Genomic DNA, 479,201 nt, shown 5'->3' on the forward strand with positions numbered 1-479,201 from the left:
TCCTCCTCCTAGTCCTCCTCCTCCTCTTCCTCCTCCTCCTCCTCATGCTTCTTCCTTTTTTAAAAGTTGAGGTATAAATTCTCTACCAAAAAGAACCAGGAATGTTTGGAGAAATGGCTGATTCCAGATTTGGACGAGGGAAATACAGATGTACATCTAGCTTGCCAAAAGTAAGTGAGTACACAAAAAATGATGGGAACATGTCAAAAGGACACAGGACCCAGCTTGAAGGGGCTCCCTTTGGCCCAATTTGGCACAATTTGAGCATCAAATGGAATAGTGGTAGTAAGAGATTACAGCTTATAGCATAAAATTTTTTATCGATACTGATAAAAATAAGTGTAGAATCCTGACTACGAAATGTAAAAGAATGATGGAATTAGAAAAATCATCATTTGACAGCTGTCATAGGGTATTTAGGCAAGCATCACCAATGAATGCTGAAACAGGTGGGTGAAAGTACAATGAGAAACAGGATATTTACATAGACTCAAAGTGTCTTCCCACAAGATATTTATAAATTACAAGGAAAAACACTAATTTTACAGTAGAGAAATCTGGCAGGCACCATCTAACTAAGTGATCAAAGTGAAAATCACCACATAGATATCAAATGCCTCCTGATGCACTGCACTGAGAATGATGCTTCACTTTGGTGGTATTCCTGCCCACAATGCACAACCTGACTCAGGTCACGAGGAAGCATCAGACAAGCCCAAATTGAGAAGCACTGTTCAAAAATAACTGGACTTTACTCTTCAAAAATGTCAAGGTCACAAGACAAAGACAAATGAACTGCTCCAGATCAAAGAATGCTAAAAAGACATGACCGCGAAACAAAATCCTGGAACAGAAAAATCCATTCATTTATTGTACTCTAAAGGATATTAGTAGGACAATTGACAATTTTTTTTTTTTTTGAGATGGAGTTTTGTCCTCTCGTTGCACAGGCTGGAATGCAATGGCACGATCTCAGCTCACTGCAACCTCCGCTTCCCAGGTGCAAGCGATTCTCCTGTCTCAGCCTCCCCAGTAGATGAGTAGGTGGGATTACAGGCATGTGCCACCACATCCGGCTATTTTTTTTTTTTTTTAGTAGAGACATGGTTTCACCATGTTGGCTAGGCTGGTCTCAAACTCCTGACCTCAGGTGATCCACCTGCTTCGGCCTCCCAAAGTGTTGAGATTACAGGCGTGAGCCACCGCGCCCAGCTGACAAAATTTAAGTAAGTTATCTCATTAGATAATGCTATTATATCAATGTTAATATTTTGGGTTTTTATAATCTTTTAAGAAAATATCCTCATTTCTAGGAAATAAACACCAAAGTATTTAGGAATAAAGAGTCATTGGATTTGTAAGTTACTCTTCAATGTTTCAGAAAAAAACAGAGAGAGAAGCAGAGAAAGAATGATAAAATGAAGGTAGTGAAATGTTAACATTTGGGGAATTTGGAGAATCTGGGTAAAGGGTGTATGGCAATTCTTTATTCTATTTTGCACCTGAAACTATTTCAACATAAAAAGTTAAAAATAATGCAGTGTTAAAAATATATTTCATACACTGGGATTATTAATATGATCCCCAAAGGGGCAATTTATGACTAGAGGCAAAGGTCTAGATTATCATAGGCAAATTCATCATATACATTATTTTATCAGATAAATTGAGCTAATTGTTAATTTGTTAAAGCTGAAGGTTATGACTTGTTTTTGGGTTATTACTAATTATAAACAAATAAGTATACAACTGAAAAAAATTGAAGTGTAATGTACATGTGGTAAAGGACAATTTTGTGTTATGTGTGTGCATGTATATATGTATGTACACACACACGCACACACATACTACTTGACTGATGCTCATTCATTATTTAATCCTCCCAGGAACCTGGTCAGGTGGGCATCATTATTTTTATTTTACAAGAATGAAGGAAACTAAAGAAGTTTCCACACTAGCAAGGGACAGAACTCAGATTTGAACCATTATCCTTGGAATTCCAAAGCCAGTGTTTTAAAGCACTCTGCTACACTAATTATTGATGCTATTGTCATCAACCAATATTGACTGGGTACCAGTTACTTTAAGTCCCTGTGCCCCAGTTTTTTGATTTGTAAAATGGGATCACAACAATACATGCTTAATAAGTTAAGACCTGCTAAGTGCTCAGAACAGTGCCTACATATAGTAAATGCTCACATGTGAGTTATTATTATCACCTACTGTGCATAAGGCACTGGGAATACCATGAGGTCCAAGATGCCATTCTCCACTCCTGGGGCTACTGTCTATCCAGGAAGCCATCCCAGGCAATTCACACTGAGGACTGGCCCGTGGATCTCCAGTCCACAGAACCAAACAGAGGGATGCCTTGGAGGGAGCAGCCTTGGCCAGCAGGACAGAAGTCGGCCTCCCCGTATTGCTCCTTGGTCTGAGAGGAGCTACTGCACTTATTTGGCAGCCATCCTTTTGGTGACTCCCCAGGCAATCTAGAGCTTATCTAGGCCCTCCATCATCCCCCTGGGTCTGCCACCACCAGTGGAATGGTCTTAGTGAATGAGACTTGGCCTTTTGCCTGGAGATCTCCCCACTGGCCCTGGTGGTCCCTGCCAGGATCAGTGAGCATCTAACCAGAAAGAGAGAAACTATTCTAAAAGCATCTAAAACTGGCGGTGATTGTAGGTGATAGAAGAGTGGGGAAACCAAAGAGGCATGACAGTAGGAAGCCACTACTGTCTTCCCCTCCCCCACTCTCCTGCGCCTGGCTGCAGGAACAAGGAGACAGGTGATGCTACTGCACCCCATGGAAGAGACGCAGCTACAGCCTGTAAGCTTCTTCCATTCTCCTACCTGCTGGGCTCTAGGCAGCACCGTCCAGCTGACCCAGGGGCCTGGGAAACCTAGCCTGAAGGGCTCGGCGCCAACCTCGACCCCTGATCCACCCACCCACCCACTACCACAACACTCACGGGCACAGGGGAGGAGAAGGGTGAGGAATAGATCTCAGGGCACATGAGGCCAGCACCAGCCCCTGGCCTTTCCACCTGAGCATTCCAATTACCCACCCTGGCCTGGGCCTGGCCCAGATTTGAGTTCCATAAATGGGTTGAACAAATGATTGACTGTTGGGGAAAAAGGGCACAGTACCTCCCGTCACTGATTTTTTTTTTTTTTTTAGGTGAGTGCCTGGTATAATCACCCTGGACAACTATTTGGCAGCAGCTACTAAAGTGGAACATTTTATGACCTAGCAATTCTACTCCTAAGTGTATACCTAGCAGAGACGTGTCTGTGTGCTCACTGAAAGACATACACACACACACACTGGAGTGATCATAGCAGTGCTTACTGCAATAGCCCCAAACTGGGAACTCCCCAGATACTCATCAACAGTGGAACAGATAAACAAAATGGAATACTGTACAGCAACAAGCGTGAACGATCTATAATTAACCTTCATCAAAGTGGATAACTCTCATTAACATGATGTTGAATGAACGAAGCCAGTCACAAAGGAGAATGCACTGCATGATTCTAGGTATCATAAATAGAAAGGCAGGCAACACTAATGTCTGCTTCAGAAGTCAGGGTAGCGTTCACCCTTGGGGGTGGTGGTGACAGTGAAGGAGTATTTGAGGGGCTTCTGAGGCACCGGCAATGTTCTGTTTCTTCAACCACGTGCAGGTTACACGGTGCGCTCAGTTTTTGAAATTATGTCAAGTTGTACTTATAATTTGCATGCAGCTTCTTGTATGTAATTCTTTTTTTCTTTTTCTTTTTCTTTTCTTTTTTTTTTTTTTGAGATTGAGTCTCACTCTATCACCCAGGCTAGAGTGCCGTGGTGTGATCTCGGCTCACTGCAACCTCTGCCTCCTAGGTTGAAGCGATTCTCCTGCCTCAGCCTCCTGAGTAGCTTGGACTACAGGTGCGTACCACCATGCCCAGCTAATTTTTGTATTTTTAGTAGAGACAGGGTTTTACCATGTTGGCCAGGCTGGTCTTGAACTCCTGACCTCAACTGATCTGCCCCCTTAGGCCTCCCAAAGTGTTGGGATTACAGGCATGAGCGACCATGCCCGGCCTGTAATTCTTTAATAAAAAACGAATACCCTAATGGAAGGACTGTTCTCTTTTCCTACTTCCTGCTTTCTCTAGTGAGCCTCCCTGGAAACCTGATGAAGGAGGAGGCTGGGTTCAGAGATGAGAAAGAAATGAACCCAAAGGACTGGGCTCTTTTTGGGTGCCAAGCCCTGTGCTGAACCCTTAGGAGAATGGTCCAATGACCCATCTGTAACACACAGGCATAACCCCGAGGGGACAGCATCATGGTTATGAGGAATGAGGTTGGAGAGGTGAGGTGACTTGCTTCACATCACACAACTAGTAAGTGTGTGGGGCAGGATTTGAATGCAGGTCACCTCCAAACTCCCCAGGCCAGGTTCCTCATCCCTTTGTTCCTCTAAGATCCAGAGGAAACGGGAGACACAGCTAATGACTATGGCTCCTGGTCTCTGATTCTGATTTTTAAAATAGGAACTACCTTGTCAGTGAACAGGCCCCAGCTCTGACGCTTTCTGGGGACTTTGCACCTCTGCCTCAACCTCGCTGGGACTAAGTAATTTCTAGACACCGAAGATGCCTGATGTCCCTCTCTAAATGAGGTCCAAAGGCTTTGTCCTGGCCTAGGTCAGGCCTAGACATGAGTCCCTGTAACTTCAGGAAAAAGAGAACCAAGTTCAACATGAGCACCAAGAGAAAGCATCCAGCTGGGCTCGGTGGCTTATGCCTGTAATCCCAGCACTTTGGGAGGCCGAGGCAGGTGGATAACTTGAGGTCAGGAGTTCAAGACCAGCCTGGCCAACATAGTGAAACCCTGTCTCTACAAAAATGCAAAATTTAGCTGGGTGTGGTGGTGCACGCCTGCAATTCCAGCTACTCGGGAGGCTGAGGCACAAGAATTGCTTGAACTTGGGAGGTGGAGGTTGCAGTGAGCCAAGATCGCACGCACCACTGCACTCCAGCATGAGCAACAGAGCAAGACTCTGTCTCAAAGAAAAGAAAAGAAAAGAAAATATCCAAACAGCTCACAGTAGAAAGGAAGGTCAAAGGCAGCCCCCAGATAACGGAGAGAAAAACCAAAAGGTGGATATTAGTAATCACCATCTCAGCTTTTTTTTTTTTTTTTTTTTGTCTAAAAGGGTGAATCAGCTGGACGTGGTGGCTCACGCCTGTAATCCCAGCACTTTGGGAGGCCAAGACTGGAGGATCACCTGAGGCTAGGATTTTGAGATAAGCCTGGGCAACATAGCACGACCCTGTCTCTACGAAACAAAACAAAACAAAAAACAAAACAAAAATTAGCCAGGCATGGTGGTGTGCATCTGTAATCTCAGCTACTTGGGAGGCTGAGATGGGCAGATCACTTGAACCCAGGAGTTCGAGGATATAGTGAGCTGTGATTGCGCCACTACACTCCAGCCTGGGCAACACAGTGAGACACTGTCTCAAAAATAAAATAAAATAAAATAATAAAATAAAATAGTGAAGCATAGACTGACTTTCCTTCAATTCTTCAAATGCGCTCTCTTTTCTCTCTGGGCTTTTGCACAAGCTCATCCCTTTCTAAATACCACTCTTCCCTTGGCCTTTGCTTGGGGACTAAGGTTGTGGTGGAGTTTGGCTCACCTGGATTTGAATTCGACTCGGTCTTCACATCTCAGCTAAGACCTTACTTACTCCAGGAAACCTTCCTTGGTGCCTTGAAATCTGGTACACCTTGAACTTCTTCCATTACAGCATTTATCACCCTAAATTGTAATGGTCTATATCAGAGTGGAAGCTCCATGTGAGCAGGGACACCATCAGCTTTGCTGCCCACTGCTGCATGTCCAGGACCAAGCACATAGCAGTTGCTCAATAAATATTTGTTGGAAGACTGAAAGAGTCTTTTTTTTATTTTTATTTTTGGTAGAGACAGGGTCTCTGGCAGCCATCAGATGATAATTTTCACAACTTGCCCATGAGCCTGAGTTCCTTTATCTGATATTGTGTTGTTTTTGTTTGTTTTTAGAGACATGGTCTTGCTCTGTTGCCCAGGCTAGAGTGCAGTAGCATGATCATAGCTCACTGCAGCTTCAAATTCCTGGGCTTGAGTGATCCTCCTGCCTCAGTCTCTCAAGTAGCCGGGACTAGAGGTGCGTGCCATCGTGGCCAGTGGATTAAAAAAATTTTTTTTTTTTTTTGTAGAGACAAGGTCTCACTTTATTGCCCAGGCTGGTCTCCAACTTCTGACCTCAAGTGATTCTCCCACCTTGGCTTCCCAAAGTGCTGGAATTACAGGCATGAGCCACTGCACCCGGTCCCTTTATCTGATTTTTGAGCAGCTTCCCATTTGGGAAAGAAGAGGCCAGGTACTTCTTACTTATGGTTGAAGCTTAATACTTAGAATGGATCAGACCCTATTGTTCAAAACATAAAATCCCACAAAAATGCAGGCAGGAACAACATCCCCATAAAGATACTGGAGGCTAAATCAGAGGAAATGGGCCCAAAAAGGTGGAGGGACTGAGTGGGCAGGAGAGGGTGGCTTCTGGACTCACTCAGAGAGGGCGGTCTCACACACTCTGAGCCCCTTTCTGTTTGTAGCTGTCAAGATAAGCAGAGGCAATTCTCATTGCTTGCCAGAGAAGAAATGCCTCTCTGAAGCAGGGTTTCTCAACCTCAGCACTACTGATATTTGGGGCCAGATAATTCTTTGCTGTGGGAGCTGTTTTGTGTGTTGAAGGGTGTTCAGTGTAGCGGGTTGAATAGTTTTCTTCCAAAATTCATGCCCATCTGGTCTGATTTCAGCCCCACCCTGGGAATAGCTATGTGACCTTCAGCAAGTTGCTTAATTTCTTGGAACCTCAGCCTCCCTGTGAGTAAAACGGGGGTTAATGAAGGTACCTGAATTTCACAGAATCCTCAGGCTAATGAAATGATATAATGCATAGACTGCTTAGCACAGTGTTGAGCATACAGCTAGCACTCAGTAAATAATAACTGTGACTCTGGAATAAGGGTCTTAGCAGATGTAATTAGCTAAGGATCTCAAGATGAAAGAATTCTGGGTTTAGGGTTGGCTGTAAATCTAATGATGTACAATTATTATTTGTCAATTAAAGAAAAATAAATCTTACAACTGGTGTCCTTATAAGAAGAGGAGGGGACACACAAAGCCACAGGGAAGAAGTCCATGCAAAGATGGAGGCAGAGATTGGAGTGATGTAGCTACAATCTAAGGAATGACAAGATTGCCAGGAGCCACCAGAAGCTGGGAAGAGGCAAGAAAAGATTCCTCCTAGAGCCTTCAGAGGGAGAGTGGCTGTGCAGACACCTTGCCTCCAGACTTCTGGCCTCCGGAACTGTGAGATGATACATTTCTGTTGTTCTTATGGTAATTTGTTACAGCAACCCTAGTAAACTAATACCCACAGCATCTCTGGCTCCACCCACGAAATGCCAATCTCACCCCCTCAGTTAGGACAAACAAAAATGCCTCAGACATTGCCAAATGTCGCCTGGGGAGAGGGGGCCAAATCTTTCTTGCCAACTCGCTGAGAACCCCTGCTCTAACAGAGTGGATTTGTGGAAAAGACAGAGCAATGTGGGATAAGCCTGGATTTGAATTTCGGCCCCACCCCGAATGGCTACGTGACCTTGGACAAGTTGCTTAACTTCTCTGAACCTCAGTCTGTGTATGAGTAAAACGAGGCTAATGCAGGTACCTGTATCTCGCAGAATCATTATGCTGATGAAATGAGATAATGTGCAGAAGGTGCTTAGCACACAGCTAGCACTCGAGAAATATAGTACCTGAAACAATACTTGTTATAAGTGTTTTTTATTAAGCAATAATAATATTACCTAATTGGTAATAAATATATTAAGAAATAACAATGACAATTAAATTATCATTATTATCATTTAAAGCCTGCAAGCTGACTCAGTTTCTCAGGTAGTAATCTACTATAGACTGCTGCCAAACTGGGGCAGTGGCTCCTCTCAGAGGAGGAGGTGCTGGGGTGCCCATCTTGGTGTCATACTTTCCAAACTGCTGCTTCTTCTTACTTTATCCCATTTGATGGTATATTAGCCTGATGATATCCTTGTAACATGCATAGGGTAAACGCTTAAAATGTCATCCCCACTTTACAGAGGTGGACACTAAGGCACAAAAACATTAAGTTATTACCAAAGTAATTACCAGTAGCCAAGCCAGGGCTGGAACCCTGGGCCGTTTAAACACGATCTGCTCCTGACTCCCCTACCTCCAAGGCATCCCCTTTCCCACTTCTTTGAGACACCTGTTACTACCCACCTCCCCTTACAAAGCCTGGCTCCAAGAAAAGAAGCAGATACCCTACAGCTTAGAGTGACTTTATATTCAATAGTCATCTTTTCGAGGGATATTTGCACAGTGAACCTCTGTCTAGTGGGCAGACAGGTAGTTTTTGGAGCTGACGTGAAATCCTCAGGTAGGTGGAGTCCAGGTGTATTTATTAGTCGGGGTCCTGTAGGAAACAGAACCCTACTCCGTTCAGCTGAAGAGACCTTACTGATGGGACTGTTTACATTCACATGGGACTGTGAATAAGGGAACCTGCGAAGATGGTTGTGGCACCCAGGGACCAGCAGCATTCCAGGTAATTCTAGGTGAGACGGGGAAGGGGAGGGATGATAAAAGCAGAGTCGAGCAGGGCTGGCATTGTGCGTGAGGGTCAGCCAGACACGAGGTATGATCAAGGAGAGGCTGTGCGCCGCCAAAACTGGGGTGGGAAAGCGGAGAAGAAATACACAGGGCGCTCTCCCTTCCCGCCCTCCTGTCTCCTTGGATGCCTCTTATTGGCTGAAACCAACCCGAAGTCAGCCGCAAAGGAGCCTGGGAAATGGAGTCCACAGGAACCAGCCTCCCAGGGCTTAGGGCAGAGAGGGACAGGATTATGGGGAAGGGGGTTGAGGGAGGGAGCATCACTAGCACACGGATGGGTGGGGTGGTGATTTGAAGGGGTAAAGGGAAAATCAGCAGCACAGGCGAAGTGCTGATGTGGTGATAACCATATTTGTATGAACTCTTCTGCTAGGAACAGAACGCCTGGAAACATACTGACTTTGTATTCTTGGTGCTTGCTTTAAAAATCAAACAACTTTGCTTGCTAAGTTGCCAGGACCGAGAAGGGGGCAGAAAGGAGGAGGAGACCTCCTTGGAAGATAGTTGAATCTGAAGGAGGTGAAGGGATGAGCCATGTGTTTGTCTGGGGGAAGAGTGTCCAGGCAGAGGAACTACCGGGATGAAGGCTGGGAGGCAGGAGGATGCCTGTCACGATTGAGAAACAGCCAGGAGACCAGTGTGGCTAGAAAGGACTAAGTGAAAGGGTCGGGGTAGGAGGGGAGACGAGGTCAGAGAGGAAATAGCTGGGTAATAGACAAGGTCAGCCATAGTAAAGCACTTTGGGTTTTACTCTGAATGAGTTGAGAAGTCATTGGAAGGCTCTGTTAGGAAGAGGCATAATCTAACTTATGTTTAACAGGATCCCTCTGGCTGTTGTGTGGTGAATGCACTACAGGAGGTGGAGGTGAGAACAAAAGGGGATAAGAATTTGGGATTTAGCAGCATTTCCCTCCCTCCCTCCCTCCTTTCCTTCCTTCCTTCTTTCCTACCTTCCTTCCTTCTTCCTTTCTTTCTCTTCCTTCCCTTCCCCTCTTCTTTCTCTTCCTTTTCTTCTCCTCCCCCTTCCCCTCCTCTTTTTCTTCTTTCAGGTGTTTTTTTTGCCTTTTTTTTTTTTTTTTTTTTTTGAGACAGGATCACTCTGTTGCCCAGGCTGGAGTGCAGTGGCGTGATCTTGGGTCACTGCAACCTCTGCCTCCCCGGTTCAAGCAATTCTCCTGCTTCAGCCTCCCAAGTACCTGGGATTACAGAAACGCGACACCATACCTGGCTAATTTTTGTATTTTTAGTAGAGATGGGGTTTCACCATGTTGGTCAGGCTGGTCTCGAACTCCTGACCTCAGGTGATCTGCCCACCTCGGCCTCCCAAAGTGCTTGGATTACAGGCATGAGCCATTGCGCCCGGCCTCATCTTGCAGTTTTATTGACTCACAACAAACTGCAGAGTGAGGAGATAACTGCAATAATGTAGACAAAAGATGATGGTGGCTTGGACTGGGGTGGTTGTAGTAATGAGAAGAGGTCAAGTTCTAGCTTTGCTCTGAAGGTTGGGCCAGTGGGATCTGCTTACAGATCAGATGTGGAGGTGAGAGAAGGAGGAGAGTTAAGAGTTAGTCAAGGATTACTCCCAGGTTTGTTGGAAGGAGTAATGAAGTTGTCCTGGAGGGATGAAGTTGTCAGATACTGAGATGGGGAAGAATGGGTTTGGAGGGAGGGGGAAAGTCATGAGTTTAGTGGAGGTATGTTAAGTTTTACGTGTCCATTACACATGCAAGTGCAGATGTTGAGTAGGTGATTAGATGTAGACAAGGCTGGAGTAGAGAAGACAGCATGTTTATTTGTTTGCTTTACAGCTTTATTGAGGTGTAATTGAAATAAAACAAACTGCAAGTATATAAATATTGTACAGTGTACAACTTGAGAAAGTTTTTTTTTTTTTTCTTTTTTTTTTTTTTCAGCTGGAGTCTCACTCTGTCACCAGGCTGGAGTGCAGCGTTATGATCTTGGCTTACTGCAACCTTTGCCTCCCTGGTTCAAGTGATTCTCCTGCCTTAGCCTCCCAAGTAGCTGGGACTACAGGCGCACGCCACCACGCCCAGCTAAGTTTTGTATTTTTAGTAGAGACAGGGCTTCACCATGTTGGCGAGGACGGTCTAGATCTCTTGACCTCGTGATCTGCCTGCCTTGGTCTCCCGAAGTGCTGGGGTTACAGGTGTGAGCTACCGCGTCTGGATGATAAGTTTTGATATATGTTTATACCCATGAAATCGCTCCCAAAAGCTTCCTTGTGCCCCTGTGTGATCCCCTCCACCATATTCCCACTTCCCTGCCCCCTCCATATCCCAAGCAGCCATTAATCTGCTCTTCATCATTGTAAATTAGTTTACACTTTCTAGCATTTTATACAAATAGAATCATACAGCATGTACTCTTTCTAAAATCTGACTTCTTTCACTCAAACTATTTTGAGATTTATGCATGTTGTTGCCTGCGTCCATGGTTCATTCCTTTCCTTTTTTTTTGGATGATGTATAGCGTTCTATGGCTCATATATATGTGTGGATTTGTTTCTGGACTCTATTTTATTCCATTGATCCATTGTTGATTTGTCACCAATGGCATGCTGTCTCAATTACTGTAGCATTATAACAAGTCTTACAGTCAGGTAATGTAAGTCATTCAACTTTGTTCTTCCTCTTCCTTTGTTCTTTCTTCTAAAGTTGTTTTTTCTTTGTTCTTTGAATTTCCGTGTGGCTGTTAGAATCAGCTTATCAATTCACAAAAATAAAGTCTGATGGGATTTTAATTACAGTTGCATTGACTCTACAGATTAATTACAGGATAACTGATAGCTTAATATTTAGCGCTGTGATCCATGAAGGTGGTCTCTCTCTCTCTCTCTCTCTCTCTCTCTCTCTGCAGTACAGGCATTTTAGTATTTTAAATTTGTGTCTAAATACTGCTTTGGATGCATACTATTGATTTTAATATATGGTGTTTAATTTTTATTCAATTTAAAGTACTTTCTAATTTCCTTATTGATTTTTTTAACCTATTTGTGATTTAAGAGTGTGTTATCTTGTTTCTAAATATTAGAGGTTTTTCCAAATGTCTTTCTGTTTCATTTCTAATTTAATTCTATTGTGGTGAGAGAACATAACTTTGTATGGCAAATACTTTTAAATGTATTGAAATTTATTGTTTAACGAATATGGTCTTCTTAGTAATGTTCTGTGTGCACTTGGAAAGAATGTGAGTTCTGCTGTTGTTGGGTGGAGTGTTTCAGAAATGTCCGTTAGGACACTTCAGTTAATAAAGCTGCTCAAATCTTCTATTTCCTTACTTATTTTTATGTCCATTTAGCCTATCAATTTTTGAGAGATTGGTGTTGATATCTTTGAAGTCTTTAATTGTGAATTCGTCTGTCTGTTTCTTCTTGCAGTTCTATTGGTTTTTGCTTCATGGATTTTGAAGCTGTCTTATTGGATGCATAAATATCATGTCTTTATGAATTCATCCCTTTATTATTATAAACTGACCCTGTTTATTACAGGTAATATCCTTTGCTCTGAAATCTACTATGTCTGATATTAACATAATTACTTCACCTTTCTTTGGTGTTTGTATTATTGTTTGACTAGTGTTTGCATCTTTTTCCCTTTTACTTTTAACCCACTTGTGTCTTTATATTTAAAGTGTATTTTTTATAGGCAGCATGTATTTAGGTTTTGCTTTTTTATTCAATCAGATAACCTTTGCCTTTTAATCAGAATGTTTAGACCAATTCCCTTTGGTGTAATTATTGATATGGTTGGATTTTAATCTACCATCTTGATATTTTCTACTTATTCTTTTTTAAAAACAGCTTTATTGATATATAATTCACATACTTAACAATTCACCCACTTAAAGAGTAAATTCAGTGACTGTTACTATATTCAAAAGTTGTGCATCTATCACCCCAGTCAATTGTAGAACGTTTTTCTTACCCCAGAAGAAACTCCACATGCCTTATTCATCACTTATCCCTCATTTTCCCTATCCCGGCCATAAACAACCACTAATCTATTTCTTGTCTCCATGTATCTGCTTATTTTTGACATTTCATATACATAAAATCATACAATATGTGGTCCTTTGTGATTTTCTTTCTTTTTACTTATCGTAATGTTTTCATGCTTTGTCCTTGTTGTATGTATCCATACTTCATTCGTTTTTTATTGCCAAATAATATTACATTTTATAGATACAACATTTGTTCATCTGCTCATCAGTTGATAGGCATTTGTGTCTTTTTGGTTAGTTTAAATAATACCACTGTGCACATTCATGTACAAGTTCATGCATGGATATGTGTTTTAATTTCTTTTGAGTATATACTAGGAGTAGAATTGGTGGATCACATGGTAACTCTATGTTTAGCCTTTTAGTAACAACCAAACTTTGTTTTCTGAAGGAGCTGCACCATTTTCCATTCCCACCAGCAGTTTATGGGGGTTCCAATTTCTCCACATTCTTACTGATACTTGTTTTTATCTGTCTTTTTAATTATATATTATATGTTCTATTATATATTATGCTTCCATGATGACTAATGATGTTGGGCATCTTTTCATGTGCTTATTGATCACTTGTATATCTTTTTTGGATAAATGTCCATTCAAATCATTTGCTTATTTATTTATTACTTTTTTGAGACGGAGTTTCGCTCTTGTTGCCAGGCTGGAATGCAATGGCGTGATCTCGGCTCACTGCAACTTCCGCCTCCCGGGTTCAAGTGATGTCCGCCACCACACCTGGCTAAATTTTGTGTTTTTAGTAGAGACAGGGTTTCACCATGTTGGCTAGGCTGGTTTTGAACTCCTGACCTCAAGTGATCTGCCCGCCTCAGCCTCCCAAAGTGCTGGGATTACCGGCATGAGCCACTGAGCCTGGCCTATTTGCTTATCTTTTAATTATTGAGTTGTAATAATAGTTCTTTATGTATCCTGGATATAAATCTCTCATCATATATATGATTTGCAATTTTTCTCTCATTCTGTGGATTGTCTTTTCACTTTCTTGATGGTGTTCTATGAAGCACAAAAGTTTTTAATAAGTCCAACTTATCTATTTTTTCTTTATTGCCTTGCTTCTATTTGTTCTTTTTGTTTATATTTCCCTTTTTCTGCCTTCTTTTGGATCCATTCGAATATTTTATAATTCCACTTTATCTCCTTTGTTGACTTAGCTGTATTAGTTTCATAGGCTATTGTGATATATTGCCACAAACTTTGTGGCTTAAAACAACACAAATTTATTCTCTTATAGTTCCAGAGGCCAGAAGTCCAAAATGGGTCTCACTCAGCAGGGCTGTATTTTCTCTAGAGGCTTAAGGGGAGAATTCTCCAGTTTTTAGAGCTTCATTCCTTGCATTCCTTGGCTCCTAGGCCCTCTCCTCCATCTTCAAAGTCCACAGCATAGCATCTTCAAGTCTCTCTCTGCTGAGGTTGTCACATTGCTTTCTCTCTTCTGTAGTAGAATCTCCTTCTGCCTCCCTCTTGTAAGGACACTTGTGATTGCTTTTAGGGCCCACTTACATAATCCAGGATAACCACTCCATTTTAAGACCTTTAACTTAATCGCTAAAATTGTTAAGACCTTTTCCCCCTTTACAAGGTAATATTCATAGGTTCCAATGATTAGAACCTGGATATCTTTGCGGGCCATTGTTCTGTCTACCACATTGTCTAGACATTCAGTCTAGAGTTAAAGCTACTCTTTTAGTTTTATGTCTTTGCTGTGTCATTTTTGTCATTGCTTTGGGGTTTATGGTACATTTCTTTAACTTAGTACAGTCTATCTTCAAGTGTTATTATACCACTTTATGTATAGTATAAGAACTTTATACCATCACACTCCCATTTCTCCTCTACTATCATTGTCATACATTTCACTTATAAACTCTACAATGTAAATGTTTTTTTTTTCTTTCTTTCTTTCTTTTGAGATGGAGTTTTTTGCTCTTGTCACCCTGGCTGGAATGCAATGGCCCGATCTGGGCTCACTGCAACCTCTGCCTCCTGGGTTCAAGCAATTCTCCTGCCTCAGACTCCCAAGTAGCTGAGATTACAGGTATGTGCCACCACGCCCGGCTAATTTCATATTTTTTTTAGTAGAGACAAGGTTTCACCATGTTGGTCAGGCTGATCTCAAACTCCTGACCTCAAGTGATCCACTGGCCTCTGCCTCCCAAAGTGCTGGGATTACAGGCATGAGCCACCGTGCTTAGCTACAATGTAAATGTTGTAAACTCTACAATACATAATTTTTGTTATATAAAGTTATTTATCTTTCAAAGAAAATTAAATAATGAGAGAAATATATTTACTTATCCACTTAGTTACCATTTCTAGTGCTCTTCATTTCTTTGTGTTGATCCAGATTTCCATCTGGTATCATCTTCTTTCTGCCTGAAGGACATCCTTTAACATATCTTGTATAGTGAAGCTCTTCTGGCAACAAATTCTTTCAAGCTTTTGAATATCTGAAAAAAATATTTATTTTGTCTTTATTTTTAAAAGATATTTTTGCTGTGTAAAGTATTCTAGTTTGACAGGTGTTTTTTTTTTTCTTTCAGAACTCTACCAGCTTGAATTGTTACCTACAAGAAATCTATCATTTTAATCCTTGATTCTTTGTATATACTGTGTCTTTTTTTTTTTTCCTGGCTGCTTCTAAGGTTTTCTGTTTATCCCTAGTTGTAAGCAATTTAGTTATGGTATCTTTGGTGTCATTTTCCTCATGTTTATTGTTATATGAGGTTGGTTGAACTTCTTAGATCTATAGGTTTGTAATTTTCATCAAATGTGGAAAAATTCAGCCATTATTTCTTCAAATATTTTTTCTGTCTCCTCCTCACTTCTGAAGACGAGCAGGATCAAGGAAAGACACTACAAAGGAAAATATCAAGAGAAGGCAGTACAAAGGAAAATGTACTAAGCTTCTTACATTTTAGAGATGCACATTTGCATAGTCAGGCCTTTAATCTAGGAAAATAATAACCCAGAGCTTGCTCCATGCCTGGTACCTGGTTAAATGTAATCTCAATGAACTCTTCCAACACCTTAGTGGGAATGGCTTTGGATGGATAGGAGAAGGACTGGGATGGAAAGGAATGAGTAATGATTAAAGGTACAAGCTTTCGGCTCTAGCTCTGCATGTCACCTGCTGTTTGACTGAGTAATTCACATCGCCTCTCTGGCTTTCACTTCCTCACCTATACAAATGAGGTGAGTAATAGTGTAACTGGCCAAGTCCAGCTGCTCACCGCTTGGAGGCCAAAAACACAAGAAGCAAGTTGTGGTGAAAGGAAAGCAACTTTATTCAAATGCTAGCAGTTGGGGAATGGACAGGCCCATGCCTCTGAAAGACCATTCTAACTTTTTGGGCTGAGTGAAGGGGTTTAAGAAGGAAAAAGGTGAGAGAAACGCGGGAGTGGTGCAGCAGGAGGTCTTGTTATCTTGAGTCATCGCCTGTCTGGAGGACCGGTTTGCATCATGCTGACTGCGGTAGTGGTGGGCTAACTGCTCCTAACTCCCCCTAATCAGAGGGTTCCACAGCTGGGTCTCTCTGCCTGGCTTGTTTCAAAATCGATCCCTGGAATTTCTAAGCAAGCACATAATTAGATAAGCGAGTACTGTTCATAGAAGTGGCTGGTGGGAAAAGGCAAAACAAAAAGTTTCAAAGTATGTTTCAAGGCTGGAAGCAAGAAGGGAAAAATGTTTTAAAACGCAGTTTGAGGCTGGGATACTTGGTTACAATAGTACTTATTTTACAGGGTTAGGGGACAAAGCACTCGAATGTTTGCTGTTATTACTATTATTTTTTTGTTTGCCAATATTTGAAATATCCCTCTTCCTTACTAACTCAATTCTTCCTTAACATCGATTAAAGCGATATATGTTGCTCAGCTGTGACAGACTCTACTGATTGAGGATTGAGCCAGGGTCTGTTTATTTCCTTTTTCAGATCCACGTCTCTGGAGCTATCCCTGGGATATGGAGGTTTTCAGGATTAATAACTGGATGAGATACCAGCTCAGATCAGCCTCAGTCTCCTTTTCCCATCTTGCTTTTCTCCCCTCCTCTTCTCCACTCTGTTGCCTCTGGATTTTCCAGGGTAGAGCCCGAGAGCACAAGGGGAGACGTTAAGAGGCAGAGGAGGTCTCACATGACAGCAGTGATTTCGGACTTATGCTCTTGTGACCAGCTTGTGCCCCAAAGCTTCTCACTCCCAAGGCCTACTGTGGGTTCCCTAATGATTCTCCCACTGATGAATCCCACTGATTCCCTGATCCCACAGTGTTTTTTCTTAAGATTCCTCTTGATCTTCTGCATTTTATGATATGCCTCCAGCCTCTTTCTGTGGAGACATCTGACTTGTGAAAATCCTTTATCTTGCCCCATCTTGGTGTCAGAGCAGTCTGCTCCCTGGGAGCCCTTGCCCCTGCCTCCCACTTAGATGTACATATCCCTCCAGCCTCTACTTTTAACTTCTTGGGGCATGAGGCAGATGTCAGCCCCTTGCCCCCAAACTCCAGAGCCTCAATAAGCTCATCTGGTGACAGTCTGGAGACCCCTCATTTGGTATGTGAAACCCCTCCTGTAGTAACCCCTCCTATGCCTTTCCTTACAGAGAAAGTCCACAGTACTAGGACAGCTGTCGCCAAAGGAATTGTCACTTCTCAATGGTGTACCAAGAGCAGGGCAGTGGGAGGTTCTACCTACGGTGTAGGAAATAATTTAGAATTGCAAAGTCCGTAAAGACCTTTAAAACAATAATAAAATCAACCAAAAGTTGGTCTTTTAAAAATTGTTACTGGGTGCTGGCAATTCTAAACAATGACAGCAACAAAATTCTCCTGCCCCTAAAAATCATGTGTGGGTCTAAGTCCTAAATAACTGCTACAGTTAATGTTGAGCTTTTATGATACACATTTTGGCTTCAAATTGGCATATTTCGATTCAGAGAACTCCTTGCTATACAATCATCCCCTGAAACTCACAGACTCAGTTACACTCATTTATTTTGTGAATAAGTTTCTATAGGTTTGGAAAAGTTTGGGCTTGTTTTGGGTAAAGTTCTCATCTCCAGCTCCTGTGGTATAATATATTCTTGCATTTGAACAATGGTTCAAAATAAGTGATGATAGTGCAGTGATTGCAAAGACAAAGAAATGGAACTTGAGTTACTTCAGTTTTGTTATTCCGTGTGACTTTTTTGGAATTTTAATTTGTGTTTAAAAGCTAAGGCAGTGGCCGGGCGCGGTGGCTCACACCTGCAATCCTAGCAGTTTGGTAGGCCAAGGCAGGCAGATCACGAGGTCAGGAGTTCGAGATCAGCCTGATCAACATGGTGAAACCCCGTCTCTACTAAAAATACAAAAATTAGCTGGGTGTGGTGGCATGTGCCTGTAATCTCAGCTACTCAGGAGGCTGAGGCAGGAGAATCGCTTGAACCAGGGAGGCAGAGGTTGCAGTGAGCCTAGATGGCACCATTATATTCCAGCCTGGGCAACAGAGTGAGACTCCATCTCACAAAATAAATAAATAAATAAATAAATAAATAAATAGATAAATAAAAAATTAAGGCAGTGATGTCCATCAATGGATGAATGGATAAACAAAAGTGGTGTATCTATACAACAGAATATTATTAAGCCTTAAAAAGAAGGGAAATTCTGACACATGCTGCCATACAAATGAACCTTAAAGACATGCTAAGTGAAATAAGCCAGTCACAAAAAGACGATAGTATATGACCCTGCTAATGTAAGGTACCTAGAGTAGTCAAATTCATAGAGACAGAAAGTAGAACTGTGGTTGCCAGGGACTGGAGGGAGGGGGAAGCAGGTATAGAGTTTTATAATGAATATAGAGTTTCCATTTTGCAAGATAAAAAAGTTCTGGGGATTGGTTGCACAACCATGTGATCATACTTAACACTACTGTATTGTACACTTAGAAGTGGTTAAGATGGGCTGGGCGCTGTGGCTCACGCCTGTAATCACAGCACTTTGGGAGGCCGAGGCGGGTGGATCACGAGGTCAGGAGATCAGGACCATCCTGGCTAACACGGTGAAACCCCATCTCTACTAAAAATACAAAAAATTAGCTGGGCGTGGTGGCGAGTGCCTGTAGTCCCAGCTACTCGGGAGGCTGAGGAAGGAGAATGGCATGAACCCGGAAAGGGGAGCTTGCAGTGAGCCGAGATCGCGCCACTGCACTCCAGTCGGGGCGACAGAGCGAGACTCCATCTCAAAAAAAAAAAAAAGAAGTGGTTAAGATGGTAAATTTTACAGGCCGGGTGCGGTGGCTCACACCTCTAATCCCAGCACTTTGGGAGGCCAAGGCGGGTGGATCACGAGGTCAAGAGTTTGAGAACAGCCTGACCAACATGGTGAAACCCCGTCTCTACTAAAAATACAAAAAATTACTCAGGCATGGTGGCAGGTGCCTGTAATCCCAACTACTCGGGAGGCTCGGGCAGGAGAATCGCTTGAACCCAGGAGGTGGAGGTTGCAGTGAGCTGAGATCACACCATTGCCCTCCAGCCTGGGCGACAAGAGTGAGAATCCATCTAAAAAAAAAAGATGGTAAATTTTATGTTATTATTTTTTTCTTTTTCTTTTCACCTGCCTCAGCCTCCCAACGTGCTAGGATTTAGAGGTGTGAGCCACTGCGCCCGGCCATGTTATGTATTTTTTAACCACAATTTTTAAAACATGTAAAGCAGCTTGACCAGCAAGGTGATCCAAACAATATTTTTGTTTGGCAAATGCAAACTTTAGTTCATACATGTAATATGTTACCAAATTAGAATAATATCTTTAAGATTGAAATTTATTCTTTGTGTTGGTTTGAGTCCTCCAAACCAAGATAAAATTAGACATGAAGAGATCTCTTTCTTGGGGAAATCGTCTGTGATGGACAAAGGAGAGGAAGCTGGAGTAGACAAGGACAGCCTCCCACTGTGATGACATCTGGGAGAGGACGGAGTGAGGGCCAGGGAGCAGGCATCCCAGATCAAAGCACGGCGCTAACAAAGTTCCAGCCAGCCTGATCGGGAGTCTTTGAGTCCATGATGCCAATTAGGCCAGGTACAGTGGCTAATGCCTGTGATCCCAACACTTTGAGAGGCTAAGGCAGGAGGAGCGCTGAAGGGTAGAGTTCCAGACTAACATGGGCAACATAGCGAGACCCCCATTTCTACAGAAAAACAAAAAACAAAAAACAAAACAAAACAAAAAACAGAGAGAGAAAGAAAAAAAAAAATTAGCCAGGCATGGTGGCATGCATCTGTAGTCCCAGCAACTCTGGAAGGTGAGGTAGGAAGATTGATTGAGCCCAGGAATTCAAGGCTGCATTGATCTATGATCGTGCCACTGCACCGCACTCCAGCCTGGGCAGCAGAGTGTGATCCTGTCTCAAAAAAGTAAAAATAAACTCTCCCTTCCAAAAAAAAAAAAGAACAGAGTTTCCAATTAGATGTGTCCCCTGGGGCCATTTCTCTCTCCACACAAAATAGATGACCAGCCACACCACCACTCACAACTCTGCCAGTTGGGAAGCTTTCCCTCTCTACTGTCTTTCACTACCTTTCGTGAAGTGGTTGTAATGCAGCCACTGTCCATTTTTGGCTTCCAAGCCAGCCCATCTGTAAACTGAGCTCAAGCCTTTGCCTTCTCTTCCAGGTGGTCATGAACTCCCCAAGCCCCTGCAAATATAGTGATAAATTTGAGCTGGGGGAGGGATCCTGGTGCAAATGTGGTGGGTGCCATGTTGGTCTGGGCTACCTGCTCATGCAGCTTACTCATGCTTTCTGGTCCTGCTGGAGCCCAATGCTGGATTAACCATTTCCATTTGCAATGGACTGAGGCTGGGCCTGTCCTGCTTAATAACTCAGCTGGTAGAGGGCAGGACTGGATGCATGGTCACTTGGTACCCCATATATCCAGCGTTCTGTCTCTACCAGGGTATAGTAACAGGCCAGGAGTTATTTCTCAAAAGACACGTAATTCTCTGCTGTGGATTGTATGGTCTTGTTTCAGAATCCTGGGTCCTTTATTGTGATTCTCCTGCTGGGTCTTGCTTTAAGATTCCTGCTGCATCTTTTTTCACCACTGACACCCCCAATGCCATAGAGTCTGTTGTATCACACAGCCCAGTTGGCAGGGCTGTTTGCATCATAGCCTCGAATTGCTACAGAGCCCATTCTTGCTCTGGGTTCACTTGGAGCTGGCATCTATTTATGTCACCTGGGGATAGCATCCATTTGTGTCACCTTGTATATGGACATATTAAGTATTGCTAAATGTGGTCTGCATTGTCCCTAGAACCTAAAGAGGCCTACCACCAGAGAGAAGGTGGTAGGGCTCCAGCTCTCTGCTGTCATCTCCAGTGATTCTATTCTGGCCCCAACCTTGTGCACCCTGAGCAGCAAAACAAAAACCCTCCCTCAGATCCAGGGAGTGCCTGTCAATGCTAATGCATGCCCCTTGCAGGGGAAGGGGGCTGACCCGCTCCCCAAGCACTTCATCACAGCTTGCTTTCTAAGCACATCCAGAGTTCACCCTCCCTAGGAGAAGTCTCCCCGTCCTGCCCTCTGTCCTCTTTCATCCCCATGGGGAGCAGAGAGAGAGCTCCTGTGTTGCCTCCCTGATCCTTACCATGTCCCACATCAGCGTAGAAGTTAACAGCATGGACTTTGGGTTCCACCGGAGCTTGATTCCATTCTTGAGTGGAATGGAACCTAAGCTACTCCATTCCTTGGTTTTCTGATCTGTAAGATGACGGCAATAATACCAACTGTACCAGATTGTTTTGAGGATTTAAGGAGATGACTACGATGCACAGTGTGACGCATGATGTTGCTGTCATCACCCCAGGTTCCAGCGGCTTGTTTAGAGGCTGTTTCACTCATTTAATTGGAAGCTCCTTGAAGATCAGAATGGTCTTTTCCAGACATTCCCCCTAGGATACTAAGGACACAGTAGATATTCAGTAACTATTTAGGGATGTCTCTTGAATGTATACCCATTTTTATCAGCCACGTTTTTTTCCTTCCAGAAATGCAGGATGTTAATATCTGAGAGGAGCTGCTGTTAGCATGTAGGAAGCACCAGGTGGTGAACAGAGCAGGGGCCTCCCAGTGGGACAGGGGAAGAAGGACACTATGATAAATCGTGTTAATTTTCTAGGCCCCAGTTTCCTTATTGGGAGAATGGAGAGATTGATAGATACCATTACAAGGTTGTGGCGAAGGTTTTCATAAACTATGCTTAACACGCTGCCAAGGACACAGTAAGGGCTGAGAAACAGCAGCTGCTATTATTACTATCAATTTAAGAGTTATTGTTAAAGAAGTGAAACTGAACGCGCTTAGGTGTGCGCTCAAAGCCAGCAACCTGGCTGGGTCCGCACGGAGACAGGCGGGGCAGCGCGGGGAGGGGCCACCGGAAGCCCCACCCCTTTCCTCGCGTCCGGTCGCCCGGGCAACGCGCCACCGCGTCGCAGCCGGAGTGACGCGTGGCCGCCGGCACCCGGAGCTCCTGGGCACACGGCATTGGCAGGGGCCGCTTCGGCAGAGTGATGACTGATGATGAGTCCGAGAGCGTCCTCTCCGACTCCCATGAAGGGTCGGAGCTGGAGCTGCCTGTTATCCAGCTGTGCGGGCTGGTGGAGGAGCTCAGGTACCGCCGCCCGCGCCTGGGGGCCGCCCCTCTTCCTCCTAGGCCCTCCTCTCCGGGCGGCCTCGGACTTGGGGACCAGCATGGAGAAGATCCAAGCCCTCACTGAGCACTGGGGAGACTTTTCCTCTTTACTCCTTACTCCACCACCACTGAGCCAACAAGCTGTTGGTGGAGCTAGAACGGGGTGGTAGGGCGAGGGGATGGGGCCGGTGGTGAGAAGCCCAGAGGGTAATTGGGGAAGTGAGGGTTTCAGCCGGAGGAGTCTCTCTCATGCCAGACGGTGTGCTTAGCCGATCCACAATTCTACAGCAGCAATTTGGACCAGGTGACTTCTAAGCCCTTTTCTGATGCTAAGATTCTATGATAAGGCTGGGCGCGGTGGCTCACGCCTGTAATCTCAGCACTTTAGGAGGCCGAGGCGGACGGATCGCTTGAGGTCAGGAGTTCGAGACCAGCCTGGCCAACATGGTGAAACCCCGTATCTACTAAAGATACAAAAATTAGCCAGGCGTGGTGGCGCGTGCCTGTAATCCCATCTACTCTGGAGGCTGAGGCAGGAGAATCACTTGAACTTGGGAGGCGGAGGTTGCAGTGAGCCGAGATTGTGCCACTGCACCCCAGCCTGGGCAACAGAGAGGGACTAAGTCTCAAAAAAAAAAAAAAAAAAAATTATATGATAAAACTAACACGGCAGCAGAATAGAAAGCAAGCTATTGAGATGGTTTTAGTATGAGGCAATGTGTGCCTGAACCTGGATATAAGCATGGAGATGGACAGTAAAGAATGGCCCGATAGTCTGCGTTTATTTTGTTTTATTTTATTTTGCAGTCTGCTTTATATATTCTACTATAGCAAGTAAATTGGATATAAAGATTCCATGATGTAGTTAAGATTAGTTGTACAACTTACTGGTCTTGCACAGAATATCCTAGCTCTAGCAGCTGAATAGATGTTACTTCTATACATCTACAAATACTTTAGGTCAGAACTGAGGTATTATTACTAACAGCTCTCATTTTTGAGTGTTTCTATGTACCATGCATTTACATATATGATCTTATATGATGACACTGCAACCCTAGGAAGTGGGTAAGGAAACAAAGACGCAGAGGTGAAGTCACTTCCCTAAGTTCACACAGTCAGTGGTAGTGCTGGGATTCAAACTCAGGTGTGACTCCACAGACTACATACACCTGGAGCATGCTCTATGCTGAAAAAGCAAGCTACTTTGATAGATTGTGTTTTCCATTCAGCTTTTTCCACTAGTTTGTTTTGTTTTGTTTTGTTTTTGATACGGAATCTCACTCGCTCTGTCGCCCAGGCTGAAGTACAATGGCATGATCTCGGCTCACTGCAACCTCTGCTTCCCAGGTTCAAGTGATTCTCCTGCCTCAGACCCCTGAATAGCTGGGATTACAGGCACCTGCCACCACACCCAGCTAATTCTTGTACTTTTAGTAGAGATGGGGTTTCACAATGTTGATCAGGCTGGTCTCGAACTCCTGACCTCAGGTGATCCACCTGCCTCGGCTTCCCAAAGTGCTGGGATTACAGGTGTGAGCCACCACACCTGGCCCCACTAGTCTTAAAATTCAGCCAAACAGGAATTATTAAAAGTAATAGCAAAAACTGCAATTACTTTTGTACCAACCTAATAGATTAATAACACATGAAAACATCAAAGCTGTTCTCTCTCTCATATACATATACATACATATGTGTGTGTAACACACACACACATACACACGTATGAGAAGTTAAGAAGTTAAAAAGGTTATAACCTTGGCATATACAGGATAAACTAGGTATGTTATCTCTTCCTCTGTTCAAAGTTTTCCAGAGTTTATGATAAACTTCTGGTTGATACTTTTCATCTATTGGGTACTGAAAATAAAAGAACTGAAAAACAAACCAAAGGAAACATCTGAAGATTGTGGGTGTGTTTAACTTCAAGAATATAGTAATTCAGGTTGGGCACAGTGGCTATTATTGCCTATAATCTCAGCACTTTGGGAAACCAAGGTGGGAGGATCACTTTAGGCCAGGAGTTCATGGCCAGCCTTGACAACATAGCAAGATACCACCTCTACAAAAAAAATTATAAATTAGCCAGGCATGGCATTGTGCACCTGCAGTCCTAGCTACTTGGGAGGCTGAGGCAGGAGGATTGCTTGATCCCAGGAGTTCCAGGTTACAGTGAGTGCAACAGAGTAAGACCCTGTCTCTTAAACAAATAAAATATATATATGTATATATATAATATATAGTAATTCAGAAATAATCTCCCACATGGGTTCAATGATACTTGAAGATGAAACCTATGAGAATTTTCAATGTAATACTAGTGTTCTGAATTTTGTGGCTCATTAAACATATTAATAAAAATATCAAATATATAGCACTTACTATGTGTCAGGCACTGTGCCAGAGGCTTTGTCTTCCTTATTGGAACCCTAAAAGTTAAGTGCTATTCTTAATACCCATTTTATAGGTGAGGAAACTAAGGCACCAAGGGGCTAACGGGTTTTGCAGGTCTACTAGTTATTAAACACTAGTTATTTGAGGTTTAAACTCTTATTACTAGAACTTACTCAGGTACCCTGTCTTGCAGCTATGTAAACTCTGCTCTCAAAACTGAGACTGAGATGTTTGAGAAATATTACGCTAAACTGGAGCCCAGGGATCAGCGACCTCCACGATTATCAGAAATTAAAATATCAGCAGCAGATTATGCACAGGTACACAATGGAGATCTAGATCATTCTTTTATTGTTTGTCACCTTAAATGCAAGTGGTATTTGTTTATCTGCCTTTGGTGCGCCCTCTGTGGCCAATTGACCATGGGACCTTCTCCCTGTTTTACTTTTGATTTTTCTTTGCCCTCTAGGGTTTCTCTTTCAAGTGACTGTGAAAGAAACTGGGTTCAGTTAATAGTGGATTGACTCTCCCAGCATATCTTAGTTTACTTGAAAGAATTCCCTTTGGCTAGGTGCAGTGGCTTAGGCCTGTCCCAGTGCTTTGGGAGGCTAAGGTGGGAGGATCACATGAGACCAGGAGTTCGAGACCTTCCTGGGCAATATTGCAAGACCCCATCTTTACAAAAGAAAATTCTTAAATTAGCCAGATGTGGTGATATGCACCTGTAGTTTTAGCTACTTGGGAGGCTGAGGTGGGAGGATTGCTTGAGCCCAGGAGTTTGAGGCTGCAGTGAGCTATGATCACACTGCTACACTCCAGCCTGGGCAACAGAGCAAGACTCTGTCTCAAAAAAATTAAAAAAAAAAAAGAATTCATTTAAATTGAGGGACTCAACTGTTTACAAGGCCCAGCCAGCCACCTAAATGAGGAAAGTGGGCCTAGCACAGGCCCTTGTCTCAAAGGGGTTATCTGTATAGGCTTATCCTTTGAGGGCCAAGCAAACCCATATGTACCCTGGACCACCCGCTTCTGACCTTTGCCTTAAATGCATAGAAAGTCCAAGATGTTTGTTTGTCTGTTTTGCTGAACACAGTCCCCCACGGATGCAGTTTCTTTCCTGTGTTCAGCTCAGGAAGTACCTCTGAGCTTTCCCCTGTCTTTGACTTGAATGCTAGTCTATAGCAGGTTCACAGCCTTTCCACCTTCAAGACGTTTACCCTTATTTATTTTCACTTCATTGTCAAACATAGGCCTTTGAAGTATTTAGTGCAGGGGCTTAGGATGACTTGAGAAATAAATGTCAGCTCAGGCCTAATATCCAGCATCCTTTTACCATGAATTTGTTCTCCCTGGCTGTCACTCTGGGGAACTTCTAGCAGGTCAGAGGATCATTCTGATGCCTATCTTGGGCTGGTTCATTACCAATTCCTCTTTGACAATGGCTTTGTTTCTCTTGGGTTGCAGTTTCGAGGCAGGCGTAGATCCAAATCCCGGACAGGTATGGACCGTGGGGTAGGCCTGACTGCCGACCAAAAACTTGAGCTGGTACAAAAAGAGGTTGCGGACATGAAGGATGACTTACGACACACAAGGGCAAATGCGGAACGCGACCTGCAGCATCACGAGGTACACCTTCCTGCCAGCGCAGCCTGTCCTGCCCAGGCTCCCCACCTCTACCCCACTGAGAGGTATCTAGAGTGGGTTCATGTGATTGTTGGGGCTTTGGAAGAAACACAGGTAGGATGAAGCGAATCCAGGGCCTATCTTCAAGGAACTTACCACCTGCTTGTGGGGACAACACATTTTTGAACATTTTTTTAATGGGAAATTTCAAAAATACACGAATGTAGAGAGGCTAGCACAACAAACCCCTATGTATTCAACACCTGGGTGGAATGATCATCAACATATGGCCTCTTTTGGTTGATCAACTTTCCCTTCATCTGGCTGGGTTACTAGGAAGTGAATCCTAGTGAATCTCTGTACATATTTCAGTATATATCTTTAATATATGAATTCTTTTAGAAGATATAACCATGATAACCCTAAATGCTCTTAAAATTTTACAGTAATTTCTTTTTTTTTTTTTGAGGTGGAGTCTCGCTCTGTTACCCAGGCTGGAGTGCAGTGGCGTGATCTCAGCTCACTGCAAGCTCCGCCTCCCGGGTTCACACCATTCTCCTGCCTCAGCCTCCCTAGTAGCTGGTACTGCAGGCGCCCGCCACCACACCCGGCTAATTTTTTTTGTATTTTTAGTAGACACGAGGTTTTCACCGTATTAGCCAATGGTCTCGATCTCCTGACCTCATGATCCGCCTGCCTCGGCCTCCCAAAGTGCTGGGATTACAGGCATGAGCCACTGCGCCGGGCCTACAATAATTTCTTCATAATACAAGGGGTTTGAGGTTTAAGTCAGTATATTAGGGTTCTTGAGAGGGACAGAACCAAGAGTATACATGTATATATGAAAGGGAGTTAATTAGGGAGAATTGGCTCACGTGATTACAAGGCAAAGTCCCACGCAATCGATCGGCTGTCTGCAGGCTGTGAAAAGAGAGAAGCCGGTAGTGGCTCAGTCCAAGTCTGAAAGCTTCAAAACCAGGGAAGCCAATGGTGCAGCCTTCGGTCCGTGGCCGAAGGCCCTAGAGCCCCCAGGAAGCTGCTGGTACAAGTCCGAGGGTCTAAAGGCAAAGAACCTGGAGTCTGATGTCCGAGGGCAGGAGGAGCAGAAGCAATTGTCGGGCATGGGAAGAAGAGGGAGAGCCAGAAGACTCAGTACACAAGCTTCTTCCACCTGCTTTGCTCTAGCTGCTCTGGCAGCCAATTGGATGGTGCCCACCCACACTGAGGGTGGATCTTCCCCCCGCCCAGTCCACTGACTCAAATATCATTCTCTTCTGGCAACACCCTCACAGTCACACCCAGAAACAATACTTTACCAGCCATCTAGGCATCCCTGAATCCAGTCAAGTTGACACCTAATATTAACCATCACAGTCAGTGAATTGAGTAAAAAGTCCCTAGGTCAGCATTTCTTTCTTTTTTTTTTTTTTTGGGATGGAGTCTTGCTCAGTTGCCCAGGCTGGAGTGCAGTGGTGCGATCCCAGCTCCGCCTCCCAGGTTCACACCATTCTCCTGCCTCAGCCTCCCGAGTAGCTGGGACTACAGGCTCCTGCCGCCACCACACCCAGCTAATTTTTTTTGTATTTTTAGTAGAGACGGGGTTTCACCATGTTAGCCAGGATGGTCTCGATCTCCTGACCTTGTGATCCACTCGCCTCAGCCTCCCAAAGTGCTGGGATTACAGGCGTGAGCCATCGCGCCCGGCCCCTAGGTCAGCATTTCTATACGGCACACGTGCCCATGGTTTGTGCCCTGTTACAGAACAATATAGTAGTGTCTCTTAGTGAGTCCAATACAGTCAGTTTCCTCCAGAGAAGAAACATCACTGTTAATTCGGTTGCCCACAGGATGACGTTGTTGGCTTGCATTTGAGAGCCATGTTGTATGAAAAGTAGATACTTCTGTTCTATTTCTAAAGTTTTCTATTTTTCTGTTTCTAAATGTGGGCATTCGCAGAATCACACTCGTCTCAAGAGGGACCAGTCAGTAGACTCATGTCTCCCATTGATGCAACCGTCTGTATCACATCAACTGATCCTGCTCTCCCACCCCTCCTCTCTCTCTTTCTAAACATGCATTGTTGAATTCTAGCAAGTTAAAGGAGCTTGGGATGTGGTAGCATTATCCTGACCCGCTAGGTTGTGCAATGTGAGCATCAAGTGCAGAGATCAGAGATCAGTATGGGCTAGAGTGGTCAAAAAGAATTTGTTGAGGAGGTAGGGCTTAAAAGAGACTTGGCATGATCTTGAAGAATGATGGCATCTGTTTAAAGCACAGGGAAAGAAGGGCACCCCAGGTAAGGAGAATGACATGGGCAAGGCAGTGGAGGTGGGCACAAGCATGACATTGAGGAGGCCGGTGTGATTAGAGAAGACGCTACTTTGGAGGCTGCTTTAGGAAGTCAGGTTGAGTAAGGCAATGATTTCTTGACAGCCATGCCAAGGAGTTTATCTTTGATGTCTTAGAAAGCTGGACCCCACTGAGGATACTTGAGTAGGAGAGCAATGTGTTGAAAGTAGCATTTCAGGTGGGTTGATGTTCTACCATGTGGAGATGATGGGGCTGGAGCCTGAGGCCGGCCAGTGAAAATGCTTTTGCCTCTTGGTGTTCAGAAAAAAAGTCTGAACTAGGATGATTTGCAGTCTGGCTAGAGATACCATTCCATTTTATTTTTTATAGTAATATGTGTGTGTGTGTGTTCTTATTTCAAGGCAATCTATGTTGTAGAATGTTGAAAAATACAGTTAAGCTAAAAGAACATTTGAAAACATTCACAATTTACCACTCAGAGGTAATTTCTGTTGACTTTCCATTTACCTCCTACAGTTTAGATAATTTTCTATGCATATATGAATTTCTTTTTTTTTTTTTTTTTTTTTGAGACGGAGTCTCGCTCTGTCGCCCAGGCTGGAGTGCAGTGGCGGGATCTCGGCTCACTGCAAGCTCTGCCTCCCGGGTTCACGCCATTCTCCTGCCTCAGCCTCCCAAGTAGCTGGGACTACAGGCGCCCGCCACTACGCCCGGCTAATTTTTTGTATTTTTAGTAGAGACGGGGTTTCACCGTTTTAGCCGGGATGGTCTCGATCTCCTGACCTCGTGATCCGCCCGCCTCGGCCTCCCAAAGTGCTGGGATTACAGGCGTGAGCCACCGCGCCCAGCCTGCATATATGAATTTCTTCCAAAAATAGTATCATGTTATTTTGTAAACTGTATTTTTCACTTAACAACATCTCTTTACGTCAATACATATTTTCATTTTATAACATCTTTTTTTTTATTTTTAAGAGATGGGGCCTCACTGCGTTGCTCAGGCTGGAGTGCAGTGGCTATTCGCGGTCGCAATCATAGCACACTACAGCCTCGAACTTCTGGCCTCCAACAATCCTCTTGCCTCAGCCTCCTGAGCAGCTGGGACTACAGGCACCATACCTGACTTTATAATATCTTCTTTATTTTTTTTTCCATTTTTCCCCCCAATACTCAGGCTTGGAAATATAAAGTCTTTTTTTTTTTTTAATAACAGAAATATAATAAGAGTGCCTATTTATTTCCCCACTAATCCATCTCTCTAGATGTAACTGTCATTCATGTTTTGATGTATATCCTTCCAGATATTTTTAATGGATAAATAATTTCAAATATGGAAATACATATTTAGATAGATAGCTTGGCCAGGCGCGGTGGCTCATGCCTGTAGTCCCAGCACTTTGGGAGGCCGAGGTGGGCGGATCACCTGAGGTCAGGAGTTCAAGACCAGCTGGGCCAACTTGGTGAAACCCCTTCTCTACTAAAAATACACAAATTAGCCAGGCGTGGTGGCAGGTGCCTGTAGTCCCAGCTACTCAGGAGGCTGAGGCAGGAGAATTGCTCGAACCGAGGAGGCGGAGGTTGCAATGAGGTGAGATTGTATCACTGCACTCCAGCCTGGGCAATAGAGCGAGACTCTGTCTCAAAAAAAAAAAAAAAAAAAAGATAGATACCTGACACCTGTTTTTGTTTGCTCTCTTTTTATGGATTCTATTTTTTTGAAGAATGCTTTTAACTAATAACATTGATATAGTCAAGTTTGTATCTTAAGGATATGTTCCTAAGACTAAGAAGAAACATAATATTTTGGGACACAAAGAGGCCTGGGAACTTAGGTTTTCTTAGAAGACACATCCTTGAAGATTGCTGGAAACGTTCTTCTCTCTTTGTGCTGACTCCCCCAGGCGATCATTGAGGAGGCTGAAATTCGATGGAGTGAAGTTTCGAGAGAAGTGCATGAGTTTGAAAAAGATATTCTAAAAGCCATATCCAAGAAGAAAGGGAGTATTTTGGCCACTCAGAAAGTGATGAAATACATTGAGGACATGAACCGCCGGAGGGTAAGTTGGCAGACAGAGCTTAGAAAGGGAAAAAACATTCTTACAGGGATGTTATGGAAATCATCCATGTGAAGCAGCCTAGCTCCCTTTGGTCCACCATAAATGTTGCCCACATATGCGGATTTTCTTTGCATCCCTGAAAGTGTATGTGTATATGCATGTTTTAAAATGTATGTTTATGGCTAGGTGCAGTGGCTCATGCCTGTAATCCCAGCACTTTGGGAGGCTGAGGCGGGTGGATCATCTGAGCTGGAGGACCAGCCTGGCCAACATGGTGAAACCCCATCTCTACTAAAAATACAAAAATTAGCTGGGCGAGGTGTTTGTGCCTGTAATCCCAGCTGCTCGGGAGGCTGAGGCAGGAGAATCGCTTGAGCCTGGGAGGCGGAGATTGCGGTGAGCCAAGATCATGCCACTGCACTCCAGCCTGGGCAGCAGAGCAAGACTCCGTCTCAGAAAAAATAAATAAATAAATAAATAAATAAATAAATAAATAAATAAATAAATGCGTGTTTATCAAGGCTAACACCAGCCAGGCAGGAGGTATACTAACAGTACCTCAGATTGATCTCTGTTTTTTGTTTTGTTATTTGTTTCAAGATCTGATATATTTTCTTGAGAAAGGTATGAGACTGGTCTGGTCCAGCCTATCTAGAGAGGTGACTGTGGAGTAGGACAGGTAAATCTCTTTTTCAAAATTTTAAAAAAACCTTTAAAAAAATTGTTATAGAGATGAGGTCTCACTGTGTTGCCCAGGCTGGTCTTGAACTCTTGGGCTCCAACAGTCCACCCACCTTGGCCTCCCAAAGTGCTGGGATTACTGGGTGAATCTCAAGCTCTTTGAGATCCTTTGTTATCAGGAGATGGACCTTGGGCTGTTATGAGAAAAAAGGAGAATTTGGGGGGTAACCTTCATTTCCAGAGATTTTTACAACACGTCAAGCTTTAGATCCTGGAGACAAGGTAGGGTTATTACTAATCCTAATATGTTAACAGTAATAAAAATTATGTAAACTACCGTGGGAATACAAGACCAAAAAATCGTAAGATCATTTTGTCAGGAAAGGCCCCTACAGTAGCATACACCCAAATAATCTTGAATTTGAAAGCAATATAAAATTTGCATGGTGCAAAACCAGTGTCCTCTGCTTCTTGGTCATGAAATGTCATACCAGCCCCAGCTTGAGTAGAAGTAAAAGGACCTAAAATAAGTGACAGAATGTTAGGGCTCAAGGTTTGGTTTGCAGCCCCAGAACCATCCACTTTTCAAACCAATGGGAAAAAGGAGAGAAATGGATTAAATGCATTAAAATATGCCTTTATGTTTTAGGATAATATGAAGGAGAAATTACGTTTGAAAAATGTTTCTCTCAAAGTTCAGAGGAAAAAAATGCTTTTACAATTGAGGCAGGTATGTGGTCCTTTTTCTCTCTCTCTCTGTTTCTTTTTAAGGTTACTGTGGTAGGCTGAATAAGGTTCCCACCCCCACCCCAAAATATCCATATCCTAAACCCTGGAATCTGTGAATACATTAACTTACATGGCAAAAAGGATTTTGCAGATGTGATTAATTTAGGATCTTGAGATGGGGAGATGGTCTTGAATTACCTGGGTGGGCCCTATATAATCTCCCTCCTTATCAGTGGGAAGCAGGAGGGTGGGAGAAGCTATGATAACAGAAGCAGAGATCAGAGTGATGAGCTTTCATGAGAGGGAGAAGGGGTCAGGAGTCAAGGACTGCAGACAGCCTCTAGAAGCTGGAAATGACAAGGAAACAGAGTCTCCCCTAGAGCCTTGGGAAGAAATGCAGCCCTGCTGAGATCCTGATTTGAGCCTCCCAACCCATTTCAGACTCCTGACCTCCAGAACTGTAAGATAATAAATTTGCATTAAAACCACGAGGTTTGTGGTGATTTGTTACAGGAGCAACAGGAAACTCATATGATGACTGTGCAGGCAAATCAGAGGTTTTCTGTAGACAGAGTTGGCGTGAATTTAAAAGACCCTCAAGACATACTTGTTGGCCCTTTCTGGGAATATGGCCTGGTGGCACAGTTATATGTGCTTTGGTGTGTCTAGCATCGCCATCAGCTGACCCTAATGGCTCCTGATGAAAGGCAGTAAGGCAAACATGGTTCCATCCTTTCCTAGCTCAATATTTTTATTATTAACTTGAATTTGGGCACTGGTAGCATGCTCATCAAAGGGGGCTACTGACAAGGACACAAAACTGGGCAGGAGAATTAACATGTTGGGGGACTATTGCTTGAGTCACTCGGGATCCAGAAAGACCTCACCAAGCTGGGACAGATTTAACAGCATGAAGTGATGAAGGACAAATGTAACACCCTGCACTTTTGATCCCCCAAAATATCTGTTCAGGTACAGGATGGCTTAGCTGTAGAGTACCTGATAAAGTCAGCTCAGGTGGTGGTGATGCTATGGCCTAGGCTGCGTTCATAGAAACACAGTGCCCAGACCAAGGAAGGGGTAGCCTTTCTCTACTCTGTCTGAGCGGCCCCTACCTGGAGTGTCATGTCACAAGGTGAGCCCCACCCTTGAAATAATTGGTAAACTAGAGTTCACATCGGAGAGCAAGCCAGATGTCAGGAATAGAAACCATATCCAAGAGCCTGGGACTGATGTGCCCAAGGAGAGAGGGTCCAGGAGGGCCACAGCCACTGTCTCCAAGTGCTCAGGGCTGCAGCAGGAAGGGAGAGCAGAGCTGGGGCTGTGGATGGAGGTGTCAAGGAAGGAGATTTGAGTTCAGCGCAAGAAAAAATTCTGCCGTGAGTGGTCCCAGTGGAACTGTCTGCAGATCATCAGTTCCTGGTACTTGGAGGTTCATGCAAGCATGGGCATCAGGAAGAGGGGCTTTAAGCTGGAGATGGGGAGTAGATGGATGATCTTTAACCTTAATGCCGCTGCTACACAAAGATAACACAGACACGGGCCCTGCCCTTGCGAGCTCATAGACTAGTGGGCAGCAGTGTCACGAGAAAAGGTGTATATGTGTAATTGTATACAGAAGCTACATACCAAGGACCACAGAGCTAAAGCTTCCAGGGGCTCAGCAGAGAGAGGGATCACCCTCTGGTGTGGAAAACAGGTTGGGAGCATTGGAGCTGGAGGAATGGTTGTACTGGGGCTTAAGGAAGTTGTGTTGTTTTGGGAAGGGGAAGAAGATGAATCCCAGGAGATAGCACAGACAGCATGAGTGAGGCATGGGAGTGAGGAACAGCAGTTCCCAAGTTGGGCTGTTGTCTACCACAGATATAAAATGGCATAGACCTGGCAGGGCTGGTAAAGTGGGCCAGGTCAGGGAGGGAACCTTATACACTCATGCACTGCAGTGCAGAAATATCAGATGATCAAAGGAGGGGGAAATCGGTGGGCTGCTTGTCCTGGGTTTTTCATGTTAAAAACAACTTTTAAATGGCCTGATTCTTACTCTTCCTTCATGGTCCTGTTTAGGCAACACCCACTGTGGGATGCCCTCTGTGCGTGACTCGGTCTTTCTTCCTCCCCTGGCCTGGCTTAGGGACTTCTGTGTGCCCTCTGCCCCCACTCCCCCACATGCCCCCCGAACAACACATCGCACTGCACCACACTGTTGAGTCAATGGCTTGTTGGTAAACCCTCATATGCACTGCCTGGGGCCAGGGAACATTGTATTTACTTAAATCTCTACACCCAGTGCCTAACACCATGCCTGGGACCAAACAGATGCCCAATATGTGTTTGCTGAATGACTGAATGATGACTGACCTCCAAAGTCTTGTCAAGAGTTGCAAGATGTGAGCCATACATTCAGAATCACAACTGACGTATCATCTTTTCTTTCATCTTTCTGAGCTGTAGAAGGAAGAGGTGAGTGAGGCCCTTCACGATGTTGATTTTCAGCAGTTGAAGATAGAGAACGCTCAATTTCTTGAGACAATTGAAGCAAGGAATCAAGAACTGACCCAGCTAAAGCTGTCATCTGGAAACACTCTGCAGGTTCTCAATGCCTACAAAGTAAGGCCATCCCTGATACCCAGGGCTCCCCCAAGGCTTTCCACACTCACCTTTCTGGCCACAGGGAGGTTCTTGTGCATTCCAGTTTCACACAGCGTTTGGGTGCCCCCTCGCTGTCAAGCCATGTGTCCTAAAATTCCCTGAATGCTCCCACAACCCTGGCTGTGCATGAGAACCAGAGTTTTTCTTTAAAAAACAAACAAACATATAGATAGATGATAGGTAGATAGATAGATAGATAGATAGATAGATAGATAGATAGATAGACAGATGCTTAGTCTCACCCTGACTAATTGAATTAGGAGGTGAGGGCCATGCCTCTTATTTATTTTGTTTTTTATTGCTGTTACTAATTCCCCAAGTGATTTTTATGCATGGCAAGTTTTGAGAACTAACCACATTTAGAGCCCTGTTTAATTTGAGCACATTATAAGCACTTTCCTGCTTAAAACCTTGCAAAAGAAAGCAGTCTTAGCTATAAATCAGAAAACTACTAAATAATTTATCATCCAAACAGAACCCTTTTGGGAGGGAAAAGAGGCACTATTAATAATTAAGCAGAGACTATAGGCACACAAAGGGCCTGGCCCCAGCAGACTAGGCTATCTGGTCACCCTGCTAGAGACCATCTAATGCCGTATTCAGCAACTGCAGGCCAGTGTGTCCCCACCCACTGCCCTGTGAGCTAAGAATGATATTACAGAAGAACCTTTATAACCAATTTGATTATAGAAAACACTAACTTGAAACCAAATGAAGCAAAATTGGTTTCTTCCCCCAGAAATTCCATTTCTCTCATTAGTAGACCTATATTCTACAGTATTGTACTCAGTTTTTATATTTTGAATTGAATCAATAAAACATTGGTAGGATTTTTTTCTCTTGTTAATATAAGTACACAATACCCACAATTTTGCTTCTGGGCTTGCAAAACCTAAAATATTTACTATCTGGTCCTTTACAGAAAAGTTTTGCCGACCCCTCGCATAGTGCTCAGGTGGCAATGGTGGCTGTGGGCTTAGGTAGCTCGCAGGTGGGCTTTGTTTGGCCCACACAGTTTAAAAATGTGAATATGAATGTCTTTAGACCAAGTTTATGTTTGTTCAACATTTTCCTTTTACAAATGAAAAAACCGGGGGTCAAAGATGCAAAGTAGACAGGGTGCAGTGGCTCACACCTGCAATCCCAGCACTTTGGGAGGCCTAGGCAGGCACATCACCTGAGGCCAGGAGTTCAAGACCAGCCTGGCCAACATGGCAAAACGCTGTCTCTACTAAAAATACAAAAAATTATCTGGGCGTGGTGGTGCACACCTGTAATCTCGGCTACTTGGGAGGCTGAGGCATAAGGATTGCTTGAACCCCTGGGGGCAGAGGTTGCAGTGAGCTGAGATCATGCCATTGCACTCCAGCCTGGGCAACAGAACAAGATTCTGTCTCAAGAAAAAAAGAGCTGGGACTCCCAGTCCAGTATGCATCCCACCTAACTCAGTGTGTATCCCACTCTACTGCCTTTTCCAGCATAAAGTACGTAGAAAACAATGTGCTGGCATTCTGAAATTTATGTGTCATAAACATCCAACAGATCCTCTACTTTTAGCTTCTCTCATCAGTTTTTAGCTTATCTGATCACTGTTATTTATAGAGGAAGCCAGTTCCTGTGACTTCCAGGCCCTCACTGCCTGGAGAGCAGGTTGTACTTGATCACATTGGACCTCGATCTTATCCTGTGGAATCAGTTAAGCAGCACAGGGCCTGCCTGGTCCTGTGGGGGAAAAGCCAAGGGTTTTGGAAATGGAGCTACTGATTTTTAAAATCAAACTGCCAGGTGGCAGGGCCTGATCTCTTTAGGATGGGTCTAAACACACAGTGCAGATTGCTTGCAGTATCCGAGATCAGCAGCGCAGGCCACAGTGGGCAGAGTGAGAGCCATTCCTGGGGGAAATGGAGGCAGAACAACTGAGTTGTGGAGTCAGACCTTGCCTGTGCTTGAATGGGGGCTCTGCTGCGGGAGGTGCTTCATCTGGGCAAGATTCTTCACCTCTTGGAGGCAAGTTTTGTGTCACCAGGATGGTGCTCTGTCTAGTAAGTGTTGCGTCCCCAGCATCAAGGACAGTGCCTGGCTAAAGCAAGTGCTTAGCCAATATTGTCGAATGAACTGCTTGCAGAACAGGTGTGTATTTGGTAGGGGTGGGAGGGTGACAGGAGGGGCCACTTTGATATAAATATGAAACATTCATTCTCCCAGCAATCAGAAAATGAAAATAAAGAAATAAATATCAAACACTGAAGTGTGAAACCTTGTTAAAGACATGCAGAATAATTGTCCTCTATACCAAAAGTACCAATACCTCCACAAGGGTAGGCACTGGGCTGAGTGCTAAGGGTACAGCATTTAGACAGCACCAGGCAGAAATGGGCTCTTCTCTTCTGTGAGTTTCATGTGTGAGCCTGAGTCAAGGTGGCAGCTTTTTCTCTGACTTTATGCCCTCAAGCCCTGCCTGCTGGAGTCTGGTAAAATGTAAGCATGTGACTACAGCTGCGATGAGTCACTCCAGACTGCCTGTAAACTAGTGATCTGGGGCCTTGTAGGTAGAATTCTAAGATGTCCCCAAGAATCCCTGGCCCTTGGTGTCTACACCCTGTATAATCTCTGGCCAGGACTGTGAATATGATGGATTCAGTTAAGTTCTGTTCTGTTCAATGATTCGGTTATACTGTATGGCACAGTTGATCTAAAGACAGGGAGATCACCCACTTGGGCCTGATCTAATCACACGAGTCCTTTGAAAGAACAGAGTTTCTCTGGAAGAGGAAGTCATAGATGTGAAGCATGAGGAGAAATGGCTGGAGGAGGTCTTCTCCATTGTGGGCTAGAAGACAGAGGGGCCACATGGAAGGGATTCAAGAGGGGCCTCTGGGAGCTGAGAGCGACCTCCTGCTGACAGCCCAAAAGAAAACAAGGGCCTTGGTCCTACAGCTTCAAGGAAGTGCCTTCTGCCAACAATAAGTGAGCTTGGAAGAGGACCCTGAGCCCTTGACAAGAACCACAGCTCTGGGCGGACACCTTGATTTCAGCCAGATGTGACCATGGGGGAGAGTCCAGCCACACTGTGCGCAGACTTCCGGCCTATGGAAGCTGTGAGATAATAAATGGGTGTGGCTCTAAGCCACAAAAGTCTGTGGTAATTTGTTATGTAGCGATAGGAAGTGAATGCAGTCCTTTACAGAAGTGGCCTCCTCAAGGGACCCACATCTTGACTCAGCATCACCAATTTCGCTCTCATCAGCCTTCGTGGATACCTGCCCCGGCAGAGCCAGTGATGGCCTCGCTGCTGCTCTTGTACCTGCATTCCTTCCTGCCCTGCCGCTCTAAGTTGGTGACCGCTTGTCTTCCCTCCACTCTCCTTCCTCCCACCTGAATTGCTGGACTTGCGGCAAAGTCCTGCCCCATCTCCCCGGCCCCACGTCTGACCCCATCAGTGTGGTCTCATTCACTTTTGCTTTCCTTAGCAGAGCAACTTTCATGCAGGACATGGAACAGGAAATGAGCCTTAAAGAAGTGAGGTCTGAAAATAGGAGTGGGGAAGAGAATGGCCCCTGGGTGCCAGAAGTTCCCCCAGGCAGGTGGTTCTAGGCTCCTCTGTTTTGACACCCCGGGGCAATGCCCTTGCCCCCTCCTCCTGCCTTCACTTTGACTGTGGCCCTGCTGCTCTCTACCCACTCTCCCAGCTCCTATTAGATCCTCCTCTCTTCAGTTCTTTCCTTAGCTTGGAATGTTCTCTTCTCTCTTCACCTAGACATACTGATTCAATCTTTCAGCTCTCTTTCCAGCATATATATATATATATATATATATATATATATTTTTTTTTTTTTTTTTTTTTTTTTTTTTCAGGAAAACCTTCTCCAACCACTGTCCTGGCATTCTCACAGCTTGGCACAATTGCAGTCTTACATTTCTTCTTGAAATTATTTTACTGCCTCTCCCCTACTGTCCGGGCTGTGAGCCAGCCTTCTGGTGGCAGAGCCTAGTTTGCTTCACTGGCCAGTGCTTGGTGCAGGGACTGGTGCCTGGTGGGTGGGTTTTCAGGGTTTGTTGAGCAAGCTCCCCAAATCACTGCGTCTTTCCCTTGGCCCACTCCTCTGCCCAGCAAAGCACATCCCAGCTCCTCTGGATGACTCTTCCCCACTGACAGAGAGTGGTCAAAAGGGGGCCAATCTAAGAAGCAGGGGTGGGGCCTGCAGAAGCCAGTGAAGGGCAGATGATGCAGTGGGAATCTGCAAGGCTGTGCTCCTGCAGGACTCCTCTAAAACTAGCAGGTCCGGCCTCGTTAGGCGATGAGATGGTGGTGGAGCCTGTGGGCTGTGGAATCTCTGTATGGGCTCAATTCCCGGCTCCCCCTGGTCTCTGTGACCTTGGGGAAATGGTTTTACCTCCCTAAAGGTCAGTTCTCTCACCTATAAATGGAGATAGCAGTAGCACCCACCTCATGAGGAGTATTCCCCACGCTCCATCCACATGAGATAGTCATGGCAGCTGTTTGTCGTATGTTCTCCATGTGCCAGGCACTGTGTTCAGCACTCTACCAGGCTGTCTCCTGTAAGCCTCTCCACAACCCTACATGGTGACTGGACCCAAGTTTAGAGAGGTTCTGGGACCTCCCCAGAGATCTCCTTAGTGAGTAGTAGGGCAGGATTTAGGTCCCCGTGTGCCTGACTTCTTTGCCTCTCCAGCTGAGGCCAAGACTCCAAGGTCCTCTCCTCCCCCACCAGTTCTCAGACATCAGGATTTGGAAAATCTGGGCAACCATGAGAAAGGCAATTTGGACTTTCTGGATGGTCCTGCTTTTCTGTTCGTTAACAAAGAGATGTCTCCCCTTCCTGCGGTTCTGAGAGGTCATCTTAGCTCAAGACTTGCTGTGTTGTTATATTTCAGAGCAAGCTTCACAAGGCAATGGAAATATACCTCAATCTGGACAAGGAGATCTTGCTGAGAAAAGAGCTACTTGAAAAAATTGAAAAAGAAACACTACAAGTAGAGGAGGTAGGAGAGAGCAAAATGTGGTATTTCTGATGTTTGTCTCCTTGTGTTTATAAGGGCTTGAGTCAAGGTCCACCAAGATCTAAGCCACCTTGCTGGTTTATCTAGAAAAGCCTAGACAATAAAAATCAAAATAGCTCTGGGCCATCAAAGCACAAAGTGGCACCTGGAGACCTACAGTCCAGGTGTGTCGCATTTTACTGCTGGGTTGGGTTCTAGAGTCAGCTCAGAAAACAAAAATTTCGTACAGTCCAAATAACATTTGGGAATTCCTTAAGTGACCCATAAAGTACAATATTCGATGTTTCGTGTCTACAACCCCAGGAAAAATGTTTAATGCCCGTAGTAATGTACCTGATAGGAAAAAAAGTGCATATGCCAAAATAGAATGTTTGATGTAAAGGAGAGACAGAGAGAGGAAAGAGAGAGAGAAAGAGAGAGAGAAGAAAGAGAGAGAGGAAGAGAGAGAGAGAGAGAGAGGTCATAACCATACGACATCTCGCCGATACCCAGGCTGTACACTTACATCCTGAGTGGCCTGCAGCAGAGACCGGCTGAAGGACAGCAGACCTGTGACCTCTGTCCTGGGCTCACTCCAAGGCCTGTGGTCACTGTGTGAAGAGGTGAATGGAGTCATCTGAGCTCCTTGCCTGTGTAAATTGCAATTTACCTCTCTCATTACTTTGCTGAGCATTGATAGCTGAATTTCCCTAACTTAAATGCACATAGGATATGATGCAAAGAGAACTTTTTGGGGAGGGCACAGGAGAAAGAGTGCTGGACTCATGACCAGAAGGCCTGGCATCAGGTTTGGTGCTGCCAATTTCTGGTCTTGAACAAGCTTTTAAATAGACAGGACTGTTTCCACATCTGTGAAATAGATCTACTGCCCTTGTTGTAGTGGCTAGAGAGGACCACATATAATGATGCTTTGTCAAACTCTAAAACTGTTTGTATGATTATTAGTGTCATTGTCTTGTGCTGCCCCAAATTTGCCTACAATAGCCCCAAAGCCACAGGATTATTCACATCTAAGTTTTGTCATAACATGCACATCATTTTCTCGATGGACAACCAATACCTTCTGAAAAAAACCCCCAATTTCAGTACAGAGTGGCAAGTAGCAAAGGTAAAGCAAAAACCTGTGAACTCTCTTAATGCAGAATTGCCATGGTCCTTATTTATTTTTTCCTTGTGTTGATAGTTATTAGATTACAAGTAAAACTTAAAATTGATTTTTTTTAAAGCCTGACATTCATTGCTTAGTATATTTTAGTTTTCTTGTTAACGTTTTGAAAATAGCTTTATTGGGATTTAATTTATATGCCATATAATCACCCATTTAAAGTGTACAGTTCAGTGGATTATAATATATTCACAGAGTTGTGTAACCATCAACACAATAATTTTAGAACATTTTCATCACCCCAGGAAAAAACCCTGCAGCCATTAGAAATCCTTCCCCACAGGACAGGTGCAGTGGCTCACGCTGTAATCCTAGCACTTTGGGAGGCTGAGGTGGGCACATCATTTGAGGTCAGGAGTTCAAGACCAGCCTGGCCAACATGGTGAAACCCCGCCCTACTAAAAATAAAAAATTAGCCAGGCATGGTGGTGGGCACCTGTAGTCCCATCTACTCGGGAGGCTGAGGGAGGAGAATTGCTTGAGCCTAGGAGGTGGAGGTTGCAGTGAGCCAAGATCGTGCCACTGCACTCCAGCCTCAGTGACAGAGGGAGACTCTGTCTCAAAACAAAACAAAACAAAAAAAACTACTTAAATACATTTATTTATAAGAAGAAAGGAAGGAAAGAGGAAAGAAAGGAAAGAAAGGAAGGGAGGAAAGAAAGGAAAGAAAGGAAGGAAGGAAAGAAAAGAAAAGAAAAGATCCTTCTCCATTCCCCACACTCCACTCCCACCCTCCAGCTCTCAGCAGCCACTAATCTACTTTCTGCCTCTGTGGATTTGCCTATTCTGGACATTTCATTTAAAAGAGATTATACAATAGGTGGTCTTTTATGAGTGGCTTTTTTCACTTGGAATAACATTTCAAGGTTCACTTGTATCATGTATCATTTGTTTATTTTTATGGCTGAATAACATTTCGTTGTGTAGATAGACCACATTTTATTTATCCATTCATCAGTTGGTGGACATTTGGGTTTCCACTTAGGGATTATCATGAGTCATCCTGATATGAACATTCTGGTACAAGTTTTTCTGTGGATACATGTTTTCTTTTCCCTTGACGTGTTTTCTTTTCTCTTGGACATACACCTAAAAGTGGAATTGTGGGTTATACATGGTAATTCTGTGTCTAACACCTAGAAAAACTACAAATCTGTTTTTGAAAGTGGCTGCCCCATTTTGTATTCCCACAATGTATGAGAGGGTTCCAGTTTTTGTACATCTTTGTTATTCTCAGTTTTTTAAAAAAATGCCCATCCTACTTGCTATGAAGTGATAGCTCGTTGTGGTTTTTATCTGAATTTCCCTAATGACATGGAGCATCTTTTCATGTGCTTATTGGCCACTTGTCTATCTTTCTTTGAGAAATGTCTAGTCAAGTCCTTTGCTTAGTTTATAATTGGGTTATTTATCTTTTTAACTTACCCATTGTAAGTTGAAAATATCATAAGTTAAAAATGCATTTAACATACCTGACCTACTCAACATTATAGCTTAGCCTAGCCTATCTTAAATATGCTCAGAACACTTACATTAGCCTACAACTGGGAAAAATCATCGAACACAAAGTCTGTTTTATAATAGGATGTTGAATGTCCCATGTAATTTATCGAACACTGTACTGAAAGTGAAAAACAGAAGGGTTATATCGGTACTCGAAGTATGGTTTCTACTGAATGTGTATTGTTTTTGCACTATCTTAAAGTAAAAAAAAAAAACTTAAGGTGACCCATTGTAAGTTAAGGATCATCTGTATAAGATTCACAAATATTTTCTCCCATTCTGTGGATTTTCTTTCACTTTCTTGATAGTTTTGTCTGCAACACAAATGTTTTTAATTTTGATACAAGTCCAGTTTATCCATTTTTTTTCTTTTGAGCTTGTGCTTTTGGTGTCATATATAAGAAACCATTGCCTTACCCAATATCATGAAGATTTACTCCTCTGTCTTCTTTTAAGAGTTTTATAATTTTAGCTCTTATGTTTAGGTTTTATAATCGATTTTGAGTTAATTTTTTAAATAGTGTGAGCGAGGATTTCAAAAGCTGAAAGAAGAAAGGAGATGAAATATGTTTACAGAGTTTGTCGTATTAACCTTTTTATTTACATTTCTTCCTGTGAATTTGAGTTACTATCTGGCGTTTCTTATGCAAATACAGCTTTGTTTCAGCCTCCCTCCTTTGTGCTATTACTGTCAAATGCACTCCATGTTTATATGTTATAGTTCCCCAAATACAATTATATATGTATTTTTATACATTTGATTTTTAAATCAGTTAAGTGAAGAAATATGCAATTATACTGTCTTTTATAATTACCTATTATACAGTTAATTTTATTTGCACTACTTTTTTAATGTTGATTTCATATTCCTGTCTGGTATCACTTGTTTTCAGCTTGAAGAACTTCCTGTAGTATTTCTTGTAAGGCAGGTCTGCCAGCAATGACTTCTGTAGGTTTTTGTTAATCTGGGAATGTCTTTATTTTTCCTTTATTTTTCAAAAATAAACTTTTTATTTTAGAAATTTTAGATTTACAGGAAAATTGTGAAGATAGTACAGCGAACCAACATATACCTCATACCCAGTTTCCCTTATTTTAACCTCTTACATCAGTACAATGTGTTTATTACTATTAATGAACCAGTATTGATACAGTATTATTAACCAAAGTCTGTGCTTTTGTCACATTTCCTTAGTTCTTACCTGACGTCCTTTAACTGTTCCAGGATCCCACCCAGGATATCCACATTACATTTACTGCTATGTCTCCTTAAGCTCCTCTTGGCTGAGACAGTTTCTCAGAATTTCCTTGATGTTGATGACCTTGACAGTTTTGAGGAGTACCTGTCAGGTTTTTGTAGAATGTTCCTCCACTGGATTTGTTTGATATTTTTCTCATAATTATATTGGGGTTTATGTGTTTTGAGGAGGAAGACCACAGACATAAAGTGCCATTCACATCACATCATATCAAGGGAGTCTACTGTCAACATGACTCATCATTGATGTGAACCTTGATCACCTAGATGGATAGTATGTTATAGATTTCTTCACTGTGAAGTTACTCTCCCTCCTTTCCATACCGTACTCTTCGGAAGGAAGTCACTATGTACAGCCCATACTTAAGGAGTGGGGATTTATGCTCCACATAATTTATTTGGAATTCTTCTGTATAGGAGATTTATCTATTCTCCTCCATTTATTTATTTTTAACATCATTTATTTATATCAGTTTCCACTCATAGATTTTTTTTTTTTTTTGAGACAGAGTCTCACTCTGTCGCCCAGGCTGGAGTGCAGTGGCGTGATCTCGGCTCACTGCAACCTCCACCTCCCGGGTTCACGCCATTCTCCTGCCTCAGCCTCTCCGAGTAGCTGGGACTGCAGGCACCCGCCACCACGCCCGGCTAATTTTTTTGTATTTTTAGTAGAGACGGGGTTTCACCACGTTAGCCAGGATGGTCTCGATCTCCTGACCTCGTGATCTGCCCGCCTCAGCCTCCCAAAGTGCTGGGATTACAAGCGTGAGCCACCGCACCCGGCCAGATATTTGTTTTGTATGTTGGCTTATAATATCATAAGCCATGCATTGTTTAATGATGGGGATACATTCTGAGAAATGCATTGTTAGGCAATGTCATCATTGTGTGAACATTATAGAGTGTACCCTATGATGGTATACCTAGATGGTGTAGCCTACTACACACCTAGGCTACATACAAAAGCATGTTATTGTACTGAATGCTGTAGGAAATTATAATACAATGCTAAGTATTTGTGTATCCAAACATATCTAAACATAGAAAAGGTACAGTAAAGATACGGCATTATAATCTTATGGGACCATCTTCATAAGTGGTTCATTGTTGACCGAAATGTTTTCTGTGGCATATGACTGTATTACATTATTTATTTTGTTGCTCAAATTGTTCCAGGTTGGCCATTGGGAGCTCTTTCAGTTGAATTTGGTGTCCCTTTGAATCTCTTCATCTTAATGGCTTTTTTTTTTTTTTTGAGCACTTCCTTTCTGGCACCAGAAGATGCTCTAGGCTCATCTTAGATATTTTCTGCCTCAGTCCTAGAATCCACCATTTCTCCAAGGAGGCTTGGTGTCTTTTATTTGAGAATGACATTGGAAACCAAGATCTGAGTGTGTTGATTGTTTGCTTTCATTTTGAAAGATCATTTTGAGGATATAATATTCTTGAGTGGCAGGTTTTTTTTCTTTTCAGCCCATTGCCTTCTGGCCTTCATTGTTTCTGATAAGAAATCAGCTGTTAATCTTGTTGGGCTTCCCTTGTATGTAATGAATTGTTTTCTCTTGCTGTTTTCAATATTTTCTCTTTGCTTTGCCATTTAACATTTTGAATATGATGAGTCTGGGTGTGGATTTATTTGCATTTCTTCTGTTTGGAGTTTGTTGAGCCCTTTGTATGTGTAGCTTACTGTTTTTCAACAAATTAGTGAAATTTTCAGCCATTATATCTGAATAATTTTTTCTACTCCTTTCTCTTTCTTTTCTCTCTCTGTTACTCCCATTACCTGTATGTTGGTACACTTAGTGGTATTCCACATTTCTCCGAGACTGTTAATTTTTCTTGGTTCTCTTTTCTCTCTGCCCCTCAATCTACATAATCTCTATCAATCTACAAGTTTACTGATGCTTTATTCTACTGGCTTAAATCTGCTGTCAATCTCCTGTGGTGACTTTTTCATTTTAGTCATCATATTGAAAAGATTCCAGATTTTCTATGTTTTAAAAAATGAATTTCTACCTCTTTGTTGATTTTCTTTACTTGATGAGACATTATTATTATTACTTTAATTCTTTAAACATGGTTTCCTTTGGTTCTTTGAATAGCTCCTTTGAAGACTTCGTCTGCTAAGTCCACCATCTGCTGTCCCTCAAAGGCAGTTTATTTTGCCTTCCCTGGGTGGATCATGGTTTCTTATTTCTTTGCCTATCTCATAATTTTTGTTGGAAGCTGTATATTTTAGGTGATATAGGAATTCTTGATATTGGTCCCTCCCATCCCTTTCTTGGGCTTGTCATTGTTTTTGCTTGTTACTTGTTTAGTGACTTGGCTGGACTAGATCAGTAAACTAGATCTGTTCCCCTGCTGTTAGTACTCTCTAATGTTTCTCCTCACATGGTACAGCCTTAGTCATGGATACAATTGCCCTGACGACCAGGGATAATTGTTGCTTCTGCTGAGTTCTCTTTGACTCTGCATCTTCCTACTAAGCTTACAGCTGGTCTACTCTATTGGCATCACACTCAGCCATCAGCCTTCATTAATTGTTAGCTAATTGCTCTATTGCTTTCAACAATACCCTGAGACATTAATTGTTTTACATTCTGATCCAATTAAAGTCAGAACCCTTTGCAGGGGCAAGGTGTTGCCAGTCTTTGAGGCTTGCTCCAACTCTCAGAGGGCTCTTCTTAGTGGTCTCTTTTGCTGTTCTGTTAAACATATAGCTGGTTTATTATTTTACTTGCTGCTACTAACATTATGGAACTACCAGCCTCCTCTAAATTGCTTACCTTAAAAAACTCCATTGTTTCCCACACAGTTCTTAGGCATGAGCTCCCCATCTCTGTTCCAAATAGAGTCCCCTTGGGCAGCATTCCAGAGCCCTCTGATTTACAGCCTGATTTTGTTTGGCTCTGTGTCCCCACGCAAGTCTCATCTCAAATTGTAATTCCCATTTGTCAAAGGAGGGACCTGGTGGAAGGTGATTGGATCATGGGTGCAGTTTACCCAATGCTGTTCTCATGATAGTGAGGGAGTTCTCATGAGATCTGATGGTTTTTAAAGTGGCAGTTTCCCCTGCATGTGCTCTCACTCCTGCTACCTTGCGAAAATGTGCCTTGCTTCTCCTTCACTTTCCACCATGATTGTAAGTTTCCTGAGGCCTCCCTAGCCATGCAGAACTGTGAGTCAATCAAATCTTCTTTTCTTTATAAAATTGTCCAGTCTTGGGTAATTCTTTATAGCAGTGTGAAAACAGACAAAACACAGCCTCTCTCCCTGGGCAAAACTTCTGCACTGCTGCCCTGGAACTGGGGTGGGACAGTGGACAATTTTTCCCGTAGTGACATTGCTGCTCTACAAGTGGGTTGCTGGGTGGGGATCTTAGTCGCTGGTCTTCTCAGCATGTCCCTCACAGCTGTAGTACTTACGTTTTAATGCCTTCATTCTTGCTACTTCATTATACTTATCTTAGGTATTCTCAAATCACCATCTGGACGGGAGTATGCATTGATGGTTCTGCCCACATCTTTGGGTCTCTCCACAGTTGTTTGTTTAGGCTAAACAGACAGGAGGTATTCACTGAACACTTGACAATTTTTTATTGCATTCTGAAAACAAGTTAATAAAAATTAAATTATTGGTTTGTTTTATAGTGTATTGAAACAATGGAAGGTGCAAACCAATTACCTGGGGATCATGTTAAAATGCAGATTCTGAGTGGGTAGGTCTCGGGTAGCCTGGGAGTCTGCAGCTCCCAAGTGTTTCTAGTGCCACAGATTGTGCTTTGTGAAGCAAGGAATTAAAAGACAATACCATATTGGGAAGATTCAACATAATAAAAATGTTAATTCTCTTTAAGTTGATCTGTGAAATATGATATTCCAATTAAAATACCAAGGAAGGTTTTTTTGTTTGTTTGTTGTTAAGGATCTAAATCAACTGACTCAAAAATTCCTTTGGGGGGTAAAAAAAGAGTATCCCCAAATTCTGAATGAGTAAATGAGAGGAGTAGCCCTATCAGATAATGAAATATGTTATAAAGCTACAATATTTAACACACGCTCAGGAATAGGCTGGAAGATCAAAGAAAAATTTATAAGGTCCTATAATGAGCCCTGATACAGATCACATAAGTATACAAATATTTGATAAAGCTTTGATATTGATACCTTTATGATAAAAGTGGCATGGCATTAATCAAGGGACAGCCAGATTATTGAATAAATGACATGGGGTAACTGGGGTAACTGGGCAAACATTAAGGAAAAAATTAAGTTGGAACTATGCCTTACGCTGAAATTAATTCAGGTATATCAGAGATTTAAATGTAAGTAATAAAACCATTAAAATCCTAAAATAAATACTGGGAAAATTTTTAATATAATCTTGGAATGAAGAGGTCTTTCAAAATGTAAAACCTAGAAACCATGACATCAATAAAGTGAGTTATATAAAAATGAAAGTTTTTTGCATAGCAAAAATGATCATAAGCAAAGTCAAAAGGTAAATAACTGGAAAAATGTATCTAAAACCACAAGGAGCTAATAACTCCAAATAAATAACTTCTATAGATCAACAAGAAAAAACTAATAACTAATAGAAAAAATGGACAAAAGTTGTCAAGAGTTTACTGAAAAGCTAAAAAACTGAAATGTGAAAAATATTCTACCTCACTCGTAATACAAGGAATACAAAAGAAAGCTATGATGGGATATTATTTTCCTTCTCTTAGATTGACAAAGATCAAAGAGTCGATAAAACTGTAGTGAGAGAATGAGGGAAAACCGGCAGTCTCAAACATTACTGGAGAAGTGTAATTGTCTTGATTATTATAAAGGGAAATTTAGCACTGTTTACCAAACATTAACATGCACATATGCTTAAGGCTGGGTTTTGCACCCTAAACACATTACTGACATTTGGGGCTGGATAATTCTTTCTTGTAGGGGGATGTCTTGTGTATTGTAGGGTTTTCAGTTGCATCGCTGCCCTCTACCTACTAGATGCCAGCAGCACCCCTCTAATTCCCACAAAAATGTCTTTAGGCATTGCCAAATGTCCCCTTGGGGGCAAAATTGCCTCTGGTTGAGAACCACTGCCTGGAACAAGCAATTTCACTTTTAGCAGTTTATCCTACTGATTCACTTGCATAATGATAATATGATGTATACCCAGATAGTTAGTAATTGCAGCACTGTTTATTGTAATAGCAAGAGATTAAACAGTTAAGTGACTGTGGGAGAATTGTTAAATTATGGTACATCCATGTGGAAAATTATGCAGCTTAAAAAGAATGAGTAAATTCTTCATGTGTTGATACACAAAGATCTTCAAGATTTATTGAGTGAAAACATCTGGATGAATAAAAGTGAATAGAGTATGCTACTATTTAGGTCAAAAAAAGGAAACATGTTTGTATAAGCCTAGATTTCTGGAAGGATGCACAAAACCTAAAAACAGTGTATGCTTCTGGGCAGGAGATCTTCCTGATGGGGTGACAGGAGTGGGATGGGAGCTTGCCACAGTGTACCATTTGAACTGAATGTATTGCCTAAACAAAAGAATTAGTAAAGTAAAAGTTAAAAGGATAATGTTAAAATTTTTTTTTAAATTTTTTTTTTTAGACAGTTTCGCTCTATCACTCAGGCTGGAGTGCAGCGTCGTGATCTCGGCTTACTGCAACCTCCACCTCCAGGGTTCAAGCAATTCTCCTGCCTCAGCCTCCCAAGTAGCTGGGTTTACAGGCCTAAGTCACCATGCCCGACTCAGTTTTGTATTTTTAATAGAGATGGGGTTTCACCATGTTGGCCAGGCTGGTCTCAAACTCCTGACCTCAAGTGATCCGCCCGCCTTAGCCTCCCAAAGTGCTGGGATTACAGGCGTGAGCCACTCTCCCCAGCTGATGTTAATTTTTAAAAAATGCATTCTATTAAAAGGGCTAATTTTTACTGCATGATAATTTTTTAAATAAATATTTAAAAGACAAGGATTACTCACGAAATTGAATTACCATAGCTTCTAGGCATTCTGCGTCTGGGAATATACCCAAAAGAATTGAGAGGAGAATTGAACAGATTTTTGTACACCCATGTTGACAGCACCATTCTTCACAATAGCCAAGAAGTGGAAGCAACCCAAGTGTCTATCGAAGGATGAATGGATAAACAAAATAAATAAAATGTGGTATATTCATACAACGGAAAATCATTCCACCTTAGAAAGGAAGGACATTCTGACACATACTACCATGTGTAGGAAACTCAAGGACATTATGCTAAGTGAAATAAGCCAGTCACAAAAGGACAAGTACTGTTTGATTCCGCTTATATGAGGTACCCAGAGTAGTCAAATTCATAGAGACAGAAAGTGGAATGGTGGGTGCCAGGGGCTGGGAGAGGAGGGAAGGAGGAGTGATTGTATAATGGGTACAGAATTTCTGTTTTACAAGACAAAAAGAGTTCTGGAGATGGATGGTGGTGATAGTTGCACAAGAATGTGAATGTACTTAATGCCACAGAACTGTATAGTTAAAAATGGTTAAGATGATAAATTTTATGTTATATATATATCTTATAATTAAAAAAGACATGGAAGTGAATTGAGTCTGATCAAAGTATACTTAAATACACAATTTTTCACACACAGAAAAACCCTAAGAAGTCAAAATAAGTACAACATATTCCTTAATAAAGGAGAGGAAGAGGAAGGAGGGAAGAAAAGGAATGAAAGAAACAAGACTATTTAGACTGCACTAGGTGTTTCTGAACTGGCTTAAAATATGTTTGGGAAAAAAATCAGAATCTTGTGATTCCCACCCCTCCCCAACCTCTTTGAAAATGTAAACATTATTTTTGGAACTCTATTGGAACTATGGGGAGAGATGGCAGGGCCAGTGAGTTCTCAAAGCAAGAGCTGCTGGGGTTCCCTGGGTGTAACTGGTCCTTCCCAACCCAGGACCGGGCCAAAGCCGAGGCAGTGAATAAGAGGCTCCGGAAGCAGCTGGCCGAGTTCCGGGCACCACAGGTGATGACTTACGTCCGGGAGAAGATCTTAAATGCGGACCTGGAGAAGAGCATCAGGATGTGGGAAAGGAAAGTGGAGATAGCAGAGGTGAGCCACGGGGAGCCCCAAGATGGGCAGTCTTTTATGTCTTCAACGTTTTCACTTAGGATTTTGTTCTTTGGGGTAAGAATACAGATGTTTGGATATGTAATTTCTGGGAGAAACCTCAGCAGTTGCTTTAACTATTAAACCAAGACGAAGGATGATTTGTTTTTTTTGAAAGTTCCCCCTTTTGCATTGTTAGGGGCAGAGTCTTTTCCATTTTCAGGGAGAAACTCTGTAGTAATAGTGTGTTTTTAGTTGCTTGTTATCTTAATGAATTCTAGAAGTTTCTGAATCCCTCTGCACTGGTAATTTAGTGATTGCTACTTTATACATGGAGAAGTCCATTTTTTTTTTAAATGAGATAGTGATGGATTTTTTAATATCACTCAGGACCTCATTCCATGCATGTACACAGTCGCCATGGGTCTTTCTGCTTTTGAACGAATCCCGCAGACTTTGAATATGGTACCATGTGACAGGAAGCACCCTTGCTCCTGTGAGCTGCGGGAGATAAATGGGCAATGGGAAACCATATGCTGGTGTCAGAAGAAAGACAAGCACCTAGGCTGCCGTGGCCAGGTTGCAAACTGAGGTCATGCAGGACATCATCAGAGTAGCTTAGAAAGCCAGTCAGGTCACTTGGAAAACTGGTACCTTGGCGTTTTCACATCTAGACCCTGGCTCCCATTTCCTGTGTTACTTTGTCCTGCCTCTCCTGCGGCCATTTTGCAGCAGAGAGTAAATTAGGATCCAAATTTGGGCCCCTCAGATCCGAAGCTGAGAAGTAGCAGAATCGTGGCAGGAACATGCAACTTCTCACTTTACTGAACAGAAGAAACATGCTCTATAGAAAAATCTTCCGGTGGGTGCTGCCCCTTTGTGGCCCCTACACAGCAGCATGCATGGAGGACACGCTGCCCCACACAGGGTTGCCTGCACCATCACGGGGCTGGATGAGGGCTGCATTCTCAGTAGCCACAATCAGTTTTCCCCAAGTGACTTTCTCCCCCATCTCCTTTATCATTTTTTTTCTTTTTTTCTTTTTTTTTTTTGCAGATGTCCTTAAAAGGCCATCGTAAGGCTTGGAATCGAATGAAAATAACCAATGAGCAGTTGCAGGCAGATTACCTTGCTGGGAAGTAGCCAGAGGCAGGCCACGGCTTACAGACCACTACATGACCTATAAAAGTAATCAGCTCCTTTCTAGTCACGGGCTCCTCTCACTGTTCCCTGTCTGCCTGGTGTTCCCAACCCCCCACCCAGGCTGCGTATCATCTCCTGGGCCACATCTGCCCATGGGGAGTGTTTTCACAGCCTGGCCCCTGGAACTGTTACCACTGAAAGAACCACAGGGCACTCTAATGGTTTGACACTTGTTAGCCAGCATTTAGTTCACAAGCATAGTGAAAGTGACCTTCCCACACCTGGGAGAGGGATAGAGGAGGGAGAGCCAGCCCAGTGTATGCCATGGGCTTATCCGTGGCAGCCCCAGTGTGCAACTATCAAAAACAGACATCAAAACAGCATGGTGAATGCCTGGCACTCAGCATTCTCAGTTTACTCTTCAGTTTGGTGGGGTAGCTCCTGGACTAGATACTGCTGCAAAAGAAAACAAGCACGAAGGAAACCAAGATGATTTCTTCGGGCTGATACAACCTGTTCTGACCTGCAAAAATCCTACCTTCCCCCACCTCCCCACCGTAATAGTCATAGTATAAGGGTTGTACAGACGCCTCAGGAGACCTGCCTGATTCCTTTACATCCTTCTCCCTAACATCTAGACTATCTCTAGAGCTGTTTCCTAGTCGTGAATGCGTGATGGTCCTTCTTTGTCCCTGCAAGTATGATCCAACATGGCCCAGTTCAGAATCAGAATATGTCTTCTGTGTCATGGTGGCATTTGGTCCATGGTGGGAGAAAGAAATCAACTTTTCCCAGTGGTGGAGTGAGGACAGGGGAGGGCCGGCCCTCTCAGCCTTGGATGTGATCCATTTGCTGTAGTCTTCCACCTTGGTGTACAGAAACAGGCCAGGGCACGTCTCACCACCGAAGTTCAGGACTCCTCTCAGAACCCACAGATCGAACTGCTGTAGCTGGCACATCATTGGGCTTCCTGGGTCCCCCTGTGATAAAAGACAGAAGGCTTCAAGTCTTAGAAAAACTAGTTTTTGTTGTAAATCTATCCTTGTGCAATATACTGTTTGTTCTAGAAATGTTTTACGCTGGTTCTCACTGGAAATGGGGCAAATTATAGGATACAATTTCAAATCTAGGCAGCCACCACCACAAATTCCAACAAGATGACTTTTCCTTTTATTATGCAAATTAGCTGTGGACTTCTGCTGATTGCCTATAGCTTCCTGGTTCATATTTCATTTTCTTGCCCCTTTCCAGTCCTTTGGCCAAACCTTCCCTCTCTTCTGGCTTCTCATTCCTGAAATGTTGGTGTTTGTTTCTGTTTTGTCCTGAAATGCTCACATTTTCCCTTCTCTGCCTTGCTTCAACCCTTAGTGTAAGCCACTTCCTGCCACCTGGCAACTGCTTACCAGCCTGGCTGGCCGTGCTCTGGGTCTTCCCTACTCCCAATGGAGCAGTCCTCTGGGACTTGGGAATTCTGCCACATACACTTTATCTAACTTAAAGTGACGGAGTAGAAGCTTGGCATCATTAGCTAGATATGGGACCCTGGCAAGTGACCAAATCCTCTCTGAGCCAAGGTGGGAACACAGTTAATGCCTGTAACACGTGCTGAGCACAGCACAGTGCCTGGCACACAGCAAACACTCAATAGAATATTAGCTACCATCATCCTGATGTCGCTATAAAGGCCAGCATTTTTCTGAAAAGTTGGGGAAAATGGGAAAAGCAACAAGGCAACTAGTAGGTATCACTTACCTTACCTGCCCAGACCCCACACCCCTAGGTCTCCTCTCAAAGGAATTCCTGCCCCTCCCATGGCCCATCTTGGTCCGAGAAGGGGGTGGTCATCCCCAGGCTAGCCAGCCACTTCTGACCTGTGTGGCCTGCCTGGCTGGAAGGCCCAGGCAATGACATGTTGCTCTCGCAGTTTGGACTGAGACATGGAATGGGGCCGCAATTAACAACAGGAAACAATCTGAACAGACTGAACCACGAGCAGCAGAAAGGCAGAAGAGCAGCCGCTTCAGCCCCTTACCATCCGAGACCTGGGTGTGTGGTCTGTCTTGGTCACTCTCTCTGTCTCTCTTTCTCTCTTTCTTTCTCTGTCCCCAAGGCTGGAGTGCAGTGGTGCAATCTTGGCTCACTGCAACCTCCACCTCTGGGATTCAAGCAATTCTCCCACCTCAGCCTCTCGAGTAGCTGGGGCTACAGCTATGCGCCACCATGCCCAGCTAATTTTTTTTTTTTTTTTTGAGATGGAGTCTTGCTCTGTCCCCCATGCTGGAGTGCAGTGGCATGATCTCGGCTCGCTGCAACCTCCTCCTCCTGGGTTCAAGCGATTCTCCTACCTCAGCCTCCCCAGTAGCTGGGATTACAGGCGCCCACCACCACACCTGGCTAATTTTTATTTTTAGTAGAGATGGGGTTTCACCATGTTGGCCAGGCTGGTCTCGAACTCCTGACCTCATGATCCACCCGCCTCGGCCTCCCCAAGTGTTGGGATTACAGGCGTGAGCCACTGCACCCGGCCTAATTTCTGTATTTTTAGTAGAGATGGGGTTTCACGATGTTGGCCAGGCTGGTCTTAATCTAACTTCAAGTGATCTGCCCGCCTCGCCCTCTCAAAGTGCTGGGATTAGGCATGAACTACCATGCCCAGTGGGGTATTCTCTTTCAATAAAGCTCCTCTTTTCCAAGGAAGCCACACCAGAACAGAGATGAAGACCAGTGGGAAAACATGGGAGCAACTCCGTGGGCAGGCCAGCGGGGAGGCCATGCTGCAAAGCTGCCGTGATTCCCTGGTGATCTCTCAGCAGGCCAAGGCCAGACATGTGAGGAAGGCCTTGAGGACTTCATTCTGTGCCTCTCCTTGGATGGAAGGGGGTGCTTTAGTGTGGCACTCCTGACTTTTCAATTGACTGGTGAAGAGGCCCTTGTGTGCACCTCACTATGTCTGCCTAGGTCATGGGGGCTCCCTGGCCAAGAATGACGTGGTTCCCCCTTTCATCAGTCCGATTCGCAGTTTGTCTTAACTGTAGTGGTATAGCCAGAGCAAGAAAAAGAATGTGATTTAGGACAAATGATTGGATGAGTGATTGGTAGATGTCCTCAGCTATGGCGTGGTTTTGCAGGTCACTGTTCCACCCACCTGGGCACAGCATATACGCTTTTTCTCTTCCCCATAATCCTGTAGGGGCTGCGACTTCTGAAGCACAAGAGGCAGAGGCGAACAGCTCCAGGTGCCCCTCTGGAGCTACCCTACCTCATCTCCCAAGGGAGCGGCCACAGCCCAGAGTGGGGTCTTTCATTTTGTGATCTTTTCCCTTGACATTCAGCAAAAGCCCTGACAGTGGTAGAATAAAGGCAGGATGGGTGAGTGCAGAGTGATTCTGCTTTTGTTGGGTTTCAGGGAAACCCATAGGCAGATTCTGAACCTGGTGGTTGATTCTACATGTGGGAATTGTGGCTTTGAAGACCTCTGGACATGAGAACATATTTCCAAGACAGAGGATTCTATGGGGACGGGTCACCATTAAATGGTGTGCAAGCATAATTCTGTTCAAAAATGAAGGCATGTTTAGAGGTGTGTCACAGTTAAAAACCAACCTGAACTTTGCAGTTAGATTTTAAAAGATGGTCAGTTAGAGTAGAAATAGCTTAGAATATTCCATTGAGTCTAAGATACAGTTAGAAATCAACATCTTTGAAATTAGGGTGTGTCTTTTAATCAGTTGATGTCAGAGTTTAACGGGCAGCATTTTTTTCTTTCTTGGGATTACAAAAAATGATGGTGCATTCTATAATTGGCAGCATCTTAGATCTGAGGAAGTATGATACTTGTTTGACGGAATGGTTGACGGCAGAATTTTGTTAAAAAGCTATATCTTCACTGTATTTTAACACATTATCTAATTTAAGAAATTGTTAAGATCCCCCACCTGGCAGAGGACCCAGTACAAAATAGGCACTCAATAGATGTTACACCAACTTTGGAAGGGCAAACATATTTCTTAATGAGAGGCAGTCCTTCATGTTTTGCAATAAAATGACTTTTAAAAAAAATTGTCTGTATATATGTATTTTTTCCCCTTGCTCTAAAAATCCTGCCTTTCTGGATCCTATGGGGAAAAAAAATTCCCCATCAGGTGTCCTGAAGGTTATTTAGAGGAGAGTGTGTGTTAAGCCTCATAGAAAAGCAATTCTAGAGCAGAGGAGATAAACACTGTCTGGATATCTGGTAGACCTAGGTCCTTGTCTTTGCTGTAACTTTTATTGACTGTGTGACCCTAGTAAGCCACACTTTCTCCAGATTTGGATATGAAGGGGCCTGAACCAGGTGTGTGTGACTTCTACACATTTTTTTTTGAGGCAGTAGGACAGCCACATCCGTACAGCCCTCATCTGGGTGGAGGGCAGGGCTTCTCAGAGAAGAAAAACTCAGTAACTGATAGCATCAGAGGGGAGTCTAGGTTCCCTAGAAGCTGAATACAGCAGCCCCACACTGTAGACCTGCTCAAAGCATATCGGCCTCTGTGGTTTGGACTCAGACTTTCAAATTTTTAGCTAGTTAAAAAGCACCTGTGACTTAGACAAGCTTCATCATGTTACACTGAAAATCGTGACTGGTTAGTTCATTCAGCAGATTTTTATTGAGCGCATACTGTCTGCCAAGTGCTATTCACTCCAGAGACAGCCACTCATCCCAAGCCCTGCCCTCACAGAGCTCCCCATCTAGGGAAGGGGAGTCCTGAGGCTCCCCTGGATGTGACCAAGGCTTACTCTCAACACTTAGCTTCTACTCCATGATGTTCTTACCAAGCAGGCAGTCTTGGTTTCCTCTTTCGTGTGGCTGCCGCATTCTGTCTTCTGGAGTTTGTATAGGGGACACATGTCAAGATCTTTCACGAAGATTTTCCTCAGGACACTCATCGTCATGTGATTTCCTGTCTGGACCATGCAACAGAGAGCCCAGGGATTATTAACGAGAAGGCAGTCCCCTATGTCAACACAACTCCCACTCATATAGCCAAACGAGAGTGAGAATTTTTTTTTTTTTTTGAGTTGGAGTCTTGTTCTGTCACGCAGGCTGGAGTACAGTGGTGTGATCTTGGCTCACTGCAACTTCTGCCTTTCGGGTTCAAGCAATTCTCCTGCCTCAGCTTCCGGAGTAGCTGGGATTATAGGCATGCACCACAACGCCCAGCTAATTTTGGTATTTTTAATAGAGATGGAGTTTCACCATGTTGGTCAGGCTGGTCTCGAACTCCTGACCTCAAGTGATCCACCTGCCTTGGCTTCCCTAAGTGCTGGGATTACAGGCATGAGCCGCTGTGCCCTGCCAGGAATGTTCTTATAAATCCCTTTTTTTCATAGAAATAAGAACCTGTGACTGAGTTTTTACTGAAAACTACCTCCACTTTGAACTTGAATGTGCAAACAGGCAGAGAACACCCTTCCTCCTCTTCTAGAGAGTATCCATTTCCTTGTTTCTTTCTTTCCCCAAAGTGAAAGAAAACAACGATGGCTTAGACAAGAGGACAATCAGCCGTAGTTCGGGGACTAACATCCCCTCACCTCTCTGTACACTTGTATTCATTCCAGGGTGTCCACTGCCTCTGTACTTCCAGTTTTGGTGTAGGGCTAGAGGGTAAAGGACCAATGTGATGTAAGAATGGCCACTGGATGGGTGCAGTGGCTCACGCCTGTAATCCCAACACTTTGGAAGGCTGAGGTGGGAGGCTTGCTTGAGCCCAGGAGTTCGATACAAGCCTGGGCAACATAGCAAGACCCCATTTCCACAAAAATAAATTTAAAACAATTAACCAGGCATGGTGACATGTGCCTGTAGTCCCAGGTACTCGGGGCTGAGGCAGGAAGATCACTTGAGCCCAGGAGTTCAAGGCTGCAGTGAGCCGTGATGGCACCACTGCATGGAAAAGACCCTGTCTCAAAAAAAAAAAAAAAAAAAAAAAGAAGAAGAAGAAGAAGAGTGGCTACAGAAAGCCCTGGGAGTCTTGACTGATTAGGTAAGGGTTTCAGCCAAACTCTAGAACCTCAAGCAAACTCCATTATTAAATTAAGATAGGCCCTAGATTGGATTATCCAGGTCACCCCCACTGCCAGCACACACGCAGCCTTCTCTGGGAGGAGGAATGCCTTAACTGCAGATGTGGGATTCCATCCTGACACCCAGCAGTTCTGCAAGACTGGTGGTGTATGCAGCATTCTGCCGAGGAAGCAGATGGACTGGACCAGGTTGCCAAAATGCATCGCTGTGTCTGTCTTCAGGAGGGCTATGTTGTTGCTCATGGAGTTGTTATCAAAGTCCTCATGGATGATGATGGTATTGACTGGATACTCTGTGTGAGCAATCTTGCTAGGATCCATGTTACTTATACCCACTATAACGACAATGTCCTTCCTGGAGAGAGAGCAAGGGAATCTTGAGAAGCCAAGACAGCAAGGAAGCTTCACGCTTCCCTGTTTTCCCATTTAAGTTTTTTCAGCCTGGAACACTCATCCAGCTCATATTTCCTGTGTTAATTCTTCCTCACCCCTTTGGACTCAAGTTTCTAGGAAATCTTTTATGAACCCCTAGGCTTGTGCCCTCTTTTGTGAGCCTGCAGAATCCTGGAGATTCTTTAATCTTAACACCATTTGCCCCACCACTAAAGAAAATCTGTTAACATGTTATTGCTGATTAATGTTTTTTCTATGAATAGTTTTTTTTTTTTTTACATATTGTAGTTTGCAAAAGTAGTAATTGCAGTTCTACCAAACATGTCATCTTGACTCCTGCTTTTAGTATTTACATTTTAAAACAGGCATCTTTCTTTATTATATATTCTGTAAATACATTTTGGAGAAATTGAAGTTCTAATGACAATAGAATTGAGTTGGATGTTTTCCCTTTCTCCTCTTGGGAATCACCCAAGAAACTATGAGAATGAGGAACAAATACAAACACCGTAAAACCAAGAGACGCTAAAGAATCCAAATCTCAGAGTCAAAGGAAGGGCTGATGAAAGGAAGGATGGCAGGAGTGCAAGAGTTATAGATGACACTGACTGCCACAGAGCTCAGAAAAAGCTCGTTGAGCATGTTCTCAGCAAAGAAGCGAAAAGGAAAGAAACAAGACCATGACCAAAATGAAGGCCAAATCAAAAGCAGCATAAAGGAGAATAGGGCCCACAGAAAACACAATTAGGGGCATTGAGAAATATGACCAAAATGAAATGAAAATTAGCAAAGATTTTTAAAGGCTTGAGAGGAAAATGAAAGATAAGGCCGTCACAGGAGAACCAGCTGACCACAAAGAAAGTAACCAAAATGATGAAACAGGAAAAATATTTCAAGATATAATTTAAGAAAACTTTTCAGAACTAAGACTTGAATCTATAGTTTGGAGACAGCTAACCTATCTCCAGTAGTGTTGCGTGTCCACTATCTCTATAGTTTGGAGTAGTTAACACTGAGACATAGTTCTGGTCAGGTCCCAACAGGAAATAAATGTTCTACTCAAATAAGATAAATTGGGGTGCGTTTAATAAAGGGACTCTTTACAAAGGTCTTGGCAGGATGCAGGGAAACCACAAGGACAGCGCTGGGCACTGCATGCTATAGGCAGCTCCTGCTGAGGTAACAACGCTGTGCTGACACCATCTCTGGGCTCTAGGTGAGGGGAGGATGTGATCAGACAGAGCTGTGTAGAGTGGGTCACTTAGCTGGTAAAAGCAGCCAACCAGCAGCCAATACGCAGTAGCCCTCAAAGGAATAAGGACACTGACTTCACTTTCCCCACTCCCTCTGATCTCTTGCCTCTTTTATGCATGTTGGCCAAAACCAACTGGAATCCAGAAGGCAAGAAAGACCACTGGTATAACCCATACAGGTGGTCCTCCTGGGGCCTGGCAGGGTAGAAGAGTAGAGTGGATCTGAAGGGGCAGGTGGGGGAAATCCAGCACAACTAGTAAAGTTGCTGGACTTGAGTGACAAAGAAGGAATCCTTGGACATCCAGACTAACAAAGATGAGGTCATCTTAATTAAGTTTGGCTGTATTGTCTAACCAAAGTACTGGCATTACAGGTGTGAGTTATTGCACCTGGCTGGTAGGTGATTTTAATTCACCTCTGACAGTCTAGGACAGATCAAGTAGACTTCCTTGCCCAATTTTATATATTGAATTATACACCAAGCATGGAGAATGAACTTTTTAATTTACCTGTGAAAATATTCACATAGACCACCCATAGTAGACAGACAGGACAACCTCAACAAATCCTAAATAGATCACCACGTGGTATAATTCAATAATGTTAGAAAACAAAACAAAAAACCCTAGCACCTGGACATTTTAAAACTCTGTCTTGGCCATGCATGATGGCTCATGTCTATAATCCCAGCACTTTGGGATGCCAAGGTGGGTGGATCACCTGAGACCAGGAGTTTGAGACCAGCCTGGCCATCATGGCAAAACCTCGTCTCTACTAAAAATACAAAAATTAGCTGGGCATGGTGGCATGCGCCTGTAGTCCCAGCTACTCGGGAGGCTGAGGCAAGAGGATTGCTTGAATCCAGGAGACGGAGATTGCAGTGAGCTGAGATCGCACTGCTATACTGCAGCCTAGGCAACAGAGCAAGATTGTCTCAAAAAAAAATTAAATTATATAAAATTAAAAAATAAAGCTCTGACTTTAATAAAACCCTTGAGTCAAAGAGAAAATCAAAACCAAAAGAATAGGCCAGATAGAAAATAGCCATAATGAAAACACTACATAGAAAACAGAACTTCCATGGAGGGCTAGTTGGCAGTAGCTCTCAGGATTTTAAATGCATGTCTTTCTTAGCCCAGTCTTTCTACTCCTGGGATATCTACACTATGGTACACTTGCATGTGTGTGAAATAATGCGTGTACAAGTATTTCTGTTGCAGCATTTTTGGCAGTAGTAAAAGATTGGAAACAGCCTAAATTTCCATTAACAGAGGACTGTGTAGTTATGGTACTTCCATAACAGGTTATGGTGCAGCTGAAAAAAGAATGCATTAGCCCTTTATGTACCAATAAGAAAAGGTCTCCAAAATTTATGATAAAGTGAAAAAAGGCTGTGAGTGAATTAATGTGTATGATGTGCTACCAGTTGCATTGTGGGTGTGTCGGGAGTGCGTTATGAACTCAATTGCGTTCTCTTGAAAATTTGTAGGTTGAAGTTCTAACCCCCAATTTGACCATATATTTGGAGATAGGGCCTTTAAGGAGATAATTAAGATTAAATGAGGTATAAGGAGATAATTAAGATTAAATGAGGTATAAGGCTGGGGCTGTAATCTAAGAGGACTGGTGTCCCTATAAGAAGAGAAAGAGACACCAAGAGTGCACAGGCACAGAGGGAAGGGCCATGTGAGGACACAGTGAGAGGGTGGCCATCTGCAAGCCCAGGAGAGAGGCTTCAGGAGAAACCAAATCTACTGACACCTGGATCTTAGACTTTCAGCCTCCAAAACTGTGAGAAATAAATTTCTGTTGTTTAAGCCACCCAGTCTGTGATATTTGTTATAACAGCCTAAGTAGACTAATACAAGGGGAAAGAAAATTCTCTTAATAGATATAAGAATCAATATAGCCAGACCTATAGGTATATAGATATCCATGAGTGCTTTGAGTATTTAAGAAGGAATAGGCAAGAAATTGGTGACAGAATGTGGCTCAAGGGAGAAAAACTAGTGACTGAGGGGCAGGGGAGGGAAGGAGCTGCTTTTAACTGTACGTCCTTTGGTTTCTCGTGAACATTTTACTACATACTTTTTTTTTTTTTGGACATGGAATCTCGCTCTGTCACCCAGGCTGGAGTGCAGTGGCACAATCTTAGTTCACTGCAACCTCCACCTCCCAGGTTCAAGTGATTCTCCTATCTCGGCCTTCCGAGTAGCTGTGATTACAGGTGTATGCCACTATGCCCCGGTAATTTTTGTATTTTTTAGTAGAGACAGGTTTTTGCCATGTTGATCAGGCTGGTCTCACGAGAACTCCTGACCTCAAGTGATCCGCCCGTCTCAGCCTCCCAAAGTGCTGGGATTACAGGTGTGAGCCACTGCACCCGGCTACACATGTATTTTTAATTAAAAATACAAATCCTATGTTAAACTATTCACCAGCTGCATAATATTCCATCAAGGATTTATATTATAATTTATTTAGCCAATTATAGTCATTATTCTCTCTCCCCCAATACTCTGTGTGTGTATATACGTAATTATAGATTATATACTATATGTTACATATGATATTGTATACATAGATATTCCATATACATATATACATATATTACAATATCATGTATATTACATATAATAAAGTATATAATTACATGTATAGTATACACTATATATTATGTATATATATATTTATATGTATAGCATGTATATATATGAAAAATTATAATTTCATCCCGATAGTGGGACATTAGGTTTCTTTTCAGTGTTTTGTGTGTAATTAACCATCCTAGGAACAGCTTTGTACATACAAATTTTCCAGTGGTTGAAATTATTTCCTTAATGTTGATTCCCAAAAATGAAGTCACTGGGTCAAAGAGTGAGAAATATTTACCAAAAACATTATTCTTTTAATAATATTTATGATTTTCCCTGGTTTAAAAGAATGCATATTTGTATTACAGAATTTGCAGAATACAGAGAAGCTAAAAGAAGAAAGTAGAAATCGTGCGTTCTGAGCATTCAGAGATAAGCACTCTTAAAAGCGCTTCTGTATTTTTTCCGAGGCTTTTCTCTCTGTACATGTATTTGTGGCAGTAACGTTTGTAAGGCCCAAATGTTTTAAGGTAAGGGCTCCTATTGACTGGTTGAACAGTTGATAAGTGGTAGGGACCCTAGTGTTAGGAGCCAGTGCCTCCGTGATGGCGGTAAAATCAGAAAGAATATCCCACCTGCATTGAATGGAGGACTCATCATTGCATTTTTCCGTTGCAAGGCCTGCAGTCCTCACAGCAGAGATCAGGCTTGGCAACTGGTGAATTTAGGGCTCACGACAGAGCAAGCGCTGAGCTGGTAAAAAGCCCTGTCCCCCCAGAATGCACCTTTCAGGGCCTCCCCAGGCTGAGCAGGAAACAGGGTCGCCCCCACCCTCACCCCCGGCGATGTTGCGGGCCCCAAAGGCAGGGGCACTGGCCTGTTCTGAATGGCGGATGCGATGCTGAGGACCCAGAACTCGCTCAGGATGCAGCCGAAAGCCAGGTGTGTGTACTGGGAGTCCTGCAGCGACACCACCCACGGGAACTCCATGCTGCTGACCAAGCCCTCCTTGGGGTCAGGACCGTAGAAAACGGAAGCTTTCTGGACGCCACAACCTGCGGAGCAGGTGCGGGGCCTCACTGCCGGGGCAAGGAGACCTCAGGACCCTCTCTCCTGTGGGCTGTCTGTCTCGATCATCACTAACGCTATCCGCAACCCCTTTTCTTTCTTTTGCCTAGTGTGTCTTCTTCACCCTAAAAGATGCTCAGTGGCATTTTTGAATCCCAAAATTATGTTAGACTACAAATAAAAACTCTCATCTATTGAACACATAACGGTACACATTGGCAGTGTCTGCCACCTTTCATATTCATCAGCAGTTCTCAAAGCCTGGTCTGGGACCCCTGGGAGTCCTCAACACACTTTTGGGATCTGCAAGGTTAAAGCTATTTTCATTTTCTTTTCTTTTTTTCTTTTTTGAGACAGGATCTCACTGTGTCACCCAGGCTAGAGTGCAGTGGTGGGATCATAGCTCTCTGTGGCCTCAACCTCCCGGGTTCAAGCAATTCTCCTGCCTCAGCCTCTGGAGTAGTTGTGACTACAGGCGCCTGCCACTACCCCCCGGCTAAATTCTTTTATTTTTAGTAGAGATGAGGTCTTGCTATGTTCCCAGGCTGATCTAGAGCCCCCTAGCTCAAGAGATCCTCCCTCCTCAGCCTCCCAAAGTGTTGGGATTACAGGCATGAGCCACTGCGCCCAACTTTAAAACTATTTTCATAAGAATGTGAAGACATTATTTGCATTTTTGCTCTCTTCATTAATGTATAGTAGAATTTTCCAGAGGCTCTAGGATGTCATCACTGTGATGGCTAGTAGTATGTGTGACCTTGTGTATTCCTTTTTTATTTTTTATTTTTATATTTTTTTAAGATGGAGTCCTACTCTGTCGCCCGGCTGGAGTGCAATGGTGCAATCTCGGCTCACTGCAACCTCTGCCTCCTGGGTTCAAGCGACTCCCCTGCCTCAGCCTCCTGAGTAGCTGGGATTATAGACGCATGGCACAATGCCCAGCTAATTTTTCTATTTTTAGCAGAGATGAGGTTTTGCCATGTTGGCCAGGCTGGTCTTGAACTCCTCACCTCAAGTGATCTGCTTGCCTCGGCCTCCCAAAGTGCTGGGATTACAGGAGTGAGCCACCACACCCTACCGGTGACTCCTTTTTCAGCCATGCATCCAACCACACTTGGCCCTGGCAGGTGCTGAGGTAGGGCCTGGGATTCCAAGGATGGATTTCAGGAGCCCATCAGAGTGACATGCTGAAGAGTGATGGCCATATAGAGGGATATGTGACACAGGAAGTGTGCCCAAAGTATAAGAGGAGGGGTCACGAATTCTGCCCAGGACATAAAGTCTCGGAGGGCTTCCCCCTGAGGGCAACCTTGCATATGAGCCCCAAAAACAGTTTCCAAACCATGACCCTAAGAACTGATTGTAACATATAGAATTATCATTAAAGGAGCACAGAGGACCTCTCCATGATGGAGCACATATGACCAGACATCTCCATTAATTGACACTTGATGACTTTGCTGGAACAATGACAGACTGATTTTAGCAAGATGATGTCTGGAAGGTCACTAAGTGCATCAGAACCACTAGAGACAAGATCCTTATCTTTGGTCTGAGTTCTTTTTGGGACATTGGCAATCTACGGTGCAAGGCATTTGCCAACCTTCCCTAACCCCACAAGAGTTTAGGAGTGTGTGATGACTTTTGCTTTTTCAAAGCTCTAGTTGGCTAGTTTATCTGACCTCACAAAACCCTTGGAAAGCCAAGATGTAATGAGGAAATCTGACCCAGAGATGAAATGCTTGTCTTGGCCCCTTAGCTGTGGCTTTTTAAGGAGGGAGAGGACCTTTCTGTGTTTTCTGGGTATCCCCTGGTCTCTTTGGGGCTGCAAGAAGACAGAGAGCTGCAGGAGGCTGAGGGAGCTGGAGGACTCCCCTCTATGTGTGTGCGTGTATGTGTGTGCAAGTGTGTGAGTGTGTGTGCATGTGTGTGTTTGAGAGTGTGTGTGTGCGTGTGTGTATGTGAGGGTGTGTGTGGACTTTCTCATGTCTCCCTTCTAACCCCAGGGAGGCAGGGCAGGGCGGGCTGGGACGGCAGCAAGGTGGGACAGAGCCTGCTTTAGCTAGCTGTCTCCCCTCCACCTGCCCTCTGTAGGCTGGAATTCTTAGTCCTGGGCAGCCTAGAGGTCAAGGGAGGAGGGGACCGCAGCTGCCACTTCTGCCATCTGAGGCTGTGGCTGCCTCCAAGACACCTGCAGCAGTAGAAGCCCCCTGCTCCCGGGACCAGCCCTGCAGTTGGGGGTTGTAGTTTGCAAAAGAGCAGTATTCTCCTGGAAGGACAGGGCAGGGGCTGGGAGTGAAGAGGCAGGCCTCTTGCTCACCCCTGTACCCAGAGGGCCTTATTTTCCTAACCACACTCCCACCCTAAGGATTGGCCCTGACTTTAGTTTCCTCCATCCACGTCCCATGATTCACTTCTTTGCCTGGTTCCTGCCACCAATGCAGGCCGCCCGGTGCAAAGTGCCGTGAGTCATCTTCCCTGAGCCCCTCCTTGGACATTAAGGACCACTTCATCTTCCCGGATGATCCCCTTCTGTGCCACGTGTGCAGCTAAAGTCAGAGGGAGGAAAGCAGCACACTCACTGGTGGAAGAATAGAGAAGGCCGAGCAGCACCAGGAGCACCCCTCGCATCTTGCCATCCCCAGAGAGACCCGCCGCGGACACCATGGGCAGCTGGGGAAACAAAACCCAATGACTCCATCCTCTTCCCAAACACATGCAGGGTTTTCTATGCCTCTTTTTTCCATCCTCTTCCCAAACACACATGTTCCCTCCCAAACATCAGAGGCTCCCCCTCTTTCTACTAACAAAGGTTCCAAGATGTAGGGCACTGACCTGTCTTATCCCTAGTGCTTGGTTCTGTGTGGTAAAGAGGCAGGACCAGTTGGCCCGCACTGTGGTTTGTGAGATGGCCAGAGAAGAGAGGGCAGCTTACTCTTGTCAGTTTTCTTCTCAATCCAGCCCAAGCCCCTGAGCACCCCAGAGAGTTGGGTCTCTGAAAAGGGCTGCTTTTTGACTCGTGGAATTCAACCCTTGCCTTAACTCTGTAGCCATAAAATGCTGCTGAAAGAAAAGTAGAGTTTTAGTGGAAGCCCACCCTGGGATTAATGCCTCTGCTGTGGTTTTACCCTTCTAAACTCTGCTGGCTAAAAGAACGCTAGGGCTTCTGTTAACTGTTAACAGCCTGTTTTTTTGTTTTTTATTTTATTTTATTTTTTTTGAGACTGAGTCTCGCTCCCTTGGCAGGCTGGAGTGCAGTGGCACGAGCTTGGCTCACTGCAACCTCTGCCTCCCAGGTTCAAGCGATTTTCCTGCCTCAGCTTCCTGAGTAGCTGGGACTACAGATGTGCGCCACCACGCCCAGCTAATTTTTGTATTATTTTGTAATATTTTGTAATATTTGTATTTTTAGTACAGATGGGGTTTCGTCACGTTGGCCAGGCTGGTCTCGAACTCCTGACCTCAGGTGATCCACCCGCCTCAGTCTCCCAAAGTGCTGGGATTACCAGCGTGAGCCACCGTGCCCGGCCAATAGCCTGTATCTTTACATAGGAACAGCCCCAGCATTTAGCTTAGTTCATTTGCAAAACCGCGGTAGGAAGTAGACACTCGAGTTATCGCCATTTTACAGATTCAGAAACTGATACTCAGAGACATCAACTAGCCAGTCCAAGGTCACACAGCTGTCAAGCAATGCACAGAAGCCCAAGGAACCCATGTGCACAGTTCTAAGTCACCATGTTCCACTCATGACACTGGATGCCTCTTGTCCTCAGAATGGTCCTCAGAGTTCGTCCATGAACTGTTCCTGCTCAAGGAGAAATGAACTCAGGCTGGCCTGACACAGTAGAGTTCAACAGAAGGATTTCTTCTACTGCCTTGGGAAGAATGTTCCATTGTGGCATCACGGTTACCATGGCACCACCAAGCAACTGTCTGGACATGGGGACTTACGAGGAGCTAGGATGAAAGGCCTCCTTGTTGCTTAGCCTTGGCAGGGCTCTTCTGGAAGCCAGGCTCTCTCCTAGTCTGAGAAGGCAAGCTTTTTGCTGGATTACAAAGTCTTCTCTGGTCGTGGCCACGGTCTGTCTACCCCACTCAGCGCCCGCCCTGTGTCCACACATGCTTGTCAGACTGGACTGAGGAAGCCCACAACTGGGGTGGGTTTGGAATTTCCAGTCCCCGTCAGCATCTTACACTCCCAGGGTGGTTTCTTTCAGACTTAGCCCAGTTTTCTTTAGCCTCTCAGTTTCCGGGTCCAATCTAAGCTACCAGACCAGCTCTGCCAAACCAGAGGCCCAGATGGGATCTGCCACTCCAGCCACTGTGAGCAGCTTTGGTTTCAGCCCAAATGCCAGGACTCGAGAAGTGTCGACAAGGTTGAGGTAAGATGTTAATTCCACGGAGCCACAGGGGGAGGGTGGGCGCACAGGCCTCTGGTGCAGACGCTCAGAAGATCCTTACTGGATGGGTAGATGAATGGCTGATGGAAGGCAGGAAGGCTGGTGAGAAAGTGGAAACTGGCTGGGCACGGTGGCTCACGCCTATAATCCCAGCACTTTGCGAAGCCGAGGCAGGCAAATTGCTTGAGCTCAGGAGTTTGAGGCCAGACTGGGTAACATGGTGAGACCCTGTCTTTTACCAAAAATACAAAAATTTAGCCAGGCGTGGTGGCACACACCTATAGTCCCAGGTACTCGGGAAGCTGAGGTGGAGGTTGCAGTGAGCTGAGATCGCACCACTGCACTACAGCTTGGGCGACAGAGTGACAGCCTGTCTCAAAATAATAATAATAATAATAAAGTGAGGCCTGAGTCCAAAGGGAGCCGCTACCTCCTTCCCCCATGGTTCCCCTGATGTCCTGCCGGCTTCACCACCCTCCCTCACCTTTAACCCTGGGCAGGGGGGCGGGGGTATTGGCTTCTGCTACAAGAACAGAAAATTTTTGGCAGTGGGAGAAGTGCGAGTTGATTCTTTAATTTGTTCCACATCACAGGTATCAAAAAGCTGTATTTTAAATTTTTATTTTTTATTGTTTTTAGAGACAAGTTCTTGCTCTGTTGTCCAGGCTAGAGTACAGTGGTGCAATCACAGCTCACTGCAGCCTCGAACTCCTGGGCTCAAGTGATCCTCCAGCCTCAGCCTCCCAAGTAGCTGGAACTACAGGCCTGTGCCACCAAGTCTGGCTAATTTTTCATATTATATTTTTTTGAAGAGATGGGGTCTCACTGTGTTGCCCACGCTGGTCTCGAACTCTTGGGCTCAAGTGATCCTCCCACCTAAACCTCCCAAAGCATTAGCCATTATATAGATATGAGCCACTGCACCCGGCCCTCAAAGAGCTTTCATTACCATATGTTTCCTCCCTCACAATCCCCAGTCACCCTGGCAGGACAAAGGCATTTCCTGAGCTTTCCAGGTGAGAACGTGGTGGCCCAGAATGTGTTTCTCATTCAGTTGTTCTTTGCTTAATACCCGTATCCAGCCGGGCACGGTGGCTCTCACCTGTAATCCCAGCACTTTGGGAGGCCGAGACAGGCGGATCACGAGGTCAGGAGATCGAGACCATCCTGGCTAACACGGTGAAACCCTGTCTCCACTTAAGACCAGAAGTCTTAATTTTCATGAACTCACATGTATTCATCTTATTCAGTTAGGACTCTTTGTGTCTTGTTTAAGAAATTCTTCCGTAGCTCAGCATCAGAGATCTAGTCTACTCTATCTTCTTCTCAAACCCTTGAAGTCTTGTTTTTCACATGTAAGTCCTCAACTGTATGGATTCATTTTTTGTGCATGGTGTGGATACTTAGTTATGCCAGCATCATTTGTCACAAGTCTCCAATGTGACTCCAGCACATATCAAAGTATAAATTTCTTTGTTGAACTTCTCTTTGTACTTAGTTTTCTAGTTTATTATTTTCTGCCCTTATCTTTTATTGTCTGTTTTCTTCTACCTTCTTTGAGTTTGTGTTATTTTCCTAATTTTTTTTTTTTTTAGACAGAGTGTCGCTCTGTTGCCCAGGCTAGAGTGCAGTGGCATGATCTCGGCTGACTGCAACCTCCACCTCCCAGATTTAAGCAATTCTCCCGCCTCAGCCTCCTGGCTAATTTTTGTATTTTTAGTAGAGACAGGGTTTCACCATGTTGATCAGACTGGTTTCGAACTCTTGACCTCGTGATCCACCCACCTCGACCTCCCAAAGTGCTGGGATTATAGGCAGGAGCCACCATGCCCGGCCTATTTTCTAAAATTTTTAGCTGGCATTTAGTGTGTTAACTTTAGCCCTCCTTTCTAATATAAGTCTTTAAGGCACTGTATTTCCCCTAAGTACCATTTCTCTGTAGCTCTTAACTTTTGATACCTTGTGATTTCCTTATCATTCAGTTCTATTTTTACATTTCCATTGTGATTATTGTTTGACTCTTGAGCTACTTACAAATGTGTTCTTAAATTTCCCAAACATATGACTAGTTTTATTTACCTTTTTGATACAGACTTCTAACCCAGTTGGTTGGAGAATGTGATCTGTGTAATACAAATCTTCAAAATCTCTGAGACGTGCTTTGTGGCCTAATATGTGATAAGAATTGTTGTACCTGTACCATGTTTGCTTGAGGAAAATGTACTGTCAGTATCTGTCAATTATCCTCCAACTTGTTGACTGTGCTATTCAAATTTTCTGAATTATTCCTGATTTTTTGTCTGCTTGACCTATCGATCATTCAGAAAGGTGCCTCCTATTATACTAGTGTATTTGCCCATTTCTCCCTATAGTTATAGCAATTTTTGCTTTATGTGTTTTGAAGCCATTTTCACCCAGATACACAAGTTTAGAATTGTCAACTATTCTTGGTAAATTGAACTATGGTTGATTCTCATTATTCGCTGTAGCTATGTTTTATAAAGTCCTGACAAACACTGAATTAATGAGTACTGAACTTTTGTTCCTTGGGGAAATAACAAGAGTAGGTTCCTGAAAGCCTCTGGTCACAACAGTTTTATAAAATGGAGTACAATGATGCGATCTCGGCTCACTGCAACCTCAACGTCCTGGGCTCAAGTGATCCTCCTGGATAATTTTTTTTTTTTTTTTTTGTAGAGACAGGGTTTTGCCCAGGCTGGTCTTGAACTCTTGAGCTCAAGCGATCCACCTGCTTCAGGCTCCCACAGTGCTGGGATTATAGGTGTGAGCCACCGTGCTGGGCCTCTGTCTTTTTAATTGATACGCATACTCCTCTTATGTTTATTGGGATTATTGATTTATTTTTTCTGCTCCTCTTCCTCCTCCCACCTCTCACCCTCAAGAAGGCCCCAGTGTCTGTTGCCCCCCTCTTGGTGTCCATGTATTCTCACCATTTAGCTCCCACTTATAAGTGAGAACATGCGGTATTTGATTTTCTGTTCCTGCATTGGTTTGCTAAGGATAATGGCCTCCAGCTCCATCCGTTTGTTTCTGCAAAAGACATGGTATCATTCTTTTTTATGGTTGCATGGTATTCCATTGTGTATATTCCATGGTATATATGTACCACATTTTTAAAATCCAATCTATCATTGATGGGAATTTAGGTTGATTCCATGTCTTTGCTACTGTGAATAGTGCTGCAATGAACATTCGAAATGCACATTTAACTTAATCACCTCTAACATTAATTACTATCTTAACTCTTTCATGATAATACGACAAGCTTAAAATACTTTAAACTTCTGCTCATGCTCTCGTTCCATATTTTAGTTCCATACATTATACTTTATCATTTTATTCAGATAATAATTATTTAGATTTGAGTATCTCTTCCATGAATAGTCTTTAGAAATTTTAGTACAAGCTTCTTGATGACAAATGTTTTTGTTTTTCCTAATGTAAAAATGTATTTTTTTGTATCCCTTTCTGAAAAATGGTTTTGTGGGTATACAACTCTAGGTTAAGAGTTATTTTCTCTCAGTTCTCTGGAGGTGCTTTTTCTCTGTCTTCTGAGTACCATTGTTTAAGGTCTCCCTGAAATCCAATTGTTTTTCCATTATGGGTGCTCTGTCCTTTTCCTCTGGCCCCTGTTAAGAACTTCTTTCATTTTTGGTGTACTATGGTTTTACTATGATACTTTAAGCATTAATTTATTTTTAGTTTATTATTGTAGGATATATTATGCTTTCTAGCTTTGTGTATTTATATTTTTTCATAAGTTCTGAAACAATCTCAGCCATTATCTTTGCAAATATTGCCTCTTCTTCAGGCTCTCTATTCTTTACTTTTGGGATTTCAAATAGATATATGTTAGACTTTCTCATTCCATCCTTCATATATCTCATCAAAGCCTTCATATTTTAATTTTTTATCACTTTGTGTTGCATTTTGGGTGATTACTGTAGACATATCTTCCAGTTTATTAATTCTCTCTTCATCTTTGTCTAATTTTCTGTTCAACCATCCTCTGGAGGTTTTTAAAAATTCAACATTCAATTTTTTTTATTTCTAGAAGACATGTTTTTAAATCTCCCTGTTTGTTTCTGGTTGCATCTTGTCAGGAGCTCATCTGTGTCATTACATCCATTATTTCTGCAACCATTTCATATATATCTGCTCTATATTTGGTATTCGACAGTTCCAAGATCTGCTATTTGGGGGAGAGGGGGATTCCAAATGTTTTTAGTTTCATCTACTCTCACACAATGTGGCTTGCATTTCCTGTGTGCCTTCCTAATAATTGTGAATTCATTTTTTGTTCCTAATATAGGGCTCTAACTTGGATACACTTTCTTCCAGACAGAAGTTGCTTCTGCCTCTACTGGTCACCAGAGGGCGCCACTAACCAGGGACTGTGGCTTGGCTTCCTACCCTCTCTGCTGGTAAAGTGTTTTAACAGCTGTGCTGCTGCCCCTAAGGCAACCCCTCCTCTCCCAGAGGTTAGCAGCTCATTTTTCTTGGAATCTTCTCCTAAAGTTAGTGGGAGCAAGGATAACTCAAAGGGTGTGTCCTCTGCACTGTTTTGCAGTGAGAGGTCATCTCAGATCACCTAGTCTGCAGTGATGCTCAAAGCTGAAGGGGCTGAGCCTCACAACATAGTACACACTCAAAGCTGGACTAATGGATGCCCAGTCGAGCAAAACATAATTTCCAGGTAGTCATCGTGCTTCCTGTTTGTACTTTTGGATTTTTGGTTTCTATTGTTTGGCTTTATTCACTCAAATTTTTGGCTGCTTGCTTGAACTCATCCTACTCTCAGATTCATATGTCCCAGTGAAAGTGATTCACATTAGAGTCTCAGCCACTCTTTTTCTGAGTTACAGTATTTACACTTCTGTTTTTCATCACTGTTTTTACACTTCACTGAACCTCTTTTAACCTTCCCCTCATTTTTGTGAGTTGGGGCTATAATGCCATGCAGAGCTGATAGTCCCACAGGCCCAGGGTAAACCTGCAACCAACCCTACCAGATTCCCTCATCTCTGGAATTTGAGTCTTGAGCCAAGGGACAAAAAGAGTGTAACAGCTGGAGCTGCCACGCTAGGCCAACAGCAGGTTCTTTGGCTCCACTGCCACATCAGGAGCTCTTCCCTGTCCTGTCCTCCCTGAGAGTTGGAGCTTCTATGTTCTATCTCAAATCCCACCAGCACATTTCTTTTCTGCATGCTAGTCAGAGACAGTTTGTGTTGCTTCTGACCAAAAAAACCCTTACTGATCCACGGGTCTTGTGCTTGGAGTATCTTTCATGCCTAAACATTTTAATTCCAAGTCTGATCAATGACTAGTGCCAGTAAGGTCTTTTCAACAATAAAAAGAGCAGCAGTCATTGGAAAACAATTATTTGTTAGAGTAGACTTGTGTTTCATCATGGTTAATGTTCATAGAGTTTTTATAAAAACACATTGTGGAACATTTTGTATATACAAAAGAATACATTTAATGTATATCAATAACAGCATAAACACAAAAGCAACAACATTCTGAGGTACCTGCAACCCAGTTTATGAATTATGTTAGAACATCACCACGGAGTATATATGAAGCCCCTTGTTGGCCCTTCCCCATCATGTTCCTCTTCCTCTCCAAGGAGAACAGCACAGGTTTCTTTCATTCACCATCATCTAGTAGGATTTACCTCTGGAATGCAAGGATGGTTCATCAACCACAAGTCTATAAATCTGATATACCACATTAACAGAATGAAGCATAGAAATTGTTATCATCTCGATACATGGAGAAAAGCATTTAATAAAATTCAACACCCTTTCATGATTAAAAAAACTCACAACAAATTAAGTATAGAAGGAATATAGCTCAATATAATAAAAGTCATATTATGAGATAATATTATTATCAAGCCCACAACTAATATCATACTCAACAGTGAAAAGCTGAAAGCTTTTCCTCTAGGATCAGGAACAAGACAAGGATGCCCACTTTTACCGTTTCAATTAAATATATTAATAGTACTGGAGGTCCTAGCCAGAACAACTAGGCAAGAAAAAGAAATAAAAAGCATCCAGATCAGAAAGAAAGAAGTAAAGTTGTCTTTGTTGGCAGATGACATGACTTTATATATATAGAAAACCCTAAATATTCTACCAAAAAAATGTTAGGTTTGAGCCTCAGGAAAGGAGAAAACAAAAAAAACCTGTTAGGACTAATAAACAAATTCAGTAGAGTGGCAGGATACAAAATCAACATACAAAAACCAGTAGCATTTCTGTCCACTAAGAATAAACTATCTAAAAAAGAAATCAAGAAAACAATCCCATGTATAATAGCATAAAAATTACTTAGGAATAAATTTAACTAAGGAGGTGAATGATCTGTATGCTAAAAACTATAAAATGTTGCTGAAAAAAATGAAGAAGACACAAATGAATGGAAAGATACCCCATATTCATGGATTGAAAGAATTAATATTGTTAAAAGTTCCACGTAATCTATAGATCAAATGCAATCCCTATCAAAATTCCAATGACATTTTTCTTTTCTTTTTTTTTAAATATATAAACAAAAGAGGTTTAATTGACTCACAGTTCTGCATGGCTGGGGATGCCTCAGGAAACTTACAATCATGGTGGAGGGCCAAGGGGAAGCAAGGCATGTCTTACATGGCATCAGGAGAGAGCTCCAGTGACATTTTTCATACAAATGGAAAAAAAATCCTAAAATTGGTATGGAACCACAGAAGACCCTGAATAGCCAAAGCAATCTTAAGCAAAAAGAACAAAGCTGGAGACGTCATACTATCTGACTTCAAAATATATGTATGGTACCATAAAATAGACATATAGACCAATAGAATAGAATAGAGCACCCAGAAATAAATTTGTACATTTATGGTCAATTTATCTTCAGCGAAGATGGCAAGAACATGCAATAGGAAAAGAATAGTCTTTTCAATAAATGGTCTTGGGAAAATTGGATGTCTACATGTAGAAGAATAAAATTAGGCCATTATCTCATGCCACATAAAAATAAATTCAAAATGGATTAGAGACTTAAACTTAAGACCTGAAACTATAAAACTATTAGACAAAAACATAGAGGAAAAGCTTCTTGACATTGGCCTGGGTGATGATTTTTTGGATTTGACTTGAAAACACAGGCAACAAAAGCCAAAATAGACAAATGAGATTGCATCAAACTAAAAAGTGTTTTTGTTTATTTGTTTGTTTGTTTGTTTTTCACAAGAAAGAAAACAAAACAGGGCCAGGCACGGTGGCTCACACCTGTAATCCCAGCACTTTGGTAGGCCGAGGTGGGCGGATCACCTGAGGTTGGGAGTTTGAGACCAGCCTGACCAACATGGAGAAACCCTGTCTCTACTAAAAATACAAAATTAGCCGGGCGTGGTGGCGCATGCCTGTAATCCCAGCTACTCGGGAGGCTGAGGCAGGCGAATAGCTTGAACCTGGGAGGCAGAGGTTGCGGTGAGCCGAGATCGCACCATTGCACTCCAGCCTGAGCAACAAGAGCGAAGACTCCATCTCAAAAAAAAAAAAAAAAAAAAGATAAAATACCAACAGAGTAAAGAGACAACTATGAAATGGGAAAAAATATTTTCAAACCATACATTCTGATAAGAGGTTAATATCCAAAATACATAAGAAACTCAAACAACTCAATAACAAGAAAATAAATCACCCAATTAAAAAATTGACAAAGAACCTGAAATAGGTATTTCTCAAAAGAAGACACACAAATGGCCCACAGGTATATGGAAAAAATGTTCAACATCACTAATCATCAGAGAAATGCAAATCAAAACTATAAATCATCTCACACCTGTTATTATCAAAAAGACAAAAACTAACAAGTGTTGGCAAGGATGTGGAAAAAAAGGAAATCTTGTACACTATTGGTGGGAATATAAAACCCATTATGGGAAGGAATATGGAAGTTCCTCAAAATATTAAAAATAGAACTACCCTATGATCTAGTAATCCCACTTCTGGGTGTGTATACAAATGAAATCACTGTGTCAATGAGATATCTGCACTCCTGTGTTCATTGCAGCATTATTCACAATAGCCAAGATATGAAAGCAACCTAAGTGTTCATCAATGGATAAATGGATTTAAAAAAACCCGTAGTACATATACACACAATAGAATGCTATTCAGCCTTAAGAAAGAAGAAAATTCATTTTCTTTCTTTTTTTTAAACATGGATATGTTCTTTAGTGGTGATTTCTGAGATTTTGGTGCACCCATCACCTGAACAGTATGCACTGTACCCAATGTGTAGTCTTTTATCCCTCACTGCCCCTTTTCCCTGAGTCCCCAAAGTCCACTGTATCATTCTTATGCCTTTGCATCCACATAGATCAGCTCCCAGTTATAAGTGAGAACATACGATGCTTGGTTTTCCATTCCTGAGTTACTTCACTTAGAATAATGGTCTCCAATTCCATCCAGGTTGCTGCGAATGCTCATTATTTCCTTCCTTTTTATCCACTCATATATATATATATATATATATATATATATATATATATATATATGCACACACACACATATATATGTATGTATGTATATATATAACATTTTATATATTATCTATATCTATATATAGATAGATAGATATAACATTTTCTTTATCCACTTTGGGTTGGTTCCATATTTTTGCAATTTTAAATTGTGCTGCTATAAACATGCATATGCAAGTATCTCTTTTGTATAATGACTTCTTTTCCTCTGGGTAGATACTCAGTAGTGGCATTGCTGGATCAAATGGTAGATCTACTTTTAGTTCTTTAAGGAATCTTCGCTCTGCTTTCCATAGTGGAAAGTTTACATTCCAACTAATGGTGTAAAAGTGTTCCCTTTTTACCACATTTGCACCAACATCTATTAATTTTTGATTTTTTTATTACAGCTATTCTTGCAGGAGTAAGGTGGTATTGCATTGTGGGTTTTGATTTGCATTTCCCCGATAATTAGTGATGTTGAGCTTTTTTTCATATGTTTGTTGGTCGTTTGTATATCTTCTTTTGAGAATTGTCTGTTCATGTTCTTAGCCTACTTTTTGATGGGATTGTTTGTTTTTTTCTTGATGATTTCTTTGAGTTCCTTGTAGATTCTGGATATTAGTCCTTTGTCAGATGCATAGCTTGCAAAGATTTTCTCTCACTCTGTGGGTTGTCTGTTTACTCTGCTAATTATTATTATTATCATCATTATTATTATTTTGTTGTGCAGAAGCTTTTTAGTTTAATTAAGTCCCATCTATTTAACTTTGTTTTTGTTGCATTTGCTTTGGATTCTTGATCAATAAGTCTTTGCCTAATACAATGTCTAGAAGGGTTTTTCTGATGTTATCTTCTAGGATTTTTATGGTTTCAGGTCTTATATTTAAGTCTTTGATCCATATTGAGTTGACTTTTGTATAAGGTGAAAGATGAGGATGCAGTTTCATTCTTCTACATGTGGCTTGCCAATTATCCCAGCACCATTTGTTGAATAGGATGTCCTTTCTCTACTTTATGTTTTCATTTGCTTTGTTGAAGATCAGTTGGCTGTAAGTATTTGGCTTTGTTTCTGGGTTCTTTATTCTGTTCCATTGGTCTGTGTGCCTATTTTTATACCAGTACCATGCTGTTTTGGTGACTATAGCCTGATAGTATAGTTTGAAGCTGGGTAATGTGATGCCTCCAGGTTTGTTCTTTTTGCTTAGTCTTGCTTTGGCTATGTGGGCTCTTTTTTGGTTCCATATGAATTTTAGGATTGTTTTTTTCTGTTCTGCGAAGAATGATGGTGGCATTCTCATGGGCATTGCATTAAATTTGTAGATTGCTTTTGGCAGTTTGGTCATTTTCACAGTATTGATTCTACCCATCCATGAGTATGGGATATGTTTCCATTTGTTTGTGTCATCTATTATTTCTTTCAGCAGCGTTTTGTAGTTTTCCTTGTAGAGGTCTTTTGCCTCCTTGGTTAGGTATATTCCTAAGTATTTTAGTTTTTTGTAGCTATTATAGCTATTGTAAAAGGGGTTGAGTCCTTAATTTGATTCTCGGCTTGGTCATTGTTGGTGTAAAGCAGTGCTACTAATTTGTGTACATTAATTTTGTACCTGAAACTTTACTGAATTCATTTATTAGTTCCAGGAGCTTTTTAAATGAGTCTTTAGGGTTTTCTAGGTATATAATCATATGATCAGCAAACAGTGACAGTTTGACTTCCACTTTACTGATTTAAAGTGGAGAGAAATAAAGAAATAAATATCTCCTTTAAAGAAATAAAGAGCATCTCTTGTCTGATTGCTCTGCCTAGAACTTCCAGTACTGTGTTGAATAGAAGTGGTGAAAGTGTGCATCCTTGTCTTGTTCCAGTTCTCAGAGGTAATGCTCTCAATTTTTCCCATTAAGTATAATGTTGGCTATGGGTTTAGAAAATTCATTTTCAACTGCATGAACGAATCTGTAGGATATTATGCTAAATGAAATAAGCCAGACACAGAGTGACAAATGCTGAGTGATCTTGTTGATATGTGGAATCTAAAAAAATCGAACTCAGGAGCAGAGAACACAATGGTGGTTGCCAGGGGCTGGGGGTGGGGACCTGGGGAGATGTTGCTCAAAGAGTACAAAAATTTGAGTTAGGTAGGATGAATACCTGGAGATCTATTGTACAATATGGTTGCTATAGTTAATAATAACGTATTATGTTATTGAAAATTACTGAGAGGAGATATTGAATGTTCTCACCACACACAAAGATAACTATGTGAGGTCATGGATATGTTAATTTACTTAATTGTGGTATAATCATTTCACAACATATACATATATTTAAGATCACATTGTGCACTGTAAATATACACAATTTTTTTTTTTTTTTGAGATTGAGTCTTGCTCTGTCAACAGGCTGGAGTACAGTGGCGCCATCTCCTGGCTCACTGCAACTTCCACCTACCTGGTTCAAGTGATTCTCCTGCCTCAGCCTCCCCAGTAGCTGAGATTACAGGAGTGCACCACCATGCCCAGCTAATTTTTGTATTTTTAGTAGGGACGAGGTTTCTCCATGTTGGCCAGGCTGGTCTCAAACTCCTGACCTCAGGTGAGCCACGTGCCTTGGCCTCCCAAAATGCTGAGATTATAAGCGTGAGCTACCATGCCTGGCCAAATATACACACTTTTCATTTGTCAATTATACCTCAATAAAGCTGAGAAAAAATAAAAGGACAAAAAAGGAGATTCTAATAAATAATATAATATAATAAATTCCTCTAACGTTTCAAAAAAAAAGAAAGAAATTGACATTATTGGTGAAGGTGAAGTCTCTAGCATGGCCGAGACAGGCAGCCTTTTTCCCTTCTCCCTCCCCAAGGTCATCACTACAACAACAACACTGCTGTTTTTACACTTTTACTACAAATTACATGTATCCATAAACAACATGCTGCATTGTGTGTGTTTTTTAAATGGGCTCACACCATACATATCATTCTGCTGCTTGCTCTTTTTTTTTTCTTTTTTCTTTTTTGAGATGAAGTCTCATTCTGTCACCCAGGCTGCAGTGCAGTGGCAAATCGGCTCACTGCAACCTCTGCCTCCCAGGTTCAAGCAATTTTCCTGCCTCAGCCTCCCAAGTAGCTGGGATTACAGGTGCCTGCCACCACGCCTGGCTAATTTTTTGTATTTTTAGTTGAGATGGGGTTTCACCATGTTGGCCAGGCTGGTCTCAAACTCCTGACTTCAAGTGATTCGCCTGCCCCGGCCTCCCAAAGTGCTGGGATTACAGTTGTGAGCCACCATGCCCGGCCTACTGCTTGCTCTTTCATCATTATTTCAAGATTTAGTCCATTCATTTTCATTGCTGTCAAGTATTCTATCCCATAAACACACCTCAATTTATTGATTCATTCCCCTGCCCATGGACATTTGCATTGTTGCCAATTTCTAAAATATTAACAAATAATCCTGTAGTAAACATTGTTGTACCATTATCCATATGCAAGTGTAAAGGATGTAAACCAAAAATAAAATTCTAAGCTTGCTAACCATCTGAATGGACAGGGCATTCCAAAGTTAACCTGAAAAACTAGCTCAGGCCATGATGGGAAGAGGGAGTCAGACAGGCCTCATTATACCTTTCTGTCTTGGAATTCAGACCCAGCTGACCAGTACTGATATCAACACAGACCTTAAGACTGATAGAACAGACTCTTTAAGTCTGATAAGAAACATTTACAATCTATTCTTTCTGAAGCCTGCTATCTGGAGGCTTCATCTGCATAAAACCTTGGTCTCTACAACCCCTATTATAACCCAGACATTCCTTCCTATTGATTCCAGGTCTTTAGATAATAACTCTTTCAACCAATTGCCAATCAGAAAATCTTTGAATCTGCCTATGACCTTGAAGCTTTGAAATTATTGGTAAAGTAATATTAGGAATGTCTTAAGAATTGTCAGCATTTTTTGTTTGCATTTATTAAGCAGTTTCATACTTATCTCTGCTAAACACTACACTGTGTCAAAATTTGACATAAGGGCTAGAAAAGTATGAAACCAGCCCATGACAGAATGATTCTTTGCTTGTGTAATTTTTTTTTTTTTTTTTTTGAGAGAGAGTCTCCCTCTGCTGCCCAGGCTAGAGGGCAGTGGTGCAATCTTGGCTCACTGCAACCTTAGCCTCCCAGGTTCAAGCGTCTCCTGCCTCGGCCTACCGAGTAGCTGGGACTACAGGCACGTGCCACCACACCTGGATAATTGTTGTGTTTTTAGTAGAGACAGGGTTTTGCAATGTTGGCCAGGCTGGTCTCAAACTCCTGACCTCAGGTGACCCACCCACCTCAGGCTCCCAAAGTGCTGGGATTACAGGTGTGAGCCACTGCACCTGCCCTGCTTGTGTAATTTTTGATAAATAAGACATCTAATATCACTGGTTCAATGAAAACAACTAAATCCTATGTTATTGGTAAAATGCCCATATATTTAACCTTAAGTTTTTTACTTAGATAAACAGTGAAATTCACAGGCCATAAAGGTTGTTAAGAGAAAAATAACTTTAAATGATGACTATCACAGTTTTCATAATAATCTAGGTAAACTATTAAAAACAAAATAAGTAATCAGGTAAATGTAATAGAATAAATGCTTGTAAACAAATGTCATATAATATAGAATCTAAGGTTATATTAAAAAATATTCATTAAATTTCTGAGTAATTTCAAATTTAAAAGATTATAGGAAAACCTTTTTCTAAAAAAAGTATACTCTTGTTAAAAGGTAAATAATTTCTGTCTAATTCAAAGGTCATTTAAAGGTTATATATAAAACAAGGTGAAAAGAACCAGAAAAATAACTTTATATCTATATCTTTTTATATCTATAACTTTCTTTATAGTTTACTTTCTTTATAGGTACTTTTGGTAAGAAAGGTTAAAAGAAAAATAACTTTGTATGACAGAGAATTGTATATTGCAAATTTTTGTCTTAAAATAAAATGACTGGTTGTTTAAAAAAGAGGGATGTTGGCCAAGCACAGTGGCTCATGCCTGTAATCCTAGCACTTTGGAGGGCCGAGGCAGGCAGATCAACTGAGGTCAGAAGTTCAAGACCAGCCTGGCCAACATGGCAAAACCCCATGTCTACTAAAAATACAAAAATTAGCCAGGCTTGGTGGTGGGCACCTGTAATCCCAGCTACTCAGGAGGCTGAGGTGTGAGAATCACTTGAATGAGACATGAGAATCACTTGAACCCGGGAGGCGGAGGTTGCAATGAGCCAAGATCGCGTCACTGCATTCCAGCCTGGGTGACAGAGCCAGACTCCATCTCAAAAAAAAAAAAAAAAAAAGAAAAAGAAAGAGGGATGTTTAGGACAAACCAGAAAGCCCAAGCATGTTATGAATGATTGTGTAAGTTGTAATAAGGTTAGTAAAAAAGGAATTTTTTTTTTTTTTTTTTTTTTGAGATGGAGTCTCACTCTGTTGCCTGGGCTGGAGTGCAGTGGTGCGATCTTGGTTTACTGTAAGCTCTGCCTCCTGGGTTCATGCCATTCTCCTGCTTCAGCCTCCCGAGTAGCTGGGACTACAGGCGCCTGCCACCATGCCCAGCTAATTTTTTTGTATTTTTTTTAGTAAAGACGGGGTTTCACCGTGTTAGCCAGGATGGTCTGGATCTCCTGACCTCGTGATCCACCTGCCTTGGCCTCCCAAAGTGTTGGGATTACAGGCATGAGCCAACATGCCTAGCCAAAAAGGAATTTATTTTTAAAATGTTATGATTAAGTTGGCTATAATTAAAAGGGAAATATATGGCCAGGTGTAGTGGCTCATGCCTGTAATCCCAGCACTTTGGGAGGCTGAGGTGGGTGGATCACCTGAGGTCAGGAGTTCGAGACCAACCTGGCAAAACCTGGTGAAACTCCGTCTCTACTAAATATACAAAAATTAGCTGGGCGTGGTGGCAGGCGCCTGTAATCCCAACTACTCAGGAGGCTGAGGCAGGAGAATCACTTGAACCCTGGAGGCGGAGGTTGCAGTGAGCTGAGATCATGCCATTGTGCTCCAGCCTGAGTGACAGAGCAAGACTCCATCACAAAAAAAAAAAAATTGGGAAATATGTCTTTCTAGAAATTGGACTTTGATATCAAAAATACACCAATACAAAACTAAAGGATTGGTTAGAATAAGATTTTATTTAAAATATTGACTTATTCTTAATGCAAGAAGTTTTAAATTTTTAAATTCCATAACCTTTTTCTTTTTGAAAATTCTTCAGATTGATATCTCATAAGTTCAATTTCTGCCGTACTCCACTGCCTCAGCTCTTTCTCTCTTTTGAGAAGGCCTGGGATGGGAACTCTCTCTTTCAACTTTTGTTGGCTCCTATAATTTTTTTTTTTAAATAGTCTAATGTAAGGGAGATAATTTTGGAAACAGGCAAATGAAAAATCTTATGGGATCTGCCTTTGTATGTCTGCTATGTCTATATGCTTGTATGTGTCATGTGGAAGTAAGATTTCACTACCAAACTATAAAAAGAGCTCTAATCAGTTGGCTTAAAATAAGTGTTTATCAGACTAATAACAGCTAGCTCAGATGCCTTTTAGTTCACATGACTTTAGTAATATTTGGTAAGATTAATTTGGTAAATATAATTGCAAACATTTTCTTCAGTAGTTTAAAATCTTAAAGTCACGTTATGTTAAATTAAGTAATCCTCTGTTTTTCTCACCGGTAATTTGGGTTACTAAGAGTTAAAATCATAGAAAAATAAAATGTGTTTTGGGTAAAGTTTATAAAAACACAGGATGTGGTTTTTGTTAAAGAAAATGTAATTTTTTATTTTAGTTTAGAGGATATTTATTTAAGTAAAGGGAAAATTATATACATAAAACTAAATGAATAAAGAGAAATTTTTAAAGGTGAGATATGAGAAACCTTTGACTCTTGGGTGGCCACATGGTCAACCCATCTTTAGGGGCTGCAGCTGGGCTGCATTCATTTACTAAAGGTAAAGGTTACTGTGGAATTTAGAGATGGATCATACTCCTACTCCCAGGAAGTTAGTTCACTGGATGCATAAGGAAATGCAGACTAATAAGGAAAAAACAAAATATTCAACTGGCTATTGTTATCTGTAATAGCCAAAATGAAAGTCAAAGAGAGCTGAATTGGGCCTTAAGGCTGGACCAAGCTCAGATGTGGGTCTCTCTCAGGTCAGGCCACTAGCCCCTTAGCTACCCACAAAAGTTAAGATTAAGCCAGGGCAACAAGAGTTACCTCTGAGACCTGTAGTTATTATACCAAGATGATAGTCAGTGTGGGGGAAGGGCAAAACCAAGTAACTATTAAAATCAGAGGATATAATGTAAAATAATTGTTCCACTTTGTAGATTGGTATTATCAGTTTCCTGAGAAACCTTTACTGTAATGGGTTATAAAAATAACTACTTTAAGGACCATATCTATAATTTCAAATGCTACAGAATGAAAGAGCATGTTTGGGTTGATGCAGGACCCACAGCTCACTATTGAACAACCTCTGATGAGTATATGTGATTCAGACACATAGGAGGTTATTCCTGAGAGAACAACCAGCCCAGTAGACTGGATAAATGCCACTGTAAGGTCTGTTTACCCTGAGAAGTGGACTTCCTAACTTTCCCTATAAAATGCCATGTGGAGCACCCCAGATGAAGCAGCTGGTATGCTTCATATGCAAACCATGTGGGCCTGGCTTTATGGTGATCAGGATATTCTCCCAGTGAATATGCCTTTCCCAGGTCATGGTAAATGCCATGGTTAGGGGGCCCCTTCTACATGGGAACCCCAGGTGACATTACTCCTGCACAACCAAACGACTGATTGAGAAGCCTTACCAAATTTGCTGTCCCTCATGGGTCTTATAGATGCTAATAAAACATTAATTAACAAAAAAAATGGGAAAGGCAAAAGAAACTCAAAAGACTAGTTCTAGAAGGGTGAAAATCTTTAGATGGCCATTAAGAAATGAAATAAATAAAATGAAAATTGATGGAGGTTAAAACAAAGGTCTTTATAACACTTACCAAAGCTTGGGTGGACCAAAGGGAGCCACTACTGGTCTCCCAATGTTACTGGAAAGGGGTCCGGATCCAGACCCCAAGAGGGCATTCTTGGATCCCATGCAAGAAAGAATTCAAGGTGAGTCCATAGTGTAAAGTGAAAGCAAGTTTATTGAGAAAGTAAAGGAATAAAGAATGGCTATGCCATAGTCAGAGCAGACCCGAGGGCTGTTGGTTGCCCATTTTTATGGTTATTTCTTGATGATATGCTATACAAGGGGTGGATTATTCATGCTTCCCCTTTTTAGACCACATAGGGTAACTTCCTGATGTTGCCATGGCATCTGTAAGCTGTCATGGCGCTGGTGGGAGTGTAGCAGTGAAGATGACCAGAGGTCACTCTCGTCACCATCTTGGTTTTGGTGGGTTTTAGCCGGCTTCTTTAAAGCAACCTGTTTTATCAGCAGGGTCTTTATGACCTGTATCTTGTGCTGACCTCCTGTCTCATCCTGTGACTAAGAATGCCTTAATCTCCTACGAATGCAGCCCAGCAGGTCTCAGCCTCATTTTACCCAGCCCCTATTAAAGATGGAGTAGCTCTGGTTCAAACGCCTGTGACACCAACATTCAAGGGCCCCACACTAGTTTTCTGCATGTTCCCCAGATTGGGGAGATTTGAGAAAAATCAAGAGGCAAAGGTTATAATGAGAAAGCTGACATTGCCTGGAGCAATACTGACACAAATTAAGATAAAAAATTGACAAAAGAGTCTGAGTCCGTTGGCTCAACTCCCTGCTGGGAACCCAAGTCCTTTTTCACCAGAAAAGGTAAAATAATTTGGGGGTGGAGAAGAAAAGTCCCTGGTACCAGAACATAAGAATGTGAAGATTTACAGGATTATGAAATTTGAGATGTTTAAACAGGCTTTATGTAATATAGTTGCAACTCCCTTATCTAAATGTCTTATGAAAATGGGTATCGTATCTGACTGGGGGATGTTTCTCCTACCTAGTACTATAAAACTGAAGGCATGTAAATCTACCTGTATTAGTCTGTTTTTACACTACTAATAATGACATACATAAGACTGGGTAATTTATAAAGGAAAGAGGTTTAATGGACTCACAGTTCCACATGGCTCAGGAGGACTCACAATCATGGCGGAAGGTGAAGGAGGAGCAAAATCATGTCTTACATGGCAGCAGGCAAAGAGAGCGTGTGCAAGGGAACTCCACTTTATAAAACCATCAGATCTCATGAGACTTATTCACTATCAGGAGAACAGCACAGGAAAGACCCACCCCTGTGATTCAATTACCTCCCATGATATCCCTCCCACGACACGTAGGAATTATGGGGGCTACAATTCAAGATGAGATTTGGGTGGGGACACAGCCAAACCATATCACTGCCCTTGGAGAAATGTTCATTGGACGTGCTAAATGGGAACTAGTAAGATTGCCTGAGCCCACAGAATATTGGGTAAAAGCTGGAGTACTGGTTGGGACAAATCCTCCACTGGTGGCTCTTTGTGGAGTGTTCACTGGGGCTTATGGCAAAAGCTGTGAGCACCTCCCAATGACAACTACTGAGACTCGAGTAGAGAATTTCCACTTGAGGTACATTTACTGCCTTGATATGGGATGTTAACTGAAACTTCCCGTATGCTAATGGAAATAATGGTGCCCAAAATAATTCCATGATAAAAAAATGGTTTATATAGCATCTTGCTACCTGGGGATGCAAAGTGGAGGTATTCATGAGCAGGGAGCCTCTTTTTCCCCTAGGACTGATCTAACCATGTAAGCAGCTGGTAGATTTTACAGTGCCTGATAAACAGCTCTCATCTGACAAGAGCTGCTTGACTTGTGAATGGCAGTTCCAAGGTGAACAAACAACATCTTGTTTGGAAGCCTGCTGCTCTGGTTAAAGACGAGTCAAGGAAATCTTTTTCTTTTGAGTTATTTATAGTTTAGAGCAATTGGGTAAAGAATATTTTTGTGAGCAAATTTACCTTTCTCTCTACCTGAGTTCTCCAAAATTTGGAAACTGTTCATGAGTATTCTGATTTTATATCAATATCGTTATTTGCATAAGTTTAGTAAGAGTCTTTTTCCTTTTAAAACAAAACAATTGGAGACATTGGTTATTCTACCAGCGCTTTGCCTAGAATAACATATTTTTAGTTAAAGTTCCAGCAAAGCCAACCTTAAAAGAGCCTATATGGCCAATCAATCATTGCTGCATTTTATGTAAATAATCAGGCCAAGTATAATAAGCCTACAACTTATTTTGCACAAAATTGGTCTTACTATAGTTTCTCTTTAGTAGAAAAGGAGGGCTAGAGAAAGATAAATTGTTTCAAAGAAAAATTATAACACCTGATACTAGATTCCAGCCCTGACATTTGTTTTTGAGTGAAGATTGAATCATGAATTACTTCTTGGCTACAGTAATCCTTTGGAGAGTATCAGGATATCATTTTCTAAATGTTTTTAGTTGGCACCCTAATGAAATAGGTTCCTTTTTTTCTGATCTGACACATGGATTCTCTTTTGATTATCAAATTATTAATGTTATTTATCTCTCATAGTTGTACTTCTTCCCAAAAAACCAGAATCATGGGATTCTGAAGACTAGAGATGATTGGACAAAGTCTGCGAATCTCCCTTATTTGGAATCCCCCTGGGGCCCATTTGTGTCTTACTGTAAATGCCCTACTGCTAAAACTCAACCAGCACCCCACCTCTAGCCCCAGGGACTATCGTGGAAGAGGTGTTCCACCAAAACAGGGAATGGGGTCCAATTCAATGCCTGGTCCTCCAAAATCATGAGATTGCAAGGGCTAGTTTTGAGGGATAGAGTTAGTTCAGACCCTCCAAATCAAGGATGGGTACACAGATGCCTAAACAGCAGGTAAAATAAGGGATTCTGCCTCCTGGGTTACTGGATTCATGGCACCTTTTCATTCATCCCAACCATAAACAATTTCCTGCTTCCTGTAGAATTAAAAGAAAATTATTACTAAAAGGATATAAAGATACCTTATGACAACACCTCCTGAGTATAATACACCCAGTTATGAGTTTATGCAGATAGATATATGTTTAAAAAAATTTTTACATCAGCCACCTTAGGACAAATTACTAAAAGATCACAAAAAAGCATTGCAGCACAACAAAAGTCTCTAAATGCCTTAGCTTAGAAGGTTTTTTGTTTTGTTTTTTTTTTTTTTTTTGAGACGGAGTCTTACTCTGTCACCCAAGCTGGAGTGCACTGGTAACGATCTCAGCTCACCGCAAGCTCCACCTCCCAGGTTCACGCCATTCTCCTGTCTCAGCCTCCCGAGTTAGCTCGGACTACAGGTGCCTGCCACCACGCCTGGCTAATTTTTTGTATATTTGGTAGAGACGGGGTTTCACCGTGTTAGCCAGGATGGTCTCGATCTCCTGACCTTGTGATCCACCCGCCTCAGCCTCCCGAAGTGCTGGGATTACAGGCGTGAGCCACTGTGCCTGGCCAGCTTAAAAGATTTTAACAATGCTTATGTTTTGTATAGCTAATTGTTTAACTAAAACCAAGATTACAGAAGCTTTAAGTCTGTAATTAAAACCAAGATTACAGTAGCTCAATGCATAGAAGTTAAAGATAAGTGAATTTTATAACCCTGCCTTTGGCATTTTGTTTGTTGGCTTTTATATTACTTTAAAAAATGTGAGGGTTGGCTGGGCGCGGTGACTCACGCCTATAATCCCAGCACTTTGGGAGGCCGAGGCAGGCGTATCACGAGGTCAGGAGATCCAGACCATCCTGGCTAACAAGGTGAAACCCCGTCTCTACTAAAAATACAAAAAATTAGCCGGGCGTGGTGGTGGATACCTGTAGTCCCAGCTACTCGGGAGGCTGAGGCAGGAGAATGCGTGAACCCAGGGGGCGGAGCTTGCGGTGAGCCGAGATGGCGCCACTGCACTCCAGCTTGGGCGCAGAGAGAGACTCCATCTCAAAAAAAAAAAAAAAAAGTGAGGGTTAATGAATGCCAGTCCATGTCCATTCTTGTCTGGCCTAGAACATTTAAATTGGCTGTTAAGTCTTTTGACTTGAAGTCCCTTGGCCATAGGGATCCCACCAAAGGACAAGATGGACCTGGGGCAGGCAGCCATGTCACCCCGGCTACACTGTGGGACAAAATAAAAGTTTCATGACCATTGATGTTGCCTCTGGCAAATTTTGGCCAGGAGCGGGATAATGTAAACCAAAAATAAAATTCTAAGCCCCCTAACCATCTGAATGGACCCCTCCTTTCAGCTAAGGACACTCCAAAGTTAATCTGAAAAACTAGCTTAGGCCATGATGGGAAGCGGGGGTCAGACAGGCCAACAGGCTTCCTTATACCCTCCTCCCTTCTGGAATTCAGGCCCAGCTGACCAGCATTAATATCAACACAGACCTTAAGACTGACAGAACAGACTCTTTAAGTCTGATAAGAAACACAATCTATTCTCTATGAAGCCTACTACCTGGAGGCTTTATCTGCATGACATTATAAAACCTTGATCTCTACAATCCCTTACTATAACCCAGACATTCCTTTCTATTGATTCCAGGTCTGTAAATAGTAAATTTTTTTTTTTTTTTAGACTTAGTCTCACTCTGTCACCCAGGCTGGAGTGCAGTGGTGAGATCTCAGCTCACTGCAGCCTCTGCCTCCTGGATTCAAACGATTCTCCTGCCTCGGCCTCCTGAGTAGCTGGGATTACAGGCATGCACCACCATGCCCAGCTAATTTTTGTATTTTCAGTAGAGATGGGATTTCACCCTGTTTGGCCAGGTTGACCTTGAACTCCTGGCCTCAAGTGGTCCACCCACCTCAGCCTCCCAAAATGCTGGGATTACAGGCGTGAGCCACCGTGCCTGGTCCTAGATAGTAAGTCTTTCGACTGATTGCCAATTTGAAAATCTTTGAATCCACCTATGACCTGGAAACCCCCAGTTGTCCTGCCTTTCTGGACCAAACCAATATACATCTTATGTGTATTAATTGATGTCTTATATCTCACTAAAATGTGTAAAACCAAGCCTGACCACCTTGGACACATGTTCTCAGGGTCACTCATATTTGGCTCAGAATAAATCTCATCAAATATTCTACAGACTTTGACTCTTTTTGTCAACAAGGATTTTCTTTGTGTTCCACAAGCTAACCTATTACACCAAAGAAACATCTTTGCTAGAGCCTGCTGAGTGAATGCTACAATGAGTTTTCCTGGGAGGAACTTTTCCTTGACATAAATCAATTTGCCATTCTATATCCCAATGTCAATGATGAAAGCCCTGGAGGAAGTGGAAAACGTGTCTAAATATGTTCTATTTGGGCTCTGAGGATTCCCTACAGTAAGAATCTGATCTAGCCACAAACCCCATTTCTGCTCTCTGGGTCTGGCCATTGCCCAGTTCCTCCTGGGACCCCCTTGCTGCCTGGGGACACTTGGAGTTTCCATGAGTTCCAGGCACATATCCAGCCACAGGCCGATGCGCTACAAAGGACAAAAACTGCCATTTTTCCAAGGATCCCCTTGCAAATTAAGTTGGTGTATTTGAAGTCTGCTTTTTCTACTAACAATGGCTGGGCTCAAGGCCACCCTTCCCTGTAGGAAAAAACTCCGCATAGAGAGGACTCTTCTGCCAAAACATAGAATGGGGTGCAATTCAATGCCTGGACCTCCAAAAGGCGATCTATTGTTGAAGAGAAAAGCAAGCTACAAAACAGGAAATAGAGTGTGAGCTCATTTCTGGTTTTTAAAAAACTACATTATAAAAAGATATACACAGAAAATGTCTGTCAGGCTACAGCCTCCCCTCTGAGGGGTGGGTTAAGAATGCAGGGATGGTGGGGAGGAGATAGAGATCTTTTACTTTTGACTCCATTTAATTTTGTGCTTTCTTTCATAGGCATGTGTTACTTTTATACAATAAGGAACATTTGCGGAAGGCAGGCTGTAGTGCTTCTGGCCTTTCTGTGGAGCTCAGAGGAGTGCAGTTAATTTTAAGAACATTGTATTACAAATAATTAGTAACAAACATTATTGTGTTTCAAACAATATATGATATCTTTAACATTTATCAGCCAATAAGCACTTACTGAATAAAAGTTAGAAGGAGGTCTTTTTTTTAGAACCAAGTGTGATGTGTCTAAGCTAACTAAATAACGAAGGGCTCCATGTGTCCCTCGCTGTAAAATAAAGCAACGTTAAGAGACCGGAGACCCATCTGTCAGACTGGCTGTTAAAATATTCTGCCTCATTGCAGAAATAGACATCCTGGATTACCCGTATCATCTTACTGAGATAGACAGGAGGGACAGGAAATTCCAGGCAACAAATACAGTAGCCACCCCCGACCGCACCTTGTCCATGGTTTCAGTTACCCACAGTCAACAATGGTCCAAAACTATTAAATGAAAAATTCCAGAAATAAACAATTTGTAAGTTTGAAATGGTGCATCCTTCTGAGTAGTGACGAAATCTCGCACCACCCTGCTCCACCCCTTCTTCATCACAAGAAAAAGGGCAAGTCCAGGACAATAAGATATTTTCAGAGAGAGACAGTCCACATTCACATAACTTTTATTACAGTATATTGTTATAATTTCTCTATTTTATTTATTTATTTTTCTGAGACAGAATCTCACTCCGTCACCCAGGCTGGAGTGCAGTGGCATGATATCAGCTCACTGCAACCTTCACCTCCCGAGTTCAAGCGATTCTCCTGCCTCAGCCTCCTGAGTAGCTGGGATTACAGGCGTGCGCCACATGCCTGGTTAATTTTTGTGGTTTTAGTAGACATGGGGTTTCACCATGTTGGCCAAGCTGGTCTCGAACTCCTGACCTCAAGTGATCCACCCGCGTTGGCTTCCCAAAGTGCTGGGATTACAGGCGTGAGCCACTGTGCCCAGATAATTGTTCTATTTTATTATTGTTGTTACTCTCTTACTGTGTCTAATTTATAAATTTAACTTTATCAAAGCTATATATATGGAAAAAAAGTCATCTATATGGAGTTTGGTACTATTCATGGTTTCAGGCATCCACTGGGGGACTTGGAGCTTACCTCTGTGTACCTCAACTGACAGTTGCAAGAGATGGGGGAAAGGCAGGAAGAGTGTCCCAGTTCTCTCAGCACGGTGCTTGAGTTTCTTCCCAGTGCAGTTTTCTTCCCCAGCCTCCTTGTCTGCCACCCCGCCTCTGTCCTCACCCTCATGGCATCCTGTGGGTCCTGCCCCTCACTGGTCTCCCTGCCTCCTCCAATCCACCCTCCACCTTGCTGCCAGACATCTGGCTCCAGGCAGCTTTGCCTGGGTCTCCCCTCCCTGCCTGCTGGCAAGAGGCCCCCTAGGCCTGGTCACCAGCTCCTGCCAACCCGTCTAGCGCCATCCCAGTCCCTCTGGACCTCAGCCACTCACCACACCGCATTTTACAATGTCAGCAAGACCCCAGACATGGGCCCACGTGCCTTGCTCCCGGAAGCTCTTCTACCCTGTCTCCACCCTTGTACCCGCCTCTCTGGTGAATTCTCTGGGTGTGTTTTTAAAAAAATCTAGTCCTCAGTCAGGCCTGGTGGCTCACGCTTGTAATCCCAGTACTTTGGGAGGCCAGAGCAGGCAGATCACTTGAGGTCAGGAGTTTGAGACTAGCCTGGCCAACATGGTGAAACCCTGTCTCTACTGAAAATACAAAAATTAGCCAGACGTTGTGGCGCACGTCTGAAGTCCCAGCTACTCAGGAGGCTGAGGCACGAAAAACACTTGAGCCCAGGAGGCAGAGGTTGCAGTGAGCTGACATCGCACCACTGCACTTCAGCCTGGGTGACAGAGCAAGACCCTGTCTAAAAAAAAAAAAAAAATCTAGTCCTCAAGACATGAATTCCACCTTCACCACTTAAAAACAGCTACCATTAATAATCAATATGCAAAACATCTAATTATATTATTATTTAATTTTCACAATGAACAATTATTGCCATTTTACAGATGAGGAAACTGAGGCTCAGAAAAGTTAAGACCCGGGCTTTGAAGCCAGGTCTCTGCCACCCCAAGTCCTGGGCTTTTATCCACTGAATCCCATCAGTGTGATGGGATAGCTTGTGGCTCAGTGGATAAAATTGGTTCTATCCTCTGCACTGGAACAGGAGGTTCCCGAACAGAGGGGCTGTGTGTTTTATTTGCCTTTATATTCCCAAGGTCAAGCACCAGACCTGGCCCAAAAGCACAAGGATGGAGGGAGAGAGGAAAAGCAAGAGGAGGGGCGTCTTTTTCACATTTAGGGGAGGTGTCACTGGGAACTGGCACTCTTGGGCATTCTCTTTTTCATTCACCCAATGTTTATTGAGCAACTACTAGGGGCCGGACATGGCTCTAGACAGGTGCACCAAACAAAGTCCTTCCTGAGGGAGCTCATCTTCTAAAGTGCTGGGAAGAAAAATAAAGCCAGACTAGGGATGGTGTGTGTGTGCTGTTTTGGAGAGGGTGTTCAGGGGAGGAGGTTGCTAGGTGGAGAGTAGCTTGGAATGGACTACAGTGGTGGAGTGGGGACTTCAGTCTGAAAGCTCTGCAGCAATCCGAGGAGATGGTGGAGGCTCAAGCCGGGGGGTAAAAGTGGGTTTTAGTGAGAAGCGGTCAGATTCAAGATCTATTTTGAAAGTAAAACAGACAGGCCAGGAATCCAAAGCTGAACTTGGCCTATTTTTTCACCACAGTACACCTCATGGAGAGAGGAAAAGCTAGTCCCACTTAAAAATGTCTGTGATGAAACCATTAAGATTATTAATTCTATGACATCTTGACTTTGGAGTACACGATTTTTTAATATTCTGTGTGATGATATGGGAAGCCCTTCTGCAAACCAGAGGACAATATTACCTCCAGGCAGCATACTCTGTGCCTGAGCTGCCAGCCTCCCAGCCCCCTTGGTGATGGAACTTCATTTTTACTTAGAAGAATGACTGACAGACAAGCCATGGTTACTCAGACTTGGGTATTTGGTCGACATTTTCTTGAAAATAAAAGGAATGAGGCGTCACTTCAAGGAGAACAACTGAAATATTTGTTGGCAATGATAAAAGTTGCGCTTTCAAATGAAAATTAGCATTTGGGAAACTTGTATCCACCACTGTAAGTGTGGGCACTTTCCAATACTTTACATACTTTTCTGATGAGATTGGTGGTGACATTACCAAACATGAGTTTTAAATTTTGTATAACATTTGGAAAATCTGCATCACTCCACGAACTGATATTTCCCAAATGACCAAAACACAATGTGACAAAACCATGCATGAGTAAAGATCCATCGAAAGAGCAAGTGCAGGCTGGGTACAGCGGCTCATGCCTGCAATCCCAGCACGTTGGGAGGCAGAGGCGGGTGTATAACCTGAGGTCAGGAGTCCGAGACTAACCTGGCCAGCATGCCGAAATCCCGTCTCTACTAAAAATACAAAAATTAGCCAGGCATGGTGGTGCAGGCCTGTAATTCCAGGTACACAGGAGGCTGAGGCAGGAGAGTAGCTTGAGCCCGGGATGTAGAGGTTGCAGTGAGCCAAGATTGTGCCACTGCACTCCAGCCTGGGCAACAAAGTGAGACTCCGTCTCAAAAGACAAAAAAAGAAAGCAAAGCAAAATAATGGATTTTAATATAAGAGAATATGAAAAAGTCATTGATGTGGCTTCAGAGTCCACATGCAGCTAACCTATAAGATAAAGCATCAATTGTCAAGTTTCAGTATGGTCGGGCAGGGCACAGTGGCTCACGCCTATAATCCCAGCACTTTGGGAGGCTGAGATGGGCGGATCACCTGAGGTCAGGAGTTCAAGACCAGCCTGGCCAACATGGTGAAAACCTGCCTCTGCTAAAAATACAAAAATTAGCTGGTCATGGTGGTGTGCATCTGTAATCCCAGCTACTCAGGAGGCTGAGGCAGGAGAATTGGTTGAACCCAGGAGACGGAGGTTGCGGTGAGCTGAGATTGCGCCACTGCACTCCAGCCTGGGAGACAGAGCAAGACTACGTCTCAAAAAAAAAAAAAAAAAAAAAAGTTTGGGTATACTCAAGGCTATCTACAATGATCTAAAAAGGCCATTAAAATATCTGAACTTTTCCAACTACACCTATCTGTATGAGGCCAAACTTTCTTCATATATACATCAGCCTGATAGGGCTGCCCTAACAAAATACCACAGACCAGGTAGCTTAAAGAGCAGAAATTTATTTTCTCACAATTCTAGAGGGTGAAAGTCCAAGATCGGGGTATCCCAAGAGCTGGTTTCTCCTGAGACCTCCCTTGTTGGCTTCTGATGTCTGCACGCTTCTGGTGTCTCTATGTGGTCTTCACTCTATGCCAGGGTCCAAACATCCACCTCTGATAAGGACACCAGTCATAGTAGATTAGGGTCCATCCTAATATTTTCATTTTCAACTTAATTATACCTGTAAAGACCTAATGTCCAAATACAGTCACATTCTGAGGTAGTGGGGACATAATGCAGACTGTAACAATATACTTCAACTAAATAATAACATATTACAAGAGGTTAAATGTAGAGGCCGATATAAGAATTCAGTTGTCTTCTATTAAGCCAGATATTTAGAATATTGATAAAAATGTAAAGTAATGCTACACTTTGCGAAAATTTATTTGCCCAAAATATATTTTCCACAAAAAAAAGTTGTGTTAATATGTAGTTGGTTTATTATTTTTAGAAGAATTAATAAATAATGGTTTTTAAACTTTCTCAGTTTATTTTTTCCTTGAGATAGAGTCTTGCACTGTAGCCCAGGCTGGAGTGCAGTGGCTCACAGCAGCCTCCGCCTCCCAGGCTCAAGCGATCTTTTCACCTCAGCTTCCCAAGTAACTGGGGCTACAGCTCCACAACTCCACACCCAGCTATTTTTTTTTTTTTTTTGGTATATTTTGGAGAGATAGGGTCTCACTATGTTGCCCAGGCTAGCCTCGAACTCCAGTGATCTGTCTGGGATTACAAGTATGAGCCACTGTGCCCAGCCCTTTTTTTTTTTTTCTTAAGACACAGGGTCTCACTCTGTCCCCACCGAGCTACAGCACAGTGGTATAATCATAGGTCATTGCAGCCTCCACCACTGGGCTCAAGCAATCCTCCTGCCTATGCCTCCTCCTCCCAATGAGTTGGGACTACAGTTGTGAGCCTCCATATCTGGCCTCAGTTTTAATTTCTAATAGGTATTTTTTTTGGTAGATATAATCTGTATAAATAAAAGCTCTTTGGAGTTCTCAATAATTTGTATAGAGTAAAGGGGTCCTGAGACCAAGAAGAATCACTGGTTTACAGTGATGATAATTTGTGTTTAGATCTTTTATCCAAATATCCCACTAGGAGACTGACCTCAGAGCATTTGCACTTGCTCTTTGAATATCTTATTTGTCATGCCCTGTATTGTGATAAAGATGTATCTGAGGGGCCCTTATCCATCACCTTCCTTTCTTGACAGTAATTGTTGTTTTCTCAAAGACATACAGCTTCAACCCCTTTCATCTACTCTGAATACTGTCCTGAATCATCTCCTATACAGAAAATCTGGAGTGTCATCGTTCAGGTCTTAATTGAAATGTCACTTCCTGGGAGAGGCCGCCTAAAACCCATAACCCATGCCATAGATCAGAAATAAGTTCTTGGCCAGGCGCAGTGGCTCAAACCTATAATCTCAGCACCTTGGGAGGCTCAGATGGGCAGATCACCTGAGGTCAGGAATTCAAGACCAGCCTGGCCAACATGGTGAAACCCCATCTTTACTAAAAATACAAAAATTAACCAGGCGTGATGGCGGGTGCCTGTAATCCCAGCTACTTGGAAGGCTGAGGCAGGAGAATTGGTTGAACCTGGGAGGCAGAGGTTGCAGTGAGCCAAGATTGCGCCATTGCACTCCAGCCTGGGTGACAGAGCAAGACTCCATCTCAAATAAAAAGAAAGAAAGAGAGAGAGACAGAAAGGAAGGAAGGAAGGAAGGAAGGAAGGAAGGAAGGAAGGAAGGAAGGAAGGAAAGAAGGGAGGGAGGGAGGGAGGGAGGGAGGGAAAGAAAGAAAGAAGAAAGAAAGAGAAAAGAAAGAAAGAAAGAGGTTCTTATGGCACCCTGTGTTCCTCCCTCATAGCACCTACCAGGGGTATTGTAGAGTTGCTTCTGAGAGTATTAGTTCAGCCTCCCCCATTCAAAGTAGATCTATAAAGCTAGTGTCCTTGTCTCTCTTGTTCATTGCAATGTCCTCAGTTTCTAGGACATTTGTTCAAAGAATGAATGAATGAAGACGTGCATTCAACTGCCTGTGGACTAGCAGAAACTACTGGTGGAGTCAGGGGCTCTGCAGCAGTGCACACAGGCATGCAGTGTGGGAGCGTGGCTGGTGCATCGCCTGACTTCTAAGAATGCTTAATGTTTCAAACCACAGCAAACTTCTTTATAGAACCTGTTTTCCAGAGCACGTATATAACAAGATAGTGCTGTGTTGAGGAAGAAATGGGGGGCACCTAGGATCACCAAAATCTTCACTCCACCCCCAACCTCCTACCCCCACTTTTTTGCCCCTGACAGATGAGCCCATTGGAAATAAGCCAGTAAGTCTTCCTGGGACCTCCTTCAGCTCCGTCTTCTCCAGGGAAAAAGCAGGATGCAAATACAGTTTTTGGCCTTGTGTGAATTTGGAAAATGTGCAATTTAGAGAGGCCCCATGTGCATTTCATGGCAGATCCAGAAAATAAGGTTTAATGATGAGAAAAGAAGGAAATGATTGTCAAAATATGACTTCATAAGGTACAGCCCCAGGGGGCCTACTTTGGCAGTAAAGATAATTAAGCTTAGATTTCTAAAGGTCAATTTTAACCAGCTCGTGAGGTAAATGGCAACAGTAACATCATCCTAGCCCTCCGTATCTATGGCAACTGAATTTCTCAGCTGTAATTAAACATAAAGCTACAACTACTGCATTGGTCCCAGCATCAGCTGCAAATAAATATACGAGAACAAAGTAGGCAAACTTGATGCTCCCTTTTGGAATATTCTGGCCATTTACTGGGAAAACAAGCAACAGAAGCTGCTGTTAAACCTGCTGCTAATGAGGCCAGGTTGCTGGCCCACCAACCTGCCTCTGGGACCTTGTGTAAGAGGAAGACTGATCACAAATCAATTGCTTGTCATTCATATATTGGTTGTAAGCTGGAGAGCAAAGGTAGCAAAAAAAGGTGATTATTTGGATATTTGAATTATCTTTTTAAAAGTATTTTTTTCTAATCTCAAAAATGATTAAAAATGACCAGGCACAGTGGCTCACACCTGTAATCCCAATACTTTGGGAGGCCAAGGCAGGCAGATCACTTGAGGTCAGGAATTTGAGACCAGCCTGGCCAACATGATGAAACCCCGTCTCTACTAAAAAATACAAAAATTAGCCAGAAGCAGTGGCATATGCCTGTAATCCCAGCTACCTGGGCGGCTAAGGCAGGAGAACCACTTGAACCCGGACACGGAGGTTGCAGTAAGCTGAGATCACACCACTGCACTCCGGCCTGGGTGACAGAGTGAGACTCCATCTCAAAAAAAAAAAAATTTTAAAAAGAAACCAACACATATTTATTGTAGAAAATTTCTAAAATTCAGACAAATGTCAAGAGGAAAAGAAAAAGTACCTGAAGTCCCAATTAGGTTATTTGTTTCCTGTCTTTTTTCTGTACGTGTATTTCAAACAACTAGGATTAAGCATATAGTTTTGCGTCCTGTGCTTTTTTCCTATTAATAGTATGTTATGATCTTTTTTTCCATATTATTGTTCTTCAAAAGTACAGCTTTTAACAATGGCAGAAAATTTTACCATATAAATCTCCTATAAGTTATCTTTGTACTTTATCTCTTTTACTCTGCATTGTGGGATTAGTCATTTTTACAGCCCGTCAGCATGTCCTACATAGGCAATCTAGCTCCCCAATTTAGGAGGTAGAGTTCTTGGCATCTGTTGCACTGATCTCACTCCACTTCGGAGTCTCAGCTGAAGCCAAAACAAGAGTCCCATTTTAGCATCCTGTTCCATATGTAAAATTGGAGGGAATAACTAAGACAAATTAATAAAAATACAACAGTGGTGGTAGACTTTCACCCACTTGTTTCAGTCTTTGTTGGACTAAATAGAGAAAAGAAAGTAAGGATATTACAGAGGAGGAGAATATAATGACTAAATGTTCTGAACTGTATCCTTTGAAAAGAGTAGACTTCTTTTCAATTAAATGGAAAAAGGTATAACGATGTCCACTGATGAATGGGTAAACAAAATGTGGTATATACATACAATGGAGGCCAGAGTGGTGGTTCACACCTGTAATCCCAGCACTTTGGGAGGCCGAGGCGGGTGGATCACCTGAGCCTGGGAGGCAGAGGTTGCAGTGTGCCGAGCAACCTGGGTGCACTCCAGCCTGGGTGACAGAGCAAGATCCTCTCTCTAAATAAATAAATAATACACACAATGGAATATTATTCTGCCTTTAAAATAAAGAAATCCTGTTATGTGACAACATGGATGAACCTGGAGAACAGGATGCCAAGAGAAATAAGCGAATCACAGAAGGACAAATACATGATTCTACTTATATGGTGTCAAACTCATAGAAAGAAAGAATAAAATGGTGGTTGCCAGAGGCTGGAGGGAGGAGGGAATGGGGAGTTGCTAGTCAGTGGATATAAAATTTCAGTTATTCAAGAGGAAAAAGTTCTAGAGATCCTCTGTATAACAATGTAGCTATAAATAACAGTATTGTGTTGTACACTTTAAAATCTATTAAGAGGGTAGCTCTCATGTTAAGTGTTCTTGACACAATGAGATAAAATAAAAAGGAAAGCCCATTGTATATAAGAAATTGGAAATTGTACCGTCATATTCCTGATCATAATGCAAGAACGCAGGAAATAAGTTAAAAGTAGAAGCATTGGATGTCTTTTGTAGTTGGCAACAAATAAAATAAAATAAAAAGTAGATGCAGAAAGACGTTTGAGAATGTCAAGCCTTTCTATGGAACTGCTCTAGAGCAAAAATACATTTATAAGATATTTGGGAAATAATGCTAATAAAAACACTCCATATAAAAACTCATGGATAACACTAGAGCTGTACTCAGAGGAAAATGCCTACTCTTAAAACACTCTGGAAGTAAGAAAAATAAAATACAGCAGTCAGTTAAGTCTGCCCAAGAAGTAAGGATGAGGAACTTTGTTTTCCCTTTGAGAGCTGCCTGAGGTGAGGTGCTCATTTTGTTAAACTTCCCAGAGTGAAACACTTTAGCAAAACAATAAATATCACAACTCAAAGGCTTATTTGGAGCTCAACAAGTTAGACATAAGGTGTTTTGTTGGTTTTGTTAAAAAGCAGATATACTGAGATATAATTCACATCCCACCATACAATTTACCCACTTAAGGTGCAAAAATGTTTTTTACCATATTCACAGGTTGGTGCATCCATCACTATAACCAGTTTTAGAACATTTTTGTTTTATTTTTATTTTTATTTTTTTGAGACGGAGTTTCACTCTTGTTGCCTGGGCTGGAGTGCAGCGGCACGATCTCAGCTCACCACAACCTCTGCCTCCCCGGGTTCAAGTGATTCTCCTGCCTCAGCCTCCCGAGTAGCTGGGATTACAGGCATGCGCCACCACGCCTGGCTAATTTTGTATTTTTGATAGAGACGGGGTTTCTCGATGTTGGTCAGGCTGGTCTCAAACTCCTGACCTGAGGTGATCCGCCCATCTCAGCTTCCTGAAGTGCTGGGATTACAGGCGTGAGCCACCATGCCTGGCCAGAACATTTTTATTACCACTGAAAAAACTCCATCCCTTGGCCAGGTGGTGGCACACGCCTTTAATCCCAGCACTTTGGGAGGCTGAAGTGGGAGGATCACCTGAGGTAAGGAGTTTGAGACCAGCCTGGCCAATATGATGAAATCCCATCTCTACTAAAAAATACAAAAATTAGCTGGACATGCTGATGCATGCCTGTAGTCCCGGCTACTTGGGAGGCTGAGGTGGGAGGATCGCTTGAGCCCAGGAGGTGGAGGTTGCAGTCAGCCGAGATGGCACCACTGCACTCTAGCCTGGGCGACAGCAAGAGACTCTGTCTCAAAAAAAAAAAAAAGAAAAGAAAAAGAAAAAGAAAAGAAAAGAAAAGAAAAAATCCCATCTTCATTAACAGCCATTCCCCATTTCTCCCCATCCCCACCCCGCCGGCAACCACTAATCTGCTTTCTGCATCTGTGGATTTGCCTATTCTGGAAATTTTATATAAATGGAATCCTGTGGAGAGAGAGAATGGAGAATGACTGCTTAATGGGGTACAGAAATGATGAAAAAGTTCTGGAGCTAGATAGTGGGGATGGTTGCAAAACATTGAGAATGTATTTAACATGCCTAAGTCGTACACTTTAAAATGGTTAACCAGTCTGGGCAACATGGTGAAACCCTGTCTCTACAAAAAATACAAATAAATAAATAAATAATAGCCAGGCATGGTGGTCCCAGCTACTTGGGAGGCTGAGGTGAGAGGATTGCTTGAGTCCACGAGGTTGAAGCTGCAGTGAGCTGAGACTGCTCTACTGCACTCCAGGCTGGGTAATAGAATGAGACTCTGTCTCAAAAAAAAATTATTAAAAAAATCTATAATACAGTGGTCGATTTTATGTTATGGTCGATTTTATGTAATGTGTTTTTTACCATAATAATTTTTAAAATCCAGACTAAGGAAGGCTAGTATTTGTGAAGTCATTAGACAGAACCATATCTAATTTAAGAATTAGTCATGAATATTGAAGTGGATTACTTTTTGTCACATTGTACTAAGAGAAACAACAAACATTGCCAACAAAATATCACCCAAAACAACAAATATTTAAGCTTATTTAACCAAAACATGGAGGTTAGGCATTTTGTTTCTTCAAAAGCAAGGTATAATAGTTTTAACAAATCAAACATATGGAGCTAAAAAAGATGTTTTAGCTATAAATATAAAATTTTAATAGATTGTTACCTAAGTGACTATGTAAAGCTTGGAATGTCACATTATGATGCTGGCTTCACCTTGCTCTGTTTATTTACAGACTAGGAAAGAGAGAAAGATAAGCCTCCAGGTTTATCGAGCTCCTAAAAATTTCTCACTTTGGCAGCCTTAAACTATTGTGCAAGAGCAAGTGGGGTCAGGCTGTGTGACTCATGCCTATAATCCCAAGAAGCTACCAGCTTTCAGGTCCCAAATATAATAAGACTCAAAGAAATGGCATCAAATTCTAGAGCAAAATCAAGCATCTACCATGGTTGTGCTGAATATCCTTCTGTTTCCACATAAGGGAACATTAGAGTCATGGCTTGCGACTTTAAAAATAAAAGTAACCAGGCGTAGTGGCACACACCTGTAGTCCCAGCTACTCTGGAGGCTGAGGTGGGAAGCTTGCTTGAGCCCAGGAGATCAAGGCTGCAGTGAACATGATTGTGCCACTGCACTGTAGCCTGAGTGACAGAGCAAGACCCAGTCTCTATTTTTTAAAAAACCATTTAAGAAAACTGCAACCAAGCATTAATGCAGTGGTTTGTGAACTTGGAGGCACGTTAGAATCATCTAAGGGCTTTTAGAATCTTCCATGTCCTGGTCACACCCAAGACCAATTTTTTAAAAAAATTTTTATTTTATTTTAGGTTCCGGGATACATGTGCAGAACATGCAGGTTTGTTACATAGGTAAACATGTGCCATGGTGGTTTGCTGTACCTATCAACCCATTATGTAAGTATTAAGCCCAGCATGCATTAGCTATTAGTCCTGACGCTTTCCCTCCCCTGCCTCATCGACAGGCCCCAGTGTGTGTTGTTCCCCTCCCTGTGTCCATGTATTCTCATTGTTCATCTCCCACTTATGAGTGAGAATATAGAGGTGTTTGGTTTTCTGTTCCTGTGTTAGTTTGCTGAGGATGATGGCTTCCAGCTTTATCTATGTCACTGCAAAGAACATGATCTCATTGCTTTTTATGGCTACATAGTATTCCATGCTGTATATGTACCACATTTTCTTTATCCAGTCTATCATTGATGGGCATTTGGGTTGGTTCCAAGTCTTTGCTATTGTGAATAGGGCTGCAATAAACATACATGTGCATGTATCTTTATAATATAATGATTTATATTCCTTTGGGTATATACCCAAATATATACCCCGTAATGGGATTGCTGGGTCAAATATTTCTGGTTCTAGATCCTTGAGGAATTGCCACACTGCCATCCACAGTTGTTGAATTAATTTACATTCCCACCAACAGGGTAAAAGCGTTCCTATTTCTCTGCAGTTTCGCCAGCATCTGTTGTTTCTTGACTTTTTAATAATTGCCTTTCTGACTACACCAGACCAATTGACTCAGACATTGGGTGTGAGACCCAGGCATCAGTATGGCTTTAAAGCCCCCCAGGTGAGTCCAATGTGCAGAGGCTGGCTGTCATGGCAAGAGATGCTTGACAATTAAGAAATTGGGAACACCTGGCCGGAGGCAGTGGCTCACGCCTGTAATCCCAGCACTTTGGGAGGCCGAGGCGGGCAGATCACCTGAGGTCGGGAGTTCAAGGCCAGCCTGACCAACATGGAGAAACCCTATCTCTACTAAAAATACAAAATTAGCCAGGCGTCATGGCACATGCCTGTAATCCCAGCTACTCGGGAAGCAGAGGCAGGAGAATCCCTTGAACCTGGGAGGTGGAGGTTGTGGTGAGCTGAGATCATGCCATTGCACTCCAGCCTGGGCAACAAGAGTGAAACTCTGTTTCAAAAAAAAAAAAAAGAAAAGAAATTGGGAACACCTTCTATCTGCCAGCGGTAAAGCTACTCAATTTTGCAGAAATAAACATGTAAGAGAAATCAAAGTCCTGCTCCCAAAAGAACGTTTCAGAAGTTGTTTTGAAAGCTCTGGGCAAGCTACATGGATGAAAGAAATGCTACAAGGGACTTGTGAACCTCGCTTCCATTCAATCACTCATTCATTCATTCATTCATTTATTCATTCACCGATTCACTCGCAAAGTCATTTATCACTGTTATTTATTCCTTCACTCAGTCAGTCATTCACGCAACATTTCTTAGGCTCCCCTCTGTGCCAAGTCCTGGAGAAACTGAAATAGAAGGAAGGATGGTGCCCCCCCTGAGAAAGCTTGTGATCTGGGATGACGGTGAGGGGTAACAGATGGTGGCAATTGAGTTCAGGGTGCTCAGGAAGAAGCCTGTCCTGGGTGTGATGAAGTGTGGGGGGAAGGGGTGTGTCACCCCGCTGAGTGGTGAGGCGGTGGAGGAGGGGGCTCCCTTGAAAACAACTTTCTAGGGAGAGGACACCTGAATAAGACCTGAGAAAGGAGCAGGTGTGAGCCCATCTGCAACAAATCCCCTGTGAGTGTGGCTCTCAGCCTGGCTGCCCCTGGGAGATTCCTTCCTGTCTGGCTCCACCCCCAGAGACTCAGGTTTCACGGGGCTACAGTGGGGCTCGGGCATTCGCATGCTTTTAAAATATCATGATTTTTTTAAATTGAAGTGAAATTCACATAGCATAAAATTTTTAAATTGAAGTGAAATTCACATAGCATAAAATTTTTAAATTGAAGTGAAATTCACATAGCATAAAATTCACCATTTTAAAGTGGACAATGCAGTGGCATTCAGCACATTCACACAACCACCCCCTCTACTTGGTTTCAAAACATTTTTATCATCCCCAAAATAAGACCCTGTGTACCCATTAAACAACCACTGCCCATTCCACCTTCCCCCAATCCCTGGTGACCACAAATCTGCTTTCTCTCGTTATGGATTTATTTATTTATTTTATTTTATTTATTTGTTTATTTATTTATTTATTTTTGAGACAGAGTCTTACTCTGTCTCCCAAGCTGGAGTGCAGTGGTGCGATCTCGGCTCACTGCAGGCTCCGCCTCCTGGGTTCACGCCATTCTCCTGCCTCAGCCTCCCGAGTAGCTGGGATTACAGGCATCCAACACCACGCCCGGCTAATTTTTTGTATTTTTAGTAGAGATGGGGTTTCACCGTGTTAGCCAGGATGGTCTTGATCTCCTGACCTCGTGATCCACCCGCCTTGGCCTCCCAAAGTACTAGGATTACAGGCGTGAGCCACCGCGCCTTGTCCTCTCTTTATGGATTTAACTACTCTGGATATTTCATAGAAAAGGAATCATACAAAATGTGACCTTTTCCATAGCTTCTTTCACTTGGCTTAATGCTCCACGGTTCCACCGTGTTGCAGCATGAGTCAGCCTTCGTTCCTTTTTACAGCTGAATAGTATTGGGTGCACCACAATTTTTTATTCATTCATTTGTTGATGGACATTGGGGTTATTTCCGCCTTTTGTGGCTATTGTGAGTAGTGCTACTATGAACGTGAGTGTACACATGTTTGTTTGGTATCTGTTTTCCATTATCACTTGAAGTATATACTGGGAATCTATAGTTTTCTTGGTTTTGTTTGTTTGTTTGTTTTTGAGACAGAGTCTCGCTCTGTTGCCCAGGCTGGAGTGCAGTGGTGCGATCTCCACTCATTGCAACCTCCACCTCCCCGGTGCCAGTGATTCTCCTGCCTTAGCCTCCTGAGCAGCTGAGCCTGCAGGCACACACCACCATGCCCGGCTATTTTTGTAGTTTTAGTAGAGACAGGTATCTTGCCATGTTGTGCAGACTGGTCTCGAACTCCTGACCTCAAGTGATCTGCCTGACTCGGCCTCCCAGAGTGCTGGGATTACAGGCGTGAACCACAGCACCCGGCTGCATCTGTGTTTTTTAAAGCTCCCCTAATGATTCTAAAATGCAGCCAAGGCTGTGAAGCACTCAGTCCAAGCAATGTCCCCACCCTGTGGCTCTGGTTTGAGAAATTAGGTTCCTGGGTCATGGCTCTGGAGAGTCTGATTTAGTGGACTCAGGGGTCTGTCTCTCCTGGAATCTCTCTCTTCCCTGATTGACAGGTCAGCCTACCTATCAGCCCACAGGAGAGCCTTGGTCAATGTCCCTTTGTGAAGGCCAAGAATAGCCCCTTTCCCTCCAGAGAGAGGTCCCTCCCTCCCAGCTCAGGGCCCCTGGCGCCCCTGCCTGGTTCCACTCCCCCATTCTTCCTACTTGGGTCAGCCTCTGCTCCTGATCCGCGGGCCAGACTTGGGCACCCAAATCCCCCAAGAACAAATGACCCTGTTTAGAGACAGGGCAGCCTGAATGGATCTTTAAGACCTAGTGCCATCTAACCCTATAAGGACACAGTCTGGCTAAAGATGCCTCCACCATTCTTGTGGCGCGACAGGATATCTTGGTCCAAAGCATTGGTATTCTGGTTATAAGCCACGACACAGTTGTCACCAAGAACCTTTTATATTTGTGTGACTAACGGGCCTATCCTGTAGATTTTCCTCCAAGCAAAGGAAGCTGCTTCAAAAGTGATCCCTTGGGCGGGCATGGTGGCTCATGCCTGTAACCCCAACACTTTGGGAGGCCGAGGTGGGCAGATCACTGAGGTCAGGAGTTTGAGACCAGCCTGGCCAACATGACAAAACCCCGTCTCTACTAAAAATACAAAAATTAGCCAGGCGTTATGGCACATGCTACTCAGGAGGCTGAGGAAGGAGAATCGCTTGAACCTGGGAGGCGGAGGTTGCAGTGAGCAGAGATCATGCCGCTGCACTCCAGCCTGGGTGACAGAGCAAGACTCCGTCTCAAAAAAAAAAAAAAAAAAAAAAAAGGAAAAAAAAAAGAGAAACGATCCCTTAACCTCCAGAAACAGAGCTATGCCAACAATTTTCAAATAGCCCTTCTCAGCCTCAGAAAAATTAGAGCCCACAGAGCACTGGTTATTTAGATAAACCAAAATGGTATAGACTCTGGCACCAGTGTCAAATTCAAGGACATCGAGGGGCCTCTATGAGTGTACAAACTTACCTGGTGTGACCTCTCCAGGAGTGAGGTAGCCACTTCCCTCACTTAAGAACTAGAAAACCGGGACGAAGCAGACTTGTTTGCCTGAGTAGGAAAGGTCAAAGTGGCTATAAAAAGCTTGCACAATAAAAGGCAAAACTTCTGGAAATACTCTTGTGACAACCAAGTCCCATTCTACAAGTCAGGGAACAAAGCCAGTTTAATATATTTAATCCGGGCAGGCATGGTGGCTCATGTCTGTAGTCCCAGCACTTTGGGAGGCCAAGGCAGAAGGATCGCATGAGCTCAGGAGTTCAAGACCAGCCTGGGAAAAATAGTGAGAACCCCATCTCTACAAAAGGAATTTTTAAAATAGCCAGGCGTAGGCCAGGCATGGTGGCTCACACCTGTAATCCCAGCAATTTGGAGGCTGAGGCAGACAGATCACTTGAGGCCAGGAGTTCGAGACCAGCCTGGCCAACACAGTGAAACCCCATTTCCACTAAAATTACAAAAAATTAGCCAGGTGCGGTGGTGCATGCCTGTAGTCCTAGCTACTCGGGAGGTCGAGGCAGGAGAATCACTTGAACCTGGGAGGCAGAGGTTGCAGTGAGCCAAAGGTTGTGGTGCACTAAGACCGTGCCACTGCACTCCAGCCTGGGTGACAGAGACTCCGTCTTAAAAAAAAAAAAAAAAGCCAGGCATGATGGTATGTGCCTGTGGTCCCAGTTACTCAGGAGACTGAGGTGGGAGGATCACTTGAGGCCAGGAGGTCGAGGCTGCAGTGAGCTGAGATTGCACCACTGCACTCCAGCCTAGACCACAGAGCAAGACCCTGTCTCAAAAAAAAATACACTTAATCTAAATATTGAAATACTTATACCAATATTTATTTCTCCTATGGGCCAAACTCTGAACTTAATGTGTTAACACATATTCACCCATTTAATTCTCACAACAACCATGTGGGTAGAATGTTAAAGATGAGGCAGCTGAGGCCTAGAGAGGTTAAATGACATGCCCAAGGCCACACAGCTGGTAAGCAGGGGAGCTGGGATGCAAATCCAGATACGTCTGACTTCAAAGTGTGTGCGTTCTCAATTACAAATATCTTGAAAAAACATCTGTTGGTCTTTGGGAGGCTGAGGCGGGCAGATCACTTGAGGTTAGGTGTTTGAGACCAGCCTGGCCAACATGGCAAGACCCCATCTCTACTAAAAATACAAAAATTAGCCCGGCATGGTGGTGCACACTTGAAGTCCCAGCTACTTGGGACGCTAAGTCAGAGAATCGCTTGAACCTGGGAGGCGGCGGTTGCAGTGAGGTGAGATAGCGCCACTGCACTCCAGCTTGGGCAACAGAACGAGACCCTGTCTCAAAAAAAAAAAAAAAAAAAGAAAAGAAAAAGAAAAATCATCCGTTGGAAAATAATGACCTACCGATCTGCATAAATGCTGCAATCGCTCAGAGTGGTAAGGATGTAAGAGATAGTCACTGGGCATGTTTTAAAAATGGAAAGAACATGCTGTAAGCTAACTACTAGATTGGCAGTCTCCGAGGTGAGGGACGTGGTGAACATCCTTGTGTTCACAACACCGAGTCTGGCCCTGGGTAGAAGCAGTGCTGGGTAGAAACTGGCCACTATCGACATCTTATTCCCATATGAGGGGGCTAGTTACTCCAGTGGCCCTCAAAGCAACATGTTTTGTAAAAGAAGTTATGTGTTGGATTGCTCTTTAAAATTGAATAAACCATAGACCGGGTGCGTTGGCTCACGTCTGTAATCCCAGCACTCTAGGAGGCCGAGGCGGGCAGATCACTTGAGGTCAGGAGTTGGAGACCGGCCTTGCCAACATGGCGAAACTCCATCTCTACTAAAAATACGAAAATTAGCCGGGCGTGGTGGCTCGCGCCTGTAGTCCCAGCTACTCAGGAAGCTAAGTCAGCGAATCGCTTGAATCCGGGAGGGGAGGTTGCAGTGAGCCGACCTCGCACTACTGCACTCCAGCCTGGGTGACAGAGTGACACTCCATCTAGAAAAAAAAGAATTTAATAAACCATAAATCAATAAAATGTCTTTTTTTTTTTTGAGACGGAGTCTTACTCTGTTGCCCAGGCTGGAGTGCAGTGGCGCGATCTCGGCTCACTGCAAGCTCCTCCTCCCAGGTTCACGCCATTCTCCTACTTCAGCCTCCCGAGTAGCTGGGACTACAGGCGCCCGCCACCATGCCCGGCTAATGTTTTTGTATTTTTAGTAGAGACAGGGTTTCACCGCGTTAGCCAGGATGGTCTCGATCTCCAATAAAATGTCTTTTTAGAGCTTCTATTTCACAAGACGATGAGCTTAAAAATATATTATTTAAAACGTTGTTTTATATATTATTTAAAATATTATTTATAATATTATGATAGAATATTTATTTTATTAAACATTAATATTTAATTTAATATTTTAATTTTTATTATAAGAAAAATATTATTATTTAAAGTATCATTCACTGAACAACACACCTCACTCCAGAGGTACAGAGAATTCCAGGACAGTTGCAGTAGACGTGGGAACATTTTTTTTCTCAACTGGGTGAATGTGAAGCTCTCATTCGTTTCCTGTGGTGACCACATAAACGTTGTCACCTATGCATCGCCCAAGAAAGTTAAATATTTCCGTCCTCCCCCAAGCAGCCCAGTCAACCAAATGCCACTGGTGCTTCCGTGCGATGATCATTTCTGCCGGCAGGGGGCAATCTTGCTCGCCGCATTCTATATTGACGCTTCCTCCAGCTGTCTGAACGTGGCGCTCAACAAAATTAAGGTAAAAGGTTTCTGTGCTGACGATTCCTTGGCGGAGAAACTATTTGCAAACAGCAAGAGAAACGTGCTCAAAAGCCAAAGCGCTTTCCCTGGTTTCTGATCGCTGTTTATAGGAGTAACTGCTGTAGAAAAGAAAGAAAGAAAAAACTGCCTGTTTTTGTCAACTTGTTGCAAATGTTAAAACTTTAATTAACATGTTAGCTGTTTTGTTTCGGTGCCTTTTCTTCATTGATGTCAGGTGGCTTTTTCATCGGCCGCATTTCCAATGAGGCAAAGTGGCAAACTCATCCTTTCTGTGAAATGAACTGTCACAGCCGATGGGCCGTGCAGGAGGTGCCACCCTTGCTGGGTGACCGTGTTTGGAGCGTTATTTCCTCATCTCTGAAACTTGGGCTTCTAGCCATTCTCTGGCTTCCCTTGCAGCCTCTTACAGACCTGAGTGAACCCAGGAGACTAAACAAGGCCCTTTTCAGCCTTAGCACCGGTTTTGCCTTGGAGCTCAAAGGTAAGATTTCACGCAATGGAAAGTCTCTGTTGCTTTAAAAGCAAACCAACCAGGCCGGGCGCAGTGGCTCACACCTGTAATCCCAGCACTTTGGGAGGCCAAGGCGGGCGGATCACTTGAGGCAAGGAGTTCTAGACCAGCCTGGCCAACATGGTACCCTGTCTCTACTAAAAAAAAAAAAAAAAAAAAAAAAAATTAGCCAGGTGTGGTGGTGCACACCTGTAGTCCTGTAGTCCTAGTTCCTTGGGAGGCTGAGGCAGGAGAATCACTTGAACCTGGGAGGCGGAGGTTGCAGTGAGCCAAGATTATGCTATTGCACTCCAGCCTGGGAGACAGAGTGAGACCAGGTCTCAAAAAAAAAAAAAAAAAAAAGTAAACCAACCAATCCTCTAAAACTGCTATGTTACAGAGGCCCAGAGGTGTCAGGTGGCACCGAGAGGCAGCTGGAATTTAAGCTCCAAGTCTCTTGACTCGAAAAATAAATCAAGTTGACAAAGATAAAGCTCTTGATATAGATGGCATTTAAGCCTTGTTAATCCATTTGAAGATGTTCTCAAAAATTTGTGTTGGTAAGCTTGAATTCTAAATGGAAGTCCAAGAAATCCAAGCTTCAGAGTGGAAAACTGTAATCATAATTATTTACTAATTTTTAAAGAGACAGTGTCTTGCTTTGTTGCCTAGGCTGTAGTGCAGCGGTGCAATCTTGGCTCACTGCAGCCTTGAACTCCTACCTCAAGCAGTCCTCCCACCTCAGCCTCCCGAGGAGTGAGGACTACAGGTGTGTGCCACCACACCCAGCTACTTTTATTTTTATTTTTTGTAGAGATGGGGTCTCAAACTCCTCGGCTCAAGCAATCCTCCCACCTCGTCCTCCCAAAGTGCTGGGATTATAGGCATGAGCCACAGTGCCCAGCCCACAACTATTTTTGAAAGATGACCGACACACGACCCTAAACTCTTTTGTTTGGGAAGATGAAAACAGGCCTCACTACTTATAGCACAGATGAGGTTTCAGGAGCACACCTGGCAATGTAATTGCACAACATCCACGAAGTTACAGAACAGTTTTGAGCCAGAGGAAATGCCTGGATGGAGAAGGATTTCCATGTGACCAGACAATGGACATCTGCTTGTCTCATACAGACTTTTCTCCTGGGGGAGAATTCTGTCCTTCCCTAATGGGCAGGGTGGGGCCACTCCCCACGGTGGAAAGAAAAAAATTATTTTCATATGTTTTTGGGGAACAGGTGGTATTTGGTTACATGAGTAAGTTCTTTAGTAGTGATTTGTGAGATTTTGGCACACCCACCACCCCAGCAGTATACACTGAACCCAGTTTGTAGTCTTTTATCCCTCACCTCCTTCCCACCCTTCCCCAACTACCCAGAGTACCCAAAGTCCATTGTATCATTCTTATGCCTTTGCGTCCTCACAGCTTAGCTCCCAGTTTTGAATGAGAACATACAATGTTTAGTTTTCCATTTCTGAGTTACTTCATTTAGAAGATTACCCTGTGGGCCGGCACGGTGGCTCATACCTGTAATCCCAGCACTTTCGGAGGCCGAGGTGGGCATATCACCTGAGATCAGGAGTTTGAGACCAGCCTGGCCAACATGATGAAATCCTGTCTCTACTAAAAATAAAAAAATAAAAAATTAAAAAATTAAAAAACTTAGCCAGATGTGGTGGCAGGTACCTGTAATCCCAGCTACTTGGGAGGCTGAGGCAGGAGAATCGCTTGAACCTGGGAGGCAGCGGAGGTTGCAGTGAGCCAAGATCGTGCAATTGCACTCCAGCCAGGGCCACAAGAGTGAAACGCCATCTCAAGAAAAAGAAAAAGAAAAAGGAAAGAATAATAGTCTGTGGGCTGGGCATGGTGTCTCATGCCTGTAATCCTAGCACTTTGGGAGGCCGAAGTGGGAGGATCACTTGAGGTCAACAGTTCAAGACCAGCCTGGCCAACATGGCGAAACCCCCTCTCCACTAAAAATACAAAAATTAGCTAGGCCTGGTGGCATACACCTGTAATCCCAGCTACTTGGGAGGCTGAGGCACAAGAATAGCTTGAACCTGGGAGGCGGAGGTTGCAGTGAGCAGAGATTGCATCACTGCACTCCAGCCTGGAGACTGTCTCAAAAAATAAAAAAGAATAATAGCCTGCAGAGGGCTCCTTCTCTCCTTTCCTTCCCTTTCCTCAAATCTGGATTGCACTCCACATTGTTGCCACCGGGAAAACCACAGTCACTGTTTCTGCTCTAGCCCTGACAACAGGTGGTCAAGGCCACAATGGATAATTTTGGTATTGGAAAGGACAGAGCTCGGATGGTCCAGTTCCCTCAGTTTGCAGAAGCGGGGGTTGGTGAGTTGCCTGTGCCACCTTTGGTAGCACAGCTGTGGCTAGAGGCAGCTGATCTGGTATTTAGTTAGGAGTTTTTCCCATTGCATCCCAAGGGATCAAGATTGGAGGGACCATGCACATCGGAAATTGCCTTGGAACTTCTTATGACCAAGTCCCCAGAGAGTTCTTTTTTTGGCTGCTCACAGAACTTACTTCCTGTGATCTGAAAGCCAAAAGAATTTTGAGATTTTAGAATATTCTGTTGTTTTCATGGCCCTACTCTGTTTAATAAAAGAGCTTTTCAACCTCCCAGCTTGATTCAGTTTTTGAAAATGTAGAATTTAGGCCAGGCGCAGTGGCTCACGCCTGTAATCCCAGCACTTTAGGAGGCCGAGGCAGGCGGATCACCTGCGGTCAGGAGTTCAAGACTGGCCTGGCCAACATGGTGAAACCTTGTCTCTACTAAAAATACAAAAATTAGCTGAGTGTGGTGGCATGTGCCTGTAATCTCAGCTACTCAAGAGGTTGAGGCAGGAGAATCGCTTGAACCTAGGGGACAGAGGTTGCAGTAAGCCAAGATCGTACCGCTGCACTCCAGCCTGGGTGACAGAGCAAGACTCTGTCTCAGAAAAAAAAAAAAAAAAAAGAATGAAAAGAAAAAGAAAATGTAGAATTTAAGTTAGACATTGTTTCAAACTCAGAAGGCTCTTCCTCTCTTCTTCTCAAAACCTCCCCATTTTTCCAGCCCCAGTTAAATGTTTCCCCCACAACATCCCTACGAGATCTCCCTCAATTAACCCAAGTAAGGTGACTGTCTTCCTTCCACACAGTGCTGGAACTTCTCTCATTCAAAATCTTTCTTCCTCTCTCTCATATTAAAAATGGTATTAAAGGCTGGGCACGGTGGCTCACGCCTGTAATCCCAGCACTTTGGGAGGCCGAGGCAGGTGGATCACGAGGTCAGGAGATCAAGACCATCCTGGCTAACACGGTGAAACCCCATCTCTACTAAAAATGCAAAAAATTAGCCGGGCGTGGTGGTGGGCGCCTGTAGTCCCAGCTACTCAGGAGGCTGAGGCAGGAGAATGGTGTGAACCCGGGAGGCGGAGCTTGCAGTGAGCCGAGATCGCGCCACTGCATTCCAGCCTGGGCGACAGACAGACTCATCTCAAAAAAAAAAAAAAAATTGTATTAAAACTACCTTTCCCAGCCCACAGCCCAAATCCACTCGTTTCTTCAGTCGATATATGAGTGTCTTTCCCCCTCATGCATGTATCATTGACGTCTCTATCTTTGCCGTTCTGATACGTAAAAAAATTAATGCTATTTTTTTCTTTCAGTAAGAGTTTATCAGCCTTTTTTTTTTCAGTCAGACATCATAAGCCATTTTTGCTTCTTTTTCTGGGGCTGCTTATTCTTGCACTTTGTCCATTTTTCTATTGATTTGTTGACCTTATTAATTAACAGGAACTGGTTATGTATTAAATAAATTCTTTAAAATAGATCATGCCATTTAAAAAAATTTATTTATTTATTTAATTTTTGAGACAGGGTCTCACCCTGTCACCCAGGCTGGGGTGCAGTGGTGCAATCACGGCTCACTGCAACCTCCACCTCCTGGACTCAAGCGATCCTCCCACCTCAGCCTCCTGAATAGCTGGGGCTACAGGCTTGCACCACCATACCCAGCTAACTTTTCTTATTTTTCATAGAGATGGGGTTTTGCCATGTTGCCCAGGCTATTCTGAGACTTCTGGACTCAGGCGATCTGCCTACCCTGGCCCCCGAAAGTTCTGGGATTACAGGCGTGAGCCACTGTGCCCAGCCTAAAAAAAATATTTAATTAACGCCAAGTAAAGGGGCTCATCCCTATAATCTCAGAAGTTTGAGACCCTGTCTCTAAAATAAAAATGAAAAAATTTTAAAAATTAGCCGAGTGCATTAGCATGCACCTGTAGTCAAAGATACTCAGGAGGCTGGGGTGGGAGGATTGCTTGAGCCCAGGGGTTTGAGGCTGCAATGAGCTCAAACTCACTGCAGTGAGTATGGCTACCAGCCTGGGTGACAGAGTGAGACCCTGTCTCTAAATATATATAAATACATAGTTTATACCATAAATCTGTGATATAAGTTTTTCCCGTGCATATGTTTTAACCTTTCTATAGTAAAATTTATCAGTCTTTTTCTTTAAGGCTCCTCGATTTTCAATCTAGCTTGGAAAAATATTCCTGACTTCAAGATTTTAAAAACACTCTTTTTTTCTAACATTTTTTCAAGTACTTTTAATGGTTTTACGGTATTGAAATTTTTGCTCCATTTGGAACATATTTGGGTGTGAAGAGTACACTGGAATTCAACATAAAAATTTTCCAACCCACTTATTAAATAATCTACCTTTTCCCTACTGATTTGAAATGCCATGTTATCAAAAAACAAATCATCTTTTGGGTTTTTGTGAGCCCTCTAGTCTGTCCCATTGATTTTCGTGGCCACTCAGGTGCCAGTGTTTAGCTCTCTTTATTACTTCTTGGCTTTCTTATGGTATTTGTTACTTTCTGCACTACATGATATAAATTCACAGCAATGTCAAAATTTGTCATAATTCTCAATTTTAGGTCCTTTTCACCCCAGACAGCACCCCCCCTTCATTCCCCCTGCCCTGTCCCCATGGAACTTTTTTTCTTTTTCTTTCTTTTCTTTCTTTCTTTTTTTTTTTTTTTTTGAGACACTCTCACTCTGATGCCCAGACTGGAGTGCAGTGTTGTGATCTTGGCTCACTGCAACCTCCACCTCCCGGATTCAAGCGATTCTCATGCCTCAGCCTCCAGAGTAGATGGGATTACAGGCACCCGCCCTCACAACTGGCTAATTTTTGTGTTTTTGGTAGAGACAGGGTTTCCCCATGATGGCCAGGCTGGTCTCGAACTCCTGGCCTCAAGTGATCCACCTGCTTCGGCCTCCTAAAGTGCTGGGATTATAGGCGTAAGCCATCGGCCCCAGCCTTCTCTTCTCTCTTAAACTTATTCTCTCTAACACTCATATGAAGCCTAGTGTCATGCAGTCTTTTCTGGTTACTCACTTTTTTATATACATATCTTATTTTCCCACCAAGATTGTCTCTCCCGGAAGGCTAAGCTAATCTTTCATGTACCTACACCATCCACAGCAGTATCTGGTACACTGCTAGGCAAATAGAGAAATTCTGAGGATGCTGTTAAAAAGCATTGTCTCAAAATTGATAAGAATTAACACGATAAGTATTAACTTCTAAAATAAATTAAGTAACATTTATTTTAGAAGTTGTCTCTCTCAAAAATCAGTCCTTTTTCAACAACCAGACAATTTTTTTTATTTGCAAATTTTGTTCAAGGTTATTTTACATTTTTAAATTTATTTCATTTTTAGTTGTAAAATTTACATGACATGAAATTTACCATTTTAACCATCTTAAGTGTATAGTTCAGTAGCATTAAGCACATTCACAGAATTGGGCAGTCATCACCACCATCCATCTCCAGAACTTTTTAATCTTGCAAAACTGAAATTCTGCATTTATTAAACACTAACTCCTCATTCCCACTCTCCCCAGCCCTCCTGGCAGCCACCATCCTACTTTTTGTCTCTGTGAATTTGACTACTCTAGGTACCTTATATTAGTGGAATCATACACTATTTGCCTTTTTGTGATTGGCTTATTTCACTTACCATAACATCCTGAAGGTTTATCCACGTTGTAGTATGTGTCAGAATTTCCTTCTATTTTAAGGCTGAATAATGTTCCATTGTGCTTATAAACCACATTCGGTTTATCCATTCATTCAACTAGGGTCGTGTCTACCTTTCGGCTATTTGTGATTACTACAGCTATGAACATTGGTTTACAAATGTCTGTTCCAGTCCCAATCTGTTTCAGCTCTTTTGGGTATATACCCGGAAGTGGAATTGCTGGGTCATATGGTAAATCTATGTTTAATTTTTTGAGGAACTGCCATCTTGTTTTCCACAGCAGCTGCATCATTTCACACTCCCACCAGCAGCCCACAAAGCTTCCAATTTCTCCACATCCTCATCAACACTTATATTCTGTGTTGGGTTTTTGCTTGTTTGTCTGTTTACTTTTCTTTCTATAATAGACCTCCTAATGGGTATGAGGTGGTATCTCATTGTGGTTTTGATTTGCATTCCCCTAATGGTTAATGACACCAAGCATCTTTTCATGTGCTAAACGGGTATGTGTCTATGTCTTCTTTAGAGAAATATTGATTCAAGTCCTTTGTCCATTTTTAAATCTGGTTACTTGGTTTTTTTGTGGTTGAGTTACAGTGGTTTTTAAAAAATGTTCTGGATATTAGCATCTTTTAAGATATATGATTTGCAGACATTTTCTCCCATTTCATTAATTTCCTTTTCACTCAGTTGATAGCATCCTTTGATGCACAAAAGTTTTAAATTTTTATTTTAGCCCAATTTACCTGTTTCTTCTTTGTTGCCTGTGCTGTTGGTATCACACCCAAGAAGACCCTGACAGTCTGACAGTGTGATGCGGTCCCTTAAAATGAGCTGTCACCCTAAAATATTAGAAATTCTAATAAGAGAGCCTGGGCCAGCCAGTTATATAGGTTTTTCCAGAAAGTACAAGTTGTTCCAGAAAATGTGAAAGTGTGTGTCCCAACTCTCCTGGTCAATAGATTTGGCTTACAGGATCCGTGTAACATGTTTTCGTTACTGAGTGCAACTCTGTCCTTCTCAGAATATCTTGTCAGAGCAGAAGGGGGCAGATGAGGTCCTACAGACACAATTAATAACACAAAAATGTTGGGCAAGGTCATCTTGGAAAAGGTTGTTACTCTTGGAATTTTAATAGGCCCAACTGTATTATAAATTGTATCTGAAAGACACAACAACTATGTAGAGTACAATTTACTCTTCAAAATACAATGGAGGATTGAGTGAACATGCAACTGTAACCACAGGACAGGAAGGGAGGCCTGAAATATGCTCTGATGGCAACTCTGTGCTTATCTTGGTATCAGAATGATCACATGCTTTAGGCCGGGCAGGCGCGGTGGCTCACGCCTGTAATCCCAGCACTTTGGGAAGCCAAGGTGGGCTGATCACTTGAGGTCAGGATTTCAATACCAGCCTGGCCAACGTGGTGAAACCCCGTCTCTACTCAAAATACAAAAGTTAGCCAGGTGTGGTGGCGTGCACCTGTAGTCCCAGCTACTTAGGAGACTGAGGCACGAGAATCGCTTGAACCCGGGCACGAGAATCCCTTGAACCGGGAGGTGGAGGTTGCAGTGAGCCGGGATCACGCCACTGCACTCCAGCCTGGGTGACAGAGTGAGACTCCATCTAAAAAAAAAAACCAAAAAACAAACAAACAAACAAAGAATGCTTATAAGCTTCAAGTTCGATATCCAGAACATTCTGCTTAACCCCTAGGGTATTTATTTTTGTCACCTGTTTCTGGTATTCATAAGGTATCTTTGTCTACTGTATATGATTTAAAGAAGTTTCTCTTATATTTTCCCCAAATTTGAAAGCAGCAACTTTCCGTTCTGTGGACCTGTGTGAAAATGTCAAGTTCACACGAATATGAGACTTAAAATACAGATACATTCTCAAGTCATCAAAAATATGTAAAGGGTCAAAACTACATTTTTAAATTATATTCTGATTTGGAGTTTTCAAACCTTCAAAAATCACAAGTCATTTTTTTAAAAAGTCCTGAGCCTTTACACTAAAATGTAATTTGACCTTTTTCAAACATGAATTTTACTATATATAGAACAGAGATTCATAAAGAAATTTATGTGCGTTATACCTAGTGATTCATATTAATGGCGAGTTTTGAGAAAAGAGTAGTAACATTAATAATATTTCGGAGTCAGGTTAGAGATCAAGATTACAATAATTTTTTTCCTTTTTTTGATGTTGCAGCCTGTCCAAATCAAAACAAATATATTTTCCACCTATAGATGGCAATATTTGTACAATGAGTTTATCTTAATTAAAGGAAGATTATTAGAAATAATCTTGATGTAAAGATCTTCAAAGCTTTTTATAATGGAAAACTTCCAGCATACCCAAAGGTAGACAGAGTAGTATAATGAACCACCATGCTCCCACGATCCACGTTAACAGTTACCATGGCCAGTCTTGTTTCATTAACCTACATCCCCTTCCCCTCCATCTGGATTAATTTGAAGCAAATCCCAGACTACTGCAAAATTAAAATAGAAAAATAAAGTTATGATACCACCTGCAAAACACCTTCAAGGAATTCTGTTGGTACCCATAGAATCCTAAAAATAAATAAATGGCCAAATAAGAAACAAACAAAAGCAACCCTGCTGCAATGAAGATAAAAAACACTGAATGCCGGCTGGGCGCAATGAAGATAAGAAACACTGAATGCCGGCTGGACATGGTGGCTCAGGCCTGTAATCCTAGCACTTTGGGAGGCCGAGACGGGCGGATCACGAGGTCAGGAGATGGAAACCATCCTGGCTAACCCAGTGAACCCCGTCTCTACTAAAAATACAAAAAAAATTAGCCAGGCGCAGTGGCTGGCACCTGTAGTCCCAGCTGCTCGGGAGGCTGAGGCAGGAGAATGGCGTGAACCCAGGAGGCGGAGCTTGCAGTGAGCCGAGATCGCGCCACTGCACTCCAGCCTGGGCGACAGAGCGAGACTCCGTCTCAAACAAACAAACGAACAAACAAAACACCGAATGCCATAACATTTTATGATAAAACTTTATGTCTATCACACACTGTAAGAAGGTTTGTATAAGTACAATGTATACAGGTAAAATAAAAAGGTAATACTTTAACTTTTTAAAAGCAATTACTAGGCCTGTCGCGGTGGGCAAGCCTGTAAACCCAACACTGGAAAGTTGAGGTGGGAGGATCACTTGAGGTCAGGAGTTCAAGATCAGCCTGGCCAACTTGGCAAAACCCCGTCTCTACTAAAAATACAAAAATAAAAGCAATTACTAACTTACAGAAATAACAAAACACCAAATGACAGAATATGTGACATGCACATCCTTCTTTGGGGTTTTAAAAGAAATGACAAGGTCCAATTATAAATTTAAAAATTAATAATAAAAATTTTTAAGTGAGAAGACCAAGTTAGAAGCCCCTGCAGAGTGAGTGATTAGATATAGAAAGGAAATCCAAGGAAGCAAGGAGAATGGAAAATTACTGACTTGTTAGAACAAAGCAGTGACAGCTGCTGGCTCTAAAATTAGGAACGGAGACAAGGAATTTTCAGAGCACCACCAAACAAATCACAAAGGCACAATTCACCCAGCACCTTTCAGAAAGATTTTTAACTCCTAAAAGAATACAAGGCAAGCGACCGCCAGGTTGATCATTCAGGGGCTGTGTGCTTCCCTAAACCTTGCTGCTTACTGAGTCCAGGGTCGTTTCTCTACAGAGGGCTGCCCTTGAATGACAGCTCGGATGAAAACCAAGGGCAGACAGGATGCACCTCTTTAAAGTCTTTTATGTTTTCTATGCTTTTCTGAGATTTTGCTGATTTCACAGACAGTCTAGAAGTCTAGCACACACTACTTACATTTTCATCATACTCTTTGAGCTTTTCCAATCCTAACTCTGGGAATAAATTGATTACCCATAGACCTTTAGTTGCCCAGGTACCACACCTTCAGGCACCTGGGTGGCAGATTCTTTAACGCATCTGAAGAAGAAACTTAGCCAATTATACTTTTAAAAATCCCTATGTGATAATCTGTAAACACAGCAGTCGTGCCCTCAGGATGAACAAAGGGCAACTTCAACAGCCCAAGATCTGGCTTCTGTTTGGGCCTCTGTCCTGGAGTGACTGAGGACCTCAGACAGGACACTCAGGCCTTTAGTGTCCTCTCCTAAGAGGGGGTAGCCGTACTTGCCCTAAGTCACAGGGAGACCAAGGAAACAAAACATCATAAAAACACTCTGAGGCTGGGCATGGTAGCTCATGCTGTAATCCAAGCACTTTGGGAGAACAAGGAGGCAGGAGGGCTGGAGCCCAGGAGTTCGAGACCAGCCTGGGCAACATAAGGAGACTCTGTCTCTAACAAAAAATTTAAAAATTAGCTGGGCATGATGGCACGTGCCTGTGGTCCCAGCTACTCAGGAGGCTGAGGTGGGAGGATCACTTGAGCCTGGGAGGTGGAGTGAACCATGATCACACCATTGCATTTCAGCCTCGGTGCCAGAAGGAGACCCTGTCTCAAGAAAAAAAGGACTGATTGGTTAACATCAGGTCACTTCTGGTTACTTTTTTGGAAGGATTGAAGCAGAGGAAACCTTCTTATCGTTCTAACTCAGATAGACTGGAATCCCATGTTTTCAGGGGAAACTGGTCTGTTTGGAATCTCCCTGCTTCCTTAATGTTTCAGTTTAATTATTGGCATTTAGCATGAGTGATTCCATTTTGGTTTGGTCTTGTCTGTTGGGGTCATGGTGTAGGAGCTCAGCCCAAAACAGTGGCCTCCCAGGATTTTTGTTTAACAATACAGAGAAGTTAACTACATCACTAGGTATCTAACTTAAACTCAGGGATTCATTTAGTTGCTAACTAGCTTATTAGATTCCGTGACTTCTCTTGATTACTTCTAAATTAGACTGTTAAATAACATCTAACATGCCTAGTTTCACCTCCTCTTCTGGGAAATCAGGGAAATACTAGTACTTGGAATTTTGAAGATTTCTATTGCAAGACGTTGGCTACCAAGTAGAGAGAATTATCTGGGCACTATATATTTTGGATTAATTTTTACATGGTGGTACTAATATGGAGATATTTGCTGCAAAGAGATAAATTTGTGGATTATATTCATCTTCCAGACCACTTGAGAGAGGAGAGTTTCAATCTTGCATGATAACTAAAAGAAGGAATTCTAACCAAAAAGTTCTCTCCAAAAAAACCAGAATACTGGTACAATTTGTGGTTCTATCACAAAATGCCACAAATTTAAAGTAAGATGTAGGAAAAGGTTATAAAACTTTCACCTAAGCTGAAGTCTTGGAATCACTAAACAGGGAAAAGGACCGTTCAGAAATCTTTTTGTTGTTTGTAGACTGAAGCAGTTAGAACCTCCCTAGGTCTCTTTTCGGGACAAGCAGACGCTTTTCAGTTTCATTATGTTCCCTATGATTCCTTGATTGGAAAATCGTGGTCAGTGTGAAGCAGAGAAACATCACTACTGTGTAGATCAGGATTTCTCAACTGTGATACTCTGGACGTTTTCACTGGGTAATTCCTTGCTGAAGAGGACTGCTGAGTGTGCAGCAAGATGTTCAGCAGCACCGTCCCCCAGTTATGATGGCCAAAAATGTCTCCAAACATTACCAGGTGTCCCCTGGGGGCAAACTGTCCTCACTGAAGGACAGCTAGTGTACAGATTCAGCCACTGAAGCAGAACTGTAATCACGTTGAAACTGAGCTGGTTACATCCACATAGGACTCAGGATACCATCTGGTACAGTCATTATGAAGATTAATGAAGAGGCTGTCTACCATGGCTCATTTGGGAAATTCCAAAAAGTACAATAGGACTGATCATCCTACAGCAGTTAAATAATCAGACTATAATATAATCAGAGAATTTATAAACTGTAAGCAAGCAATTTCAGTTCAGTAGAGTTTCTTAAAATCATTCTTTTAGTGTAAATGAGAACTACAAAACTATGGATTTTGTATGATTGCACTCATAGGAGGTACTCAGAATAGTCAAATTCATACAGACAAAAAGTAGAATGGTGGTTACTAGGGACTGAGGGGAAGGGAAATGGGAAGATGTTTAATGGGTACACAGTTTCCATTCTGCAAGCTGAAAAGCGTCCTGGAGATTGTTTACACAGCAACCTGAAACAATCAGAACTTAGCACTACTGAGTTATACATCTAGAATGATTAAGGTATTAATTTTATGTTACAAATTGATTTTTCCACTTTTGTTTTTTTTTTTTTTTTTTGGTGGAAGGAGTGGAGTGAAGGGAGTGGAGGGAGTGAACATTCTCCACACGTTTGAACATCCTCATTAGCTCCAAGTTGACAAACCCAGAGAAGTGCTCTGATTGGCCTGGCCTTGGACTGGTCCATGCCTGGACTAATGAAAGGTGAATAGGATGGGGCTATCATTATTTTCCCAGGATGTAGGAGAGAAGAAAGAGCAGATACCCATTCCCGATCCAATTTAACTCTAGCCAGGAGTCTGGAGTCTGCAATTGCCAGCTCCCATTCAAACCACATTGCTGGTGTGGACAGAGAAGCATGTTTCATGCAAAAATCAGTTCTAAATGGACTACAGTGTTAAATGTAAGACCAGGAACTGCTAGAAGAAACTACTAGAAGAACTTCTTCATGATATTGAACTGGGCGAGGCTTTTTAAAAAAATAAAACCTCAAAAGCACAGGCAACCAAAACAGACAAATGAGATTACCTCAAACTAAAAAGCTTCTGCACAGCAAAGAAAACCATAAAATGAAGAGACAACCTACAGATTGGGAGAAAGTACTTGCAAACTATACATCTGACAAGGGGTTCATATCCAGAATATATAAGGAACTCAAAGCAAAAATCCCCAAATAATGTGATTTTTAAAATGGACAAAAGACCTGAATAGACATTTCTCCAAAAAGACATACAAATGGTCAACAGGTATATGAAAAAATGCTCAACATCACTAATCATCAGAGAAGTGCAAATCAAAACCATGGTGAAATATCAATTCATCCCAGTTAAATGGCTGTTATAAAAAAGACAAAAAATAGCAAATGCTGGCGAGGATGCAGAGAAAAGGGAATGCTTATACACCATTGGTCGGAATGTAGATTAGTATGGCCGTTATGGAAAAAAGTATGGAGGTTCCTCAAAAAAATTAAAAATAGAACTACCGTATGATCCAGCAATCCCATTACTGGGAATTTATCCAAAGGAAAGGAAATCAGTGCAATGAAGAGACATCTGCACCCCCATGTTTATTGCAGAACTATTCACAATGACCGTGATATGGAATCAACCTGGGTGTACATCAAGAGATGAATGGATAAAATAAATGTGCTAGATATACACAATGGAATACTATTCAGCCACAAAACAGAAGGAAATCCTGTCATTTGCAGCAATATAAATTAACCCGGAGGACATTATGTTAACTGAAATAAGCCAGGCACAAAAAGACAGACACTGCATGATCTCACTCATATGTGGAATCTTAAATAGTTGATTTAATAGAAGTAGAGAGTAGAATAGTGCTTACCAGAGGCTGGAGAGAGTAGAGAGAAGGAGGGGTACCCAAAGAAGTTGGTCAGTGGGTACAAAATCACAGTTAGACAGGAAGAATAAGTTCTGGTGTTCTCTTACACAGTAGGGTGACTACAGCAAAAAACAATGTAGTGTATATTTCAAGATAGCTAAAAGATAATATTTTGAATGTTGTCATCACAAAGAAATGATAAATGTTGAAAGTGATGGATATGGCAATTAGCCTGATTTGATCATTGTGCAAATGTACACATGCACAGAAACATCAAATGATACCCCATAAATATATACAATTATGCATCAATTATAAATAAACCATTAATTTTCAAGAAAGAGGAGGGAGAAAGAGGTTCAGGGCAGACAAAACAATGACTTAATCATACAATACCAACCACCATAAACATAATCTAGTCGTTTTCTGTCCTCCTTGCCTCCTGTATCACTGTCACCAAGTTGAAATGAGCTGGCTACATACACACAGGGGTTGGGATACCATCTGGTACCGCCCCGAAGATTACCGAAGAGTTGCAGTCTTCTGCAAAGGGAAACATATGATTTATAAAAACTAAGCCTGTATTGAATAAGAGCCTGCATTGCATAACCTGGGAAGAGGCTGTGGTTGACTCAGTTAGCTTTATTCATTGCCTTATCAATTAAGGCATTAGACATTAGGATGCCATGAACAGAGCCCCACCACCATGAGCTTTGGAAACTGAGTTCACAGCCCAGCTCCACCACCTTGCAGGCCATTTCACGCCTGGGCACCTCCAAGTGCCTGAGAAAATTTTAACCCAGGTGGCAAAGTAGAGCCCCTGTGTTAGGCAGGCTTTGGAGGACCGAAGACGATTTATTGGGGTTTAATGGGAAGGCTTATCATGAAGCCTTATGAAGCTTAACATAAAGGCTTATCATGAAGCCTTATGAAGCTTATCAGGTGATTTATTAGGGGTTTATCATGAAGGCATCTGCAACAGAAAGATCAGATACACCCAGCCAGGTCCTGCCTACCAGACTGCACAGAAACGGCCACAGCTGGGCCTGATGGAGACCCATGTAGTAGTAAGAGTGAAGCCTGGCTCTGAGAACAGAATATTTTGCCTCCCTCTTCCCTCCCCCTGCCCTTGTTTGGGTCAGTCCCCACCACTTTCCCATCCAACCTCCTTCTCCACTCTGCACCTTTCTCTACCTCATTGCTTCTGTTTATTCATGGCAATCTGTGCCTGATGGGCTCCTGCCATGCATCTTTCTATCTTCTGCTTTTGCCACTAACCCTGTCTCCCCTTGTATTTTTGAGTTAAAATTCTCTGCAGAGAATCTAATATGCCCAGCTAATCACCATCAACCCTGATTGGGTGGAACGGTTTCAGTGGGGCCTTTCACAGCCTGCTGATTCTTCAGGGGTGGGATGATCTGGCGTCAGCTCTCATCCCTGGTTGGGGCATCAGTGGTCCAGGAGTGGAGTTTCATGGCGTGGAAAGTGACTGATCCCTCTGCACAGGACTAGGGCAGAGCTGTTTTCGAGGAGAGGAGCACCGAGATTATGACAGGTACCATCTTGACCTAGTTCAATGCCCACCTGTACAGTAGGCATTCAGCATGTGTTTCCTCTTATCTTTTTTATTTTATTTCATTTTATTTTGTTTATTTTTGAGATGCAGTTTTGCACCTGTTGCCCAGGCTGGAGTACGGTGGCAGGGTCTCAGTTCACTGCAACCTCCACCCCCAGGTTCAAGCAATTCTCCTGCCTTAGCCTTCTGAGTAGCTAGGATTACAAATTTCCTTGTCCTAATAGGCCTGGGAGCGCTACCGGAGACCGGGGCTTATTTCATCCCTTATCTTCAACCGTAAAAGACGGACAGTCCCAGAGTGGCCATTTCAGAGACCTACCCCCTGGGAACGCATTGTCTTTCTCAGGGCTGTTCCTTGCTGAGAAAAAGAATTCAGTGATATTTCTCCTATTTGCTTTTGAAAGAAGAGAAATATGGCTCCATTCTGCGTGGCTCTCAGGAAGCCAGACCTAATGGTTATCTTCCTTTTTCCCTGAACACTGCTGTTATCCTGTTCTTTTCTCAAGGTGCCCAGATTTCATATTGTTTAAACAATTTGTGCAGTTAACGCAATCATCACAGGGTCCTGAGGCGACATACATCCTCAGCTTATGAAGATGACAGGATTAAGAGATTAAAGTAAAGACAGGCAGAGGAAATGACAAGAGTATTGATTGGGGAAGTGATAAATGTCCATGAAATCTTCACAATTTATGTTCAGAGACTGCAGTAAAGACAGGCATAAGAAATTATAAAAGTATTAATTTGGGGAACTAATAAATGTTCATGAAATCTTCACAATTTACATTCTTCTGCCATACTTCAGCCAGTCCCTCCGTTCAGGGTCCCTGACTTCCCACAACAGTAACCATCATTCTACTCTCTGCCTCCATGAGATGAATTTTTTAGCACCCACATATGAGTGAGAACACGCAATATCTGTCTTTCTGTGCCTGGCTTATTTCACTTAGCATAACAACCTCCAGTTTCATCCATGCTGCTGCAAATGGCTGAACAGTATTCTTGTGTGTGTGTGTGTGTGTGTGTGTGTGTGTGTGTGTGCATGTATGTATCACATTTTGTCTATCCATTCATCCACTGATGAACTCTGAGGTTGATTCCATATCTTGGCTATTGTCAATAGTGCTGCAATAAACATGAGGGTGCAGGTATCCCTTTGATATACTGATTTCCTTTCCTTTGGGTAAATGCCCAGTAGTGGGATTGCTGGATTTTATGGTAGTTCGATTTTTTGTTTCTTAAGAAGTTTTCATAGTGTCTTCTGTAATGGCTGTACTAATTTACATTCCTATGAACAGTGTATAAGAGTTCCCTTTCCTCTGCATTCTCACCAGCATTTGCTATTTTTCGTCTTCTTGATAATAGCCATTCTAACTGGGGTGAGCTGTTATCTCATCGTGGTTTTGATTTGCATTTCTCTGATTATTAGTGATGTGGAGCATTTTTGCATAGATATGTTGGCCATTCATATGTCTTCTTTTGAGAAATGTCTATTTGAAATGTCTTTGTCCAGTTTTTAATGGGATTATTTTGTTTTGTTTTTGTTTTTATTGTTGATTGTTTGAGTTCCTTCTATATTCTGGATATTAGTTCCTTGTTGGATGAATATTTTGCAAACATTTTCTCCCATTCTACAGGTTGTCTCTTCACTCTGTTGATTGTTTTCTTTGCTGTGCAGAAGCTTTTTAGTTTAATATAGTCCTATTTGTCTATTTTTGATTTTGTTGCCTGTCCTTTTGAAGTCTTTGCCGTAAAACCTTTGTCTAGGCTCTAGACCAATGTTCTAATGCATTTTCTGTATGTTTTCTTCTTGTGGTTTTATAGTTTTGAGTCTTATGTTTAAGTTTTTAATCCCTTCTTAGTTGATTTTTATATCTAGTGAGAGACAGGGATCTAGTTTCATTCTTGTGCATATAGATATCCAGTTTTCCCAGCATTCCCCATGTATTAAAGAGACTGTGCTTTCCCCAGTGTATGTTCTTGACACCTTTGTTGAAAATCAGTTGTCTGTAAATAGGTGGGTTTATTTCTGGGTATTCTATTGTGTTCCTTTGGGCTATGTGTCTGCTTTTATTCCAATATTAGGCTGTTTTGTTTACTATAGCTTTGTGCTATATTTTGAAGTCAGGTAGTGTGATGCCTCCAGCTTTGTTCTTTTTACTCAGGATTGCTTTGAATATTCAAGGTCAAGTTCTTTTGTGGTTCCAGAAAAATTTACAATTTTCTTTCTATATCTGTGAAGAATGTTATTGGTATTTTATAGGGATTGCATTGAATCTATAGATTGCTTTGTGTAGTATAGTTATTTTAATAATATAAATTCTTCTTATTCATGGGCATGTGATGTCTTTCCATTTGTTTGTGTTCTCTTCAATTTCTTTCATCAGTGTTTTGTAGTTGTCATTGTAGGGGTCTTTCACCTCCTTGGTTAAATTTATTCCTAGGTATTTTATTTACTTTTCTGTAGCTATTGTAGATGGGGGATAGCTTCTCAATTTCTTTTTCAGCTAGTTCATTATTGGTGTTAAGAAATGCTGCTGATTTTTTTTTTTTTTTTTGAGACGGAATCTCACTCTGTCGCCCAGTCTGGAGTGCAATGGTACAATCTTGGCTCACTGCAACCTCCACCTCCTGGGTTCAAGCAATTCTTCCGCCTCAGCCTCTTGAGTAGCTGGGATTATAGGCACCCACCATCATGCCTGGCTAATTTTTGTATTTTTGTAGAGACAGAGTTTCATCATGTTGGCCAGGCTGGTCTTGAACTCCTGACCTCAGGTGATCCACCCGCCTTGGCCTCCCAAAGTGCTGGGATTACAGGCATGAGCCACCATGCGCAGCCAGAAATGCTACTGATTGTTATAAGTTGATTTTGTATCCTGCAACTTTACTAAATTTGTTTATCAATTCTGAGTTTTTTGATGGGTTTTTCTATATATAAGAGTACTTTCTGCAAAGAAGGACATTTTGACTTCCTTTTTTCCAAATGGATGCACTTCATTCTTTCTCTTGCCTGATTGCTCTGGCAAGGACTTCCAGTGCCATGTTGAATAATATGGTGGAACTGGGCATCCTTGTCTTGTTCCAGTTCATAGAGAAAGGCTGTCAGCTTTTCTCCTTTCAGTAGGATGTTAGGTACGGGTTTATCATATGTGGCCTTCATTATGTTGAAGTATGTTTCTTTTATGCCTAATTTGTTAAGAGTTTTCATCATGAGGGGATGTTGAATTTTATCAAATGCATTCTCTGCATCTAGTGAGATGATCATATGGTTTTTGTCCTTCGTTCTGTTGACATGGTATATCATATTTATTGATTGGCACATGTTAAACCATTCTTGCATCCCTGAATAAATATGACTTGATCACTATACTATCTTTTTGATGTGCTGTTGGACTCAGTTTGCTAGTATTTCGTTGAGGATTTTTGCATCTGTATTCATCAGAGATAGTGGCTTGTAGTTTTCTTATTTTGTTGTGTCCGTACCTGGTTTTGGTATCAGGGTAATGCTGGCCTTATAGAATGAGTCAGGAATAATTTCCTCCCATTCAATTTTTAAAAATTGTTTGAAAAGTATTAGTATTAGTTCTCTATAAGTTTGGTAGTATTCAGCAGTAGAGCAATCTTGTCCTGTGCTTTGCTTTGTTTAGGAGACTTTTCATTATTGATTCGATCTCATTTCTCATTATTGGTCTGTTCAGGTTTTCTACTTCTTCCTTATTCAATCTTGGTAAGTTGTATGTGTCCAGGAATTTATCCACTTCCTCCCAAAACAATTTGCTTTTCCAATTTGTTAGCATATAGTTGTTCATAATAGTCTCTAATGATCTTTCTTATTTCTGTGGTAATCCGTTGCAATGTCTCCTTTTTCATTCCTGATTTTGTTTCTTTGGGCCTTCTCTCTTATTTTTCTTGGTTAGTCTAGCTAGCAGTTTATCCATTTTGTTTATCCTTTCAAAAAACCAGCTTTACATTTCATTGGTTGATTGTATTGCTTGATATTGTATTGCTTGATATTGTCTTGATATTGTTTAGTTCTGCTCTGTTCTTCATTATTTCTTTCCTTCTTCTAATTTTGGATTTGGTTTGTTTTTGTTTTTCCACTTCCTTGAGGTGCATCCTCAGATTGCTTATTTGAAATATTTCTACTTTTGTTGATGTAGGCATTTACTACTATAAACTTCCCTCTTAGGACTGTTTTTCTGTATCCCATAGGTATGTTGTGTTTCCATTTTCATTTATTTCAATTTCTTTTTCTTCTTAATTTCTTCATTAACCCAGTGGTCATTCAGGAGCATGTTGTTTAATTTCCACGTATTCGTGCAGTTTCCAGAGTTCCTCTTGGTATTGATTTCTAGTTTTATTCCAAGTGTGGTCTGAGTAGATACATGACAAGATTTTGATTTTTAAAAGTTTGTTGAGGCCAGGCACTGTGGCTCACACCTGTAATCCCAGAACTTTGGGAAGCTGAGGCGGGTGGATCACTTGAGGTCAGGAGTTCGAAACCAGCCTGGCCAACATGGTGAAACCCCATCTCTACTAAAAAATACAAAAATTAGCCAGAAATCACTTGAACCCTGGAGGCGGAGGTTGCGGTGAGCCAAGATCATGCCACTGTACTCCAGCCTGGGTGACAGAGCAAGATTCCATTTCAGAAAAACAAAACAAAACAAAAAACACACTATTTTTTGTTGATTTTTTTTCTAGATGATATGTCCAACACGAGAGTGGGGTTGAAGTTCCCAGCTACTATTGTATTAGAGTCTATCTCTCCCTTTATTTTATTTTATTTTATTTCATTTTATTTAGTTTATTTTTTAGTAGAGATGGGGTTTCACCATGTAGGCCAGGCTGGTCTCGAACTCCTCAGCCTCCTCAAGTGATTTGTCCACCTCACTTCAGCCTCCCAAAGTGCTGGGATCACAGGCGAGAGCCACCATGCCCGGCTTCTCTCTCCCTTTAGATCGAATAACATTTGCTTTATATATCTGGCTGCTCCAGTGTTAGGTGCATATATATTTAGAATTATTATATCCTCTTGTTAAATTGATCTCTTTGTCATTATATAATAATGTTGTCTCTTTTTACAGTTTTTTTAATTTTTAAATTCTATTTTTTAAATTTCATTTTTAAAATTTCAATAGTTTTTGGTGGAACAGGTGGAGTTTGGTTACATGAAAAAGTTCTTTAGTGGTGATTTCTGAGATTTTGTTGCACCCGTCACCTGAGCAGTGTACACTGTACCCAATATGTAGTCTTTTATCTCTCACCCTCTTCACACTCTCCCCCCTGGGTCCCCAAAATCCATTATATCATTCTTAGGCCTTTGCATCCTCATAGCTTAGCTCCCACTAATTGTTCCTTTTTATGGCTGAGTAGTATTCCGTGGTATATATAAACCACATTTTCTTTATCCACTTGTTGGTTGATGAGCATTTAGGCTGGTTCCATATTTTTGCAATTGTGCCGCCATAAACATGTGTGTGCAAGTGTCTTTTTCATAAAATGACTTATTTTCCTCTTGGTAGATACCTGGTAGTAGAATTGCTGGATCAAATGGTAGTTCTACTTTTAGTTCTTTAAAGAATCTCCATACTGCTTTCCATAGTGGTTGTACTAGTTTACATTTCTACCAGCAGTGTAAAAGTGTTCCCTTTTCACCACATCCACAAACATCTATTTTTTATATATATTTTAATTATGGCCATTCTTGCAGGAGTCAGGCGGTATCTCATTGTGGTTTTGATTTGCATTTCACTGATAATTAGTGATGTTGAGTATTTTTTCATGTTTGTTGTCCATTTGTATATCTTCTTTTGAGAATTGTCTATTCATGTCCTTTGCTCACTTTTTGATGGGATTATTTGTTCTTTTCTTGCTGATTTGTTTGAGTTCCTTGTAGATCCTGGACAATATCCAGGATCTTGATTTGCCCTTTTGAGGCTATTTCCTGGATATTGTTGGATGCAAATTTGTGGATATTTTCTCCCACTCTGTAAGTTGTCTGTTTACTCTGCTGATTATTTCTTTTGCTGTGTAGGAGCTTTTTAGTTTAATTAGGTTCCATCTATTTATCTTTGTTTTGTTGCATTTGCTTTTCGTTTCTTGGTCATGAACTCTTTGCCTAAGCCAATGTCTGGAAGAATTTCACCAATGTTATCTTCTAGAATTTTTATGGTTTCAGGTCTAAGATTTAAGTCTTTGATCCATCTTGAGTGGATTTTTATATGAGGTAAGAGATGAGGATTCAGCTTCATTCTTCTACATGTGGCTTGCCATTTAGCCCAGCACCATTTGTTGAATAGGGTGTCCTTTCCCCACTTTATGTTTTTGTTTGCTTTGTCAAAGATCAGTTGGCTGTAAGTATTTGGCATTATTTCTGGGTTCTCTGTTATATTCCATTGGTCTACATGCCTATTTTTATACATGCTGTTTTGGTGACTATAGCCTTGTAGTATAGTTTGAAGCTGGGTAATGTGATGCCTCCAGATTTGCTCTTTTTGCTTAGTCATGCTTTATCTATGCAGGCTCTTTTTTGGTTCCATATGAATTTTAGGATTTTTTTTCTAGTTCTGTAAAGAATGATGATGGTATTTTGATGGGAATTGCATTGAATTTGTAGATTGCTTTTGGCAGTAAGGTCATTTTCACAATATTGATTCTACTCATCCATGAGCATGGGATGTGTTTCCATTTGTTTGTGTTGTCTATGATTTCTTTCAGCAGTGTTTTATTGTTTTCCTTGTATAGATTTTTCACCCCCTTGCTTAGGTATATTCATAAGTATTTTAATTTTTTGCAGCTATTGTAAAAGGGGTTGAGTTCTTGATTTGATTCTCAGCTTGGTCATTGTTGGTGGATACCAGTGCTACTGCTTTGTGTACATTGATTTTGTACCCTGAAACTTTACTGAATTCATTTATCAGATCTAGAAGCTTTTTGGATGAGCCTTTAGGATTTTCTAAGTATACGATCATTTTATCAGTGAACAGTAACAGTTTGACTTCCTCTTTACCAATTCGGATGCCCTTTATTTCTTTCTCCTGTCTAATTGGTTTGGATCTTTTTGCAGTTATTGACTTAAAGTCTGTTTTATCTGAGGTAAGTATAGATACTATTACTTGCTTTTGGTTTCTGTCTTTGAGGAATATCTTTTTCCATCCTTTCACTTTCAGTCTATATGTGTCTATATGGGTGAAGTCACTTTCAATCTATATGTGTCTATATGGGTGAAGCTAGTTTCTTGTAAGCAGCATAGACTTAGGTCATTCTTTTTTTAATCCATTCAGCAGTCTGTATTTTTTAAGTGGGGTATTTAACCCATTTATATTCAAGGTTATTACTGATAGATGAGAACTTATGCCTGTCATTTTGTTAATTGTTTTCTGGTTGTTTTGTATATGCTTTGTTTCTTTCTTCCTCTGTTATTGTTTATCATTGTGATTTTGTAATTTTCTGTAGTGGTAACATTTGACTCTTTTCTCTTTCTCATTTGTATATCTGCTCTACCTGTGAGTTTTACATGTTCATGTGTTTTTATGGTGGTAGATATTGTCCTTCACTTCCAGATGTAGGACTCCCTTAAACATTTCTTGTAGGACTGGTCTAGTGATAATAAATTCCCTCAACATTTGCTTATCTGGGAAAAACAGCTTTGCTTGCCACAGTAATCTTGGTTGACAGATTGGTTGTTGTTTTCCTTTAGCACTTTGATAGCTTTCTATAGGTTTGGGAAGTTCTCTGTTATTATTCCTTTGAATAAACTTTCTATGCCATCTCTTTCTCAACCTCCTTTTTAAGGCCAATAACCCTTAGATTTACCCTTTTGAGGCTATATTCTAGATTCTGTAGGTGTGCTTCACTGTTTTTTATTCTTTTTTCTTTGTCTCCTCTGACTGTATTTTCAAATAACCTATCTTCAAGCTCAATAATTCTTCCTTCTGCTTGATCAATTATGCTATTGAAAGAGTCTGATGAATTCTTCAGTATGCCAATTGCATTGTTCAGCTCAATAATTTCTGCTTAATTCTTTTTAATTATTTCAATCTCTTTGGTAAATTTATCTGATAGAATTCTGAGTTTCTTCTCAGTGTTATCTTTAATTTCGTTGAGTTTCCTCAAAATAACTATGTTGATTTCTCTGTCAGAAAGGTCACATTTCTCTCTTTCTCCAGAATTGGTCTCTGGTGGCTTATTTAGTTCATTTGGTGAGGTCATGTTTTCCTGGATCATCTTGATAGTTGTAGATGTGTGTCTGTGTCTGAGCATTGAAGAGTTAGGTATTTATTATAGTCTTCACAGTTTGGGCTTGTTCATACCCATCCTTCTTGAGAGGGATTTCCATATGTTCAAAAGGTCTTGGATGTTGTGATCTAAGCTGGATATGCTTTGGGGGGCACCCAAAGCCCAGTAACACTGTAGTTCCTGCAGATTTGTAGAGGCACTGCCTTGATGGTCTTGGACAAGATCTAGGAGAATTCTCTGGATTACCAAACAGAGATTCTTATTCTCTTCCCTTACTTTCTCCCAAACAGAGTCTCTCTCTCTCTTCTTAGCCACCTGGAGCTGGAGGTGGAGTGACACAAGCACCTCCATGGCCACCAACACTGTGACTGTGCTGGGTCAGCCCTAAAGCCAGCACAGCACTGGGTCTTGCCCAAGGAAATACTCCCTGGCTACTGTTTATGTTTGCTCAAGGCTCTGGGGCTCTAAAATCAGCAGGTGGCAAAGCCAGTCCTATGATCCTCCCTTCAGGGCAATGAGTTCCCCCGGGCCCCAGGTGGATTGAGAGGTGCTGTCCAGGAACCAGGGACTAGAGTCAAAAACCTTAGAAGTCTACCTGGTGTTCTACTGCATTGCAGCTGAGCTGGCACTCAAACTACAAGACATAGCCCTTCCCACTCTTCTCTCCCCTTTCCAAAAGCAGAGAAGCCTCATCCCATGGCCACCACTACCACAGGCCTGTGGGGGAGTACGGCCAGACTACTGCTGATGTTCCCTTAAGGCCCAAGCACTCTTCAGTCAGCTTGTGGTGAATACTGCCTGGGCTGGGACTCACCCTTCAGGGCAGTGGGCTTCTCTCTGGCCCAGTAAAGGTCCAGAAATGTCGTCCAAGAGCCAAGTCCTGGAATCAGGGACTCCAAGAACCTGCTTGGTGCTCCAACCCAGTGTGGCTGAGCTGGTACTTAAAGTGCAAGACAAAGTCCCCTTTATTTTTTCCTCTGCTTTTCTCAAGCAGAAGTATTGCCCCATAGCCACCATGGGAATGTGCTGAGTCTCACTTGAAGCCAGCAAGTCTCAAAGTCTTACCCAAGGCCCTTGACATAGTATGTGGGTATCACAGTGGTTACTCAAGTCCCAAGGGCTCTTCAGTTAGCAGGTGATGAATGCTGCCATGACTGGGTCCTTCCCTTCAAGACAGTGGGTTCCCTTTTGGCCCAGGGTATATCTTGAAATATCATCTGGAAGCTAGGCCCTGGAATTGGGGCCTCCCAACTCTGGTGCCCTATCCTCTCATGGCTGAGCTGGTATCCAAGATAGATGCAAGAGAAAATCCTCCCCGCTCTTCCCTCTCCTCTCCTCAGGCAGAAGGGAGGATCTCTTTTGGAGAGCTGTGTAGCCTGGGGCTAGGGGAAAGGTGGTGCCAGCACCCCCTTAGCTGCCCCAGCTGGTGTGTCAGTAGGTTGTGTGCCCCCCTCCTGTACCCAGTCTACTGGTTGTGGGCCAAGTTTAGCACTAGGACTACCTAAAAGTTGCAGTTCTTGTGGCCTAGACTGCCTTTCAACTTTATTTAGAGCTCTTGAGTACTTTAGCCCACAGTGGTGAGGTTTGTAGGAACTCAAGTTCTGACCACTGGGATCAGCTATTCCCTTCTGGCTAGGGCTGGTTTAAATGCTCCCTCCCTGGGTGGGCATCAGCCGAGTTTGGTCTGGCTTTCCTTTCTGCCATAACAGGACAGCACTGAGTTTAGTGCCTTACAATTGCTGTGCTGTCCCTCCCCCAGCACATAGTAACACTGACCACACCACATTGCTGCTACTACCAGGAGTTAAGGAGAGGTGGTGTCAGAGATTTAAGACTATTTTTTTTCTACCTCTTCAGTGCCTCACTCAGTGACACAAAGTTAAAATCAGGTACCATGAGCACTCATCTGATTTTGGTTCTTATGAAGGTTTTTTTTTTTTTGTTTCTTGTATATAGGTAGTTGTTAAATTGATGTCCTTGTGGGAAGGACGATCAGTGGAGCCTTCTATTTCACCATCTTGCTCCATCTCTGCCTCTCTTAGCACTTTGAATATATCATTCCAGTCTCTCCTGGCCTGTAAGGTTTCTGCTGAGAAATCAACTGTTAGTGTAATAGGAATTTCCTTTATATGTGATGTGATGCTTTTCTCTTGCTGTTTTTTGAAATCTCGTTTTGTCTTTGACGTTTGACAGTTTGACAATAATATGTCTTGGAGAAACCCTTTTTGGGTTGTATCTATTTGGTGATCTTTAAGCTTCCTATATCTAGATGTCTATATGTCTTGCAAGACTTGGGAAATTTTCAGCTTTTATTTAGTTAAATAGGCTTTCTATGACTTTGCCTATCTTTTCTTCCTGTGGAATTCCTAAAAATTAAATATTTGGTCACATTGTGGTGTGCCATGTATCATGTAGGCTTTTTTCATTGTTTTTTATTCTTATTTATTTATTTCTTTTTGCTTGGTTGGGTTATTTCAAAAGGGCTGTCTTTGAAATCAGAAAGTCTTATGTTTGATCTTGTCTATTGTTGAAGTTTTACAATTGTATTTTTTAAATTATTCAATAAATTCTTCAGCCCAGCATTTCTGTTGTCTCTTTTTTTAAATTACATCTATCTCTTTTTTGAATTTCTAATTCAGATCATAAATTGTTTTTCTGATTTCTTTGCATTGTTTATCTGTGTCCTCTCATATCTCACTGAGTTTCTTTAATATCATTATCTTGAATTCTTTTTCAGGCACTTCATAAACTTCCTTTTTTGAGGGATCCATTACTGGAGAGTTATTGCTTTCCTTTGCAGTGGTCATGTTTTCTTGCCTTTTCATGTTTCTTATGTCCTTATGTTGATGTCTATGCATCTGGTGTAATAGCTGTTTCATCCAATTTTATGAATTGGCTGTCATAGGAAGACTTTTTCCTATAGATTTAACTATAGCATTGGTTGGGTAGAGTGCTTTGGCTGTGATTCTGGGTGGACACAGTGGTATAGTTGCCATGTGGTTTTGTAAACTATAATCAGCATCAGTGGTGTCTGTGAGTTCTTCAGTGGCTTAGACCATGGTTGTTAGTAGAGGCTGTGGTGAGACTTTGCTAGGAATAGAAACAGTCAGCAGGCCAGTTCTCAGGTGCCAGTTGTGGTGGTGGTGGGTAAGGGTGGGCCTGTCCTCAGGCCCCTAGATGGCATGCACAGATACCTGTGGAGTGGGCAGGGTGGGTCGATCCACAAGCTGCCAGACAACATGTGTGGATGCCAGTGGCAGGTGGAACATACCTGTCTTCAGGTTCCCTGATGGTGTGTGCATACGCCGGTAGTGGTGGGTGGAGCAGATCTATCCCCAGGCCTCAGACAATGCACACTAGTACCAGCAGCAACAGGTGGGGTGGGCTTCTTCTCAGGACCCTGGATGTTGCACATCAGCAGTGGCAGGTGGCAGGGGTCAATCCCTGCATGGATGCTGGTGGCAGGAGGGGCATGCTGTCTTTAGGTCTCCCCAGTGATGCACAGGGGCACTGGTGGCATCCAGTGGACAATGTGCACAGGCCCCCAGTGGTGAGCAGGTGGGGCGGATTCCACATACACTTTTTTTTTTTTTTTTTGAGATGGAGTCTTCTTGTGTTGCCCAGGCTGGAGTGCAGTGGCACAATCTCGGCTCACTGCAAACTCCGCCTCCCAGGTTCAAGCGATTCTTCTGCCTCAGCCTCCCGAGTAGCTGGTATACAGGCGCACACCACCACACCTGGCTAATTTTTATGTTTTTGGTAGAGACAGGGTTTCACCATGTTGGCCAGGCTGGTCTGGCAACTCCTAACCTCAAGTGATCTGCCTGCCTCAGCCTCCCAAAGTGCTGGGATTACAGGCATGAGCCACCACGCTTGGCCCACATGCACTTTTTGGAAAACAAAAATGGAATTTTGATATACATCTTTGTCTTCAACTTGTGTTTTTGTTGTTGGTTTTTTTTTTTTTTTTTTTTTTTTGAGATGGAGTCTCCCTCTATTGCCCAGGCTGGAGTGCAGTGACACAATCTCAGCTCACTGCAACCTCTGCCTCCTGGGTTCAAGCAATTCTCCTCCCTCAGCCTCCTGAGTAGCTGGGACTACAGGTGCATGCCATCACAGCTGGCTAGTTTTTTTGTATTTTTAGTAGAGATGGGGTTTCACCATATTGGCCAGGCTGGTCTCAAACTCCTGACCTCATGATCCGCCCACCTCAGCCTCCCAAAGTGCTGGGATTACAGGCATGAGCCACCACGCCCGGCCAACTTGTGTTTTTTTACTTAAGAGTATACCAATCACTTTAGCTGTTCAGGCCAGTGTATATAAATTTACCTTGTTCTTTAAATTAATGCATAACTGAGAAAAAGGATTTGGGGAGGCAGTGTCTAGGATGAAGAACAGGACCTCTTTTGATGTTTTTCCAGATATATAAGTGAAAATTGAAAGTATTTTTAATTACCTTTGGTCATTGGGGTATAGTTCTTTGAATGCCACATCAAGCTCAGATGGGCATTGGGCACCCTAAGATTTATTCAGATTACATTAGAAAGATCCCCAAGGCAGAAGGGTGGAGGATAGATTCATGGAAATGAGACAGATGGTGAGTTCAATTAAGAGACTCTTTATGGAGATAGCTCAATATTTCAGGTGAAACATAATCAATACTCAGAAAGGAGATTATGGGGTCCCCAGATGTTTAGGAATTAGAAGCAACAAGACATGGTGACTGGTTGGATGTGGAGGACACAGTAGAAAACATCTAAAGAGACTTTTAGGTTTTATTGTGGGTAATAGGGAGATGGCACCATTCATGGACACAAGAATAAAGGAAGGTAATAAATTCACTTCTGGGACTTGGTAGAGTTTACGTGGCCCCAGCCATCCATATAGGGGTATAGGGGTGATTGGAATGTTGGTGTGAATTCAGGAGGCATCAACCTGGGAGTCACCACCACGAAGGTCATATTGGAAGCCATGGCAGCTGATGAGATCATCTAGGGATGTGTGTAGACTTGAAAGAGAAAGGGGAGTAAGTATACTATATCCTCATCAAAAGAGAAGAAAAAATGTGACCAGCAAGAGAGACCAAAAACTAGCAAAAGGTAAGAGAAGTACCAAGGTAGAATGCCATAGTGGAATGCAAGAGGAGAGAAAATATCAGGAAGAATAGAGAGCCAAATAGCATCAAATTCTGCAGAGAAACCAAGTCAGGTAATATCTGAAAAGGGTGTAGGAGGTCGTGGGTAAGTTCAGTGACATGGAGGGAGCAGAAGCCAGAGTACAGGCTCAGGGGATGGAGAAGTGAGGGTGGCGTAAGAGGTGGACACAGCAAGGGCACACTATATGTTTGAGAAATTTAATTCAAGATGAAAAAGGAGAGGAGTTAAGCAATGGTTAAGGCCACACAGCGTCATAGGGATATTTTTGAACTCATACCATAGTTTTATATAGAGATGAAAAAAACCCAGAGCTCAGAGAGTCCTCTTCAGCTTTATAAAATCAAACTTGTCAAGTTAATGGACTTATTTAAGTGAGTCAGACCCCATTAGAGCATATGTCACTTGACTGTTATAGGTACACAGCCATGACTCAGAAATGCTGACACAAAGCCATGTGGTACGATATATTACTAAGCAGTGCTTATGCATTGTCACACAGTGATTAGAAAGATTGCATTGTGGTATATGGCTGGCAGAACAGCTCAGAACTATATAAGTGACGTTTCTCTTTGTGGAAATTTTGGGAACTTGTATTTGATTACAAAATGCCTTGAGATTATAAATCCAATCGGCAGATATAGAAAACTTACAGCATAGCTTTCTTCATATCACAGCCTCTGTAAGAAAAATGTATTAATTTAATTTCATATAACTTTTTTTATTGGTTCAAGTGATTAATTCTTCTAAGCAGATGCTAGTGTGATGTAGTGATTAAGAGCACAAGCAATGAACTTCAATAGACTTGTGTTTTGAATACAAGGTCAACCACTTATGAGCTATGAGATCTTGGGTAATGTCTTAGTCTATTTCGTGCTGCTGTAACAGAGTAACCACAGACTGGGTAATTTATAAAGAACATAAATTTATTTTCTCACTGTTCTGGAAACTGGGAAGTCCAAGATCAAGGTGCTGGTATCCAGTGAGGGCCTTCTTGCTGTATCATCCCATGGCAGAAGGTGGAAAGGCAAAAGAGAACCCAGGCACACAGGAAGAGGGCTGAACTTGCTTTTATAACAAACCCACTCTTCTGGGTTAATCTATAGATAAGGGCAGAGTCTTCATGACCTAATCTCTTCTTAAAGTTTCTACCTCTTAACACTGTTGCATTGGGGATTAAGCTTCCAAGACATGAACTTTGTAGGACACTTTCAAAGCATAGCAGGTAAATTCCTAATTTGTAAAATGAGGAAAATAATAGTTCCCACCACAGAGAGTTGTTATGCAGGTGAAAGTGAGGTCATGCATATGCAGTGCTTGGCACAGTATATGACACCTAGTAGAGGCTCAGTGAGCATGAGATGAATTTCAATTCACTGGGGCCAACAGGGAGACCCTGCTAGGAAGGGAACCTCAGGCACAAAGGGCTAAAGGCAATAATAACTGTGGCTGAGCTTGGAGAGGAGAGGATGTGGGTGAAAACTGACAGAAAATGAGATAGGCAGAGCAGTAACAAGGTATATGGATCTTCTGTTGGGGAAAAAAAATCCTATAGCAAAGCTTCAAATAGTATTGTTATTTTATATATGCATATATATATATATATTCTATATCTACACATACGTATACACTACGTGTTACCACCAGAGTCTTTTCTGTGCTTTGCTAAACCTATTATTACAGGGATATTTCCTGAGCCACTGTATCTTTTTTTTTTTTTTTTTTTTTTTTTTTTTGGAGATGGGGTCTCACCCTGTCACCCAGGCTGGAGTGCAGTCCTGCAATCTCAGCTCACTGCAACCTCCTCCTCCTGGGCTCAAGTGATTCTCCTGCCTCAGCCTCCTAAGTAGCTGGATTACAGGCACCCACCACCACGCCTGGCTCATTTTTGTATTTTTAGTAGAGACAGGGTTTCGCCATGTTGGCCGGGCTGGTCTAAAACTCCTGACCTCAGATGATCTGTCCCCCTCGGCCTCCCAAAGTGCTGGGATTACAGGTGTGAGCCACCACACTAACCTGTTTCTGTTTCTCCACTCCAGTGTCCATCTCAGCTGCAACTGTACTTTGTGTCAACCAGTATTCAAGGGAGGACTCTGATTGGTTCAGTTAATCCTTTCAAGCCAAGCCCATGAGTTGTGCTCTGCTTGGAACAGGGGTTTGCCCATCCAATCAGCTGTATCCAGGGCTAGAGGGAAAGTGGAATCCCATGCTTCAGAACCTGCCCTTTCGTATAACAGGAGCTGAGACCATAAAATCTGCCATGGATGAGACCACACTGAGTAAGCAGCATCCTGAGTTATATCTATCTGTTGGAGGGATGGAGGAGAAAAGGCAGGCAGGTGTAAGACATGAGTGGCCAACTGTCCCAGTTTGCCTGGGACTAGGTTTAAATTTTTAATAGTAGTGAAACGTATATGTCATAACATTTATCATTCTAATGGCTTTCAAGCATGCTGGTCTGTGGTGTCATTGTGCAAACATCACCACCATCAATCTCTAGAACTTTTCATCTTTCCAAACTAAAACTTCACACATTATACACTAATTCCCCATTTCCCCTCTCCCCAGCCCCTGGCAACCATCTCCTCTCTGCCTCTATAAATCTGACTACTCTAAGTACCTCCTATAGGTGGAATCATATAGCATTTGTCCTTTTGTGACTGGCTTATTTCATGTAGCATAATGTCCTCGGGGTTCCTCTATGTTGTAGCATGTGTCAGAATTTCTTTCCTTTTGCAAGCTGAACAATATTCCACATTTTGTTTGCTCATTTATTCATCAATGGACCCTTGAGTTAGTTCTGCCTTTTAGGCTGTTGTGGGTGGGACCGGCTCAATTTTAACACTAAAAGTCTTGTGTCCCAAGAAACTTCTCAGTCCTGGGCAAACTGGGACAGTTGGTCATCCCAGACATAGACCCAGCTAGCATCCCCAAAACCAGGACACCAGCACAAGCAGCCAAGGGCATCATCACCAGGGAAACTCCACCTGCACAGGGCATGATTTTGGTGTCCCAGGAAAGGTGACTCTTCCCACACAGCCTCTGAGAACTAAGCAGGCTAAAGAGAGGCAGTTATCAGAGATCCTTAATGGAGCAGCCAATTCTCAGTGACAGAATTCATTATCCAAATGGGACACTGAACATAATACCCTCTCACACACACACATCCTCACAGTCCACGGGATTTGGTTTTGCCTAAGCCTGGCCTTATTCTTAAATACCAAAGTGCATCAATGATCTAACTCCTACAAAGCTGGGAGGGTTTTCCATTCACAATAGACCTTATAAAAATCATGCATTTTTCAGTAAATCAGAGATCTGCTTCTTCTCTCCTGTTTTTTTGTTTTTTTTTGAGACAAGGTCTCACTCTATTGCCCAGGCTGGAGTGCAGTGGCGTGATCACAGCTCACTGCAGCCTCAACTTCCCAGGCTCAAGCAATCCTTCCATCTTAGCCTCCCGAGTTTTTTGTACTACAGGTTTGCACCACACACCCAGCTCATTTTTTTTTTAAATCGAGATGGGGTTTCACCATGTTTCCCAGGCTGGTCTCGAATTCCTGGGCTCAAGTTATTCACCCGCCTCCCCCTCCCAAAGTGCTGGGATTATAGGCATGAACCACCGTGCCCAGTCCTCCTGTTTTTTGGGCACTATTTCTTAAATGCGCTAGCTGCCAAATGTACCACTTTTCTGTATATTTTTTTCACACTGCATTGCTTACAAGAAAACAGAATGCTCAGTTCCTGGCATTAAACACTTTTTTTTTTTTTTTTTGGTATTAGCGTCAGTACAATTGACAAGGCGTCTGTTTTTCATGGTCTGTAACGAGGTTTGTTGTGTGGTAAGAATGAGAACAGTAGGTTTTGGGGAGGTGTAATGTTCTATTTGCATTGCTTTCCCAACTGCTAGTGCTGACAGATTTGAGCATCTTTCAGGTCTGAAATATTTTACATCTTTCATGGCATTGGAGATGGGTAGAGGGAAAAAGTGTCTTTTTTCTAAAATACATGCTTAATCTGTTTAGCATGGGATCAAACCATACTTTCTGTACTTTAAGTCTCACATTCTAAATTTCAACTGCATTATATTGTCTTGCGTTTATGGAGATAGTGTGGGATGCAGGATTTTTTAAAGCGTATTTTTATAGACTCTTTAGTTAATTTTTCTATTTTCATTAAGTAAAAACCTTTATCTCCTAAAAAGAGGTTTCACCAACAAATATTAGGTGAACAGGATAAGCTGTAAGGAAGTTGAAAGAACTCAGTGATAGTGATGTGATATTGATCGTCATAAATAAAGTAAACAGGCAACCGGGCCTGTTTCTCAGGATCAGACAGCTGTAAGTAGCTTCACTTCAAGGGATCAGAATTGTCAGGGGGCATTCCTGATTCCTGCTGAAGTGTGAGTCTGCTTTACCTACAGCACACCCTCCAGCTCAACACATTAACGCAATAACAACACCTACGTGGCTGGGACTGTTAATGATTTAAAAATTTAAATTATGTGTAATGATATTTCACAAATTAATGATTTAAAAATTTAAATTATGTGTAATGACATTTCAGAAGATAAAAGCTCCCCTGGGGCTCAACCATGGCGATTTGTAGTGGAGTCACAGAGCCATCTATACATCCAGTAGCAGAATGTTGGGGAACCGTGCTTTGTCACTTCGTGGGGTACAGTGACATCCCTTCCCACCCCAAACTTATTAATCAGGAGATTCAGGTGGACTTCTGAGGTGGGGGCATATTGCTGGCACTAGCCTGGGTTCTTTTCCCTCTCCTACCATTAAAGCCCTGATGTCCTCCACCGAAAGGGGTGTAGGATCATTGTGGTACATAAACTGATGGTTTGTAAGCTCTCATCTTTGCATTCACTACAAAAAATTATTTAAATTTCACATTTGCTTTACAGTTTTTTCGAGTTTCAAATGTAAAAACGATACATGCACAGGTTTTAAATGTTAAACCGTGCAAAAAAAAAATATACGGTGGAAAGTAAGTCTCCCTCCTCCCTTGACCCTCAGGTTCTTAGTTCTCCTCCCTAGAGGAAGCCACTGTTACCATTTTTATTAATAGATTTCTAGAAATATTCTATGCTAATACAAGCACAGTTATAAATATATAGCCCCTGTTTTTACAGAAGTGGTAGTATGCTACACACATTGTTCTGTACCTTGATTTTTTAAATTAAACTTTTAAAGGTATTTGTTGGTTCATATTGCAAATATAAGAAATACAGACACTTGGCTGGGTGCAGTGGCTCACGCCTGTAATCCCAGCACTTTGGGAGAACGAGGCGGGTGGATCACGAGGTCAGGAGATCAAGACCATCCTGGCTAACACGGTGAAACCCCATCTCTACTAAAAATACAAAAAATTAGCCAGGCGTGGCAGTGGGCGCCTGTAGTCCCAGCTACTCGGGAGGCTGAGGCAGGAGAATGGCGTGAACCTGGGAGGCGGAGCTTGCAGTGAGCCGAGATTGTGCCACTGCACTCCAGCATGGGCGACAGAGCGAAACTCCATCTCAAAAAAAAAAAAAAGAAAGAAAGAAATATAGACACTCCTAGACTTATGACGGGGTTACATCGCAGTAGACCCATCATAAGTTGAGAATATAATAAGTCAGAAATGCATTTAATACGCCTAACCTACTAAACATCATGGCTTAGCCTAGCCTACCTTAAACATGCTTAGAGCAGTTACATTGGCCTACATTTGGGCAAAATCATCTGGCAAGACAAGACCCTGTAGAATATTGGTTGGTTACCCTCATGGTGGCACAGCTGACTGGGAGCTGCGGCTCACTCCCCCTTGCCCAGCATCAAAAGAGAGTATCATACTGCATATCACTAGCCCGAGAAAGGATCAAGATGCAAAATTTGAAGTACGGTTTCTACTAAATAGGTATCACTTTCACAGCATGGTAAAGTTGGAAAAATAGTATCAAGCCTTTGTAACTCAGGGACTCACTGTAATATAGGGAGACCTGGGTACTCTTTATCCAGTTTCCCCCAATGGTAACATCTTGCAAAACTGTTGTGCAATATCACAACCAGGATATTGACATTGATATAATCCATTGACCTTATTCAGATTTCCCCACTTTTACTGGTACTCTTCTATACATGTACTTATCTTTATACAATTTTATCACATGTGTAGGTTTGGGATCCACCACCACAGTCAAAGTTCAGAACAGTTCCACCCCAATAGGGATCTCTTGTGTCTTTTGGTATTGGCTTTTTTTTCTCCCAACACAATTTCCTGGAGATTCATCCAAGTTGTTGCATAATAAATGCACAACTATTAGTCATGCAATAGCTTATTACTTTTTATTGATGAATAGTATTCCATGATATGAATGTACTACAGTTTGTTTAGCCATCAACCTGTTGAAGGACATCTAGGTTGTTTGCGGATTTGGATTATTATGAATAAAGTTTCCAGGAGCATTCATGTACAAGTTTTTGCATGAACATAAGTTCTCATTTCTCTGGAATTAATGCCCAAGAGTACAATTACTAGGTCATATGGTAATTGCATATTTAATTTTATAAGAAATTACCAATCTGTTTTCCAGAGTGATTGTACCATTTTGTGTTCCCATCAGCAATCCAGTTTCTTTGCATCCTCACCAGCATTTAGTGTTGTCACTGTTTCTCCTACAAATAAGGACAGTTTTATTTCTTCTCAAACTGTATGCTTTCTATTTCTTTTTCTTACTTATCACAGTGCTTTTTCTCACTTAATATATTACTTGGGGATCATATCAGATCAGCCACTTAGATCAACCTCATGTTTTTAATGGCTTTGTAGTGTTCCATAGTAAAATCACCAAAATTTATTTTGCTAGTGTCCTATTGATAGGCTTTTAGTTGATTTCAATCTTTTGCTATTAGGAACAATGCTTCAATGGATATCCTTATACATCTCTTTTCACACATGTGCAGGGTGTTACAGAAAAAAATTCTAGAAATAGAATTCCTGCATCAAAGAGTATATTCATTTAACATTTTGACAGTGCTGAATTGCCCTCCAAAGAGTTTGACTCAATTTATAATCCTATCCAATATATTGCCTTCTCAAACTTTAAATATCATTGCTAGCCTGAAAGGTGAAAAAAGAATATATTCTGGTTATACTTGCTAAATTTTGAGATAAGTTTAAACTTTGCTTAAAATGAAACCAAATTTATAGAACTAAAAAGTGGCTTTGTAAAAATAGAAAAGTGCTATATTATCTTTTTATGTACCAAAGTTAGATACTATTACTATTTTTTATTCAACCAAATTCTTCAGGCTGTGTTTTTAAAACAAAATTGGGCTCATTTCACATTTCTTTTAAGTATCTAGGGGATGCTTCAGTTGAGACATTTTAGCAAACAGTCCCCAAATGCTAGTACTGCTCCTGTCTTCAAGGAGCTTGCAGTATAGCAACAGGGTTGAAACAACTTCATTGTATTGCGGTAAGTACTAGGATAACTATCTAGAGCAGATGCTGTATCTACAGTATAGAGAGAAGAGGAATTTAGTTGAAGCTGGAGGTTAGAGAATGCTTTGAGGAGGAGAGAACATCTGAGCTGAGGAGTGAAGGCACTCCAGGCAGAGGGAACTGCATGAATGAACTTGAGTGAGAATGCCAGAAATTCAGCATTTCCAGAGGGGCAGGCAGAGGATTAGGCCAAAGCTGCAGGCAGGAGCCCAGTTAGAAGCAAAGATTTAGGCTCTCTCCTGCAGGCTGCAGGGACCATTGATGGTTTTAAGGAGAAAATAGTCAGTTTTGCATTTTAATTGCTTACTGTTTGTGTGTTGTGCAGACCTGGATATATAGGCATTCAGAAAAATATGCCTTTTTGGTGTGCCTGAAGTAGTTCATGATAATAAAAACTGAATGTTCTTATACATAAAAGCTTTTTCTAATCATGTCATTGCCATTTGTATTCATTTCCTATTATTGCAATAACAAATTATCACCCACTTAGTGGTTTACAACTATATAAATTTATTATCTTACAGTTCTAGGGGGCAAAAGTCTGAGATGGGTCTCACTGGGCTAAAATCACGGTGTCAGCAGAGCTGCGTGATTCTGGATAATCCATTTCCTTGCTGTTTCCACCTTCCAGAGGCCACCTACATTCCTTGGGTCATGGCCCTTCCTCTATCTTCAAAGCCAGCAATGCTGCATTTCCAAACCCCTGACTTCTGCTCTTGCCTCCCTCTTTCACTTAGAAGAATCAATGTGAGTCCATTGGGCTAACACAAATGACCCGGCATAATCTCTTCAGCTCAAACTCAACTGATTAGCAACTTTAATTCCATCTGTAACCTTAATTATCCTTTGATGGGTAACATAATAGATTCCCAGGTTCCAGGAACTATGACTTGGACATCTTTGGGGAGAACAATTATTCTGCCTGTCACACCATCATTTATTTATTCAACATTTTTAAAAATGTAATGGTGGTAAAAAGATGCATAACATAAAATTTACCATTTTAACCATTTTAAGAGTAGAGTTCAGTGGCATTAAGTACATTCACATTGTTGTACAACTATCAGCAACATCCATCTCTAGGACTTTTTAATCTTCCCAAGCTGAAACTCTATACTCCTTAAAAAATAATTCCTCATTCTCCCCTCCACCTCCCATCCCCTAGCCACCATCATTCCACATTCTATCTCTGAATTTGACTACTCTAGATGACTCATTCAACACCTATTGAATAACTACTATGGGCTAAGCACCCTGTCACAAACTGGAGAATCAAAGATGAAAAAAGACATGGTCCCTGGTCTCAAAAGATTTCATCAAGACTCGGGGGGAATGGCCGGGTGCAGTGGCTCACACTTGTAATCCCAGAACTTTGGGAGGCAAAGGCAGGCAGATCACTTGAGGCCAGGAGTTCAAGACCAGCCTGGCCAACATGATGAAACCCCGTCTCTACCAAAAATACAAAAATTAGCCAGACATGGTGATACACGCTTGTAATCCCAGCTATTCAGGAGGTTGGAAAATCTCTCAACTTGATCTTTTAGCTCATTTTCAGCTGAGTCTATTCTGCTATGTACCCTACCTATTAAGTTGTGGAGGGTTTATTTTATGGTGGTGATAATATTTTTAATATTTTTAATTTCCAAAAAGAGTGGTTTATTTATTAGCGGTTTCTTCTCTCTGATAATATTAATTATAATTATTTTAAAGTCTTTTGATTGCTTTATGAATTCTGTTTTTTGGGTACTCATTTTTCTATTTGTTGAGTTTGATGCTTTTGTGTGTGTGTTGTGTTTCCCAACTGTTGATAATTCTTAGGTATCTATTAATACTTATCCTTGGAAGTTGTAATTGAATATCTGTCTATATCAGTCCATCTATCATTTATCTATTTTGTAGTTCAAAAGTAAATATTGGGTCTCCTAATGACAGACCACTAAATTAGGAAAGGATAATATGTTTGCCTTCTAAGTAAGAGGAGCTCTCAGGGTCATTGTAACTTACCTGAAATACCTCCCTCCTTCTTTGGCCCCAGTTTCAGAAGTCCCATTTCAGAGAGCTCTACTCAAGGCTTTATCCTGGTGGTGGGGGTGGGGAAGGTAATGACAGCTTCTGAGTCAGCATATGTGGGAGAAGATCTTTTTCTTTTATTTTTCTTAACTTTGTATTAAAATGTAGCATATATTGGAAAGTTCCTCAAGTTAACATATTCTTATAACCAGCACCAAGATCAAGAAACAGAACAACTAGGGGCCTTGCATCCCCTTCCAGTCACTGCACCTCCAAGGGTAATCATTGCCTTAACATCTATTACTGTAGATTTATTAAATATTATTTGATTAAAATATTATCTCTTAAAATATTATCAATGGAATCATATTCTTTCATATCTGACTTCTTTCATGTAGCATGTTTGTGAGATTAATCCACCTTGTTCTGTGTGGTTGTGGTTTCTTCATGCTTGTTGATGTATAGCATTTCACTTTATGAACAAACATTTATCTATTCCTTTTCCTGTTGATGTACATTTGGGTAGTTTTCAGCTTGAGGCTATTGTTAGCAGTACTTACTCATATATTTTGATGAACATATGTATGGACTTCTTTTGGAACGGGAGTTGTTGGGTCATAGGGTAGCTACATGTTGGCTTTAGAAGATAGGGCCAACAGTTTTCTACAGTGATTGGGCCATTTTACACTTCTGTGAGGGGGTTCCACTTGATTCACAGCCTTGCCAACGCTTTTCTGTCCTTTTCATTTTAGCCATTCTTGTGGGTGGTATTGCATTTGGGTTTTAATTTAAATTTTCTTCATGACTAATGAAGTTGGAGGCATTTTTAGGAGTTAAATTTTCTATGCTCTTTTTTTCTCAGCTTTTTATTATGAAAATCTTAAAACACAGAAAAGTTGAAAGGCTGGCATAATGAAAATGCATATACTTAGTACCTAGAGTTAAACAATTGTTAGCCTTTTGCTATATTTGCTTCTTGTGCATGTGTGTGTGTGTATATATATACACATATACATACATATATATAATTGTTTTGCTGATCCATTGTAAAGGAAGTTGCAGTCATAATTACACTTGACTCATAATTACACCATTATCTCCTAGAAATAGATATTTTCTACATAACCATAAAACCATGATCATATATAACATAATTAACAATAATTTCCTAAAAATACTATGTAACAGTCTGTGTGCAAGTCTCCTCAGTTGTCCCCAAAGTACCGGTAATCTACTTTTTTGAACCAGAAGCTAATCAAGGCCAAATCCTTGCATTTGATTGTTATAGCACTTTAAACAGATCCCTGATTTTCCCCACCTCCCACCCACGACATTGATTTTTTGGAGAGCCAAATTCTGTTCCAGTTGTCTATATAAAATTTTTTAAAACCCCAAAACCTTAGTGGCTTAAAACAATTATTTTATTATATTTTACAATTTTGTCGATCATAATCAGGCAGGGCCCAGTCAAGTGATTCTTCTTTTTCACATGACATTGACAGGGTCACTTGGTGGTATCCACTTGTCATATGGACTGGTCTGGAGGCTCCAAGATGGCTTCTGCACACTCATGTCCAAGACCTTGGTTGGGATGGCAGGAAGGCTGTGATCAGCTGGGACTGTCCACCAGAGCATGTCCATGTAGCCTCTCTGGCTAGCATGGCCCCAGAATGGTCAGTTTCCTTACATCCTGTCTCCTGGCTCTGAGGACAAGTGTTTTGGAGACCAGAACAGGAGCCACACTACCTTTTATGACCCAGTATCAGGGGTCACACAGCATCACTTCCATCAGGCTCTGTTGTTTGAAGCAGTCACAAAGCCCACCCAGATGCAGAGAATTTGCAGCTACGTTTTTAAAGCTGCAATGATCTGTTCTTCAGTCACAAATAATTTGCCTTTTTCTCACATGCAAAACACACACCTTTTTCCAAGATTCCTCCAGACTCTCATTCCATTAGGACACCAGGCTCAGGCTGTTTGAGATCAGCCCTTCTTTATTGTGGGCTCCCCATGAGGCTGCTGTAGAAGTCTTAGAAGTATTATTGTCTAGCTGACATGGGCTAAGAGGCACGCCCTTTGGATTCTTCAGGAATTTCGGATATAACTAAGAGGACACACAAAAAGCACCATTTTAAGTCTTTCTGAGGCCATTAACAAGGGTCTTACAGTTACGTACTGGATTTCCTGAGACTATTTTCCTAGTATTATTCTTGTAGAATGTTCCCCATTCTGATTTTGTCTGCTTGTTTCCTCTTGGTGTCATTTAACTTTTTTCAAATCCCCTTCCCTCACCTCCATATTTCCTGCAAAATTGGGTCTAGAGGCTTGATTTGATTAAGGTTGAATATTTTGGCAAGAATACTTTGTAGGTGATTTTGAATACATTATACTGCATGATATCTATAGGTATATCATGGCAGGTTGTCCTACTATTAATACGTTAGGTTCCATCACTTGCATATGGTGGTGACCCCCAGGCCTCTCCATTGTAAAAATGTACATTTTCTTCCTTGTGACTTTCATGGAATTTGTGGGGTGATGCCAGGAAAAATACGAAATGTTTCAAAAATTCATGTCATCCTTGTGCAGGGACCATGCTAATCATCTTGGCATCCTTCCAATTTTAGTCTGTGCTATGGAAGCATGTCCTGCCCTGGCTCTCGAGAATTTGTAACTGTAATCGGTTCTTTGCCTGATGCATGTGGCAAGTCAGTATGCTAAGACATTGAGTTGCAGCAGAGAAAGAGGTTTAATCATAGGGCCACCAAATAATAAAGATAGGAGAAAATCTCAAATCTGTCTCCATGAGGAGTTTGGGGCTAGGGATGTTAAGGGTTTTGGAATGGGCCAAAGTGTGGAGATGGTCGATTGGTCAGCGAGTCCAGGGTGATGTCATGGGGCAGGGAGATAAAGAAACTGTATCTGTACATTGATTTGGTTCTTCTGTGGGATCTTTGAAGTGGTTGGCATCAGCTACTCCACTAGAATTAAGGATCTGTTTAAGTCATTCTTAAACAAAACCCTTATGATTCTAACATCAGAAATTTCATCTGTAGAAACAATGGGGATACAAATGGTCAACATCTAGTGCTCCATGAATTCTGGCTACAAGGAAATGAGTCAAATTGCAGCCTGACTAATGCTTAATTATAACTATATTTCTGTCCAGAACTCTTGTTAACCCTGTGAGGACAGCTTCAAATACAGCTCTTCTATCTCTTGTGCCAGCACCTGCTCCTGCTCCAGATGTCTGTTGACTTAGGCTTAAAATATCCCTGAACTTCCCTCACTCCTTGGTGGTCATTTTGCCTACCTTTGGTTAAGCCATGTTCGTCTTTGCTCCAGATTTGCTGTCAATCAGATCTCACCTGCTCTCTATCCTCCAGAAATTCCTGTATCCTTCTGGTCTTCTGGTGGCCCTCTTTATTTTGTTCATGTGTTTTTGTGGGTTTCATGTGTACATAGGAAATACTCACAGAGAGACAGAATGTGTTGTGTAAGGAGACTTGAGGCAGGAAGTAGGGAGGTAGTGTATGTGCTTGTGTTCAGTCAGACATCTCTGGCCAACCTTTGCTTTTGAGAAACTATATCCCAGGGCAGAAATGAGGAAGTGTCACATGTATCAAATCATTACGTTGTATCCCATAAATATATACCATTATTGTCAATTAAAAATTTTTAAAAGGGCCAGGTATGGTGGCTCATGCCTGTAATCCCAGCACTTTGGGAGGCTGAGACAGGTGGATCATTTGAGGTCAGGAGTTCAAGACCAGCCTGGCCAACATGGTGAAACCTGTCTCTACTAAAAATACAAAAAAAAAATTAGCTGGGTGTGGTGACATGCGCCTGTAGTCCCAGCTACTTGGGAGCCTGAGGCAGGAGAATCGCTTGAACCCAGGTGGTGGAAGTTGCAGTGAGCAGAGTGCACCACTGCACTCCAGCCTTGGTGATGGAGTGAGACTTCATCTCAAAAAAAAAATTTTTAATTTAAATTAAATAAAAGATAAATATCAGAGGATGAAGATAGAAACCAGGTTGTTATGGATTATATTATGCTCTCCCTAAATTCATAGTTTGAAGCCCTAATTCCCAATGACTATATTTGGAGATAGCATCCTTAAAAAGGTAATTAAGGTTAAATGACATCATAAGGGTGGAGCCCTAACCCAACGTGACTGGTGTCTTAAAAGAAGAGAAAGAGACTCCATGGATGAGTATGCACAGAGGAAAGCCTATGTGAGGACAGAGCAAGAAGGTGGCCATCTGCAAGCCAACGTGGGAGGCCTCACCAGAAACAAACCCTGTGGACACCTTGATATTGGACTTCCAGCCTCCAGAACTGTGGGAAAACTAATTTCTGTTATTAAGCCACTCAGTCTGTGATACGTTGTTATGACTCCAGCAGACTAATACACATAACATGAAAGACGTGACCCCCAGGAAGTGACTTATCCAGGAATTCAGAATTTATTCTGTAACCAGTGGGAAGCCATTTGGGTCATAAGCAGGGGAGTAACAGGATCAGAACTTGGAAGTAGGAAGATCATTCTCAGAGTTGTCCAAAGGAACTCCAGAGCGAGGAGACAGTAGAGGCAGGGACACCAATTAGAAGGCATTTTAAGCATATGGGTGAGAAATGATGGCGGTTGAACAAAGGCAGTTGGGGCAGATAATATAATAACAAGGAGGTAGAATCAGCAGAATTTGTTGACTGGTTGGATGTGGGGAGGTAAGAGAGTAAGAAATACCAAATTCTTCCCAGGCTCCTGAATTGCAGCTAGTAATTGAAATGAACATTTATTTGTTCATTGCAGGTAGTAACTGCAATGAACATTTATTTGTTTTCTACCCAGCTTCCTTCTTCCTAAAAGTTTCCAGATTGTCACTCAACACAATCTCCCAACCTCTCTTGTCGTACAGCCCATGTGCTTTGGAGAAACTGAACTCTGCCTTTGCTTTAGAGGTGGGCCTGGACTGACTTACACTAATTAGCACATTCCATGGCTGTCACTGTAGTTTTTGGTTCAGGAGTAAAAATGTGATCTAAATCTGCCAATCAGTGAATGCCAGAACTGTTTATTGGAATACTGGGACTGAAGTGCCCTTTCCCACTTGACAAGAACAGGGAGGTGGATAGACCTGACTTAATTGGCAACCATCTTGTGACCCAAGACCCCAGGAAAATGAGCCATAGACTGGAGCTGACCTTAAGCAGACCAAAGCAAGGATAGACCCCCAGTGGTATCCTCGGGCTATTGGATCAACCAACCATGAAGTCCTTGACTCTCCTGTTATAAAGCCTAGAAACCCCCTTCTTCTTTAAGCCAGTTCAAATTGGATTTTTATGTTACTTGCCATATAAAGATACAGGTTAGTTACTGCTTTAGCACAGTAGGCAGCGCATCAGTCTCATAAAGATACAGGTCATTGGGTAGATGGTGGAGCCATTAACCAGGAAATGCAAAGCAAAAAGAAGGACTGGTTTGAAAGGAGAGATGCTTTGTCCTGAACTTGCACAATCCCACATCTTTGCTTGATGTTGATCCTTGGGCCTGGAAAGTCCTACTCATACTCTAAGGCCCTATTCTGATGATCCTTCCTCTAAAACATTGTAATCCCCTCTTATATCCAGCTGAGAATTCACCATGCCTTCTGAACCTCCATACATTTTGGACATGGCTCTATCGTTGCTTTTTTTTTAAGTCTTGCTCTGTTGCCCAAGCTGAAGTGCAGTGGTGTGGCATGTTCACAGCTCATTGCAGCCTCAACCTTCTGGGTTCAAGTAGTCCTCCCACCTCAACCTCCTGAGCAGCTGCTACTACAGGCATGCATCACCACACTCAGATAATTTTTTTTAAAAGTTATTTTTATAGATGGGATCTTGCTATGTTGCCCAGGTTGGTCCCAAACTCCTGGGCTCAAGTGATCCTTCTGCCTCAGCCTCCCAAAGTTCTGGGATTACAGGCATGAGCCACTACACCCGCCTATTGCTGCTTTTATCACCTCATGTTACCATGTTCTCCCCTGGGTGCTGACTGACCTCCCTAACAGTCCAGGACATATCATACTCATCTATATGTACAGGTTTGCAGCCCCAATGCATCTAATAGGCACCTAAACATCTTGATGAGTAAATAAATGCTGTTTCCCCCATTTTCTCCTCAAACTAATGAATCTGCTCACCACACAATTCATTTGGACTGAGAGAAACCCACTATCAGACCAGCAAATAAATTACTTATCAAGTTATCAGAAAAATCTGAAAATATAGGAATGGTAGGAAAGGGTAATTTTGTAGGATTGAAAACACAGAAAAGCAAAACTTGGATGAACAAGTACCTCTATAATAATGATGCAATATGTTTACATATGTTGGCTTTAGTAGCCACAGCCAACAGTTTTCCACAGTGGTTGGACCATTTTACACTTCTGTGAGGAGGTTCCACTTGATTCACAGCCTTGCCAACGCTTTTCTGTCCTTTTCATTTTAGCCATTCTGGTGGGTGGTATTGAATTTGGGTTTTAATTTACATTGTCTTCATGACTACTGAAGTGGGAAACATTTTTATGAGTTGATTTTCTCTGATCTTTTTTTCTCAGCTTTTTATTATGAAAATCTTCACCCACAGAAAAGTTGAAAGGCTGGCATAGTGAACATGTGTATACTTAGTACCTAGATTCAAACAGTTGTTAGCTTTTTGCTATATTTGCTTCGTGTATGTGTGTGTGTGTATAATTGTTTTGCTGATCCATTGTAAAGTAAGTTGCAATCATAATGACACTTGACCTATACACCAGTATCTCCTACAAATAGACATTTTTCTACGTGACCGTAAAACCATGATCATATCTAACACAATTGATATGGTTTGGCTCTATGTCCCCACCCAAATCTCATCTTGAATTGTAATCCCTATGGGTCAAGGAAGGGAGGTGATTGGATCATGGGGGCAGTTTTCCCCCATGCTGCTCTCATGATAGTGAGTGAGTTCTCACAAGATTTGATGGTGTGAAAAGTGACAGTTTTTTCCTTCTCTCTTCTCCCTCTTGCTGCCTTGTGAAGAAGGTGGCTGCTTCCCCCTCTGTCATGATTGTAAGTTTCCTGAGGCCTCCCCAGCCACGCAGAACTGTGAGTCAATTAAACCTCTTTACTTCATAAATTATCCAGTCTCAGGGAAGTTATTTATAGCAGTGCAAAAACAGGCTAATACATAATTCACAGTAATTTCCTAAAAATACTATGTAATGGTCTGTGTGCAAGTCTCCTCAGTTGTCCCCAAAGTACCTGTAATCTACTTTTTTGAACCAGAAGCCAATCAAGGCCAAATCCTTGCATTTGATTGTTACAGCACTTTAAACAGACACCCCCCCCCCCCCCGCCATTTTCCCCATCCCCCACCCATGACATTGACTGTTTGGAGAGCCAAATTCTGTTCTAGAAGTCTATATAAAGATTTAAGAAAAAAAACACCCCAAAACTTTATTGGCCTAAAACGATTATTTTATTATATTTTACAATTTTGTCGATCGTGAATTCAGGCAGAGCCCAGTTAAGCAATTCTTCTTTTTCACATGACATTGACAGGGTCACTTGGTGGTATCTACTTGTCATTTGGACTGGTCTGGAGGCTCCAAGATGGCTTCTGTACACTCATGTCTGAGACCTTGGTTGGGATGGCAGGAAGGCTGTGATTAGCTGGGACTGCCCACCAGAGCATGTCTATGTAGCCTCCCTGGCTAGCATGGCCTCAGAGTGGTCAGTTTCCTTACATCCTGACTCCTGGCTCTGAGGAGGAGTGTTTTGGGGAACAGGACAGGAGCTGCATTACCTTTATGACCCAGTATCAGGAGTCACACAGCGTCACTTCCATCAGGCTCTGTTGTCGCTCCCATTATGCTCTGTGACAAAGCCCACCCAGATTCAGAGAATTTGCAGCTATGTTTTTGATTTTTGGGTTTTTTTTGTGGTTTTTCTGTCACCCAGGCTGGAACACAGTGGCACAATCACAGCTCACTGCAGCCTCAACATTCTGGGGTCAGGCGATCCTCCCACCTCAGCCTCCCAAGTAGCTGGGACTACAGGCACACACACCACCATACCTGGCTAATTTTTGGATGTTTTGTAGAGACAGGATCTCACCATGTTGCCCAGGCTGGTCTCGAACTCCAGGGCTCAAGCGATCCTCCCACCTCTGCCTCACAAAGTGCTAGGATTATTAGGCATGAGCCACCATATCCGGCCTGTTTTTAAAACTGCCATGGTCTGCCCTCTGGCCACAGATAATTTGCCTTTCTCTCACATGCAAAACGTGCACCCCTTTCCAAGACTCTGCCGAGGTCTTATCCCATTGTGACATCAGACCGGGCTCTTTGAGATCTGCCCTTCTTGGGCTCCCTGTGAAGCTGCTGTACAACTACACCCTCAGGAGTCCTCGAAGCATTGCTGTCTAGCTGAGAGGTGCTAGGAGTCATGCCCTTTAGATTCTTAGCCCTTTGTGTAACTAAGAGAGCACCATCCTAAATCTTTCTGAGGTCATTAACAAGGGTTGTAACAGTTATGGATTCCCTGAGATAATATTTTACTAGCATTGCCCTTGTAAAATACTCTACATTCTGATTTTGTCTGCTTGTTTCCTCTTGATGACATTGAACTTCTTCTCAAATCCCCCTCCCTTACCTTCATATTCCATGTAAAATTAGGTTTTGATGCTTAATTGGATTCAGGTTAAATATTTAGGTACAAATACTTCATAGGTGATTCAGTGTACATACTGCATGATATCTATAGGTACATCATGTCAGGTTGTCCTGTTATTAACAGGTTAGGTTTCTTTGCTTGCATAGAGTGGTGACCCCAGATCTCTCCACTGTAAAAATGTACATTTTCACCTTTGGGATCTTTGTGATTTGCGTGGGATTTGTGGGGTGGTGCTATGAAAAATGCAAAATGCCTCACAGATTCATGTCATTCTAGTACAGGGGCTGTGCTAATCATCGCAGTATCCTTCCCACTTTAGTTTGTACTGTGGAAGCAAGTCCTGACCTGGCTCTTGTGAATACAGCTCTTTCATATCTTGTGCCAGCACCTGCTCCTGCTGCAGGTATCTGTTGACTAAGCTGGGAATATCCCTAACCTGCTCTCACTTCCTTGGTAGTCATTTGCCTGCCTTTGGTTAAGCTGTGATCGTCTTTGCCCCAGGTTTGCTGTCAATCGGATCCGTCTGCTTTCTATCCTCCAGCAATTCCTGTATCCTTCTGGTCTTCTGGTGGCCCTCTTTATTGTGTTCCTGTTTTTGTGGGTTTCATATGTACATACTGAGAGACAGAATGTATTGTGTAAGGAGATTTGAGGCAGGAAGTAGGGAGGTAGTGTGTGTGCTTGTGTTCAGTCAGACCCCTCTAGCCAACCTTTGCTCTTGGGAAACTATGTCTCAAGGCAACGATGAAGAAATATCACATGTATCAAGTTATCACATTGCACTATACATATATATGTATATGTATGTATATATATCATTATTATTTGCCAATTAAAATTTCAAAAATAAACTTTAAAAAAGTTTCAGAACATGAAGATAGAGACCAGATGGTTATGGACTGTGTTTTGTGTCCCCTCAATACTTATAGTTTGAAGCCCTAACCTTTAATGTGACTAAATTTGGATACGGAGTCCTTTAAAATGGTAATTAAGGTTAAATGAGATCCTAAGGGTAGAGCTCCAATCCAATATGACTAGTGTTTTAGAAGAAGAGAAGACTCCAAGGATGCATGCACACAGAGGAACAGCCATGTGAGCATGCAGCGAGACGACAGCCATCTGCATGCAAGGAGAGAGGCCTCAGAGAAACTAGCCCTGCCTGATGAAGTTGAATTAACAGGTACCTCTCTTATAATGATGCAATCGCTACTTCTTTGCAAGTTAAGAGGGACACACACACACACACACACACACACACACGCACATACACACACATGCAATATCTCTCAATATATAAGATGGGTTAACAATTCCTGTTAGTGCTGCTGAAGACTGTGGGAAGAATCTAAAATTGGTGCTACCCACACACAAGGTCGCATCATGCCCATCAATTTATTTTGATCTCATGGAAGGCGTTTTGGAGCAGTGCTCAAGAAATAGCTCAACTAAAAGGACATTTAAATTATGTAAAAATGAACTCCAATGATTTAGATCTATTAATCTTACATAGTAAGATTTCAAACGTGGTACTGTAATTTCAAAACTCACAAAAAACTGTAATAATTTGATCTCATAGGAGATAAATTCTACCTGATTTTTCGCAGGAAAAAGTTGGAGAACAATACTTTATCACCTTCAAGTATATTTGGTAACTGGAACTGAAGGGGAGACAAGTGTAGCCAAGCCTAGACCAAGGATGCCCATCAATAATGACAGCTATTTAACAAATGTTCCTTGAGTGCTTGCTATGTGCCAGGTATTCTCTGAGGTGCTGAGGATGCAGCACTAAACAAACATATGAATAAATGATGATAAGAAGGACATTGATTGAGCTCTTATTGTGGGCTAGGCCCTGAGCTCAGTGCTGTGTATACAGTTGACCCTTGAATAACACTGGTTGATTTGAACTGCATGAGTCCCCACTTATACGTGAAGCTTTTTTCAATAAAAGTTATACCATGGGCCAGGCATGGTGGCTCACGCCTGTAATCCCAGCACTTTGGGAGGCCAAGGCGGGCAGATCATGAGGTCAGGAGTTCGAGACCAGCCTTACCAATATGGTAAAACCCCATCTCTACTAAAAATACAAAGGTTAGGCCGGACACGGTGGCTCATGCCTGTAATCCCAGCACTTTGGGAGGCCGAGGTGGGCAGATCACGAGGTCAGGAGATCGAGACTACGGTGAAACCCTGTCTGTGCTAAAAATACAAAAAATTAGCCAGCTGTGGTGGCAGGCGCCTGTAGTCCCAGCTACTCCGGAGGCTGAGGCAGGAGAATGGTGTGAACCGGGGAGGTGGAGCTTGCAGTGAGCCGAGATTGTGCCACTGCACCCCAGCCTCGGCAACAGAGCGAGACTCCATTTCAAAAAAAAAAAAATTGTACCGTGTGTGTCTGACTCTCCTGCCTCCCCTTGCAGGTCCTCCACTTCTTCCACCTTGGCTACCCCTGAGATAGCAAGACCAATCCTTCCTCTTCTTCCTCCTTCTCAGTCTACACAACAAGAAGACGACAAGGATGAAGGCCTTTATCATGACTCACTTCCATTCAATGAATAGTAAATGTATTTTCTCTTCCTTATGGTTTTCTTAACATTTTCTTTTATTTGGCTTACTTTATTGTAAGAATACGGTATATAATACATATAGCATGCAAAAAATCTGTTAATCAACTGTTTAATAAGGCTTCTGTATATAATACATATAACATGCAAAATATCTGTTAATCAACTGTTATCAATAAGCCTTCTGGTCAACAGCAGGCTAGTAGTAGCTAAGTTTTTGGGAAGTCAAAAGCTATATGTAAGCCAGGTGCAGTGACTCACACCTATAATCCCAGCACTTTGGGAGGCTGAGGTAGGAGGATTGCTTGAGGCCAGGCGTTCAAGACCAGCCTGGGCAACATAGCAAGATCCCACCTCTATAAAAATTTTAAAAATAATTTTTTAAATTTAAAATGTTATATGTAGATTTTTAACTGTGTAGGGGTCAGTGCCCTGACCTTCTCATTGTTCAAGGGCCAACTGTGTATTAGCTTATTTGTCCCACCTGCACCACAACTCTGTGAGCTACTATCATTATCTCCATTTTACAGATACAGAAGCTTCTGAGAGGTAACTGACCCAAAGTTACAAAGCCAATTAAAGTGGTAAAAATTGGACCCTACTCAGGCCTGTTGGCTTCCTGAAGTAACACAGCAATTGAGTAGAAACGGCTGCTGGAAATGCTTCATAGGTAGGGAACTAAGCCATTTAAAATTTTATTTGCTTAAGCATTCCTTTTTTATAGTTGATATAAAGGTAAAATTCAGTACAGTTCTACCAAAACTCAAAATCTGCATTACTGGAGCCCAGTCAATGAACTTTCACCATGATATTAATGACTTAAGCTCGTGCATGGATCTACAGAATTATACTGTGATTAACATGCACCTTGGCAAACAATTTTTTTTTTTTTTGAGACAGAGTCTCCCTCTATGGCCCAGGCTGGAGTGCAGTGACGTGACCTCAGCTCACTGCAACCTCCGCCTGCCGGGTTCAAGCAATTCTCCTGCCTCAGCCTCCCAAGTAGCTGGGACTACAGGTGCGCACCACCATGCTCAGCTAATTTTTTGTATTTTTAGTAGAGAGGGGTTTCACCAGGCTGGCCAGGCTGATCTCAAACTCCTGACCTTGTGATCTACCTGCCTCAGCCTCCCAAAGTGCTGGAATTACAGACGTGAGCCACCGCGCCCGGCAAATTATTTTTTAGCCACTTTAACTTAGTATTTTCAGTGTTTTACTGCTACATTTTGTAACCACTCTAATATTTACATATCATCTGTACTATTATTTACTTAAAACTTTTACTTAATGTTTTAAAGGAAATTTAATATCACTGCTCTAAATAAAGAGACACTAAATCACTCAATAAATATTTACAAAGTGCCTAATACATACTAGGCAGCGGGGATATAGCAGTGAAAAAGAGACTAAAAAATATCCCCACCCTCATGGAGCTAATGTTTTAGTAGGGGTGACAGACAATAAACAAGATAAAAGGACGGGCAAGGTGGCTCACACCTGTAATGCCAGCACTTTGGGAGGCCGAGGTGGGCAGATCACTTGAGGTCAGGAGTTCGAGACCAGCCTGGCCAACATGGTGAAACCCCGTCTCTACTAAAAATACAAGTTAGCGGGGCTTGGTGGCTGATGCCTGTAATCCCAGCTACTCGGGAAGCTGAGGCAGGAGAATCACTTGAACCCTGGAGGTGGAGGTTGCAGTGAGCAGAGATTGTGCCATTGCACTCCAGCCTGGGCAACAAGAGAGAAACTCCTTCTCAAAAGAAAAATAATAAAGTAAAATAAACAAGATAAGTAAAATATATAGTTAGAGACTGATCAGTACTGAAGGGAAAACGGGGTGTCTTAGTCCATTCTGTGCTGCTGTAACAGAATAGCTGAGACTGGGTAATTTCTAAAGAACAGAAATTTATTCTCTTATAATTCTGGAGGCTGGGAAGTCCAAGATCAAGGCACCAGCGTCTGATGAGGGCCTTCTTGCTGTCCTCACATGGTGGAAGTCAGAAGGGCCAATGGGACAAATTCTGTGTCCTCACATGGCATGTGTAGAGAGAGAACCCACTCCTCCAATCCCTTTCTATAATGGCATTAATCCATTCTTGAGGGTAGAGCCCTCATGATCTAAACACCTCCCATTAGGACTCACATCCCAACATTATTGTATTGGGGATTAAGTTTCCAATGCATGAATTTTGGGGGATACAGTCAAACCATAGCAGGGGATATCAAGTGTGTGAGTCATTAAAATTGTTGTTAAATAGTTAAAATTTTAGATAGGGCGGCCAGGGAAGACCTCATCGAGACAGTGACTTTTAAGTAAAGACCTGAAAGGGACAAGCCATGTGGAAATCCAAGAGAAACACAATTCAGGTAGTGGAACAAACAAGGCAAAGCACTGAGGACCGAGTGTGTCTGGGATGCTTAAGGAACAATAGGGAGGTCATGGGCAGAAGCAAGAAGACTAGAGAGCTAATGCAAAAATCCAAGCAAGAGATGATGGTGGCTTAAACCAGAATGATGAGAAATGGTCAGATTCTAGAAATATGAATGTTAAGTCAACATTTGCTGATGGGCCATTTAGCTGATGGGCCATTACAAAGTGTAAGGGTTAGGGGAGGAGATCAAGGAAAACCCCCAAATTTTGACCTGACCAAGCAACTGGAAGGATGGCGCCCAATACATTTCTTTTTTCTTTCTTTTTCTTTCAATGAACCATGTGTACAGTTTTTCATATTTCTTCTTTTTCTCCCCACCCCCAGATTTGCATTTCTGTCACTTGCACCACAACCTCCCCACTCAATGAAAGAAATTTAGAAAGCACTGGTATTCAAAAGAACAGACGTAAAACTGCTTGAGGTTTTGCTCATCTAAAGCCTGTGTGTTCTTTGGAGGCTATGACTTTTGAGGGCAAGTCATAAAAGCTAAAGAGGCCCCTGCCCTGTTCACCAAAACACTTGTTCTAAGTTCTAAAACACTGTAGTTCTATGATTCTGAAATCTTGAAAGGATTACAATGAAAAAAATACTCTGTTTTCAAGAATCCAGCAGACACTTTTCAGAATACTAAATTTTGTATATTGTAAATATACCAAATATACTGTGAATATTATCAGTATAATGCAATTCTGTTCAGCATAATACTGGTACATTGATTGGTTGGCTGGGTGCCAAGGAACACAGCTTTCTCAGGGAACAGAAATACTCCTGGTTCTTAGGATTTAAGCTATTAACACATATCTATGCTTGAAAACCACATGCCACTTTTGTTAAATGAATTGATGCAGTTCAGCATCATAAGCTCAAACATTCACTAATTTCACCTTTTTCTGATTTATTCACTTGTTTATTAGTTCAAGGAGAGGACAGTTTAAATAGAACAATATATACACAATGATAGTTTCATGATGAGCCAAGACATTAAGTAAGACAAACAAGGCAATCTGATTTTATGTTAAACATTGGCCTGTTACTGTATTATTAAAATAATAGTGGTATTTGAGTTTGGAGCCAGTATTGTGGTCTCTGTACAAAAATAATGCCTTTCTTTGGCATCAATAAATCAGTATGCATCTATCTTAATTATATCAGCATAAAAAATAGCTTACTCTCCTTGGCAGTAAATAACATTGCCTTCAATTAGCCAAATTATATTTCTGTCTCAAACTACATCCAGTACCATATATTCCATGTCATCAGAGAAATTCTAAATTATCACTGCAGATTGTGTTTATTTTTACATTGGACTGTATCACAAACTGAACATTTAAAATATGAAAAAGGAAAAAACCTTCATATAACTGCCTCTCAGTGTGCCTCCTCTCTAAAGCTTCTAGGCTGCTTTCTCCACTGGGCTGCAGACCTTCCTGTCTAGTAGCTCTTGGACACCATGTGTCCCAAACTGAACTCATCCCTTCCCTCCAGCTGCCCCTATTCCTGTGTTCTGTGTATCTATTCATGACATGTCCATCCACCTGGTCAGCCACGTTCAAAACTTGAATCTTTTGACTACTCACTATACTTCACTTCCTATATCCAATTGGTTGCCAAATACTGCCCACTGAACAGCTTCCAAGCATCTAATCTCTCTCTTCTTTATCTACTGCTGGAATTCTCTTCCTGAAGCCCAGATTTATGTTATTATTTGCCTTACATTTTCCTCCCATTTTCTATGGAATGGCCTAACTCCTTAGAATGGTACCAAGATTTTCCACAGTTTGGCCATTCCTTTCCACCCCACTGCACCTTGTTTTCATTGTCCTCAGAATTTCATTTATAAAGGTGACTGGGTGATGACAATCAATGAGTTAGTGGCCAATGCCTTTGAAAATTTTATTATAGTTCTCAAGAGAAGGGGCTGTGCCTACGGCCACACGAGAAAGTATTAGGGTCAATGAGGAGGTAGAGAGAGCGAGGAGAAAGCCCAGAGCCTTTATTGCCGTGGGAAGGAATGGGCGAAGCAGGGAAGGGAAGTCTGAACAAGCTTAGGATTGAATAATTTGAATAATGTTGGCAAGCTCTGGGATATAGAGGTGAATTTTAGTTGTCTGGTACTTGGCCATGGGGTGGTTTATTACAGTGACTTGGGGCAGGGAAAATATTGGTGTGTGAGATGGATAAAGATGGTGTGGGGATATAGGCTTGGGTTGGTTGGTTTGTAAATGAAAGGGGTGTTCACAAGCAAGTTGTTTGCTATCTCTAGGAATTAGCTAACTCTGAAAGGGGCAATTCCTCCCCAGGTCCCCAAGGCCCCAAGATGTCAAAGCATCATAAAATACAGAAAACAGAAACTAAAATCCATGGTTAATACACACCTCCCTTCACACACACCCTTTACTCCCGGCTCCAGTAGCCCCAGAAATGCTCTAGACGAAGTAAGTTCTGTAGTGCATCTCTCAACAATATGCCGCCACCCATAGCCCTGGCTGAGGAGAGCCACCAAACCTGGTACTATGCGACCATGGTCCTTCCCCTGGTCACTGGATAGTGATCGCACCCAACACAGGCACCCCCATCTACAGGGTGGCTGGAGATCTATGACCATTGTGGCGTACCTGGACCAATCAATAAACTGGACCAATTGGATTTCCATTTTTAGGGATTTAAATTCAGAGCCACAAAAGGAGATTGTCAGTTGATGATGAGCTAAGACACCCTGAAGTATACTCACAACCTTAGCAAGCCATGTGCAGTCTAGTGCTCCACCCCTCTACCCACCCCGTCCAACCCCCACCAAAATACTAACAAAATACAACACACTAGTTCATCATCTAGACCATAATAACTCGCTGGGGATAGTGCTGGAAGTTTTTGTTTGTTTAACATTTCTTTCAAATACTAAGATTAACGGAGTTGCATAGTGAAAAAAACTGTAGGAAAGGGTCGGACTTAGGCCTGGAGTGAAGGGCACAAGATGCTTTTATTTTAAACCCCTAAAAGTGTTGCAAAGTGTTTTTAATTTCATATAAATAGTTAAGGATCACATGAACACAATCCAGTACAAATGGGTCCAGGAGCTTCAACGAGCGTTCCAGCTTCTTCGTAACGTTCCCACACCGTGCAGCAAGCGGAGGGAAGAGAACTTCCGGCGCCCCCACCTACCGCTCCCCAGCCGTGTCCCGCTGCTCTAAATCTGCAGACTTGATCGATTGCTTCTGCCTGGGCGGTACCGCCCGAATTGACTGCTCCTGTCTGATGCGTCCCCGGGCGCGGGAAACGAGTTTCAATCCACTTTCCTGACCCCAACCATCCTGCCCAGTCTCCGCTTCCCCGTCTTGTACACCCCTAACTCCTGAGGCTCCTCCGAATCACGCGAGTGGAAGCGGAGAAGCTCAAGTGGCCGCCATGTCAGAGGCTTATTTCCGAGTGGAGTCGGGTGCGCTGGGGCCTGAGGAGAACTTTCTTTCTTTGGACGACATCCTGATGTCCCACGAGAAGCTGCCGGTGCGCACGGAGACCGCCATGCCTCGCCTTGGCGCTTTCTTCCTGGAGCGGAGCGCAGGCGCCGAGACTGACAACGCGGTCCCACAGGTGAGCCTTTGGGTGCGGGGTCCTGCCCGGAAAGACTGCAGCTCCCGGCGGGCCCCTCGGCCCTGGGACGCCGCATCGGGGCGCGCTGCCCTTTGGGATTTGTAGTTTTCGAGGAGCCAGGGCCGAAGGCGCTAACGACTTCTCGGAAACTCCGCGGGGGTCCCTTCGCGCTCGGGGTGGTCTCCAGACTTCTTGTTCGCCATCTGTGGTGAAACTACATTTATCCTAGGTCGCCAGGCAGCCTCCAACATTGATTTCTTTTTTGAAACTGTCCAAATTAGTGTCTTCCCCCTACCCCATGCAACGTGTGTTGAATGCTTAAAGATTGGCTCCAGCTGAATACTTAAGAATTAGAGTTCTGATCATGTTTGCCTTAAAACAGCTTTGGGTTCTGTAAGAGCATGTGATAAGTAGGAACCCCAAGTTGCTAAATTCATTCCTCCATAATGATGACAGGATCAGTAAGCCCTACTGAGGCTTACTTAGTGGCAGCATGGTTGGGTGTGGGGAGTAAGCTTTTCCCTTTAATCCTTCAGCAACCAGAAAGGCTGGGTCACTTGGCCAGGGCTTCAGTTAGTGGTGAGCTGGGATTCGGAACCCAAGGCCATATGGCTTCAAATATAAAATTGTCCCAGGAACATGGCTTGTAATGATTAATTTGGATATCCTGTTTCACCTAAGTTTTGTATAGAACGATGTTTATTGTTTGGTCTGTTTGTTTCAAGTTAATTTTTATCAAAGTAATACATAACCAACGTTTTAAAAGTCAAATAGGCCGGATGCGGTGGCTCACGCCTGTAATCCCAGCACTTTGGGAGGCTGAGGCGGGCGGATCACGAGGTCAAGAGATCCAGACCATCCTGGCCAACATGGTGAAACCCCATCTCTACTAGAAAGCTGGGTGTGGTGGCCGGCGCCTGTAATCTCAGCTACTCTGGAGGCTGAGGCAGGAGAATTTCTTGAACCCAGGAGGCAGAGGTTGCAGTGAGCCGAGACTGTGCCACTGCACTCCAGCCTGGCGACAGAGTGAGACTCCATCTCAAAAAAAAAAAAAAAAAAAGTCAAATAGTACCAAAAGATTTATAAGAAAAAAAATAGCAGGTCCTGCCTTCCTTTTCCCACTTCCCCCTCCAAGTCCACAGGGCTCATGTACCTTTTTTAGTGGTGTCTTCAAGATTCATCTTCATATTTCTAAATAATATTCTTAAACTTACCTTGTTGGGTTGTTTTTTTTAATGTAGACATTATCTGTTGACTTCATCCTAGCAGATGAGGATTTCGTTCCCATACACACTGGTAAACATGGCGCTATGCTGCCCATACTTAATTCATATTTCCTTAGTTTTTAGTTAATGCCCTTTTTCTATTCTAGGATTCCACCTAGGATACCACACTGCATTTAGTAGACATGTTTCCTTAGCCTTCTCTTGGTTGTGACAATTAATCAGACCTCCTTGTTCTAATGACCTCGACGGTTTTGTGGAGTGGTGGTCAGGTATTTTGTAAAATGTTCCTCAGTTGGAAATCTTTGGTTTGGGGGTAGTTTTGTTTTTGGTTTTGTTTTTTTGTTTGTTTTTTTGACACGGAGTTACCCTGTCATCTAGGCCAGAGTGCAGTGGCATAATCTCAGCTCACTGCAGCCTCCTCCACCTCCTGGGTTCAAGCAATTCTGCCTCAGCCTCCCAAGTAGCTGAGATTACAGGCGCCCACCACCACACCCAGCCAATTTTTGTATTTTTAGTAGAGATGAGGTTTCACCAGGTTGGCCAGGCTGGTCTGGAACTCCTGACTTCAAGTGATCCACCCAACTCAGCCTCCCAAAGTACTGGGATTACAGGCGTAAGCCACCTCGCCCAGCCTTCTTTGTTTTTGTTTTTTATTCTTTTTTTCTCAGCATTAGACTTGATTATCAGCTTTAGGGAGGAAGACCACAGAGGTAAAGTGCCATTTTCATCACATATTAAGGGTGCCTACTATCAACAGGACTTTGTACTGTTCATTTGAACCTTGGCAGAGGTAATGTTCATTAGGTTTCTCCACCTTTTCATACTGTACTCTTTGGATGGAAGTCATTATCACTGTCACACTGAAGGAGTAGGGAGTTATGTTCCACTTCTTTGAGTGCAGAGTGTCTACATTAAATCTTTAGAATCCTTCTGCATGGGAGATTTGTGTAGGAAGGTTTGTATGACATTTAATTTCATTTATAGGATTATTCAGACTTGATTTCTTCTTGTGTTAGTTTTGGTATATTTGGTTTTTAACTAAAACTTTGACCATTTTATCTAATTTTTTTTTTTTTTTTTTGAGACAGGGTTTTGCTCTGTTGCCCAGGCTGGAGTGCAGTGGTGTGATATGGCTCACTGCAGCCTTGACCTCCCAGGCTCCAGAGATCCTCCCACCTCAGCCACCTATGTGGCTGGTATTGCAGGTACATGCCACCATGTCCAGCTAATTTTTGTATTTTTTTTTTGTCTAAATTTTCTTTTTTTTTTTTTTCTATTTGTACATTTGAAATTCTTCTGTAATATTTGTATATATATATATATATTTTTTTTTTAATTGATCATTCTTGGGTGTTTCTCGCAAAGGGGGATTTGGCAGGGTCACAGGACAATAGTGGAGGGAAGGTCAAGCAGATAAACAAGTGAACAAAGGTCTCTGGTTTTCCTAGGCAGAGGACCCTGCGGCCTTCCGCAGTGTTTGTGTCCCTGGGTACTTGAGATTAGGGAGTGGTGATGACTCTTAACGAGCATGCTGCCTTCAAGCATCTGTTTAACAAAGCACATCTTGCACCACCCTTAATCCATTCAACCCCTGAGTGGACACAGCATATGTTTCAGAGAGCACAGGGTTGGGGGTAAGGTCACAGATCAACAGGATCCCAAGGCAGAAGAATTTTTCTTAGTACAGAACAAAATGAAAAGTCTCCCACGTCTACTTGTTTCTACACAGACACAGCAACCATCCGATTTCTCAATCTTTTCCCCACCTTTCCCCCCTTTCTATTCCACAAAGCCGCCATTGTCATCCTGGCCCGTTCTCAATGAGCTGTTGAGTACACCTCCCAGACGGGGTGGTGGCCGGGCAGAGGGGCTCCTCACTTCCCAGTAGGGGCGGCCGGGCAGAGGTGCCCCTCACCTCCCGGACGGGGCGGCTGGCTGGGCGGGGGGCTGGCCCCCCCACCTCCCTCCCGGACAGGGCGGCTGGCTGGGCAGAGGGGCTCCTCACTTTCCAGTAGGGGCGGCCGGGCAGAGGCGCCCCTCACCTCCCGGACGGGGCGGCTGGCCGGGCGGGGGGCTGACTCCCCCACCTCCCTCCCGGACGGGGCGGCTGGCTGGGTGGGGGGCTGACCCCCCCACCTCCCTCTTGGACGGGGCGGCTGGCCGGGCAGAGGGGCTCCTCACTTACCAGTAGGGGCGGCCGGGCAGAGGCGCCCCTCACCTCCCAGACGGGGCGGCTGGCCGGGTGGGGGGCTGACTCCCCCACCTCCCTCCCGGACGGGGCGGCTGGCCGGGCAGAGGGGCTCCTCACTTACCAGTAGGGGCGGCCGGGCAGAGGCGCCCCTCACCTCCCGGATGGGGCGGCTGGCCGGGCAGGGGGCTGACCCCCCCACCTCCCTCCCGGACGGGGCGGCTGGCTGGGCAGAGGGGCTCCTCACTTCCCAGTAGGGGCGGCCGGGCAGAGGCGCCCCTCACCTCCCGGACGGGGAGGCTGGCCGGGCGGGGGCTGACCCCCCCACCTCCCTCCCGGACGGGGCGGCTGGTCGGGCGGGGGCTGATCCCCCCCACCTCCCTCCCGGACGGGGCGGCTGGCCGGGCGGGGGGCTGATCCCCCCACCTCCCTTCCCGGACGGGGCGGCTGGCCGGGCGGTGGGCTGACCCCCCGACCTCCCTCCCGGACGGGGCGGCTGGCCGGGCGGGGGGCTGACCTCCCCACCTCCCTCCCGGACGGGGCGGCTGGCCGGGCGGGGGGCTGACCCCCCCACCTCCTTCCCGGACAGGGCGGCTGGCCGGGCAGAGGGGCTCCTCACTTCCCAGTAGGGGCGGCCGGGCAGAGGCGCCCCTCACCTCCCGGACGGGGCGGCTGGCCGGGCGGGGGGCTGACCCCCCCACCTCCTTCCCGGACGGGGCGGCTGGCCGGGCAGAGGTGCTCCTCACATCCCAGTAGGGGTGGCCGGGCAGAGGCGCCCCTCACCTCCAGGAGAGGGCGGCTGGCTGGGCGGGGGGCTGACCCCCCCACCTCCCTTCCGGACAGGGCGGCTGGCCGGGCGGGGGGCTGACCCCCACCTCCCTCCTGGATGGGGTGGCTGCCGGGCGGAGACGCTCCTCACTTCCCAGACGGTGTAGCTGCCGGGCGGAGGGGCTCCTCACTTCTCAGACGGGGTGGTTGCCAGGCAGAGGGTCTCCTCACTTCTCAGACGGGGCGGCCGGGCAGAGATGCTCCTCACATCCCAGACGGGGCAGCAGGGCAGAGGCACTCCCCACATCTCAGACGATGGGCGGCCGGGCAGAGACGCTCCTCACTTCCTAGATGGGATGGCGGCCGGGCAGAGACGCTCCTCACTTTCCAGACTGGGCAGCCAGGCAGAGAGGCTCCTCACTTCCCAGACGGGGTGGCAGCCGGGCAGAGGCTGCAATCTCGGCACTTTGGGGGGCCAAGGCAGGCAGCTGGGAGGTGGAGGTTGTATCGAGCCGAGATCACGCCACTGCACTCCAGCCTGGGCACCATTGAGCACTGAGTGAACGTGACTCCGTCTGCCATCCCGGCACCTCGGGAGGCTGAGGCTGGCGGATCACTCGCGGTTAGGAGCTGGAGACCAGCCCGGCCAACACAGCGAAACCCCGTCTCCACCAAAAAAATACGAAAACCAGTCAGGCGTGGCGGCGCGCGCCTGCAATCACAGGCACTCGGCAGGCTGAGGCAGGAGAATCAGGCAGGGAGGTTGCAGTGAGCCGAGATGGCAGCAGTACAGTCCAGCTTCGGCTCGGCATCAGAGGGAGACCGTGGAAAGAGAGGGAGAGGGAGACCGTGGGGAGAGGGAGAGGGAAAGGGAGAGGGAGAGCTTGTCTAAATTTTCAATGGTATCAGTACAATGTTCAGAATTTCCTTTACTATCTTTTTAATGTCAGTAGGATTACAGTGGTGTCCTTATTTTTATTTTTAATATCAATAAATTGTGTTCTCCCTTTCTTGATTACCCTTGCCAGGAGTCTATCAATTTTTTTATTCTTTTAAAAGAACTAACTTAGGACTCTGTTGGTTTTCTCTTTTGTACCTTTGTTTTTTAGGTCATTAATTTTTTAATTAGTTCTTTCCTTCTACTTTATTTGGGCTTAATTCTCCCACCACACACACACACACAGATACACATTTTGAGATGGAAACCTAGGTCATTAATTTTTCAATCTTCTTTTATACATTCATAGCTATTCATTTCTTTTAAGTGAAATTATTCTATTCAATTCACAACTTTAATTGCGTTTCATAAGTTTTGATGTGTTATATTTTCATTATCAATGAACTAAAAATACTTTTTAGGCCAGGCATGGTGGCTCACACCTATAGACCCAACACTGGGAGGTGGAGGCAGGAGGATCACTTGAGCCCAGGAGTTCGAGACCAGCCTAGGCAACATAGTGAGTCCCCATCTCTACAAAAAATTTTTTAAAAAAGCCGAGCATGGTAGCACACACCTGTGGTCACAGCTACTCAGGAGGCTGAGGCAAGAGGATCACTTAAGCCTTGGAGGGTCAGTACTGCAGTGAGCCGTGATCACACCACTGCACTCCAGCCTAGATGACACAGCAAGATACTGTCTCAAAAGAAAATAAATAAAAATTTTAAAATACTGTTTAATTTTGCGTTTTAAAATACTGTTTAAAATACTGTTTAATTGTGATTTCTTTTTTGACCTGTAGGTATTTAGAAGACTAGTGCTTAATTTCAAACATTTTGAGATTTGGTCATTTACCATTTTTTATTTCTAGCTTAATTCCACCGTGGCCAGAAAACATAGTCTACATGATTTCAGTCTTGAAAGTTGCTGAGACTTGCTCTATGGCAAAGCATAAGACCAATTTAACCATTCTGTGTGGACTTGAAAAGATGTCTATGGGAAGTCATAGTGTGCAATAAATAATCCGTATGTGTAAATTAGCTCATTTGTTAATTGTTTTGTTGAGATATTCTCTATCCTTGCAATTTTTTTTTCTACTTTTTTTTTTATCCTGTAAAACATGTGGACCAGGCATGGTGGCTCCTGCCTGTAACCCTAGCACTTTGGGAGGTGGAGGTGAGAGGATCACTTGAGGCCAGGAGTTTGAGATCAGCCTAAGCAACATAGCAAGACCCTGTCTCTAGGAAAAATTGAAAAATTAGCTGAGTGTGGTGGCACATGCCTATAGTCCCACCTACTCAGGAGACTGAGGCAAGAGGATTACTTGAGCCTAGAAGACCACTGCACTCCAGCCTGGGTGACAGAACAGGACCCCCTCTCTGAAAAAAAAAAAAAAATTGAAAAAATGTTAAAGTCTCTCATTATGATTATGGATTAGCCTGTTTATCCTTTTACTTCTGTTAATTTAGACATATATTAATAATTTTCTGGTAGATATAATGACCCTTTTATTATTGTCACGTCTCCCTTTATCTCTAATGCTCCTGTCTTTTGATTCATGTTTACATGACTTTTTTTAATCCTATTTTTAATTTTTCTGTGTCTTCATATTTAAGGTATGTCTCTTTTATGCAGCATATAGTTGGGTTTTGTTTTGTGTGCAGTGTGCTGATTTTTAATTGTTATATTTAATCCATTTACATTTAATTATTGACATATTTGTATTCATTTTTACCTTCTTACTATTTTCTTATGTCCCATCTGTTTTAGCTTTCTTTTTCTATCCTTTCTTGACTTCCTTTTGCATTAATCAAATTTATTTTATTATTCATTTACCTTTTTATTAGTTTATTTAGTTATATATTCTTCTGTTATTTTAGTGGCTACCTTAAATATATTACACAATCATTTCTGACCAAAAAGAATGTTATATAAGTTACTACTTTCACCACTTCACAGAAATGACTAGAATCTTAGAACACTTAAACCCATTTTTTCTCTTGTGTTATTGTGATGTATTCTAGTTTGACTCATTGAAAACCCCTGTAAAACATTATTATTATATACCCACTTATATATTCTTTTCATGACTTGTTTTTCCTTTCTGCATTTCTGTAGTTCTTTCTGGAATCATTTGCATTCTCTCTTCAGAATTCCCTTATTCTGGATCTTCTGGTGATAAGTCTCAGTTTCTGTCTGTGTCACAGATGCCCAAGACCAACCCAGATTTGATGATTCACTAAGAGGACTCAAAGGACTCAGCATATAGTCACACTCATGGTTAAGATTGATTACATCAAAAGGATATAAAGCAAAATTAGCAGAGGGAAAGGTTGCATGGAGTAAAGTCTGGAGGAGACCAGGCACAAGCTTCCAAGAGTCCTCTCCTAGTGGAGTCACACAGGATGCACTTAAATTCTCCAGTAATTTGAATTCTGATAAAATGTTTGAAATACTGTCTCCTAGGGAAGCTTGTTAAAGACTCAGTCCCCAGGGTTTTATTGGAGGCTGTTCATGTGGCACTTTCTGTCTAGCACAGACCAAAATTCAGACTTCCAGAGGGAAAGCAGGTGTTCAACATGAATCACATTGTTTGCACAGACAGTTCAGGCACACTCTCATCAGTTCTAGGACGGGTGAGAATCCTCCTGAAATCCAAGTTCCCAAATGCCAACCAAGGGCCAACCTTGCAGCAGGCCTTGCTAAGATAGCAGCCTCAGGCCTACTGTGTATCTTTCCTGCATACTTTCTCTATGGAAATGCCTTTATTTCACTTTTACTTTTAAAGGATATTTTCACTGGGTATAAGATTTTACACTCACAGTTATGTTCTTTTAGCACATAAAAAAAAAATTCCATTTCCATTGTTTTGTGGCTTCCACAGTTTCTGTTAAGAAGTTGGCTTTTTTTTTTTTTTTTCTTTTTTGAGACAGAGTCTTGCTCTGTCGCCCAGGCTGGAGTACAATGGTGTGATCTCGGCTCACTGTAACCTCTGCCTCCTGTGTTCAAGCGAGTCTTCTGCCTCAGCCTCCTGAGTAGCTAGGATTACAGGCGCCCACCACTATGCCTGGCTAATTTTTGTATTTTTAGTAGAAACGGGGTTTCACCATGTTGGTCAGGCCCGTCTCGAACCCCTGAGCCCATGTGATTTGCCCGCCTTGGCCTCCCAAATTATTGGTGTGTCTGGAATTGGTTCCTTCAGGTGGGTTCTTGGTCTCGCTGGTCTCGCTGACTTCAAGAATGAAGCCGAAGACCCTTGTGGTGAGTGTTACAGTTCCTAAAGGTGGTGTGTCCGGAGTTTGTTCCTTTAGATGTTCAGATGTGTCCGGAGTTTCTTTCTTCTGGTGGGTTTGTGGTCTCGCTGGCTTCAGGAGTGAAGCTGCAGACCTTTGCAGTGAGTGTTACAGCTCATGAAGGTAGTGGGGATCCAAAGAGTGAGCAGCCATCAAGACTTACTGTGAAGAGCTAAAGAACAAAGCTTCCACAGCGTGGAAGGGGACCCAAGCAGGTTGCTGCTGGTGGCTTGGTGGCCTGCTTTTATTCCCTTATTTGGCCCCACCCACATCTTGCTGATTGGTCCATTTTACAGAGAGCTGATGGTTCATTTTACAGAGTGCTGATTGGTCCGTTTTACAGAGTGCTGATTGGTCTGTTTTTACAGAGTGCTGATTGGTGTGTTTACAAACCTTTAGCTAGATACAGAGCACTGATTGGTGCATTTACAATCCTTTAGCTAGACAGAAAAGTTCTCCAAGTCCCCACCCAACCCAGAAGCCCAGCCGGCTTCACCTTTTATTGGGATTACAGGCGTGAGCCACCGGCCCCTGCCAAAAAGTTGGGTTTAACTCTTAATGTTCATTCTTTAAAGGCAGTGTGTTCGTCACTCCCATCTACAGCTGTTTTTAGGATTTTCTCTGTCTTTGGTCTCGTAATTCAGGTAATATATGCCTAGTTGTGATTTTATTAGTATTTATTCTATTAATACTTGTTATTCATAATGTTCCTTGAATCTGTGGTTTGATACCTTTTTTAATTTTGGATAATATATAGCTATTATCTCTTCAGACATTTATTTTGCCTCAATCTATCGCTCCTGCCCATCAAATTACATGCATGTTGAACTTTGTCTTTCTTTTACACCTTATTTCATACATCTCTTAGGCTCTTCTCTGTTTTTTCTCTAGATACTTTAGTCTGGTTATTTTCTATTGACCTTTTCTCATTCACAGTCCTGTCTTCATCCAAATCCAATCCAGTAAACATGTTAAATTTGATTTAATCTATTGACTTCTTAGGTTCAATTATTGTATTTTTCAGTTCTGGAATTTCCATTTGATTTCTAAGTTTATCTTAAAGTTGGCGCCTAATTTCTCTGCTATTCGGTGTCAAATAGGGGGCTTACTTCCCTCCCTTCTTTCTCAGATCTTAGGCCCTCATGTCCTGGTGGTGTTGGCAGCCTTGAACTCAATATTGGTCTGTCTAGTCCTGTGCAGTTTGCCAAAAGCTCTGCTTCCACACCCACAAAGCTGCTCCCATCTTTTTGCAACAGTTCTCCCTTGTGAGAGTTTTGGCTCTTACTGCTTCATTCAATCCAGTTGTTTGCCTTTGATTTTTTTGGAGATTTATGACTCTTAATTTCTGGTCTGTCATGACCACCTCATCTTGTTTTCTAATTCTATTGAGGCTTTAAAAACTAGAGACATGTGTGCTGTCATCTCTGAAGCTGTGAAGTGGGATGGAAAGGGGCTGCCACTCAAGCTCAGGTTGATCTTATTTTTCTTTCTGACCCCTAGCATCCAATAGGGTGCTCAGTACATAGCAGGCACTCGGCAAGTGGATATTTAGAATAAATATTGAATATTCAAAGAAAAAGGAAATGTTTACTATAGCTCTGAAGTGTCTACAATTGGACAATTTTTATGTGTTAGTTAGAAAACTCTCACTTATGCTACATTTTTGTTCACCATGTTTTTGTTGTATAAATCCATTTTCTCTCTCCATTCCATCATCACATAAAACTTCAGCCCACACACTTCATTGCTTCGAGTCACGACCAGGTCTTCTGTGCTTGACAGCCACTCCCCCAAAGAGAAAAGGCAGTATTGCGCAGGCGATGTGTATTTCCTTTTCGTCACACACATTTGCTGTGTTACTTGTCTGTTTTTAAAATCTACATTCATGCATGCTGCAGGGTTCCAAGCTTGAACTACCCTTGTGGCTGGCAAAAGGACTTTTTGACAACAAGCGACGGATCCTTTCTGTGGAACTCCCCAAGATCTACCAAGAGGGTTGGAGGACTGTGTTCAGTGCAGATCCCAATGTGGTGGACCTCCACAAAATGGGGCCCCATTTCTACGGGTTTGGCTCCCAGCTCCTGCATTTTGACAGTCCCGAGAATGCAGACATTTCCCAGTCTCTGCTGCAGGCAAGTAATGGGTGTGAAAACCTGTGGTGCTGCACTTGTCTCAAGAGCCAGCCACAGATACTACTTTTACCCAGGACAGTGTATGACTTGTAAATTTAGTCTGTTTTTATTCCAGGTCAGCCTACAGTTACACTGTCTGTCCATTTTATATATTTACATATATACACACACACACACACACACACACACATTTTTTTAATATGACTTGTCTGCCACTCCTCATATTTGCTTGCTACAAGTTGAGGCCAGCAGGAACTCTAGGAAATGAGAAAAGGGTGATGATGGCCAGGCATGGTGGCTCACACCTGTAATCCCAGCACTTTGGGAGGCCAAGGCAGGAGGATCGCTGAGCCCAGGAGTTCAAGACCAACCTGGGCAACATAGTGAGATCCCATCTCTATTAAAAAGAAAAAAGAGAAAAAAAGGGCTATGGTGCATTACAGGTGACAGGCACTTAGATACACAGTCCCAGGCCTGGCCTAAGGGTTCCTGTTGGAAATACAAGAGTTATTGGGTTGTTTCCTTCCTTTGTTCTGGGGTTAGGGCTTGGCCCTGCCATGAACTAGCAATATGACTTGGTCAAGCTACTTGACCTCTCTAGACATCAATTCACCTGTAAGAATTGATGGAGATGATAATAGTGCCAAAATTATAGAGTTGTGGTAAAACTATGTAATGCCGTGTAATAAACAATAACTCATATTGTTATTACTTTTCCAGGACAAAACAATGTTATACATCTGTTCCCAACCTTTATGGTATAACCTTATTTTAATTTTTCATAATTACTTTTTTATTCTGTTACTGTTAGAAGAAACCATCATTTCTTCCTCTTGGGACAGAAGCATTTGCTACTAATGACAATAATAGGTGATGCTTCTCAAGGAGCTTGCTGTGTGCTAGCCATTTGCTAGGTGCATTACATGTATTCATTGGTTTTCTTAACAACTTACTGGATTTTCATAACAATCCACTTCACAGATGAGGAAATTGAGGCATGGCAATGTGCAATAACTTACTTGGGTGCTAGAGGGAATTCAGACCTCCTTCTGAGTCCTACACATCATTCTTTCTTTTCATGCCATTTAAATGTTCTGAGATAAAAATGGATATGACTTTGTGGGGTGTGAGGTCAACCCTGACTTGTCTTACTCCCTTGTTTCCCAGACTTTTATCGGACGTTTTCGCCGCATCATGGACTCCTCACAGAATGCTTACAACGAAGACACTTCAGCCCTGGTAGCCAGGCTAGACGAGATGGAGAGGGGCTTATTTCAAACAGGGCAGAAAGGACTGAATGACTTTCAGTGTTGGGAGAAGGGGCAGGCTTCTCAGATCACAGCTTCCAACCTCGTTCAGAATTACAAGAAGAGAAAATTCACTGATATGGAAGACTGAAAGCCGGAAGAACACAGAATGGCTCCTCACAGACGTATCCCTCCGTGTGTCCTTGATAGGAGCTGGTTGACCTTGTACAGAACCAGAATCCTGTCCCATTTCATGGCTTATTTCCTGTGGCCATAGAGAATTATAGGGAACTGGACATGCTGGAGGATGTGGGTGTCCCTGGCTCTGTGAGTCTTCCAGGACCGTCCCACCCTGCTGACCCACAGCCCAGGCCCTTTAACCCAAGAACCCATGGCCAAGGAGAAATCAAAGTCCTTCCTAAATAAGAATCACTGCCATATAATATATCACAGTAGAGTTGCAACTGAGATTCCTTGTGTCTGGGAGTTTGGACAGCTTCAGATGTACAGTTTCACTAGCCACAAAGCACAGGTACAAACTGGGTCATCGCCTGTTCACAAAATGCTCTCTTGATCTTATTTGCCTCATCTTCCTCATGGTTGTACAGAGGATAGCACCCCACCATGCCAGCCTGACTTGGAGATATCTCCTGCTGCCTGCCTGCAGGGAGTTACCCCAGTTTCCAAAAACAGTCGCCCAGATAAAGGAGGAAAAGGGAAAGGCAGACGAATGGCATGGCTTTTACTAAAGAAAAGATGTTGGCCTCATACTCTATACTCAGGGCTTAATGAACTGGAATCTGCATAACTCAGCAGTCAACCCAGAAGGGAAATGGTTAAACTGAGCTTGTTATTGCCTCGGAGAGCCTAAGAGCACCCGCACACTTAATTCTACTCCCTGTCTAGAAAAGCTGTCAGGGAGTCGTTTGGAATTGCAATGTAGTTATTAAGGGCTGTTAACCAGCCTGCATTACATCTGGAAGTCAGGACTTGGGTGCTGACTATGAAGGGCCCTGTTTTCAAAATCTAACATTGCAAGTGTAAATGGGCAAGAAGCCTCCGTTGTGCTTTTTTTTTCCTCTTCAGTAACTTTTGCAACATTATTGCATAGAAGATCCCTGACCATTTACTAGGAACCTGGTTAAGCAAGCACTAATCTCTTTTCCTGGAGATCAAGGATGCAACCTCAGGTTGAGAAAGAAACAGGGTTCCCTGGGCCCATTAGACTGTTTGCAGGGCATCACTGCTTCCCCCTGACACCTCACAACTAGCAAAAATTGTCTTTGTCTTTGGAAATTATAGAGGGATTTGGGTATCCAGATTGTGCAGATGCAAACTTAGGCTGTCTTGATGCAAACTTAGAACCACAGAAATGCTTTTAAAATGCCTGTTTTAAGATGGAATTGTTGTTTTTATAATTTGATTTTAGTGCTAAATAAATGATTGGCTTTGTACATGAATATGTTCTGTACAAGTGCTCTTTCACTAGTACTACAGATAATCAAAGCTATCAGAATTGTGTCTTTGATCATATTTGACGGTAATACACAAATCCATGTTTTAGCAGCTGCTCTTTTGCTTGTGTGGTACACATAAATAGGAGGTACATTCTCTGTAGGAGGGTGCTGTGTCCTAGGAAGATGAGATTTCCATTACTACCGCAGCATTTATATATAGCCAGGGCCCGAGAAACCATTCATAGAGCGAGAAAAGCATATTATTTAACTTTTGGCATCATTCTTTTCACACATAGCTTTATATTTAAAGTCAACTCTAAGTCTGCTGCCATTTTTTCCTACTTCCTAAAAAAAAGAAATTCCTCAGGGGCCATGTGTCAGGAATATGTAGGTATTCATGTCCAAAACTTAGCCCCTATTTTACATTTTGAACAGATTATATTACATGTAGCTTTTGAACTCATTTTCAATTACAGATCTGCCTTCAAGCCTGTCGGACTTCCCCTCTCCCCAGCAGCCCTCCAGTTAGTCGTTTAGATTTTGATTTGGTCCCTTCAAGAGGTTAATTTTTCAAAAAACACAACAAATGGGCTCAAATACCAAATTGCTATCAAACTCCAGGGAGTAAAGCTGTGCCCTTTCCCCTGAAGCACTCTGTTCCCACATGACTGTGGCCTTACAGACAGAAGACCTCAGTATATATAGGTTTTTCCCAGGGACAGTGTGGGCTGCCAGGAGCAGTGGGGCAAGGCTCTGTCACTGTTGATTCCTCCTGCTGTTCGTGACCTCTGGATTTGGGTGGCTCTGGGCTGTCCATGCCTCTCCATCTCCACGCAGATGGCTCCCAAATTCCTATCTCCAGCTCAGATCGCTCCCTCCAACTCCAGACTTGTATCCAATCCCCTGCTTGATGTTTCTACGTCTCCACGGCCTGCTCCTCCTCTGATGTTTCCCATCTCCATTTTTTACAACTCCATCCTTCCCTATTGCTTAGAACAAAAACGCTATGTCCCCCCCTGACCTTCCTCCTCTCACGCTCCATATCTTTTGGGTCTGCCGTCAAATCATTTGCAGCATCCGGCCACCTCCCCATCACCTGTGGTGCTGTCACTCGGGCCAGGCCCCTACCGTTTCTTTCCTGGAGTTTTGGGATCACCCCCTAACTGCCTCCCTGCATTCACCCTCCACTCCATCTTCAGACTCTTCTCACCATAGCAGCCAGAGTGCTCTTGTTAAGAAGTATATCCAATCTTGTCGATTCTCTGCTCAAGACCCTCCCATCTCAGAGAAAAAGGATAGTCAGTTATCCCAGCACACTTTGTTAAAAACTAATCTTTGGGCCCGGTGCGGTGGCTCATGCCTGTAATCCCAGCACTTCGGGAGGTCGAGGCAGGTGGATAACTTGAGGTCAGAAGTTTGAGACCAGAAGGGCCAACAGTGAAACCTGTCTCTACTGGAAATACAAAAATTAACCAGGCATGATGGTGGGCGCCTGTAATCCCAGCTACTCGGGAGGCTGAGGCAGGAAATCACTTGAACCCAGGGGACAGAGGTTGCAGTGAGCTGAGATCACACCTCTGCACTCCAGCCTTGGTGACAGAGCAAGACTCTGTCTCAAAAAAAAAAAAAAAAAGTCATCTTTACCCTGCTAATCTGATGTTGAATTTCTTTATTGCTTGCATGGCAGAAATAATTTGTTTCTTATTTTAAATAAAAAGTCCACCTTCTCCCTAAGAATTCTGAGCATCTTACAGAGCTTCTCACTAACCTCTCAGCACCTCTGAACCCGAGGTTTCTGGAATACTGTGCCTGAACTAGTGAAACCGGCATGCAGAAGCACTGAGTGACTCAAGTTCAAACAGCAGTCAGTTCCACTCTGTGTCTGTCTGTTCTGTCCCCCTCCCATCCTTCAAGAAACCCCAAGAGAGCTTTTTTTTTTTTTTTTTGAGATGGAGTCGCTCTGTGGCCCAGGCTGGAGTGCAGTGGCGCGATCTCGGCTCACTGCAAGCTCCGCCTCACAGGTTCACGCCATTCTCCTGCCTCAGCCTCCCGAGTAGCTGGGACTACAGGCGCCCGCCACCCCACCCTGCTAATTTTTTGTATTTTTAGTGGAGACGGGGTTTCACCGTGTTAGCCAGGATGGTCCCGATCTCCTGACCTCGTGATCCACCCGCCTCGGCCTCCCAAAGTGCTGGGATTACAGGCGTGAGCCACCGCGCCCGGCCCCAAGAGAGCTTTTGTTCTTTATGCTCGAAACAATTGTGTCTACGTGAAAATGTAATATTTTAAACTGAGCTTGGCAAAAGAAAATAACTGCAGAGGCCATATATATATTTCTCAAACAGATATTTTTGTGTTCAGGAGAAAAATCTATAAAATGTAAGGTAGATGCTTAACTGTAAGAATTTTTTTTTTTTTTTTTTTTTTTTTTTTTTTTTTGAGACAGAGCTTGCTCTGTCACCAAGGCTGGAGTGCAGGGGCGCGATCCCAGCTCACTGCAACTTCTGCCTCCGGGTTCAAGCAGTTCTCCTGCTTCAGCCTCCTGAGTAGCTGGGATTACAGGTGTGTGCCACCACGTCCAGCTAATTTTTGTATTTTTAATAGAGACAAGGTTTCACCATGTTAGCCAGGATGGTCTCGATCTCCTGACCTCGTAATCCACCCGCCTCGGCCTCCCAAAGTGCTGGGATTACAGGCATGAGCCACCACACCAGGCCAACTGTAAGAACTAGTCTAAGAAATATAATTTAAACATTCCTTATCTAGTGAAGGCAGATTTTTAGGTCATTTTATTTTATTTTTGAGACAAGGTCTCACTTTGCCACCCAAGCTGGAGTGCAGTGGCCCAATCACAGCTCACTGCAGCCTTGACCTCCCAGGCTTAAACAATCCTCCCACCTCAGCCCCCCAAGTAACTGGGATTACAGGCATGTGCCACCATGCCTGGCTAATTTTTGTATTTTTTGTAGAGACGAGGTCTCAGTATGTAGTCCAGTCTGGTCTCAAACTCCTGAGCTCAATCAGTCCACCTGCCTTGTCGTCCCAGAGTGCTCGGATTACAGGCATGAGCCACTGTGCCTGGCCGATAAATTTTTAATATTGAGTACACATAGAAACAGTTGTTTGAAAGATAATTAAGTAAATGTTCTAAACCTAAGGAAAGGTATCTGAAAGCTGGAATTCTGTTGCTAAATCTGTGTGTGTGTGTGTGTGTGTGTGTGTGTGTGTGTGTGTGTGTGTGTTTTGCTAACTCTTGATATTATCCTTTTGAATGAGGAGGAGAAAATTTCTCATCCTTAATAGTAACAAATAAAATGTACAGTGAATCAAGGACAAGTCTGGAAAAATGTAGAGTCACTCTTTTCCTGAGAGCAAATGACTAATATAGGTGACAGGCCCAGCCTGCTTTTGTTTGAGCTCATTTTGTTTTTCTAGGCTTCTGCTTTTCTGCCTAGTTAATCAAAGGAGACACAGTGCAGCCAGACACAACTTGCTTGCCAAGCAACCTTACTTTAGTATAGCAGCATTCTCCTCCTGGGCTACGCTGTCCCGTTGCCAGCCTTGTGGTCTAGGGAAAGCTGCAAATGAGGACACACCCAGAAACAGAGGTCTCCTTTCTGTATCTGCTTTTTCAAGATCAAGTCAAATCAACAAAGTAAGCATGATTTCATTAAACTTTTTTTTTTTCTCGAGGCAGTGTCTCGCTCTGTCACCCAGGCTGGAGTTCAGTGGTGCAATCTCAGCTCACTTTGACCTCTAACTCCCAGGCTCAAGCGATTCTCCCACCTCAGCCTCTGGAGTAGCTGGAATTACAGGCATGCAGCACCACACTGGCTAATTTTTTTTTTTATTTTTTGTAGAGACAGGGTCTCGCTATGTTGCCCAGGTGGGTCTCAAACTCCTGAACTCAAGTGATCCATCCATCTTGGCCTCCCAAAGTGCTGGAATTACAGATATGAGCCACTGCACCCAGCCAAACTTTTTATTTTAGAAATAATTTTAGATTTATAGGGCAGTTGTAAAGGTAAGACAGAGAGTTCCCATATATCCTTCACCCAACTTTCCCTAACGTCCTACATAATCATGGTACATTTATCACCACTAAGAAGTTAACATTGCTACAACACTTTTAACTAAACCATGGGCTTTATGCAGATTTCAACAGATTTTCCATAAATGTCCTTTTCCTGTTTCAGAATCCAATCCAAAGTCCCACATTGCACTTAGAGGGCAATTATTTTTTAAAGCAAAACTGCATCAGACTCTTTGCTACGTTAATTCAGTAGCTCAGCTTATTGGAAAGGTGTCACTGCATTAAGGCAGGCGCACTGGGGCCAGTTGGAGCTTGCATAGGATGAAACTACTGGTAAGCTCATCAAGAAGAGAAAGAATATTTGCTTTTCTTTCTTTTTAATTTAATTTAATTTTTTATTTTTATTTATTTATTTGTTTGAGATGGAGTCTTGCTCTGTTGCCTAGGCTGGAGTGTAATGGCACAATCTCAGCTCACTGTAACCTCTGCCTCCCGGGTTCAAGCGATTCTCCTGCCTCAGACTCCTGAGTAGCTGGGATTACAGCTGTCTGCCACCATGCCTGGCTAATTTTAACATTATTAGTAGAGATGGGGTTTTGCCATCTTGGCCAGGCTGGTCTTGAACTCCTGACATCAGGTGATCCACCCGCTTCGGCCTCCCAAAATGCTGGGATTACAGGTATGAGGCACTGTGCCTGGTCGAATATTTGCCTTTCATTGAAATTTTTACTTTTCCCCTAGTACTTGCGACTGACGGGAAAAGGCCTCTGATTTTACTTAGAACTTTTAGCATTCTTTCTCTTTGACAGCAATAACTTGATTTTCTTCTCCTTTCTCTTCTGGCACTCTCTAGCTAATTTTCTCTGTGTCTAAATGAGTTTAAAACAAGCATGGCTTTCTACACCAACATGATTAAGTGTCAGCATAGCTCTGAAAATAGTGCCTGGGAACTGCCAGTGTTTCAGAATTCATAATGGTGCACATGGAATCAGCTCATCCTGCAAACATCTCCCACCCGTGGCTCAGGACAAAGAAAAAATCAGGCCGAGCGAGGTGGCTCCTGCCTATAATCCCAGCACTTTGGGAGGCTGCAGCAGGAGGCTAGCTTGAGCCTGGGTGTTTGAGACCAGCCTGGCCAACATGGTAAGACCTCGCCCCTGCAAAAAATAAAACATTAGCTGAGCGTGGTGGCTCATGCCTGTGGTCCCAGCTACTCAGGAGGCTAAGATGGGAGGACTGCTTGAGCCCAGGGAAATTGAGGCTACAGTGAGCAGTGAGAGCGCCACTGAACTCCAGCCTGAGTGAAGGGAGTAAGACCCTGTCTCAAAAAAACAAAAAGAAAAAGAAAAGAAAGAAAAGGAAAGAAGAAAGAAAAAAGAAAGAAGAAAGAAAAAGAGAAAGAAAAAGAAAGAAGGAAGGAAGAGAGAAAGAAAGAAAAAAGAAAAAGAGAAGAAAGAAAGAAAGAAAAGGAAGGAGGGAGGGAGGGAAAGAAGAAAAAGGAAGGAAGAGAGGAAGGAAGGAAGGGGGAGGAAGGAAGGGAGGAAGGGAGAGGAAGGGAGGAAGGGAGAGGAAGGGAGGAAGGAAGGGAGAAAGAAAAAAAGAAGAAAGAACCCAGAGTTTCAAGCCTTTACAGCGCTTTCTGCTCCTGTATCACCCTTGAGAGAGAAGTTTATTTCCAGGTTTAAAAAAAAAAAAAGTTTATTTGATTCTCACATGACTTGTATGTCTCCTTTTGTACAACAAAAATTCTTCCTTGAGGGCATTTTCTTTTCTTTGGACACAGGAAAGCAAACAGGTAGCTAAGGAGTATAGATTCAAGTGCAGCAAATGAGGCACATACAAGAAAGTGTCATTCATTGAAGGGAAAGTAGGCAGGCGCGGTGACTCACCTGTAATCCCAGCACTTTGGGAGGCTGAAGTGGGTGGATCACTTGATGTCAGTAGTTTGAGACCAACCTAGCCAACATGGTGAAACCCTGTGTCCACTAAAAATACAAATATTAGCCAGGCGTGGTGGCATGCGCCTGTAGTTCTAGCTACTTGGGAGTCTGGGTTACGAGAATTGTTTGAACCTGAAAGGCAGAGGTTGCAGTGAACAGAGATCACACCACTGCACTCCAGACTGGGCCGCAGAGTGAGGAAGAGTTAGTCTTCAAAAAAAAAAAAAAAAAAAAGAAGAAGAAGAAAGAAAAGAAGAAGAAGAAGAGGAGGAGGAAGAAGAACAAGAAGAAGAAAGAAAGAAGAAAGAAGAAGAGAAAGAGGAAGAAGAAGAAGAGAAAGTGTGCTTGGGATTTGTTTTGAGGCTTGTTAGACTGGAGGCAGACACTGGTATTAAAAGCCAGCATTACCAGTCATGGAGGAGAGAGATGTCAATGGTTGTTCCCAGAGAGTGGCCTTATCTTAATAGGACCGAGAGGACTTAGCACTCAGCTATCTCTTTGGTTCAGGAGCAGAACATTTTAAAAACTGTTTCAAAGGACACTTGTTTTCTAATTTAGCATTTCATGTTCACTCTGATTTCTTTATCTGAGATGCTAGGTAAACATGCAGTAATGTGCTGCTTTTTATTTATTTATTTATTTATTTATTTATTTACTTTTTTTTTTTTTTGAGGTGGAGTCTCACTCTGTTTCCCAGGCTGGAGTGCAGTGGCGCGATCTCGGTGCACTGCAACCTCCACATCCCAGGTTCAAGTGATTCTCCTGCCTCAGCCTCCTGAATAGGTGGGACCACAGGTGTGAGCCACCGTGCCGGCATGCTTCTTTTTAAATAGTTCAGCAGTCTAAGAAGTCTTTTCCCAGGTTTTGAGCCAGCTCAGACCTTGATCAACATTTCAGAGGATCCTACCACCTGAATTCCTAGATCATTTTAAAGATTTTTAGGGAGTGGGGATCCATATAACACATCATGTTTGTGTATGGCCAGGATTGAAAATCCAGTTCTCCAATGTTTAAGGCATTTTTTCAAAAGAAATCAATAAAAACTAAAACCTCACTCCATTTTCAAAGACTCTAATTTTCATAGACAAAGCAATCCTCCCACCTCAGCCTCCCGACTAGCTGGGACTACAGGTGCATGCCACCACGCCTGGCTTATTTTATTTATTTAGAGACAGGGTCTTGCTATATTACCCAGACTGGTCTTGAACCCCTGACCTCAAGGGATCCTCCTGCCTCAACCTCCAGGAGTCACTGGGATTACAGGCATGTGCCACCATGCCTGGCTAATTGAAAAAAAAAAAAAATTAAAGAACCTTTGTGATTTTAAAGGGTTCTTCTGCCACTTCAAATAGAAAAAAAAATAGAAGAACAATGTGTCACAGGTTGTTGTATACTTATCTGTGGAAAGAACAAAGTGTTCAGCTGCGTTAAATGGAGATGAAACTATTGCTTTGCTTAATTACAGCTCATGCATACCCACCTCCTCATGTCATCCACATGATGTGGCAAGGTCCCTCAGGGATTCACGTCTCAGAGCAAACCTCACAGGAAAGAGGTTACATCTTCAAGCCCCTGACAGTCATTCGCTGCAAAATCAAATAAACTGATACAAGGGTAGCCACATGGTGGAGGCTGTGGAGATGTTATCAAATCTCCCTAAACTGAGAGCGGCTACACAGCGGCTCAGAAATCATAGCCTAGAGTCGAAGGGGCCCAGAAGGATGAACTATTCCAGGGCTGTTAAAAATATGTATACTTTTTGGCCAGGCGTGGTGGCTTATGTAATCCCAGCACTTTGGGAGGCCAAGGCAGATGGATCACCTGAGGTCAGGAGTTCGAGACTAGCCTGGCCAACATGGTGAAACCCTGTCTCTACTAAAAACACAAAAATTAGCTGGGCGTGGTGGCTTGTGCCTGTAGTCCCAGCTACTTGGGAGGCTGAGGCATGAGAATTGCTTGAATCTGGCTGGCAGAGGTTGCAGTGAGCCGAGACTGCGCCATTGCACTCCAGCCTGGATGACAGAGTGAGACTCGGTCTTAAAATATATGTGTATATATATACACACAGACACACATACACACATACATATATACACACACACATATCTATACACACACACACATATATATATACACATATATATACTTTTTATTATTTTACATTTGATACATGCCAAGAATATATGTAACATATCTGTATGTTATGAAGTGGTGTAATACAATGAACACCCACCAACTTCCACTAATTTAAGTTGAGAACATGATCATTGCCTCCTGCATAGTTTCTCTGCTACCCTCTACCCCCAGAGTAATCATTATCCTGGATTTTATATTTATTACTTCCTTAGTTTTTATATCTAGTGAATATATTATTTTGGTGGTGTTTTGTTTTGTTTTGTTTTGTTTTGAAATGGAGTCTTGCTCTGTCACACAGACTGGAGTACAGTGGCATGATCTTGGCTCACTGCAACTCTGCCTCCTGGGTTCAAGTGATTCTCCTGCCTCAGCCTCCCGAGTAGCTGGGATTACAGGCGCACACCACCACGCCCAGCTAATTTTTGTATTTTTAGTAGAGATGGGGTTTCACCATGTTGGCCAGACTGGTCTTAAACTCCTAATCTCAGATGATCTACCTTCCTCGGCCTCCCGAAGTGCTGGGATTACAGGGATGTGCCACTGCACCTGGCCTGATTTTTTGTTTTTTGGTTTGTTTTTGAGACAGAGTTTCACTCTTGTTGCCCAGGCTGGAGTGCAATGGCGCAATCTCGGCCAATGCAATCTCTGCCTCCTGAGTTCAAGCGATTCTCCTGCCTCAGCCTCCCAAGTAGCTGAGATTACAGGTGTGCGTCACCACGCCTGGCTCATTTTTGTATTTTTAGGAGAGATGGGGTTTCACCATGTTGGCCGGGCTGGTCTCAAACTGACTTCAGGTGATCCACCCGCCTTGGCCTCCCAAAGTGCTGGGATTACGGGCGTGAGCCACCGTGCCAGGACTGGTTTGTTTTCAAACTTTGTAAAACTAAGTTCCTGTTGCATGCAGTCAGCTGCATCTTGCTTCTTTCACTCAATTTTAATTTTCAATCATGTCATCGCAGCTCATTTTTACTGCTGTATATTATTCTATTGTGGGAACATGCCACAACTTCTATAAGTGTTCTCTTATCAGCAGACATTTGGTCCATTTCCAAGCTTTTTTTCTATTACAAACATTGTCACTGTGCGGATTCTTACACAGCATGCATTCCTCTGGGATGAACGCCCAAGTGAAAGTGCTGGCTTATAGGGTCTGCCAGTGCTCTACTTCACAAGCTTCCGCCAAATCACATGACTTTATTCACCCATCAACAGTGTATAAGAGTTTCCATTATTAGAATTCTTTTTTTTTTTTCCAATTTAATGGGTATTAAAAAATATCTCACTGTGGCCGAGCACAGTGGCTCACACCTATAATCTCACTACTTTAAGAAGCCAGTGGGAGGATTGCTTGAGACCGGTCTGGGAAATATAGCAAGACCCCCATCTTTACTTTAAAAAAAAAAAAAGCCAGGCATGGTGGGATGCACCTGTGGTCCCAGCTACATGGGAAGCTGAGGCAGAGGGACTGCTTGAGTATAGAAGCTCAGGGCTACAGTGAGCCTTGATCATACCACTGCACTGCAGCCCGGGTGACAGAATGAGACTCTATCACAAAAGAATTTTTATATATAAATTTATATATATAAATGTTATTCTGATTTGCGTTTTTCTGAGTACTAATGAGTTGCACATTTTAAAATATATTCATTGGCCATTTATGCTTCCTCTTTTGTGAAATGCCTGTTTACATGTTTTGCCCATTGTTCTACTGGATTGTTTATCTTCTTTTTACTGATTTATAGGTGATCTTTTTTTTTTTTGGAGACAGAGTCTTGCTCTGTCACCCAGGCTGGAGTGCAGTGGCGCCATCTCAGCTCACTGCAACCTATGCCTTCAGGGTTCTAGCGATTCTCCTGCCTCAGCCTCCTGAGTAGCTGGGATTACAGGTGCCTGCCACAACGCCCAGCTAATTTTTGTATTTTTAGTAGAGACAGGATTTCACTATGTTGGCCAGGCTGGTCACAAACTCCTGACCTCAGGTGATCCACCCACCTCGGCCTGCCAAAGTGCTGGGGTTACAGGCATGAACCACCGCGCCTGGCCAGTATAGGTGTTCTTTATACTAATCCTTTGTCAGTTATCTGTGTTGCAAAATTCTCCCATTCTGTAGCTTGTCTTTTAATTTTCTTTGTAGTATCTTTTTTTATTTTTCCTTAGAAACAAGGTCTCCCTGTGTCACCCAGGCTGGAGTGCAGTTGTGGGATCATAGCTCATTGCAGCCTTGAACTCCTAGGCTCAAGCAGTCCTCCCACCTCAGCCTCCCGACTAGCTGGGACTATAGGTACATGCCACCACACCTGACTTCTTTTACTTATTTAGAGACAGAATCTTGCTGTATTTCCCAGGCTAGTCTTGAACTCCTTGCCTCAAGTGATCCTCCTGCCTCAGCCTCCTGAATCACTGGGATTACAGGCATGCAACACCACACCTGGCTAAATTTTTTTTCTTTTTTTTTCTGTATTTTTTTTATTATTATATTTTAAGTTCTAGGGTACATGTGCATAACGTGCAGGTTTGTTATATATGTATACATGTGCCATGTTGGTGTGCTGCACCCATTAACTCGTCATTTACATTAGGAATATCTCCTAATGCTTTCCCTCCCCCCTCCCCCCACCCAACAACAGGCCCTGGTTTTAAAATATATTCATTGGCCATTTATGCTTCCTCTTTTGTGAAATGCCTGTTTACGTGTTTTACCCATTGTTCTACTGGATTGTTTATCTTTTTACTGATTTACAGGTGTTCTTTTTTTTTTTTTTTTTTTTTTTTTTGTGGAGACAGAGTCTCACTCTGTCACCCAGACTGGAGTGCAGTGGCGCCATCTCAGCTCACTGCAACCTACACCTTCCAGGTTCTAGCCATTCTCCTGCCTCAGCCTCCTGAGTAGCTGGGATTACAGGTGCCTGCCACAATGCCCAGCTAATTTTATATGTATTATCTCATTTAATTTCCACAAAAACCCTAAGAGATGAATTATTGTTATCCCCCTTTTACAGATAAAGAAATAGACTCAGTGAGGTTAAGTGTGTGCCGAAGGTCACACAGCAACCAGTGCTGGGCCCAGGGCTGGAAACCAGGTCAGGCTGATCCTGAGATCCGACTCTTCTCTGCTCTGCTGCACTGTGCGATGAGCAACAGAGCAGGCCAGGGCAGCCTCTTCCCACCGCACTATCAGGTGTCTCTCGCTTCAGTCCTGGTCCTCCCAACACCGTTTCTATAGGACTTGCCATCCCCTCTTCCCACCGCACTATCAGGCGTCTCTCGCTTCAGTCCCGGTCCTCCCAACACCGTTTCTATAGGACTCGCCATCCCCTCTTCCAACCGCACTATCAGGCGTCTCTCGCTTCAGTCCTGGTCCTCCCAACGCCATTTCTATAGGACTCGCTATCCCTTCTAAGTGTCTCCTTTGGCAAAATTGGCCCAACCTATGCCTATGTCATATCACCATTATCTGCAGTAAAAACAGGACTCCTCCTTCTGTTTCAAAAGACTGCTCATGTCATTGACAACCCGTGCTCATTCTCGAGATTGCAAGCTGCTATTTTTGAAAAGTTATTTTGCATGACATTTTGCCTCAGGGGCCCTTGGTCTGTTTAATCTGGGTATCTCAGTTGGCAGAACACTGTGTGGCTCTCCGGATTGATTACATGTGTCTAATCTGCAGCTCTGGCTGTTGCAAAAACTCCCTTGCCTCCTTCTCTCTGCCTCACCCCCAACTGCCTTGCTCAAAACAGGTGATGGGTGGCTCATGGTTGGTCCGGAGGAAGGGGGAATCCGAGAAAGCAGAGGCTACACAGTTCAAACAGTCCCCTGCAGGGCAGGCTTGGCTGTTTTCTGGCTTCTTCTGCTGGGAATTTCACTGACAGCAGAAATTAATCCCACTTATTCACTCATTCATTCGCCCCTCCAGTGAGGGTCTGAAGTCAGGAGTGGAATGGTCATCCCTCACTGCCCTGTGGAGTTTACACTGTAAAGGGCAAGGCGGACTATAAACGGGATTACAATAAGATCTGTGAGGTGAATTAAAGGGCATGTGTAAATAAAGACAGAGTCTCGCTCTGTCACTCAGGCTTGAGTGCAGTGGCACAACCCTAGCTCACTGCAGCTTTGAACTCCTGGGCTCAAGCGATCTCCACGCCTCAACCTCCCAAGTAGCTAGTACTACAAGTGTGTGCCACCACATCTGGCTAATTTTTCTTGTTCTTAATTTTTATAGAGACGGAGTTCTCACTATGTTGCCCAGGCTGGTCTAGAACTCCTGGCTTCAAGCAATCATCCCACCTCAGCCTCCCAAAGATTGGGATTACAGGTGTGAGCCACTTTGCCCGGCTTTCAGGGACCTTCTTTAGTGAGTCCAAAGAGGGGCTCTCTGAGGAAAGATGCAGAGCTGGCTGGGTGAAGAGCCCAGAGGAGGTCATCATTCCAAGCAGTGAGAGGAGGTGAGAAGTGTGTGGCTTGGTTGGCCTGCTTTAAGAAACAAAAGCAGGCCTGGGTGGCAGAGGTGTGGATGAGAGTGACAGGAGATGAGGGAGTGGGGAGGAGGCAGAGAGCAGATCTTTTGAGGCATGAATATGATAGAGCTGGCCGTAGGGGTGGAGCTGACAGTCAGGGAGTGGGAGGACATTATTAGATCATCACAAGTGTGAGCCCAGGACGGGCCATACACATTGCCTTGAGAGCCTTTGGCAGGGCCACCTTCCAAGTCAGGCTGTGTGTGACTGGAGGGCCTCCGGGGAAGGTAACTTTTAAGCAAAAGTCCATAACAGGAACTGGCTGCAGTGACTCATGCCTGTAATCCCCCTGCACTTTGGGAGGCCAAGATGGATCACTTGAGGTCAGGAATTCGAGACCAGCCTTGCCAACATGGCAAACCCCGTCTCCACTAAAAATACAAAAAATAGCCAGGCATGGTGGTGTGGCCTGTAGTCCCAGCTACTCAGAAGGCTGAGGCAGGAGACTCACTTAAACCCGGGAGGTGGAGTTTGCAGCGAGCCCAGATCATGCCACTGCACTCCAGCCTGGGTGACAGACCAAGACTCCGTCTCAAAAAAAATAAATAAATAAACCCACCACAGTGGTTCTCAAAGGTGTGGTCCCCAGGCCAGCTGCATCAGCACCACCTGTGAATTTGCTAGAACTACAGATTCCAGCGCCCACCCCAGACCTACTGAGTCCTCCAGAGCACAGAGCACGGAGCCTAACACGTGCTGAATTCATGGCCTCCGAATTGCAAGCTGTCAAGTTCCAGAGTGTGCTGACGTGTTAAGATGCACAGAGTCGTGTCATGGGGACACACCCTAGCCAGCAGGTTGTGCCCACCCCGGCGTGGAATGAGGACAGAGCCCAGCTTGGGTGGGTTTAGCTGATTTTAAGGTGCCAGGGTAGAAACAGAAATGCGTCTGCACAGCTGTGCTGGGTGAAATTTCACACTTGGCAAGGTGTGAACAGAATTAACATTTGCTGGAACAGGTTGGAAGCCTTTAGACTGTGAGTTACAAAATCAGGCAAAGAAAGAAAAAAAAAGGAAGGGGGAAAATTAGGTGATCTTCAACCTCATTAACTCAAGCCCAGCTGCAGAGGATGTTACCAAATTATCCACTAAGAAAACCCACCTGGGGCTGAGAATAAGCCTGAGACTTCAGGCCCCAGGGGTCCTTTTGAAAAGAAAGTTCTCCGCCTGAGAACAGTTGCTCTCACGAAAGCGCCTCCTCCACAGCCCCTGCAGAGCATCAGGCCTCGACACTTTAATTGCTCCGATAGAAACAAGCTAATGGGGTTTTAATAAAAATAGAACCCAAATAGGCGTTGATCCCCTATTTTTTGCAACCAGAGGCACTGCCACAGTTTCAGTGCCATCGGTGCTAGCTAGGGGGGTCTCCATGCCATGAGACCCTGGTGAGAATTAAATAAGGAAAACAAGCTTATGGATTCGATATTTTGAGAGCTTCAACAAAAACCAGAACTCTGTCAACAACAGCCTGGTTTATCCTAGGTCCAGGGAAAAACAGGTCAAGACACATGCCCCAAATCACTAAAGGCAATAAAAGCTTGGTAGGGGTAGGGGTGCCCGCGGTCCTGCTCCCCAGCACTGGAGTGAGCAGGACACTGGCTGCCCCTCAAGATAATTTGAATCTTCAAAAAGTAAGTAAGATGTCCGTTTTTTTGGCCAGGTGTGGTGGCTCACGCCTGTAATCCCAGCACTTTGGGAGATGGAGGAGGGTGGATCACCTGAGGTCAGGAGTTCAAGACCAGCCTGGCCAACATGGCATAATCCTATCTCTACTAAAAATACAAAAATCAGGTGGGCATGGTGGCTCACACCTGTAATCTCAACTACTCAGGAGGCTGAGGCATGAGAATGGCTTGAACCCAGGAGGCAGAGGTTGCAGTGAGCCGAGATTGCGCCACTGCACTCCAGCCTGGGCGACAGAGCAAGACGCTGTCTCAAAAAAAAGTCCGTTTTTAGTGCATCTGTAGTTTCAGGTAGGATCATTTAGTAATTAGGGGTCCAGGCTCTGGGCTGGGAGCCCCCAAGTTCAAACCCCAGCTTTGCCATTTTGGAGCCACGTGACGTGGGAGTACGGTGCTTAGCTCAGTGCCCCACTTTCCTCATCTGTAAAACGGGAACCATGATTATACTCACCTGGTAGGATTTTGAGGTGCACTAAATGGGTTCTATGTAAAATGCTTAAAGCAGTGTCCTGCACGTGGTAAGCCCTTGAGTAATGCTGGCTAGTGGGGGAGATCGGGAATAAACAAGTAACAATGAGGATTTCAGACAGGGATAGAACCATGAAGAAGACAAGCAGGCTGAGGTGGTAAATAATGGGGGCAAGAGGGGTGGCTGCACTGTAAGAAGGGCCCTCTGGGTAGTCTGTGGAGCCACCGGACACACAGAGGCCTGGAGCATCCAGGCAGGGGAGCCAGGAAGCCAAATCTTTAAATGGGGAACAGTGTAGGCATTCCAGGCTGGAGAAGGATGGTGATATAGTTTGACGATGTCTCCACCCAAGTCTCATCTTGAATTGTAGTTCCCATAATCCCCACGTGTGGTGGGAGGGGCCCCGTGGGAAGTAATTTAATCATGGGGGCGGTTTTCACCGTGCTGTTCTCGTGATAGTGAGTGAGTTCTCACAGATCTGATAGTTTTATAAGGGGCTTTCCCCCTTTTGCTTGGCACTTCTCTTTCCTGCTGCCATGTGAAGAAGGATGTATTTGCTTCTCCTTCTGCCATGATCGTAAGTTTCCTGAGGCCTCCCCAGCCATGTTGAACTGTGAGTCAATTAAACTGCTTTCCTTTATAAATTACCTAGTCTCGGGTATGTCCTTATAGCGGTGTGAGAACAGACTAATACAGATGGCCTTGGGAAACCAGGACACCCCCCTTGGGAGGCTTCTGTGATAAAGGAGGTGAGAGATGAAGGTGCCTGGGGCCAGAGGGAGAACTGTGGGGATGTCAAGAAGTGAAGGGAGCCAAGAGGATGTGGTGACGACAGGATTCCAGATGACTTGCAGGCTTGTGGCTTCAGAGCTGGGATGAGAAAGCCCCGGGAGAAACAGCTTTGGCCTAAGATGCCATAGCCCCACCTGGCTGTGCGCTGCAGCCCTCCTACCTCTATCCGGGGCATGCTTCATCCCACCTGGCTGTAAGCCCAGCAGCACTTGCATAATTTCCCACTTGACTTTTGTCCCTTACTTTCCACATCGCTCCAAGATATTTACAACTAGTGTTCTTGCTTAGGACATAAGAGTGTGCCCCAGGCCAGGCACAGCAGCTCATGCCAGTAATCCCAGCACTTTGGGAGGCTGAGGTGGGAGGATCACTTGAGGCCAGGAGTTTGAGACCAGCCTGGGCAACATAGTAAGACCACATCTCTACAAATAATTTAAAAATTAGCCAGGTGTGGTGGCAGCACCTGTGGTCCCAACTATTCAGAAAGGCTGAGGTAGGAGAATTGCTTGAGCCTGGGCAGTCGAGGCTGCAGTGAGCCGTGATGGCGCCACTGCACTCCAACCTGGGCAACAGAGCAAGACCCTGTCTCAAAAAAAAAAAGTGCCCCTTATGGCTGCATCACTGTTTACATAACATTTGTCCTTTGCTGGAGACACAGCCTGTTTGTTTTTTTACAGTTTTTTCTTGTTGTTGTTGTTGTTTTGAAACGGACTCTTACTCTGTCACCCAGGCTGGAGTGCAGTGGCACAATCTCAGCTCACTGCAACCTCTGCTTCCCAGGTTCAAGCGAGTCTCCTGCCTCACCCCTGAGTAGCTGGGGTTACAGGCATGCACCACCACGCCTGGCTAATTTTTGTATTTTTAGTAGAGATGGGGTTTCACCATGTTGGCCAGGCTGCTCTCAAACTCCTGACCTCAAGTGATCTGCCCGCCTCGGCCTCCCAAAGTGCTGGGATTACAGGTGTCAGCCACCAATCCCGGCCTGTTTGTTTTTTAAATAGAGACAGTGTCTTGCTATGTTGCCCAGTCTGGTCTCAAACTCCCGGCTTCAAATGATCCTCCTACCTCGGCCTGCCAAAGTGCTGAGATTACAGATGTGAGCCACTGTGTCCGGCCCAGTGATGGAGCCTGTTTCTATCTAGACAGTAACCAAAACCCATGGCCGTTTCCTAAGACTATCAGTTTGCAAATGGAGTCCTTGAGCAGTTCAGTAAGGGGAAAACATTTTAGAGTTTAGGGGCTTTTATTTTAAAACTTTCATATTTTTACTGTGTTAAATTGATGACATATATAATACATGGTCCTGCATGTACAGACTTCTGAAAGATTCAAGTAACCAGAACAAAACAAGTCCCCTTCACCATCGCCTCCCACACCCACACCCAGCTCCGGGAGGTAACAACATCAACAAACAGATGGCTTCCCTCCAGTTCCTTTCAACGCCTTCATGCTCACATGTAGTCCTTTATGTAGGTTGGATCCTATTATACATTCTGTTCTGTGCCCTCCCTTTTTTACCTAACAATATCTCGGAGATCTATCTACCTTATTCTTGTTTAACAACCACAGAGGTTTTCAGAGTAGGGAAAGATCATATTCTATTTAACCACTCAACTTCTCTGAAGGATTTGGGCTGTTCATAAATTTTCACAACGTTACGGTGAACGTCACAGGACTTACATGCAGCCGCATGTGCAAGGATTTCTGTAGTGCAGACTTCTGGAAAGGTGGAATTGATGGAGCATAGAGTAAGTACATTTAAAATTCTGATAGGGGGCCGGGCGCGGTGGCTCATGCCTATAATGCCAGCACTTTGGGAGGCAGAGATGGAGGACTGCTAGAGTTCGAGACCAGTCTGGGCAACATAGCAAGACCCACATCTCTTAAAATTCTGATAGGGACTACCAAATTTTCTGCCCAAAGTCTGCCTTTTTCTAAAAACAAAAAGTATATTTAATGACAAAAGTAACATTCCTGTAAACATGTAATGAATACAAACAAGACCAGAAAATAAGTTTTAAAACACCCAGAATTTCATTACCTAGAAGTGGCGATATTAACATACATAGTCAATTTGAGTCATTTTACCATGCATATAGGTAGAGATAAATTTTTAATGAAAATGTGGTCAGAACGTAGACTCTTTAGTAACCTGCCTTTTGCAGTTAACTATATGCAACAAAGCTCTTTCCAAGTCATTAAAGATTCTTGGATTTTGTTTTGTTTTGTAAAGATGGGCTCTCACTAGGTTGACCAGGTTGGTCTTGAACTCCTGGCCTCAAGCAGTCCTCCCATCTCAGCCTCCCAAAAAGCTGGGATTACAGGCATGAGCCACTGCACCTGGCCTAAAGATACATCTATGGTGACATTCCAGATTCTTAACATCATTTAGGGACAAGAAAAGGGAAGCTTATGTGGAAGGAAGGAAGGTAAAAAATTTTTTTAAGACTATGCTAAAAGCAGCATTGACAATTCCTAACTTTGCTTATGTAGGAAAATTATTCTACAACCCTGGTTCCTGGAGGTCTTTGAGAATCTGATAAAGCTGAGGCGGGTGCATCACATGAGGCCAGGAGTTCGAGACCAGCCTGGCCAACATGGTGAAACCTCATCTGTACTAAAAATACAAAAATTAGCTGGGCGTGGTGGCAGGCACCTGTAATCCCAGCTACTCAGGAGGCTGAGGCAGGAAAATTGCTTGAACCCGGAGGCAGAAGTTGCAGTGAGCTGGGATTGCGCCCCTGCACTCCAGCCTGGGCAACAGAGCAAAACTCTCTCGAAAATAAAAAGAGTATGGGCTCTTGATTCAGACACAAGAAACACAACTTTGAATCCTGGCTTTACTACATACTCTTCAAACCCTCCGCCTGTTTCTTCACTTGTAAAATACAGACGATAATCAGCAGGTTCTAGGGTTGCTGTGAAGTTTAAATAAGTTCATACACATAAAATGTTTGCAACAAGGTCTACACACAGTAAGTGGTAATTAAATGCCAGCTCTCATTATTTCCAGTGTTTTGCCCTTGTGACATTTCTAACCATATCTTTGTGCACATCTGTGATTACTTCCAAAGGATAAATTCCTAGATGTAGAATAGCTGGGTGGAATCATGAGCATGTTTATGAGATTTGGTTTTGGTTTTTTTTTTGTTTGTTTGTTTGAGACAGAGTCTCACTCTGTTGCCCAGGCTGGAGTGCAGTGGCGCAATCTCAGCTCACTGCAACCTCTGCCTCCTGGGTTCAAGTGATTCTCCTGCCTCAGCCTCCTGAGTAGCTGGGATTACAGGCATGCGCCACCATGCCCCACTATTTTTTTTTTTTTTTTGTATTTAGTAGAAACGGGGTTTCACCATGTTGGCCAGGCTGGTCTCGAATCCCTGACCTCAAATGATCCACCCGCCTCGGCCTCCCAAAGTTCTGGGATTATAGACGTGAGCCACTGAGCCTGGCCATGTTTATAAGATTTTGGATACATGATGCAAAACTCTTCTCTAAAGCCTCAGATTCAATGATGGTTCTAGGACTGGTTAACAGTGGTAAAGAAAATGCACAAAAATCCTTGCCCTCCTGGAGTTTCCATTAGAAAGGGAGTAGACAGTCAAACTGAAAATGTGATCTATTGGGAGGTGACAAGTGCTATGGAGGAAAATAAAGCAGGGCTGGGCTTAGGAGGGCTGAGACAGGGTGGGGGCTGCAGTTCTACAGAGGGTGGTCGGGGGGCTTCCCTGAGAAGGTGACATTGGAGCACAAAGACTTGAAGGAGGGAGGGAAACATGCAGACGCCTGAGGGGAGAGTGTTCCAGGCAGAGGGAATAGCATGTGCAAAGGTCCTGAGGCAGGAACTTGCCTGAGTGGAGGGGGGAGGATGGGAGGAGAAGAGGATAGAGCAGCGAAGGGGTGGGACATGTCATGGAGGGCCTGGTGGGTTGAATCGAGCTACACTTTTTTTGTTTGTTTGAGACAGAGTGTTGCTGTGTTGCCCAGGCTCGAGCGCACTGGCACGATCTCGGCTCACTGTAACCTCCATCTTCCAGGTTCAAGCATTTCTGGTGCCTCAGCCTCCCAAGTAGCTGGGACTTAAAGGCATACACCACTAGACATGGCTAATTTTTGTATTTTGGGTAAAGACGGGGTTTCGCCACGTTGGCCAGGCTGGTCTCGAACTCCTGACTTCCAATGATCCACCCGTCTTGGCCTCCCAAAGTGCTGGGAGGGAGCAGTGTTAATTTCATACCACTGTAGCTCTAGGAAGGGTGAAGCAGGCATTCAAAAAGACAATGAGAACTAATCAAAATTGTGTTTTCCTTGTTTCAACTTGTGCTTAAAAGCACTAAAAGGAAGTGACGACTCTCATTGTTTCCCAAGAAAATCAGAGGTTCCTTGTTTTCTCAGTAAAACATGCGAATATTTCAGATACTCAAATCCAGATACTTTTTTCCTAAAACACTAAGAACCAAGAGTAAAATGAAAAGACACACACCTGTTTTGTTTGTTACTGGGTGGTGTTCTCAGAAAAACCATCTGCCAGGCATGCAACCCGAGGCAGTGTCTATCAGGGGAATGTAGGGCTGAGATCACAGTGCCCATGATAGAGGGTACCCGTGCCCAAGGCCTCATCCCTCCTCTTCCTGCCACACGTCCCACCACAAAGCCTCAGTCTCAGAGACACATGCAGAGGGCAGAAAGGCCAGCTCGGAGATTACAGTTCAGGGTGAGGAAGTAGCAAACCACAGGTTCATCTGGCGGACCACTGTGGCTGAAATAAGTGAGCTAGAATTTCCACGCACTTCCCCAAACAGCAGAATCTGTGCCTTGAAGAAACTAGGAAGTTCCAGGGACTTGGGAAGGACCAGAGTTTGACCTGAAATGGTTATAAATGAGGGGAGGGCCAGGTAAGGTGGCTCACACCTGTAATTCCAGCACTTTGGGAGGCTGAGGAGGGTGGGTCACTTGAGGTCAGGAATTGGAGACCAGCCTGGCTAATGGCAAAACCCCGTTTCTACTAAAAATATAAAATTTAGCCGGGTTTGGTGGCAGGTGCCTGTAATCCCAGCTACTTGGGAGGCTGAGGCAGAAGAATTGCTTGACTCTGAGAACTGGAGGTTTCAGTGAGCCAAGACCACACCACTGCACTCCAGCCTGGGCAACAGAATGAGACTCTGTCTCAAAAAAAAAAAAAAAAAAAAAAAGAAAAAAAAGAAAGGAAGCAAATATTGGTATAGTATGAAGGCTGGGGTTGTGGTCCCAGCTACTCGGGATGCTGAGGTGGGAAGATCGCTTGAGCCTGGAAGGATGAGGCTGCAGTGAGCTATGATGGCACCACTGCTGTCCAGCCTGGATAACAGAACGAGACCGTTTCTCAAAAAAAAAAAAGAAAAGAAAAGAAAAAATTGAGGCTGGTAAATGTGCCTGATGGCTTAGGGGGTCAAAAATGCGCCCTGGCTTGATGAAGTGGCTTCTCCACTATTACCAGCATTTCCATCTGTTGCTTTGCTTGTCAACAATATGTCACTGATCACCTACTGTGCACAGGCACAGGGCCAGGTGCCCAAAGAGAGGACAGAAAGAAATATATCTGGAGGAGCTGCCAGTTCCTGCAGGGGACGGAGGGACACTCTGAACCACAAGAGCCTTGGCAAAGTGCCCCTCAAGACTTCCCTTCTCCAAGTTAACACTTATCAGCTTGTTCTTTTTCTCCTCCTTTCCTTTCCCCTTTTCTTTGTCTCCATTCTCTCTCCTTCCTTCCCTCTCTTCTTCTTTCCTTCCTTCTTTCTCTTTTGCAGATTGGTACAGCTTTATCATCAAGAAGTTAGAGTTCACATAATAATTTGTCTTGATAACTGTACCTTAGTTCAATTTCGTTTTTAGCAGAAATAACAAGTGCTTGTTGAAAAGATAAAACCATATGAAAACATCAAAATAAACCTAGCAAATCCTCACTATCTCCATGCCCCACTCTTCCTCTCCTGAGAATCACTATTAACAACTTACCATTTACTTTCCAGGTAAGACTTTTCTCCCCCATGCATACACATATTTCTGTATACAGTTTTTAGAAAGTGAATATGAATTCTTCCTGTTTAACTTACTGGTGTGTTCTCAGCTCCTGGCACATAGTAGGCATTGAAAGCATTTCTTGAACAAATAAATTATGAATTTCTGAAAATTATCTCTTATTCAAAAATACATCATGGGCCGGACACAGTGGCTCAAGCCTGTAATCCCAGCACTTTGGAAAGCTGAGTCAGGTGGATCACTCGAGGTCAGGGGTTCGAAATCAGCCTGGCCAACATGGTGAAACCCCGTCTCTTTCAAAAAATACAAAAATTAGCTGGGTTTGGTGGCATAAGTCTGTAATCCCAGCTGCCCGGGAGGCTGAGGTGGGAGAATCGCTTGAACCCAGGAGGGAGAGGTTGCAGTGAGCCAAGATCACGCCACTGCACTCCAGCCTGGGCAACAGAGTAAGACCCTGTCTCAAAATAAATAAACAAATAAATAATACATCGTGGACATCCTTCCATGTCACCTACCTCCATCTTTTTATGGCTGTGTGATATTCCATAGAATGGCTGCGTCATTATCCAACCAGAACCCTGTTGTCAGATGTTAGGCTGTCTCTGTGTTTTCATTGTTTGAGATGATTGTTCCTACATCCTTGCACACTTGTGTATTCTGTAGGCAAGTGTAGAGGACAGAATAATGGCCTTCCAAAGATGCCCACATGCTAATGCTCAGAACCTGTGAATTTGTTACCTTGCATGACAAGAGACTTGCAGACGTGCTTAAATTAAGGCTCTTGCGGTAGGTGGGGGGAGGTGATCCTGGATTGTGGGGTAAGCCCATTATAATCATAAGGGTCCTTGTAAGAGAGAGGCAAGAGAGTCACAGAGCAGGCCATGTGATGCAGAAGCAGAAGGGAAGAAGGAGATGCAGTGACAGAAGCAGAGGCCAGAGTGATGCCATTGTTGAAAGGACTACAAGCCAAAGGAGGCCTCTAGAAGCTGGAAAAGGCGAGGAAATGAAGTCTTCCCTGTAGCCTCCAGGATTGTGGCCTTGCCAACCCATTGGACTTCTGTCCTCCAGAACTATGAGGTTATGAATTTGTGCTCCTTAGCCTGCCCAGTTCGTTATTGTGATTTGTTATCGCCACAATAAGATGCAAACTGAGCCAGAGACCTAGAAATGAAATTGCTGGCATCTTAGTCTGTTCAGGCTGCTATAAAAAACACCATACCCTGGGTGGCTTATAAAGAGCAGAAATTTACATTTGACAGTTCTAGAGGCTGGGATGTCCAAGATCAAGATGACAATAATTCCTTGTCTGGTGAGGGCTGTTTCCTAGTTCATAGATGGCACTTTCTGGCTGTGTCCTCCCATGGTGGAAGCGGTTAGTTAGCTCTCTGTGACCTCCTCCATGAGGGCTCTGCCTCATCACCTCCCAAAGCACCCCACTTCCTAATACCATCACTTTGGTGATATGAATTTGTCACGACAGCTGGGGGAGATGTAAACCTTCAGACCAAAGCACTGGCTCAAAGACTAAATTCATTTTCTAAATTCATGCACCATCACTCATACACACAGCGGTTTCCATCCCGCTCACTGCCCTCCAGCTGCTGTCTAATATTTCTATGACCTTCTCAAAATGTCAATCCCAGAACGACCTGCCTGTCCACACACTGCTGACCCGTGCATAGTAAGCATTCTGCTGGGTTTGATCAGCATCCTTGGGAACTGCACATTAAGCTGTGCTCATTCAGCTAGAAATGACCTGAGCGCTTCAGTCTTCAGTCACGCCTCTGCTGTCCTATTCTCGTGCCATTGGTTTGTTTTTGACATTGGGGCAGAACTTTACTTTTATCCCTCCTAAATTTCACATTGTCTAAGTAAAATGGGGAGAGATGAGAATCTTCAGTGTCAAATTACTGAGTAGTTCTTTGTTGCCATTTCATTTCCATGAGTTTTTGGAGAATGGAAAGAGCAGGTGGATTTGGCCCTTAAATCTCATAGGGAAAAAGAAAGTGAATAGAAATAACATCATAAATAATAGAGAGGGTAAAAGCCTCCATATCAGAAATGGCTCAACCTCAGGGATTTTAACGCCTAAGAAGTGATATTTATTTTTTATTTTTTATTATTTTTTTGAAACAGGGTCTCACTCTGTCGTCCAGGCTGGAATGCAGTGGCACGATCTTGGCTCACTGCAGCTTCGGCCTCCTGGGCTCAAGTGATCCTCCCACCTTAGCCTCTCAAGTAGCTGGGACTACAGGCACACAGCTAATTTTTGTTGTTGTTGTTGTTGTTGAAACAGGGTTTCACCATGTTGCCCAGGCTGGTCTCAAACTCCTGACCTCAAACGATCCGCCTGCCTCGGCCTCCCAAAGTGCTGGGATTACAGGTGTGAGCCACCGCACCTTGATCAGAAGGGATATTTATACAGGAAAGCTCCATAGGACAGTCCAGCTCAGCAGGGACTGGTTTAATGTTGGGAATTCTATTTTGTCATTAGTTCCAGAGCAGCCAAGCCACCAAAATATCACTTGGATGCTGCCAGCTTCCTCCAGTGCAGGTAGAGGAGGTGTCCTGGGAGCCCACAGGCTGCATTCCCATGAGACAGACGCCCCCATCAGTCCCCTAGGACCCCGCCCAGTATAGGGCAAGCAAGCTCTCAATGGTTGACAGTCCCTTGGGTCTTTATGTCCTGACTAGGAATAGGAGGTCTTACAAAACTGAAACAAGTTAGAATTTGAAGAGGGCTAATTCCATCCCGGCCCCTCCTTTTACAGACAGGAACCGAGGCTGGGTCATCGGCTCCAGAATTTACCAGGCTGTGCATTGTAGAACCTCCTCATGGACGGGCTCTGTGTGCAGGCTTTACTCTGGCCAATGGCAGGTGCGTTACCAGACAGGAACGCTTCTGGACAATGCTCCCCGACTCTTGTGTCAGAAGCACTGGATTCCTTTCCTGTGGCTGTCGTAACAAAACACCACAAACTAGGTGGCTTAAAACAACAGCGATTTATTCTCTCACAGTTCTGGGGGCTAGAAATCCAAAATCAAGGTGTCAGCAGGGCCACGCTCCCTCTGAAGGCTCTAGGGGAGAATCCTTCCTTGCCTCTTCCTAATTTCTGGTGGTTTCCTTGGCCGCAGCTGCGTCAGTCTGATCTCTGCCTCCATCGTCACACACGGTCTTCTGCTGTGTGTCACCGTGCTCTCTTCGTTCTGTGCATGGCTGTCTCTGTGGCCAAATTTTCCCTTTTATAGACACCAGTCATATTGGATTAGAGCCCACCCTAATGAGCTCTTCTTGAATTGATGACATCTGCAAAATTCCTATTCCCAAAATAAAGTCACATTTACTGATATGGGGGTGAGGACTTCAACATATATTTTTTATTATTTATTTATTTATTGAGATGGATTCTCATTCTGTCACCCAGGCTGGAGTGCAGTGGTGTGATCTCAGCTCACTGCAACCTCCACCCCCCAGGTTCAAGCAATTCTCCAGCCTCAGCCTCCCGAGTAGCTGGGGCTACAGGCATGCGCCATTGTGCCTGGCTAATTTTTGTATTTTTAGTTGAGACAGCGTTTCACCATGTTGGCCAGGTTGGTCTTGAACTCCTGACCTCAGGTGATCCACCCACCTCAGCCTCCCAAAGTGCTGATATTACAGGCATGAGCCACCACACCAGGACTTCAACATATATTTTAGAGATGCAGTTCAACTCATAACAAGCACCTTCTACCAGGAGACAGAATGAAGCTGGTAACAAAGGCCCAGAGACACTGGTTCCTTTAGCCAGAGCCTGGTGATACTGCGGAGTACCTCGACAGGCAACCCTGAAACTAGTATCCCTGGGCCAGATGTTTAATGGGCATGTAAGAGGCTGTCCCTGAGTCAGAGCTTGCAGAAGGAGGGGCTGGTACAAGGTCCAGCCTCTCCTCAACTGTCCTGAGCCCCTAACTCAGCAAAACAGAAGCCCTGGCGTTCTTCAGCCACCTGCCATAGGGTCCAGCAAGCAATTGTCATGACTACTTACTCACATCCTTGCCATCTTTCCTCCCTCACTCCAAGAGGCTCACCAAAGCACCCCTCCCTACCCCACACACGGCTTTCCCTGAGAAGAGCTCTGATTAATTCATATGGTTGCCTCCTTCTCATGGCATTTCCAATATGTCATGGTGCCCCTTACTGACTGGCCTCCCAGGCAGCTCTCGGGCTTGCAGCTCTCAGCCTTGGGGAACGAGGCTGCACCATGTCCAGGGCCTTGCTGCCTGGGTGCTTACTGGTTTCAAAACATTGCCACTGGGCTGCTTGTCCTGATCCTTCCTCCGACTTAGTTCAGTCAAGGTTTGCAGATGTACCCTGATCTGTCACCTGGAAAACATCAAGACCCAGCCTGTCCTGTTTGTGTGTGGCCACTCAGGCTAATCCATTCCGCAGGGGCAGGGAAGGCAGCCCAGACTGCTTCCTTCCAAGTTCTTTCATCTTTGACTGGATGCATTTCTCAAGCCGACTCTCGGCCTAGATAGAAAATTGCAGCAGAGTTTTTACGTTGGGCAGTTCTAAAAATGCCACCTAAGAGCTTGCACCTGTGCTGAATGCTTCCCATGTGTAATAGAAGCACAGGTATGAAGGTGGGAATGTTCCCAGCTGTCCCAGGCCCACTAAAGAGGGCTCTGGCATTGCCTACTGTTTGCTTCCACGCCCTCCCTAAAGCATCTTGCCACTGCCAGACAAGTTCTGAGAGACAGAAGGGGAAAGAACTGTCCCGAGGAAGCAAGGTCAAAGGCAGTACACCTCATGGCAGGTGGCAACAGGACTGCTGTGCAGACTCACCCGTTGAACATGCTATGAGTGCTGCCTTCTGTAATTGGGCCCCTGGCTGCAGGGCAGAGGCCTGGCAAGGTGGCAGGGGTGGAGCAGACATGAGTAGAAGAAGGAGATTTTCTGTAGAGGAGGATAAGCATCTTATGGGAGTTGCATGTGTTACAGAGGACGGTGATGAGCCCAGAGTGGCTGTGGCATATACGCCTAGACCCCCATCATGTTCTTCAGGAGACATGAGCACTCACTGGAATTCCAATGGGCTGTTGTTCTTTTAGACTCTACCCCGAGACTGGACCACATGGGTCTCAAAACCTCCATAGGGTCCCACTTGCATTGTCCTATATAATCCTCACAACCACCCGGAAGCATTGGTGTTATTATTATCCCCATTTTACAGATGAGAAAATCAAGGGCCAGGCAGGCCAAGTGACTGGCTAAAGATCTCCCACAGCCGATATGTGCAGAGCTGGTGTTCCGTGAAAGAGCCTATATTAGTTAGGGTTCTCTAGAGGGACAGGACTAATAGGATATATATATATATATATATATATGTTAAGAATTAACTCACATGATCACAACGTCCCACAATAGGCTGTCTGCAAGCTGAGGAGCAAGGAGATTCAGTCCAAGTCACAAAACTGAAGAACCTGGAGTCTGATACTTGAGGGCAGGAAGCATCCAGCATGAGAGAAAGATGTAGGCTGGGAGGCTAGGACAGTCTAGTCTTTTCACATATATATATATATATATATATATATTTTTTTTTTTTTTGGCCTGCTTTATAGTCTAGCCTCACTGGCAGCGGATTAGATTGTGACCACCCAGATTAAGAGTGGGTCTGCCTTTCCCAGCCCACTTATTCAAATGTTAATCTCCTTTGGCAACACCCTCACAGACACACCCAGGATCAATACTTTGCATCCTTTAATCCAATCAAGTTGACACTCAGTATTAACTATCACGGAGCCATATGTGCAAAGCGATCCCCAAATGCCAAAGGAGCCAAGAAACAAAGGAGGCAGACAAATCCTGTTTGTCAGTATTGGATGATTTATTGGGGGAACTCACAGACAGAAGCGTGGTCTTGGGTGGCCATAATACAGGTAGATCTCCCACTGTTACTCCCAAGACCTCAGGCTTGTATACCATAGAGAAAGGGTACATGTGTTCCAGCAAGAAAATTACAGGCACCCCTCCAGAACAGGCAAGAACACTGTGTGTGTCACAGCCCACAATTTGTGCGATAACATCAAGGTTGACGTGTTCTTACACTAGGGACAGGAAATAAAGTAGAAACAAGGAGGCATTCACAGGACTAAGCTAATCAGAAGTCAAACCTAGGGATGCATCCAAAATGGAGTTGCTCTTGTCTCTACAGCTAGGATTTAGAACCTGGACCTGGACGCCTCACTGCTTCCTGCTTCCTTAGTGCCTTGTGGCCTGGAGTCAGAATAATCTAGCTCAAACTTGGGAGTCAAATGCTCCAGGGTCTTGAACTGGTCAGAGCTCTCAATGCCGTAAGTACCTACAACCCCCTTGGGATGTGCTGTGGGGGGACCATCAGGTGTCTCTGCAGCCCAGGAAAGGCATTCACAGTGCCCTCAGGGAGAGTCTGCAAGGGCTGGCCAGAGCCGCTGCCCACAAGGAAAGCTGGCCTAATGTGCTCTGGCTTCCCGCCTTTCTCCATTTGGCCTAAGAACAGAGAACACCCTCATCCCCCACCCTTACCCACACCCCCACTCCCAGGACTCCCCGGGCTGCAAGGGTCACATGGCTGGGAGGAGGCGAGTCTGAGTGGGTCCCCTCCCAGCAGGCTGTCAGTGTGAGATTACAAATAACTGGCAGTTCCCATAATTACTGTGCTGCCCAGAAGCCTGGGCTGTCTATTCTGAAGTAAGGGTGACTAAAGGTCAGGGCTCCACGATCAGCCCCGGCTCAGGTTCTGGTTCTTCCATGGTACTGGTCTCATGACCTCAGGCAAGTGAGCGAGGCAGGCAAGACTGGGGCTGGCACGCAGCTCACCCTCACTGCTGCATTCAGTCCATTCCAGCACCCATCCATGAATCAGCACCCATTCTCCTGGCCAGCAGCCATCCCCTGACTGATCAGCACCCATCCCTCCTGACCAGGACCCATCCCCCCCAATTATCACCCACCCTCCTGACCAGGACCCATCCCCCTGACAAGCACACATCCCTCCTGACCAGCAGCCATCCCTCCTAACCAGGACCCATCCCCCTGACCAGCACCCATTCCTTGATCAGCACCCATCCCCCGAACCAGCACCCATCCCTCCAGACTACCACCTTTCCCCCAACCAGCACCCATCCCCCTGATCAGCACCTATCTCCCTTGACCTGCACTGAATCCTCCTGATCAGCACCCATCCCCCTGACCAGCACCCATTCCCTGACCCCACCACCACACCCGGCTAATTTTTTGTATTTTTAGTAGAGACGGGGTTTCTCCATGTTGGTCAAGCTGGTTTCAAACTCCCGATCTCACGTGATCCACCCGACTCAGCCTCCCAAAGTGCTGGGATTGCAGACATAAGCCACCGCGCCCCACTGCCTCATCACCTTTTAAAGGCCCCACCTCTTAATACTATCACATGGCCATTAAGTTTCAACACTTGGGCCAGACACAGTGGCTCAGGCCTGTAATCTCAGCACTTGAGGAGGGTGAGGCAGGAGGATAGCTTGAGGCCAGAAGTTCAAGACCAGCCTGGGTAACATAGCAAGACCCCATCTCTACAAAATAAAAATTAAAAAATTAGGCGTGGCGTCATGCCTGTCATCTTGGCTACTCCAGAGACTGAGTCGGGAGGATCGTTTGAGCCCAGGAGGTTGAGGCTATAGTGAGCCATGTTCATGCCACTGCACTCCAGCCTGGGCAACAGACTGAGACCTTGTCTCTAAAATAAGGAGTTTCAACCCCTAGATTTTGGAGAGGACACTTTTAAATCATAGCAAAACCTAGTCCCCAATGTGATGGTACTAGGAAGTGGGCCTTTGAGGGGTGAGACGTAAGGGTGGGGCCCTCAGGAATGGGATTAGTGTTCCTTGTAAATGAGGTCCAAGGGAGTTCATAGGACACAGCTAGAAGGCACCATCCATGAATCAGAAAGTAGGCCCTCACTAGACACTGAATCTGCTGGTGCTTTGATCTTGGACTTCCCAGTCTCCAGGACTGTGAGCAACACATTTCTGTTGTGTATAAGCCACTCAGTCTATGATGTTTCATTATTGCACCCCCAACAGGCAAAGACACTTTCAGAAGAGGAACGAAGGCCTGGAAGGAAAAGCATCAGGGGAACGACGCTTACGTCTCTCCTCCTCCCTCCGGTCTCCCACCAGTGCTCCCATTGGCTGAAGCCAACCAGAAGCCACAGGGTAAGGGATCCCAGGCCATAGGGCACCCCCAGGTCAGCCATCCAGGGTTCGGAGCAAGCTGAAGGGAAGATGGTAGGTGGAGAGGGGCAAATGGAGAACAGTCAAGTCTAGGCAGATGGCACTGTGCATGTAAAACCCAGCTAGGAGAGCCACCAGGGGGCTGGTGAGCAGCCAGAACCCAGCTCTTCAAATCTTCAGGCCAGTGTCCTCACCTGTAAAACAAGGATTTGAACCCAAAGAACACCAAGATCCCCTCTCATACTAGGATTCCAGCTGATCACCCCGGCCTGGGCCTGGGCTCTGCTCTTTGCCCCTGCTCCCCCCAGCAGAGAAGTAGTCCAGCAAGTGTTTTCTGAAGGTGATGAAACGCTGCCTTTGGCAGTTTGCAAGGTGTACTAATGAAAGGCAAGATGCTCTTGGCAGCAATTGTATCTTCAAACATGGAGCATATATGCGTCTACCTATGTTAAAATTATAGACAAAAATAATGAATTGAGGCATTTAAAAAAGACTGGAAGGAAAAACAACCACAGATTTTGACAGCTATGGTCTGTGGGTGTTTTTTGCTTTTTATAGTTTTCTGTGTTTGCAATTTTTCTAAGTTGAGCGTGGCGGGGTGGGGGAAGTAAGGAAAAATAGTGTGAAACAAAATTCTTTGGACCTTAAGCCTGAATTAGAGTTTAAGAAAATTAGGCTACGGGCCAGGCATGATGGCTCACACTTGGAATCTCAGCATTTTGGGATGCCGAGGCAGGAGGATTGCTTGAGGCCAGGAGTTCCAGACCAGCCTGAGCAACATAGTGAGACCTCACCTCTACAAAAAATTAAAAACTTAGCCAGCGTGGTGGCACATGCCTGTAGTCCCAGCTACTCAGGAGACTGAGGCAGGGGGATGGCTTGAGCCCAGGAGTTGGAGGCTGTAGTGAGCTATGACCACATCACTCCATTCCAGCCTAGACAACAGAGCAAGTCTCCATCTCAGAAAAAAGAAAAGAAAAGAAAAGAAAAGTTGGCTCTGGCCCAGGAGCACGTGGTACAAGATCCTCCTGATTCCCTCCCTCTTCCATCCATCCCTCCTTTTCTCCATATTGACCAAGCACTAAGTATGCCCTGTACCAGTGAGAGGCATCAGAAATGCAATGATAGCAAGGGAGGACCTCCTGCCCCATCAGTAACAAAGGAGAGCATATAAGCATTTTGTTTCGTGGATTTATTTTTCTTTGAAATAACTGCCCCATGTTTTTCTGTCTCAAACAAATCAGCTGACCTGATTAGTAATGTCCTATGAGTGGTGGTTTTCAGTAATCTGTTGCATCCTCATTTGTCTTTCAGAAGCCCACTGTCTGTTCAGATTTCTGACCCTTGGAAAACTGCAGAGCTCAATGATTAAATGAATGGACTTTGGAGCCAGGTGACCCTGGATTCCAATCCTGTCTCCACCACTCCAGGCTCTGAGACCTGGGCCAGTCACTCTGCCCTTCTGGCTTTAGCGTCTCCATTTGTAAAACAGCACAGAGTGCCAGGCAGGTCAGACTGAATGACAGACAGAAGGGACTTAGCGTCTTCTATGCACTGGATTATGTTCCCCTAAAATTCATATACGGAAGCCCTAACCCCCAGTGTGATGGGATTTGGAGATGGGGCCTTTGGAAGGTGCTTATAGCTAGGTGAGGGTATGAGGGTGGGGCCCTCATGATGGGATTAGCGCCCTTATAAGAAGAGACACCAAAGAGCTTGCACACATGTGCTCTCTCTCTCTCTCTCTCTCTCTCTCTCACACACACACACACACACTCTCTCTCTCTCTCCCATGCACAAAGAAGAGGTCATGTTGGCCAGGTGCAGTGGCTCATGCCTGTAATCCCAGCACTTTAGGAGGCTGAGGCAGGAGGATCGCTTGTGCCCAGGAGTTCAAGACCAGCCTGGGCAACATAATGAGACCTTGTCTCTACAAGAATTGTTTACAAAATTAGCTGGGCATCGTGGTGCATACCTGTAGTCCCAGCCATTTGGGAAGCTGGGGTGGGAGGCTCACTTGAGCTCAGGAGGTCAAGGCTGCAGCAAGCTGTGACCATGCCATTGCACTCCAGCCTGGGTGACAGAGGAAGACTCTGTTTCAAAAAAAAAAAGAAAAGAAAAAGAAAAGGTGATATGGGCACACAACGAGATGGCCACCACGTGTAAGCCAAAAGAAGAGGCTTCAGGATGAAACCTACCTTGCCAGCACCTTGATCTTGGACACCCCATCCTCCATAATTGTGAGAAATTCTTCTTGGGTTAAGCCACCCAGTCTATGGTATTTCATTATGGCAGCCTGAGCTAGGGCAGCATAGCTGCAGGAGCAGTGATGGCATGCACTTCTGAAGCCTCTGGTTCATGTCCATCATTAGGTTCGGTCAGGCACCAATCAGTCAGGGAGCTGCAACCACCCCTGTCTGCACTTCCCCAAGGAGTGACTGACCCTCCAGGGCCCATCTGCTCCCAGCTCCTCCACCTCATCTGCCAATTGTTACCAGACTCCCTGTGCACAGCCCTGAGCTGACGGGGGATCTTGAACCCAGGTTTGTTCCCGTGTGTGTACCCTGATCTAGGGGAAGCATCCAGTGGAAGCTGCTGCTTGGCCTCCAGGCCCCAAAGATATGATACAGATGCCTGCAGCCTTGCCCACCACTACCACTCATCTAAGGAATGTGTCCAGAACCTACAGACTCTGTGTATGTGTCCATGAAACAAAAGGCTGAATTATTTCCTGATGTTTCACTTCAGACTGAGGTTTGCTGCAAAAGATGAAGGGAGACAGAAAGAGATTCACCCACAGAAGTGAGACTTCATTTCTGGAGGGGGAGAGGCCAGGGAATGGGTGACCCTCCAGAAGGATGAGCTAGAAAAACAGGGTCTCCCAATAAGCAGGTGTGCAGAGCACAGCAACAGGAAACTCATGCAGCAGGCATGAATGAATGAAGGGCCTGCTGTTTACCAGTCCCTGCAGGCACTCTGGGATATAGACAGGCCACAGGCCATGGGGGCTTAGTGGTCCACAACCCCAGGTGCAACCCAGCCCCTCCACTTAGCATCTGCTCGAGGCCAAAAACAGCTGCTGTTATTTCTGCCCGCATCCGTTTTCTATCCCTCTGGGAACCATACCCCTGTTGTCCTCTGGGGATCCATCCCATTGGTTCACATGTTCCCAGAGAAGCTGATAAGTTCCAGGGGAGGAGCCCATGATGCCTCTCACCCCAAGCCAATCAGTAACTCCAACGCTCCCAGCCATGGTGGGTACAGGCATGTGACCAGTTCAGAACACTGGTCACATTCCTGACACGAGCAAATTCACTGGACCTGAAACCAGAGAGGAAGTAGGAACTAGAACGCCTGTCTCCATCTGGCCACAAAATGGAGCCTGAAATTGAAGTGAACACAACAGAAGCAAGAGCCAGAGATGAGAAACCAAGGCTTCTCTGGGTCAGCGGTGCCTGAAACAGATGCATCCCCAGGCCTCTCCGTTCACTGAGTAAATGACCTTTTTTTTGTGAGACGGAGTCTCGCTCTGTCGCCCAGGCTGGAGTGCAGTGGCAGCAATCTCGGCTCACTGCAAGCTCCACCTCCCAGGTTCACACCATTTTCCTGCCTCAGCCTCCCGAGTAGCTGGGACTAAAGGCACCCGCCACCACGCCTGGCTAATTGTTTTTTATATTTTTTAGTAGAGATGGGGTTTCACCGTGTTAGCCAGGATGGTCTCGATCTCCTGACCTCGTGATCCACCCGCCTCGGCCTCCCAAAATGCTGGGATTACAGGTGTGAGCCACCGTGCCTGGCTGTAAATGACCTTTTTTAAAAAACAAAACAAAAAAAACTATTTTCTGTATAAGCCAGTTTAAATTTTTATCACATACAACAGTTGTAATACATGTTCGTACACAAACCAAGTGCAGATTTCTAAAAAAAATAGGGTGCGAACAAAAGACAACGGCGTCTCTAGGTTGCACTTGGTTACTTGTGGTAGGTGAGGGATTTGTTGATGAGGGGCAGATTTGTGATTACTGTTGGAGCTTATCCAATGCAGACAAAAGAGCTTCTCATCTAAGTGGCTTTGTGGATACCAGATAGAGCATGACCTTTTCCCCTTCCTTTTTGAGGGTGCTGCACAAGCTGGTAGATTGGTCCTTGGGAACCCCAAGGGGAGATGCCCCCATGCACCCCCTGAGGGGCCTTTGAGGTTAGAGACCTTCGATTGCCCCCCACCCCCACCCCTGCAGCTGTCTAGGATGGCCATAGGTCCAGGCAGGCTCACTTACCCAGCATTAACACACCAAACTCACCCGGGAATGGGATTCTTAGATCAAGAGAGGGGCAAAGAAAGAAGAGAAGGTTGGCAGAGTGACAGAAGGAATTTCATGTCCAGATGGGGAGTGGCAGGAAGCAGCTAGATCTGTTCTTAGTCAAGTAACAGAACTTGGCACCCATAGGGGCTCAATAGACTGGTGCTCTCATACATACAAAAGAACAAACGAAGGAACGAGTAGACCTCTCAGAGGAGCAGCATAGAGATGGCTATGATCCAGGAGTTTCTCAAGACTTTGGGATGCCATTTGGCAGAGTGTACCCCAAGTTTGTCATTCAGATTTTTGCCACATTTCCATGCTACTTCACTGTCACTAACTATATATATCTATATATACACACACATATATGTATATATATACATATATGTATACATGTACGTGTATATATATATATATAGAGAGAGAGAGATATATATATATATAGAGAGAGAGAGAGAGAGAGACTTGCTCTGTTGCCCAGGCTAGAGTGCAGTGGTGCAATTTTGGCTCACTGTAACCTCCGCCTCCTGGATTCAAGCCATTCTCCTGCCTCAGCCTCCTGAGTAGCTAGGACTACATGCCCACACTACCACGAGGGCTAATTTTTGTATTTTTAGTAGTGACGGTGTTTCACCATATTGGCTAGGATGGTCTTGAACTCCTGACCTCAAATGATCTGCCCATGTTGGCCTCCCAAAGTGCTGGGATTACAGGCATGAGCCACCGTGCCTAGCCCAATTTTGTTTTTAATGGATGAATGATCAAATGCATGAATTTTGTGCCTGTTTCCTCTAGGAAATTTGGTATGTTTGGAGGACAGGGTGTCTGCCTTCTTCCTGGCTGTAATCTCTGGTCTTCCTCTACATCTACTGACATCTTCTTTCTTCTTTCTTCTTCTTCTTCCTCTTCCTGTTTTTTTTTTTTTTTTTTTTTTTTTTTTTTTTTTTTTTTGACAGAGTCTTGCTCTGTTGCCAGGCTGGAGTGCAGTGGTGTGATCTCAGCTCACTGCAACTTCTGCCTCCTGGGTTCTGCCTCCTGTCTCAGCCTCCCAAGTAGGTGGGACTACAGGTACGCACCACCATGCCTGGCTAATTTTTGTATTTTTAGTAGAGACGGGGTTTGGCCATGTTGGCCAAGCTGGTCTTGAACTCCTGACCTCAGGTGATCTGCCTGCCTTGGCCTCCCAAAGTGCTGGGATTACAGGCATGAGCCACCACATCTGGCCTATTTTTATTTATTTATTTTAATTTTGAGACAGCGTCTTGCTCTGTCACTCAGGCTGGAGTGCCGTGGCACAATCATGGCCTACTGCAGCTTTGACCTCCTGGGCTCAAATGATCCTCCCACCTCAGCCTCCCTAAGTAGCTGGGATTATAAGCGTGCACCGCCACACCCAGCTAATTTTTTATTTTTTGTAAAGATGGGGTCTCCCTATGTTTCCCAGGCTGGTCTTGAACTCTTGGGCTCAAGCAATCCTCCCATCTCAGCCTCCCAAATTGCTGGAATTACAGGCATGATCCACCGCGCCAGGCTGATTTATGGTTTCTAATGGAGCAAAGACACAGATGACAGAGCAGGAGCACCATCATCTCAGACAAACACTGCCACTTTAAGCTCCAGCTCCCTTCTTAGCCTTATGCATTTTAAGGAAATCACTTCCCTTCTAACTACAAGCAGCCAGAAAGAGCAAACAGTGAAACACAGATAAAACAACTCAGGCACAGAGGGAGGTAGGGGGAAAGTCTCTTGGGTAAATGCTAAACTTCACCCTCATACAATGGGCTCCAGTAAAACAGTGGGCCTTAATAAGTACATTTCTTTCCCTTCAGGTGCACTAAAATAGGGATGGTAAAGGCAGACTCGGGGGGTATGTCTGCAGCTGCAGAAAGATGTATGGGAACAGACACACAACTCTCTCTCCCGAATAAGCACAACAAAAAAACACAAAAGCAGTCCGAGCCTGTAATAAACTCTCCTAACCTGAATCCTTAAAAACTCTGAGTCTGTAAAAAAGTGTGCCTCTAACCTAACTTGGCCAAACACCCCTCTCAGGTTTGTTTTCTCTAAAATAAACTTGTCTTAACTGCCAAGCCACCTTTCATGTTTCTTTCCTCTTTCTTTAATTCTTACAACTGACACTGTTAACACTACTGTAGTTTGTTGCTACAATGATAATTGAAGGAAATACTCAGTTGCAGTTAGAGGTTAGTGAAAAGAAAGATGGACACTTGTCTGTCCCTTGCTTTAAACGTAGGTTTTATTATCATTTAGCTATGGTGACACCAACAGATCAGGAGCTGACTGCTGTTGAAATGATAGCTTGCTACTCACAGATCCCAGAGGAGGAGGCACACCACGCCACGCAGGACAACATGGGGTTTGTCAGGAAGCAAAGCAAACAGGAGGAAAACTGGGCCAGGGCTTTTATTGTGGTTTTTGCAGGAAGGAATGGGTGAGACAGGGTACACAGGCTTCGAATTTGCCAGTTTGAATAATTTCAGGGGGTACTAGGGCATAGGGGCTGTCTCTAGTTGTCTGGAGGTGATTAGGGCTGGAGAAGAGTGGCCCAGTGTGTAAAAGCCCAATGCAGCAGGTGGCTGTGGTGTTCGGGCTCTGGCGGTTAGGAGAGTCATTTACTACCACTAGGAATTGGCTGGCCCTGCAAGGGGGAGTCTCTCCAGGGCCAGGAACGTCTCAGATGTCAAAACATCAGAAACATGTGATTAGTACACCCATCCAAATTCACAGGCTCCCTCACTTTTTACCCGTGGCCACCAGGGTAAGAACCCTATCTGAGAAAGCCCCCAGCTGAGAATGGCAGCATTAAAACCTGAGAGTCAGAGGTCTGAAACCCAGTGCCTTCCAGGGTCAGGATGACATCGGTGAGCCAGGTATAAAGGACAGCAAGGGGTGGCGACTGTGGGGACCCAGGTGTTCATGCCTCATAAAGCCAGCTGCTGTCAGCTCCAGCCAGTGGCTACCCAGTGTTGCCAAATCTTCTGAGCTTTCATGAGAAGCCAGAGATCTAGATTGTGTGTGTGCATGTGCATATGATGCACGTGAGAGAGAGAGAAATCTTGATTTTTTAATGTTTGCGATTCTTTAAAAAAAAATAACTTTGAGTAAAGCAGATTAATATATTAATAGTAAAAAAATTTTTTTTAAATTGTATAAATAAATAAATGCATCCCTGGATTGCAACAGACTTGGGGCCACCAGCTGGCAGCCTCTGCCTTGGTTTGTCCCCACCCAGCCTGTCTGGCTCCCCCAGGGTCCTTCTCATCCCCAGAGCATCCCTCATCTTGCTGTGGGAGACAGTGGCTCCGCTGATTCTGGGCTTGTTTCTTTTGCCTGTGAAATTAAACCTTAAATATTCTTCTAGGCTTAATTTTCAGTTGGCTATGATATTCTAGGGAGTGAGGAGAGGGTGTGGGATAATACAGCACAGCTTTTTTCAATGATTTCTTTTCCCCAAGAGCTTCATAACCTTTGAAGTTCAATCCCAGCTTTGCTATTTTTTAGCCTTAGGACTTTGGATAAGTCCCTAATGTTCTCAACCTTGGATTTTCTCACTTGTACAATGAGGCCAATGATAGTTCTGACCACCCAGGGCTGTTGTGTTCATTCAAGGACATGCTGCAGGCAAGAGAACCAGCTAGAAACTGTTGAGTGCTGTGAGCCAGAGCTATATGAGTCTTATCTCCGAAGTTGTTAATCCCACTTCGCTGATGGGCAAACCAAAGCACAAAGATGGATTCATTTGCACTGGGTGCAGAGACAGAGCAGGATTTGAACCAGGCAGGATGTCTGAACCCACAGCCTCATGATTAATCGCTAGGCTGAGCTGCCTCATGTCAAAGATCTCTCCTTTTACAGATCGGGGAGCTCAGATAAGGGCTGAGACTTTCTCAAGGTCTAATAAGGACTAGGACAAAAGCTAGTTTTTTACCAGACCTGGAAGCCAGAGAGGGGGTTTGATGGTCAATGGTGAGCAGACCAATTCTCTGTCCCTTCAGAGTGGACACATAATTGCAGCTTGATGACTCAGGTGAATGCTCATGTCTCTCCAGAATGAGGACATCCTGACATAGCCACCTGTGTAGCTCTGAGGCTCAACCGGGGTGGGGGGGAGGATAGATGCCTCCTGCTGTGGTTTGGATGCATCCCCCAAAAGTTCATGTGTTGAAAACTTAATTGCCAATGTAATAATATTAAGAGGTGGGGCTTTAGGAGGGGATTGGGTCATGAGGGTGGAGCCCACATGAATCATGAATAGATTAACGCCCTTATTGCAGGAGCGAGTTAGTTCTCCCAAGAGTGGATTGTTGTAAAATGAGCCTGGCTAGCTCTTGCAGGTTCTTTCACACATGCTCTCTTGCCCTTCACTTTTCTGTCATGTTATGATGCAGTACCAAAGCCCTCACCAGAAGCTGCCATCACACCCTTAGATTTCCCAACCTCCAGAACCATGAGCTAAATAAACCTCTATTCTTTATAAATTACTCAGTCTGTGATATTTAGTTATAGCAACAGAAAATTGGCTAAGACACCACCTAAATGCCTGACCCAGAAGTCCCTGTGCTCTTGGATCTGGCTCAAACCAAGAGGGACATACAAAGTGGAATATATGGCCCAGGCACTGTGGTTCACGCCTGTCACCCAGCACTTTGGGAGGCTGAAGTGGGAGGATCATTTGAGACCAGGAGTTTAAGACCAGCCTGGGCAATATAGTGAGACCATATCTCTACAAAAAATTTAAAAATTAGTTGGTATGGTGGCACATACCTGTAGTCCCAGCTACTCAGGAAGCTGAGATGGGAGGACTGCTTGAGCTTAGGAGGTTGGGGTTGCACTGAGCCATGATTGCGCCATTGCATTCCAGCAATAGAGAGAGACCCTGTCTAGAAAAAAAAAAGTGGAATATATGGATCAAAGGATTAATCATAAAATTAAAAGGCTTTAAAAACTTAAAAGGCTCTTTATCCAGCACAGTGGCTCACGCCTGTAATCCCAGCACTTTGGAAGGCCAAGGCAGGCAGATCACTTGAGCCCAGGAGTTCAAGACCAGCCTGGCCAACATAGTGAAACCCTGTTTCTGCCAAAAAATACAAAAATTGGCCGGGTATGGGGGTGTGTGCCTGTAGTCCCAGCTACTTGGGAGGCTGAGGAGGGAGAATTGCTTGATCCCAGGAGGCTGAGGCTGCAGTGAGCTGAGTTCATGCCACTGCACTCCAGCCTAGATGACAGAGTGAGACCCTGTCTCAAGCAATCCAGTAAAAAATGAGGAAAATATTTGAACAAAGGACTCACAAAAGAAGATCTATGAATAGCAAATATAGACAAGAGTTCAACATCATTACTCATCAGGGAAAGGCACATTTAAACCATAATAAAAAACTATGTTACTTTCACCAGAAAAGCTAAATTAAAAAGACTGACAGGCCAGGCACATTGTCTCATGCCTGTAATCCCAACACTTTGGGAGGCCGAGGCAGGGGGACCACAAAGTCAGGAGTTCGAGACCAGCCTGGCCAAAATGGTGAAACCCCATCTCTACTAAAAATACAAAAAAAAACTATCCAGGTGTGGTAGCGCACGCCTGAAGTCCCAGCTACTCAGGGGGCTGAGGTAGGAGAATGCTTGAACCCAGGAGGTGGAGGTTGCAGTGAGCCGAGTTTGCGCCACTGCACTCCAGCCTGGGCAATAGAGGGAGACTCCATCTCAAAAAAAAAAAAAAAGCCTGACAAGACAAAATGTTAGCAAGGACGTGGAGCTACTGGAAATCTCAGAACTCATTTATGGGAATGGAAAATGGTTCAATCACTTGGGAGAAAGTTGTGGTGGTATTTTATAAAACTAATTACAGGTTGGGCATGGTGGCTTATGCCTATAATCCCAACACTTTGGGAGGCTGAGGCAGGAGGATTACTTGAGCCCAGGAATTTGAGACCAGTCTGGGCAACATAGGGAGACCCTGTCTCTAGACAAATATGAAAATTAGCCAGGAGTGGTGGTGCACACCTGTAATCCCAGCTACTTGAGAGGCTGAGGTGGGAGGATTGCTTCAGACTGGAAGGTCGATGCTGCAGTGAGCCAGGATCACTCCAGCCTGGGTGACAAAGCGAGACCCTGTCTCAAAACAAAACAAAACTAAACTAATTATACCTTATGACCCAGAAATTCCTCTTAGCTAATTAGTCAATAAGAATTAAAACATATGCTCACCAAAGAAAATTGTACATGAATGTTCATAGCAGCTTTATTATAATAACAAAAAACTGGAAATTGCCCAGGTGTTCATTAACAAGAGTATGGATAAACAAACTGTGATCTAGCCATACAATGGAATACCACTCAGCAATAAAAAAGGACCAGGCCAGGCGCGGTGGCTCACGCCTGTAATCCCAGCACTTTGGGAGGCTGAGGTGGGCGGATCATGAGGTCAGGATATAGAGACCATCCTGGCTAACATGGTGAAACTCCGTCTCTACTAAAAATACAAAAAAAAAAAAAAAATAGCCAGGTGTGATGGCAGGCACCTGTAGTCCCAGCTATTTGGGAGGCTGAGGCAGGAGAATGGTGTGAACCCGGGAGGCAGAGCTTGCAGTGAGCCAAGTTCGCGCCACTGCACTCCAGCCTGGGCAACAGAGCGAGACTCCATCTCAAAAAAAAAAAAAAAGGAACAGCCAGCGATATACAAAACAACATGGAAGAATCTCATCAACATTACGTTAAGTGAAAAAAGCCAAACAAAAAAGTATATTCCATTTGTATGACATTCTAGGATAGGCTAAATAACATACAGGACAATTCCCAACAAGCAGTAATCATTTGGGCCACAATGTCAGTAGTGCTGAGGTTGAGAAACCTCAACTAAACTAATTTATGGTGGAAAAAACTAGAATAGTGGTTGTTGTCTCCGTGAAAGCAGAGATTGCCTGTGAATGGGCATGAAGGATGTTTTTCAGGTGATGGTAATGTCTCATATTTCAATATAAATTTTCATTACACAGGTGTATGCATCTGTCAAAACTTAGCAAATGTATATTTAAGATTTTTGCATTTATTTGTAAAGTTCATATTAAAAGAAAAGAATGGGTACAATAACTGGTACATTATTTGAGTGATGAATACACTAAAAGCCAAGACGTCACCACTGTACAAAATATATGTGTAACAGAATTGCAATTGTACCCTTAAATTTATAAAAGTAAAAAAAGAAAAAACTGAAAAAATAGTGAGCTTTAATGAATGACATGTGATAGGGGGATGGATGGATGGATGGATAGATAGATAGATCAACAGATAGATTGACCTAGTTCATAATTCTTTACATTAAATTCCCTCTGTCCAAATAACTGATGTGATTTCTGTCTCCCAGGTGGACCTTCATTGATGTATCCATTGAGCAGCCATTCTAGAAGGCAAATCTAATCATGCCATTCCCCTGCTTAAAACCTTTTAATAGTTCCCTATCTTCAAGTTAACCTCTTAGTCCATCATTCAAGGCTCCTAACCATCCAACCAACATCTACAAATGCATACTATATACTCTAAATTGTAATCACAACCAGCAACTTGCTATTTCATGGACACAAGCTTTTCCTATCCCCATCATCCCCAGGTAATTTTGCATATCTTCTTCCCTTTGCCCAGAATGTCTTCCCCACCTTCTCTACCTGGAAAACTCCTATTCTAAGTGTGAGTCACCTACTCTGTGAAGCCTTCCTTGACTTCTTCAGGCAGAGCAAAGATTGCCTCTTTTGGTCTTCCCCATTGCACTCCTAGAGCACTTGTCAAATTGTGTAACTGTTTGCATAACTGTCTCCCCCTAGACTAGGAGGTGCTCAATCCTGAGGCTCCATCCTCATTCCTTCTCGAATCCTTGAAGCCTAGAATACTGACTTGTATAGGGCGAAGCTCAATCCATGTTTGTTGAATGAAAAACACACAAACAGATCCACGCTACAGTCCACTTGCAAATTTACATAAGTCATGCCCGCGGGTAAACAAAAGTGATGTCTAAGATTTAACAAATGATAAAGTTTACATTTTAAAGCTCAAGTTTCATTCTATTTTTAGAAATATATGAACATAATTAATAGCCATGGTCTTGTTTTCTCTTTTGGCATCGAGTTTTGCTCATTTTCAGAGGGGTCTGCTTCTGGGAATGGCTTTAACAAGTTCATAAAAGCCAGACTCATCTGAGGCTTTGCCTAAAGGATAATATTTATCTTATTGAATTAACTTTATTTTTAATCACAATAAATGTTGGTTTGTTTTTTGTGGTTTTGTTGTTGTTTTTTGAGAATCACGCAGGCTGAAGCACAGTGGCGCGATCTGGGATCACTGTAACCTCCGCCTCCCGGGTTCAAGTGATTCTCCTGCCTCAGCCTCCTGAGTAGCTTGAATTACAGGCGCCCACCGCAATGCCAGGCTAATTTTTTTGTATTTTTAGTAGAGATGGGGTTTCACCATTTTGGCCAGGCTGGTGTCAAACTCGTGACGTCAAGCGATCTGCCTGCCTTGGCCTCCCAAAGTGCTGGGATTACAGGCTTGAGCTACTGCGCCCGCCTTAATCACAATACATGTATTCTTATTTTATTATTAAAATTATACAGACTTTGGAAACTACAGTGGAAAATAAAACAGATAAGTATAAAGAAGAAACTAAAAATTCCCTTAAAATCCACCACCTGGATATAACCACTCTTAGCATTTGGTGAACCAAATGCACCAGTAGGAGCTCAAGCTGCTTCTTTCTGCCATGATCTGGTAGGTTATATTTTTCAGGGTTTCAGACTGGCTCTCTTATGTCCTGGCTGACTGCTGAGCCTCAGCACACAGAGAGCCAAGGCCTTGCCCTTGGTGAATAGACACCCCAGTCATAAATCACAGGTCTCCGCTCTGAAATCCATCGGGCTTGTGTGAGCATGAGTTCAAAGAAGAAAACAATGATCAGATAATATCTGCTGAGTAATCAGTCCAATGACAAGTTGAAAAAACACACTCATATTTGAAAAACAGGATTATTGAATTAGCAAAAGGGAACATATTAGACAGCAGGTCTGAGTTTCCAAATGTCTTTTTGAAATAATTAACTCCAGGAAGTAGGGATGGAGTACATTCATTGCAAATGGGAACGGCTGCAGGACTGCTAGCTAGAAGGCGGCCCTGGGGAAGGGGTGTACAGAAGAGGGCTTGGGTGAGGGGCTATCCTATGAAACCAGGCATTTCTACCAATATGAAAAGGCTCTCGGCAGAGTGGTTAAAAGTGTGGGCTTAGAGATCCAGGCTCGAGTCTTTGCTCCACCACTGACCAGCTGTAAGACTGTCAGCAAGTTAAGTTTTAACTTCCTCAAGCCTTGGTTTTCTCATCTGTAAAATGGGAATAATCTAAATTCCTAATTGATGGGATTGTAGTGACAACTATATAGAACTTTTCAGATGGATTCGCAGTCCATGGTGAGCCCTTGAGGCTTGCTGATGATGATTGTGCTTGTTCCTATGAAGAATGAGATGGAAGAAGGGCAGGTGTGTGTTCACAAGGGGCACAGTTGATTCTGGATTAAGAGGGCATTGAATGTGGTGAAGGTCACTGAAATCACTTGAGACCTTAGACTCTTGCTGATTCACTATAGGAAAGAAATCACACAATGAGATTTAAAGCAGATGAAGCCGGCCTCCAGAATCTCTTAAGAAAAAATAAAAGGCAGCGGTGTGTGGGTGGGGGGGTGCTCCTGGTAAACCAGTGAGCTATTGCTGCAAGACTATTCTCCTCCTCTGCCTCCTATTTACCAGGCACCCACTAGCCCAACAAGGCACAGGATGCAATGACGAAATGCTGGCACTTGGGGCTTGTGGCTTCCTGGACACCAATCACACTGTTATCTAAGTTGTCTCATCGCCCTAACAGCAGACTTTTCAAGTTGTGCTCCCAAGACTGGGGAAGACTTTGATGTAGATCCAGCATCACTTACCTGTGCCTCCAGGATGAGGCATCTGCAGAACCAACGTCAATTGACCTGGATCCAAGAACAGTTATGGTGATTGGAAATTGATCAAAATACGGAGATCAACGATGCTCAATAGGAGGAAGAGAGAGATGGCAAGGTCTGGGAAAGCTCGTTCCTTTAATTCTCAGGGTCTTAGGATGGAGGAGAAGGAGCCTGGAGACAGGACTCTGGAAGTCTAGAACTCTTCCCAGGGGTATCTGGGCAATCCCCAACAGAGCACTTGGTCTCTAATTTCTCAGAGTGGCCACCTGCTTTGGACTCACTCAGGAAACTTATTAAGGATACAGATGCTTTGGTGCCCTTGTCCCCAACCAACCAGGGTCCCAGGGTCAGGACTCAGGGGTTTTGTGAGTCACAAGGTCTCCAGATGATTCTGAGACTTTCAACCAGAGACTTTAAAGTAGGGAGGAGAAACCAAGATGCCTGTCCTTCGGCTTTATGTGCTAACACTTGCCAAATGCCTTCAAATCTGAGGAAATGGGAGGGAAGAGTTCAGTTCAAGAAGGGAAAACTTCGGCGATGACCTGGGGTTTTCACTTTTATTTTCTAGAATTCCATAATTTTAGCCATGGCTTTAAGCAACTGCTCAATTCAGCTATTGCCCATTTTATAGACATGGAAACTGAGGTGAAGATGACCAAACTCCTGCCTAAAGCCCAACGAATTCTGCCTGTGGAACCCTGGGCTTCTCCTCTCCTCCTGGTGTTCTTTCTTCCACAAGTTTGTGATCCAAACGCATGCATCGTCAAAAGCTCATTTTCAGTGTTTGCTGTCCCTCAGGCTCTGTGCTGAATGCGTTCTATGCACTCTCATTTAATCTTCATCATGATTCAATGATATAAAGAGAAGGAAAATAATGCTCAGAGAGATTCAGCAATTTGCTCAACATCACACAGCTCCAAAGCTGTGGGATCCCAGGGTTCCCAGGGGCCCTGCTCCCAACCTTAACTCTAGATCTAAGCACCTCTTCCCACCCCCCTGGGTGACAGGGAAGAAGAAAATGACCCTTGCTGGTTACACTTTCAGTTATGAGACCCAGAAGAGGCAATGCAAATGGGTTCAACCATGAGTGCTTAAACAACCCCTCCCACATACAACACACACACACCCTCCTCTCAAGACACACATACACGCACATGCACACACACCATCCACACCCTCTATGCCACCCCTGCACATGTCAGGGTGAGGGCATGGAAAGCTTGGAATTCACCACTACCCTTGCTTTGCTCAGCAAGTCAGGAGCCTGCTGAATATGTCAGCTGGCTTGGCAAAGAGGAATCTGTGCTCACAAGGTGGTTCTGGTGGGTGGGACGGGACAGGCTGTGCCACACACCAGGAGCCTGCAGAGACCCAAAGAGGGAGCAGCTGGAGAGGAGAGCAGAGAGTGGGGCTGGCAGGGGGTTGGGGGGGGGGCACCATTGATCTTCTCCAGGGGACACTGAGGTCACAGCTCTGGCAGGCAGCATCTGGATGCCTGCAGGAGGTGGGTAATGGCCCATAAATAATGCACCAGGACAAGACGGGGGCAGCCGGTGGGAGTGGGCGACTCTGGACTTGGAGGCAGGAGACCCCAGAAGGAATCCCACCCTCATCTTGGATGGTGGATGGGTGGGTGTCTCCCTCTCTGGGCTCTGTTTCCCAAAATGTGAGCCAAGGGCACTCATCATCATAACCAGCCACTGTGAGGATGACAAGAGAAAACAGGAGAATGTGTCATAAACAGAAAGGCCTGATCCAAATGGGAGATGGTATTGTAGGGGAGGAAGAAAAGATTCCTTTTCCTTCCATCCTCCTAGATTTTCTGGCTGGGGTCCTGTAAACCAGGCTGACAAAAGACAGATTAACAAGAAAAAAAACAAGCAGAAGTTTATCAATATGTGCATCATGCATACACATGGAAATACTCAGGGATGAGTAACTCAAGGGAGTGGCTAGAACTTGGGCTTATACAGCATCTTGACAAAAGAACAATAAATTATTAGAGAAGTGACAAGACAAAGTGAAAGGATTTAGAGCTTCTAGGGAGGCAAGCTGTGGGAGGGTAAATATATGGAGAAGCTAAGGGAAGATAGGGTGGGTGAGTCAGGTTTGTTTTGTAGATTCCTCTGGTGCCCTCTCTGGGCTAAAGGTCCAAAGTTGTCTATGTTGATTAACTTCTGTTCTTCCTGGCAGAGAGTGAAGAAGAGCTACTTTTACAAATTTATATCCTGCTTTTAGGCAAATAGCGGGAGGCCAGAGAGTTTTTCTTGTATCTGCTTCTTTTCAGTTGACTTCAGTTCAAAATAACCAATGTGCTAAAATGGCATATTTTGGTATATAATTATTAAATGTTTGTACTATTATACTATTACATTAACAGATATATAATTATGATATAATTATTATTCCATCTAGAGAGGCAGTAAAGCATAGTAGTTAAGAGACTCACAGCTGAGCGTGGTGGCTCAGGCCTATAATCTCAGTACTCTTGGAGGCTGAGGTGGGAGGATGGCTTGAGCCCAGGAGGTTGAGGCTGCAATGAACCATGATTGCACCACTGCACTCCAGCATGGGTGACAGTAGGAGACTCTGTCTCAAAAAAAGAAAAAGAACAGAGACCCTGGGCCCACAGTGCCTTTGTTCAGACCCAATTACTGGCTATGCGAGTGGGCAAGTGACTTCCTTTCTAGGCCTCAGTTTCCTAATCTGTAAACTGGGGACAATGATGGGAGCCATCACATGGGGCTGTTATGAGGACTCAATGGGTTAAGGATGTGCCACTCTTGGAACAGTGTCTGGCATGGTGGAGGAGTACACGAGGGCTGGCTGTTCTTTCCTCTGGCAGGCAGGCAACATCGTGTTGCCTACATAATGGGCTGTTGGGCTGATGTTGTGGGGGGCTTAGGATCCTGTCTGGCAGAGGGTCTAGACTCAATGCATGGTAGCCCTAATGATTATGCAGGGACCCCAGGCCTGAGGCCATAGGTGGTCCCAGGATGCTGACATCTACCTGTCCAGCATCACTACTCACTCATTAGCCTGTGACTCCCTTCCCTAGAAGGCCCCTGGTGTCACTCTCTGTGATCCATCCAGCCCAACCTGCTGAGCCAATGGTTCTGTCTCAGAATCAAATTCTGACCCACATTGAGACCTCCCAGTTAGACCCCAAAATATAAATTTTTTAAAAGCACTTTTTTGTTATGCATCTTTCCTGATAGTAAGTGGGTGCTTATAGCAATACTCCAGTGCAATTCAACCATCATATGATAAGTGACCACTAAGGGTCAGATGTGATTCTTGACATCAGGGATAGGGCATTATATTCACTTTTTTGTGGAAGCTGTCAAAAATCACATTTGTGGGCCGGGTGTGGTGGCTCATGCCTGTAGTCCCAGCACATTGGGAGGCAGAGGCGGGTGGATCACCTGAGGTCAGGAGTTCAAGACCAGCCTGACTAACATGGTGAAACCCCGTCTCTACTAAATACAAAAAAAATTAGCAGGGCATGGTGGTGCATGCCTGCAATCCCAGCCACTTGGGAGGCTGAGGCAGGAGAATCGCTTGATCCCAGGAGGCGGAGGTTGCAGTGAGCCAAGATTGCCCCATTGCACTCCAGCCTGGGCAACGGAGCAAAACTCCATCAAAAAAAAAAAAAAAATCACATTTGTGGCTTAAAACAACACAAATATATTTGCTTACAGTTCTGGAGGTCCTCAGTCTGAAATGGGTCTCTCTGGGCTGAAATCAAGATGTCGGCAGGGCTGCCCTTCTTTTGGCAGCTGTAAGGGAGAATCCCCTTCCTTCCCTTTTCCAGCTTCTAGAGGCTGCATGCTTTCCTTGGCTTTGTGGCCCTTTCTCTATCTTCAAATCCAGCAACACTGTCAAGCCACATCCTTCTCACACTGCCATTTCTTTGGTTCCCTCCTGCCTCCCTCTTCCACTTTTGATGACCCCCGTGATTACCTTGGACCCACCTAGATAATCCAGGATCATGTCCCTATTTTAAAGTCAGCTGATTAGCAACTTTCATTCCATCTGCAACCTTCCTTTCCCTCTGCCAAGTAACATAACATATTCAGAGGTTCCAGGGATTAGGATTTGGGGGGGGGGGGGGTTATTCTGCCCACCACAGGTACTAATATTTGTTTGTTGTCCGTGGTCCATGGTATTCCCAGCTTGCATTGCCACTTTACAAACATTCATCTACTCATTCATTCATTCATTCATTCATTCATTCAGCAAGGACTGGTGGAGGGCTCCCATCTACTAAGTATCTGGGGCTAAACAGTGATCAAGCTTCCTTGCCCTCAGGAAGCTCATCGTTCAGGGCACAGATGAAATTGCACACAGACAACCACTGTATGGAGTGAGGGAGGGTTGTTGAGCCACCAGCTTCACTTCTGTGTATCTGTTTCTTCATCTGTAAAATCAGAAAAATAAAGCTACAGCTAGCTCTCTAAATATTGAGTGAGTCAAAGGAGATAACATATGTAGGTAATGCCCTCTGCATTATCCCTGGCACAATAAATGGCAGATTATTATTACAACAAAGCAGGGGGCTCAAAGGGGGCCCAGAGGAGGCGAGTCAGGGAATGAAGGGGTTAGTTGAGGTCTAAATGGACACTCCAGAGATAAATGGGAGGTGTAGAAAATGGAAGGAAGAGGTCTCCAGACAGAGAGAATGCACATGCAAAGACCCCACGGTGAACAAGCCCCTCAGTCCTCACAACCCCAAAGCCCCACCAGCTCTCTTCTCGTCATGTGCATGAGTTGTGCTCCCTCCCCAGAAGTCTTGAAGCCCCAGGACCCCCCTGACTTCTCAGCACCCAGTTCCAAGGCAGCTGGATGTGTCACAGCACCTACTGCACTCATCACAAGGATTCTCTTTGCCCCCACGCTTTGCACCTGAAACTACGTGATTCATCGTCCTCACAGCTACTAATCAATGGATTCAAACGGCACCAGGCCCTGGGCTGTTACCCACTCACTAATTCCTCAAAGCTTTATCATTAGACCCACTTGAGAAACAAAGAGATCTGCAAGGTTAGGTTACTTGCTCCAGGTCACCCAGGTAGTGGATGGTGGAACCCAGGGCTGTCTGTCTCCAAGCCATGAAGCCTGCACAGGCCAGCAGCCCAGGTCTTTAATGCTCAGCTCTATGCATGGAGGATATATGGTGAGGAAAGCGGGGTGAGTTGAGACTTTAGAAGAATAGCTGTTCTGGCCAGGCGCAGAGGCTCATGCCTGTAATCCCAGTACTTTGGGAGGCTGAGATACGAGAATTGCTTGAGTCCAAGAGTTTGAGACCAGCCTGAGCAACATGGGGAAACCCTATCTCCACAAAAAATACAAGAACTAGCCAGGTGTGGCGACATGCACCTGTAGTCCCAGCAACTCAAGAGGCTGAGGTGGGAAGATCGATTGAGCCTAGGTGGTTGAGGCTACCGTGAGCTATGATCACACCACTGCACTCCAGCCTGAGCAATGGAATGAGACCCTGTCTCAAAAAGAAAAAAAAAAAAAAAAAAAGAATAGCTGTTCTATCCTAGGGTCATAGAGTCAGCCTAGTAGGGACCAGAGCCTGGGGCAAGGGGCAGGGCAGAGGCCACAGCACTTGCTAAAAAAGAACAGACTCCCTTCTTTGCCAGAATAAGTTGTAATAGTAATGAGTTCCAAGAAAAGAAAGGACAAACAGGCTTAGATGCTTAAGGGAGGAGGGTTCCATACCGTGCCCTCCCATCCTCAGCAGGGCCTGGTCCTGCCCAAGAGTAGGGACATCTGACTCAGAACCAGCACAGGAGCAGAGGGAAGGCTGAGCCTCTCAGGTCATCCCTTCCTTGACTGGAGACAAAGCTGTGCAGACAAACAAGAAAAAAAGCCCATGTTGGGTTCATGGTGTACACTTGTGGCTTCTGGTCCCTTCATTTTCATAGTCAGCGACATCAAGCCAACTGTTTTCTCTTGGAGAGCACAGACCTCCACCCACACTGTCATAATGTCCAAACTACCTTCTTGGCATTAAATCTTTCTTTTATGAAATCATGGTGATAACAGATGATTTCTGCGTGTATTAGGTAAAATAAATGATTGGCATCTGAACAGTAAAGAGTTAGCTCAGCAGGCTGGTATTGCTCAAACCCTGCACATTCCAAAGAAGGGGCTGGCCCTTGACTCCTTCTGGGAGATAACCTCAGCCCTTGTAGCATCCTGTTTGATAACAATGTTTTTGTACGTCTGGGGCCTCCTGGCACACTGTATCAGTTTGACCAGAGTTTATGCTAACAATGTAACTTGTGATGAATGCCTGTTTTTATTTGTCTGACACCACTGTGTCCGTTTGATCTCTGGGGGCCTGGAGACTGGTGGCTAAGGTTGGTCACATGGGTGATGCATACTTACATGACTGACCTCAATAAAAACCCTGGATGCTAAGGCTTGGGTGAGCTTCCCTGGTTGGTAACACCTTGCATAAGTCATCATACATTGTTGCTGGAAGAATTAGTGTGTTCCCAGGTGAATCCACTAGGAAGGGACACCTGTAAGCATGCACCTGATATCCCCGCGACTTTGTTTTTGTACCTTTTCTTTTTACTGATTTTGATCTGTATCCTTACACCACAATAAGTGATAAATACGAGTACAATGGCTTTTCTGAGTTCTGTGAGTCCTAGCAAATCATGAAGCCTGAGGGTGATCCTGGGGACTCTCAAGCCAGCATTCTAAGTTGGCTCCCCAGTTTCTGTTATTTGGAAACTTGATTGAAACCTGATTCAACCCAACCCTGTTGTCATGGTGCTCAGGACACTGGGGAAGCTGCAGCCCCTGAGAACGGAGAGTGCCCCTGGGTGGTGAGCCATAGAGCTGAGTCTGCCCCAGGTCTGGGGAGTGGCCCATGCCCAGCTCTGTGGGTGGCTTTAGCTCAGGCCCAAGATGAGGCTGGGCCAATGACAACCCAAGAAGGATGAGCCTGCCAAAAGGGGGCCCCTCTCCAGCTCTTCAGGAGAGATGTTTCTCTGGACATACGGGTTTTCCTAAGGAAAGAGAAGGCTTTGCCCAGCTCCAAAGAGCAAGTCTCATCTTTTCGTCTGCTTTCGGCCAGATTCCTACCTGTCCTAGAAACTCCCTGGAGCCCACAAGGGAAACCGTGCCTCCCCTTTTTCCCCTTCGGGTTCTCCCCTCCTGCAGAGAGCAGGGTAGGTCAGCCCCTCAAGCACACATTTGGGCTGCAGGAGCACTATGATGGAGGAGAGCCTGGATGGTCACCCGCCACTCTCCATGAGGGGTGCTTTTCCCTAGACCAAGTCCCACCTTTCAAGGGAAACTGAGACAAGGAAACCTTAGCTCTGGTCCACGTGACAAAGTGTAGAGTTTAAAACAGAAGCTTCTGAAACTGAGGTCAAATAGTTCATCCCCGGCCTGCCTCAATTTTTTTTGGTTGTTGTTGTTTTATTTTGAAATGATTGTAGATGTACAGGAAGTTGCAAAAAAATTAGTACAGAGAGGTCCAGTGTAGCCTTCATTCAATTTCCCCCAATGATAACATCTTACATAACCATAACAAAGATCAGGCTGGGCACGGTGGCTCACGCCTGTAATCCCAGCACTTTGGGAGGCCGAGGTGGGTGGACTGCTTGAGGTCAGGAGTTCATGACCGCCTGGCCAACATGGTGAAACCTTGTATCTACTAAAAATACAAAAATTAGCTGGATGTGGTGGTGCACATCTGTAGTCCTGGCTACTCCGGAGGCTGAGGCAGGAGAATCACTTGAACCTGGGAGGCGGAGGTTGTAGTGAGCCAGAATCAGGCTGCTGCACTCCAGCGTGGGTGACAGAGGGAGACTCCATCTCAAAAACAAACAGACAAACAAACAATAAAAACACACACACACCATAATACAAGATCAAAACAAAACCTCAGGCTTTGAAATGAGGTGGAGGTTGTAGTGAACCAAGATCGTGCCATTGCACTCCATCCTGGGCAACAAGAGAAAAACTCCATCTAAAAAAAAAAAAAAACAAAAAAACTAATACAATGTAAATGCTGTGTAAATAGTTGTTATGCTGTATTGTTTTTTATTTGCATTACTTTATAGTTACATTATTTTATTTTTTAATATTTTTGATTTGTGGTTGGTTGAATCCATGGATGTGGAACCCATGGACACAGAGGGCCACTGTATATATGTGTGTGTTTGTGTGTGTGTGTGTATATGTGTGGTGTGTGTGTGTGTGTGTGTGTATGTGCGTATGTATATATATAAAGCATTGAAGATCATACCCCCAAAATGTTAACACTGCCTATTGTTAGGCAGTGGAATTATTAGTGATTTTTATTTTCCCCCTGCATAAGGTTTATGCATTGAATATACATAACTATTATAATTTGTAAACAATATTATCAGTTCCACCTCTTGCCTTGACTCAGCACCAACTGGGTTTCCATGAGCCTGCTAAAGTTTCCAGGGGAAGTGGAGGGACATTTGCAAATGGCACTGGAGGGGGCTCTACTGTCCTCAGGAACCGAGGAGACAGTGGGGTGTCCAGAGTTACCAGGATAGCAAGGGGCTGGCCCTGCAGGGCAAAGGGCCCTTACATATCATGGGAGAAAGGGGATTGCAATAAAACCAGTGAGTCGTCCACGGTGGCCCAGGAGCAGGGAGCAGATAATCTGGTAACTGGTGAAATTCCAGAGCCAGGCTGAGGCCGGGAACTCTTCCCCACCCGCTTCCTCGTTCCAGCTTCCTCACCATCTACTCATGCATACCCAGGCCTCTCCACCTCAATTCAGGAGCTCCCATTGAGGGGCAGGGCTGCAATGTGCTTAGCTCTGTGCCTCCCTGAGCTCAGCACAGGGCCTGGCTGATCCAGTGTAGGATGGATGGATGGATGGATGGATGTTCTCTCCCTTTCGTCCGCCTCCCATCTCCATCTGCTGATCTTCCACCTCTTGGGGGCTCAGATGCCTCTTCCTCCAGGAAGCCCTTGCTGAGTCCCCTAGGCCTCCACTGCACTCTATGGTAACATCAATTACTCATCTTAGTAGAGTCGGCCTGGTACTGAGATTATGGGACTCTGAGCTGGTTTCCATCAGTGCATGAACCTTAAAGTCAAGGTCAATGTCCTGATCAGCTCTGTTCTCCATTGAACCCCACAACACCAAAAAGACGCTCAATCAATACTATGAAAGGAAAGAAAGGAGCCTCTCTTCTCTCCCTGAGTGTGGCTCAAGATTCGGAAGTAGGGAGTGTTACTGGGGAGGGGGAGACAGTTCCTATCTCCCCCACCCCTGCTAAGGGAAGAAGATTCATTGGCCCCAGGTTCATCATCTGCACCTCTGACTCCATCAGCTGGTTCTTTCTACTTGCTCCCAGTCATGGTCACGAGGGGATGGTGACTCAGCCCAATTCATCACCACAATGGAAAAACCCAGTCACCTGTCCTCCTGGCAGCAGGACTGGAGCTGCCTCTGTCTGTGGAAGGGCAGCAAGCCATACTGTTTTCAAGGTCCTTTTGTCTTTTACCTGCTGAAAAATCAAAAATTTAAAGAATGGAGGAGTACCACTGGTTTACATTTACAGTGTGGTATGAATCTCAACAACGAGGGATCGTTGAGATCCCTATGTTCCCTCCACGCCAGGCTCCAAGTCAAATGTCCATGTGCATCATCTTACAACAGTTTCACAAGACCATTGTTATCTGAAGTGGTCACTGGTCACTCTTGGCCCCCAGCAGCTGACACACCCTTTCTACAAGGCAGAGCCCACCTCCCACTAGAGAAACTGAAAACATCTTTCCCCAGCTTTGCTTACAGCTTTGCCAAAGTATATGACCTATGCTCCTCCAATCAGACATCCCATTCTATTTATTTATTTATTTATTTATTTACTTATTTATTTATTTATTATTTACCGAGACAGAGTCTGTTCTGTCACCCAGGTTGAAGTGCAGTGGTGCAATCTCATCTCACTGTAACCTCCGTCTCCCAGGTTCATGCGAGTCTCCTGCCTCAACCTCCTGAGTAGCTAGGACCACAGGCGTGTATCACCATGACTGGTTACTTTTTGCATTTTTTGTAGAGACAGGGTTTTGCCATGTTGCCCAGGCTGGTCTTGAACTCCTGGGCTCAAGCAATCTTCCTGCCTCAGCCTCCCAAAGGGCTGGGATTACAGGTGTGAGCCACTGCACCTGGGCGTGTTCTGTTCTTGGTTGTTAATTAGAAACTAGTGGCACGAGGAAGCCAAGACCACACAGAATCCACTGCGGTGAGGACTGGGGAAGCAGCAGCTGAGTTCCTGATGGCAGTGCCCAGTGACCACGTCCAGGGGTGGCACTGGCTGCAGCTTCTGTGCTGGGGGATGGCAGTAGTGGTTTTAACATCAGGCCAACATAGCAGTGTCAGGCCTGGCACCTGATATTCCAAGAGATGCCCACCCTCCTTTTTTTTTTTTTTCTTTTTCTTTTTTGAGACGGAATCTCACTCTTTTGCCCAGGCTGAAGTGCAGTGGCAGGATCTCGGCTCACTGCAACCTCTGCCTCCTGGGTTCAATCAATTCTCCTGCCTCAACCTCCCAAGCAGCTGGGATTATAGGCGTGTGCCACCACACCTGGCTAATTTTTGTATTTTTGGTGAGGTTTCACCATGTCGGCCAGGCTGGTCTTGAACTCCTGACCTCAAGTGATCTGCCCGCCTCAGCCCCCCAAAGTGTTGGGATTACAGGGTGAGCCACCATGCCCGGCCTATCCTCCTTTTAACAAAGCCTTTTTCTGCTTCAATTAGCCAGAGTAGGTCTCTATTTCTTGCAATTAAACACCCTGACTAGATATATCAGCCTGAGTTTACAGATGAGAAGTGAAGGCTCATTTGAGATCTTTAGAAAGGTTATCTCATCTCCGACCTGGGTGCAGGCCAGTGATCTTCTGCCCATTTTACAAGGCAGTGACTTAGGAAGCATGTTTCAAGTAATTAGGAGCAAGGCTGGGGGGACACTTTCTTAGAGGCCTCCTGTCCCAGGCAACAGCTTGGCTCTCTGCACTGTTCTGCTTTTCACTGTTAATCCAACCTGCTCCCAAACATCACCCCTCCTCCGCAGAGTGCTGAAGATGAAGAGAGCCCAGCGGCACAGGGGACCCAGAGCTTGCCCTTCTGCTGACTCAGTAGTGACTCCGCTGCCTGTCATGACTGATGTTTCCAGAAGGGTCAGGGCCTCCTCAACCTACCTCTTCCTTATGCACCTTTGTTTGATGCAATAGCCCTGGGGACTCTCACGATTACGTTTCTTCTTCATCTATTGTCTCCACTTTTATTTATTTATTTATGTATTTTTTAGACTCTATCACCCAGGCTGGAGTGCAGCAGCGCGATCTCGGCTCACTGCAACGTCCGCCTCCTGGGTTCAAGTGATTCTCCTGCCTCAGCCTCCTGAGTAGCTAGGATTACAGGTATGTGCACCACGCCCAGTTAATTTTTGTATTTTTAGTAGAGATGGGGTTTCACCATGTTGGCCAGGCTGGTCTTGAACTCCTGACCTCAGGTGATCCACCCACCTCGGCCCCCAAATGTGCTGGGATTACAGGCATGAGCCACCGCGCCCGGCCCTACTGTCTCCACTTTTAGGAGTTCAAATCCACAACCTGACTCACTGGAATGCTCACAGGAGTTCATGAACTATCTGAGCTACATGGATAGTCTGCATGAGTTCAAGGCCACTGCAGACACCATGTCTCAGACAGGCGTGTCATAGTGTCAAAGCTCCTGTTAGGCAGCCTGCAGAACAGCCTAGGCCCCGTGAATTATGTCACTAGAACATCAACAATTAATTTTGTCCAATGACAAAGTCTGAAATGACTGAAAAGGGTAGGACTCAGGTAAGCCTGAAAGAATCTCTCATGCGATAATAACAATTTCATCATGAATAATAATAATGACCATGTATTGAACACTTAAACTTAAGTCATGCGTCTGGCACTATATTAAGCATTTTCTTTATATTCTGTTATTTAATCTTTACAGGAATCCTGAGGTCAGCATCATCCCAATTTCACAGAGTATGACATGACGTCTCAGAGAGGGTAAGCAGCTTGCCAAACATTCCACAGCCAGGAAGCTGTAGGACCAGCCTGTGCTCCTAAGGACTGGCTCCTGGCTGCTATATATAGAACTAAGCCTGGTGGAGGTGTCAGAAATAGAGGTTCACTTCTGTCATCACCGACCTCCCTCCACACCTTTGCAAAGGAGGAAACTGAGAGGCAGGGATTTCCGCAGAGCAAGGAACCCAAATTGCTGCCTCCTGTGATTTATACACTGCACCCCAAGCTGTAGGGGTAACCCAAGGACAAAGCTGTAACCCAAGCGGGAACATATGCCCCATCTGGGGCCACCAAAATCTTACCAGCTTCCTCAGCTGGTGGATCGGTTAATTCACGGCCACAGCCCCCTGGAGCTGGGGGAAAGGAAAACCAGGGCGTCTCCGCAAACCAGCCCAGAGAGAGGTCTGCGGAAGGGCCCGGAAGCCTGCAGGCCCCTCTGCACCCCCAACCCCACCGCCATCCTGGACCTCCAAGATGACCTGGTCCAACAGAGTCCTGCATGGAAAAGACTGGAACCCAGGGAGGAGCAGAGCCCCGCCCAAGGTCACCGGCCGAGCCTGAATAGAACCCGGTTCTCCAGGAGCCCTGTCTTTAGCTGTCTTGTCCAAATAAAATTTTTCAGGCCATCAGATTTCCGTACTCCCTGGAGTGGGACTTCATCTGGGACCAAAGGAGGGCTGGTGAGGGGAGTGGCAGGAGGGAGGAGTGCCTCGGGGCCCCGAGCAGGATGAGCCTGAGGAAGAGACGGGTCCCCATGTTCCCTTTCCCGCTCAGATAATGGAGGTGAATTGAGGGGAGCAGAGACCTCCCCACCTTCAGGGTGGGACCCTGAGGGACCAGGACACCTTTGCTAGGGGATGTCCCTCCTCACTCCTGCACAAGTTCCTCAAGGACACCCTCGGGCTCCGAAAACGGGGGGAGGGGGACGACGCCCCAGAGGCCCCTGAGCCCCTGGTTCTTCCCGACCCTAAGGGCTTTTCTCCCTCGGTTCCCAGGCGGCGACGGCGGGTAGCGCGAAGCAGCAGGCGCAGGGGCGCTGGGATGGGGATGTCTCTGCAGGTCTAAGGTTCCCCTTGGGAGTCTAAACAAAGACTACGGCAGCGCCGTCCCCTCCCCCGGGAACCCGACGCCGCGCGGCCACAGGGGGCCTGGAGGGGCGGGCAGGGCCTCGCAGCGCACCCAGCACAGTCCGCGCGGCGGAGCGGGTGAGAAGTCGGCGGGGGCGCGGATCGACCGGGGTGTCCCCCAGGCTCCGCGTCGCGGTCCCCGCTCGCCCTCCCGCCCGCCCACCGGGCACCCCAGCCGCGCAGAAGGCGGAAGCCACGCGCGAGGGACCGCGGTCCGTCCGGGACTAGCCCCAGGCCCGGCACCGCCCCGCGGGCCGAGCGCCCACACCCGCCAAACCCACGCGGGCACGCCCCCGCGGCGCACCGCCCCCAGCCCGGCCTCCGCCCCTGCAGCCGCGGGCACGCGGAGGGGCTCCTGGCTGCCCGCACCTGCACCCGCGCGTCGGCGGCGCCGAAGCCCCGCTCCCCGCCTGCGCGTCTGTCTCGTCCGCATCTCCGCGGTGAGTCGGCGGCGCCCTCGCCCCTGAGCCCAGGGCCAGCTTCTCTCGCCGCCGCGGCTGCTGCGCGCGTCCCCGCCCAGCCCAGCCCAGCCCCGAGCACGACCCCAGCCCCACGCACGACCCTAGCCCCGCGAGTCCCGCACCGACTCGCTCCCGCCCCATTTCGCCTCCGCGGGGGCGGCGCCCCCTCCTCCCCGCGGCTCCCGCTCTCCTTCCTCGCCTTCCCGGCCGCGCTGGGGACCCCCAGCCGCCGTCCGCGACCCCCCACCGCGACGCCCGGAGGCGGCGGGGTCTCTTTGTTCGGGCGGCGGGCACGGGGGACCACCTCCCACGGTGTCACCGCACCCACCCCGCGCCCTTCCTCCGCCTCCTGGAGTTCACCGGGACCAGGTGGCGGCGGGTGCCTTTTTGGGGGTGCGCGGCCATGCAATTGGTGGATTTTTTTAAACCGTTTTGGAGGGGGGAGCGCGGCGTTGGGGGCGGGAGAGCGCTCCTGGCTGTGAGCTGCTCCTGCCGCTTCGCTCCGCGCTCTCCTGCCGCTCCGCTCCGGGTCTCCCGCGCTCCTCTCCCCGGCTCGGCCGAGCGCGCTGCCCCGACGCCGCCACCCAGAGCCGGGCCGCGCCGGGCGCCGAGATGAAGGTGCTGGGACACCGGCTGGAGCTGCTCACAGGTACCGCCCGCCTGCCCCGCAGCCGGCCGCCACTTTCCGAGTTGGAGCGGACTCCGGGCGCGGCGGCCGGGGACTGGGGCGGCTCGGGTCTGAGCAGGAAGGGGTGCGGACCCCAACTAAGTCCTAGTTTTGTGCTACCTGTTTGTGTGCGGAGCCCAGCCCCGGGAGAGGACTTGAGGTTGTGGCGAGTCCCTGGCGCTGGCGTCCGGGCTGCGGGAGCACCGGTCAGGGGGTGGCCCCATGGGGTCTCTGACCAGCGGAGCTCGGATTAGGACCCTGAAAGCTAGCTCAGGGCTCCTGCCCTCCAATCAGTGTCGCTTGTCCCCTAAGAAAGGACCCGTGGGCTTCTGGCAGGACCCGCGCCATGGACCTCTTATTTCTGCGCCCTGTGACAATCTGAGCCGTCTTTCTCTGGGGGAGAAGTTTCTTGCTGGGAGTGGAGGCGACGCCAAGTGGCCTGGGAAGTGGGAAGCCAGATTGGACCCTACTGACTGGGGACCCTCAGCCTTGGGGCTCCTCTGGAGAAGTGATCAGTTGCCCTGCTGGAAACTCACATCCAGGGGGCAGTGGCTGGAGAGCAAGAGCGAACGGTCAGGAAGAGGAGGTGGGAAAGGGAGCAGGGACGGGGGGGAGGATTCGAGGAGTGACTTCTGTGTTCTCCCCGGTGTGGAGAGACCCAGACAGGAGGAAAGGAAAGCAACCCGGTTTCCTCCAGCTCTGGGACTTATAGGTGCTCCATCCGTGTATGTCAGATGAGCACAGATTCCAGTAAGTGTCCTCCGACACCTGGGGGAGGGGGCTGATCACTGCCTTCCAGGACCTTAATGTCCGATGAGGGAGCAGAGCCCCGGAGCCCTGTTACAAGGCTGGAAGGGGCAGCCGTCTGTGGGTGCGCTCAGGAAACGGTGGAATCCGAGTCGGGGGCAGCTTTTGAAGACCTCGAAAAACAATTTTTGTTAATGAAGAAGGAGGTGGCATTATGGGTTCAGGATCAAGGGAATGGCCCATGCTCTGGGGTGTGAGAGAGGCTTGTTCGGGGAGAGGTATGGAGGCTGAATGGCCTGGAATGTGCGTGTGTGTTGCGGGGGAGGGGGCTAGAAGGTGGGGGTGGGGTACGTTGGGTGAGGTTTTATTAAATCGGCAGTAGCAGGCCAGGCGCAGTGGCTCATGCCTGTAATCCCAGCACTTTGTGAGGCTGAGGCCAGAGGATCGCTTAAGGCCAGGAGTTCAAGACCAGCCTGGGTAACATAGCGAGACCCCATCTTTACAAAAAAATAAATAAATAAATCAGCAATAGCTCGTGACAGACTTGTAGAGAAGGAAAGGTGGAAGCTGTTCCTGGGACACTGGAAACTGACTGGGTGCTCAGAAGTTCCAGCGCTGAGCCCAGTTAGCCACGGGGCTGGCACCCCCTCCAATCCCTTGCCAACTTTTTCTTTGTGGAGCTCACTTGAGGCAGGCCCAGCTCACCCAACTTGGAAGGGAACCGCGCAGGCCACTGAACTTGTTAACCCCCTGGAGGGAAGGCTTGCGGTTCCATGGGTGTTTTGTTTGTTTGTTTTGTTTTGAGATGGAGTCCCACTCTGTCGCCCAGGCTGGAGTGCAGTGGCACAGTCTCGGCTCCCTGCAGCGTCCGTCTCCCAGGATCAAGGGATTCTCGTGCCTCAGCTTCTCAAGTAGCTGGGATTACAGGCACGCGCCACCATGCATGCCTAATTTTTGTATTCTTAGTAGAGATGGGTTTCGCCATGTTGGCCAGGCTGGTCTCGAACTTCTGACCTCAAGTGATCCACCTGCCCCTGCCTCCTAAAGTGCTGGGATTACAGGCGTGAGCCACCGCACCCAGCCCCCACCATGGGTTTTTAGAGCTCTGCATGGTGAACAGATCTCCTGGTTCCTCTCTTCCCCAACTCTTCCTGCCCCCAAAGGGCCTGGATGAGAAATGCTCACAGGAGACATGTGTGGGGGGCTCAAGCAGGGGTCTAGGCTTTGGAGACCCCATGCACTGTTCTCTCATCTCCTGGATAGAGGAGTCAGGACCCCTCTTCCCCCACCAGATGGGGTCACCAGATTCTGGCGGGCTTTCTAAGTCCCTGGCCAGGGTGGATGAGGCCCCTCTCAGTTACTGTCATCAGTCACAGGCTCCGCCCCCATTGTACCTGCAACCTGGCCCTGGGAGACAACCCATCCCCTCTGTTGCTATTTTGTGGTCTTCACAGACTTCCCTCTCTGTCCTCTTCCTTTTCTCACAGATCGGGATTCTAACTCCAACCCCATCAGTAGCCAGCTGTGTGACTTCAGACAGGTTGCTTAACCTCTCAGACTTCAGCCCTCTCATCTTAAAGATGGAACTGTTGGCCCCTGTCTCTAAGAGATGGTGTAAGGCTTGCTGAGATAGTGTAGGCGACACACGTGGTTGGGACCTAGACCCTGGTGGGCACCTCTTGGGCCCCACCTGTCCTGGCTGGTTGGCACCTAGAGCATTTGGATCTGCCCCCACCCTCCTTTATCCCTGCTTTCCTGCGTCTGTGAGATTTGACCCATCTCCCCCATTGGATAACAAGCAGGTCACAGTCCGGGAGGTGGCCACTTTATTGTGGTGGCACACAGCAAATGCTCAAGGGTTGCTGACTGAGGCTAGGCTCACACAGCCCACTCGGCATCTACGTCTCTAGGATAATTCTGTAGAGGCCTCTAACTCCCTGCCCCGACATCAGCCTTAGGAAATTTTTACTGAATTTTAAAAACTCATATTGAAGGCTGGGCACAGTGGCTCACACCTGTAATTCCAGCACTTTGGGAGGCCAAGGCAGGCAGATCACTGAGGTCAGGAGTTCAAGACCAGCCTGGCCAACGTGGTGAAACCCCCATCTCTACTAAAAATACAAAATCAGCTGGGTGTGGTGGCGCACGCCTGTAGTCCCAGCTACTTGGGAGGCTAAGGCAGGAGAATCACTTGGACCTGGGAGAGGGAGGTTGCAGTGGGCCAAGATTGCACCACTGCAGTCCAGCCTACGCAACAGAGCAAGACTCTGTCTCAAAAAAAAAAAATTGATTTAGTTCTGTATACTTTTCACATTCTCCTATTTTATTATCTTGCCTGTCTTGCCAGTGAAGTCAGTGACTTCCTCATGTTCCTATTTCTCAGAAGAGGCAGCACTGGATTCAGAACCCAGCCCTGAGCCGGGAGTTGTCCCATATGGCATTCTAACTGCCTGGCTTTGGGACAGTCTAATAGCCGTTCCACACTTCATTTTCCTCATCTGTAAAATGGGATCGTCGTGGTGCCTACCTGGCTGGGATCTTTGGAGATTAGGTGTGTGAGCGTGTGCAAGACGTCGAGTGCAGCTTCTGGCGGGCGGATAGTTGATGACAGTCGTGGAGCTGGCGTCCTCAGGCCGCCTCCCGAGTGCACTCCATCACTGTGCTGGGGGCTCCTTCTCCTCCCACTGTGCTCCAGTTTCCAGATTCCCTCCCCGCAGGGTGTTCCAGTTCCTTCGTTGGGTTCTCACAACAGTCCAGGCCTCTCTGAGCTGTGTCTCTGGGGGACCCTACTTAGGTCTCAGGTTCCTGTGAGTCAGGCATGGCCTCAGGGGGTGGGGCCCTTCCAGCCAGACACCCACAGCTCTGACATCATGGGGAAGGCCAGGTGCCCCCTCACATGTGGGACTAGAAGGAGACCCATGGGTTGTCATGCCCAGATCCAGCATGTCTTTTTGTTCTGGAGAGAAGAGGAGGCTGTTGGGGTCCTTCTGGAGGCTTTGTAAATCATGAATGCTTGTCGAGGCCATTTCCAGGCGCCTCAGCGGGGTCTTGCTGCAACAGGGACAAGGAAGGCGGGGGTTTTGGAATCAGAGGATGTGAATTTCGGGGTCTCCCCTGTGCTTCTCAGCTCCTGGGCAAATTGTTACCTTCTTTCGGCCTCAGTCTTATCAGTAAAATGGGAATAATAGCCCTCATTAACAGTGTTAGGCCAGAGCAGTTGTCTCACGCCTGTAATCCCAGTACTTTGGGAGGCCCAGATGGGTGGATCACCTGAGGTCAGGAGTTCTAGACCAGCCTGGTCAACATGGCGAAACCCCGTCTCTACCAAAAATACAAAAATGAACCGGGCTTGGTGGTGTGTGCCTGTAGTCCCAGCTACTGGGGAGGCTGAGGCAGGAGAATTGCTTGAACCTGAGATTAGGAGGTTGCAGTGAGCTGAGATTGCACCACTGCCCTCCAGCCTGGGCAACAGAGCGAGTCTCAAAAATATATATATTGTGGGGAGCCAAGATGATACTTGTGAGGGAGCCCAAGACACCGTCACACCTGCACACGAGCTCATTACAATTCTCAGAGGGCAGATTCCTGGTGCCTTCGGTAGCCGGATGATTTTTTTATTTTTTAGTGTGATATGTGAAAGTGGGACACTGGTCTTTTTGCAAGTAGGAAGGCAGTTGTTTCTGCGCATTGGCACTCGAGCAATATGTTCCAAAACGGTTCAGAGTCAGAGCTCTAAAATGGCAGATTTGGGCTCTGAAATGGTCCCTGGGGAGCCTCAGTAGTGGATCTTGGAAATTTTTAAAAATATACTTGATGTGTGATTGAGAAACAAAAGTTTTACCAGTTGTTTAGAATTTTGGTTTCATTTGAATACATGGAATATCTAGCCCCAGTCAATTTTATAGATGATTTTAGTGTTTGTTGGCAGATGTGTTGACCCACATTTTACATACGGAGGAAACTGAGGCATAGGTTTGCCCTAGGAGGCTGAAAGCAGGACCCTGGATCCTCATTTCCAGTTCATCTGCTTCTCCGCTTCACTGGGGTGCTGTGATGTTGATGTGGGGGCACGTACATGGTTTAGTAAGGAAGCGTGGTCCCTTGGAGGAGAGGAGAGACATGAGGGTCATTGGGTGTGCTCAGGGAGGGTGGGTGTGGGGAGAGGGGCGTGCTGTTCCTCTGGGTAGAGGATTATAAAGGGCAAGTTGGCAATGATGTATCAATAGCTTAAAAATATGTGTGATCTCTGACTCAGCAGTTGAATTTTTAGGAACAAATAAAGATGTGTGCAAAGGTGTTTGTTCAAGGATAGTTATCCCTTCATTGTTTATAGAAGCAAAAAAGCAAAAAAAACCCAAAAAACTGGAAACAACCTAAATGCGTAACAGTAGAGCAGCAGTGCATTCATACCAGAGAACCCCAGGTAGCTACGAATTATACTGCCAAAGGTTATTTATCCATCTGAACAGATATCCCCTTAAATAGTGTAATACTAATGGTGATGACAGCTCACACGTATATGGCATTTGCTGTGCGCCAGACATAGTCTTAACCACATGCTATATGTTAACTCATCATCATAACAGCCCTAGGAGGTATGTGCTATCATTTCTTCTTTTTTACAAATAGGTAAACTGAGGCACAGATAGGTTAAGTAACTTGCCAAAGAGCACACAGATGGTGAGTGGCTGGCTGGAATTTAAACCAGAATGTCTTGACTCCAGAGTCCAACAGATGTTTCAAAACATATTTTTTGTTGGTTTGTGTTAGAAACATTTTCTTTCAGTGTCTAGATGAGCATTGGAAAATGAATAAAAGGGTATACACAACACATTAACAGTGGCTTCTTCTGTTAACAGGATTGCATGTGGTTTTTACTTTCTTCTTTTTGGTCTTCTGTTTTTCTCACTTTTCTCAGTGAATGTGTCTTATAAGAAATTCAAATTCTGTTTTTAAAAACAAAAAAATTCTCTTCTGAAGGCTAATTTTTTAAAAAAACTAAAAATTAATGCAAAGCACTAGATGCTGACAAAAACCAATCCTGTGGGAATTCTGAAGATGAGCTGGAGTCCAGTGGACAGAGAGGAAAAGGCCAGGAGGAGGAGTGGTTCAAGGTGGATGTGAAGTTGGCTTTCCTTGAAGTCTAAGGAGGAGGAACCAGCAAAGTGAAAAATAGAGGCAAAGGTGGAGCCATGGGAACCTTGGAAGGAGGCTGTGTTGGGCTGAATAATAGCCCCCAAAGATATCCTAATCACTAGAACCTGTAAATGTTACCTGATGTGGCAAAAGAGATTTTGTAGTCATGATTGGGGATCTTGAGTTGGAGCTGTTTTGCAGAATTATCCAGTGGGCTGTAAGTGCAACCACATGTGTTTTTATAAGAGGGAAGCAGGGCTGGGTGCGGTGGCTCACACCTGTAATCCCAGCACTTTGGGAGGCTGATGCAGGTGGATCACCTGAGGTCAGGAGTTCAAGACTGGCCTGGCCAACATGGCAAAACCCCATCTCTGCTAAAAATACAAAAATTAGCCAGGCATGTTGGTGCGTGCCTGTAATCCCAGCTATGAAGGGGGCTGAGGCAGGAGGATCGCTTGAACCTGGGAGGCAGAGGTTGCAGTGAGCTGAGATTGTGCCACTGCATTCTAGCCTGAGCAACAGAGCAAGACACCATCTCCAAAAAAAAAAAAAAAAAAAAGAGGGAAGCAGGGGATATTCAAAAACAGAAGAACAGGTGATATGATTGCTTCAGCAAGAAGCTCTGTTGTTGGACTTGGAAGGTGGAGGAAGGGGCTACCAGCCAAGGAATGCAGCTCTGGAAGCTGGAAAAGGCAGGGGAACAGATTCTTCCCAGAACCCCCAGAGGGAGACAGCTTACCAACATGTTAATTTCAGCCCAGAGAAATTGATTTTGAACATCTGACCTCCAGAACTATAAGAGAATGAATGTGTGTTGCTTTTTTTTTTTTTTTTTTTTTTTTTTGGAGACAGGGTCGTACTCTGTTGTCCAGGCTGGAGGGCAGTGTGGCATGACCTCGGCGTGAATGTGTGCTGCTTTAAGCCACCAATTTTGTGGTGATTTATTATAGCAGCCACAGGAAACCAGCAGGGGTGTGTGCAGATCACACTCAGGCCTCGGCCTGCACTGAGAACAGCACGGTGGGTTGGAGTCTGCCAGCCTCGTTCTGATCACTCTGGCTGTGTGACCTTGAACTGAGCCTGGCTTTGCCCCCAGGGTAGTTGCGGGATCAGCTGGGAGAGCACCATGACACTGTTATATAAACTGAAGAGCATCACACAAACCTAAGTGGGATGAGCACTTCCACCCAGCCTAGCATAAACCTGGTCTCACAGAGCCAGGAAAGCTGTCATCATACACCACCCCCTCCCTGCCTCTTAATCCTCAGTGCTTTAGCTTCCAAACCACAGGTGGAATGTATCGCCAGCCAGAGTGATCAGGTGTCTTAAGCCCCATAACAAATAACCCTGGGGACCTAGATGCTGCTTCAGTTCACCTGTTGGCGGGGGTGGTCGGGCAGGTGCTGTGTGCCTGCTGATAGGTCCCACCCTAGGCAGTGAGCTGGGGAAGGTGGGACCCCAGCCTCTTTGGAGGGGACAGAGGGAATATTTCTGGGATGTCTTCTCCCCAGAGTGTGTGAGTGTGTGTGTGTGAGAGAGAGCAGGGAGTGGAAGAGTCCCATAACCAAGTCCAGGGTTTGCAGTCCCTAGGATCATACCCTGTGCACCCCAAATTGTTTCCTGACAGCTCTAGGGGTGCCAGAAATGGCTTTTAACAATATTGGCCACTTGGTGTTCTGGAGGATAAATGTGCTGTTGGGGCCTGGGCTCTGGGATAGGGAGAGGGAAGCCAGCAGGCTCCCCTTTAAGTTTTTGGAAGAGCTCCCGCACCAGCCTTTGCCTCATCCATAAAGGAAGTGCACTCAGCCTACTGCTCCCAAAGCCCTTACCAGCTGCAGAGTATTCACTCTGTGCTTGGCCTATGTGGACGGAGCAGAGGAGCAGTTGTCAGAGATGACCCAGAGGTCCCTTGCAACCCACAACCTAAGGTGAGCACCCAGGAGGATGACCAGGGTGGCCTGGGGGTGCTTTTCCCCATCACAGCTTAGGGTCCATCTCTGAAAGTGCCTGGGTTGGGAAAGGCCGAATTACCCTGGAGTAGAGCATGGTGTTGCCATTCGAGTGTGGTGGGAAAGGCCTGCTGTCAAGCACGTAGGGCCCTCTGACCCCGCACTGGGGCCCGGCTGCCTGTGTGTGATTGCCAAAGGGAGAGGCGGGATGCTGGCTTCACCCGACCCCCTGGGACCATGCAGGAGAGAATAACTTAGAAGTTACGTTAGGTCTCTTGGGTGCAAGTGACAGAAACCGAACTCAGACTGATACAAAGAGAGGAAGATGGGGTGTCCCTGGCCAGCACAGTGGACACAGGGCCATCGGCCTCTGTCTCTCTCTCCCTCATTCCTACTAGTTTGGTTCTCTGGATTGGTTGAGCTCTAAGTCAGGCCCTTCCTCGCAAGGGCAGTGTGGTTGCTGGCTCACAGACCGTCCTCCTGAAAACCCCATTGCTGGGGAAGAGCTTCCCCTCTCCAAGGATTCCAGTAAAGGCCTTCGAGACCGGGCCCAGGGCTCGGTCCACTTGGTTTCCAGGCCACCCAACCCCTCTGTCTCCTGCCTCAGTGGCTTCTCATTGGCTTTGCTGCTTTATCCTCATTGTCTTCTTCTGGGGCTCAGTGCTGGGACATCTTCTTCCCTGTCCTCATTCACTCCCTAGATGACCTCATCTAGTCTCTCTATGATGATATCTTTGAAGTGACTCCTCCCAAGGTTCTGAAGTACAAATTGTTTTCTAAAAACTGTATTATGTATTATCCTTCCCTCTGTTCCTTCTCCTCCTTCCTCCCTTTCTCTTCCCTTCATTTCTTTCTTTAGAAAGACAGGGTCTTACTTTGTTGCCCAGGCTGGAGTACAGTTGCCTGATCACAGCTCACTGCAGCCTTGACCTCCTGGGCTCAAGCGATCCTCACGCCTCAGCCCCCGCCCCTAAGTAGCTGAGAACACAGGCATATATCACCACACCCAGCTGACTTTTAAATTTTTGTGGAGACAGGGTCTCACTATGTTGCCCAGGCTGGTCTTAAACTCCTGGGCTCAAGTAATCCTCCCACCTTGGCCTCCCAAAGTGCTGGGATTACAGGCCTGAGCCACCGTGCTAACCTGAAGCACAAACTCTTACATCCACCTGCCCACGGGGAGCTCCACCTGGCTCAGGTCTAAAACCACACCCCTCATCTTTCCCCCAAACCTTTTCTCAAGGTCTTCCCTAAATCATAAATGATAGCTCTATCCTTCCATAGCTCCACCAAGTCACCCTAACTTCTCTCTTCCTCTCCTGCCCATGTCTGATGGATCCGTGAGTCCCCCTAGCTTTACCTTCAGAACATACCCAGAAGCTGAGGACTTCAGCCACCTCCTGCACTCCCGCTGTGTGGCAAGCCAGCAGCACCTCAATAACTGGTCTCCCCATTTCCACCCTAACCCCCAGCTCTGTTCTGCACATTGCAGAAGGAGGGATCCTTCATGATGAAAACTGTATCACATCAGCCCCCTGCTCAAAACCCTCCAGTGCATGTTTATACTCAGAGTAAAAGCCAGTTTCCCTAACAACCTTCAGGGCTGAACGGGACCAGCACTCCAACGCTTACCACCCCTGTCCTCATCTCCTCCCCTCCTGGCTCACTCTGCTCCAGCCACCCTGGTTTTTTCACTTTTCTTTTCTTTCCCTTTTTTTTTTTTTTTTTTTTTTTTTTGAGAGAGAATCTCTCTCTGTTACCCAGGCTGGAGTCCAGTGGCGTAATCTCAGCTCACTGCAACCTCTGCCTCCCAGGTTCAAGTGATTCTCCTGCCTCAGCCTCCCAAGTAGCTGGGATTACAGGTGTGCACCACACACCACACACCCGGCTAACTTTTGTATTTTTAGTAGAGACGGGGTTTCACCATGTTGGCCAGGCTGGTCTCGAACTCCTGGCCTCAAGCCGTGCACCTGCCTTAGCCTCCCAAAGTGCTGGGATTACAGGCGTGAGCTGGCTTCCTTTCATTTGCTTGCCTGACCGGCTTCCTTTCGTTTGCTCAAACATGCAGGCGCCTGCCTCCTGGCCTTTGCGCTTGCTGTTCCCCCTGCCCTGAGTGCCCTTCCCGGACATCCCAACGCTCGCTCCTGGATCTCCTTCAAGTCTTGCTTGCCTCCCCTTCTCAGCAGGTGGCTTCTCACTCTTACCACCCTGTTTCACATCCCTCTCTCTCCCCTCCTGTGAAGCTGCTTCCTGCATTGCTTAGGTCGTCTGACACTCTGTGAATTTACTTAGGTTTGTTGATTTTTTGCCTCCCCTCCAGCACCCAGAAAGCTCCCGAAGGTAGATATGTTTGTCTGTAATGGTCAGTATTTTATCTCCAGTCCTAGAACACAGTAGGTGCCAAATCAGTATCTGGTGAATGAATAAATGACTTAGGCCTGGGCCACTCCTGGGGTATGGACATTCGGGCCCAAACCACATGTACTGAGAATGGGGAAGGGAGGTTTCCCAAAAGGAAACCCAGTGCTGTTAGGAGAAAGGACCTTGGTGTCAGGTGGGGACCAATGCAGGTAGCCCCTTCTGCAGACATTGCATTTGAGGCAGGAAAGCTCTGGGAGTTGCTTGGAACAGAGTCCCTCTCTGCCAGATGAATGTCATTCCTCAAATGCTAATAAATTAGGCATTTCAGAGAAGTAAGGGGCTTTCCGTGACAAAAATGCCCAGTAAGAAAGATGCCCCTCGGGCTCTCTCTTTACTGGAGACTGTATTGCAGACTCCTGTGCCAGAGAAGTTTCATTGACTCAGTTTACCTGTTTGAATCTTGCACAAAGATCCAGGATATGTGTATCTGGGAAATTTGCCAGCTTGGGCAAAGATACACAGCTGAATTGAGTGAGGCACCCGTGTAAAAGAAATGCGAGAATTCGTGACAAAAAGTGCCAGTTGCTTTTAACCTTTTAATGTAGGTCATGGTTACCCATGTCAGTATAATTATTGTGAGCTTGTGAGGTGTGGGTTAGGAGGGGCTGGCTCACTGGTTTAAACTGCCAGAAGAGAATGGCATCATGGATTATGCTGCCTGCTGGAGAGAGGAAGTTGCAGGTTTGCTCTAGCATTTCCCTGTTTTTCTCTGGGAAAGCCCCACCCTTTCCTTTTTCCTTGATTTCCTTTAGCACGATAGGGTGGGTCTCCAAGAAAAATATCCCAAGTTTAGATTAGCTTCAGCTGTGTGTAACAGAAAACCCATGGTAATAATAAGTAAGATAAAAGTATTTTTTTCTCTCTCATAACCAGGATCTCAAAATAGAGGATTCCCAAATCATGGCTTCATGATTCTCAGGTACCTTGACTCTTTATTTCTATATCACTACTATGCCACCTTTAGAATCCTGCCTTTGAGCCTAAAATGGCTGTTCAAGCTCCTGCCATCACATCTGTATTCCAGCCAGGAGGCAGGAGGAAGAGTCAAAGAATGGCATGTCTCCCCTTTTTTTTTTCAGACAGAGTCTCACTCTGTTGCCCAGGCTGGAGTGCAGTGGCACAATCTTGGCACACTGCAACTTCTGCCTCCCAGGTTCAAGTGATTCTCCTGCCTCAGCCTCCCAAATAGCTGGGGTTACAGGTGCTGGCCACCACACCTGGGTAATTTTTGTATTTTTAACAGAGATGGGGTTTTGCCATGTTGGCCAGGCTGGTCTTGAACTCCTGACCTCAAGTGATCCACCTGCCTCGGCCTCCCCAAGTGCTGGGATTACAGGCATGAGCCACTGCGCCCAGCCATGTCTCCCCTTTTAAGAACACTGCCTGAAAGTAACATGCTTCCATTTACCTCGCACTGGCAGAACATCACGTCATCATAAACAAATTTTATTCCCATCATCCACCTACTCATCTAAAATATGGGGATTATTATTAAGGAAGAAGGGGAGAACAGATATGGGGGGATAATTAGCAGTCTCTGCTGCAGTAGGACTCTTTCACTGGTTCCCTATAGAAGCTGCCTAAATGGAATGTGTTATTGGAATTCTAGTTCCATCTGGCCTTGCCCTTGGTCTTAGAATTAGAGGCCTGTTGTGTCTATTGTAATGTCCGTGCTTAACACCTGGAGCCATGTTGTGTAGAGAAGCAGAGTTTACACGTTGGTGCTGTACATCACCTTCTTACTTTATGAAAGCGCTGTGTTATGTCCTTTCTAAGATGCACCTTTTTTTTCATACTTTAACATCTCTAAGATTGGGATGCATCATACAGTCTCTGTTGGCAAGGGGGGCCTCATGCTGTTACTGCCATCACATGAACATCAGAATTTGCGAGTGGATGTCAGCAGCTCAGAAGGAAATCCCAGAGATAGTAGTAGAGCATCCTTGATGCTGGAGAAGCCCAGGCTGTGTGGAATAGCACAGCATTAAAAACTCCATGATAGAGAGATTAAGAGACATTGGACTCGAAATGTGAAAAGGAATACCTTAAACAATTTATTTCAATTATATTTTCCTTTTTAAAAATTTACAAAAGTGATAGATGCTTTTTTAAAATCTGGATCTAATATATTCTAAAAGAGTTCTTTCAGTAAGTACAAAAAAACCCCTGAATGACAGGAACTCATCATAAGGGTAGCAGTTCTGACACTACTTTATATGTATCCCAGGAATGAACAAATAAGCAAAAATATTATGGATGAGAGCCAGGTTTCTCACCACTGGAGAAAAACAATTGCAATCAAACGGGGGAAGCTAGAATGCACTCTGTGGTGTTGAATTAGAGTTAAAGGGATCAGTATAAATTCCAGATTCCATATATATGATATATATGTGATATATATATGTGTGATATATATATATGTGATATATATATATATATGTATGTGTGTGTGTTAGTGTCTTGCATACATTTCATAGCTCTGCCTGCTAAGAGGGCCTAGACCAATGACACCCCAGTAGCAATGAGCACACCTGGTGTCCAGATCTTGATTTCTAAACGTCATTCTCCAATAAAGGGAACTAGGTCTCCTTGGAGAAATGGTTGATTTCATGGTTGAGGCAGAGAAAGTACAAGATGAGTTTAGAACATGTAATGAGGCTAGAATATTTGAAACTCAAAAAATAATGGGTACATGTTGAAAGCACAAAAGAGCCACCTTAAGGGAACTCCCAATGGCCAAGCCTGGCCCAGTTTGAACAATGAAACAAATAATGATAGCAATGGCTTTTAACCCACAGGGTAAAATAAATATCCATGAGTCCTTATTGATATAAATAAGTAATTGAATAAAGGAGGAAAAAGGACAACTCTTTCTTACAGGATAATTCCAATAAGTGTAGAAGAGATTATGGAAATAGAAAATTATCTTCTTTTCCTCAGCAGGAAAAAAAAAAAGAAAATTATCATTAGGCAACCACCAAAGTAATAATTGCTGTAGGCAAGAATCAATAGTTGTTAAAATTAGCAGGGGTAAGGGGGGTGGAGGGGGTGGGGAAGTATGATGAGACATAGGATGTTTACATAGTGTCAAAGTATCTTCCCACACTGCTTACAAAGGGAAAAATAGTAACATTTCAGTGGAGAAACCTGGCAGAGAGCTCCTTATCAAGGGATCAAGGTTAACGTCCTCTGTAATAAGACAGATTGACATCATGTGCCTGCTGATACAAACTGAGAAGGGCACCTCCTTCTGTCGTATTCTTGCCAAAAATGTATAACCTCAGTCTAATCATGAGAAAACAACAGACAAACCCAAAGCGAGGACATTCTACTGACTAACTGGCCAGTACTCTTCAAAAGTGTCAAGGTTGGCCGGGTGTGGTGGCTCACGCCTGTAATCCCAGCACTTTGAGAGGCCAAGGTGGATGGATCACGAGGTCAGGGGTTTGAGACCAGCCTGGCCAACACGGTGAAACCCTGTTTCTACTAAAAATTCAAAACTTAGCCAGGCATGGTGGCGGGCACCTGTAATCCCAGCTACTTGGGAGGCTGAGGCAGGAGAATCACTTGAACGTGGGAGGCAGAGGTTGCAGTGAGCCGAGATCGCGCCATTGCACTCCAGCCTGGGCGACAATATGAGACTCCATCTAAAAAAAAAAAAAAAGTGTCAAGGTTATAAAAGATGGGCTGATAAACTGTCCCATTTGGAGAAGGCCAAGGAGGACATACCAACTAAATACGATGTGGCATCCTGGGTTGGGTCCTAGACCCAAAAAAGGCATTATTAGGAAAGCTGGTAAAATATATGTACGTTCTGTATATTACTTAACAGTATGTATCAGTGTTTAATTTCCTGGTTTCTCTAATTGTATTATGGTTCTGTAGCATGATAACATTGGGGGAAGCTGAGTGAAGGGTATGTGGGAAATGTCTGTGTTTCTGTGCTTTTTTGTTTTTTGTTTTTTTTTTTTGTAATTTTTTTGTAAGCCTAAATATTTTTCAAAATAAGTTAAAAGGGGGGAAAGTATTATGTCTTCATTTAACTGGCAGTGGTTTTTTTTTCTTATTGATACATAAAAATTAGTGTCACTTGTAATCAGTGATATCTTAGATTTGATAAAATCTGGTGTATAGGATTAAAAAAAGAATCTCCCTTTTATACCCTTCTAAACCCATATCCTTCCTCAGAGAGAAGCATTGTTACAGTTTACCCTGAATCATTTGAGGATTTTTTTTTGGAAGTTGCCAATATATGTACCTGTTCAATGCATATAATTTTTACATAAATGAGATTATTATTATTATTTTGAGACAGAATCTCACTGTGTTGCCCAGGCTGGAGTGCAATGGCGTGATCTCGGCTCACTGCAATCTTCGCCTCCCAAGTTCAAGCAACTCTCCTGCCTCGGCCTCCCAAAGTGCTGGGATTACAGGTGTAAGCCACTGTGCCCAGCCATAAATGGAATTATTTTTACACATTATTTGGTGACATGCCTTTTTTTCTTAATTGCATATTTTAGAATGCTTTCCCACTCTGTTTGAGTGGAGCTGCCTTGTTTATTTAATGGCTGCATGGTACTCCAGGGTGCAGATGTTCCATAATTTATTTCACCATCCTCCTGGTGCTCACTGAGGTGGTTTCCAGATTGTACTCCTCCACTCGGCTGTGCAGTGAGCACCCTTGTGTACTGCCTCTTAGTGCACACATGGGTGTTTTTCTTTAGGATAAATACCTGGACACAGAATTGCAGAACTGACAGATATTTGCATTTAACAGACTACCAAGTTGTTCTCCAAATAAAGTTGAACCCACTGCCATCCAGCCAGCAGCATGAGTGTGTGCCCACTTTCCCAGAACCTCACCAACCTTGCACATTATCAGTCTTTTAGTAAGTTGTGGTCTGTGTGAAGAATGATTCATTCGTTCATTTACTTACATGATTGAACAGAAATGTTGAGTGTCTGCCCTGTGCCCAGCACTGTCATAGACACAGGGAACATCCGAGCGAACAAAACAGATGTAGTTCTTGTCCCCTAGGAGTGTCTGAGGAGCAATGGTCTGAGCAGGTCATGTTGCTCATTGTTTCACGTGCATTTCTCTGACGGCCAGTGAGGCAGAGCAGATGCTTTTCCTGTGTTGTTTCTTCTCTGAATTCCTATTCCAGACCTTCGCCCACTTTTCCATTGAGTGCATAGTATTTTCTTTCTCCTTATTGAGCCCTAGAATGGGAGTGCTACTAAGTCTGTCCCCTTTAGGGGATTTCGGCAAACCTGGTGGGGAGACTGGAGACACAGGTAGGATTTGAGAGGAAGGAGGGAGCCCAGACCAACCTGTAGGAGGTGGGGAATGTGCAGAGGCTGCATCTGCCCCTCCGATTTTTTGTTTGTTTGTTTGTTTTTGAGACGGAGTCTTGCTCTGTCACCCAGGCTGGAGTACAGTGGCACGATCTAGGCTCACTGCAACCTCTGCCTTCCAGGTTCAAGCAATTCTCTTGCCTCAGCCTTCTGAGTAGCTGGGATTACAGGTGCCTGCCACCACGCCCGGCTAATTTTTGAATTTTTAGTAGAAACAGGGTTTCACCATGTTGGCCAGGCTGGTCTCAAACTCCTGACCTCAAGTGATCTGCCTGCCTTGGCCTCCCAAAGTGCTGGGATTACAGGCGTGAGCCACCGCACCCGGCCCTGCCCCCTCCAAGTTTTGTGGCCAAACTCACTGACCTGGAAGCCTCTTGACAGCCAGCCCTGTCAAACAGCCTTGTACCAGAGTGGCCTCACCACCTTGGTGGTGTGCATTTGAATACTGCTTTATGCCTATAACTGACATTGGAACAGTGGCATTTGAGCAACAAAAATGTTTATCCTGTGCTTTCCTATGGCTTCTGTGGACAGGTCAGCCGTGGAGATTTCTGGCCTGTCCTCCATCCATTTTACCAGTTATTAAGCCTTTGTGTGTTTGGACTCTGATAGGGTTGGACAAATGAACAAGATCAGGTCGCTGTCCTCTGGGAGATGACAGTAGGGAGATTAAACCACTCATCCATGCATCAGTGGGTTAGCAAGATGATAGAGTCCCAGCCTGGCCAACATGGTGAAACCCCATTACTACTAAAAGTACAAAAATTAGCTGGGCGTGGTGGCAGAAGCCTGTAATCCCAGCTATGTTGGGAGGCTGAGGCACAAGAATTACTTGAACTCAGAAGGCGGAGGTTGCAATGAGCTGAGATCGTGCCACTGCATTCCAGCCTGGGCGACAGAGTGAGACTCTGTCTTAAAAAAAAAAAAAAAAAGATGATAGAGTCCACACATGAGCATATGAGCTCCAGACCTGGACATCATGGGTTCAAATCCAGGTTCCATCACTTACCAGTCGTAATACCTTGGGCTGGTTATGTCACCTGTGTATGCCTCACTTCCTCAGCTACAAAATGAGGACAATAATAGTACCTACCTCCATGAGGAGTTAGGAGGACTAAATGAGCTTATACATGTAAAATGCCTGGAACATAGCATTCATTAATATTAAGGATTGTTTTTCATATTGCTCCCATTGTAGGGATATGATGGGGAAAGGCACTCTAGGCAGAGGGAACAGCATGAAGAAAGGCATGTGCTTCCCATGGGGAGGATGCGCCTACTGAGTCAGCCCGGGTCTTTAGCCAGGAGTGCCAGAATCCAAATATGGCTGCCTAAGACAGTGGGAATGTGCTGGGGGTGCGTGCGTGTGTGTGTGCGCGCGCATGCAGGGTGGTGGTGTGGTTGGTGAGGGCATAGGGATTCACAGGCTCAACCCAAGGAAAAAGCAGAACTGGTCAAGTTCAAGTTTGACATAAATCAAGGAGCCATACCTAGATATGGAGCCTGGGCTGGAGAAATAATGTCCCTTGCATCCTCCTGTCCTGCCACCCACCCGGGGAGGCGGAATGCATGTAGGCGGGTGGAAGCATGCACTCTGGGTCCCCTCCTGGGTTGGCCACAGGAGGACTTGCACCAGTCAGTTGCTCCTTCCTGTGCCTCTTATTTCTCATCCGTGAACTGGGAATCCTGAGGGAAGATTGAGCCCCCATCCCTGCCCCACCCTCAGTGCTGTCCCAGGCCTAGGAGATCAGGATAAGGACAGGGAGAGAAATAAGAGGGTCCAGTTCCCTGGACAGTTCCAGACCCCCTATATAGTGCAGTTGGAAGGTGATTCCCCAATTTCCGGGGTCCCAGATTTCTGGGGCTTCTTTTCCAACCAGGCACTGGTGTAGCGTCGGGTAGGGTGGTGGCCCATGTATCACTGAGCACCAACTCTGATCCAAGCAGTAGGGATACACCAGGCCCACGGCGCCTGGGTGCAGAGGCCTGGACATGAGTCACATGCTCCCACTCGGCCACATCATTCCTTTTCCATGTTACGGACCCCTCCCCCAGGGTAGAGCTGGCTAGGCCTGGGTATGGCTCATTTCATTTGCCTGTGGCATTTCTCATAATAATGGGACCTTATAACTCAGGAGTGTGGCATACTCAAGGCAGTGTGGACCGGACCTTGACCCTGACCTGTGGGTCCCCTTCACCCCTGTGGTTGAAGGAACACCAGCCATTCCACAGTTCTACCTCTTTTCTTGTTTGGCCTCTTCCTGTCCCGCAGGCCTGTTTCCTCTGTCTGGCTTCTCCTGAGCCCTCTAACTTCACTCCATTTAAGTCTTGCCCTCTTCTCTTTCAGTTCTAGCGTTTCTCACTGTGCAGCTGTGGGGGGTAGAGTGGGGAGTGATCCTTCATGTGTAGCACTGTCCCCACATCGCATGACCCTTCTCACCCGTGGTCCCTGGGCACTGAATGTAGGACCCCCAGTCACTGAGACCACCCAAATTCTCCGATGTATTTTCATTTTTTTTCTCCTCTTCTCTTCTCTTTTTCCTTCCTTCCTTCTCTCTTTTCTCTCTTTCCATCCCTCCCTTCCTTCCTCCCTCCCTTCCTTCCTCCCTCCCTCCTTTCCTTCCTCCCTCCCTCCCTCCCTTCCTTCCTCCCTCCCTTCCTTCTTTCCTTCCTTCCTTTTTTCCTTCCTTCTCTCTCTCTCTTTCTTTCTCTCTTTCTTTCTTTTGACAGAGTCTTGCTATGTCACCCAGTGGAGTGCAGCTCACTGCAACCTCCACCTCCCGGGCTCAAGTAATTCTCCTGCCTCAGCCTCCCAAGTAGTTGGATTACAGGCACCCGCCATCACGTGAGCTCAGCTAATTTTTGAATTTTTAGTAGAGACAGGGTTTCGCCATGTTGGCCAGGCTGGTCTCGAACTCCTGGCTTCAAGTGATCCACCTGCCTTGGCCTCCCAAAGTGCTGGGATTACAGGTGTGAGCCACCGTGCCCAGCCCCCCAGTGTATTTTCAAACACCCCCACCATCTCCTACCACTGCTGAATTTGTTCTCCCGATTCAGCAATTGCTTTTTTCTGTAGGATGTATAACTACTACTGATCAATTTAAGCATTTATGGGATAGTTCCAGGAATGATCACAGTCATGGCTTCTATTTTTAACCCTAATAATCAGAGGGTTCGCCTGGCCGGGGTCTCAGCATGGAATCACAGTTACAGAAGCATAGTGGGAGGGGCCTGCTGGCTGCATGGTGGGAGCTGAGTGCTCCTGTTTGCCTTTAAAAAAAAAAGAAGAAGGAGAAAAGGAGAAAAAACACAAATCAGCAACCAGAAGTAATTAAACTGAAATGCAATTCCTCTTAAGGAATCCATGCCACTAACACAGCGCAGGAGCCCATTTCCACACTCCCCGGTGCTCTTTTGCCCTTGAGGGGCCTCTTACATGTCTCTGTCCCCCAGCCAAAGGGGCTGTTTCCTCTCCCTCATCCCCTGTACCATCCCTCCCCTATGTACATCAGCTTAGCCCCTCTGCGTGCAGCTATGAATCTATCCTCTAACAGAAACAAGAGGAAAAACACAAAAAACTCCAAAGTTATCTTAAATCGGCAGGGAAAGGCAAGGAACACACTGATCACCTATGTGATTTTTGTTCCATTCAAATATGTACAAAAATCTTTCATTTAAAAGGCATTTTAGGCTGGGCATGGTGGCTTACGCCAGTAATCCCAGTGCTTTGGGAGGCTGAGGTAGGAGGATTGCTTGAGCCCAGGAGTTTGCGACCAGCCTGGCCAACATAGTAAGACCCCATCTCTACAAAAAATGAAAAGAAAAAATAGTCGGGCTCTGGTGGCACACACCTGTGGTCCCAGCTACTTGGGAGGCTGAGGTGGGAGGATCACTTGAGTCCAGGAGTTCGAGGCTGCTGTGAGCCATGATTGTGCCACTGCACTCCAGCCTAGAGTTTGCTTAGAGCAGAGCCAGGGTTTGTTTTGACCAAGACCCTGTCTCTGAACAAACAAAAAAGGTCATTTTTACACTTTGGGAGGCTAAGGCAGGTGGATCACCTGAGGTCAAGAGTTCAAGACCAACCTGACCAACATGGTAAAACCTCATTTCTACTAAAAATACAAAAAAAATTAGCCAGGCGTGGTGGCAGGTGCCTGTAATCCCAACTACTTGGGAGGATGAAGCAGGAGAATCACTTGAACCCAGGAGGCAGAGGCTGCAGTGAGCTGAGATCGCGCCACTGCACTCCAGCCTGGGCGACAGAGTAAGAATCCGTCTAAAAAAAAATTTATATATTTATTGTTTCTATTGTACCTCAGACTTCTCTGAGGTGGGCAACATGCTCTCATATTGCAAATAAGTGAGGCTTTGAGTGATTTGCTCAAAATAAAGCAAGCTGTTGAATGATAGAGGAGAAATGCCAGCCTGGTTGCAGTGGCTCCAGGCCTTACCCCTGAGAAGTAGAAGCATTTGGATTTATCCCAGGCCCATTTGGTGTGTACAGCTTCTGTCTGCCCAGGCCCAGGTCCCTGCACACGCGTCTCCTGGGAGAGCTCTTGTCTGCACCAGGAGCTGGGCAGGGCGGCTCCTGTCCCTTTAGGGAATAAGAGATCAAGAAGTGGAAAAGCATGATGGAAGGGAAAGAGCCATTGCTGGCCACTTCATAGACCCTGGCGTTCGCCCACCTCTGTGCTACTTAACTCCTTGGAGACCTTAGCCAGGCTTCATTAGTAGGACTCTCATTTTCTTATAACTTATCACACAGCTTCTTAAAAAAAATCATAACTTACTTTTTTTTTTTTTTTTTTTGATGGAGTCTCGCTTTGTCCCCAGGCTGGAGTACAGTGGCGCAATCTCGGCTCACTGCAAGCTCTGCCTCCCAGGTTCACGCCATTCTCCTGCCTCAGCCTCCCGAGTAGCTGGGACTACAGGCACCCACCACCATGCCCAGCTAATTTTTTTGTATTTTTAGTAGAGACGGGGTTTCACCAGGTTAGCCAGACTGGTCTCTTAACTCCTGACCTCGTGATCCACCTGCCTTGGCCTCCCAAAGTGCTGAGATTACAGGCATGAGCCACCACGCCCGGCCCATAACTTTCTTTAGAAGAAACTTCTCTGCCACCGTGCTGTGGAAATGTCTGCTCTGGCGTCTTTCTTGTGGAGCCCCACAACTCCAGCCAAGCCCTGGACTGTCTGTTTTTCATGGGCTGAGACATTCCCGGTTCTCTGGATGATGAGGTCTCTCTCTGCCCCCTTCCCCGCCACCACCTCCGTCACAGGCCATCTGTCCCTGCACTGCCCACTCTCAGCCCTTTTAATAGCATGGGCCTTGGGGAGGATGGTGTCCAGGGTGGTTTCATAACAGGCCGGGGGAGGGGGGCTACAGGGATACCCCAGGGCTACTAAGGGGTTTAATTGAGATGGGTGTTCAGGAAGGCAGGTGGCTAAAATGTCCTGATGCGGAAGAGTTTTCCAAGGAGGGGACCCCTCTTTCAGCTCTCCCAGCCCCCACACCCTGGATGGATGGGTGAGTGTGCACACATCTGAAAGGATGGAAATGGGAGCGGGAGAGCCTTGAGGATGCCTTTCTAAAAATACAGCCCATCTGCATTGTGTTAGCTGGTTTCCTCGGAAACCACTGGGAGCCGGGACTCCAGCATGGCACGTGCACAGGGACCCAGGCCTGCTTTTTCATTTATTGTAACAGGAATTTTCCCATTATATTAAATAATATTTTATTATTGACACACAGTTTATCTTGTACCCTATTGATGGACATTTTCTTCCAATTTTTTTCTGTGTTATAAATGGCACTGTGGTAAGAATTCTTATAGATAAATTATTTGTTGCCATCTCTGGTTTCCTTAGGCAATTTCTCCACGGGAGAGGATTGCTGAGTCTGAGAGTATGAACCTTTTAAATAGTTTTAATTCATTTGTAAAACTGCCCTCCAGAAAGATATGTCCATTTATATACTTACAAGCCATATAAGAAGGTGCCTGTTTCAGTGCACCTTCGCTAGCGGTGTAAACTTTGCCAATGCCATTGGCAAAAAAAGAAAGAGCTATCCATTCATTCATTCATTTGAGACACGGTCTTGCTCTGTCACTCAGGCTGGAGTGCAGTGGTGCAATCATAGCTCCCTGTAGCCTTGAACTCCTGGTCTCAAGTGATCCTCCCACCTCAGCCTCCTGAGTAGCTGGGACCACAGGCTCTCACCACCACACCCAGCTACTTTATTTTTTTCGTAGAGATGGGGCCTTGCTATGTTGTCCAGGTTGGTCCTGAACCTCTGGGCTCAAGCACTCCTCCGGCCTCAGCCTCTCAAAATGCTGGGATTATAGGCATGAGCCACTGTGCCTGGCCAAAAAAAAAAAAAGTATCTTAATTTAAATTTCTTTGACTTCTAGTGAGCTTGAATATTTTTCCATGTATGTACTGGCCAATTTAAATTCTTTTATGAATTTCTAGATTATGTCCTTGGCTAGTTTTTCTCTTGGTGCATTCTGACCTCTGCCATCCTGAAGTTGAGGGATGGTGGTGCCATTCCTAGAGGAATTGTGGGGTCCTGGGACCCTCTGTCTTCCTTCCCTCACCACTGGCTCCTACACACACACACACACACACACACACACACACACACACACACACACACACGCCTGCATGTATGACCCATTCTTCCTCTGAGGTTCAGAAACCCCTGGGGTTTCCCAGCAATTAGGGCCCGGGCCCACCCTCTGGCAGCTGAGCAGCCCCTGTGTATCACCCCTCCCTGTTGGTGGCCTGAACTGAGACCTGCACCCCCTCTTTCAACATCACTCGGCCTGCCACACCACCAGGGCCTCTACTCCCACCCACCCCTCCCTGGCCCATCTTCACAGAGGCTTGTCCTGGGAGCCCTCTGGGGAGCTCTCAGCTCTGTTCCTCTCCAGTCTCTCTATCCTCCAGAACCCCACTGTCCCCTTCAGACACCAGAGGCCCTCGGCAGGGGACTTCTGTCTGCGTCTGACCCTGTGTTTGGCCTCCCTGCACGTGCCCTTCTGTTTCTCAATAAAGGCAGAATGTTGCATGTAATTGTTTTAGGAATCATGACGTTGCTTTTCTGTTTTATTTGGAAACGTTTTAATTTTTAAGAGCAAATAATAGGCTGGGCATGGTGGCTCACACCTGAAATCTCAACACTTTGGGAGACCAAGACGGGTGGATCACTTGAGGTCAGGAGTTTGAGACCAGGCTGACCACCATGGTGAAACCCCGTCTTTACTAAAAAACACAAAAATTAGCAAGGTGGTGGTGTGCACCTGTAATCCCAGCTACTTGGGAGGCTGAGGAAGGAGAATCACTTGAACTCAGGAGGCGAAGGTTGCAGCGAGCCAAGATTACGCCACTGCACTCCAGCCTGGGTGACAGAGTGAGACTCCGTGTAAAAAAAAAAAAAAGAAAAACGGAAAAACAAATACTATAATGGTATCCCCCAAGCCAGACAGGCGGGTCTTGCAGACGGAGGCCTGGGGGCCCTAAGTGCCTGAGTGGGCTGCGCTTGGGGGCCAGGGGGACAGTGCATCTGGTTTCCGCGCTCCCGCCCCAGCCCCGACTTGCGCTGTCCTTCTCCGCCCGGGCGTCCCCGCCGCAGCAGGCCTCAACCTCGCCCTCCCTCCCTAGGCCTCCTGCTCCACGACGTGACCATGGCCGGGCTGCAGGAGCTGCGATTCCCTGAGGAGAAGCCGCTGCTCCGGGGCCAGGACGCCACCGAGCTGGTGAGTTGGAGTCGCGCCTTTGAGGTCTTAGGGCCGAGCGCGCCACCTCGTGGCCAAGAGGGAGACCGCGTGCCTTTCCTGCAGCCGACCCTCCCTAGGGCCAGCCACACCGAGAAGCCCTGTCCCTGCCTGTGGGGGGAGTTCCGGCAGGCCTGAGTGCCACCCAGACCCAGCCAGCCTCACGGTGGCTTCAGCCGTCTTTGAGGCTAAAGGCGCCACAGGAGAGTTATCCCGGCTTTAATGACGAGAAAACCGAGGCACAGAGAGGTGAACCCAGTTGGCCAAGGTCACACAGCTAGTGGGGAATGAGGCCATATCAACCCCTGTTTCTGGACAGCCCAGGAGCCCCAAGTGCTGGCTCCAGCAGGGCATGCTGCTCCTCCGTCTGTGCGCTCTTTTCCTTATCTGCCTCCCAAGCCTCTGCGGCACCTGGGCAAGTCTAACCAACAGTGCCACCCGGGGCAGTGGGACAGAGGCATCACAGGTTATGATTTTGTCCCAAAGACCCCTCCGTCAAGGGACAAGGCATTAGAGGCCAGAGTGACTTTCATGCCACCCTTTTTTGTTGTGACAACACCCTGTCCACCTTCCCTTTCCCTCCCTCCCAGTGCCGTCATACTGGTGACTGTGACACAAACCACTTTCAAAAAGTGTGGGTTCCCTGCTTGTTGGATTCTGAGGCATCAGGGCTGGGGTCCCTGCAAGTTATGCTGCCCGGACCCCCTTCTTTTACAGATGGGGAGGCCAGGAGCCCAGCCCCTCAAATCTGCAGGGCACTGTAGTCTGCCCTGCCCTGCCTCCCCAGCCTCCCATCACCAGGAGGGGAGCCCAGGAGCTACTGAGCAGCCAGGATTGGAACTGTGCAGCCAGCCAGGGATCCAGGGATCCAACCACATGAGGTTGCAGTCCTGCCCCCAGGAAGAGTACAGTGTTATCTTCCAGACAGAACCTTGAGTTAACTGATAAGGCCTGGCTTATCCGAGGGCAGCCACGGATAAGCTGCCCTGGTGGGGTGGTGACTGCACATTTTTCAAGCCCTTTATTCTAAGTTTACTTGCTCCCTGGTCTGAGCCTCCATCAGCTGCTACCCCAGGATGCTTGCAGAAGCCTCCTTGCTGGTCTTTTTGCTTCTGCCTTCGCTCTGTACCCTTTTAAAATAAGCCATGAGCTGGGCATGGTGGCTCACACCTATAATCCCAGCACTTTGGGAGGCCGAGGTGGGCAGATCACCTGAGGTCAGCAGTTTGAGACCAGCCTGGCCAACATGGTGAAACCCTGTCTCTACTAAAAATACAAAAATTAGCCCGGGCGTGGTAGTGGGCGCCTGTAATCCCAGCTACTCAGGAGGCAGAATCGCTTGAACCCGGGAGGTTCAACCCCAAGACTGCACCGCCGCACTCCAGCCTGGGCAACAGAGCAAGACTGTCTCAAAACATAAATAAATAAAAAATAAGCCATGTCACTTCTCTGCTTAACGAGCCATCTCAGTCAGACATGGGACCCAGGATGCAATCTGCACCAGCTCCCCCGCCTGTTCCCAGCTTACTTCTCTCTAGCCTCCTTGAACATGCCCATCATATTCCTAGTACATCTGCTTGGGATACACTAGCCCAGAAATTTGCAGGGCTGGCTCCACTCCTTGTTTTATTCAGGCCTCTGCTCAAATGCTCCCTCCTCAGAGAGTCCCTCTCTAACCCCTGGGTCTAATATTGAAACCCCAACATGCTCTGGCCCTGGCCGTGTCACTTAGCCTGGTTTGTGTCTGCCCCGCCCCGCAGGTTCCCAGGACAGAGATCTGTTCTGTTTTGCACCCCCAGGTCTCCCCAGTGCCTCACACAGCACACATAGCTCTCAGTAAAAACATGGGCTGGGTGGAAGCCACAGATGGTGATACAGCTCAGAAGGAAGAAGTTTCTCAGAACTTTCTAAAAAGTGCCCCCCTACTCCCCACTCCTGCCTGTGTCTTTCTTTCTGTCTTTTCCTTCTTTCTTTCTTTTTTTTTCTTTTCTTCTGAAGCAGGGTCTCACTCTGTCACCCAGGCTGGAGTGCAGTAGTGCCATCATAGCCCACTGCAGCCTCAACTTCCTGGGCTCAAGTGATCCTCCTGCCTCAGCCTCCCGAGTAGCGAGGATCTTAGGCATGTGCCACCACAACTGGCTAATTTTTCCATTTTGTAGAGATCAGTCTTGCTCTGTTGCCCAGACTGGTCTTGAACTTCTGGGTGCAAGTGATCCTCCTACCTCAGCCTTCCTAAGTGCTGGGATTACAGGCCTGAGCCTCTGTGCCTGCCTACCAGCCTGTCTTTTGAGGCATGAAAGCAGAGTTCTCCTGTGAGGTTTTGATAGGGCAGATGGTGGCCCTTGGGGACCCCTGCATCCCATCGCAAGTGCTGAAGTGTGCAGGTTGCGGGACAGCCGCACGGAGGTGCTGCCTGCTGGTATGGAGTGTGCCTCTGTGGTCCAGCAGGGCCCCCCAGTACAATGGGGAGAACTAGGGCATCTTGGCCTGGTAACTTCCATGCCTGTCTCTTCCACTGCCCACCTCAGCTGGGCACCCTTCTCTGCCTACCCTGGCCCAGCCCTCACTGCCCCTCCCTCCCTGACTCAGTGGGCACACTCCTGCCTCCTCATGCCCTCTGGGCACCCTGGCCCTACTGCAGGTGGTGTCTCTATCTACCCATCACGAGGACCAGAGTTTGCCACTATAACATCCTCACCCCTGCATGAGGGTCTCCGTTTCAGATCCTGTGGAGGCTTCTTCCCTCTTTCATGAGTCAGCACAGGCCCCATGCTGTGGGCCTGGGCACATCTGCTTTTTCCAAAGGCACCTCAAAAGCCCCATTCCCGCCAGACATGTTGGCTCACGCCTGTAATCCCAGCACTTTGGGAGCCCAAGGTGGGCGGGTCACCTGAGATCCGGAGTTCAAGACCAGCCTGGCCAACATGGCGAAACCCCATCTCTACTAAAATTATAAAAATTAGCTGGGCATGGTGGCGCATGCCTGTACTCCCAGCTATTCGGGAGGCTGAAGCAGGAGAATCACTTGAACCTGGGAGGTGGAGGTTGCAGTGAGCCAAGATTACACCACTACACTCCAGCCTGGGCGACAGAGCGAGGCTCTGTCTCAAAAACAAAATAAAAGCCGGCCGGGCATGGTGGCTCACACCTATAATCCCAGCACTTTGGGAGGCCGAGGCGAGCGGATCACTTGAGGTCAGGAGTTCGAGACCAGCCTGACCAACATGGTGAAACCCTGTCTCTACTAAAAATACAAAATTAGCCAGATGTGGTGGTGAGCTCCTATAATCCCAGCTACTCGGGAGGCTGAGGCAGGAGAATCACTTCAACCCGGGAGGTGGAGGTGGCAGTGAGCCCAGATCTCACCAGTGCACTCCAGCCTGGGAGACAGAGTAAGACTCTGTCTCTAAATAAATAAAGCCCCACCCCACACCCGACACAGCCTCCTGGATGCTGCAGCGTGGCACCCCATGCAGTCCTACCCCCTCTCTCTGTCTTCAAGAGCTAGTCTGGCTCTCTCAGGCTGTGGCGCTCACAGACGATTCTCCTTTTCCAGCTGCAGTGCTGAAAGCATCCATCCTTTTCACTTTTTTTTTTTTCATTTTATTTAAGACAGAGTTTTGCTTTTGTTGCCCAGGCTGGAATGCAATGGCGCGATCTCAGCTCACCACAACCTCCGCCTCCCCAATTCAAGTGATTCTCCTGCCTCAGCCTCCCAAGTAGCTGGGATTACAGGCATGAGCCACCACACCCGGCTAATTTTGTATTTTTAGTAGAGATGGAGTTTCTCCATGTTGGTCAGGCTGGCCTCAAACTCCCAACCTCAGGTGATTGGCTCGCCTTGGCCTCCCAAAGTGCTGGGATTACAGGCATGATCCACTGTGCCCAGCCCCATCCTTTTCACTTTTTATTTATTTTTTGTTTAGAGATAAGTCTGGCTCTGGCACCCAGGCTAGAGTGCAAGGGGTGTGACCATAACAGCCTCCTCCTTCAGGGAGGTTAGAGAGGGCTCAAGTGATCCTCCTACTTCAGCCTCCTGAGTAGCTGGGACTACAGGCATGCACCACCATGCCTGTCTCATTTTTCTATTTTGTAGAGACATGGGATCTTTCTATGTTGCCCAGGCTGGTCTCGAACTCCTGGCCTCAGGCATTTCTCCCACCTCAGCCTCCCAAGTAGCTGGGATTACAATCGTGAGCCACTTCACCTGGCACCCTGTTCACTTTTTAAATGTTCTGCCATTTGCCAGGTGCAAATTCTTTCAGTCCAGTGGGAAGTGAGGATTTCCACACATCTACTCACAGCCTGCCCGCCCACTGCTGGAGCCTGGCTTTTGCCTTTGGAGACTCCAGTGCCTGGCCTGTCTGGGTTCCTCTGCTCCTATGTCCCCATCCTGCCTCCCACACACCACTCCTCTGCCTCCCTCAGCTGGGCCCGCACTGCCACCTGTTCTCCTCCTCGTGCTCACCCTGTTCCCACGGGACTTCAGGGGCCTCTGCATGGGCTTCTATTCTTCCTGCATTTTCTTGGCTTTTGAGTCCTTCCCCTCCCACACCCTTCATCTCCTGGGGCCCCCAGACCCAGAGAGCATACAGCACACCCTGCCATTATCTGCTCCACCGTGTGTGTGTGTGTGTGTGTGTGTGTGTGTGTGTGTGTGTGTGTGTGTGTGTGTGTGTGTGTGAGAGACAGACAGACAGTCTCGCCCTGTCACCCAGTCTGGAGTGTAGTGCCACAATCTTAGCTCACTGCAGCCTGGACCTCCTGGGCTCAAGTGATCCTCTTGCCTCGGCCTTCCAAAGTGCAGGAATTGCAGGTGTGAGTGACCACGCCCGGCCTTCTTTTTTGTTAGCTTTTGCTTGTAACAAAACTGCCGCCTCTGTCCTTCTCTGAGATAATTGCCCTCTTAAGGTCCCGAGTATAGACATCTCCCCTTCCTTCTCCTCAGCCCGCTTGTGCAAGGTCTTTGAGTGAGAGATTCATGATCAGCCCCAGGCCCTTGTCCTCCCCCTCCAGCCCCATCCTTTCCCTCCTCTCCTTCCCTCCTCCCTGCAGAGCCACCACAGGCCTGGAACGAATCTGCAGAAGAAGCCCAAGTGGGTGTGGCCATTCTCTATGTGACAGTCGCAGGCAGCCCAAAGCCTGGCTTTCCCCTTTGGGCATGGGAACCCCTAGTGCCCTCTGATTTTTCTCCACCACCTGGCCTGCTGGAATGCAGGTGGCTGAACTCTTCCTTATTTTGGGAAAAATGGCAGAAATACTGGTTTCATTCTTCTGCTTTCCACTCCTGTGATTTGGGGTCATTTTCCTCCTTGTACTTACCTAGCTGACTGCTTCCCTCATCCTCCTGTGGCACCCTATTTCTCATGTGACTGTCTCAGTCATCCGTGGTTTGTTTTTGTTTGTTTGTTTGTTTTTGAGACAGAGTCTCACTCTATCACGCAAGCTGGAGTGCAGTAGTGCAGTCTCAGCTCACTGCAACCTCTGCCTCCCAGGTTCAAGTGATTCTCCTGCCTCAGCCTCCCTAGCAGCTGGGATTACAGGCATGTGCCACCACACCCAGCTAATTTTTGTATTTTTAGTAGAGACACGGTTTTGACACGTTGGCCAGGCTGGTCTCGAACTCCTGGCCTCAGGTGATCTGCCCGCCTCAGCTTCCCAAAGTGCTGGGATTACAGGCATGAGCCACCATGCCTGGCCAATCCATGTATTTATTCCTTAGGAGGATCTGTAGCAGGCACAGTCCAGTGCTGGGATACAAAGGGCAGAACGATGGGCAACACTGAGCTTCTCCTCTAATCCTCACAACACTGAGGCTCGGAGGCTGAGTGAGCTGCCCGGGAGTTCACAGCCTCGCAGAGCGGGGCAGAGAGGTTTCTAGGCAGACGCAGGGGAAGGCAAGGCAGAACCTGTGAGTTCTCCTTTACCTGGACGTGTGCTGGTCCCTGATTAGTTTCCCTCACCAGGCCTGAAAGTGGCCCGAGTCTGAGCTGGCCAGCTGTCTTGTTGTACAGATGGGGAGACGGGGACCCAGAGTGGGTGAGTCGCACAGCCAGAGCCAGGCCCCCGCAGAGTGTCTGTGGGCCCCTCGGCCTCAGGGAGAGCCTGGCAACTCAGACGCGGGGTTCCAGCCCCCGCTCCTCCCCAGCCATCTGTGCAGCCTCGTAACCTGTGGGTGCATTTTGAGCCTCTCTCCCCTCATCGGTGAAGCCTGATTGTTCATCCAGATCTGTTTGTGTCTGGGGAGCCCCTTCCATGCCAGCATCATACTGAGAGCACAGCTAGATGTGGTCCCGCCCTCGTGGTGCCCGCGGTCCGGTGGGTAGAACACGCACTAGCCAGACTCAAACGGTTCACTGTGAAGTAAGCTCCAGTGATCTGAGGCACAAAGCGACCAGGTCTGGAGAGGTGGGAGCAGCTGCCACTGTAACTTTGTGTGGATTGGAAAAGGTCCCTCTTTCCCCCTCACTGTGTGGGCCTCAGCTTCCCCATCCCTACAAGTGGGCATGTTAGTCACGCCCACCTCCCCCCTTCCCTCCCTTCCTTCCACCCTTGTGGCCTGATGGTCAGACCATGAAAAACATCTATGGGAGCAGAAGGGCAAAGTGACCAACAGCAAGGATTTGCAGTGGGACATTCCAGCACTTTCTAGCCCTGTGACAGCCTCTCTGAGCCTCACCCTTGTGGCCTGTAAGATGGAATCCACACCTCCTTAATGAGGACGCTCACACGCTCCTCCACCAAGTACTTGGTAGCCAATGCCTGGCACTTCGGTGAGCCCTTGGTCACTTTTGTTAACATTGAGACAGACTGGTGGGCTGGGTGCGGTGTTTCATGCCTGTAATCCCAGCGCTTTAGGAGGCCAAGACAGGAGGATCATTTGAACCCAGGAGTTGGAGGATACAGTGAGCTGTGATTGCACCACTGCACTCCAGCCTGGGTGATAGAGTGAGACCCTGTCTCTAAAAAAAAAAAAAAAGAAAAGAAAAGAGAAAAGACAGACTAGGGGACAGAAATTGAGTCTGCTAAGGCCCCACGGGCTCCCCAGACCAGCCAGGGCCTAACTTGCCACCCCCTCTGTTTGCCTTCCCCTAGGAGAGCTCCGATGCCTTCCTCTTGGCTGCAGACACAGACTGGAAGGTAGGTCAAGGCTCAGACCCCCAAGATGTGGGACTGACAGCTGGCAGCCCCTCACCCCACCTGGCCAGGTCCCAGAGGAGGGTCACAGCCCTTCTGTGTGCCCCCTGCCTAACAGAGAGATGCTGGGGTGGGAGATGAACTGGCCCTGCTTCTGCGAGCAGCAGGGAAGAGACGGGGCCTCTAGGGGGAGTGAGAATGGAAAAGAGAGTGAGGGATGTTGTCATCTGAATCAGCATTTTCCTCCAATGAAAGGCAGGTTGACTCTAAAATAGCTCCTGTTTCCATGACAGCTGTTGCCAGGACAACCCTGTCCTCCTTAGTTGATGCCAGGTTCTCCGTGGAAACTGAAAGCGCCCTTTGTTTTTATTCCTCCGGGTGATGATGTTGCTCACTCGGCCAGTCGTTTCTCCCCTCTGAGTCCCACAGTGACCATTGATTTCCGGGTCTGGGAAAATGCCTGACAGCAGACACAAGGGAACCCTGCTGGGTTCTGGGGCCCCACTGGCCATCCCGACATGCTGAACCAATTCAGACCCTTCCTCCTGGTAAGGTGGAAGCAGCTCCCGAGTCTCTGTCCTTGCCTGGGCCTGACCTGGTTTTGGGTCAGCCTCCAAGCCCCGTGACAGCACCAGCCAAGTGGTCTGGATGCAGGGGTGACACGGAGGCGGGGCTGCCCTTTGGCTCGTCCCCCAGTGGGAGCAACGCGAGGATCAGTGTGAGAATCTGGGCCTGTGTGCTGGTCCCTCGGTCACGCGCCACTTCAAGGACGAGAGGGGAGACTTCAGGGCAGCCAATGTACATGTGCTCAGATCCTCCGGGAATGCCATCTCCAAGCACAAAGGGCTCTGGAGCTGGAAGGAGAGGCTAGGGTTCCGGCAGTGGGGAGTGAATGGGAGCCCAGGAGGTGGGATGGGAGGGAAGTGGTCGGGAGCTGGCCCAGGCTGGTGGGAAGGGACAGCCGGAGATCAGGGCAGGCTCACCAGGGGATTTTCTTTGTCCTCCATGCTGCAAATGAGGATGAGCTATGCAGGCAAATGGGCCCTGGAGGAGGGGGTTGGCCAAGTAAAATCTCAGAGCAGCCAGCCGGTGCCTCAACACACTGGTCCCACAGTGTGGGAGGCCGACGCCAACAGTGCTGATGCCAGCCCCAGCACACAGGCCCACGGTGTGGGGGACAGGCAGAGGGGAATCCTGGAGTCGTGGAGGAGACCCTACCATACCTCTGGGTTCCCAACTGCTGCTGCGAAGCTGCCTCTGGCCCCTGAGCCCTCTGAGCTGCAGCCCCGGAGTTGCGGGGCCCAGGGTGTGTGGGACCCCGGTTCTCAGGATCCTCTGCTTGGTAAAAGGCAGGTTGCATTAAAAGGCACCTTCCTGTCCACTCCTGTCACACCACATGGAGGCAGCATTTTTTTCGTTTTTTGTTTTAGAAAAGCAGCCACAAGAATGGATGGTCGTTATCTGGGCCAAGACCTGGCAGGGATTTTATCTCCTGCTCACTATGGCAGGCGTTGTCACTGTCCCCTGCCTCCGTGGGGGCAGCCAGTGGGGGAGGTAGTATAGCAGAGGGACTAACATGAGCCAGACAGACCTAGGTTCTGGCCCCGCCACTTCCAAGCATGTGACCTCCAGCCCAAGTCACTCCATTTGTCTACCGCATTTTCAGGGAGACAGGCAGCACGGACCTCCCGAGTGTTTCTAAGGCGATGGTGCCCATGGGCCCCTCATATGGACACTCAGCTGACCGTGACGAGTGGCCACCAGAGTGTGGAGTTAGCACCAAACTGCCTGGGTGTGGTTCCTGGCTCTGTGCCCACTAGCTGTGTGATGTTAGGCAGGTTACCAAACCTCCCTGTGCTTTATTTGCCTCATTTGTAAAGAGGGTATTAAGAGAGAAAATGAGTGCTCGCCCCAGCAGCACATATACCAAAATTGGAATGATACAGAGAAGATGAGCACGACCCCTGTACAAGAATGACCCACATATTCGTGAAGCCTTCCATACTTAAAAATATTTTCCAAAAAGAGGATAAAGGCTGGGTGTGGTGACTCATACCTGTAATCTCAGCACTTTCGGAGGCTGAGGCAGGTGCATCACTTGAGGTCAGGAGTTTGAGGCCAGCCTTGCCAATATAGTGAAACCCCATCTCTACTAAAAATACAATAATTAGCCAGGTGTGGTGGCAGGCGCTGGTAGTCCCAGCTACTTGGGAGGCTGAGGCAGGAGAATGGCTTGAACCCGGGAGGCGGAGGTTGCAGTGAGCAGAGATTGCACCATTGCACTCCAGCCTGGGCAACAGAGCAAGACCATGTCTCCAAAAAAAGAAGAAGAAGAAAAAAAAAGAGGGATAGAGAGAATGGGTAAAGCACTCCAAGAAAGCCTGGCACATGGAGGACATTTGAACATAGTGTTTGCCACTCTTGATTCTGAGACCTCAGGCCCACCCAGAGTGCTGGGGTACTAGTAGCTGCCGCTGCTTACTAGCCAAGTGAGGAAATTACCTAACCTCTCCAACTCTCAGTTTCCTCATCCCTTCTCATAGGTCCATGAGGATTATATGTATTATCCTTGCAGCTGCCTGTGCAGTAGGCACTGCTGTTTCTCCCATTTACATACGGAGGCTCAGAGAGGTTGATTGACTTCCCCAAGGTCACACAGCAAAGAAGTGGCAGAGCTATGAGTGGCACCAGGGTTTGGCTGGCAAGACCTGGGTTTGGCTGGCAAGACCTGAGCCTGCCTTGTCTGGCCACTGTAACTGCACAACCACCAGAAAAAGGGCCAACAATTTGGAGAGGCACACAGGCTGCCTCATTTCTCCCCTGCCAGGACCTGGGCAGGGGTGGGGTCAGATCTAGAGTGATTTCTGCAGTTTTTTCTGATTCTCACAGCAGCTTGGTGAGAAAGGCACACAGTCCCTGCTTTACAATTAGAAGCCTGAGACACAGAGAGGTTAAAAAAAAAATCTTGCCCAAGGTCACCCGGCTGGTAGGGGGCCAGGAAGGACTTAAACCCACGTCTGTGGGTTTGCAGACAGCTGAGCAGTCATGGAGGCTGTGGCTTGGAGTGGGCAGTGTCGCAGGTCAGCTTGTCACCTGGGTCCAAAGGTGGGGAGAGGCCACTCAGGGGTCAGAGGTTGGAGTGGGCGTAGGATTGGGTGGGGCCTTGGGGGACATGGGAGGGCATTGTGGGCAGAGGGCAGGGCTGTGCCTCAGTTTTCCAAGCCTCTTCCTGTGCCACAGTGCCTGCAGGAATGGGGAGCATGGCCAGGAGGTGACGGGCCAGGGGGACTCCCCATTCTACTTCCTGCTGCCCTGGGGAGCACAGGGCCTGTCAGTCTTCCCTAGGCCTCCAGAGTAAGAGGTGAGAGATGGAATAGGTGCCCCCAGGCAGAGGACATGACCAGCAATAGTGTACATAGCAGGTGTCGACCAGGTCAGCAGGTACCCAGAGATGAAGAGATGACCACTTTCTCCAAGGGCAGCCAGTCAGCATGCAGGGCCATCAGCATGGGCTGGGGTGAGTGGCGTGTTCCTTCTTCAGCAAGACAGGGAGAGGAAGCCGGATAGGAGGCAGCTACTGACGTTGACATGCCCACCTCCTGTAGACCCACCCGGCCCTTGTTCCTGGAGGCAACCAGTTTGGGGCTTGGCTCTCGGGTATCTGGGGAGCAGGACACTAGGGCTATCTCAGGCTCTGTGCCCTGACCCCACCCTTGCCCAGGCCCTGGCAGGAGAGAAATGGGGCAGTCTGTGTGCCTCTCCAAACTGTTGGCCCCTTTTCTGGCAGTTGTGCAGTTATCGTGGCCAGACAAGGCAGGGTCAGGTCTTGCCAGCCAAACCCTGATCCCACTCATAGGTCTGCCACTTCTTTGCTGTGTGACCTTGGGCAAGTCAGTCAACCTCTCTGAGCCTCCATATATAAATGGGAGAAACAGCAGTGCCTACTGCACAGGCAGTTGCAACGATAATACATATAATCTTCATGGATTTGGGAGCATAGGCACGCAGCAGCCCCCTTCTCTCTGTGGCTCCTGCTCTCCCAGCCTTGGGCCCCCTCCTCTGCTTCCCTCTCTGGCCTATTTCCTCTCCTCCTGTGCACTTCTTGGCCTTTCTTCTCCTCTGCTCACTCCACCTGCAGGCCTCGGGCGAGCTCGCCACCCAGATCCTTGCTGCCCAGGAGAACAGGGCACGGAGCCTGAGATAGACCTAGTGTTCTGCTCCCCAGAGACCCGAGAGCCAAGCCCCAAACTGGTTGCCTCTGGGAACGAGGGCCGGGTGGGTCTACAGGAGGTGGGCATGTCAATGTCAGCAAGCTGCCTCCTAGCCCCGCTTCCTCTCCCTGGTGGTCTGGAGCCCCTGGCAGCAGGGTGAGGGTGGGGAGGGCAGAGCTGGTGTGTGCCTGACCATACCCCTGGCCCTGCTATCTGCCCAGGGCCCCTGGCCCCCGGCCCCCAAACTCCATTTTCAGCATGTGGGGAAACCCCCTGTATCTGCGTGGGCAAGGTGGGATTTTCATCCCTGGTGGGTGGAGAAGGAGCAGCCCCTTGAAGCAGGGTGATAACCCAAGTTGCCCCAGAAAGCAGCAGCTCCCCAGGCCTCCACAAGGTTAAGCGATGGAACCTTCCTAATGGGAAGGCTGGGCGTGGGGGTCTGGTCCCCAAGATGTTGGGCTTGGGGCCCTCTCGGGCCCTCCATACTCCCCAAGGTGTGGGTCAAGGGCTCTAGCTGTCTGGGCAGTGCCCATGCACCCTGCCCTGCCCCGCATTGGTAAGCTGTGCATGTCTGTGACGACCCTGTGTGTACCTGACATGGGTGAGTCTGTACGTGTGGTCTCGGCTTTTGTATTCGGAGGATCCCGTGTGAGCTGCAGCTGTTGGCGTGTGCCTATGTGCTGGGGGCGGATGCAGGGGCTGGGGACCATCAAGGATGATGTGTGGCTGGGGTGGGAGGAGCAGTGACAGGGCTGGGGCAAGGAGGACTTCAGAAGCCAATTGGAGCCAGGCTTGTCTCCCAGCAGCCAATATGGGAGCTGGGGCTCCTGGTAAGCGAGTGGCTGCTCAGAAACCCTGCGGGGAGGAGGGGCTAGCTAGGCTGGGCCAGGATCCCTGTATAAATGGCCCAGGAGCTGTGCCCCATCACAGAGCCGACCATCTCCCACTCGAGCTGCCCCCGCCCTCTGGACCCGAGTGACTCAGGCCTTTGTTTGTCCTTCCTGGTAGAGGCGGGTTCCCTCCCTCGGCAAGATGCCGGAGTGCTGGGATGGGGTGAGTGAGGGCGCTGCGGGCATCAAGGTGGGCCGGGAGGATGGTGCATCCTTATGACCCACCGCAGGGAGGAAGTGCCCCCCTCAACCCACATCTGGTGGCAGCCCGGCCTTCAAATAGCCTCACCCTGGGGTCACTGAGACACGGCCAGAGTGCTCCAGGTTCCCTGGTGATCCTGTTTGCAGGAGTGGCTGGGGGCAGCTGCTAGTCAGAGCCCATAGCAGGGGCTGGGGGGAGCGTGTGGTTGGGGGGTGGGTGACATATCTGCAGGAAATGGAACGTGGAAGGCACTGTCTGACTTGGCTGCATTGCCCGTGTGGACCCGGGCGCTAGTGCCTGCATGTCCCTCTGACCGTGTGCCCTCTGGTGTGCGCTTGGATGGTGTCTGCCTTGGTGATGCCTGGGGCCATCAGGCCAGGGGGCGGGGGTGTCCTTGGTGAGCCCCCGAGGCTGTGTGCCCAGTGTGCGTGCCGGGTCTGTGCGTGCAGGGGCTGCCGTCCCAGTGGGCGGCCGTCTAGCTTGTTTGGATGGCTGCGCCAGTGTGATGGGAAGGACAGGCGGCCTCTTCCTTAGGAGCCACCTCACAGTTCCCAGGGCTCTGCTGCGCCAGCCGGGCAGAGGCAAGGAGGTCTGGGCCACACAGGAATGACAGCCTTTCAGGCAGGGGTCCCTGCTGGGGAGGAACGAGGAGGGGTTGCCTGCCTGCCTTATTTTGTAGGTGGGGGAAGGCAACGCTGGAGCCGTGAAGCTGGCAGGGCTAGGGGACCCCAGGTGGAGCCCAGGGCACCTCCTCTCGCCGGGGCATCAGGTACCCCGGCCCCATTCTTCCTCAGGAGGGAGAGGCAGGGGCAGACTCACCCCCACCCCCGGGCCCCACACGCCTGCCCTGCCGGTTCCGCAGACGATAGGTCACCCCGCACGCACGGAGGTGACGACGTCAGCACCTGCCCGCCCATGCAGACCCTGTCCCCTGAATTATTGATGCGGCTGACAGGCCGAACCACAGCACCACCAGCACCAACTCCCACACCGGCGCAAAGCCCGGCTCAAAGCCCCACTCCCCTCCAGTGCTCAAGGTCACAGGCGAGGGGAGACGGACCGACCGAGAGGAGCCGCCACAGCCCCCTCCCCTGCTGCCGCAGTGCTTCCCGCCTGCGCCTACCTGGAGGCGGGGCCGGCTCTGACGTCACCCAGAGCCAATGGGAGTGCTCGGCCCTGAGGGTTGGGGGCCTCAGAGTGCACCGCGCTGTGGCCCTTGTGGGGCTGCCCTTGCGCAGCGCTCCAAGGGACGGGGATGTTTGGCTTCGATCAGGCTGAACTGAGTCCTGAGCTCTCCGCAGAGGGTGAGAGAAGGCGTTAGGGAGGTTCGCAGCAGGGTTCAGCGAAGGTCACTGGACTTCGTAGGACAGGTAGCCCGGTGACGCCCAGGCCCAGCCCCAGCCCTTCCCATCCTGGGAGATGAGCCCTAGTAGAGCCTGATCACGTCACCTCAGGGGGATGGGGACAGGGGCGGCCACACCAGGGCTGGGAGAAGACAGTGGGGCCTCCTCAGCAGCAGAGAGCAGACACCCCTCACACCCCTCAGGCGGACCCGCACGCTGCGGGTCTGGGTTTGGAAGGCACCGCCCTGGGCTCTCGACGTCTGACCCCAGGAGGATAACTGTCCTTTATGCAGCAGGAGGCGCATTGCAGTTCTTTTGCAGCCCCACCCTCCAGAGCTGAGAGAACTCACAGGTGGCTGTGAAAGGGCTGCCTGGTCAGGAGCTCCCTCGGGTGGAACCTGATCTCCTGTGAACATGCAGCCTTCAGTGCACCGCCCTGGCCCCTGAGACTGGCACCTGGCAGGGCCTGCCCTCCCTACTCTGGGATTGACCTTGGGCAAGTCATTTCCCTTTCCTAGCCTCAATTTCCTCCTCTATGGCTTGGGCCTATGTGGGAAGTAAATGAGAAAACTGTGGGTCAGTGGTCAGTGGCGGGGAAGTGTTCCTGGATTTGATGGGCCCCGAGAAAGGATAGGCCTGGGATGGGAGGGGCTGTGTGGTCTGTCCCCTCTCAGCCCTGGTGTGGCCTCCTCATCCCCTGGGTGGTGCAATCAGCCGCATGGCTCACCCTAAGGCTCATTACCTGGGCTCTCCTGGAGGACAACAGGGAAATAAAAAGGGCCTGCAAGTCAAAGAGTGTTCTCCAGGGTAGAGCCTTTGGCCACCAGGTTGGTGCCAGCTTGTCACTCCACACTGGAGACACAGGCCTGGACAGTGGTCCTCTGAGACCAGACCCACTAATGCTGGCCCCTGAGCAGCTGTCTTCTGCTGTCTAAATCTCCTTTCCCATTTGGAGGCAGGAACTCAGGTTCTTTCTAAACCAAAGTGTCCTCACCTGCAAAACAGGGACTAGGGTTCCTGTCTCTTGGGTAACATGCAGGAAGCCTGGCACACAGTAGGTGCTCAGTCGCTTGATGTTTCTTTCATGTCCTTGACCCCAGCCCCACCTCCAACTCACTGGGCCACTCACGTGGTTCCCAGGGCTCACAATGATGCAGAGAGGATCGGTTTATTTAGCTCAGATGGCCCCTCTTGAAGTTTGCCCATCCGAGTGGCTAAGAATGCCCAGTTTGCAAAGGAACAGCGAGAAGGGCATTCTCCCAAGGCTCAGGGATGCCCTAGCATAACAGCCCCCTTTCTGGGGCTTTCTCCAAGTGCTAAATGCTCCACAAACATTGGCTTGTCTAGTTCCCGCAAAGTCCCTGTGAGGTGGTTCTGGATGGAGAGGCTGAGGCACAGCAGAGAAGTAACATGACATGCTCAGTCACAAGTAAGGGGTAGAACCAGGTCTTCCTGAGGAAGTAATGACCTTGAGCAGCAAAACCAAAGGTGTGAACTCAAGAGGATCCCAGAGCAGGCTCTGCAGAAGGCCTCTAGAGGGGATGGGGAGGGGGGTCTGACCCGGGCCTGCCTGAAGGGAGCCCTTGAGGATGCTGGGCTCACACAGAAGGGCGTTCAAGGTGGAAGGAACCACATGCGCAAGAGCCTTAGAGTGGGAGCCAGGGGCAGTGCCGGGGTCGGGGCTAGGCTTGGCTGGCACGGGGTGTTTTCTGAGGATTCCAGGCAGGACCACTGAGGCCGTTCCCCTGCAGCAGCAGGAAGTGCCTGAGAGTTCTGAGTGTGAGAGGGACTTGGGCTGGGGAGGCAGAGCTGTCCAGGAGGGGCTGCTGCAAGATGGAGAAAAACAGCCTCCCTGGACCCTCAAGGGCGGAGGACAGTGACAGCACAAACCAGTGGCTGGTTTGCAGAGAGGACCAGACCTTCCCCATGCAGATCAGTTCACATTGTCTCTGTACTGAACAGCCCTGAGAAGGGGTGTTCCATCCATTCAGTCCTCTCTGGGGGCTTCTTGGGGTGATGAGAACAGGATGCCCCAAGTAGGGGCTCTACCACAGGCCTAACAGGTACCAGGCTGCGTCACCTCATTCCCCAGAGGAGCCAAGAGCGGAGGCTGCCCAGAGTGTCCAGCACGGTCTCTCCCCTTCAGGAACATGACATCGAGACACCCTACGGCCTTCTGCATGTAGTGATCCGGGGCTCCCCCAAGGGGAACCGCCCAGCCATCCTCACCTACCATGATGTGGGCCTCAACCGTAAGTGCAGCCCAGCCTCAGTCAGCCCTCCTCTGCCTCCCATCAGCCAGAGCGGTGAGGCCCCCCACCCTCCCCACAGGGCCCTGTCAGCCCCACTCACACTCACCTCTGTTGCCTTCGCCCTCCGGGCCTCCATTTCCCCGACGGACCCGAGGCTTACACTTCTGCCTTGCCTGCCCTCTGGGGGCCCGGCCTTCCTTCCAGTCCCCCGGCCCCTCTGCTCAGCCATAGTGGAAGTGTGTCTTTGCAGACAAACTATGCTTCAACACCTTCTTCAACTTCGAGGACATGCAGGAGATCACCAAGCACTTTGTGGTGTGTCACGTGGATGCCCCTGGACAACAGGTGGGGGCGTCGCAGTTTCCTCAGGGGTAGGTACCCTGAGCCCCCTCTGCCTGTCTCCAGCTCTGCACCTGAGGCCACACCTGGGCCCTGACCTCCTGCTCTGCCTGCAGGTACCAGTTCCCCTCCATGGAGCAGCTGGCTGCCATGCTCCCCAGCGTGGTGCAGCATTTCGGGTGAGTCCCCGCACAGCCCCTGCGCTAGGGCCCAGGGGTGCCTACCCCAACTGCAGAGCCACCTGGCTCCAGCTGAGGGCTTCAGGCTATGGGCAGGGCCTGCTCTGGATGACATGTATGGGAAATGGCACCCCTAGCCCTAGAGTGACCAGCCTGCTCTGCACCAGGTTCAAGTATGTGATTGGCATCGGAGTGGGCGCCGGAGCCTATGTGCTGGCCAAGTTTGCAGTGAGTCTCCCCATGCCCCCATTACCCCAAACACCAGGGCAAGCCAGGGATGTCCCAGTGGTGGGGACTGGGGGGAACCCTTCAGCCTTGAGGAAGTGTCCCTGCTCTCGCTTCTCCTCCTCCCACCTCCTCTTTATGTAGAAAACCTCTTTTTTCTTTTTTCCTCCAGGGAAATTAACTTTTTTAAAAAAGAGGTTCCTTTCTCCATATAGTTTTCTCAAGAGACTAGAAACTATAACTTGCTTAAACTATTATCCAAAGCCAGAATTTCTAGTAGCAACAAACTATACAACTAACTGCTCTAGCCACTAAATAAGGATCGTCCTTCACTAATTGCCATGGTATTTCAACATGAATAATTTTTTTAGCAAAAAATTTTATTATGGTTGGGAGGTTTAAAGAAGGCACATTTCAAAAACATCATTGTCGGTGGCTCACACCTGTAATCCCAGCACTTTGGGAGGCCAAGGTGGGCAGATCACGAGGTCAGGAGATCAAGACCATCCTGGCTAACACGGTGAAACCCAGTCTCTACTAAAAATACAAAAAATTAGCCGGGCGTAGTGGCGGGCGCCTGTAGTCCCAGCTACTCGGGAGGCTGAGGCAGGAGAAAGGCGTGAACCCGGGAGGCGGAGCTTGCAGTGAGCTGAGATCGCGCCACTGCACTCCAGCCTGGGCAACAGAGCGAGACTCTGTCTCAAAAAAATAAAAAAATAAAAAAAATCATTGTTGGGTAGGAATTCACAAGCTTTTCATCTCTAAAAACAAGCAAAAAAAAAAAAAACAAAAACCCAAAAGACTAATTTTTCACGATCGAAGACATTTACTACTTCAAAAGAAATGACCAAGAATTTTCAACTCCAGTTGCAATGTCAGCACTTAATCATTTTGTTAACTGGAGGCCATTCCCTGCCACCCTAGACAAGCTTGATGTGGTTATGCTGTTTTTCTTTAAGCACAGTCTAACAGTTGAAAAGAAAATACCTCTTTTGCAATGCCTACGGCAAAACAGACTTTGAAAAGGTTGTTTTTTTCTTAATTTATATCATGAGGGCTTCATTTTCTTTTTTTTTTTTTTTTTTTTTTTTTTGAGATGGAGTCTTGCTCTGTCGTCCAGGCTGGAGTGCAGTGGCATGATCTCGGCCCACTGCAACCTCCACCTCCCTGGTTCAAGCAATTCTCCTGCCTCAGCCTCCTAAGTAGCTGAGACTACAGGTGCATGCCACCACGCCTGGCTAATTTTTGTATTTTTATTAGAGACAGGGCTTCACCATGTTGGCTAGGCTGGTCTCGTATGCCTGACCTCAGGTGATCAGCCCGCCTTGGCCTCCCAAAGTGCTGGGATTACAGGCGTGAGCCACGGCGCCTGGCCAGGGCTTCATTCTCTATAAAAGCAAAAAAACAACATGCTTAAGATTTTAAGATGTTTAATACTCAATTTTGCACTTCAAAAATATATTAAGAGCTGATTCTGTTGAAAGAGCGTGTGTGTGTGTGTGTGTGTGTGTCTGTGTGTGTGTAGGGGTGGAAACAATGATAGAGATTCTAAATAAATCCAAGAACTGTGAAGGGTTCAGTGAGAGGAGGACAGGCAGGGGCATCTGGACATGGGTGTGCATGCACAGACCCGGCTGTAGCCGGGTGGCTGATCAGCAGCACCTTGAAGACTTTACAGAGTGTTTCTGCCATCTGCACCCATCCTGGCCCCGCCCGGCCCTGTTTCCCCTCTTACTGCAGCTCATCTTCCCCGACCTGGTGGAGGGGCTGGTGCTGGTGAACATCGACCCCAATGGCAAAGGCTGGATAGACTGGGCTGCCACCAAGGTGTGTGTGGTGACCGGGGGTGGGGTGGGTATACCTAGGGTGGGGTGAGGGGCGGCACTCACGCTGGCGCCCTGCTCCCTGCAGCTCTCCGGCCTAACTAGCACTTTACCCGACACGGTGCTCTCCCACCTCTTCAGCCAGGTAAGGGGGGGAACTTCTGCAGATCTGGGGTGATCTGGGATTTGCCCCTCCCAGCTGGCTCGGTAGGAGGCAGGCGGGTGTCTTTGGCATCTGACCTGGCTCACTCCAGATGCTAAGCCATCTGAAAGACAGACATCCCCTCCCAAGGCCCCACACCTCCTACCTGCCCCCACCCTGTCTCCCCTGCCTGCTGAGTGGGGCAAGGGCCACTCTGGCAGTGACATCTGCCAGCCCCCTCTAAGCCTGCGTCCCTCTGTCTGCCCCTCTGCATGCCTCCATCCATCTCCCTGGGCCTAGGAGGAGCTGGTGAACAACACAGAGTTGGTGCAGAGCTACCGGCAGCAGATTGGGAACGTGGTGAACCAGGCCAACCTGCAGCTCTTCTGGAACATGTACAACAGGTGCGGGTGGGATCAGCAGCCCTGGGACCCAGCACACCCCAGTGGGGGCCCTTGCACACTGCCCCCTGAGGGAGGCAGGCAGACAACACCCTTGCCCTGGTTTGTAGATGGGCACGATATTGGGCCTCAAAGGAGGTCATTTCCTGCACAAGGTCACACCCTGTGAGGGGCAGAGGGGAACAGGGTTTCAGACTCCGGGCCTTGGGCTCTTCCACTTTTCCTCCTCCCCTGGGGGCTTCCCGCTTGGGAATGTTGGGGGTGTTAGTGACATCCCTGACTCCAGTAACCCAGCCTTGATGTTGACGTCTGCAAAATGAGGAAGAGGTCGGATGAGCCTGTGGTTTTCAAGCTGTGCTCCTTGGAGCCCCCTTTAGGGGCTGCCCTGCCCTGCAGGAAGGTGGCCAGGCCCCCTCACTCACGTGCCCTCCTTCTCATTCTTCTACAAATATTAAGCACCTGCTGTGTGCATGGTGCTAAGAAAACAAAACAATAGAGAATAGAGAGACCCAGGGCCTGCCATCCCATATGGTCCAGGAGACAGGCCAGTAGCAGAAACTCCCACAGCACAGGTGGCGGTGCGCATGGCTCTGAGGGGGATAGAGAGCAAAATTTGAGAGCCCACCTGGTATGTGCTAGGGAGTCCAAAAAGCCGTGACAGGGAGCCTCCAGTTCATTTATGCAGAGCAGGTCCACGCCTCCCTGCTTTACCAATTGGCAGTGTTGGGCTTGGGATGCCCCTCATCCTGTCCTGGGGTGCCCACCTCTGCCTCTGCCCCTCCCCCTGCCCCACAGCCGCAGAGACCTGGACATTAACCGGCCTGGAACGGTGCCCAATGCCAAGACGCTCCGGTGAGTGGCCCCTGGCCCTCTGGCCTGCCCTGGCCTTTGCCCCCATGACCCAGCCAGACAGCCCTTTTCCTCTGTATCTGCAGCTGCCCCGTGATGCTGGTGGTTGGGGATAATGCACCCGCTGAGGACGGGGTGGTAAGTGAGGGGCTGTGGGCTCACTGGGGGTGGGAGGTAGGGGTGAGGGGCTCACTGGCCCCTGCCCAGCAGGGACAATTCTTGATCCAGCCCAGGGGAGCCTCCAGGGCCAGCAGTGGACGGTGGGCTTCTTGTCCACTTTCCCACAGTCTTGCCAAGCCTCACATCTGGCATAGCCCCCATCCTTCTGGCTGGGGAGGCCTGGAAATGGGGAGAGCTGGGGCCAGGGCTGGGCCATCAGAAGGTCCCCTCTTCCCTCCCCAGCAGCACAGCCCCAACTTGGTCCCTACCCACCTCAGGCCCAGGGTGTACGATCTTTTTTCTAAAATGTGATCAAGCCATTATAAATCATTAACGCATACAGCGGCACGGTCTCCCTTTTCCCGTCACCTGCAGCGGTTATGTTTGGGGGCCGTGTGTCACCTCTCCTGCTGGAACTCTGGGAGCAGGTGGCCTGAGGCTGGGATGCCCCATCAGCACAGAGCTGCTGGGAAGCTGCAGGGTCCAGAAGTGCCCAGAGCAGCCCCGTGCGCCCTGAAAATACCAGGCTTTCCCATGCCCACTGGGAGGTCCTGGAAGAGCAGGGTGGTGGGCTGTGCCAGCCCCCTCCACCCAGTCTCTCTCAGACCCTCGGCACCCCTCACCTCACTGCCGAGGGCACTGGGGCTTTCCCAGGCCAGTCCCACCACGGCAGCCCAGCCCTCGCCTGACTCCCACTCCTAGCAGTTGTGAGTGGGCTCCAAGGGTCCCAGGCCCTTCAGTGGGGCTGTTAAACTGGTCTCCAAGAACATGGGGAGCCCTGGGAGAAGAAAGCCTGGGAGGAGCAGCCTGTCACAGCTGCTGGGCCTCCCTCTGCCTCCCTGCACCCCCTCTCCTCCCCGAGCTTGGGGCATCAAACCTGCCTTGGCAATGGGGGTGGGGAGGGGCAGGGGCTGTTGCTGAAGCTGGCTCCTTGTCCTCAGGTGGAGTGCAACTCCAAACTGGACCCGACCACTACGACCTTCCTGAAGGTGAGGCTTTCTTCCCCAGCCCTGGGCCAGCTTCCCTAGCATGGGCCCAACCTCAGGGAGGTGTTTTCCTGGGGTCCCAGCCAGGGTGGGAGCTTGTCCTGGAGTGAGGGCCCTGCTCAGGTCACCCCACTCTCTCCCTTGCAGATGGCAGACTCTGGAGGGCTGCCCCAGGTCACACAGGTGAGACTTTTGGCCCTCCTGCCCTTACATCTATGGGGAGGGGGAAGCCTCTACCCTACCTGCTAATCCTAGGCAGCCAATGAAAGCATGTGCTTGTCCTGCCCTCCGCAGCCAGGGAAGCTGACTGAAGCCTTCAAATACTTCCTGCAAGGCATGGGCTACAGTGAGTACATTTCCACCCCACCCCACACCACCTAGAGACCGGTGGGCAGGCAGTGCTGGGGTTGGGGCTCCTGTTTGCAGGGCTGGCACGTGGTGTCAGGTGGTAGTAGGGAGCCCATAAGCATAGGAGTTTTGTGTGACCTGGGCCCCGGATGCTGGGCCCCACAGATGCCACCTGAGTTGCAAGTTGGCCATCCCAGGCTGTGCCCAACTCCCCTTTGCCCTTAGGGAGGACTTGGCGCACTGTTCTGATGGCAGTGCTGGGCCTACTGGGGGAAGGGACTCTTCCTTCCGTGCTGGGGGTCCAGGGCCAGGGGCCGTGTCCTGCCAGGGAAGCCTGTCTGGGGGTGAGGCACACTCCCCTCACCCGCCCCAGGGCTTGGGGTCAGAGCTGGGTCTATGGCACCTGAGAAGGCCTTTTGAAACAACTCATGGCTGCACCCAGGGGCATCATAGGAGTGGGCTTGGAGTTTGGGGCCAGGGAAGGCAACTGGGGCCGCCTGGCATTCAGAGAGCTGAAAGCAGCTGAACCTGGCTTGGCAGATCTGAAAATCTGGGTCTGGGGTGGAACCAGGTACACACACACAGACACACACACACACACACACAACACACCCCTTGTGTGTCTCCTTGACTTCCCCCTTCCCTCCAAGACATACCTGTTCCTCCAGGTCCCCACTGCCAGGAGGCAAACTTCCTCTTCTCAGTTTGTTTTTTGTTCCCCTCCAGACTTCAGCCTCTGGAGCTATCTCCAGGGCAAACAGGAGGGCTGCCTGTGGGAAGGCTGGGGAGGACACCCAGGAATAGAATGCTCTCTGGAGCAGGGCAGAGCCCTAGGGCCCACAGGGAGGCTCCGCAGGAGCACAGAGTCTGGAATCAGGGCACAGCAAGCATTTGCGAGGTGAACGGAAGAACATTGTCAGGCGCTGAGACGCGTTCTCAGGGTCCTGGGGAGAAACTCCACCAGGCAGCCCCAAGCTGGGAAGGGCACAGAGCGGGCAGGCCTCCCCCATTCTGTATGCAGGAGACTGAGGCCTAGGAGAATGGTGAGGGGATAAGCACCCCACCTGTCAGGGCTTCCTTGGGCCAGAGATCCTTCTGGGGGCCACTGCTGGGTGGGCAGGCAGGAGTGGGCTTCCAGAAGCCTCTGGCCCTGCCCCCAGCCTCTCTGTGCCTGTCCTTTGTCCCATCTCTCTGGCTCATCTCAATGCCCTTGACTCAGCGGACCACGCTCTTCACTGTGTTGTGTCTCCCCCATCCCCGCCCCCTCTCCGGCTCTGTCTTCTCTCTTAGTTGCGTACTTGAAGGACCGAAGGCTGAGTGGAGGAGCAGGTAGCCCCACGGCCCTTCCCCTGATGCATGGACGCCCAGCCTCCTCCTCCCCCGCTCCTTCCTCTGCGCAGTGTGCTGCAGCCAGGCCGCATCTTGCTGTGGTTTGGAACCTTCTTGTGTCCTGTTCAACTCAGAAACCCCACAGATTCTTGCTTTTCTGCAGGCTTGGCCTCTAGGTTGGCTGGGTTGCAGAGCAGTCTTGCTTCTAGGTTGTCATGAGCTGCGTGGCTTCCAGAGCTCTGGGGATAGGAAACAGACCCTCCTTAGAGGTAGAGCCCAGGCCTGGCCCTGCCTGAGCCACATAGGTGGCCAGGAGAGTTCCGGAGGGTAGAGTTTGCTGCCCGCAAGTCTTGCTTGTGAAACTCTGAATTAGGGAATTAGGGCACAGTCTGAATTGAGGGCAGTATGCGACCACCGCTCCGCGTCCTCCTTTACAGAAACAGTCCTACTTCTCCACTGGCATCCTCTTGAGGGAGGCACGGCTGGAAACCCAGCACCTCCCTGCACCAGCTCAGGGCTGCCTGGTCAGCTGCTGGCCGCAGCCCCCTAGGCCCACTCACTGTCGCCGGCCCTGCATGCCCCCAGCCCGACAGCTGTCGCCAGCCTCCTGACTCAGGAGGAGCCCTTTGTGCCTTCGAGGAACGGTTCGCTGGCCGCTTTGCTTGCAGCCTACTTTTCCCACCAGAGGCACCTGGCCCTGCCCGCCAGTCCTCAGGCCCATCCTGTCTCTGTCCACAGTGCCCTCAGCCAGCATGACCCGCCTGGCACGCTCCCGCACTGCATCCCTCACCAGTGCCAGCTCGGTGGATGGCAGCCGCCCACAGGCCTGCACCCACTCAGAGAGCAGCGAGGGGCTGGGCCAGGTCAACCACACCATGGAGGTGTCCTGTTGAAGCCCTTGATCCCGCTGACGACGCCCACGTCGAGGCCCCACCGCCATCCTTGCGCCGGCTCATGTTCCCTTTAGTTTATTTTTGTGAGGGCAAAGGGGAGGAAATGGGGTTCTGTTTGAAAAAAATGAGGGGATCTTAGATGCTGCAGCAGAACAGTCTCCAGGTGTTTTAAGGGGCTCAGTCCTCCTCATCCCATCTCACTCTCCGTGGTAACTTAGCCAACTTGACCCCTCTCATCCCACTCCCGGCGGCCCAGGCACAGAAGGGCAGGGCCATAGGGAGGGAGATTCGCTACGGATCCAGGCCATTCCTGGGTGAGCCCTTGGGCAGGCATGTTTGGAGATGAGAGAGGCTTCGAGAGGGTGGGTGCTGGGCCACAGGGGTGCGGGGCCAGCTCAGGCACTGGCGTGGGAGCCCTGGGAGACCCCTTCCCCCACCCTCCACCAAGCACACCTGTTTCTGTCTCATAGCACATGTGACAATCATCTGGACAACAGCCACAAGGGGGCGCTCGGACCAGGCAGCCACTTTCCTGGTGCTCTCTGGGCCCAGCTGGTGCTGTAGGGCCACGCAGGCAGGGGCGTCAAGGGGTTTCTCTGCCCAAGGAAGACAGAACATGGAGAACCGTCAGGGCAGGAACCCCACAGACTGTCCCTTCCAGCCCACACTCTGCCACCTCCTGGCCCTGTCCCAATTCTGAGCCAAGGCCTCCCCGAGGCAGAAGTTGCCTGGTCCTCTGTCCCCACAGTGACCTGACTGGGGGTGAGGGAGAAGGAGGAGAGAGCCCATGTGTGGTGTGTGTGCCCCTGAGAACTTCGTGGTGACTGCCTTTGGGAGCCCGCAGGTGGCCAGAGGCAGGGGTAGCTGAGTTCCTGGAGACCCCTTTTTTGCCCCCAGGTTCCCCAGAGGGCAACGCCATCAGTAGCAGTGTGGTGTTTCAGGCAGAGCTCTGGCCAGGCTGTGCCAGTGTGTCCCGGACGCATCACTAAGGAAGAGAGAGTTTATTTAGTCAACTGGCCCAAGGCAGCGAGGCTTCTACAGTCCCACACCCCATAGCCGCCTGGGCTGGGGCTTACTGGGGGCTGAAGGTTCTGGACATGAACAAGGGTCAGGTAGAAGAGAAAGGCTTCCCCTACACCCCAGCCTCCTGCTGTCCCCTGAAGCCCAGGACTGCGTTGTATGCTTTCCATCCACTCACCTTACCCCATAGCATCTTGCGGCCCAGAAACCAGAGCCATTTGTCTCAGACCCTAAATCAATAATCACAAACCCCAAAACGGGAGAGAGCAGTGAAAACATGCAGGGCTGTGGACGGGGGAAGGGTTGTGGCGGGTGTTCTGAGGCTGAGAGGACACCTATATGCGTATTTCCTCTACACACATCACCCCCCTTCTATAATCTTAAGCCATGACTAGCCTGGTGGCGTGTTAGTTTCTGCCCAGTTCTACCCCCTCATGTGCTTCTTCTGAATACTGAATGTGACTGTTTGAAAGCTGGTAGAATTCATCCCTCTTACTGTAGATAACACTGCAAATCTTGGAATTTTGTTTTTTGCTGTTTCCAGATGTATCTATAAATATCTATACATTATATGTGTGTGTGTGTGTGTGTGTGTGTGTGTACATCGGGTCCTCCCATGTGTGGTGTTCTTCTGGAGGTTGTCTCTTTGGTCAAGGTGAACTTTTAATGTTTATTATTTTCTTCTCCGCACAAAGTAAAGAGCCTAATTTTGTGTATTCTGGTGGCTGCTGTCATGAGATGATAAAATGTAAAACAAAACTCTAGTCAACGTAGAAAGAGTTAACTGTGCTGAAAAACTAATAAAGAACCTAAGAAGAATTCCAGTGTGGTGATGCCATGCCCATCATGGGAGGCTTTTGGAGAAACAGAATGTTTGGGCAGGGGCTGCTGGTGCTGCTTGGGTTTTGGGTTGAGGGTGCTAGGAGAGGATGGTCTCCACCCATCTTTCTATTTCCAGTACACGTCACATTATTTTACCGGTGAGATGAGAATGTCACAAACATTAAAAGCCTTATGTGCTCATTTCTGCTTATGTGCTCATTTCTCCCCTGACTCTGTGACAAAATACAGCTCTCCTCAGCCAGGCACGGTGGCTCAAGCCTGTAATCTCAGCACTTTGGGAGGCTGAGGCGGGCAGATCACTTGAGGCCAGCAGTTCGAGACCAGCCTGGGCAACATGGTGAAACCCCGTCTCTACTAAAAATACAAAAATTAGCTGAGCATGGTGGCGCGTGCCTGTAATACCAGCTACTCGGGAGGCTGAGGCAGGAGAATCGCTTGAACCTAGGAGGCAGAGGTGGTAGTGAGTGGAGATCGTGCCACTGCACTCCAGCCTGGATGACAGAGCAAGACTCTGCCTCAAAATAAAACAAAAAAACAAAATACAGCTCTCCAGAAAAAAATGCCTTAAAGACAAAACAAAACACCCCTGCCCTCCAAATCTCTTGCCTGAGTCACTACATTCCTTCAAAGATAAATGACCTACTCTTTGCCTTCTCCTAAACATACGATCATGTCTGACAGGGTTAATGATTATACTCTGCAATCTATAACCAGATATACTTATCCCTAAACTTTGATATGATTTTACACATACTAAATCTTCACCTATGTATAACCTAAACTAAAATACCGTGTTAGAGGAGCCTCACAAGATTACTCCTGGGCTACAGGCCTCAGTCTATAGTCCTCAATAAGGCTTCTAAATAAAACTAATTTTAATTATTTAAAAGCTTAATATTTTTTCTTTAGTCAACATACCAATCCTTACATTAATTCTACAGAGTAGGTATTATCTTAGTTTCGCAGGTGAGGAGACTAAGGTTCAGGAAAAAGGATTTGCCTGAGTAACAGACCAGGCCGCGCGCGGTGGCTCACGCCTGTAATCCTAGCACTCTGGGAGGCCGAGGCGGGGGGATTGCCTGAGCTCAGGAGTTCGAGACCAGCCTGGGCAACGCGGTGAAACCCCGACTCTACTAAAAATAAACACAAAAAATTAGCTGGGCATGGCAGCGTACGCCTGTAGTCCCAGCTACTTGGGAGGCTGAGGCAGGGGAATTGCTTGAACCCGGGAGGTGGAGGTTGCAGTGAGCCGAGATCGCACCACTGCACTCCAGCCTGGGCGAGACTCCCGTCTCCCCAACGCGCCAAAAAAAAAAAAAAAAAAAAGGAAAAAAAAAAAAAACTGAGTGTTGAGCTGCGGCGTTGCTTGGCTTCAAAACCCATTCCTGTAACCTCTATATTCACAGCCTCATTTTCTTACATTTAACAGCATGCTACTTCCCCAGGTTTAACCACCATTTGTTTTATTCATTTATTTACCCAATAGGTAGATATTGAGTCCCTACTATGTCAGCTAATAAAACCCACCACGTGCTATGCAGCAGATTAAAAACGAGGATGTACTGGCAAATAAGGGCAGAGAGGATCTATTCTAGATCCAGGAGCCCTCTAGGCCACGCCACTCTGAAACACACACGAAAACTGCTCTGAACGAATACCACCAGTAAAAGGGTTCCATGGCCATCGGCAACAAGGGGTCGAGATCAGGAGGTCGCTCGCCGCCCAGTTGCGTCGCTCACCACCGGCCGGCCACCAGACCCTCGGCTTCCGATCCAGAAACCGTATTTTGTTCTTGCACCCAGACCGCAAGAAGCCTCAGCCCTCGGGGACAGACCGAAGGCCAGGGCTGTACCTGGCTCAGAACCAGGCGCCAAGCGGCACGGGACTCTCCTTCTGCACTCGCAGCGCGTGAGTGCAATTGGAGATCCTGGACTCAAGATGTTTTCATGAGGAACGATTCCAGCCCGCGGTAACTCCGGCCAGTCTGCAGCGTGGACGACAAAACAGGCACCACGTGGTTCCGGCGCCGGGGCGGGGCCAGAGACGCCGGAAGTGACCGCGCGGTGCGCCGGCCCGCGAGGAAACGCGCTCTTAGACCATGGCGACCCAGGCGAAGCGTCCACGGGTGAGTGGCGGGCGCGGGGTCCAGCCTTTTCCTCCGCGCCTCACCCCTTCTCCGTTCGCAGAACCGTCCGCCTGCGCCCCCTCCGCTCCCTCCCGCGGGTCCCGCGCCCCTCTCCGCTCGTCCCCTCCTCCACCCAAAGCCCGTTCTGCGCTCGCGCCGCGGTCTCCTGCAGTTCCCAGCGGCCTCTCTGGGGGTCGGACCTGGTCACTGCGCGCACTTATCTCAGGTGGCGGGGCCCGTGGACGGCGGCGACCTGGATCCTGTGGCCTGCTTCCTGAGCTGGTGCCGGCGGGTGGGGCTGGAGCTGAGTCCCAAGGTGAGCGAGCGAGCCGGCGGGCGGAGGACCCGCGGCGGGGCGCGGGCTGCCCTGACCAGCCCTCCTGCTCAGGTGGCGGTCAGCCGGCAGGGCACGGTGGCCGGCTACGGCATGGTGGCCCGGGAGAGCGTGCAGGCCGGAGAGCTGTTGTTCGTGGTGCCGCGGGCCGCGCTCCTGTCGCAGCACACCTGCTCCATCGGCGGCCTGCTGGAGCGAGGTGGGCACGGCGGCGGGCTAGGGCCCTGGGGCGGGGCGGGGCGGGGCGGGGCGGGCCCGGCCCGCGAGGCCGCGCCGGGGCGCTCACACCTGTGTCTTCCTCAGAGCGAGTTGCGCTGCAGAGCCAGTCGGGCTGGGTGCCACTGCTGCTGGCGCTGCTCCACGAGCTGCAGGCCCCGGCCTCACGCTGGAGGCCCTACTTTGCGCTCTGGCCCGAGCTGGGCCGCTTGGAGCACCCGATGTTCTGGTGAGAGCCTTGGGAGGGGTTGGGGAGCGCCTGCACCGTAGCCTGCTGCAAGAAGTTTCCCCGCCCCTGCACCAGTCCTACCCAGTAAAGTGTGTGAAGGAATGAAGGGAACCTGGGTGTGGGTGTCCCTGCAGGCCAGAGGAGGAGCGCCGGTGCCTGCTCCAGGGCACAGGCGTACCTGAGGCCGTGGAGAAGGATTTGGCCAACATCCGCAGCGAGTACCAGTCCATCGTGCTGCCCTTCATGGAAGCCCACCCCGATCTCTTCAGCCTCAGGGTTCGCTCCCTAGAACTCTACCACCAGCTGGTGGCCCTTGTGATGGCCTATAGGTCAGTGGGTGGGGCCTCTGAGGACGGAACCCTTTTCTTTACAACTCTATAGAGGGACAAAAGTGGAAAAACAGTGAAATCCACCCCCAGTCCCTCACCCAAGACAGGGCCTTAGCCAGGTTCTGTCAATGGCAGCTTTCAGGAACCACTGGAGGAAGAAGAGGATGAAAAGGAGCCCAACTCCCCCGTGATGGTGCCTGCTGCAGACATACTAAACCACTTAGCCAATCACAACGCCAATCTAGAATACTCTGCGGTGAGTGGAGTTTCTCTTGGTGCACTGATTGAGCATGATTCAAGCCATTGTGTCTTAGGCTCCATTCTCTTACTAGTGCTACAAAATGAGTAGGTGAAATCAGCTCCTCCTGTATGTCCTTTTAGTATGCATATTACTGTAGAATCATTTGAATGCGAAACATTTTAAAGTCCTCAAAGTAAGTTGTGGTTAATCCTCTGATAAACTATACTACCATCATTTATTTAGTGCTAGACATTGAGTGGTCTGCATAGCCATGTTTCATTCCTTTCTGGCTGATCACATCAGTGAGCCCAGACTGTGTGTGGCTCTGTGGATAGCAGCCTGGAACAGTGATAGTCTCCGTGTTTTGGAGGGATGAGGACATTCACAGGCCAAAGGTCTAAGACGATCCTAGAACTGATATAAAGCTGTGTTTATACCAGCTCTATTCTATATAAAAAGTAGCCTGAAAAGATGGCACATTTATAGGATCAGAAATTAGTAAGTATGGTTATTTCTTAATCCTTGCCTCCATTTTCCTTTCCCACTTTGATCTGCGAAAGTTCCATTTTTTCCCCCCCGAGGCGGAGTCTCACTGTGTCGCCCAGGCTGGAGTGCAGTGGCGTGATCTCGGCTCACTGCAACTGCCGCCTCCTGGGTTCAAGCAATTCTCCCTGCCTCAGCCTCCCGAGTAGTTGGAATTACAGGCTCCTGCCACCATGCCCGGCTAATTTTTGTATTTTTTAGTAGGGATGGGGTTTCTCCGTGTTGGCCAGGCTGGTCTTGAACTCCTGATCTCAGGTGATCTGCCCACTTTGACCTCCCTAAGTGCTGGGATTACAGGTGTGAGCCACTGCGCCTGGCCGAAAATTTCGTTTTTAAAGCTAGCAACTTTTTAAGTGCTGAAGAGGACTGTGCAGAAATCCACCCAGTTAAACATGAAGCTGGCCTTTTAAAGTTAGCCCAACCCTTTTTTGTTTCACAGTTTAGGGTCTAACAGGAACTAAAGGTAGAACTTTGGTAGTTAACAGCATCAGTCATGGCTGAACTACACCTGCTGAAGGCTCTTCTTAAGTGGAAATAATCTTCATGGGGCTGGCCCGTGAAAGGCATGGCCCCAGCTTCTCCCTTTCACCTCAGAATTGTCTTCGGATGGTAGCCACTCAGCCCATTCCTAAAGGCCATGAGATTTTCAACACTTATGGGCAAATGGCTAACTGGCAACTGATTCATATGTACGGTTTTGTTGAACCATATCCTGACAACACAGATGACACAGCTGACATTCAGATGGTGACAGTTCGTGAGGCAGCATTACAGGGTGAGTGTATCATTAACTCAATATTTGACACTGATGGTGTGTCTATACCCATGCCTCAGGTTAAATAGCTTTGCTAAATAGCAGTTGACTTTGTAGACTGGGTGGCAGACTAAAGAAGAAATGAACCCTTGGGTGTACTGAGACTTTCACATTGCTGTTTCATCTACAGGAACAAAAACTGAAGCTGAAAGGCACCTAGTGTACGAGCGCTGGGATTTCCTATGCAAACTGGAGATGGTAGGGGAAGAGGGAGCCTTTGTGATAGGGAGGGAGGAGGTGCTGACTGAAGAGGAGCTGACCACCACACTAAAGGTAAACGGCTGAAAATGGCCATTTAATGCTGATAATCTAAGTATTTAAAGCAAAATAGCTAGAAGATGAGAGAGGAAATGTGGGATTTTTAATAAATGCTAAGATGAGTTTAGTCTCCTGAGTCATTTCAGAAGTACAAAAGCAGTACATCTAATTAAAGAGCTCTGTGGTTGCTTCTAGGTACTGTGCATGCCTGCTGAGGAGTTCAGAGAGCTTAAAGACCAGGATGGAGGGGGAGATGATAAAAGGGAAGAGGGCAGCCTGACGATCACAAATATTCCCAAGCTCAAAGCATCGTGGAGACAGCTGCTTCAAAACAGTGTTCTACTGACTTTGCAGACCTATGCCACAGACTTAAAAACTGACCAAGGTTTACTCAGTAATAAGGAAGTCTATGCGAAACTCAGCTGGAGGGAACAGCAAGCCTTACAGGTTCGCTATGGTCAGAAGATGATCTTACATCAGTTGTTGGAGCTGACAAGTTAGCAGTTTCCCTGTTCCCTGAAGGAACAGCAATAAGAACTTTATTCTAAGCTAATACTCATTGATGTTTGAAAAAGAGGAAAATTTGGATCTTTCTTTTGCTTACTAAACACCAAGAGGAAAAGTAGCAAAGTTGGTGTGCTAGGATTAACTCAGGTAAGGGTGATGTGTTTTAGGATTGAGAACAGCAGACTTGGGAATCACTGCTAATTGTTACTTAAAGCATGTTACAGATGTTTTGTTCTCAGTTTTAACCAAAGCCAGTGGACATACGGTAGTAATAAGTAAGTCTTGTTGTGTTTCAGCATTTAATAATAGACTTTGGAGGTAGACCCCTGGTTTAAATCTAAGTCTAGTTTGAGGAAGTCACTTAACCTTTATTGAAAAGACTCTGGATTTAATAAGCTGTGTAACTGGTACTCGATAGTTACCCAAAGTTCAGTCTAGATGGCACAAACCACCTCTCAGGGAATAAACCCTAAGACATCACTCAAGGAGGACTTCAATTATTTAATTTTGAACTGTTTTGTCCTCTCTGGCCATAAAACTTGACAGTCATGAAAGGTAAGGCAAATTTTAAGTGGGTTAAGTTTTTAAATACGTATCTACTCATTTTCTTTAAAAAAAAAAAAAAAATACCTGGGGGAAAAGGATATTAAAACTGGGTATTTTAAACTCAGCTTAACCAGATAAACCTGCTCCAGCATTTGTCCAGTGTTGAAATAAATAGGAAGAAAAATACAATTTCCTTAAACATGCCAGCTTAGTAGTAGGAATGACCTATCAATCAATCAATCAATCATTCAGCAAGAAGTTAGTTGGTGGTTCCCCATGGCCCCAAGGTCTGCAGGGCTGGATTGTCCACTTTTCCTCCTCACCACCAGCACTGGCTGCTGCTACTGAGAAAGGCACAGTGGACTCATGTGTGTGTCATGACTTTAATGGTTAGCTACAGTATGCATACACATACAAGAAGTAGGGGAGCTGAAGCCCAGGAAAAGGCTACAAAATACAACACAGGGACCAATACATTTGCAAAACATTCAAAATCCTTATAAAAGGGGCTGTATTGGTCCTTTCAACTTTGTCATTATTCAGCTTAGCCTGTATGGCCATTCATTCAGTGGGGTAATGGGGGAGAACAATTAATTAATGAGATTTGGTTCCCTTTCCTATATTCCCACTGTTTTTAAGTTTCAGGAGAGGATTGGGGGGGTGAGGGTAGGGGTGGGCTTTAGGCCTGGTCTGGTTTCCCTTTATATAAAGAGCTGACCCCCATCTCAGGCGGCTGAGGTGTATAATCCCCAAAAGAAATAAGATGGTACAAATGCAGTCAGCTTTGGAATACGTTTGGGTAGAGACAAAATGGAAACTCATGGGATTCCAATAGTGAGCCCTTCCCATGTTCCTGGACATATCCAATTCTAGCACATCCACATTTTTAATAACTTAGTGATTTTCAAGGTCCCCTGTCCACATTAAAAAAATAAGTTACATAATATTCAAACTGGCTTTTTGCTATTCTTTGGGACACCAGGAATGTCAGAAGACATGGAGCTATGCCCTCAGACAAGTGCATGGCATCAGCTGCCTCTTCATTACAAGGTACCAGTTTATGTACTTGCCTTGGACACAGCTTGCACAAAGCCAAGAAGTTCCAGACAAAGGTTTTCTCTTTCATGTATTTACACAAGTTCAAAATGATATTCACAGCATCTTCTAAATTTTGGCCAAGAGTCAAAAAAATGCATTTAAACTTTGGAACGTGCCCACATAAGACAGGAGGCTGATCCCAACAGTAGTTGGGGCAGATACCCACAAACCAAAGGGCTGGGAAAGTCAGGAAGAGCTGAAAGGATTCTTCAGTCAGTTTATGAACTCGGTGCAGTGAGACCTCTAGACTGACACGTACAACAGAGATGCAGTTTCGTCTAACTGGCACCTGTCCCTTCCATTACTTGCTGGGCCTGCTTCTGTCCCATGCAGCACTGTGCGACCGACTGGAATAACCTGAAGGATGAAGACAGTTACAAATCTCTGATTAAAGAGTAGGCCTAACAATACCTTGCATCTCATTCAGCTGACCCAACCTAGAGACAGATGGTTTTCAGTCTCCAGTCTCATTCCTAGACAATTAAAAATTACTTTGAACTCACTTTTCGATTTCTGGGGCACAGTGTACAAATTCATGGTTCCAGAACTTAAACGCTGGGTTTTTAATCAGCTCAATGAAGGTAATAAGAAGACCCCAAGGATGTGGCCTATTTACAATCAACCGTTCCAAGAGAACTCTGGAAAAAGGGAGAAAGAGCTAGTTAATGTATAGAAGCATACAAATTCATGATTATTCTTCCATTACTTTTTTTCTAACTTCTCCCTGACTATTGAACCACATGCAAAAGTTTTCACCTTTAGTAAAGACAGGTGGATTAATATACTCCAAATAGCACAGGTTGGAATACCTGGGTTTGAACCCTGCTCTTAGCCGTAGAAGACTAAGTATTTATATAAAGTGCAGATAATGGTATCTACCTCACAGCTGTTCAGAATAAGGGGTGATGGGGGAGAGGAAGCCACATAAAGCCCAGAGTACATGGCACACAAAGTTAGTACAAAAAGTAGTAATTTCCAGAATGAGCTCCCAGGCCGGGCACAGTGGCTCATGCCTGTAATCCAGCACTTTGGGAGGCCGAGGCAGGTGGATCACCTGAGGTCAGGAGTTCGAGACCAGCCTGGCCAACATGGTGAAACCCCATCTCTGCTACAAATATAAAAATTAGTCAGACATGGTGGCCACATGCCTGTAATCCCAGCAGTCGGACGCTGAGGCAGGAGAATCGCTTGAACCCAGTAGGTGGAGGTTGTGGTGAGCCGAGATGGTGCCACTGCACTCCAGCCTGGGAGACAGAGTGAGACCCTGTCTCAAATAAACAGATAAATTAAATAAATAAATAAGCTCACTCTCAATAAAAAGGAAACAGAAAATAAGAATTAAGTATTCTAACACTGCAGGCTGGGCACAGTGACTCACGCCTGTAATCCCAGCACTCTGGGAGGCCAAGACGGGTGGATCACGAGGTCGGGAGTTCAAGACCAGCCTGGCCAAGATGGTGAAACCCCGTCTCTACTAAAAATACAAAAAATTAGCCGGACGTGGTGGCAGGTGCCTGTAATCCCAGCTACTCAGGAGGCGACAAAGCGAGACTGTCTCAAAAAAAAAAAAAAAAAAAAAAAAAAAAAAGCTAACATTGCTAGTTCACATGTAAATTGGTAAAATTTTTCCGAATGCCAGTAAGCATTGGCTTAACTTTATATCCTTTCACGTACCAACTGTACATGAAGCATAACAAAGATTACAAGTCCAAGGAGACTTACTGCAGCTTTATATAAACAAAATGGATCATCATCATCTAAGCATCCAATAAGATATTAAATTTTAGTACACAAATCAAAGGAATACCATATTTAGCACCATAGGTGACTAATTAGGCAAATGAGCAAGTTTTAAGAGTCTGGCCCAATTTTTAAAGTGTGTGTGTGTGTGTATCACAATCTCTCTAATGCTATATGTAGTCTAGGCAATCTGGCAACAGATTCCTAACTATTGTTAGGAAAATGCAAGTATGATCCTGTTATTGCTACTGCTTTCAACCCAGAGGTAATGAGGAAAAGTCCAAGTTCCTTAACATAGACTTCATAGGCCTGCATGATTTAGGACTGGTTATCACCACCACCTCAGAGAAACTCCTGACCTTTAATCAAAATGTGCCTTGTGGTAAACTACTTTTCATTTAAGCCATGATTGCGATTTATAATTCCCTATCTTGTGATAAATGTCCATCAGAATGAGTATTAAGAGGGCAGGAACCATCCATTTTGCTCACAATTGTATCCCACATTTAACACATTATTGGACATGTAAAAGATTTTCACTGAAGGCCGGGTGCAGTGGCTCACGCCTGTAATCCCAGCACTTTGGGAGGCTGAGGCGGGTGGATCACTTGAGGTCAGGAGTTCAAGATCAGCCTGGCCAACATGGTGAAACCCCGTCTCTACTAAAATACAAAAATTAGCTGGGCGTGGTGGCAGGCGCCTGTAATCCCAGCTACTTGAGAGGCTAAGGCACGAGAATCGCTTGAACCTGGGAGGCGGAGGTTGCAGTGAGCCAAGATGGCGCCACTGTACTGCAGACTGAGTGACAGAGCAACACTCCGTCTCAAAAAAACAAAAAAAAAACCAACCAAACGGATTTTCACTGAACACTGAAAGCATAAAGAGGAAAAAAAAAAGATGAAAGGGAGGAGATCCTTTTGAAGCATTTAAAAAATAAGCTGCTCGCTTACCTTGTGATCTGTTCTTGGATGGCTTCCGTATTGGCCTCTGCAAAAAGGTACAGCATGGTGCAACTGAAGTAGTGAGTGTGGCTATTTGGGTACCGGAGCTGATTTGCAATTGCATTCAAAAAGAGATAGCGACCTAGAAATTAAGAAACCTTGACTTAGGACTTAGTCTGAAAGGCCAACATGGGAAGACAGTTCTAACTGGCTAGGGTTTGGGTTTCTGACAGAGGCTTTCAAATTAATCTTTGGTTTAAAGCAGTGGTTCTTGGGACCCCAAAGAGTTCTCATTTCTGTGCGTTTTATTTCAGAATTTTCCACATTAGAAATTAGATTTTAAAAATATTCATTTTTAAAAACAGACCCACTATGTGCTAATGTAAGAAACATGAACTATTTTCTGGTGACACTCATCACTAAGTCTTTCTACATTTTGCAGATCTCTAAGTCTTGCTTAATAAAAGACAGCTGGATTCTCATTTCTGCTTCTGTGTTCAACTTGTTACAGTATATTTCATGTAACCTCTGAGAAATTCAACTGTACACTCATGACAGAATAGACCCAAAAATGTAAATGTTGTTTTATGATGAAAACAGTTTTGGGCCGGGCACGGTGGCTCACGCCTGTAATCCCAGCACTTTGGGAGGCTGAGGCAAGTGGATCACTTGAGGTCAGGGGTTCAAGACCAGCGTGGCCAACATGGTGAAACCCCATCTCTACTAAAAATACATAAAAATTAGCTGGGCATGGTGGCGTGTGCCTGTAATCCCAGCTCCTCGGGAGGCTGAGGCAGGAGAATCGCTTGAACCCCTGAGGCGGAAGTTATGGTGAGCCGATATTGCGCCACTGCCTTCTAGCCTGGGTGTGAGAGCAAGACTCTATCGCAAAAAAAAAAAAAAAAAAAAGTTTTGACCTCACAGCCCTCCTAAAAAGGTCTTGACACCCTAAGGGTACCCAGCCCACATTTTGATTAGTCTAAACTACACTGGAATAAGTATTATCTTAATTGGGTTTGGTTGTTTGCCTCTGCTTGACATTATTCGTGTTTGTGAGTCTGTCACAGTGACACGTTTCTCTAAAGGCTGCCGTCCTTTTATTGCCGAGCTCTTGGACGTGATGGTATTCAATTTTGTTATATCTTGAATTTAAGCTGTCTTAAATCCATCCCACATATAGGCATGCAGCATATATGCAACATCAATTCATCTCTCAAGAATCAATAGCAAAGTTAAAGAGTAGTGTCCCCCTAAAATATATGTATGCAAAACTGGACAGGACTGTACAACTAGTTAGCACCTAACTGGGGTCTCTATTTTATAAGATAAATATAGAGGACCAAATGAAATGTAGCTCAAGCAGAAAAGCTGCAACCTGCAACAGGAGTTATACTGTGAGCTTTTTGCAGAACAGGAGAGTCCTATTCATTAATCTTTATACATGAACATTTAACAAGATGCCTGCCAAACACGCACCAATAAAAATGCTTATATAAGGCAGCCTAACAAAACAATGTAACAAGAGGCTATGTTTAAAGGGACTTTAAGTTTATTTTCACACTAAAAAACTTCAGTCACATACACCAAAACTGATACTGCACGATTCTGGATAATTCTTTCCTTTATGCTTTTTTGTATTTCCTGCACTGAGCAGATAATGTCCAATTAAAGATAAAATAATCAGCTAGACCTGTGAATAAATATACTGACAGAACATTCCTTCACTATTGTGGCTTGAAGCATTTTTACATTTTTGTGATCAGATTGTAGCAAAAAGCACAGAGAACTCTACTCTGAAAACTGGCAGGCTTCACTCACCCTCAGTGTCCAAGTCCACAGCCAAATTCTGGAAGATATCCATGTGTGCTGAGTGAGTGATGGTGCTCATTGAAGGTGTGCTGCCCTTGTTGTGGATGTGCGCAATGGCCTGAGTCCCGACATAGAGCACCAGTGCATTGATGAGCTGGAGGTTGTAGCGATTCCCAGGTTCATTGGATACCTTAAAATGAGCAAAACAGAACTCCTTATGCTTACTCCTGCAGAGGACCAATTCTAGCACCAGTATTTCTAAACCCTTCTTACACCTTCATGGAAAGGCCAAACATTTATTGTGATTCACTTGCTTGAATTTGTGAGGTTATTTAACAAACACACAGATGCTCCAAAGGTGGTTGTATCAATAAGAGAAATGTGATTTCCCTCAGGAAGCCGAAGCTCAAGGCACAGCTCTAAAGTAAAGTTTATAAAATCAAAATATGCACTGTGCCAATTAAAGATTTGGAGAGAAAGTTGTAGTTGCATGGCATATACAGACTGTAAATATATAACTTTCCAAAATATCCTATAGAGAAATGTAAATCAGCATCCAGGTATTCAGAAAAATCCTAGGAGTACCAACAGCTAATGACTGTCTGTGGTCTACTCTTCTAGTGCTGTCTTGTCCAAAGCTGTAGCAAAATATCACTGATTAAATGAACTAGTAAAATACGTAAATCCAGTTAATCAACCTCACCCAATTGATGGAAATGACAATAAAAGACTAACTCCCAAATGGACCACACACAGGACCATACATAGAAAGTGCTTTATATGGAAGACGTAGATGAGTTTTAAGCCAAACCAATTAACCTGTAGGTTGCTGCGCAGATCAGACAGGAAAGTGACTGGTGATCGAGTTTTAAGATAGGAATCCAAATCCTTTTTGAACTGAGGTGGCATTACTCCAGTGAAATTGGTGAGAATCCGGGGAGCAATGTTAATTTCACTCAACATGTCCACCTGCCACAGATAAAATGCAAGAATCACAAGCAGAATCATTTTTATTAGTAAATTACATCTATGCTTAAGTGGTGGGACTGTTTTTCTAAAACTATATACACTATAAATGCCTTGAAGAGCACAGCTGCCACATTTTATTAATCAGTCTTTCTTTCTTTAGAAGAATCTTGGTTCAAAATGATAAAAATTTCCCACTCTATAATGTATTTCCTTCCCAGAGGCAAGATACCTTTTGGGCAAAGGTCTAATTTGCACAACTAACTGATTTTTCTTGGACTTCGGTTTCAAAATAATAATCCGGAATAAGATTCCTCACTCACCAAGAGTCTTTGAAAAGAAGCCCCAGCAAGACCAGACATCACACTTACTCCTTAAAAAAAAAAAAAAAAAAAAAAAAAATTGAAGCCGGGCGCAGTGGCTCACGCCTGTAAACCCAGCACTTTGGGAGGCCGAGGTAGGCGGATCACCTGAGGTTGGGAGTTCAAGACCACCCTGACCAACATGGAGAAACCCCATCTCTACTAAAAATATAAAATTAGCTGGGTGTGGTGCCTGTAATCCCAGCTGCTCGGGAGTCTGAGGCAGGAGAATCGCCTGAACCCAGGAGGCAGAGGTTGCAGTGAGCCACAGCTCGCGCCATTGCGCTCCAGCCTGGGCAACAAGAACGAAACTCCGTCTCAAAAAAAAAAAAAAAAAAAAAAATGCATGTGTCAGAAAGAGTAGAGACTACATCTAAACTATAGCTGGGCACTTCTAGTGGTGTGCACCTCTAGTCACAGCTACTCTGGAGGCTGAGGCAGGAGGACGGCTTGAGCACAGGAGCCTGAGGCTGAAGTGCACTATGTTCACACCTGTGAATAGTCACTGCCCTTCAGCCTGGGCAAAACAACGAGACCCCTGTCTCTTAAACAAACTATAGTAGCCATGTCAGGGTGGTGAGATTTTAAGTGGTCCTCTCTCTCCTTTATTCCAACAACTTACAAAAAAATACAGTGGGTTCTCCATACCCTTAGGTTCCATATCTAATTAACCTCAAATCGAAAATATGGGGGGTGAAGGTAGAGGTAGATGATGGGGTCAATAAAAAATAATACAACAATAAAGGCCGGGTGCAGTGGCTCATGCCTGTAATCCCAGCATTTTGGGAGGCCAAGGCAGGCAGATCGTGAGGTCAGGAGTTTGAGACCAGCCTGGCCAACTAGTGAAACCCCGTCACTACTAAAAATACAAAAAAAAAAATTAGCCAGGCATGGTGGCGGGCACCTGTAGTACCAGCTACTTGGGAGGCTGAGGCAGGAGAATCACTGGACCCCAGGAGGCGGAAGTTGCAGTGAGCTGAGATTGCGCCACTGCACTCCAGCCTGGGTGACAGAGTGAGACTCTGTCTCAAAAATAAATAAATAAATACAAATAAATAATAATACAACAATAAAAAACACAAATTTTAAAAAGTTATTAATATAGTTTAAAATAGTTATTTCCATAATAGCATTACACTACATTAGGTATCATAAGCACTACAGATGTCATTTAAGGGGATATGCAAAGGTTATATGCCACTTTACATACAGGACTTAAGCATACTTAAAATTTGGTGTCCCAGTGGGTCCTAGAACCAATCCTCCAAGAATAGCAAGGGACCAAGGAACAACTGCACAAGTGCACAGACACAAAACTGTGAAATATGGAGACTATGGCAGGGCGTGGTGGCTCACACCTGTAATCCCAGCACTTTGGGAGGCCGAAGCAGGCAGATTACTTGAGGTGAGGAGCTCAAAACCAACCTGGCTGACATGGCGAAACCCCATCTCCACTAAACACATAATTAGCCAGGTGTGGTGGCGAGTGCCTGTAATCCCAGCTACTTGGGAGGCTGAGGCGGGAGAATAGCTTGAACCAGCGAAGGGGAGGTTGCAGTAAGCCGAGACTGCACCACTGCACTCCAGCCTGGGTCACAGAGTAAGACTCTGCCTCAAAAAAAGAAAAAGATTACAAAGGTCTGTTTGTTCTGCAATTCTTTGCCATGTGGGGCACACCCAGCAAATGACTGCCCCAACACCTAAGCTGTGGTTCTGTAAATAGAGCTAAATTTAATATCAAAATTAATATGAAAACTAGCAACTAGAAAAATGCTGTGAACCAATATTCACCAGCAACAGCAATAGCAACAATATCATACCTTCTATCAGGCTTAATAACATTATTTCCTTTAAAGAGTACCCTTAACTAATAGTGTGCGTGTTATGTTGGGTAGGAAAGTGCTGAACAGTCTACTTATCAGAGAAAGGACTGAAATATTAAGACATAAGTTTTCCTTTAACTAGTTGGAACCTTACCTTTAGATTAGGAGTGAATGGGTCGGGGAGCCTCATGTTTCTTGGAAAGGCACTCAGGATCAAATTTCTTAACTGGATACAATTAGGTGGGATCACATCACAGAACCCATAATGGTAATCACAAAGGAACTCTGGGAAATCATGCAAAAGAACCAGCAGCACTCTTAAAGTGCCCTATTTTTAAAAAACAAGAAAAATATTTCCACACTAAGGAAAATGGAGTAACATTTTCCTATTGTAACTTAAGCCCCCCACCCCCCTCAAAAGAATGAAGTATACTTTAGTAACATTTCTTAAAAAGTTTTAGGCTTTAATTAACATTATCACAGATGATTTATCAAATATTTCCATTTAGGTATCATGAAAAACTAGGCATCAAGAGTTTACAGGCTGAAATGAATATGCTAGAAGAGGAGACTGGACAAAAAATAAAAATACAATGATGTAAGCGTCTATCTTCAGAAGCTAAAAAAAAAAAAGAACTAATGAAAACCAAAGAAAGTAGAGTAAAAGCATATAATAAATTTTTTAAAGTACTGAAAAGGGAGAAAATCAGGGCCCAAGTTAGTTATTAGAAAAAATAAATTGATAAACCCTAACCAAGGCTGACAGAGAAAACACAAAAATTATTAATGTCAGGAATGACATTACAGATCCTACAGTCATAAAAAATAGTTTCAGAACATTAAACGACTTTATGCTCATAAATCTGACAATTCAGATCAGTGGAAATAGAACACCTTAGCACACTGAGACACGCAAAGATTTCCTACACAAGTCACAAAAAGCAACTTTTAATATAAGTTTAAAAATCTGCAATTTTGACTACAATAAATTTTAAAGCTTCTGATCCTCAAAAGACACCTCCCCCTTCCTTTAAGGGAGTAAAAGGGCAAGCTGTGAGAGTGGGAGATGTTTGAATATATAGTAACAACAAAGGGCTTGTATTTAAAACATATAAAGAATTATTTAATAAATAAAAATACAAACAAGAGCCAAAAGACTGGAAGAGGAGCATCACAAAAAGGTGATATCCATGGCTGATCTACACATGAAAACCTCATTAAGAAGTCATCAAGGAGGGTGGGTGCAGTGGCTCACGCCTGTAATCTCAGCACTTCAGGAGGCTGAGGCAGACTGATCACTTAAGGTCAGGAGTTTGAGACGAGCGTAGCCAATGTAATGAGATCCCCCATGTATACTAAAAATACAAAAAATTAGCCAGGCATGGTGGCACATGCCTGTAGTCTCTGCTACTAGGGAGACTGAGGCACAAGAATCACTTGAACCTGGGAGGTGGAGGTTGCAGTAAGCTGAGATCGCGCCACTGCACTCCAGCCTGGGTTTCAGAGTGAGACTCTGTCTCAAAAAAAAAAAAAAAAAAAAAAAAAAAAAGATAAATCACCAACAAACAAAATTCCATCCACAATGAGATCTCACAGTACAACTGCCAAAATGGTTAAAATGAAAAACAGATAATACCAGGTATGGCAAGATGAAGATGGGGGAAAACCAGTAACTCCTCCAAGCTGTTTACAAGTATAAACTGGTACAAACGCTTTGTAAAACTGTAGTATCTTCTACAGTTGAACATATACAAACACTGTACAATTTGGGTGCTAGTTATGCAAGTACACTTGATTTTTACACTTTTCTGAATGTATATCATGCCTCAAAGGCTTAATAAAAACAAAATAAGGCCTCAGATTCCTAAAGTGTATTTTCTTAAGATCTCAGTTATTTTAATTTATAATAAATCCAAGTTAATTACCTTGTAGAGGATTTGCATAGGTTTGGTGAGTTCCACATTTCTAAGGAAAGGCGCTAAATATTTGAATAAATCAATCAGTAGCTGTGCATACATAGGCCACCCCTGAAAGAAAGAAATGTACATGAGTCATAATTATACTCAGCTGTTTTTCAGCCACTACAAGTCGCCCAAGCAGCTACACTGACTTATCTTCTTCATGCTAATATAAGTAGAGAATACTAATGTTAAGTACTTTTACAAAAGATCGGCATTAAAGGCCAGGCACGGTGGCTGACGCCTGTAATCCCAGCACTCTGGGAGGCCAAGGCCAGTGGATCACTTGAAGTCAGGAGTTCGAGACCAGCCTGGCCAACATATTGAAATCCTGTCTCAACTAAGAATACAAAAAATTAGCCAGGCGAGGTGGCGGGCACCTATAATCCCAGCTACTCTGGAGGCTGAGGCACGAGAATTGCTTCAACCTGGGAGGCAGAGGTTGCAGTGAGCCGAGGTCGTGGCACTGCACTCCAGCCTGGACAACAAGAGCAAAACTCCATCAAAAAAAAAAAAAGAAAAGAAAAGAAAAAAGACTGGCATTAAAAAGATTAAAAAGGACCAAGTTATTATGGAGATAGTGGGAAATAATATTTGAAAAAAACTGGCTCCAGAGATTTCAAGACATAATGGTCCCTGTGTACCTGTAGCAAAATTTAAAAAGGGAGAGGAGTAAACTTCCGAGAGAACACAAAACAGTCAACTGCAGAAACTGACAACTAGAAATGTGTTTTCTTAATTCCTTATTAAGTCTCAGCCATTTCCTTTCTCTCTTCCAGCTCAACTCTTCGCAAATAACCTTGTTCAGTCCACGACATGAATTCTCTATTTTCAGCCAATGTCAGCCTGCTCACCCTCCCCCAACTATACCAATTATGTTCAATTAATTCTTGGATAATTGCATTTAATATGTTGTGTTCCTTCCTCCTAGAATGCCCTTCTCCACCAAACAAAACTTCATTTAAGAGCTATTTCACCTTCTTTGTCAAGTTCACTCCATTACATAGCAGTCACATTTCTTCTGATCTGAGGGGCCAAAGAATGGTACTTTCTGCAGTACTCATTTGCCAATTTAATTCCAAGATGGGAGGAAAAAAACTTATCATGTTAACTGTGTTGTATTACCAATTAGATAATGAACTCTTAAATAGAACTTGATCATAATCCTTCAAAATAACATAGCCAGTAGTCCTCAACCTTAGTTTGAGAGCCTTCCGCATTTAAAGTGAGAGTCTGTAAAACCAACAAGCTCCAGAGCCCTGTTACCCAGAGATTTATTCAGATATTTATGAGGGCACACATGGATTTCAACTTTAAAAACAACACCCCTACCCCCAAAAAAACCCTTAACTGACAAATATGTAAAATAAATCATTCCTGTATATAAAGAAGCAAAACATTTTAAAAGAAAGAAAGGAAAAAACAATAAAAAAAAACTTGAGAGACTGACACAGGTGGCCCACAACTGAGTTGAAGCAGCAACACCTAATCACTGAGGAATGGCTTTCAGGCAGAGGCAGTCAAGTAATTGACTTGAGTGAACACTAAATAGCATTCCCAACTAAGTTTGGAAGAAGTACAATTACTACTAAATGACTAATAGAAATCTATAGGCAATGCTAATAAATAAGCCCAGGTAGTTATAGTCTTCATCTACAGGAGATAAACTGCAGCCACACCTTCTGCTGTGGCGTATGTGCCAGCATTCTTGCAATAAATATCCGATGGGAAATCAGTTCAAGCCAGGCATATACAAAGCCAGGAGCTTTGGTAGGCCTCAAGATGTGGAATGTATTGCTGAAAGAAGAAAAACCTTAGTCAGAAGCACAGTCCAACTTAAATACAGTGAACAGCACATGAATGTAGGCTCAAAATGCTCAAGAGTTCTACTCCCAAAATTTTACTACATTAATCCAGCAAACCTTAACACAAAATCGCAAACACAATACTCACCAGAAAGCTGTAAGTGTCTGGAAATTAATGGTTTCCAACACATGCTCAGGTGCATTGAGTTCCAAGAGAAGCATGATAAAAATTCGATGGTAGGGAAGTTGCTGAAATTCACTCTGACGAACATCATGATCCTGAAGGAGAACTCCCACTACTATACCAAGGACCTACGTAAAACACAAATCAGAGCTTGTAAATCATTCAGATAATCCACTCACCACTTCGATGTCATGCTTTTTAAACTTTGCATTCTTAAACCCAACATTAAAGGAAAGCATATATACAATTTGAATACAAAATTACATGCTGGCAGCCGATAGGGTCATAAATTGGTCTGACTCCGCCTTCAGTGTTTTGTGTGTTTCTTTGCATTTCAACATCCTTGGACCACACCTGAATATTCTCCACAAATGCCCAATGGTTCTTCTTCAGCTCTAGAAATCAGCAAGGCCCCTCACATTTCACCATGTTAACACAATATAACAATCTAATTTGTCTGGTCTGACATGAAGTTGACATGTGGGAATGATTTACTCCTATCTTGGCATTTAGTAGGCAGGGGCCAGGAAAGCTGTTAGGCTGCAGAGATCCCATTCCACTTGACTTGCCCACTGAACAGTGAGGGGCTTGAAGAACACATCTCTAATTTCCCAAATCCAAAATCACAGTCCATTTTTACAAGTATTTTTGCATTGTTTTAATATTCAAATTTCCAGGAACTCCACTGTGTAAATCAAGCCAATGACTAATATCACTCATGTACTTGAGTTGCCAATCTATCAGCAGGAGGCACGTCTAGCCACCCACTCACAGTGATTCTGTATATGGGGCAAATTCATACTACCAAGCATTAACATACTGAAATACATTATGATCTCTTTTTGTATTTCGGTTAAGGCACTATATTCTAAGACAGAGCGGGTATGTTTACATATTATTTACAAATTTAATTTCAGGACAGAAAAGAGACATTAACAAAATGTTTGGGGGAAGGGTTGGCCTCAATAGGGTTAAGAACCACTTATGTGGCCAGGCATGGTGGCTCATGCCTGTAATCCCAGCACTTTGGGAAGTCGAGGCAGGCGGGTCACTTGAGGGACCCAATAGGGTTAAGAACCACTGACGTGGCCGGGCGCTGTGGCTCACGCCTATAATCCCAGCACTTTGGGAGGCTGAGGCAGGCGGATCACAAGGTTGGGAGAGCGAGACCATCCTGGCTAACATGGTGAAACCCTGTCTCTACTAAAAATATAAAAAATTAGCCGGGCGCGGTGGCGGGTGCCTGTAGTCCCAGCTACTCGGGAGGCTGAGGCAGGAGAATGGCGTGAATCTGGGAGGCGGAGCTTGCAGGAGCTGAGATCCCGCCACTGCACTCCAGCCTGGGTGACAGAGTGAGACTCCGTCTCAAAACAACAGAAAACAAACAAAACAAAAAATACAAGAAAAATTAGCCGGGCATGTTGGCAAGTGCCTGTAGTCCCAGCTACTCACGAGGCTGAGGTAGGAGAACGGTGTGAACCTAGGAGGCGGAGTTTGCAGTAAGCCGAGATTGCACCACTGCACTCCAGTCTGGGCGACAGAGCGAGACTCCATCTCAAATAAAAAGAAACCACTGATGTGGCCAGGCATGGTGGTTCATGCCTGTAATCCCAGCACTACGGGAAGCCAAGGCAGGTGGATCACTCGAGGCCAGAAGTTTGAGACCAGCTTGGGCAACATGGTAAGACTCTACTAAAAATAGAAAAGCTCCAGGAATCGTGGCTCATGCCTGTATTCCCAGCTACTTCGGAGGCACTCCAGCCTGGGTGACAGAGTGAGACTCTCTCAAAGAAACAATATAAAAAATAATAATAATAAATAAATAAATAAAACACCCCACTGATGTAGACCAAGACTAAGGCAAGAAAGGATTTCAGACCTTGTTCAGCAGATTAATCTTTGTGACAGTGTTGGTGGCCTCCCCTGAGTGTTTCACGAGCAGTGCAATGAGTCGAACAAAGGCATCCAGGTTGTGATAGCACTTGGCTCGGATCATGGTGGGATTGGCAGCAGGATTGTGCTGCTGCTCAGCCTGAGCACGGTAACTGATTTCAACACACATTTCAGTACACAGACGAAAGAACCTTGTTATGAGATCATCGGTCTTCAGTATTCCTTGCTGGTGCATCTACAACAGGAACAAAAAATAAAGACACAATGAGGTAACACACACAAATAAACTTCATATACCTTTAATTTTCAGGCTTAAGAGATATTCTCATTTGTTCCTACTGTCATATTTCTAATTCTTACATTGTAATAAATGTATTATCAGAATTATTTTCCCATTAAGGTGCCATGACAGAATTCCTCCAGTTTTAAGTTTAATGTAGAACAGGGAAGATGGAAACTGACAGACAGATTATCATGGCAATTTTGAACAGTAGGTCCCCACCAAATAATGTGAAAAATTAACCATGCAAATAAAACAAACTGTTCGTTAACTGTAAGTCATGTTAAGACATTGTGGACTCCAAGGAGAAGACTAAATTGCACATATTTTACTTTCTCACAGAATTTAAGGTAATTTACTTCTGAAGGATTTGAAGATAATTTCCTCAAACTGAATTAACCAATAACAAAGATTTTAAAACTCCAACAAGCTACCCCCAGAAAAATCAATAATTTGTACAACAGGTAAGTACCAAATGGAAATACAAATCTGATCTAGGTATTTTAATGTAATAAAATGTTACATTAAGTTAAAATAATGTGGGAAACACAAGTTTATTTAAAAGAAAGGAAAAATTAGAAACTATATGACATATGAACTAGAAGTGAAGCACAGTGGGAATGTTATTTGGCTAGTTCCCCTCAACCCTTTAAACAAACAAACAAAAAAAGACAACAGTAAAATATGCATTAAGGCTACAGAGGAAGAACAGTTCACTACTTACTAAACACAGAAACCAAGTTCCGAAAAAAAAAACTTCAAGGTTATCTTGAAATTTTTGAAACAACTTAACTGTTCCTGATAAGCAGTAAAGACAACTGAACTGGTTGGACTACGATAATACTGTACCCTGCTGGGACAGAATGCCAGCATGGCAAAGGGACTTTTTGTCTACACTGGTATCTGTAAAACTAACAGAGAGTGAGGAATATTAGGACTGAGTACTATGGTCAAGGAGGAGCGCAAGAAGGAAAGAATTTTCAAAAGGATACAAAACAGCACAGAAAAGTATAATACACTATCTTTTTCAAGAGAAAGATGAAATGAGAGCAAATAAGCCAGCAGGAAGGGCTGAGACAGGTGCCACATCCATACCCACGAAATAGCAATGATCAGAAAGACCAATGGATTCCAATTTCTTCCATTCAAATTATAAATCAGACTATAAAACATGCAGTAATAGCTTTTCAGTAGGGTATGCTTTGTAATTCCCTGGATTCTTTTAGGGGAGAAATATACTCGGTATGATTTACTGAGTAACATTCATTTTGAAAAGTAAACCTAATTTCTTTTTTTTTTTTAATTTTTTTTGAGACGGAGCCTCGCTCTGTCGCCCAGGCTGGAGTGCAGTGGTGCAATCTCGGCTCACTGTAAGCTTCATCTCCTGGGTTCACGCCATTCTTCTGCCTCAGCCTCCCGAGTAGCTGGGACTACAGGCACCCGCCACCACACCCGGCTAATTTTTTTGTATTTTTAGTAGAGACAGGGTTTCACTGTGTTAGCCAGGATGGTCTCGATATCCTGACCTCGTGATCCGCCTGCCTCGGCCTCCCAAAGTGCTGGGATTACAGGCGTGAGCCACAGCACCTGGCTGAAAAGTAAACCTAGTTTCAAATAACTTCTAGAATTGAAGTCAGTTCTTCCACATTCAATTGTCATTAATTTGAAAAGAGACCTAATTTGTAATCTTTCTTTAGCAATATACCTAAAAGTTTTGGGTTCAGTTTGAAGAAATATAATGGTCAATCTGCAGAAATAAGCAGACAACTCACCCTGAAAAAAAATTACAACAGTTCTAATAAAGGAAATTCCAAGGTCAATTCAGGAAAAGTACCACTCTTGCCAAGTTATATTATAAATTAGGACACATGGACTTATTGTGTCTGATTCCCTCACAGTCGCTGAAAGCAACCAGTGATAATAAAAAACGAATGCTAAATGGTACTATGGCTCGGTTCCGACATTTTTCCTGTTCATCCTATTCACAAACATTCCTGCCAAACTTGATTTTCAGTTAGGTGCTTTGTTCCTAACCCTTTTAAGTCAAAGTCCAACTTGCATCAAATCTAATGAAAATACTGGGAAGTATTTTCCAAAGGAACATGTCACTACGTTTAGGTAGATATTTAAATTAGAAAATACAATAAAACACTCTACCATTTAAATAAGCATTTTTGTTTTGTCATTTTTTTTTAATGTGGGCTACTGTGAGAATTTTACATATTTATTAGCCCACAGTCCCATCAGTGCTAGTAAAAATACATTTGGTAGTTTTATTATTCATTATCTGACCCATTGTACTTTGTAGCTGTGACAACTGAAATGGAATATACAGAACCAACGGTGGGAGGGAATGTTGCCTTTACTGCTTAGTGATCAACCATGAGAAAACAGGCTGTAATTTAACCATATAATGATGACAGTTTGGGTTTGCATGAGTATGGAGGTAACTGTCTGACCACATGTACGCAATACTGAGCTTTAATATTGGAGGCATCACACCCTACTTATGTTGAATAAAAAGCACCTTTCTTTCCAAAAGCTCTACCTGTCCAACAAATGCAGAGAAAGCTTTGGTACTGTCGCGGCCAGCTGCTGCTGAATGGTAGAGATTCACCCATTCCCTCAGAAGATACTCTGCCTTCTCCCTCAGGCCTGGAGGGTCATCATACTCTGAGGCTTGAGAGATCCCAGAATGCATCATAAAGTTTGGGCCTCCATGAGCACGATCAATCATTGCTTCATAGTTGGATCGCACTACTTCCATCAGCTGGGGCAATCTAGCACAATAAATAAAGGGTGAAAATCAGTCTCCTCGTAGTTGTGATTTTACAGACATACGCATGTATAGTTTGCTTATTTAACAGCAACCACCAGAGTGGTTTACCACTTCGCTTTACCACTTCCACACTGAAACAAAACTATACTTAGTCTCTTATCCGCTTGCTCATGAGCATACAACACACAAACAACTGCCCTCAGTTAAGCTACTTCTTGCCCAAAAAACGTGTTCATTTAAATGAAACTGATGTTCAGAGTCGACAAATATTCACTGTTTGCCTACTATGTACCATGCTTTCTTTACGTTACTTCTCTTGATTTCCAATAGTTCTTTGAGAAATTATTTCCATTTTCTATAAAGAATAGGTTTAAGGAGGATAAGTCAATTTGCCTAAAATCAGAAAGCTTTTAAGTGGCATGACCAGGGCTTAAACATAGGACTCTGACACTAAGTCTGGTACCGTATGTACTGCTCTGTGCCAAGAAGACTTGGCAGTCAATTAGGCTTTCATACTTCAAGTGACAATATTAGCCCTTACCAAAGCTACCCACCCATATGTGGTTGGTAAAGCAGTTATAACAAGTAATGTTAGTAAGTCTGCATATTCATTCCTAAAGATATTAGAAGACTACTAAATGCACAGGGATCTCAAAGCATTTCATCCTCACCCTTCTGGAGCATTGCCTCTGGAATGAGCATTAATCCTCATGAGGGTTTCAATGGTGTGGAACAGATCTGCCTCAGTAACATGAGCAACACTCCTTTCATCCACCAGCAGGATTTTTACTAACTGCATAGCAAATGCCACAGCCATGTAGTTTAAGCCATTCTCCATTGACTGGCAACACAGAAAACATAATGTGAGAGGGAAAACACTTAAGAGCAAACGTACTTCCCTGAGTCCTTTTGTCCGTGCAAGTAAATTCCTTCCATACCTGCGCTAGGTGAAGATCATACTGCTGCATATTAACCAAATGATTGCGAATTAGCAGCTCCACAGCCTCCACATTATATTTATATTCATCTCGACATTCAATTAGGCACCTAGAAAAAGTTCAATATCTTTACTCATATAGGCTTAACCATACTGTAAAAGGGCCCATTTTACTCAATGGAAATTTGCTCCAAACTAAGAATGCCTTGAGATTCAACTCCAAATCAGTGTCCAAATTTAAAAACAGCCAGTAATGAAATAGAACAGATAGCCCAAGCTTTCCTTTCAAATCCTAGGATACAGAGTATTCCATTTAAGACATTAAAATACTTATACACGAATACCACTTCTGAGAAATCACTGTAACCTTTTAAAACAATGACCTACAATTTATTCCCCAAAACAAGGTACTGGTTTTCTATATCCAACATGGGGAGAAGGTAGAGACCAGATGGAAAACAACTACTTAACAATTCTCACCTCTCAGAAGTAGGAAGTCTAAGTGTCCGACCTACCTACTAGAAAAAAGGGAAACCCCTGGACATAAACAGTACTATCTATGTCAAAAGGCAGTCGCAGTCCAATACTCACTACTTTTCGAAGATGGCTACTGACCTTGTGATCTGTTTGTTGCACCATGGAGACCCATATGCCCGGCCATCCTGCAGAGCTTTTAGGACCAAGAGGTGGCATTCCCTGTAGCGCAGCAGAAGGTCAGCATCAGCACCACTTGTGGCATCTAGTAAGCCCTCTACAGCCTATGGGAGAAAGAAAGCGTTCAAAACCATGAAAAATACAGTGCTTGGCCCAACTATCACAGCCAGAAACCAAATCTCAATGCCAAGTACCAAATACCTTCCAAAGCCTCCCTGTCCTTTCCACTCTCCAAACATCCCTTTCAGTTGCCTATCACACACACTCTAAATTCTATCTGATTTAAGTTCATTCTGTGCTCTTCATTGTCATAAAAGGCTCTGCTGTAGTTAAAATCCAGGGCTCCCTACCTACCCTGATCCAAATTATTGGATCAACTTGTCCCTCAAAATCTAAAGGGCAGCTGGGCTCAGTGGCTCATGTCTATAATCCTAGCGCTTTGGGAGGCTCAGGAGGGAGGGCCACTTGAGCCCAGGAGATTGAGAACGACCTGGACAACAAAGCAAGACCTGTCTCTACAAAAAAATTAAAAATTAGCTTGGCTTGGCAGTGAGCACCTGTAATACCAGCTACTCGAGAAGGTGATGTGGGAGGTTCACTTAAGCCCATGATCACATCACTGCACTCAAGCCTGACAGAGAGAGACCCTGTCTCTTACACACACACACACACACACACACACAGACACACACACCCCTCTAAAGGGCTACCTTTTAAAGTTTCTTCAAATCACATTTCCAGAATATCTTTAAGAAAAAAAATGAAGATTTCCAAGTTTACCATTCAAAACTGCCATGACTACATTCTACGTTGGAAAAAAAAAAAATCACCTACTTACAGAACTTGATTTATATTATGAAATCTTAAGCATAACTGCATAAATATGTAGATGGTGGTGCAGGTCAATAAATGTTTACACACCTAGCATTTTCTAAAAGTAATAGCTTAAGAACCAACCTTTTGGAGCAATCCAAGAGCAGCTATGGCATCCCGAGAGTTTCGAGATAAAACTACAACCTCCAAGAGACTTCGAAGAGCCTGAGCTTGAGGGTTCATGGCCAAAGTTGGTGGGATGGCATGTAGATGTTGCTCCAGTTCTGTAATACACTTATCATAAATCTGAGCTACATCATCTGTTGCCCAAGCTTGCTGTTTTACAGAAGGAAACAACCAACAAGAGACAAAAGAATGTTAAGGTTTTTTATTGACACATGTATCAAATAGAGGTCTACTAGTATGTTTACTCCCTTTTTCTTATTTTTACATTCAAACATGGAGGGCCTCTTCTTTTCCTTCTTCCTGAGCTATTCAGAATTAATACCATCAAGTGGCACAGTACAAGGCAGGCATAAGGGAAGAGGTGTTTCATTTGAGAGAGGAAAACCTGGCAGACAGCAGCATAATCAAGTGATAAAAGAGAGCATTAGTAACAATGAGACAGACTGAGGGCAGCACCACTTGTACCATCTACTAAGCCCTCTATATCCTAAGAAAGTAAGTGTTTCAAACCATGAAAAATACAGTACTCAGTCCAACTGTCAAAGCCTGATAGGATAGAGTAAGAATACAGCATTACTTCTGAGCTATTCCTATTTTTAAAAACACATTACCTGAACCTAGTCATGAGAATACACTGGACAAACAAATCAAGTCATTTAGAAAATAATTAGCCTATAATATTCAGAAGTGTTATGGTCATGAAAGATGAGGAAAAACTGAGTTACCTACACCAGCTAGAACTGAGGGAGACTTTAAAAATATGACAACTGAAGAAATGTGTGATTCTAAAACAGGTCTTTTACTATACATTATTGGGATACATGGTGAAACTCGAGTGAGGTCTATGAATTAGATGGAGTAAGGTTATTAGTATTCATTTCTGACCTTAATGGTTGTACCATGGTCACACAGGAAAAGGGTTTTTTAAGAAATACAAACCAAAGGAAAAAGGTTTTGTAAGAAATACAAACCAAAGGATTCAGGAGCGATGGGGGTATCAGGTCAGCAACTTACTATCGACCGGTTCGGGGGAAAATATTTTTCCCTATATTTCCAAGTTTTCTGTAAACACCTTTGAAAATTTTAGAAAATTCTTTTATTTAAAAAATGGGAAGGCTGGGCACAATGGCTCAGGCCTGTAATCCCAGCACTTTGGGAGGCCAAGGTAGGCGATCACTTGAGGTCAGCAGTTTGAGTCTAGTCTAGGCAACATGGCAAAACCCCATCTTTACAAAAAATACAAAAATTAGCTGAGCATGGTGGCACACGCCTGTAGTCCTAGCTCCTCAGGAGGCTGAGGTGGGAGGATCGCTTGAGTCTGGGAGGTGGAGGTTGCAATGAGCTGAGATCGCGCCACTGCACTCCAGCCTGGGTGACAGAGAAAGACCCTGTCTCAAAAAAATAAATAATAAAATTTAAAAATAAAAAACCGAAAGTTATTATGTTACCATGAGAATTCCCCTAATTAGGCCGAACATTAAAGTTAAATCACCCACACCCATGTCAATTTTTCTTTAATCCCCTGTATGTCATACTTAATTGGACACAAAGAATACCTACAACTCAAAAACTATAGGTGTTTTTTCCCCTGTAAATTATTCTCCCAGGAAGCAAGTCAAAAACATATATTAAATGTCAAAAACATTTAAATTAATTGGCAAAACACTCAATTTAATCTAAAACACATTTACCTTCATGGGCTGGGCTAAAAATCCCGTGGGCTGACTTAAGTCATTTGTAGGTAAGAAGCCAGGAACATTGCGTGCAAACTCTTCGTAAACAGCCAACTGCTTTGGGTCCACACCACCAACCTTGAAAGAAGAAAACCTATTTTGACAGAATTCACTCAATAATCAAAATAAACTGTTTTGAAAGTGGAAAGTCTGCATGTGGGTAAGCTCAGGGACACAAGAGTCATTACAACATATAACAGCATGATTAAGCATGCACGCACACACAAATGCAGTTCAGAAGAGGGCTTCTCATTTCCCTGAATCCTGCTAAGAGTCACCTCATTTATAAATTAACTGAGAGTTTCTCTTGGAAAATGCCTCACATGGGACGATGCCAGTGCAATTCTCCCTTGAAGCTGGTAAATATTATCAGATTTCTCACTGTCTCACTGGGAACAATAAGCAACCATTAATGTGAGAAGCCCAAGTTGGGAAACATGAAAACTAGCAGGCACATGAACTCCTTAGAGTAATAACACTTCAACAACTCTGGAGGAGCAAGGGAATTTAGAGCTATTTCCATACCTCCTCCACAGGCAGCCATTCAGTGAAATGCTATCAAGTTAAGATGTTTTCTCATAAACAATATTTAACCCTGCTGTCCTAATTCCAGTAAGGAGTTCAATCAACAACAACATTAAAAATAAAACAAAGATGGGACGGGGAAAGACAGAGCCCCAATTCTCACTTTCAGCCTGATTTGCTCTGGCATCCGTTCAGCTTGATATGTTAAAACAACAGGATCACAGTATCTGCGTCCTTCTTGCCTAGCATGTTTTCTCAGCTCAAATTCCTGCAAACAAAAAAAGTCACTGAGGTTCTTGTTATAAGGCACTTCCCTAAATTAAAAAAGAAAATCTTAAAAGGCAAATTCTAAACACTTACAGTTGCTAATCTCTTGTCCATCTCAGGGCCTGCTTTTTCTACTGCAGTCTTCTGAATAAAACAGCAAGCCAACTCACAATTGTCCTGAGCTAATTGAGCAGCTGCCTGATCCATCATTTCTCTTTGTTGTGGGGAAGCAGTCTATTAATGGAGGTGGGTGGGGGGGTGGGGGGAATAGAAGGAAAAAGACTTGAAAGTTGATGTGGACAGACAGGATAGTAGAAAATGCAGTGCATTTGGCAAATGCATTTTAAGTTCTGACTCTACTTATGAACAAGCTGTGATCTTGAAACAGTCTTAACAGCTTCCTCACTTTTAAGACAAAAATATCCTAGACACCTTATCAGTTTATTGTGAACATGCCTTAAAATCAGTAAAGCAGGCCAGACGCGGTGGCTCACACCTCTAATCCCAGCACTTTGGGAGGCCAAGGCAGGTAGATCACTTGAGGCCAGGAGTTTGAGACCAGCCTAGCCAACATGGTGAAGCCACTTCTCTACTAAAAAAATACATAAATTAGTGGGGCGTGGTAGCACATGCCTGTAATCCCAGCTACTTGGGAGGCTGAAGCACGAGAATCAGTTGAACCTCAGAGGTGGAGGATGCAGTGAGCCAAGACTGCACCACTGTACTCTAGCCTAAGCTACAGAGTGAGACCCTGTCTCATGAAACATTAAAAAAAAGGCAAAAAACAACCAAAAAAAATCATTAAAGCAGTAAACAAATTATTAATCATGATACCTGAATTATTAACCATGATATCTGAGACTCAAAACTAGTAAGTGAATTATTTGAAAAGTGTGTGCACATGCAACATCACTTTAAGTCATTTTGTATCGGCCTTCTCAAACAGCTTTCATCCTTCCTGGTTAACAGAAATGAGATTGTCAGATATCACATTTCCTTTTTAAATCTTAATTTATTTAAACCAACAAATATTTGGGTATCTACTATCTGTCAAACATCGTGTTGAGAATATAACAGAAAAAAAAAAAAACACACAGACATGATGCTTTGCCTCACAGAATTACAATCTAAAATGATGGAAGACATCAAACAAATATGGTGATTATTAAGAATAAGTGGTAACGCCCAGTGCCATATATAGACAAAGAAAAAAATTATTACAGACAAGCAGTAATACGTTTTGTACCTATACCAAGGAAATAGCCAACTTACACGAAGGGCTGAGGCAAAACTGTTTTTTAAGTTGGTAGATATGCTCATGAGCAAAGGTTCCCTGCATGTAATCATAGCCATTCCAGCTGTCAAGTTACGCATCATGTGATGAGCTGCTATTCGCATTCGAGATTCCTCCGAATCCAGGGCAAAATCCTTCCTGACTATTTGCTCACAAGTAGTCATGGCAATCTTAATTGATCGATCCACCACAGGATGGACCAGCTCCTGGACAGCCCGTTCAATTGCCTGACGCACACACTGCTTCAACTGTGGATGGGCCTGAAACAAGGGAATCTGGGGGGTTGGGGAGGACAAAGTCAACACCTTGTTTAAATAAGACAATCCAATTCCTACTGGCAATCACATTCATGATTTTGTAAATCAAGATTAACCAAAAACTACCAGTTTCTACTTAAAGTTAACCAATGGAAAATTCGGGTAACAGAAACTGAGCTCCATACAGGGAAATGTATTCAGTATACCCTGTGATACACAATAATAGATATGTCTTTTTTTTAAATCCAAGTTTAATGGACAAACTGTTCATTACAATATGCATTAACTACTTAAAGACACACTGCTGGCTTATTTAAAATTTGTGGCTCAAGTGCTCTTAAAAGAAAGCAACTTCTCCACTAGCTTGGGAAAATGTAAAAAGAATAAAGTTTATAGAAAAAAGACTTCTTACAAAAACTATTAAAATTAATTCATCAGAATAGTGAGCATTTTACAGTGCCCACTGAAGTATTTGGCTTCATTTGAAAGGCTGTTTCTAATCTTTTATTGCAGGTGTAAATTATGCCCCAAAACTTACTTGGTCCCTTTAACTTGTTGAATTAAAAAAAAAAAAAATTAAACTAGCATATAATAGTGTTCACAACACTAAGAGTATTCTAAAGATGAATCACAATTTCTGGATCTAGGTGTCCCACTGCCTCTCACTCCACCCCTCTAAAACTAAGTACCATGTCTATAGGAGTGGGGATGGGGGGACAAGGATAAAATGATTTCTCTGATACCCTTTCAATTCCTTTTAATAAAAAGTTCAATGTATTAATGTTACTCTTGTATTTGTGAACATTTTCAGTTTCTAAAAAGTAAGGACAATGAAAACTCCACTCACCTGATTCTGTATTATATATTCTGTTAAGTAGAATAAAAGACTAAAGATAACAATAAAATGTCCCCTTGAATGTACAAAGCAAATACTAACTATAGGAAAAAGGACTGATCAGAGGTCATCTTACATGACCATATTGTATCAGACCTCCTTCTGGAACCAGGCCACAACAACATAACTCAAAGTGCTAAGTCCTACTTCAAGATCTTAGCCTAGAAATTGTATACACACCCACAATCAGCTCATTTCCAGCCTTCAGGTGGAAGAAATGGCTTACTGCAGAAGGCTAAAGTGACAAGATAAAGAAAATAAAAAGCTATGATATACATTAAGCATCTTTTACTCTGTGTAAGGAATTCCTGGAGATTGTGATTTTATTGCTAGCTAAATTTTAGTATCATGGGTTTGGATATGAGGAACCAATATAACTAACATCTAGTCACTCTATCTCTTAAGGGAAGAAGAACAATCCCAACTGAACTACACAGCAGTTCTAGATCTCCATCCTCTCTGACAAACTCTACAACCTAGGAATCCAGAGGGAAGGGCAAAGAGCTGAAGAAAAGGTGGCCAAACAAAATTTACCTTATCACAAACTAGAAGCTGGGAGAATGGAGCAGTGTTTACTTACTGTTGGATTCAGAGTAATGTGTGGTGCCAAGCCCGCAAGGGAATAGACATTGATGTCGTGGTAGCTGTACTGTGGCTGTGGTGGAACCGTGGCTGTACAAGTGGTGTTGGTAGCTGGTGTAGTAGAAGTTGCTAAATGTCAAGTAATAAAAAGAGATTTAAAAAGTACATTTGTTGACTTTATTATAAAATTAGCTTAATATCATTAAGTGGTCATTATCTAATTAAACGAATTAAATTGGGAGAGGAGGGAAGGATGTAGCAGGTCCTATTTTTCCCACCCTGAAAGGGAAATTCTGTTGTTATAACAGAGATATACACGAAGTATGTTAAACTATGTCAGTGCCAGTGCCCCACAGCACAGAAATCAACTGAGCAGCCATGCCATATTGTCAGGCCCAAGTCCTATAAACTTAGTCTATATTATAAATGTATGTTTTCAACCTAGCCTGTTCCTAGGTTTATCTGGGGATTCTCAGCTGCTGAGGACTGAGAAAGAAAGAAAAGCTCAATTTATTCTAACCACAACTCCCAATCATTCAACACTCCCATACCCTTCTCCCATCTTCTTCATGTAGATAAAACAGTCCCATTCCCTTGGCAGATCTAGCAGGTCTGGCCATACCCAGATTTGAGGGGTTAACAGGCCATCATAGTATGCAGTTATTTCTGGGACTTCACACAACAAAGGAGATAACCTGGCCTAGCTGGGGTATGAGAGGCAACTGATTAAATCACATTTAGTTAATAATATGCATGAACTGTCAGGATGGAATCTAAGATGGTAACACAAGGCCTAGTCATTACTTCTGCTTGATAATTAGAAGGCTCACCAAAACGTATACAAAGTTTCACCACTACATTATGTGGGAAATTATAGTTTGCGATATACATGGACAAGTACCATTTAAGATAGTATCCTAGCTAACAGAAGCCTTCCTTGACTAATTAGCACACTTACTTGTGGTTGTGATGGGAGGGAGTTCTTCTGGCTGCTTGACATCTTTCTTTGGAGCAGAGAGTTGCTCATCTAAATTCTTCAGGCGATCTTTATCCTTTAGGAGGTTTCCAGGTTTTAGCTCATTGATGTCTAATGCAAGGTTCTTGCAGAGAACCTCGATTTCAAACTTCAAGTTTAACTGCACAGTTCCAGAGTTGGATTAGAATTTTTAAAAGAAAACTTTAGTTTTACTCATAATATACTCTACTTTCAGTTATTATAGTACTTCCCCCGAAATACCCTGCCTTCACTGTAAGTTTTAATAATGTGAAGGCAAAGAATGTTCCAGAGGACAAGGAAGCAGTAAATTACCTTTAAGTCATGCTCCTGATGTAGCTCAGCTAATACATTCATAATTGCCATTGTCCAAGGGTTTGGTGGCCTAAAAACCTAAAGAAAAGCTATTATGTTAAGCTGGCCCAAAATGTGCCCTTTAATTTGGATTATTTAAAACAATTCAATACAACATAAGGGGGTAGGGGGGAGTCAAACAAATAAAAAACAAAAAACAAGGATTAAAAAATAACCAAAAACAGTTAAACATAGTTAAACACTTATACCTCTGTAGCCATAACAAAACCCCTAGCCTTCTCACCTATATCACATTTCAAAAACAAAACAAAACAAAAAACCAAAAACCAAAGCCAACCATTATAATCTTTCTTATTTCACCCAGCCTCTCAAATTGGAAATCCAAGTGCCATAGAGGAAAACAGACTTAACTAGCTTTACCTCACAAGAACTAAGAATATAATCTCTTGACCTCATGCTAAAACAAAGCAATGCTTAGAAATTAGTCATAAATAAAATATTAAAATCTACTCACCACACTACGAATGCTAGATTCTAAGACTTTGGCAACAAAGGGCACTACATAGAGCAATTCTTGTTGTCCTTTAACATAAGCCTCTAGCAGCAATGATTTCACATCCAAGTCCTAGAATAAGAAAAATACTTTCAAAAGCGGGGAATATACCCCCCAAAATGGTATAACAAAACCAAAGAAAAGTATTTTGCCAAGCTTATCCCCAAAACAGGAATCAACATAATGTCTAGTCCTTGCCTTACAAAAAGGGGTTAACAACTCAAAACGTGGGCCAAAATCTTACAAAACCCCAATAATCATTAAATAGCTCCAAACAGCCAATACTTGTAATCATAATGTGCTGAAGATTCTCAATTTTTACACATTTAGATGAAACTCACAGTGTGTAAGATGGGTTTGTTTTTAGCTAATGTGATCATTCCTAGCCAATGTCCCAAGTTCTTCAGCAAAGAACGATCTGAGAAATTGGCTGCAGCTTTATCAGAGGTCAGGAGCACCTGAAATAGTGTAAGATTAAGAAAGATATGAGAATAAGCTTATGAAAGAAAACTCAACTAAGTATTTGAGAATTCCATTATCCTATCCTAAAGACAAGTCATCATTTCTAAGAACAGGCCCCAAAGTAGAATTACTCTGTATATCATTCTCAATATCATTTTGCTGTGTTTATGATTCAACAGTGCTATTTTTACCTTGAAGAAGTCTTTACATTTTATTTTTTCAAAATAGGTACAAACACATTGCACAAAATTCAAAAAGAACACAAAGTTATGTGCCAGCTATCCTCCCCTAGAAAAGTATTTTCAACTCTGAAAACCTTAGCTAGGTTTAAAGCAGAGACCTAACTACAAAGCTATTTTGAAGTGCTAAATTAATTTAAATGAGGATGATAGCCATGCTTAAGTCCTTAAAGGCAGCAAGCATACAAAGGAATATAATCAAATTAGCCTCCTATTGCAATCTTCAGTATACCCAGGTCATTAACAAATCTCTGCAGCCAACCAAGATAACTTTCTGAGATATAGTATAATACTGTTTATATACTTCTTTTCAAATTTCTAAAAAACCCAAACCATTTAACTGATTCTCCGGTTACTGTTTTTCTAAGGGGGGGCAGAACTAACATAGGAGAGTGTTTTGGCTGCAGGTATGCACACATGTATATACCCATCTACTCTGTGGTACCTCTTGACTTAGGGCTATATTTAAACTTCTGTTTAAAAAACATGGTCTTGAAACTTTGCTACAGAGTATGTGGAAACTTTTATGTATCCCAACCACCCTTGCTATCAGATAATAAAAACGAAATAGAGCCATGTTCCTTAACTCTATACAGCAACAGCAGAATGGCACAAGTCAGCTGTGCAACAGAGAGCCAGGAATTCTTTTGCACTACAGCGTAACCAAGAATGGGGAATATTCCCATCCACAGGTTTAAATATAGTGCTGGTTCCTAAGCCAATGACCCAAGTTATTGAGCAAAGAATGACCACAGCTGTATGCTGGTTCTAGAAGTTTTTCCTCCTAAGAAATAAATGATGGTTTAGAAATTAAAATACTTGAATTTTGTTGAATAAGCCTCAGCTCAGTAGAATTTGACCTTAAACTGCACAGACTCCTAGACAACAGCTATTCCACAAACAGATTTAGAGTCTAAAGATATCTTGCACTTGAATACTACAAGATACAAACGAAAACATTCAGGACAGCATTGTTTATAATAGTTTAAGTGATTAACAACACAAATGCCCAGCAGCAATACAAATACATACAATGGTTTTCTACAAGACTATATTTTTCTGTTTTTTAAAAAAGAGGACTGGCCGGGCACAGTGGCTCAGGCCTGTAATCCCAGAACTCTGGGAGGCCGAGGAGGGTGGATCACCTAAGGTCAGGAGTTCGGGACCAGCCTGGCCAATATGATTAAACCCCGTCTCTACTAAAAATATAAAAATTAGCTGGGCATGGCGGTACAACTATAATCCCAGCTACTCGGGAGGCTGAAGTAAGAGAACTGCTTGAACCTGGGAGGTGGAGGCTGCAGTGAGCCGAGATCGTGCCACTGCACTCCAGCCTAAGCAACAGAGTGAGACCACATCTCAAAAAAATTGAAAAAAAAAAAAAAAGGGGGCTACAGCAAAGAGCATTATCATTATCATGAATAATATCCAGGGGAGAAAAAAAAGTAAGTGAAAAAAAAAGAAAAGGATGTACAGAGGGCGACACCATACAGAATATGCTAACCAATACTATGCTGCTTATGTATAACAGTGGTAAAGTTCTAAAATCATGCATGGCATGACAAAAACAATTCATAATAGTGGTTACTTTCAAAGAAAAGGCACAGGGTATGCCTATAAATTTAAGTTCTGCATAAAATTTAGTTCCATATAAGAAACAAAATCTACAGCAATTTCCAGAGGTACCTAATATTGACAATATATATGGAAAAATAGCAAAAATCCTACCTATATAATCAAATATTTCCAAATTCAAAGCAATAATTAAAGGAAATATAAGAACCAACTCTTACTTTAATGTTTCTGTAGGTCTCATTCAGAACCATCTTGTTAAATTCAGGATTCTTCAGCGTGTCAAGGAAGTTTGAATACAGGCTATGAAAGTTTGGCTCAATACTGACTCTCTTCATAACCAGATACTGTGAAACCCAAGGCATAAATTCTTCTTTCACCGTTTCCTTTAGCTCTTCAACCTAGCCGGTCAATACGACATGGGAAGCACAGAATTACACTATGATAAAATAACACTTGGTTTCTATGAACCATACTATACAGCACATGGCTCCTTGCAAAACTAACTAGATGCTAAAGAATGACTTTCCTTCACACCAGATAGATGCTATGAAGAAAAGTATGCTCAATTCCATAGTCAATCACAACTCAACCCATACGTGATTGGGACTGAAACATCTATGGCTATTTTCAGCTTTAAAATTATAAAACATGTAGTACCCCATCTCCACATAAATTACTAATCTATAAGCTGCCATTAACATACCTACAGTGTAACCAAGAATGGGGAAAATTCCAGAACTATGTTTTCCTAAATTTCCATCTACAGGAATCCTTAGCTAACTCTGGCGTTTCCAAGTACAGTTAGTTGACCCTTGAACAAGGATTTGAACTACATAGAGTAAAATTAAATGTAGATTTTCTTCTATTAATACCTCCACTACCTCGGAGACACCAAGACCTCCTCTTCTCCTCCTCAGCCTATTAAATATAAAGTTAAAGACCTGTATGATAATCCATTTCCACTTAACAGATGGTAAATATATCTTTTCTTCCTTATAATTTTCCTTCATAGTTTTTCTAGTTTATTTTATTCTTTTTTCTAGTTTATTTTATTCTAAGAATACAGTATTATATGCATATAAGATAGGTGTTAATCAACTATTTGTTTTATCACAGTAAGGCTTCTGCATGGCAGAAAAAATAGTAGGCTGTTAACAGTTAAGTTCTGGGGGAGTAAAAAGTTATAACAGGATTTGGCTACATACAGGATTGGCAACCCTAACGCCCATGTTGCTCAAGGGTCAACTATACTGTCTTACCATGTAATCTGAGGGGCAAGTAGCATGCATTCTTTATGCTTTTCACAAAGTTTGCCTCAGTTATTAGGTTGTAATAAATACTCTGAATAGTCTCTGGGAGAAAATGAGGTATGACTAATGACTAGTACAAATGAAACTTTCTATCACCATGAGAACATTAAGCTTATTTCAAAAAGCTTATAACTTGCTGCAAAACAAAACCTTAAAAACTGGTACTATTTAATGTCTACCAAACCCACTAGTTAAATATACATATTCCCTTTGAGTTTATTACCTCTACCTTTAAAGTGAGTATGTAAAAGGGCCAACTATACATCCTTTAGTCCATTAAGGAAAAAAGAAGGCATTTATAAACTATGACAGCATGCTCACCTTTTGTGTCATATTTGACTGTGAGAGATTATTGAAAATAAAAGCAATTTTCTCCTGGATATTTTCTGGGGGCTCCACAATTCTCTCAGTTTGATCTGTGGCCACAAGCAACGTATCTATATTTGTAGTATTAATAGAAGGCTAAAAAAAAAAAATAAAGTACATAAGGCAAATAAGTTGAAATGCTTCCCTGAAAAAAATCCAATAATGTATACAGATTTAGTGTTAAAAAATACACATGGTATGACTGTGTATTAGAAATGTAGGCAAGAATAGTGAACTATTAATATGTTTGCCTCTGGGAAATATAAGGATGGGAGATACAAAGGAAGACATGTCAGTCTTTTATATCTTTTTTAGTAGGCATGTGTTATGATAAAATTCTAATACATGTTCACCACTGATTATTACAATATAATCATAAATCCTGGAAGAGAAAAAAGATAGATCTACTTACTGGCACATCTTTCTTAAAGCTGACTCCAGTTGGCCTGGTGACCGTAACCGTTTTAGCAACAGTGGTAGTTGTTGAGGTGGTTACCATAGTGCTAACTTGACCAGCAAGAGGAGCTTTTGCTGGAACCTGGGCCTGAGCCTGGGCCTGAGCCAGTGCAATACTTCCAGGGGTTGTGATAGAGCCTTGCATTTTCACAGGAGGATCTCTAGACTGCTGTCCATACTCAATATACTAAAAGGGTAGGGAGAGGAAAAAGAGTTAACCTTAATTGCTAAGTCTGGATTATACGTCCCTCTTTTCTGAGAGGGTAAAAAACATGTCTGAGTGCTCTTTTGGTTCATCTAGCTCACATACTCTTTGCCCCATACCCTGGCACTAATACATAAGTAGATTCCATGAACTTCAGCGATAAAATCTTAGTATTTATGAGAGAACTACAGCAAAACAACTTCTAAAGAAGCAGCCCCAGATACCTGCATATAAATGCCTTTAAACTTCTTTAAAAACGCAAACTTTAAAAGTCTTAATAATTCATACAGGAAACTCATCTGTTTTCTAATTAGGCAGCAATGAGAAACCAAAGGCCTTAAAAAACAAAACAAAAACCATGGTAGTATGAGTTATTATCACAATAAAGCTGTTATTACGAAAAAAAAAAAACTCACTTTACATAGCCCATCCCCACAATTTAGAGTGATAAGGATCCTGAAGCTATTTCAACAGTCCTTACCTAGCAGAACTAAACCTACCAATTATGTATGCAACAGTTTTATTTTTAGAGGGACATTTCTCAAGTAGGAAAGAGTCTCAGAAGAAAGTATAGCCCTTTACGCTGATAAAGTACAGAAAGTGATGATCTCTCTCTCTCTCTGGCTATCTTGCTACAGTGGGTGCTAGGGACTAGTTTTGAGTGATCACTCCCCTGCCATCTCACTCTTTCTCCAAGTCTTTCAAGCTCTATATTCCTGTCTCTTAATTTGTCTCAATCCACTCACTTGAATGAATATACTCCACATTCCCAGAGATTAAGTCATTACAATAACCCTGCCCTCCTAATAAACCTAGAAGGATGAGGTAGAGAACACTGAACTAAATTAAAATACAGAATATCAAGTAGGTTCAAATTCTGATCTTCCTGATTCCTTAAAATAAGATCTTATAAAGTTGCCTACTGCATGTTAAAAATAAAGTCAATTAACCAACTTTCCTGTTCTATATAAACTGATGTTGACCAAAACCAAGACAAAGGTATAGATAATGCTTACCAATTAACCTAAAATCAGTCACTGAAACAATGCTTCTCAAATTTCAGTAATAATAACAATCATACAAAATGGTTTTTAAAATGTATATTCCTTACGTCTATTTTCCCAGGGACTGACTCCTTTTAAATAAGCATCTCAGGCGGGCGCGGTGGCTCACACCTGTAATCCCAGCACTTTGCAGGGCGGAGGTGGGCGGATCACCTGAGGTCAGGAGTTCAAGACCAGCCTGGCCAACATGTTGAAACCTCGTCTCTACAAAAATACAAAAATTAGCCAGGCATGATGGCAGGTGCCTGTAATCGCAGCTACTCAGGAAGCTGAGGTGGGAGAATCACTTGAACCCAGGAGGACAATGTTGCAGTGAACCAAGATTGCCTCACTCTAGCCTGGGCAACAGAGCAAGATTTCATCTCCCCCTCCCAAAAAAAAAAGAAAAACAAAACAAAAACCACACCTCAAAGGAATCTAACGAGGTGGTAAGAAGCCTGTATTTTTAATAAACATGATCTAAGTCTTATGTGTAACAGTTTTGGCTCATATTAACTCAAAAATTTCAGATTTTTATACACAAGATTCCCACTCCAATTCCCTTTTAGCATCAGGCAGGGTGTCTGTACTTTATCTAAGATAAAGATTCTCTTAGTAAAACTGTTTATTCTTCAACTGCATTACAGGTTAAAAGAATGAGTAAAAAGTTTTTGAGGTAAGCCTGCTACTTAGAAAAGATAATCCAAGAATGATTATTTTTTCATGTTCTCTTGTAAGGCCACAAAATGAGCAACCTCAACAAAAGATATGTGTACCTATATCATGCCAATCATTAAGAAATCTTAATGCCATTACTATCAAGTCTACAAAAAAAAGCCAAAATATTAAACCCTCCAAATACTACATAGCTATTTGGGTTTTAGTTACAGAGGGCACTTACCTCCTGTAAATGATGTGGAAATTGCATAAAGTGACTGATAGAAGCCAAATGCTGACAATACTGGGGATAGTCCTTCAATCTGCCAACAAAATTATTCTACCATCATTTCATGTCAGAACAGAAGCATCACTAACAAAATGTTTTTGTCCAAATGCTAATCTAGGTCATTTTTTTCCATCTTACCTATGAATAACTTATTTGAAGAAAATGTCAAAGTGAAGAAAACAAAAATAGAAGGAGAAAATACTTATGATTTTCACAGGATTTACATCAGAAAATACACTACCTCTGATTTTTAAAGGCTATATTTTACTTAAAAATAGATTAAAACGAGCCACTTCTCTGGAAACAATTCAAATTTTCACCAACATACGAATGGAAAAATAATTTGTAGTCAACTCATATAGTAGAATACTACACAGCTGTAAAAAAAAAAACAGACTACTGAAACGTAGTAACGTAAGTCTCAAAAAACTACATATTTGTATGACTCTGTGTAAATGGCATTCTAGAAAAACTTTAGAGATTATCAGAGATTGGAAGTCAGGGAAGGGGACTAACTACAAAGGGGAACAAGGAAACCTCTTGGGAGATAATGAAAATATTCTGCATCAGCCAGGCATGGTAGTTTATGCCTATAATCCCATCACTGTGGGAGGCAGGAAGATCACTTGAGGCCAGGAGTTCCAAAATATTCTGTATCTTGATTGTGGTGGTAGTTACACAACTGTATAAATTTGTCAAAATTCAAAGAACTATACACCTAAAGGGAAGACTTCTACTGTACGAAGTATACCTCATAAATAACCAACCAAAAAACCTCTGTTCTCATTTTAGTTTTCCTACCACTTATATTAAAAAAGAGAGGCTTTGGCTGGGCCCAGTGGCTCACACCTATAATCCCAGCACTCTGGGAGGCCGAGGTGGGTGGATCACCCGAGGTCAGGAGTTCAAGACCAGCCTGGCCAACATGGTGGAACCCTGTCTCTACTAAAAATACAAAAATTAGCTGGGTGCAGTGGCACGCGTCTGTAATCCCAGCTACTTGAGAGGCTGAGGCAGGAGAATCGCTTGAACTCAGGAGGCGGAAGGTGCAGTGGGCCCAGATTGCACCACTGCACTCTAGCCTGGGGGACAGAGCAAGACTCCATCTCAAAAAAAAAAAAAAAAAAGCTTCAGGCCAGGCACAGTGGCTCACACCAATAATCCCAGCACTTTCAGAGGCCAAGGTGGGAGTTTGAGACCATGGTGAAACCCTGTCTGTACAAAAATTACAAAAGGCTGGGAATGGTGGTATGCACCTGTGGTCCCAGCTACTCAGGAGGCTGAAGTGGGAGAATCACTTGAGCCCGCAAGGTCAAGGCTGCAGTGAGCCGAGATTGCGCCACTGCACTCCAGCCTGGATGAGAGTTAAGACCCTGTCTGCGGGGTCAGGGAAGAGATCCTTCACAGGAAACCTATCCACTTACCTGTTTTTAAATCTATCTAGTGCAGCAATCCCGAAATAATACATTTTGGATCCAAAAGGCTTGCGTAAGGCTTCAAGAACATATCGTAGAGCCAGACCTAGTGCCATGTAAGTGACCAGTCCTTTCTCAATTATACCACCAAATAGGCAGGCTGTTATATGTAACTCTTTATCAGGATACTGGGGAAAAAAACGATATTCTTCAAACAAGTTCCTTAGCATACAGTTAAATACTTCTCGTTCCCTCTTTATAGTAGAGTCTTTAAATCTCTGCAGCATTTCTAATACCTGGAAAAGCAAGACAAAAACAACGCACACATAAAGGAAACAATTACTAAGAGCCTTTCTCAAATATGCTTAACAAAAGACTATTAAGTAGAACATTTACCAAAAGAGCTTGAGACAAATATTAAGGTTTCAAAACACAAACCGCTATATCAGGGCACTTTGAGCTGGATTTCTAAAAACATTGAAAAGGACATTTATTTAAGACTGGCCTAAACAATAAATAAGTAGATCATCCTAGACACTCACCTCATCAACAGACATGGTTGGATGTGGTGGATGATTATATATTCGCTGGAAATAGCTGTTTGCTTCATCATCTATCTCTTTACTAAAGTGCTGGTTTGCCTCTGGCCACACCTGAGACAAGTCCGCTGTTGGAAACAAAAAAGGAATCAGTGGGCATTTAAGCCCTTCCTCCACTTCCCCATAAAACACAGCCAGCCAGAGACTATTATAGCTCTAACTTCAAGGGAAATATAAAAAAACTGGAAAAGGTATTAAGCGGTCAAGTTTCAGTATTAATGTGTGCTAGGGTAGACGTAAAAGATCCTTAACAAAGTGCCTTCCATAATTCTACATTAGTATTATCTTCATCAGGACTTATTAACACAAAAGTTAACTTGGTTCAAACTCATAACGCACTTACCCTTAATACAACCTCATTAGGTTAACAAATCTTTATCACTTTATAATAAAAATCACATTTAACATATAAGAATTATCATGCATGTGCATGAAAGACTGATGTAAACACAAAGCATGCTACAAAACATAACATTCAGACAAGCCTTTCACACTAACGTTATCAAGTCAGCTGGAATACTTTCAACCTCGTGTCATGACTATGCAGTCCCAATGACAAGGACTTCAGTCAATTATACCTATGGATTTATAAAGATGACTTCTATGAGTTTAGTTAGCATAAAAAATTACTAAGGAGGTGAAACAAAAATTGGAAACAGAAATCTGAAATTGTCCTTCTCACTCCTGACTTGCTTTAAAAAAAACTCAACACATGTTTAGGTTAAGTTCAAGAGTTACATTCGTATATCTACCACATATTAATTTCTCTTTATCATACCTACTTCTTACTTTTAGGATAAACACCCTCAGGATGCAGCCTCTTATTAACCACGACTTTGTTCTGGGAAGGAGTGATACCTCTAACTTTTAATAATTCAAATTTGTGAATTTATTCCCATTGGTCTAGGAGGCACATCAACACATGGCCCTACTAACACAAATGAGACATACAACTAAACATTTTTATCAGTCACACTTCACAATCACAGACAACACTACCACTTACAAGGTTTCATCTTACTCTGCTGGAATGTAGGCTGATTCAGTCCAGAGGTGCCCAGTTTCCTCTGTACAAAAGGGTCGTTATTCACTGCAGGGAGTCCAAGAGCACCAGTTCCTATACCAGTCAGGCTGCCTGTGCCAAGACCACCTACTAGAGAGAACGAAGGCAGCCACAAATCCTATCATTATTCATATTCTTGATTTTATTCACATCTCAGATATATTAATAAGACAGACTTTTAAAATAAAGTCATAGTAACTCTTACTTTAAAAGTCAGAGTCTTTGTTAATTCCCTTATTACATCTATTCAATTTTACAGAGCCTATAAACTAGGCAGTAACGGATAATCCCCAAATTTCTTTAGCATCTGGAATTATTTATATTCTTGATAATGTGCAAAAAATTAATGTATACATTCTCAAAGCACATACTCCTATACCCAAGGTAGTTAAAATAAGGAGCTGGCTGGCTTTTCTCAATGATTCAAATCAAATAATTTCATGATACTATCTTCTAAAGTTACCATGAGTCTCAAAACTTCTTTATTCCTCTCAACTCCGACAAAAGGAATCTTACAATAATTAGAGCTTTGCTAGGAAGGCCTTAATAAGTTCAGTGACGTTTATTTAAATGAATTAATCAAAGCTAGAAGCATACAGTAGCAACGCTAACTAGATTAGAGTCAATGACAACATGGAAGTCCTTAGGTTTTAGTGCCCAAACTTACAGTGTCAACATAAAAGGTACAAGGGGCTAAGAAGATGTAGGTACAAACAACCACAACAACAACAACAAAAAAAATATAGCTTTTATTTCAATGTAAAGTTACATGGAACAATATCTGGGAAAAAAACTGAAAATGTGGCCAAGCGCAGTGGCTCATGCCTGTAATCCCAGCACTTTGGGGGGCCAAGGTGGGTGGATCACCTGAGGTCGGGAATTCGAGATCAGCCTGGCCAATATGGTGAAACCCTGTCTCTACTAAAAATACAAAAAATTAGCATGGCATGGTGGCGGGCACCTGTAATCCCAGCTACTCGGGAGGCTGAGGCAGGAGAATCGCTTGAACCTGGGAGGCGGAGGTTGCAGTGAGCCAAGATCGTACCACTGCACTCCAGCCTGGGCAACAAGAGCGAAACCCTGTCCCCCACTACCCAAAAAACAAACAAACGAAAAAAAACCTTAAAATGTTTTTGGGATGTCCTATCATTTTCAAGGTTGGTGAAATGCAATAAGGCAGGCAGAACATATGCCTGAACCTGATAGGTACAATAGTTTCTACCTTTATTATACCAACCTGAATTCATAAAGCTGTGAGTTTTTGATCTAAGCCCTTTAGAATGTGATGCACATACATGTTACCACTTATACTATCATTTGTTAATAAAAAATCCTTACTAAATAATTCAACTAACTTTACAACTACAAATATCCTAATTCTTTCCTCCAATTAGACTGAATTGAATATAATCTGTTTTTCTTTTCCCAACTTTGGATACTGAAGTAGCTTTCACAATTTCATTTAAGCAGCTTTCCTTATCACAGTGACTCCAAACCCCTTACCAAACACTAAGGCATAACTAAGGCAAACTTATGAATAATCCATGCTCTCATTTGCCTCCCCCTTACCTGGAAGCTGTGATGAAAGTCCTCCAATACCACTGAATGCAGTGGTCTGATTGGGGGTTGAAAGGGGTGGAAATGCTTTTGCTGGTGACTGAGGGGTACTGAATGCAGAACCCAAATTTGGAGGAAAACCCTGCATACTCTGGGTGTGAGGGGCAGCTGAACCACCTATACTAAGAGATGTCATTCCAGCAAGAGGGTCAATCTAAAGAAAAACATTATAAAAATGTATTAAACATACTTCGAGGAAAGGCAGACACATGTAAAGCAATCTTTAACAACAGCTCTTCATAATCTTAAAAAGCAAACTATTACACCCACTCAATCACGATGATACTTAAATCCCAGTTATCAAGTCAAGTGTGTCAGTCACTTTTCTTACTGTGTCACATACAGAATAGGTTTAAAGAGTTTGCCTTTGACAAAGTACAGGTTGAGTATCCCTTATTGAAAATACTTGGAACCAGAAAAGTTTTCAATTTTGGATTTTAGAATATTTGCATATACATAACCAGATATCCTAACAATCCCATCATGGGGATGGGACCCATGTCAAAACATGAAATTCACTTGTTTCACATATACCTATATACACATAACCAGAATGTAATTTTATACAGTTTTTTTAAAAGAATTTTTTGCATGAAACATAATTATGACTATGTTTTGACTCAACACGTAGCATCAGATCAGGTATGGAATTTTCTACTTGTGGCGTGTCATGTCAGTGCTCCAAAAGTTTGATTTTGGAGCATTTTGGATTTACAGATTAAGGATGCTCAACCTATAACAGAGCCATAAAAAGGGCTACAAAATCTAATGAACAACACTTAAGATGAACTGCCCTAAACTAAACATTTAGTAGTGACATGGGACACTTATTATATTAATAAATCCTCACAAATTCCAATAAGCCACTTTAAAACAATCAAGCTAAATTTAAGTAAGTTTCAACATAAATAAAAGTATTAGAAATTAGAAACGAATCTCCCAAAATAAATTTAGTCGAAATTTGGGGATTTTTGAGGTGGGGGAAGATCAGCTCCAATTTTGAAAACAAAAACAAGGTATGCTATTCACCAAAATATGTATTTTTAAAATATCTAATAACTGCACTTCCAGGCTTAAGTGTGTGGCACTACTTCATACCTTCATGGCTATAGAAAATGACAAGCAAATGCCTTTTATAGGGAAGTAGCCACTGAATCACTAACTTTTAGCCTCTTTCTTCCTTAAAACCCAATCTGCCATTCAATGCATCTGAAAATAGAAGCGCAATATGTTGCTCCCAGAGAGAAGGGGGTGGTTGATGTCAGGGAGTAACTTAAATGTACCTTGTTTTTAAAAGAGCAGTTCAGTTGAGAGCTGAAGAGCCCCAGTTATAACAAGTCGTTATGCTCTAGCACTGTTGCTTGGCCCGTGAAGCTACAAACAAGACACATCAGGTTCAAAGGCAGTGCTTATGTCTCAAGAGTCTACGTAATTCATATTTTAAAAAGAAACCCTCTTCATTTACCTAAATAAATTGTCTGTATATTTCCTCTTAGAGTCACGTTCTATTTGATGATAAAATCTATTGTTAACTACAATGCCTATTTACATATCTCCTTTAAAATAAGTGGATGCTAGACATGCAGTTATCTAAAATGTAATAAATTCAGACAATTTATTAATGACATAGGAGCTTATTCTATTCCAAATCTATGGCAAATGAAGATGTATCAAATGTAGCACTCATTTACCTGAACAGGAGAAATGGCATCTAAGCTGCTAGCACTAGGAGGACGTCCTTTTGGCATAACTCCAGGTGGTGGTTGTCTGGCCTTATTCATAACATTACTGCAATTGGCTACCATGGTGAGGATAGTTTCTGATAGCTCCTGAGAAACACTCCTAAAATAGAGGGGAAAAGGTAAAAAATATCAGTTCCTATTCTCTAGCACATGTAAGTAAACCAACCGATCTGATTTTTTTTTTTTTTAAGATGGAGTCTCACTCTGTCACCCAGACTGGAGTGCAGTAGCACGATATCAATTCACTGCAACCTCTGCCCCCCGGGTTCAAGCGATTCTTCTGCCTCAGCCTCCCGAGTACCAATCTGATTTTCTAATAAAGAAACTTTGTTGAGGCTGGGCACGGTGGCTCATACCTGTAGTCTCACTGCTTTGAAAGGCTGAGGCGGAAGGATTGCTTGAGCCAGGAGTTTGAGGCCAACCTGGGCAAGATAGCGAGACCCCATGTCTACAAATATTAAATAAGTATTAAAAAGTCGAGGCTGAGCGTAGTGGTTCATGCCTGTAATCCCAGCACTTTGGGAGGCCAAGGCGGGGGTATTGCCTGAGGTCAGGAGTTCGAGACCAGCCTGGCTAACATGGTGAAACCCCGTCTCTACTAAAAACACAAAAATTAGCCAGGCATGGTGGCGCATGCCTGTAGTCCCAGCTACTCGGGAGGCTGAGGCAGGAGAATCACTCGAATCTGGGAGGCAGAGGTTGCAGTGAGCCGAGATCGCGCCACTGCACTCCAGTCTGGGTGACAGAGTAAGACTCCGTCTTCAAAAAAAAAGTTAGCTGGATGTCATGGCATGTGCCTGTAATCCCAGTTACTTGGGAGGCTGAGGTGGGAGGACTGATAGAGCCCAGGAGTTCGAGGCTGCAATGAGCTATAATCGCACCACAGCACTTCAGCCTGGGTAAGAGATGAGAAGGGAAAGCGGAAGGAAAACTTGCTGGAGCATGTAGCTAAATTTCTGCCACATCCCATCCCTCTGCATCTGTCACTCATCACTAGAATTTTCTGAGTACTGGCTTTCTCTTGAAACTAATTTGCACCTCTGAAATGAACTAGTATATAGTACAACCAAAATATATTAAAATTTTCCAGAAAACATTCCATAGCTTCAACCACTTTGTCAAAAATTATGCCCAAACCCAGACATATCAAAGCAAACAGGCATGCAATTTTTATACTAGTATATCACAGTCTAAGATAATACATGTACTTATAGACAAAAACACCATGCATAGTAATTACCTTTAACAAGCACATGAAGCAGTGACTGACCTCTAAAACAAATGTCAAGTAGGGTAAATGTTTACTTGACAATTAAACCAATTTTCCTATCTTAGGTTGCTATTACAGGTTGAGCATCCCAAATCTGAGAATCTGAATACCAAACGCTACAAAATCTAAAACTTTTTGAATGCCAATGTTTAAAGGAAATGCTCATTGTAGCATTTCGGAGTTTGAATTTTGGAATTTGAGGTGTATATTAAGCAAGTAAGTATAATGCAAATGGTTTTTAAAAAATTTTTTAAACCAAAATCCTAAATACTTCTGACCCCAAGCATTTCAAAGAAGGGATACTCAATCTGTATTGCCTCATACAACTATGGGGTCCCTTGTATTCAGAAGCTCTACTCGGGCCGGGTGCGGTGGCTCATGCCTATAATCCTAGCACTCTGGGAGGCTGAGGCAGGCAGATCACCTGAAGTCAGAAACTCAGGTCAGAAGCTGAGGTCAGAAGCTCAAGACCAGCCTGGCCAACATGGTGAAACCCCATCTCTACTAAAAATACAAAAACTAGCCAGGCATGTGGCGGGCACCTCTAATCCCAGCTACTCAGGAGGCTGAGGCAGGAGAATTGCTTGAACCCAGGAGCCAAGATTGCACTACTGTACTCCAGCCTGGGCAACAGAATGTGAGACTCCGTATCAAAAAAAAAAAAAGAGGCTCTACATGGTAGCTGGGAGGTGGAGGTGGCTTACACCTGTAATCCCAGCACTTTGGGAGGGAGGCAGTGGTGGGAGGATCGCTTGAGGAAGGAGTTTCGAGACCAGCCTGTGAACACAGCCAAGACTTCATCTCTACAAAAAATTTTAAAAATTAGCCAGGTGTGGTGGCACATGCCTGTAGTCATAACTACTTGGGAGGCTGAGGCGGGAGGAGTGCTTGAGCCCAGGATTTCAAGGCTGTAGTGAGCTATGATCACATCAATGCACTCCAGTCTTAGAGAAAGAACAAGACCCTGTCTCTAAAAAAAATAAATTAAAAAAAAAAGCGGCGGGGGGGCGGCCAGGCACGGTGGCTCACACCTGTAATCCCAGCACTTCGGGAGACAGAGGCAAGCGGATCACAAGGTCAGGAGTTTGAGACCAGCCTGGCCAACACAGTGAAATCCCGTCTCTACTAAAAATACAAAAAATTAGCCGGGTGTGTTGGCAGGTGCCTGTAATCCCAGCTACTCGGGAGGCTGAGGCAGGAGAATCGCTTGAACCCGGGAGGCAGAGGATGCAATGACCTGAGATCGCGCCACTGCACTCCAGCCTGGGTGACAGTGCGAGACTCCATCTTAAACAACAAAAAAAAGCAGTAGCAGCCGTACATGAACTTAGTCTTTAAATCTTCCCACCTAAATTCAGAATGTTACTACTGGCATTAAGAAGTAAAAGTCATCACTCAGAAAAGAAAGCTGTTTCACATTTGGGGGGAAAAAATAAGACTAGGGTGCTAACAGTACTGAATAAGCCTATATTACATTAAATCAATAGAGAAAAATCTATGAAAATTTGTACTTGTGCCAATAGCAAAATAACAATAGTCTGAACACAGACAACAAATGAAATAAACGCGTTGTTTTATGTCCACTGAAGCCAGGAAGAAAAATACAGTCCCATACCACATAATGACATTTCAGTCAACAAAATGGTATATGGGACCACATATACAATGGTTGTCCCACATATTATAATGTATTTTGCTGTAACTTTTCTGTTTAAATATATAAATACCATTGTGTTATAATTGCCTTCAGTATATTCAGTATAGTAACATCACTGTATGGGTTGGTAGCTTAGGAGGAATAGGCCATACCACATAGGCAAACTGTATACAGTACATTATACCATCTAGGTTTCTAACAGTATACTCTATAATGCTCACACAAAGACAAAATTGCCTGATGACACATATCTCAGAAATGCATTCCTATTGTTATGCAATGCAGACCACAAAAAAGAAAAGGGAGCCTTATACTCCTAAAGGTATTGGTCTACTTATTTACTTTAGAAACAAGTAGAACATTAGTTTCCACAAAAATGCTCAAAATAATTAAAAGTATTTCAAATTTAAGGAAACAAGAGGTCCTCTGAAGCTTCATTTACAAATGTATCTGCATTCCAAATACTCCACAACAATTAAAACTTCATAGAGATACCGTATCTCCATGTTGTCCCATATCTCACCATAATAACAGGCACATACTATATTAGCAAGGCTGTGGGGAAATAGATGCAATAACACTGCTGGTTTTACAAAATAGAAAAATCCCTATGGAGGAAAATTTTGCGATACCTAACACAATCGCAGATGAATTTACCTATTATTCTGACACATCCACTTCTAGTAGTCCAATTATACATTGGTAAAAATGATGGATGCAAAACACTGCTCACTGCAACACTGTATGTGATACAAAAGCGAAAACAATGCAAATTTCCACCAGTAGGAGACTGGTTGACTACAGTACAGAACAGCCATTCAATGGAGTATTATGCAGCAAGTAAAAGAAATAAGGAAGCTCTCTAATTGTATGGAGTGAACTCTAGGATATAAGATCAAGAAGCAAGTTGCATATTATCTCTTCTACAGTGAAGGATAGGGATAAATATACGAATAAGTATGTATTTGTTTTTAATATAAGATAACCCAAAAATATTAATGATAGTGACTAACTACAGGAGAAAAGGAGAACAAGGTAGAGGTATCAGAGTTCAAAGGAAGATTTCTCCAAATGTATCTTGCTTTAGAGTTTTGACTTTAAAACCACACCTATATTTTACCAATCACAAAAACAAAAGCAAACAAACAAACCACTAAATTAAAAAGAAACTGTTCCAAAAAGACCAGTGCCATGGGTTAGAAAAACAGGGTACCAAGCAGTAGATGGTAATTATATTATACTGCATTGAATCCAAAATGCCTTCAATTGTGTAAGCCACACTAATATTTTATGTCCTATGCAAAAACAAAAAAAGTAATTCCACCAATTGTAATATAAGACACATCACCAATGAGACACATCATTTCAGAAATGTTAAAGTAGGAAGAAAAATAAAATGGGCACTTTAGAATAAAATATGGTAAATTAAAATATTCACCTTTACTATTTAGGGATAAATTCTTATTTCTTACACAGTTTCAAACTTAGAAGTGGCAAGAATTGGCCGGGTGTGGAGGATCACCTGTGGTCAGGAGTTTGAGACCAGCCTGGCCAACATGATGAAACCCCATCTCTACTATAAATGCAAAAAATTAATTAGCTGGGCAGTGGTGGCGCGCACCTGTAATCCCAACTACTCGGGAGGCTGAGGCAGGAGAATCGCTTGAACCTGGGAGGCAGATGTTGCAGTGAGCGAAGATTGTGCCATTACACCCCAGCCTGGGTAACAAGAGAAAAACTCCGTCTCAAAAAAATAAATAAATAATAAATAAATAAAAGAAGTGGCAAGAATATTACAATTAACTCCCACAAATGCTTCTCACGCCAATGGTATACATTTGCCTTATTAACCTAACCATTATTTCTATACTTTTCGCCCTGAAGCATTGGTTTGGATATACCATGAATTTATCCCTAAATGCTTCACTACATGTTTTCTTCTTTTTTTGAGACAGGGTCTCACTGTCGCCCAGGCAGGAATGCAGTGGTACAATTATGGCTCTGCCTCTGCCTCCTGAGTTCAGATGATCCTCCAACCTCAGCCTCCCCAGCTGCTGGGACTCCACGCATACAGACCATGCCCAGCTAATTTTTAAATGTTTTTTTTCAGAGACGGGGTTTCGCGACATTGCCCAGGCTGGTCTCAAACTCCTAAGCTCAAGCAATTTGCCCACCTCAGCCTCCTAAAGTGCTGGAGTTACAAGTGTAAGCCACCATGCTCAGCCTTCACTATATATTTTCTATGAACAAAAACATTTTCCTACATAGCCATGTAAAATCAAACATCAGAAGCTTAACAATGATAAAATAAATAGGCCATGTTCACATTATACCAACTATTCCCACAATGCTCTTCAAAGCTATTTTTCCCATTGCATTAAGTTGTCACCTCTCTTCAGGTCATTTAATCTGAAAGATTTTCTTAGCCTTTACGTGTTCTTCTTGACTTTATTTTTTTAAGTACAACTCAGGGCCAAGTGCAATGGCTCATACCTGTCATCCCAGCACTCTGGGAGGCAGAGGTGGGCAGATCACTTGAGGTCAGGAAGTTCAAGAGCAGCCTGGCCAACATGGCAAAACCCCATCTCTACCAAAAATACAAAAAATTAGCCAGGTGTGGTAGTGTGCGCCTGTCGTCCCAGCTACTCAGGAGGCTGAGGGAACTGCTTGAACCCAGGAAGCAGGGGTTGTAGTGAGCCGAGTTCGCACCACTGCATTCCAGCCTGGGCAAGAGAGCAAGACCCTGCCTCAAAAAAAAAAAAAAGTACAAGTCAGTTGTTTTGTAGAATGTCCCTTGATTTGAGTTTGTCTGATGTTCTAAATTCAAATTAGGTATTATAACCTTACAGAATAAATTACCTTGTATTCTTCTCAGTGCATTTTATGAAACACATGATGTAGGTTTCAGATGGTGATCACTTTGATCAGTAGACTAACATGGTATCTGACAGGTTTTTCTGAAGTTGTTTTCCCCCTTTGTAATTACAATGTAATTTGTGGAGAGATATTTTCAAACTACATAATTATCCTGCTCTTCAAACATATATCCATTACTATTAACACACATTAAAGATTACAACTCCATCGTAATTCTTCTATATTTATTAGTTGAAATAACTTTCCTTCTCTGGCATTTATTATCATCAGTATGGACTCAAAATACTTTGGATACATTATCTTATTAAATTTTTCAACAAGTACTGCTAATAGATCAATTAAAGAAATTAATTGAAACCTGGAAGTTAGGTAAACTGCCTTCTTACAATAAAAACATTTTGCGCAATTTTAACAGGCAATTAACTTTCCAGAATATTCCACTGCAGATGGATTAAAATGTATAAATGTAAAAGGTTACACTTTAGAACTTGAAACTGTAGAACATTTAGAGCTTATAGAGCAGAGTGCTTTGGAATGGATAATTATTTGTTGTACAAGGCAGTCTTGTGCACTGTGGAATGTTTAGCCAGTATGATTGGTTTCTTTTTTTTATTTTTGAGACGGAGTTTCACTCTTGTTGCCCAGACAGAGTGCAATGGCAAGATCTTGGCTCACCCCAACCTCTGCCTCCCGAGTAGCTGGGATTACAGGCATGCGCCACCACGCCTGGCTAATTTTTCTATTTTTAGTAGCGATGGGATTTCTCCATGTTGATCAGGCTGGTCTTGAGCTCCCAACCTCAGGTGACCCACCCTCGGCCTCCCAAAGTGCTGGGATTACAGCTGTGAGCCACCGCGCCCAGCCTAGTATCATTGGTTTCTACACTACTAGGTATTAGAGGCACGTTTCTCTCTAATTATAACAGCCAAAAAGACCATCAGGCCAAGCATGGTGGCATGCGTCTATAGGACCACCTACTCACAAGGCTCAGGCAGGAAGACTAAGCCAGGAGTTCAAGGTTGCATTGAGCTATGATTGTGCCTGTGAACATGCACTGTACTTCAGACTGTACAACAACACAGTAAGACCTCATAAGAAAAAAAGAAAGAAAGAAAAAAAAAGGCTGAGCATAGGTGGCTTATGCCTATAACCCCAGCGCTTTAGGATGCAGAGAGGACTGCTTGAGCCCACGAGTGAGCCATGATCACATTACTACACTCTAGTCTGGGTAATAGAGTGAGACTATTTAAACAACAACAAAAAGAAATAATGCTGGCCGGGCGTGGTGGCTCATACCTGTAATCCCAGCGCTTTCGGAAGCCAAGGCAGGAGGAGTGCCTCAGCTCAGGGGTTTGAGACCATCCTGGGCAACATGGTGAAGCCCCATTTCCACAGAAAATTAAAAATAAAAATAAATTTAAAAAATAGGCATGCATGGTAGCATATACCTGTAATCCCAGGTAATTGGAGGCAAGACATCATCTCAAAAAAAAAAAAAAAAACCTTCTCATAAAGCAAAACGACAGGGTATGGGCTGACTTCCTCTCCTTCATAAAAGCAACTAGAAAAGTGTCTGAATCAACTTTTTCAGAACTTTGGAAGTTAACCAAAGGCTTATAACAAGTGGGAAATTTTTATTCAAGAGACTATCAAGTTTTCTAGCACATTAATTTGCCCTATTATTCCCATCTCCAGCTCCACAGCCAGCTTAGAAGCTGACAGCCCTCAATCACAATGAAAACCAGAAGCCTGAGAGGTGAATCAAAACAGGGTTAAAACATCTTCAAAGCCTCCTTCTCAGTGAATTGTCATTATTTCATCTGTATAGGGAGTCTGTGTGAGAACACAATGACAAGGTTGGATTTATTTGACCTGAAAACTGACCCAAACAAAAACCTTTTCTGCATGAGGTGTTTACAAAAAACATTTGAAAGTAACTGTTTTAAACTTATTGCCTATCTGAGGTGGAAGACTACTACAGTTGGAGCAAACTACATACAGGCTAACTAAAAATCTGTAAAGAAGGCCGGGCACGGTGGCTCACGCCTGTAATCTCAGTACTTTGGGAGGCGGGCGAATCACCTGAGGTCGGGAGTTTGAGACCAGCCTGCCCAACATGAGAAACCCTGTCTCTACTAAAGAAAATACAAAATTAGCTGGGCGTAATGGTGCATGCCTGTAATCCTAGCTACTCGGGAGGCTGAGGCATTAGAATCACTTGAACCCAGGAGGTGGAGGTTGCAGTGAGCCGAGATTGTGCCACTGCACTCCAGGCTGGGCAACAAGAGCGAAACTCCATCTCAAGAAAAAAAAAAAAATCTGTAAAGAAAAACTTTGAGCCGGGTGCAGTGGCTCAAGCCTGTAATCTCAGCACTTTGGGAGGCCAAGGCAGGCAGATCACGAGGTCAAGAGATCGAGACCATCCTGGCCAACATGGTGAAACCCTGTCTCTACTAAAAATACAAAAATTAGCCAGGCGTGGTGGCATGCTCCTGTAATCCCAGCTACTCAGCTGAGGCAGGAGAATCGCTTGAACCCCGGAGGTGGAGGTTGTAGTGAGCCGAGATCGTGCCACTGCACTCCATCCTGGGCGACAGAGCGAGACTCCGTCTCGATTTTAAAAAAAAGAGAGAAAAAAAAAAAACTTTGGAAGTAAAGACTAAGGTGGCTGTGAATTGCCTGGCTTAGTGCTGAATTGATTCCCAAGATTAGGTTTAAGAAAATCTCGTCAATCTTAGCTGACAACAAGGCTAACCAAGCAGGAACTTCAGTAGCCAACTATTATAAAGAACAGAATTAGTTCAGGAAAGTCACTAAACAAAAAAAGGGCAATAACGAACAATGTGCTCTGCTGAAGAAGGAAGATCTGATTCCAGGAAATGCCATATTATTTAAAGTTGTCTGTTTTCAACAAAAAAATTACAAGACTTGTAAAGAAACAAAAGGGTGTCCCATGCAAAGGGCTGGAAAGCTATGTAGAAATGATCCTTGAGGAAACACTGCTGTTGGACTTACTAGACAAGGAATTCAAATCAGTTACCAAACACATTTATTTTCATTTTATTTTGGTTTTTGAGACAGAGTCTTACTCTGCTGCCCAGGTTGGAGTGCAGTGGCACAAACTCGGCTCAGTGTACCTTCCATCTCCTGGGTTCAAGCAATTCTCTTGCCTCAGCCTCCCAAGTAGCTGGGACTATAGTCGCCCTTCACTATGCCTGGCTAATTTTTGCATTTTTAGTGGATACGGAGTTTTGCCATGTTGGCCAGCTGGTCTCAAACTCCTGATCTCAAGTGATCCACCCACCTTGGCCTCCCAAAGTGCTGCTGGGATTATAGGCTGAAGCCATGACACCCAGCCACTACAGAACACGTTTAAAAGAAAATATATCAAAAGAACTGAAGGAAAACATAGGAATACTATCTCAAAAAGCATGTCCATAGAAATTAGCAAAAAAAAAAACCAAAAAACAGAAATTCGTTTTTTCCCATCAGATACTACACTCTACAACATACCAAACAGAAAAAGTACAGTAACTGTAATAAAGTTTCACTAACCACATGTCCCACCACACATTCAAGCAGACAAAATAGTTCATTTGAAGATAGATCAATTAAAATTATCCAGCCTGAGAAAATGAAAAAAAAGGGGGTGGGGGGATGGGGGCTGAGAACTCAAGGACATGTGGAGCACTACTGAGTGTGCCACCACAAACATAATGGGAGTACAAGGAGAGAAGAAAAAGGTACGGAAAGATTTGTAGAAATAATGACTGAAAACCCGATAAATTTTATTAAAAACATTAATCTAGACACCCAAGAAATTCAATAAATTCTAAGTAGAATAAACTCAAAGAGATTCATACCTAGAATAACATAATCAAGCTGATGAAAGAAAAAAGACAAGGAGAGTATCTTACCAGCAGCAAGATAGAAGCAACTCATCACATACAATACTCAATAAATTAACAGCTGATGTCTCATCAGAAACCATGGAGGACAGAAAGCAGTGGGGGAGCATATTCAAAATGTTCAAAGAAAAGGAATGCCAACCAGGAATCCTTCATCTGGCAAAGCTATCCCCAAAGATACAGGAGGAATTAGGATATTCCCTAGATAACAAAAAGAGGTAATTCATTGCTAGCAGTCCTGCTGAAACAAGAAAAATTCAAGAATCCTGGCTGAAATGAAAAAACACTGAACACTGACCTGAATCCGTATGAAAAACTACTGGCAAAGATACACAGGTAAATACAAAGGACAGTATAAATCTCCTAATTAAAGAACAACTGGGCTGGGTGCAGTGGCTCATTTCTGTAATCCCAACACTTTGGGAAGCTAAAACGGGAGATCAGTTTGAGCCCAGAGGTTCGACACCAGACTGGGCAACATACTGAGAACCTCAACTTTACAAAAAATTAAAAAATTTATCAGGTGTGGTGGCACATGTTTGTGGTCCCAGCTACCTGGGAGGACCGCTTTGAGTCTGGAGGGTTGAGGCTGCACTGAGCTGTGATCGTGTCCTGCGTGGGCAACAGAATGAAACCCTGTCTCAAAAAAATAACTGCATGAAGCAAGAATTATAAACCTTTTGGTGATCACATAATGTATAAAGGTATAATTTGCATGACAATAATGGCAAAAATCAAGGGGAAGGGGACAAAGCCATACTAAATGAAATTTTTGGATCCTACCGAAACTAAAAGATTGGAGTAAGTTAAAATGTTAGTTTTAATACCCAAGGCAACCACTAAGAAACAAAACAAAAAATAAAGTCAAAGAAACATAGGAGTTAAGATGGTACACTACAAAATATCTATTTAACAGTAAGACAGGCAGTAATGGAAGAACAGAGGAACAAAAGTGACAAGAGATAGAAAGATTAACAGCAAAAGAGCCCTATATTATCAATAAATACATTAAATGCAAGACAGGCAGAATGTAGTAAACACAAACACAAATTCACAAACATGCTCCAACCATACCTTCTCTAAAAGAGACCTACTTCAAATTAAGACACATATAGCTTGAGAAAAACAAAACAAAACAAAACAAAAAACAAAACAAAAATATACCAAGCAAACCACCATAAGAGAACTATAATGGTTATACTAGTATCAAACAAAACAAATGTTTAAGAAAAAAACTGTTAATAGAGACAAAGACATTTTACAGTAAGGGTCAATCCATCAGAAATATGTAACCATTAAGGCCGGGCACGGTGGCTCATGACCATAATCCCAGCACTTTGAGAGGCCAAGGTGGGTAGATCACCTGAGGTCAGGAGTTCAAGGCCAGCCTGGGGAACATGGTGAAACCCCATCTGTACTAAAAGTACAAAAAAAAATTAGCTGGAAATGGTGGCGCACGCCTGTAGTTCCAGCTACTCCAGAGGCTGAGGCAGGAAAATCAATGAAACGTGGGAGGAGGAGGTTGCAGTGAGACAAGACAGTGCCACCACACTCCAGCCTGGGTGACACAGCGAGACACAAGACTCCATCTCAAAAACAATAATAAAATAAAGAAGTATGTAACAATTATAAAAACACATGTACTTAAAAACAAAGCCCCAAACACCTGACGGAAAAACTGACAAAACTGAAGGGAGAAAAAGACAGTTAAAATAATAGGAGGCCGGGCATAGTGGCTCATGCCTGTGATCCCAGCACTTTGGGAGGCTGAGGCGAGTGGATCACTTGAGGTCAGGAGTTTGAGACCAGCCAGGCCAACATGGTGAAATCCCATCTCTACTAAAAATTTAAAAATCATCTGGGTGTGATGGTGAGCACCTGTAATCCCAGCTACTGAGGCACAAGAATCGCTTAAACCTAGGAGGCGGAGGTTGCTGTGAACCAAGATCACACCACTGCACACCAGCCTGGGGGACAGAGGCAGACTCTGTCTCAGAAAAATAAAAAATTAAAAATAAAAAAAATTGGGCTGGGCGTGGTGGTTCACACCTGTAATCTCAGCACTTTGGGACGCCAAGGCGGGCGGATCACCTGAGGTCAGGAGTTCGAGACCTGCCTGACCAACATGGAAAAACCCCATCTCTACTAAATATACAAAATTAGCTAGGCGTGGTGGCGCATGCCTGTAATCCCAGCTACTTGGAAGGCTGAGGCAGGAGAATCACTTGAACCCAGGAGGCGGAGGGTTGCGGTGAGCCGAGATCATGCCACTGCACTCTAGCCTGGGCAACAAGAGCAAAACTCCATCTCAAAAAAAAAAAAAATTGAATACTTCTGTACTCCACTTTCAATAATAGATAGATCTACAAAGATAGGCCAGGTGCAGTAGCTCATGCCTGTAATCAATCGCAGCACTTCTGGAGGCCAAAGTGGTAGGATGCCTTGAGCCCAGGAGTTCAACACTAGCCTGGGCAAGACAGTGAAATCCTGTCTCTACAAAAAATAAAAAATTAGCTGGGCATGGTGGTGCATACCTGTAATGCCAGCTACTTCAGAGTTTGAGGGGGGAGGTGGAGGCTGCAGTGAGCCATAATCATGCCACTGTACTCCAGCCTGGGTGACATACACACACACACAAAAATTAAGTTAACGCCAGGCGTGGTGGCTCATGCCTGTAATCCCAGCAACTTTGGGAGGCCAAGGCAGGCAGATCACTTGAGGTCAGGAGTTCGAGACCAGCCTGCCCAACATGGTGAAACCCCATCTCTACTAAAAATACAAAAATTAGTTGGGAGGGGTGGCATGTCTCTATAGTCCAAGCTACTTGGGAGGCTGAAGCAGGAGAATCACTTGAGCCTGCAAGGCAGAGGTTGTAGTGAGCCAAGATCGCACCACTGCACTCCAGCCTGGGCAATAGAGCAAGACTCTGTCTCAAAAAAAAAAAAAGAAAAAAAAATTAAGTTAAATAAATAAAATAATTAATAAATTTAACAAAATCAGTACAAGATGTACACTGAAAATGAAAAAATATCACTGAAAAAAATTAAAGAGGCCAGGCGTAGTGGTTCACACATGTAAGCCCAGCACTTTGGGAGGCTGAGGTGGCAGATCACCTGAGGTCAGGAGTTTGAGACCGGCCTGGCCAACATGGCAAAACCCCATCTCAACTAAAAATACAAAAATTAGTGGGGCATGGTGGTGCACACTTGTAATCCCAGCTACTCGGCAGGCTGAGGCAGAAGAATCACTTGAACCCGGGAGGCAGAAGTTGCAGTGAGCCGAGATCATGCCAATGCACTCCAGCCTGGGCAACAAGAGTGAAACTCCATCTCAAAAAAAAAAGAAAGAAAGAAAAAAAGAAAAAAATTAAAGACCTAAATAAGTAGAAAAACATCCCAGATTCACGGATTAAAAAGACAATGTTATTAAGACAGCAGTACTCCCCCAAATGAGCTAAAAATTCAACGTAATCCTCTCAACATTCCCAGTAGGCTGTTTTGCAATTTTTTTTTTTTTTTTTTTTTGAGATGGAGTCTCGCTCTGTCGCCCAGGCTGGAGTGCAGTGGCGAGATCTCGGCTCACTACAAGCTCTGCCTCCTGGGTTCACACTATTCTCCTGCCTCAGCCTCCCAAGTAGCTGGGACTACAGGCGCCCGCCACCACGCCTAGCTAATTTTTTTGTATTTTTAGTAGAGACAGGGTTTCACCGTGTTAGTCAGGATGGTCTTGATCTCCTGAACTCATGATTCGCCCGCCTCGGCCTCCCAAAGTGCTGGGATTACAGGCATGAGCCACCGCACCCAGCCTTAACTAGCTGATCTTAAACTTTTTAGGAAAATTCAAGGAACCGAGAAGAGCTGCAACAATTTTAAAAAACAACAAAGCTGGGAAATTCATAATCCCCAATTTCAAAACTTACTGAAAACCTATTGTGATCAAGACTGTGGAACTGGCCTTTGAGACACAGATCAACAGAATTAAGAAACCAAAAATAGCCCAGGTATGGTGACTCACACCTGTAATCCCAGCACTTTGGGAGGCTGTGGCAGGAGGATCACTTGAGCCCGGGAGTTTGAGATCAGCTCGGGCAACATACTGAAACCTCATCTCTACAAAAAGAAAAAAAAGAAGAAGAAGAAGAAGAAAATTTAACCAGCTGAGAGTGGGTGGCACGTGCCTGTGGTCCCAGGTACTTGGGAGGTTGAGGTGGGAGGATCACTTAATACAGGAGTTTGAGGTTGCAGTAAGCTATGATTGCACCACTGTACTCCAGCCTAGTCGACAGCAAGACCTTGCCACTTAAAAGAGAGAGACCACAAACTAACCCATGCACTATGGGCAATTGCTTTTTTTGAGAATAATTCAAAAGGCAAAGTAGTGGTCTCAACAAATGCTGCTGGAACAACTGGATATTCACATGCAAAAGATGAATTTGGACCTCTACCTCACACCAGATACAAAACCTTAACTCAAATGGATCTAGTATGTATCATAAATAGTATAGGACTTTGGACTTAAAACCATTGGACCATTTTAAACTGCTGTCACTTTCACTGAACCTCTTCTTCCGCAAGTCTACAATTATTCATATAATCCAATTCAAAAAAAGTCATATTCATGTATGTACTTCTTACCCTGCACAAGCTTGCAGACAGGCCAACATTGTCGCCAAAGTTTCTGGAGGAAGTTGAGCACTTTTGGGCTGGTCTTTTTCTGGGGCAAGTCCGCCCAAAATAGAAGGACACCGTCTCTTTAAAAAAGTCATACACGCCTGGATAAAAGGCTCCTGAAGAATAGAAAAGTCTCTCAGTGTATTTAAAATTGATCTTAAATGTTTTTGGATTAAAGATAACTACTAAGCACTATAACTAAAATCCAAAATAAGTAACATCTTCATTGCCATTTAAAAAAGTTGTTTCTTTCAAATTTTTCTTTAGTTTATTACTGCTGCACAAATTTTAAAAGTTGTACTTGATAGCCATTTTAGCCACCAAAATTTAAGAGCAAAAATAAATGAACAAATCCTGCTTACCCCATGCTCTCGAATTTTATCTGTGAGCCACTTATCAAGTTTGAGGTATTCACGACGTGAAGCAAGTGCAGCAAGGTCAATAACAAAGGCAAATGGAGTACCATTTAGCAGCATTGACAAGGCCTAAAGGACAAAGCACATTAGATAATGCAAATGGAGCAATTAAGTAACTATCTCTGTCCCATATTCTGTTTTTCGCTTTCCACAAACAAGTTCAAATAAAACACACTGCTAATACTTCCTTGGTCACAATTTAAACAGCTAAGCACAATTCAGGGGTAACATTAGTCATTATTTTCTAAAATAATGATCACATTTTAAAGGTGAATACATGACACTACCTTCCAAACAAACTTTACCGTGCTCTTTAAAATAACTAAACCTAGAGCAGAACAAGACTCAAAGCATGAATAATTATCCCTACCCATTTTTCAAAATCTAAACACAGGCTTAAGCACAACTATATCACCAGTACATTAATGCACCTAGTGATTAATAATATAGAGTCTAGGCTGTACGTGGTGGCTCACGACTGTAATCCCAGCACTTTGGGAGGCCAAGGTGGGTGGATCACCTAAAGTCAGGAGTTCAAGACCAGCCTGGCCAACATGGTGAAACCCTGTCTCTACTAAAAATAAAAAAATTAGCCAGGTACGTTGGCAGGCGCCTGTAGTCCCAGCTACTTGGGAGGCTGAGGCAGGAGAATCACTTGAACCCGGGAGGCAGAGATTGCAGTGAGCCAAGAGGCGCCACTACACTCCAGCCTGGGCGACAGAGTAAGATTCTATCTCCAAAAAAAAAAGATATAGAGTAATTCATCAAAAGATCCTGTTGATTCTCACAGAGTTGCTTAAGGGAAGAAGCATGCCTAGTTTCCCCAAAAACTGTATCTAACATAACTTATGAGAAAAGCTAACTTTTCACTATAAAACAGCTTTACAATATATGGAAGACCAATCAAAAATAAAAACACTTTTATCTACCTAAAGCCACTCTCCTTCCTATCCTTTTTAAGAAACCTCTAAATCTCATCTCATTCTAGGAGCTAGTCACATGTGAATTATTCCTAGAGCATCTTTGTTACATAAGCATTTACTTTTTTTCCTTTTTTCTTTTTTTTTTGAGATGGAGTCTCACTCTGTCACCCAGGCTGGAGTGCAGTGGCACAATCTTGGCTCACCACAACCTCCGCCTCCCAGGTTCAAGCGATTCTCCTGCCTCAGCCTCCTGAGTAGCTGGGATTACAGGCACGCACTCCACGCCCGGCTAATTTTTCTATTTTTAGTAGAGATGGTGTTTCACCATGTTTTGGTCAGGCTGGTCTCGAATTCCTGACCTTGTGGATCCGCCCACCTCAGCCTCCCAAAGTGCTGGGATTACAGGCATGAGCCACCGCGCCCGGCCTTTTTTTCTCATTAGTAAATAAACTGGTGTCAGTCTGTCCCTCTGAACTCACCTTCAAGTCCTGGGCCACATCAAGTATTCGAGACAATTTGGCCTGATCATACTGCTCCCCTCTCATGTACCATTCTGCCATTGCATGCATGATAAGTTGGCGAATTGAGGGAGACTGTCCCTAAAAAGGGGAAGAAAGATTAAATAGCAATACTGCTAAACACTGTGATAGATATTATTACAAATGCCCAGTTAATTTTGCTAGAACTTGTATAAAAATCAGGTATACCTGTGCTGACATTAAGTTCAGGCCTCAAACTATGCAATTACCGTGACGTTCTTTATGGGAAAGCCAAGTTACCTCCACATATTCCAAATAAAGCCTGTTCCTAAACTTGGGTCATATAGTCATTCAACAAACTTATTTGTCCTATTTTAAGTCTGACTATCATTTTCAGAAACACAAATGTGAACTAGATTATGTGAACATGAGGTTACATCAAGTTTATATAATTACTTTAAATGCAAATTACTGGTATATAAATAAAAACAAAACAATTTAAGGTAACTATTTCTGATGTTGCACAGTATAGTGTTGGATGTATCACTACTTCTGGGAGTGGCGCCTGTACACACATTCTAAATCTTATTTCCACAAACAAGAATCTTTGATTTTTTTAATTCCATTTCTTTTTTTTTTTTTACTGGCAGGTAGCCTGGTTTTCAGAAACAACGATGAATGATGCAAATATCTAGAATTCAGTGAGTATTTATCATAGAAGCAACAGCAAGACCACTACTATTGCTATATCTAAGTAATATCCCAGTTAATTGTCCTAGAGTGGCAGATGGTCTGCTAGAACAAGTATTCAATCACAAGTGAGGAGATGCAGCTCGTTTACCAGCCCTTTCTACCTCACAGCTATGGTGAGAAAGGAATGAAGACCATCTGGACTGCAAATGCTTGGTTAAATGTTTATCATGCATTTTGTAAACTGTTAAAGTCTACAATGTTAATTGAGTCTCTAGGAAAGGAGGGGAAACTAACTGAATGACCTAGAACTAAGGCTAACATTTTTCACTTATAATAAAGAGCCTTATTTCACTAATTTGTAAAAAGCACTTGTATATAATATAAACTACTCCAAGTATGGGTAAAGGATAAAAAGTAGCTAAAAAGGGCACTCGGGGTAAAGGGGAAGAAAGTTTTTTTCTGCATGTATCATATAATGTAGGATATTAGCTTGGGAAACAGGGCAAGACTCTGTCTCTACAAAAATTCAAAAAATTAACCGGGTATGGTGGCATGTGCCTGTGGTCCCATCTACTTAGGATGGCTGAGGCAGAATGACTGACTGAGCCTGGGAGGTTGAGGCTGCAGTGAGACATGTTTGCATCACTGCACTCCAGCCTAGGTGACAGGGCAAGCAAGATCCTCTCTCTCAAAAAAAAAAAAAAAAGTAGGGGAGGGAAAAAAATCAGTGGACAAAAGAATACTTACTTGCCAAATACATTCTACAAAATTAGAGGTAAAAAGCACAGGGGCTTGAAAGGCATTTCAGCACAAACTGAAATAAAATGTAAATGTTGGATTTAGATAAATTAGAAAAGAGTGCTAATTAAAAATTGCTCTGTGATCTCTCATTTCTTGTGAACATATGACATCAATACCTTCTGCCTCCATGATAGATGTTTAAGCTCCTTCGCATAAAAAGGAAAGTGATGCCCTAGCAATACAGACCTTTCTTAATATTGAAATTATTAAATATTGGCCGGGTGTGGTGGCTCACACCTGTAATCCCAGAACTTTGGGAGGCCGAGGTGGGTGGATCATTTGAGGTCAGGAGTTTGAGACTATCCTGGCCAACATGGTGAAATCCCACTTCTATTAAGAATACAAAAATTAGCTGTGCATGGTGATGCACGCCTGTAATCCCAGCTCCACAGGAGGCTGAGGCAGGAGAATCACTTGAACCCAGGAGATGGAGGTTGCAGTGAGAAAGACTGCACCATTGCACTCCAGCCTGGGCGACAGAGCAAGACACCATCTCAAAAAAAAAAAAAAAAGGAAAGAAAATAAAATTATTAAATATTATTTTGCCTCCTTGCTTTTGGGATCTTGTATTTTATTGCTCACATGATTCTAAAAGATAAAACAAGTTTTATGACAGTATGACTTTTAAAGTCATAATAATTCAGAGATGTAAAAAAAAATTTCTCTGGTTGAGCTTCCTCAACACTCCAAAGAAGATCAATTATTCAGATGAAAAAATGGTAAGCACACGGTCACATCTTACCTGCCCATGCCATGCATAGTGCAAAATAATAGCTGAGTTAGGATGGTTTCCAAGGAAAATTGGCATCAGAGTGGAGATAAGTTCATGGCGCAAGGTATGCCAAGAGGTGTTAATTTGTAGTAAGGCCAATACCAGCATGTCTGGACAGTGTTTGATAGGGAAGCTGAAGAGCTGTTTGACTTGCTCATACTGCCCAACCTCTGCAAGCCTCAGCAGAGATTCAATCAAATCCAAGCTCTTCCTAACGAGAAAGGAAGAAACATGCTTTATCAATGAAAATCCAAGTATACAGATTAATTTTCAAAATAAGTGATACCAGCTTGTAAGCACAAAACCAAGTTGGTGTCATGTTTTAATATTAGAAGTTTGAAGTCCACAGCACTCTCTTTAAGAATTATTTTTGCCCCAAGAGGTTGAAACTGGTTGACTTTAACTGAGCCTGAAGATCTAACTCTATCCTCAGCCCATGAAAACCATGGGGATAGAGAATGAAGTAAACACCATGAGAAAACAGGTAAGAAAATAACATGGGGTAGACTAGAGAACAAATGCTGTATTTCTCTATCAAATCAATGGCAAAAAATAAATTTAAAAGACAGAACAAAGACAGATTTACAGAATAAAAGAAACTATGGACTGCGTCTGGATTCTCAATCATAGAAATTTTTAAAAGACATTTTTGAGCCAATTGGGGAACTTAAATGTAAATAACTACCTATATTAAGGAACTGTTATTTGTTAATGTGATAATGGTATTTAAGCTTTATAAAAATGGAAAGAGCCCTTTATCTGTTCAAATAAAATGAAGAAGAAACACTACTATATACACTAGACTCATAAGGAAAAAAATAAGCAATTTTTCAAATCTAATGTTGGCTACCACCTAAGAAAAGAACACACCACCACCAAAAAAAGTAAAGACAATTATTTGATCAATAACAGAAATGTGTTCTGGGAGGGTATAGATAGAAAAAAATTGAAGATACATTATGAACTAGATCCCTTTGGGGAACAATTCAGGCCGCGCTCTCTCCCTGTAGCCCTGCGTACTTCAAAAATGATCAAAGTACTTGTACCATTCTTTCTTCACACATTCACAGAGAGGAATGACGGGACAGAGTTCCAAGAGAAACCTGATATACACACCAGGCCGGACTAAGATTCTACCTCGAAAATTTGAAACTGGAACTCAGAGAAACTAGATACTTTAGCTGAAAAGCATTAGATTTGGCCAGGTGCTGTAGCTCACACCTGCAATCCCAGCACTTTGAGAGACCGAGGCGGATGGATCACTTGAGGTCAGGAGTTTAAGACCAGCCTTGCCAACATGGTAAAACCTCATCTCTACTAAAAATATAAAACTTAGCCCAGGGCGGTGGTGAGCACTTGTAATCCTAGCTACTCGGGAGGCTGAGGCAGGAGAATCGCTTAAACCGGGGAGGCGGAGGTTGCAGTGAGCTGAGATTGTGCCACTGCACTCCTGAGATTGTGCCACTGCACTCCAGCCTGGGCAACAGAGCGAGACTCCATCCCAAAAATATAAATAAGAAAAGAAAAGAAAACTATTAGATTTGACAGGTTGGCCACCTTGAGCAACTTACAAATAAAAAAAAAAAAAGGCATAAGCTCTACAGAGAAGAAATCTCAATACTAAGGGAGAAAGGAGGAAGTACAAATCTTTCCAACATTTGATACTTTCAGATTTGATGCTTTTAAAAGAACACCTAAAGACAGACCTTACAAGATATAACTAACGATAGAGACTGAAAAAGAATTTATCTACCAACCCCCTCTATAAATACTTAAGATAAGTAAGGTCACTAAAACTACTGCTTCATTTAAACCTGTTAACTATGTACTTGGCTTACTATTAACTTTATATTTCACAAAATAAGAAGTAATCTTTTAAATGAAAGATGAATCAAAGTGTTTACCATGTGGCAATTTCTCGATTGTCATCCTCTGGTGGTGCTTTCAGAATATCAGTGGCAACAGTATGACAGGGATAGTCAGCAAAACAGAAGATCTCTGGATTTATAAGGGAATGTTGAATGAAGGAGAGCTGCAATGAAAGAAAATGCTTACCACCATAAATGATTGTGAATGCTATAAAAATCTGAAATGTTTTCACTAGGCTATTGTCAATCTTAAGGTTATTAGCATGGCAATTTCCCGTTTAAAATCTTAATTATTTGCCCTTTGAAAACCACACATAATTCAGACACATTAAAGGTGCATAATGAAACCCTGTCTGGATTATCAATCATAACAACTGTTAAAAGACATTTCTGAGCCAATTAGGGAAACTTAACGTTGCCTTGGAAATGAACATCATTAAACTATTGGGAAAACACCTTGACTGTTAAAAGACATTTCTGAGCCAATTAGGGAAACTTAACGTTGCCTTGGAAATGAACATCATTAAACTATTGGGAAAACACCTTGACAGTTACACCTTAAAGGAGTCTGCCTAATACTAAAACTATGATAATATTCCTTCAATACTTATGGACAGTCCTTGCTTTTCTGTGCTATGTATAACAAATTCTACTTTACAAGAATATTTCGATCAATGGGTAGATGGCACTACATAAAGAATAAGTCATGTTTTATTCCCCCATCTATAGCTAAATACCACTTACTCACCTGGCCTTCAGCATGTTTCCAAGGTCTATATATGAGGTCTACTGGGAACACTTCCATACCCAAACCCCTCTGAATGCCATAAACCACATTATGAAGTCCTTTACTGTCACGAATTTGAAATCCAGGATGGTCCAGTTCATAAGTTACTTCCTTGAAATTCAAACTTGGATTCTAAAAAAGACCAAAGCAGTTTAAAATGTAATGAATGTGTGTATATTTTGATACATTATCCAAAAGGCCAAATTAAATCTGAAATTCAATTTAGATGTTCTACTTACAAAATTTTTAATGTGAATTTTAAGAAACCCATTCTTTTTTTTTCTTTTTTTTTTTTTAAGACAGAGTCTCACTCCGTTGCTCAGGCTGCAGTGCAGTGGCATGATCTCAGCTCACTGAAACCTCTGCCTCTTTGGTTCAAGAGATTCTCGTGCCTCAGCCTCCCAAGTATCTGGGATTACAGAAGTACACCAACATGCCCAGGTAATTTTTTAAAATTTTAGTAGAGACAGGTTTTCGCCATGCTGGCCAGGATGGTATCAAACTCCTGGCCTCATGTGATCCACCTGCCTCGGCCTCCCAAAATGCTGGGATTACAGGAGTGAGCCTCCACAACCGGCTTATCACACTACCTTTTAATATCTAAAAGTTCCATTCTAGAGCCAGGTGCAGTGGCTTATGCCTGTAATCACAGCACTTTGGAAGGAGGGCGCATTGCCTGAGGTCAGGAGTTTGAGACCAGCCTGACCAACATGATGAAACCCTGTCTCTACTAAAAATACAAAAAAAAAAAAAAAAAAATTAGCCAGGCATGGTGGCACAAGCCTGTAGACCGAGCTACTTGGGAGGCTGAGGCAGGAGAACTGCTTGAACCCAGGAGCCAGAGGGTGCAGTGAGCTGTGATCGTGCCACTGCACTTCAGCCTGGCCAACAGAGTGAGACTCCGTCTAAAAAAAACAAACAAAAACAAAAGTTCCATTCTAGGCCAGGTACAATGGCTCACGCTTGTAATCCCAACGCTTTGCTCCCAAAGGTGGGAGGATCACTAACTAGAGCCCAGGAGTTAAAGTCCAATATGGGCAACACAGCAAAAGGAAAAATAAATAGAGTTCAATTCCTTTATGTCTTATTTAAGCCCTTCAATATTTTAGTAGAGGTACTTTATTTTTTATTCAGTTTGCAACCGAAGTAGAAGTGGCAAGATAATTATGATTTTCACTGTTCTTATCCACCATAAACAAGAGTAACTTAGAAGTAGCACCCCAAATTACAAGGTAACAACCCTAATGAAAAAATTTAAATTTGGTTACGTACTGCCTGCAGTACACAATTAACTTGGACACTTTATTACTTTTTGAGTTAACGAAGGTGGAAAATTCTTAAAAATTTGCTTTCTTTGGACTATATCATTCAAATACCACAAATCAAAAATCATCATCACATATACTCACCAGTTCTTTAAGAACGTCAATCAAGACTTCTACATTCCATGTGTGTGCCTGTGCTCCATCACTTTTATCTTTCCCATCACTCCAGATCCCACTGCCCGGAGCAGAAATACTCTGTAGAAGTAAAACTTGAATTAAACAAACCCAACTACTCCATGTGTTCACTTCTGGTCGATAGAACAATCAATCATACTGTAATTTAATTAAAAAAAAATAAAGAGGACAGGACATTAACTCACTTGGTAAAATAGCTGAATTCAACACACCTGTAATGGAATGCCATCTGTTAATCCTGAATGAGTTCGAGCCATCATTCCCAAAACCCTTGCAACCTGGGCAGCTGTGACCTCCCGAACACCAAACTGCACGATTATATTGCGACATTCTTCAATACTGAAACAGAAATATAACTTCAGAAAAATGCTACCAGCCTCAACACCGAGATTGAGAAATTCTGGCATTAAATGAACCTTGTTTGAAAGCCTTAGTTTTACTAAATAAAACAGGCAGAGCAGTAAGTGTTATTTCTTGTTACATTTATACAGCTAGGAATGTAAAAACCATCTACTTCAGTAAGAAAATGGCAAAAGTCATTATTCTAAGTAACTCGGGAATGGAAAACCAAATATTGTATGTTCTCACTTGTTAGATGGGAGATAAGCTATGAGGATGCAAAGGCATAAGAATGATACAATGCAGTGGGCTCCCAAACCCCCTGCCATGGACTGTTATCAGTCTGTGGCCTGTTAGAAATCATCCACACAGCAGGAGGTGAGCAAGTATTTCCGCTTGGGCTCCACTTCCTGTGGAGTACAAGAGTACTGGAGTACAATGGCACAATCTTGGCTCACTGCAACCTCTGCCTCAGCCTCCCAAATAGCTGGGATTACAAGCATGCACCACCACGCATGGCTAATTTTTGTATTTTTAGTGGAGATGGGGTTTCACCACATTGGCCAGGCTGATCTCAAACTCCTGGCCTCAAGTGATCCACCCACCTCAGCCTCCCAAAGTGCTGGGATTACAGGCATGAGCCACAATGCCCAGCCTGAAAATTTTTTTAAAACAGGCAAACAATTTTAAAAAATCAGTGTAAGAGCCGGGTGTGGTGGCTCACGCCTGTAATCCCAGCACTTTGGGAGTCTGAGGCGGGTGGATCACGAGGTCAGGAGATCAAGACCATCCTGGCTAACACAGTGAAACCCCATCTCTACTAAAAATACAAAGAATTATCTAGGCATGGTGGCGCTCACCTGTAGTCCCAGCTGCTCAGGAGGCTGAGGCAGGAAAATCACTTGAACCTGGGAGGTGGAGGTTGCAGTGAGCTAAGATTGTGCCACTGCACTCCAGCCTGGGCAACAGAGCAACACTCCGTCTCAAAAAAAAAAAAAAAATTCAGTGGAAGAAAATAAGACTCATGAGTAATGCTCTCTTTCACAATAACAAAATTATCTTCAATCTTCTTTAAGATTTTAACATCCAAAGTGAGTTTTATTATTCTGATATGTACACAGCCTTGAAAATCCATCCTAACTTTTTTTTGTTAGTCTCGCTTTTTTTTGACGAAGTCTCGCTTTGTTGCCCAGGCTAGAGTGCAGTGGCACGATCTTGGCTCACTGCAATCTCCACCTCCTGGGTTCAAGTGATTCTCCTGCCTCAGCCTCCTGAGTAGCTGGGATTATAGGCACGTGCCACCACACCTAGCTAATTTTTGTATTTTTAGTATAGACAGGGTCTTCACCATGTTGGTCAGGCTGGTCTTGAACTCCTGACATCAGGTGATCCGCCCACCTCGGCCTCCCAAAGTGCTGGGATTACAGGTATGAGCCACCGTGCCCAGCCTGCATCCTAACTTTTCACTATGCATCTTATTCAGTTTGATTAACAAAAATTATATGCCAGGCACAAGTACAACACTCACAAATGCACTATTTCAAACCTCAGTGAGAATGTGATTTGTCTGAGAGTTTTTAAAACATAAGGATTTTTAAGTCAAAGCAAAGCACATTAATCCCCTTAATAATTTGCTTTTAGAAAAATATTAATAATCCAGTGTATCACAGTCTTAAGTGCTACTAACAGTGTGAAACAATATCCTTTGGTGCCCTAAGCAAGTGAGAAAAATACGCAAGAGGCAGAAAAGGAAGGAAGCCACAGAAGAAGGCAGAATGAAGAAATTAGAGGGGTGGGGGTCAGAGAGGAGAAAATTAGTCACATTAAGTGTAAAGCGATACAAGTTCCATAAACACTAACTTGCTTCAATGCTCTCTCTTCCTTCCAAAAGCCAAAATATGCCTATTGTGGCAACTAGCCTGGAAACCTCTGGCTCCTAATTTTGAGAAACTGGTGAGGGGAAGGAGATAAACATTTAACACCCAGGATGTTTACAGCTGTCACACACACTAGTTCGTGGAAGATTAAAATTTAGAAGCATGCCTCTTGAGAAGAAAAGATGATTAACTTTAAGGAATTTTAGAGACTTTTTTTAAAGAATTACATCATGTTTGGCACAAGAATAATCAGAAGCTTAACACATTTTACTACCAACCTTGCACAAAAGCCATAGCCTACTTCTTGCATGAAATCAGCCAAAGAGCTCTCCATCATGGTTTTAGCTACCCCTCCGGAATCAGGCAGGATCCTGTCCATTAGAATGTCCCGTTTTTCAGGGTATAAAAGTGGTGCGAGCACCACGGGACAGCGTTCTTGGGGAAAATCTGAGAGAGGAAAAAGGTTACAACTGCTATACTAATTAAAAACAAACAATCCTCTTTTGCTCTATCCAAAATCCCCTCAAACCCAATTCTCTCACAAGTTCATATTCAAAGCCAAGCTTATTTCATTTTTCCAGCCTACTAGCCGAAGTTACGACTTTAACATCAATTCCAAAATTTGAATACTTTTATATCACAAAAAATGCTCATCAGTGTACCTTTAACATTTGACACTGGCATTCCATCTACTGACCAATTCGTACCCTAAATATTACTTTAAATTTGCACAATAGGGCTATCACTTCCCATACAAAGAAAGCATCAAAAACAAACAATTAGAATATCAGTCTATTTATTTCACTGGCAAGTGGAAAGTTTCCCATTAGTGAGAATGTTAATGTACATTAAAATTAAACTCTATAAACATTAAGAAGTAAATAAAAGTAACCATGAGAATGGATGTTAATCCACTATCAGATTTGTTGTGAAAAGAATTCTTATCTTTCTCAAACATGAAAGCTCAGAGGCAACAAAATAACTAGGATTTATCTTAACTTTACAATGCCGATATCCAAGGAGGTGAAGTGAGCACATCAAAAGTGACCGATTTTTTAAGCTAAAAATAGCATGTAAGGCTAGGTATGGTGTCATGCTCGCCTGATCTTCCCAAAGTGCTGGGATTATTGGCCTGAGCCACTGTGCCCAGCTGATGTTGTCTCTTTTTTAAAAAGAGAAAGAGGCGGAGGGGAGGGGAGGCGAGGGGAGGGGGAGGGGGGAGAGGTGTGGGGGTGGGGGAGGGGGAGGGGAGGGGAAGGGGAGGAGAGGGAGAGGGGAAGGGGAGGGGAGGGGGAGGGAGGGGGAGGGGAGGGCAGGGGGAGGGGGAGGGAGGGCAGGGGAGGGAGGGGAGGGGAGGGCAGGGAGGAGGGGAGGGGAGGGCAGGGAGGAGGGGAGGGTGAGGGGAGGGGAGGGGGGAATGCTTTTGTGATGTGTCTGTGGTCATCCAAGAAAACCACCCACTGTAGGCTACAAAGACTCCCTTACCTCTGCGCAGCGTCTTAAGAAAAGCGTCTATCTGTTCTTGTCCAACTCCAAAGGCTCCCTTCTGCCCAAAGAGGAGATGGGAGAGGAGGAGGTGTAGGACCTCTATTGCTATATCTTGGAAGCCACCTTCTTGATTTCCACTGACGTCTGCGTCAATGTAAGAACGCAGAAGATCTGGAAGCTTCTGTTTGATAAACTGGGCAGCTAGAAGTCAGGTAAACCAAAAACCGCAAGTTACTTTTGCACCACAATGGGTTAAAAAGTCATATACCATCAAAATGCAGATAATCACCCTTCTCATTCACCAGTTCACCCATCTCTCTAATGCTTTCTCTAGCTGACAGGTATAAAGAAACCAATGGCCAGGGACTGGCAGTGGGGAGGGGAAAATAGAGAGTTGTTGATGGGCATAGTTCTGTTTGGCAAAATAAAGTTCCAGAGAGATGTTACACAACCTGAATACAATTATCCCTATGGAACTGTACACTTAAAGTGGTTATGAGGGTAACATTTATATTACATGTTTTTTACCACAGATAAAGAGAAATTAATTTCAGATTATCTTACTCTCTAAGTCTAAATCACAGAGCCTCATGATTAAAAACCCACGTATTTTAAAGTCTCACTTCGTGATATTTTTGGAAAAAGTAACTCACCGAAACCTCTAAGATCTGAGCTGGAAGAATTCAACAGGGCAAGGCCAAAAATTACCTGAAACAAGAAGGATTAGATTAACCAAAGAGTCAAATGGCTGTTTTTAATTCTAGTTTTGTCTACATCTCTTTTCATAAATCACTCACCTCTTGTACTTTGCTTAATTTGAGCACTTTACTCAGCTGGGCAAATAAGTGGGGTGCAGGCTTTAAACTCTGAAACAAACCAAATTTTAGTTTAAAATAAGAACTTACTTTTTCAAGAAGTTTTTAACAACCTATCTGTTTGCCCAAGGATGGCACTACATAGGAGTTGCTTAATTCTGTAGTGTTACTAGAAACATTACACTATGTCCTAAAACTGTGAAATGACAAACTTAAGCCTTCACATGATCTGGTTTTAGTAAGATTCTATTTATTATTAAATGAACTGCCTTGATTTTGTTACAAACTATAAAAGACACCCCAAAATAACAACCTGAAATTTTTATATTAAGACATCACATTATGAGATCAAGGCTTAGGGACTTTTTAGAAAGCCTAAGGAGAGATCACACTCTTAAAGATAATAGTAATACCAACCTTCTGATAGTGCAATGGATTATCAATGGCATAGGACAGCGTCGAGATAAAATTTGGCTTTGTAATCAGCAACGCACACTCCTGAATCAGAAACTGAGTCTTTAAAAATAAAAAATGATTTTCATTAGCACTAATCATCATCTAAGAACAAACAGAAGCTGAGGTACTCAGAACATTAAAATGTGATCTAACACTATATACTGTTATATATTATCAAAATCGGCTCTTTAAAAATCTCGCCAGGTGCGGTGGTTGACAACCGTAATCCCAGCACTTTGAGAGGCCAATGCAGGTGGATCACCTGAGGCCAGGAGTTCAACACCTGCCTGGCCAACATGGTAAAACCCTCTCTCTACTAAAAATACAAAAATTAGCCAGGCCTGGTGCCAGATGCCTATAATCTCAGCTACTTGGGAGGCTGAGGCAGGAGAATCGCTTGAACCCAGGAGGCAGAGGTTACAGTGAGCCACCACACTCCAGCCTGGGTGACGAGAGAGAGACTCTGTCTCAAAAACACCCAAGGTAAAAGGAACCAGGAAATAAAAAAAGATGTAAAGAAAGTTATAAAAATAGAGTTTTTTAAAAAAAAAACTCATTACACTACTCAAAGTCTATTAGCAGCAAAACTTCCAGAAAATAAGAGCTCATTGACAAGATTACTGTAAGAAACAGTATTATGACAAACTCTTGCCAGATGGGGAATAAAGCTAGAGATTCAATCCAGGACATGAGATCTCCTCTGCCTTACTAACTTTTCAGGCAGGGAACCCTCACATTCCTGCTTCCTTCAGGCAGGTCTGATCCCTACCTCTCTAAACCTGAACTAGGTAGCTGTTATAGTCTACAGCCAGGCAGAAGGGACGCACAGAAAAAAAAGGAAAAATCTAACACCTTTTCACCATCCAGCTACAATCACTTCCGGATGCTATTTTGTACGTGTCATATGCTACATACACTATGCCCAAAATTCATTTAACAATTACAGCTAAGTGGACATGAACTCTGTAAGCCCCAAATACCTGATGGAAATCTTTGCCACTGCTTTTACCATCGCCACTGAAATCCACATGCGAAAATAGGCAGCGTAATAAATGCCTGTCTGCCTCAGGACCGTGCCGATTCACAATCTAAAATGACCAAAAATAACATGTTTAATAAGGGAAGATAAAACAAAAAAAAAAAGTAAGGTTTCAAAAAAGAAAATCAACCTCCAAGGCAAAATTCCAATTTACATTAGTTACTCATTTTTGAATTAAAGTTAAAGGAATTATTGATGGAAGTGCCCATAATTTATAACTCAATTTTTTTTTTAGAGAGGGTCCATATTGCCCAGGCTGATCTCCAACTCCTGGACTCACAGCGTCTTCTCGCTTCATCCTTCTGAGTAGCTAAGATCACAGGCATACACCACTGCTTCCAGCTGTAATTCAATATTATAAAAATGTTTCCTGGGCCGGGTGCAGTGGCTCACGCCTGTAATCCCAGCACTTTGGGAGGCCGAGGCTGATGGATCACCTGAGGTCAGGAGTTCAAGACCAGCCTGGTCAACATGGTGAAACCCCGTCTCTACTAAATATACAAAAATTAGCCAAGCATGGTGATGGGTGCCTGTAACCCCAGCTACTCGCGAGGCTGAGGCAGGAAATCACTTGAACCCGGGAGACAGAGGTTGCAGTGAGCTGAGATCGTGCCATTGTGGTCCAGCCTGACCAACAAGAGTGAAACGTCGTCTCAAAAAAAGAAAAAAAAATTGTTTCCTATAGTCAGTCACTGGCAGGAAGAGAAGAAAAACTACAGTAATTTTACCATGCAACTCTGTACTTTGCTCAACATCTACACCAAAAACACCACATGGCATTGATCAAATGTGTAACAAAAGGTTTTTTTTTAAGGCAACAATTTTACGTAACTCAAATTCTCTCTGCTAACACAGCTGTAATGCTACGTGGCACAGCCTTAAATGAAGCTGCCATAAGATCCGACTTCAGTGATTTAGATGCTGCCCTTGAGCTCAGTTTCCTGCCCTTCCTCAAATTTACCCATGTTTGTTTCTATTTGTTATTCTTTCTAAATGAAAAACTCCAGATGGCTATACATGGTTTGTTCTTTCACTTCATTTAGGTTTCTACTCTAAAGTCACCTTATCAGTGAGGTCTTATTACCATTCCTAAAACAGAAATATGACCTGCCCCAGCATCACTCCTTATTCTGCTTTACTTTTTCTCCATAGCATTTACCACTACCTGCTAATTTGTTTATTGAAATTTTGTATAGCTGTGTTCACTTCTGCACATCTAGTCTAGAAAATAATTGAGCACAGTGTATGTGCAGAGTAATCACGTTTGCTAAGAGCCACATACTACCTACACGTTGGGCTACATATTGCACTGAGCTTTCCTGGCTTAATCTTCAAAAACTGCTAAAATTTACCACCATCTATCCCCACGGATAAGGGGTTGACATATTTAAAACAGACTCCTTGAGCCTAAAATCCAAGTCTATGAGTTGAAGAATCTGGATTTATAGTCCAACTTCAAAGCCTATGATCTTCCCACTATATCATGATAATAACATGAAAGCTGTCTAAGTTCTTAGCTTATTTCAGTTTCCCTTCTCTTCATTCAGAAAATATGGAAGTTAAGAAAGACCATCTCTACCAAAAAAAATAGCTAGGCATGGTGATATACACCTATAATTTCCAGCTACTTGAGAGGCTGATGTATGAGAATCGCTTGAACCCAGGAGGCGGAGGTTGCAGTGAGCAGAGATTGCACCACTGCACTCCATCCTGGATGAGGGAGTGAGACTCTGTCTCCAAAAAAAAAAAAATAGAACAGAGTCTGGGTGCAGTGGCTTACACCTGTAATCCAAACACCTTGGGAGGCTGAGGCAGGAGGATCACATGAGCCCAGGAGTTCAAGGTTACAGTGAGCTATGATGGTGCCACTGCACTCCCACCTTGTGGGGACAAAGCAGCACCCTGTCTCAATAAAAAATAAAACAAAAAAGAACAGAATTAACTATGATCCAATTAACCAGATCTCTCACCCTTGAAAAAATACAATAATCTGGTTCAACCTACACTTGCTGAGTATATGCTACGTACTAGTCTAGGTGTAAACACAGCAGCAGAGACTAATAGGTTCCAAATTCTCACAAAGTCAATTTTTGTGGGAGAAGTACAGGCAAAGAATTTCTGACAACATTATCTGTTAACAAAAAGAAAGTAAAACAGAGCTTGCTAACATTGATGCAGGCGGTTACCTCAGAGAAGCCTTCTAAGGTGAGACCTGTGAGCTGAGACAACCATAGATACAGGTGAAGAAAGAACAATCCAGGGAGAAGGAAAAACCTAGAGTGCAAAAGCACAGAGACAGAAAAGAACTCTGAAGATCAGAAAAAGGGTCAGAGGGAATCAGAGGGCCAGATCATGGTTAATGAATACACTGACTTGTCTGAGACTGTGTTATCAACCTAAAAAAATAGAAGGCACATTTCATCACACAGTCAATGGCCAAAGAATAAAAAAGTTTCAAGTTTTTGTTTCACTAGGATCAGCAAAGATTTACTAAAATCCCGTTATCCTTACATTTGTTTCTGTAACTCTTAATTTTTTTCCCATGCAGATTATACAATAAAAACCTGCAATGAATATTTTTAAGAGGCAGAATATGTTTTCAAATTTAACTATGCGCCGGACTCGGAGGCTCATGCCTGTAATCCCAGCAGTTTGTGGGGCTGAACTGGGCGGATCACCTGAGGTCAGGAGTTCGAGACCAGCCTGACCAACATGGTGAAACCCCATCTCTACTAAAAATACAAAAATTAGCCGGACGTGGCGGCATGCTCCTGTAATCCCAGCTACTCAGGAGGCTGAGGCTGGAGAATCGCTTGAACCCAGGAGGCAGAGGTTGCAGTAAGCCAAGATCATACCATTGCACTCCAGCCTGGGCGACAAGAGCAAAACTCCGTCTCGAAAAAAAAAAAAAAGTTAACTATGGGATACTCCATTATTCGTGTGGCACATAGGTTTGATACACTCTAAGTCTTAATCCTCCCTCATGTCTTCTTTAGGTCAAATAGTGCCTACCATTCCATATGATTTTTTTTCAACCATTCCATATAATTTTCGAAATCTCTGACATCATAGACTTATTTGCTAATGTCCCTCCTAATATGTGGCTCCTAGATCACAATGTTTTACTACAGCCATAAATCGAAACATTATAGAAATATTGCCAAAAGCCCTTGATATACTTAATTTTTCATATATTAAGATTTTGCTACCAGATTTTAAGCTGTTTAATACAATTTTTTAATTATTTTACTCGTCTCCCCTTCCCAACTGGTAGAATGGTTTCTATTTTAAGCAAAAAAGTGTAGGGCTTAATTTTAGAGGATAAATATAATCTTAACATCTTTGTAACCCAAGATTTTGTTTATAAAATAGTTTTAGAAGAAACAGTTGCTCCTGGTGAGGAGCAGACAGCATGGCAGCATAGAAGAAACATTCCATTCACAGCCATAAAATGTTTGTCTTTAATTACTGCAAAACTGACTTAAAAAAAAAAATCTTCCCTATTAACACGGTATTAAAAATACTGAGTGGCTGTAAAAGCAATTGTTAAATTAGAAAGTTATTATATAAACAAGCTGGGTGTGGTGGAGCACAGCTATAGTCCTAACTACTGGGGAGGGTGAGGCAGGATGATCACTTGAGGCCAGGAGCTGGAGGTTGCAGCGTGCCATGAATGTGTCTGTGAACAGCCACTGCATTCCAGGCTGGTCAACACACCAAGACTCCATCTCCCTAAAACAAACAAAGTAGTCCAGAGAGGTCCTTCTTACCACCTCTAAAAATGGGCCAAATTCAGATTTCTCTTTGAAACTGATAAATTCAGAAATTAAAATGTTTAGGACCGACAAATGCCCCAAAACATACAAATATCCTCTGTTCAAGTGATGAATCTGCAACACCAATGAGCCATGAAAGAAAAAAGTTGTCCATTTAGAGACCCACATCAGCCCACAGAAATAGCAGAATGGTCAAGAGTATAGAGCTGAGGGAAGAATCAAGATCAAGATATCATTTAAATATCTGTGATTAACCATCTAGCCAAAGGAGTGTGCCGGAAAAGCAGAATGCAGAAGAGGAGGCGGCAACCATTACCAAAGCTGAAAACAGAAAGGGGAGACTACCCTCAACATACTCCTCACCCTCAAGCATGCCCAAGATTGTTGATGTGAATAAATAATTGGGTCAATTCAAAAGTAAAAACACAAAGAATCAGGATGGAACCTATTTTAAGAAACTGTAAAACAAACAGCAAAAACAAAACACAGGTTAAGAATACATATTTCGGCCAGGCGCGGTGGCTGATGCCTGTAATCCCAACACTTTGAGAGGCTGAGGAGGGCGGGATCTCTCGAGGTTAGGATTTTGAGACCAGCCTGGCCAACATAGTGAAACCCAGTTCCTACTAAAAATACAAAAAATTGGCCGGGCGCAGTGGCTCACACCTGTAATCCCAGCACTTTGGGAGGCCAAGGCAGGCAGATCACCTGAGGTCGGGAGTTCGAGACCGGCCTGACCAACATGGAGAAACCTCGTCTCTACTAAAAATACAGTATTAGCTAGGCATAGTGGCACATGCCTGTAATCCCAGCTACTTGGGAGGCTGAGACAGGAGAATCGCTTGAATCTGGGAGGTGGAGGTTGCAGCGAGCGGAGATCGTGCCATTGTACTTACTCCAACCTGGGCAACAAGAGCGAAACTCCGTCTCAAGGGAAAAAAAAAAAAAAAGTTAGCCAGGCATGGTAGCACATGCCTGTAGTCCTAACTACTCAGGAGGCTGAGGCAGAAGAACTGCTTTAGCCCAGGAGTTTGAGGAGATGATGATCTTGCCACTGCATTCCAACCTAGGCAACAGAGTGAGACTCTGTCTCAAAAAGTAAGTGAGGAAAAGTTAAATTAAACAAATGTTGATAGCAACCATATTCACAGTAGCCAAAGAAAGCAGAAGCAAAACTAAATATCCATCAACTGATGATACAGATACACAAAATATGAAATATCTATATAGTAGAATATTATTTAGCCATAAAAAGAAATGAAGTACTGATACATGCTACAATACAGATGAATCCTACTTGAAAACATTATATTAAATGAAAAAAGGCAAGGCCAGGCATGGTGGCTCACGCCTGTAATCCCAGCACTTTGGGAGGCCAAGGCGGGCAGATCACCTGAGGTCGGGAGTTCAAAACCAGCCTGACCAATATGGAGAAACCCCGTCTCTACTAAAAATACAAAATTAGCTGGGTGTGGTGGCGCAGGCCTGTAATCCCAGCTACTCAGGAGGCTGAGGCAAGAGAATCGCTTGAACCCGGGAGGCGGAGGTTGCAGTGAGTGGAGATCATGCCACTGTACTCCAGCCTGGGCAACAAGAGCGAAACTCCATCTCAAAACAAAAAAACAAAAACAAAAAACAAAAAAAGAAAGCCAGACACAGAAGGCCACATACAGTACGATTCCATTAAATACGCAAATGCACCAAGGCAGAAATAGAATAGTGGTCACTAAGGGCTAGACAGAGAAGGAAAAGGAAAGTGACCGCAAATGAACCCAGGCATTTCTTCTGGAGGTAATGAAAATGTTCTGAAATTAGATAGTGGTTATGGTTGCACAACTTTGTGAATCTGAAAAACTACCAAATTATATATTTTAAAAGGGTGAAATCTGGCCAGGCGTGGGGGCTCACGTCTGTAATCCCAGAATTTTGGGAGGCTGAGGCGGGTAGATCACATGATGCCAGAAGTTTGAGACCAACCTGACCTACATGGTGAAACCCCACCTCTCTTAAAAACAAAAATAAGCCAGATGTGGTGGTGCACGCCTGTAATCCCAGCTACTGGGGAGGGAGAGGCTTGGAAATCACTTGAACCCAGGAGGCGGGGATTGCAGTCAGCTGAGATTATGCCACTGCACTCCAGCCTGGGAAACAGACCAATACTGTCTCATTAAAAAAAAAAAAGAAAAAGAAAAAGAAAAAAAGGCTAGGTACAGTGGCTCACGCCTGTAATCCCAGCACTTTGGGAGGCTGAGGCAGGTGGATCATGAGGTAAGGAGTTCAAGACCGGCCTGGCCAAGATGGTGAAACCGTCTCTACTAAAAATACAAAAAAATTACCCGGGCATGGTGGCAGGCACCTGCAATCTCAGCTACTTGGGAGGCTGAGGCAGAGAACTGCTTGAACCCGGGAGGCGGAGGTTACAGTGAGCCGAGATCACGCCACTGCACTCTAGCCTGGGTGACAGAGTGAGACTCCGTCAAAAAAAAAAACAAAAAAGGTGAATTTTACAACCTATGGATATTTCATTTTTTTAATGTGAAAAATAAAGGAACCAAAAAAGAAAAAAAAGAGGAACCAGACCAAAACAAGTCAGATCACATTTTATAATTTTAGAGACAAGTCACAGCATTTTGTTCAAGTTAATCCATTTCATTCAATAATCTACCATATTGTTCCCCGCACCACTATTACTGTCACTATTTCTCTTTGGAGATGACCAGGTTTTTAAAAATCTGGCTTGAATTTCCATAATGCCTAACTCTATGATCAAAACTATTTTTCCATCTCAAAAAAAAAAAAAAAAAAAAACTCCATCTAAAAAACAAAACAAAAAAATTCCTTACCAAAAAGCAACCCCTTAATCACAAGACAGACAGAGGGAAAGATTAAGATATATTTGCATAAATTTATCTTCACTAGAAACAATTCATAGTCCACAACCATTCAGGGTTGTGTTTACTTGGGGACTTTATTTTGGGGAGGGGGTTCTCATAAATGTTTGCTTAATAAAAATAACCTGCCCCACTGTATCATGGAAGGGAAATGAGGACTAGTCCCCAGAGAAAAAGCAGGCCATCCTCCAGGGAAGGGGCCCTAATGACTCCTAGGGGTGACAGAGTCAGTGATCCTGCCTCTCTAACCCATCACCAGTAATAAAGTATAACCAGGTGAATGGGAGAGGCAGTAACTAGCCAGACAACCCATGGGCCAGAATTTCTAAAACAGGAATGCTTTTGTGTTTAAGTCAGAGGTGGAAAGATACTTTTGAAGAAAGTTACGGAGAATAAAAAAGTGTAAAAAGGATAAAGGTTTTTCACCAGGGAATCCACAGAAAGGTATCAAAGGCAGTCTTGTGCTTTTCTTTTGGGATGAAGGTACCGCAAATGGGTTGTACAATTTTCACATAAAAACTGGAATGATACTGAACAAGTGAAATTGAAATCAGTTTCCCTCCTTTGTTCAATAAACACTGACAGCACCTGTGTGCAAGGCAGTGGGACAAGTGCTGAAGGGAAAAGTAAAGCTGTCTAAGATGTGGCCCTGAGCTGAAGGAGCAATCTAGCAGTGCCATCAGACCCCTGCACACTACAGAGCATGGTGTCAGGGGCCAAATGGAGGGAAGGACCACTTCTGGCTGCAGCATCCAGGAGGCACTCTGCAGTCCTTCCTTCTAGGTTCTCGGCATATGCTCCATGCCTGTGTGACTGCTCAGCCTGCCCTGTTCCGGACACTTGCTCATCTTCCTTATCTTTCTCTGTAGCATGAGAAATGTAAGTTTGAAAGGACAAAATTCTGCCTCACAGGTACCTAACAGAAGTGTGTGGAATTGATGTACGATGGAGTGTCACTTTATCTCGTTCCAGCAAGGTAGGAAAAAAAATTGGGAAAAGACAGGTAAACAGTGGTGGTGAGGGCAAGGTGTTTTCATCAGAAGGTGGGGGCAAAGGTATACATACTAAAAAGTCAATTTACCGCTGGGCACAGTGGCTCATGCCTGTAATCCCAGCACTTTGGGAGGCCAAGGCGGGCGGATCACAAGGTCAGGAGATTGAGACCATCCTGGCTAACACGATGAAACCCCGTCTCTACTAAAAATACAAAAAAATTAGCCGGGTGTGGTGGCGAGCGACTGTAGTCCCAGCTACTCGGGAGGCTGAGGCAGGAGAATGGCGTGAACCTAGGAGGTGGAGCTTGCAGTGAGCCAAGATCGCGCCACTGCACTCCAGCCTGGGCGACAAAGTGAGACTCCGTCTCAAAAAAAAAAAAAAAAAAAAAAAAAAAAAACAAAAGTCAATTTAATATGTGGCTTACCCCAGAGGACACAAGGGTCCTGACAGTCAAGGACCATAAGAAGGTAGCTGGAAGTCCTCTTGCCAAACAGGACTGAACAGCTAAAATCTTTAAATCTTTTTCTATTTCTTTTTTATCAACTGGTCTATTCAAGCTCAACCAGGGCATTTAAAAAGAAAAAAAAAAAAAAGGACTAAGTAGCTTAAATAGCTTTGAAGGACAATTTCTAGAAAGTAGAAAGATCAGCCAGGCGTGATGGCTCATGCCTGTAATCACAGCACTTTGGGAGCCTGTAATCACAGCACTTTGGGAAGCCGAGGCGGGCACATGGCCTGAGGTCAGGAGTTCGAGACCAGCGTGGCCAACATGGTGACACTCCATCTGTACTAAAAATACAAAAAATTAGCTGGGTGTGGTGGTGGAAGCCTGTAATCCCAGCTACTCGGGAGGCTGAGATAGGAAGATTGCTTGAACCCAGGAAAAGGAGGTTGCAGTGAGCTGAGATCGCGCCACGGTATGCCAGCCTGAGTGACAGAGTGAAACTCTGTCTCAAAAAAAAAAGAAAGAAAGTAGGAAGATCACTGAATAAACACTGCACCACCCTCCTCAACACAAAAAAAAGTTGAGAATGAATGTAAAAGTGTAAAGAAAACTTTCAGCTATCTTCAGGTTTGTGTTTGGCACTTTGATCTGTAAGCAATCAACATGGAGAGATGCTATGCCAAAGAGGAAAGTCTGCAGGAACCATACAAGGACTCTCCCACATGACTCAGCCAGGCAAGCCAATACCCACTGCACAGGAGGGTGTGATGGTGGCCCACCAAGTACTGAGTGAAGGAGTCCAGGGGCCCAAGGCTCTGATAAAGGATACTCCAAGGCCAAAAGACAACCCATGTGAAGCAGTCGAGCCCCAGGACCATGACCAGCAAGGGCAAGGGTCTGGCTGGACAGAAGTAGGTGGCAGCTGCACTGCTGGCTTCCAACTTCACTATCATGAAAAACCCAGACATGAAGTTCGTTGGGGAGCCATCCCCAACCCTGTTTAAGAAAAGCCTGGGAGCTAGGCGCAAGAGCTCACGCCTATAATCCCAGCACCTTGGGAGGCCAAGGCGGGCAGATCACCTGAGGTCAGGAGTTCAAGACCAGCCTGGCCAACATGGTGAAACCCCATCTCTACTAAAAATAAAAAAATTTGCCGGGCGCAGTGGCTCACACCTGTAATCCTAGCACTTTGGGAGGCCGAGGCAGGCAGATCACCTGAGGTCAGGAGTTCAAGACCAGCCTGGCCAACATGGTTAAACCTCATCTCTACTAAAATACAAAAATTAGCCGAGCATGATGGTGTGTGCCTATAATCCCAGCTACTCGGAAGGTTAAGACAGGAGAATCGCTTGAACCTGGGAGATGGTGGTTGCAGTGAGCTGAGATTGTGCCACTGCACTCCAGCCTAGGCAGCTGAGCAAGACTCCATCTCAAAAAAAAAAAAAAAAAAAAAATTAGCTGGGTGTGGTGGTGGGCGCCTGTAGTCCCAGCTACTAGGGAGGCTGAGGCACGAGAATCACTTGAACCCAGGACAAGGAGGTTGCAGTGAGCTGAGATCGCGTCACTGCACTCCAGCCTGAGCGACAGAGCTCAGGCTCCTCCAGGAGGCAGAGATTGCAGTAAGACAAAATTGCACCACTGCACACGAGCCTGGGCGACTCTGTCTCAAATAAAAAAAAAAAAGTAAAGAAAGGAAAATCCTAGCTAGCAGGTTTCTCAGGGCCCTGAGCACCAGCCCAAAGCCAGGTCAGACCTATTTTATAATTTCTATGGAAAATAAAAAGCTGTGAAAAATCTTTTTAAAAAAAAGATTGGGCTGGGCGTGGTGGCTCACGCCTGTAATCCCAGAACTTTTCGAGGCCAAGGCGGATCACTTGAGGTTGGGAGTTTTAGACCAGACTGACCAACATGGTGAAACCCCGTCTCTACTAAAAATACAGCCGGGCATGGTGGCACATGCCTGTAATCCCAGCTACTCGGGAGGCTGAGGCAGGAGAACTGCTTGAAACCAGGAGGCAGAGGATGCAGTGAGCCGAGATCATGCCACTGCACTCCAGCCTGGACGACAGAGTAAGACTCTGTCTCAAAAAAAAAAAAAAAAAAAAGATTGGGCTAAGAGCTCTTTTACAGATGATGATGACAGAAATCACTTGAATTAAGGGGCAAAAGTTAGTTACCTTTCATGCAACATGCCCACATAAATGTGTGGTTTTCTTTCCACTGTCTACTCATTCCTTTAATGGCACTTGTTTTCTGGCTAGTTTACTTACATGCTGTATTTCCTGCTGGCTGGCTCGGTAATTTTTCTTGGTTAAATTGTCCACCAGGTAGCTGATTTGAGACAAGGCCAGCGAGAGCGAGTCAAGATTCATTGCTGGTTGGGGCGGAAGCAGGCGGCCGAGCCCGGCGCAAAATCACCATTATTCCCCTTTAGTCACCTCAGAGGCAGGTTAATGCTTTCTTTGTAATTAGGCTATATCTGGTATCTGTATAATATCTTCAGTTCTTCTTTACCAGGGGTCTTACTCTGTTCTGAAACATGGCACCTGTTTAAAAAAACACACACACACAAATCCAGATTTTTAAATTAAAAGGAAAAAGGAGGCTGGTCCAGGCGCAGTGGTGTTTACAACTAATTGATCACAACTAGTTGCAAATTAATAATTAGAAGAGAATAGGGTTAAACTACCATCGTCTCTGTGTTAGTACCTAAAATGTTACTAATGACTCTAAAAAGATAGTAAGGTAGCTCAACCACTGTTGATAAGAAATGCCAGGTTTCTCAATTAGGCAGGGCAAGTATAAAAAGAAAATACATGGCTGGGTGTGACGGCTCACACCTGTAACCCCAGCACTTTGCGAGGCCGAGGCAGGCAGATCACAAGGGCAGGAGTTCGAGACCAGCCCGGCCAACATGGTGAAACCCGTCTCTACTGAAAATACAAAAATTAGCCAGGCATGGTGGTGCACGCCTGTAATCCCAGCTACCCAGGAGGCTGAGGCAGGAGGACCGCTTGAAACTAGGAGGCAGAGGGTGCAGTCAGCTGAGATCGCGCCATTGCACTCCAGCTCTGGGCAACAGAGCAAGACTCCAACTTGGGGGAAAAAAAAATATGCCTGTAATCCCAGCACTTTGGGAGGCCAAGGCGGGTGTGGATTGTCTGAGATCAGGAGTTCGTGACCAGTCTGGCCAACATGGTGAAACCCCGTCTCTACTCAGAATACAAAAAAATTTGGCCAGGCATGGTGGCGAGTGCCTGTAATCCTAACTACTCGGGAGGCTGAGGCAGGGGAATTGCTTGAACCAGGTGAGCCGAGATCATGCCACTGCATTCCAGCCTGGGTGAGAAAGTGGTACTCGGTCTCAAAAAAAGAAAATACTCATCCAAAGAGTTTCATTTTAGTAAGACAACTTGTAACACTTAAGATTTCTATTTTACCTATTTCAAAATAATTTCTACTATACCCTTTGGAAGCAGCAAGTGGAAACTTACTTAAAATTAAGGTTTGTGGAAGGAACATTCATCTCTCATTTTCAGACTCTCTTTCCATGGTATCTGCGACCTATTTATAAGACACTATGTATTCACTTTATTCTTTATGTTACTGCTTCAGAATCAGGTAGTTTGGTCTTATACCTTGGGATGTATGTTTTAGGTATTTGAATGGCTGTACAGGTAAGGAACTCCAGAAGCCAAATTGCTTCCTGCATTGCTGAAACTGTTCCCTGGGAGAATTCAGAAAGGGAAGCCCAAAGCAGCAGTACAGCTAAAATGACAGGATTATTATCAGTTTAACTCCAACCACCTGCTGAGTGAGAACTATTCTGTATAGAAAAGACAAATGTGGCTGTGCAGTGGCTCATGCCAAAGTGTTGTAATCCCAACACTTTGGGAGGATGAGGTGGGAGATGGGAGGATTGCTTGAGGCCAGGAGTCTGAGAAAAGCCTAAGCAACATAGTGAGATCCCATCTCTATTCTGTTGTTGTTGCTGTTGTTGTTGTTTTTGAGACAGTTTCACTCTTGTTGCCGAGGCTGGAGTTTAATGGCACGGTCTCAGCTCACTGCAACCTCAGCCACCTGGGTTCAACTGATCCTCCTGTCTCAGCCTCCCAAGTAGCTGGAATTACAGGCAACAGCCACCATGCCCAGCTAATTTGTTGTGTTTTTAGTAAAGAAGGGGTTTCGCCATGTTGGCCTGGCTGGTCTTGAACTCCTGACCTCAGGCGATCCACCTGCTTCGGCCTTCCAAAATGCTGGGATTACAAGCATGAGCCATGGAGCCCACATCCTGGCTAGTTTTTGTATTTTTAGTAGAGACAGGGTTTTGCCATGATGGCCAGGCTGGTCTCTTAACTCCTGAGCTTGTGATCCGCCCGCCTCGGCCTCCCAAAGTGCTGGGATTACAGGCGTGAGCCACTGCGTCCAGCCACAACACCCATTTTTTAAGAAATTCACCAAGAACCACTGAAACACAAAAATCTCTGAAGGAAAGGAGCTGAGCTTATCCACAGCTTCCTGTTCTGAAGTCCGCTTGTAATTTCATTACAATCAAAACTCACCATGTAAGATGCAGGAAACTCAGGAAGATTAAAACCCCTTTAAAAGGCCATTTAAAACCTTTATCTCTAACAGTTTCTTAATGTATAAAGGTTACACACTTTTATCAAGACAAAGCAAAGTTAACAGCTTCTTAATGTATAAAGGATACATAGTTTTATGTACACAAATCAAAGGTTCTACATATGCTAGTGCTCCATACCCACCTTAAAAAAAAAAAAAAAAAAAAGCCTGTGCACGGTGGCAAACACCTGTAATCCCAGCACTTTGGGAGGCTGAGGCAGGAGGATCGCTTGAACCCAGGAGTTTGAGGCCAGCCTGGGCAATATGGCGAGACCCTGTCTATTAAAAAAAAAAAAAAGTAAAATATTTTTAAGTAAATAATAAAAAGATGATGGATACACTTATTTTGTTCCTAATATGGCATTTTACTGGTCTCTCTAGTCTACTCTGATGACTTTTGGCTTCACAATATTGGAGTCCTTGAACTTTTCTTCTCTAGATTCACTTTCTTAGTAATCTACTTCAGTCCTTTTATTTTTTTTATTTTTTATTTTTTTGAGACAGAGTTTCGCTCTTGTTTCCCAGGCTGGAGTGAAATGGCACAATCTTGGCTCACTGCAACCTCCACCTCCCAGGTTCACACGATTCTCCTGCCTCAGCCTCCCAGGTAGCTGGGATTACTGGCATGTGCCACCACGACTGGCTAATTTTGTATTTTTTCTAGTAGAGATGGGGTTTCTCCATGATGGTGAGGCTGGTCTCGAACTCCCGACCTCAGGTGATCCACCCACCTCAGCCTCCCAAAGTGTTGGGATTATAAGAGTGAGCCACCGCATCTGGCCTACTAACAGTCTCATGGCTTAAAAAACCATCTGTAGGCCGGGTGTGGTGGTGCACACCTATAATCCCAGCTACTTGGGAGGTCGAGACAGGAGAATTGCCTAAACCTGAGAGGCGGAGGTTGCAGTGAGCCAAGATCACACCACTGCACTCTGGCCTGGGCAACAGAGCAAGACTCTGTCTCCAAAAAAAAAAAAAAAAAAAAAAAACCCATCCATAAATTAGCCAGGTGTAAATCTGTAATCCCAGCTACCCAGGAGGTTGAGGCAGGAGAATCACTTAAACCCAGGAGGTGGAGGTTGTAGTGAGCTGAGATCATGCCACCTCACTCCAGCCTGGGCAACAGAGTGAGACTCTGTCTCAAAAAAATAAAATAAAATAATAAAAAAAATTTTTTTAAAAAGAAAAAACCATCTATACCAATAACTCTCTCAAAAGTTCTATCTTCAGCCCAAACCTCTCTCATAGTGTCCAAATTTGTATAATATAATCTCTACTTCACATCTCAAATGTTTCATATTCAAAAAAAAGCTCCTTGTCTTCCCCCCACTTAATGATGTCACACCCTGCAAAGCACTCCCCATCTCAGTTGATGCTAGTTTCATCCTTAAACTTACTCAGGCCAAAATCTTGGAGCCAATACCTATAGCCAAAACCTATAGCCAATCTGACAGGAAATTATTTTGGCTCCGCCTATAAAATATAACCAGAATCCAACCATTTCTCACAATATCCAAGCTATGATAAGGATCATCATATCTCTCACCTGGATTACTATGCTAGCCCTCTAACTTCATCTCCCTGCTACACTTGCTTCCTATGGTCTATTCTCAACATAATGTCCAGAGAAAAATAATTTTCAATCATAAAAAACTCAAAACCCAGGCATGGTGGCTCACACTTGCAGTCCCAGCTACTTGTGATGCTGAGGCAGGAGGACTGCTTGAACGCGGGAGTTCAACACTGCAGTTAGCTATGATCACACCACTTGCATTCCAGCCTGGGATAACATACCTAGACCCTATCTCTACAATTTAAAAGTGTGTGTGTGTGTGTGTGTGTGTGTGTGTGTGTGTGTGTGTGTGTGTGTGTGTCTAAAACTCAGATATGTCATCCTGTTCTCAAAACCCTCCGCTGACTCAGAGTAGAAAGAAGCCGAAGTCTTTAAAATGTCCAATAAACAAACAATGGTTAGGTTAAGGGACCTAACCACTGATACTCTTCCAGCTTCCTCTTATACTCTTCTTCCCCTACTCAGTTCTCTCTGGCCACAGTGGCCTCCTTGTTGCTTCTCAGGTACACTCTCACCTTAATGCCTCTGCACCAAACTGATACCTTAGTCTGGAATGCCCTTCTTGTGGACAGCAATATGGCTAACTACCTCTCTTTAAGTCTTTACTCAAACATCACCTTCTCAGTGAAGACACTCTGACTATCCTATGCAAAACTGTAATCCCCACACCCCTGCCCCATGCATTTTTCCACATCATATAAACTAACACATATCATACTTATATTTTTAGTCTCCTCGTATTAGGATGTAAGTTACATAACAAACAAGTAATTGTTTACTCTGCACCAATTTATTATACATACTTCATGTCCCATAGTAAGAACTCACTAAATATTTGCTCAATGAATAGATATAAATTGAAGCTTAGGATTTTGTAACCTGTATTTTTACTCTACCAAAAAAACACGAAAATCCACTGAAATACTGCTAGTCATATACAACAATTACATGAGAATAGACAATAAGTGATTTAGCCTTAGTAGTGCATACTACACACAGCTGTAAACAGCCTTCCAATAAACCTCTAGCACTATAATGTGTATACAGAGTTTGGGTCACCATGTCATTATTTATAGGCCATTTTTAAATACTGTAACACAAAGCTATAGTCACTTTCCAACAAGTTCATCACAAAAATATTTATTTAGAGAATTAATTATTTTAAGATCATTAAAGTTGAGATTCCAAGATATTCATTCACTATAAGGGATTTGTAGCGCTGGATCATTCTATTTGTATACGCGTTGTCTACTATTGGCTCTTTACATGCCAGGGACTCAGATAGTTTTAATGATTAACTTCATATCCAGGCCAAAACCTTAAAAAAACACTGCAAAAGGCTGGGCGCGGTGGCTCATGCCTGTAATCCCAGCACTTTGGGAGGCCAAGGCGGGTGAATCACCTGAGGTCGGGAGTTGGAGACCAGCCTGACCAACATGGAGAAACCCCATCTCTGCTATAAAAAAAAAAAAAAAAAAATACAAAATTAGCCGGGCGTGGTGGTGCCTGCCTGTAATCCCAGCTACTTGGGAGGCTGAGGCAGAATAATTGCTTGAACCCGGGAGGCAGAGGTTGCGGTGGGCCAAGATCGTGCCATTGCACTCCAGCCTGCGCAACAAGAGCGAAACTCCGTCTAAAAAAAAAAAACAAAAAACAAAAAAAAAATTAAAAAAAAAAAAAAAAACCACACCAAAGCCGGGTGTGGTGGCTCATGCCTGTAATCCCAGCACTTTGCGAGGCCGAGGCAGGTGGATCACAAGGTCAGGAGATCGAGACCATCCTGCCTAACACGGTGAAACCCCATCTCTACTAAAAATACAAAAAAGTAGCTGGGCGTGGTGGTGGGCGCCTGTAGTCCCAGCTGCTCGGGAGGCTGAGGCAGGAGAATGGCATGAACCTGGGAGGCGGAGATTGCAGTGAGCCGAGATCGCGCCACTGCACTGCAGCGTAGGCGACAGAGCAAGACTCCGTCTCAAAACAAAAACAAAAACAAACAAACACACCAAAAATGGCTACCATTTCAACAAATCTCCCAATCTTCATTATTAAAAACACATATTGCTGGGCGTGGTGGCTCCCACCTGTAATCCCAGCACTTTGGGAGGCTGAGGCGGGTGGATCACCTGAGGTCAGGAGTTCAAGACCAGCCTGGCCAACATGGTGAAACCCTACCTCTACTAAAAATACAAAAATTGGCCGGGTGTGGTGGTGCACACCTGTAATCCCGGCTACTCAGGAGGCTGAGGCAGGAGAATCACTTGAACCCAGGAGGCGGAGGCTGAAGTGAGCTGAGATTATGCCACCACTGCACTCCAGCCTAGGCGACAGAGCAAGACTCTGTCTCAAAATAAAATAAAATAAAAACACATAAATACATCCCTCCAAAACTCCAGAGGACTTGTCATTATCATGCCACTGGTATTTCAACATGGGAAACAACTATAATTCTAAGGAAAAAGAAGCAATCATACAATAAAAATGCTAAATCCTTTCCAAGCAATAAATTACCTCTTTATTTTCCTTTTGAGACAGGGTCTCTGTCACCCAGGCTGGAGGGCAGTGGCACAATCACGGCTTACCGCAGCCTCCCTGACTCAGATGATCCTCCTACCTCAGCTTCCTGAGTAGCTAGGACTACAAGCGCCCGCTGCCACACGGCTAATTTTTGTATTTTTTGTAGAGATGGGGTTTTGCCATGTTTCCCAGGCTGGTCTCAAACTCTGGGGCTCAGCGATCCCTCTGCCTAGGCCTCCCAAAGTGCTAGGATTATAGGCATGAGCCACGGTACCCAGCCAAATTACCTTGTTTCCCTAGTCTTCTCACAGCACTTCTCAATTAAACGATGCACAGTGCAAATGAAAGGTCACTGACATTTGACAATAATATACTACAAGTCAACTGTTACCTGAACAATGATATCAAAAAATTTACCAACAATATGGTTATGATAATATAAAGTAGCCAAGCATGGTGGTTCACACCTGTAATCCTAGCACTTTGGGAGGCCAAGGCAGGAAGATCACTTGAACTCCAGAGTTCAAGACCAGACTGAGCAACATAGTGAGACAGTGTCTCTGTAATTAAAATATAAGAAATAAAAAGTAAAATAATGGCTGGGTGAGGTGGCACACACTGGTAGTCCCTGCTACTCAGGAAGCTCAGGTAAAAAGATCGCCTGAGCCCAGGAGTTTGAGGCCAGCCTGTGCAATACAGTGAGACCCCGTCCCTTAAAAAAACAAAAAATAAGTAAAACAGCAACTGAGGGGAACAAAGATTGTACAAGGCCATTCTCAGTACTTTTCCTAATACTAAAATACTACAAATCACCCAAAAATAAATGAGTGTAAAGATTATCTTCAGGCCAGGCGCACCGGCTCACGCCTGTAATCCCAGCACTTTAGGAGGCCGAGACGGGAGGATCACCTGAGGTCAGGAGTTCAAGGTCAGCCTGGCCAACATGGCAAAACCCTGTCTCTACTAAATATACAAAAACTAGCCAGGTGTGGTGGCAGGCACCTGTAATCCCAGCTACTAGGGAGGCTGAGGCAGGGAGAATCGCTTGAACATGGGAGACGGAGGTTGCAGTGAGCTGAGATCAAACCATTGCACTCTAGCCTGGGCAGCAGAGCAAGACACCGTATCAAAAAAAAAGAAAAAAAAAAGATTATCTTCATACATGCAATATGACACCCACCCAATATGATTAATATCCAATTAAAATATAGTTTTGCCATACATAAACCACTACCTACTGCAGAGCTGGGGGGGGGAAAGGATTATAAAATGGCATTCGCATTTTCACTAGAGAACACTATACAATATTACTAATTGTCTATTGAACATTCAATCTAAACAGAACCAAGAGTAGCTGTGGTATATAGTTTGTTAAATGTCAACAAAAGTATACTCATGACACTAAGTGACTAAGTGAAAAGCTGCAGAACTCTTGAATAGCATGATCCCAAATAAGGTCTCGATCAATAGCAGTTACATAGGAGCTTTCACTTAAAATCCCACTAAAAAAGTCCAGAAATCTACACACCTCCAAAAGTGTAACATATGGATAGTATTATTTACCGCAGCAGTATATGTCAGAGCATGAAAGATGGCTGGCCAGGACTAGGTGATTGGTGAATAAACATCCTGGACCGTGTATATAGTCATCTGTCTTTTGTTTAAGCACTTGTATATATACTACCTTTTGTTTGTATATATGCTCACATATATATAGTTGCTTTTTTGTGAAAATACTCACAATAAACAAGCCAATGAAAATGGCTATCTAGGCTGGGCAAGGTGGCCACGGCTGCAATCCCAGCACTTCGGGAGGCCAAGGCAGGCATTCACCTGAGGTCAGAAGTTCGAGACCAGCCTGGCCAACATGGAGAAACCCCATCACTACTAAAAATACAAAATTAGCTGGACCTAGTGGCATATGCTTGTAATCCCAGCTACTTAGGAGGCTGAGGCAGGAAAATCACTTGAATCCAGGAGGCAGAGGGTTGCAGTGAGCGGAGATCATGCTATTGTACTCCAGCCTGGGCAACAACAGCAAAACTCAAAAAAAAAAAAAAAAAGAAAGAAAGAAAGAAAAGGGCTATCTAAATGGGTGAGAAAAAAGGAGAAGAGATAGAAGTCAGAACAAAAATTCACTGATTACATCTTTTATTTTTGGTTTTGATTTCTGAGCCACGTAAATATATTGCATGATTGAAAATTTTAAGAAAAGGCCAGGCGCGGTGACTCACACCTGTAAACCCAGCACTTTGGGAGGGTGAGGCGGGCAGATCACCTGAGGCCAGGAGTTTGAGACCAGCTTGGCCAACATAGTAAAACCCTGTCTCTACTAAAAAATACAGAAAAAATTAGCCAGGTGTGGTAGCTAGCACCTGTAGTCCCACCTACTCAGGAGGATAAGGCATGAGAATCGCTTGAACTCAGGCCGTGGAGGTTGCAAGGAGCCGAGATTATGCCATTTCACTCCAGCCAGGGTGACAGAGCTAGACTCTTGTCTCAATTTAAAAAAAAAGAAAAAGAACATTTTAAGAAAAATAAACTAAAACACAAACAAACCTGAATGTCCAATTTGTATTACAAAACACAGTGAAACCAGGCCAGGCACAGTGGCTCACAACGTAATCCCAGTACTATGGGAGACCAAAGAAGGCAGATAACTTTAGGTCATGAGTTCGAGACACCCTGGCCAACATAGTGAAACCCTGCCTCTACTAAAAATACAAAAAATTAGCCAGGCATAGTGGCTCGTGCCTGTAATACCAGCTACTCGGGAAGCTGAGGCAGGAGAATTGTTGAGCCTGGGAGGCTGAGGCTGCAGCGAGCTGAGATCGCATCACTGCACTCCAGCCTGGGTGACGTAGTGAGACTCTGTCTCAAAAAAAAAAAAAAAAGAACTAAAAGTAGAACTATCATTTGATCCAGCAATCCCACCTACTGGGTATCTGTCCAGAAGAAAAGAAATTATTATACAAAAAAGATACTTGCACACGTTTACAGCAGCACAATTCGCAATTGCAAAACATGGAACCAATCCAAATGCCCATCCATCAACGAGTGGATAAACAAACTGTGGTATATATATACACAACGGAATAGTACTCAGCCATAAAAAGGAATGAATTAATGGCATTCGCAGCGACCTGGATGAGACTAGAGACTATTATTCTAAGCAAAGTCAATCAGGAATGGAAAACCAAACATCATATGTTCTCACTCATAAGTGGGAGCTAAGCTATGAGGATGCAAAGGCGTAAGAATGACACAATAGACCTTGGGGATTCAGGAGGATTGGGGATTCAGGAGGAAAGTGTGGGAAGGGGATGAGGAATAAAAGACTACAAAGTGGGTACAGTGTATACTGCTCAGGTGATGGGTTCACCAAATTCTCACAGATCACCACTAAAGAACTTACTCGCCAGGGGCAGTGGCTCATGCCTGTAATCCCAGCACTTGGGGAGGCCGAGGCAGGTGGATCACGAGGTCAGGAGTTCGAGACCAGCCTGACCAACATGGTGAAACTCCACCTCTACTAAAACTACAAAAATTAGCCAGGTGTGGTGGCACACACCTATAATCCCAGCTACTTGGGAGGCTGAGGCAGGAGAATCACTTGAACCTGGGAGGCGGAGGTTGCAGTGAGCCAAGCTCTTGCCATTGCACTCCAGCCTAGGTGACAGAGGGAGACTCTGTCTCAAAAAAAAACACAACAAAATACAAACAAACAAAAAAACAAAACTTACTCATGTAACCCACACCACCTGTCCCCCAATAACCTATAGAAATAAAAATTTTGGAGGGGTGGGAGAGACAGTTTCGAGCTTGTCGCCCAGGCTGGAGTGCAATGGCATGATCATGGCTGATGCAGCCTTGATCTCTTAGGCTCAAGTGATCCTCCCGCCTTAGCCTCCCAAGTACCTGGGACTACAGACACATGCCACCATGCCTGGCTACTTATTTTATTTTTTGTAGACACCGGGTCTCACTTTGTTGCCCAAGCTGGTCTGGAACTCCTGAGCTCAAGTAATCCTCCCACCTCAGCCACCCAAGGTGTTGGGATTATAGCCATGAACTATGTGGCCAGAAAACATTTTTAATTGGAAAATTTTACTATTCTCATTCCTTCTTTTATCATGAAGGAATATCCTTCTGGGATCACTTAGGGTGATATATATATATATCATATTATATATAATAATACATTAACATATATAATAATACATTAACATGTTACTAACATATACATTATCTACTAAAGTTGGCATTCCTATCAACTCAAACATTTGAGCCCTAACTATACACCATGTACTCACTTCAGGTATTATAGAAAACACAAAAGGAAACATTGACCAAGAGGCTTAATGTAATAAATACAGACTTTACTATAACACTATGCAACTAAGGCAGCTGTGTGTAAGAATTGGAAAGGGGAGAGAGGGCTATTTAAAATGCTGATTCCTGGCTGGGCAAGGCGGCTCATGCCTATAATCCCAACACTTCAGGAGGCCGAGGTGGGTGAATCACTTGAAGCCAGGAGTTCAAAACCAGCCTTGCCAACATGGCAAAACCCCATCTCTACTAAAAATACAAAAAACTAGCCAGGCATGGTGGTAGACACCTGTAATCCCAGCTACTCAGAGAATCGCTTAAACGCAGGAGGTGGAGGGTTGCAGTGAGCTGAGATCACACCAATGCACGCCAGCCTGGGCAACAGAGCAAGACTCTGCCTCAATAAAGAAATAAATAGGCCAGGCGCGGTAGCTCATGCCTGTAATCCCAGCACTTTGGGAGACCGAGGCAGGTGGATCACTTGAGGTCGGGAGATCGAAATCATCCTCACTAACATGGTGAAATTCCGTCTCTACTAAAAATACAAAAAATTAAAAGGCGGGGCGCGGTGGCTCACACCTGTAATCCCAGCACTTTGGGAGGCCAAGGAGGGCGGATCACAAGGTCAGGAGATCGAAACCATCCTGGCTAACACAGTGAAACCCTGTCTTTACAAAAATACAAAAAAATTACCCAGACGTGGTGGCAGGTGCCTGTAGTCCCAGCTATTCGGGAGGCTGAGGCAGGAGAATGGCGTGAACCCAGGAGGTGGAGCTTGCAGTGAGCCGAGGTCGCACCACTGCACTCCAGCCTGGGCAACAGAGTGAGACTCCGTCTCAAAAAAACATAAAACAAACAAAACAAAACAAAAAATACAAAAAAATCAGCCGGGCGTGGTGGCAGGCACCTGTAGCCCCAGCTACTTGGGAGGCTGAGGCAGGAGAATCGCTTAAACCCAGGAGGTGGAGGTTGCAGTGAGCCGAGAGCACACCACTGCGCTCCAGCCTGGGTGACAGAGCTAGACTTGGTCTCTAAATAAATAAATTTAAAAAATGCTGATTCCTAAGCACCACCCAAGACCAAGAGAGTCAACACTGCTAGAGAAAAGGAGTACAGGCTGTCTATTTTAAACTCCCCAGTCAGGCTGAGTGCGGTGGCTCATGCCTGTAATCCTACCACTTTGGGAGGCTGAGGCGGGTGGACTGCCTGAGCTCAGGAGTTCAAGACCAGCCTGGGCAATACGGTGAAACCCTGTCTCTGCTAAAATACAAAAAATTAGCCGGGCGTGACAGTGTGCACCTGTAGTCCCAGATACTCGGGAGGCTGAGGCAGGGGAATTGCTTGATCCCGGGAAGCAGAGGTTACAGGGAGCCGAGACCACGCCACTGTACTCCAGTCTGAGCGACAGAGCGAGACTCCATCTCCAAAAAAAATAAATAAAATAAATAAACTCCCCAGTCAATTACTGAGAACCACTGACCTAAGGAGCAGTGTCAGGTTATTCCTTGCTAACAGGTATTAGAAATATTTAAGAAGCCGGGAACAGTGGCTCACGCCTGTAATCCCAACACTTTGGGAGGCCAAGGAAGGAGGATCACCTAAGGTCAGAAGTTCGAGACCAGCCTGGCCAACATGGTGAAACCTTGTCTCTACTAAAAATACAAAAATTAGCTGGGTGTGGTGGCAGGCATCTGCAGTCCCAGCTACTCAGGAGGCTGAGGCAGGAGAATGGCATGAACCCGTGAAGCAGAGCTTGCAGTGAGCCGAGATCACGCCACTGCACTCCAGCCTGGAAGACAGAACGAGACTCTGTCTCAAAAAAAAAAAAAAAAGAAATATTTAAGAAAAGGATACTGTACTTTGATGCAATCTCTTCTTTGAGGACAAGGAATGCCCCTCACACCTACTTCTTTTTCTCCCCTTAACTCCTTCCAACTGGACCAAAGACATCTGTTTGCTCGTTTGTTTTTTCCTTTAACAGAAGGGGTCTTGCTCTGTTATCCAGGCTGGAGTCTAGTGGTGTGACCACACCTCGCGGCCAACCTCAAAACACTCCTGGACTCAAGTGATCCTCCCACCTGAGCCTCCCAAGTAGTTGGACCTACAAGAATGTGCCACATGCCAGGCTGCAAAGACATCGATCTAAAGGCAGTTTGGTTTCCCACAGCACTGATGCCAGCAATGTTCTACCAGCTACCTTGCTCTAAATTTAAATATCAGGCACCTTAAGAAGACAAGTAGGCAAGACCCAACGCTATCAGTTTATTGAACTGCCAACTTCCAATACTAAAAAAATACTAAATACTAAATACAGAATACTTACACCAACTGATAACCAAGTTTGACCTTGAAAATTATTTATTTCCCAAGTAGCATTCTGACCTAAAAAAGGTCAATCTGAGCCTTGTCTTTTTTTCACTCTCTTTCTGCAATTATGAAAATGTTCTACATCAGACTGGCGCCGTGGCTCACACCTGTAATCCCAGCACTTTGGGAGGCCAAGGTGTGTGGATCACCTGAGGTCAGGAGTTCAAGACCAGCCTGGTCAATATGGCAAAACCCCATCTCTACTAAAAGTACAAAAATTGGCCAGGCATGGTGGCATGCACCTGTAATCCCAGCTACTCAGGAGGCTGAGGCAGGAGAATAGCTTGAACCCAGGAGGGGGATGTTGCAGTGAGCCGAGATCCTGCCACTGCACTCCAGCCTGGGCGACAAGAGCAAAACTTCTATGGAAGGCTGATTATACACTTACTAATATTAACTACTTCTCCAAGAGGCAAAGATTCTAGATTTATGGGGCAGTTCCAAAAGGTTGGTTCACTTATTAAAATCTTAGTTATAACTATTGTGTACATAATAGAATAACTTATGCAAGTATAATAAACACTAAGTAGAATTGGTCTAAGCACTTTACATGTTTCTTTAATCCTCACAACTCAAGGGTGATATTATTACCCCAACTTTACAGATAAGGAATAGTTTAACTTTCAGATAGTAAGTAGCATAATTTTGAAGATACTGAGCAGTAGAGGTTTTTTGTTTGTTTTTCAGACTCGCTCTGTCACCTAGGCTGGAGTGCAGTGGCATGACCTTGGCTCACTGTAACCTCCCCCTCCCAGGTTCAAGCGATTCTCCTGCCTCGGGATCCTAAGTAGCTGGGATTACAGGCATGCGCCAACACGCCCAGCTAATTTTTTTTTATTTTTAGTAGAGATGGGGTTTCATCATGTTGGCCAGGCTGGTCTTGAACTCCTGACCTCGTGATCTGCCCACCTCAGGCTCCCAAAGTGCTGGGATTACAGGCTTGAGTCACCACGCCTGGCTTAGAGGTTAAGTCTAAAACAAGCAAAAATCCTTTCAAAATCGATTTGTACAAGTCTAAATAATTGTTTTAATACCAATTCTTGGTATCAATAAGCATCTCCACTCTCACAGAAGTTTTAGGCCCCTAAACCATCTGCATTATACCTCTGCACTGAATACTTAGGAGTCACCTTTTAATTCATTACTTTTTCTCCAGGCAATGACCAATTCTTTAAAAACTATCAACTGAAAGCCTAAATATCCATCAAAAGGGCACTGATTAAGTAAATCATAAAGTGGCAAACCATGTAATAACTAAAAAAAGGACCCATAAATAATAGAAATTATCTATTGAGGGGAAAAAAACAGTCACGTAACAGTGGTCTATTTAGATTATGTTCTTATAGATACAAAGTATCTAATAAGAATAACTCTTTTGAAAAGTTACATAAAATAGTTGAGAAAGGAACTGAAGTTTTTTTTCAAAGTAGAAAATTGGTCGCCGTGGTGGCTCACGCCTGTAATCCCAGCACTTTGGGAGGCCGAGGCGGGTGGATCACGAGGTCAGGAGATAGGGACCATCCTGGCTAACATGGTGAAACCCCGTCTCTACTAAAAATACAAAAAAAAAATTAGCCGGGCGTGGTGGCGGGCACCTGTAGTCCCAGCTACTCAGGAGGCTGAGGCAGGAGAATGGCGTGAACCCGGGAGGCGGAGCTTGCAGTGAGCCAAGATCGCGCCACTGCACTCCAGCCTGGGCGACAGGGCGAGACACTGTCTCAAAAAAAAAAAAAAAGAAAAGAAAATTACTCTCAAAACCAAAAAATATTATGCCAGTAGCTTTGCATATTCCAAGACTCTCTATGCAAAATCCCAACCTATGGAAGCCATTCACCTCACTCACTGTAGAAGAGAGGTAACATAGATGGCCCGAGCCTGCTGTCCTTAGAAAGGCTTGCACAGTTGGCCCTTGGCTGGTCTCTGATAACTTTCGGAAGAGTTCTCACCATCCCCAGGGCTACTAAGAGTGACTCATTCGGCATAAACTGCACAAACCAAATGTGGTTTATGATGAACACCGGCTTTCTATCTAGATGAATACCAGCTTTCTGTCTAGGAGCCTAAAATTTTAATATGTGGTAGGCAGAGGGTGCCTACAGGAACAGGCCCCACCAATAATAACAATAGGCACTGAGTTTCTAGCAAAAGCTTCCCTGCTAGGCAACATTTCACATACACGTGCTGTCGCAACTCCATGCTGGAGGAATTGTGTCCTGTGTGACTCCACTGGGAGAGGACACTTGGGAGCATGAGCCTAGTTTCCTCCCGGATTCACCCCATTCACCATCTCCCCTTGCTGATTTTGCTTTGTATACTTTGCTATAGAAAAACACTTTTTATTGTATTTTATTTTTTTGAGACGGGGTCTCACTCTGTCGCCCAGGATGGAGCGCAGTGGCCTGAGCTGGGCTCACTGCAGCCTCTACCTCCCAGGCTCAAGCGATCCTCCTGCCTCAGCTTCTGGAGTAGCTGGGACCACAGGCATATGCCACTACGTCTAATTTTTTGTACTTTTATTAGAGACAGGGTTTCACCATGTTGGCCAGGCTGGTCTTGGAACGCCTGGCCTCAACTGATCTGCCCGCCACGGTCTCCTGACGTGCTGGGATTACAGGCATCAGCCACAGCACTGGGCCTGTATCCTTTGCTATTTAAAAAAAAAAAAAAATCAGCCCTGGGCTTTTCTCCTAGTGAATTACTGAACCTGCAGGTGGACTTGGGAACTGTCCCCAACACGCTTGCCCAGCAGAGATGAAATATCTTCTAGAGGTAAGTGGGACCCAAATTGTGGATTTCCTGTCTAGCACATGGAGAATCCATTTCAGAATTTTGAATCTTATCACAAAGATGATCTGGGAAGCTACTTTGATTGGTTTGGGTCTGTTTTAGTAAACAGGGAGATGCAGAGATGGGCTAGATGCTCACCAAACTGCTTCCTCTTCCCAGCTAAAGAATTAGAATACAATTCTCAGCTTCTCTTGCATTGGTTTGGCTGTAAGACTTAGTTCCTAACCCACAAAGTATACAGCAAATATGGTATGTGGCACTTTCAGACCTAGCTCACAAAACCTCACTCATGATTCTCTGTTTTTGACTATCTGCCCGATGAATAAACCCCCAAGACCTAGAGGAGGATGATGTCATGAGATGACAGACGAAGGGAGACTTCTTGAATTATTGCACAGGATCCTCAATGAAACATCCTCAATGAAAATTATTTGAGGAAGAAATACATTTTTACTCTGTTAAGCCGCTGTTATCTTGGATTTGTTTTAGGCCTGTTTTGCCTAATAACAGACAAAATGATCAAATGAACATTTTTAGAAGTTACTCTTGATGATGGGAAATACCAAGAAAGGAAAGATAAGGTCACAGGAAAGCCATGAACATGTAAGGAAAAGAGAAGCGAATGTACTCAAGAAACAGCAGGCCAGACACAGTAGCTCGCACCTCTAATCCCAGCACTTTGGGAGGCCAAGAAGGGAGGATGGCTTGGGACCAGGAGTTCAAGACCAGCCTAGGCAACATAGAATAACCCCATCTCTACTTTTTTTTTTTTTTTTTAATTAGCAAGGTGCAGTGGCAAATGCCTTTGGCCCTAGCTACTAGAGAGGCTGAAGGGGGAGGACTGTCTGAGCCCAAGTGAGCTATGATCAGGCCATTGTCCTGCAGCCTGGATGACAGGGCAAGACACTGACTCTACCAAAAAAATAAAAAGTAAGAAATTGCAATAACTCTTTTTGTTAGTTTTTTCAGACGGAGTCTCGCTCTGTTGCCCAGGCTGGAGTGCAGTGTCATGATCTCGGCTCACTGCAACCTCCGCCTCCCGGGTTCAAGCAATTCTCTGCCTCAGCCTCCCAAGTAGCTGGGATTATAGGCGCCTGCCACCACGCCCGGCTAATTTTTACATTTTTAGTGGAAACAGGGTTTCACCATCTTGGCCAGGCTGGTCTTGAACTCCTGACCTCAGGTGATCCACCTGCCTCGGCCTCCCAAAGTGCTGGGATTACAGGCGTGAGCCACCACGCCCGGCCTACAAGGACTTTGTTTTTATTTTTTATTTTTAGTACAGATGGGGTCTTGCTATATTGCCCAGGCTGGTCTCAAACTCCTGAGCTCAAGCAGTCCTCCCACCTCAGCCTCCCAAAGTGCTGGGATTACAGGTGTGAGCCACAGCATCCAGCTGGTTTTTTCGTTTTTTGTTTTTAAAGGAAAACAAGATATAGTCAAAGTTTGGGAAATTCCTTCTGCCTTCACTACCCATCATAGTGCTTATTTTTCATAATCTTATTTCAGGTTGGTTTGCTTTCGTGAGAATGACATGATTATTTTATATATTACTACTAGATTATTTGGCAGCATTTTTTTCAATAATACAGTGTATGCCAATTTTAGAGATTTTAAAGTATGGAAATTTTGTGTTAGAATCAGTGAAATATGTTATTTCCTTTCCCCCATGTAGTCTTCTGTTACATGTGCCATTGTAAAACTAAAATAATTTTAAGTGTCTTGTGATTTATACCAAGAATAAGTAAATCTAAAGTGAACAAAATAAACCTAATGAGAAATCTGAACCTCAAGAAGGCATCTATGGAAAAAAAACACTGAAGAGCAGTAGTATCTCCAAAAGCATTTTGAAATGTTTAGGTGTCAGAAGAGTTACTGGCATTCAGTGAGAATTAAGGATGAAATTAAACATCTTGCAAGAGGCCAGGTGCAGGGCTCACGGCTGTAATGCCAGCATTTTGGGAGGCTGAGGCAGGAGGATCACTTGAACCTGGAGTTTGAGACCCATCTGGGGAACAGTGAGACCATCTCAACAAATAAATACATAAACAAGCAAGCAGGGCATGGTGGCATGCACCTGTAGCCCTGGCTACTTAGAAGGCTGAGGTAGGAGGATCACTTAAGCCTGAGAGGTTGAGGCTACAGTGAGCCATGATTGCACCACTGCACTCCAACCCGGGCAACAGAGCAAGAGTGTCTCAAAAAAATTTTTTTAATTAAAAAAAAAAATAACAAACCACATCTTACAAGGGGACAATACAGGCTGAGCATCCCAAATTTGAAAATCCAAAGTTCGAAAGACTCCAAAATCCAAAATGTTTTGAGCACAAACATGACACTCAAAAGAATACTCATTGGTGCATATTGGTAAGTACAAGAATTTTCCAAAATCTGAAATGAGAAACATGTCTAGTCTCAAGCATTTAAGATAAGCGATATTCAACCTCTATCGCCAACAAAGAACTACGCTGCCCAAATGCCAACAGTGCCCTTGTTGAGAAAATGGCTGATATAGCCACCTTCTATAGGATGGGCCCTCAATGTAAACACCTCAAAATTAACTTTTGGCTGGTGCAGTGGCTCATGCCTGTAATCTCAGGACTTTGGGAGGCTGAGTCAGGAGGACCACTTGAAACCAGGAGCTCAAGACCAGCTTGGGCAACATAGCAAGACCCTGTCTCTACAACTACAACAATAAAAATTAGCTGGGTGTGGCACTGTGTGCCTATAGTCTTAGCTACTTGGGCTGCTGTGGGAGGATGGCTTGAGCCCAGGAGTCTGTGATTTTAACGAGCTATCACAGCACTACTGCACTAGAGCGTGGGTAACAGAGCAAGACCCTGCCTCTATAAAATTAAAGAAAAAATTGACTTTCCACATTAACACAAAGCCAAGCAGAGCTTAAATCCAGAAGATGGTAAGAAATGGTATGCAGCTTACATAAAGTGGCTAACACAAGTTATTAGAAAAACAGTTTATGCATAACTATTTTGTGGTGGATTGTGTACTTGCACCTGCAATCCCAGCCAGCTACTCAGGAGGGTGAGGTGGGAAGACTGACTGAGCCCAGGAGTTCAAGGCTGCATTGAGCTGTGGTCGAGCTACTTTGTCTCTAAAAAAAAAAAATTAATTAAAAAGAGTTTGGCCGGGCACGGCAGCTCACACCTGTAATCCCAGTACTTTGGGAGGCTGAAGTGGATGGATCACGAGGTCAGGAGTTCGAGACCAGCCTGGCCAACATGGTAAACCCCGTGTCTACTAAAGATACAAAAAATTAGCAGGACATGGTGGTGCACATCTGTAATCCCAGCTACTTGGGAGGCTGAGGCAGGAGAATCAGCTTGAACCCAGGAGGCAGATGTTGCAGCGAGCTAAGATCGCACCATTGCACTCCAGGCTGGGCGACAGGGCGAGACTCCATTTCAAAGAAAAAAATTAGCAGGGCATGTTGGCGCACACTCCAGCCTGGGCGACACAGAGAAACCCTGTCTCAAAAAAAAAAAAGAAAAAGAGTTGACCCTTCCGTAGTTCATAAGCATGATGACTGGGTGTTCACATGCATGCGTGAGATATGGCAACCTCAAACGGCACATTACCTGTCTGACATGAAAAAAAGAGTTGACTTGCTTTTTATATACACATATTAATCAAGCAATTTATTTCACTCAATGCTACAGTGCCTTCAATAACTTGTAACATTTAACAGCCTTGTGTATGTGCCTTAAATATTTTACAAGAATTAATCTAATCCACGCCAGGCATGGTGGCTCCCGCCTGTAATCCCAGCACTTTGGGAGGCTAAGGTGGGAGGATTTTTTGAGGCTGGGAGTGCAAGGCCAGGCTGAGCAACATAGTGAGACCCCCATCACTATAAAAAAACTTTTTTTAATTAGCTGGACGTAGTGGTGCACACCTGTAGTCCCAGCCACTGACTGGGGAGACTGAGGTGGGAGGATGGCTTGAACTCAGGAGGTCATGGTTGCAGTGAGCCATGATCGTGCCACTGCACTCCAGCCTGGGCAACAGAGACCCTGTCTCAAAAAACAAAATAACAGAGAGTAGCCTTCTTGAAGCTATTTTATTTTAAAAAGAACTACACCAAGAGAAAACTCTCAAATCTCAGAATTCAATTTACGATGCTAAAGAACTTGTTAAAACTCAAGTCCCTTCATCTTTAGGCAGTCTCAGCAGAACTGCAAATTTATTATTATTACACTGACCATTAATTGTAAAAGAGCATCTTTTGGTCACACTAGAGTTTTGCATTTTCTTTCTTTTTTTTTTTTTGAGACAGCGTCTCGCTCTGTCACCCAGGCTGAAGTGCAGTGGCGCGATCTCAGCTCACTGCAACCTCCGCCTCCCAGGTTCAAGCAATTCTCCTGCCTCAGCCTCCCAAGTAGCTGGGACTAGCCGCCCGCCACCACACCTGGCTAATTTTTGTATTTTTAGTAGAGACGGGGTTTCACCATATTGACCAGGCTGGTCTTGAACTCCTGACTTTGTGATCTGCCCACCTCGGCCTCCCAAAGTGCTGGGATTACAGGCGTGAGCCACCGCGCGTAGCCAAGTTTTGCATTTTCATAGTGAGGAAATGAAAAATTCAAATCTTGTTTCTAGTCGTCCAAAAAACTGCTGGGAAAAAAACCTTATTTGCTTTGGTCACAACTAAGAAAACTCTATCCAAATAAAAGGTTGGGGGTAAAGAAAGATCTCCCTAATTAATTCAAGAAATTGCCAAGATGTAAATAGTTTAACTCTGTAGATTACTAGAGATAGTCATGATATTCTAAAATCCAATGCACAAATGAAACTAAAATCCTGACCTACATAATGAACCACCACCGATAGATCTTTTCCTCTGAAATGTTACTTGCTCATTCAAGCAGTATGAAAAAAAGAAAAACCAGAGTATCGATTTCCAAGAATGCTATATTCTATCAATTTACCCAACTGTAATAAATGAAGCACTATTCAATTACAGTTCAACTGTATATATGCACTGGGGAAAGAGACTCCTTACTCACTATGGGACAGAAAACTTAAAAGGCATTGTAGGGTGCACTTAAGTGAAACTGGCCAAGGATGGCAAAAAATCAATTTTGCTTAAGGAAATTAGGTATTTATAGACAGTACACCTGAGTTTGGACTAGAATGATAAAGTTTTGGTAGAGATGACATTCCAGATGTAAAAAGACGAAGAGGCTGGGTGCGGTGGCTCAAACCTGTAATCCCAACACTTTGGGAGGCCGAGGTGGGCAGATCACCTGAGGTCAGGGGTTCAGGACCAGCCTGGCCAACATGAGGAAACCCCATCTCTACTAAAAATGCAAAAATTAGCCGGGCGTGGTGTGGCAGGCACCTGTAATCCCAGCTACTCGGCGGGGATAAGGCAGGAGAATCGCTTGAACCCGGAAGGAGGTGGTTGTATTGCAGTGAGCCAAGCTCGCGACACTACATTCCAGCCTGGGTGACACAGCGAAGACTCTGTCTCATTTAAAAAAAAAAAAAAAAAAAAAAAAGAGGACAAAGATATATTTGGGTACCACTGCTTAACAGTCTTTTGACTATAATACAACACAGTAGTACCACAGGGAAGGAGGAATCAACACTTATAATTCCAGATGAAGGTATTAGAATGACTTCTGAACAAAGAAAGGATATTTCCAAAGCAATGATTTAAGTGGCATTTTGGCAGAAATATAAAAAATTAACTGCAGTCCTAGAATCTTTTACAATCACAATATCCACATATTATTTGTGAAATAAACCCAAAAACCAATGATAAAGAAACTATAATGGAGATTAGTTAGAAAGTTATTTCAAAAAAGACAAGAGCCTGAAACTAGACAAAAAGATAACTTTTTTTTTTTCTTTTTTTTGAGACAGAGTCTGTCACCCAGGCTGGAGTGCAATGATCACAGCCCACTGCAGCCTCGACCTCCCCAGGCTCAGGTGATCCTCCCACCTCAAGTTTTGTATTTTTAGCAGAGATGGGGTTTCATCATATTGCCCAGGGTGGTCTGAAACTCCTCGGCTTAAGTGATTTGTACACCTCTGCCTCCCAAAAGTGTTAGGATTGCAGGCGTGAGCCACTGCGCTGGCCCAGCTAACTATTCTTTCTTTTTCTTTTTTGAGACAGAGTTTTGCTCTTGTTGCCTAGGCTGGAGTGCAATGGTGCAATCTCGGCTCACCGCAACCTCCACCTCCCAGGGTCCAGCGATTCTCCTGCCTCAGCCTCCCAAGTAGCTGAGATTACAGGCACGCGCCACCACGCCCAACTAATTTTGTATTTTCAGTGGATACGGGGTTTCTCCATGTTGGTCAAGCTGGTCTCAAACTCCCGACCTCAGGTGATCCGCCCGCCTCGGCCTCCCAAAGTGCTAGGATTACAGGCATGAGCCACCACGCCTGGCAACTATTCTTGTTAGCAAAACCAGGCCTTATAGTTTGTCCAAATCCACAGAATATACACCACCATGGCCGGGCATGGTGGCTCACACCTGTAATCCCAGCACTTTGGGAGGCCGAGGCGGGCAGATCACGAGGTCAGGAGATCGAGACCATCCTGGCTAACACGGTGAAACCCCGTCTCTACCAAAAAATACAAAAAACAAATTAGCCGGGTGCCTGTAGTCCCAGCTATTCAGGAGGCTGAGGCAGGAGAATGGCATGAACCCGGGAGGCGGAGCTTGCAGTGAGCCGACATCGCACCACTGCACTCCAGCCTGGGCGACGGAAAGAGACTCCGTCTCAAAAAAAAAAAAAAAAAAAAAAAAGAAGATACACCACCAAGAGTGAATTCTAATGTAAACCAGAGAATTTGGATGATGATGATCTATCAGCGTAGATTCATCAATTGTAAGAAATGTACAGGCTGGGCTCGGTGGCTCACACCTGTAATCCCAGCACTTTGGGAGGCCGAGGCGGGTGGATCACGAGGTCAGGAGATCGAGACCATCCTGGCTAACACGGTGAAACCCCGTCTCTACTAAAAAACTATAAAAAATTAGCCAGGCGTGGTGGTGGGCGCCTGTAGTCCCAGTTACTAGGGATGCTGAGGCAGGAGAATGGCGTGAACCCGGGTAGCACAGCTTGCAGTGAGCCGAGATGGCGCCACTGCACTCCAGCCTGGGTGACAGAGCGAGACTGTATCTCAAAAAATGTACCACTCTAGTGGGGGGGGGGGGGGGGGCGGGCGTGGACAATGGGCAAGGCAAAGCATGTATTGGGGCAGGAGATAATACAGGAAACCTCTGTACTTTCTCATCAATTTTACTGTGATCCCAAAACTGCTCTAAAAAATAAAATCAATTAAGAAAAAAACGCAAAACCTAGAAGCTATAAATCTAAGGGAACAAACGTTTAATTATCTGACTCGGAAACTGCTGAGTTCTGAATATAAAGCTTAAGAATATTATAGGCTCACGCCTATAATCCCAACACTTTGGGAGGCTGAGGTGGGTGGATCACCTGAGGTCAGGAGTTTGAGACCAGCCTGGCGAACATGGTGAAACCCTGTCTCTACTAAAAATACAAAAATTAGCCAGATGTGGTGGTGGGCACCTATAATCCCACCTACTCGGGAGGCTGAGGCAGGATCGTCTCTTGAAACCTGGAGGCAGAGGTTGCAGTGAGCTGAGATCGCACCACTGCACTCTAACCCAGGCGCCAAGAGTGAAACTCTTGACCCAAAAAAAAAAAAAAGAAAGAAAGAAAAAGAAAAAAGAATGTTAGATAGCGTCTTTGAAAATCCTTTTGGCTGGGTGCAGTGGCTCACGCCTGAAATCCCAGCACTTAGGGAGGCCAAGGCAGGCAGATCACCTGAGGTCAGGAGTTCGAGACCAGCCTGACCAATATGGCAAAACCCCGTCTCTACTAAAAATACAAAAATTAGCCAAGCGTGGTGGCAGGCGCCTGTAATCCCAGCTACTCAGGAGGCTGAGGCAGGAGAATCGCTTGAACCCAGGAAGGAGAGGTTGCAGTGAGCCGATATCGCGCTCCAGCCTGGGGGATACAGCGAGACTCTGCCTCCAAAAAAAAAAAGAAAAGAAAATACTTCCATCCCACTTTTATATTTCAAATAATTACTTCAACATTACTGTAATATTTATTGTGAGATATACATTTGGTCTTCATCCCATTTCCTGGCATACAACTTCTAAGATCCTTAGAATGGTAAGTTTCTTTTTGTATGCTGAGTTGACTGATAGCTTGGCAACTTCTAGGTAGTTTCTGCATGGGTGCTGGTCACCTGAAAGATCAAGGCAAGATGAGAGGATTAGGACTTTTAGCCCCACCTCCTCCAAACTCCAGGGAGGGAAAAGGTGCTAAGGGTTAAGGTGACCACCAAAGGTCAATGATTTAACCAACTGTGCCTCTGTAATGAAGCCTCCATAAAAGCCCATAAATGACTGGGTTCAGAGAGCTTCCAGATAGCTGAGGCACAGTGTAGCCAGGGGAGGGCATGGAAGCTCCGCGGCCCTTACTTCTCCTACGCACCTCCTCATCCATATCCTTTATAATAAACTCTTGAACCTAAGTGTTGGCCGGGTACAGTGGCTCATGCCTGTCTGTAATCCCAGCACTTTGGGAGGCTGAGGTGGGTCGATCGCTTGAAGTCAAGAATTCGAGACCAGCCTGACCAACATGATGAAACCCCATCTCTACCAAAAATATAAAAAATTAGCCAGGTGTGGTGGCGCATGCCTATAATCCCAGCTACTTGGGAGGCCGAGGCAGAAGAATCGCTTGAACCAGAGCGATAGAGGTTGCAGCAAGCCTAGATCGTGCCACTGCACTCCAGCCTGGGTGACAGAGCCAAGACTCCGGCTCCAAAAAAAAAAAACCCTAAGTATTTCCGAGAGTTCTACATAAGCCACTCTAGCAAGTTAACTGAACAAAAGAAGGGGGTATTAGGAACTCAATTTATAGTCAGTTGGTCAGAAACACAGGTAAAACCACCTGGGACTTGAGATTAGCATTGGAAGTGGGGGACTGTCTATGGGACTTGAGCTTTCAACCTGTGGGATCTGATGCTATCTTCAGGTACACCGTGTCAGAATAATACTGAATTAGAGGATACCCATGTGGTGTCCACTGCTGAATAGCTTGCTTGATGCGCAGGGGAAAACCCCACACATCTGGTGGTGTGAGAATATACTGGAAGAAAGTTTATGTTCTCAGAATCAACAAAAAATTATCCTACATGGTTGCAACGTATTCAACATTTCAGGAATTTCCCTGTAACAACTGTAACACAGTTAAGCAACAGGTATGCTGGAGGTTAGTTAATGCTGTGTTTTCCAGAATTAAAGATATAAATGCATTTCTCAAATATATACACTACATTCCTTTAAATCACTGTGGGTGCGACGGCTTACGCCTATAATCCCAGCACTTTGGGAGGCTGAGATGAGTGGATCACAAGGTCAGGAGTTCGAGACCAGCCTGACCAACATGGTGAACCAGATCTCTACTAAAAAGACAAAAATTACCCAGCCGTGGTGGCACGCGCCTGTAATCCCAGCTACTCGGGAGGCTGAGGGAGGAGAATCACTTGAACCTGGGAGGCGGACGTTGCAGTGAGCCGAGATCACACCACTGCTCTCAAGCCTGGGCAACAGAGCAAGACTCCATCTTAAAAAACAAACAAACAAACGAAAAAACTCAACAAATGGCTTCATATTAAGTCTACACCTCTAATTACTGCCTTCTCAAACTACGCTTTCCAGTGAACAATGCTTTATTTGGTTTGCTACATTCTTGCAAATTTGAGTGAAAAGTACACTTAAAAAAAAAAAGTATCATAGGCCAGTATGGTGGCTCACATCTGTAATCACGGCACTCTGGGAGGTCTTGGTGGACAGATCGCTTGAGCCCAGGAGTTCCAGACCAGCCTGGGAAACACAGTGAAACCTCACCTCTACCAAAAAAATACAAAAATTAGGCCAGGCGCAGTGGCTCACACCTGTAATCCCAGAACTTTGGGAAGCTGAGGCAGGTAGATCACTTGAGGTCAGGAGTTCAAGACCAGATGGCCAACATGGTAAAACCCCATCTCTACTAAAAATACAGGCCTGGGCAGTGGCTCACGCCTGTAATCACAGCACTTTGGGAGGCCGAGGCAGGTGGATCACCTGAGGTCAGGAGTTCGAGACCAGCCTGACTAACGTGGTGAAACCCTGTCTCTACTAAATACAAAAAATTAGCCGGGCATGGCGGCGTGCGCCTGTAATCCCAGCTATTCAGGAGGCTGAGGCAGGAGAATCACTTGAACCCAGGAGCCGGAGGTTGCACTGAGCAGAGATCACACTATTGCACTCCAGCCTGGGCAACAAGAGCAAAACCCTGTTTTAAAAAAACATATATATATAAAATTAGCCAGGCATGATGGCGCGCACCTGTAATCCCAGCTACTTGGGAAGCTGAGGCAGGAGAATCACTTGAACCCGGGAGGCAGAAGTTGCAGCAAGCCAAGATCATACCACTGCACTCCAGCCTGAGGGAGAAGAGCAAAACTCTCTCTCAAAAAAAAAAGAAAAAAAACAATTTTTGACACGTGTGGTTAGCATGCACCTGTAGTCCCAGCTACTCAGGGGCTGAGGTGAGAGACTGACCTGAGACCAGAATATCAAGGCTGCAGTGAGCAGGGATTGTGCCGCTGCACTCCAGCCTAGGCATTGAAGTGAAACCCTGTCTCAAAAAAAAAAAAAAAAAAAACTATTGTATACACTGGGGGGCAGAAGGTGTTGAGCCCCTTTTAACTTTCAAAGATTCATCTTTAAAATTGTGAGCAAACAGAAAAGGAATTGCTAGATTCTTCTATATATAGAGTCACTCAATGGGATGCCATTTTGAAACTTCACAGCAGGAAGTTTTAGTTTGGTCAGAGGGTCATTAAAGAAATGCCTCAGTTAATATATATGACTTGAAAGTCTTTTCTTTTATAAAAGTATATACCAAGTTCAGGCCGGGTGCTATGGCTCACGCCTGTAATCCCAGCACTTCGGGAGACTGAGGCAGGCAGATCACCTGAGGTCAGGAATTCGAGACCAGCCTGGCCAATACGTTGAAACCTCTTCTCTACTAAAAATACAAAAACTAGCTGGCTGTGGTGGCAGGCACCTGTAATCCAGCTACTCAGAAGGCTGAGGCAGAAGAATCGCTTGAACCTGCGAGGCAGGGGTTGCAGTGAGCCAAGATTCCACCATTGCACTCCAGCCTGGGCAACAGAGCGAGACTGCGTCTCAAAAAAAAAAAAAAAAAAAAAAAAAGATATACCAAGTTCATAAAATACAGCATTTCAAAATGGCAGACTACTAGGCTGGGCACGGTCACTCATGCCTGTAATCCCAGCACTTTGGGAGGCCGACGCGGGTGGATCACGAGGTCAAGAGTTCGAGACCAGCCTGACCAACATAGTGAAACCCCGTCTCTACCAAAAATACAAAAATTAGCTGGGTGCAGTGGTGCGCGCCTGTAATCCCAGCTACTTGGGAGGCTGGGGCAGGAGAATCGCTTGAACCCAGGAGGCGGAGGTTGTAGTGAGCTGAGATCGCACCACTGCATTCCAGCCTGGGCAACAGGGTGAGACTCCGTCTCAAAAAAAAAAAGGCAGACTACTATTTTTGTTAATGTGGGACAAAATACTCATAACAAATATTTTGCAAAATTTTTTTTTAATTTAATTTTCTTTTTTGTAAAGACAGGGTCTCACCATGTTGCCCAGGCTGGTCTCTAACTCCTAGTCTCAAGCATCCTCCTCCCTCATCCTCCCAAAAAGCTAGGATACAGGCTTGAGCCACTTGCCTGGGCCAAAAAAATTAGTCCCAAAATATGACAGCACTCAATTAGAATTATTGTGGACAAATTCCATTCTCTGGTATTGGGTACCAAAGACGTGTTTGTTATTACACAGAAAGAAATAATCAAGTTCATAAATTCAAACTGGTTAAAAAGAAAGCTTCTCGGCTGGGCACCGTGGCTCACGTCTGTAATCCCAGCACTTTGGGAGGGTGAGGCGGGTGGATCATGAAGTTAAGAGTTCGAGACCATCCTGGCCAACATGGTGAAACCCTGTCTCTATTAAAATACAAAAATTAGCTGGGTGTGGTGGCGGGCACCTGTAGTCCCAGCTACTCGAGGGGCTGAGGCAGAATTGCTTGAACCCTGGAGGCAAAGGTTGCAGTGAACCGAGATTGTGTGCTGCTGCACTCCAGCCTGGTGACAGAGCGAGACTCCATCTCAAAAAAAAAAAAAAAAAAAAAGTTTCTCATAACCAGATCAGAATCTATCCTAAAACATACTCAGAAAAAGTAACATGCAAGGTAATTTGAAATCAGACTTTAAAGCATGTTTTGAAAAGATGGCAAGCATTTCCATTTGTTTTCATAGCTTTTTTTAATGACTTGACTCCAAATAAGAAGGATGTCTTATTATTTAGCTTGACAACATCTATGTTAAAGAGACTAGGATCTAAACCCCGAAGAGAAATTCAGAAACTAGAAAAAAAGAAAATGAACCCGGGGTGTTAAGCTGGGAACCAAAAAGAGCACATTTCAATTCTTTTCCACCGTAATGCCACAAAACCGTACCTTAAAACTTCTAAGATTACAATCTTAGGTAAGAAAAGGAAATATTTTCAGTTACAAATAGACATGTCTTTGCGCCTTCATTCTAGACTTTTTTTTGAGACGGAGTCTCCCCGTCCCCCAGGCTGGAGTGCAGTAGCTCTATCTCGGCTCACTGCAACCTCCGCCTCCCGGGTTCAAGCAATTCTCCTGCCTCAGCCTCCCAAGTAGCTGGGATTACAGGCACCTGCCACCACGCCCGGCTAATTTTTGTATTTTTAGTAGAGACGCGGTTGTGACATGTTGGCCAGGCTGGTCTCGAACTCCTGACCTCTGGTGATTCACCTACCTTGGCCTCCCTAAGTGCTGGGATTACAGGCGTGAGCCACCGCGCCCAGTCGATTCTAGACTTGTTTCCACTAAGACTTGGGGAACCCACACTTGTTGAAAAGGAACTAACTCTCCAAACTAGTTTTATCAACATGCTATCATTTCAGTCAAAGCACAGCTAGCCACCTAAAACCATGTATCATCAATGCATATTCTCCTTAGACAAGGTAACAATTTGCAGTATCCTAAAACATAATTATTTAAACTGTTACCACATGTCTTCTTAATAGCTAAAATACTCTGCTGCCAATCTTTAAAAGGGTAGGAATACCAACCGGGACCACAGATCACTTAAGTATTAAACCCAAGTACCTATAGAAAAAAATTGTTCTTAATCTGTTTGACCTTCCTCCTAATATTTTACTTGCCTTCCCTCATTTTTTTAATCCATGTATTCCCTATTCCTATCAAAGGGGCTGTCATAAGGAAAACGTTCGGCATTGTTTCAAACAGTATAATTATATTCACTCAATCACTGACTTAAAAAAAAAAAAAAACCCAAGTAGTCACAGGCTATCGAATTGTAGAGAAATCGGCAGGGTAGGTTAAGCATTGTTACTCAGTTTTCAGGAAGAAAACAGACTTTATTAGAGTCCTAAGAAATGTGACATTTGATTAACTTCATGGGAAAAGTTTGTCATAAAGTTTATTTTAAATACAACATTTTCAAACGCACAGATGTCAAGCATTCTTTTTTAATCTACAAAGCTTACTCCTCGGGGAGTTAGTATCTGTGAGCCCTCTTGGGTGAATTCTGCAAAGGAGGTGGTACTGAAAAAGTATTATTTGTGTTTGGCCTTAAGTACCTCTACAAGACCTGCCGTGGATCTTATCAGCCTTGAGGCCTACAAGTGCTCAGCTCACTAGCGGGACACTTGTCCTGGGTGAGCAGGACCGCCACTACTGCAGACACCGGACCGAGTAGGTGGGGGCCAACTTCAAAGAAAGTGTGAGCGCCCAGGCGCGCGAGTGGAACAAAACCTGTAGCAAGTAATAAGGAAGTGCTTGCTCCCGCCCGCCCTTCCCATCCGGGGACACCCGAAACCTGGGGGGCTTTGACAACGTGCTGGGGGCGTAAGACGGGGAGAGTGGCAGCTCCGAGTACACGGAGAAGAACTGGAAACATGCAAAAACTCCAAACACGGTCCCCCCCGCCAGAAGCCCTAGGCCTCGGAAGCCGATGCCCACTGCAACCATCAGGGAGCAGAGACAGAAACAGTAGTTAAGGAGGTCGTGGAGGTCTCAGAGGGGTGCAACCCGCGCGAAGCCAGGCCCAGCGACACGAACTGCCGCCGCTGCCGCCCCCTGAGCCTCCAGGCCCGGGACAGAGACCACCATGGGTCTCACCCCGCGCTCTACCCTCCGCTTCCTGGAGCCTTCTCGCTGGCCTCTCATCTTCAGAGCGCGAAGCCTCCGAGAGCCGTGTGGAGAAGAGTCCGCCCTCTCCCGCCTCGTCCCACTTCCCCGTCCCGGCTGCCTCTCACTCCCTAGAGCTCCGGGAAACGCTTCCAGTGGCCCCAGGTCCACCCCTGTTCCTCCTCCCACCGGCTCTCGCGTTCCCAAGCTGACACCGCCACCCTACCCTAGCCCCTGACGCCAACCCGCCTCACCTCAGGCGGCTCCGGCAGCGCTGGACACAGGAAACTCCTGGGTCCCCGACTCCGGCTCTCCTCGACCCCCTCTTCGGTTAACTCCGCTTGTTTCTCTACAAAATGGCGCCGGAGGTCGCGCGCTCACGTCGCGGCCTTTCCCCTCCCCGTTCCCATTTCATCATTCGCTGCCCGCCCGAGGAGGGATGGCCCCAGAGCCAGCCAATGGCCGCGCCCCGCCTGTGGCTTCTACCCAATCACCGACAGGTGCCCGCGGATTTAAACCAATCACACTCTATCACTTGCAGAAGTCGAGGAAGAAATCAGGCTCCTGCTAGCAACTACCAATCCGGCCTCCTACTTCGCGGACTTTGGCCAATTGCCGCTCACCAGGCCCAGGGGACCGGAGTCAGAGCCCTCGCGCCTGCGCTCGAGGCGAGGGCCAATAGGGAGAGGCTGATAACTTCGATTTGGGGCTTCACGTACTTCCCACCTGCCCTGGAGGGCTGCGACCAGTGGGGCTTGGCATTGCCTTTGAGGAACAATAAATTATGGAAGGGGCCCATAACTCCTCGCCACCCTGCGCGGGAACTACTTTGAATTACAGTGAAACAGCTTTCCTCCACTTTCCTTCCTCTTTCGAAATGTCACGGTCCAGTAGACTTCGGGGATTCCCAACCGAAACAATCCCCTCCCCTAGTGTCCCTTTGGCGGGGAACGCCAGCCAGAAAGCAAGCCAGGTTGTGACTAGAGTTGGGGCGCTTTGCATCCTGGGATGTGTAGTCGCGCTCCTCTACCCCGTTCCCATCGCAGAAGTAATGCGTCTTCGTTCGTCGCTGCGCCCTAGAAGGAGCAGTGCATGCTGGGGGTTGTAGTCACCCAGGTGGCCACCTTGTCCTCGCTTGCTTCGCTTTGGTCAAGGGAACTTTCTGTTTTAGTTCTGTCTATTGAAGAAGGGACACCTTCCAGAGACGCCTTCCAGAGACGTAGGAGACGCAAGTTCTCTTCCTGGCTTAAGTCCTAGAAGCCGTCTAAGAAAGGATACCCATGTCCTTTGCTCTCAAGAGAAAAAGCATAGAAACATATTTTGCTATGGTTTGTTTGTTAACTATGATAGTTGGTAAGATTTTATACTCACCTGTACCCAAAAGAGAAAGGATTGGGAAGGAAGTGTTGACTGGTTAGCTCTATTACCTTTTGAAATTAAGGCCGGGCGCGGTGGCTCACGCTTGTAATACCAGCTCTTTGGGAGGCTGAGGCGGGTGGATCACGACGTCAGGTGATCGAGACCATCCTGGCTAACACGGTGAAACCCCATCTCTACTAAGATACAAAAAATTAGCCGGGCGTGGTGGCGCACACCTGTAATCCCAGCTACTTAGGAGGCTGAGGCAGGAGAATCGCTTGAACCCGGGAGGCGTGGGTTGCAGTGAGCAGAGATCGCGCCACTGCACTCCAGCCTGAGCGACAGAGCAAAACTCTGTCTCAAAAAAAAAAAAAAAAAAAAAAAGGCAGGGCGCTGCGGATCACGCCTGCAATCCCAGCACTTTGGGAGGCCGAGGCGGGCGGATCACGAGGTCAGGAGATGGAGACCATTCCGGCTAACACGGTGAAACCCCGTCTCTACTAAAAATACAGAAAAATTAACCGGGCGTAGTGGCGGGCGCCTGTAGTCCCAGCTACTCGGGAGGCTGAGGCAGGAGAATGGCGTGAACCCGGGAGGCAGAGGTCGCAGTGAGCCGAGATCGCGCCGCTTGACTCCAGCCTGGGCGACTGAGCGAGACTCCGTCTCCAAAAAAAAAAAAGAAAAGAAAAAGAAATTCAAACCTATCCCTGTGCTCACCCCTGTCCTCAGACTAGGCTCAGTAGGTGGTCTTCTGGCCATCTCTCTCATATTACCTCTCGTGCCCAAAAAAATACTTAAAAAAAATTATGGTAAGAAACACATGAAATTTACCATCTTAATCATTTTTAAGTGTAGAATACAGTAGTGTTAACTATATGCATATTGTTGTACAACAGATCTCTAGAACTTTTTCATCTTGCAAAACTGAAACTACATCTGTTGTTTAACACCTTCCATTTCCCCCTCCCCCTAGTCCCTGACAATCACTATTCTTCTTTATGTTCCTGAGTTTGATTACTTTAGATACCTCATATAAGTGGAATCATGCAGTATTTGTCTTTTTGTGACTGGCCTAGTTAACTGAGCATATGTCCTAAAAACACATCTTTTTTTTTTTTTTTTTTTTTTTTTTTTTTTTTTTTTTTGAGACGGAGTTTTGCTCTTGTTGCCCAGGCTGGAGTGCAATGGTGCAATCTCAGCTCACTGCAACCTCCGGCCTCCCCAGTTCAAGCAAGACTCCTGCCTCAGCCTCCCAGGTACCTGAGATTGCAGGCACGTGCCACCACACCCAGCTAATTTTTGTATTTTTAGTAGACACAGGGTTTCACCATGTTGGTCAGGCTGGTATTGAACTCCTGACCTCAGGTAATCCACCCGCCTCAGCCTCCCAAAGTGCTGGGATTACAGGCATGAGCCACCAAGCCCAGCCTAAAAATACTTTTCGACACCTCCCTTTCCTTAGTTGGAGGCCAGGTCTTTCAGCCTACATTTACTGAGTCCCTTGTGCTTTCAAGCAACTGTGCAAGAGCAGAACTGTGCAAGAGCCAGGGACCCCACATATAGTAAGAAGAAGGATCACTTCCGTCTTGTTCACAGCTGTATTCTCAGCACCTAGTATTGTGTCTGGCACATGGTAGGCATATGTGCAAATAGGCCTTGCAGGGTACTAAAGGGAGAAATCGACTTACAACATTGTAATCTTAGAAGTAAAAGGCCCCCTAAACAGAACAAGGATGAGGAATAAGGCCCTTCCCTGCACGGTTGCTAGTAAAAGTTACCAAAACCCCTATGTAGAGCAGCATTTTGGCCGAGTTTATCAAAAGTGAAAATGCCGACCCCACTGACCCAGTAATTCCATGTCTAAGAATTTACTCCACAGATGAACATTGCAAATGTGTGCAGAGTGCATACAGATATACATGGAAGCGTTGTTTATGGGGACCCAAAAGATTGGAAACAATAATAAAATGTATGGTACTTTGGGCCAGACCCCATCTCTACTAAAAATACAAAAATTAGCCAGGTGTGGTGGCAGGCGCCTGTAATCCCAGCTATTCGGGAGGCTGAGGCAAGAGAATCACTTGAACCCGGGAGACAGAAGTTGCAGTGAGCGTAGATCGCACCACTACACTCAAGCCTGGGTGACAGAGTGAGACTGTGACTCAAAAATAAATAAATAAATAAATAAATAAATAAATATCGTACTTTTTAATGAAATATTATGAATTTTTTTTTAGACGGAGTCTCACTCTGTCACCCAGGCTGGAGTGCAGTGGCATGATCTTGGCTCACTGCAAGCTCTGCCTGCCGGGTTCGTGCCATTCTCCTGCCTCAGCCTCCCAAGTAGCTGGGACTACAGGCGCCCGCCACCACGCCTGGCTAATTTTTTGTATTTTTAGTAGAGACGGGGTTTCTCTGTGTTAGCCAGAATGGTCTCAATCTCCTGACCTCGTGATCTGCCCACCTCGGCCTCCCAAAGTGATGGGATTACAGGCATCAGCCACCATGCCCAGCCTCTTTTTTTTTTTTAAATGAGGTAAGTTGGCCGGGTACAGTGGCTCACACTTGTAATCCCAGCACTTTGGGAGGCCGAAGCGGGTGGATCGCCTGAGGTCTGGAGTTCGAGAGCAGCCTGGCCAGCATGGTGAAACCCTGTCTCTAAAATACAAAAATACAAAAATCAGTCTAAAAAAATAATAATAATTTAAAAATGAGGTAAGTCTACATTTGCTTATATGGAATGGTTCTAAGATTTATTGCTAAATTAGAAAGTTAGATGAAGGAAAGAAAAAATATATAATCATTATGTTACCATTTGTGTGGAAGAAAATAACTATATCTATATTTATATATAACTAAATGCATCAAAACATTTGAAAAGATATACTTCTCCCCCCCAACTAACACCAATGTTTGTCTGTAGGGAGAGGAGTGGGAATGAGGAAGGGTAAAAGGAAACTTGGGCTTTTTATTCTATAGACTACTTTTTTTTTCTTTTTTTCTTTTTTTTTTCTTTTCTTTTTTTGCCCAAGCTGGAGTACAATGGCATGGTCTTGACTCACTACAACCTCTGCCTCCCAGTTACAAGCGATTCTCCTGCCTCAGCCACCCGAGCAGCTGGGATTACAGGTACCTGCCATCATGCCTAGCTAATTTTTTGTATTTTTAGTAGAGACGGGGTTTTACCATGTTGGCCAGGCTGGTCTTGAACTCCTGACCTCAGGCGATCCACGTGCCTCGGCCTCCCAAAGTGCTGGGATTATAGGCGTGAGCCACTGCACCTGCCCACTATTTGAACATTTTACAAAGAGTATGTATTTATGTTTTATTTGTATAATTTTAAATACTTTTTTAAATGAATTAAAAACTCTTTTTGTAGAGATGAGATCTCACTCAGTCTGGTCTCCAACTCCTGGCCTCAAGTGATTCCCCACACCTAGGCATCCCAAAGTGCTGGGGTTACAGGTGTGAACCACCACACCCCACCTTAAGATTTTTTTTTTTTTTAAAGACAGTAGGTGATACCCACAGAGGTCAGCTATCTAAGGTCAACTCTGTAATTCTACAGCTAGTTCTGGTCTCAAACATAGATCTCCAAAAATAAAGATAAGGTAAAATAAAGCCGAATTGCCTTTTTCTACTTCCACCTGTCTTTGCCGGGAAAATGGTTTGCTGCTTTCAACTGAGACTGCTCCAGGAGACCCTTGTGCCCACTGCCAACCCCTCCCCTGGAGTTACAACACCACTTCTAGGATTTGACTTGTCATGGAGCCTGAGCTAAGTACCTGCAAGATTTGCACAATGGCCTAGAGATCAAAGTCCTTCAACCGTCTGTCAGAATCCTAGGTGGCTTCTATCCTTACTAAAAAGCTGAAAGACTCACAGGAAATTTACAAACTGGAAGGGGTACTGTAGGTTACTTGATACACATTTGAATTTTTATCAAAAGACATAATTGGAAATCAAGCCCAGACAAACTATTTTACTAGACACCTTCACAAAGGATTAACTGAATCACCTTATAACTCAGCAACCCACTGTATTTAGAAACAGGATATTTTAGCTAGCTGTTAATTACTTTCCTGGCCTCTTTCCTTAGCCTTCTTCCGGTCTTTCACTTCTCCCCAATTAACTGCATCCCAGGCTCTGGAAGAATTTTACAAAACTCTCGGCCGGGCGCAGTGGCTCATGCCTATAATCCCAGCACTTTGGGACGCCGGGGTAGGCAGATCACAAGGTCAGGAGATCGAGACCATCCTGGCCAACATGGTGAAACCCCTGTCTCTACTAAAATACAAAAACTTAGCCGGGCATGGTGGCGCACGCCTGTGGTCCCAGCTACTCGGGAGGCTGAGGCGGGGGAATTGCTTGAACCCGGAAGGCAGAGTTGCAGTGAGCCAAGATCGCGCCACTGCACTCCAGCCTGGCTAGAGAGCGAGACTCTGATTTTACAAAACTCTTTTCACTGTTTCCCAAAATAGCCCAGAGAGGGAAATGTAAGTACTGGAAACAAAAGCCTTATTTAATTAGGTTAGGAAGGGGAACAAAAAATACTTAGAAGACAAAGAATTTTGAGGCTTTGAGATCTGTGCAAACTATATTATAATATATTTCAAAGTGCTTGGAAGAAAGGTGAATGGAAAATACAAGGCCTTTGGGCATGGTGGCTCACGCCTGTAATCCCAGCACTTTGGGAGGCCGAGGTGGGAGGACTGCTTGAGCCCAGGAGTTAAAGACCAGCCTGGGAAACGCAGCAAGATTCTACAAAAAAGAAAAAGAAAAATTAGCCAGGCATGGTGCTGCATACCTGTAGTTGCAGCTACTTAGGAGGCTGAGGTGGGAGGATCCCCTGAGGCCAGAAGGTCAAGGCTGCAGTGAGCCGTGATTGCACCAGCACACTCCAGTCTGGGCAACAGACTGAGACCTTGTCTCAAAAAATAAAGAAATACATAAAAAAGAATGCAAGAAATACAAAGCCTTATTATTTCATGTTCCTGTTTTTCAGTCTCATTTTTCAAGTTAGTCAGTAACTTCAATTTACAGTAGTTTTAACTACCTTAGGATTCTCTGTCTTACCCAGAGCTGCCCATTGACAGCCTAACTCTAAATCCAGCCCATTACCACTGCCCTGCCCCAATCCCTCTGATTCCCTGGGCACTCAAGCTCTAGTAAGACATTGGTAGCTCTACCCTGGGAGGATGTCCAGGGAGGCACACTGCAAAAAGCCCACTGAGAAATTCAGAAACCTGCAGCCATAAAAAGTAAATGAGATCATGTCCTTTGCAGGGACCTGGATGAAGCTGGAAGCCATCATCCTCAGCAAACTAACACAGGAACAGAAAACCGAACCCCACATGTTCTCACTCATAAGCAGGAGTTGAACAATGAGAACACATGGGCACAGGGAGGGGAACATCACACACTGGGGCCTGTCAGGGGGTGGGGGCAAGGGGAGGCAGAGCATTAGGACAAATAGCTAATACATGCAGGGCTTAAAACTGAGATGACAGGTTGATAGGTGCAGCAAACCACCATGGCACACGTATACCTGTGTAACAAACCTACACATTCTGCTCTTGTATCCCAGCACTTAAAGTACAATAAAAAATGTAATATATATATTTAAAAAATTAAAAACCTGGCTGGGCGTGGAGTAGGAGTTACAGAGGAAGAGTGGCGGGGAGGGGGTTACATTCCAGCAAAGAGCTAGGCCTCCCAGAGAGGATACAGCATCTTTGGGCATCTGTGAGGAGCTGAAAGACCAGGAAGGCTGGAACCCAGAGAGGTAGCCAGAAGCCCATCTAGGGCTGCTGTGTCAGCCCTTTATCCTAAGAGCTCTGGGAAGCCTTTGAAGGGTTGGGTGGAGCAGCTGACAGGCTTATATTTGCATTTTTTTTTAAGGTCACACTGGCTGTGATGTGGAAGAAGGGCTGGGAAACTAACCAGGAAACTACTGTAAGAGTCCAGGGGAGATAGTGCGGTGGGAATGGGGAGAACTGGGACCACAAGAGATGTGGGAAGTGAAATTGTCGGGCTTTGGTAATTGATAGTGTGAAAGATAAGAGAAAAGAAATGAAGGGGCTGGGCACAGTGGCTCATGCCTGTAATCCCAGCACTTTGGGAGGCTGAGGTGGGCAGATCACCTGAGGTCAGGAGTTCGAGACCAGCCTGGCCAACATGAAGAAACCCCGTCTCTACTAAAAATACAAAAAATTAGCCAGGTGTGGTGGTGGGCACCTGTAATCCCAGATACTTGGGAGGCTGAGGAAGTAGAATCACTTGAACCAGGGAGGCAGAGGTTGCGGTGAGCCGAGACTGCAGGACTGCACTCCAGCCTGGGCAACAGAACAAGACTCTGACTCAAAATAAATAAATAAATAAATAAATAAATAAATAAATAAATAAATAAAGAGATGAGGTCTCACTATGTTGACCAGGCTGGTCTCGAACTCCTGGCCTCACGCGATCCTCCCAACTTGGCCTCTCAAAGTGTTAGGATTACAGGTGTGAGCCACCATGCCCTGATATTAATAGTTTAATTTGAAAGCAAGGATGATAATTGTCCTTCCTTAAAACTAACCCCCTCTAGGCTGTGCATGGTGGCTCACACCTGTAATCCCAGCACTTCAGGAGGCTGAGGTGGGTGGATCACCTGAGGTCAGAAAGTTGAGACCAGCCTGGCCAACATGGTGAAACCTTGTCTCTACTAAAAATACAAAAATGAGCCGGGCATAGTGGTGCCTGCCTGTAACCCCAGCTACTTGGGAGGCAGGGGTTGCAGTGAGCAGAGATCACGCCACTGCACTCCAACCTGGTTGACAGAGTGAAACTCCATCTCAAAAAAAAAAAAAAGAAAGAAATTTTTTAAATAAAAAATTAGCCATATGTGGTGGTGCACTCCTATAGTCCCAGCTACTTGGGAGGCTGAGGTGGGAAGATGGTTTGAGGCCGTGAGCTGTGATTATGCCATTGCACTTCAGCCTAGATGACAGAGCAGAACTTTGTCTCAAAAAAACATAAAAAAAACACAAAAAGCAAAAAAGGACTAATGAAAGGCCACAAGATTAGGAGTATGGGAAGGGCCAGAATTCTGCTAAATGTCAGCATAGTTTCTATAATCCCTTATGCTCAGCAGTCATGTGGCCAGAGGCCACAGGATTTGTGACTTCCTCTTGCTCCTATAGATAACATCACTTGTAAAATTTAAGATTTGTCTTTTGAGATTTTTTTTTTTTTTGAGATGGAGTCTCCCTCTGTCGCCCAGGCTAGAGTGCAGTGGCGCGATCTCGGCTCACTGCAACCTCCACCTCCCGGGTTCAAGAGATTCTCCTGCCTCAGCCTCCTGAGTAGCTGGGATTATAAGAGTGTAACAGCGTGCCACCATGCCTGGCTAATTTTTGTATTTTTAGTAGAGACAGGGTTTCTCCATGTTGGTCAGGCTGTTCTCAAACTCCTGACCTCGTGATCCGCCCGCCTCATTCCAAAGTGCTGGGTTACAGGCGTGAGCCTGTAACTGATTTTTTTTTTTTCCAGATTTTCTGGCAACTGGCTGATCCTGCCCCAACCTGTGACTCATGCCTCAACCAGTCCTGTGGCCCCATCTGGAGGCCGACTCTGTGCAGGAGGACCATTTTCCACACCTCTATGATACCATCTCCAACCCATTCCCTGCCCCCTGCCCACCAACTTGTTCATAAAAAGCCTAGCCTCGGACTTCTCAGAGACACTGATTTGAGTAATAACTCCAACTACTGCATGGCCAGCCTTGAGTTAATAAAACTCTCTCCTGCAATATCACAGTCTCAGTGAACTGATTTTGTCTGTGCAACAGGCAGGAAGAACCCACGATGAGGCAATTACACCTTTGTTCATGCCCTTCCCATATAGAGTAAGTGTTTCTTCCTCTCTAGGTCTCAGAATCTTTCTGTAAAACAGAAGAATTGGCTAGGATGATCTCTAAGTCCTTTCCACTTGGAACTGTTCTGAGTCACAGTAGCCCCTGGTCCACACTGTACTCCAAATGAGGTTTCTCAGGGACAGTAACCCAGGAAAGGTGAGGTGGAAAGAGGAGAGGCAGCCAGGCCCTTCTGCATGCCTTCCTCTCTGCCTCCATTGCCATCCAATATTCCTAAGAGGTAGGGCCCAGGGTGTACCTGCCCTGGATAGGGGATGCTGGGGAAGTGCTGCCTGTCCCTCATTTTCACCACCTGAGCATCTCACCCCACCTTGATCCCTTTCGGGTTCAAGACTGTGCTGTCCCCAGTCCAAGACTGCCTCAGCACAGAAAGCACCCAGCAGAACACTGGCCCTGAGGATGCTTCCAGGGAGGCCAGAATGAGGTACGTTGAGTACTGCAGTCTGAGCTCAGGAGTCAGACTTCTAATTAGCTGGGCATAGTAGTGTATGCCTGTAGTCCCAGCAACTCGGGAGGCTGGGGCAGGAGGATCCCTTGAGCCCACGAGTTTTGAGGCTGCAGTGAGCTATGATGGCACCACTGCACTCCAACCTGGGCAACAGAGTGAGACCCTGCCTCTTAAAAAAAAAAAAAAAAAAAAAGAGGCTGGGTGCAGTGTGCAGTGGGTCATGTCTGTAATCCCAGCACCCAGCACTTTGGGAGGCTGCGGCAGGAAGATTACTTGAGCTCAGGAATTCCAGACCAGCCTGGGCAACATAGCGAGACCCCAGCTTAAAAAAAAATTCAAAATAAATTAATAAATAATAAAGGAGTCAGCCTCCTGAGGTTCATATTCCAGCTCTACCCTAGGTAACCATGCACTAGGACACTGCCTCTCTGAGCTTCAGGTCCTTCATCTGTGAAATGGGATGACAGCGGTACATAGGGTAGAGGATCTTCATGAGGGTTAAATGAGATAAAGTATGTAAAATACTCAATGTCTAGTGTAAAGGAAGATTTTGTTGTTGTTGTTGTTTTGAGACAAAGTCTCGCTCTGGCCCCCAGTCTGGGGTGCAGTGGCGTGATCTCAGGTCACTGCAACCTCCACCTCCCGGGTTCAAGTGATTCTCCCGTCTCAGTCTCACGAGTAGCTGGGATTACAGGTATGCGCCACCACGCCTGACTAATTTTTGTATTTTTGGTAGAGAAGGGGTTTCACCATGTTGGCCAGGCTGGTTTCAAATTCCTGACCTCAGATGATCTGCTGGTCTTGGCCTCTCAAAGTGTTGAGATTACAGGTGTGAGCCACCGTGCCTGGCCCGTAGAGGAAGTTTATGTATTGAGTCATTCATTCAACAAAAAGGTGTTAAGTGCCTCCTATGTGCCAAGTATTGGGAATTACAGCAACAAAACTGAGTTCATTGATCTTGCATTTAAACAAGGCGGTGGAGGGGGGAGGTGGAATAAACAAGAATAAATAAATAATGCCAGGCAGTAAAATTGCTACAAAAACATGATGCAGGAGAATAGGTGCTGGAGTAACAGAAAGAAGTGAGAGGGCAGGGGAGGTAGGCAGCAGACCCCTCTGATAGAGGAGTTCAGCAGAGACCTAAAGGAAGTGAGAAAAGAAGCCATGTAGATATCTGGTGGCAGGGGGTTTCAAGCAGGGGACCAGAAAGTGCCAAGGCCCCGAGGTTGAGGTTTGGCAAGACTGCAGGTGAGGCTGAAGCAGGACAGTGATAGCAATGAGGAGGAGAGGGGTGGAATATGTAGTCAGAGAGGAGCTAGAACATGTGGGGCCCTGTAGGCCATGAGAACATAGGCTTCTATGGCTCCTCAACATGGTGAAACCCCATCTCTACCAAAAATACAAAAATTAGCCCGGTGTGGTGGTGCATACCTGTAATCCCAGCTACTTGGGAGGCTGAGATAGGAGAATCACTTGAACCCAGGAGGCAGAGGTTGCAGTGAGCCAAGATCGTGCCACTGCACTCCAGCCTGGGAGACACAGTGAGACTATGTCTCAGAAAAAAAAAATAGAAATAAAGAAATAAATAAAGGCTGCTGCAAGAGGAAAAGACTATAGGAGAACAAGGGTGGAATCAGGAATCTCCAAATTAGAGGTAGATTGTAATGGTCCAGGCGAGAGATGATGGTGGACTGGACTAGCTGCAAAGGTAGAGAGAAGCATTATCTATAATAATTATCGCAGCCTTCACCATCCCACATCCCACCTCACCAACCACTTACCCAGGTGGCCACGTTGAACTGGTATCTTCGGAAAAGGTTGCTCATGTCAGCAGTGTAATGCCCCTGGTAGCCACGTGCCTCCCACCAGGGTGAGTAGCGGTGGTAAATGTTGAGGCCAATGCCCTGAATCATGCCATAAGCTTCTAGGACCTGCAGAGAAGAATCAATCCAAAGTCCTTCCGGGGTTGAGGGTGAAACACAACTTGCTATACTTCCTGGCCAACACCAATTGACACCAAGGTCCCAATTCCTCTGATGTCCCACATGATAGAAGCTGCCAGCAGAGCATATGGGACCTGAGCTTCTGTCCTGTGGCTTCCTAGAGGGAAGGGCAGTCTTGGAGCTGACTCCAGGAGACACATCCATGCCATACCACAGGGAGCTGGGAGACACTGCAGCCCTCCACCACCCAGGAGAGAGCCACTAAGTATCAACTAGCATCACCAAGGCAGTGGGCTGGATTATGCTGTACGGGCCAGGGCTCACAATTTTTCTTTCTTTCTTTCTTTCTTTTTTTTTTTTTTTAGAGACTGGGTCTCACTCTGTTGCCCAGGCTGGAGTACAGTGGCACAGTCATAGCTTACTGCCACCTCAAACTCCTGGGCTCAATCGATCCTCCTGCCTCAGCCTCCAAAGCAGCTAGGACTACAGACATGGGCCAACATGCCCAGCCAATTAAAAAAAAATTTTTTTTTTTGGCCGGGCACGGTGTCTCACGCCTGTAATCCCAGCACTTTGGGAGGCTGAGGCGGGTGGATCATGAGGTCAGGAGATTGAGACCATCCTAGCTAACACAGTGAAACCCTATCTCTACTAAAAATACAAAAAATTAGCCGGGCGTGGTGGTGGGTGCCTGAAGACCCAGCTACTCTGGAGGCTGAGGCAGGAGAATGGCGTGAACCCTAGAGGCGGAGCTTGCAGTGAGCCAAGATCGTGCCACTGCACTCCAGCCTGGGCGACAGAGCCAGACTCCACATCAAAAAATAAATAAATAAATAAATAAAATTTTTTTAGAGATAGGGTCTTGCTTTGTTGCCCAGGCTGGTCTCAAATCCTGGGCTCAAGCGACCCTCCTGCTAGGCCAATGTGCCTGGCCCCACAATTCTATTTAATTGGCCTATTTAGGTAGGGCCAAAGACTCTATGGTCCTGTCATCTCACCCATTGTCACTCTTAATAGTAGTAAAACTGTCTCCACTTGGGCATACACGGCAGAAAGTTTGCAAGGCTACATGGCAGCCAAACTTCTTGGCAGAAATCTGACGGTGCCCAGTAAACACTCCTAAAATGCTAATTCTTATTCGAAAACCAAATTTTGGTGGCCTGTAATGACTCCCCATGCACAATAATCTTTTGTCAAGGGTCAAATGGAAATCCAAGGCACTTGGAATATCTGGATTCCAGCAATGGATAATTAGAACTTGAGGGCCCAGCAGCAGGCAGGGAGCAGAGTTGAAATCACTGCTCTAGGGCAGTCTCCTCTAAATTGTCACCATTCCTTGTGAGACCTCCTGCTGCTTTTTTTTTTAATTTTTTGTTTTTGTTTTTGTTTTTGAGACAGTCTTGCTCTGTCGCCCAGGCTGGAGTGCAATGGCACAATCTTGGCTCACTGCAAACTCTGCCTCTGGGATTCAAGCGATTCTCCTGCCTTAGCCTCCCAAGTAGCTGGGATTACAGGCGCCTGCCACTGAGCCTGGCTAATTTTTGTATTTTTAGTAGAGACAGGGTTTCACCATGTTGGCCAGGCTGGTCTTGAATTCCTGGCCTCAGGTAATCCACCTACCTTAGCCTCCCAGAGTGCTGGGATTACAGGTGTGAGCCACTTCGCTGGCCTATTTATTTTTTAATTAATTAATTTATTTTTTTTGAGACAGTCTGGCTCTGTTGCCCAGTCTGGAGTGTAGTGGCATGATCTCTGCTCACTGCAACCTCTGCCTCCCGGGTCCCGGTTCAAGCAACTCTCTTGCCTCAGCCTCCAGAGTAGCTGCGATTACAGGCACGTGCCACCATGCCCAGCTAATTTTTTTTTTTTTTGTATTTTTAGTAGAGACAGGATTTCACCATGTTGGTCAGGCTGGTCTTGAACTCCTGACCTCGTGATCCGCCTGCCTTGGCCTCCCCAAGTGCTGGGATTACAGGTGTGAGCCACTGTGCCCTGCCTATATTTAATTTTTTTATAGAGACAGAGCCTCACTATGTTGACCAGGCAGGCTGGTCCCACCTCGGCCTCCCGAACTGTTGGGATTACAGGCATGAGCCACCATGCCTGGCCAGTAATACAATTTTTTTTTTATGGATTTTTGTTATTGTCATCCAGGCTGGAGTGCAATGGCGTGATCTCGGCTCACTGTAACCTCTGCATCCCTGGTTCAAGCAATTAACCTGCCTTAGCCTCCTGAGTAGCTGGGATTACAGGCACATGCCACCACGCCCAACTAATTTTTGTATTATTAGTAGAGACGGGGTTGCAACATGTTGGCCAGGCTGGTCTCAAACTCCTGACCTCAGGTGATCCACCCGCCTTGGCCTCCCAAAGTGCTGGTGTTACAGGCATGAACCACCATGCCCAGCCCAGAAATATAAAACTTTTTTTTTTGAGACAGAGTTTCACTCTTGTTGTCCAGGCTGGAGTGCAATTGTGAAATCTTGGCTCACCACAACCTCCACCTCCTGGGTTCAAGCAATTGTCCTGCCTCAGTCTCCCGAGTAGCTGGGATTACAGGTGTGTGCCATCACGCACGGCTAATTTTGTAATTTTAGTAGAGACAGGGTTTCACCATGTTGTCCAGGCTGGTTTTGAACTCTTGACCTCAGGTGATTCGCCTGCCTTGGCCTCACAAAGTGCTGGGATTACAGGCGTGAGCCACTGGGCCTGGCCTAGGAACATGATTTTTTTTTTGTTCTTGTTCTTTTTTTTTTTTTTGAGACGGAGTCTTGCTCTGTCACCCAGGCTGGAGTGCAGTGGCATGATCTTAGCTCACTGCAAGCTCTGCCTCCCAGGTTCATGCCATTCTCGTGCATCAGCCTCCCGAGCAGCTGGGACTACAGACGCCCGCCACCATGCCCGGCTAATTTTTTTTTGTATTTTTAGTAGAGACAGGGTTTCACTGTGTTAGCCAGGATGGTCTCGATCTCCTGACTTCGTGATCTGCCTGCCTCGGACTCCCAAAGTGCTGGGATTACAGGCATCAGCCACCACGCCCGGCTGGAACATGATTTTTTAAAACAACACTGTGGGCCCAACCAATCTGCCTGCTTCACAGTGTTGCTGTATGGTGCAAAGGAGGAAATGTCATGCTTTGTAAACTATGAATTGGAAGAGTGTGTGTGTATTTGTGTGTGTGTGCATGTGTGTGTGTGTGTGCATGTGTGCGTGTGTGTGTGTGTGTGTGTACAGCACTATGCACTGGGGTTCTGAGCTCCTCTTTTTCTTTTGCTCTTCTGACACCTGAGCAAGAAAGAGACACCCTGGCCAAGTGCAATAGCTCATGCCTGTAGTCCCAGCACTTTGGGAGGCCAAAGTGGGAGGATTGCTTGAGCCCAGCAGTTCCAGACCAGCCTGGGCAACATAGCGGAGACCCTGTCTCATTTTAATATTTTTGAGATGGAGTTTCACTCTTGTTGCCCAGGCTAGAGTGCAATGGCACGATCTTGGCTTACCGCAACCTCCGCCTCACGGGTTCAAGCAATTCACCCGCCTTAGCCTCCTGAGAAGCTGGAATTACAAGCATACACCACCACACCTGGCTAATTTTGTATTTTTAGTAGAGATGGGGTTTCTCCATGTTGGCCAGGCTGGTCTTGAACTCCTGACCTCAGGTGACCCGCCCGCCTCAGTCCCCCAAAGTGCTGAGATTACAGGTGTGAGCCACTGCTCTCGGCCGAGACTCCCTCATTCTAACCTTCCTGTGACTCTGAGGAGAGGGGGTGACTCACCGCTCTCAGGCAGTGGTTCTCTGTGTTGCTGAAGTTGCAGGTGCCCTCAGAGCAGCAGTAGATGTGAGGAATGGCCAGAGGCTATGGACAAAAGTCTGGAAAGTCAGACAGTGACAGCAGGGGGCCACTGGACCCACCTCCATTCCCATGGAAGTCACCCCATTTCCTGCCATTTCTAAATTGGCCTGCATGGCGGCATCACCTGTCTCTGACTTAAGGATGGCAGAGAGCCACCTGCCTTACAGGTAGATGTACCACAAGGTGCCAAAGATAAGGACTGGAAGGAGACAGAACTTATTCTTTGCCAACGAGGCCATTGTAACCAAATTCCATCAGTGTCATTGGCTTAAAACCAGGAGGGACAAGTAAATGCCTCTACTTGATCATGACAGTGATAATGACTCACCTTGACTGAGTGCTCGCTGTGTGCCACACTCTACCTTGAGTCCTTTATTTTAATTGTCTTCTTTATTTACTGTAACCCTGTGAAGCAGGTACTACTCTGTGCATTACCATTTTTTTTTTTTTTTTTGAGACAGAGCCTCACTCCATTGCCTAGGCTGGAGTGCAGTGGCACGATCTCGGTTCACTGCAACCTCCGCCTCCCAGGTTTAAGCGAGTCTCCTGCCTCAGCATCCCAAGTAGCTGGGATTACAGACATGCATCACCATGACTGGCTAATTTTTGTATTTTTAGTAGAGACAGGGTTTCACCATGTTGGCCAGGCTGGTCTCAAACTCCTGGACTCAGGTGATCCACCTGCCTCAGCCTCCCAAAGTGCTGGGATTACAAGCATGAACCACCATGCCTGGCCTGTCAATCCCATTTTGCAGACAAGGAAATTGAGGTAAACGGATGGTAAAGAGCTTGCTCAAGGCCACAGTCAGTCAGAGGCAGTGCCAGGATTCAAACCCAGGTTGGTGTGATGTCCAGACCTAACACTTGTAGCCATTTGGCTATATTGCCTCCTGCAGGGTTAACACAGAGCCATACTCAGAACCTCAGAGCAGCTGACACCTTTCAGATTGCAGTAGAGGGGAATGAGGATCAAGGTCAGAGATTGATCACTATCCTCTGAATATATCCCCACTCTTCCCATTGATCTCTGTCTCCCATGTTCTCATTCTCTAGTCCATGTGTTGCTGTCATCTCTGCCTGGACCACAGCAGGCCCTGACTGGTCTCCATCTCTGTACTCTGCCCTGCTCCTCCATAAACTATCCTCCTGCTAAAATCCTTCTAATGGCTCCCTATAGAGTCTTTGCATGGCTTACAAGGCCCCCACCTGCCACAAGAGCCTCTTTCTTACTGTCCATCCCCAACTTGAGGTGGGTCTCATTCTGTCACCCAGGCTGGAGTGCAGCGGCATGATCACTGCTCACTGCAGCCTTCACCTCCCCAGGCTCAGGTAATCCTCCCCTTCAGCCTCCTGAGTAGCTGGGACTACAGGTGTGCACCACCACACCCGGCTAATATTTGTATTTTTTGTATTTTTTTATTTTTTGAGACTGAGTCTCACTCTGTCACCAAGCTGGAGTGCAGTGGCGGGATCTTGGCTCACTGCAACCTCCGACTCCCTGGTTCAAGCAATTCTCCTGCCTCACCCTCCCAAGTAGCTGAGATTACAGCCACGCGCCACCACGCCCAGCTAATTTTTGTATTTTTAGTAGAGATGGGGTTTCACCATGTTGGCCAGGATGGTCTCGATCTCCTGACCTCGTGATCCACCCAACTCGACCTCCCAAAGTCCTGGGATTACAGGCATGAGCCACCACACTCAGCCAATTTTTTTTGTTTTTTTTTTTTTGGCAGAGTTTTGCTCTGTTGCCCAGGCTTGAGTGCAGTGTTGTGATCTTGGCTCACTGCAACCTCTGCCCCCCCAGGTTCAAGTGATTCTCCTGCCTCAGCCTCTTTAGTAGCTGGGATTATAGGTGCCCGCCACCACACCCGGCTGTTTTTTTTTTTTTTTTGTATTTTTAGTAAAGACGGGGTTTTGCCATATTGGCGAGGCTGGTCTCGAACTCCTGACCTCAGGTGATCCACCTGCCTCGGCCTCCCAAAGTGTTGGGATTACAGGTGTGAGCCACTGCGCCTGGCCCTTGCCTTGCTTTTCATAGCAACCTTGGAGGTAAGTCCTCATTATTATTCTTATTTCTCAGATGAGGAAACTGAAGCTCAGACAGGTTTGTTTGCTCAAGGTCACATAGCTATATGTGACCATATATATGCTATATGCCATATGCTATATGGGCTCTGCTATATGTCAGAGCCCAAATTTGAACTAATCAGTCTGTTTCCGGGGCACATATTATGCTAAACTTCTTTCCCTACATGATGTAAATCCTCACAACACTAAGTTTATTGTTGCCCATTTCATAGATGAGGAAACTAAGGCCGGCAGAGGTTAAGGAACAGCTGGGAGGTGTTGGAGATGAGACTTGTATGGCCTCTGGCTCATCCAGGCGTGTGAACTGACTGCAGCTTTTAGTATGCTCAGGATGGTTTCCTTTCCATGGGATTTTACTCATATGATCTGAAATTAAGGTCCACGAGGCAATGGATTGGTGAAAACACTGGGACCCAGAGATGGGGAGTGACTGGCCAAGGTGATATCAACTAAGACCCAGCTCTGTCGCCTAGGCTGGAATGCAGCGGCACGATCTCGGCTCACTGCAACCTCCTCCTCCCGGGTTCAAGCAATTCTCCTGCCTCAGCCTCCTGAGTAGCTGGGATTACAGGCGCACGCCACCTCGCCCGGCTAATTTTTATATTTTTTGTAGAGACGGGGTTTCACCGTGGGCATTTTTTTTAAAAGAGACAGGGACCTGGCTATGTTGCCTACGCTAGTCTTGAACTCCTGAGCTCAAGTGGTCTTCCCGCCTCGGCACCCCAAAGTGCTGGGACTACAGGCATGAGCCACCATATCTGGCCCAGGCTTTAGTTTTTTTCTTAATTTTTTACAAACTTGCCCCACTCTCTCTTCATTTTAAAGGGAACTTATGCTCCTGTTTGGCTGGGCTGGGCTGCTTTGATTAAATCTCATGCAGGGCTGCTCCCAGAAAGCAGAGATCCTCTCTAACGGGAGCTAAACCTAACTTCACATGGTTTAGTTAAGATGAGAGGAGTCTTAGCCAGGCACAGTGGCTCACACCTGTAATCCCAGCACTTTGGGAGGCTGAGGCAGGAGGATCACTTGAGGTCAGGAGTTCGAGACCAACCTGGCCAACATGACGAAACCCTGTCTCTACTAAAAATACAAAAATTAGCTGAGCGCAGTGGTGGGCCCCTGTAATCCTAGCTACTCAGGAGGCTGAGGCAGGAGAATCACTTGAACCCGGGAGGTGCAGGTTGCAGTGACCCGAGATCGTGCCATTGCACTCCAGCCTGGACGACAGAGCGAGACTGTCTCAAAACCAAACAAACAAACAAACAAAAAGATGAGAGAAGTCTTCCAAGGCCCAGCCCAGTGCTAAATGAACCCTCCTTCTTTTCACTGCTGGTCTGCCCTCAGCAGGATGTAGGCCATAAAGAAAGAACCACTTTTTTAAGCCTAAACATCTTCTTGCTGTGTAACTTCACAACACTTGCTTCCCTCTCTGGGTCTCAGGTTACCTTTTTCTGTAGTGGGAGGGTGGCAGCCAATGACTGCTGAGGTCTTTCTGACTAGGAAATCCTATGGCTGCAGTTGAAGCTTGCCACTAATGATCCTGCAGACACCACCATCCATAGCTGCCACCACAACCCATATGGCTGGCGGGGCTGAAGGCAGGCCAGGAACCAGCTGCAAGATCTGGGGGAGCATGAGTCCTCAGCGAGGACCCCAGAAAACAAAGGGAAGCCAATGTTCTCTTGCCAACACAGGGCTGCCTCCCAAGAGGCCCACTTCCAGGCAGCTGGGCAGCTTCCTGGCCACAGGACTGGCTGCATAATGTGCAGGGCCCTTGTTCAAGAGTTAGGAAGAATTTAGGCTGGGCTCGGTGGCTCATGCCTGTAATCCCAACACTTTGGGAGGCCGAGGCGGGCGGATCACTTGAGGTCAAGAGTTCGAGGCCAGCCTGGCCAACATGGCGAAACCTCATCTCTACTAAAAATACAAAAATTAACTGGGTGTGGTGGCTGGCGCCTATAATCCCAGCTACTCGGGAGGCTGAGGCAGGAGAATCGCTTGAACTCGGGAGGCCAGGGTTGCTATGAGCCAAGATTGGGTCAGTGAACTGTAGCCTGGGCGACAGAGCAAGACTCTGTCTCAAAAAAAAAAAAAAAAAAAAAAAAATTCAAGAGCATTAAACCAAGAGCAGGGACATTCTAAACAGAGGTCCCTGAGTGACTGCGTGGGTCACATACCCATGACATTTACCCTGCCTGGCCACCCCAAGACACAGTACCAAAGGATCACTTTCTTTCACTTTCACAGGTTTTTTGTTTGTTTGTTTTGTGACGGAGTCTCACTCTGTCGCCCAGGCTGGAGTGCAGTGGTGCCATCTCGGCTCACTGCAGGCTCCACCTCCTGGGTTCACGCCATTCTCCCGCGTCAGCCTCCCGAGTAGCTGGGACTACAGGAGTCCGCCACCACGCCCGGCTAATTTTTTGTATTTTTAGTAGAGACGGGGTTTCACCGTGTTAGCCAGGATGGTCTCGATCTCCTGACCTTGTGATTTGCCCGCCTCAGCCTCCCAAAGTGCTGGGATTACAGGCTTGAGCCACTGCGCCCGGCCGATCACTTTCACAGGTTTTTACAGTCCCGAGGGACTCTTCATTAAAGCCTCCGTGCTCTGGCTGAGTGGTGGTCCTGGCTGCAGCTCCACAGAGGAGGGAGAGAATTCTGGCTGGGAAATGGCCCTACTGGGTGAGGCAGGGTCTTCTTCTCAGGGATGAAGGTCATCTGGCCTACTTTTTCCTTCTTACAAGCCACAGCTATGCTGAAGGTCCCAAAGGAGCTCCGATTGACCTAGTGCCAGGCTGTAAAGGCTGCGGGCAAGGCAGACTCAGGACTCCAGAGCCAGAAACTCTGGAGGACGTTAGAAGAGCAAGCAGCTCAGTGTGGCAGAATGAGCCCAGCCCAGCCAAATAGGAGCATAAATTCCCTTTAAAATGAAGAAAGGGTGGGGCAAGATTGTAAACAATTAAGAAAAAAACTAAAACCTGGTCCAGGCATGGTGGCTAATGCCTTGCCTGTAGTCCTGGCAGTTTGGGATACCAAGGTGGGAGGATCACTTGAGCTCAGGAGTTCAAGACCAGCCTGGGCAACATAGCCAGACCCCTGTCTCTTTTATTTTTTTTTTTGAGACGGCGTCTCACTCTGTCGCCCAGGATGGAGTGCAGTGGCACCATCTCGGCTCACTGCAAGCTCCGCCTCCTCTGTTCACACCATTCTCTTGCCTCAGCCTCCTGAGTAGTTGGGACTACAGGCGCCTGCCACCACGCCCGGCTAATTTTTTGTGTATTTAGTAGAGACGGGGTTTCACCATGTTAGCCAGGATGATCTTGATCTTTTGACCTCGTGATCCGCCCGCCTCGGCCTCCCAAAGTGCTGGGATTACAGGCGTGAGCCACCGCACCCAGCCTAGACCCCTGTCTCTTAAAAAAAAAAAAAAAAAAATTGGCCAGACGCGGTGGCTCACACTTGTAATCTCAGCACTTTGGGAGGCTGAGGCAGGCAGATCACGAGGTCAGGAGTTTGAGACCAGCCTGACCAACATGGTGAAACCCCATCTCTACAAAAAATACAAAAATTAGCCAGGCGTGGTGGCCTGCACCTGTAATTCCAGCTACTCAGGAGCTATTCTACTGAGGCAGGAGAATCGCTTGAACCCGGGAGGTGGAGGTTGCAGTGAGCCAAGATCATGCCACTGCACTCCAGCCTAGGCAACAGAGTGAGACTCTGTCTCAAAAAAAAAAAAAGGCCAGGCGGGTGGCTCACGCTTGTAATCCCAGCACTTTGGGAGGCTGAGGCGGGCGGATCACCTGAGGTTATGAGTTCAAGACCAGCCTGACCAACATGGAGAAACCCCATCTCTACTAAAAATACAAAAAAATTAGCCGGGCATGGTGGCCCATGCTTGTAATCCCAGCTACTCAGGAGGCTGAGGCAGGAGAATCGCTTGAACTCAGGAGGTGGAGGTTGCAGTGAGCAGAGATTGCGCCATTGCACTCCAGCCTGGGCAACAAGAGTGAAACTCCATCTCAAAAAAAAAACACCAAAAAAAAAAATCAACAACCAAAACCTGATTACCCAGCAGAGCACCCTGGCAGGATGCACTTGATAGAGTGGTGTGTTCTGTGTTCTGGTGGCCACACCTGCAGTGCACACACCCTGGGCCAGCCCAAATGCTGAGGACGTTCCAACACTGAGCTCACTTAATTCACCCAACAAACTTGTCCGATGTTTATTTTTGTTTTCACCATGTAGAAGTAGAAATTTGGACTCAGAGAGGTAAAGTGTCTTTCCTGAGGTTTTTTATGCAATGCGTTTACAGCTCACTGATCAAATTATAATGCACAGGAAGTGTTATACACAGTGCTAAGTGCATACATAGTAAATGCTTGAGTAAGGTTAGTTATATAAGATCCTACTGACTGGAAATGGTAAAACCAGGATTCAAATTCAGACTTATCCAATTCCACCTCTGCTCTATTTCAAATATCAAGACTGTCCCAGTGTCCAAGCCCTGTTTGGTTAAACCTCAGTTAATTTGAACTCAGCTCTCTGGAGCTCACAATTATCTTGATTTTTTTTTCCCCATGGGCTTTCAATCCTTAGGAGAAAAAAAAACAAATCCTCAAGACACAAACTAGTATTCAGTACAAGCCAGAGCTTGTACTGAAGTGAAGGTCCCCAAGGAGCTCTAATCGACCTAGAGCCAGGAAGTTAGGGTTGGAAGCAAGGCATTCAAACTAGAATTAGTCTATAGGCTGGGCGTGGTGGCTCAAGCCTGTAAACCCAGCACTTTGGGAGACTCAGATGACTTGAGGTCAGGAGTTCGAGACCAGCCTGGCCAACATGGTGAAATCCCATCTTTACTAAAAATACAAAAATTAGCCAGACATGGTGATGTGTACCTGTAATCCCAGCTACTCAGGAGGCTGAGGCACAAGAATTGCTTGGACCCAGGAGGCAGAGGTTGCAGTGAGTCAAGATCACACACTGCATTCCAGCCTGGGAGACAGAGCAAGACTTTGTCTCAAAATAAAAACAAACACAAACTAGAATTAGTCTATGAAGGCAACTTCTCAGGAACGTTCTGTGGTTAGTACTCACTCTGGCCCATTGCCTGCACCTTCTCGGTTCTTGAGCCTAGACAGGGGTGACACGTCATAGGTGCTCAAAAACAACTTTTGCAGGAAAGGAAGCTCTTTTCCAGACCTTAAAGCAGCCAAGAAAGATTTGGTTTTATTCATGAGGTTTGTTCAAGAAGAAAAGATTTATTTCTTTTTTTAGAGATGGGTCTCACTGTGTTGTCCAGATTGGCCTCAAACTCCTGGGCTCAAGGGATCCTCCCGCCTCAGCCTCCTAAGTAGCTAGGACTACAGGTGCATGCCACCACACCTGGCTAGAAGAAAGGATTTCTAACACATGTTAAGATTATTTATTTTAAACATCAAGGAATATACAGGTTAGAAGACTAAACCCATATCAATCAGGAATTCAGTTACATACAGTGGTCATTAGGCTCTGGTTATTTGAGGTCCAGCTGTATTAGCGCACAACCCGGAAGCCTCCCTTATACTAATACTCATGGTGCCAGCCTCCCTTATACCAATATCTTGGGTGTGGCTGAAGAGAAGATAGAGTCAGCTTCTCCCTGGGCTTCTGTTAACCATGAGCAGCCAGACAAGTAAGGAGGATGTTGGGATTTGTGAACTGCTAAAGTTTGTGGTGAAGCTGAGAGGCTGCATCTGTCTCACCTCACTCCCTGCACAGCCCTTGGCTAGTGTTCCTGGTCAGTCCCATTCCCTTTGTCAGCCTGAGCTTCTGAGTAGAGGCTGATTGGACAGCTGGCTCTGACGCAAATCTCTGCTCAGCTACTGGCATTTCAGTGCCCCAGGGTGAACGCTAGGTTGCAGGGAAGCAAAGGGGTGGGATGGAATTGGCTGATTTGGTTCAAGGTCAATTGCAGCTCTTTAAAACCCAGATGTTCCCCGGGGGCAGGTAGGGCATATACATGAGAAAAGCTGCCAGGTTGGAATGGTAGTGAACTTGAGGGCAGGGGTCCATCCAACTCTAGCTCATGGTTTCTAAGCAGGAATGAGGACTAGGGTTGCTGGAAATTCCAATTTCTCAGAGAAGCCAGACATTCAGATACTTTTTTTTTTTTTTTTTGAGACAGTCTTGTTCTGTTGCCCAGGCTGGAGCACAGTGGCATGATCTCGGCTCACTGCAACCTCTACCTCCCAGGCTCAAGAAATTTTTGTACCTCAGCCTCTTGAGTAGCTGAAATTATAGGCACATGTCACTATGCCTGGCTAATTTTTGTATTTTTAGTAGAGATGGGGTTTCACCATGTTGGCCAGGCTGGTCTTGAACTCCTGGCCTCAAGTGATCCACCTGCCTTGGCCTCCCAAAGTGCTGGGATTACGGGCGTGAGCTACCACACCCAGCCTGGCTTAGTTTTGCTTTTTTGTTTTTTTCTGTCTTTTCCTTTTTTTGTTTTTTTTTTTGGGGGGGTGGGGATGGAGTTTCACTCTTGTGCCCAGGCTGGAGTGCAGTGGCACAATCTTGGCTCACTGCAACCTCCACCTCCCACATTCAAGTGATTCTCCTGCCTCAGCCTCCTGAGTAGCTGGGATTACAGGCACGTGCCATCATGCCTGGCTCATTTTGTATTTTTAGTAGAGATGGGGTTTCACCATGTTGGCCAGGCTAGTCTTGAACTCCTGACCTCAGCTGATCCACCTGCTTTGGCCTCCCAAAGTGCTGGGATTACAGTCATGAGCCACCGTGCCCAGTCCCGCTCTTAGTTTTGTTTTGTTTTGTTTTTTTAGACGGAGCCTCACTCTGTCGCCTGGGCTGGAGTGCAGTGGCGCGATTTCGGCTCACTGCAAGCTCTGCCTCCTGGGTTCACGCCATTCTCCTGCCTCAGTCTCCTGGGTAGCTGGGACTACAGGCGCCTGCCACCACGCCCGGCTAATTGTTTTTGCATTTTTAGTAGAGACGGGGTTTCACTGTGTTAGCCAGGATGGTCTTGATCTCCTGACCTCGTGATCTGCCCGCCTCAGCCTCCCAAAGTACTGGGATTACAGTCGTGAGCCGCCGTGCCCGGTCCCGCTCTTAGTTTTTAAATGCTTCTTCTTCTCCCCTTTCCCTACCTTCCTCTTCTTCCTCTTCTTTCTTTCTCCCTTCTTTCTTTTTTCTTAGTCTTTCTTCTCTTCCAGTTTATCTTTTTCCCCCAAAACATCAGCACACAACGGCTTCTATTTACAACCTCTGGGGAGAAGAAGGCTGAGGACAATTTAATCAGCCAGAGCTGGAAGGAACCACAGAATCTCACCATCTCACAAATGTGGGACCAGCGCAGAGGGACCTGCCCAAGGTCAGGTAGTGGTGAGTGCTGGAGCCAGCGCTGGAAGCCAGGGCCCAGGCTCCATCCAAAAGGAGGATTTCAGTCCCTGAGGCTGAATTAGAGGGGAGAGGTTTGCCGCAGAGAGACTGGAGTTAGTTGTAAAGAACTTCCCAGCAGCGAAGATGGGGGAACTGAGAGGCAGCGGGAAAAGCCATGCTCTCCCTCGGGCCAGGCTGGTGCTTTATTTCATGGAGATTGCACCAGCCCCGCAGACTTGGTCACTTGTCTGGTCTGCTGTCTGTCTTCCCATCTGCTATGTGCAGCATCTGCCTCATTTCTTAGAGTGTGCCTTGTACACACTGAGCATTTGCTTTGGGGGACCTTGCCCTTTTACTATTTTTAAAGTTTGCCCCCGTTTGGCCCTGTTCCCAGTGCAAAGAGTCCTGATGGGAGCTACAGAAAGCAAGTGCCTTTGTTCTATGGTGAATGGCTGTGTCTCAGCTAAGAAGATGAAAGGAAATAATCATTTGTCTACAAATGCTGGGAGCTGGGGTCCTCACAGAATGCAGTGTTTTCCTCTCACCTTAGCTTCTTTGGCTGCAGAGGGCCTCTAAGCTAAGATTCCATTCCAGGTGGGTCCCACCACAGTCTCTCCTGGCAGCTCCTCCTTGAGTCCTTTTCCCATGACCACAGCCCTACCTGCGGGGAGAGAGCTGGGGGAATAGAGGAGGAGTAGATACTGCAGACTCTACCCATGGGCAGCTAGCTGCCGTTTTGTGCTTTTTCTGAAATAGGTCACTGCTGAGTCTGTTCTTCTGAGGAAAAAGGACAGAGAAGGATCTCAGGGTTTTCACCTCATATCCACATCTTTCCATTCCCTGGATTGAGCATCAAGGACATAGGCGGAGACAGAGGCTCAGCCAGCTAAATATTAACCATTAGACTAGGAGGCTGGAGGCCTGGCTTCCAGGCTGCAATTAACTGCTGGTGACCTTGATAAGCCACCTTCCCTCACTGGGCCTCAGTTTTCTTCTCATTTTAATAAGAATGTTGGATTAGGGGCCGGGCACGGTGGCTCACGCCTGTAATCCCGGCACTTTGGAAGCCAAGGCGGGTGGATCACCTGAGATCGGGAGTTTGAGACCAGCCTGGCCGTCATGATGAAATCCCATCTCTACTAATAATACAAAAATTGGCTGGCAGTGGTGGCAGGTGCCTGTAATCCCAGCTACTAGGGAGGCTGCAGGCAGGAGAACTGCTTGAACCTGGGAGGTAGAGGTTACAGTGAGCCAAGATTGTGCCATTGCACTCCAGCCTGGGCAACAAGAGTGAAACTCCGTCTCCAAAAAAAAAAAAAAAAAAAAAAAAGAATGTTGGATTAAATCAGGTTCCCAGATTTGAGGCTTTCATGGATAAATAAAATCTCTATCCCCATCAAAAAAAGAAAAGGTTGAGATTTATTTATTTATTTTTTCTGAGACGGAGTTTCGCTCTGTTGCCCAGGCTGGAGTGCAATGGTGCGATCTCAGTTCACTGCAACCTCCTCCTCCCGGGTTCAAGCCACTCTCCTGCCTCAGTCTCCCGAATATCTGGGATTACAGGCATGTGCCACCACACCCGGATAATTTTTTACATTTTTCTTAAAGACGGGGATTCCCCATGTTGGCCAGTCTGGTCTCCAACTCCTGACCTCAAGTGATCCGTCCGCCTCAGTCTCCCAAAGTGTTGAAATTACAGGCATGAGCCACGGTGCCTGGCCATAATCAAAACTCTTGAATCAAAACTAGGACTAGGCCAGGCGTGATGGCTCATGCCTGTAATTCCAGCACTTTGGGAGGTCGAGGCGGGTGGATCACTTGAGGTCAGGAGTTCAAGCCAGCCTGGCTAACATGGTGAAACCCCATCTCTAATAAAAATACAAAAAATAATCAGGTGTAGTGGTGCATGCCTGTAATCCCAGCTGCTTGGGAGGCTGAGGCAGGAGAATCCCTTGAACTGGGGAGGCAATGGTTGCAGTGAGCCAAGATGATGCCACTGTACTCCAGCCTGGGCAACAGAGCAAGACTCCGTCTCAAAAAAAAAAAAGGCCTGGCACAGTGGCTCACGCCTGTAATCCTAGCATTTTGGGAGGCCGAGTTGGGCAGATCACGAGTTCAGGAGTTCAAGACCAGCCTGGTCAACATGGTGAAACCCCATCTCTACTAAAAATACAAAAATTAGCCGGACATGGTGGCACACCTGTTAATCCCAGCTACTCGGGAGGTTGAGACAGGAGAATAGCTTGAACCAGGGAGGGAGAGGTTTCAGTCAGCCAAGAGTGAACCGAGATTGTGCCACTGCACTCCAGCCTGGGGCACAGAGGAAGACTCCGTCTTGGGGCGGGGTGGGGGGCAGGAAATAAAGAAAGACACATGGATGAATGGATGAAGGACAGATGGATACATGAATGGATGCATGGATACATATGTGCATGAACTGGCTGAATGGAATCCAGGGTGACCCGGGAAGAGAAAAGTCAAGAGCTGGCCATAGGATCACCAACCCAAAGCACAGCCCATGAAATCTCAAAATGGGAATGCTGAAAGGTTGGAGAAGCTCCCGGCTTTCAGAGGAGGAGACTGTAGGACTTGCTCCTGGCTCAGAGGTCATTCATGAGGGAGCTAGGAAGGAGTTCAGAGTCCTCTGGCGTTCCTTATCTTTTTATTGACAGAGTGTAATTCTATGCTCCTTCTTTGCCCTTATATCACCCTTTTTTCTTCTTTTTTTTTTTTTTTTTAGACAGGGCCTCACTCTGGTCACCCAGGCTGGAGTGCAGTGGTGCAATCTTGGCCCGCTGCAGCCTTGACTTTCCAAGCTCAGGTGATCTTTCTACCTCAGACTCCCAAGTAGCTGGGACTACAGGCGTGTGCCACCATACCCAGCTAATTGTAGTTTTAGTAGAGATGAGGTTTCACCATGTTGCCCAGGTTAGTCTTGAACTCTTGGGCTCAAGTGACTCACCTACCTTGGCCTCCCAAAATGCTGGGATTACAGGTGTGAGCTGCTGTGCCAGGCCCTCTTGTATCATCTTAATCGTTTTATTTTAAACAAATGAATCCCCTTCCCTGTCTCCCATAATAAAATGCAGTTTATCGAGGATGAGGCTATGACTTGAAAACTTTTTTTTTTTTTTTTTTGAGATGGAGTCTTGCTCTGTCACCCAGGCTGGAGTGCAATGGTGCAATCTCAGGTCACTGCAACCGCCGCCTCCCAGATTCAAACGACTCTCGTGCCTTGGCCTCCCAAGTAGCTGGGATTACAGACGCGTGCCACCATGCCCAGCTGATTTTTGTATTTTTAGTAGAAATGGGGTTTCACCACGTTGCCCAGGCTGGTCTCAAACTCCTGGCCTCAAGTGATCCACCCACCTAGGCCTCCCAAAGTGTTAGGATTACAGGCATGAGCCACTGCGCCCCACCCCATTCTCATTTTTGACCAACAACCAAAGCCCAAGGGATGTCATTCAGTTTTAGCTGGTGGCTGGGAATCAGGTTCCTGGTCCAACCACTGACCCTCCAGGAGATGGAACTAGTCACATCCCCAGCAAGACCCTCTTTCTCCACGTTGGGCCTTCAGAAGAGACCTCACTGAGTGTGCAGGGTGCAACTGTAGTTAGTGGGATGTCAGTGAAATGACACATGACCCAGGTCCTCTTTTCCAGGAACTAGGGAAGCTTGCTATTTAGAGTGATGTGAGGTGAATCCTCTTATGTGAAGAATTCCATCCTGATTTACTTAAGGTACTCTTTGATGCCAAATGTAACCTTTTAAAAGAATAACAACAGTCAATGGTTTATTTATTTATTTTTTCATTTATTTCTTCAATCATCCCTCATTATGGGCAAGGTACTTTCTATGAATTCCATATAATTCTTGCAAAAACCCTTTGATCCAAGTATTTGTGTGTATTTTCCAGATTATGTGCTAGACAAAATGGCCACAAGTTCTTTGTCACTTCTCTCTTGAAGAGATGGGGTCTAGCTCCCCTCCACTTGAATCTTGCTGGGCTCTGTGACTCACTTGCCTGAGAGAATGCTACGCAAGTGGCATTCTGAGACTCCTGTAACTGAAGATGCTTCTCTCTGGGCCTCTTGAAATGCTCACTATTGGGCTGGGCATGGTGGCTCACACCTGTAACCCCAGCACTTTGGGAGACTGAGGTGGGCAGATTGCTTTGCACTCAGGAATCCAAGATCAGCCTGGGCAACATGGCGAGACCCCATCAAGAAAACACAAAAGACCCCTACAAAAAAAATACAAAAAATTAGCTGGGTGTGGTGGCATGCCCCTTGTAGTCCCAGCTACTCGGGAGGCTGGGGTGGGAGGATCAGGGAAGCAGAGGTTGCAGTGAGCCCAGATCACACCACTGTTGGGACTCTCCCAAGAATGCAGCCACCACACTATGAGAAGTTGAAACCACATGGAGAGATCATGTGCAGATGCTCCAGATAACAGCTCAGGCGAGTTCCCAGCCAGCAGTCAGCAAGTGAGTGCGCCATCTTGGACACTGTGCCCCAAGTAAGCCTCCACATGGCTGCAGCTCTAGCTCTAACTAACACTACACAGAAGAGAAGAACCACCCAGCTGATCCTGGTCAACCCACAGGATTGTTACGAAAGTAAACTTGTGTTTAAAGCCTCTAAGTTTTGGGGTGGTTTATTATGCAACAATAGAGAACTGGAGAGATGAGAAAGCTAAGCATCAGATTACTCCTGTTTTTGCAGCTGATGAAATTAAGATCCAGGGAAGTTAAATAACTTACTTGAGGTTACATAGCTAAGGAGCCAATGGAGGAATTAGTTGGGAGTCAGACTTTGATCTTTCGGTCTCCAAAGCCCAAGTTTTATGCATTCTGCTCAGCGGGCTTTTCTCCATATCTGACTCCCACACCAAGTGCTTACAAGTATGTGGGACATTAGGATGAGGATGTCATTTTTTGTTGTTGTTGTTGTTGTTGTTTAAATAATTTTCTTTTCTTTTCTTTTTTTTGAGACGGAGTCTCGCTCTGTCACCCAGGCTGGAGTGCAGTGGCGCGATCTCGGCTCACTGCAAGCTCCATCTCCCGGGTTTACGCCATTCTCCTGCCTCAGCCTCCCCAGCAGCTGGGACCACAGGCGCCTGCCACTACGCCCGGCTAATTTTCGTGTTTTTAGTAGAGATGGGGTTTCACCGTGTTAGCCAGGATGGTCTCCATCTCCTGACCTTGTGATCCACCTGCCTTGGCCTCCCAGAGTGCTGGGATTACAGGCATGAGCCACCGCACCCGGCTTTTTTTTTTTTTTTTGAGATGGAGTCTCACTCTGTCTCCAGGCTGGAGTGCAGTGGTGCGATCTCGGCTTACTGCAACCTCTGCCTCCCAGTTTTGAGCAATTCTCCTGCCTCAGCCTCCCAAGTAGCTGGGACTACAGGCATGTGCCACCATGTGCAGCTAATTTTTGTATTTTTAGTAGAGAAGGGGTTTCACAATGTTGGCCAGGATGGTCTTGATCTCTTCACCTCGTGATCTGCCTGCCTCGGCATCCCAAAGTGCTGGGATTACAGGCGTGAGCCTCCGCGCCCGGCAATTTGTATTATTTTCAACCACCCACCTGCTAGCCCCAAGCCTCACCTTTGCCTTCCATGTGCCTGAGCAGGGCCACCTGCATTGGACTGTGACGTCAGTGAGATATGAACGTTTATGGTGTTAAGCCACTGGGATTTTAGGATTTATCTGTAGCATCTCTTAACTAATGCATCTTTTTTTTTTTTTAGACACAGTCTTGCTCTGTCGCCCAGGCTGGCATGCAGTGGGGAGATCTTGACTCACTGCAACCTCCGCCTCCCAGGTTCAAGCGATTCTTGTGCCTCAGTCTCCAGAGTAGCTGGGACTACAGGTATGTACCACCACGCTGGGCTAATTTTTTCTTTTTTTTTGGAGATGGAATCTTACACTCGACCAGGCTGGAGTGCAGTGGTGCCGTCTCGACTCACTGCAACCTCCGCCTTCCAGGTTCAAGCGATTTTCCTGCCTCAGCCTCCCGAGTAGCTGGGACTACAGGCACACACCACCATGCCTGGCTAATTTATTTTGTATTTTTAGTAGAGACAGTGTTTCGCCATGTTGGCCAGGCCTCAAGTGATCTGCCCATCTCGGCCTCTCAAAGTGCTGGGATTAAAGGTGTGAGCCACTGCGCCCAGCCCAGTTTTTTTTTCTGTTTTTTTTTTTTTTTTTTTTTTTTTTTTTGAGACGGAGTCTCACTTTATCGCCCAGGCTGGAGTGCAGTGGTGCAGTCTTGGCTCACTGCAACCTCTGCCTCCCGGGTTCAAGCGATTTTCCTGCCTCAGCCTCCCAAGTAGCTGGGACTACAGGCATGTGCCATCACGCCCAGCTAAGTTTTTGTATTTTTAGTAGAGATGGGGTTTCACCATGTTGGCCAGGATGGTCTCGATCTATTGACCTCGTGATCCATCCGCCTTGGCCTCCCAAAGTGCTGGGATTACAGGCGTGAGCCACTGCGCCCGGCCCCCAATTTTGTTTTTAATGGGAGAAGGATCAAATGAATCAATCTTGTGTCTGTTTCCCTTAGGAAACTTGACAAGTTTGGAGGACAGGACGTCTACCTTCTTCCTGTCTGCAAAGTCTCTGGCCTTCCTCCACATCTACTGACATTTTTTAAATTGTATCATACCTAACATTCTTACCAAATTATTTCAGTACCAAATCTGGGTTTGTAATATCTGTATCTATATCTAGTGTATGTACCTATACAGTTAGCATCTGCGATTATTCAATTGGTCTGATTCCCCCATCAGGCTCTGGGCTGTGACTGAGAGTGGCCTTGCCTTAGTATACGGGTGTCACTCAGATGGACCAAGCAGCAGCCAAGTCTCCAGGAGCTCCAGTGACTCAGAGGCCTGGAGTCTCTTCTGTAGCTACAGGGTTCCCACTTTCATGAGCAGAGATTATGCAAAGGTGACCTCTACTGACCAAAGGAAGAAACGGCCGTTATACATTCCCTGTTCCTTCTAGTTCTGCAAAATGACTGACATAGTCACTGCTGTTGGCCAGGCACTTGACATGTATTATTATGCCATCATCCTTGCATTTGTAATGTCTACATCTACAAAGTGGGCATCATCACCCCGCTTTATAGATGAGGAAATGGAAGTTCAGGGAAGTGAAGTAACTCCCTGAGTTCTCACAGTATTAAGAGGCATCGCTAGGATTCAAGCCAGGTCTGTCTGATGCCAACGACTCCGCGCTGTCCACGAGGCACCTGCCACTCAAAAGTGTGGCTCAGGGATTACCAGAGCGTTGGCATCTTTGGGATTGTTAGCGATGCAGACCTCAGGCCCCACTCCAGACCTAGTGAATCAGAATTTATAGCCCAAGGAGAGCCACCAGGGGATTTGCGATAATTGTGTGCACTTGTATGCATGTTAAAGTCTTAGAAACAGGCTGGCCGCGGTGGCTCACGCCTGTAATCCCAGCACTTTGGGAGCCCAAGGTGGGCGGATCACGAGGTCAAGAGATCGAAATCATTCTGGCCAACATGGTGAAACCCTGTCTCTACTAAAAATATAAAAATCAGCTGGGCGTGGTGGCGTGTGCCTGTAGTCCCAGCTACTCAGGAGGCTGAGGCAGGAGAATTGCTTGAACCCGGAGACGGAGGTTGCAGTGAGCCAAGATCGCGCCACTGCACTCCAGCCTGGGCAACAGAGTGAGACTCCAGCTGAAAAAAAAAAAAACGTCTTAGAAACACCCTGACTCCCAGGAGGTGGCAGGGAAACCCCAACATGGGGCCTCTTGGGAAGAAGTTGAATTTGTACATTTCTTTTCTTTTTTGTTTTTTGAGACAGGATCTTGCAGTGTCATCCAGGCTGGAGTGCAGTGGCACAATCACAGCTCACTGTAACCTTAAAACTCCTAGGTTCAAGTGATTCTCCTGCCTCAGCCTCCTGAGTAGCTAGGACTACAGGTAAGCACTATATATATATGTTTTTGTTTTTTTTGAGGCTGAGTCTTGCTGTTGCTGAAGCTGGAGTGCAGTAGCACAATCTTGGCTCACTGCAACCTCTCTGCCTCCTCGGTTCAAGTGATTCTCCTGCCTTAGTCTCCTGAGTAGCTGCGATTACAGGCGCCCACCACCACGCCTAATTTTTGTATTTTTAGTAGAGACAGGGTTTCACCATGTTGGCCAGGCTGGTCTTGAACTTCTAACCTCAAGTGATCTGCCCGCCTCAGCCTCCCAAAGTGCTGGGATTATAGGTGTGAGCCACTGTGCCCAGCTTTTTTCATATTTTTTTTTTCAGAGATGGGTCTTACTATGTTGGCTGGCCTTGAACTCCTGGCCTTATGCAATCCACCTCCCAAAGCGCTGCAATTACAGACCTGAGCCACTGCACCTGGCCTGCTCACTTGTCTATTTATGCAAGTTAAAAGCACTGTCTGCCTCCAGTCTTACAACCTGTGGGACCATGGGCAAAATATTTAACTTCTCTTAGCTTTTGCTTCTTCATAGAAATGTAAAGACCACGATTGTGCAAGTAAAGTGTCAGCACAATATAAGAACTCAACAAACGCTGCTATTCATTCATTCATTCTTTCAGTAACTACTGAGCGCTTGTGCCAGGCACCGGTGGAGGCGCCTGGTGGGTAAAGAAGACATAAGCCTGCTCTCATAGAGCTTACAATCTAATGGGAGAGATGGACATTAACCAAGTGCTTACAAGTATTTGGGACATTAGGATGGGGATGTCTTTTTTCAAAAATCTGTAGGCTGGGCACAGTGGCTCACACGTGTAATCCCAGCATTTTGGGAGGCCGAGGCAGGTGGATCACCTGAAGTCAGGAGTTTGAGACCAGCCTGACCAACATGGTGAAACCCCATCTCTACTAAAAATACAAAAATTAGCCGGGCATGGTGGTGGGTGCCTGTAATCCCAGCTATTTGGGAGGCTGAGGTAGGAGAATCGCTTGAACCCAGGAGGTGGAGGTTGCAGTGAGCTGAGATTGCGCCATTGCACTCCAGCCTGGGCAATAAGACCACTCCAGCATGGGTGACAAGAGGGAAACTCTGTCTCAAAAAAAAAAAAAATTGTATACATTTTAGGGGTACACATACCATTTTGTTACGTGGCTATATTGCATATGGTGAAGTCTGGGATTTTAGTGTATCCATCACTGAAATAATGTACATTGTATCCATTAAGTAATTTCTCATTATCCACCCGTCACACCAGGATGAGGATGTCTTGAGTGAAGTGTATGAATGGATGAACTTGGCTGTTTGCACTGGAGTACGCCTGTGGCGTAGACGCATCCTTTCCTTCCTTCTGTTGAGAGACGGTTAAACTCAACCTCGTTATTCGCTCCCTAGTCAGGCCCAAAGCCCAAAGCCACCCTACCCTTCGAGCCTTTCTGAAGTATTTCTTCCTTGCAGGGTCAGTCCCCCACTTTTACTAGGAGTTGGAGCCTGACCTTCACTTGAGTGTGGCTGGAGCGGAGAGGGGAAGTGTGGTGAGAGATGAGTTGGTTAGACTTGACCCTAAAGGCAAGAGGGAGTCATTTAAGAACCTCCCAACACACAGTCAATGTCTGGCTACCTTGGCCACTTTTCAGTTCCTGAAGTCATGTTCCTCCCAGCTCAAGGCCTTCGCACATGCAGTTTCCATTGCTTGGCAAAGTCTCCCCACCTCTCTTTACTAATTCCTACTCATCAGTCACAGGCCAGCTCAAACATCACTTCCTCCAGGAAGTCTTCCTTGACTCCCCAGACAACTTTCCAGCCCCCAGACTAACACACTGTATTTTCCTTCCTTGGCACTTAACCACAATTTGGAAGTGTATATTTGTGTCATTGCTTGCTTAGCATCAGTCTTCCCACAACTAGGCTGAGAGCAGTACTGGAGTCTGTTTTGCTGGTTTTTTTTTTTTTTTTTTTTTTTTTTAAGATAGAGTTTCACTCTTGTTGCCCAGGCTGGAGTGCAATGGCGTGATCTCGGCTCACTGTAACCTCTGCCTCCTGGGTTCAAGCAATTATCCTGTCTTAGTCTCCCAAGTAGCTAGGATTACAGGCATGCGCCGCCATGCCCAGCTAATTTTTGTATTTTTAGTAGAGACAGGGTTTCAGCATGTTGGCCAGACTTGTCTCGCACTTCTGACCTCAGGTGATCTGCCCACCCTGTTCTCCCAAAGTGCTGGGATTACAGACGTGAGCCACTACACCTGGCCTTTGCTGGTTTTCTTGCCAGCACTGAGCGTGGTGACTGGTGGCTCCATAACCAAGACAGCTGGGACCTGCTCAACGCTCGCCTCTGAAAAGATGGGGGTGGATACTCAGGAGTTTAAAGCTCTTGCCAAGATCTGAAGTCAGGGGGACAGTCTGAGACCACAAAGGCACAGGAAAGACAGTGAGGGCTTAAGTGAAGGCAGAGGTCGCAGGATTGGAGACTGCGATACATTCCTAAGTCACTGGAGAAGGATAGGTAGAATGTGGAAGAAAGCAGGGGTGGCAAGAGCCACTTGCAGGTCCCTGCTTGGTAGAGGGAGCATGGCGGTGCCATTCCGGAGATAGGGGTCAGAGACAGTGACATGCCATCTACACCTCCTACCCCAGCCCTTCTTCCTCCTGGCAGTGGCCTGGACTCTGTCCCCAGGATCAGACACAGGGGACACGGCTCAGCAGCACAAATCCCTTTTATTAACCATCTTCCCTTTCTCGAGTATACACAAGTAGAAAAGAAACAGTGAAGTACCCCGATAGGGAGGGTGGGGAGAGGATGGGAGGGGGCTCCTGAGGTTAGGACAAGAGGCCAGATTCCAGCTCCTTCTCCTGACTGGTCTGTCTCTGTGCAATGACTCCACTTACATCCCTTGACCCCCGAAACACGGCACTGGGGGACTGCAGCCCTGCTGACCAGGCTGTCCTCCTAGCCCTGTCAGGGACTGGTGCTGGCAGAGCTTGGTGCTGTGCCACAGACTGACAGAAAACAGCACAGTGGGTCTGGCCCCGGGGGCAGAGAAGATCAGGCACCAAGAGGGGATGTGAGAAAAGGCAGTTTATCCATCTGGGGACTGGACAGAGGCCCAGCCAGCCTCCAACCAGCTTCTGCTTCTTAGATCGGACTGCCCTGAGTGGCGGGCGGCTCGGCAGGGGGTCCCTCTCGTACCCTTTACAGAGGTTTTGGGGAAGAGGGGACAAGGAAATGCTAGGGGCTCCAGGTGGAGGAGGAAGTCTGATTGGTGCCTGGGATTGGCCAAAGTGAGAGGGGGCAGCTGAGGGGCTGAGGTGGTCAAAACGGGAATATAGTGGGGAGTAGGGTGGGAGGTGGGGAGATAGCCTATCTCTTCGCCCTCTCTGGGGTAACAATTCCAGTGTGACATCAATGTGGCTGGCCACTGAGGCCAGGCCTGATGGACGTGCGTTGCTGAGGAGGCTGGTAAGAGAGCCCCCACTGTCCCCAATTATGTGCGTGGGAGAGACTGAGCTACACAGTGAAGTGAGATGGGAGGTGAAGAGGTAACGGGGTGAGGGGGAAGGAAGGAGCAGACAAAATCCAGACTGGAAGGGAAACTTCCAGGCCAGTGTGGCAGGCTCAAATGCTGCCCATCAGTGACAACCCAGCTGCCTTTTTGTTTGTTTCTGTTTTTTTGAGATGAAGTTTCACTCTTGTTGCCCAAGCTGGAGTGCAATGGCACGATCTCAGCTCATTGCAGTCTCTGCCTCCTGGGTTTAAGCGGCTCTGCTGCCTCAGCCTCCCAAGTAGCTGGGATTACAGGTGCCCGCCACCATGCCCGGTTAATTTTTTGTATTTTTAGTAGAGATGGGGTTTTGCCGTGTTGGCCAGGCTGGTCTCGAACTCCTGACCTCAAGTCATCTGCCCGCCTTGGCCTCCCAAAGTGCTGGGATTACAGGCGTGAGCCACTGCGCCCAGCCCTGCCTTTTTTTTTTTTTTTTTTTTTTGTCTCTGGGTAGTCACGCTAGGGCTGGCAGGGGAGGAGGCAGAGGAAAGGCAGGAAGAAGAGAAAACATCACTGAAAAAGAAGGTGTCGGGGAGGTACACCCTGATTCTGACCAGCCCAGCCCACACAGAGGGTCTGAAAGGTTCTCAGCCTTCTCCATCACCCACCCTGCGGCCTCTGAAAAGAGGGGCCCATCTCAGACACAAAAGCAGATACTCCCAACCTTATGGGGAAAGCTAACGGAGGAATACTCACAGCACCGTGGCACGGGACGGCCCTTGGCTTCAGAGCCGGGCTGGCACCGTTTGTAAACATTAGACCTGGTGATGTCTGGGGATGGAGGAGGAGAGGGATGCCCAGCCTGGACCATCAGGTTTGATGAAAGAGACAGGGTGGGGCCCCTCAAGGCCTGGGAAATGTCTATTAGCTATGGGAAAGAGGCTGACAGGTTCATGGTGGGGGTTGCCCAGGAAGGTGTGGACAAGGTCTGAATCTACCTGACTATGCATTTGCATGACTTCAGTGCTACCGTTGGAAGTGGCCAGGCTCCTGAGGAAGCTACCACTGGCCTGGGGTAATGAGCACAACCCCTACTCAGGACAGGGTGCTCTGTGGAGGATGGTGGCCTTCTGTCCATAGTCATTCTCCAGAGGGAAGTCAGACTGGATTCTTTCTTATGAGATCTACCGACTCTCTTCACCCGTGGATTCCAGGCATGGAGAAGTTGAGAACTGGGAGAGGAGGAGGGGTCCTCTATGATGTGAGACTTCCTGCCGCCATCCACGGCACTGCCAGGACTGGGGAGCAGGAAGGGGACTGGATTTGAGCTGTCCAGAGGTGTGGGGCCTGAGTTTGCCCCAGTCCCTGGAAGAGGATGTCCGGATGTCATCCCACCAGTTGGAATGATCGTGGACTAAGAATGGCCCCATAGCTCTAAGAGATGGGTTCCTGCGACCAATGGCAAAGGCCTTGTGTTCCCTGGGAGGCAGTGGTTATGCCAAGAGATCCACAAAGATGGCGTTGGCTGTGGTCTGGCCGAAGATGAAGGCTCCCAGGGTGACCAAGAGGACTCCGTAGCTGACCAGCACCCACCAGCTGTAGAACAGAGGGTGAGAGAGGTCTGATCAGTCATCCCATCCCATGACTGCAGACTTCAATATATATAACTGTTAATTACTGTAATTATCGCACTTCTCCTGTTGGTAGAGCACTTCCTACTTCCCAAAGACTTCAATACAAAGGTAGTGTGGGGCCAGGTGTATTGTCCCTAGTCCATAGGTAAGAAGACCAAGATCTAATGGGAGTAACTGATTGTTCACATCATGCCACGATTCGAATGTAGGCATCCTGATGGAAAGATGTTCAGAAAAAAGCACGTCACATGGAATGTGGTCTATTTCATTAAAAAAAGGAAACAAAAAGCAGACATCTGCAAATGTATGTACCAATTAACAGCAACAGGGATAAAACGGAATTGAAATAAAGGGTGATTTCCGGCCGGGTGTGGTGGCTCACACCTGTAATCCCAGCACTTTGGGAGGCCAAGGCGGGCAACCTGAGGTCAGGAGTTCGAGACCAGCCTGGGCAAGATGGCAAAACCCCATCTCTACTAAAAACAGAAAAATTAGGCTGGGTGCAGTGGCTCATGTCTGTAATTCCAGCACTTTGGGAGGCCGAGGCAGATGGATCACCTGAGGTCAGGAGTTCAAGACCAGCCTGGGCAAGATGGCGAAACCCCATCTCTACTAAAAATAGAAAAATTAGGCTGGGTGTGGTGGCTCATGTCTATAATCCCAGCACTTTGGGAGGCCAAGGCAGGTGGATCACCTGAGGTCAGGAGTTTGAGACCAGCCTGGCCAGCGTGGTGAAACCCCGTCTCTACTAAAAAAATACAAAAAATGGCTGGGTATGGTGGCTCACGCCTGTAATCCCAGAACTTTGGGAGGCCAAGGTGGGCGGATCACCTGAGGTCAGGAGTTCGAGATCAGCCTAGCCAACATGGTGAAACCCCGTCTCTACCAAAAATACAAAAATTAGCCAGGCATGGTGCTGCGCACCTGTAATCCCAGATACCCTGGAGGTTGCAGTGAGCCGAGATCATGCCACTGCACTCCAGCCTGGGTGACAGAGCGAGATTCCATCTCAAAACAACAACAACAAACCCAAAAAATTAGCTGGGTGTGGTGGTGGGCGCCTGTAATCCAAGCTACTCAGGAGGCTGAGGCAGGAGAATCGCTTGAACCCGGGAGGTGGAGGTTGTTGTAGTGAGCAGAGATCGCGCCATTGCACTCCAGCCTGGGCAACGAGTGAAACTCCATCTCAAAAAAAAAAAAAAAAAAAAAGACAAAAAAAAAAGAAATAAAGGGTGATTTTTTTTCTTCTTCTTCTTTTTCTTTTTTTGAGACAGAGTTTTGCTATCACCCAGGCTGGAGTGCAGTGGTGCGATCTCCACTTACTGCAACCTCCGCCTCCGGGGTTCAAGCAATTCTCCTACCTCAGCCTCCCGAGCTAGGACTACAGGCATGCGCCACCACAACCAGGTAATTTTTGTATTTTTAGTAAAGACGGGGTTTTGCCATGTTGGCCAGGCTGGTCTCGAACTCCTGACCTCAGGTGATCTGCCTGTCTTGGCCTCCCAAAGTGCTGGGATTACAGGCGTGAGTCACTGTGCCTGGCCAATTTTTTTTCTTTTTTAGACATGTTTGTATGGCTTTTTTTTTTTTTTTTTTTTTTTTTTTTTGAGACAGAGTTTCCCTCTTGTTGCCCAGGCTGGAGTGTAATGGTGTGATCTCGGCTCACTGCAACCTCCGCCTCCTGGGTTCAAGCAATTCTCCTGCCTCAGTCTCCCAAGTAGCTGGGATTACAGGCAGGTGCCACCATGCCCAGCTAATTTTGTATTTTTAGTAGAGATGGGGTTTCACCATGTTGGTCAGGCTGGTCTCGAACTCCTGACCTCGGGTGATCTGCCCATGTTGGCCTCCCAAAGTGCTGGGATTACAGGCATGAGCCAATGCACCTGGCTGAAACCACTTTTCATAAAACAAAACAAGAGCCCTGCATCTATGTATACATCTCCATAGCTATGTGTACACAGACACGCACACATGTACAGAAGTGGTTGAGGACACAGACCATACTGGTAACATGGAGCTATCTCAGAAAGGATGTGGGGGCGAGTGGGTTGTGGGGGAAGAGGGACTTCCATCTTTTTGTATTAAGCCCTTTATTAATGTTTAAATTGTTAACAACTAGCACACTACCGAATTTTTAAAAGTATTAAAAAAAAAACAACAACAACCTGGCTGGGTGTGGTGGCTCACGCCTGTAATGCCAGCACTTTGGGAGGCCGAGGAAGGAGGATCACCTAAGGTCAGGAGTTCGAGACCGGCCTGGCCAACATGGTGAAACCTCGTCTCTACTAAAAATACAAAAATTAGCTGGGTGTGGTGGCAGGCATCTGTAGTCCTAGCTACTCGGGAGGCTGAGGCACGAGAATGGTGTGAACCCAGGAGGCGGAGCTTGCAGTGAGCTGAGATCGTGCCACTGCACTCCAGGCTGGGCGACACAGCGAGACTCCGGCTCAAAAAAAAAAAAACAAAACAAAAACCCATGATTTCTAAGTACACAAGCCTCTGACTCCTATCTGTTTTAAGGCCCCCACAAAGCCACATTCCAATCCAGCACCTCCCTGAGAGGATCAAGGGCTGGGTCCTGCTTTACCTGGCTGGTTTGACCTCTTCCATCTCAGAGAGTTTGGCTTGAATGAGGCACAGCCCTGAAAGAGAAGAAGTGGCCCTGAGCATTTGTGAGGGGAGAGGGCTCCCTCCCTCCTAGCCACCTCCTTTCCCAAGAAGCAGTGCTGGATGGAGAAAGGCCCATGTTTACTCTTCTAGAAATTCCATCTCTGCCCCCACACCACATCCTGCTGGGGTCATCTGGCATCTGCTCTCCCATGACAGGCTGGCATCTGACAAGACCCCTTGGGCAGCATGCTAGACTCAGCTAAAGGGACAGCACTCAATGGTGACTCAGTGGTGGCCCAACCCCAGGGGTCTTCCTAGTACACTTCCCAGCAGATCTGGCTCCCCTGCTCCAAGCAAAGCAGCTGGGGCTTTCAGGGTGGCTTCCTGGATAGAGACAAGCTGGAAAAGGGTGGAACTCATGGCTGGGCAGACAGGACAGTTCTCCAGGGATCTGGCGGTAGATCTGTGTCTGGAACCCAGGTTCCCTGATGTCTGTGTCAGGGTGCCACCCCAGACCCCACTGCCCTCTGGGCTGTAATGGGCTGAACCAGCCAGATAGATCCCTCATAGTCAAGGAGCAGCAGACACCTGAATGAATGGTTAAAAGAATAGACTCTGGACCCAGACAGCGTGGGATGGAAAAGGTTACTAGTTGAGTTTGTTAAGCTCTAGGCAAGTCTGTGACCCTTTCTGAGCCCCACGTGCCATCAGTAAACTGGAGATCACAACTATACCTTCTTTCCAGGAGATAATGCTTGGATAGGGGCTAGTACAGAGGCGAGACAGGTGATCAATTAGTGCTGGTGGTTACTCTCTCCTGCATGTTTTGAGCAAGTAGGGAGCTGAGGCTAGGCAGGCCCTGGGAGTCTGTGCTGTGGGGCTGTGAGATGGGGCGCCAGGGGTCCGCACCTGGGAAGACGAAGATGAAGCAGGCGGCCAGGCCTCCAATGACTGAGATCACCTTGCCGATGTCAGGGATGAAGAGCGCCAGCAGCAGGGTGAGCAGGAACCAGACCAGCGTCTGCAGCACTCGCCGCCGCCGCTCCCGCCCCACGTCCTCCTCCACTGGCACCCCCTGGTAGCGCAGCCACAGGCCTTCCACCACCGCCCTGCCCACATGGAGAAGGGCTTAGAGGTGCCCCTGCTGCTAGCAGCTCCCCACCTCTAGCTCACAGGAGCCAGACCCCTAACTGGGTAGACTGCGGGGAAAGCCCCATTCCTGACCCTCAGTTTCCTCTTCTGTAAAATGGGCCACCAGCACTCTGTTTACCACAGGGACTAGAGACGGTGAATGTCGAGAGCTTAGCACTTTGCTTTACATCACATGGAAACTGATATTGTTTTTTCCTTAAAAGGAACTGTCTGGGGCATCCAAAGGGGAGGGTGTCCATGTGAAAGCTCAGGAAAGGATCTGGATAGAGATTCTTTTGTTTTTTGTTTTTTTGAGACAGGGTCTGGCTCTCTCACCCAGGCTGGAGTGCAGTGGTGCAATCTTGGCTCACTGCAGCCTTGAACTCCTGGGCTCCAGCCATCCTTCTGCCTCAGCCTCCCAAGTGGCTGAGTAGCTGGGACCACAGGTGCATCCCACCACACCTGGCTATTTATTTTATTTTGTGTAGAGATGGGGTCTCACTAGGTTGCCCAGGTGGTCTTGAACTCCCAGGCTCAAGCGATCCTTCTGCCTCAGCCTCCCAAAGTGCTGGGTTTAGAGACGTGAGCCACCGTGCCATGCCATGGATAGAGATTCTTACAGGACTCACGGAATGTTCTGGTGACCCCAGGACAAAGGGCGCTTCTGACACCTGGCCTGGGATATGTAGGGACCCATCCTAGGCACCGACTCTTTTCTACAGGCTTCAGTTTCTCCTTCTACAGGATGGGGTCCACACAAGGCCAAAGGACCATGTTGGAAGCGCTCACAGGGGCTAGGAGGGGCCCTGGGGAGTGGAAGGGGGCTCACCGCCCACAGAAGTGCAGGATAGGGTAGGAGGTGAGCACGCTCAGGATGATGAAGGCTCGGGCAACGGCCACGGCCATGTCCTCCGAGGGATAGGACAGGAGCACGTCAGGATCCACAGCAGCTCCAAAGGTCAGGAAGCCACAGATGCCTGTGGGCAGGGACAACTGGGTCAGGGCAACCCTGGGAGGGTAGTGGGGTGGACTGTCCACTCCTCCTAGGAGCAACATCAGCCTGGAGGCTGCAGCAGCAGCTCTGGACACTTAGACGGAGGCTCAGAGTGGGAGATGGGGCTCCGATCAGATGCCTCCCTCCCTGACTTCTCAGATCCCCCATCGCTGGAAGCCCTCCAGCCCCCAGCTTTCTGAGCCTGAACTTGCCCAGCACATTCCCACCTCAGTGCCTTGGCACTGACTGTTCTGTCTGGCAGACCTTCAGATGCCATCTCCTTATCATTTGGGTCTCAGTTTAGATGTCCTTCCTCAGAGAATGCTTCCTGCCAGTCCATCTACAATGACCCCCACCCCAGGCACTCTCTCACATCACGCTGTCTTATTTTTCTTTTCTTTTTTGAGACAGAGTCTTGCCCTGTTACCCAGACTAGAGCGCAGTAGTGTGATCATGGCTCACTGCAGCCTTGACCTCCTCGGCTCAAGCGATTCTCCCACCTGAGCCTCCCAGGTAGCTAGGACTACAGGCAGATGCCACCACACCCAGCTAATTTTCTTGTAGAGATGGGGTCTTGCTACGTTTCCCAGTCTGGTCTTGAACTCCTGGGCTCAAGTAATCCTCCTACCTCACCCTCCCAGAGTGTGAGCCACTACACCCAGCCTTCTTCTTTTTTATTTTTTTGAGATGGAGTTTCACTCTTGTTGCCCAGGCTGGCACGCGGTGGCACGATCTCGGCTCAGTGCAGCCTCCACTTCCCAGGTTCAAGTGATTCTCCTGCCTCAGCCTCCTGAGTAGCTGGGATTACACCATGCCCGGCTAATTTTTTTTTTTTTTTTTTTTTTTTTTTTTGAGATGGAGTCGCGCTCTGTCATGCCCAGGCTGGAGTACAATGGCATGATCTTGGTCTCCTGGGTTCTCATGCCTCAGCCTCCTAAGCAGCTGGGATTACAGTCACCTGCCGCCACACCTGGCTAATTTTTTTTTTTTTTTGAGATGGAGTTTTGCTCTTTCACCCAGGCTGGAATGCAGTGGTGCGATTTCAGCTTACTGCCACCTCTGCCTTCTGGTTTTAAGTGATTCTCCTGCCACAGACTCCCGAGTAGCTGGGATTACAGGCGCCCGCCACCAAGCCTGACTAATTTTTGTATTTTTAGTAGAAATGAGGTTTCACTATGTTGGCCAGGCTGGTCTCGAACTCCTGACCTCGTCATCCGCCTGCCTCGGGAAGTGCTGGGATTACAGGCGTGAGCCACCACGCCCAGCCCTAATTTTTTTATTTTTAGTAAGATGGGGTTTCGCCATGTTGGTTGGGCTGGTCTCGAACTCCTGACCTCATGTGATCTGCCTGCCTGGGCCTCCCAAAGTGCTGGGATCACAGGCGTGAGCCCCAGTGCCTGGCCGTTTTTTTTTTTTTTTTTAAAGACAGGATCTTGCTCTGTCACTCAGGCTGGAGTGAAGTGGTACAATCATAGTTCCACTGTAGTCTTGAATTCTTAGACTCAAGTTCCTCCTGACTTGGCCTCCCAAGTCACTGGGACTACAGGCACATGCCACCATGCCTGGCTAATTTTTTTTTTTTGAAGACAGAGTCTCACTTTCTCCCCCAGGCTGGAGTGCAGCGGCGCGATCTTGGCTCACTGCAACCTCGGCCTCCCAGGTTCAAGTGATTCTCATGCCTTAGCCTCCCGAGTAGCTGGGATTACAGGCACCACCACCACGCCCGGCTAATTTTTGTAATTTTGATAGAGACAGGGTTTTGCCATGTTGGCCAGGCTGGTCTCGAACTCCTGGCCTCAAGTGATTCACCCACCTTGGCCTCTCAAAGTCCTGGGATTACAGGCGTGAGCCACCATGCCTGGCGGACGCCCAGCTAATTCTTTAATTTTTGTAGAGATGAGTCTCACTATGTTGCCGAGGCTGGTCTTGAACTCCTGGCCTCAAGCGGTTCTCCCATCTCAGCTTTTCAAAGTGTTGGGATTACAGGCATGATCCACTGGGCCTGTCCCCTAACACTCATTTCTCTCTTTTTTAGAGACAGGGTCTCACTCTGTTGCCCAGTTTGGAGTGTAATGGCATGATCATGGGTCTCTACAGCCTTGATCTCATAGGCTCAAGCGATCCTCCCACCTCAGCCTCCCAAGTAGCTGGGTCCACAGGTGCATGTTACCATAACCTGGCTAATTTTTAAATTTTTTGTAGAGATGGAGTTTCACCATGTTGCCCAGCCTGTCTTGAACTCCTGGGCTCCAGAGAACCTCCCACCTTGGCCTCCCATAGCTGAGATTATAGGTGTGAGCCACTGTGACTGGCCTCATCGCTTTCTAATTTTTTTTTAACTGTACTATCACACTGGTCTTTAAGTAAACAATAATACAAATAAAAATAATAACAATAATAATAGTAATTAATTTTTACAGGCTTATTTTCTGTCTCCCCAGCCAGGACATGAGCCCCAGGAGAATAGGGATTTGGCTGTTTGCCTCTCTTGTTCCTGGCTGTGTATTCAGAGGCTAGAACAGTATTGGCCCAGGCAGCTCCTACGGTCTATCCGTGGAAAGAACTCAGGGGATCCTTCTTCCAGGGTCTCCTAGACTTGCTCCCTCACCCCAACCACTCTCCACACGGCAGCCAGAGCCACCTTTCCCCGAACCACCCCCCTGCTTAAAACACTTCCTCGATGACTCCCAGCAGCCCTCGAGGCCCAACAGGATCTGGCTGCCAGTGCCTGTCTGGCCTCACTGCCTTCACCTGCCCCCATCACACACCACTCCAGCCACATAGACTTTCTTCCTGGCCCTGCCTCAGTGATTTGGTGTTTTGTGGTTCCTCTGCCTGGAACCCTTCTTCCCCAGCTCCTCCTCTTCTGGCTCTTTCTCATCATTTGGGCCTTCTCTGAGAAGAACCTTCTGTGAACCACTCCCAAAGCCACCCATCCAGTCCCATTCATACCTTCCCCATTTTAGGCTGGGTTGGTGGCTCATGCCTGTAACCCCAGCACTTTGGGAGGCCGAGGCAGGAGAATTGCTTGAGCCCAGGAATTCAAGACCAGGCTAGGCAACATAGTGAGACCTTGTCTCTGCTAGAAAAAAAAAAAAAAAAAAATTAGCTGGGCACAATGGCACATGGCTGTAGTCCCAGCTACTCTGGAGGCTGAGGCAGGAGGATCACTCGACCTCAGCAGGTTGAGGTTGCAGTGAGCTATCATCATGCCACTGCACTCCAGCCTGGGCGACAGTTTCTGAGACCCTTTCTCAAAACAAAATAAAATAGAATAAAACAAAACACACCTTCCCTATTTCACTGTCATCAGGATGCTTGCCACCATCTGGAATTCCTTACTGATTCCCCAGTTACTCCTGCATGACTGTCTCTCCAACAAGAATGTCAACTCCATGAGGGCAAGACCAGTTCTGTCTCTCTCCATGGCATCCCCCATGCTGAGAACCGTTCCTGGCACTTCCTAGGCACCAAGTTAGAACTGGTGAATGAATGGATGAATACACCACTCTCATCTTGGCAGGAGGAGGCTCCAGGCAGGCCAAGTTCAAGCCAATGCCTATACAAGTCATGCTGGGAATGCAGGGCTGTCCCCAGGAAAGCTAGGCCCCAGGACCTAGGGACTCCTGTGGAAGTGAGAGCACTCTAGTCCCAGGTCTTGGGGGGGGGGAGCACTCACCTGTCCCCATGTAGACAGCGAGGGCTATGACCATGGCAGCTGTCACCACTCCACCCCAGGTCTTCACTTCAGGCTGCTGCATGCTGTTGAAGACGGGCACACTGCTGACGTGGCACTGTCCAGGTGAAGGGCACCGTCATGGTGGGGAAATGACCTCAACCCCAGTTTCCAGAGGAAGGTACCTTGGGAACAAAGACCCCAGGAACAAGGGGCAAGTCCTGAGGCCCCTGTTCCATCCTTCCCCCCAGGATTTCCTCCATTCTGCCTGGGTTCCTCCTCCTTGCTGGGTTCCATCCCAGGGTGGGGTGATCTAAGGGGACAGCAGGGACCTTGCAACTGGCACTGGCACCTGAAATCCGAAGCAGATGGTGGGCATGGCATTGAACACAGCCATCCAGGAAGCCGGCCTGTGAACAAACACACATGGTGCTGCCACCTGGGAACCCCTCAGAGCCACAACCCACCCCACGCCCTCACTCTTCGGTCAGCCCACCATGGTCTCCAGCAACTGGGATTCCATAGCTTCAACCCACAGAAGTCTGGGAACAGGGAGAAGAGGCATCCTTATGTCCCAGGGCCCTCTGGGATGGGGCCTGGAGGTTCAGAAAAGCCCCCCTGGGGCCAAAATCCAGAATTCCTGGCTCCTGGACTGGGGCTTTTGCTTTACTGGTTTGTTCCTTTCAAAAGAAGGAAATTGTTTTTTTTGTTTTGTTTTGTTTTGTATTTTTTTGAGATGGAGTCTTGCTCTGTCACCCAGGCTGGAGTGCAGTGGCGCGATCTCGGCTCACTGCAACTTCTGCCTCCCAGGTTCACGCCATTCTCCTGCCTCAGCCTCCCGAGTAGCTGCTACTACAGGCGCCTGCCACCACACCCGGCTAATTTTTTTGTATTTTTTAAGTAGAGACGGGGTTTCACCGTGTTAGCCAGGATGGTCTCAATCTCCTGACCTCATGATCCGCCCGCCTCGGCCTCCCAATGTGCTGGGATTACAGGCGTGAGCCATTGTGCCTGGCCCCCCCCCTTTTTTTTTAATAATAAATTCACCCTCAAAGATACAGAAATTACAGATAAGCAGATGCTGGAAACACAGGCAATTCGACCCTGGGATTCCACCCTCAGGTTCCTCCACAACCCAAGGCCTAGCCTCACACTGGCTCATCTGTTGGATGTAGGTGGCAAAGTGCCTCCTGTCTCTGATTCTTGCTCTTCCTTCCAGTAACATCAGAGCAGGGGCTCTTTCCTCCTTCCTACAATGACCAAGTCAGCCCTGATGAGCTCATGAGCCTTGAGAAGAGCACCTGTGTGGCCTTCTGGTTCCTGACCCAGCACCTGCTGGGGCCCAAGTGGTGGCTTCTTCCCCATGTCTCCTAGGGCCCTCACCCTCACCTGGTCAGGATGTTCCCTGGGGTCATCTCTTTATCTGGCCAGATGTACTTGATGATAACGATGGCTGTGACGTACCAGGTACCCACGACGCTCAGGAAGCTGCCGGGAAGGAGAGACTAAGTGTCCTCATCCCCAGCTGCCTCTTATCTGATTCCACCCCTAGGGACATCCACCTTCAGCTCTAGCGACCACAAGTGTCCACTGAATGAACCGGAGACTATGCCAAGCAGACTCAGGAAACGCCTGAGAAGTAGTTTCAGAGAAACCTGCCACAGCTAGGAAGGAGCTGGACAGCCAACAGGGGACCTGATCAGCATTCCTGGCCATCAGGAAGTGCTGGTTCAGCTCCATGGCTCAGAGACGATGCAGAGAGCAGAGCTCCAAAGCACACCTGGGACTTGAATCAGAGCAGCCCAGCCCGGGCAGGGGCTGTGGGAGACCATCCTCTGAGCCTGGCCTTTGAGAACTAAGAGATGCCAGAGGTAAGAGGGTTGAGAGTACAGACACTTTTGTGTCAACATTTATGGGAGCCTTGGAGAGAGCGGAGCATGGCCCCTGCACTTACAGACGGGGAAGCCTAGAATCCCACAGCCTTTCAGACACCGAGACAGGAAACCAGTCTCCTTCCTTCATGCCAAGCTGCAGGTAAGATGCTGGTAGGCTGACAGTCTCAAAGACCCAAATTCCTCCCAGGGAATGCCAGGAGGCTGCCTTCACCGCCCAGATACCACCTGTTCCTTCTTTGACAAGGGCACTTAGAACTGAACTACTCATGGATGCAAAAGGACATTTAGAACTGAATCTCTCATGGATGCATCCTTTTTCTATGATGGAGACAGAAAAGGATGGTCTTATCTGAAACCCTGCAAGCCCCGGTCTGCCCTGCCTTGCCTACTCTTGCTCCCCAAGGTGAGGTGGCATGGAGGAGCAGGGTTCCCCAGGAGCCCTTGGGTCTACAGCTGCCCAGGATCATAGCTTCTGTCTGACCCAGGCTGGGGCCTCCAAACCTGGCATATTTCTGGAAACCAATCTCCCTGGGGATGGAGAGGGGCAGGATGAAGAGGAAGGCAGTGAGGCTGATGGTGAACTTGCGGTCTGTGTACCAAGGGCCGCTGGCCCCCTCCGGCTCTTTCGCCATCACAGCTATAACTGCACAGGGAGGAAGGAGGGAATGTCAAGCCAGGCCACCATGGGGTGTGGCCCTCCTGCTCTGCTGGGCCCCAGGACCTCCCTCTGCCTGGAGGGAGGATTCCCAGATGAATGCTGGGCCCAGGTAAGTCCTGGAGAGGTGTTCAGTGCCTTTTCCCTCCACCCCAGGATCCCTGGGGCTGATAAGAAGAGATGGGGTAGGGACTGAGGGAGAAGCTCACTCTTGTCCTGCTGGTCGCCAATGATGATTAGGAAGGCAATGCAGGTGCCAAAGGTGTAGACAGCGATGGCCACCTCACATAGCACACCTGTCAGCTTGCCACACACAGCCCATACCACCTCCTGGTAGGTCCTCTCATTGCTGGCCTGGGAGCAGTAGGCCAGGATGACAAGGCCACTGATGATGAAAACCAGCATACCCTGCAGGCAGAGGCAGAACAAGAGCTTGTGGCAAAGGCCTGGCAGCAGAGGGCACCCTGGGCTCGCCTAGCATTTACTGGGCCAGTGCCCAAAGCAAGCTTGGCAAATCTCACAAAGGCAATTTTAAGAGACTGCTAGAGGATGCCGAGTTGAGATTTTCTTTAAAAACAAAAAGTTTTTTGAAAAATTGCCAACATACAAAAGTAAAGAGAATAGGCTGGATGCGATGGCTCATGCCTGTAATCCCAGCACTTTGGGAGGCTGAGGCAGGAGGATCACTTGAAGTCAGGAGTTTGAGACCAGCCTGGCCAACATGGTAAAACCCCGTCTCTACTAAAAATACAAAAATTAGCTGGGCATGGTGGTGGGTGCCTGTAATGCCAGCGACTTGGGAGGCTGAGGCAGGAGAATCACTTGAAACTGGGAGGCAGAGGCTGCAGTAAGCCGAGATCGGGCCACTGCACTCCAGCCTGGGTGACAAAGCAAGACTCCATCTCAAAGAAAAAAGTAAAGAGAATAGTAAAAAGAACTGGCATGTATCCATCACTCAGCTTCAAAAATGATCAATGCATGGCCAACTTGTTTCATCATTCCCCTTCCCTCCCACTCTGCATTTATTGTGAAGCCAATATAAGCTATCATATCATTTCATCAATAAATATTTCAGTATGTAGTTCTAAAAGATAAGGGCCCTCTTTTTAAACATACCACAAAATCAATGTTACACCTAAAAAATTAGAGATGTAATTGATGTTCAAATTTCTCTGATTGTTGGAAGGCTTCTGAAGCCTCATTTGGGTCACAGGAAAGAATACTAGAATAGATTAGTCATGTCTGCCATGTGTGAGGGAGGGGAGAGCAGTGCGTGTATCACTTACTGGCCATCCCTGACCCGAAGCCTCCCTTTTGAGGCAAAGCGCCCAACTGAACTGCACCTCTGCCCTCCCGGCCAGTGCACTCACCATCTGCAGTGCGATGCCTGCTGCCACGCCCCCCGCAGTGCTGAAGGCTGCTGGGAAGTTGAGTAACCCTGCACCCAGGCACGCGTTGACGACGATGAAGATGGCCCCAAGTGTGGAAGTGGTGCCTCTGTCCAGACCCCCAGGAGAGGCTTCCCACTCACTCTTGGGGGCTGTGTCCACACAGGGACTCTGCAGCAGCCGAGCCCGCTCCCCGGCATCCGTGCTCAAGTCCCACTCGCTGTAGTCATTGTTGATGCTGACCTGGGCCATGGCCCCGAGAGCCTTCTTCCTGCAAGGTCTGTGGGTTCTGCCTTACAACCACATGCCTCAGGGAGCTGAGCAACACCCACCTGTTTGGGGCTGTTAGCTTAGGACTCTTCTCAACCTAGATGGGACAAAGGCAGGCACTACTGTTATCCTAAGATGGGGGAACTAGGGGACAAAAAGGTGTAATAACTTTCCCAAGATCACATGGGTAGGGTCCAAACCCAGGTATGCCTCTGTGCAGACAGTGCACTGGGTGCCAGAGTATGGGGAGACAGACACAGAAACAGATCAGGTGCAAATCATGCTTGCTTCAGGCATACAGACTCAATGGACCAGTTAGATGTCAACATAAAATGGGTACTAACACATCAGCACTCGATAGAGGCCCCGCATCGGGCAGGTGTGTCATGGATATACTTTATCTCATTCAATCCTTAGGATGGTCTTGTGGTCAAAAGGTTCGGAGAGATCCCATCACTGACCCAGGGTCATATATTAGCAAGTTGCATAGCAGGATTTGGATCCAGATCTGTCTGGCTTCCCAGCCTGTTTCCACCCCACAGGGTCCCAAAAGGACCCCTTACCAAGAACTGAGATTCAACATATTACAGTCCAGCACGCCTCCCGGTGGCCTGGAGTCTGAATTCTGTGGCTTTCGAGGCCCTTCGAAATTCAGGCCAATTCTCGACTCTTCTCTCATGTGACAAGCCCCCATGCCTGTCATGTTTGCGTCTTCAGGAAAACAGTGATTCATCCCATGCTTCTAATGCTCCCAACTCCTTTGCCGCCACCCTTTTAGGTCCTATTTCTTCCCCATTTCCTGGGTCACTCACTGAGCTCTTCTTGGAGCCATGTAGGGGCCCAGAACCACTCTAGCTGGTTTCTTCTCAGTACTCTCTCATGTGCTAGCATCTCACTGGCCACTAGGCTTGCTTTCCTGGGCTAGATTACAATGATCAGTGCCAAACATGCAGTGCTGTTTGTCACTATAAACCACTATTGCTGCAGCTATGGAATGCTTTCTCATTCAATCCTCAATGCAGCCCTAAAAGGTAGACATGACAGTCACCATTTTACCAAAGAGGAAGCTGAATCCCAGAGGGGATAACCACTCTCCCCTCAGTCATATGGCGGTCAGTGGTGGAGCTGGGATTCAAACCCAGGCCTGTCTGACCATAGGGCATCCATCTGTTTGTATCTGCCCCACTCCTGGGTCCAAGATGGTACCTTGGGTATGGCAGAACTCAGATAACAGGCTTATCACCTGACTGATTCTCTTTGCTCTCTGGATAAACACAATTGAGATGCAGTTTTTTTTCTTCCAAGAATCTCGAGAGGCTCTGAGGAGCCCAGCCCTGAAAAAGGATCTTCAGTGTTCTCAAGGTTCAGCTCATAGCCTGAGACCCGCAGAGAAATGATGGTCCTAAAGCATCAAGTCCACCCCCAGATCAAGAGCAGCCCTGGGCAGGGCTGTGATCTGGGTCTCCGAGTAGGTTCTGCCGTCAGAATGCTGACTCCTCCGCTGCCTATCTGTGTGACCCTGGGCAAGTCACTTCGCCCCTTTAGGCCTTTACATCATATGTTCCTGTGGGTCGTGTGTTAATATCAGTAAGGGTTTAAGACTCAATAAATGGTCACTGCTGCTGTTATTTCTGCAGATGCCCCTTCCCATGTTGCCCACCACCACCATGCCTGAGACTCTCCAGCCCTAAGCAAGCAGGGAGCAGAACACTGATCAAAACCAGAGCCTGGGCCGGGTGTGGTGGCTCACATCTGTAATTCCAGCACTTTGAGAGGTCGAGGTGGGCAGATCACCTGGGGTCAGGAGTTTGAGACCAGCCTGGCCAACATGGTGAAACCCCATCTCTACTAAAAATACAAAAATTAGCCAGGTGTGGTGGTGCACCCCTGTAATCCCAGCTGTGCAGGAGGCTGAGGCAGGAGAATCGCCCGAAATTAGGAGACAGAGTTTGCAGTGAGCCCAGATCACGCCACTGCACTCCAGTCTGGGCGACAGAGTGAGACTCTATCTCAAAACAAACAAACAAACAAAACTCAAACCACAGCCTGGTGCTATTGGCCAGGTAACAATGGGCACAGAGGCCCTGGGATAGCTAATGGGAGAAAGAGCAGGAAGAAGGCCAGATTTCAAGGGCAGGAACTAAGGGGGCAGGGAGGAGCCAGGGCAGTCTTCCCCAGAGGCTGCTATTAGCTGGTTACCACCCAGGCTGGCGAAATCTGCCAAAGACTCCTTCTCCTAGAGTCTCCTCATTCCTGAGTCCCGATTTCACGGTACTCATACAAAACTCCATTTTAATCTCTACTCCCTCCCTGGTTTAGTCTTTATTTATTTAGAGACAGGGTATCACTCTGTTGCCCAGGCTGGAGTGCAGTGGCGCAATCAGAGCTCACTGCAGCCTCAATCTACCAGGCTCAAGCAATCCTCCCACCTCAACTTCCCGAGTACCTGGGACTACAGGTGTGTGCCACCACAGCCAGCTAACTTTTAAAATTTTTTTTTTTTTTGAGACGGAGTCTTGCTTTGTCACCCAGGCTGGAGTGCAATGGCACAATCTCAGCTCACTGCAACCTCTGCCTCCCGGGTTCAAGAGACTTTCCTGCCTCAGCCTCCTGAGTAGCTGGGATTACAGGTGCCCGCCACCATGCCTGGCTAATTTTTGTATTTTTAGTAGAGATGGGGTTTTGCCATGTTGGCCAGGCTGGTCTTGAACTCCTGACCTTGTGATCCCCCTTGGCCTCCCAAAGTGCTAGGATTACAGGCGTGAGCCACCACGCCTGGCCAACTTTTTAAATTTTTTGTTCCTGTGGGGAACAAAATTGGCCTTTCAAAATTCAGGCCAATTCTCAACTCTTCTCCCATGTGACTTCTCCCACGTGACAAGCCCCCCACGCCTGTCATGTTTAAATTTTCTGTAGAGATGAGGAGGTCTCACTATGTTGCCCAGGCTGGTCTTGAACTCCTGGGCTCAAGCAATCCTGCTGCCTCGGCCTCCCAAAGTGCTGGGATTACAGGCGTGAGCCACAGCCCCCAGCCTGGTTTAGTCTTTATAGCCCAGAGGGAAAAAAAGGGAACTGAGCATATTCAGCCATAATGACTGCCCTAACCATTGGGCCACCCTCTCTGATGCCTTCAGCCCACTGGGGGTTTAAAATGACTAACAAGACCCCTTGGACTACTTCCCATTGCTCCTCCTGATGATGGACAAACAAAGCTGGGGACCATCCACTCATGAGAGGGAAAGGGTGAAAGTTCATGTGCTCTCAGCCATCTGTTATCAAGCATGGAACCAAGGGACATGGCACCAGAGGAAACATTCCTCTGCTGGCTCGAAACCCAGAAAGATCTGTCAGATGTCACAGGGCTTACACATCCTCTTACACATCCTGTCACCCAACCAGCAACTCAGCAAAATCAAAGCAGTGAGCAGCGAAGGCAGAGTCTTGGGACTCCCAGGCTTCCAGTGTAGCTAGAGAAAGAACCCTGCAAAGTGACCACTGCCAGAGCTGTGACCATCTCCTCCCCGCTGCTCACGTCACAGAGACAGAGGTCTACAGAGTGATTCGTCCAAGGTCACAAGGCTTGGTGCGGCTTCCTGACTCTCCAACCAAAATGTTTCCCTTGGGCACCCCTGCCCGAGTCCTGCACCATCCTCCAGCCTCTCCTGCCACCCACATGAGAGTGCAGGCTGGGGTCCTCGTGGAACTCAGAAGCTGGGGGTCCCACCTCTTGCAGATTCTCTGCCTTGGTTAAGACCTCTCGGCACCCCCACTGCTCACTGGCAAATTACTCAGCTCATTGTTGCACCTTACCTGCTCTTTCTCCCTGATGGGCTGTGCCAGAGGCGGTTGCTCCTTCTCCCCAAAGGTCTGGGATCTGATTCTCCTCACTTCCCTTTCTGGACCCAATTTCTTCTTTCTCAAGACTTTGCCTAAAATTTGCTGTCAGCAGAGGGAAGAGTTTGGGCTACTTCTGTGCTGGCTTCAGCAGAGCTGGAGGAAACTGAGCGGCTCTCACGCTTACTCATGAAATGGAGCTTCAGGACAGATAGGAAAACAGGCCCAGGAGGGAGAGGTTAGACTAAGGTCACAGTGGGTAGCTGGCAGAGCCAGAATAGAAGCCTGATGCCCACATGCTCAGGCCAGCGATGTAGGCCCCTCAGATCCCAACTGGAGTGTGCTCCCAGTCCAGCCTGGGGTTGGAGCCCTGAGATAGAAAGGGTGGGCTGCTTTGTGAGGTGAGGCTTTGTGAGGTGAGCCAGGGCGCACCCGGGCCAGGAGGCCGGGGCGGGGCGATTCCCAGGCCTGGAGCGAGAAGGGTGGGCTACTGTGGGGTAACCTGGGGAGGAGCTCCGGGACCCGATCCCGGCCTAGGACTGGGTGGAGACCCTCTGGCTGGGTAAAGGCGCGGCAGAGCTGGCGCAACAGAGGGACGGGCGTGGGGCGAGGACGCCAGGATCTGGACCCCTGCAGGGAAAGGGTCTGAGCTTTTCCGCGGTGGCGGGGACTGAGGGGCTCCACAGACCTCGGGGATCTAACACTTCCACCCTCCAGAGCCTGTCTCCGGCCACCTACCTTGGGGGATTCTTTCCCGAGCCGGCTGCGGAGACACGTGAGCATGCATCACATGACGCCCGCTCGGGCGGCCGCGGGACACGCTGGGAGTTGTAGTTTCCGCAAATGTGAAGCTTGGACAACACCAGCTCCCTGAATCCTCAGCCCGACAGCACTGCCCTGAGCCAGCCTCGCGTCCAGCCAGCTCGTGTTTATCCTCTTACTTTTAGTCTTGGCCTCTTGACCAAATCAAACACTGCTCCTTCCTCCAAGGAAGAGCATTAGGAGGTCTGGCCTCTTTGCCAGTCCCGGTGGCGGTGGGCCAAAGCTGTTTGGCCTCATTATCCTCCCGGTCTCTGTCCTTGCCTTCACGCCCATGGCCAGAGCACTGGAGTTTTTTTTTAATCAGTAATGTGGGGGACCTGGAGCCACGGTCTTTCCTGCAAGGGAGTGGGCTGGGGGCATGGTTACGACCCCATCGGTTTAGACTCTAGAACAGTTTTTGAGGGATTGTAGGTGCTCAGTAAATATTTGTTGAATGACGAAATGGGCATCCAGTCCTGGTTCTGTTCTTGGCTGTGTGTCACTCATAAATTGTCACGTAATCTCCAGCATCCCAATAGCCTCATCTCTGTTTTGTGGATATGCTCTCCACTGCACTTACCTCTCCATGCATCAGAGGTCCTCACCGATGAGGACACACTGGGAATCCTTAGAAACCCAAATCACACCTTTTTTTTTTTTTTTTTTTTTTTTTTTTTTGAGACAGAGTCTCACTCTGTCTCCCCGGCTGGGGTGCAGTGGCACGATCTTTGCTCACTGCAACCTCTGCCTCCCGGGTTCATGTGATTCTCCTGCCTCAGCCTCCCGAGTACCTGGGATTACAGGCATGCACCACCACTCCCAGCTAATTTTTGTATTTTTAGTAGAGATGGGGTTTCGCCATGTTGGCCAGGTTGGTCTCAAACTCCTGACCTCAAGTGATCCACCCACCTCAGCCTCCCAAAGTGCTGGGATTACAGGCATGAGCCACCGTGCCTGGCCTCCAAAAAGTTTATATAAATTGAATCATACTGGTTGAGTGCGGTGGCTCACACCTGTAATCCCAGCACTTTGGGAGGCCAAGGCGGGCTGATCACTTGAGGTCAGGAGTTCGAGACCAGCCTGGCCAACATGGCGAAGTCCTGTCTCTATTAAAAATACAAAAATTAGCTGGGCATGGTGGTGCACGCCAGTAGTCCCAGCTACTCGGGAGCCTGAGGCAGGAGAATCACTTGAACCCGGGGGGCGGAGGTGGCGGTGAGCAGAGATCGTGCCACTGCACTCCAGCCTGGGAGACAGAGTGAGACTCTGTCTCAAAAAAAAAAAAAAAAATAGAATCATACTGTCTTAATCAGTTAAGGCCGCTATAACAGAGTATCATAGACTGGGTGGTTTAAACGACAGAGATTTATTTTTCACCGTCCTGGAAGCTGTCAAGACTGAGGTCAGAATGCCAGCAGAGTCAAGTTCTGGGGAGGACCATCTTCATAGTTTTCAGATGGCCATCTTCCTGCTGTGTCCTCACATTGCGGAAAGCAGAGAGGGAAAGTAAACTCTCTCTTATTTTTATTTATTTTATTATTATTATTATTTTTAGAGACACGGTCTCTGTTGCCCAGGCTGGAGGGCAGTGGCGCAATCACAGCTCACTGCAGTCGCCATCTCCCAGGCTCCACTAGTCCTCCCGCTTCAGCCTCCCAAATAGTTGAGACTACAGGCATGCGTGCCATCATGCCTAGCTAACTTTTCATTTTTTATAGAGACAAGGTCTTCCTATGTTGCCCAGAATGGCCTCAAACTCCTGGGCTCAAGTGAACCTCCTGTCTCAGTCTCCCCAAGTGCTTGGATTACAGGCATGAGCCACCATGCCTGGTCTTGTTTCTTCTTATAAGTGAACTAATCCTGCGGCTGGGTGTGGTGGCTCACGCCTGTAATTCCAGCACTTTGGGAGGCCGAGGCAGGTAGATCATGAGGTCAGGAGTTCAAGACCAGCCTGACCAACATGGTGAAACCCCATCTCTACTAAAAATACAAAACAAATTAGCTGGGTGTGGTGGCATGCGCCTGTAATCCAGCTACTCAGGAGGCTGAGGCAGGAGAATTGCTTGAACCCAGGAGGCAGAGGTTTCAGTGAGCCGAGATCGTGCCACTGCATTCCAGCCTGGGTGACAGAGTAAGACTCTGTCTCAAAAAAAAAAAAAATAGTACTAATCCCATCATGAGGGCTTTAATTACCTAATTACCTCCCAAAGGCACGTCTCCAAATACTATCACGTTGGGGATTAGGGTTTCCACATATCAGTTTGGGATGAACACAAACATTCAGTTCATAGACCACACAGTCTGTAATTTTCTAAGATTGCCTTTTTTTTTTTAACTCAGTAAAATTCCCTAGAAGAGATTCATCTAAGCTATATACGTCAACACAGATAGGTTTTATTGCTGAGTAGTATTCAGTGGTATGTATGTACCACAGTTTACTTACCCATCACTCTTTGAAGGACATTTGAATTGTCTGCCTTTTTTTTTTTAACATAGCTTTATTGAGGCCAGGCATGGTGGCTCATGCCTGTAATCCCAGTACTTTGGGAGGCTGAGGCAGGCAGATCATTTGAGGTCAGGAGTTCGAGACCAGTCTGGCCAACATGGTGAAACTCTTGTCTCTACTAAAAATACAAAAATTAGCTGGGTGTGGTGGTGCATGTCTGTAATCCCTGTTACTCAGGAGGCTGAGTCACGAGAATCACTTGAACCTGGGAGGTGGAGGCTGCAGTGAGCCGAGATTGCGCCACTGCACTCCAACTTGGGCAACAGAGTGAGACTCTGCCTTGGAAAAAAAAATTTAAAAAATAAGAATAGTTTTGTTGAGATATTCGTATGCCATAAAATCCACCCTTTGAAAGAGTCCAATAAGGTGCATTTTAGTTTCTTCAGAGTTGTGCAATGATGACCACTATCTAATTTCAGAATATTGTGATCACCCTCCCCTACTAAAATCCTGAACCCATTAGCAGTCACTTCCCATCTCCCCCTCCACCAAGCCCCTGGCAACTCTGAATCTACTCTTTGCTTCTGTGGGTTTGCCTATTCTTGACCTTTCATATAAATTGAGTCACACAATATGTGACCTGTTCTGTCTGCTTCTTTCACTGAGCATACTGTTTTCAGTGCTCATCCTAGTTGGAACATGAACCAGTATTTCATTCATTTTTATTGCTGAATAATGTTCTGTTGTATGGCTATACCACATGTAGTGTGGCAGGTCCCCCATCAGGTTACTTGGAGGTGTATATCCACTGCTTGAATCCTGAATGCTGGGTGGTGAGCCAAGGCCATGGTGCCCAGCCTAGGAGCAGATATTCCTGAGAACTCAAACATCCTGGAGAGGATCTGAGAATCTACCAAGGAAAACAGTCCCACTGCATACACGCAGTAGGCAAAGAGCTAGAAAATTAGCTTAAAAATGGCTTAGAGATGGGAGGTGGCGCGGATCTCTAGCACTGTCCTGCTGCTGTCAAGGAGTGTCCCGTATGTAAGTCCTCAAACTCATCTACTCGCCAAGCTGGACTTGCCTGAGTCATTCTCTGGTCTCTCAACTGCCTCCAAGTTTGGGGGAAGGTTTTTCGTACAATTCAGTGTTTTTCTCATTACACCACATTTTTTTATCTGTTCAGTAGTTGATATTTGTGTTATTTTTTCTTTTTGGCTACTGTGAATAATGGTGCTGTGAACATTCATGTACAAGGTTGTTTTATTTGAGATGGAATTTCGCTCTTTTTGCCCAGGTTGGAGTGCAATGGCATGATCTTGGCTCACTGTAACCTCTGCCTCCTGGGTTCAAGCGATTCTCCTGCCTCAGCCTCCCGAGTAGCTGGGATTACAGGTGCCCACCCCCACGCCCAACTAATTTTGTATTTTTAGTAGAAATGGGGTTTCATCATGTTGGCCAGGCTGGTATCGAGCTCCTGACCTTGGGTGATCCGCCTACCTCGGCCTCCCTCATGGACTAGTTTTTGTGTGGACATATGTTTTCATTTCTCTTGGGTATACATGTAGAAGTGGAATTGATGGATCAGATGGTAACTCTATGTTTAACCTTTTAAAAATTATTTTATTGGCCGGGTGCGGTGGCTCACGCCTGTAATCCCAGCACTTTGGGAGGCTGAGGCGGGTGGATCACGATGTCAGGGGATCTAGACCATCCTGGCTAACACGGTGAAACCCTGTCTCTACTAAAAATACAAAAAAATTAGCCAGGTGTGGTGGCATGCGCCTGTAGTCCCAGCTAGTCGGGAGGCTGAGGTAGGAGAACTGCTTGAACCTGGGAGGTGGAGGTTGCAGTAAGCCGAGATTGCACCACTGCACCCTAGCCTGGGTGACAGAGCAAGACTCTGTCTCAGAAAAAAAAAGTATTTTGTTATTATTATTATTATCATTTTAGAGACAGGGCCTTGCTCTGTTGCCCAGGCTGCTGCTCAGCACAAAATCCTGGGCTCAAGTGATCCTCCCACCTCAGTCTCCCAAGTAGCCAGGACTGCAGATGTGTGCCACCATGTCCAGCTAATTTTTAAATTTTTTGCAAAGACAGGGTCTTGCTGTGTTGTCCAGGCTAGTCTTGAATTCCTGGGCTCAGGCAATCCTTCCACCTCAGCCTCCCAAAGTGCTAGGAATACAGGTGTGAGACACTGTGCTACTCCTACAACTGTTTTGTATATTGATCTTACACCCTACAATTCTGTTGAACTTATTTACTAGCTCTAATAGTTTTATTAGTGGAATCTTCAACATAAGATTATAAAACCTGTAAATAGAGATAATTTTATATCTTCCTTTCTAATCTGGATTCCTTTTATTTTCTAGCCTTGACTGTACCAGAACCTCCAGTACAATGTTGAATGAAGTGATGAGAGTGGACATCCTTGTTTTGTTCCTTGTTTCAGGAGACAATCATTCAGCGGTTCATTATTAAGTATGATGTTGCCTGTGGATTATTTGTAGATGCCTTTTATCAGGGTAGGAATTTCCTGTGTATTCCTAGTGTGTTGAGTGTTTTTTATCATGAATGGGTGTTGGATTTTGTCAAATGGTGGGGTTTTTTTTCTGCTTCTATTGAGATGATTATGTGATGTTTCTACTTTATTTTATCGATGTGGTATGTACATTGATTTTCCTATGTTGAATCAATTTTGCATTCCTGGGATTAATATTTCTTGGTGATGGTGTAGTCTATGTGAAGCTGTCAAATCCTCAGTTTTTCTTGGTGGGAAGTCTTTGGATTCTTCATTCAATCTCTTAATTGTAAGTCTATTCAAATTTTCTATTTCTCTTTGAGTCAGTTTTGGTAGTGTTTTTCTTTGAGATGGGGTCTCACTCTGTCACCCAGGCTGGAGTGCAGTGGCACGATCTTGGCTAACTGCAACCTTTGCCTCCTGAGCTCAAGTGATCCTCCCACCTCCCAAGTAGCTGGGACCACAGGCATGTGCCACCACACCTGGCTAATTTTCTGTATTTCTGGTAAAGATGGAATTTTGCCATGTTGGCCAGGCTGGTGTCGAACTCCTGACCTCAAGTGATCTGCCCGCCTTGGCCTCCCAAAGTGCTGGGATTACAGGTGTGAGCCACCACGCCTAGCCAGTTTGGGTTAGTGTTTTTCTAGGAATTTGTCCATTTAATGTAGGTTATCTGGCTTGTTGGCATATATTTTTCATAGTATTCTCTTATAATCCTTTTTATTTCTATAAGGGCAGTATTAATGGCTTTTATTTCATTCCTGATTTTAGCAATATGAGTCTTCTCTTTCTTGGTCAGTGTAGTTAAAGCTTTGTCAGTTGTATTGATTCTTAAAAAGAAACAATTTTTTTATTTTGTTGATTTTCTCTATTTTTCTATTGTGTTTCCTGTATTTTAGCTCTAGTTTTTATTATTTTCTTTTCTTCTGCTTGCTTTGGGTTTAATTTGATCTTTTATTTACAGTTTCTTAAGATGGAACATTAGGTTATTGAATTAAGATCTTTCTTCTTTCTTTTTTTTTTTTTGACGGAGTCTCGCTTTGTCGCACAGGCTGGAGTGCAGTAGTGCGATCTCGGCTCGCTGCAACCTCTGCCTCCTGGGTTGAAGTGATTCTCCTGCCTCAGCCTCCCATGTAGCTGGGATTACAGGCACGTGCCACCACGCCTGGTAATTTTTTGTATTTTTAGTAGAGATGGGGTTTTACCACGCTGGCCAGACTGGTCTCGAATTCCTGACCTCAGGTGATCCACCTGCCTTGGCCTCCCAAACTGCTTGGATTACAGGCATGAGCCAACGCACCTGGCCAACATCTTTCTTCTTTTTTTAACACAGGCATTTATAGCTACGCACTGCTTTAACTACTTCCCAGAAGATTTGATATGTGTTTTCATTTTCATTAAAATATTTTCTATTTTCCCTTGTGATTTCTTCTTTAACTGATGCTATTCAGTAGTATATTGTTCAACATCCATGTATTTATAAATTTCCCAAATTTCCTTTTGTGATTGATTCCTAGTTTCATTCCACTGTGGTCGGAGAACATACTTTGTGTGATTTCAGTCCTTTTATGTTTATGGAGGCTTGTTTTATGGCCTAATGTATGGGCTACTCTGGAGAATGTTCCATGTGCATTTGAGAAGACTGCATATTCTGCTCTTGTTGGGTCAAGTGTTCTATAGATTGTCTATTAGGTGTAGCTGGTTGATTTATGGTATCGTTGAAGCCTTCTCTTTTCTTGTTGACCTTCTGCCTAGTTGTTATATCCATTCTTGAAAGTATGAGGCTGGGAGCAGTGGCTCATGCCCATAATCCAATCACTTTTGGAGGCTGAGGCAGGAGGATTGTTGAACTCAGTAGTTTGAGACCAGCCTGGGCAACATAGTGACATCTCATTTCTACTAAAAATTAAAAAAATTAGCCAGGTGTGGTGGCACATGCCTGTGGTCCCAACTACTCAGGAAGATGAGATGGGAGCATTGCTTGAGCCCAGGAAGTTTGAGACTGGAATGAGTTGTGCTCACGCCACTGCACTCCAGCCTGGGTGACAGAGCAAGACCCCATCTCAAAAAAAAAAAAAAAAAAAAAAGATTGTCTTTTGTCAACAGCATGTAGTTGGATCTTTTAAATAAAAAAATCCCTTCTGCTAGTATCTGTCTTTTAATTGTAGTGTTTAATTCATTTACATTTAATGTAATTACTAGTAAGGTAGGCTTTACATCTGCCATCGTGCTGTTTGTTTTCTATATGTCTTTTGGTTGTTGTTGTTGTTATTCCTCTGTTCCTCCATTATTGTCTTATTTTGTGTTAAGTACATATTTTCTAGTCTATCATTTTATTCCCTTGTGATATTTTACTTTTATCATTTGAATATGTCCCCCAAAATTCATGTGTCAGAAACTTAATACCTAATGCAACAGTGTTGGGAGGTGAGGCCACATAAGAGGTGATTAGGTCATGAGCGCTCTGCCCTGATGAATGGACTAATATCATTATTGTGGGAGTGGGTTAGTTATCATGAGATTGGGCTTATTACTGAAGCAAGTTCTGGACTGCGGACGGTGGCTCACACCTGTGATTTTTAGCACTTTGGGAGGCTGAGGTAGGCCTCACTTGAGGCCAGGAGTTCAAGACCAGCCCAGTGAACATAGCTGTCTCTACAGAAAAGAAAAAGTAGCCAGGCATGCTGTCTCATGCCTGTAGTCCCAACTATTCAGGAAGCTGAGGCAGGAGGATTGCTTGAGTTCAGGAGTTTGAGGCTGCAGTGAACTATGATCCTGCCACTGTACTCCAGCCTGAATGACAGAGCGAGATCCTGTCTTAAAATAAAAATAAAAATAAAAATAAAAATAAGTGTTCCACCTTCTGCCATGGGATGACTCAGCATGAAGGCCCTCACCAGATGGCAGCACCATGCTCTTGGACTTCCCAGTCTCTAGAACCATGAGCCAAATAAACTTCTATTGCTTATAAATTCTCCAGTCTGTGGTATTCTGTTACAGCAACTCAAAATGGACTAAGACATTTACTATATACAGTTTTGAGTGATTTTCTTAGTGGTTGCCCTGTGGATTATAATTAATGTTAGTACAACAATCTAGTTAGAATTAATACCAATTTAATTCACTTGGTTCCAAATCTTTGCTTCTATATCCTTTTGTTCTCTTCCCCTATATGTTACTTCAGTATGACAAGAGTTTATATACATTATAAACCCATCAACATAGTTTTACTGTTAAATTAAAAAAATTCTTTTTCTGACAGAGGGTCTCACTCTGTCATGCAGGCTGGAGTGCAGTGGCACAATGCTGACTCACTGCAACCTCTGTCTCCCGGGTTCAAGCTATTCTCCCACCTCAGCCTCCTGAGTAGCTGGGACTACAGGCATGCATTACCACTAAAAATACCTAATTTTTGTATTTTTAGTAGAGACAGGGTTTCACCATGTTGGCCAGGCTGCTCTCAAACTCCTGACCTCAAATTATCTGCCCACCTTGGCCTCCCAAAGTGCTGGGATTACAGGCATGAGCCACTGAGCTTGGCTCCATCAACATAGTTTTATAATTCTTACTTTATGCAGTTGCCTTTTAAATGAGAGAGCATGGCCAGGTGTGATGGCTCATGCCTGTCATCCCAGCACTTTGAGAGGTGGATATGAGTGGATCACTTAAGCCCAGGAGTTTGAGATCAGCCAGGGCAACAAGGTGAAACCCCATCTCTACCAAAAAAAAAAAAAAAAATTAGCTGGGTATGGGGGTGTGCACCTGTAGTCCCAGCTACTGGAGAGGCTGAGGCGGGAGAACTGCTGAGCCTCGGAGGCAGAGGTTGTAGTGAGCTGAGGTTGCACCACTGTACTCCAGCCTGGGGGACAGAGCAAGACTGTGTTTTAAAAAATAAAAAATAAGTAGGGAACACAAGAAAAGTGTTATACACAAAAAAATGCATTTGTACTACTTTTAATATTTACTATGTAGTTACTTTTACTGGTGCTCTTTATTTCTTCATTCAAATTACTGTCTAGTGTCCTGTTATTTCAGCCTTAAGGATTTCCTTGAATATTTCTTATAGGACAGATCTGCTAGCAACAATTTTCTCTGTTTTCATCTGGGAATGTCTTAATTTCTCTGTTTTTGAAGGATAGTTTTGCTGGATGCAGAATTCTTAATTTATGGTCTTTTTCTTTGAGCACTTTGCATGTGTCTCCTCACTGCCTCCGGCCTCCATGGTTTCTGATGAGAAACCAGTTGTTAAGCTCACTGAGGAGCCCGGTATGTGTTCCTTCTCTTGCTGCTTTCAAATTTCTCTCTTTGACTTTGGATAGTTTATGATGTTTCTAGGTATGGATCTCTTTAAGATTATCTTAGGCCGGGCGCGGTGGCTCACGCCTATAATCCCAGCACTTTGGGAGGCCAAGGTGGGCGGATCACGAGGTCAGGAGATCGAGACCATCCTGGCTAACATGGTGAAACCCCGTCTCTACTAAAAATACAAAAAATTAGCTGGGCGTGGTGGCGGGCGCCTGTAGTCCCAGCTACTCGGGAGGCTGAGGCAGGAGAATGGCGTGAACCTGGGAGGCGGAGCTTGCAGTGAGCCGAGATTGCGCCACTGCACTCCAGCCTGGGCAACAAAGTGAGACTCCGTCTCAAGGAAAAAAAAAAAGATAAAAAAAGATTATCTTAGAGTTTCTTGGATGTGTAGATAATGTTTTTCTCAACTTTGGAAAGTTTTCCATCATTATTTCTTCAAATATTCTTTCTGCTCCCTTCTCGCTCTCTTGAGACAGCCATTATGTATATGTTGGTATGCCTGATGGTGTCTCACAGGTCTCTGAAATTCTGTTCATTTTTCTTCATTCTTTTTTTTTGAGACAGTCTGGTTCAGTCACCGAGGCCGGAGTGCAGTGTTGTGATCTTGGCTTACTGCAACCTCCCTCTCCTGGGTTCAAGTGATTCTCATGTCTCAGCCTCCTGAGTAGCTGGGATTACAGGCACATGCCACCATGCTCGACTAATTTCCATATTTTTAGTAGAGACGGGGTTTCACCTTGTTGGCCAGGCTGGTGTGGAACTCCTGGCTTCAAGTGATCTGCCCTCCTCAGCCTCCCAAAGTGCTGGGATTACAGGTACAGCCAGCCCTCATTTTTCTTCATTTTTTTTCTTTCTCTTCCATAGGCCGGATAATCTCAATTGATGTATCCTCATGTTCAGTGATTCTTCTGTCAGCACAAATTTACTATTGAGCCCTTGTATTAAATTTTTAATTTCAGTTATTACTGTACTTTTTAACTCCAGAATTTCTATTTGGGTCTTTTTAATAATATCTATTCATTGATAGTCTCTATATGACAGGACGCTGTTCTCATACTTTTCTGTAGTTGTTCAGACATAATTTCCTTTCACTCTTTGCCTATGTGATTCCAAGTCTTTGTCTAGTAAGTCTAATGCCTGGGCTTGGGCTTCCTCAGGGACAGTTTCTATTGACTGCTTTTTTCCCTATGTATGGACCATACTTTCCCATTTCTTTACATTTTTCATAATGTTTTTGAAGACTAGACATTGAAAAATAATATAATATGGAAATCCAAAAATTGGAGTTTGTTGCTGCTACCTTTTCTGTAGTGACCTTCCTGGACTAATTCTTTAAAGTCTGTATTCTTTGCTGTGTGTGGCCACTGAAGTCTCCTCTGAGTTAGTTTAGTGAATTTGATAGATTTCCTTAAATGCCTTGAACCAGTAAGTATCCCAGCCCGTTTGATTTTAATTCTCTGGTTGGCAGTTTATCCCTCTGTCCTGGACTTCACTTTCTGCTTGCACAGAGCCTCAAGGCCAGCCAGAAGTGAGAGATTAGGATGTTCTTAGATCTTACCTGGACATGTGCACAGCCTGTGCCTGTTCATGGTTTTCTAGTTTTCCAGGAGAATGACAAACTTTTACTTACTTACTTCTTTTTTTTTTTTTTTGAGACAGAGTCTCACTCTGTTGCCCAGCCTGGAGTGCAGTGGCACAATCTTGGCTCACTGCAATATCCCCCTCCCGGTTCAAGCAATTCTCCCACCTCAGCCTCCCGAGTAGCTGGGACTACAGGTGTGCGCCATCATGCCCAGCTAATTTTTTTGCATTTTTTCATAGAGACTGGCTTTCACCATGTTGGCCAGGCTGGTCTTGAACTCCTGACCTCAAGTATCTGCCTGCCTTGGCTTCTCAAAGCACTGGGATTACAGTTGTGAGCCACTGCGCCTGGTCCTTACTTATTGAGACAGGATCTCACTCTGTCATCCAGGCTTGAGTGCAGTGGCATTATCATGGCTCACTGCAGCTTTGACCTCATGGGCTCAAGTGATCCTCCTGCCTTTGTCTCCCAAAATGTCGGGATTTTAGGTGTGAGCCACTCAAAACTTTTTAAAGGCCTCTATAGACAATTCATTCCCCAGCTTTTTTCTTTTGAAGTTATTTTTTTTTCTTTCTTAGTTTTTTTGAAACCAACTCTTGCTCTGTCACCCGGGCTGGAGTGCAGTGGAAAGATCTCGGCTCACTGCAACCTCCGCCTCCCAGTTCAAGTGAGTCTCATGCCTCAGCCTCCTGAGTAGCTAGGAATACAGGTGTGCACCTGCATACCCAGCTAATTTTTGTATTTTTAGTAGAGATGGGGTTTCACTGTGTTGCCCAGGCTGGTCTCAAACTCTTGAGCTCAAGAGATCCGCCTGCCTCAGCCTTCCAAAGGGCTGGGATTACAGGCATGAGCTACCGCACTGGTCCCTGACACCAGTTTTGAGTCTTTTGGTTTTTAAGGCTACCATGGAGCTGGGAGGAGGGGGATGGGAATAGGGCGTTAAATGCTACAAGTCTTGCCGTTCTTACTGAGGTTGTCATTTTTCTTGAATAAACTCTCCTGGGATTGTTGGAAGCCTTTGCTTCATTCCCAGAATGTTGATTTTGGCAATTTTTGACAGTATTCTCATTGCTTTTATGGAAGAGAAGATTCTCTCTTCCACATTGTGCCATTTCAAAAATGCTCTCATAAGAATCATTCTATTTTTTTTTTAGATGGATTTTTGCTCTTGTTGCCCAGGCTGGAGTGCAGTGGTGCGATCTTGGTTCACTGCAACCTCCACCTCCCAGGTTCAAGTGATTCTCCTGCCTCAGCCTCCCGAGTAGCTGGGATTACAGGCGCCCGCCACCACACCCGGCTAATTTTTGGGATTTTTAATATAGACAGGGTTTCACCATGTTGGCCAGGGTGGTCTCGAACTGCTGACCTCAGGTGATCCACCTGCCTCGGCCTCCCAAAGTGCTGGGATTACAGGTGTGAGCCACTACGCCTGGCCAAGAATTGTTCTTTATTTTCCACTTCCTCCAGTTTAGAGTAAGAGTTTGGATGGGGATCAATGTTCATATTGATGCAACCGAATTGAGATGGAGCAGATGACATTGTTCCTTAAACCGCTTTGCCTACAGGATCCAGTAATTCCTTAAGAAGACATAATGCACTTGGTGGTGTGGCCTCTGCCTGCCCTGCTAGACAGATCTCTTGCTACTCCAATTTTTAAGCTCTAACTTGCTTCCAGGCCTTCCATTATGCTTTTGCATCTGCTGTGGAATATCCTAAACTGGACCAACTTAGAATAGGTCTTCAGACATTTGTTGAAATTGAGAAAGAGAAGCTTTTTTTCTTTCTCTCTTTCTCTTTTTTTTTTTTTTTTTTGAGAGGGAGTGGAGTTATTAAAAACTCCTGGAGCTGCTAGTGAGTATCTTCTCACTGTTGAGAGGATGGCCTTCTCAAGAATGAAGCCAGTACCCGCCAGGCGCTGTGGCTCACGCCTGTAATCCCACCACTTTGGGAGGCCGAGGCAGGTGGATCACTCGAGGTCAGGAGTTCGATACCAGCCTGGCCAACATGGCGAAACCCCGTCTCTACTAAAAATACAAAAAATTAGCCGGGTGTGGTGGCAGGCACTTGTAATCCCAGCTACTTGGGAGGCTGAGGCAGGAGAATCGCTTGAACCTGGGAGGCAGAAGTTGCAGTGAGCCAAGATTGCACTACTGCAATCACTCCAGCCTGGGTATCTGAGCGAGACTCTATCTCAAAAAATAAAAATAAAAAAAAAAAAGAAGAAGAATGAAGCCAGTGCCAGAAGACGAAGAATGAAGCCAGTGCCAGCACCAGCAGCAAAAAAAGTGAAGCTGACAAATGGAGGCAGATTCTTGGCAACATAGAGCACTTGGCTCTGGCTGTTGGACCTACCAGCTAGAGAGCTAGAGCTACCGTTATATCAGCCTTGGGCTGTTCTCCAGTACATGTACATGAGGTAATTCCCTTTTTATTCTTGTGCCAGTCAAGCTGGCTTTTGGCACTTGCAACCAAAGGAGCCCTAATTGGTAAAGTCTATAGTGTCAAAGCCAAGATGGGGAAAAACAATAAAGGGTGCCTTCGAGTTCTAAGCACAAATGACCTGCCACAGTACTTGCTCAAAAATATTTATTGAAGGTTGCTATGGGCATCAAATAATCAAATAAGATCATGTACTTTTTTTTTTTTTTTTTTTGAGACGGAGTCTCACTGTTGGCCATGCTGGAGTGCAATGGTGCCATCTCGGCTCACTGCAACCTCCGCCTCCTGGGTTCAAGCGATTCTCCCTGCCTCAGCGTCCCAAGTAGCTGGGATTACAGGTGCCCGCCACCACACCTGGCTAATTTTTGTGTTTTTAGTAATGATGGGGTTTCACCATGTTGGCCAGGCTGGTCTCGAACTCCTGACCTCAAGTGATCTGCCTGCCTCGGCCTCCCAAGGCCTCCCAAAGTGCTGTGATTACAGGCATGAGGCACCGCGCCTGGCCGATCATGTCCATTTTTAAGTGCCATGTAAATAAAGGTAAGGGATTGTTAAATATAAGCCTGACAGAAATTCTCAGCTGCAATTCCTTCACATTGCTCCAGGAATTGGTCTGAAAAGATCTTTGGATATTGAGTAACTTCCTTTTTTAGATTTGGACATTTAGAGAATGGCCTTCATTTTTTTTCTTTAGTGTACATATACTTTTTACAAAAATCTTTTTTGAGATGGAGTCTCTCTGTCCCCCAGGCTGAAGTGCCATGGTGCGATCTCGGCTCACGGTAACCTCCAGCTTCCAGGTTCAAGCGATCCTCCCACCTCAGCCTCCTGAGTAGCTGAGACTATAGGCCGTGTGCCACCACACCCAACTAATTTTTGTATTTTTAGTAGAGTTGTGGTTTCACCATGTTGCCCAGGCAAGTGATCCTCCTGCCTTGGCCTCCCAAAGTGCTGGGATTATAGGTGTGAGCCACCACGCCTGGCCTATATTTTTTAATTAAAAAAAATTCTTTTTTAGAGACAAGGTCTCATTATGTTACCCAGACTGGACTTAAACTCCTGGACCCAAGTGATCCTCCTGCCTCAGCCTCCCAAATAGCTGGGACCACAGGCCTATGCTACTGCATCCAGTTAGAGAATGGCCTTCCTGTCTGCAGATTCCCCAAACCTACCACCTCACTGGGGACTTGACAGCAAGTTTTTACTGTTTTAAAACGAAACCATGTGGTTTTGTTTTTATCTTCCGCTTATTTCCTAAGCTCTGCCAACTCACTTATTCTCTTTTTATTGTTTTTTTTCCTTCCTTGATCTCTACGTTACATAATTGTCTTTCAGTGCTTTCAACATATGTGAGAATCTGTGGCCAAAATTTCCATTTTCTTTGTGGCATTATTTTGCTTTCTTTGGTATGCTCATTTGCCTTGTTTCTCCCACTCCTTTTTTTCTCCTAGTATGTTTTAAAGCTTATTTTAGGGCCGGACTTGGTGGCTCATGCCTGTAATCCCAACACTTTGGGAGGCCGAGGTGGGCGGATCATGAGGTCAAGAGATTGAGACCATCCTGGCCAACATGATGAAACCCCATCTCTACTAAAAATACAAAAATTAGCCGGGCATGGTGGCACACGCCTGTAATCTCAGCTACTTGGGAGGTTGAGGCAGGAGAATCGCTTGAACCCAGGAGGCGGAGGTTGTGGTGAGCCAAATTGTGCCACTGTACTCCAGCCTAGCGACAGAGCAAGATTTCATCTCAAAAAAAAAAAAAAAAAAAAAATTGAAGGGTAAGACACATATAGCAAAGTGACTAAAATATACTAAATTCAGCACATCCTGATGAATTTTTACTTATGTATTCACTTTTGTAACCATGACCCAGAGCAAGATTTAAAACATTTATAGCACAGCTCTTATAGCTTTTTTTTTCTTATCCCTATGACAGATTAAGCAATTTTTTTTTTCTTTTGGAGATGGGATATCACTATGCTGCCCAGGCTGGTCTTGAACTCCTGGGCTTAAGCAATCCTCCTGCCTCATCCCCTCAAAGTGCTGGGATTACAGGTGTGAGTCACTGAGTCCGGCCACATTAAGCATTTTTAATAGATTTTGTGCTGGTTCTTTAAAAAAATATATTTACTTTTATGTTAGGAACAACTTTACATGTAATAAATTTTAATTGAAATTTTTACAAGTGTTTATACATACATGCAACCACCACTCAGATTGATACAGAATGTTTCCAGCATCTCAGAAGCCTCTCTTGTATCCCAGGTAATATCCCCCTCTAGAAAAGGCAACCACTAGTCTGGCTGATGTCACCATAGATTAGTTTTGCCAGTTCATGAACTTCATATAAATTAAATTATACAGTATTTGCTCACTGGAGTCTAGTTTCTTTTGGTCAATACTATGAGATTCATCCAGGTTGCTCTAAGTAGCTATACATATATACACACACATATATATATAGCAATATATATGTACACACACATATATATAGCTATATATATACACACATATATATAGCTATATATATACACACACACATATATACATATATATATATATATATATATATATGTATTCCCCCCATGACTGTGAATTTTAAGAAACTATTCCTTTTTTTTTCTTTTTTTTTTTTTTTTGAGACAGAGACTCGCTCTGTCACCCAAGCTGGAGTTCAGTGGCACAATCTTGGCTCGCTGCAACCTCCGCCTCCCAGGTTCAAGTGATTCTTCTGCCTCAGCCTCCTAAGTAGCTGGGACTACAGATGTGCACTGCCACGCCCAGCTAACTTTTGCATTTTTAGTAGAGATGGGGTTTCATTGCCATGTTGGCCAGGCTGGTCTTGAACTCCTGACCTCAGGTGATCCACATACCTTGGCCTCCCAAAGTGCTGGGATTATAGGCATGAGCCACTGTGGCCAGCCAGAAACCCATTCTTCTAAGAGAAAAATTCATTCTTCTGTTGATGAATACTTGGGTTGTTTTTAGTGTTGGCAATTGATATAGTTTGGCTCTGTGTCCCCACCCAAATCTCATCTTGAATTGTAATCCCCATGTGTCGAGGGAGGGAGGTGACTGGATCATGGGGGTGGTTTTCCCCATGCTGTTCTCGTGAGAGTGAGTGAGTTCTCATGAGATCTGATGGTTTTATAAGCGTCTGGCATTTCCCCTGCTTGCACTTCTCTCTCCTGCCACCATGTGAAGAAGGTCCCTACTTCCCTTTCAACTTATGCCACGATTGTTAAGTTTCCTGAGGCCTTCCAGTCATGTGGAACAGTGAGTCAATTAAACCTCTTTCCTTTATAAATTACCCAGTCTCAGGTATTTCTTTTTCTTTTTCTTTTTTTTCTTGAGACAGAGTCTCGCTCTGTTGCCCAGGCTGGAGTGCAGTGGCGTGATCTTGGCTCACTGCAACCTCCGCCTCCCAGGTTCAAGCGATTCTCCTGCCTCAGCCTCCTGAGTAGCTGGGATTACAGGCATGTGCAACCATGCCTGGCTAATTTTTCTATTTTTAGTAGAGATGGGGTTTCACCATGTTGGCCAGGATGGTCTTGATCTCTTGGCCTCATGATCCGCCCGCCTCAGCCTCCCAAAGTGCTGGGATTACAGGCGTGAGCCACCGCGCCCAGCCAGTCTCAGGTATTTCTTTATAGCAGTGTGAAAACAGACTATACAGCAATTAAGAATAGGTATTGTGTATGTTCTTGTTCATGTCTTTGGGTTGACATATACAAATTTCTCGAGTGTATACCTAAGAATGGAATTGCTGGGTCATAGGATAGGAATATGCTATGGTTTTGATATGTGACTCCTCCAAATTTCATTTTGAAATTTGATCCCCAATGTTGCAGGTGGAGCCTAATGGGAAGTGTCTGGGTGATGGAGGTGGATTCCTCTTGAATGGCTTGGTGCTGTCCTCATGGTAATGAATTCTCACTCTATTAGTTGGCAGAAGTTTCCTTCACAGCTGACTGTTTAGAGGAGCCTGGTACCTCTCTTCCCCTCTCTTGCTTCCTGTCTCACCAAGTGATGTCTGCCTACACCAGCTCCCCTTTGCCTTTGCCAAGAGTGATAGAGGCCGGAGGTCCTCACCAGAGCAGATGCTGGTGTCATGCTTCTTGTACAGCTTGTAAAACCATAAGCCAAATAAAGCTCTTTTTATAAATTACCCTTGTCGTCTTTGCTCCGAGAATACTCACTGGCAACGCTTGTGGCTGCAGCATTTACCCTGAGATAAATTTGCCACGAAATATCTCGCTTTTATTATTTTTGTATTGTTCTAGTATATCAGCTTTGGAAACAAAAGACATCGTTCTATTTATAGCATTGTGTTTTTAGCAGTGGTATTTTCATTTACTACAGTAATTGCCTATCATTGAAAATGTCAAATCCTAGAAAATGTAGCATTCCTATGCATGATGTTAACATCATTCTCAAACAGTTGTTGGCCAAAGATTCATTTGATGAATCTGATTTTTCAAAAATAGACAATTCTGATGATTCTGATGTTAGTTCTTTTTAGAAATAACTCCAAGAACAGTTTTTTATGTTTTCACATTGAAAATCAATCAGATTTGGTTCAGCCTCAAAGAGTGTGTTTATGTAAAATTCAAATGAGCGCTGGCAGCAAGCTGCGTTTTTTTTTTTTTCTAAATGGGAAAGGGTTAATAGCGACACAAAAGGACTAAGACAGCCTATGTGTAGCTTTAGTAAATTCCAACAGTATTTACTCCACTGGCAAAGTGAGAGTTCTAGTTACACATCTTCACCAGTCTTGGTGGTGTTTGTCTTAATTTTAGCCATTTAGGTGGGTGCGTCTAATAGAGGTTTTGTGTTTCCCTGATGAATGATACTGAACACTTTTTCATATGCTTTGAATATGCATAAATTCAAATTTGTATATCCTCTTTTGTGACTTGCCTGTTCAAGTCTCTTGCTCATTTTAAAAACTGGATTGTCTTATTGATTTGGAATAGTTCTGGATATATCTGGATTCTAGTTTTATTTTTTTAAGACAGGGCCTCACTCTGTCGCCCAGGATGGAGTGCAGTGGCACAATCATGGCTCACTGCAGCCTCGACTTCCTTGGGCTCAAGCGATCCTCCTACCTCAGCCTTCTGAGGAGCTGGGACTACAGGTATGCACCATCACTTCCGACTAATTTTGTATTTTCAGTAGAGATGGGGATTTGCCATGTTGCCCAGGCTGGTCTCAAACTCCTGGGCTCAAGAGATCCACCTGCCTAAGCCTCCTAAAGTGCTAGAATTACAGGTGTGAGCCACCACTCCTGGCTTGGATTTTGGTGTTATTTATATGTGCTGTCAATATATTCTCCATCTGAAGACTGCTTTTTCACTTTATTGGTTTCCTTTGTGGAACAAAAATCCTTGATTTTGATGAAGTCTAATTATGGTCAGTGCTTTTTATGTCTTGTTTAAGAAACATTTGCCTAAAGTTTTGAAGATTTTTTTTTTTTTTTTTTGAGATGGAGTCTCACTCTGTCGCCTACGCTGGAGTGCAGGGGCACAATCTTGGCTCACTGCAACCTCCGCCTCCCGGATTCAAGTCAAGCAATTCTCCTGCCTCAGCCTCCTGAGTAGCTGGGATTGCAGACGTGTGCCACCACACCCGGCTAATTTTTGTATTTTTAGTAGAGATGGGGTTTCACCATGTTGGTCAGGCTGGTCTTGAACTCCTGACCTCGTGATCCACCTGCCTCGGCCACCCAAAGTGCTGGGATTACAGGAGTGAGCCACCGCGCCCAGCTCCCCCTTTTTTTTAAGACGGAGTTTCACTCTTGTTGACCAGGCTGGAGTTCAATGATGGCGATCTCAGCTCACTGCAACCTTCATCTCCTGGGTTCAAGTGATCCTCCTGCCTCAGACTCCTGAGTAGTTGGGATTACAGGCACATGCCACCATGGCCCGGCTAATTTTTATTTTTTTTTCGTAGAGACGGGGTTTTACCACATTGGCCAGGCTGGTCTCGAACTCCTGACCCTCAGGTGATCCGCCCACCTCGGCTTCCCAAAGTGTTGCGGTTACAGGCATGAGCCTTTTTTACAGGCATCCAGCCCTGTTTTCTTTTTTTTAGAGACAGAGTCTCACTATGTTGCCCAGTCTGGTCTTGAACACCTGGGCTTAAGCAACCCTCCTGCCTCAGCCTCCCAAAGAGCTAGGATTACAGGCATGAGCCATGGTGCCTGCGCCTACTTTTTTTCCTAGAAGCTTTATTGTTTCACTTTCCACATTTAAGTCTGTGATGCATCTTGAATAAACTTTTGTATATGTTGTTAAGTAGGGGGTCAAAGTTCATTCTTTCCATTTAGATCATAGTTCACTGCAGCCTCAAACTCCGGGGCTCAAGTGATCCTCCCACCTCAGCCTCTTGGGTAGTTGGGTACAGGCCCAAGTCACTGCGCCCAGCCAAAATTATATTAGTAGTACAATCTCTACCACGTAAATATTTGCACAGAAAAACCAAGGGAAGATAATTCAATACAAACAACTGTTATCTCCACATGGTAGGCATTTGAGGAATTTAAAATTTTCTAAAATGAGCATACCCTACTGTTATCAATAAAAACTACTGTTTTCAACATTTTTATAAGATATCTTGAAAAAGAAACAATTGGTCTTTCAGTTATCATTAGGTATAAATAAACCAATAGGCCGGGTGCGGTGGCTCACACCTGTAATCTCAGCACTTTGGGAGGCCAAGGTGGGTGGATCGTTTGAGTGCAGGAGTTTGAGACCAGCCTGGGCAACATAGCAAGACCTGGTCTCATAAAAAAAAAACAAAAACAAAAACAAAACAAAACAAAAAAACCCCCAGTAATTTCTATGAAAAAAAAAATTCAGAAAAAAGGCTTAGAATAAACTCTCAAGTTGGCTGAGTAAGTTGGACTTTGGTTGTTTAGATGTATACCTGAAACAGTTCAGGCTGATAGTTCCCCATGGCTGATCTATGGGTGAGCTATATTTGAATCAACTGCAGTTTTTCTTTTAATTTAAAAAAATAGATTGTCAAGCTTTCTCTTAGACATGCTGAATCAGAATGCCTAAGAGGTGAGGCCAGAGAACCAGTACTTTAAATAAATGATCTAGATTTGGGAACTATTCTACCTTGAATTATAATGAAACCAAGGTATGACTATTCTCTCTGAGCTGGCAAACTACTATCAGATTGGAGAATGTTAACATTTTAGACCAGACTAGGGAGCTAGGAAAAGGCTGTGGGCCAATGTTCTGACCTTCTCAGAAAACCATCAAGCTGCAGACACCACATGATGAATGGGACTTAGTCCAGTGTAAGGTGGTAGTACCCATGTTTAAAAATAACAAGGTCAGGCTGGGTGCAGTGGCTCATGCCTGTAATCCCAGCACTTCAGGAGGCTGAGGTGGGCGGATTACGAGGTCAGGAGATCAAGACCATCCTGGCCAACATGGTGGAACCCCGTCTTTACTAAAGATACAAAAAATTAGCTGGGCGTGGTGGCACACGCCTGTAGTCCCAGCTACTTGGGAGGGTGAAGCAGGATAATTGCTTCAACCCGGGAGGTGGAGGTTGCAGTGAGCCGAGATCGCACCACTGCACGCCAGCCTGGGCGACAGAGTGAGACCAGGGGGTGGGGGTTAAGTTCCTTTCACAATTAGTTGAGGTCTTGGCAACCAACTTTCAACCATTTTTGCTCCAGACAGGGAGAACTTCAGTTTCTCCTAACTTAGGCAGTCAGTACCTTTGCAGAGCAGCGGACTAATATGTCTATTGTTTCCCCTTTTCAGATAAAGACATCCAGTGAACCAGTCCTTTCACATATCCTTTCACCACCTTGGAATGTCCACTAGTAACAGGAACACAGAGAAGCAAAGAGTCAGAGCGACCCCTGACCTGCCATGCAGTGTGTCCCTCAGGAGAAGGCAAGGGGGAAAGAACAAGTTGAGCCTGCTTGCCCATCCCAGCAACCATGGGGACACTGTGGAGGGTCCCTGGGCCTGGCTCCTGCTCCATTGCTTATCTGGCTGGTCACTCTCCCACAATGAAAGGCTCCTTGCACTGAATGAAAGGGACAAAATACCGTAAGCAGGACTGATGCCACACAGGTGCCAGTGCTGGATGTCTGCTGACAGGGGCATGTGACCTACATCAGAGGACACAGACTTGCAGTCTACCATCTGCACCCTGCTTCCAAATCATTTTTTTTCCTTTTTTTTTTTTTTTTTTGAGACGGAGTTTCGCTCTTGTTGCCCAGGCTGGAGTGCAATGGCGCGATCTCGGCTCACTGCAACCTCCGCCTCCTGGGTTCAAGCGATTCTCCTGCCTCAGCCTCCTGAGTAACTGGGATTACAGGCATGCGCCACCATGCCCAGCTAATTTTATATTTTTAGTAGAGACAGGGTTTCTCCATGTTGGTCAGGCTGGTCTCAAACTCCTGACCTCAGGTGATCTGCCCACCTCAGCCTCCCAGAGTGCTGGGATTACAGGCGTGAGCCACCATGCCTGGCCCAAATAATTTTTTAAAAATTGAACCAGTTGCCAACTTTTAAGCACCAACAGATCAACCATAGAAATCAAGATTTCCATTTTTCTTGAAAAATGTAAGACCTACCACCTTGGGCGTTCATCCTCACAGCTCCTGTCACTTCACTACTGCTCCTCAATGCTGAGGATGAGGGTTGATCACCACTGATCAACTTAAATCCAGTTCACAACACTTTTTTATTTACGTTACCTTCTTGGCTCCTATAGACCACTGAAGTTGTCACTTCTCCTCCACCCCTTCTACCCTTTGCCTATATCCACA

The 479,201-nt window shown here is 45.0% G+C and overlaps 7 protein-coding genes, 2 long non-coding RNA genes, 2 other non-coding genes and 5 pseudogenes across 73 annotated transcripts, besides 44 other annotated features; 7 read left to right on the top strand and 9 right to left on the bottom strand.

Moving 5' to 3' along the window:
* Nucleotides 1-10,896: 10,896 nt before the first annotated feature.
* On the bottom strand, nt 10,897-22,183 carry LOC105371293 (uncharacterized). Its single transcript, XR_933630.2, has 4 exons — nt 21,991-22,183; nt 21,417-21,728; nt 15,094-15,233; nt 10,897-10,935 (listed from the first exon to the last, which is right to left on the bottom strand). It is a non-coding gene; the product is annotated as an uncharacterized LOC105371293 (long non-coding RNA).
* Nucleotides 15,832-15,891: an enhancer, noted in NCBI's record as "active region_10923". NCBI's record gives its function as "activates an Ori minimal core promoter by ATAC-STARR-seq in GM12878 lymphoblastoid cells {active_cell/tissue: GM12878}" and the evidence as "EXISTENCE:reporter gene assay evidence [ECO:0000049][PMID:35858748]".
* Nucleotides 18,435-18,494: an enhancer, noted in NCBI's record as "active region_10924". NCBI's record gives its function as "activates an Ori minimal core promoter by ATAC-STARR-seq in GM12878 lymphoblastoid cells {active_cell/tissue: GM12878}" and the evidence as "EXISTENCE:reporter gene assay evidence [ECO:0000049][PMID:35858748]".
* Nucleotides 22,091-22,570: a silencer, noted in NCBI's record as "silent region_7548". NCBI's record gives its function as "represses an Ori minimal core promoter by ATAC-STARR-seq in GM12878 lymphoblastoid cells {active_cell/tissue: GM12878}" and the evidence as "EXISTENCE:reporter gene assay evidence [ECO:0000049][PMID:35858748]".
* Nucleotides 22,260-56,160, top strand: CFAP263 (cilia and flagella associated protein 263). Of its 2 annotated transcripts, NM_014157.4 has the most exons (9): nt 22,260-22,439; nt 25,051-25,177; nt 26,322-26,483; nt 30,692-30,847; nt 32,178-32,258; nt 34,709-34,864; nt 39,803-39,910; nt 50,806-50,961; nt 52,015-56,160. In NM_014157.4, exons 1-9 carry the CDS (start codon nt 22,339-22,341, stop codon nt 52,099-52,101), a joined length of 1,134 nt encoding a protein of 377 aa, NP_054876.2. In that variant the 5' UTR covers nt 22,260-22,338; the 3' UTR covers nt 52,102-56,160. The 2 variants fall into 2 exon arrangements, with proteins under 2 accessions (NP_054876.2, NP_001135774.1); NM_001142302.2 differs by lacking the exon at nt 26,322-26,483.
* Nucleotides 30,197-30,346: a silencer, noted in NCBI's record as "silent region_7549". NCBI's record gives its function as "represses an Ori minimal core promoter by ATAC-STARR-seq in GM12878 lymphoblastoid cells {active_cell/tissue: GM12878}" and the evidence as "EXISTENCE:reporter gene assay evidence [ECO:0000049][PMID:35858748]".
* Nucleotides 37,269-37,563: an enhancer, noted in NCBI's record as "tiled region #4701; HepG2 Activating non-DNase unmatched - State 10:DNaseD, and K562 Activating DNase matched - State 5:Enh". NCBI's record gives its function as "activates a minimal TATA promoter and a strong SV40 promoter by Sharpr-MPRA in HepG2 and K562 cells {active_cell/tissue: HepG2 | K562}" and the evidence as "EXISTENCE:reporter gene assay evidence [ECO:0000049][PMID:27701403]".
* On the bottom strand, nt 52,321-67,349 carry PRSS54 (serine protease 54). Of its 4 annotated transcripts, none has more exons than NM_001305173.2 (7): nt 67,211-67,349; nt 66,309-66,533; nt 66,056-66,146; nt 63,283-63,460; nt 58,261-58,519; nt 56,914-57,045; nt 52,321-53,081 (listed from the first exon to the last, which is right to left on the bottom strand). In NM_001305173.2, exons 3-7 carry the CDS (start codon nt 66,138-66,140, stop codon nt 52,548-52,550), a joined length of 1,188 nt encoding a protein of 395 aa, NP_001292102.1. In that variant the 5' UTR covers nt 66,141-66,146; nt 66,309-66,533; nt 67,211-67,349; the 3' UTR covers nt 52,321-52,547. The 4 variants fall into 4 exon arrangements, with proteins under 4 accessions (NP_001292102.1, NP_001073961.1, NP_001292103.1 ...); NM_001080492.2 differs by having other exon boundaries at nt 66,309-66,536; NM_001305174.2 differs by lacking the exon at nt 63,283-63,460 and having other exon boundaries at nt 66,309-66,536.
* Nucleotides 53,329-53,623: a silencer, noted in NCBI's record as "tiled region #1225; HepG2 Repressive non-DNase unmatched - State 21:Repr". NCBI's record gives its function as "represses a minimal TATA promoter and a strong SV40 promoter by Sharpr-MPRA in HepG2 cells {active_cell/tissue: HepG2}" and the evidence as "EXISTENCE:reporter gene assay evidence [ECO:0000049][PMID:27701403]".
* Nucleotides 104,681-105,182: an enhancer, noted in NCBI's record as "H3K27ac hESC enhancer chr16:58366261-58366762 (GRCh37/hg19 assembly coordinates)". NCBI's record gives its function as "activates a minimal SCP1, AML or CMV promoter by ChIP-STARR-seq in naive H9 embryonic stem cells {active_cell/tissue: H9 hESC(naive)}" and the evidence as "EXISTENCE:reporter gene assay evidence [ECO:0000049][PMID:30033119]".
* On the bottom strand, nt 150,376-150,472 carry RNU6-269P (RNA, U6 small nuclear 269, pseudogene; annotated as a pseudogene).
* Nucleotides 156,766-156,866, bottom strand: RNU6-1110P (RNA, U6 small nuclear 1110, pseudogene; annotated as a pseudogene).
* Nucleotides 164,434-165,011: an enhancer, noted in NCBI's record as "H3K27ac hESC enhancer chr16:58426014-58426591 (GRCh37/hg19 assembly coordinates)". NCBI's record gives its function as "activates a minimal SCP1, AML or CMV promoter by ChIP-STARR-seq in primed H9 embryonic stem cells {active_cell/tissue: H9 hESC(primed)}" and the evidence as "EXISTENCE:reporter gene assay evidence [ECO:0000049][PMID:30033119]".
* Nucleotides 164,434-165,588: a biological region, named in NCBI's record as "H3K27ac hESC enhancers GRCh37_chr16:58426014-58426591 and GRCh37_chr16:58426592-58427168".
* Nucleotides 164,618-165,107: an enhancer, noted in NCBI's record as "active region_10925". NCBI's record gives its function as "activates an Ori minimal core promoter by ATAC-STARR-seq in GM12878 lymphoblastoid cells {active_cell/tissue: GM12878}" and the evidence as "EXISTENCE:reporter gene assay evidence [ECO:0000049][PMID:35858748]".
* On the top strand, nt 164,795-178,471 carry GINS3 (GINS complex subunit 3). Of its 3 annotated transcripts, NM_001126129.2 has the most exons (4): nt 164,795-165,111; nt 167,426-167,542; nt 175,422-175,655; nt 176,823-178,471. In NM_001126129.2, the coding sequence occupies exons 1-4, from the start codon at nt 164,926-164,928 to the stop codon at nt 177,051-177,053; spliced, it is 768 nt and encodes a 255-aa protein (NP_001119601.1). In that variant the 5' UTR covers nt 164,795-164,925; the 3' UTR covers nt 177,054-178,471. The 3 variants fall into 3 exon arrangements, with proteins under 3 accessions (NP_001119601.1, NP_073607.2, NP_001119602.1); NM_022770.4 differs by lacking the exon at nt 167,426-167,542; NM_001126130.2 differs by lacking the exons at nt 167,426-167,542; nt 175,422-175,655.
* Nucleotides 165,012-165,588: an enhancer, noted in NCBI's record as "H3K27ac hESC enhancer chr16:58426592-58427168 (GRCh37/hg19 assembly coordinates)". NCBI's record gives its function as "activates a minimal SCP1, AML or CMV promoter by ChIP-STARR-seq in primed H9 embryonic stem cells {active_cell/tissue: H9 hESC(primed)}" and the evidence as "EXISTENCE:reporter gene assay evidence [ECO:0000049][PMID:30033119]".
* Nucleotides 167,617-168,262: an enhancer, noted in NCBI's record as "NANOG-H3K27ac hESC enhancer chr16:58429197-58429842 (GRCh37/hg19 assembly coordinates)". NCBI's record gives its function as "activates a minimal SCP1, AML or CMV promoter by ChIP-STARR-seq in naive H9 embryonic stem cells {active_cell/tissue: H9 hESC(naive)}" and the evidence as "EXISTENCE:reporter gene assay evidence [ECO:0000049][PMID:30033119]".
* Nucleotides 190,192-190,301: an enhancer, noted in NCBI's record as "active region_10926". NCBI's record gives its function as "activates an Ori minimal core promoter by ATAC-STARR-seq in GM12878 lymphoblastoid cells {active_cell/tissue: GM12878}" and the evidence as "EXISTENCE:reporter gene assay evidence [ECO:0000049][PMID:35858748]".
* On the top strand, nt 193,650-235,185 carry LINC02137 (long intergenic non-protein coding RNA 2137). The gene is made up of 4 exons (NR_187253.1): nt 193,650-193,745; nt 208,016-208,147; nt 233,795-233,906; nt 234,478-235,185. It is a non-coding gene; the product is annotated as a long intergenic non-protein coding RNA 2137 (long non-coding RNA).
* Nucleotides 198,509-198,608: a silencer, noted in NCBI's record as "silent region_7550". NCBI's record gives its function as "represses an Ori minimal core promoter by ATAC-STARR-seq in GM12878 lymphoblastoid cells {active_cell/tissue: GM12878}" and the evidence as "EXISTENCE:reporter gene assay evidence [ECO:0000049][PMID:35858748]".
* Nucleotides 198,679-198,758: a silencer, noted in NCBI's record as "silent region_7551". NCBI's record gives its function as "represses an Ori minimal core promoter by ATAC-STARR-seq in GM12878 lymphoblastoid cells {active_cell/tissue: GM12878}" and the evidence as "EXISTENCE:reporter gene assay evidence [ECO:0000049][PMID:35858748]".
* Nucleotides 208,229-208,523: a silencer, noted in NCBI's record as "tiled region #11516; K562 Repressive non-DNase unmatched - State 13:Ctcf". NCBI's record gives its function as "represses a minimal TATA promoter and a strong SV40 promoter by Sharpr-MPRA in K562 cells {active_cell/tissue: K562}" and the evidence as "EXISTENCE:reporter gene assay evidence [ECO:0000049][PMID:27701403]".
* Nucleotides 231,689-231,983: an enhancer, noted in NCBI's record as "tiled region #12894; HepG2 Activating DNase unmatched - State 9:DNaseU, and K562 Activating DNase matched - State 8:EnhW". NCBI's record gives its function as "activates a minimal TATA promoter and a strong SV40 promoter by Sharpr-MPRA in HepG2 and K562 cells {active_cell/tissue: HepG2 | K562}" and the evidence as "EXISTENCE:reporter gene assay evidence [ECO:0000049][PMID:27701403]".
* On the top strand, nt 236,039-287,711 carry NDRG4 (NDRG family member 4). Of its 33 annotated transcripts, XM_047434509.1 has the most exons (19): nt 236,039-236,121; nt 247,936-247,981; nt 260,080-260,174; nt 267,288-267,332; nt 273,312-273,401; nt 276,122-276,227; nt 276,478-276,598; nt 276,683-276,745; nt 276,913-276,973; nt 278,711-278,797; nt 278,882-278,938; nt 279,236-279,339; nt 280,132-280,188; nt 280,272-280,323; nt 281,286-281,333; nt 281,478-281,513; nt 281,625-281,676; nt 282,969-283,007; nt 283,746-285,943. In XM_047434509.1, exons 3-19 carry the CDS (start codon nt 260,103-260,105, stop codon nt 283,898-283,900), a joined length of 1,245 nt encoding a protein of 414 aa, XP_047290465.1. In that variant the 5' UTR covers nt 236,039-236,121; nt 247,936-247,981; nt 260,080-260,102; the 3' UTR covers nt 283,901-285,943. The 33 variants fall into 33 exon arrangements, 32 of the variants coding, with proteins under 32 accessions (XP_047290465.1, XP_006721319.1, NP_001365275.1 ...); XM_006721256.4 differs by lacking the exon at nt 247,936-247,981; NM_001378332.1 differs by lacking the exons at nt 236,039-236,121; nt 247,936-247,981 and adding an exon at nt 236,606-236,791.
* Nucleotides 259,895-260,246: a silencer, noted in NCBI's record as "fragment chr16:58521475-58521826 (GRCh37/hg19 assembly coordinates)". NCBI's record gives its function as "represses an EF-1alpha promoter that drives an FKBP-Casp9 reporter gene in an ReSE screen in K562 erythroleukemia cells {active_cell/tissue: K562}" and the evidence as "EXISTENCE:reporter gene assay evidence [ECO:0000049][PMID:32094911]".
* Nucleotides 259,895-260,315: a biological region, named in NCBI's record as "ReSE screen-validated silencer GRCh37_chr16:58521475-58521826".
* Nucleotides 260,156-260,315: an enhancer, noted in NCBI's record as "active region_10927". NCBI's record gives its function as "activates an Ori minimal core promoter by ATAC-STARR-seq in GM12878 lymphoblastoid cells {active_cell/tissue: GM12878}" and the evidence as "EXISTENCE:reporter gene assay evidence [ECO:0000049][PMID:35858748]".
* Nucleotides 265,049-265,343: a silencer, noted in NCBI's record as "tiled region #13659; K562 Repressive DNase matched - State 20:ReprD". NCBI's record gives its function as "represses a minimal TATA promoter and a strong SV40 promoter by Sharpr-MPRA in K562 cells {active_cell/tissue: K562}" and the evidence as "EXISTENCE:reporter gene assay evidence [ECO:0000049][PMID:27701403]".
* Nucleotides 267,955-268,510: an enhancer, noted in NCBI's record as "H3K27ac-H3K4me1 hESC enhancer chr16:58529535-58530090 (GRCh37/hg19 assembly coordinates)". NCBI's record gives its function as "activates a minimal SCP1, AML or CMV promoter by ChIP-STARR-seq in naive H9 embryonic stem cells {active_cell/tissue: H9 hESC(naive)}" and the evidence as "EXISTENCE:reporter gene assay evidence [ECO:0000049][PMID:30033119]".
* Nucleotides 268,511-269,066: an enhancer, noted in NCBI's record as "H3K4me1 hESC enhancer chr16:58530091-58530646 (GRCh37/hg19 assembly coordinates)". NCBI's record gives its function as "activates a minimal SCP1, AML or CMV promoter by ChIP-STARR-seq in naive H9 embryonic stem cells {active_cell/tissue: H9 hESC(naive)}" and the evidence as "EXISTENCE:reporter gene assay evidence [ECO:0000049][PMID:30033119]".
* On the top strand, nt 269,232-269,338 carry RNU6-103P (RNA, U6 small nuclear 103, pseudogene; annotated as a pseudogene).
* Nucleotides 272,296-272,375: a silencer, noted in NCBI's record as "silent region_7552". NCBI's record gives its function as "represses an Ori minimal core promoter by ATAC-STARR-seq in GM12878 lymphoblastoid cells {active_cell/tissue: GM12878}" and the evidence as "EXISTENCE:reporter gene assay evidence [ECO:0000049][PMID:35858748]".
* Nucleotides 272,296-273,141: a biological region, named in NCBI's record as "H3K27ac-H3K4me1 hESC enhancer GRCh37_chr16:58533905-58534721".
* Nucleotides 272,325-273,141: an enhancer, noted in NCBI's record as "H3K27ac-H3K4me1 hESC enhancer chr16:58533905-58534721 (GRCh37/hg19 assembly coordinates)". NCBI's record gives its function as "activates a minimal SCP1, AML or CMV promoter by ChIP-STARR-seq in primed H9 embryonic stem cells {active_cell/tissue: H9 hESC(primed)}" and the evidence as "EXISTENCE:reporter gene assay evidence [ECO:0000049][PMID:30033119]".
* Nucleotides 272,386-272,445: a silencer, noted in NCBI's record as "silent region_7553". NCBI's record gives its function as "represses an Ori minimal core promoter by ATAC-STARR-seq in GM12878 lymphoblastoid cells {active_cell/tissue: GM12878}" and the evidence as "EXISTENCE:reporter gene assay evidence [ECO:0000049][PMID:35858748]".
* Nucleotides 273,142-273,959: an enhancer, noted in NCBI's record as "H3K27ac-H3K4me1 hESC enhancer chr16:58534722-58535539 (GRCh37/hg19 assembly coordinates)". NCBI's record gives its function as "activates a minimal SCP1, AML or CMV promoter by ChIP-STARR-seq in primed H9 embryonic stem cells {active_cell/tissue: H9 hESC(primed)}" and the evidence as "EXISTENCE:reporter gene assay evidence [ECO:0000049][PMID:30033119]".
* Nucleotides 273,960-274,776: an enhancer, noted in NCBI's record as "H3K27ac-H3K4me1 hESC enhancer chr16:58535540-58536356 (GRCh37/hg19 assembly coordinates)". NCBI's record gives its function as "activates a minimal SCP1, AML or CMV promoter by ChIP-STARR-seq in naive H9 embryonic stem cells {active_cell/tissue: H9 hESC(naive)}" and the evidence as "EXISTENCE:reporter gene assay evidence [ECO:0000049][PMID:30033119]".
* Nucleotides 274,369-274,418: an enhancer, noted in NCBI's record as "active region_10928". NCBI's record gives its function as "activates an Ori minimal core promoter by ATAC-STARR-seq in GM12878 lymphoblastoid cells {active_cell/tissue: GM12878}" and the evidence as "EXISTENCE:reporter gene assay evidence [ECO:0000049][PMID:35858748]".
* Nucleotides 287,516-287,685: an enhancer, noted in NCBI's record as "active region_10929". NCBI's record gives its function as "activates an Ori minimal core promoter by ATAC-STARR-seq in GM12878 lymphoblastoid cells {active_cell/tissue: GM12878}" and the evidence as "EXISTENCE:reporter gene assay evidence [ECO:0000049][PMID:35858748]".
* SETD6 (SET domain containing 6, protein lysine methyltransferase) lies at nt 287,803-296,166 on the top strand. 9 transcript variants are annotated; one of them, NR_134583.1, is made up of 9 exons: nt 287,803-287,888; nt 288,115-288,204; nt 288,277-288,421; nt 288,526-288,667; nt 288,802-288,996; nt 289,132-289,252; nt 290,344-290,555; nt 290,725-290,867; nt 291,048-292,857. NR_134583.1 is itself a non-coding variant. In NM_024860.3 (9 exons), exons 1-9 carry the CDS (start codon nt 287,862-287,864, stop codon nt 291,351-291,353), a joined length of 1,350 nt encoding a protein of 449 aa, NP_079136.2. In that variant the 5' UTR covers nt 287,803-287,861; the 3' UTR covers nt 291,354-292,857. The 9 variants fall into 9 exon arrangements, 8 of the variants coding, with proteins under 8 accessions (NP_079136.2, XP_047290621.1, XP_047290620.1 ...); NM_024860.3 differs by having other exon boundaries at nt 290,375-290,555; NM_001160305.4 differs by having other exon boundaries at nt 287,841-287,888; nt 288,115-288,421; nt 290,375-290,555; nt 291,048-296,166.
* Nucleotides 287,806-288,465: a silencer, noted in NCBI's record as "silent region_7554". NCBI's record gives its function as "represses an Ori minimal core promoter by ATAC-STARR-seq in GM12878 lymphoblastoid cells {active_cell/tissue: GM12878}" and the evidence as "EXISTENCE:reporter gene assay evidence [ECO:0000049][PMID:35858748]".
* Nucleotides 288,726-288,895: an enhancer, noted in NCBI's record as "active region_10930". NCBI's record gives its function as "activates an Ori minimal core promoter by ATAC-STARR-seq in GM12878 lymphoblastoid cells {active_cell/tissue: GM12878}" and the evidence as "EXISTENCE:reporter gene assay evidence [ECO:0000049][PMID:35858748]".
* Nucleotides 289,545-289,714: an enhancer, noted in NCBI's record as "experimental_43903 CRE fragment used in MPRA reporter constructs". NCBI's record gives its function as "activates a minimal promoter by MPRAs in K562 erythroleukemia cells, with activity observed for the introgressed 16:58551210 variant allele {active_cell/tissue: K562}" and the evidence as "EXISTENCE:reporter gene assay evidence [ECO:0000049][PMID:34662402]".
* CNOT1 (CCR4-NOT transcription complex subunit 1) lies at nt 292,275-402,150 on the bottom strand. Of its 4 annotated transcripts, NR_049763.2 has the most exons (50): nt 402,052-402,150; nt 371,560-371,835; nt 361,123-361,230; nt 360,104-360,202; nt 359,669-359,737; nt 359,525-359,579; nt 358,869-359,072; nt 357,662-357,830; nt 355,380-355,506; nt 355,117-355,227; nt 353,669-353,839; nt 352,957-353,084; nt 351,023-351,263; nt 348,787-348,906; nt 347,331-347,453; nt 346,933-347,084; nt 332,536-332,686; nt 330,797-330,998; nt 329,186-329,317; nt 328,108-328,232; nt 327,575-327,861; nt 326,106-326,184; nt 323,913-324,143; nt 323,456-323,596; nt 322,043-322,222; nt 319,890-320,006; nt 319,510-319,620; nt 318,996-319,073; nt 318,645-318,822; nt 317,685-317,815; nt 315,931-316,227; nt 314,752-314,892; nt 314,555-314,659; nt 313,825-313,944; nt 312,092-312,283; nt 311,096-311,238; nt 310,482-310,590; nt 310,215-310,384; nt 309,313-309,544; nt 306,471-306,719; nt 304,556-304,719; nt 304,282-304,399; nt 302,570-302,671; nt 300,799-300,972; nt 300,247-300,429; nt 298,313-298,462; nt 297,503-297,683; nt 295,694-295,826; nt 293,507-293,641; nt 292,275-293,360 (listed from the first exon to the last, which is right to left on the bottom strand). NR_049763.2 is itself a non-coding variant. In NM_001265612.2 (49 exons), the coding sequence occupies exons 2-49, from the start codon at nt 371,659-371,661 to the stop codon at nt 293,282-293,284; spliced, it is 7,116 nt and encodes a 2,371-aa protein (NP_001252541.1). In that variant the 5' UTR covers nt 371,662-371,835; nt 402,052-402,150; the 3' UTR covers nt 292,275-293,281. The 4 variants fall into 4 exon arrangements, 3 of the variants coding, with proteins under 3 accessions (NP_001252541.1, NP_057368.3, NP_996882.1); NM_001265612.2 differs by lacking the exon at nt 300,247-300,429; NM_016284.5 differs by lacking the exon at nt 300,247-300,429 and having other exon boundaries at nt 329,171-329,317.
* Nucleotides 320,823-320,957, bottom strand: SNORA46 (small nucleolar RNA, H/ACA box 46). The gene has a single exon (NR_002978.1). It is a non-coding gene; the product is annotated as a small nucleolar RNA, H/ACA box 46 (small nucleolar RNA).
* On the bottom strand, nt 332,120-332,255 carry SNORA50A (small nucleolar RNA, H/ACA box 50A). The gene has a single exon (NR_002980.1). It is a non-coding gene; the product is annotated as a small nucleolar RNA, H/ACA box 50A (small nucleolar RNA).
* LOC112268167 (transmembrane protein 254-like) lies at nt 369,734-370,393 on the bottom strand (annotated as a pseudogene).
* LOC124903804 (uncharacterized) lies at nt 390,999-391,088 on the top strand (annotated as a pseudogene).
* Nucleotides 401,227-401,903: an enhancer, noted in NCBI's record as "NANOG-H3K27ac-H3K4me1 hESC enhancer chr16:58662807-58663483 (GRCh37/hg19 assembly coordinates)". NCBI's record gives its function as "activates a minimal SCP1, AML or CMV promoter by ChIP-STARR-seq in naive H9 embryonic stem cells {active_cell/tissue: H9 hESC(naive)}" and the evidence as "EXISTENCE:reporter gene assay evidence [ECO:0000049][PMID:30033119]".
* Nucleotides 401,904-402,579: an enhancer, noted in NCBI's record as "NANOG-H3K27ac-H3K4me1 hESC enhancer chr16:58663484-58664159 (GRCh37/hg19 assembly coordinates)". NCBI's record gives its function as "activates a minimal SCP1, AML or CMV promoter by ChIP-STARR-seq in naive H9 embryonic stem cells {active_cell/tissue: H9 hESC(naive)}" and the evidence as "EXISTENCE:reporter gene assay evidence [ECO:0000049][PMID:30033119]".
* Nucleotides 401,904-403,017: a biological region, named in NCBI's record as "NANOG-H3K27ac-H3K4me1 hESC enhancer GRCh37_chr16:58663484-58664159".
* Nucleotides 402,028-402,237: an enhancer, noted in NCBI's record as "active region_10931". NCBI's record gives its function as "activates an Ori minimal core promoter by ATAC-STARR-seq in GM12878 lymphoblastoid cells {active_cell/tissue: GM12878}" and the evidence as "EXISTENCE:reporter gene assay evidence [ECO:0000049][PMID:35858748]".
* Nucleotides 402,528-403,017: an enhancer, noted in NCBI's record as "active region_10932". NCBI's record gives its function as "activates an Ori minimal core promoter by ATAC-STARR-seq in GM12878 lymphoblastoid cells {active_cell/tissue: GM12878}" and the evidence as "EXISTENCE:reporter gene assay evidence [ECO:0000049][PMID:35858748]".
* Nucleotides 410,671-410,730: an enhancer, noted in NCBI's record as "active region_10933". NCBI's record gives its function as "activates an Ori minimal core promoter by ATAC-STARR-seq in GM12878 lymphoblastoid cells {active_cell/tissue: GM12878}" and the evidence as "EXISTENCE:reporter gene assay evidence [ECO:0000049][PMID:35858748]".
* SLC38A7 (solute carrier family 38 member 7) lies at nt 437,433-457,094 on the bottom strand. 14 transcript variants are annotated; one of them, NR_161424.1, is made up of 12 exons: nt 457,041-457,094; nt 456,279-456,502; nt 452,181-452,565; nt 451,020-451,218; nt 450,657-450,798; nt 449,650-449,748; nt 448,613-448,670; nt 448,264-448,378; nt 444,420-444,567; nt 443,194-443,568; nt 442,437-442,491; nt 437,433-439,811 (listed from the first exon to the last, which is right to left on the bottom strand). NR_161424.1 is itself a non-coding variant. In NM_001369608.1 (12 exons), the coding sequence occupies exons 3-12, from the start codon at nt 452,448-452,450 to the stop codon at nt 439,709-439,711; spliced, it is 1,389 nt and encodes a 462-aa protein (NP_001356537.1). In that variant the 5' UTR covers nt 452,451-452,565; nt 456,279-456,407; nt 457,041-457,094; the 3' UTR covers nt 437,433-439,708. The 14 variants fall into 14 exon arrangements, 13 of the variants coding, with proteins under 13 accessions (NP_001356537.1, NP_060701.1, NP_001356538.1 ...); NM_001369608.1 differs by having other exon boundaries at nt 443,369-443,568; nt 456,279-456,407; NM_018231.3 differs by having other exon boundaries at nt 443,369-443,568.
* Nucleotides 456,466-457,310: an enhancer, noted in NCBI's record as "H3K27ac-H3K4me1 hESC enhancer chr16:58718046-58718890 (GRCh37/hg19 assembly coordinates)". NCBI's record gives its function as "activates a minimal SCP1, AML or CMV promoter by ChIP-STARR-seq in naive H9 embryonic stem cells {active_cell/tissue: H9 hESC(naive)}" and the evidence as "EXISTENCE:reporter gene assay evidence [ECO:0000049][PMID:30033119]".
* Nucleotides 456,821-456,880: an enhancer, noted in NCBI's record as "active region_10934". NCBI's record gives its function as "activates an Ori minimal core promoter by ATAC-STARR-seq in GM12878 lymphoblastoid cells {active_cell/tissue: GM12878}" and the evidence as "EXISTENCE:reporter gene assay evidence [ECO:0000049][PMID:35858748]".
* Nucleotides 470,660-470,826: a silencer, noted in NCBI's record as "fragment chr16:58732240-58732406 (GRCh37/hg19 assembly coordinates)". NCBI's record gives its function as "represses an EF-1alpha promoter that drives an FKBP-Casp9 reporter gene in an ReSE screen in K562 erythroleukemia cells {active_cell/tissue: K562}" and the evidence as "EXISTENCE:reporter gene assay evidence [ECO:0000049][PMID:32094911]".
* Nucleotides 472,354-472,582: a silencer, noted in NCBI's record as "fragment chr16:58733934-58734162 (GRCh37/hg19 assembly coordinates)". NCBI's record gives its function as "represses an EF-1alpha promoter that drives an FKBP-Casp9 reporter gene in an ReSE screen in K562 erythroleukemia cells {active_cell/tissue: K562}" and the evidence as "EXISTENCE:reporter gene assay evidence [ECO:0000049][PMID:32094911]".

Source organism: Homo sapiens, chromosome 16, assembly GCF_000001405.40.
Source record: "Homo sapiens chromosome 16, GRCh38.p14 Primary Assembly".
In the NCBI taxonomy this organism is placed as follows: Eukaryota; Metazoa; Chordata; class Mammalia; order Primates; family Hominidae; genus Homo; species Homo sapiens.

What these genes read in the sequence shown, in the direction of transcription:
- CFAP263 (NM_014157.4), top strand. Translation starts at nt 22,339, where the DNA reads ATGACTGATGATGAGTCCGAGAGCGTCCTCTCCGACTCCCATGAAGGG. An exon ending in AGGACATGAACCGCCGGAGG is followed by an intron (nt 30,848 to 32,177) that starts GTAAGTTGGCAG and finishes TTTATGTTTTAG; the next exon opens with GATAATATGAAGGAGAAATT. An exon ending in GGAAAGTGGAGATAGCAGAG is followed by an intron (nt 50,962 to 52,014) that starts GTGAGCCACGGG and finishes TTTTTTTTGCAG; the next exon opens with ATGTCCTTAAAAGGCCATCG.
- PRSS54 (NM_001305173.2), bottom strand. Translation starts at nt 66,140, where the DNA reads ATGGTGTCCGCGGCGGGTCTCTCTGGGGATGGCAAGATGCGAGGGGTG. An exon ending in CCTTCTCTATTCTTCCACCA is followed by an intron (nt 63,461 to 66,055) that starts GTGAGTGTGCTG and finishes CCTGCTCCGCAG; the next exon opens with GTTGTGGCGTCCAGAAAGCT. An exon ending in GCATCCGCCATTCAGAACAG is followed by an intron (nt 58,520 to 63,282) that starts GCCAGTGCCCCT and finishes CTCTCTCTCCAG; the next exon opens with GAAGGACATTGTCGTTATAG.
- GINS3 (NM_001126129.2), top strand. Translation starts at nt 164,926, where the DNA reads ATGTCAGAGGCTTATTTCCGAGTGGAGTCGGGTGCGCTGGGGCCTGAG. An exon ending in CTGACAACGCGGTCCCACAG is followed by an intron (nt 165,112 to 167,425) that starts GTGAGCCTTTGG and finishes TTTTTGAGACAG; the next exon opens with GGTTTTGCTCTGTTGCCCAG. An exon ending in CTATGTGGCTGGTATTGCAG is followed by an intron (nt 167,543 to 175,421) that starts GTACATGCCACC and finishes TGCATGCTGCAG; the next exon opens with GGTTCCAAGCTTGAACTACC.
- NDRG4 (NM_001378332.1), top strand. Translation starts at nt 236,755, where the DNA reads ATGAAGGTGCTGGGACACCGGCTGGAGCTGCTCACAG. An exon ending in CCCAATGCCAAGACGCTCCG is followed by an intron (nt 280,189 to 280,271) that starts GTGAGTGGCCCC and finishes CTGTATCTGCAG; the next exon opens with CTGCCCCGTGATGCTGGTGG. An exon ending in CCACTACGACCTTCCTGAAG is followed by an intron (nt 281,334 to 281,477) that starts GTGAGGCTTTCT and finishes TCTCCCTTGCAG; the next exon opens with ATGGCAGACTCTGGAGGGCT.
- SETD6 (NM_001160305.4), top strand. Translation starts at nt 287,862, where the DNA reads ATGGCGACCCAGGCGAAGCGTCCACGG. An exon ending in GCCCTTGTGATGGCCTATAG is followed by an intron (nt 288,997 to 289,131) that starts GTCAGTGGGTGG and finishes TGTCAATGGCAG; the next exon opens with CTTTCAGGAACCACTGGAGG. An exon ending in CCAATCTAGAATACTCTGCG is followed by an intron (nt 289,253 to 290,374) that starts GTGAGTGGAGTT and finishes CTTTCACCTCAG; the next exon opens with AATTGTCTTCGGATGGTAGC.
- CNOT1 (NM_016284.5), bottom strand. Translation starts at nt 371,661, where the DNA reads ATGAATCTTGACTCGCTCTCGCTGGCCTTGTCTCAAATCAGCTACCTG. An exon ending in TGTCTGCAAGCTTGTGCAGG is followed by an intron (nt 332,687 to 346,932) that starts GTAAGAAGTACA and finishes CCTCTATTTTAG; the next exon opens with GAGTGTTTCTCAGGAGCTAT. An exon ending in ATCCAAGAACAGATCACAAG is followed by an intron (nt 293,642 to 295,693) that starts GTAAGCGAGCAG and finishes CCCTTTTTCCAG; the next exon opens with AGTTCTCTTGGAACGGTTGA.
- SLC38A7 (NM_001369609.1), bottom strand. Translation starts at nt 452,450, where the DNA reads ATGGCCCAGGTCAGCATCAACAATGACTACAGCGAGTGGGACTTGAGC. An exon ending in CCAGGGAACATCCTGACCAG is followed by an intron (nt 448,671 to 449,649) that starts GTGAGGGTGAGG and finishes GTTTGTTCACAG; the next exon opens with GCCGGCTTCCTGGATGGCTG. An exon ending in ATCCTGCACTTCTGTGGGCG is followed by an intron (nt 443,569 to 444,419) that starts GTGAGCCCCCTT and finishes CCATGTGGGCAG; the next exon opens with GGCGGTGGTGGAAGGCCTGT.